General features: G+C 37.7%; 1 protein-coding gene and 1 pseudogene across 5 annotated transcripts; one reads left to right on the top strand and one right to left on the bottom strand.

Moving 5' to 3' along the window:
* The first annotated feature begins 125253 nt into the window (after window positions 1–125253).
* Window positions 125254–444802, top strand: GULP1 (GULP PTB domain containing engulfment adaptor 1). 5 transcript variants are annotated; one of them, XM_062188944.1, is made up of 13 exons: window positions 125254–125664; window positions 243523–243656; window positions 338463–338537; window positions 347428–347489; window positions 394267–394338; window positions 403154–403252; window positions 408987–409124; window positions 421945–422061; window positions 422313–422336; window positions 422712–422804; window positions 432196–432334; window positions 436919–437013; window positions 442867–444802. In XM_062188944.1, the coding sequence occupies exons 3-13, from the start codon at window positions 338510–338512 to the stop codon at window positions 442936–442938; spliced, it is 939 nt and encodes a 312-aa protein (XP_062044928.1). In that variant the 5' UTR covers window positions 125254–125664; window positions 243523–243656; window positions 338463–338509; the 3' UTR covers window positions 442939–444802. The 5 variants fall into 5 exon arrangements, with proteins under 5 accessions (XP_062044928.1, XP_062044967.1, XP_062044938.1 ...); XM_062188954.1 differs by lacking the exon at window positions 125254–125664 and adding an exon at window positions 160243–160262; XM_062188965.1 differs by lacking the exon at window positions 125254–125664 and adding an exon at window positions 239875–239895.
* Window positions 444803–569538: 124736 nt separating this feature from the next.
* Window positions 569539–570456, bottom strand: LOC133763218 (RRP15-like protein; annotated as a pseudogene).
* Window positions 570457–576716: the final 6260 nt, after the last annotated feature.

Genomic DNA, 576716 nt, shown 5'->3' on the forward strand with positions numbered 1-576716 from the left:
CACTCTAAAACGCAACACATATTAATAGCATAATTAATTCTCAAATATACGTATGTATACAGAGTTTATAATATCATGCTTTCTGCTTATATTCCTCCCAACAAAGTGTTACTAGTTCGAAGCATTGATGAGACATTTTAATATGATAAAATATGAAATGTTACCAGCACTAGTATGAAGAAATGCACTTTACTTAATTTTATGTTCTCCAAACACATACAGAAAACCCCTTTAATCAATCTATTATGTATTATATTTTATTTTAAGATCACAGAAGATGCTTTCTCTATTCTTCAGAAGTGATCCTGACTTCTTAGGGTATATGTTGCTTGAGCAGATAATTCATTAAATATTCAAGAGTAAAGAATACAGGGTACATGCTACCTAATTAAAATGGGGATTTTGTAAGAATTTGTTGAGGGAATTAAAAATTATTAAATAAAAGATGATCAGAGTTTATAAGGAAATCAGTATTCTCTTATTCTGTCATTTCAAGAAAAGGCTATGATGTCTGCACAATTATTGTGTATTGTTTATAACAAATGTAATTCATCAAAACTAACTAATGTTTAAGTTATCTGGACATATTAACCTAGTACCCAGTCACCTTACTTGGAACTAGATAGATCTTCAGATACTAATTATATTCTCTGGAATTTTGGGATCTGCAAATACAAAACATGTGAACAATGGATTAAGCAGTTAAGACTATAGAATGGAGACACTCTGAGTTTCATAATTCTTTGGAAAATAGGCAGAGGTATTTTTACCACCACATGTGAATAGCTCAAATTTAATGCCTAGCATAGTTTTACTATTTTGTTTGCAAGGAACAAAATTGCATCACTACCTCAAATGATTACAAGTTTTTAGGATAAACATTATGGTTCATATATGTTGGGTTGTCTTCCCAATACATCTTTTCCATAAACTATTTGCCTTTCACCTTGGAGTCATTCCTACAATCATTGCTCTGTTGTATAACTCTGCTTCCCTAGGCAGCATCAATAGAAAAGCTGAAGGAAAAAAAAAAAAGCTGAACTAATTAAATAGTTTCCCCCATGAATTAGTAATTTCAAACTAAATGATAGAAAGATCGAGTTCCAGGGAACTGAGTTACATTAATGATGGTGTATTAAGGAAATTTTTATGTAACCTTGCTTTTCCCATGCCTGCTGGCCCAACTCTTCAATACAGTTGAAGACCAACTTTGTGATATGGCCCAAGTATAACAAAATAAATACACATTTTTCACAAGTCATTTGTAACCAAAATAATCTTAACATGCCCATATGACATGCAATTCCACAAAACACTGAACAATCAAAGCTAAATAACATATACTAACAAAAGCCAACAACCTGCATGAATGCAGAATATATGGAAATACTCTAAAATCTTCATTCTGTGCTCAATCATGAAAGGCTCAGCTAAGTTTTCTAGCTCTTTTCTGTGTCACCCTATGGCAATGTTTCTTCTCCTCTGCTATGTACTTTTCCCTGCCTAACAGAGTCTGCTGAAACAGAATTTCAGCTTTCCAGGAACTTTGATATGTTATAATTCACATTGTACTGACTTTCTAACTCATCATTTGCTCTCAGCTTCCATTCTCATTACAGACTATTTTATAATTTTAGTTAAGTTTTTAAGAAGTAAAATTGTCATTTCTTGCCTATATTTTCATGGATTAATGGCCAACCAGTAGTCTCACTGCCCCTGAGTTAGCTGATGACCTCTTCTTGCTCATTACAGTATGAGACATCAACATTTCCATTACCCACCCATTTCACCCTCGTCTGGAGTGGAATTGGCATTTTAAGCCCTGTTTGGTAGAATCACAAAGAATTACTAACCTCAGGCTGACAATTAGAAAGGGTTGAAGTTACAAGAAAATCATTCTAAAGCTAAAAATAACTTTGTTTTAAAATAGAAAGACAGAATAGTTCATTCTTTGATATTAGGGTTATAACAATTTCCAAAATTGTCAGATGTCAAGGTTTCAATTTACTCCTTAACGATGATAGATCGTCATTGTAAGGCCTCCACAAAATACACCAAACACTGGAGTAAGGGGAAGGGTTTACTGGGGGAAACCTGACAGACAGGAGGGAAGGGGCAAAGAAGGAAAAGAGGGAGGAGAGCATAAGAGAGAGAGTTCAAGAGAGAGAGATTGAGACAGAGAGAGAGATCAAGAGACAGAGAGAGCCAGCCAGGTGTTCAGGAACAGGTCCTGTTAAACCTGTTAAATGGGCAGGGAAGTAGGAGCACCAAATCCCATTAGGGTGGGGGTGAAGCTGACACTGTGTTTAAGCCATGGGGTCACCTGGCTTCCAGCCAAGGCAGCGAGGGCTAGAGTCTAGGATGGTGTCAGGGTGTAGATTGCACCATAGATAAGACTGCGCCTTTTTACTATCAATCATGAGGATCTGAATTTGGATATTTCATAGAAAAAGACTCCTTCTTGTTGTTTACAGTAAGCTGTTTGTATTTCTGAGTTTGTTGTTACCAAACCATTAAAGTCACCAGACATTTTTCTTTTACATATAATATCTATATTGCAGGCAAAAACAGGGAAGCAAAGTGCCAAAGCCATTATCCTTGCATGACTGTCTTTTGTTTGGGAAGAAATGCTTAGGATTACTAGCCATATGTCTTTGGCCAAAACTATGCCATATGATCACCCTTAGCTGTCATAGAGAATGGCAGGTCAAATAATTTAGATTCCCAGTCAGAACAATGAAGAAAGATAAAGGTGAATAGTTACAAATGGTCTGGGGAAACCTATCCCTAAAGTCTGCCTCAATAGTAGTGTGTTCTCAGAAGATGGAAAATTCTAGTTGCAAAACTAAAGTCAATAAACAAATGAAATGGGAAAGCAGGATGTGATCTAAGATAACCATTATTTCTTTTTTTTTTTTTTTGACAGGCAGAGTGGACAGTGAGAGAGAGAGAGAGACAGAGAGAAGGGTCTTCCTTTTTCAGTTGGTTCACCCCCCAATGGCCACTATGGCCAGCACGCTGCAGCTGGCACACCACGCCGATCCAAAGCCAGGAGCCAGGTGCTTCTCCTGGTCTCCCATGCAGGTGCAGGGCCCAAGCACTTGGGCCATCTTCCACTGCCCTCCCGGGCCAGAGCAGAGAGCTGGACTGGAAGAGGAGTGACCAGGACAGAATCCAGCACCCCAACTGGGACTAGAACCTGGGGTGCCAGCGCAGCAGATGGAGGATTAGCCTAGTGAGCGGCGGTGCCAGCGGATCACCATTATTTCTCATATAAAAATATCTATTTTCAGAGAAAAAATTATTTAATTGGTTTTCAACTGTATTTTAGATCTTACAAACTGAAGATATTTGTATCCAAATATTTCACAAACCATGAAAAATATTTTTGTAATGTATATGAAACAATGAAGTTATAAATCTTTAATGTGTTGTTGGATGGTTTGTTTTATTTTGGCTGAGAAACTTTCAAAACAGACAAGTACAAAAGTTGCTGTAAAACTCTTATGACTGAAATGGCAATGGCAAAGCGATTACCTCAGATCTTTGTCTCACATGGAAGAAGAACTTCCAACAGACAAAGTAGGGAGAAAAGGAAAATGTATTTAAAAGCAAGATTCATCTAAGTCAGAGACCTCTTGGTGGAGTGCCCAGGCTTGGGGCTCCAAGATAGGCAAAACCTGAAGAGACTGGTGGCACTAGGGTTTTTAAGCACTATTTTGGGGAAGAAAAAACTTGATGATTGACCTGACATTCAATTATATAGCAAGGACAAAATTCATCAAAAGACCTGATCTGTAATCTTACTTGCCAAGGGATGGGATAAGTAACTTTTTCTTACAGTGTAAGGAAAGGGGGGGGGGGGCAGATCAGAGAGGAGACAGGATACAAACTACAGCCAAATCAAATTTATTTTAAGAAAATAAATAGGCTGGCGCCACGGCTCACTTGGCTAATCATCCATCTGCGGCGCCAGATTCTGTCCAGGTTGCTCCTCTTCCAGTCCAGCCCAGCTCTCTGCTCTGGCCCGGGAGGGCAGTGGAAGATGGCCCAAGTGCTTGGGCCCTGCACCTGCATGGGAGACCAGGAGAAGCACCTGGCTCCTGGCTTTGGATTGGCACAGGGCCAGCCTTAGCGGCCATTTAGGGGTGAACCAACGGAAGGAAAACCTTTCACTCTGCCTGTCAAAAAAAAAAAAGGGAAAATAAATAAATTTGCAGAGGTGGGTGACCAACTCCCAGCATGCACACTGACCAAACATGAGGCAGAGAACCCAGAACCCAGCAGGCTAGGCCTTTATATCAGGGTCAGTAGGATTCTAGAGGGGAGATGTAGCGGTGTAATGAGAGACAGGAGTTCCTCCATCCCTCCTGGTTTGGCACCAGGCTTTGGAATCCGGGAAAAAAAAAATGCAGTGGGTGTGACCAGGAACAGTATAGGATGTGAGACTGAACTGGTCTCTTGAAAGAAGGCAGGGATAAGTGGTAAAATGAGCTTTTATCTGCTTTCAGGCAAGAACCTAAAATGGCTGAGTCTTATGTCCTTGTTCCATCATCACCTATTGTGTGAAAATGTTTGTAAACCTTGAACCTTATCAATTATTTTTATTGGAAATACACTATATTAAAAGCCTGCAGCAAGCTTCAAGTCTTTCTAGAGGTAATTCTGTTCTATAGATTTCCTTGTGGCCATGCTACCACATGAATTCTACCTCAATTTACCTTTAACATGTAGCATATAGCTTTACTTTCTCTGGCCTCCTTCATCCTGGATTTTTTTTTTTTTTTTTGAAAGCCTGTGAATTTCTCTCCCCTTCATTATGAAGAGTTCTTGCCCAGGTCCTTCCTAATACCTACAGGCCCACAACCCTACATTCTCTAAATGCATTTGGCCATATTCCTCTCTATTTTGTTTTTCCTCGTGAACACAATATAGGAGAACATACTGACTGAAAACATCATTAATGAGATGACAAAGAGGTGAGAGGATACAGGTCAATATCACCAAATAAATGCAAAGAGAAAATATGTTTATCCTTTCAGAGAATACATTTGAAAGCAAGCTCAATTATATCTGCTAATGTATGCTCTAGAAAAATTTTAAAATCAATGAAAAAGAAAATACAAACTTATCAAAAACATTAGGATACAGCAAAGCAATGTGTAAAGTGAAATTTACAGCACTGAATGCACATATTTAAAAAAGAGATGGGCTGGCATTGTGGCACAGCAGGGTAAGTTGCTGCCTGTGACACAGGCTTCCCATATTGGAGCACTGGTTCAAGTCTCAGCTGCTCTGCTTCTGATCTAACTCCTGGAAGATGCCCAAAGTGCCTGGATCCCTGCTGCCCAAGTGGGAAATCCAGGAGGAGTTCCTAGCTCTGGCTTCAGCCTGATCCAGCCCTGCTATTGTGGCCATTTGGGGAATGAATCAGGAGATGGCAGATTTCTTTCACTTTATATCTGCCCGTAATGTACTTGGGAAAGCAGCAGATGATGGTCCAAGTACTTGGACCCCTGCCATTTTTGTGAGAGGCCAAGTTGGTGTTCCTGGCTCCTGGCCTCAGCCTGGTCCAGACCTGGCTGTTAAAGTCATTTGGGGAGTTAACCAGATTAAAGATATCTCTCTCTCTCTCCTTCTCCCACTCTGTTGATCTGTCTTTCAAATAAATAATATTTTAAAAATAAATAAATATAAAATAAATAATAAATATTACAAAAACTAAATGTTTTATTATTATAAGCAAAGGGTAACATTCCAGAAAGGCAACTATCTTTGATCTTGATATTAGGAATAGTCTAAATTAAAAACCACCTGAAGCCGGCACCGTGGCTCACTTGGCTAATCCTCCACCTGCAGCGCCAGCACCTGGGGTTCTAGTCCCAGTTGGGGCGCCGGATTCTGTCCTGGTTGCTCCTCTTCCAGTCCAGCTCTCTGCTCTGGCCCGGGAGTGCAGTGGAGGATGGCCCAAGTGCTTGCGTCCTGCACCCGCATGGGAGACCAGGAGGAAGCAGTGTGCCGGCCATAGTGGCCATTTGGGAGGTGAACCAACGGAAGGAAGACCTTTCTTTCTGTCTCTCTCTCCCTCTCTCACTGTGTAACTCTGCCTGTCAAAAAATAAACAAACAAACAAACAAAAACACCTGAATTATTCAGATGTTGAGAAAGAAATATAATTAGCACAAGACTGGATTTTGTAAACACCCATGCATATGTTGATGCTGATGTGGGTAATGGACTTCTCAACTTTCAGAAACAACCTAAATACAGTATATTGAAAAGTTTGTTCCTCAACAGGATAGAGTTTAAGTCTTACAAATCTGGCATATTGCTCCTATTGAAAAAAAAAAAAAAAGAATAGGAACAGAATGGCAGGTCACTAAAACCTCAAAAATAAAAACTAATGTAAAAAGTTTATGGAGAGAGAATTGGAAGCATAACATGCATATTCCTTAAATTTTCAAATGCAGCTAACTGTTTTAAAAAACTGACAGCTATCATATTTGGGAGAGATAAAAGGAGGTAAAAATGTTGTGAGTGGTTCAAACTCAACCTGTTACTGGGAAATTACTAGATTGTAATTGTTCATAAAATGTAGAAAAAGAGGCGTATACATTTCATTTAGAGCTATAAACGGTAACTATGAAGACAACTGAATTTGAAATTATTTAAAAATGGTTCTTCTGCAACACAATCCTAAGGTTAAGAAAGACAAAAGGGAAAGCCTTTGCTTTCCACTATTACCATTTAATCAAGTTTAATCATCTGTACATTTCACCTGGATAATTTTGAAAAAGAATTTATCCCTTACAACTTAGGAATCAATTGTAAGCAAAGGAATTTAACAAGGGAAAAATGCAAGCATCAGGTACATTTTGGCCTTAGTATTATAACTAAGAAGAATTCCTCAAGTTCTCCTTTGAATAACAAATAGTTGGATGTAGTGGGAACTTCTGACCCACTTCTATAGGCAAAGAGCTAGAAGATCTGTATTATTTTTCTCTGAAACAATTTCTATATAATCAGGCATTCTGCTATGCACATCACATTAAGGGGATGAGGATATGGAAAATACCATCAGATTTTACAGTTAAATGAACATCAATAACTTTTTGAATTTAGATTAAGTGTGATGGTGGTACAGAAGAGAGATTGAAAATAGTTAAGAAACAAGTAGAACACAAAAGATTCTAGAAATATGGATTATCTTCTCAGGAATAAGGAAGGGATAAATGAGTGAAATATGCTTATTTTCATTCATATCCTTGGTCATTTAAGTGTACCCTCTACCCTACTCTACTTTTTATTTCTAGTGTCTTCCTTATTCCTAATTTCACTTGCGTTCATTCACTCCCCATATGTGACTCATTTGACAAGTCACTTCCTCTCAGATGTCTCTCCTAGCTAACTTGAATATGATTGACACTCATGTGTATGCATAGTACCATATGTTTCCCCTGTTATGGGAATAATCATACTTTAACCCTTTATTTGATTGTCAGTCTCCTCTAGTTTATTCTAGCATCCTTTAAGGCAGATCCCTTGTCTCTTTCTACTCTCTACTGTATTATCAGTGCACAGATAGTGCCTGGCACAACCAATACTTACTAGTGAATGAATTTTTTGTAAGGAACAGATGACTACATAAATGTATGAAAGCAATATTGAGAACTATGTTTGAGATTTTTTGAAGGCTAAGGGAGTACTTTTTTTTTGCTGTTTGTTTTTTTGTTTTGTTTTGTTTTTTGTTTTTTTGACAGGCAGAGTGGATAGTGAGGAAGAGAGAGACAGAGAGAAAGGTCTTCCTTTTTCTGTTGGTTCACCCTCCAATGGCCGCTGCAGCCGGCACATCATGCTGATCCGAAGCCAGGAGCCAGGTGCTTCTCCTGGTCTCCCATGCGGGTGCAGGGCCCAAGCACTTGGGCCATCCTCCACTGCCTTCCCGGGCCATAGCAGAGAGCTGGCCTGGAAGAGGGGCAACCAGGATAGAATCCGGTGCCCCAACCTGGACTAGAACCCAATGTGCCGGTGCCGCAAGGCGGAGGATTAGCCGGCCGCTGTTAGTTTGTTAAGAGAGAGAAAAGTTTAGAGGATATTATTTCAGAATATATGTTTTTTAGTCAAACAGCATCATCTAAGGGAAAAGAGATGCAATTAGTAGCTACAGCATGGAGCAATGCCCCAGAGAAACGCTTTTCAAGCTTTAAGTGCATACAATGACCTGGGTAGTTTGTTAAACACAGAGATCTGATTCAGGGGGTCTGGCATGGTATGTGCGATTCTATATTTCTGAGACTCTCCCAGTGACACTGCTACTTTTGGTCTAGGTAGCAAACTTTAGATAACACTCTTCTGGGAAAGGAAGCAGTGTGTGAGCGCAAGTAAATAGCAACAAGTGCATTTACCCTGGCAAGGAAGAGCTGTTCCCCTTTACAGATAGGTTTCTGGATAGAGGAAGATGGAGAAACTTGAAAACAAAAAGGAAACAAACTAAAGTCTCACTGAAGAGCATCTATTCCCTCCAATAAATAAGTGGCACATTATTGAAGCTTTGAAAATTTGAGACCTGGACTTGAAGAAAGAGACAATGTTTTGGAATAAGTGCTATCAGATAATCCATAAGACCATAATTCTCAACTGTGACCATTGAAACTATGACTTTTTAAAAGATTTCAGCTCCCAGACCACACACAATACCAGTTACTAGAACTTCATGGAGTGTGTCTCAGGCATCAGTATATTTCCAAGGTTCCTGGGTGCTCCAAATTGGGGATGGTTGTTGTTTCAGATCACACACATTATTTTTGCTGTTACCATTCGTAGGAAGCTCTTGTGAATTATGGATCTCTCTCCTAGAAGTGTGTTAGCATGCTGTGTTAGCATGACAATAAGTGTCAGAATGAATGGTCCCATGTTTAGTAGAAGGTAGAAAAATTGTTAAAGTCCTGTTAATGTAAACTAGTGGAAGTCTCAGCTATCTAGCCTTTTATGGAACTCTATCAATATGTATATTTTTAAAAAAGATTTATTTATTCACCTGAAAGTTAGAGTTACAAAGAGAGAGAGATATTAACACCTGCTGGTTCAGTCCCCAGGTAGCCACAATGGCCAGGGCTGGGCCAGGCTGAAGCCAGGAGCCAGGAGCTTCATCCAGGTCTCCCACATGGGTGGCAGGGGCTCAAACACTTGGGCCATCTTCTGCTACTTTCTTAGGCCATTAGCAGGGAGCTGGGAAGAAAGTAGAGCAGCTAGGACATGAACTGGTACCCATACGGGATGCCATTATAGCAGACAGCATCTTTACCAGTTATGCCAAAACACTGGCCCCTCAACTAGTATCTTGATGTAAAGTTTAACAAATATTTTGCTAGCAGAATCACCTAACTTTCTAGCTGATTCAAGAGACAATCCCTTAGCTAAAGAAGAGGAATAGTTTTTGGTTTTTTTTTCTTCTTAGATTTATTTACTTATTCTCTTGAAAGACAAAGTGATACGGTAGAAGGGGAGTGAGAAAGAGAGATCTTCAGTCTTCAGTCTGCTGATTCACACACCAAATGGCTGCAATGGCCAGGGCTGGGCCACATTGACAGCTTCTGGGAGGAGGACAAATCTAACGGGACCCTGGAAGTGAGGTGCTTCTACAAAGTTCAGTGAGCTCAGATTTTCATGCTCCATTAGTGATACCTGCACATTATTTTCAACCAACCACCTATCTTGTGAAACACTCATTTAGATAATGAAAATTTACTTTTTACCACTTTTTATGTTAATTAACAAATTCTCTAGTGTGAATTTAGATAACACTAATTGAATGACTTTCACCACCTGTGGCTGAAGTGGCCTTTGATTAATGTCTTTCAAATGCTAATTAACCTCCCTTGAATTGTAAACAACTCATTCTGTTACTTAAAATTTAAACTCTTCCTAAAGTGTTGTTTAAGTTAATATCAGCAAATACCCTGTTTCAGTGTGGGAAATGAATGCAAGATGGGACTTTTATTTTTTTTAAACACACGATGATAGCTGCTTAGTAACTGAGGGCCAAAATTACTAGACATTCTGCAAGACAGAAGATAATATCTTACAAAAAAGAAGTGAACTAAACCACACAATTCTAGTAAGTGATTTTCTTATTTCTATATTTCTATGCCCAAGTTTAATCTTAGCTTTACAAAAACACATAAAACATTACCATTTTATGAAATCTTTAATTTTCCATCAATGCAAGTGACACATGGCTCAGAGGACAATATTTTCTTTTCTTATCTTTTTTTGTGGCCAGCTCTGTGGTACAGTGAATAAAACCAACAGGAACAGTATGGCATCCCATTTCAGAGCACCCGTTCCAGTCCCAGCTGCTCCATTTCTGAATCAGCTTCCTGTTAATGAGGCTGAGAAGGCACCAGAAGATGGCCCAAGTACTTGGGCCCCTGATACTCAGGTGGAAGATTCAGATGGAATTTGGACTCCTGGCTTCAGCCTGGTCCAGCCCTAGCCACTGCAATCATTTGGGAGTGAATGATCTCTTCCTCACTCTGCCTCTTCCCCTCCCTGTGTCACTCTGCTTTTCAAATAAATAATTTTAAAAGAATTACTTATAACAATCAGAAAATAATGTCACCTAAGGCAGAGTACTTGAATAGTTGAATCATCATTACAATACACCTATTCAGCATACATCTGTGACTGTTTCAGTCACTATTAAACATCGGTTTTAAAAAATCTGACTAGTTATGTTTTACAGTCCAAGTGGTACATGATTATTTATAAGATAGAATGCATTCTGTGTGTTATAGCTTCCCTTTCATTTTGCTTTTATTTTACAGCTGTGTTTCATTTGTGTTGTGATAATCCAATTTTTAAAAATGATGTATGTAGTAGGTCATACTACTATGAATTTGTTTCTGTTAAGGGAGAGTTTTTGGAGAGTATTGAATTAATGGTCTATACTTAGCTATTTATGGCAAATTATGGATAATACAATAATTTTGGACAAAGTCACTGAACAAAGGTGTGTACATAGTGAGAACTCACCACAAGGTGAAAAGCATGCTTTCAAAGTAGAACCAATCACATAGCTTTCTGATGTTTTTCCATCAATGTTCATGTTGGTCCATGAACATAGTTCTTGAAGTATATTAAGGCTGTCTTTAACAAAGTCTTAAGCTCATCTAACAAGATGATGAATCATGTTAGAGGTAGCAGATGTGTAGATCAGTATGAAGAGAGAGAATTAAAATTTTTGTCCTGTGTTAAAGAAATACCAAGATAAAACACGTAAGAGAATTTTATTCAATGTTATTTTTTTTAACAATACAGTCCAGAATGGAGTATAAATTCTCCTCTACTGAAGCAAGGGGCAGAAGAGTTTTTGCAAAGTTTGGGGTGGTGATCATGGATAATTTGTGATGACAACTGGTCCTAAGTAGAAAAAAAGTAAACTTAATCGTATCTTTTGACAAGAAGTAGCTTTATACCTTAGAGCAAGGCACCCACCCAAGTTAGGTCCCTATCTCCCAGAGATACCAGGTGATAAGGGTTCTATCTCCTTTAAAGTTTACCTTTCAAACAGGTGGCAACCAGGTCTTTCAGAAAGATAGCCCCAGGTAAAGCTGGGGAGAAGCATTTGAAAGGTTTTACAACTCAAAGGGGCAGAGAAAGGCTTTAAATGATAGGCCTTTTAAAGGGAGTTCAGGACCTAGAGTCAGAAAGAAGATGGTCTAACCTTTAGTCAAGCACAGGTAAGCAAGTTATCTCCAAACTGATCGCCCTGGGAACCATAAGATGACTCCAGTGCTACTACGATTAGCACTGAGGTGTACAAAATATTTTGAATAAGGATGAGACTGTATTTTGAGTCATTGACCGGTTGTTTGGTCTTATTCTCCTGCTTATTAAAACTTAGAGAGTAAGACAAAAACTAATTGCCAAAAATGTCAACTGTGAAGAAAATGCTATGACTAATGGTAATATACTCCTAATAATGATAGATTCAGTTATATGTGTTAGCTGTGGCGTAACAAGTTAAGCCGCAGCTTGCAGTGCCGGCATCTGATATGGGCGCCAGTTCTAGTCCCGGTTATTCCACTTTTAGTCCAGCTCTCTGCTATGGCCTGGGAAAGCAGTGGAGGATGGCTAAGTCCTTGGGCCCCTGCACCCACATAAGAGACCTGGAAGAAGCTCCCAGTTCCTGTTGGCGCAGCCCCGGCTGTTGCAGCCAATGGAGGAGTGGACCAGAAGATGGAAGATCTCTTTTTCTCTCTCTTTGCCTCTCTTTCTGTGTAACTCTTTCAAATACATAAATAAATCTTTTTAAAAAACAAAGTTATTGTACTATATTTATAGTTTATTATGTAGCGTGACTATCATATTTTATTGCTATGTAAGCATTACAGTAAATGCTGTAATTTTATCGTGATTTACCTTAACACAAACAATATAATCATCTAAATGACTGAACAAGAGCATCAATTTTCCTTTATAAAATTCAGATTTAATAGGCAGCATTCACATTTAATACCCCTTAAAGTTGATAGATTTCTGCTACACCTATATTTAAAATAAACTTTCATTTACATAGCACTCTATATCTAAAGCACTGAGGACTTATTTTAGAAATATGCATTGTGTTTTTTTAAGTACAGCAAAATACAAAAAGAAAGTTCTCATTATTATCTCTACTTTAAAATATCTGTTTATGCAAGGCTTGAAGTTGAACAAAACATTTCCCTATGAAACCATTAAGGAAGGATTTATTTATCCCTAAGGATAGAAATAATTGTATCAGTGTAGACCAGGCTTCATAATAGATCTAATATTTTTAAATTTGAAGAGAAGTTATATTAGAGGTTTCTCTAGGCATATCCCTAGGGGCCAATAATAAGTATTTGAAAAGGATACTGTTATGCATTTTATTTCTTTCTCTTTTATTACATATGTATATCTTCTACTCTATACTTTTCCCAGAAAGGTTGTTTTAAACACAATTTCTATTTCATGGCATTTGGGAGACAGTGTATTTTCAAAGTAAGGGAATAAAAAAAAATGAATATATTCCCTTTCAAATTCTTGTTGCTAATCTTTCTTAATAGGTCTTTAAATAGACATAATTCTATAGGTTACAACCTACTTTATAGAAGCTCAATGTACAAATTTTATTATACAGCACATATAAGCTGATGATATTTGTGATATATGAAAATTGGTTGAGTTATGAAAAATAAGATCACCTGGTGCATTTGCAATAGAATTTGATCATTTTGAAAGCTTCAACTTCTAAGGAATAATAACACAGACATTGTTTAAAGAGGAGAAAATCATCTGTGTTTGAAATGAAGGTGTGAGTAGCTGTGAGGGAATTCAGAGTGACTTCAAACACTCCAAGGAGCCTGCTGAAATGGGAAAAGCAATACACTTAGAAACAGGGAGACATCGATCAGAATTTCAGTCAGATAACTTCTTGGCACATTTTTATTTGTTTTATATTGCAAACAAAGAATGGCGTGTTACTCTCTTTCCTGCCTATCTTCAAATATTTGAATGTGATTATGAAATTACTGTTTTAACTTATTTGAATCTGCATTGTGTCAAAAATTTGCATTTTCTAACCCTCTTTATTCTTGTATATTCATTTAACATCTAACTTTTTATATTTCTCTTCAACTTTGCAGTTCATATTTTTTAAAAAAACTAATCAACCTCAAACTTCCCAATTAGTTATGGATGTTCTAATGGGTCTACTTTCAACATACTGCATGTTTTTTTCTTTTTTTAATTTATTTGCATGCATTTCATAAAGACAACATTAGGAACATAGTAATTCATCCCACTGTACCCACCCCCCTACCCACTTTCTCACCCCCTTCCCCTTCCCTCTCCTGTTCCCTGTCTTGTTTTTTACTAAGATCTATTTTCATTTAACTTTATATACAGAGAATTAACTCTATTCTGTTCATCAATAGTGCAGACAAGCGCTGTACAAAGTTGTTGCAACTGCATGGTTCTGATGTCCCCCTTCATCCAGATCTATTTTCTCCAGCAAAGTATTGAAAAAATTAATTCTACCTGTGAATAACAGACAGTTTTCCCTGTCCTTCTACTTTCCTCTGTTTTTCTGAATTTTCTTTTTTTTTTTTTAACTTTTATTTAATGAATATAAATTTCCAGTATACAGCTTATGGATTACAATGGCTTCCTCTTCCCATAATTTCCCTCCCACCCGCAACCCTCCCCTCTCCCGCTCCCTCTCCCCTTCCATTCACATTAAAATTAATTTTCAATTCTCTTTATATAAAGAAGATCAATTTAGTATATATTAAGTTAAGATTTCAACAGTTTGCACCCACATAGAAACACAAAGTGAAACATACTGTTTGAGTACTAGTTATAGCATTAAATCAAAATGTACAGTACATTAAGGACAGAGATCCCACATCAGGAGCAAGCGCACAGTGGCTCCTGTTGTTGACCCAACAAATTGACACTCTAGTTTATGGCACCAGTAACCACCCTAGGCTGTCGTCATGAGTTGCCAAGGCTATGGAAGCCTTCCAAGTTCCCCGACTCTGATCATATTTAGACAAGGTCATAAAAGACAGGTTGAGGATAGTAACCAATGATCCTAAGAGTGGCATTTACCAGGTCTGAACAATTATACAGCATTAAGTGGGGAAGAGGACCATCAGTACACATAGGTTGGGAGTAGAGCCATTGGTGGTAGAGTAGAGGTTATGATTACAAAGGAATGAGGCCCAAGTGTACTAGACAGGGTCTAGAACAAAGGACAGAGTCATTATTAGAGGAGCTAAGAAAGGTGCTGTCTAAGCTACAAGTAATCTTTCTGATTGAGAGGCAAATAGAACCTGATAGAAGGGGCTTGATAATAATCTGGTGGGCTTTAGGCCTTGTAAGTTAAGAGGCCCAGACCTATCTATCTCTTCACATGGCGTATATCCTAAGGGAGGTGTGAACCTCCTAGGGGAAGGCACTCTGTTGACTTTCATTACTTGGCTGGCCTGGGAGGAGAGCTGGCCAGGTAAAGGCAGGGGGCATCTCTAACAAGAAATTTACAGTTCTGCCTGCAATGTTGCTGACCCTACTTGACCATCCCCTCAGCTGCAGTGGTCACTTTGGAAGTTGGGCTGAGTGAAGGGCTTTTCAGCTTGGAGCCAATAAGATCTGTGGCTCTGACCTGGGCATCCTTCGAGTCCAGGGCAGGTCCATTTCCAGTGACCCAACTCTTGGCAGAGCTGCCAGGGCTCTTCACAAGCTGACTTCTGCTGAAGCCCAGACTTACCACATTGAAAGCCACTGCAGTGGACTGGCCTGTTGGGTCTCCTTGAGGGCAGATCACCGTACAGATCAGCCATTAATAGGCCTGCCACCCATTGCTTCTGATGCCGAGCTTTCTTTTCCTCCTGGTTTGTGTTAAAGCAGACCAGAGGATGCAAGTCAAGGGAGTGCCCATGTCCCATCTCTAATCTTCGGTGGCCTGAACTACAAGTCTATAGTCACAGGCATGTTCTGTGGTAGTTTTTCTAAGGTAGACAATGCCCATGAGGAAAATTATATTCTCACTTTAAAACTTTCTTTCCCTTTGGTCTGAAAGGGAGGTTTTTTTTTTTTTTTTCTACTTACTGTATACTTCGCTGATGGCGATGTGAATCTAGCTATGAGATTATTATTTAAGCTCTTATTTTGGCTATGCTATTACAGAAAAATGTTAGCCATCTCTTATAAGGTCTAAAGATTAAATTGTGCGTCCTACAGATTCCTTCATAATAGAATTAATTCCCTACCTTGAAGAGAATAGAGAAATGAAAGAACAAGTTGGGCTTAGAATAGAGAAATGAGGGAGCAAGTCCTAGATCACTTGCTGAAAATAGCAATATTACATGAATACTTAGCAAACCGTTTCAACCCTTAGATAAGCACTTAATAAAACATTTACCAGAAGGTCCAATGCCTTCTATAAATTTTAAGAATCATGTATTTGAAAACACCTCTTAAATATCTAAGATGGTGTAGTTTGTTTAACCAGTAAATTTAAGCACAACCATTAAAATGTTTTTAGTTTCTTTCTACCAGCAAGTTTAAAACATATGATACACAGATTCAGGTCCCACAAATTAAAATGTATCTTTGATTGATTTTAGCAGCTTAAATTTATGGACAATCTTATCTAAAAGCCATTTAAAATAAAACTTAATAAAATTTCCCCATGTGGACATACAATATGTACGCACATATAACATAGCATAATAGACCAATATCAAAATCCAAAATATCTGGTTGAACTAAGATTCCTTAAAATCATGACATAACATAGTCCAAATTTGATCATTGTTACAAGGTGATTATTCAAGTCTTTGAAAATAAGCACATAGTTAAATAACCCATAGCTCTTAATAAAAATTCAGCTGTTTTTGAACAATTAGAATTTAACAGACATCAAGAGAACATAATAGATTACTTTAACACATTGCTCTAACAGTGCATCAGAGTTTAATTCTATGTCAAAGAGAAATTGAGCTTCCTGTGATCTTTTGCTGTGAGGTTTCCTTCCTTTACCTTCTTTCATATTGGTGACCATGTGTCTGTGTTTCTGTGTGTAACACATCTTTAAGCATCTTTTGCAGGGCAGGATGAGTGGCAACATATTCTTTCAGTTTCTGTTTGCTATGAAAAGTCTTAATTTCACCTTCATTCACAAATGAGAGCTTTGCAGGATATAATATTCTGGGCTGGCAGTTTTTCTCTCTTAGTACCTGGGCTATGTCTTGCCATTCCCTTCTAGCTTGTAGGGTTTCTGATGAGAAGTCTGCTGTGAGTCTAATTGGAGATCCTCTGAGAGTAATCTGACGTTTCTCTCTTGCACCTTTTAGAATCTTTTCTTTATGTTTCACTGTGGTGAGTTTGATTATGACGTGTCGTGGTGAGGATCTCTTTTGGTCATGTTTATTAGGGGTTCTATAAGCTTCCTGTACTAAGATGCCTCTGTCCTTCTCCAAACCTGGGAAATTTTCTGCTAGTATCTCACTGAAAATGCCTTCTAATCCTTTCTCCCTCTCCATGCCTTCAGGAACTCCTAGAACCCGAATGTTAGATTTTTTAATAGTATCCTGTAGATTCCCGACAATATTTTTTAGATTTCTAATTTCTTCTTCTTTTCTTTGGTTTGCCTGTTTCCTTTCCTGTTCTCTGTCTTCTAAGTCTGATATTCTCTCTTCTGCTTCGCCCATTCTGTTTTTAAGGCTCTCTAATGTGTTTGTCATTTGATCTATTGAATTCTTCATTTCATTATGATTTCTCGTCACTATCAGAGTTTCTTGTTCCACTAGTTGTTTCATTTCATTTTGATTCCTCCTTAATATTTCATTGTCACGAGAGAGATTTTCTATCTTGTCCATGAAGGATTTCTGTAGTTCAAGAATTTGTTTTTGAGAAGTTCTTAATGTTCTTAGCAATTTTTTGAGATCCGCTTCTTGCATTTCTTCGATCACCTCATCTTCATAATCTTGAGTTGGGGTGTCTTTTTCATTTGGGGGCGTCATAGTGTCTTCCTTGTTCTTGTTACCTCGGTTTTTGCGTTTGTTGTATGGCATGTTGGAGATATTTGGTTTCTTCACTGTGGTGTTTTTTTTTTTTCTTGTTATACTATGACTCTAGATTAAGTGGACTGTCTGCTTTTAGTGGAGCCTTAGAGGCTTGAGATGGGTGTGGACTGAGAGCTGTGTTTGGTTCCTCAGGGTTGAGGGTGTGTCAAGATGACACTCCCAGGTTAGGTGTGGTAAATGTCTCTTTCTTTTGTTGATTCAAAAGGGAAGTAATTCCACACAGCTGAATGTAATTGGAGGTAGTTAGCAGGCAAATGATATACCCACAGGAGCCAGAGATTGGAAGCTCTTTCCCAAGGACCACACAGGGAATCTCTGCTGCCCTCGGTGTGGGCTCCAATTCTCCTGCAGTCTCCCACTGGGTTGCCAAGTTAGATGCTAATCTCCAGTTATTTCACCCCTCCCCCCAGAGTCAGGTTTTTCTGCTAGGCTCAGGGCCGGTGCAGACCTGAGGTCGCCCTGCTTATGACGTATGTCCAAAATGGCGCCTGCTCTTTGTCTTGCTCGCCCTTGAGGGGTGAGCGGAGAGAGAGAAACTCGTGTCCGTTTCGGTCAGTTTTTTTTTTTTTTTCCTCTCTCTCTCTTCTAGTCTTTTCCCCACGGAGTTTCAAGCCTCGTTCCCTCTAGCCTCCTCTTTCCGCTTGCCCGCTGGTGTCTCGGGCTATGGAGGTTCGGCTCACCTCGCGTTCCAGCGCTGGTGCGTTGAGTCTGCTGCTGGTGTCCCGAACTTGGGCTCCCACGCTCTCCACGCAGGTCCGCTGTGAATCACTAGTTCCGGTAGAGTTTCCTCTGTTGTTTCTTCCCCTACTCTTCCTTGACCCTGCAGTATCTCCACTTTTATTAACCTGTGTCTTGCTGAAGAATATCAGTGTGCTCCCTTCCTATTCCGCCATCTAGGATTCCAACTTCTGTTTTTCTGAATTTTCAACATGCCGATACATCATATCAGCAGCATCATACTTAATCAGAAAACCCCAATCTGAGAACCATAAAATCATAATATCATTTTAAAAGCAAACAAAAACTATTTTCCTTAGTTTGATTCTTCTCTCTCTGCGAGAAATCCACAGTCTTCCAAATTCCTCCCTGATAGTTTTATTTGGGTAGTCTCAAATACTCGTTCAGTATTTATCTTGGTTATCATTGAGTGTGTCTGTAGTTTTTCACCTTAATGCCCTTTTTCTATAGGAACTCTACTACTATCAATACTACCAAGACCTGCACCAAAGAAAGCACTGGTGCTGAAGGCACCAAGACCCAGCACCTGTTGTTATTTCCAAACGTAAGCTATTCTGAATAGACATGCACTGCATTTGCTGTTCAGGTTTGGTCCCTCACTTTTAAAAGACAAAAGTAGAACTTTTAATGTCTTTTGTAATACTTAAAAGCAACTGCCACTAGAGCTTTTCTTTTTCTTTCATTGCAGCTTTCTCTTCCTGGAGTATAGACATAAGTTCATGGATCTAGGGCACAGCACAATCTACAAAAAGCAACAGCTTTATCTAAAACCAGTCTTACTCTGATACTGATACAGTAGCTTAAACTAAACTTGTGAGGGACAGAGAGACAGACTGACAGAGTTCCCATCTGCTGGTTCACTCCCCCATATGCCTGGAGACAGGAACTCCTGTGTGAGTGGCAGGGGCTCAACAACTGGAGCTATCATCTTCTATCTCCTAGGGAGAGAGAGGGAGAGACAGAGGGAGAGAGAGAGAAAGAGGGAGAGAGAGAGAGAGAGAAATCTTCCATCTGTTGGTTCACTCCCTAAACCACCACAGTGACTGGGCTGGGCTAGGAGACAGGAGCTTCCTCCAGGTTATGTGAGTGGCAGGGGCCCAAGTATTGGAGCCATCTTCTACTGCTTTCCTAGGCACATTAAGTAGGGAGCTGGGTCAGTAATAAAGCAGCCAGAACTTGAACTGTCACTCCTATGGATCCTGGCATCACAGCTGGCAGCTTAAAACACTGTGCCACAACACCGGCCTCATTTTATTTCATTTTGAAAATAATATCAATTGGCATATGTATCAACTGGTGCATGTTCTGATTTCACAGTTTATTTCATGTAAAGTTTCTAATCCTTATGTGAATTGAGTATTGCAAGTATCATTTACCAATGAGAATATGATGGATCATTACTACATACTATATTATTCAAGGTTACCCAGCAAGTAGCAAAACCCTAATTTCAAACACTTTTTGATTTGTTTATGTTTGCCCATAGTATCTTCCTAACTAATTTATAAACTCTTCACCTGCTGGCTTCTTAAACACCAATAACTAACCTTTAATTTAGTGTTTTTCAAGTATTAGATATTCAATAAAGACTCATAAGGACTTAACATAGAATGTTTGTAAATAATTTTACAGCATATACATTATGTAATAATTTTACAAAGTACTATTGTAGTTTCCCTAAAGTGTTACACACTGGGTGACTTAAACAACAGAAATTTATTGTCTCTCACTTCTAGAGACTAGACGTTGGAAATCAAGATTCCACAGGGCCAGCCCTCTCTGAAGCTTTCATTGCCTCTTTATAGCTTCTGAGGGCTTTGCTTCCAATCTTTTATATCCTTTGGCTTGTAGACACATTATTCCAATCTTAACATCATATTATTTTCTCCCTGTGTTTTCATGTTGTTTTCCATCTGTTATATCTGTCTCTGTGCTTAAATTTCCATTTTTTAGAGAGCTGAACTATCATATTGGATTAGGGCTCACTTCATGATCTTATTTAAATTTGGTTTGCTCTCCTAAGTGTTTGTGAAGTAACATTCTGAACTACTGATTGTTAGGACTTGAAGATATCTTTGAGGTAACACAAGTTGCCTCATAACATGCACATTAGTTTTATTGAAATTATATGTGACAAGATAATGGTAACAAAGGTGGTAAATCTGAGTCTATGAATTTTCAGAAGAACATTAAGTGATAATGAATGCATTTATAACTCATCATTTCTCACAAAGAATTAGTACCGCTGTCATTCACTTGAAAACTGTTACATGTCTTTGAGAAAATATGCACAGATGTAGAAGGCAAATTAAAACAATAAGTAATTTCAAATCAGTAGGTATATACACAGTTTATACACTAAGGTAAACAAAGGGTAATCTTGTATATTTTATTCAATTATCTTTGTGAACTTATAATTCATATTTAATTATTTAGTGCATCTTATATTTCCCATGACTTATGGTTTCAGATTAATTTTCTTTATAGAATGAGATGTTTGTCCCAACACCATCTATTAAATAGTTCATCTTTTTACTTCTTGTTTGTGATATCACCAATATCATACCCCAAGTTCCAAAATACGCTGGCTTCTGTTCTGAGTTCTCTGTTACATTCCATTGTAATTGTTGTTGGTCCTAAGTCTGTAGCCACATAACTTTTTCTTAATTTTATTGTTATGGTTTGGTATAATACTTTAACATCTTCCAATTTTCCTCTTCTTTTTTTTTTAAGATGTATCCTTGGTCATTATGAGTCAACATGATTAGGATGAACTGTGTTTTGCAAAAATTTGCTTCCTTGTATGTTTTTAAGTAAGGAAGGACCACAAGATGGATTGTTGCATAGGATTTGATTGGTGGACTGAAAATACTGCCATTGTATAGCTCACACTCATTATCACTTACCTGCTGGTTCAACTTATTGGTGTGGGGCCACCAGCAAACCGTCACCTTCCTTCACTCACCTCTTTCACCTACTGCAAGTACTGGGAGAGGTGTGTGTTTCAGCTATGTGCTAATGGGTACCAGCTTCTGCTGGGGATCCAAATAATCCAAACCATAGAGAAGAAGTACCAACACTGCCTTCAGTCCATCCAACTTGTGTTATGGGTTTCACTTTATTTTTTCTCTCTCTTGCCTTAATTTATCTTCTACGAAAATCATGATCCAGCATCAGATGCAATGATAGCATAAACAAAAATTATGTAAAGAGTTTCTATGTTTCTCTCATTAAATCCTAACTGAAACTTTCTCACAGCTAAACCCTGACCATTACACTTCCATATAAATTTTAGAATGAGTTTGTAATTTATCTAAATCATTCTTATATAATTTTATTTCTGTGCTTATTCATTTGAAAGGACAGTAAGAGAGAGAGACATTCCCCAAATGGCTGCAATGGCTGGGTCTGTGCCAGACTTAAGCCAGAAATCAGGAGCTTTCATCCTGGTCTCCCATGTGAGTGATAGGGGACCAAGCATTTGGGTCATCTTCCACTGCCCTCCCAGGTACATTATCAGGAAGCTGGATTGAAAATGGAGCAGCCAGGACTTAAACCAGCACTCTAATATCGGATGCTGGTCAATCAAGCAGTGGTTAATCTGCTGTGCCATAACATTAGCCCCACTTACACAATTTTTTAGTAGCTGCTTTACTGAGATGTCATATACCAAACAATTCACCAATTTAAGGTGTATATCTCAGTGGTGTGTAGAACACCCAGAGTTCTGCAACCAATGCCATTATCAAATTTCTAGATATTTAAACATCTCAAAATGAAATCTAATATTCTTCAATTGTCAATTCCCCAATCCCCAGGCCCAGGCAACAGTCTATTTCCTGTCTCTGTGAATTGGCAATTTCATAATATTTTATATAAAAATAGTCATACAATATGTGACATTGTTACTAGTTCCTTGACATTATATGTTTTAGAGGTTCATCCATGCTGTAGCAAATACTGGTACTTCATTCCTTCCTATTATGGATTAGCATTCCACTGGATGGATATGCCACATTTTGTTCATCTGTTCACTCACCAATTGATGGACACTGAGGTAATTGACAATTTTTGATTAGTATGAAAATATGCATGGAAGCTTCTAAATAGACATGTGTTTTTAATTCTCTAGGACATGTATCTAGTAACTTTCTTTAACTACTGGAAATATTGCCAAGATATTTTTCAAGTTTCTGCATTATGTTACAAAAATCATCAGCAATATATGATAGTTCTAAATTCCCAAATTATTATCAGCATGTGTAATTGTCTGTTGTTTACTTTAACAATTGTAGACAATGTGGAGTGGCACCTCATTGAGTTTTTCACTTGCATTTCTCTAGTTATTAATGTTGTATAAAATCTTGTCATGTACTTATGTATATATCTTCTTGGAAGAAATGTCTATTCAAAAGTCAAATGTCTATCCTGTCCACTTGCTAATTAGATTGTATTTTATTATTGAGTTATAAGTGTACTTTAATCTGATATTGATTTTTAAGTCTTTTATCTCCTATATGCTTTTTTAAAATTTTCTGATGTCCACAAGATATTTTTACACTTCTAAAATGGTGTCCTTAGTATTTAAAGTATTTCTAATTTTCTGCAGATGAGTTTATTTACTTTTTTGCTGTTGGTGCTTCTGAAACAAGCTTTAAGACAGTATTGACTATTCAAGGTCACCAAGATTGAGACCTAGATTTCTATTCTAATAGTTTTCGAGTTTGCATCTATACATTTAGGTCTTTGATCCATTTTGAGAACATTTTTCCATACAGTATAAGGTAGACATCAAACATAAGTCTTGTGCATATAGCTATACAATTGTTGTAGCACCATTTGTTGAAAAGGCTATTTTCTCCCATTGAATGCAAATTGACTGCAAATGAACTGATTATAAAAGTGTGATAAGGCCGGCGCCGCCGTGGCTCACTAGGCTAATCCTCCGCCTTGCGGCACCAGCACACCGGGTTCTAGTCCCGGTCGGGGCACCGGTCCTGTCCCGGTTGCCCCTCTTCCAGGCCAGCTCTCTGCTGTGGCCAGGGAGTGCAGTGGAGGATGGCCCAAATCCTTGGGCCCTGCACCCCATGGGAGACCAGCATAAGCACCTGGCTCCTGCCATCGGATCAGCGTGGTGCGCCTACCGCGGCGGCCATTGGAGGGTGAACCAAGGGCAAAAAGGAAGACCTTTCTCTCTGTCTCTCTCTCTCTCTGTCCACTCTGCCTGTCAAAAAAAAAAAAAGTGTGATAAATATGTGGGTCTATTTTTGATTCAAAAATCTATTGCACTGATCTATATGCTTATCCTTAGGCAATTGCCACATTCTGGTGATTCTTTTAGCTTTATGGTAGAATTTGAAATCAGGTATATTAATCCTCCAAATTTGTTCTTTCTAAAAACTGGCTAGTCTATGGCAAGTCCTTTGCATTTTCATACTAATTTTATGGTCAGCTTGTCAATTTCTGGAATAAAAAGCCATCTTGAATACAAGCGCAGATTGGATATGAAAAGCATTGACTCTATATTTAAGAATTTTAACATCTTAAGCAATAGTGTGCTTTCTAACATGAACATTTATTTAAGTTTAATTTTTAGAAGTAATTTTTTATAGTTTTCAGTGCAAAAGTCTTGCACTTCTTTTTTAAATGTATTCCAAAGTATTTTGTTCTTTTTGGTTATACTGCAAATGAAATTACTTTCTTAGGCTTATTTTCAGATTACTCATTGCCAGCAGATAGAAATACAATTGATACTGGCTTTGTGTCCTACAACTTTCTTGAACTTCATTAAGTAATTATAATATTATCTTAATGAATGCCTTAGGAATGTTTTAAGATACAAAATTATTTTGTATGTGAATATAGATAGTTTAATTCTTCCTTTCCATTCTGGATGAATTTTGTTTCTTTGTCTGTTTAATTTCCTTGTAAAGAAACTTCATTAAACTATTGAATAGAAATGATAAGTACAAACATGTCTGGTTTTGTTTTTCCTAACTTAAGGTAATGCTTCATTCTTTCAACATAAAGTGTGCTGTGAGCTGGGGGTTTATGGTCTAACATATGGTCTATCCTGGAGAAAGTTCCATGTATATTTGAGAAGAAGTATATTCCATTGCTCATGGGTGGCAAGTCTATAGATACCAGTTCATTCTAGTTATTCTGAAGTCTCTAAGTCTTTATATTTCCTTGTTCAAAAATCTGCCTAGTTCTACCCATTTTAAAATTGATATTTTTAAAAAAATATTAACCTTAATATTTTCACATCCCCATGATAAAGCAAAAAATCAAAACTTAGGAGTAGATTAATTGGCCTTTCTCTTATCTCTTTCCAGTTCAACATGCTTGTGTCTCTTAATAGCCAACATTCTCTTAGATTTGCAATTGGTCTCAGTGCTTCCAAACTTCAGCACAATTGTCTTTGTAGTTTTAGCCTTTCTTCAGAAAATTGATTTAGTCTACCAATTATAACTATTCTGATTCCTGCTTTCCTTGGCTGTACAGAGAATCTCTCTACTTCTTGTTCTATGTTACTTTGTGGGATTGGTGCTTGCCAACACCACAAGTTTGTTTTGAGAGTTTGCAATATCTCTCTGTATACTTATCTGCACTCAGACTGAAAAACAAATACATATATATATATATATATATATATATATATTTCCAGTTCCAAGCAGCTGTATGACATAAAGAAGGGCTGTTAGACGGTGCTACAGAGATTTTCAAAGGGCACTCCCATTTATCCTGTGGAAGAACCAGTCTACCAAACATTAACTCTTTATGAGGTGCTGAAGTTCTGGTCAGCTTGATTTCTCTTCTAAATGCTTACTCTGTGCTTTGCTTCACATTCAGGGTCAGCAAGAGGTATGCTCTGCCATATTGTTGCTAGAAAGATCATTAGTTTTGATGTCAGTGGTATTCTGTTTCTTGCCTCGTAGCATGATCCCTTTTAAAGAATGTTAATGGAGTGGGTATCATGGAGCAGAGTTAAACAGCCTTCAGGACACCTGCAACCGCCTCTCAGACTACCTGGTGTTGGGTCCCTCTTCTACTTCCAATCCAGCTTCCTTCTTCTATTTTTTTTAAAGATTTATTTATTTCCTTCAAAGTCAGAGTTACACAGAGAGAGAAGGAGAGGCAAAGAGAGAGAGAGGTCTTCCACCTGCTGGTTCACTCTCCAGTTGGCCACAATGGCCAGAGCTGCACAGATCCAAAGCCGGGAGCCTGGAGCGTCTTCTGGGTCTCCCATGTGGGTGCAGGGACCCAAGGACTTGGGCCATCTTCTACTGCTTTCCCAGGCCATAGCAGAGAGCTGAATCAGAAGTGGAGCAGCCGGGTCATGAGCTAGTGCCCATATGGGATGCCAGCACTGCAGGCGGTGGCTTTACTCACTACACCACAGTGCCGACCCCTAGCTTCCTTATAAAATATCTGGGAGGTAGCAGGTGTCAAGTACTTGAGACCTTGACAGCCATGTGGGAGACCCTAATGGAATTCCTGGCTCTTTGCCTTAGATTAGCCTGGCTTTGAGGAATTTGGGAAGTTGATGGAAGATCTCGAGATCTCTCTCTCTTTCTCTCTCTCTCTTTCTGCATTTTAAATAAGTGAAAATGATGTTAGTGTATCTTAAGAATAGGACTCACTGGTTGACACTAGTGACCACATGTATGATACATGACCACAACAACCTTAAGAATAACGCAATCTTCCTAAGTCAAAAAAAAATAATTAGCTAAAATGAGAACACTATCCTCTGTCTTATAAGGCATCCACATCTGTAGTATTTCTGTTTGCATTTATCCAGTAATAAATTATATACAAAACGATAACTTAAAACAATAAATGGGGGCTGACATGGTAGCACAGCAGGTTAAGCCATTGTCTACAATGCTAGCATCCCATATCAGAGTACCAGGCTGCTCTGCTTCCAACCCAGCATCCAGGTAATGAACTTGGGAAAGCAGAGGAAGATGGCCCAAGTATTTGGGCTCCTGCCACCCACCTGGGAAACCAGGATGGTGTTCTAATCTCCTGGGTTCTGCTTGGCCCAACTTCAGTTATTACAGCCATTTGGGGAATGGACCAATATATAAAAGATATCTCTCTCTCTTTCTCTCTTTCTCTCTCTCTCTCTCTCTCTCTCATCACTCTGCTTTTCAAATACATAAAATAAAGAATTTCACACTATTAACGTATTCAGTTGAAATTCTTTAGTTTAAAAATATATTCAAGAAACAATATTTCTATTGTTTTCTTAATTTTCGACCTCTATTTCTGTTTTTGTTCACAAGTTGGTAATTTCCCTTTTCTTTTAAAACACCACTTTTAGTTGATGCTCCTTCTTCTATAGCAATTAATTTTCTGTTCATAAAGTGTCCTGCTATGTTTCCTCATAAACATTTATTTTTTCATAAATCCTGAAATTTGTTGCTTTGCTTCTTGGAAATCTAATCTAAAATCTCAAAATGAAAATGAATAATCTCTATCTGCAAAAATTGAAAATAATCCATTAGAAATTTCACTTTGTTAAGAGCTGAGAGCATGAGTCCTCTGCTTCTGGATGGAAAGATGACATGCAATAAATTCATTTTACAAAAACATGATATTATAGAAAATAGACTCCATCTTCACATTTTCAAGTAGCCATGGAAGCATCTGGCTTACCAGAGGTAGTACTGGATTCTTCTGGAACTTCATTCTGGAAAAAAATGAGGTGGAGACTATGCTACTGCTCCACAAACAGTTTTTTTCTGCATTTTTCAATAATGCTAATTCCTATTGATGCTACAGATCTTGCCTAGTTGTGAGAAGAGATCTCAGAGGATGTCTCCAGACTTGCAATGCTCTGTGTTTGGCATGGTAGAACTCAGAACATAGGCTGGAAATTCAGCCAGCGGGATAGACCCTCTCTCAGCAACCAGGAACTAAATATAGAAAACTGCTATTTTATAGAAGTAGTGATAAATTTAAAAAATAATTTAAAAAATGCAGACAAAAACCTGGCATCCTGGGCTCTCTGAGAACAATAAATCTCCACGTGAAGCACCAGTTTGCAGTTCTTTGCTGTTTAACCTTGAATTGAATTTTAAATCCTGGATAACATCTAGAAAGCATCTTTGGCTTCAAAGGAAAAAAAATCCAGAGAGTTTAATTTACAGTTTCTGGATTAACCTGCTAGTTGGGGAAGAATAAAGACAAGACACAAGGCTCCAAGATCAGATCATTCCTGTCCCATCCTAGTCTCTAAAAAATTATAAAAAATGGATTAATTTTTCACTAAAGTCAATACCTGTTTTTGGGAAAGACACATTCCTGAGCAGTTACCTAACTGTAGTATGGATTCACAGTATGTTGAGCAAGAGATAAGAACTGCCCTCCTGCTTGCCATGACTATCCTCTCTCCCTGCATTCTCAACAGCCCTGAAATTTCCGCCTCTACACATGATGACTCTCAGTTATCTCTGAAATCTCATTTTTGAAATTCTCTTTTTATGTTTCACTCTGTCCTGCAGAAAAGACCCAGATCAATAAAATCAGAGATGAAAATGGGAATGTAATAACAGACACCACAGAAATAAAAAGAGTCATCAGACTACAAGGAGTTGTATGCCAGCAAACAGGGAAATCTATCAGAAATGGATAGATTCCTGGACACATAAAACCTACCAAAATTGAACTATGAAGACATAGAATACCTAAACAGACCCATAACTGACACAGAAATTGAATCAGTAATAAAGTCCCTCCCAACAAAGAAAAGCCCAGGACCAGATGCATTCACTGCTGAATTCTACCAGACATTTAAAGAATTAACTCCAATTCTTGTCAAACTATTCAGAACAATCGAAAAAGAGGGAATCCTCCCAAATTCTTTCTATCAAAACAGCATCACCTTAATTCCTAAACCTGAAAAATTGCAGTATTGAAAGAGAATTACAGACCAATTTCCCTGATGAACATAGATGTAAAAATCCTCAATAATATTCTGGCCAACAGAATGCAACAACACATCAGAAAGATCATCCACCCAGACCAAGTGGGATTTATCCCTGGTATGCAGGGATGGTTCAATGTTCACAAATCAATCAATGTGATACACCACATTAACAAACTGCAGAAGAAAAACCATATGATTATCTCAATAGATGCAGAAAAAGCACTTGATAAAATACAACACCCTTTCATGATGAAAACTCTAAGCAAATTGGGTATAGAAGGGACATTCCTCAATACAATCAAAGCAATTTAAGAAAAACCCACGGCCAGCATCCTATTGAATGGGGAAAAGTTGGAAGCATTTCCACTGAGACTGGTACCAGACAGGGATGCCCACTCTCACCACTGCTATTCAATATGCTACTGGAAGTTTTAGCCAGAGCTATTAGGCAAGAAAAAGAAATTAAAGGGATACAAATTGGGAAGGAAGAAGTCAAACTATAACTCTTTGCAAATGATATGATTCTTTATTTAAGGAATCCAAAGAACTCTACTAATAGACTATTGGAACTCATAGAAGAGTTTGGCAAAGTTTAGCAGGATATAAAAATCAATGCACAAAAATTAACAGCATTTGTATACACAGGCAATTCCTCAGCTGAGAAAGAACTGCTAAGATCAATCCCATTCACAATAGCTACAAAAACAATCAAATACCTTGGAATAAACTTAAGCAAGGACGTCAAAGATCTCTATGATGAGAATTACAAAAATCTTAAAGAAAGAAATAGAAGAGGATACCAAAAAATGGAAAAATCTTCCATGTTCATGGATTGGAAAAATTAATATCATCAAAATGTCCATTATCCCAAAAGCAGTTTATAGATTCAATGAGATACTGATCAAAATACCAAAGACATTCTTCTCAGATCTGGAAAAAATGATGCTGAAAATCATATGGAGATGCAGGAGACCTCGAATAGCTAAAGCAATTTTGTACAACAAAAACAAAGCCGGAGGCATCACAATACCAGATTTCAGGGCATAGTACAGGGCAGTTGTAATCAAAACAGCATGATACTGGTACAGGAACAGATGGATAGACCAATGGAACAGAATAGAAACACCAGAAATCAATCCAAACATCTACAGCCAACTTATATTTGATCAAGGATCTAAAACCAATTCCGGAGCAAGGACAGTCTATTCAACAAATGTTGCTGGGAAAACTGGATTTCCATGTGCAGAAGCATGAAGCAAGACCCCTACCTTACATATAGACATTTTTCAAAAGAGGAAATCCAAATTGCCAATAGACACATGAAAAAATGTTCAGGATCACTAGCAATCAGGGAAATGCAAATCAAAACCACAATGAGGTTTCACCTCACCCCGGTTAGAATGGCTCACATACAGAAATCTACCAACAACAGATGCTGGAGAGGATGTGGGGAGAAAGGGACATTAACCCACTGTTGGTAGGAATGCAAACTGGTAAAACCACTATGGAAGTCAGTCTGGAGATTCCTCAGAAACCTGAATATAACCCTACCATACAACCCAGCCATCCCACTCCTTGGAAATTACCCAAAGGAAATTAAATTGGCAAATAAAAGAGCTGTCTGCACCTCAATGTTTATTGCAGCTTGATTCACAATAGCTAAGACCTAGAATCAATCTAAACGCCCATCAACAGTAGACTAGATAAATAAATTATGGGATATGTACTCTATAGAATACTATATAGCAGTAAAAAAAAAAATGAAATCTGGTCATTTGCAACAAAATGGAGGAATCTGGAAAACATCATGCTGAGTGAATCAAGCCAGGCCCAAAAGGACAAATATCATATGTTCTCCCTGATCAGTGACAAGTAACCGAGCACCTAAAAGGAAACTTGTTGAAGTGAAATGGACGCTATGAGAAATAATGACTTGATCAGCCCTTGTCCTGACTGTTGAGGAACAATTTACTACTTTATTCCTTTTAGAATTTTTTTGTTCTTCTTAATACTATTGGTTGAACTCTTTAATTAACACAAAGTTATTCTTAGGTGCTGAAATTTAACTGAAAAGTGATCCCTGTTAAATATAAGAGTGGGAATAAGAGAGGGAGGAGATGTACAGTTCAGCACATGTTCAATCAGACTTACCCCTTATGGTAGAGTTAGAAATGTGCCAGGGGATTCCATTTCAATCCCATCAAGGTGGCATGTACCAATGCCATCTCACTAGTCAAAGTGATCAGTTTCAGTTTATAATTGATCATAATGATAGGATTAAGTGTCAAAGGGATCACATAAACAAGACTAGTGTCTGCTAATACTAACTGATAGAATTAAAAAGGAGAGAATGATCGGATCCGGGTAAATGTCAAATTTAATAATAAATCTTCTGCGGGCCGGCGCCGTGGCTTAACAGGCTAATCCTCCGCCTTGTGGCGCTGGCACACCAGGTTCTAGTCCCGGTTGGGGCGCCGGATTCTATCCCAGTTGCCCCTCTTCCAGGCTAGCTCTCTGCTGTGGCCCGGGAAGGCAGAGGAGGATGGCCCAAGTGCTTGGGCCCTGCACCTGCATGGGAGACCAGGAGAAGCACCTGGCTCCTGGCTTCGGATCAGCGAGATGCGCTGGCCGCAGCGGCCATTGGAGGGTGAACCAGCGGCAAAAAGGAAGACCTTTCTCTCTGTCTCTCTCTCTCTCACTATCCACTCTGCCTGTCAAAATAATAATAATAATAATAATAATAATAATAATAAATCTTCCGCTCTCTCTACCTTGCTTTCAATGGAATAGTCAAAACCATTCTCAGAATTTCATAATGAGTTAAACAAACGTTATCTCAAAATTAATACACCTGCATATATATTTGCAAATGTTTGTCTCTCTAATCTGATTATGACTTTCTTGAGATCTAAGACTATGGTACATCTTTGCTATCATCAGGATAGTACCTTATTCATAGTAAATATTTACTTAGTTAATTTGAGTTGAATATTAAAGTAAGTGGAACACTAGAAGATTCCCCAAGAATCTAGTGATGTCCTTGACCCTTGAGAGTCCCAGCTTGGAACAATGCCTACAGATAGCAGTAAGTCAATAAACAAGATGTGATTGAACAAAAAAAGCAGTAAGGAAACAGACTTAGGGAAAAATGATTCTCAGTAAAAGAAGCCTAATTAAAAGATTCATGCTTAAAAAATGAGAAAAAAATTAAGGCCTAAATCAGAGACAGCAATACTTACGGATACACAAATACACTAAAACATAAATACCTTATTGCCTCTTCTTTAATCTTTGTATGGCCTCAATACAGTTTGAACAGGTAGTTGTTCATTATGAACTATCTTCTAACAAGCTCTTTCTACAAGGTCCCTTCATCCAAAAGGCTGAAGTTTTCTTTCTCCCACATGTAAAATATAGCATAAGCCTAAACTATATTTTAAACCTATTTCAATTATTTCCCTAAACATTGTCATTGAGATTTTACTTTACAAATAATTTCATAGTGCCTGACTTTATTACAAGGTATTAATCTCTCAAGTGCTACTGTTCATACATCCTGGCTTCAAATAATATTCTCAAGGTAGCTTTCCATAAGTCTTTAAAACTAAACAATTTGTTGAATATGCCATAATAATTAATACCATCAAATTGCCATGTAACAGAAGCTTCAAGTGCCAAAGAATTTTTTACCTAAGAAATACAGCAAATATTTTTATAGAGTGACCCTTGCAAATCCATCATTCTGTTAGGTACTTGTTAACCACTGTGAAAGAAGATAAGAGTGTATCAGCACAGAAATAGCTACTTATCCTGAGAAGCCAAATCCCGTAAACCCAGCTAAATTGACTCTACTCAAACTGATTTGATCAGAGAATCACTTACCAGGAATCAGACATTTGCCACTGCTAGGGGGAAAAAAAAGCCTACTTTCAAGCCTGAATCAAGGACAGCAGTAGGAAATAAAGGAAAGTAACAACAATGAATGATTCTGGGTCATTCTCCTAGTGCTTCAAAAGGGATGTAGGCTAAATTTATTTGAGCTTTTGTATGTACAATTGTAAAATAGCACTGCCCAGTAAGAAATCAATGGTAAGCTCAAAGTTATTTAACAGGTGCATATACAACTTGAATGTTATACATTTTAAAAGATTATACACATACATGTATAATATGTAAAATATTACATGTTTTATGTTTATTATATAAATATCTCAAGAAGTTCAGGTTACTATAATACAATTCAAATAGTTTAGGTTTGTTTTATTAGGTTGTTTTTATTAACATTATCAACATTTATTAGTTTTTCTTGGCGACAGTCACTATGGCAAATGCTTTATCTACACCATCATATTTAAACCTCATAAGAATCTTTGGAGGTAAATTACTATTATTTTCCTATAGGATTAAGGGAATAGGCATAACATACCTAAGATAGGTTTTCTGCACACAATACATTTACAGTTAAAAAGAAGTTAATAGGTTGGTGCATTTAAGTTTTAAAAATTAATCAAAATAAGGCGTTTTTTAATGTTAACTGGATTGATGCAGGATCTTTGGGGAAGGGAAACCGCCAAGGAAAGGAATAACCATGGATGATTTTGCAGATGAACTTAAACCAACTTAACCTGTGAGAAGTTAATGCACACTTGATACATACAAGAGAAAAGGAAGATAGCTGACACAATAAGAACAATATAATTAAAATTGTAAAAGATAAGTTAAAGTGTAGAAAAGCAGTAAGAGAGAAGGAGCAAATGCTAGTATCCTATAACACAATTTGAACAATAGTTCAAAATAATATAGTACATATTGTATAAAGGGCTAGAATAGAGGAGCTGGGAGACTCCAAACCAAAAGAAAAACAAGGAAATAGGAAGGCTAATTGTCTGGTTAGATTGGATTACATTGTGTATAAGTGTTGAAATATTGCACTGTGATATATATAAATAGAAAACATAAAATATCAGAATGTCATATTATTTGACAGATAGTTATAAATAAAATTGTCTTCACTGAATTAAACCTCTACATAATGTTATACCCTTCTTTACTCACTTAATGATGAATGTCATGAATCCCACATTAACTGATATTAGTATCCCTAATTTTAAGAAAGAATAGTACATATGTGTATGTATACAATAATACATATTAAATGATTATGGCAAAATTATAAAAATTGTTAAATCTTAAAATATATGCTTTTTAAAAACTATAAAAAGAAATGTTGCACTATATCCCATAAAATGTACAACTTTTACATGTTAATCAAAACTTTATAACATCATAATAAAGTTTTAAAAAGACTATAGTAAAACCCAAAATATTTTCATTATATAAAATTTTTATTGTGTCTCCCACCTCTTTTATTAGAAGACTATTCTATAAAATATGACAAGCATTAAATGTCCTCAAATCTGGTATATATGCCCAAAATCTATATTTAATTCACTTTATAAAATGTGGATTTTTCCATTACAGTAGTTTATAATATTAGCGTGTTTGATATAATCTTTTCACTCAATAATTAACAAGCTAATTCTTTTATAGTACTAACATTTTTCATTATTTTTTAAGAAATTAAGCGAATACTTTAAGTAATTATATAATTCACATTTTCACAGAGTGAAGGATATTTGCAATCTCCTTGAAAGAAGAATTTTTTCATATACTAACAAATTCTATCCATTGGACAAGTAGGTAAAATAATCAAGAAAGGAAAATAAACTTTTGTCCATGGATTGCTGACTTTTTGAAAAGCTTATTTTCTTCCTTGATCATCTTTTCCATTTCAAAAGAGACATAAAAAAGCAATATTGTGTGCTCTACTTAGAGAGATCAAAGCCTCAAATCTACTAGGGTGGTCATTACATCATTGTCCCCTTAGAAATCTAGCTAAGTTGAGTTCACCAAAGGATTGAGGATTCTGCTACTTCTGGGGTATGGGGAGGATTCTAAAAACTAATTAAATTTACTGCACAGCTTAATTTTCCATAATAATCTCCTCATATGCAAGGGTCCTCAAAAAGTTCATGGGAAATGTGCTGTATCTTTTAATTCCATTTTCTAAGACTTTTTGAAGTATCTTCATTTTCTCTTTGAAAAACTCTTTTTTATTATCTTAGCCCAACCAAACCTTAGCACACACTGAAATGATTGAAATGATAATGGCTGCTCTCTCCATGCCTCATATCCCTTTAATCTTTGCTAGTATCCTCCACAGATTGTCTAACCTTCTCTCTCTCCCTCTCTTTCTCCCTCTCTCTCTCTCTCTCTCTCTCTCGGTGTGTGTGTGTCTGTGTCTGTTTCCCTTCTCTTTGACTTATCTAAGTTTTATCTTTCCCCAAAATTTTTTCTTTGGAAATCACATCCTATGTTTCTTAACCTTCTATATAAACTCAAACATTTCACAAAATCCTTTCTTTGTCTCCATTTCTTGGTCTCGGTGGAAATATGTCTTTGGAATGATTCTTTTGCTGAAGTCCTTTATAGGTGAAGCTATTCTTTTGTTGCACGTATCGCAAAGTATTTGAAAATATCAGTTGCTACTCTGTTCTTCAGCTCTGCCATTAACTTTTGTCATTATATAGACTTCTGAGGTCATAGGAAAATTTTCACCCAGGCAACAGAATTTCTCTATGCTCTTCATTCCAACTTATTCCATAATATTTACACTTTAAACACCTTAATTCTATTAACCTGGGCTTCCATCACCTTAAACTGTTTATGTTTTCTAGTCACAGCTTCTTTCTTGTCAGTTCTTAGAACTTCAGCTTTATTCTTGAGGAGCATCCTTGATGTTTCCTGAAACTTCCAAGCCTGTTTGCACCATAGTGTCTTACACAAGCTACCTCCTTTCTCTGCCATATATGTGTAAGTCAGGATGATTTCAGTAAAAGTAACAGAAGAAAAGTCCAAATGGTCTTACATAGTAGGACACATACTGATTAACACAAATGAAGTCAGAAGTAGGTCAAACTTTAAGGGTGGTTTTTTCAGAGATCAACAGGGCAATCAAGTTCATGAGTAGTCTTTCCATTATTTGCTCAGCCATACATTATACTGACTTAGAATAGACTCATGTCCTCATGTCCCTAGGATGTCTGTCACTTGGAATGTATCTAGAGTTGCATTCTCAAAACCACCACCACCCATAAGAGCTATCAACGTCCCAGAAAAATCCTCAAAACCCCTTTTTGTTTAATCCATCAGAAAAAGTTAGATTCCTATCCCAAAATCAGTAACTGGAAAATTGGAAGGGATTACTCTGATTTGTCAGTAGTAATTAGGACTCAACCTTGCAGCCAAGATTGAGGGTTTGGAAAGAGTTATGGCTAAAGGAGTGCACTCTATGTTAGACATTTTTCCAATATGATAAAAGGATTGAATTTAAAAGATGTAAAAAAAACCATGGTTCCTATTATCTTTACAGCAGTGGTTTGCAAACCTCATTTTTCTATTGAGGAATATGTTCTTCAAGTGAATTCTATTTGGGAGCTAAGTACTTGAAACACATAATAACCAAGTTCCTTTTATTTTTTTGGACAGGGCAGGAGTTAGGGATGCCTCTTCACCCATCCAGAAGACTTCTTAAGGTTAACTTGAAAACTCAGGATAAATCATGGGCTCTATAGATTTTTGAAGATTGCTATCTTTAACTGTTTCTTGAGTGATGCTCAATTATCTCAGTAAGGTTACTAAAAGTAACCGACTACTAGCTAATATGAGAATTATTTCTCTGTAATTTATGGGAAAATCTATTATGCTAAATATCATGTATGCTTTTTAAAAAATATTTATTTTTTTTTATTTGAAAATCAGAGTTACACAGAGAGAGAAGGAGAGGCAGAGAGAAAGCAGTCTTCCATCCCCTGTGTTCACTCCCCAGTTGGCCACAATGGCCATGAAATTGGACATGACCCCCTAAAATTTATACTAAAATGTGGTCCCTTAAGTTCCCCATGTGCTACCGGTGCACATGTGCTACCGGAATATGGGGTGCCATACAACTTTGCCATATGCTTACTAATAAACTAATCAATAATAGCCTATATGCCTGCCTACTTCATTCCTCCCTCAGAGACTCCATCCCTTAATCCTAAGGGGAGTTGATGGGTGTCGAATCATCTCTTCTCTAACTGCTTCCTGCTTATGAGGGGCATAGTGCAGGCCCTTCCTATCCAGAGTCTGGAAGTCTCTGTCTATCCTAACAAATTTGCTTTGTGAGCTGGTGCAGTTTCGGTCATCGCCAAGGTCTGTGTCCCCTGCGTGGTCAGTTACTCCCAGAAGTCGAGTTCTGAAACATATAAGTTGTTAATTACTATAAGCAAAACTGGAGCAAAAACAATTGTAAACCCATTTAGTTTGAGTATAGAGAATTATAATAGAAATCATCAGGTAGCTTTATCATCAATAACAGTTCCCAGAGATAATTAAGATAGGCAGGTACAGCAGGTTTGCCTTAAGGAGACAAAGGCAAAAGTTTTACTAATCCTTTTTGCTTTGAAGTACTTAAGGTTTCTGATTGGCTTATAGGAACAGTCAGGCATGTCTTTCATATTTACCTGTGAAGACTTATGAGGTAGAATTTTAGTCCTAATTTTACGGAGATCGTTGTGTTCAACAGCAGCTAGTAAGGACCCTTTCATTTATGCTGATGCTGATCTGAAGAGGATCTTCTTATAAATGGCTCGCTCAGGAATTTCTAATGTTGGAGTTTTTGTTAAAAACTCCCTGATTCCTTGGAACAACTTTTGTAGAGGCCGGCGCCGGGGCTCAATAGGCTAATCCTCTGCTTGTGGCACTGGCACACTGGGTTCTAGTCCCAGTTGGGGCGCCGGATTCTATCCCGGTTGCCCCTCTTCCAGGCCAGCTCTCTGCTATGGCCCGGGAGTGCAGTGGGGGATGGCCCAAGTCCTTGGGCCCTGCACCCGCATGGGAGACCAGGAGAAGCAACTGGCTCCTGCCTTCGGATCAGCAAGATGTGCCGGCCACAGCGGCCATTGGAGGGGGAACCAACTGCAAAAAGGAAGACCTTTCTCTCTGTCTCTCTCTCTCTCACTATCCACTCTGCCTGTCAAAAAAAAAAAAAAAAAAAAAAAAAAAAAAACTTTTGTAGCTACCCTGTCCAGCACAGTGTTCATTTCAGAGGCTTTTAAGCAAACACAAGGCCTAGAATCCAAATCCTGGAATCCATAACAACTTTTGTAGCTATCCTTTTATAAAGTCTGTATCAGGGCCTCTTTAAAGCTATATTCAAAAGTTTGGAATCCAAGTTCCATAGAATCCTGTCATCAGCAATTCCCAATATGGGAGCTTTAGTTAGAAGCTGCTTAGTTCTCTGGAACAGCTTTTGCAGCTACCCTTTTCAGTACGGAGACTGCATCAGGGCATCTTTATTTATTTATTTTTTAATTGTATTTAATGAATATAAATTTCCAGTATACAGCTTACAGATTACAATGGCTTTGTACACAAAAGCTTGGAATCCAAATCTTGGAATCCAAAGTCCACAGAGTTTTGCCATTCTCAGAAATCTCCTCAGCTGCCTTTAAATATCTGACCCTATGTTAAAACATGAGATAGCAATTTCACAGAGAGACGTGTATGCAAGATTTCCCATTTGAGGCACTTACTAAACCTTAAATAAATCCTAAAAACACAGGCAATGGAGATTGACACTTACACATAACTAGAACTCATGGTGCATAATATTACACAATAGAACAAAGCAAATCTTTGGGTTTAAGTTCTGCCATTAAAGTTCATACTGTAGCTCTTTTGAGAACAAAGGTCCTACATGGGAAGTTAGTACACAGTAACTCCTGTTAATTTAATAATTAACACTCTTATGTGTGATGTCAGATATCACCCGAGGCCCTTGACATGAGCTGCCTAGGCCATGGAAGCCTTCTGAGTTCCACAAACTCCATCAGCATTCAGACAAGGCCATACACAAAGTGGAAGTTTTCTCCTCCCTCCGGAGAAAAGAACATCCTTTTTTGATGGCCACTCTTTTCCACTGGGGTCTTACCCAGGGAGGTTCTCCACGTAGAGACACTTTCTGCATAAGTGTCCTGACCTTGCACATCTGAAATGCTCTTGTGGCCTTTCTAGCCAGACCAGAATGCCTTTAGGGGTGATTTTGACGTCACTGAGTGCTACTTAAAACCATTGCCACTCTATGAGTCTGCTGTACAGACTCCTTCCCACGTTGGAGCATTTACTTCTCTTTAACTTTATTATTAGTAGTAAACACTTAATCCTATTGACATAATAACTCTAACACTTAATCCCGCCTATATGATCACTTTAAAACTTAAGATGTTACCATTACCATCTAGCCCAAGAGGATTTGTGATCCCATAGCATATTTTAAACTGTACCCTTAGAAGTAACTTCGTAAGAATGCATGCAGAGCTATACAGCTTTACAGTCTCTCTGTAGGACCTGAGAAAATAAAAACAGACACAGCTCTTCAGGAGCTTAATTATCCTTAAGCATTTTACATGGATACATTGTATTAGCTATAATTCCTTAATCCCATCTAGTTGAAGGGTCTCCCAATTATTAAGTGTAGATCTTTCAGGGAGTCACCAAAGGAGCAGATGTAGAACTACCTATAGATAAATTACCTGTATATATATATATATATAAAGTGGAGCAGCTGGGACTCAAACCAACGCTCCTATGGGATGCCGGCACTGCAGACAGTGGCTTTACCCACTATGCCACAGCCCTGGCCCTTCAGGTATGCTTTTATCATAGTTGATATTTAATTATGAAAATAAACCTTATATTGATTCTGCTTCAAATGAAATACTATCTTTGTATAAATACAGGTATCAGGACTATATAGATATAATGTCCATATGTTTCTCAAGAAGCTTAAGATTTATTCCTCTACACCAAAATCTAACCTATTGATATTTTACTTATCCTGGGAAACGACTTGATGAAAGAAAAAGTAGTCAAAAGACTACTCCCTTAGAACCACTATCTAGATATCATTGATATTATTAAGCTTTTTTAATAGTTGAATACTGACCATATTGAACCCGATAGACTCATTTTATTTTAGTTATTTACATTTGGATCCTTGACATGTTGCTTAAAACAAATTTAAATTTAAAATTGTATCTACCTGTATTTTTCTTTACTATAAATTTCCACTTTCCCCTTATTGATGAGATATGGGAAAGGGAGAGAATAAATGTCACACATTTTTAGTAATCAGGCCAGACTTCCTGCAAGGCCATTGCCTTTTATAAAAACAGTCAGACATCAGTCATGTGGGGGAGTTCATAAGGCATGTTAAACTCATATGTCTGAATTTTTTTCTGAGTTAGCAAGTCTTGGCACTGCCTGTTAACCTCATATGAGGGGCAACTACTGTGATAAGAATAAAGTGACAGTAGAATTAGTATATGAAAACTACTGATTTACACTTCTTGGACTTCAAAAGCTTTGCAGAACTTCTGTTCAAATCATCCCAGCATATCTGGATAGAAATGAAACCAGGATTATATTTAAGAGGGCAAAACTCTCAGTGTGGTGATCATGGTTGGTCATTTGTGTGTTTACCACCTCACTCCAGTTAGGTTGACCATAAACAAAAAGACAAAGAACAGTGCTGGCGAGAATGTAGAGACAACAGAATATTTGCACAGTGTTGATAAGAATGTGAATTAGTAGAGCTATTACAGAAAAAAGTATGGAAGCTTCTCAGAAATTTTAAAATACAGCTACCCTATGACCCAGCAATCTTAACACTGGGCATATAGCTACAGGGAATGAAATCAGTTTGTTGAAGAGACATCTGTACTCCCATGCTATACTATTCACAGAAGGTAAGAAATGGAAACCACTTAACTGCCAACCAACTGATGAATGAATTAAAGAAATGTGATACATACGCAACATGCAATACTACTTAGCCATAAAAGGGGTGAAATTTTGTCATTTGAGATAACATGGGCGGATTTGGAGGTCATTACGTTAAGTGAAATAAACCAGGCACAGAAAAACAAGTAGCACATAATCTTGTTCTTATGTAGAATCTTAGAAGTTGAGAGTAGGATAGTGATTACCAGATGGTCCTGGCTCCTGTTTGGCCTGATACAATACTGGTCGTTGCAGCCACTTGTGGAGTGAACCAATGGACAGAAGACCTCTGTGTGTGTGTGTGTGTGTCTCCTTCTGTTTCTTTGAAACTCTTTCAAATAAATAAATCCTTAAAAAATTGAGCAAGTTTTATCAAATTGGATGGAATAAGAAAGAGAAGTAGAATGTAAGTTAATGAAGTCATGAAATGATAAAGTGTTAAGTCAAACACAGTGCAGAGAGTGGGGAATATAAGCATGAGTTCATCATTAATGAATGATAGAAAGATGATGCATCATAAATTCAGACTGAAAATAACAATCCTAGCATTGCACAGTACCCTCCTCTCTCTCTCCCTCTCCCTGTCCCGATCCCTCTTCCTTTCCCTCTTGCTCTCTCTAGTCAGCTTTTCACCCTCATACTCCATGGTGTCAACGTCCCTGCCCCAGACCTTGGGGTTATGTACTTTGCAGTCCTGTGGATCACTCTCATGGTAAGGTGAGCACATGGCAACTCCTAGTGATGAGCAGAGCACAGTTTACACATGGCTGCCCTGCTCTCCTTCTGTCTCCTCAACACTATGACTCCTGGTGTCATCCCTGAGTCACTCTCAAAAGATGACTTTACTTCCTGTCCATTCTACATGGAAATCAGAAAACACAATGACATCAAATCCTGCCACCAAGCCCGCAAATATTTCTGCATCTGTCTCTCTCCAGTCTTGTCATTCTGTAGATTGAATTGTCTTAATTCTTGGTTGGAGACAATTACTCCACCATCAGTTGTGCCCTTTTTCTCAATGTCTTCAAATTGGAGACATTTATTATTTATATTCTAAGAATTTAATGATGTCAAAATGCTCCCCTTTTAAAAAGCCTACCTCCCTGAATCACTCCTCACCCTCTAGTTCCTGCCCCTCCCTCTGTTTCTTCAAGAACATATTTTCTCAAAAAGGCCTCTGCTACTATTTGCTGTACACACTCTTCAGTCTTTTGCAGTGGAGGTCAGCTGGCAATACTACCTTTATTTTTTAAAGATTTTTTTTTAATTTATTAGAAATGCATGGAGAGAGAAAGAGAGAGATACCTTCCATCCACTGTTTCCGTCTCCAAATGGCTGTGATGGCAGGGGGTGGGCAGTCTGAAACCATGAGCCCAGAAATACATCTGTTTCCCAGGTGGGTGGCAAAGATGTAGTTAGGCCATTTTCTACCATCTTCTCAAGCGTATTAGCAGTGAATTGAATTGGAAGCAGAGCTGGTGGGACTGGAACCAGTGCTCTGAAATGGGATGCCAGCATTTCAAGCAGTGACTTAACCCACTGCACCACAACACTGGCCGCTGATAATGCTATTTCAATGAACACAGGCACTGCCTTTCTCTCTTAAGCTAAGTGAATATAAGTGACATGTCCAACTTTCAATATCCCTCGAGGGAAAAAAGTGGCCTCCTTCATTCCATTTTCTTTGAACAAGATAACATTCCTGATGGCACAGACTGAAGTAGCCACTGTGTCCAGAGAGGAAGCTTATGTTGAAATTAGTGAAGTGCCTGGTCAGTCCTTTGCCTCCCTATGTATTGCTAGAAAAGACAGAAATAGTTTCCTGCCATGTATAAGCCATTATGTTTGGAATGATTTTCATTGTAAACCTTAAGTAATATGTTAAATATTCCCATGATATACTGAAAATACATTTTTCAATATCACACTTACCATAATTTAATTACTTATTTTTTGAAAGAATCACATACCAATGTTCCTATTCAGAGTGACAGAAATGCTGTCCTAAGCCAGCACTGTGACCAAACAGTTCTTTGTACACACTGAGGTACTCAAGGAAAACTTTTGACATCTGATTTTGAAAATAATGAATAAGTGACAAAGTTGAAAATTGTTTTAAATTTTAGGCCAAATTTCAAGTATTTTAGTTGAGGTTTAAGAGACATTGTTGATTGTTATCCATACTAAATGGCACTCCTTCTCCAGCCTGTGTAGTGAACTGAAGCATCTTGGCTCACATAGTTAGAATACGAAGCAACAGATTGTCTTTTACATTTTTCTTCTAGTAAAAATGTTGAAGACAACCTTGTCATCAAAATATAGCAAATGAGTAATGGAAAGCTAAGAATGAAAAATATCAAAGAGGAAAGAATAAAGAGAAACATAATTTTAGTAATTTTTCTTTCATGGACCTGATAGTTTTCCTGCAATCACTTAATTTGACATAGCAAAAAAGCACAGCACAATTTTTTTTAATCTCATTTTTTCCAGTTTAGCTTCCATAAATAAGGCTGTTAGTTTTCCATTTTGTTATTGTGATGGGGGTAGTTGTTTATTTCATCCACTTTACACAGTTGGATGATTTTGCTCATTGCTGGACTCTGAAACTCAAAATGACTGCTATGACTCATTTATATTCAGCATTCTCTACCCAACGATTGTCAATATATTTGTGTCTGCCTGACGATTTCTTTTTTTTTTTCTTTTTTACAGAGAGAGCGAAAAGGAGAGACAGAGAGATAAATCTTTTTTTTTTTTTGAGATTTTATTTATTTATTTGAGAGGTAGAGTTACAGACAGTGTGAGAGAGAAACAGAGAAAAATGTCTTCCTTCCGTTGGTTCACTCTCCAAATGGCCGCAATGGCTGGAGCTGAGCCGATCAGAAGCCAGGAGCCAGGTGCTTCTTCCTGGTCTCCCATGAGGGTGCAGGGGCCCAAGCACTTGGGCCATCCTCCACTGCCTTCCTGGGCCACAGCAGAGAGCTGGATTGGAAAAGGAGCAACTGGGACTAGAACCAGCGTCCATATGGGATGCCAGCGCCACAGGTTAACCTAGTGCGCCATGGCGTTGGCCCATGCATGATGATTTAATCCCAGCAAAAATTCTCTTTTTTTCTTGTTAAGCCCTACTTTTCTTTATCTAATTTCTATGTATTGATTAAGACGTGTTCTTATTTCAAAATGATCTTCATTTTCTTGTTTTAGGAAAATATGTATCTAAATATTGATTTTTTTAAAGATACTTATTCATTTAAAAGGCAGAGTTACAGAGAGAGACAGATTGAGAGAGAGAGACCTTCCAGCCACTGGTTCACTCCCCGAACAGCCACAATGAGCAGGGCTGGGCCAGGCAAAAACTAGGAGCCAGGAGCTTTTTCCAGGTCACCTATGTGGTTGCATGGGCCCAAGGACTTGGGCCACCTTCCACTGCTTAACCAGGCACATTAGCAGGGAGCTGGATCAAAAGTGGAGCAACTGGGTCTATTATTATTATTATTATTATTATTTATTTGAAGAACAGAATTACAGAAAGAGGTACAGAGAGAGGTCTTCCATCTACTGGTTCACTCTCCAAATGGCCACAATGGTTGGAGCTGCGCTGATCCAAAGCTAGGAGCCAGGAGCTTCTTCCCGGTCTCCTATGCGGATACATGGGCCCAAAGACTGCTTTCCCAGGCCATAGCAGAGAGCTGTATTGGAAGTGGAGCAGCTGGATTCAAACTGGCGTCCATATGGGGTGCTGGCACTGCAGATGGCAGCTTTACCCTCTACATCACAGCAATGGCCCCATAACTAGGTCTTGAATTGGTGTCCATCTGGGATGCCCGCATCTCAGGCAGAGGCTTAACTTGCTATGCCACAATGCCAGCCCCTTATCTAAATATTCAGTTGACATCTTACAAACAGAAGCTCCACCACTGTGGTCACAACAATTATGCTTATATTGAATATACTTAACTTCATTCATTAATTTCAGTTTGAATCTATGTGATCTTTTAGTAGCTATTGAAGTTGTTGCTTATTTAAAAGTCATGTTTTTAAAATGTTATTGGAAAATTTCCTTTCCAGGAAAAAAGAAGACAGTTGGCTCTCAAAGAATCGTCAAGATTGTTTAAATTATTCATCTTTTAAGAGGATCTTTACGGAATCCAGGATAAAAGTTATAGCTAGCTGTTCCATCAACATCTAAACAGAATTGTTCTGAAAAACAGATACCAGTTCTTAAGCGATAGCATAAAACAATGAGATAGAACAGATCCGTAACTGCTCAACACTTTATGATTCAGGTAAGTGATGGGGGGAAAAAATGGACAAGGGAGTTTGTAGTTACACTACACACTCAACCACGACCACCCCCCCCCCCACAGACACCCCCACAGGGATGGAAAGAGAGAGAGAGAGAGAGAGAGAGAGAGAGAGACCCATCAGTGAAACAGACAGGATTATCTGACTATTCTCTTATATAGCTTGGACACTGAAGTGGCGGTAGTTCAACAAAGAATCTTTTTAAAATGTACATGTTGACCTGCCGGCGCCGTGGCTTAACAGGCTAATCCTCCGCCTTGTGGTGCCGGCACACCGGGTTCTAGTCCCGGTTGGGGTGCCGGATTCTATCCCGGTTGCCCCTCTTCCAGGCCAGCTCTCTGCTATGGCCCGGGAAGGCAGTGGAGGATGGCCCAAGTGCTTGGGCCCTGCACCCGCATGGGAGACCAGGAGAAGCACCTGGCTCCTGGCTTCGGATCAGCGTGATGCGCTGGCCGCAGCGGCCCTTGGAGGGTGAACCAACGGCAAAAAGGAAGACCTTTCTGTCTCTCTCTCTCACTATCCACTCTGCCTGTCAAAAAAAAAAAAAAAAATTAAAAAAAAATGTACATGTTAAGTTTGAAGAATAAGTGCGCTTTCATATTTAAGTTTCACAGTTCTCTGATTATACCAGGTTTCATTCTGAGAGGTTGCGAGAAAAGGAAACAAAGAAAAAAATCAGTCATTTGACATTCAGGGCAGTGTCTTCGCTTCCGGGACTTACTCTTCTAGATATGAGTTTTCTATCTTAGATTTCTTAGCTTTGTTTAGGTTTTGATTATTTTTCATGATATATTAGACAAATTCACCTAGAAGCAAAGCTTTGCAAGCTGCCCTTCAGCTAAAACAAGCCCTGACTGAACGTCAGAGTAACCCAGGAAGGATAATTGAGTAGAAGGCCATCAAATTGACATTTTTCTTCAAGTTTAACTCAGAAGTCTTCAAGATCTGAGATCACAGAACCCTCCAGCCAAACCAACCCTTTCAATTAAAGAAAACTCTTAATACAGCTAATGGCCCAGCTTATTGTTAGGGGCAACTTAAATATTTAAAATCCAAACTTATTTCAGAAAACAACTTAATTTTTCTTCCCATTTATACATCTTCTGAACTGAGTCATCAACAAGCACAAGTCAATTTACATATTTCAAACTTTCTCCAATACTCTGGGTGGAGTGATGCTAAGAAAAATTTTCAGATTAATTAAACTCTTGTCTGAGCTCAAGCAATGCTAAAAATACCCCCCCCCAAAAAAAAAAAAACCTGTAAAAACCTAACAGAAAAACTGGGATTTCTTCTCTCTGTGAAATGGAAGCACTGGCAACCATTCCCTCTGATTCAAAATGGATCATTGGATCTGAAGAAGTAATAGATGCAAAATTTTCATTAGCATAAATAATTATACAAATTCTAAGTGATAGTATTGCCTTTTGTTTATAGATATCATTAAAACCTAAGAAATATGGTAAATAGAGACTAGAAAATTTTCATCTACAGTGATTTGCACAAATGTTTCACCAAAACCTAGTTTTTCAAAACTTCCTTACAGAGGTGGGCACTTGGCAGTGGATAAGATGCCATTGGGGATGCTGCCATGTCTGAGTGCCAGCATTTGAATACCAGCTCTGTTCTGACTTCAGCTTCCTGAAAATTGCACACCCTGGGAGGCAGCAGATGATGACTCAGGTAGTTAGATCCCTGCCACCTGCTTGGGAGACCTGGATTAACTTCCTAGCTCTTAGCTTCAGCCTGGCCCAGCCCTGGTTGTTGTAGGTATTTGGGGATAGAAGGAGAGGATGAATGGGATCTCTCTCTCTCTTTCTCTCTCTCTCTCCCTTTCAAATAAAATAAATAAAACTTAAAAAATTAATAAAAATGTTTTGTTTTAATCATTTGAAACAATTTTAATAGACTTTGTTATTTGAGAGTTGATTTAAGGTGACAACAAAATTAGCCAAATGGTACAGAACATTTTCATATATGCCTGGCCCAACACATGCACAACCTCTATTGTCCCTTTATCAACAATACCTACCAAAGTGGTACATTTATTGATGAACCCACATTCCATTTCTTTGTCATCCAGTTATCATAGATTATATTAGTTTGCTCCTGGTGTTGTACACTCTCTGTGTTTGGGAAAATATATGATGTATATTCACTATTAAAGTATTAGGTTGACCTGTTTTATTGCTCTTTAAATCCACTGTTCACTCTTTCCCCCTCTGTCACTCCTAACCCCTGAAACCATTGATCTTTTTATAATTTCTGTGGTTTTACTTTTATCAGAACACCATATACTTGGCATCATATATTATATAGCATTTTCAGACTGACTTACTGAAATTATTAATATGCTTTAAGTTACCTACATGTCTTTTCATAGTTGGATAGGTGATTTATTTTTTAACACTGAATAATATTACATTGTAGTGCTTCCAAGTTTTAGCAGTTATGAAGACAGCTGCTGGTAGTACCCAGGTTTTTGTGTGGACATGAGTTTTCAAACTCTGTGTAAACGCTGAGGAGCACAATATCTAATTCATAGGATAAGAGTATGTTTACGTTTTAAAGAAAATGTCAAACTTTCTTCTAAAGTAACTGTATAATTTTACATTCATACCAGTAATGAATGAGAGTTTCTGTTGCTATACATCCTTGTCAGCATTTCCTGGTCATCTTTGGATTTTGAATACTCTAATAGGTATGGTGGTATTTCAATGTTGCTTTCACGTGCATACCAATGATGATATCAGATATGAAGTCTATTTTCTTTTTTTTTTTTTTTTTTTTAACTTTTATTTAATGAATATAAATTTCCAGTGTACAACTTATGGATTACAATGGCTTCCCCCCCCCCAATAACTTCCCTCCCACCCGCAACCCTCCCCCCTCCCGCTCCCTCTCCCCTTCCATTTGCATCAAGATTCATTTTCAATTCTCTTTATATACAGAAGATCAATTTAGTATAAAGATTTCAACAGTTTGCACCCACATAGAAACACAAAGTGAAACATACTGTTTGAGTACTAGTTATAGCATTAAATCACAATGTACAGCACATTAAGGACAGAGATCCCACATGAGGAGCAAGTGCACAGTGGCTCCTGTTGTTGACCCAACAAATTGACACTCTAGTTTATGGCGCCAGTAACCATCCTAGGCTGTCGTCATGAGTTGCCAAGGCTATGGAAGCCTTCCAAGTTTGCCGACTCTGATCATATTTAGACAAGGTCATAAAAGACAGAGTGAGGATAGTAACCAATGATCCTAAGAGTGGCATTTACCAGGTTTGAACAATTATACAGCATTAAGTGGGGAAGAGGACCATCAGTACACACATGTTGGGAGTAGAGCCATTGGTGGTAGAGTAGAGGTTATGATTACAAAGGAATGAGGCCCAAGTGCACTAGACAGGGCCTAGAACAAAGGACAGAGTCATTATTAGAGGAGCTAAGAAAGGTGCTGTCTAAGCTACAATTAAGTTTTCTGATTGAGAGGCAAATAGAACCTGATAGAAGGGGCTTGATAATAATCTGGTGGGCTTTAGGCCTTGTAAGTTAAGAGGCCCAAACCTATCTATCTCTTCACATGGGGTATATCCTAAGGGAGGTGTGAACCTCCTAGGGGAAGGTACTCTGTTGACTTTCATTACTTGGCTGGCCTGGGAGGAGAGCTGGCCAGGTCAAGGCAGGGGGCATCTCTAAGAAGAAATTTACAGTTCTGCCTGCAATGTTGCTGACCCTACTTGACCATCCCCTCAGCTGCAGTGGTCACTTTGGAAGTTGGGCTGAGTGAAGGGCTTTTCAGCTTAGAGCCAATAAGATCTGTGGCTCTGACCTGGGCATCCTTCGACTCCAGGGCAGGTCCATTACCAGTGATCCAACTCTTGGCAGAGCTGCCAGGGCTCTTCACAAGCTGACTTCTGCTGAAGCCCAGGCTTACCACATTGAAAGCCACTGCAGTGGACTGGCCTGTTGGGTCTGCTTGAGGGCAGATCACTGTACAGATCAGCCATTAATAGGCCTGCCACCCATTGCTTCTGATGCCGAGCTTTCTTTTCCTCCTGGTTTGTGTTAAAGCAGACCAGAGGATGCAAGTCAAGGGAGTGCCCGTTTCCCATCTCTAATCTTCGGTGGCCTGAACTACAAGTCTATAGTCACAGGCATGTTCTGTAGTAGTTTTTCTAAGGTAGACAATGCCCATGAGGAAAATTATATTCTCACTTTAAAACTTTCTTTCCCTTTGGTCTGAAAGGGAGGTTTTTTCTACTTACTGTATACTTCGCTGATGGCGAAGTGAATCTAGCTATGAGATTATTATTTGAGTTCTTATTTTGGCTATGCTATTGCAGAAAAATGTTAGCCATCTCTTTTATAAGGTCTAAAGATTAAATTGTGCATCCTACAGATTCCTTCATAATAGAATTAGTTTCCTACCTTGAAGAGAATAGAGAAATGAAAGAAGAAGTTGGGCTTAGAATAGAGAAATGAGGGAGCAAGTCCTAGATCGCTTGCTGACAATAGCAATATCACATGAATACTTAGCAAACCGTTTCAACAATTAGATAACAACTTAAGAAAACATTTACCAGAAGGTCCAATGCCTTCTATAAATTTTAAGAATCATGTATTTGAAAACACCTCTTAAATATCTAACATGTTTTCCAGCCACTTTTATTGTATTCAGTACTTTGGGATGGCTCTGTAAACAGATGAAGCCAATAATGTATTAACAGTACCAACTGAGAGAAAGTATGGTTAACTGAGGTTACTAAAAAGAAAAAGCAATTCAAATCAATTGGCAATCTACAAAAAGAGTTAAAGATTTTAAAAGCTATTATTAAAATTGATGTATTGGTCTATTATGCTATATTACATGTGTGTACATATTGTATGTCCACATGGGGAAATTTTATTAAGAGTTTTATTTTAAATGGCTTATAGATAAGATTGTCCATAAATTTAAGCTGCTAAAATCAATCAAAGATACATTTTAATTTGTGGGACCTGAATCTGTGTATCATATGTTTTAGACTTGTTGGTAGAAAGAAACTAAAAACATTTTAGATGGTTGTGCTTAAGTTTACTGGCTAAACAAACTACACCATGAAGTCTATTTTCATATGTATAACTTTCTTTTCTTGTAATGTCTGTCTGGTTTTGGTGTTAGGATAATGTTGTCCTCATGCAATCAGCTAAATATTACCTCTGCTTTAATCTTCTGATAAAGATCATAAAGGATTGGTATAATTATCTGAATGATAATTTAATACCTATAGTTGGGGCCGGCACTGTGGCATAGCAGGTAAAGGTGCCAGCTGCACTGCTGGCATCCTGGTTCAAGTCCTGGCTGCTCCACTTCTGATCCAGCTCTCTACTATGGCCTGGGAAAGCAACAGAAGATGGCCCAAGTCCTTGGGCCCCTGTACCTACATGGGAGACTTGGAAGAAGCTCCAGGTTCCTGGTTTCAGATTAGCCCAGCTCTGGCCATTGCTGCCATTTGGGGAGTGAACCAGCAGATGGAAGACCTTTCTCTCTCTCTGCCTCTGCTTCTCTCTGTGTAACTCTGACTTTCAAATAAATAAATCTTTAAAAAAATACCTATGCTACTCAATATATTATCATACTTAATTAATAATCAACATTTCCTTGCAACTACTTAGTTAGATAGTCTTTATTTTTAAATAATTTCTTCTACTGGAGTAACTTGTAAAGATCTACTATTCAAAGCAAAATAATCTTCCATGCATGGTGGCTGCCAGTTGAAACTGTTTTTACAAGTCATTGTAAAATTTATTGTTTATATAAAAAATTATTGTTTACAGTGGGCACTGATCAGAATTTAGGTATCCAGGATCTGTACTCCTTTTGCTACATTTAAGTGTCCCCATCCTGTGTTTCTTGATGCTGAACAGAGCCACCTCCAACTCCTGAAACTGAAATACCAGCAGGTAGCTGCCAGGCCTCAGTAACAGCCCAGTCAACAAGATGCTTGTTGAACAGATGATGCTAGAGATTCAAATACAATTTGAGCATATATTATTCAAGTGGCGTTTCACCAACATATGATTCTTATGAATGTGGCAATAGCGGCAAATATAGTGTTACATTTCTGTGCCAACACTACAGACATAAAAGTTACAACAAAGATTCAACAGTGATATCATCAAAATGCTTTTTTACCAGTTCTGTCATTTGTAATTTTAACTGTAACCCTGGTGTCTAGTCCCTACATCATTCTTCATTCTGTTATCAGCCTATTAACATTTTGATAAATTTCCAAATCAATTGGTGTTGTTATGCTATTGAAACATGAACACGGAAGACTTTTTTACACACACAATTTATTATATATGCATATTTATATATACAACTATAGAATCATAGATATAATCAATATTCCCTTCAGAAAAATAAGATAAAGATTAACTTAAAAATAGAATACATGAAAAAGTAAAAATAAATAAGGAAAATGTACAATGGGGTAAAAATAAGCTTTACCTAGTTGGTCAAAGAATAACATGGAAAGACAGTAATAATTTTTTTATTTATTAAGAAACATATTCAGATACTATGCCAAGCACTGGGCTAGCATCTAATACCCAAAACAAGCAGTGAAGTAGGTGTGAATGTTGTGTATGCCGATGAGAAATGTGCAGCTTAAGAAGGTCAAATAATGGTGCTTTTTTACACCATGAGAAATATATGAACTTGAGTATGCTTGTTTATAAAACCTAAGATCTTAGCCATAATAATTCTCCTAGTATGACATACTTATAGCAAAATTGTATGTCACCATGTTGTATGTAGAAAAGTCATTGTCACAAATATCAACAATAATTACAATGAAAATAAATATTGAGAATGACAGATTTAATGCAAGTTTTGCTTGAGAGTCCAGAATTTCAATTATACCCTTGCAAAAGATCCTTTACAACTCTCCAGTCATTTTTATATGTTATCAGTAAATCTGTATAAAATATAGAGTATTAAAAAACAATAAATTATACATTTCATCAAATAGATTTATGATACAATAAAGAAGCAATTGAGTAAATTATTTCAATTCTAAAGATTAATTTAAATGCTTATTTGTTTTAGAGAAATGTATAAATCCTTAGTCAATCAAAAGCCTGAAAATTTAGATGTGGCCCATTTTTCTTCTATTTATATGGATTTCTTTCATCCTAATATATCTCCATGCCCTGTCTCAACACAGTTAAATACACAGAGCTGTCCACCTGCAGTTTCTGCCCGTCTCAACTTGACTCCAGGAAGTAGTCAGAAAAGTCATGCAAAGCCAAGGTTAGTCTATAGATTTTATTTCTACTTCCTAGCCCCCATGAACCACTTTTCAACACAGATATTTAAAATCAGCCGACTGAAATAGGCCAAATCTTTTTTGTTAATAATTTTTGCTATTAGCGACCAGAGAACAGAAACCATCTACCTTAGAAAAGCCCTTGTGTGAAGAAGGATCTTCACCTCCCAGAGGGCACAAATGCAAATATTCAAGGAATTCTCTCCAATTAGTCCTTATTATTATAAAAACTTTAAACTCACTAGATTGGAGGGAAGCCATGGGGAACACAGCAGGACATTGCCCTGACAGCCACCACAGTGACTGGCAGCAGAGGATCAGGTTCCCTGGGGAGATCTGCATGGGCTGGGTCAAAGCAGGCTGACCACTGTGATAAGGTACAGGAATCAATGGTCTGTGGAATTTATATTTGGCATTCCTGGTACAGGTGAATGTGATAATCAAGGATAGAAGTAAAATATTTCCTTTATCTAAAAGAGAAGATGAGTGCTATAGTGCAATAAAGCTCTCAAATTTTAATTAAAAAAATTTATCACAACTTTTCAAAATATTATTTTTCTTTATTAATGTGCTTTGTGGAATTTAATCTCTATTTGGTTGTGGAAAATGGATTAACTTAAAATTGACTGTTTAATATTAACTGTTCTTCAGAATTAATCACATGAGTAACATTTCAAAAAGGGGTTTTGTGAGGGTTTTTTTCCCCCATATAATAGAATCCTCTAAAATTTTGCTACTTAATTATTAATCTTATTCAACATACACAAGTCTCAACAGCGGATGTATCTAAAAATTCAAATCTGGGGCCAGTGTTCTGGCCTAGCGAGCTAAGCCATCCTGTGAGTGTGTACTAGTCCCAGCCGCTCCACTTTTGCTTGAACCCCATACTAATGTGCTAGGACGCCTGCCACCCACGTGGGAGACCCTGTTGAGTTTAGGCCTGGATCAACCCTAACCTTTGTAGCCACTGGGGAAGTGAACCATTGGATGGAAGAGCCCCCTCTCTCTTTTTGTCTGTTTCTCCCTCTCTGTCACTCAGTCTTTCAAATTAACGAATGAATGAATGAATAAACAAATCTTTTTTTAATTAATAGAATACAATAAATCAAATTTATCTTTAAAAACCAAAGTTTGCCACTGCTACTGTTATCCAACAAAATGTATCCTTGATTTCAAAGACAAATCTACTGGTGACAACAGAAAAGTATTCTGTGGGTCCACAATTTTTATCAGCTACATTTGAAGACTATTTCCTCAAGTGGAATGGTTAGAAGGGAAAAACACATGCATTTAGAAATTCTGTTAAATAGTATTCCTAAGAAGTGTACCATGGAGATGAAAATAAACAGATTATCCATTAATATTCCTGATTCCAAAGGAAAACTAGTGTCATTCATCATATGATAATGATGTCTACCTCACCTGGGACTTTTTACAATAACCTTTGGAATGAAAATATTCCTCTAGGAGAGGAATTTGTTTCCAGTGTTCTCAGAAAGCTTTCATCTGCAATTGGTAAGCTTCACACTCATTGCTTAGTGATTACAAATTAACTTTGTTACTTGGCATTCCAGAAATTTTCATCTAAGCTGCTTTTGAAACAGGTAGTGATGACTTCTCCAACCAGTCATACAAATAAACCTTGTCATTCTAAGTCTCAAATTTTTGTTTTCTACAGTTAATATAAAAGTACAAAAGTGTGTGTGCATGTGTGAGAAGGTGGTTGTGTGTGAGGGTGATTATATGTGATAAATATAAACATCAAAAGGAAAAAATGTTCTGATTCATAAAATGTACCAGGTATTCAAATTTTGTTTCTTTCATTATGCTTCTCTGAATGTTCCTAAAACTTATTAATACTTTTCTAAGACAATGCTACTTCTCTTTGTTGCAGAAATAACTTACCACTCCAAGCATAGTTTTCCTGTGTTTCTCTTTGTTTAGTTTTGGGGCTTGGGTGGGGGTTCCTTGTATTGTGTGTGGTTTTCTAAGAGCAGAGAATAACATTTTTTTGCAAAGTTCTGTTAAACTGAAATCAAGAATGCTAAAGTGTGACTAGACCTTTGGATAAGATGTTTAAATATCCCAAGGTTCCATATCTAATACTGTGGAGGAGCTAAAATTTGAACATACATTTGCCAGCATCCAAATACTATACTCATTACACTATATCAATATGCAAGCATCACTTTCCAGGCTTATCTGCCTCTGTTCATCTCTCCCTCTAGTGAAATTCAGCAATTTGTGGTTTCTTGAGTTTATTACTCTCTCTCTCATGTTTCTTTTCACTCTCACTGCAGTGTTTTTTCTTCATTTTTGTCTAAGGACAATAAGCTTGAAACAGTAATGATAAAATTGGTATATTGTTCCCCGAAGCTGCTGAAACAAAGTCCCACAAACCGGGTGACTTAAAACAGTAGAAATTCTTCCTTAGCTCTAGAGGCTACAATACAAAACCAAGGTATCTTCTCAGCAGGGCCATCCTCTCTGCCAGATTTCGGTGACGAGGAGCAATACTTGGATTCCTGGATTTGTATTTTATTGCACCCTTAGCCTTCTACCATCACATAGCCATCCTCCTTCCAGGTGCCTTTCTGTGTCTCTTCTTTCTTACAGAGATACAAGTCATACTGGATTAAGGGTCCACCCCACTTCACGAAGACCTGATCTTAACTTATATCTTAGCTACATCTGCAAATACCCTATATCCAAAAGGTCACATTCACAGCTATCAGGGCTTAGTAATTCAATATATGTTTCTGCGGTTCACAGTTCAACTTAAAACGAATCAGGCTAATAAATAATAGTAAAACTATATAAAATTATTGTTGACATTTTAATTAAAAACATCTTCACATTCATTGTCAGTTATTAAAATTTAGTTGAGGGGCCGGAGCTGTGACGTAATGTGTGAAGCCACCACCTGCAGTGCTGGCATCCAATATGAGCACCAGTTCGACACCTGGCTGCTCCACTTCCGATCCAGCTCTCTTCTGTGGCCCGAGAAAGCAGTAGAAGATAGCCCAAGTCCTTGGGCCGCTGTACCCGCATGGGAGACTCGGAGGAGGCTCCTGACTCCTGGCTTCGGATCAGCTCAGTTCCAGCTGTTGCAGCCATCTGGGGAGTGAACCAGCGGATGGAAGACACCTCTCTCTCTCTCTCTCTCTCTGCCTCTGCTTCTCTATAGCTCTGACTTTCAAATAAATAAATAGATCTTTTAAAAAAATTCTGTTGAAGAATTACTAACTTCACTAAGACTTGCTCTTCAGCTCACATTTTAGGCAGAGATAGGTTTTCTCTCCTCTGCAGCTCTAGATCCCTATTCATATTTCTCCCATTATATTTAGACAAGATATAATTATTATCTATGTGCAGATGTCTTCTAGTACAGACTGTAATATCAGAGAATCTGTCTTATTCAGCTTTTTTCACCTTAGTGCCTCATATAATGGCTAGCACACAACAGACATGCATTAAGTAAATGCTTAATTAAAACAATTATCTGCCAATTGTCACACTGATAAATGCCATAATGCGAACAGGTTGTATTTATTGAGTACTAATGTTTTGGCTGGGCATTGTCTAAGTATCAGAACCTGTGAATGTCGAGCTGCTTTTTCCTTACCTGCAGACTAACTCATTAGCTTGCCATTGTTTCATAGCTGCTAACAGAAGCGAATAAATTTTAAGGTCATAGATGAAGGACTTTATTATTCACAATACAGAACAGCAGCATGAATTTCAAGGCTACATACATTCTCTTCACCTCCCAGAATCTCTAAGGGTGATGTGGAGATGTACTCGCATCACACCAAGGCCATTAGCGAGGAACTCCATTCAGGTCTCACATGGAGGGGTGGGAACACCACTATTTGAGCCATCTCTGATGTCTCCTGGGTGTGCATTAGCAGCAAGCTGAACTCGGGATAGAGACGTGGGTATCAAACTCAGACACTCTGAGATGGGATATACACATCTTAAATGGAGTCTTAACCACTAGGCCAAAGGCCCACACTGAATTCCAGTCATTTAAGAGCCTTCCTAGAAACTTACCCAAACTTTGTCTTAGGAGATGTTAATAGGATAATAACTCTGCTCTCTGCCCTGGTGATGAGAGTTATCATCTCTGTCTTTCAGGGCTGTTTCCTTTACAATCATCCTTGAAAAGATAGTCCACAAAAAACGACAACAAAAAGTATAAGACATTCAGAAGAGCTATAGAGAATTGTCTCCTAAAAACAAATGCTTCATTTTCATTAGTTGGTTTACTCTACTTCAACCTCATCTTATCCCCCCTCATAGAAAAGCAAATTGCTTGACATTAGTGATTCAGTGAGGCTCCTTTGCCTGAGTTTTTTTCAAGTTTCATAAAAATCTTTATATCTTACTGCATTAATTTAATGTTTATTATGTGTGATTTTGTTCTCTACAAAGCAATTCTTAAATACAGATATTAGTGGACTAAATGCTGGGCCTACCTCCTCACAATGTTGCAGATAGTAAATGAGTTAATATTTGGAAAGCATTTTCCATATGTCTGCTATTGGCTAAGTACTCAGTAGATTGTAGACAACATTGTTTAAATTGTAAAATTATGCATGGTTTGATTACATGCTTATATCAATTTACAAAATTATTAGAAGCAAAGCTAAGATTGACATACAACATGTCTGACCCCAAGGTTCACTCTACTGAACACCACACTGCATAGCTCATTATGCTTGCTTAACTCCACTTGCTGCTGTCGCACACACCCTTCCTTCTGTGTGAGAATTCACTTCCCTGATATTACCCAACCGTGGTTCTGATTCATTCTTCACTACACACTGCCCCGTGGATCCCAGCGTAATGATACTTCTCTGGAAGTCTCATCTAGTCATATTTTTTCACTACCTCCAATGAGGCAGACCTGGCACACAATTTGCTGAGTACTGGATCACCTTACTCTGTCTCCTTGCGTTTTATTAGAAAAGGTTCTCAAATGCTGTGATTCTCAAGCTCCTGGGTGTAGCTTTGGTGCACCACACCTGAGAAAGGTAAATAATGCGTATGTATGTGTGCACACACGTGCACATGCACCCCAGGTCCCACTGTAAACTGTCAAAGCTTGAAAACCATTTCTCTGGTAAAATTTCACATACAGAAATCTGACTGATATAATCTCTTCATTTGAAGATGTAAATTCTGATTTTTTTTTTCAAAAAATTCTATTTCCATTTCAAAATCTTTTTAGGCAACTTGTCATCAAATTGTTATTAACTGCATTCCTATAACCTGCTTGCCTCCATACTCAGTATTGTGACCAGGTAGTGAATCTTCCCAGACAGAAAGTCACATGTAACATTTACAGGGCCACTCACAGTAATTATCTTGCTCCTTGGAGCTCCTGTTCAGGTTCTAACAAAGCAGTTCTTGCTCAGACACAGTGACAGGGTCTTATTTATTTTTAGTATTAGTAAGGATAAGTCTATTCTCTTCTCTTTCCTAGATATTAACACAGAAAATTCATGCTAATAAAGTACTCTTTTCTTAGGATAACCATTATTAGACTCTATGCTGTTGTGCTAAAATCAACATCTTTCTAATTTGCTCACATACTTGGATACGTGTTTCAAGGAAATTTCTTTAATTTTCATGAGGAATCAATTAGGAATCATTAATTAGTTTGTCATTTGTCTGATTTTTTTTTTATGCTTCCTTTGATGGATTACCCATATCCTTCAAACTCACATCTATCCCAAGGAAATAAAATAGTACAAGGCTTGATGCCTGCTTAAGGGCTCACATAACACAGATAATACATGAGGCTCCATAGCGGTTAAAACCATCTTCATTGATGTTATGAGCTGAATTGTACCTCCCTCCAAACTCATATGTGGGAGTCTAATCCACAGTACCTCAGAGTATTTGGAAATAGAGTCTTTTTTTTTTTTTTTTTTTTTTGGACAGGCAGAGTTAGACAGTGAGAAAGAGAGACACAGAGAGAAAAGTCTTCCTTCTGTTGGTTCACCCCCCAAATGGCTGCTACAGCTGGCGTGCTGCACTGATCCAAAACAAGGAGCTAGGTGCTTCCTCCTGCTCTCTCATGCATATGCAGGGCCCAAGAACTTGGGCCGTTCTCCACTGCCTTCCCATGCCACAGCAGAAAGTCCCAAGCGGGAGTAGAACCCAGGGTGCCGGCACCGCAGGTGGAGGATTAGCCAAGTGAGCCACGGCACTGGTGGAAAGAGACTTTAAAGACGTTCTTGGGAGTACTCAAGATAGGCTAACAATTTGATGCACTTGTAAATAGACAATCTTTTTATTTATTTATTTATTTATTTAATTTTATTTTTTGACAGGCAGAGTGGATAGTGAGAGAGAGAGAGACAGAGAGAAAGGTCTTCCTTTGCCTTTGGTTCACCCTCCAATGGCTGCCGCAGCCGGCACGCTGCAGCCGGCGCACCGCGCTGATCCAATGGCAGGAGCCAGGTGCTTCTCCTGGTCTCCCATGCGGGTGCAGGACCCAAGCACTTGGGCCATCCTCCACTGCCTTCCCGGGCCATAGCAGAGAGCTGGCCTGGAAGTGGGGCAACCGGGACAGAATCCGGTGCCCCGACCGGGACTAGAACCTGGTGTGCCGGCGCTGCAAGGCGGAGGATTAGCCTGTTGAGCCACAGCGCTGGCCTAGACAATCTTTACATATTTATTTAGCCTTTATTTTGTTTACCACTTCAACTTCAAATTCCAAAATTTGGACTTATTATATGCATTAAAATAACACATAGTTAGTTTATTGGAATTATATTTCATTTTTATTCACCCCTAGACTCTAACATTAGTATGGAAATTGCCTGCAATTGCTTATTCCTGTCCCTCTCAGCTGGTTGTGTTCAGAACTGGTGGCAAATCCTAGAGTTGCAACATGCAATTTGTACATCAGTTAAATAAATAATTGACACAATTCAGCATAGTAAAAATGATTTGTTTGTTTTTATTTCTAATTAACTGAACTGTCTACAATTTAGAAGTGGCAGGTCTATGCTATGTTTTGTAGCTATATGAGGATGTTTATAGAAATGGAATGGACATTTGAGCCAGCTCTGACCATATTTCCAAATTTTTCCATTAATTATGAGTACTATTCTCATGATTGGTGCTCAACACAGTCACCTGATGGATCACTTCTAAATTTAGTTCTCTTTAGTTTATGAGAGAAAGTAGGTAAAATAACCCATGCAAAGATGTGAATATAGTGTCTGTTCAAGAAATATTATTTTATCTGTATCTATTCTGATTTAGAAATATTAAGTGTGTAAAACACTTGATGATTGAATGATAAAAAAAAGATACTTAAAGGAGAAAGGAAGTTCAGGAAGAGAGGTGTGAGTGATGTAAGATCATGTTAGTCTTAATTCCCTCTGCTTATGGCAGCAGCCAACATGATGCATAAAAGAAATCCCATACGACTTCTCCTATTCCAATATTACCATTCAAGTTATCTTCCTAAAATGCATATATGATCACTATTATCCTGAGTTGATTCCCTTTGTAGACCAGAAGAAATCCAAATCACTTATAATGAAATTTAAGTTCTGTTATTTAGTCTTGCCCTTCCCTCCAGAATCTCTGCACATATCTTACACTATGTTTCAGGAGCAATAAGATATAATTAGAGTCATGTTGTTTCACCTGCTTTCAGCGATCTGCTGCCCACTCTGATCATGAGTATCACATACTCATCTTTTAAAACTCAGCTTCTGTAGGAAATCATACCTACATCTCCAAAGTGGTAATGATGATTCTCTTACCCAAATACCCTCCCCAGGAACCAGGTCCTTGTGGGGTTACATGACTGCCTTTTCCAGTCACATGTGACTATCTTAGAGGTGGGAACGTCCTTCTGGTAGTGTTTGTACCCCTGGTATTTCCCTCAGTGATCAACAACAAATTGTAAATACAATCACTTATTTGTTAAATGAGTAAACTAACAACCGGACTAGCTAATATCTACCTAATGCCTAAAATGAGATTAAAGAAAATTCTTATTTAAGCTCAAATATGTGTTTTGAGAAAGTAATGAATAAAGGACAACGATTTACAGGAAATCTCTTAACTGACCCACCTTGTGAATGAGTTAGACTAGAAGTATAGTAAACTGTGAGGATTAGCAAATGTCCTCTAGTGAAAATAATCTTCAATGATTCAAAGTTCATAACTCCTGAGAGCCAATCATATGCTCCCTTTCCTATGTCTATGTCTCCTTTGTTTCCTGTGCCCAGGTTTCATTAGTCATAGGATTTCTCTCTTTCCAAGCTTTTGATCTCGACTGCCTTCTTTTAAATTTCCATAGTTTATTAAATATAATACTCATTTGATTTTTATCTGCATGTATGTCTGACTTTGCTGTCCTGATTATTAAGATTCTTGAGAAAGAAAGTGTTGCCTTCAGTATCAGGCATGACAGCCAACTCACCGTTTTTGGCATGCACTCTGTACATTTGTATTGAAACAATGAATGAAAATAAATGTTTATATACTAACTTGGTGGTCATAAATAAATGTACAAAGCACATGCTTATTAGAAGGTATTTATTAAAATACAAGGAAAGAAAAGCTTAGGGACTTGAAATGACTTACAAAGCTTTCTCACTTAATAAAGGTGTAGATAAGGGTTGGCACTGTGGAGTAGCAGGGAAAGCTGCTGCCTGTGACACCAGCATCCTATATGGGTGCCAGTTCGAGTACCAGCTGCCCACTTCCAGTGCAGATTCTTGCTGATGCACCTGGGAAAGCAGCAGAGGATGGCCACAGTACTTGGGCCCCTGCACCCATGTGGGCTCCTTGCTCCTTGCCTTTGACCAGCTCAGCTCCAACCATTGTGGCTATTTGGGGAGTTAACCAGCAGGTGAAAGATATCCTCTCTCTCTCTCTCTCTCTCTCTCTCTCTCTCTAACTTTCAAATAAATAAAAACAAGCCTTTAAAAACTAAGAAAAGGGGCCGATGCTGTAGTGCAGTGGGTTAACGCCCTGGCCTGAAGCGCTGGCATCCCACATGGGCGCCGGTTCAAGTCCAGGCTGCTCCACTTCCGATCCAGCTCTCTGCTATGGCCTGGGAAAGCAGTATGACCCAAGTCCTTGAACCCCTGTACCCATGTGGGAGACCCAGAAGAATCTCCTGGCTCCTGGCTTTGGATTGGCGCAGCTCTGGCCATTGCTGCCAGTTGGGGAGTGAACCATCGGATGGAACACCTCTTTCCCTCTCTGCCTCTCCTCTCTCTGTGTAACTCTGACTTTCAAATAAATAAATAAATCTTTTTAAAAACTAAGAAAAAATATGTATATAAAATAAAAATATAGGTACTCTTCTCTTCTCTGAATTGAAAGTCAGAGTTACACAGAGAGAGAAGGAGAGGCAGAGAGAGAGAGAGAGAGGTTTTCCATCCGCTGGGTCACTTCACAATTGGCCACAACAGCTGGAGTTGAGCCGATCCAAAGCCAGGAGAACGAGCTCGGGTCTCTCATGCAGGTGCAGGGGCCCAAGGACGTGGGCCATTTTCTATGTTTTCCAAGGCCATAGCAGAGAGCTGGATTGGAAATGGATGAGCCGGGACTTGAACCATTGCCCATATGGGATGCCGGCACTGCATGCGGCTTTACCTGCTGTGCCACAGCACCAGCCCCTATTCTGAACTTCTGATTCAGCTTCCAGCTAATGCACCTGGGAGACAGTGGTTGATGGCCTGAGTACTTGAATTTCTGTCACTTATACAGAAAACATGGATGGAGATTCTGTCTCCTGATTTGGTCTGGACTAACCTTAGCTATTGTGGGCATCTGCAGAGTGAACCAGTGAATGGAAATTCTGTACCTCTCTCTCTTTCTATCTTTTTTGCCTTTCAAATACATACACAAATTAAAAATGTAAAACTTAAGCAGAACTTTATTAATGAAATTTCAGAAATAACTAAGACTTTGCCCAAAACGCAAACAAAAAAAATCAATTATAGCAAGTGTTCCAGGAGAATTGTATCCCAATCTGAAAGTAATGGTTGCAGGGAACAAAAAAGAAGAAATGTCCTCCAATTCATTTTATGAGGTGACACTCACACTAAGGCCAAAATCAGTCTAGGAAAACATTAAAAGCCAATTTTCTTTTAAAACATAGTCTAAAGTTTTTAAAATAAAATCAAACACTTAAAAAAGAAATGACAAAGTTCTGTTTAATCTCCAAAATGGAAAAATAGATGAAAGTCAAAATATTTTAATTTCCTTAGAAATTGAAGAAGAAAATATTATAATCCCAAATGAATCAGACCAAACTTTTAATAAATTCAGAAAATATGTTTCTTCTCTAAAAGAAACAAGTGAGAAATTTCCTTGCAAATGGAGAATATAAAATGGTACTTCTTAAGTCTAGCAAAAGACTTCACAAAAAGCTACAGCAAATGGCACATTTAATGGACAGATTAAAAAAAAAAAAACAGCAATGTTCCCTTAAAATCAATGAAAAGAAAGCGATGCCCACAGTAATAGCATCATTGGAACTGAACAGAGGGTCAAGGGGGTAAAAGTTTCAGGACAGCTCTTTCAGAGATTTCTAACAGAGAAAACTCAAGAAAAATCACAAAGTATTAGAAGAACTCCACAGACAACATACACTTCATATCGTATCCTATTTTCTGTTTTGTTATGCTTCTCTCTAGCACTTATCAGGACATAACATTTTATGTTTTTATTCATTTACTTTATTATAAATATCAGAACATTAAGCTCCATAAAAGCAATGATCTTCAACCAATTATTTATTTATTTATTTATTTACTACCATACTCATAGTGTTTGAAACAGTGCCTAGCACACAGGAAGTACACTGGTCCCCTGTATCCATAGTTTTGCTTTCCACGGTTTCAGTTACCCCTGATCAACCACAGGCCAAAAATATTAAATGGAAATTCCCAGAAGAAAAAAAAAAGTTATCCATAAGTTTTAAGGTGGTCACAGTTTTGAGTGGTGTGAGGAAATCTTGCATGATCTCTCTCCATCCTTCATGGGACAGGAATTATTCCTATGTCCAACATAACCATACTGTGTGTTCTGCCTGTGTATTAATCACTCATAGGCATCTTGGTTATCAGATCAACTGTTACGGTTTTGCAGTGCTTGTGTACAGGTAACCCTAATTTACCTAATAATGTTTCCAAAGTGCAAAAGCAATGATGCTGGCAACTTTGTCATAATATAAACATATTGTTATAATTGCTCTATTTTATTATTCATGATTGTTAATATCTAATTTTTCTGATTTATAAATTAAACTTTAATATAGGTATGTATATACAGAGAAGAACTTATTCCATTTAGGGCTCACTGCCATCACCCATAAGAGGGAACTACTGTATTCCCTACATATTTGTTTTATGAATAAATAAATGAATGAGTGAACTCACAGTTCATTATTATTAAAATGAACTATGTTCTATACACCACTAGCAAACATTAAGGAAGTTCAATTTTTAAAATTTATTTATATTACCAATAAAAATATCAGATACTTAGGAATATATCAAACAAAAAATACAAGTCTTGTATTGGAGAAAATTGTAAGTCATTAAAGAAAACTCAAATGTTTAGAGATAGGACTAAATTAAACCTAAATTTAATCTATGAAGTAAGTGAATTCCTAGCTAAAATATCAATAGGGACTTTTTGAAGCTCAATGTACTGATTCAAAACATATATTTAAGAGTAAAAATGAAGAAAAACAAAAAAAATTAAGAACAAAAATTGGGGGAATTAACCTGCTCTGTTCTCACTGTTTGTGGCACTCCCCCAATCCCAAATTCATATAGTGAAAGCCTAATCCCTAGGTTGATGGTATCAAGAGGTGGGGTCAGGTGATTGGGAATGGGAATAGTGCCCTTATAAAAGAGGACTGGGGGGACTTGTTTATCGCTCCTGCCCCGTGAGGACTCAGAAAGAAGGCACTGTGTCATGACTCACGAGATACACCCTCAGCAGACACCAAATCTGGTGCCTTAACCTTGGACTTCCCAGTTTCCAAAACAGTAAGGAAGACATTTTCATTTCCTACTTGCCATCTAGTTCATCATATTTTATTACAGCAGCCTGACCAACTAAGACATACTCCAATCAGGAAGGAAAAATATTGTCAAGTTCTAATATTTGAGATGATATGCTTATCATTACAAGGACAAATGACTGAAAAAGAATACAGGTATTTGAAAAATAGCACTTCAATGAAAGCAAAATGATATTTTACAGAGATAGAAAAATCTGTAGGGAACAATGCTAACTTTCCATATCATTTCATTTAAGAAAATAACGGTGGACATTCAGGACAGCAGCTTAAGTCAGCACACATCCCATATTAGAGTGCCTGGCTACCTGCTTCCTAATGAAGCTTTCTGCTGATGTGCACCCTCCAGTTTTCCTGAAGTGAGTGACATCCTTGCTTAACTGTTATCCATAATTTTATATTTGTTATTATTACACATATTATCTTTATTGTATATCCACAAGATAGAAGGTATTTCATTAATTTAAGCATGTATAAATGATATCAAATTGACATACTTGTTAATAACGTTTTCTTCAGGATTATGATTTAAATTAAATTATATCAATGTGAACAGGAGCGACTACTGTAAGTTTTTATGATATGATTATACTTATTTCCTTTTTTGGTAATGTACATTGAGAAAGTTCCTAAAACTTCCCTGTTATGCTTAAGAACTGGGATAACATATGGGTGAGGAGAGAGAACTCTGTAGCTGGACTACCATCACTGATCAGTGATCCTACTAATAATAAAATTCATAAAATAAATTCATCCCACCACTACCTGTGCAACTTTGTCCTGTTTCCTTGATGCTCCAGGTTTGTGAAGCAGGTTGAAGGGTACTCCCAGGGCAGTAAATCCTTCTACCCCCAAGCTGGCTATTGCATTCATGCCCAAGACTGTTTCCGAGGCCAGCTCCTAACAGTGTGAGCTCTGCTATTCTGGTCAGAGCTGCTCTAGCATTGGAAGTGGCATCTAATTTGGGTCACGTATGGTCCGAGACCAACTCTCCTGGAGCACCTCCCATTAACCCAGCCATCACGGTGCTTTCTTGGGAAGTGTCTAGTGTCCTTTGCCTTCAGAGGACCTAACCAAGGCCCAGCTCAAACTGTAGGAGTAATTGTAACAACCTCCACCATAAAAGAGAGTACTTCCTTTTTAATATCCTTTTTGCTGAAAGACTCCTCTAGTATCATACCAATATTTTTGTTGTTGTTTCAGAAGACTTTGAACTCTTGCTGCCAAGAAGATTCAAGGGACGTTTTTTTTTTTTTAATTCCTGGTGATTTTTAATAGTTTCTTTATATTCTGCACTCATGTGGGAGACCCCTAAGAAATTCTTGGTTCTTGGAGTCAGCCTAGTCCAGTCAGATGGCCATTGAAGCCATCTGAGGAGTGAGCCAATGAAGGGAAGATGTATCTTTCTTTCTCCCTCTCTCTAATAACTCTTTCAAATAAACAAATAAATCTTTAAAAAAAGAAAACAAGGAAAATATTTGCAAGAGTGTATCTGTCTTGCAACTGCTATTTAAGCAAAAATGAGAGATAATCTCACATTCCCGGCAGAGGCAGTTTTTGTAAGGAAACAGTAGCAACAACAATGTCAAGAGATGGCATTTCAGAGATTCCTCCCCAAGCAAGTCTGATGTACTCTGGGACCCAGAAGCTGTTGACAGCTTCTACAGAGCAGCCCTGAATGCTTAGTTTCTGACTGATCAGGACTTGCCAATACAGCTCATCTGTGCTTAAATTCCCCCTCTAAGACACCTCAGTGTGGGGATGATGCTATTCTGTCTCTACCTTTCAAACCATCTACAATTTAAAATAGATGATTTTAATTATGGTAGAAAAAGACATTTTTACCAGAATTTAAAACTTTAAGTGGAATGAAATATGCTTCCAGAGCTCAATTTCAGGCATCACTGAGCAGGAGGGAGATTTGCCCGCTTTCTCTTTTTCTTTGAGACTCTGGCTTTACTTATGTCTAAATCTCAATTCTGATATTCACATATTTCATTTTACATAATTGATTCAAATTATTTTATTTCAGTATATTTCATTTCTATTTTAAAAACTATTTATCTTTTATATAATCATAAAACCTAAAATGTGAAAAAAATGATGGTTTAATACGCATTAATGCAATGTCATAGAAAGCCACTTTTGTACTCCCTGGGGATAGAACTCAAAGATTTAAAATAATATTGCTTACTATGATAATATTATCACAAAATATAATTTAACTGAACATTTTCAAAGCATATATCCCTTTAAATGTGTATTTCTTTTAAATGGCACAAACATTCTATATAAAGAAATCTAACTAACCCTTCAAGAAGATAAATTGTACACACTTACTTTTGAGAAGGCAAAAGGAAGCCTCATATGTTGAGGATGAATTCAAATGATGTGTCCTATATCGTTTAGTGGCTTTTCTCAATGCTTCAAAACCTTCACTGTGACTGGGCACACTTTATTTTACTGATGAAAGAAGTAAAACAACCGGGGCCATGGCTCACTGGGCTAATCCTCCTCCTGCAGCGCCGGCATCCCGGGTTCTAGTCCCGGTCAGGGCGCCGGATTCTGTCCTGGTTGCTCCTCTTCCAGTCCAGCTCTCTGCTGTGGCCCAGGAAGGCAGTGGGAGACGGCCCAAGTGATTGGGTCCTGCACCCACATGGGAGACCAGGAGGAAGCACCTGGCTCCTGGCTTCGGATCGGCACAGTGTGCCGGCTGCAACACGCAGGCCGTAGTGGCCATTGAAGGGTGAACCAATGGAAAAAAAAAAGGAAGACCTTTCTTTCTGTTTCTCTCTCTCTCACTGTCTAACTTTGCCTGTCAAAAATAAAAAAGAAAAGAAAGAAGTAAAACAGATAAACTCCCGCTATCCACTTTTTTAGATCTTAGGAATCATGTACAGAATAATTTTGTCAGAAGTCAAAATTTTATTATTCCCCAGACAAGCTGTTTGAGATTTTCTGTAGCAATTTTGATACAGATTCTGCCACATTCCTGACATGATAAGAAGTGTTTGACAGATAATATCAGGACACAATCAGAGTGCATAGCCACTCAAACTAGAAGCACTTGTACCTAAGAATCTTATAGGTTTATTATAGGAACATCCACATAACTGTGATTTAATAATGTTACCTTCAATTTATTCAGTAAACAGTTGTCAGATGCCTGTTATATGTCAGGCACCAGTTTGGTGCTAAGGAAGCAAAGACTAATAAAACGAGTTTCTTGACTGAAGGACTTCCAGGCATTTCAGGCACAGAAAACCGACACTGAGGTAAAAAAATTTCCTACATGAAGGATCTCTGTGAGTGAGACCCCGGTGCAAAGAAGGGGCCATCAAAAAAGGATGTACTTTTCTCTGAAGGGAGGAGAAAACTTCCACTTTGCTTATGGCCTTGTCTAAATACTGACAGAGATTGTGGACTCAAAAGGCTTCCATGGCCTAGGTGGGAAGAATCACTATATTCCTAAAGTTATACTTATGAAATTTATACTCATTAAATAAAAGGTTTCTAAAAATAATAAAAGAAAGGACTCTCAGTACCATGGGTTGCCAAACACGGATAATGAAGTATATAAATATATTTTTAAAAAAAAGAAGTATGGAGTGGGCATTGTGTCACATCAGGTTAAGCTGCTGCTTGGGATTAGAGTACCAATTCGAGTCTCTGCTATACTGCTTCCAATCTAGCATCCCACTAATGTGCTTGATGCGAGTCAGCAAGTGATCTCTGCCATCCTTGTGGGAGATTCAGATTGAGTTCCAGGCTGGCCTGGCCCAGAATTGGCTCATATGGGCATTTATGGAACCAGAGGATAGAAAATTCTCCCTCTGCAGTGGACTGGCCACACTGAAAGCCACTGCAGTGGCTTTCAATGTGGTAAGCCTGGGCTTCAGCAGAAGTCAGCTTGTGAAGAGCCCTGGCAGCTCTGCCAAGAGTTGGATCACTGGAAATGGACCTGCCCTGGAATCGAAGGATGCCCAGGTCAGAGCCACAGATCTTATTGGCTCCAAGCTGAAAAGCCCTTCACTCAGCCCAACTTCCAAAGTGACCACTGCAGTTGAGGGGACAGCCAAGTAGGGTCAGCAACATTGCAGGCAGAACTGTAAATTTCTTCTTAGAGATGCCCCCTGCCTTGACCTGGCCAGCTCTCCTCCCAGGCCAGCCAAGTAATGAAAGTCAACAGAGTGCCTTCCCCTAGGAGGTTCACACCTCCCTTAGGATATACCCCATGTGAAGAGATAGATAGGTTTGGGCCTCTTAACTTACAAGGCCTAAAGCCCACCAGATTATTATCAAGCCCCTTCTATCAGGTTCTATTTGCCTCTCAATCAGAAAAATTACTTGTAGCTTAGACAGCACCTTTTTTAGCTCCTCTAATAATGACTCTGTCCTTTGTTCTAGACCCTGTCTAGTCCACTTGGGCCTCATTCCTTTGTAATCATAACCTCTACTCTACCACCAATGGCTCTACTCCCAACCTGTGTGTACTGATGGTCCTCTTCCCCACTTAATGCTGTATAATTGTTCAGACCTGGTTAAGGCCACTCTTAGGATCATTGGTTACTATCCTCAACCTGTCTTTTATGACCTTGTCTAAATATGATCAGAGTCGGGGAACTTGGAAGGCTTCCATAGCCTTGGCAACTCATGACGACAGCCTAGGGTGGTTACTGGCGCCATAAACTAGAGTGTCAATTTGTTGGGTCAACAACAGGAGCCACTGTGCGCTTGCTCCTGATGTGGGATCTCTGTCCTTAATGTACTGTACATTTTGATTTAATGCTATAACTAGTACTCAAACAGTATGTTTCACTTTGTGTTTCTATGTGGGTGCAAACTGTTGAAGTATTTATACTAAATTGATCTTCTGTATATAAATAGAATTGAAAATGAATCTTGATGTGAATGGAAAGGGAGAGGGAGCGGGAGAGGGGAGGGTTGCGGGTGGGAGGGAAATTATGGGAAGGGGAAGCCATTGTAATCCATAAGCTGTATACTGGAAATTTATATTCATTAAATAAAAGTTAAAAAAAAATTTAAAAAAAAAGAAAATTCTCCCTCCCTCCCTCGCTCCCTCTCTCTCTCTCTCTCCCCCCTCCCTACCTCCCTCTCCCCCCTCCCACTTTCCCCCTCTCCCTCTTCCTCTCTCTCTCCTTCTCCCTCTCCGTCTTTCTCTCTTCTAACTTTCAAGTAGATGAAAATAAATTTTAAAAAGTAAACTTTTAAATAAAGTATAATGTTATAAGAATTTAATGGGATGAATACGATTTTACTTGTCATAATATCTATGATGTAATCCATTATTGTGCATAAACACTCACTATCCTTTCTGGGTGGCAAAGGAAAATTACAACTTCCTTAACCTACTGAGCCATGTGAGCCCACATAAATTGTTAAGCTACTGTAATAAGAGGATAAATGATGTATATCACATAGGAGCAGAAAATTTAAAAGCCAGTATGTGATGTTTCATTTTATCTTTCTTTCCACTTTGACTGTTTCTGCTGAAAGCAGCAACGTCTTCCTAAACCATGCAGTGAAAACTGCTTAGAGAAGGGTTGGAGTGAACCTGGATTGTACACACAGTGTCAGTGAGGAATAAACCATTGTTGGTAAGTCACTGAGACTTGGAGCTATTTGTCACTGCAGCAGAACCTGTCCTATCCTGATGAATACAGTCCCTTAGCATTACAGAGCATTGTTTCACAGAAATGCTCTCGTAAGCCTTTTTGAGCCCCGGAGTCATCGGTGGAATCATGGACTACCCTTCTACTTGAGACTCAAGCAATTCATTTGTTGTTAGTGCAATGGTCCAGTGCTATTAGAACTGGAAGTAGAAAGAAGGGTTAGGAAATGAAAAACAGCAGTAAAACCACAGGAAACAAAGCAGTGACTAAATGTGAAACTGGAGAAGCAGGAACTGGACTGAAACCATCAGGGAAAGTGATTTTGATTTTTACAGGCCTCAAAAATAGCTTAGTTGCTAGTATATTTAAGTAGATTTTGAAGCACTAGGTTACTGACACATAGTGTATGACAGCAATACTTCATCAAATGAGGCATAAAATATATGAGGAAAACGTCCAGTGTCCCATTATTTCTATTTGTCCATGTAATTATCAATCCCTGCCCACTGACTGATGGCTATGATATGTGTGGCAAGTTGTCTTCTTTGCAATTAATGAATTGGTTTGCATTCCTTTAGGTCCCAAGGAACTTAAAAAAATAATCAAGCATATGACATTGTGTACATATATAAATATTGATAGAATTGCTCTGGGGTGAGAACATGTGATATCTGTCCATCTGTGTTTGCCTTATTAAATCTTCCAGTTCTGTCCACGTTGTTGCAAGTGACAGACTTTCATAATTTTTATAACTGAATGTAATGACTATGTATCAATTAAAAATGAAAAAAATATTTTTAAAAATTACTCTGGGGGTGAGACTTGGATATATTTTTGTCTCTCTAAATAATTGTAATTTACAGTAAGAATTTAGAGCCATTTCAGGGGCTGGCATTGTGGCATAGTGGGAAAAGCTTCCATCTGCCGTGCCAGCATTCCATATGGACACCAGTTTGTGCCCCTCTGCTTCACTTCCAATCCAGTTCTATAGTAATAGCCTGGGAAGAGCAGGAAAGAATGGCCCAAGGCCTAGGGCCGCTGACAGTCACGTGGGAGACCCAGAAGATGCTCCTGGCTCCTAATTTTGGCCTGGCACAGCCCTGGCCATTGTGGCCATTTGATGAGTGAACCAGCAGAATGGAAGACCTCTCTCTCTCTGACTCTACCTCTCTTTGTAACTCTGCCTTTCAAATAAATAAATAAATATTTTTAAAAAAGAATTTAGAACCATTTCAATAAAAGGATAAGGAATTTCTCCTTAATGTATGTTTGTCAGTGTAGTCTCTTTGTGATAGAGACACGTATTTATTCACTGTTGTGTTTGAGTATCCATAAGGACATATTCTAGAGCCTCCTTCCGCAAATCCCAAATCTGTAGATACTCAAATTCATTATATAAATGGCATATTTGCCTATAACCTGTGCATATCCCCCAGCACACATTAAATCATCTATGATTACTTATAATACCAAAGGCAATGGAAGTGCTATGTAAATTGTTTCTAGACCACATTGTTTAGAGAATATCGGCTGTGAAAAATCTGTACATGTTTAATACAGATTGCAATTTTTTTCTGCTTATTTTCATTCCATAGTTGGTTGAATCCACAAATGCAGAACTGACTACATCTTATTGTTTTCTTTTTTTTTTTGAATTTTTAAATCTTTTTTTATTTTTAATTTCATAAATGTGAATTTACAAAGTGCAACTTTTGTATTGTTGTGGCTTCCCCCCACAACCTCCCTCCCTCCCGTGGCCCTCCCCCTCCCTCTCCCATCCCCCCCTTTATCGAGTTTCATTTTCAATTACCTTCATATACTGAAGATCAACTTAGTATATACTAAGCAAGGATTTCAACAGGCTGCACTCACACAACCGCACAAGGTATAGGGTATTGTTCGACTAGTAGTGTTTTTAAGTTTCATAGTAAAACACATTAAGGACAGAGATCCTAGGTGGGGAGCATGTACCCAGTGACTCCTGTTGTTGATTTAACAATTGGCACTCTTATTTGTGACGTCAGCAATCACCGAGACTCTTGCTATGAGCTGTCTAGGCTATGGAAGTCCCTTGAGTTCACCGACTCTGAACTTGTTTAGTCAAGGCCGTGTCACAGTGGAGGTTCCTTCCTCCCTTCAGAGAAAGGCGCCTTCTCTCCTTGATGGCCTGTTCCTTCTGCTGGGGTCTTGTTCACCAGGGTCTTTCATTTAGATTGTTTTTAGCCATCGTTTTCTTAGTAACTCTAGTGCTTGAAATTTTAGGATAGAAATGGAAGGGCAGAAATAATTACAGAAGGTTCTGTCTGCAAATGGTATAGGACAGTAAATAGTCAAATACCACGGACAACATTTGTTACATCATTTCTTAGATCATAAAATGTGTGTTCTTGGCACTGTGCCAGTCACAGTTTCTCATTCCAGTGTACCATTTTAAAGGTCCTTGTCTTGAGAAACAAGAAAATACCTATACTTACAAGTCAGAGGTAGCCTCCCCTTCTAGAAAGTAAATCACTGGCCGGCGCCGTGGCTCACTAGGCTAATCTTCCGCCTTGCGGTGCCGGCACACTGGGTTCTAGTCCCGGTCGGGGCGCCGGTTCTGTCCCGGCTGCCCCTCTTCCAGGCCAGCTCTCTGCTGTGGCCAGGGAGTGCAGTGGAGGATGGCCCAAGTGCTTGGGCCCTGCACCCGCATGGGAGACCCGGATAAGCACCTGGCTCCTGCCATTGGATCAGCGCGGTGCGCCAGCCTCAGCGCGCCAGCCGCGGCAGCCATTGGAGGGTGAACCAACAGCAAAGGAAGATCTTTCTCTCTGTCTCTCTCTCTCACTGTCCACTCTGCCTGTCAAAAAATAAAAAAAAAAAGAAAAAAGAAATAAATAAAAAAATTAAAAAAAATAAAATAAAAAAAGAAAGTAAATCACTTCAGAACCTAGTACCCTAACTCGCACTAACACTAAACTACTTAGAGAAACTCAATAAAACATTTCTCCTAGGCATGTTTTCTATCAGTAAAATAATAATAAGAATACTTTGATGTTAGAATGTATCTGATTAAAGAAAATCAAATTTTATTCAGTTATTGCTTAATCTTTTATATTATCTCTTAAGTATACTATTTGGTCTTTGATAAATTTCAACATGTTGATTTTAATCATATCTGATACATTTCTAACTCTGATCCAAATATATTCTAAATTGTATGACTCATTTAAAAATTGCTGGGAAATTAATTACTAAATAGTAATATAATTTGATGTCAATAATTTGTTCGGTTCAGTTTGAATTCTATAGGTGTTTTTAATGCATGCTTTTGTTTTTTTTTAAGAAAAAGCAATCTATAGGAACAGAGGGAAGAGGTGTAGGGAATCACAAAGATGAATATCACTACTGAATATTTTTAGGTACAGAAAATTCTTGATTGCTGAGAGAATTAACTAATTTCAGATATTTTGGGAAAGCTGAGTAGAGGTTGAGAGGATGTTAGAGAGCAAGTAAGTGATATTTCCCTATATGAAATCAGGAGTCTGGAGTTTAGGTTTCAACTTTTCCTCTTCTATCTTCTGTAAGGACTGCTGATCAAGGATAATTAGCCAGATGATAGCTCCTTACTGGGGAGAAGGGAGGAACAGATGGAGGCCACAGCTGCAGAGCCAGGAAGAGCAGTGCTTCTCAGAACTGACTATGCCCACAAATCACCTGGGTACTTTGTTAGAATACAAATTCTGAATCAGCGGGTTTGGGTATAGGCCTCAGAGTCTGTAATTCTAACAAGCTCCTACCAACTACCTATGCAGCAGATTTTTGTCTCACAGTTTTCAGTAGCAAGGTTGGAGTGAAATAATTCTAATGTTTTATCTGTGATTTACTCATTACCTCAGTTAATCGACTATCCATTCAATTTTTTTTTCTTGCACTAGAAAAATAGTTTCTTCATAGGTGATAAACCAATGATAATGATACAAATCTCTTTAGGTTATTCATCTACCATTTCAGTTAAATAGAGTGAAAGTGGGAAAAGTGAAATTGAGTGAGAAAAAGATATTTTCACAAAAAAAGCCATTCAAGAAAATTAAGCAGGCAGAAACAAATGAAATGAGTGATACTTTATCCAAATTATAATTTGTTCTATATTAGACCAAATAACATTTCCATTTAAAATGTCTACAATAATTTGTGTAATAATAAGTCTCTTTGGACCTGGCTAGTTAGTTGTCTTAAAGCAATGTGAGAATTTTATGTATTAATGTGTGAAATGAATAAATTAGATAAATTTATCTTTGACTAAAATTCTGAAAATTTTCATGCTCTTATTCTGCACTAACATAAAATAAATATTGGTCTGAGAATCTAGTAAAAGTTTAACCTCAAATCTTAAATAATTAAAGATAAGAGAATATGGAGGCTGGCGCCGCAGCTCAATAGGCTAATCCTCCGCCTTGTGGCGCCGGCACACCGGGTTCTAGTCCCGGTAGGGGGGCCGGATTCTGTCCCGGTTGCCCCTCTTCCAGGCCAGCTCTCTGCTGTGGCCAGGGAGTGCAGTGGAGGATGGGCCCTGCACCCTACAGGAGACCAGGAGAAGCACCTGGCTCCTGCCTTCAGATCAGCACAGTGCGTTAGCCGCAGCAGCCATTGGAGGGTGAACCAACGGCAAAAGGAAGACCTTTCTGTCTCTCTCTCTCTCTCACTGTCCACTCTGCCTGTCAAAAATAAATAAATAAAAAATAATAATAAAAAAAGAATATGATACAGTATTGAGAAACAGTAACAAGATATTGGGATTGTATACTAGCTCTTCACTTCCTTGGTTGAGTGACTCTGAGTGATTCTGTTTTGTTTCAGTGTCTCAAAAAAAAAACAACACACAGAGACAAGTGTTTGGGCTAGTGGATTGACCCATTTGAGGTTCCCATATCTTACATTGGAATGCCTGGTTTGATACATCCACCTCCAGCTTCTGACGCCAGCTTCATACTAATGAAGACATGGAAAGCAGCAGGTGATGGCTCAAGCATGCAAACACCTGCTACACAACTGGGAGACTTGGATGGACTTGTGGCCTCCTGACTTCAGGCTAGTCAAGCCTAGTCAGTGTAGGCATTTGGGGAGTGATCCAGTAGATGGGATCTTTCTCTCCTACCCACCCTCTGTCTCTGTCTCTCAAATAAATACACAACTAAAGTTTTAGAAGGCGGAGAAAGTACCTATTGAATGCAACATTTTAATGACTCAAGCCTTCCAATTAATTATTTATAAAACAAGTCATTTAAAAAAGCAAATAAAGTATTAGAGATATTTGGATTGGAGAAAACAATGACAAAAATAAGCATAGTATGGGCCAGCACCATGGCTCACTTGGTTGATCCACTGCCTGCAGCACCGGCATCCCATATGGGCGCCAGGTTCTAGTCCCGGTTGCTCCTCTTTCCAGTCCAGCTCTCTGCTGTGGCCCAGGAGGGCAGTGGAGGATGGCCCAAGTGCTTGGGCGCCTGCACCCACGTCGGCGACCAGGAAGAAGTACCTGGCTCCTGGCTTCAGATCGGCGTAGCTCCGGCCATGGTGGCCATTTGGGGAGTGAACCAACAGAAGGAAGACCTTTTTCTCTGCACTCTCCCTGTCTAACTCTATCTGTCAAATAAATAAAAAAAATAAGCATAGTTGTTTCTTTTTTAAAGAGAGCTTTTATTTAATAAATCTAAATTTCATAGATACAGCTTTTGGAATATAGTGGTTCTTCTCCCCATACCTGCCCTCCTACCTCCACTCCCATCCTATCTCCTACTCCCTCTCCCATTCCATTCGTGATTAAGATTCACTTTTAATTATCTTTATATACATAAGATCAACTCTATATTAAGTAGAGATTTCAGCAGTTTATGCCCACACAGACACACAAAGTATAAAGTATTGTTTGAAGACTAGTTTTACCATTAATTCTTGCAGTACAACTCATTAAGGACAGAGGTCCTACATGGGGAGTAAGTGCACAGTGACTGCTGTTGTTGATTTAACAATTGACACTCTTATTTATGACATTAATAATCACCCAAGGCTCTTGTTATGAGCTGCCAAGGCTATGGAAGCCTTTTGAGGCCACAAACTGACAGCATAGTAGTTTTCTATTAAAATTATTTTAAAGATGCCATTAATTGTAAATATGACCTGAGACTGATGAAATTCTTTAAATTGCAGATACCCTTAACAGGCTGCAATTAGAAGCATCACTCCATGGAAGGTCTCTCTCTCTCTCTCTCTCTCTCTCTCTCTCACTTTCTCTCTCTCTCTTCATCTTTAACAAAAACTTCAAAGTAGAAATGAAAATTCCAAAGCCCAATGTCATTGGTGAATTAAACTCTAAAATGTGAACCCAAACTGTCAAAGCCAATTACAAGAGGAAGGAGGTATTGTAGAAACGTGAATTTTGAGCATTTTTTTTCAGATTAATATACTATTTTTAAATAATTTAATAATAGAGTGCAAAATTTACCTGATTACCTCAGAAGACTCACTGGGCTTTCATACCAGAAAAAAACACGAAAAGGACTCAGACTAAGTTTTGAGTCCAGACAGGCAATGGAGACTGGAGTTCTCAGGACCGGGCATGGGACAGGAATGTGCTTTACAAAAAGAGAACTCTAGAGCTTTGACCTACTTGGGTTTTCAGCTGAGTACTGATCAGCACATGCATGTGAGAAAACTACCCAAGGCCAACAAAAGAGTCACCCAAAAGGATTAAAAGGAATAATCCTAGGAGCTTACACAAAGCCAGGAATAGTTCCTTTTCTCAACAGCCAGAGTGGAAAACTTCCTAATTCATGGGGAGTTGGCTGGTGTACCTCCTTGGTAGGAAAAAATTAACCCTAAAGTAAATGCCACTTCGATAAAGGCTAATAAAGCTTAAAAGCAAGATCTAAATGACCTACTGGTTCTCAAATAATATATTAGAAAAAAAAGTGTAAGAATATTTAAAGCAACAAATACACACCCTGCACCAAATAAAGTAAAATGTGTAATGTCCATCATCCAATCTGGCATGAAAAGAGACATGAAAATATAATGAAACATATAAGTCAATCAATAGAAATAATCCAGAAGTGACTCAGTGAAAGAATTAGCAGACAAGAACTTAAAATTGGTTATTATAACTGCATTTATTGTGTATAAGAAACTAACACATTAAATAGAGATAGGAATGATATTTAAAAGACATAAGTCAAGGGTGGGGGTATTGTGGTATAGCAGAATAAACCACTGTTTGGGATGCACATATCTCATATGAGAGTGCTGGTTGGAATCGCAGCTACTCCACTTCTATTCAGCTTCATGCTACTGCATCCTGGGAGGCAGTAGATGATAGCTCATGTACTTGAGTCCCTGACATCTACATGCGAGACCCTGGCTCCTGGCTTTGGCCTGGTCCAGCCCTGGGTGTTGCAGGTATTTGGAAAGCGAGCCAGTGGTTAAAAGATCTCTCTCTCTCTCTCTCTCTCTCTCTCTCTCTCTTATCCCTTCACTCTTCCTTTCAAGTAGATTAAATAAATAAATAAATAAACATTTTGTTAAAAAGACATCAGAATTCTCAGGTTTAAAACATTAATGTCTGAAATGAAAAATACTCTGTATCAAATTAACAGAATTGCAGAAGAATAAATGTTCCTGTGTTCAACAAATATCAGTGTAAACCTTCTAAAATGAAGCATACAGAGAAAAGATTTCTAAAAGTTAGCACAGCTGCACTGAGATATGGGATATTCTAAGTTACCCAATATAGTTTATGTGCATGATCAGAATCCTTGAAGCAAAGTAGTAAGAAAGAGGACAGAGAAGTGTTTGGAGAAACTTTTTTTTTTTCAAATTTGATAAGAAAAAATAAAGCCATAGAACCAAGATGCTCAACAAATTCTCAACAAAAGAAACATGAAACAAATCACATCACACCATTTTATAATCAAATTACTTAATCGAAAGATAAAGAAGAAATCTCAAAAGCAGCAGAAGAGAAAAGATACATCAAGAGGAAAGAAAAACTCTAAGAGCAGAATTCTCATTTAAAACAACACAGGCCAGAATAAATTATATCAACTTCTTTAAAGCACTCAAAGAATAAACCTGTCAGTCTAGAACTGTATGTTCAAAGCAAGTTTCAAAACTGAAAGCGAAGACATTTTCAGACACATAACTGACAAAAAGTTCATCACCAGCAATGAGGAACAATGTTGAAACAAGTCCTTCAGACAGAGCAAATGATGCCATCTGGGAATCTGGACCTAAGAAATCAAATGAAGAATGCTGGAGATGGAACAAAATCTGAAGACTTTTTTCATATTGCTTAAAATGTTTGAAAACACTTGGCTGTTTTAAGCAAAAATGATAGTAATATAGTGGAGTTTGTAATATCTTTGAAAATAGGGCATACAGCAAGAACATGAAGTTCAAAGCACAGTGGGGTATGCTGTCGTAAGATTCTTATACTATATAGAAATTTACATAATCTTGTTGGAGGACAGAAGTGAAAAATTAGGTGTGCATACTATATGTATTAAAGCAATAGCCAAGAAAACAATAGTTAGAACTAACAAGAAAAAAATATAAAATAGTACAAAGGCACAAAGAACAGCTGACACAAATAGAACATAAACAGAAAGGTGGTAGATTTAAACCTTATTAATAATTATGATGCTAAAGCCCTAAAAACCCAAATCAAAGGCAGAAAATATGACTGAAATTTTAAAAAGAAATCCACTGCTTATGTTTTGGAAAAAAAAAAAACTTTTGTGTGTAAAGAAACAAATACATTAGGGACAAAAGGATGGAAAAATATGCCATGTTATCACTAATTAAAACAAAGAAGGAATGTCTATATTAATGTTAAACATAGGATAATTGAGAGCAAAGATGTTACCAAGGATAAAGAACAGCATTTCATAATTCACAAAGATGATATAACAAATATCACCTAAATATTTTTTCACTTAACAGTTTTAAAACATCTGAAGAAAAAAATGATAGAATTCCAAAAAAAAAATAGACAAATTCTTTATTATGGTTGGAAATTTAAGCACCCTTCTCACTATAATTGTTAGAAAATCAGATGAAAATAAAAAATGGTTACAGAAGTTTTTAAAAAAATCTATCAGCTAACTTAATCTATTTTTATCTTTAGAACACTCTCTTCAGTAATAGCAGAATACAGTCTTTTCAAGTACATACAAAATGTATACCAAGATAGACAAAAGTGCTAATAAATTTTAAAGGCTTCAAGTCATACAAATATACATGTAATAAAAACAGCATTAATTTAGATTTACCACTGGAAATGTGAGAAAACCCACATATCTAAAAATAAAGTATTACACTTATAATAACCAATGAGTCAAAGAGAAAATCAAGAAAGGATTTTATAAAGTATTTGAATTGAATGAAAATGAAATGCCAAATATCAAAATATAAATTAAAAATTAAAATTTCTGAAAGAAAAATCTTGTAACTAAAGCGTCTCAACTAGGTCACCTTCACATTGTCATGTGTACATGTCTAGAGGAATGACTTCCCTGTGCATTGTAAATGGATAACATTTTGTCTGCTCCGGGTCCAGTATGTGCTAGTAACAACCTTCCACTGATGCTAATTATGATAACAAAAAATATTTTCAGACTAGCAAAATCACCCCCAGTTAAGAAATATTGAATTGAACAGATTATTTTTCAGATAAAATGTTGATACAACATTTAAATTGGGGCCAGCACTGTGGTACAATGGGTTAACGCCCTGGCCTGAAGTGTTGGCACCCCATATGGGCACCGGTTCAAGTCCTGGCAGCTCCACTTCTGATCCAGCTCTCTGCTATGGCCTGGGAAAGCAGTAGAAGATGGCCCAAGTCCTTGGGCCCCTGCACCCTCATGGGAGACCCGGAAGAAGCTCCTGGCTCCTGGCTTCAGATTGGTGCAGCTCCAGCTGTTGCAACCAATTGGGGAGTGAACCAGTGGATGGAAGACCTCTCTCTTTCTGCCTCTCCTCTCTTTGTGTAACTCTGACTTTCAAATACATACATAAATCTTTAAAAAAAAAAAAAAACAGAACATTTAAATAAACAATTGAAACACAATTTAAAAGAAGGCAAACATAAATTAATCAAAATTCTGATCTGTTTGTCTAAAGAGATTGCTTGGGGATTAAAAAGATAAGCCACAAAGGATGGCCCAAGTGCTTGGGACCTGCACCCCATAGAAGACCAGGAGAAGCACCTGGCTCCTGCCTTCGGATCACAGCACGCCGGCCGCGTCGGCCATTGGAGGGTGAACCAACGGCAAAAGGAAGACCTTTCTCTCTGTCTCTCTCTCTCACTGTCCACTCTGCCTGTCAAAAAAAAAAAAAAAAAAAAAAAAAGATAAGCCACAGAATAGCAGAAATATATGCGAACTATATATGTGATAGAGGACTTGTATCCAATAGATATATAAAAGGCTTCCAAAATTCAACAACAAAGAAAACAAACCTCCAAATAAAAATAAAGGGGCAAAACATTTGAACAGGTACTTCACCAAAAAGATGTATGAAAGGCAAATAAGGGGCTGGCGCTGTGGCATAGCAGGGAAAGCCATCTCCTGCAGTTCTGGCATCACTTATGGGTGCCAGTTTGGGCCCGGCTGCTCCACTTCCCATCTAGCTCTCTGCTATGGCCTGGGAAAGCAGTAGAAGATGGTCCAAGTTCTTGGTCCCCTACAACTGCATGGGAGACTGGAAAGAAGCTCCTGGCTCCTGGCTTCAGATCAGCACAGCTCTGCCTTTGAGGCCAATGGGGGAGTGAACCAGCAAATGGAAGACCTCTCTCTCTGCCTCTTCTCTCTCTGTGTAACTTTGACTTTCAAGTAAACAAATAAATCTTTTTTAAAAAGGCAATTAAACATATGCAATGATGTTCAATGTCATTGGTCATTAGGGAACATTCAAATTAAAACTACAAGTCAATTAGGAGCTAAAATTACAAAGATCTAGCATACCAAGTGTTTGAAAAAATGTGGAAATACTCATGTGCTGCTGACAGGTTGTAAAATGTTACAACATTGGAAAACAGTTTGGCAGATTCTTAAGAAGTTAACTATTCATATACCATATGATTCAGCATTCTGTCCCAAGATATTTACCCATGTGAAAAGAAAGCATAGACTCAAAGACCAGCCCATATATACTCATAGCTGCTTTGTTTATAATTACCAAAAATTTTTTTAAAAATTCCACCAATAGTTGGATATACAAATCGTGGTACATCTAAACAATGTACTAAGGGCCAACATTGTGTCATAACAGGTTAAGTAGACGCCTGCAATGCCAGCATCCCCCATGAATACCAGTTCGAGTCCTGGATGATCCAGTTCTTGCTAATGCACCTGGGAAAGCAGCAAAGAATGTCTCAAGCGTTTTGGCTCCTGCATGAACACAGGAGATCCAGATAAAGCTCCTCACACCTGGTTTCTGCCTGGCCCAGCCCTGGCTATTACAGACATTTAGGGAGTGAACCACTGATGGAAGATCCCTCTCTCTTTCTAACTCTGCTTTTCAAAAAAAAAAAAAAAAAGTGCTATTAATTGACAATTAAATGGAATGACCTATTGCTCTATGTAACAACACAAATAGCTCTCAAATATGTTGAATCAAAGAGGAGAAACAACCAACCAACATAGCATGATTTCATTTATACTAGATTATCTAAATACAAATTAATCTACAGTGACAGCAACTTGAAGATGAGTGGAAAGAGGTAAAAGTTAGAAGGAAAGATTAAAAGAATGTATAAATAGGTTTCTGTTGATGATGCATATGGTTTTTTTTTTAAGATTTATTTATTTATTTGAAAGGCAGAGGGAGAGAGAGAGAGACAAGAGAGATCTTCCATCTGCTGATTCACTCCCCAAGTGGCTGCAACTGCCATAGCTGCACCAATATGAAGCCAGAAGCCAGGAGTCAGGAGCTTCCTCCAGGTTTCCCACGCAGGTGCAGGGGCCCAAGAACTTGGGCCAATTTCCTCTACTTTCCCAGAGATCTGAATAGGAAGTGGAGTATCTGGGACTCAAATCGGGTATGGATGCCAGCACTGCAGGTGGTAGCTTTACCCTCTAAACCACAGAGCTGGCCCTGCAAATGGTTTTTATCTTGACTGCATTGATGGATTTACAGCTGTATACATACGTTATAAACATAAATTTGAACATTTGAAATGTGTGCAGTGTGTTAAATGTCAACTATGTTGAAACGATGCTGATTTTGTTAAAACTAAAAATCTGAGTAAAAATCTCATGTAACTCTTGTGATATTATAATATAAAAAATCTGATTAATGGTGAAAAAAAGCTCTGTTTAGGAAATGAAAGCATGATTTTCTTTGAAAAATATTTATTTGTTTATTTTGAAAGAGTTACATAAAGACACACACAGAGAGAGAGAAAGAGAGAGAGAGAGAGATATCTTCTATCCACTGGTTCACTCTCTAAAGGCTACAATAGCCAGGGCTGGGGCAGGCCAAAGCCAGGAGCCTGGAATTTCATCCAGGTCTTCCATTTGGGTGCTATGGCCCAAGCACTTGGGCCATCTTCCACTACTCTCCCAGGCCATTAGCAGGGAGCTGGAAGCAGCCAGGATTAGAACCAGTGCCCATGTGGGATGCCAGGCTTAAAAGAAGCAGTTTTACCCACTATGCCACATACCAGCCCCAAGATTTTCTTTTAAAGAACAATCTTGTCACAGGCAATAAATACGAGGACATTTTTTAGTTTGTAATTTTGATGGACTTCCAGGCTGCTGGTGAGCTGTTTCATAGGGAAAATCAGTATAATTGGTTGTAAGTTTTGCAATAGCAACAGAAGTCTAATCTACGTGGATTTCTTGTGACTCTGTAAAGGGAGCAATGGATAGGGACTCTGGAAGGGGATAGGGTATGGCGTGTTTGCTCCAATCTCAGTACACACATTTATAAATGGCATGATAATGAATGTTTTCCAGGCGAGGAGGACGGCCCAGAATCAAAGAGCTCAAAACATTACAGATGAAACAAAAGTCCCTGTTCTTCATCCTGGTGGTGGAGATTAATCTCTTTCAGGAGACAAGATCATACCAGGCACAGGAAGATCAGTCATTCTGGGAACGATCCTGCCAATGTTCAGCATTTCTCAGTCATTTTCTATTTACAAGGGAATTTAGATCATGGGGTAAAATAACAACAAATAAATAAATTCACAAAAATATGTAAGTTTGGATGCAAGACAGCTCTGAATTTTAATCTTCTGTTTCACTTATTAATTGAGTATTGGATTTTTTTCTAATTATATATTCATCCCTTATTTCAGTTGAGAGAAAGAGGGAGGGAGGGGGTGGGGAGAGAGAGAGAAACTTTTCGTTCTATGGTTTACTTCTCAAATACCTGGGAGCAAAGAATTCATACTGGGTCTTCCGAGTTGATGGCCAGGACCCAATTTCTTTAGCTATCACCTGCTGCTTCCAAGGGTATGCATTAGGAGAAAGGCAAAATCAAAAGCAGAGCCAGGCCTTGAGCCAAGGCATTATGATCTGGGATACAAGCATCCCAAGCAGCCTCTAAACTGCTGTGCCAAATGTCCCCCTCTGAGTCTTGATTTTTTTATTTTGTGTAACTAGTATATTAGTGTCAGTACTTCAAGATCTTTGCGAAGATTACAGACAATTTGTATAAAGTATATTAGAGGCTATAGGAAGATCTCAGCTTGAAATTGTCTAAGATCTTATATATTCATTTGTTAACTCACTGATTTATTCACACCACATTTTATTTTTCTGTATTGTATACCAGAAATCAGATATTCTTCTAAATGAATACCATATTTTTTTTAAACAGGTAGAGTTTATAGACAGTGAGAGAGAGAGAGACAGAGAGAAATGTCTTCCTTCCGTTGGTTCACTCTCCAAATTGCCGCAACAACCGGAGCTGCACTGATCCGAAGCCAGGAGCCAGGAGCTTCTTCCTGGTCTCCCATGCAGGTGCGGGGCCCATCCTCCACTGCTATCCCAGGCCACAGCAGAGAGTTAGGTGGGAAGTGGAGCAGCCAGGACTAGAACCGGTGCCCATATGGGATGTCAGCACCGCAGGCGGAGGATTAACCTAGTGCGCATGGCACTGGCCCAATGAATACCATATTGTTAAGACAAGACCTAATCTTGTCTTATTATATCAAAAGAGAAACAATTAAAATAAGCATTGGAAATAAATAAATTATATCTATTCTTAGAAGGTAGACAAAGCAGGTCAAGGGAGTTTGTTGGTATGGTGTATGGGCTGATCATAAATGCGAATTGTCAGGGAAGCAGTTGGAGGCGATGTTAAGAGTAAGCCTCATTGAGATGATGTCATTTTGTAAAGGAAATAAAGGAATAGGGTATGTGCTGTGGTGTAGCAGGTAGAGCCATCGCCTGCAGTGCCAGCATCCCATATGGGCTCCAATTTGTGTCCCCACTGCTCCACTTCCTATCTAGCTCTTTGCTATGGCCTGGGAAAGCAGTAGAAGACGGCCCAAGTTCTTGGACCCCTGCACCCGCGTGGGAGACCTGGAGGAAGTTCCTGGCCCCTGGCTTCAGATCAGCGCAGCTCCAGCCGTTGCGGCCAATTGGGGAGTGAACCAGCAGGTGGAAGACCTCTCTCTCTCTCTCTCTCTCTCTCTCTCTCTCTCTGACTCTGACTCTCTGTATCTCTTTCTTTCAAATAAATAAATAAATATTTTAAAAAATAAAGGAATTGCCATTGTGAATATTTGATGGAAACACACCCTAGGCAGGTAGAAAGCTAGTTCCAATTCCTAAAACATGGGTAATGTTTGCTATGTCAAAAGAAAAAGGAGGTCACTGATGAAAAAATATCAAAGAGCAAAGAGAAAGTAAGACACGAAGTCAAAGAAGGGTGTGTGTGTGTGTGTGTGTGTGTATCGGGAACTAGAGGGAGGTGGCTAAAAAAAATCATGATGTGTGGGACCAGTGCCATGGCATAGCTGCCACCTGTGGAGCCAGCATACCATATGGGAGCCTGTTTGAGTCTCGGCTGCTCAACTTCCAATCTAGTACCCTGCTGATGCACCTGGGAAAGCAGTGGAAGATGGCCTAAGTGCTTGGGTCCCTGCACCCACATGGAAGAGCTGCAGGAAGCTCCTGGCTCCTGTCTGCAAATCAATTCAGCTCTGGTCATTGCAGCCATTTTGGGAGTGAACCAGTGGATGGAAGATTCTCTCTCTCTCTCTTTCTCTCTCCCTCTCTCCTTCTCTCTCTCTTTCTCTCCTTCTCTGTAACTCTGACTTATAAAATAAATAAATATTTACAAAGAAAAGGAAGAAATGCTTTGAAAAAATCATGATGTGTGTTTGTCCCTTTGTAAGGACTGGCTCCTCCTGAGTGAAATGGGAAAATTTTGAACAAAGAAGATATAAGATAACCTTGAATCTTGGATATTCCACTCATTAGCTGAATGGAATATGTCATAAAAGAATCACTCTGGTTGCAATGTTAAGACTAAAATGGAGAGTGTGAAAGTAGGAGAAATAGATAAGAATGTATTTCAGTGCTTTGGGAAAGCGGTCTGGATTACAGGAGGTGAGGTGGAAAGAAGTGGCAGAGTTCTGGATATATTGGACAGGCAGAGACAGCCCATCTACCTTTCCTGAAGACAGCAGGCAAGTTCAAGAGCAAAGCCAACAGTGTTAAGACCTATTTCCTTGTTGTGCAGGTGGAAAGCTAGAGACAAAGAACTGTATCAAGGCTTTATGGATGTGCCTGCCAGATCTACTGCAGTCTGGAAGTCCCTGGAGATTAAGCTGATTGTGCCTCACCTTTTTGCCTGAAATCTTCTGGGAAACTGAAAAGGAAATCAAGTTCTCTTTGGCCCTTAAGCTGAGAGAATTTAAAAGAGATAAAGTGGATTTTTTAGTTGTTGTTGGCAAGATAGGGTCTGACTACCTGTCTGGTGCTGCCACAATGACTCATAACAGCAAAGATGCTTGTTCTATCGCATTCGGTGCTGCCTGCAACTAAGGTGGAATTTACTGCGATTCACTGCTCAGATTTTTCTTCAGAATGAGCAACATACACTATTTTTTTGAAAGCATTACCAAAAGTGGTGTTCAGCTCTCAAGCCCTGTTTTTGGGTGAAGAAAACTGCAGAAATGATGTGAACTTTAAATTGTTTGTCAGCATGTCAAACTCACATAGTAATGGTTTGGGAATGTAAAATAAACTAGTTAACTGTTGGTTCTTTACCATGTCAGTGACTGGAGCATGTTCTCACATCTTCCCTAATTTCATGGTACATGGATGGATGTCACAGTCTTTTCAGTGACTTACTAGCTACAAACTTGACTTATCCCTTATTTGTGATATCTAGGTATCATTTAAAGTGGCAAACACGTACCACTATTCAATCTTTCTGTATTTGCTTTCACTTTAAGAATTTGAGCCTTTGAATTGTTTTAAAGTCTGTATAGATTACATTTAAATATTTTGTAGAGAAACTGGTAAGTTTCTGTTTTGCCTTTAAGAGTTTGTATTTTTAAAATAACGTTAATGTTAGTATGTGGACAGTAAAAAGTATTAAAAATGAGGGGACCTCTGCATCCAATTCAGCAGGTAGTGATCTTAATTGACCTAGAGTTTGGCAAAAGAACAAACTGTTTTTGACAAGAAATGTATTCTATGCTACTTTTCTGAATGGTAAATCATAACATTCATGTTAGTTTGGGTTAAATGTATTAACATATTATAACTTTAAATTTTGATACTGAGACAATTGCACCTTTTAATACTTCAAATGTATTCTATACATGACCCTTATGAAGCTATTTGTTGTAATTCTGTAAGAATAAAACTTCTTCTGCAAGAAAAAAAGAAAGAAAAAAGAAAACTGCAGAGAACAAGCCATGTCCTACCAAAGGCAAACTCAAACAATGGTTAAGCTGTTTGGGAGCAAAAGGTACTCAGGTTAGCTGTGAAGGGCCATCCTAGGACCATTCTAGTACTGCATCTCCTCATAATGCCAACTTCTTCCTCTGCCCCAAAACACTTCTTTCCTATTCTTACCAAGACCCTTAATAAATATCCTGCATATTAAATCCATTCATATTCTTCTTCCCATTCAACCTTCAATAGTTGGTATCAAGAGATCGTCTGGGGGAACAGATATTAGGGTTAAATTTTTGTAACTGGAGCATTGCTCAGTTAGCGATGTGAATGTAATAACTTAGTTTTATCAAGGACAGTCCAGGTTAGCACATTGAGCACAAAAACTTTTCCCAAAAAATTGTAGAAAATGGTAAATAAATAGAATATATTAGCCAGTGAGATACTTTAGATAACTGAGAAACAGAGAAATTTTAACTATGACAAAAAAAAAATTGGTGGCAATTGCCAAACACAAGTGTGCCAAAGAAAAGCTGAGAGTGAATAATTGACAATTAAAAGAAGTTAAGGATGAAAGCCAGAAAGCCTCTTTGGCAGTATGAGTGAGACGTTCTCAAACTCTGCTGCACAAGAGAAGTAAAACCAATGCACAGTTTCAGTATTTAATTTACAGAATAACCAGGAACTTGTTAGGAAAGAATGGGACCCTTGCATATGGGATGGAAAATGTTGGGTCTAGCCAACACAAAATCTTAATGCCTCCTTTTCCCACTGAATGCTCAAAGGCTACATTAATGACCCAAATCTTCCCATTTAGGCCTTCTGTGGTATCTCCATTTCTTGTAGACCACACAGAGTCATCTACACTGCTCATCTCCTCCAGGAGAACATACTCCCACATCTCTTTCTGGTAATGAGGCTGTTAACCATGTTAAATTTACATGACCTGGTTAAAAATATGCTGTGCCAACAGAGGAAAGAAAGATAATTAACTGTGAAGGAACTGCCAGAACTAACAACATGTCCTGTAAGAGACACAGAGTGCTGCGTTTGGGCTTGGATTTTGACAGTAATGGACAAATTATATACACCAAACACAAATACAAGAGTCTGTTAACATGCAAGTGTCCCAGAAGATTCTGGGACATGCAAGTGTCCCAACATTCTGAAAAGGCTCCCTCAAGGTGGGGTGAGAACTTCTAAGATGGCTCTTGGATCATGGAAGAGCAACGGCCCATGTTTTGAGCTAAAATTGCCATCATTACTGAGATAGGCATGGAGGCAAAATTTTAAAACTTACAAAAGAGGATATTTTTGTGGATTGAATACTATGTATGGTTTGAAATCCCAGCTCTATGAGAATACACCATTATGAAAGCAAGAAAAATGCTAAGACATCAACATCATTAGAATTTCAACAGGGGCTCTTCTCTGTACCTAGGATGCACAGTTGGCAATGCCATTAAAGAACTAGAATCACTAATAGCAAAGGGAATGTTAAAACTCCAAAACAATATAATGGTATTTCAAGTTCTTGAACAATTAAATTAAAAGATCGGTTGATTTGGTGCAAAATTTTTTGAAATGCATTCACAGCATTTTCATAATGCCATTTTTCCATGAACTTGTATTTGGATATCCCTTGCATAGGACAAAGGGCAATGTCAACTGACAAAGTCAGGTACATATCAAGATTCTGAAGATAATGACAGAGATGGCCTTCAGAATAGTATAACCCAGGAGCAAAATAAAAAGGATGCTGTTTATTCTGTTCAGACACATGAAATCAAGGATGAATGATCAACAGGTCACCGGAAGTGGCAACAATCAAAAAACATCATGGTTTGACCACTTTTCAATCTAGAATCCATTGACTTTCCGTAGAAGAAAGGACCATGACAAATACCATAGCAATAATGCTTTCCCCATTCCTCCAGCCTTTTCTGAAGTGACTCGGACTCATTTAATAGAGTAACTATATGCCAAGGAGAAGAAAACATATTCACAGGACATTTGAACACAGGTTCCAAATTAACATTTGCATCCAGAGACTCAATGGTTCATCATGACTGTGAGTTCTAATGAGGGTATATTCTCCAAGTTATAAATGAGATCCTGGGGCCTGGTGCAACCAGGTATACAGTTTGTGAGGCCTATTAGAAAATGAAAATACTGTGTTCCTAGTTAAACAATTATGAAGCACTTTGAGATGGTAACAGCAGATGTTAAATCAAACAGGATGCACTTTTAAACATAGGGTTCTATGTAACCACATAAGTTGTACAGAAAGCTGGCTCTAGGCCCAGATCTTACTCATGGAGCATTTAGTCCCTGGACCCTCCAAGTTGCCATTTTCCCACTCCCCAAATATATAATTGGAACAAACATCCATGGTAGTTGGTGTACCTCCTGCACCAGGTCCTTGATGTGTAAGGTAAATTCTGGTGCACTACACAGGCAACCTTCAAGAATAACAAAATCATTCTGCCAGCTGTCAAGAGAGTTGCCAGAAGCCAGCTTTCAACTGTCAGTCTTCTTTAAGACTTGGCTCAGCTGGAGAAATTTGCTAAACATTAAGACCATGCCTTTGGGAGGACCTTCCATCTAATTACTGATCAACACAAAAGAGCAAAAAGTACACTTACCTCGTGCCCACTCAGAATGAGCCATCCCAACTCCAGAGCTAACCATGAGGTTAGAATATATGGAGAAGAAAAAAGTGATTAAACAAAAAATAAAAGAAATTTTCTCCAAGCTAAATAAATGTTAAAGCTTTCAGATTAAAATGCCTTATTAAATTCCACCCAATGCTGATATCAAAGATTTACAATGAGACATAGTCTGGCAAAAAAAAAAAAATTCTTTTCAATTCTAAAAATCATGGGAGAATTTTACAACCTTCTGGGTAGTAAAAAGTCACTTACAAAGAAAAAGAATCACTACACTCAACTTCTTATCTGCTAGAAAGCAATGGATTAATGCTCAGACTACTAAGACAAAAGGACGATAACCTGAGAGTTGTTTGGTAAGACCAGATATCAGTCTGCTGGCAGAGAGAAAGATGTTCGCCGATAGCCAAGGATTCAGAAACTTTATCACCCACATTCATCATTTGAGAATAATAGTTAAGGAAAACTTTATAATAAGGCACAGACTTACCAGAGCTGAGAATTTAAGATAAGGAAAATAAAGAAATCAAAGATTAGAAATAACTCTGGCAATGTGTGGGCGTGTATATTTATATACAGCTAAATCTAAAAGAACAATGGCAGATTACCTAGGAATTAGAATATGTTTCTAATAAAAATATTAAATAGAAAAGATATGCTACAAAAAATTATATAACTGTGAAGCTAGAATATTAAACTGCCTAGCAAAGCCAAGGAATAAAATTACGAATTGAGAAGGAAAAGGCAAAGTTCTGAATATCCTAACAGAATAGGGAGACGTGAAGAAAGAGAGAGGGAGTCTGGGGCATTGTATTATCAGACTGGGGAGTAACAGGGGAAAAAATGTACACAGTTTGGAGGAACCACTTATCTGTTAGGGCATTATTCAGCAAATATTCATTCATCATATTTAATGGGAAACCATTCATTATATGTCAGACCCTGTTCTATGAATTAGAGATACAAGATTTGAACAAACACACAAAGTTTCTATGCTCATACATTTCAGATTTTAATTAAGGAAAATATAATCAAGAGGTAACTATATATAAATGATTGATAGAATGAATTAACAAATAAAAAATGTCACTAAGTGATAAACTGTTGAAAGAAATGAACTTAAGAGTGTTGCAAAGGAAAGTTACATGAATATAAAAGTAATTCAAGTACAAAAGAGGCTGGACAAGGTGATTTCTTGGATTTTTGTTTGTTGTAAGCAGTATGATTAGTGTACTAGTACACCAGACTATAAATTATACCATTTTGATCTGATCACATTTGCCAATGCTTAGCAGGATCATCGTTAAACTTCTTGAGACAGTATAGCTGACTCTAGAATTTAGCAGGCAGCAGAGACAGGAGATTCCAAGAGACCTCCAAGAGCAAGTACCTGCATACTTTGTTTTTTCCCCTTTAGCTACAAAACTTTGTATCTTTCACCCACTCAAATAAAAATTGATTTCACCTTGACTGTCATTCTCAGTGACAGATTTTACAAAAATTATTAAGAAAATAAAAAGATTAAGGCCGGCGCCGCGGCTCACTAGGCTAATCCTCCGCCTTGCGGCGCCGGCACACCAGGTTCTAGTCCCGGTCGGGGCACCGGATTCTGTCCCGGTTGCCCCTCTTCCAGGCCAGCTCTCTGCTGTGGCCAGGGAGTGCAGTGGAGGATGGCCCAAGTGCTTGGGTCCTGCACCCCATGGGAGACCAGGATAAGCCCCTGGCTCCTGCCATCGGATCAGCGCGGTGCGCGGGCCGCAGTGCACCAACCGCGGCGGCCATTGGAGGGTGAACCAACGGCAAAAGGAAGACCTTTCTCTCTGTCTCTCTCTCTCACTGTCCACTCTGCCTGTCAAAAAAAAAAAAAAAAATTAAAAAAAAAGAAAAGAAAAACATTAAATAAATGAATGCATTTTAATAGCATACATTTATTCAACTCCCAACTATAAATACCACAGAAAAGAAAGAACAAATTTTTATTGAATAAAATTCAGTTTACTCTTGGAATCTCATTCTGAAGTCCTTTTTCAGAATTTTTTTGTCTTTTTCCTTTACCAATGTTCTCTGCATAAAAGGACATCAGGATTCTTTGCAGTCATTAATCAACCAGTAAAAAAGAAAATGTAATATATGCAAATTGAAGTATTTTTATCCAAGGTTTTTATTGTGCATTTCCTGTGGATGGGAAGATGGTATATGTGTTTAAATACAAAATCACCTTTAGCATCTAAAACAGTTCCAGTAACCTAACTTATTTTTCTAGTTTTTCCTCTCTTCCTAACTACAATAAAATAATCTGCAAGAAAAAATGTTTTGTTGGCATTTTAGCCAAAACTATAGCAAAAACTGAAGGAAGTTATTTTCAGTATGATCAACAAAAGATTAGAACCTGTACACTTCTACAAATCAATCAGTATACAGTAGTATAATTGAATTTAATTTATTATAAATACAATTACTATATTATAAATATAGTAATGAATATGCATAATTAAATTGAAAGGATGAGCCAGTCCTAGACATATCATTCTGAATAGAGCTAAACATGTTCACTAAAAGCAGTAAATTCCAAAAAGTTTATTTATACTTGGTGCCTTGGTTTGAGCAGAATCTGGCATCCCAACCTATGCAGATGTTTAAGTACCAAAGTCTTAGGTGAATGGTTAGTGAATTAATGTAAATGTTTGTGGGACTTGACCCAGTTTTGGTATCTGAAGGTAGGGCTTTTGGAAAATAATTGGATTGGATTAGGTTGCTAGGGTGGGTCCAATGCTTAAATCCTTTTGGCTATGGAAAGAGGGACACCTGGACAGGGAGGATGAGTGCACTTCCTGTCTCACTGTGCTTCTTGTCTCCCCCTGTGATTGTCCCTCCAGCCTCACCAGATGTCTACACCAATGGGGTTACCTGGCCTCAAAGTGTGAACCTCCAAAAGTGTAAGCTGAAATAAACTCTCTTCCTTCCTAAGTAGGCTCCTCTCAAGTATCTTAGTTAACGCAAATGGTATGGCTTATCTAAGTGTAAAATCTGAACAACTAATTCTGTGAATATGAAGGTATTTTTTAAAGTTCATGGAAGAAAGGGATTAAAAGAAAATGCAAATATTTTTGAAACATCTTCATATATGTAGATAGAACAAGTACATCAAAAAAGGGAGATAGGGGGATTTCCTGGGGAAGTGGACTTCCAGTTATATTTAAACTTGATTTTCTTCTATGACAAACATAAAACAAATGAGACAAAATGTGTACATGTTTAAAATCTCAGAGATAGATACCTTGGGTTAATTAAAAATATTTTCACCACGTTTAAATATTAAACCATTTGGTTTTTAAATTTTGTGATGTAAGGCCAGTGCCGCGGCTCACTAGGCTAATCCTCCGCCTGTGGCACCGGCACCCCCTGTTCTAGTCCCGGTCGGGGCGCCGGATTCTGTCCCAGTTGCTCCTCTTCCAGGCCAGCTCTCTGCTGTGGCCCGGGAAGGCAGTGGAGGATGGCCCAGGTCCTTGGGCACTGCACCCGCATGGGAGACCAGGAGGAATCACCTGGCTCCTGGCTTCGGATCAGCACAGCACGCCGGCCACAATACGCCAGCTGTGGCAGCCACTTGGGAGGTGAACCAATGGAAAAAGGAAGACCTTTCTCTCTGTCTCTCTCTCTCACTAACTCTGCCTGTCAAAAAATAAAAATAAAAAAATTAAAAATTTTTGTGTTATAAAATACTATCCACCATGCTAAACATCAAACCAAACTATTATTCTCATTTAAAAACATGTCTTTTATATCTCAAACATTGAATCTGCAATTTCTTCCTAAAAAAATGTATTTATGCTCCAAAGAGTTTACTTTTATGTTCTATTTTCTGAGAATACTTTTGAAAGAAATAAGAAAAAGGTGTAATAACTAATTTTGTCTTAAAATATAAACACCAATATAAAGAATTAAATATGAACATCATTTTACTTGAAATCACAGTGAATGCCATTTGCCTGTCTACCCTCAGTTCTATTCTCCATCTTTTTCACCTTCAGTTCTATATTAGAGGAAACCGCTTTTCCAAGAACTCAGCCCACACCAGTGCAAACCAATGGAAAGCACTTACATGAGACTTGAACTCAGGAACAAATGAGAAGTCAGGGTATTCCACCACAGAGCCTTGCCCTATAACCATAAACCACAACTAACATCTTTAGCAGTGGCTGTTTTCTTATTTGTTCCACTACCTACCAAATGATCAATTTTTTTATTTATATATTTGACAGATAGAGTTAGTGAGAGAGAGACAGAGAGACAGAAAGAGACAGAGAGAGAAAGGTCTTCCTTCCATTGGTTCACTCCCCCAAATGGCCGCTACTGACAGAGCTACGCTGGTCAAGTGCTTCTTCCAGGTCTTCCACGTGAGTGCAGGGGATGGAGGTGCCCAAGCACTTGGGCCATCCTCCACTGCCTTCCCGGGCCACAGCAGAGAGCTGGACTGAAAGAGGAGCAACCAGGACTAGAACCTGGTGCCCATATGGGATGCCGGTGCCGCAGGCAGAGGATTAACCAAGTGAGCCACTGCGCCGGGCCCCAAATGATCATTTAATGCATGGATTCAAGTCTCATTGTACAGACCCGGTGTCTTTCCAATGTCTAAAAAGTGGCCCTCACTTCTGGTTTCCATTAATATGTTTTTTTTTGGTTTATTTTTTCAATATAATAATAGTAACTGCTGGGTTATCTCACCATCGCTCTTTTTTATTTTTTGCCTACTAATCCACATTTTCTCATTTTTCTAGGTTTTTTTTTTTTAAATAGAGAAATATGCAGTACATTGTCAACAGTCACCTTACTGTGCAATAGAACGCCAGAAAGTCTTACTCTTATCTAGGTATAACCTGGTACCCATTGATCAATCTTCCCCCATTTCTCTCTCCCTACTTCCTTCCACAGCTTCTGGTAACAAGCACTGCATTTTTATTTATTTGATTCACTTATTTTTTAAAGATTTACTTATTTACTTATTTGAAAGGCATTTGGGCCATCTTTCACTGCTTTCCCAGGCACAGTAGCAGGGAGCTGGATCAGAAGAGGAGCACTCAGGACTGGAACCAGTGCCCGTATGAGATGCTGGCACTACAGGCAGCAGCTTAGCCCACTACACCACAGTGCTGACACCTTTCACGGCATTTTTAATTTCTACGAGATTATCTATTTACTAGACTCCACAGATGAACGAGATCATGTGATATTTGTCTTTTTATACGTGGCTTATTTCATTTAATGTAATGGCATTTTCTGTGTTAAATTCCCTCCTTTTAAAATTCTAGAGTTGTTTTTATTTTCCTATCTAGATTCTGACTGATACAGTACACTGGCAAAAAATAAAACCAGGAAAAAAAAAAAAACACTGTACTTGTATTGATATTATTAAGACCTCTACAGGGGTGGACATTTGGCATTGCAGCAAAGACACTGCTTAGGATATGTGCATCCTACATCAGAGTGTTTTGGATCTGCGACCTGGCTCTACTCCTTATTCCAGCTTCTTCTAATGTACATCCTGGAAGGTAACACAGGATGGCTCCAATGGTTGAGTCCCTGCCACCTACGTGGGAGACCTGGATTCAATTCCTAGCCATTGGCTTTATCTTCTTGGCCCAAGCCTGGCTATTGCGTCTTTGAAGAGTAAGCTAGCATAAATGAACAGATTGGAAATTTCTCTTCCTCTCTCTCTCTCTCTCTCTCTCTCTCCCATTCTCTTTCTCTCTCTCATTCTCTCACTCATTCATTCTCCCTAGCTTTAAAATAAATTTTCATTAAGAAATCCTACTTTAAGGACTGGTGCTGTGATATAGTGAATTAAGCCACTGTCTGCAGTGCCAGCATCCCATATGGGCACCAGTTCAAGTCCCAACTGCTACACTTCCAATCCGACTTCCTGCTAATGTGCCTGAGAAAACAGTGGAGGATGGTCCAAGTCCTTGGGCTCCTGCACCCATATGGCAGATCCAGAAGAAGCTCCACTTCTGATCCAGCTCTCTGCTGTGGCCTAGGAAAACAGCAGAAGATGGCCCAAGCCCTTGGACCCCTCTACCCACGTGGGAGACCAGAAGATACTCCTGGCTTCTGGCTTCAGATTGGTGCAGCTCCGACTACTGCGGCCGTTTTGAGGGGTGAACCAGTGGGTGGAATAGCTCGCTCGCTCTCTCTCTCTCTCTCTCTCTCTCTCTGCCTCTGTCTCTCTGTAAATCTGCCTTTCAAATAAATAAATAAGTCTTTTAAAAAATAAAAGTTTTCCAAACTTTTGATAAATGTAACTTATGTACAATAGCATACTTGATCCTTTAAGAGAATGATCCCTAATCTATTAGTCTAGTATATAATGGTAGACCTCAAGCCAGACCTCATGTCAATTTCAATCTGCTGGAGAAAACCAAAAATAACTATATATCAATGTAAAAATGTTTATTTTTTTATTCCATGTTTTTATTTGTTTCTCTCCATAATGTGCCTTCCTTACTGGTACCGCTTGTCATACAAACTGCTTCACTCAGTTGGGTTTTAAAAATCATCACAGTTTTCAGCTTTGAATACAGGTTTTGATTATTTGCTCATGATATTGCTTTGTGTATTTTCCCCACTGTACTTTCACTCTATTTTTTGTGTAAATTTCAAAAGAGAGACTGTCATAGCTCAGAAGATATAAGATATCTGACAAGATATTTATTCTGTTTTAATATAACAGTGAAGAAAGAATATTTTTCAAGTAGAACACTTTAAAATGCCTAAGTTTTCAGATATCATTACATACAATCTGATAAGGGAAACCTCAAAATAATAAAAAATAGTCCCTAAAGACATAGTTATTTAGTGGAGAAAGTACTTTTGAAATTGTCACGCATAATGCAGTGTTGCATCAGTCTATTGTCAATTTTTCTTTATTTATGGTATTTTTATGCATTCAATATCAATTTTCCTCCAACTTTATTTTCGACACTTTAGATACTTTTGGAAAAAAAGCCAGCTGAATAGAATTACTGTCCTTAAAGATCACATAATCAGACATTGATATAGAATGTTTGTGTAAAACTGGCATATTAAAGGCTAATGTTGGTACAAAAATGATGAAGTTTGCATAGGGTAAGTGAGGAGGTGGAGATTTTATATATATATATATGTGTGTGTATATATATACACATACACGCATATAAATTCATTAAAACCTACATATAAACATAACTGTGATCTTGGTATTGAATCTTAACATACAATTTTACTAGAAAGGTGAAAAAATACAAAACAACAACAATATGTATGTCTTGGAAAGGTTTCTATTGTTATACCAAACGAGAGAGAAAGATGACAAGGAAGAAGCTCAAGCAGTGTGAAGTGCCGTTGAAGTCTTGCAGAGGATGACTGTCTTTTGAAGTTGGAATTCTTTTGGTTTCAAGCCACAGAAACTATATAAACATATACATTTTATGTACAAATGGAATGTATTTAATTATTTAACGGAAACACTGAGGGCTAGCATTAGATACAGAATTTGTATACTAGATTCAGATGACATTATTTATTAAAGACCCCATTTTTACCATCATATGAAATTGCTGGAGATTCAAGCTTATGTGCCAAGGGATTTGAGCAGATTGGTCAGCTTCCTCTATGGCTCCTGTGGCCATGTAGTGCTTAGAAACTACAAGGACCCCATTGCTACAGCCACTGCTGAGGAGACCAGGGAGACCTGAAAAGCCACCCCCAATGAACAGTTACTATTCTGATTTCATCCATTCGCATTTTCTGTCTTGTTCTTTGAGCTTACAGGTTTAGAATCTAACTTTTCAAGCAATTGAGAGAATTCAGTGAGGAGTACTCATTTCCACTGTGGGTCAAAACCAGTGCTCATGGCATTAGTTCATTTATTGAGTAAATTTGGGGAGCCATTCCATAACACTCAGAAGAAAGCTAAATAAGAATGCATAAAATTAGTCACACTTTTCTTCATACCAACTAACTAGCTTTTTTTTCTTACAGTATTTTTTTTCTGAATCCCAAAAGACTTCTATATAGTACACATCTTATTTCACAAAATTTGGAATACAAATTGTTAACTAGGTGAATGTGCAAAAGCCTTGTTATTTTAAATAGGTTATATTTACATTAGCAAATAGGCTATTTTTATTATTTCCAATGTACAGCTTCACTACATTTACTGATTCAATATTTTTTCTTTATCAAAAACATGGAGAATACATATCATGAGTCAGAAATGTGTTAATTGCTAGAGACTGAAATAATGAATAAGACACAAATTACTGAAGCTTTTAGATTAACTGTGTTATAATATTGTTTACCACAATTTAATACTAAATGAAGAGTCAAATTTTAAAATATTTATTACAAAGCACTCAAAGAAAAACTGTGGTTAGTAATTGAAAAAGTGTAATATAGACAAGAAAGAAATGTTATACTATGGTAGATGAAGAAATTTTAAGGAAAGCCTCACAAATTAGAAGTTTGTTTAAATTATAAAAGATAAATTGGGGGTATACTTAACAGAAGAGGAAAAGTAATTCACTTCAATATTTGTCTTATCTTTCTATCTACCTACCTTTCCACGGACCTATCTATTTAGTGTCGGTCTGTAACTGAAAACTTCCTGTACAAGGTCTTTTTTAGCTAAAAACAACAACAAAATTCCCTAGCCTTCCTTCAGTCTTGGAGAGTGTGCTTATTGTTATCAAATTCTATGTTCAGATTGTTTTCTTCAACACTATAAAGATGTCACTCCTTTCTATGCTGTTTTCCATAATTTTTGTTAGGTAATCATCTCAAAGTCTTTTTGTTACTCTTTTAAAGAAAATGTGTCTTTTTCTCTTTCCCTGACTTCTTTCAAAGTGTATGTTTGAGGTAGTCATCTAAATATGTTTTCTTTGTGTTTATCTTGTGTGAGTTTAAAAAACTTCTCAGACTAGTTTTAAGTGTCTGTAAATTATTATTGCTTCAAATATCACATTCCCTCTGCTCTCCTAAAGTGCAAGTAAATAGTAGGATTAGTATTTGATCAACCAAGAATATATGACTTTTTTTGACTGTGTTTTTAACATCTATACTGGTGTCAATGTTGTGCTGCAATGGGTCCCAGATGCTCCACTTCCCAACTGGCTCGCTGCTAATGCACCTGGGAAAGCAACAGAAGATGGTCCAAGTGCTTGGGCCCTGCAAAGCAGCAGAGGGTGGTCTAAGCTTGGACCCTGTGGGAGGCTTGGATGGCATTCCTGGCTCCTAGTTTTGACCTGGCCAGACCATTGCAGCTTTTTGGGGAGTGACCCAACAGATGGAAGATCTCACTCTCTGTTTCTCCCTCTCTGTTTTTCTCCCATTGCTCTGAATTTTTATAATTATCAGAATCCCCATATGTATTCTCTAATGTTGATATTTACTTATCTATTTCATCATAGATAGTTTCTGTACCACGATGCTTGATATTTAAAATATAGAGAGATAGTGAGGTAATAGACTATTTTGCAAATTATCTATGAAAACAATTTTGGGTCCTATCAATTAAAATTATGCTGGCAAGGGGTATTTTTCTAAAGTTAATATTTGTAAACTCTAGTCATTACTGTAATATAGAAATAAATTATCCATTTCAGCTGAGAGTGCAATGAGTCAAGTCCATATGATTCTTTCAATTTTGGAGACACTTATGCCGTACCACCACCCCAGGGACCTTGGCTCCAAAGCATCCTATATTCTCTACAATGAGAGATTAGCAGGCGAACTTAACCAAGGCTGGGTGTAGAAGGGCTAAGTGCAATGTTGTGCTGGTCCTTTTAGCATACACAGTCAGCAACTCAAGTACTTATTCTCAGGGTTTCCTGGAGAAGTAGCAAACCTACCAATAGTTTTACTTATTGATGTATTACACTATTACACTGGAAGTGAAAAGGGAAATTAAATACAGTATGGAAAGTATGTGACTTTGCCCAAAATATCCAGGAGATATTGGCCCTTATTATACACACAAACACTACAGGATTTGGTTATTACCTGTAAGGGAAAAGAAATGTCTCTAGTTCATAACAAACTGGCAAAATAGTATTGAGATCTCTATGAATGGGACATATAATTTCATTAATTGCAAATCTAAACTGATAAATGAGGAGAGATGTTGAACACAGGAGTCAAGTCATTCTTGGGATGCCCACACCCCATGTTAGAGTGGCTGGTTCTAGTCCAGGCTCCTTCACTTCTGATCCAATCTCCCACCAGTGCACATTAAGGGAGGCAGCACATATATTCAAGTCCCAGCTGTTCCACTTCTAATCCAGCTCTCTGCTAATGTGCCTGGTTAAGCAATGGAAAATGGCCCAACCCCTTGGGCCCCTACACTCACGTGGGACACCCAGAAGAAGCTCCTGGCTCTTGGCTTTGGCCTGACCCAGCCCCAGCCAATGCGGCAATTTCAAGAGTGAATGGAAGACCTCTCTCTGTCTCTGTCTCTCTGTCTCTGTCTCTCTCTCTCTCTGTCAAACCCTCTCTCTTTGTAACTCAGCCTTTCAAATAAATAAATCTTAAAAAATAAAAAAGAAACTATGAGTATAATTTGTTTACAATTAATAAGTAACTTTCACAGCCAGTACTGTAACATAGTAAGATAAGCCTCTGTCTGAAATATTGGCATCCCATATGGGCACCAGTTTGAGTCCCGGCTGTTCTATTTCCAGCTTCCTGCTAATGATCTGAGAAAGCAGTGGAAGATAGCCCAGGTGCTTGGGCCTCTGTACCTGCATGGGAGACCTAGAAGCAGCTCCTGGATCCTGGCTTTTAGTTTCAAATCGGCCCAGTTCCAGCCCTTGTAGCCATTTGTGGAGTGAACCAGGGGATGGAAGACTTTGTCTCTCCCTCTCTCTGTCTGTAACTCTGCCTCTCAAATAAATAAATAAATCTTTAAAAAGAAAAAGAAAAGAAAAAAGAAAGAACTTTCTTGGAGCAGGTGTTTAGCCAAGCAGTTAACATACCACATTCATGTACCTGGGTTCAATTCCCCACTCTGGCTTCTGGTTTCATCTTCCCACCAGTTCAAACACCCTGGGAGACAGCAGTGAAGGTTCATGTATTTGAGTTTCTGTAACTCATATGGGAGATGGGGATTGTGTTTTTGGATTCTTGCTCCTGTCCTAGCCCAGCTCTGGCTCTTGTGGTCATTTGGGAAATAAAAAGGAAAAAAAGCTTTCTTGTGGTGGAATGAGAAGGCCATGCCAAGATGGCCACTGGCAAGTGAGCATCAGTTACTCAGGAATGGCTTTGGAAACCCCTGGGAAACCTTCTGGGAAACCACCTGGCAAAGGAGCCTGCCTGGAAACAGGCTGTGATTCATTAGGGTATAAACTGCCCCTTGACTGGATTGGCTGCCTCAGCTATATAAGCTGCTGTACCAATGAAATAAATGAGTCTGCAGGTTGCTCACCTCTGGCCCACTTTAACCCAATTCCCCATTGTCTGTGTGGTGACTCTGCACCTCTTGCCCCCACAGCACCGCACTCCTCCTCTCAGGACAAATCTACAGCAACACTTTCTTACCCTCAATAATATTTGCTTCTTTATTTCCCTAAGACTTTAAAATTTGAGAGTAAAGTGGAATTTGCTGAATTATTTCCAAATTGGAATCAGAATCTTTTAAAACATAAAGCTCCTAATACAGTATGGCATTACCCCACTACATTAATCTTTCTTGACTATTTTCCACTGCTAATCTTTTAATATTCATGTAAACCACTGTTCCAAGAAGGCTCTGTGAAAGATGTCTAACAGGGAATAATTGTATTTATAAGACAAAAAAAATTTCAGATTTTTCTGTATGCCAATGCATGCTGTGTATCCTTAAAGCAAAAGCTGCATGATTTCCATCTGGAAATCACAACAACCTGGGTAATTTTTATTATATAAAATGTTCATTATGTGGGTATACACAGAAGCAAATATAAGTGAGATATAGAGCTATATGAGAATTATTTCTGACTCATGATACCTAGGTCTTATATTCCACAAAGCAGACTTCATTAGTCTTTTATAAGGCATAAATTTTATACACCTATGAATTCTTGTGACAGATAATTATTGACTGTGTTATTTTTCTTAATTGTAAACTCACTGTATCATTACTGAAATGTCAATAAGAAAAACTTATAATGATTGTCATTTCTAAATATTGGGATCACTGAAAAATAATTGTCATTATTCTTACTAAGTAATCTGTAAGATAATTACTTTTAGATGATCGTTAAGAAATTTACATAGCGGAATATTGGAAGATATTTTCCTGCTGTCCTGTCCTGCTGAAAACTCAAAACTAGAGACAAAATGGGCAAGGTCCCACACCCACAAGTTAGAATAAGTCCCCACCTCTAATCTAAACAGGAAGAGGGTTGGGTATGGGAAAGCAGACTTGCAGCCCTCAGCCTTCTGAATAGTGTGATGTTCATGGAGAGATTTTCACTTCCACTGGGTGGATCCAGTGTTCTTCCTCTTGCGCCTGGGAAACTCTCTCCAGCAACTGTTAATCTTAACTGTCTGGTAAACTCATGGGTCTGCAGCTTCCTTGCTATCATACCCAAGACAGCTATATCTGTTTGTCCCAGAATCCCACAAGTAAGCCCTTGTTAGTCTATTCATTTGTTCATTTGGAGGAGAAAAATAAAATGATTTTTGAGTACCATTTTTCTCCTTTGAGTTTTGACATTAGATTCTGCTGGTTTTGTTTTTTATATGCAAAAATCTAACTTTAGAAATTCCAAATGAAGTCTTCCTCTCTCCATCATATGGAAAAGAAAAGCACTTTCACTTTCAAGCTGCTGTTTGGAGTCTGGACTTCAGAAAGCCTGAGTAGCAGCTGAATCACCCAGAATGCATGCACCTGGATATATTCTCTGGCAGAGAACAGCAGGAAATATTATTACTTGAGCAATGAGTAAAAGGAAGCATGTAAAAACCATATCTTATTTAATATCACAGAACGCTATCTTGGGCAGGTATTATTGAGTCATGGAGTTCTCTGGAGGCATAGCCAATACCCAAACTCTGTTATTCTGACTTCAACCCAGGCATTTTGTTGTTTTCTATGTATTTCTCTCAAACAGGATCTTTAATTATTTGTTTTAGACATGTCAAGGTCATTTAAAAATGAAGTTTGGTACTCATTTTATGTCTGATTTGTCAATATAATAAACATGATAGTATTGTGTTGCTAAAATTGGAAGCTACAGACAGATTTACCCAATACAAATGTAGTCTGAAGACTTTCAGTAAACAAATAAAATAAGTGATTAAAACTATCCTCTGCCTTTCGCTGGTGCTGTGTGGTCTGGAAAAATTGCCTCCTTTTTGTAAAAACAAAATTAAAAATCCTTCTCAGAGAAAACAAAAAAAAGATAGAAATGTATTTTTGACCAGGGCCCAGCTGGCTAACGGAAACTCATGTTTAACTGGTATAAAATAAAATACTCTGAAAAAGAACACACATTTGCAAAAATTCTTTACATTAAGACATTTATTTCTTTGGGGGGGTCTTGTCTAAGAAGTCATCCTCTACACCAAAATCATGGAGTGTTTCTCTTACATTTTCTTTCAGCAATTTCATAGTCTCAGGTCTTAAATTTAGGTTTGATCCATCTTGAGTTGATTTTTGTATATGATGAGAGATAGGGCTCTACTTCCATTCATATATATATGAATGGGATATATATATCCCATTTTGTCGTCATCAACTGTTGAATAGATTATACTTACTCCAATGCATGGTCGGAGTACTCTTGTCAAAAACCAATTGGCTGGGGCTGGCGCTGTGGCATAGCAGGTAAGGACCTGCAGTGCTGGTATCCCATATGGGTGCCAGTTCAAGACCCAGCAGCTCCACTTCTGATCCAGCTCTCTGCTAAGGTCTGGGAAAGCGGTAGAAGAAGGCCCAAGTCCTTGGGGAGTGAACCAGCAGATGGAAGACTTCTCTCTCTTTATCTCTCCTTCTCTCTGTGTGTAACTCTGACTTTCAAGTAAGATAAATAAATCTTAAAAAAAAAAAAAAAAACAGTTGGCTGTATATCCTGCTAAACTTCACTCTTTTTGCTTTGTAATTGTTAAACTCTTTATTTGGTGGAGCTTTCAGCACTTTATGTAATGTAAATTAAACATATGTTATCTCAAAAAAAGAAGAAAGAGTGAAAGAAAGAAAATAGGAGAGGAAGGGTGGAAGACAAGGGAAAGGAGGGAGGGAGAAAGGAAATATTATATTCTTAGAATAGTATCTATGAACTATATTGATTTTGTTAAAAACCAAAAAAGCAGGGGCTGGCACTGTGGCACAGTGGGTTAAAGCCCTGGCCAGAAACACTGGCATCTCATATGGGCACCGGTTCTAGTCCTGGCTGCTCCTCTTCTGATCCAGCTCTCTGCTATAGACTGGGAAAGTAGAAGATGGCCCAAGTCCTTGGGTCCCTGCACCCACATGGGAGACCCAAAAGAAGCTCCTGGCTCCTGGCTCCGGATCGGCACAGCTCCGGCCATTGCAGATATCTGGGAAGTGAACCAGTGGATGGAAGACCTCTCTCTCTGTCTCTGCCTCTCTAACTCTGTCTTTCAAATAAATAAAATAAATCTTTTTTTAAAAAAGCTAAAAATAATAGGTAAATAAACAAAAAGACTTTTACATCTCAGTTTGCATTTAAATATTATCTTATTTTAAAGACGTATTTTTCATACTAGTTGAAATAGTAAATTATTACAACATTTTTGACCTACTAAAATTATAACCTACTTCTACTCTTAAACATTATTTAAAATGGATGATGAGACAACACTGTTATCTATATGGGCATTCAAACATAATACTACCAGACATGCACAATAAAAGATATTCCTACTTGATATAGTTCACTTGATGGAGAAGTTTTCCATGTTAGTCCATAAAAACACATTAGACTTTGACCAAAGTCATCTAAGTAGTTTCTGATGTTTGGGCATTATGGAAATGATTTTTTTAAATATATACTTTATAGTATCATATCTAGGTGAATGTCAAGTTGGATTTCATGATGCTAAGTAGAGAACTGAAATTTTTAAGCCTATAGACTATATCATTTTATATTTTATTTCATTTTAAATTTGACATATGCTAACACTTTCCTTATTGCTGTGGGGGTTGGGGGAGGCTGGAAGGAGAGGGTGAAAAGAGGGCCTGTGTGGGGATGCAGGCCTTGTTATAGCCTTGCAGGGATGAGGGAGTGGGAGCAGCAAATCATTAGAGTGGGGGTGGAGTTGATGCTTGTGGTTGGGCCATTTGGTCACCTGACTCCTAGAAAGCCGGCCTGGGGTACTGGAGAGGCCTGCACAGCCCATGATGGGGCAGAAGGCAGTGTTAAATAATTTAGCAGGAGTGGAAGTGGTGTAAATCTGAAATTGCCACATGTAACATGTTCCAGGGGCTGGTGTGGATGCAGAACAGGCACAAAAGAGCAGAAGATATGGGATTATTGGGAAGTTCATTGTGGTGTATGGAAGAGGGAGGAAGACAGTAAGAGGACGTATGGAGTATGGAAGAGGGAGGAAGACAGTAAGAGGACGTATGGAGAAGTGTAGATCTTGAAGGGAGTGAAGTCTGAGAAGGTTCCCTGGAAATATAAATCTTCAATATCCAAAAGGAGCCAGGAGGGGAGGATGAGCAAGGAGTGTATTTGATATTCCTCCCATAGAAGTTATAGGAAGAGTTGATAGCCGTATAAGAGAGGATCAGTACTTATCAGGTGTTGGAAATGGCAGGTGGCTGGGTGGTCACCATTTCTTAGAGGGGGATTCATTAAGCACAGAAGGGTCTGAGTTTTCAGGCACCATCTGTAATGGAACTTGAGTCTGGGTAAACTTGGCTGTGAGTGGCCCTGTGGGAGTAACGCATAACGAAGGGAAAGGGAACACTTACAGTGGGAGAAGTAGACCCAATGCTGTAGGGAGTCATAAGAGTAACCCAGTAAGGTCTGGTCCATTTAGTTTGTAGTTTAGTGGGAATAGGGGACAAGGAGGAGTATGAAGAGGACAGGAAGACCTCGTCTCCCACTGTAATGGGAGGGAAGCAGTCTGAGGTGGTTGGACCAGGAACTGGGCAATAGGTATCTGCATACTTCCATCTGTTTGGAGATATCTGAGGAGAGGTGAGAGCAGATGGGGCAGTGAGATTGGAGATTGGGAGTGTATAGTCAGAGGAACCAAGGGACATTAGTACATCAGTTCAAAAGGCAAAATATTGAGAGGAGTTTTTGGAAGGGCCCTCATGAAGAACAGGGCCAATGGGAATTATTTAATCCAGTCCAAGCAAAGCTCAAAAGAGAGTATGATCAGAGCGTTTTTAGTGTATGATTTGTTCTCTCTGCTTTTTCTGAGGATTGAGGGTGGTAAGGGATGTAGAAATACCAGAGGATATTAAGCACCTTGGTAAGTAGTTGAGTTACCTGGGATGTAAATTCGGGACAATTGTCAGACTGGAGAGAGCTAGGAACCAAAGTGGGGAACAATCTCCTGATAGGATGTTGGAAACTGTTAGCACCCATTTGTTAGTAGTCGGAAAGGCCTCGACCCACCAGAGAAGGTATCTACCAGTACCAAGAGATATTGAAAGCGCAGTACTCTTGGGCATATGGGTGAAGTCAATCTGCCAGTTAGAGGCTGGCAGGTGTGCTCTGGCTTGATGGGAGGGAAGGGTGGAGACAGTTGGGGTTCAATTTTTGACATATAGAACAAGAAGAGGTGAGTTGTTGAAGATATTTGGTATCTTCTGGTGAGAGAAGAAGAAACTGTTTGACAAACAATAATAGAGAAGAAATGTTGAGATGAAACAAACGGTGGAGATAGAATAAGGTAGCCTGAGTGGAGGGCTACTGGGATTGTTGGTCTCAAGGGCAGTTTGTCAGTATAGCAGATGGAGTGAAAGATGAGCTGGAGGAAGGGGAAGACAGTGCCACCTGGCAAGCCACCTAGTCTGCACTGTTATTGCCAGCCATGATGGCAGAGTTATCAGTCTGATAAGTCTTACAGTGGACAAGTCTGATTTGTGTTGGAAGACAGGCTGCCTCTCTAAGAGAGGAGTTATGAGGGTAGCACTGCAGATGGTTGTCCCCTTAGTGGTAAGAAGGCCCCTTTCTTTCCAGATAGCTGAGTGGAATAGGAGGATATAGACAGTGTATTCTGAGTCAGTATAGACAGTGATGGCTTTATTTTTTGCCAACATAAAGGCATGGGTTAGAGCATAGAACTCAGCCTGTTGCTTAGTAGTATTGAAAGGGAGTGGTCCTGCCTCAACTGTAGCAGTGGTTCATACCACAGCATGTCCTGCCCTTTTGTTCCCTCATGAAAGATAGAACTACCATCTGTGAACCATACTAGAGTAAGGTTAATGAAGGGACCCTTTTAGATGTTTGAGGGATGGGGTAGTAAGTGTTCGATAGTCTCAATGCAGGAGTGAACAGGAGCTGTGTGATCCAGAGATGGAGGGGTAGGTGGAAAGAGAGCAGCTGGGTTAAGGAAAGGACAAGGTTTAAAAGTGAGGATAGGTCCTCAATTAGCACATCACTTGAAGGGCCATAATGCAAGATGGTGGGAGAAACTGGAGGCTCTTGTCAGTGAGGAGTACTGAGAGATAGTGTGAGGAAAGAATGGGAAGCAGTGAGCCAAAAGTGAGTTTTTTTGACTCTTGTATGAGAACTGCTGCTGAGGCTAGCATCTGTAAACAGGGTGTCAAACCCTTGACTGTGGGGGTCTAATGTTTTTGAGATATAGGCTACAGGAGCAAAGGAGGGACCAACTTGATGACCAAAAACCCCCAAGGCCATTCCTTGGTTTTCAGTGACATAAATGAGGAAGGCCTGTTTGAGATCAGGTAAGTGTAAGGCAGGGGCCTGTAGAGTAGCCCGTTGGAGCTTATGGTATTGGGAGGTGACTGGGACTTTGAGGGGCTCCTGGAAGGATCACTTTGTGACTTCATAACGTGGTCGTGCTAGAAGAGAGAAGTTTGGAATCCATGAACATAGGATTCCTACAAGGTCTAGAAAGGAAAGAATTTCTTCTTTGGTAGAAGGTGGTGGGAGGTAAGCTATTAGGTGCTTTCAATCCACAGTGAAAGCCTTGTGGGTTGGAGTGAGATGTATCCCAAATTAGGTCACCTCAGATAGACAAAGCTGTGCCTTGGTGAAAGATACCTGATAATATTTGGCTTCTAGGAAGTTGACGAGAATAACAGTCTGCCATTGGCTATCTATTTTTGAGGGGCTGCAAAGGAGGAGGTCATCCATGCACTGGAAAAGAAAAGAGGGGAATAGATTTAGGGTACCTAGATCATTAGCCAAGACCTGACCAAACAGGGTGGGGCTATCCCAGAATCCCTGGAGGAGTGCGGTCCAGGTCAGTTGAGTGGAGACTTGGGTGTCAGGATCAGTCTAGGTGAAAGCAAATATGTCCTGAGGGTTAGGATATAGAGGAATGATAAAAACTTCTTCCTTCATACCCAGGATAGAGAAGTGAGATGTGAGTGCTAGAATAGAGGAAAAGAGGGTGTATGGATTGGGGACCCCTGGGTATATGGGTACTGCCACTGTGTTAATAAGGCAGAGGTCTTGTACCAGAAGTAAGGACCCATTAGGCTTTTTAATTGCCAATATCGGGGTGTTATAGGGGAGTTATTCTTGTGTAGCAGACCCAAGTGGAGAATTTTGGAAATTATAGGCTTTATACCATGAAGGCTGGAAAGGGGTTGGGGTATTGTGGTTGGGAAGGAAATGTGGAGGAGTCCTGTAATTTTATCTGGATGGAAGGATGGTAGACAGCTACCATAAGGTAACTGATGTCCCATATACCCATGGGTTGACAGTGGACAGGGGTCCTGAGGTAGGCAGGGTGGCTGGGACCGGGACATCTTGAGAGAGAAGCAGTAAAAAGGGAGGTGAAGGAAGGCTGGAAGACAGGGCAAATGGCTGAAGGGTGCCTGAGCACCAGAATGATAGAGTGTGTCTCTTCCCAGGAGGGGGAGTAGGAACATTGAGGTATAACAAGAAAAGAGTGGGAAAAGGGCGTTGTATTAATTATGTAGAGCAGGTTGGGAGTCTGTAGGGGTCTGTAGAGATTTCCCTCCAGGGTTGGTGCTGTGGCACAGCAGAGTTAATGCCCTGGCCTGAAGCGCCAGCATCCCATATGGGTGCCGGTTTGAGACTCAGCTGCTCCTTTTCTGATCCAGCTCTCTGCTATGGCCTGGGAAAGCAGTATAAGATGGCCCAAGTCCTTGGGCCCCTGCACCTATGTGGGAGACCCGGAAGAAGCTCCTGGCTCCTGGCTTCAGATCGACTCAGCTCTGGCTGTTGTGGCCAACTGGGGAGTGAGCCAGCAGATGGAATACCTCTCTCTCTCTGTGTGTGTCTCCTCTCTCTGTGTAACTGACTTTTTTATTTGACTTTCAAATAAATAAATAAATCTTAAAAAAAAAAAAAGGATTTCCCTCCATCCTGACTATGGAGATTGAGGCAGCAGAGGTTGACCCCCAATACTGGGTTAGGACTAGAAGGTTGCTCCTGTGTCAATAAGGAAAGAAGTTGGCCCACCTACTACCATCACAGTTACCCTGAGCTCCCGCAGATGATAGCCACAGTCAGGTGGTAGGAGGCTAGGCTCCTTCAGTCCTCAGTAGCCAGCGCTAGAAGGTCAACCCAGGACATATGTGGGGTGGATATCCTACTGCCTTGACAGACAAGAAGACAGTCCACTGCCCAAAGGCCCTTTTAGTGACATCTAGAACAAGGACCCAATGGGTCTTGAGGACTGGGGCATAATTTGATCCAATGACCCATGTGGCCACATTTAAAGCACAGACCCAGAGGACTCCTCTAGTCAGTGGGACCCCAGTGGTTAGTGGGGTTACTGGAGGAGGCAAGTTGCTGAAAAGCCTTTGCCAGCATTTGGGATTTTTCCTGTCGAGTGCTCTCATCCATTCCATTATATACTTTAATGGCCACCTCCAGAATTTCTGCCTGTGGAGTTAATGGGCCCCTCTTGAGCCACTTTAACTTTGCCTTGATATCAGGGAAAGTCTGGGCAAAGAAATAGTTCATGAAGGGGTTACGACCATTGGAAAACTCTTGATCCAGGTTGGTATTTGGAGGAGAATCTATGTGAGGCACTGTAAAAAGGCAGAAGGATTTTCCTTTTTATCTTGAATAACTTCTGCAAGTTTATTAAAATTTACAGCCTTTCTGGTGGATTTTTTGAGACCAGCTAATAAGCAGGTAATGAAATAATTTTTGGCCATTATGCCATTGGAAGAGTTGTAATTCCAATTGGGGTCCTGGTCGGGGACCACGTCTGCTTCTATGAGATGGACAGGGTCAGCCTGATGGGTCTCATTGTCATGGAGACAGGTCTGTTCCAAACTCGCCTTTACTCCTCTGGAAGGAGGGTATTGGAGAGGATCGTAAAAACATCATGAAAAGTCAGTTCACAAGACTGGGTTAAATATTGAAACTCTTTAATGTACAACACTGGGTTAGAGGTGAAGGAACCCAGTTTTCATTCCATTTGTGAGAGGTCAACAAGTGAGACCCTGACTATGCCCTCCACCCCTGCCACTTTCCATAGAGGTAACGTGGGTGTGCTCCCTGGCTGCTGTTCCAGAGCGAGTGACGGGACACAGAAGGGACAGGGCGAGGGCTTGAAGTGGTGATGGCAAGGCGGGGACAGAATGTTGGCTCAGCGGAACAAGGAAGAGCAAAGGTCAGAATGAAGACCGGGTTTGAGATAAGGCAAAGGGAGAAGGAGGAGTAGAAATGGACAAGGACTGGTTTTGAGATAAGGGTGATCAGGAGACTTGAGATAAGGCAAAGGCAGGTACAGTGAGAGGCAGAGTAGAAACAGATTCTGCCTCCTGGAATGTTTGGGCAGGAGGGGGAGATGTTGATGAGAAAATGGGAGCCAGGCAGATGGTATTGGAGCACATGGGGGGTTTTGAGGCTGTTGAGTGGGAGGTGGCTGTGCCGTGGCCTGAGCCGGGAGGGGCTGAGCTGGTGCCTGTAAATAGGAACGGTAAAGTGGAGGGCGGCCTGGTGATGGCTCATCTGCAGGATCAAAAGTGAAAGAAAGGGGTTTTGGCTCAGGCTCTGGACCTTTGCTGGGAATCTTGGAGGCTAAGAGGACCTGAGCTGGAGAACATGAGGTGCAGAGAGAAGGTTCGGAGTGGAGGTAAGAGAAAGCCTGAACATAGAGAATTTCCTTCCACTTTCCCAAATGCTCACAGAAGTGATAAAGATCCTGAATAACATGAAGGTCAAACATGTCAATCAGCCACCATTTGGACTGGTTGTTGAGATCATACATGAGCCATGCCTGATAACAAAGATGAGGTGATGGCAGCTGAGGTCTGTGGCCAATTTGAGAGGAACAAGATTATTTAGGAGACAAGTGAGGGGAGAGTCAGATGGAACGTGGGACGAGGAAGCTCCCATAGTGACCTGTGGGGTCGGACTGGCACATAGCATAAAGCCTGTGGAAGGGAAGCAGGGTGGGGTCATCACCCATGCCCCACCCACATCCACTGTTGTCTGATGTGTCAAGCCTGTGGGGAGGCATGAAGCCCATGGGTATTGTGGTGCCTGGTACCAGGGCTTCAAGATGATACCAAGCAGAACCACAACCCGTGGTAGAGGTGGCTTTGAGAATTCCCCATTCCCCATCCTACCTCAGGGTTTCAGAAGGCCAGTGTGTGGGTGGGAATCACAGATGGTTCACTGTGGTGAACAAGGAGGTTCGGGAGTGTGTTTTGTAGTTGGCAGAAATTCAAGATCCTGAAGCAGCTCACAGCCCCGAGGGGAGAGTGAGATGGATGGAAGAGCCTGGATCCGAGTCACAGTACAAATGAAAGGCCACCACAAAACACACCAGACACCAGAGTAAGGGAAAGGGTTTACTGCTGTGGCAAAGGACAGTGGGGAGCCTGACAGGCTGGAGGGAGATATTGAAAAGAGGGCCTGTGTGGGGAAGCAAGCCTTGTTATAGCCTTGCAGGGATGAGGGAGTGGGAGCAGCAAATCACATTAGAGTGGGGGTGGAGTTAATGCTTGTGGTTGGGCCATTTGGTCACCTGACTCCTAGTAAGCCAGGCTGGGGTGCTGGAGAGGCTGAACTTGTTGTACAAGATGGCAGCTGGGCCAGAGCCTAAGATGGTGTCTGGAGCTTGAGATGGTGCCTCAGCTAAGAAGGCACCATTTCACTAATAGGTTATACACACACACACATATACACACACATATATATACACACATATGTATCTTTGTATGCTCTTTGTTTCAAAAAATTCTAAAATGTATTTGTAAATGATAAAGCATGTTCAACACACTAAATTTTATACTTCTGCAAATGTAACAAACCCAAAGCCGCCCTCCCGCCACATACAATATTAGTGTTGATTAAAACCTATCATTAAAGACAGGTACATTACAGTAAATCCAATCTAAAACAACTCTGATATCTTACAAAATATTACTTAAAATGTGTTTAAATGTCTTCAATGTAACCTTCTAGATTTACTCTCTGTCTTGTTTTATTCTACTCTGCTTCGTAGAAGATAGACCCATAGAAATGTTACAGAATCCCACTACCCCTGATTGCCTGGAAACTACTTCATTACTGCATTGCTGAAATTAAGGTATAAAACCAGGGAATGACAGAGGATTAGGGCTTGACTCTTGATACATGAGTCTAGTCAAGCCCAAATGCATAAATAAGCTGCGTGCCTTTCCTCCCAAGCCTCAAGTGTCATTTGGTTTCTTTGGTCATTGTAACAGGAACTGCACCTAATTTCTCCATTGCTTTCAGATTTCTTAATGGTGTTGGCCAGTGCCAAGATCTTGCAGGAGATGGGCATGTTGGAAGAGGGTGGTGTCATGATGTCATCACATTTCCTCCCTGTTCCCTTCATTTGGCTGTGCCTCTTTACTGAAGGTCTCAATTTCTATCAGGAATTCTTTTCCATATAGGTACTGACACTATTCCCTCTCCTTCTTGCTTCTTCAGGTCCAGGAATGGGAACGGATTCTCATGAGGGAGGGTAGCTGCTTTTTTTAAACTCTGCCCACACCTTTATAAAAGCTCTCTTTCTGGACTGACATTGTGGTGTAGTGAGTTAAACTGCTCCTTGCAACACCAGCATTCCATGGGGGAACCAGTTCGAGTCCTGGCTGCTCCACTTCCAATGTAGCTCCCTGCTAATGTGCCTGCGAAAGCAGCAAAGCATAACCCCAGTGCTTGGGCCCCTGCACCCATGTGGGAGACCTGAAGAAATTCCTGATTCCTTGCTTCTCGACAATTTGGGAAGTGAAACACCAGATTGAAGATCTCTGTGTGTGTGTGTGTGTGTGTGTTTCTCTCTCTCTCTTTCAAATAAATAAGCAAATAATTTTTTAAAAAACTCTCTTTTTAGAAAGATTTATTTATTTACTTATTTATTTGAAAGATAGAGTAAGAGAGATCTTCTATCTGCTAGTTCATACCCCAAAATGCCTATATCAGCTGGAGCTGGGCCTGGTTGAAGCCAAGAGCCAGGAACACTGTCTGAGCCACCCAGATGGGTAGCAGGAACTCAAGCACTTGAGCCTTCACCTACTGCCTTCCCAGGTACGTTAGTAGGAAGCTGGATCAGATTCAGAGCAGCTAGGTAAACTAGCTGACACAGAAGCTCAGCATCCCAGGCAGCAGCTCAGTTCACTGTGCCACCATGCTGGCCTCTATAAATAATCTGTTTATCAAGCTCTCCTCAAATTATCTGGCTAGGATGAGCTCTTTGTTTCCAACTAGGACTCTGACTAGTGCACTTTTTCATGGGGCTTCTTGAAATATTTATATCAATTAAATTTTTTTGTACTTGAAGAATCTTTAATGTTTTTATACTCAAACTTAAAGGTGATTCCATTGTTAGTTTGTTGTAAAGAGCATATACCCTAAATTACCATTAATTGTGTATTTCTCTTTAACACCTCAATACCTAGAAAATATCTCTTAATATAACCTAAACTGTCTTTAATATCTAGATAGTATTCTATGATCTAGATTCTGCTATTCATCAATAACTAGAATATTCCTCTACTGTTCTCACTCCCACTTGAATTTCTTAATCTAAAATATTTCTGGAATTTCTTCAACCATTGGCTTCACTCCCATGACTTTAAAGTTTCTTAATAGCTGGGATTAAATATTGACTTAAAATAATTAAACAGGTGGTAACTCCTATATAAATATAACTTAGTAATGCAGACTAAATAGGTTCCTAGAGGCACCTATGTTACATTAATTTCCTGCAAAATAGCAAAAATTATGAAATATACATTGTAAGGTTGTGACTATAACTAAACAATGGCAGTGCTATAAAATCTACACTTTTACAGAACCCTATGACATTGTCTGTTTTCAGAAGTCAACAGTATTTGAAATCCCAATAATGTAAAATTTAAGGTACCCCAAAATGCTAATGTTATGACAAGGCCCAAAATCTATCGAGATAAATAAAACCTGAAAGACTGCGTGACTGACACATTCTCCCAATACAGTAAAGAATCTCTTTCTATATGCTTCTATATTTAATAGTAAAGACATTTGATAATATCAAGCTTCATAATAAGTGAAATCAAATCCCTTACTTGGCTTTCTCACCATCCACCTCACAGACTCAGTGGCTTCTCTAAATGGTCACCGGAGTGCTTTTCCTGAAACATAATTATCCTATTATAAGACTTTCAGTAGTCCATTGCCTACAAGACAAAGTTCAAGACCCCAACCCAGTGTTGGGGCAGGTTCTGTGGCATAGCGGATAAAACCACTTCCATCCCATATGGGTGCCAGTTCGAGTCCCGGCTGCTGCACTTCCGATCTAGCTCTCTGCTGTGGCCTGGGAAAGCAGTGGAAGATGGCCCAAGTCCTTGGGCTCCTGTATCCGCATGAGAGACCCGGAAGAAGATCCTGGTTCCTGGCCAGGGTTAGCACAGCTCCAGCTGTTGCAGTCAGTTGGGGAGTGAACCTGTGGATGGAAGACTTTCTCTGCCTCTCCTTCTCTCTCTGTGTAACTCTGACTTTCAAATAAATAAATACATCTTTAAAAAAAATGGCCCAGACTCAGTGCTTAGTAACACACTAGGCTGCTAAACTTTTTCTTATTTATCTTGCTTTCTCAAGCTCTCCTCTGCTATGAGTGTCTCTTTCCTTTTCGCCTGCCTGCTGCACACCCAATCATCCTTCAAGATTCAGCTCCCATGTTGACAATATGATTGATTCCTGAATTGATTTCTAAATTGTTAGCATGTCTTGTTTTCAACATGAAAGAATATATTTATATTTCAGAGTGTGATGAGTGTTAATTTTAATTGTATTACCCGAATTTCTCCTGTACTCAAGTGTATGATTCTTGAGGGTAGGGATTCAATTTATTCATTATTATTTTTCCTACACCAGTACAGTGCCATACATTCGAAGTATTCAACCTGAGCTGTAAAGGAATGGTGATAGGACTTCTGGGGCAGGTCTGACCCCCATCACTCCTGCTTCATAACAGCACTTTTAGACTGGTTCTTTGAGCAGACATAATTTTAATATATGAATTAAACTAAATTAAAAGGGAACTCTAGATGTTGGATGGGAAATCCTTAGACCATATAAAAGAATTCCAATTAATACATGTAAAGATTGTGAAGGGAAAACCGCCATTAGAAGACTATAGCAATAATTGCTGTAGGCAAGATCCACAAGTACATGTTAAAGTTACAGGGTAACTGTTTAAGGAGAATCAGGATACTTGTATACACCCCAAATTTCTTTAAATATTGATCAACTACAAAGAGAAAACAAGAAACTTTGCAGTAGAAAAATATGGCAGATCAATGTGAATTCAAGTCACTATTATGTACCATTCCTAACCTCAAATAATGCTGTGGCAAGGACACTTAAGTGTGTGGGGTTTTCCCCAAAAACTCATGAACCCAGTCCATCTATGAATAAACAGTAGGCAAACTCTATTTGAGTAACATTTTATAAAATGCTCACGCATTACCCCTCAACAGTGTCAAAATCATGATAGACAAGGAAAGAGCAAAGAATTGTCACAGATTAGAAGAGACTAAGAACTCATAAATGCTATTTAAGTTCTGGAATGCAAAAAAGGCATTGGTAGAAAAACTGATTAGTACAGCAATAAATGCCATGGATTAGTTTAAAAATAAGCATATAAATAAATAAAATTATTTTTTCTTGACAAAAATAACAGCAGATATATTTTATTCCCCAAGGAAACATCTACAGCCATAGTTTGAGTTTTAGCCACAGCTCTATCCTTTTTATTTTATTTTGATCCACACTGATGCAATTTCAACACAAACCACAATAACATACTAGAAGATTTCATAGTTTTGCTGGTTTCCCTGTAAATTTATCTTGTATTTTGTACTTCCTTGCCACACTATGCTAAGTGCTTTTCACTTACTAGTTGAATGAATCTTGACAACAATGCTGTTTTAGAAATGAGAATTAAAGGAGGGGAAGTTAGTCTTCCAAGACTCAGCAGTCATGAAATAGCAGAGCAATGATTCTAATCCATGACGTTTTTAACTCCAAAGCTCATGCTTTGAAACTCTATATTATGCTTCTTCCCTCAAAAGCCAACAGCCGGAGGTTCAGCTTTATCAGTACCTGAAGTTTAGTTCAGTAAACAAAATTTAAGCAATCAGAGTTTTTTTTGAAACCTTAAGAACTGTCTGAGATAAATCGATGCAATCATTCATTTCTACTCCATTAATTCTCTTCCAAACTCATGGGACAGTACAAAATATTGAATAAAAACAATTTAACTTTATTAATTAAATATAGAAGCTCATTCTATTCTTCACTTGTGTGATATACAGGCTTTCAAACACAGTGTTGTACTTACAGATTGTGGTGTTCATTTAAAAGTCTTTAGCAATTTACTTTTGTAAGAAAAGTGGGTGATTCTTACTTGTACTATCAGTGTATATGAAAGATTTGTGGAATTCTGAAATTCTGGGAGTTTTCATTTTGAAACTGAACAATGACCTTGTGCAGTCACACCCTTTGAAGTGAAAACAGGCCAATTTCCATGGAACTGATAGCACTTTATATGTTTGTATTCTCAGATTGCTGAGTTAGAGAGACTGTTGACTCAGAAACTACATGACAGGTCTCTGTTCTAGCAATTCTTGACACAGATGGCCTTTTAGGGAAAAGCCACTGTTAGAATTATTCTGCCTCTGTAATGACAAAGATACTTGGTGATATAATTTTCTTTTCTTGTTAGCCTGTGATAGGAGCCAATGTCCCATTTGCATTTTAAAGCACGATGACATTTTCCCAAATCACAATATGTCGGGTTGGAGCATATATGTGCTTGACTTTGCTTTGCTTTTCTGTCAGGACCCATGACCAAGCCTGCATGAATTCTAAGACAGGATTTTGAAGAGTTAATAAATTAGCATTCTATTGAAGGACTGCAAATCCTTTTAAATACATTTTTTTTTTATTTTGCCAAATTTCATTTGTAGACAACTTATTTCCTACCCTATTGAGGAAAAGATAATTGTATTTGCAGTAAAGTTTGTGTTATTTTTGCATTTTAAGTACGTGATTCTTCAAATAGGCAAACTATTTTCTGAGCTCAGCAGTGTTTCCTACAAATAAAACTCTTTTGAGCAAATTTTCCAGGCTTACAAATGCTGTGACAGGACAGCACACCTGAGGGGACCACGCATGGTCATCAGGCAAGGTGTTTCCATGAAGCTTCCTTTTTGGTCATGGTTGAACTCCACATAAGACAGTCACTCAGTATTATCCAGAGTGCACGTGAACTGGAATTAAAAGCAGAAATCTGATTCTGGACTTAGATCTGTGCTTTCCTTTCTTTCTACTGTAAAGTAGGGCTTTTGAATTCCAAGTGTTATTTGTGCTCTGCAGCTCCTGTAGAATAATGGCCCTTTCACTCTGAGCAATAACAGAGAATTAACACGTGGTGTTTCAATAGGTTTAAGGGTGAAGATATAATACGAATATATGCAGAAGTCATGTCTTTGCAAGTTGGAAAATCACTGAGCACGCACACCCCTTTCTCTATGCTCATGAAATCTGCTGTCATGGCTGGCAAGTGATCTGGGCTGGATTTCAATCTGCACTGGACCTTTCTTTAGGAATCTTACTTATTGCATCATGCATATTATTTGATCATATCTAGAAATTCTGTATTAACAAAGTCTGTTTTAAAAAGTTCATGCACAAGTTCAATTAAAAGATTATTTTGGTGCAAAACATTCCTGAAATATTTGCAAAGATTTTTTCGTAATACATACTTTCCAAAACCTTTTTGAAGCCCCCTCTTATGTTGTTGAAGGGCATGTGCCTGCTTGGCAATATGATTTTCAACTATTAGGAAGAGTCATATTAGACAGGCATCTACACTGGTATCAGGGTGGAGGATTGTTGTGGTCCAGAGAGGTTAGAGGAAGTCCTACCATGGTGAGAAATATGTCCTGGAGGAGGTGCTGCTGGCAAGTTGGAACCCAAGCAAGATGCAGAGGACATCTACCCAGTAGGCAGCCTGGCACAGTGTGCTGAAGCCTTAGATAGATGAGGAGACACAAGACAGCCATCTATGTTGAGGTGTTACAGCCTGAGCAAGTGGGTCAGTGCTGTGGCATAGTAGTCTAAGGCTCTGCATGTAGCGTTGGCATCCCATATAGGCACTGGTTCGTGTCCCAGCTGCTCCTCTTCTATTCCAGCTCTCTGCTAATGGCCTGGGAAAACAGTGGAAGATAGCTCACATGTTTGGGCCACTGCATCCCCATGGGAGATCTGGAAGAAGCTCTTGGCTCCTGGTTTTAGATTTGTTTAGCTCCAGCCATTGCAGCCATTTGGGGAGTGAACCAGGGGATGAGACCTTTCTCTCTGTCTCTCCTTCTCTCTCTCTGTAACTCTACCTGTCAAATAAATAAATAAGTCTTTAAAAAAAAAAACCTGAGCAGGATATTGAGGATGTTCCTGCAAAGCAGTGATTTAGCCCACAGGAAAGGGGACTGTAACAGCCAGTGGGTTATAGACAAAGGACATTGATTAAATAAGAAAATATATTAAGGATTATGGAAGTAGAAGCCAAATTTTCACTGGAGAAGAGTGATACAAATATGGAAAGTGGTGTTGGACTGGAACTGGAGGTGTATATATATATATACTATATATATGTATATATATATATATATATACATATATATAGTGGCTTTCAAGATAGATAGACAAATGATAGATATAAACATGTGCATATATGTACAAGCATATATCCCGTAATTCTAGCAACTCAGGAGACCCGAGTGAAGCAAAAGCCTGAGGTTTAATAACAATGAACACAGAACCTGGAGCTCAGATTCTAAATACAGTCTTTCACCAAAAGAGACTAAATTCCTTGGAGAAAAATAAAAGATGTGCTTTGAATACATTTATGTGTTCAAATGGGAGAAAGTGCTCCTAGAATGATGGAGACATGACCAAAGAACACAAATGTCAGCTTCAAAGTGTCCCTTCTGGAAAAATCTGAGACATTATGTGAATCAAAATCTATTATGATGGGGTGAGCAAGCTCAAGTATGGTTATATAAAAATATGAATCATTTAAATAATTATATACATGGAACAGAAAGCCACGCATTTTTACTGATACAAACAAATGAGTAAATTGAGTTTGATGAGGAATGAGATGTTTCCATAATTTCAAAGTCTCTCTTAGAAAATATAGCTCAATTATAAAGGATAAGAGGAGAAGCCTGACAGATATTTGAGTGAAGATCATCAGGACAAACTGAAATTAGCACAATGTGATGGAATTTTTTAAAAAGAGAATATAATACTGCTGTGCTTTTTAATGATTATTTTCATGTACTTGAAAGAGAGAGAGAGAGGAAGAGAGAGAGAGAGAGAATCTTTCATCTGCTGGTTCAATTCCCAAATGCTCACAACAGCCAGGTTGGGACAGGCTGGGCCAGCCTGGGCCAGGATGAAGACAAAAACTGGAGCTCCATCCAGGACTTCCACGTAGGTGCCAAGGACCCAGGCTCTCAAGCTATAACCCGCTGCCTCCCATGATGCACATTATCAGGAATCGGAATAAGAAGTGGTGTAGGTGGAAGTTAAATCAGCCACTTGGATATGGAATGCAGGCATCTTGAGCGACCACTGTGCTGCATTATATATCATATATATATGTATATATATATATATATATATATATATGCAGGGTCTTAGTCCACCCGTACAGGATGGACTGGGTCCGAGGAAAGGTAAGTGCGCCGCTCGCCTGTTCCCCAGCCTCCTGGTCCTGGAGACAATCAGATGCAGCGGGGAGCCAAGTCTAGTAGCAAGGACTCATTTACCTTTTGCATAATAGTACCTTTTATAGCACAAAACTGTAGAGTCATTGGGGCAGGGCTAAGGACCAACCAATCACTTAAAAAATCACCTTAAGGGGGGATTTCTATAGGACTAGCCCTATGTCTATACACTTGTTACTAGTTTTGTTACCTCCCCTGATGTTGCGCAGCCAATTAGTTTTAGTGGTAAACAACTTTGGATTCTGCCCATCTTACTTCCTCTGGGTGCCATCTTACTTGGCTCTGCGTGGCAGCTCGGGCGGGGGCACCCTGGAGCAGCTGTGCATGTGGAGCCCCCCCGGGCCAGGCCTGGCCTGGCCGCATCATGGCCGCACTCATGCCCCACATATATATACATATATATTTTAACAAAGATGTATAAACTGAATCTAATATGATTAATTAAAGTATATTTTGCATATAACTAGCAAGCAATTCACAAAAGTGTCAACATCATGCAGGTCAAAAAACATAATAATCATATGCAACATGTAATCCCAAAGTGGATTCTGTTCTATGAAGGGCATAATTGGGATAATTGGCAAAACCTGAATAGAGTCTGAGAGGTGGTTGAAATATATCAATATTAATTTTTGGATTTTTGATTGTTTACCTCTTTTTTGGAGATCTATGTTATCAGGAAGTACTCAAAAGAATTTAGGAAGTATAGGATAGCATTCATATTGTCTGGTAACATTTATGTCATTCTGAAAAAAAAAAAGAATTATTTGTGCTCTCCACCTGCAACTTCTATGTAACATGAAGTTTTTTTAAAACAATAATGACAGGGAAGGAGTATGTCATAGTAGTTAAAATATCATGTGAAATGCCCATCTTGGAGGGCCTGGGTTGGAGTCCCTGCTGTACTTGTGAAGTAGGCAGGCATACAGGTTGGAGTTGATCGGATTTGTGAACTGGAAGACCACGCCCCTGTGTGACCTCATGGTCCTACCTGATGCCTTTGCCACGCCCTTGTGTGGCCTCATTCCCCTACCTGGCCGTACTGGGGTGCCCACCAGCCAATCAGGTTAATTGACCACTCCCCTTTGGAGTGGGTTAAAAGCCTGGGGCACAGTGTGCCCAGCCTGCTCTTTTTCCCTGGTGTCTTGCTAGGAAGGGGCTTGCTGTAGCCCCACACCTCCAGGGCACATGGCCTTCAGGCCATGTGCTCTAGGCTTCCTGGCCTAGATGCTCTTCCACGTGGCTGGTTCCTGGTGCTCTGTATGAACCCCTAATTACCCCTCTCTCTTAAATAAAGCTCTCACTCTCCTATGCACCTTTCTTACTAAATAAAAGCTTAAAATGTACCATGCTGCCTTGTTTATCTGTGCCGGTATTTAGAATTCTTCTCTAAATATTAGGCAAGAACCCTCTTGGGCTTATTAATATCGGGGATTTAGTAATAAGCCCGTGGTGAAATCGTATGGCACCCCAAATTCTGGTAGTACATGTGGCACCCTGGCTAGTATTTCTATGGAACTTTAAGGGGCCACATTTTAGTGTGAATTTTAGGGGGTCTTGTCCGATATCACTTCCAGCTTCCTGCAGGTGTGTATCCAGAAGGCAGTAGATGTTGGCTCAAGTACTTGGGTCCCTGTCACTCATGCGGAAATTTTGAGCTTGTGGCTTCAGCCTGACCCAGACCTGACTGTTACGGGTATTTGGGAAGTAAACCAGTAAGTGGAAGATCTCTTTCAATAAAATGAAAATAAATAAATAAAATAATGTTAACAAAAAGGTTATATTCTAAACTTGAGAATCTACTTCATTATTTATTCTAACAAAATGATTGCAAAAGTAGGCACAATATGTGTATTCATGATATACAAAAATATGTGAATTTAGATAGTCATTATTTCTATGCTTATAGTAGCAAAGAGTTGTTAACAAATGTTGATAAACTGTACTTCTATACTATCACAAAGTATGCATAGCATACTTCTCTGTGAAAAAACAGCTAGAAAAATGTTAAGTGACTATGAATTCTGGGTAATGCATTTCTCCACTCCAATTTCTATACTAAAATGATTTTCCTAGGTGTTCACTCACTTGCCCTTGGAGAGATGCTGTGATTCATTTGTTAGATATGCTTAGGAATAAACTTGGAAAAAATGCTGAGCGTGCAAGGTTGAGAAATTCCCCAACCCTCTCTCTGGACTGGAAGGTATTAAGCCAAGGTGAGCAATGTGTACTCTTGGCAGTGAGAATGCAGGTGACATTTTTTTCTTTTTCATACTTGCCCTATTAATTGGCTTTTGAAGTGAATGTGTTTCATGTTCTTAATCAGGAGGACCAGCATAAAGTTTTTTTTTTTTTTTTTTTTTTTTTTTTTTTTTTAGAACAAGAGGTAAGATGATGGAGGTTTGAAAGTAAATATAACACTTATTAACTTCAGAATCCAGACATCCCCATGGCCACCACTCCAGGAACTTGGGCACTTTTTACACATAACACTGAGAAATGGGCCCCTATCAATTCACATGACAGAGATTTATGATTTAACCTTGGTTTATAAATTTCTTTTTATTAAAAATGCAAAATACTTTACAAAGTAATTGGTTTACAGTCAGAGATAAACAACTAGCATATTTTGGGATCTTACAAAAATCAGTAATACAACCTTAGTCAAGGTTCTTTTACTTCAAATGAAGGAAACTTCAAACTGGCTTGAGCAAGAAAGCTAATTTTAGAATTATTGGAAGGCTGCTGAGTTTCTATCAGAGTCTACATGCCCCTATGATGAATGTGAAGAATTTTCAAATGGAAATCTGAAGTATTTGCATGTATAGCATTAGGCATTTTCAAAAGGTAATGCCTTGCTAGGTTTTGTATTCCTTCTCCTTGACTTCCACCTTCACGTCTTGGGCATGGTATACATCAGATATAAAATCTTGCTGTATTTGGCTTCAGTCTTGTTAAAAGCTTGGTTCTGATGTTCGTTTTTTGTTTTTTTGGTTTTTTTTTTTTTGACAGGCAGAATGAACAGTGAGAGAGAGAGAAAGAGAGGAAGGTCTTCCTTTTTGCTGTTGGTTCACCCTCTAATGGCCGCCACGGCCTGCGCGCTGCGGCCGGCGCACCGCGTTGATCTGAAGGCAGGAGCCAGGTACTGCTTCTCCTGGTCTTCCATGCAGGCGCAGGGCCCAAGCACTTGGGCCATCCTCCACTGCACTCTTGGGCCACAGCAGAGAGCTGGACTGGAAGAGGAGCAACCGGGACAGAATCCAGCGCCCCTACCAGGACTAGAACCCGGTGTGCTGGCGCCACAGGTGGAGGATTAGCCTATTGAGCCGCGGCGCCGGTGGTTCTGATGTTCTTGAGATTTTTATGCTTCTAAGCCATTCACAAAGCAGTTCACATCACACATCAGGGTAATAGCAAGTTTAGAAACGTTAAACATTAGGAGAAAATATAAAAGTTAGTAATCTTATTGTATACAACAATTGGAAAAAAGGCCCTTGTGGAGATTATGCATTCCCATTTATCTATCCATGATAAATGCACATTTTAGCCGTGATTTTTCCTCTCTTTATCAACTCTACTCAGAACCTCCACTCAGAAGGAGGATGCAGGTTTTTAACTCTGAGAACCTGTTAGTTTGTTATGTAAAATCCCAGGAAATTCTTAGCATTGAGTTTGGAGGGAAAATGTTTGCAAGTTCTTCTCTTTAAAATTACCAGAGGCAAATGAGTAATACAGATGTACGTGAAATTTTTCTTTAATTCATATAAGGAAGCATATGCTTGATCTCTATTGCTTGATTTGTTGTTTGGTCTTGCACTTGTACTTCAGTATATTGAAAATTGATATAGTGTTTCTCAAACTAGGGTCCCTAATCTTAATGGTTTGTTGATGTATCCTTGTGAGTGTGAATTCTCTATTAGAATCTTGTATTTTAGAAAGCTAAAAATTCAAATTTGTCAGTATATAAAGTAGACATGGATGTGTTCATCTGGTCAACTACCATTTATTTTATTTTTGTAGTCATGTTGATAACAAGTGATATGTAAACTACATACATATTTAATTGCTTGCCCATAAATTAATTGTTTAAAAGTAATTTTTGCAAAAAAAAAAAAGAACAAATAGTACTGTCCTCAGATTATTATTTTCAATATGGTCACTTTAATGTGTTCTTGACGGTTGTGACAAGGGGGAACAACAGTTAAATGAGTATCCATGGCCCAAATATCAACAGGCCTGATTTCTGGTCCAGCTTTATCATCTCCTAATCAAAAGATTTGTGAAAGTTACTTAAGAAACCTGGACTTGTTACTTTTCATTTATTCACACAGATTTGTGAAGTTTTATTTACTTTCTTGAGAAAGGGATGGGAGAGAGAACCTCCCACCAATGGCTCATTCCCTAAATGCCCCAACTGCCCAAGGGGCTTTAGCCAGGAGCTGGGAACACAATTAAGGTCTCTCATGTGGGTGGCAGGAACCTAGTTACTTCATACCTGACTGCCATCTCCCAGGGTTTGCCTTAATAGGAAGTTGAGAATGAAAACCAGGTAATCTGACGTGGGAGGTGAGCATGCCCACCAGAATCTGAACAGCCAAGCTACGTGCCAGCCCCACAGTTTGCATTTAAAGGAAGGGGGTTTGATTAGAGCTAAGCCATCTCTAAACATAGTTTCCATTTCAGAAATTGTGAGGCTTTATGCTTTTCCATCGAAAATGGGTCAGGGAGAAGAAAGTTAAATTCAGTTACAAGATCTTTGTGGGGGACATCCTCAATACGCACACTCTCCTAATTCTGGTAAAATATGAGATGTCCAAACCAGGGTCTTCCCTGGGCCCGACGCTGACTCCTGGAAACGGGATGGTGAATCTGCAAGTCGGGTTACAGGATCCCTTTCGTCGCTCGTAACTGAGCAGTGTCCAAGGGCAGCCGAATGAGTAAAGGAAGGAGTCTGTGATGGGATCTGGCCTGTCCTGCTCTGCCGCCGAATCCCACTGGAGCCTCAGAAAGGCCAGGGTTGCGAATGCGTGTTTTCCTTCTCCCATCTCTCACCACCTGCAGACTAAAACGTCCTAAACCGAATTCCCAGCAGCGTCTCCACTCTCTCAGAACCGCTTTGATGAGATGTCTCCTGGTCCCTGGTCCACACTGAGCTTCCCCACAGCCTCGAAGAGCCATTGGTTGTGTTTTCCCTGGAACCCCATCCAGCTCAGAAGTCCTGAACTGTAGGGTAAACATCGGAACATGAGCATGATCTGGTGGTTGAAGCAATTTTCATATTCTAAAAAAAAAAAAAAAAAAAAAAAAAAAAAAAAAAAGACACAACAAAATGCAGAGATTCGGGCCTAGTTTAAAAAAATGGCAAAATTAAATGCAAAAAGTCTGTGGTGGCACGGTGAGGGCAGCGGCTGTGTCACCGCTTTCTTGATAAAAGCTCTAAAGAAGGCATGCTTTTATACTTTGTATTCGCGTGTGCTTTTGACCTCGGAGCCCCTCATGAAACCCCCAGAGGCGCTCCAGAATCGTGATCGGAGACACACAGGCCGATGCCCCATCCCGCGCCTCGCCGAGGAGTTCAAAGGCAGCGCAGCGCGGGTGGGGGCGGGGCGGGGGCCGTGTCGTGGCTGCGTCCGGGCTGAGGAGCCGGCCAGGTGCCGCCCCTCCGCCTCACCCCCGGGGTCGCTGCCGCCCTCCCCGGCCGCGCAAACGCGGGGGAGCCCCGGGGGCCCGCGGAGCGGACGGCGGGGATGACGGAGGGGAGGAAGGCAGCCGGCTGGAACGCGGGCGTCCCGTGTCGAAGTGTCCAAGGAGACCGCCCGAAGTGCGCCAGCCGGAGCCTGTGAGAGTTCCCTTCTGGCCGAGAGGGGGAGCCCCGCGTTCCCGGCCGGGAGCGACCCGGAGTCCCGCGCCCCGAGCCCCAGCCGCCGCCAGCGCCAGATTGGGCTTCAGCCGATTAGGAAGAGGAGGGAGGGGGCAGAGCGCGCGCAGAGGGAGGGCAGCGGAGCCGGAGGGTCCCGAGTCCAGCGCGGTGTTGACGTAGAGAAAGTTTCCCTCGCTGCCGCGGAAACGGCGCCCCGGCCGTGCGGGAGCGGCGATCGCCCGGCTCCGAGGACCCAGCGGCCCCCCGCGCCCCTGCGCGAAGCCTCGCCGGACGCATCCCTCAGCAAGGTATGGAGAGACCGCGATCCTTCGGGGGGTGGGTGTGCCGCGGCGGCGCGCCCAGCCTGCCCCCTGCCACCCCTGCCCAAACTGCCACCCTGAGGGGCGGTGGCCGGTGGTCAGCTCCGGCCACCGGTGCCAGGCGGGGAAAGCAGGGCGCGGGTCCGCGCGCCGCCGCCACCGCCGCCGCTGCCCGGCAGGTTGCAAAAATTAGGACAGCAGAAAGAGGCAGGGGGCCGTCCAGGACGAAAAGGCGGCTAAGACCTGTTGACGCCTGCAGTGGCCGTACTTGGGGGGTGGGGGGGCACGGGGAAGCCCCGCGAAGTCCAGGGGGCAGCGGTCTCCGGCTTCCCGGAGCGCCCCCCCACTCCCGCCCCCCGAGCCTTTTGTGGTAACTTTGACCCGGGCGGCCGGGGCCAGCGCCGGTGCGCGCGAGCTGGAAGGAGGCTATGGGACGCGGCTGGCTCAGTCCGGCGGAAGGTGCCTGGACCAGACTGGGCTGAGCGGGCGAGTCATCGCCGGGTCACGGCGAGGCGACCCAGGAGCGCTCTTCGTCCAGCTCAGCCTGCCTTTTGTGGGCTCCGGCGGAGACCGTGGGCCTGGGGGCGGGGAGGCGCGCGGCTCCGAGGCCGGGCCGCGGATACTTGAAAGCCCAGAGTGGGGAGGGCCCAAACTCAGGGGCGGCGTCCGCAGGTTCCCCTTAGGCTGGACTGGCCAGGGAGCTCCTGGAGGGCGCTACGTTAGAGGGGCTCGCGGAGCGCCGGGTGGCGAGACCTCGGGCTCCGGGTCCGCCTCCAGTGGCCTCGCTGCCTGCACGGACCAGAAGCCGGCGAGATTGGTTCTCCTGTGATCCGCGGCTCCTCGGGCGGCCGCGCTGACTTCCCCGCGTGCGGGAGGGAACTGTGGGCAGGCTGGTTTTCTTGGAATGTGTTTACGATGTTGAATGGGACTTGAACAGGAAGCTGGACGCTGCAGCTGGAGCTAGCGTGCCAAGGTAGAGTAAGGAGGACTTAGCTGGTGTTGCGCTTGGCGGGACCACTCGGTGCGTTGGGCAAAATCCAAGGAAGTGCGGGACGGCAGTCAAGGTACCCCTCCCTGGGTCCTGGCAGATTTTCCTAGTCAGACACTTGGATAGGCTGTTTCAATCTGCAAGTTTGACGAAGCACACAGTGCAGTCGATTAGGAAAGATTGAATACATTGATTTTGTGCCTGCTTTTAAAAATGTTGCACCAACATTGGAGAATATAAAGTTTTGGGAAGTGTGTTAGTTGGGACTTTGCATGTTTATTTCTAGGAGTAGCAGCAGACCAGGCTGCTGGTGTTTCCGGGTCTACAATACTTCAATGGGTGATACAGTACTGATTAACACAGGGAGATTATGAGACAGAGGTAGTGAACTCTGAGAGGAATTTGAAAATTTTCTGATTTGCAAGTCGCCCCTTTCTTTGTTAGTCTTTTTCTCCTTTCCCCATATAAGCAAGCAGCCTTGCTAGAAAACCCACCAGTTGGGAGAATCCAGTCGCTGGTGACTACCAGCTTTGCTGAAAACAGCAGGCAGGCTAAGGTATTGCCCCATTGCATAATTAAAAGGTCTCCTTGAGCTGTCCAGGAGTGTTTTCCAAGTTTTTACGACTGACAAGGAAAGAAGAGAGGAACCTGGCTGGCAGCCAACCTAGACTGAGCTCAGTAGCCAGGCATGAAAGAGACTGAGGAAGTCTCAGGGCATAATTGGAAAGGGGCTCTTGGTTATACTTGGACTTCAACAAGGGGTTTCTTCTTTAATGAGAGTTTTCAGATCACTAAGATCAGTCTTTTTGGCAAAAAAAGAAAAACAAATGCAAAAATCCAACTGAAGTAGGCATAGACTGCAGTTGGATGTGAGTGGTGGAGGAGGGACAGCCAGCCCTTCCTTATCTGTGTTGCAGTGGAACAGCTGGGGGCCTGATACCCTTTGTGCTGGTCATACATTGCCAGTGTCCACACTTTGTTACTATTTATCTCCTCAACATGGACTAGGCTTCTGCAATTTCAGTCCCTTGACTTGACCTTACTTCTTTGTTTTCATGGCCAGTAAGCACTGAAGACACCGGCTTTGAGCAGATGGTTTTCCACCTAAATTGAATAATTCAATTAGGTATTCTTAAACAGCATGGATTTGGGTCATGCAATCCAAGTGGAAAACACATCCAGCATGTCCTGTCTGTGTGTGTCAAAAGTGATCCTGATAAATGGATCACTCTTTTCACCTGAAGAGGGATGAAGGATATTCAAAATTCATGGGAAATGTATGTTATGAAAAAGCTTTGTATGGATTTTGAAAATTGTCATCAAAGTTAACTTACCTTTTCATTCCATGTCCCATGAACTTTTTACATTACTCTTGTAGAAGTTGCGATGACCTCTGTACTTCTCATGTTTGCCCAACAGCTAAGGTCTTACTGCTTCCTAATCCCAAGCCAGCCAGGAATTTTAAGCCTTATCAACACTTTGGATCCTTCCTTTATGCATTAAAGATGTTTATGCTTGGTCAGTATAGCTCCCCCCCCCCCCCCCCTTCTCAGAGAGGTAGCTCTACTATTGCAGGCGTGGGATTCGAATGGTAAAACATGTATCACGGCCGGCGCCGCGGCTCACTAGGCTAATCCTCCCCCTTGCGGCGCCGGCACACCGGGTTCTAGTCCTGGTCGGGGCACCGATCCTGTCCCGGTTGCCCCTCTTCCAGGCCAGCTCTCTGCTGTGGCCAGGGAGTACAGTGGAGGATGGCCCAAGTTCTTGGGCCCTGCACCCCATGGGAGACCAGGATAAGCACCTGGCTCCTGCCATCGGAACAGCGCGGTGCGCCGGCTGCAGCGCGCCTACCGCGGCGGCCATTGGAGGGTGAACCAACGGCAAAAGGAAGACCTTTCTCTCTCTCTCTCTCTCACTGTCCACTCTGCCTGTCAAAAAAAAAAAAAAAAAAACAAAAAAAACAAAAAACCATGTATCACTAATGTGGTTTGCATTTCATCTGGAGTTGTGAGTTTGATGTTGTCAATATCAAACTGCTCCCTGAGCTTGACTTTATGAATCACCACAAAACAGTGCAAAGTGTTTTGCCTGTGATTTCAGTTTTTCCAGCTGCAAAGTAAAGAAACTTTCCTTTACCTAATTACAAGCTTACTGTGAGAATTAAAGCAATGAAATAATATTATTAGACTTTTAGACATAAAGGTCATAGGGTTTTGGACTTGGTTGACTCAGTTGAGTTTATGGGAATCAAATAGGAAATTTATATCTAGAATACACATGTAATAATGACATGTCTGTATTTAACTTACAAAAATTACTACTTTTACATTTTAATCATAGCTTTCGCTTAATCATAAATTTCACTTTTTGAGAATATTGGGTGAGATTTTGTTATGGTTAAGGCTGAGTCATGTTCTCAAATAGAAAAGAACAATCAGCAAATTCATTTATTTTTATTTCAGTTTATATTTATACTCAAAACCAGCTATTTTTTCAAGGCCAGTTTAGTTTTACCTTTATGAGCAGTAAGCAAAAGTTTGCACAATTTGGCTCCCTCCTCGGAAATAGCACTTGAAAGACTAAAATACATTTAGGACGTACAAATAAACCATCTTTTCCTGATGGCTACAACAATTTCCTTAAGAGTTTAGAGGATAGAATTTGGAGCCATTCATTAGTTGGTTCAACCAGTATCTGTTATGTGCCTATTATGCAGTATCAGTCTTGCATTCAGATCTGAGTGCTAAACTTTTCAGCCCTGTGATTTTTGCATGTTATTTGATTTCTTGAGCATTTTAATAATCTGTATTTATTGTTTATTGCTATGTAAGATTTGTAAACTTATTTATCTTTGACCCTTTACAGTCACAACATTATGTTGACATGACAGCTTGACATGTCAACTAGTGAAATATACCACTTGTTCTTATAGTTCAGTATACTGTGCTATGTTTAAGTTAATGCTTTGTCAAGTGAACAGTTCAGTATATTAGAGAAAACAAAGTAAGTATGCATAAATGGTTTAATAGATAAAATTTTTGGAAAATACTTTTATTTAATAATAGCTTGTATTTTTAGGCTTTACATTATCATTAATAATGAATATATTTAATGTGGGAGTATATTGGGATATAGTTGTTGGATTAAATTTATGGTTAAAATAACACTATATATATTTTTTATTAACCAGAGAACAAGTGAATGTTCTATGATACAGTAGTGTACTTTTAATGTACACTTGATTTTTCCCTTTGATTTTTAAATTAAAAATCTTTAAAAATTCTTATTTTCATTGAAGGATGGAAATGGTGATTTTTATTTAAATTTTACATAGTAGAATGATTTGTTTGTGATTTAGTATATAGCATTACAATTTGTTTTCTAAAGCATCTAAAGAATAGAAAGGAAATTAATTTTACTTAAATATAGTAATGAATTCAAAGGTGGTTATACAAGCCAATATGTGGCTGCCATGAGCTCTGATTCCTAAACATATTAGAGGCTGGTGAGTTTAATTGTGTTTTCCTTAGTACATTTAGACATCAGGAACTTAAGTTTGTTCCTGTGGGAGCCTCAAATGTATTCAAGTTGGAAGAAGAAAATGGTGTAACTTTGAACAGGGAAATCACTTTATGTCTAAACAGTGGAGATAGGAAATTGAAGTCATGTCTTTAGTTTGAAAGAGAATGGCTAAAAGCCATTGTTCCATAGTAGAACTTAACATAACAGTGCTTATGCTGTTTTTGGGGGTGTTATTTCATCATTTTGCATTTGTTTGATGTTTAGAAAATGTTTTAGGGGCCGGCGCTGTGGCATAGTGGGTAAAATTGCTGCTTGCAGGGGCGGCATCCCAAATGGGTGCTGGTTCAAGACCCAGCTGCTCCACTTCCCATCCAGCTTTCAGCTATGGCCTGGGAAAGCAATAGATCACGGTCCAAGTGCTTGGGCCTCTGCACCTACGTGGGAGACATGGAAGAAGCTCCTGGCTTTGGATCGGCCCACCTCCAGCCATTGCAGCCATTTGGGAATTGAACCATTGAATGGAAGACTTCTCTCTCTGCCTCTGCTTCTGCCTCTGAAACTCTGCCTTTCAAGCAAATAAGTAAATATTTAAAAAAAAAAAAAAAAAAAGAAAAGAAGAAATATTTTAAGCTATTCTAATGATGCTTACCGTGCATGATTGTTTTTCACCAGAAGACAATTAATTCAGTCAGATATTGTGGAGGAGAATGAGTGCCAATTATCTGCTTACATTAAAATGATATAGTTACAGCAATTTTGAAATTAGTTTTGCCTTTCAATACTGTGTACTTAAGAATGTCTTGAGGACCGGCGCCGTGGCTTAACAGGCTAATCCTCCGCCTTGCGGCGCCAGCACACTGGATTCCAGTCCCGGTCGGGGCACCGGATTCTGTCCCGGTTGCCCCTCTTCCAGGCCAGCTCTCTGCTATGGCCCGGGAAGGCAGTGGAGGATGGCCCAAGTGCTTGGGCCCTGCACCCGCATGGGAGACCAGGGGAAGCACCTGCTCCTGGCTTCGGATCAGCGTGATGCACCGGTTGCAGTGGCCATTGGAGGGTGAACCAATGGCAAAAAGGAAGACCTTTCTCTCTGTCTCTCTCTCTCACTATCCACTCTGCCTGTCCAAAAAAAAAAAAAAAAAAAGAAAAAAGAAAAAAAAAAAGAATGTCTTGAAAGGCTGTTCTTTGCTCACATAAAAGGAATGAGTTAACTTATGTGGAGTTGTGATTGCCACTGTATTTTGTGCTACACTGTGAAGATTATTATGGCTTTTTTAGATACTTAAGTAACTTTGTATATATGTGAATAACCTGGTATATGGTACACGTAAGTACATCTAGACAGCTAACAGTATCTGCCTTTATTTATGTTTGTCTTTGCTATTGATGTTATCTAAATAAAACTACATGTCATCTTCATCATGTTTCATATGTGGAGTTTCAGAACAGACTTGGAAACATGTATGCCTTAGGTTGCCTCACATCTCTCTTTCCCTCCTCTCTCTGTGTGAATGCATATATATTTTTGTGTGCACTTAGAATGATTTTTCTCTGTTTGTGCTATATATACATTTTTCCACAGAGAAAATATCTTTAATGAATATTTTGAGTCCAATTTTAATAACTGATTTAAAATGTCCAGATACCTATTGCTAAAAATACTTGACATTTTTGTTTTCAAAGTCTAAGAAGTAGTCTTTTATTTATGATTGTAAAGGAAGAGAGAAATAGTGGGGAAGATGTTCTGCGCACCTTTGTGATTATTGGCCATGATGGTGACATACTCATGAAAGTATTTGCTGCTTTTCTTAAGGATAATGAAGGCATATGTGCTGTTAGCAAGGTCAGTTCACTGCTTAGAAGGTAAACATGACTGATGACTTTACAAAATACTGTAGAGTGAGGTTTTTGTATAATTGTGTTTTTTGGTATTATACAACTTTTTCTTTATATTGTCTGATGATGTAGTTTATTTGTTTCCTGAAACCTCATTCACTAGTCCCCCCCAAATTTCATGGATCTTAACAAACTTTACCAAAGCTACCAATTAAAAACAAGATTACATGATTTGGGCTTAGATCATAGTCTACTTTCTTGCATAAGTGAAGGTGGTTATTTAGGAACATAAATAATCTACTACATGAACCAGTAAGAAGAAACTTTTCATGACATGATAACTAAACTATCCTTCCCACTTTCTTTATATTTAAATGAGGTAATTTCTATTTCAAACAGCCTTATAGCTTAATCAATAGATTATGGTATGGAACAAACCTGCGAATTTTAGGTAATTAAAAATTGGCATGAGAGAATAACTTGATTTTATTTTCTTGATTTCTCTGATAACCAATTTAAAGTAAAATTTGAACAATAAATAGGTTCATATACTCAGATTTCAACCTTGGAGAGTTAAAACATAAATTTGAGAGTAGGCATCTGGTAAAATGGTTAAGATGCTACTTGGAGTGCCCACATCTCATATTAGTGCGCTTGGATTTGAGTCCTGACTCTGCTTCCAGTTCCACTCCCAGAGAAGCAGCAGGTGATAGCTTAAGTGCTTGGGTCCCTGCTTACATGGGAGATCTAGATTGAGTTCCAGGCTCCTGGTTGTGGCCTGCTGTTGTGGATATCTGGGAAGTGAACTGGAAGATGGAAGATCTGTCTCTATTTCTCTCTCTGTCTCTCTGCCTTTCAAATAAATAAATTAAAAACTTAAAACCATAGATTTGTTCATACTGTACAAGTTTTGCTTAAGAAACAGAATACTTCGTAAAGTTTGCTTTAAAGGTCACAGTGCATGTTATTCTCTATAATGTCTTTCATTTTCCATCTGCTTTGGGGAACTGTATAGCAAATAGAGAACTTTAGTTAACGGTTGAGCTTTCCTATGGCTTCCTGGAGGATGTGCACTGTTCTAATCATACAAATTTCCTCCAATCTAAATGCTGACCACTGCTGGTACTGCACATAATTACAAAAAAAGTTTGTTATTGCAAAGAACAACTGTATGGCTGAATTAATTTCCAAGCAACTTACCCCTATGATATATAAAATAGTTGAGCTTCCACGGCGGCCATTGGAGGGTGAACCGTCTTTATTCAATTCTGTTTCTTAAGTTGTCATATAAATCTTTTATTCCTCCCTCTTCCTGTTCTAGAAAATGTAATCATGTTTACACTATGAATATTTAAATAAAGAAATTCTGATATGATCCAGTTTAAGTTAAGAAATATTACTTGATTACCGCTTGTTCTTTTGGTAGATAAGTCACTTATCAGTAGTAGATGACAGAGACCTATCTAAAATTAAGTTAAATAGAAATGGTATTTAGGCATAATTCTGAGGTACAATGGTGACAATGTTGAGAGGGTGAGGTGGGGAAAAGAAATATTTACTAGTGCAAAATGAAGCGTTATATGAAAGAATGCATGGAGGTGATCCCTAGTCCAGGTCAGAAGGAATGAGGATGAGTAAGGTAGGTAAAGAAGCAGTTCCAGACAGCACAGGTAGGAAAGACAAGAAGGCATGAAACTGCAAATGGTTTAGCAAAGCAACTTAAGGATTTTGTAATCCTAGAGCTGTTTCTCCTTTCTGTCAACATATTCCTGACTATAATCATCAGTAATTACATATAGGAGTTTAGGACTTTTAATTGCATTAATCATCATGCAAAACTATCTATTTTTCTTTTTTTTCCCCCTTTATCCAAATGTAATCAGTATGTAATTGAAGTCACAAGGAGTGGGTTGTGCTCTGTGTTTCAAATTTACATTTAATTTCAGGACATACATATTTAAGAAATAGATTATCATTTTCATAGTATTGAGTGTTATTTGGAGGGGTTACAATTTGGCTGGGCATATTGTCTTATGGTCTAGATTACTTCTTGTGTTTAAAGAATAGACATGCTAAATCTTTGTATCTCTTACTTGGAAATATGTATCTATGCCAGTATTAACAATCTCCATGAATATTATTGGAAAAATAATTTCTGTACATGTGGAAACTTGACTTGTGTCTTCTGTGCATCATTGAGTTATTTAAGGCTGTCTGTTTGATTATATGGTATGGATTATTCACTGCCCATTTTTAATGCAAAACTTAAGTGTGTGCTAAGAATTCTTGGAAAATGAGGATATAGAATATCTGCAGGTATAGCATATTTCTGACAGGGACCTATAATTAAAAAATATGCATAATGTAATTTATTGCCCTATATTCTCTTATTCTTTTTTCTTGGCTTGATAGTTCTGTGAGATACATCCATTTTAAAATCAGTTTATTGTTTTATTGATATTTAATATATTTGATACCAGTGGTTCAACTTTATTTTTGAAACCTATGACAACACCAGGCGCTTTAAACATGTTAACTTGAAATAATTAGCATATAACACTTTACTAATACATCAGTTAGTACATCTGGACTAACTTAAAATTCTAATAGATGAGCCAGTTGAGACTTAGAAAATAATACCCTAAAGTCTAAAGTTTGGCAACTTGGAACTAAATGAGATACCTTAAGGTACTTTAAGGTATCTCTGAACTTCCGTATACCACTCTGTCTCTTAGTCTTCTTTCTCTCCTAAAGTGCAGGGAAAGGCTTCCTCTAAAGCTTCCATCCTAGAAGGAATGAAATTTTTATGAAGTCTCATTAATTAGGCAAGATTAACCATCAGAAAGAGACTGAAGGGACACCCTGCCTGGGCAGACTTTTCATCTGTTCTTGTGAGGGCAACTCTCAGAGATTACCTAAAAGATTTTATCTACAGAATAAGATAATTTTTGTTCTTGTACATTCTTTTCCTCAGTGGTTCCATAGCTTGTCAGCATCATCGTCCAGGATACCCTAAGCCCCTCCTCATTTAACTGTCCATTCCTCTCCTAGTTGAGAAAGTTACTTAAGCGTCAGCCATTGGCCCTTGGAGGCTCACACTTTGCGAACAACTCTTATGCTGTGATTTTTTTTTCCTGTGTGTTAATAAACTTGCATATGTTTTCTACTACTCAAACTGTTTATTGTCAACTAGTTCCAAAGAACCTTCGCAGGGTCAGAGGGAAATTTTTCCTTAACCTGTACGGTCCAACATAAAAGTTTTGTCCTTAAAAGTTGACAATATCTTCAAGAGCACAGTGAGTGACAACTGTCTAACAGGTTCTTGTATTTTATTGCACTTTGTATTTTCTATAATGGTAAGCATCATATACCACTGGCAGTTCTTTGCTTCCCTTGCTTAGTAGGTCTCCAGGTTTTCTTTTGAATGACAGTGAATAACAATGGAGTCAACTAAATAAGATTCTCTACTAGACAGGAACTCTCCATTCCATTTCTGGTATTTCCACTTCTAAGAGTCATATCATATTTCCACTTCTAAGAGTCATAAGCATATTTCCACTTCTAAGAGTCATATCATCTCCTTTTTTTTGGTTATAGACAATTTTGAATATCCACCCAAAACATTTTTTATTTGTCTTTGCTCTGGTATTGTACATATGACCCCTCTAACCCACATAAATCTGGTATGGGCCATTTCACTTCTATATCAAGTGAAATTTAGGTTAGGTTAACCTAGTAATCATGTTTTTCTATAACCCTTGGCTGTTAGCTACTGAAGGGACACTTGTCCTTTGTCTCAGTGATAAGGCAGTAATTTTATTTGAAATGACAAGACTTGGTAGAAATGTAGTAGAAATGCTTTCTTACCAAAAAAAAAAAAAAAAAAAAAAGGATAAGAAAGTGCACATTGGCTCACATTGGTCCTATGTGGAATAGATGCTTCATCCATTGTTCCAAAGACATTTAAGTGCGGACAACACAAAGGTACTGAAGGTGAAAGAGGTGCTAGTGTTGCAGTGCAGCATGCTAAGCCACCACTTGGGAGGCCCATGTTCTACACTGGAGTTCCTGGAATGGAGCTCTGACTCCACTTCTGATCCAGCTTCCTGCTAATGGAGTGCTGACTCCATTTCTGATACAGCACCCTGAGAAACAACAGATTATGGCTCCAGAACTTAGGAGGTTGCCAACCATGTGGGAGACCTGGATGGAATTCCTGGCTCCTTGCTTCTGCCTGCCCCAGCCCTGGCTTTTGTAAGCATTTAAGTAGTGAACAAGGGGATGGATGATATTTCTCTTCTCTCTTCTGTCTCTTTCCTTGTCTCTCTCTGTTGCTTTCCTTTTCAAATAAAAATAAACTTTAAAAAAAGTGGCAGAAAAATGTAAATACTTGAGAACTAGACAGGACTGTTGGGTTCCTGAATTAGTATGCCAAATTTCTGCTTTTACTGTTATGCAAGGTAATGCATTTCTTTTTCAAACCAGCTGAATAGAATTTGTAGTTACTTAAAATAGAAATTAATCTAATTAAACAGTTATTAGGTGGCATCTTAATTTTGAAATAAGCATTTTAAAAGTTGTAAATTTAGATTATTAAAAATTATAGACTTTTTTGAGTTTTTAAACTTTATTAAGGTTAGTTATGTTACTCTTTAAAATATTTTACTAAAGGTCACCAAATACTATTGCATTTTTAAGACAGTAAATAGGTGAGTCATCTGTAAGAAGAATTAGGGAGGAGGTGGAGGCAAGCCAAACCAGGAAAAATGTAACAGACTCAGAAAATAGATAATTAATTAAAACAATTTGAAATATATATTTATAACCTAATTTATTCACTGTTATTATGCCATTGTTCACAGGTTATATAGCATCTTTAGTGTACTGGAAACATTAAACGTATATGAAGAAATAAAGGAATCTCAGTGCCTGATTTTAGTAATTTCAAACTTGTAGTTCGAAGTGAAGGCTAACATAACTATTTAAATATAAAACACAATGATGGGCCGGCGCCGTGGCTTAACAGGCTAATCCTCCGCCTTGCGGCGCCAGCACACCGGGTTCTAGTCCTGGTTGGGGCGCCGGATTCTATCCCGGTTGCACCTCTTCCAGGCCAGCTCTCTGCTATGGCCCGGGAAGGCAGTGGAGGATGGCCCAAGTGCTTGGGCCCTGCACCCGCATGGGAGACCAGGAGAAGCACCTGGCTCCTGGCTTCAGATCAGCGTGATGCACCGGCTGCAGTGGCCATTGGAGGGTGAACCAATGGCAAAAAGGAAGACCTTTCTCTCTCTCTCACTATCCACTCTGCCTGTCAAAAGACAAAACAAAACAAAACAAAACACGATGATGGTTGTAACATTCAAGAAAATTATGAATTGTTGATGGTGTCAGAAAAATAATGTAGTAAACTTCTCAGTAAAAGCTAATAATGTAGATTCTCTTTTTGTCCAGGTTCTAGTCAAGAACTTCTGAATCCTTTTCTCAACAACATCTTGGCTGTTGGGCTCTGTGTTTGTCTCTACATTGTCCAAATTTGGCAGGAATTCTGCTAGGTCAGTTTAACCATCTTTGATATCTGATCACTGTCTACATCTAATTGGGTTAAGGACAACAATGATCAAGTGTTTACTGTGCTTAAGCGTTGTGCTAAATGTTTTTCATTCTTCATAGTGATCATTTTTTTTTAAGTTTCCACAGCCAGGAAACAGTGAAGCCAGGGCAGGTTGCAGGATGGAGTGAGTAATTCATCATAGCCGTCAGCCTCTGCTGTCCCCAAGATGATGTCTGATCACTGTGGCCTGCATTCAGGCAGAAAACTAGCAGGTCAGTTTAGCCAGAATCCTTCTTTACCTGTGAGTTTTCCTCTTTGTAACTGTTCTTCCATTGTCTGCTCCCCCTGCACCCATCCTGCTTGTTATCTATAAATTCCGAATTTTCCTTGCAAATTTGGAGTGCAGCCTAATCTCACTCCCCCACTGCAAAACCCCCATGGAAGTACAGTGATCCCTACACTGAAATCAGAAAAGACCCCCTAAAATCTGCACTGAAATGTGGCCCTTTAGAGTTCCCCAGCAGGTGCCATATGTGCTACCGGAATTTAGGGTGTCATACGATTTCACCATGAGCTTATTACTAAATCCCCAATATTAAGGAGCCAGAGAGGGTTCTTGCCTAATATTTAGAGAAGAATTCTAAATACCAGCACAGATAAACGAGGCAGCATGGTACGTTTTAAGCTTTATTTAGTGAGAAAGATGCATAGGAGAGTGAGAGCTTTTTTTAAGAGGGAGAGGTAAATCAGGGTTCATACCAAGCACCAGGAAACAGCCACCCGGAAGAGCATTTAGGCCTGTATCTGGGCCAGAAAGCCTAGAGCACATGGCCTGAAGGCCACGCACCCTGGAGGCACAGGGCTACAGCAAGCCCCCTCCTGACAAGAGGCCAGGGAAGAAGAGAGAGCCGGGACACAGTATCCCAGCTTTTAACCCACTTCCAAAGGGGAGTGGTTAATTAACCTGATTGGCTGGTGGGCACCCAGGTGTGGCCAGGTAAGGGGATGAGGTCACACAGGGGCATGGTGAAGGCGTGGTCTTCCAGTTCACAAATCTAATCAATTTTAGCCTGTATGGCTGCCTACTTCAACACATGTTGTGATGGCCTTGAATAGTCTGCCTGGCTATTTAACAAGTGTCATGAATACTTTTTTTTATAACATTCATTTTATAAAATCTTATTTCACAGAAACTATTAGCAATTTAATTATTTTCTGCCACCATGCTCTTGATTTAGCTTTTTGGATGACTTAGCATTATGCATGTTGGTTTTTTTTTTTAATGTGATGTATCAAAGTATGGAGAAACTTTGACTCTTTGCCTCTTTCTGTAAAGTTAGTAGGAATTACTCAAAGCTGGGAACTGGCAAAGGCAGGAGTAAAAAGTATCCTAGGGTGTCAGTGCTCTCTCCTAAGGGTGGATTGTTAATCAAGTGGTTTAAGCAGGAAGTGAAAGAAAGTAAAATGGGGAATCATCTAAGGGGCTCAGAATAAACAAGTGTCACACTGGGCAGGTTTGTTAGGGACTAGGGGGTGTGAGAAATAGAAAACTGGGAATTTGTGTGGATAATGCAAATAAATAAGAGCAGTTGGTGAAACTGTAGGTGAGAGTGTTACTAATGTTGAAAGCCTGCTGTGAAACTGTAGGAACTGGATATTGGTCAAGGAAAAAAAAAAAAACAAAAAAAAAAACCAAGGCTAATGTATTAGAACTGGCACTAACATTGGTGTTGAAAACATGGAGATTGGGTTGGAGAGGGACATCCCCAATAAGTTGAGTGCCCAAAGAAAATTTTAAAGAGACATCAGAACAGTTACTGATGGAGACATCTGAAGTAAGAAGACCTCCTACATTACTGTGATTGAGATGTGCTTCTTAGATTTTTGCATAAGAATGCAATAAACATGCTTGAGATGCTTCCTCTATGAGATCATGACCTTCATTCATCGCAGCTAAGGAAGTGAGCACACTGGGAAAGCCAGGCAAGAGAGACCAGAGAATACAAAGTGCTGCAATTCTCAGAGGATTATTCTTCTTTTAGAAGCTGTTGTTCAGGGATTGTCCTGGGGCCTCTCTTTGCCCTAACAAAATGGAACTGCCCTCTGGTGACCTTTTCTTGGTTCAAAAGGGAGCCACATTCTTATGGGGTTTTGAATATGAATAAGTGCCACTTGGTATGGAAATTACTATAAAGTGACTCTGCTTATCCTCTTTGGAAATTATAGTAAAAAGTATCACCTGATTCAGTGCAGATACAAAGTGAGGAAGAGGATAATATGCAAATACTCAATTTCTGTCTCCCACTTTTGCTACAATAAAGTGAAAATAACCCAACTCCCCTTAATTTGCGTCTCTCAGGATCTTCATGGCATCTGCACTATTTCCTTGACCTATTTTCTGATACTTGTGAGTTCATATGAAAATAAGTTTTTGAACAAGAGAGTCATGATAAGGATAGCTCATACAGAGTGCTTCCCGTGCCTTGGGCATTGGGCTGAAAGTCTTTGATAATTTATAACTGACATAGAAATTTGATTTCTACAGCTATAAAACAGTGGCAAGTTGTAGGGTGGGAGTACTGCATCTTAACCATCCTTCTAGCTGAGGAAGTGGGCAGTGGAGTGCCAAAAGGTCCCCCGGAGGCTAAGGCCAGCTCTGGCCCTTCTTTGCAAGTGAGAGTGGGACAGCTTTGAATAACCTGAATTCTTAGACTCCCGGCTGGTGCTTTCTTTTTGCTCCTCTGATGAAAGGATAAGTCGCTCTCAGATACACACAGTAATTCAGAACTCCCATTTGAAAAGGCATTTGTGCATTTCACTTTATTTTGTCTGATAAAACATAAAAAAAAGAGCCCTTTGTGTATTACTCTGACTCTTGCTTGATTTGGTTTGTCAGGAGACTTAAAATGTTGAGTGAGATAATCTGATTTTTTTCTGAAACCCTTGATTTTTTGTTAGATAATAAAGTTTGGAAGAATAAAATCTGAGATGTAAAGTCAGTAATTTAATAGTTCTTAATTATCTGACATCTACTTTTCACTTAACTGGTAGACAGCGTTTTTCTTCACTGAGAGGTTGGACTGGATAACCTCAAAGACCATTTTAGCCTTGAGGTTAGTCTAAATATTGTTCTTTTTTTTTTTTTTTCTTAAACATTCTTTAAAACACTATATTCAGCGTTGTTCATTTTTAGCAGTTGATTTCATTACTTTATCTTTTTGAGAAGTTAAATTGTTAGATTTTATCTCTTCTGATAGTTATAGCTTGAAAGCTGGAAGAATTTTTTTTAAGAGATCTGATACAGTCTAATTGTTAGGAAAAAGTCTGTGGTGGAAAGCAATGAAAGAATGGAGAGAGTGAGTCAAATATGTAGGCAGTCTTATAGGAGAAGCGCATATTGGTGCATAGTTCAGCCATGAAATTAGAAGATTGAGAGGTGGGCTTTTGGCTTAGCTGTTAACAGGATAGTTAGGACATACACATCTCACATCAAAGTGCCCAGCTTCAGTTCCTGGGTTTGGCTCTTGATTCTACCTTCCTGCCAATGCAAACCCTCAGAGGTAGATTGATGGCTCAAGTAATTGGTTCCTTACCCACATGTGAAACCTGGATTGAGTTTCCAGCTCATTGGCCTCCTGGTCATTGCAGGCAGGCATTTGGGGAGTGAACTCAGAAATGGGATCTCTTTTTCTCATTCTCAAGTAAATAAATTTTTTAAAAATAAAATTGGAAGACTGAAAGTAGAGCTAGGAGTAGAGTAGAATGGAAAACAGGGCTGGGATTTCTATAGATGAAGCCAGGGAAGCTGAAATCAGTCTTGTAAATGTATCTAATCTAAAACTTATGTTTTATTTCTAACAGCAATTTGACATTCTTGAGTGAGTTAATGAGGTTAGTGACAAGATCTTAACTACTTTTGAGAAAGAGCCAAGATGATGCTCCACCAGTATACCTAGGTAAAAAAAAAAAAAAAAAAAAAAAAGATTGGAAGCCAACTTTGGAGCAATGGCAATGAGAAATTAGTTTATTCCAGAGTTTTCTGGATAAAAGAAATCTGTACATTTTGGTGCTTTGTCAATGATTGTAGGAGGTAGGCAATAGGATGCTATAAAAATTGATTATAAGTTTTTAATTTTGGCAGCTGGGATATTAGTACCAGTCATCAAAAGAATAAATATGGAAGTAGAATTGCTGAAGACAAATATGATTTCAAGTTTGGACACTTTTTAAAAGATTTATTTATTTATTTGAAAGGCACAAGAGAGAGAGGAGATACTCAGAGAGAGAGATAACTTACATCCTCTGGTTCACTCCCCAAATGGCCCCAACACCCAGGACTGGGCCAGGCCAATGCCAGGAACCTAGAACTCAATTCAGGTCTCCCATGTGGGTGCAAAGGGTGCAAGTAGTTGGGCCATTTTCCATTGTTTTTCCATGTACATTAACAGGGAACAGGATCCAAAGTGCAGCAGCCAGGACTAGAACTCTACCTATGAATACCTATGACATAGGGAGCTGATGTCTCATGTGATGGCTTAACCTGCTGCATCATAATGCCAGCACCACGTTTGGGCACATTTTGGTATGCCTCTGAATTGTTATGTTGTATATACCCAGTAGCATTGTATTTGTATTGGTTTGAAGCTAAGAAATTTAACCTGGGCTCTGTGTGTGTGTGTGTGTGTGTGTCCATATATAAAGAATTTTAGGTTTCACATTACAAATATGAGCTTTTGGTTTAGAAAGGATATCCAAAGTAGAGGTTTATATAATATGAAGAATGTCCATAACAAGGCTTACAGGAATACTACTATTTTTACCAAGGTAGGAAAAAGCAAAGCCTGCAGACAACACTAAGAAGAAAAGACTAGTGGAGAGGAGGAAAAAACAAGAAACTATGACACTGTGGAATTTAAAAGAGCATTTTGAGAAAGAGCAGGTGATCAACAGTGCTAACTGGGATAGAAAAATTTTAAGAACCAGATTAAAGAATTTGTTGTACTTGTGAAGGATTTCAGTGACCTTGGTGAGAACGATTTTGGTGGAATTGTATATATGGTGAGGCGTGGAACAGCATGAGTATTTGAAACAGTAGTTAAGCACAGCTGTTTCAAAACATAAATCTGTGTGGAAAAGGAGGCATAGTATGGAAGAGGAAAGACGACTTAAGTTAAGATACAGGGAGGGTTTCTTATTTTTAATTTTTATTTGAAAGAGAAAAAGAGAGATCTGCTGCTTTACTCCCCTATTGCCAGCCATAGGTGGAGATGGGCTAGGGTAAAGCCAGGAGCTCAAAGCTCAACCAAGATCTCACACATGGGTGGTAGTGACCCAGGAAGTTGAAGCATCAGCTCCTACCTCCCAGGTTGTACATTAGCAATAAGCTGGAATCAGAAGTGTAACTGGGACTGAAACCCATGCACTCCCATACGGTATGTGGGCATCTCAAGTAATGTCTTAACTACTGTGCCAAAATCCCAGCCCAGGGAGGGTTTCCTTAATATGGAGAGTCTTCATTATGATTAAAACACATTTGACAAGTGAATTGCCTTTAGGGATCAGTAAGTATATGTACAATTAAATCATGCTGGCTGGTTAAGACTGTGGTAAATTGAAAGGTGCATATGCTCAAATGTAGATAGTAACTCCTTAGTTCTATGAATATGTGAGAATGTGGACTGACTTGTCACATCTGTCATTGTGGAAAAAAATTTAAAGGAGGGTAGCATATCAAAATTCTAAACGATACAGAGGAGCAGTTTCTTAAGTGATTATGGTGAAAGATTAATATAGTATGGAAGTTTTAAGTTGTGTGTTAGACGATGGCTAAATCAATTGATCAGTTACTGAATTACTAGGAAATAAGGGATGTGACAGTGGAAAGGGACGGACTGATACAATTATGCATCAAGAAGGGGGAGGAGGTCTATGTTTATTAGGAGCCTGTGACCTGAATATTTGATGTCAAATGTGTAATAGTTCTTAGTGCTAAGGTCAGTGGCCCTTTGTAGAAGAGAGAAGATAAATGGGTATGATGAGTTCAGAAACTGAAGCCAGTATGCTGGATGAGTTTTGCACATGGGTTTTGGAAGTAAGCCTAATTTGAAATTTTCACTTAAACTATGCAGGTAAATATGAACACTTACAGTGGTAATAATGGGAACAAGTATCTTAATGATGGGTAGATTTGGGAGTGTGGAGGGATTGCATCCTTGGAATGGATCTTAGTCTTTTCGTGAATTCTCTAGATTGTTTTCTGAGTTGTGGACACAGCATGTGGGAGGTAGAGCAGAAGAGAACATGGTGCAGTGGACTTGGCATGGTGACCGCAGCTGACCAGCTGGCTTGTGGGCATCTAATGAGCTGCTTCCTTGGGTACCCTGATGTCTTAGTAAACTCAGGATACCGTAATGAAATGCCATAGACTGAGTGGTTTCACAACAGAAACTTCTTTTCTCACGGTTCTGGAGCCTGGAAGTCTGAGATCAGCATGCTGCATAGCTGGGTTCTAGTGAGGACTCTTCTTGGCTTGCTGCCTTCTCTGTGTCTTCTTATGGCAAGAGCAGGATGTAGGGAGGTGGTAAAGAGAGAGAGAAAGCTTGCTGGTGTCTCTTACAAGGATGCCAATCTCATCCTTAGGACCTCATCTGAACCTCATTGTCTCCCAAAGACCTCATGTCCAAATTCCATTGCTTTGGGGGTAAGGGCTTCAACATTTCAATTTGAGGGCATATAGCTAATTCCATAGCAACCAGAGATACCTTGGGTTCATGTTGGGAAGATGATGGCAGTTTTTGTACTGCATAGTTAGATTTATTGTCAGCAGATATTTTTGACCCTATTTTGTGCAGTGAGCCTACTTTTATATGCTAGGTACTGCTAAATTAATATATCACATTTTAAAGTATGTAAAACCTCAAGCCCATATTCATCAATATTCATTATAGTTCTGCATGATCAGTATAAGAAATTAGGTTATTCTGGAAAAAGCCCAAGCTTTACCTTTTTTGTAAATAGGGTTTGCCATTTACAAGCTGGGTGCTCTTTGGCAGGCAAATTAATCACATGCTGCTTCCTGTTCTTAACTTGTAACATGGTACAGCCAATAACTCTGTGCAAGGTTCTTGAGGGGTTACAAACATAACTGATGCATGTTATACAGTGGCTAGCACTTTGTAGATGGTCAGAAATTGATAACATTTGTACATACTGAATATATATTTTTTGTACTGTTATTAAGTATTAAAGTACATTATATACTATTTTCACTTATTAACAAATATGCTCTTTCATAAAAATGAATTTATCCTCAATGGTGAATACAATTGAAGAACTTCATTGTCATATATTAGCTGTAATTTATAAGAGATAAAATTTAGAACGATATAGAATTGGTTTCTGTCTTGACCATAGGTCAAAAAGTTATATATTTTCAGGAAAAAAAACCCATTTGTTTAAAATATTGTGTAACTTGAATTGAGATACATCTTCTCTTTTTAGAATTTTATTTTTACATGTGAAATATGATTGAAATTTATAATATGAAATATAAATATGAAAGAAAATATACTCTTGTTTTAAGATTTATTTATTTATTTGAGAGGTAGAGCTACAGACAGAGGGAGAGACAGAGAAAAGTCTTCCATCGGCTGGTTGACTCCCCAGTTTGCTGCAATGGCCAGAGCTGGGCGGATCTGAAGCCAGGAGCCAGGAGCTGCTTCTGGGTCTCACACATGGGTACAGGGGCCCAAGCACTTTGACCATCTTCCATTGCTTTCTCAGACCACAGCAGAGAGCTGGATTGGAAGAGGAGCAGCCAGGACACTAACTGGTGGCCTCGTGGTATGCTGGTACTGCAGGCAGAGGCCTAGCATACTATGCCACAGACCTGGCCCTGAAAATAGATCTTCTTAATCCTAAAATTATATAGGGGAAAACTAAGTTGCTTAACTTTTATGTCAGTACTTTTTGCTCAATTGTATATTTAATGCATGCTTTTGACACATGTATTAGAATACTGAGGTTTCTTATAAAGGAAAATGAAGTTAGTTCTCTTGATCATTTTTGTGACACTTTTGTGCAGTTATACTTGGGATCATGTACCATACTGATTTTCTCACATTATGTACTGTGATGTACAGCAGTTTATTTAGGAATATATATATATATATATACACATTATATACACATATATATGTGTATATGTACTGGTATGAACAGGAAGAATTTGAGGAGAGGAATTCTGTAGATCTAATTTTATGATTTCAAGTTCGTAGTACTATTTTTTAAAAAGATTTATTTATTTATTTATTTATTTATTTACTTGAAAGACAGACTCAGAGAGAGGGAGAGACAGAGAGATCTTCCATCTGCTGGTTCACTCCCCAGATGGCAACAACGGCCAGGGCTGGGCCAGGCTGAAGCCAGGAACTTCTCTCCCATGGGCGCCAGGGCCGTGAATACTTAGGCTGTCTTCCATTGCTTTCCCAGGCACAGTAGCAGAGAGTTGGATCGAAAGTGGGGCACCCGGAATTCCAGCTGGTGTGTATATGGGATGCTGGCATCTTGGGCGGTAACTTAAACCACTGTGCCACAATGGCAGCCCCAAATTCATACCACTGTTAAAGATAATTGTGCAGTAGTGTGGGTTGATTGCATTTCAACAAAAAATTAGTAATCAGAGAAACATAAATCATTTGGTGGTGGTTTCTGTCAGAATCATGGAGCCAGTGAGTTTTCAACAATAGAGGGTGACTAAGCCTGGAGGAAGAATGAGTGCAGTGTCAACTAGATGTCATGCATGCTGCTAAGGCCCCTTTGCTTTGTCTCTGACTCAGAACTCTTAAGACTTGGTTCATTTTTCAGTCCAAGAGCTGTGCTCATCATTACTAGAGACCTAAACTCTGGATCATTTAGGTTATTATTTCCTGGTTGCATGCATTAGCATCCACATGTGCTTGGACAGCGAACACTGGTGATGGGAAAGGGCTGTGTCTGTGAGTCTCTTCCCAACATCTGCACTTCAGCTAAAGAAAATTAGACCTCATGAGTGGAATCTGTTTTTCACATTTGGTATTTAAAATGCATCATTTCCACCGAGGGCTAAGAAAGGGCAAGCTGCATTTTGTTTTGTAAATTTGCCCAAGAAAACCATTATCACAGAGAAGTGTTTAAGCAACTAGTTCTTCTTCTGTTTTAAATTGAAGATCTTAGAAAAATTAGCTTCAGTCTATTTTTCTCCTAGCATTCAAAGAAAATCCTCCCTGGTTAAAATTTGAAAAACAAATAGGTGCATTAACAAAGAGAGGGAACAAATGCACAAAGCAGACAGGCATTGGGGCTTTGCTTTAGTTTTATGCATGTCCCTCCTTTTGTCTTATGTACCGAGATAAGGCAAGTGAAGTGTGTGGTTTGTAGAATGTTTTAGAATGTTTGAATTGAGTTATTGAACACTTACTGAGATAGAGGTAAACCTGGTCTCTTACCATGTGTTCCTCTCGTGTGTCGTCCTGCTTCTGGCTCAGTCACTCCCTAAACTGAGGGATTCTGAGGACCTTTATTTACCTAAATCAGAGGTTATTTATCTTCTCTGGAATTTTTAAAGCTAATGACTTGGACTTTGTATACATTAACTGGCAGTTTTAAAATAAAAAATCCGCCCTGGCATCCAGAAATTTTCATGTAGTTTTCTCTTGTGTGTCCCTTCCCTTGGTCTCAAGATTATTCGAGTTCACACTGTCCAAACCTTTGGGTCTGGACAGCAGGCAGCCTTAGAATTCTTTCTTCTGCCTCTATCAGATCGTCATGAAGCTTCTGAAAATCAATAAAAAGTTAATGTTTCTACCCTTACATTGTTGTTTCTGAAATTGTTCCTTTTCACAGTTTGAATCCAATGGCGTTTTCTTTTCAGTCCCATATTTTGGGAGTTATAACATCACGAATGGTTTTTATGTTAGGAAAAAATCGTTATGTTATCTTAAGATTCCAAGTCAGTATAAGAAAGAAGCTTCTGACAATGGATCAAGATTAATTATTCAATAATGATGTCCTGTTACCAAACCTATTTGGAAAAGGGTTGAATAACTGGGTCAGGGATGCTGTAGAAGAGTATCTTGTAGCTCACCTGTAGATTGAGGCGTTTGATAAAAGGATTTCTAAAGTCCAGCTGTGAAAGTTTAAATTTAAATGGGGTGATCATTTTCCTGTAAGAATGTTTGTAAAATAATGCCAAGCTAGTAATTTGCACTAAGTGGATTAGAGCCACTGAGATTCCAGCTTTTACTCACATAGACCTTCACTCATTCAGCATACTTTTAAACTTTATTCTTATGGGCCAGTTACTGTGTTAGGCTTCTCCAAAGTATCCTTAATGTCACGGAAGCATGGATTTACAAGCTTAACCTGCCTGCTGAAAATGTAATTCATGTGAAGGCTTAAATTTTATTGGAATCTGACCTTTCTCTACCTAAATGTTGCTTTAAGTAAAACTATGTATTTCAATTACAATGAGCCAATACCAGTCTTCTAGGAGTCTCAGTTATTAATCTTGTGACTTCATTTACTGCTCAGCTTGATGTTTCATTTCCCTAAGTGTAATTGTGCCTCTGTGAGGGTTTTGCAGTGTCCATAGGCAGAGTCAGAGCAAGAGAAGGAACATGATAAATTTTGCACTTATGAGATCTCACAGTGCTGGGAAATACAGAATGAATGGATTTGAGAATAAAGTTACAGAACTAAATTAGGAAATATTAAAATAGTGTAGATTAGAGATGATGAAGGCCTGAATTTATGAGCTATCAAAGAAATTGGAGAAGAATGGATGTTTAATTTATAGAACTTGTTTATTAACTAGATGTAAGTAATCCAAGGGAGAATGTAGAGAGGATTATTTGTAGATTGTAGGCTTGATTGACTGGATATGATTAAAGTCATTAAGACAGGACATAGACATATAGGAAAGAGAATATGATTGGAGGAAAAACTAAGAATATGCTTTGGAGGGATGTTGCTGTGACGCAGCGGGTTAAAAAGGCGGCTTACAGTGCCAGCATCCCATATGGGTGCTGGTTTGAGTCCTGGCTGCTCCAGTTCCAATCAAGTTCTCTGCCATGGCCTGAGAAAGCAGTAGAAGATATCCCAAGTCCTTGAGCATCCGTGTAGGAGACCCAAAGAAGCTCCTGGCTCCTGGCTTTAGATTGGCACAGCTCTGGCCACTGTGACCATCTAGGGAGTGAACCATCGGATAGAAGACTCTCTCTCTCTCTCTCTCTCTGGCTGTACTTTGCTTTGTAACTCTTTCAAATAAATAAAATAAATCTTTAAAAAATATATGCTTTGGATTTTTGAGTTTGAGGTGCTTGGGGGACCTCTAGGGCAAAGTACCATATAGTGATGTGGATATGCTATTTTGAAATCAGCATGGAGGTGATTGTTGGTACCATGAGGGCAAGTTCTTGAGGCTATTGATGTTTAAGAGGAATCAGAAAATAATCCAAACAAAAATACTAAGAGGTAAATCTGAACCTACAGTTTCTTAGCCTTCATGGGAGAGAGATAATAGAGATCTAAACAAGGATCACTTCAAAGGGGGCAGAAAAGAAATAATAGACTTTAAAAATATTTTGAAAGAACTATTCACTTAATATTATAATTTCTAGAATTGGATAGCTCAGATGGCCAGGTATTCTTTTTAATTTTTGGGTTGTAGCTTTCTGTGTCCATAGGTATGTTCTAGACACTGGGTAGAGGGCTCACAGGCTTGGAAGAATGCATTTCAGTCCTGGAGCAAAGGATGAGGATTATGCCTAATTTCTCAAAGAATACCTTTGCAGTTTGTTTCCAGAAAGCCATTTTTGAAGCCTTTTGTGATGTGGAGTTACCTCTGTTTGTGATTTCAAGTTCAGTTTTGCTTATCCTGATGGTTTTTTAAAAAATGTATTTATTTGAGAGACACAAAGAGGAAGGTAGATAAATAGATGGATAGGGAGTAAGAGTATTCCATCGACTTGCTCCCTCCTCAAATGCCTGCAATGGCTAGGGTTGGGGTGGGGAGGCTGCAGCTGTGAGCTGGAAATTCCAGGTTTCCTACAAGGATGGTAGAAACCTCTTGAGCCACCCAGCAGGAAGTTCAAATCAGGACTAGCACTGATAATTGAACTCAGGTGCTCTGATGTGGGACCCAAGAATTTTAACTGGCAGCTTAACTGTCAGGCCAAATGCCATCCCACCTCTCACTGACTGTCTTGAGTTTGAGCAACCTCTGATAAAAGTCGAGAAAGCTAGAAGTAAATGAATGTATGTAACCAATTTGACAAAGCAGATTTTTCAATTACTGAAAAGTATGTAGTAATATCATTAGAAAGCATATCACTCTTATGGTAAGCATTATAAACACATAATGTCTATATATATAATATATTTATAAATAGAAATATATTTTATAGAAGCAGTATATTATAAATTTTGTACAATCTTCAAAAACCTTATGGAAAAGTAGAATTAAAGAATCAAAAGTTTTTAATCTATGAATAGTTTTTGTAAAATACACACTTATGGGAAATTTTTGAAAGGCTCTCATAGTGTATACTATTTAATATATGTATATCCTTATTTGAGTTAATATTATTAAATATTTTTCTTTATTAGACCAAACTGGCTTTTCTAAAAATTGTGATGGAAAAAATAAAGAACTGAGAGAAATATAGCACTGATGTTGATGATTAACTGTACTTCTGTTGTGGTATTCAGAGAGGCAGAGGCAGAGAGAGAGAGAGGTCTTCCATCCACTGGTTCATCCCCCAGATGGCTGCAATGGCCAAAGCTGTGCCAATCTGAAGCCAGGAGCCAGGAGCCAGGAGCCAGGAGCTTCTTTTGGGTATCTCACACAGGTCCTGGGGCCCAAGGATTTGGACAATCTTCTACTGCTTTCCCAGGCCATAGCAGAGAGCTGGATCGGAAGTGGAACAGCCAGGACTTCAGCAGGTACTCTTATGGGATGCTGGAACCACAGATGAAGGACCCAACCCCTATGCCACAGCACAGGCCCCTAGTTAATTCTTTAAAAATAATTCAAAGGTCACGGCTGAGAAAGAACTGCTAAGATCAATCCCATTCACAATTGCTACAAAAACAATCAAAAACCTTGGAATAAACTAAACCAAGGACGTTAAAGATCTCTACAATGAGAATTACAAAATCTTAAAGAAAGAAATAGAAGAGGATACGAAAAAATGGAAAAAACTTCCACGCTCATGGATTGGAAGAATCAACATCATCAAAATGTCCATTCTCCCAAAAGCAATTTATAGATTCAATGTGATACCAATCAAAATACCAAAGGCATTCTTCTCAGATCTAGAAAAAATGATGCTGAAATTCATATGGAGATGCAGGAGACCTCAAATAGCTAAAGCAATCTTGTACAACAAAAAGCCAGAGGCATCACAATACCAGATTTCAGGACATACTACAGGACAGTTGTAATCAAAACAGCATGGTACTGGTACAGAAACAGAGGGATAGACCAAAGGAACAGAATAAAAACACCAGAAATCAATCCAAACATCTACAGCCAACTTATATTTGATCAAAGATCCAAAACCAATTCCTGGAACAAGGACAGTCTATTCAATAAATTGTGTTGGGAAAACTGGATCTCCACGTGCAGAAGCATGAAGCAAGACCCGTATCTTACATCTTACACAAAAATTCACTCAGCATGGATTAAAGACCTAAATCTACGACCCAATACCGTCAAATTATTAGAGAACATTGGAGAAACCCTGCAAGATATTGGCGCCGGCAAAGACTTCCTGGAAAAGACCCTGGAGGCGCAGGCAGTCAAAGCCAAAATTAACTATTGGGATTGCATCAAATTGAGAAGTTTCTGTACTACAAAAGAAACAGTCAGGAAAGTGAAGAGGCAACCGACAGAATGGGAAAAAATATTTGCAAACTATGCTACAGATAAAGGATTAATAACCAGAATCTACAAAGAGATCAAGAAACTCCACAACAACAAAACAAACAACCAACTTAAGAGATGGGCCAAGGACCTCAATATACATTTTTCAAAAGAGGAAATCCAAATGGCCAACAGGCACATGAAAAAATGTTCAAGTTCACTAGCAATCAGAGAAATGCAAATCAAAACCACAATGAGGTTTCACCTCACCCCGGTGAGAATGGCTCACATTCAGAAATCTACCAACAACAGATGTTGGAGAGGATGTGGGGAGAAAGGGACACTAACCCACTGTTGGTGGGAATGCAAACTGGTAAAGCCACTATGGAAATCAGTCTGGAGATTCCTCAGAAACCTGAATATAACCCTACCATACAACCCAGCCATCCCACTCCTTGGAATTTGCCCAAAGGAAATTAATTTGGCAAATAAAAAAGCGGTCTGCACCTTAATGTTTATTGCAGCTCAATTCACAATAGCTAAGACCTGGAATCAGCCTAAATGCCCATCAACAGTAGACTGGATAAAGAAATTATGGGATATGTACTCTACAGAATACTATACAGCAGTCAAAAACAATAAAATCCAGTCATTTGCAACAGAATGGAGGAATCTGGAAAACATTATGCTGAGTGAAATAAGCCAGTCCCAATGGAACAAATATCATATGTTCTCCCTGATCAGTGACAACTAACTGTGCACCAAAAAGGAAACCTGTTGAAGTGAAATGGACACTATGAGAAATGGTGACTTGATCAGCCCTTGCCCTGACTGTTGATGAACAACTTAATACGTTGTTTTTTGTTTGTTTGTTTGTTTGTTTGTTCTACTTAATACTATTGGTTGAATTCTATAATTAATACACAGTTATTCTTAAGTGTTGTTACTTAACTGAAAAAATGATCCCTGTTAAATATAAGAGTGGGAATAAGAGAGGGAAGAGATGGACAATTTGGGACATGCTCAAGCTGACTTGCCCCAAACGGTAGAGTAAGAAACATACCAGGGGATTCCAATTCAATCCCCTCAAGGTGGCATGTACCAATGCCATCTCACTAGTCCAAGTGATCAATTTCTGTTCACAATTGATCATAATGATAGGATTAAGAGTCAAAGGGATCACATAAACAAGACTAGTGTCTGAAAATACTAACCTATAGAATAAAAAAGGGAGAGAACGATCCAACATAGGAAGCGGGATACACAGCAGACTCATAGAATGGCAGATGTCTTAAACAGCACTCTGGCCTCAGAATCAGCCCTTAAGGCATTCAGATCTTGCTGAAAAGCCCTTGAGAGTATTTCAGGCTTGGAAAGTCAAGACACTCTGGTAAAAAAAAAAAAATGACCTAAATGAAAGATCTTTACGAGTGAGATCCCAGTGGAAAGAACAGGTCATCAAAGAAGGAGGTACCTTTCTCTGAAGGGAGGAGAGAACTTTCACTTTGACTATGACTTTGTCTAAATAAGATTGGAGTCGGCGAACTCAAAAGGCTTCCATAGCCTTGGCAACTCATGACAAGAGCCTAGGGAGATTACTGATGCCATAAACAAGAGTGTCGATTTGTTAAGTCAACAACAGGAGTCACTGTGCACTTTCTCCTCATGTAGGATCTCTGTCCTAAATGTGCTGTACATTGTGATTTAATGCTATAACTAGTACTCAAACAGTATTTTACAATTTGTGTTTCTGTGTGGGTGCAAACTGTTGAAATCTTTACTTAATATATACTAAACTGATCTTCTGTATATAAAGAGAATTGAAAATGAATCTTGATGTGAATGGAAGGGGAGAGAGAGTGGGAGATGGGAGGGTTGTGGGTGGGAGGGAAGTTATGGGGAGGGGGAGCCATTGTAATCCATAAGCTGTACTTTGGAAATTTATATTCATTAAATAAAAGTTAAAAAAAATTAATTCAAAGGTGGCATACCTAGATTCATTGTTGTATTTCCATCATACCACGTCTTTTTACTTTTTTTTTTTTAAAACAAGAGCTTTTGAAGCTACTTACAGGTTTCTTATGTTTTCTTCTTTTGAATTTTTATAAAGGGCAATAACAAAAATGCACATGAAAGAATGATAAATTAACTTGATAAAACACCGTTCTTGTATCCAGTGCTCAAAAGTATTCTTTAAAACCTTGTGGGGAGTTATTATTTATGTATTTTAGTTGTTGACTCTCTCTAACTATATCTGGTTCCTGATACCAACTGGATAGCCCTTATCGAGTTACTTATCTGTCTGAGTAAAGTGATGTTGGAGGTGGGGGAGAAAATTTGTGCACAAAAGTCTGTATTATAAAAGTGGTACTTGCAGGAGAATTTCTTTGCACTTGAGATGCACTTTTTAACCTTGGAATACCAGAATCAAAGATTCTCCCGTGCAAGGCTATTACCCTCCTGGCCCATTGGTGTTCTGTGGAAGGGGGAAAAGGTGTCCTTTATTTTTATCCTCACAATTTATGGAGTTGTATAGTTTCTTTCATATTCAACCCCTCCAACCCTGCCCTGTTCCCACAAGAGTGTAAGTTCATTTGTGAGTCAAATGAATTTGTTAGTTCATATATGAGTCAAACTGAGTTCAAGGAACACCCCAAAGCTTTATACACTCTTTATCTGTAGTTCCTCTTTATTTATTTATTTATTTATTTATTTATTTATTTATTTTTGACAGGCAGGGTGTACAATGAGAGAGAGAGACAGAGAAAAGGTCTTCCTTTTTCCGTTGATTCACCCCCCTGTGGCCGCTGTCCAAAGTCGGGAGCTAGGTGCTTCTCCTGGTCTTCAATGCGGGTGCAGAGCCCAAGCACTTGGGCCATCCTCCACTGCCTTCCCGGGGCCACAGCAGAGAGCTGCTCTGGAAGAGGAGCAACCGGGACAGAAACCGACTGGGGCTAGAACCTGGGGTGCTGGCGCCGCAGGCGGAGGATTAGCCTATTGAGCCGTGTTGCCAGCCTCCTCTTTTCTTTTTGCAAAATTATAAGCATTATTCAAAATTTAGCATCAATAATTTAAAAAGCTATGCTTTAGTGAATACTCACAATGTCTCACAGCTTTTCCCAGAACTCTTTCCTTGTATTGAATCAGTTAACCTTCTCGACAGACCTGGGAGTTAGTTACATTTATCGCTTTCTTTCTTTAGTGAAAGGCTTCGACTTGCTGGGTTGAGTAACTTTCCCGGGGTCCCACATAAAAGATGTGAGGCTCAACCGAGATTTCTAGTCAGTCCACCCCCATAACTTGTGCTTTACCAGCCAGTATTAAAACCAAACACAACAGCAGCAAAGAAAAACAACTCATTTTTATCCACTTCCTTTGACTCCATGGGCTAAATAGTTCTGTTCTGTTGTCAGGGTTCTGCTGCCAGTCTCAATAAACCTTCTTTGTGCACCTCTAATACATTCATTGTGTTTTTCTCTCCACATTGGACATATAAGGATTTGTTTCCCAAGTCATTGTTTCAAATTTTTTAATTATTCTCTCCTCACTACTTTCATGCCAGTTGGTGTTAAAATTGTTAAAAAAGTTGATTAGGTTAATGAGTAAGTAATTCAATGAATATGTGACACATTACCAAGAAGAAATGGAATGTAAGTAAACTCTTGCTACAGAAGATTAAAAAAAAAAGTATTGATGACAATTTCCATTGCCATTTAGTGGAAAGATTTTTTTAAAGATTTATTTGTTTATTTGAAAGAGTTACAGAGAGAGAGAGAGTGAGAGAGAGAGAAAGACCTGGTTCATTCCCCAAATGGTTGCAACAGCTGGAACTGGACCGGTCCAAAGCCAGGAGCCAGGAGCTTCTCTCGGGTTTCCCACATGGGTGCAGGGACTCAATACTTTGACCATCCTTCACTAATTTCCCAGGTGCATTAGCAAGGAGCTGGATTGGAAGTAGAGCATCAGGAATTCAAACTGGCACCATATGGGATGCTGGCATTGCAAGTACAGCTTAATCTGCTTCTCCATAATGCCACCCCCACCCCACTCATCCTTACTATTGTATTTAAAATCAACACCATAGTACTTCTAGTACTTCTCATATGATCCCCTCATAATTTTGTCGCTAGTTCTCACCATTCTATATAACATAATTATTGACTATGTTTGTTTTTCTTGCCCATTAGGATGGAAGTCCCACAAGTCTCACAGGATCAAGCACTTGCTGTTTTTTTTTTTCCTTATTCCTAGAGACTCATAATGTACTCAGAATGTATAATATGCTAGCAGAAATAGGCATTCAAATATTTGATGAGTGAATGAAGAAACAAGAACTTCAAGATCTAGTTTCTTTTAGAGAAAGTGTATTTCATCTCAAATGCTTACTTTGAAATGTCTTGGGAACAGCTGTTAAAAGGATGCAATTAAAAATGTTATATTTTGAATTGGAACAAGGACACACTGTTGCATTGACCCTTAGTCTGTCCAGTACATGAGGACTAGTACTTGGAAAAATCAGTTTTGGGGGGCCGGTGCTGTGACATAGCTGGTAAAGCTGCCACCTGAGATGGAGACTTCCCACATGGGTGCTGGTTCAGGTCCCAGCTACTCCACTTCTGATCTAGCTCTCTGCTATGGCCTGGGAAGGCAGTGGAGGATGGCCCAAGTCCTTGGGCCCCCGCAGCTGTGTGGGAGACATGGAAGAAGTTTCAAGCCCCTTTGGATTGGCACAGCTCTGGCCATAGCGGCCATCTGGGGAGTGAACCATTGGATGGAAGTCTCTCCCTCTCTCTCTCTCTCTCTCTCTCTCTGCCTCTGCCTCTGCCTCTGCCTCTCTGTAAGTCTGCCTCATTTCAAATAAAACAAATAAATCTTCAAAAAAAAAAGAAAAATCAATTTTGATTTAAGAGACATTAGCAGAAAATAAGCCAGCCTGTGCACCATAACCTACCTGGCTCTGCAACAGTGGCCTCAGCCACCTCACTATCTTTTTTTTTTTAATTTTTTTTTCATTTATTAAACTTTTATTTAATGAATATAAATTTCCAAAGTACAGCTTATGGATTACAATGGCTTCCCCCCTCCCATAACTTCCCTCCCACCCGCAACCCTTCCCTTTCCCACTCCCTCTCCCCTTCCATTCACTATCTTATCTCTCATTCCTTAGGAAGGAATGACATAAGTTTCCATTGTCTATTTTTTCTGTGATTATTTAAGATTATAGGTATGCACAAATATAGATGAGGACTGTAGTCCTAAGAGCATGTTTCTGTTCAAATTGGGGTATTTCTGCTAAATAAATTTAAAAAGCTGCTTTTTATAAAATGTACTGGAAATGAAAGTAATTTACACAATCTATTTGCCGAGTACTCTGGTTTATAATTTGGGAAGCAGATTCCAAGAAGTGGTGATAACTGAAGAGAAATGCATTTAGCAAAATTTAAGAGTAACCTCTTTTGCATATTTTTGTTAAAATAATTATAGACTTGTTTTTCATGTATTTAACATTTATTTATTTCAGGTTTATTTTTCCACATTAGAGTACAATCTGTCAAAATGTTTGTGTGAAAAATACCACTTGCTAATACAGTATGAAAAATGAGGAGTAAACCTATATTTTGATTTATTTGTTGGTGTCATATTAATGGATAATTCCCCTTGGAAAGTAATGGAAGACATTTATTTCACTTATAATACATAATAATATCCCTTAATCATAGGACTATGAGACTCAAGCACAGAGTATACTTTTATTAAGGTGTATATACTTATGTAGACTTGTGTTATTCTTTTTTGTATGATGGCATATGTATAGTGCATAAAAGATAATATTATATGAAATTAAAAATGTCTAAGAATAGAATTAAAGTTTATAGTCCTATAAAAAGATTGATTTTATAATCATAAACTTTCCATTTCTAGCTTTTAATTGTTCAGTTTTTATATCTTGGCAAACTAATCTTTAGCATTGGCCAAGATTTCATTTAGCTATTTATTATAAATTACCTCAATTGACAAGTGAGAAAACTTTAGGATCCCTCTCTAACTGATTTTGATGAGATAACAATTTTTTAATTCATTTTTTTTCTGTAAAGTGATGTTAATAAATGAAGAAAATCAATCAAAATCAAATCAAAATGCAGTTAATTTTTCTTAGAATTAAATAAAGCAGAACAGAGAACATTCAAAATAGTTTTTCAGCCGTTCATTGACTACTGCTAATGAATGTATGTTATTTTAATGAATCAGGGTAACTCTCATCAAAGCTGTAAAACATTTATGAAATCCATTTCAGTAATTCTATAGTTATTTTATATAACTATTAAGAGAATTTCTAAGTTTCTAAAGATGGCCTAAGTGCTCTGTTGCTATCAAAGTAAAGCATGGTAAAATTCCCCGTAGTAGTACTGGTTTGCTAATGGTCTTCAGTTGTTCTGTTCTGTCACTAAATCCATATATGGATATGTAACTCAATTCATTTTTTACCTTATCAGTGATTTTTTTTCTACACAAAATTTTTAAAAAAATTTTATTTATTTATTTGAGAGGTAAAGTTGCAAACAGAGAGAGAGAGAAACAGAGAGGAAAGTCTTCCTTCCACTGGTTCACTTTCCAAATGGCCACAACAGCTGGAACTGCACCAATCTGAAGCCAGGAGCTTCTTCTTCTGGGGCTCCCACGTAGGTGCAGTGGCCATAGCACTTGGGCCATCTTCTGTTGCTTTCCCAGGCCACAGCAAAGAGCTTGACTAAACAAATATTTTAAACTATAAAATTAACTCTGTAGGATTTCTCTAATTAGCAAGTTCCTTTTGGGAGCATGATTAAATCTTTTACTGTAACCTTTAAACAGTGTGTAGCTCATGTAGAACAAGATATTTGCGTTATGTGTTAACAGTGTATCACAGAATTTTTGCACTTTGGTTTTCTGGAAGCTTATTCTTTCAAAAATACATTATTACACCTGAGTGCATTCCCACTATAAAGGAATCAAATACTTTGAAGACACAGAAAGCAAAATAGAGTATTTTCCTTCATGCCTCCCTCATATCCACACTTCTTAAAGGTAAAAAATGGTTAACGGTTTACTAGGCATCATTTCAGCACAAAATTCTAACCCATTTCCAAAGATGCACATCTTAATGTTGAAAAATATGATCATAATGTGCATTCTTTTCACTTTGGTTGGAGGAGATCAACATTCTTTAGGATTAAAGCGATTTGCTTGCACAGCTCAAGGTCACTTTATTATTTGGACAAATCTATCTGATTAGCTGCCACTGCTGCCTGATGTGAGTCTCTCCCAGTTGGTCTACAATTTTGTTTGAATAGCACTTCTGTGAAATGGGAAACATCCATAAGAGTGTAAAATAATTGCATAAGGTCAGTTCATTCATGAAGCTAGACATGTTACTTTAGATTCATACATACATACATTCATACAAGAATCATTTTCCTTTTTAAAATGTTTTGGTGTTTGTGATCATTTACTAATAACCCCTGTGTTGCATTTCTCACATTAGCCATAGAGTAAACACTTAGCAGACTTTATTTATTTATTTATTTATTTATTGACAGGCAGAGTTAGACAGTGAGAGAGAAAGACAGAGAGAAAGGTCTTCCTTACGTTGGTTCACCCCCCAAATGGCTGCCACTGCCGGCGCGCTGTGCTGATCTGAAGCCAGGAGCCAGGTGCTTCCTCTTGGTCTCCCATGTGGTTGCAGGGCCCAAGCACTTGGGCCATCCTCCACTGCCTTCCCGGGCCACAGCAGAAAGCTGAACTGGAAGAGGAGCAATCGGGACAGAATCCGGCACCACAACCTGGACTAGAACCCGGGGTGCTGGCACCGCAGGTGGAGGATTAGCCTAGTGAGCCCCAGCGCCGGCCTAGCAGACTTTAGATTGATCTTTCATTGATTATGATCGTTTAACATTTTTTAAAGACTGACTGATTTATTTGAGAAAGAAAGATCTTAGATCTGCTGGGTCACATCCCAAATGCCCCCAACTGTCAGGACTACACCAGACTGGAGCCAAGAACCAGAAACTCCACCTGTGTCTCCCAGGTGGATGGTAAGAACTCAAGTAGTTGAGCCATCATCTTCTGCTTCCCGAGAGCATGATGAGGGAACTGACTGGGAAGCAGGGTACTGGGACTTGAGCAACACTCCAGTATAGCATGTGGAGGCTTACCACACTGTGCCACAACTCCAGCCCCTTGTGTTTTAAAAAATTAAACATACCTCTACAGGCAAAAAAGACTCCCAGCTGGTGCCAAATAACTTTTGTGGGGCAAAACCATCTCAGTAGAGAACCATGGTTTAGTAGCATTTCTAAACTTCTAATTATTTTCTGACTTTTTTTCAGGAATAACTAGCTATCCCTGAACAGTCCATAACTTGTTTTGCAGGATGATTGAAATGAATATAAGTATAACATTATTAAGTCTTCACTCCATATATATGTAATCGACTTGCATAGAAAAAAAATTTGCTGAGAGAAAAAAAATCTCCAAATTAAAAGAAATGGGCTCGTTTGTGTGAGGATCAGTAATTTGAAATCTGACTTGCTTTCCTATGTCTTGACAGAAGTTTCTTCAGCAGTTTTTCTCTTGTACTTGAAAAATATGCAGCTAGACTAATGCAGTGCAAATCGACATATAAACATGTTTTCTGAGAAACATATTTTGTTATAAACACAGGCCTTCCAGAACAGATGCCACATCATAAAGTCTAATGATGTACGTTTTTTCCAGACAGCACTCATTAACATGCATCTTTTCATGTGAATGTGAGTACATTTTAATTTAAATGGAATAACATAAGCTAAAGTTTTAATATTTTACCCAAAATGTTTTAATAATAAGAATCCTACCCTCTGAACTATCTAGGAAGTGTTTTCACATACATTTATGTTTGAGATTTAAAACTTTCTGCTCTCCCCCTGAAGTACCAAAGACAACCAAAAAACCCAACTCATTCACGATAAATTTAGACCGCTGCAAAGAGATTTGTTATATTTTTAGACTTAATATTCTAATTTCCGCCTTTAGTATATATTCATTTTTAATGAATTTCCTGTTGACTTGAAAAGGAATTTCTATAATAGGCTATTTTAAAAGGATTACCTAGTTCAAGCTTTCCCCAACTTGTAGTTAAATCACTTCCTTCCTGGAAACTTTTTTTTAAAGGATTTATTTTATTTATTTGAAAGAACGAGTTATAGAGAGAGGTAGAGCCAGAGAGAGAGAAAGGCCTTGCATTCCGCTGGTTCACTCCCCAAGTGACTGCAACGGCCAGAGCTGAGCTGATCCGAAACCAGGAACAAGGAGCCTCCTCCAGGTCCCCCCCGCGGGTGCAGGGGCTCAAGCACTTGGGCCATCTTCTACTGTTTCACAGGCCATTGCAGACAGCTGGATCGAAAGAGGAGCAGCCGGGACTCGAACCGGCGCCCATATGGGACGCTGGCGCTGCAGGCTGGGGCTTTAACCCACTGTGCCACAGTGCCGGCCCCTACAACTTTTTTTTTTTGACAGGCAGAGTGGATAGTGAGAGAGAGAGACAGAGAGAAAGGACTTCCTTTTTGCTGTTGGTTCACCCTCCAATGGCTGCCGCGGCCGGTGCACTGTACTGATCCGAAGCCAGGAGCCAGGTGCTTCTTCTGGTCTCCAATGCGGGTGCAGGGCCCAAGGACTTAAAGTAAAAATTTCAAGTCGAAACTCAAGCACTGTATTAGTTTTGATGTCTCAATTTATTTTACTGTTCTCAATACACTAATCTATAAATCTCTCTCTTTTTTTAAATTTTGACAGAGTTAGACAGTGAGAGAGACAGAGAGAAAGGTCTTCCTTATGTTGGTTCACCCCACAAATGGCTGCTATGGCTGGAGCTATGCAGATCTGAAGCCAGGAGCCAGGTGCTTCCTCCTGGTCTCTCATGCGGGTGCAAGGCCCAAGCACTTGGGCCACAGCAGAAAGCTGGACTGGAAGAGGAGCAAGCTGGACAGAACCGGCACCCCAACTGGGACTAGAACCCGGAGTGCTGGCATCACAGGCAGAGGATTAGCCTAGTGAGCCATGGCGCCGGCCCAAAATGAATAATCTGCTAAAAATATATGGAGGAGATGAACAATTTGGAACATGCTCAATCGGACTGGCCGCAAATGGTGGAGTTAGAAATGTGCCAGGGGATTCCAACACAATCCCATCAAGATGGCATGTACCAATGCCATCACACTAGTCCAAGTGATCAATTTAAGCTCACAATTGATAGCTCTGATAGGTCTCAGAGTCAAAGAGATCACACAAACAAGACAAGTATCTGCTAATACTAACTGATAGAATCAAAAAGGGAGAGAAAGATCCAACATGGGAAGTGGGATACACAGCAGACTCATAGAATGGCAGATGTCCTAAACAGCACTCTGGCCTCAGAATCAGCCCTCAAGGCATTCGGATCTGGCGGAAGAGCCCATAAGAGTATAGCAGGCATGGAAAGCCAAGATATCATGGAAAAAAAAAAAAAAAGACCTAAATGAATGATCTCTGTGAGTGAGATCCCAGTGGAAAGAATGGGGCCATCAAAGAAGGAGGTACCCTTCTCCGAAGGGAGGAGAGAACTTCCACTTTGACTATGACCCTATCGGAATAAGATCAAAGTCAGCGAACTCTAAAGGCTTCCATAGCCCTAGCAACTCATGACTAGAGCCTAGGGAGATTACTGACGCCATGAACAGGAGTGTCAAATTGTTAAATCAGCAACAGGAGTCACTGTGTACTTACATCCCATGTGGGATCTGTCCCTAATGTGTCGTCTAAAGCCAAATGATGCTATAACTAGTACTGAAACAGTATTTTTATACTTTGCGTTTCTGTGTGGGCACAAACTGATGAGGTCTTTACTAATTATATATTGAAGTGATCTTCTCTATATAAAGAGAATTGGAAATGAAAAAAAAAACAACCTGGTGTTAAAATGGAAATGGCATAGAAAATTAATTAATTTGAAAAAAAAATTATGTAGGATCTCTGTCTTTAATGTGCTGTACATTGCTATTTAATGCTATAATTAGTAATCCAATGTAGTTTTTTCACTTTATGTTGCTATATGGGCAAAATGTTGAAATCTTTACCTAATATATACTAAACTGATCTTCTGTATACAAAGAGAATTGAAAATGAATCTTTACATGAATGGAAGGGGAAAGGGAGCGGGAAAGGGGAGGGTTGCGGGCGGGAGGGAAGTTATGGGAGGGGGGAAGCCATTGTAACCCATAAGCTATACTTTGGAAATTTATATTCTTTAAATAAAAGTTTAATAAAAAAAATATATGCCACTAAATTGATATTAAATATAATTGTACAGTGTCATGCTAAAAATGGTTTTTCATGTTTAAGTCTTTATTGCATGATAGGTAATATTTGGGTAGTAATTATACAGTTTTAATATTTTAAAAAAATTTTACTATTTATTTTCATTTTATTTGAAGACAGAGAGTACAGGCGGAGGGTGTTCTTTCATCCCTTATTTCACTCCCCAAATACTCACAAAGCCTGGGCTGGAGACTCCAACTCTATCGGAGTCCCCCATATGGGTGGCAGGAGCCCAATTATCTTCTGGAGCCATTGTCTTCTGCCTCCCAGGGCTTCCAGCAGCAGGAATTGGATTGGAAGTGGGGGAGCTGAGACTCAGGTCAGGCAGTCTGATATAAGATGGGAGTATCCTAGACAGTGATTTAACTGTTGCACCAGACGTCTTTTAATATTTTTATTCAAATGAACATTTTAAAAACTTAACTAATTTTAAAGGAACATACATAATGGTTTTCTGTATATTTTTTCAGTACACATTGAACTATACAGTAAAGTAACTCAGGAATCACTTTAAAATCATTTGTGATGTATTACCTAGCCCTGAGTTGAGGGAGCAATTTGTGCATTGTAAAACTTTCCCTTTGATTTGCAGAGGCTTCAGATTTTAAAGGAATTGTCATACGTGATCAATAATTCTCACACTTGATCAATAATTCTCCGTTGTTTTGAAATTTCATACCCTGTGATCTTTATACAACAGTAATAATTCTAATATATCTATCCTGGTAGTAATGCTAGAATATCAATCAATAAAATATATTTATGTCTTCAAACTCCTTTGGCGATGGGGTGGAGGTTGACACTGGCTGTTGGGATTGCAAAGGAAGTGACAGTGTGACCTCATTTTGCTGCTTTCTCACTGCATACACTTTAGGAATATCTTAGAGTAAAGGAGAGCCGGTCCCAGATTCTTTAATTCTACATCTCTGGAATGACATTAAAAACAGTTTATAACTTGTGGCTGGGTTTAATATTGCTGGTGGCCTATTATAGTCCAAACTTGAAGCTATTTTACCAGGTATTTCTGAGCCTGTTTCTCATTGTCTCACAGCACTGCAATTCTTCATTACCTTTGTTTTTTCAGCTGTTTTGTGGAGGTTTATCCTGGAATTGTATGTTGACTGAAGTTTCCTATGATACCTTCACTTAGCTCTTGGTAGGAAAGGTCACGTTTATTTAAAATTGTAGGCTTTCTGGCTGAGATGTACATGAGAGCCAGCCAATTTCCATTCCTACTGCTTTTGCCCTGACTCTGATTTTTGGCTTTCAGTGCTTCTTGTCTGATTGCTTGAAATTCTTTTAACTCTTTTCTTAGCCTTTGGTATTTTTTCACACTTACCCATTGCAGCTCTGTTCATGTTTCATCCCAGCCAAAAGCCTCCATAATCCTGCCTTTTGTCAAAGACCTTTTTGTCTGTTCGCTATTGCCTCCACCATCTGCCCTGTCCTTACATGTTCTCATTATTTCTGCACTGGATGCAAACTGCCAATCATTGTACCCTTAGGAGATTTTACCTTTGCTTTTCCTGTCCTTTCTTCTCATTCACTGAGTTTTCCTGAGAACCAATGTAAATTCCTTGTCTGTAAACATCTACAATCCTTTCCAAGCTTCACCCGGATTTTGAGTCTTGCCTTAAGCTTCTGGGAGTATTCTTTAATCTTCCACAACAGGGTGTAGTATTTCTGTTCTCCACGAATTGCCATTGTATTTCATGTGCTTTTATTCATTTCATTTCATTTTACTTTTTTATGATGATTGGAATCTCAGCAGGGAGGAAAGGCCTGGCTTTTAAGAGTCAGGCATACCTGATATCTGCTTTGCCCCCTGACTGCTCTGAGCAGGAAATGTGTTCCTGTGTAGATTCTTTTACCTTCTAGGGACTCCATCCCTTGCACACGAGGTTGCAGTTGGTAATAAATATGTGTTTGAAGGATGCTTTACTGCTTATTTTTGAAAAAATTGTTATTTAATATTTATTCAAATAATATCCTGAAGAATCTCAGTGTTTTTGCCACCCACAGAGAAATCATTTCCTTCTTCCCTCCACCCAAAAAAAGTATGTGGTTTGTGTGTGGGAATTGAATGAAAATATGTTATTGAAATTACTGAAGGGGTGTGTTTGTGTGTGTATGTGTGTGTGTGTACAGAGTTGAGAAAAGAGTTTGCTTTTACTAATCACCACTTTCCCATTTCCTTCAACTTTGTGTATACTCACTAAAAGTGGTCATTTAGACCCAGCTGTGGTCACCCATGAATCCTAATGCTGGCTTCCAGTTTTTAGGGGGTAAATTGCTATGGAATGGAGTAAGGAAATTGTGTATCCATCGTTTACTCCTCTATGATTTATCTTCTGAGCAGAAAGTTACCAGACAGGAAAATACCCAGCATGTTGGCAGGTAGAATATGCAAAAAGGTTTTATTAATTTAAATAATTAAGGCACAGAGTTAGGCTGCTGCAGAAAATAATTTGCTTTCTACCATTCCTGTAGCCCCAGTGGAACATTGCACTATGCATGGCATAGCCAAATGTAATCCTAAGTATATTTGTCTTATACTTAGGCTCATGATAAAAATGGTAAAAATAGGAAAATAAAGATTTCATTGTTAGATATGGTGGTATCTAAAGGAGGCTGTCAGTATGAACTTTTGTGCTGCTGATGCACTGAGGTGCCTATTATTCTGAGTACATTTTTAAAATTTACTGCAGACTGAATGAGTAAATGGATGAATGTCAGTACATTAATTAAATTTGTTGAAGTCTCTGATGCTCCAGAATCATTTTCTTGGGAACAATTCTGAAACTAAACCTCTAGCAATCATTGCTTAGGGAACATACAGAGTACCAACAGACTTGTTAATGCTCTCTTTACAAGAAGAGTGATTTTCCAAGGAGTCTCCTTTTAAATGACACGTAAGGATTTTTCCCTCCTTCATTAGGTGCTTATTTAAGTGGAACTTTCAAGATACTGCAGTGACTTAGGAACCTTTAAGTTTGTACCTCAGCTTAATTATTTAAGCAATTTCAATAATTTTAATTGATTAAGTGAACAAATTAAATTTACTTAAGCAATTTAAATAAGTTAATTGATTAAATAAATTGAATTCATTTAGAAGCAGTAGGTCATTTCTAATCTGTGAAATCAACAGCAAGTGTATTGATGCTAAACAAAACTAAAATGTACTGAAACTTTTATTAACATGTATTTTTCAAACCTCAGTGCAGATATCTGAACATCCTTAAAGTGTTTCATACCAAATCATTTTGATAATCTCTAGCATGGGAGAATTGAGAGCATCTACATGTGCCAGAAATGTATGAGACAGTCTGACATGTATGTGTGACAGTATTGCGTAGACTCCTGAGAGAATGCAATGGAATTACTGATTATATTTCAGACTGGCGGCATTGAATATAATTGAGTTACTAAAAGGAGGAAAAATAAAATTTGGCTGTTATTACTTCATATTCTGTTTAATCTTAAATTATTTTGAGTTTCTTTGCTGTTTCTGTCAGTGATTCATATTTAACATTGAAGGGTCAAGTAGAAGACCCAACAGTTTCTTGTATGGAATTACTATTTTTTGTTGACTGTAACTTTTCTACACTTTTTAATTCCTTTAGATAAATATAATAGTAATTATTGTTGTGATTTTCTCAAATCTTATGATGAAGAAATACTTGAAATTTCATGCAGTTTGTATTATTTTATGGCCAAATATTTTTGCCAGGTTCTTAACTCTTTATTTGGAAAAACTTCAAACCTAGTATAAATTTGCAAAAATAGTAGAAAGAATACTAATTGCCTACATTAAACTTTTTTAATATCCTCATTTTTTGTCATTTGTTTTCACTCTTTCTTTGTGTGTGTGTGTGTTTGAGTGTGTATGTAATATGTATAATATTTGTGTATCTATTTTTGAAGGTGAGCCTTTTTTTCTGGTAAGCTTTCTTAACTCCTTTATTCCTGGGTATTATGTTTATGATTTAAGCAAGGTATTTTATTCTGTTGGATGGTAAGAATAAAATGGAGCATACTGGTAAATTTACTTTTCCATTTTTACTAATTATTATCTGACTGTAGTTCTTTTTTTACTATTTATTCATTTATTCAAAAGGCAAAGTGGCAGGAAGAGAAAGGGAAAGAGAGGTATGTTCCATTCAGTTACTCAGATACCTGTATCTAGGACTGAGTCAGGTGGAAACCAGGAGCCCAGAATTCCAACTGCCCCTGGGGTGTGACAGGGACTCAAATGCTTGACCCATCATTCACTGCTTCCCAGGCACATTAACAAGGAACTGGATCAGAAGTGGGACTCTGCCAAGCACTCCAGTGAGGGATGTGGACAGCCCCTTAAACTATTGTATCGCAGGGCCCACCCTCCTAGCTAACATTTATTTTATGTTTAATCTATAAGACCACTATGGAAACTTGTAGAGTGGTGAGACCAAAATATATTCTAGAGCTTCTCTAAGCTCTTTATCCTATCTACCTTTGAGGAGTTTTGACAGATAGGAAGTGAGTAGCAGGGAAGACAGGGAAGGATGGTTTATGGAGAGAAAGGTAGGAACTGTAGGGATAGCATTGCTTGGGGTGGGATCACTAGGTAACCTGTTACTTGGCACATAGACATCAGCTTTATGTTAAAAGTGGACTTCAGTCTAACAGTTGTGTACTGGACATAAATGATTCTCCACATTTACTCTTCAGAGATTCTTCATTTCTGAGTGTCTGGACTAATGCTTTGTTCTGCTACTCATTTTACTATTATTTGTGTATGCACAATTCCAAATGACAGAATGGTATAATAACTATCTATTCTGTATCCTGAAAATATGGTTCCAGACCAACTTGCTTTATTATTTTCTTTGAAGTTTCTTGTGTTACTGGAGTAGCCTTTTAATACATACTGGTGGATTTAAATGATGATGTACCCCACTCAGCTGCTGTGCATGTTTCATTTTTTAGCCACGGCTCACTTGGCTAATCTTCCGCCTGCGGCGCAGGCACACTGGGTTCTAGTCCCGGTTGGGGCGCTGGATTCTGTCCTGGTTGCTCCTCTTCCAGTCTGGCTCTCTGCTGTGGCACGGGAGTGCAGTGGAGGATGGCCCAAGTCCTTGGGCCCTGCACCCCCATGGGAAACCAGGAGGAAGCACCTTGACTCCTGGCTTCGGATTGGCGCAGTGTGCCGACCGCAGCGTAGCGGCCATTTGTGGGGTGAACCAACGGAAAGAAGACCTTTTTCTCTGTCTCTCTCTCATTGTCTAACTCTGCTTGTAAAAAAAAAAATATGTGAAATCAGCATGGTGATGTTCTAGCTCATCAGAGGGGATACTTGAGGTTTTCTGTAGGTCAGGTTATACTTGCTGAGACAAGATCTCATATTTCATTAAGTATACAATCTGTGTCCACTTTTAAAGTGTAATGTTTAGTACATAGGTATTATATCATGCATCTGCCACCTATAATATCTAATTTTTATGAAAATCTTGCAAAAATCAGTGATATTATCTTTATTATAAGACGAAAATAATGAGGCTGAGAGGGTTAAAAATGTTTGCCTTTTAGTTGATAGTACCTACCTTACTGAGTTAAGGTGAGAGTTAATAAATGACAGTTTTATTACTATTGTTGTTTTCTTATTCTTATCAATGCCAGTGTCTCAGCAAGTGGCATATCTGATGTTTTGTTTAATTTGAGTCTAAAATCTATGCTAACTATAGTTGGTATTTTTTGAAATATAAATATGGTTGGCACTTGATACAGTTTTATTTAATCACCTTATGTAGCAATGTTTTCCAATTTTGCAATGAATTCCAGTGTTAATGACCTTCTGGAATAAGTTTCCATTATTGACTTTTGCTTCCAAAGCAGCCCTTTAATTATTAGGGCTGACACCATGCTTCATGCTGATGTCACTGTTCCCAGAAGTTCTGCAACAGATGGTGGTCATTGTGTGGACTCAGCACAGTTCCCCCTGAAATGTGTAGCCGACTCAGCAGTATTCAGCAAATAAACAGTATGCCTACACCGGGCTTCAGTTGTTGTGGAGAGACTTATCTGGAAAACCAGAAGAAAAAAAAAAAAAACACGATTCTTATTGAAATGAGTTGAGAGCTCTAGCTGAAGTCTGTTCTCTATGTGGTGTTTCGTGTCAGATTTAAAAACCATATGGCCAGAAAACTATTTCATTGCAAGGGGCCAGTTAGCAAATAGCCTGGTGTCAGATTCTGGATAAAGTGTGAGTTTACATTTTGCACTGAGACCATTTTTATCAGAGGGTGCTGTGTTTTACAAGTGCCCACGTGAGGGCAAGAAGCCACGTGTGCAGAACATGCAACTGATGAATGCCCTAGGGAATAATGATAGGGGGATGAGATTCCTGTACCCACAAAGGACTCTTTGTTTCATAGAAATTTTCATCGTTTTCTTCAGGATTACTTGAATCTGCTCTGATTGTGCCTATCAATTGGTAATTATTTCTTTGTACCATGTGGGAACTATTTCTTGGGGGATAGGGGGAAAGAAGTGTGTTTACTTTCCTTGATGCTTCTCAGAAGTTTCCTTAGGACTGCTCAGATGATAGAACTTCCAGTGATAGGATTGGCCTTGCAGAAGAGGTTGAACCTTCAGGGCCCTGTGCATTTCCAGGCTTTGTGCAAGACCCTGAGCCTTACTCTCATGATCATGTATAAAACTACAATTAAGGATATTAAATACAACCAGGTTAACATTGCGGTCTTTTAGCATTCTCTTCTGTCACATTTTGCCTAGTGCAACATGTAGTAGAGCAACATGGGGGATTTTGGAATCTGGCTAAGGAGTGCTGAGGAGCAGATACATTCATTGGGCTTAGTGGGAGTATATTAGTGTGAGCTATATGAAACTCACTTTTTGGAGGTCAGAAATGATTGAACACTAGCAATTTCATATGGTCACGCTAATATTATACAGTTTAAAATTACTGCATGTATAATTAAGGTATTTCTTCTGCCCTTAGAAAGGAATGTCTTCCACAAATCTTTTACTGTTCCTATTGCTTTCTAGCGAGCCCATATATCCAGTGTGATGTGTATCTGACCGTAGGTCAGTTTGTGATATGCTTGTGCTTGAGAGCACCTGACACAGGGAGATCATCAACAACAAAACTTACATGGACTGTGATAGAGAAGCGATTGAATTATCTTTCTAGTCTCTCCATCAAAGATATTGTAAAATCCTTGTAATATGCCAGTATAACCAATATATATGAACTAAATAAAACACCAAAAAAGAAAATTTATGGAAGCTTGTATAGTAATTATCTGAAAACGTTTATCATTTTCCTGGACTTTGTGGTAACTGTGTAATTATTTACATTTATAGTATTTAGAAATTTATTTGCTCAAAGGGCTATCCTACTTTAGATAATAGTACCTGTATCTGCTCCCGAATGAGAGCTGATGGAATGAGGGTCCAAGAGTACATTTCCATCAGCAACCCAGAGACTGGGGTATTTTTGTAATTTTTTCAGTTTGAGGGCGATCATAGTGACAGATTTCCTTTCAGAGGAAAAGGTATGAAATAGGATTAAAATGTAAGACTGCTATTGGAGTGTGTCAAGTTATGGTTCTAGTGTTAAGATTAGAGTAAATTTCAAAAACCTCCTAACAGTTCTGTCTGTTTCCATCCCTCTCTATCTTCTCTCAATCTTGCATATTCCCATTTTCCCTTTTCTGAAATTAGGACATATAGGGGTCATCAGTGAACAGCTTCTTCCAGTGAAAGACAGAGTGGGTGTGGGAGATTCTCCTAGAGTTACCTTCTGGTGTTTTCCACTTCTGTTTCTGCTAATGATATGTTACCCTGATTGCTATTTTGCCTTTCCTGCTGGGATGACCTGGAAGTTGCTACTAGAATCAGCAGATAGTATTACTTGTTAATAAATTCTCCACCAACATAAATTCTTCAGCCTGCACAAGTAAAACAGATGTTTATTCTTCTGCGCTATTGTTTTATCTTTTCTTTTAATTGCACCAACTTTGGGGAGCCTGGGAAGTCATAATAAAGAAGTACTGCTGTTCTGATTGCTGCACACGAGTCCCCAAATGTCTCACATAATTTAGAAAGCCAAAGAATCAGATGTTCCACTAATGTCTGTTCCTCCAAGAGCTGTTTTTGTTTTGTTTTTCAGTAAACTCGAGCCAGGGGGATGAAGTGTCTTCTGAGAGACCTTGCTTGATTTATTCATGGTGAACGTGGATGTATAGGATAGATACTTAAGCATGTAATACTCCCTGTCTTTTGGGATATAGTGTATTTATTACTTTCTTTATACTTTAAAAAGTCAGAAAGTTTGTGATATAAAACAAATCTGAATCAACTTATAAACCACCTACAAAGCAGCAGAGCAGAGATTTGGAATCCTTGATGCCCTGCTGCAGTCCTACTTCTTTGCTGTTATATTTTCTGTGATGATTTTTTTTTGTCTGAGTTCCTAATAGATGAGAGGTGCTGTGTTAGGTACCAGGGAGAACACAGTATAAAACAGACAGGAGTCCATGCTGGGGCCGGCGCTATGATTTAGCGGGTAAAGCTGCCACCTGCACTTTCGGCATCCCATATGGACGTAAACGTGAACCCTGACTGCTCCATTTCCGATCCAGCTCTCTGCTATCACCTGGGAAAGCAGTAGAAAATGGCCCAAGTCCTTGGGACCCTGCACCTGTGTGAGAAACCCAGAAGAAACTTCTGGCTCCTGGCTCTGGCTGTTGTGGCCATTTGGGGAGTGAACCAGCAGATGGAAGACCTCTCTCTCTTTCTCTCTCTCTCTCTTTGTAACTCTGCCTTTCAAATAAATAAATAAATATTAAAAAGAAGTCCATACCCTCAGATGCTAATATTCTAGTGAAAGAGATAAGCAGATAAACAAAATAAATATCATGTGAGATAATGTTAGGCGTTATGGACAAAAATAAAGCAGGTAAGGAGACTAGAGAGAAATAGAGGGAGATGGTGAGCTGAGTATCTTTGTTTCCTCCAGATCCATTCTCCACACTTCCTTCTGCTATCTGCAACCAATATGGATTGTGTTAGTAAGCCCCTTGTGTTGAGATCTGAGGGCTGAGAAGCCTGAATTCATGGTATTGATTCTCTAGGCTCCCTTCTCTACCAGGTGCCTCAGGGTGCTTGCTGTCATCTGCCAATCATCAGCATTTTTTTCTTAAGGCAGTCTTTACTATTGGGCTTTTTAAATGGTTTCCAGTATCCTGCCTCCCTCTTATTCTTTCTAAGTTGGGAGTGGCAGTGGCCCTATCACTGCTGTCCCGGAAATTCTTTATTTTCTCATCAATAATCCTTTTATGGAACTCTGTCAATTATCTCAATTTTAGTGTGGCAACCATTGCCTAGGGCCCTGACTGATAGAGATGCTAATGTAAGAGTGCCTCTGTGACTGGTTGACATTATCAATGAAATATGAAGGGGGTAAGGAAAAAGACCATGGAAATGTGTGGGGAGGGAGCCTCTTGCTTAGAAAATTAGAAGTTTTTATTTCTTTTTGGAATGTTGGATGGACAGCAAGATAGATGACTGGTGGAAGGAGGTAAGCAAGTGGGAGAGTTGGAGGAAGTTATGTCACAGAGGTGGAATGAAGTCAGAAGATACTTATATACTTACTGTAAAATTGGAAGTCATTAGAATTAATGACAAGCTTCCATGTGTCACTCCTGCCTACTTTTGGGAGCAGTGCAAATCCACTAAAATACTGACATGTCTGTGTACACTCATAGTTAGATTAAGTGTGTATAACACAAGAACTAGGCTTGAAAATATTAATTTTCTTTTTTGAAAGCATTTCTGTTTAAATTTCAGGAAGTAAGAATGGTCACTGATTTTCCTGCCAAAAAGGGAATTAGGTTATAACTCAGACGAGAACAAAAGCAGCTTTATTGTAGCTGTCTTTGAAATGTCAATCTAGTTGTAAAATGCAATTATTTTCAAGCATTTATTTACAATATGGCATCTTTATATGTATAAAAACAGTTTGGCTAGCTATGATTTATTTCTTTTTAGTATTTTGAATAGAATTCAGTTTATAATAGTAAAGAAGTCTTTATTACTGAGAACACTAGATTAAGAGTCAGAATTAGGGGTTTTTAGTTAAGATAGCTGTTTTGTCACTTAATAGCCATGTTAATTTATAACGCTTACCTTCTATAAGCTTTTTCTTTCTTTGAAAATGAAAAAGGTTACATTGGATTACTGGTGTTTTCAGTTACACAGCCCCTCAACTGGTCACAGTGGGCCAGATACACCAAAGATGCCAGGATTCTTCATTGTTTCTGTTGAGCCTTTAGGTTTTACTTGCTTTGTTTTTATGCTAACAAGGAAGACATTTTTGAAGCATGGGAACACCAGTGAAAACTCTTGTAAAGATCACTTTTTTTAGAAAGGAAAATTTTTCAATTAATTATCTGCAAGGATTTTGTCAGACTTTGTGTCAGGGTGGCTGGGTCTATGTTCTTGTCTCTGACACAGGAAAGAATTTGAAGATGAACTATAGGTAAAGGTTAGCAGAGGACCAATATTTATTTGCATTCAAGAAGGATTACAGGCATAGAGAGAGAGCTGCCCTCAATGAAATTTGGGCTCGTCCTTTTATTTGATCTGAAAGCATAAGGGGTTATGTCGAGGGTGATGATTAACTGAATAATCCTAAAGGATGGAATTTGGTGTGGGCTTGAGTACCACCCACTTCCTTGCCCTTTTTTTTTTTTTTAATTTTTAAAGATTTATTTATTTATTTGAAAGACTTCCAGAGAGAGAAGGAGAGAGATTCACTCCCCAACTGGCTGCAGTGACCAGGACTGAGTCAGGCTGAAGCCAGGAGCCAGGAGCTAGGTGGTTCATCAATTCTCCCACATAGGTACAGGGGCCCAAGCACTTGGGCCATCTTCCACTGCTTTTCCCAGGTCTTTAGCAGGGAGCTGGATCAAAAGTGTAGCAGCTGGGACACAAACTGACACCCATATGGGATGCCAGTATCACAGACAGTGGCTTTACCTGCTGTGTCACAATGCCAGCCCCACCTTGCCTGTTTTTGAAATCTCAGAAGTATTATGGCATCAGCTGCATTATGGGAGTAAAGGTGTCAATCATGATAATCTGATTGTAATGACCTTATAATTAGCTGAAGGTCATAATGAGAGTGCAGCTGGCTGCCGTGGTGGTTATTTTTGGCTGGCCCCAGTTCTGTCCAGCAGTTTCAGTTTGATAGAAGCTGTGTTTTTCTGCTGCATGGCAGTGGAGGGGTTTGAGTAGCGGGGGTCGGGCTGCAGGGAGGGGCTGGTGATCTCAGCTCCTCCTTGCTAACTACAGCATCACGTTGAGAGCTGTCTTACCACTGAATGACTGTCTACAAAATATATTCAGCCAGTTTCATAACTATCTTCCCAGGTAGCTTTTATTTTTTGTGTCTGAAATAAAATTTAGTCATAAGATTCTTTAATTGTAGACTATTAGAATCTCACAGTTAAGACAGACCTTAGAAATTATCTGTTTCAGTCTCTTCCCTGATACAGAATGACCACCACATTGCTGAGACAAGTTATTCCAAAGTCTATTTGTAGAGCGCCAGGGCCTCATCCACTGGGATGGCAACCTATTCCACTTTGTAGCAGCTCTTCTGCTTTCTTTTGTGAAGCCAAAATAAATATTTTTCAAACCACCACTTGTGGATCATTTTACCAGAGTGATTTGAAAACACTGTTTTGGTTAGTGGCTCTCAGTTTAACACACGTAAGAATCACCTAGAAGGTTAAGATGTATATTCCAATTCTCAGAAATAGAAATTTCATGTGATTATAGATGGTTATTTTAACTCACCACAAAACACTGTGAAATGTAAAGTTCAGTTGCAAAATAGTTTGTATAATATGATTTAACTTTTGGCATGCTTCAGTGTTAGAGAATTTTATACACATTTGTAAGGAATTTGAAAATTAAGGTATGCATTTTGATCAGCATTTTATGAGGAGTCTTCCAAAAGCACATGGAAAGTTCAACATTTGGTACAGGTGTTAAATCATTGCCTGGGATGCCCACGTCTTCTATCTGTGTCCCTGGGTTTTAGTCCCAGATCTGCTTCTGGTCCAGTTTCCTGCTAATGCACTTCCTGGGAGGCAGTGGGTGTTGGCTCAGGTACTTGGGCTCCTGCCTCCCCTGTGAATGAGTTTCAGGCTCCTGGCTTCTGCTTGGCTCAGCCCTGGCTGTTCCAGGTATTTTGGAAATGAAACAATAAATGGAACATTCTCTTTCTCCCCCTCCCACTCTCTGTGTCTCTGGTTTTGAAAAAAAAAGTGCATGGAAAATGCTTACTATGAAAGATGTATATTTTTGAACCAAAATAAACTTCTCTTTTAACTCTATTTTCCATGAACTTTTTGAAATCTCCTTGTATTGTGGCTGCAGTGTGACACACAGATTAGAGGTGACTAGAGCTGGTGAAAAGAGTTAGCAAGCTATTCTGACAGAGTTACTGGCACTGTGGTGCATTGGGTTAAGGCCACCCTTGTGGCACCAGAATGTTATCTCTGAGTGCCAGTTTGAGTTCTGCCTGGACCATTTTTGATTCAGTGATACAGCTTCCTGCCATTGCACCTGGGAAGGCAGCAGAAGATGGTTCAAGTACTTCAGCACCTGCCACTCATGTAGTAGCCCAGGATGATGTTCCTGGCTCCTGTCTTTAGCCTAACCCAGACATGGGTGTTGTGGCCATTTGAGGATTGAGTCCACAGATGGAAGTCTTCCTCTCTCTTTCTCTCTTTCTCTCTCTCTCATTCTTACTCTCTCTCCCTCCCTCTCTCTCTGCCTTTCTTTTTTTTTTTTTAACTTTTATTTAACAAATATATCTCTCTGCCTTTCAAATACATAAATCTTTTCCTTTTAAAAAAAGTTAAATGCAAGGGATTAGAAATTTAGTATTACAGCTGTGGAAGTAGGCAACAATATATTGGGCAAATTTGTTTATTTGTTATTAAATAATTGATTCTTTTTGTATCTGCTCTTTTCTAACTCAAAGGAGGTAGTAATTATATATTATATTACTTATTTTTATAAACATTTATTATTTTCATTTTTTTGAAAGACTGAGGCAGACTGTCTTCCATCTGCTGGTTTACTCCCTAAATGTTTGTAACAGCAAGTGCTGAGCTGGCTGAAGCCGGAAACAAGAACTCCATTTATATCACCTGTGTCGGTGGCAGGGTCCCAAGCACTTGAACCATCATTTGCTGCCTCCCAGGATTCATTATCAAGGAGCTGAATTGGAAGCTGCGTAGCCAGGATTTGAACTGGCACTCTGATACACTATGTGAGTGTCCCAAGCAGCAGCTTAACCTGCATTCCAGCCCAAACATATGAATTTTCGGCCTGTAAACTCTGTCTTCTCTTTCCTAATCAAGAACCTACTAACTTTAGGGAAAAAGACACATCTTTAACTTTCAGTCTTGCTAAAAAAAGTAGTGACTTTTGTACTCCTAAGGGTTGAAGAAGGGGTTGTATGTTAGAAGCGAATGTAGAAGACAGTATTTTACAATTGCTACTCTCCTCCTGCTTGAATTTTAATGACAGTACTGCCACTCTGAATTTCGTGAGGAGCTGTGCCCTCAAGTCTATGAAGAGCAGTTTAAACCAGATGATTTGCCGAGATGGCTTCTTAAGACCAGCTGCAGTTCAGATGTGGTCACTCATTGTTCTATAATAAGCAGCTTAGACTCAACTAGCCACACTTTGGATGTCCCCATACAAAGCAGTTTCTGTCCCACACAGGCTGGGACTCCCTGTATTCCAGACTCAGCTGCAAGGCCTGTTGAATTAATCAAAGGATGCTTAGACCACATTCCCTTAAGACTAGGGAATTTCTAGTGACCCCACCCTAACACTGAACTCCTTGCCCTTTTAAAATGTTTTCTTGACAGTTGGAGATCTGAGAACAGTTTAACCCTAGAAAGAGAGATTAGGAAGCATGTCCCCAAAGGTTTATTGATGCGAAATTTAGATTTGCATATCCTTTTGCATATCAGAAGTGACTGAGCATATTAATTTGTAATTAACATTTTTAGCACTCTAGGATCATATGCTGGATTTAGTGCCTCATTTTACTATGTCAGTTCTTCCCAGAAAGGCCTTCTCAGATACTTACAGTTATTTTTGTTGTGTAAAAGAAGACATGGAGAATTTCTAGGGTATGAGTGATCCTCAACCCTGGCTGCACATTGGGTTCACCTAAAAAAGCTTTTTGAAAAACAGATTCCTGGGACTGTGCTGAGGAATTGTATTAGAATCTCTAGGATTGAGTCCCAGGCATTGGAATTCAAAAACAGAACCAAGGAAACCTTCTTAGGTGATTCCAATTTGCGGTGAGGACTGAGCAGCTTTGCCTCAAAGTGTCTGACACTCAGACCTCACCAAAACTGGTCTCCAAACCATGCTGTCTGGGCAGCCAGCATTTGTATCAGGTAGAAGCTGCTTAGGAAGCTGAGCTACTACATTAGGATCTGAATGTTAAAAGGATCCCCAAGGAACTATTTGCATTGCCTTTGCAGCTTTTCTGTAATTCTAAAGCCATTCTAAAATTAAAAATGTTTATGGGGTTGAGGGGGAAGATCATGTTTGCTACACAAAGATAAAAACCTTCCCTCCAGAAGCTCAATCTAGAAAGAAAGAAAGAAACTTATTAAAAGTCTGTTTGCTAAGAGCTGTAATAAAAGTAGTATAGGAAATGCTGTCACTTTTTAGGGGGAAATGAAAAATGCTGCTTGGAGGACTTGAGAGAAGATTGCCAATGGAAGGTGACTCAAAGGCATTTCAGGCACAGAGGGATGATTCCTTAAAGAAGAGTTGCTAATATAAAAGGGATTGATCTGAAGAATGATATCTGACACTGAAGATATGATGTTCAACATATATTTACATTTAAAAATATCATAAGTTGTAACTCAAAACTGAGGATTACCACCAGACTAGAAAGGTAATAATATACTTATGGATGAATTTTTTTCTCTTGTCTAGGGAAAGCAGAATAGTTAAGGGAAATTAATCATTTCTAGCATTAGCACTCCTTGAAAGGGTTACGGTCAGGCTCAGATTTGAACATCTGTCTTCTTGGGGCTGTTGTGACCCTGTTTTCTAAAGCAGGCATAGTCAGATTCTCCATTGGGCCTTTGCAGATGCTGGTTTTCTGCAAGGAATTTCTGAACATGTCTGACTCTTTCTGTTGTTTAGCTCATTCTTATCCTTCAGCTAGGATTCTGCTCAGCATCATTTCTCCTGGAAAGCTCTCTTTAATTTGTGCAGTCTAGGTTAGGTACCATTTCTCAGAGTTCCTGTAGCTTTAGCATATGAGACATTGTTGCTAATTTTCTTTTTGTCTACTTCTGTCTGTTTTCTCCTCTAGTACCTTGTTGAAGCAGGTGTTATTTTCAATGCTTCCTGTACTTTGCACAATGTTTGACTCTATCAGTGCTTTGAAATAAATGAAAGGAGTGACCCTTTGACTTTATTCTACAGTGATAAGATAATCTTCAGAAATGTCAAAAAGAGATTGACATGTTCAGTGTTATTAACTAGAAAGAAATCTACAGACTTCACCCTGTATATAACATTTGCCAGTCATAGAGCAGATCCACAGTTCATTTTAGTTTCATGAAGGTGAGAACACTCTAATTTTATACATAAGAATTCTCTGATTTAGATGATATGAAGGCCATGTCTCCATTAGTAAATTATTAAGAGATTGTGAACCCAGACATGGATATCATTGCTCATAAATTAACGATAATTTTTATAGCTTCCAGTTATGAGTCACCTGTACTTGTTGTATTACAAGAAGCTCTTTTTTGTGTGGTCATATTTAATTTTCTGAAAAATCCTTCGAGACTTATGCTTGTATTAGATTTGAGGGCACAAATTTGAGTACAAAATATAGAATGTAGAACTCATGTGTTATTTCCTAGACAGTGTCCTTTCTGCTCTGTCCCGCTGCTGCTTTTCTATAAGTAGCTGAGGCTTCTCACGTCACTCTTTTCCTGGAAAACAAATGGTTGCCCTGTGATCACCCCTGTACTGTGTGACCGTGTATGAGTCACTGAACCTCTCTGCTCTAGGCTCCACGATAATAGAATGGGCCTGTTCATTCAATAAGCAATGTATATGTGAGAACTGGACATGTCAGACACTGTTCTAGGTGCTGAAGAGACAGCTGCAAAATGGAAGGACAGAGTGCATATTTCCACGTGGCTTACATTCTAGCAGGTTAGGACCAAGATAAACAAAAGCAGACTGTTGTCAGCGTTGTGAAGCAAGTAGAATAGTGCAGCAAGGAAGAATGTGCCTGGGTGTGGTGGAGGACACGCAAGATGAGGCAGTCTGTGAAGTCCTGAGAGTGAAGTGAAATTCAGCCAGGAATAAATTTGGTACTGTAACGTTCAAAGCAGAGGGAGTCTCAGGAGCGGAACCTGTAGAGCTGCAAAAGCTTGGTTTATTGAGGAACCACCATTAAAGACCAGTGCAGGTGGTAGGAAGACAGTAAGGGGAGATAAGGTGAGGTCTGATCCAGATATGGACTGAGAATCAGTAGTGGAGACTGTAAGACACTGATGTGCACATGCTCTAGAGAAATCCATGACACTGCTCTCATAACTTTGATACCGTTTGACACCTTTGATACTTGCTCTCAGCACCTCTGATATCTTTCATGTGTCTGAAGAAATCTTTCCTTATGAGCACTTTCCCAGAATAAAAGTCAGAAATTTGCTTCCCCAGGTTCTTTTGCATGTAAGAGATATGCATATGAACCAGGTACTGTCAATCAAATGTACACAGGAAAGACTTTGAATTGGAAATTAGTGACAAGAAACAGGCACCATGGAATCGATTCTGGCAAGGATGGTGGCAGAAGCACTTTGCTGACAGGGGCAGCGATAGCAGAATTTCTGTTACAGAGTCTGGTGTCCAGATCCTGTATACCAAAGTGGACTTTGGAGAATATACCTGGTTAGGAAAGCAGTGTTGAAGCCAGTGCCTGTTTTACAATGTTACTTCAGTACTGTTCCTAGATCTCTGACTGTCTTGGAATGCTTATGGGTTTCCTATATCCTTCATAAATTTCTTTTTACTTAAATTAACTATAATACATGTATGTTGTTTACATGGAGAACTCAGTGTCAATGTCCTGAACTTAAAACTAAGGGACAGCGAGATTTAATATGTGTGTCTCAGAAGCTTTAGATGTATGAGATTGATCTCAACTCTAAATTCTTGGGCTAATTAGTGGCCCAAATGACATGGAGATGTAAAAATTGCTTTATTTCAAAAGTCCATTTTCCATTTTTGTTTTCACAATTAGTTTTTGCAAACTTCTCTTAATATCTAGGCCTGCTTCACCCTCTACATTCTTGGGAAAATGCATTAGTTTCTCAGTTATATTCTTCTGGAAGCCTCTCTGTGGTCTTACTTACTTAAATAATGGTATCTTGTACAACGGTGCTGCACTCCTCCTAGACTGAAGACCTGTCTAGGCTCCCTGAGACATTACCTTGAACAATTCCTTTCTCACTAAGATCCTCATCATTAATGAAGCTGAAATCTCCAATTATTAACTAGATCCCTAAACATATATTCATTTTTAGGGAAGTTTATGATGCCTGTTTAATAAACATTCTTTTAATAAAGTACATAGCCAGATTTTATGAGTCTAATATACTGCATCTGAGAAGAGTCTTCCGAAATGTAATTGCTTCTTAATAGCTGTACAAAAGTAAGTTTAAAATATGTTTGTAATTATCATCACTCCTAATTGTCTAGTAGATGTGCCAGGCTGGTTTCACAAGAGTTATTAAAAATGTAGCTTTTCTCTGAAGTGCTTTCCATCCTCCCCTTCTCTCCATATCTCTTCGTTTTTTGTTGAAATTCTGCATCTTCATTAACTCTTGCCCATTTTATTTCCTAGAGATTATCCTTATATTTTAGCTGAATTTGTTTTCTTTTTTCATTGACATGCCAGTTGAGTGTAATCATCTTAATGGTAACTACTAGCGAAGAAAATTTCTCTTTTATTCCTTATGTAGGTAAAAATAGTAATTCATTCCTGAGAATATTTAACTTATTATTTACCTAATGATGATTGCTTTTTTTTACAAATAGGAGAAAACTATTTTCCCCCCTCCTTTTTTTCTATTTAAAAGCTTTTTCTCTTATGGTACCACTATACACTTTTAAGAGCAACTTCCTTTAAATATCACCTTAAGAGCAGATACTTGGCTTAAAGTGTCTTTATATGAAATGTAGTCTTTAGGCTTATGCAAATTTAGGCTTTACCTTTGCCAGTGAATTTTCAGAGACTCGCTATTTAGATCATGCCTTATCAATAAGTTTCGTTGACACATTTATTCATTTATTCTCTTTGTCTTTATGGGTTGAGAGACAGAATGAGTTGGATGGAAGACATCCATCCTATAATATCTTTTCTGGTTTTCCCTTTCCATCTCTTTGTTGTAAGAGATAATATATATTTTAAATTTTGCTTTACTTTAAACCAAGGCTGGAAATGTGCATTTGTTACCTCGTTAGGAAAATTTGAGAAACTAAAATTAAATCATTATAATATCCTCTATGGGTATATGAGGGTTTATTATTTTTTCTGTCTTCTGTACATTTGTTTGACTTTGTGCATAATAAAGACTTAATAAACATTATACAGTAGACTAATATAGCACTGTAACAGACAATTAACTAGACTTCCATAAGCCTCAGTGTCCATATTGTAAAATTGCAGTAAACACCTTTTTTTCTTGAAGATTTATTTATTTATTTGAAAGGTGAATGAATATACAGAGAAAGAGAAGGAGAGAGAGAGAGAGATCTTCCATCCACTGGTTCACTCTCCAAATGGCTGCAATGGCCTGGGCTGAACCGGGTTTAAGCCAGGAGCCAGGAGCTTCTTCTGGGTCTCCCACATGTATGGCAGGGGTCCAAGGACTTGGGCCATCTTCCACTGCCTTCGAAGGCACATTAACAGGGAGCAGGGTCAGAAGTGGAACAGCAGGGACTTGAACTTACACTCATATGGAATGAGGGCACTGTAGTTAGAGGCTTATCCTTCTACGCCACAATTCCAGCTGCAGCAGTGAACACCTTGTTTATAGGGAAATGATTTTTATCAGGAAGAGAATGCTCCAGTATTCCAGTGTGGACTGTACTCTAAAATACTGTTCACTTGATAGGTATTAATGTGAAAAGAACTTTGTGCAGGTATCTCTCAGCATTGATTATCCTAAAAAGATCTGCACAGAGATTTGCATTGTGTTTTTGTGTATTAGAATGATGGGAGAGTCATGGGCGCCAGGAGAGGTAGTAGACTGCCTTCAGGAGATGGTCACTTGAGAAAGAGTGGAACAAAATTAAGTATAACTTAGGACAAGAAGCCCTTCATGCTTTGTGTTAGTAAAGTGAATATTGAACTCAGTTAAATATAGAAGAAAATATAGAAGATAGCTATTTCCTAATTGGGGAAAAGTTTTTAATATCAGTTTTGTGGGTGAGACTCTTTAAAATCAGAGCAGCTGTCCCTGGAGAAAAGAGACCAGATCAGGCTAGCTTCTAAAGAATCTCATGGAAATTTATATTTGGCATAAAGGATCAAGTTTTACATAATCAGTTATGAAAAGTTAAATCCAACATATTTCTTTTAAGTTTATTGTATATCAGAAAATGTGTAAAGTTTTTTAACACAGCAAAAGTGTTAAGCTTTAACATAGATTGTGTGTAAAGTTTTAAACAACTCTTTCTCACAATTGTTTAATGAAGGAGCACTTTTTTAAAGTTATATCAACGAGGTAGTAAATTATGGCTCATAGAAGTTAACTATGCCTTGTCCAAGTTCATATAACAACAACAACAACAAAAATGTGAGCAAACAGAGAATAGAAACTGCCAGTTTAACTCTTGGAATATAGTCTTTAATACATTTTACTGTATGTACTGGTTCATACAGCAATTAGTTTAGTCTAGACTCTTTTCTAAGCTTTTTAGTGTTTGTATTCATTTCTATATGCTACTTTATTCTGCTGTATGAGTAGAGAGACAGCTTCAAAAAATCCATGGAAGAATGGAATTCAAATATAAGTTGATTTTGATACAAGGAAATTTTGGAGTCCTTAAACAGTTTTTTCATGGTATGTATTTTATGAAGTTTTTTGAAGAACCATCATACATGCATGGATCTCAAAAAATTTTTGCACCAAACTAAGTGTATGTTTGAATTCCATTTCCACGGACATTTTGAAGTAGCCTCATTCATGAGATTTCTGTTGTAGTAGTCCAGAAAGTCCTTTTTCAGGTTTGGAAAAATGTAAATGAAAATGTATAAATGTATATAAAAATCACATATTGTGTTAGCTTCTTTCTTTAAAAATTTTTTTAAAGACAAAGTTAGAGAGGTAGAGACAGAGAGAAATCTTTTCATCCACTGGTTCACTCCCCAGATGGCCTCAACGGCCAGAGCTGCACTGATCTGAAGCCAGGAGCCAGGATCTTCTTCCGGGTCTCCCACGTGGGTGCAGAGGCCCAAGGACTTGGGCCATCCTCTACTGCTATCCCAGGCCATAGCAAAGAGCTGGATTGGACGAGGAGCAGCAGGGACTAGAACCAGCGCCTATATGGGATGCTGGTGCTTCAGGCCAGGGTTTAAACCTGCTGAGCCTCAGTGTTAGCTTCTGTCATAGGAAGTACCAAACTTGTGGTGACTTAAAACTGTAGCATTTATTCTCTCACAGTTTTGGTGTCAAGAAGTGCAGAATCAGTGTTTGGCAGGGTTAGTGCCCTCTATAAAGTCCGAGAAGAAATGTGTTCCTTGTTGGCCTCCTGGCTTCTCATGGGGGCTGGCAGTCCTGGGCTGCTTCACTTCAACTGCATAATTCCAACTTTTGCCCAAATCTTCACATGGCTTCCTCTTTGTGTCTCAAATTTCCCTCACCTTTCTTTTTATGAGGAGTTTATTGGATTTAAAGCCAACACTAAATCCAGGTTGATTTCATCTAAAATCTTTAACTTATTTATATCTGCTAAGACCATTTTGAAATAAAATCACAATCACAGATACCAAAGGTTGGGACTTGGAAATATCTTTTTGTGATCTCTTTTCAAACCACTATGTATTTTGAACATTTATAGTAAAGAAATGTGAAATATTACAATGCAAACTTTGGTTTCAGAATATTTCAGCTCATAGGTGACTTAATTTTAAGTGTCTTATATGAAAGTGTTACTTTATGTACCTTAAGGTATAGTTATCCCCAAAAGATTTTATACCTAAATTTCATTTTCATTTTCTTTTTGCTATTTCTCAGGTAAAAATATATGTTAATCATTATCTTTCTGTTATTCCCAGGATTTACTATTATATATGTACATTTAGCTTCTCATAACTTGAAACTTTGATGTTTGAAATTACTTTTTTATTTATATGAAAGGCAGAATTACAAAGAGAGAGAGAGAGAGAGAGAGATCTTCTTTCTACTTGTTCACTCTCCAAGTGGCAGCAGTGACCAGGACTTGGCCAGGCTGAAGCCAGGGGCCAGGATCTCCAGGGTCTCCCACATGGGGTACAGAAGCCCAAGCACTTCCATTGCTTGCACTGCTATCCCAGGCACATTAGCAGGGAGCTGTATTGGAAGTGGAGCAGCCGGGACTTGAACTGGCCCTGCCATGGGATGCTGGCATTGCAGGCGGTGGCTTAATTTATTATGGTGCAGTGCTGCCCCCTGAAATTACTTTTAAGAGACTCTAAATGATAAAAAGAGAATACATATTTCAGTGAGGTCTCTTGAGTCTCATCCAAAGCACTTACTGTCATGAAAGAATTTTAGGTCTAGGTTTTGTGAAGAGATAATAAATTCAAAAAATTTGACATGGTAAAGAAGATGTAATAATAGTTGGTGATCAGGATTGAGGGCACTGAAGAGAGAAAAGCCAAAGATGCACTAAACTGGACATCAAGAAATCTGGTTTTCAGCATTTGACAAGCTCTGACCCTCTGCCAAGTAGAACAGGGGAAAAAATTAGGAAGAATAAAATATTTAAAGCATATAGATTGCTAAGAACTCTGTAAAGGGTGATTCATAAAGAATGTAGACCTCAAATTTTAAACATATTTTTAGAAATTACAAAGATGATAGGTGAACTCTATACATTTACAGAAATTATTGGGGCCAGCATTGTGGCATAGCGGGTAAAGCTGCCACCTTCAGTGCCTGCATCCCATGGGCGCTGGTTTGAGTCCTGGCTGCTCCACTTCTGAAATCAGACATGACCCCTTAAAATTTACACACACATGTGGCCCCTTAAAGTTACCCAGAAGTGCTATCTGGGGTGCCACGTATGCTACCGGAATTTGGGGTGCCATACGATTTCACCATGTGCTTTTTACTAAATTCCCAATATTAATAAGCCTGAGAGGGTTCTTACCTAATATTTAGAGAAGAATTCTAAATACCGACACAGATAAAAGAGGCAGCATGATACGTTTTAAGCTTTATTTAGTGAGAAAGATGCATAGGAGAGTGAGAGCTTTATTAAGAGAGAGAGGTAAATCAGGGTTCATACCGAGCACCAGGAGCCAGCCACATGGATGAACATCTAGGCTAGGAAGCCTAGAGCAAATGGCCCAAAGGCCATGCGTCCTGGAGGCGCAGGGCTGCAGGAAGCCCCCTCCTGGCAAGAGGCCAGGGAAGAAGAGAGGTGCGGACACACTGTGTCCCAGGCTTTTAACCTACTTCCAAAGGGGAGGGGTTAATTAACCTGATTGGCTGGTTGGCACCCAGGTGTGGCCAGGTAGGGGGATGAGGTCACATAGGGGAGTGGCGAAGGCGTGGTCTTCCAGTTCACAAATCTAATCAATTTTAGCCTGTATGCCTCCCTACACTTCACTTCCAGTCCAGCTCGTTGCTGTGGTCTGGGAAAGCAGTAGAAGATGGCCCAGTCCTTGGGCCCCTGCACCCACATTGGAGACCTGGAAGAAGCTCCTGGCTCCTGGCTTCAGATCAGTGCAGCTCTGGCCGTTGTGGTCAATTGGGGAGTGAACCAGCGGATGAAAGACCTCTCTTTCTCTCTCTGCCTCTCCTTCTCTCTGTGTGTAACTCTGACTTTCAAATAAATAAATAAATCTTCAAAATAAAAAGAAATTATGTATTTTCCCCACACAAGCTTAAAAATGATTTTAAAAACTTTGGAGATATTCTCATAAGGAGCTGCTAAATGAACAATAAAAATGCAATACAGTTAGAGAAGAAGTCCTCTATCTGAGAGGACTAAGAGCATAATTGATGCGGAAAGGGAAAAAATGATTGTGAAAAAGATGCATAACTATTCAAACTATTTTATTTTAAACGAAAGCTTTTACAAATGTATTTCTTTGTTAAACTTGTCATGAAAATTAAGGCCTTTCTTTGAGTTTGCTGATCAGAATTCTACAAAGACTTTCATATGTAAAGAATACAGATTATCATAAACTATCTTATTGTTTACTTCTTCAAATGAGAAGAACTTAGGGATACCTATTTGCTATCCATGTGCACATTTCTAAATTTTAATGATTTGCTCTCAACTGTTTATAGCAGTCTCGCCCATGCATAAGTTAATGGCACAGTGGGAAATGATATATCTGGTGAAATTGTGACTTGATTAGAAAGGAGAAATAAGGAAAATATGCTTTTTGGCAGCTAGCAGTCTTCTTTACAACAAAAATACAGAAGAATTGATGGGACAAAACTGCTTAAATGTATACCAGGCAAAGTCTGGTGGCTATGGGTGTTCAATCAGCATGTACTGAATACCAGCAGGAATGGTTGATATGTTAATGGAGAGAGTCAATTACTCTGGTGAGTGGTGAGCTGGTTTAAGTGCATCCCTGTTTTGAGGACATCTCCCCTTCTAATTATACATTAAAAACGCCCCCCAAAAGGGGCCAGCACTGTGGCATAGTGGGCGAAGCCACCGCCTACAGTGTAGGCATCCCATATGGGCGCCAGTTAGAGTCCTGGCTGCTCCACTTCCAATCCAACTCTCTGCTATGGCTTGGGAAAGCAATATAAGGTGGACAAATCCTTGAGCCCTTGCACCCACATGGAGGACCCCGAAGAAGCTCCTGGCCCCTGGCTTCAGAATGGTCCAGCGCCAGCTGTTGTGGTCATTTGGGGAGTGGACCACAGGATGGAAGACTTCTCTGTCTGCTTCTCTCTTAACTCTGCCTTTCGTTTTTTTTTGTTTGTTTGTTTGTTTGTTTGTTTTTTTTGACAGGCAGAGTTAGACAGTGAGAGAGAGAGACAGAGAGAAAGGTCTTCCTTTTTCAGTTGGTTCACCCCCCAAATAGCTGCTGCGGCCGGCGCGCTGCACCAGTCCGAAGCCAGGAGCCAGGTGCTTCCTCCTGGTCTCCTATGCAGGTGCAGGGCCCAAGCACTTGGGCCATCCTCCACTGCCTTTCCGGGCCACAGCAGAGAGCTCGACTGGAGAGGAGCAACTGGGACAGAATCCGGTGCCCCATCCGGGACTAGAACCCGAGGTGCTGGTGCCACAGGCTGAGCTGTGGTGCTGGCCTGTAACTCCGCCTTTCAAATAAATAATTCTTTTTTTTAAAAAAAGTGCTACGAAAAGTACACCTAAGATTCAACAAAGACTTTACAGAGAGATTTGATTGAAGTCAACTTTTAAGAATAGAATAGTAGAGAGATTCGTGCATAATAAGAAGGTAAGGCTGTTTTTTGAGATATAATTAATTCCTGGCATTTGTATAATGTCTGAGTTCAGAGACACTTCCAGAATTGATTTTGCATGCTGAGAGAGCATTTCTATGAGCCCTGTGTCATTGAGTTGTGTGGCTGTTCTTGGATGATCAGTCCCTGGGTGGTCATTCTCATCTCACTTGAACATAGTAGGTCAGAGAATGAATAGAGAGGTGACATTATTGGATTGTTTGAAGCTGTGCTTATTGTGAATACATTTAGGTATATGTGTATACAGGAGGCATACACATACATGCATCCATTTACATATTTTCTTTAAGACCACTTTCTTTAAATAGATGTCTTACAAATAAATATATATATACTTTGCCACATTTTTTAGTAAAAAAGTATAGCTTTGTCTACTATACTGAATAAACAATTAGGTTTAATTTTATAGATAATAAATTTTATGACAAAACTCTGAGTAATACATATAAATATCTGCTTTCTTTAAAACCTCAGAGTATGTACATCAGGCTCTGCCAAAAATCCACTTTTTGCTTACTAAGAATGGTTTTGAAAAATCGACTTTGTTACTGTTTTCACCATCAGTTTATGGAGCTGGCTGTGAAGCAAACGAATTCCCTCCTCTCCATGCAGTTACACAAGTCCATTTTCCTAAATCATTAGCATCACACCAATCTCCTAAGCATTTTGCACCATTTTGCTAGTTTCTCCTGCTGTCACAATAGAACACTTGAAAAGGAATTTCAAGAGGTTTTTTTTTTTTTTTTTAGATTTATTTATTTATTTAAAAGTCAGGGTTACATAGTGAGAGGGAAAGACAGAGAGATTGATCTTCCATTTGCTGGTTTGCTACCCAGAAGGCCGTAATGGCCAGGACTGGGTCAGGTGGAAGCCAGGAGTCAGGTGCTTCTTCCAGCTCTCACCTGTGGGTACAGGAACCCAAGCACTTGGGCCATCTTCTGCTGTTTTCCCAGGCCATTTTCAGGGAGCTGGATTGGAAGTGGAGCAGCCTGGACATGAACCGGTGACCACATGGGATGCCGGTGATGAAGGAGGTGGCCTCACCCCACTCACCACAACACCGGCCCGCCAAGAGCCTTTTCATCTTCTTGACTTTCCAAATCCTTCTCAGGAACTTCACCTAAGATAACCTCACAGGAGACCAAGAGAACTTCTTAGAGAGCCGGAACACAGCACAGAAGGGTACCCCGTAGGACAGAGAATTTAACAAAGGAGAAATAATCATCATGGTCAGGTGCTGGAAGAGATTAAATAAAGCAATGATTAAATATGATCATTAGAGTTTAGAGTTTGGGGATTATTGCTGTCCATGGAAAACAGTGTTAGCTGGGTGGTGAATGTAAACTAAATTGCTGTGGGTTCAGCATTATGTTAGACACGAGGAAATGCAGGTATTGTGTGTAGAGCACTCTTTCAAGAAGGCCAGCCATGAATGAAAAGGAACAAGGGAGATATTAGATTTTATTTAGCATATGTATAAAGAAGTCAATAAAAAGTAAAAATTGTAGATGGGAGGAGAAAATTAATGCTGCTTGATCCTGTTCCCTCTTCCAGAACATTGACTCTCTTCATTTTTTCAAACTCTTACTAATATCAATAATTCTATTATTACATGAATATATTGAATGTGTTACATTGCCTAATATAATTTGATAAAAACTGTGAGGTCTTATTTGTGAACTCTGGTGTTTATAGTCTAAAGCCATATTACAAGATATGAATAGGGTCATTCTTACCTTGAATATATTTTTTAAAGATTTATTTATTTATATGAAAATTGGAGTTTCAGAGAGAGAGAGATCTTCCATCCACTGGTTTACTCTCCCAAATGGCTGCAATGGCCAGAGCTGGGCCAGGCTGAAGCCAGGAGCCAGGAGCCAGGAGCCAGGAGCTAGGAGCTAGGAGCTAGGAGCTTCTTCCAGGTCTTCCACATGGGTGCAGGGGCCTAATGACTTGGCACATGTGTTCCCAGGCACATTAGCAGAGATCTGGATAAGAAATGGCGCAGCTGGGACTTGAACTGGCACTCACGTGGGATGCCTGCACTGCAGATAACGGCTTCACCCTCCTCACCACAGCTCCAGCTCCTGAATATGTTCTATAGCAGAGTTTGATGTGCCCCATTTCTATAATGAGTCAGTATTTAATATACTTGTGTGGGCAAATTACAAAGAGTAGAAAATTCCTTTTAACCTTGGTACCACGAATGAAAATAGGGGTGGATATTGTGGTGCTGAGGGGAAGCTGCCACTTGGGACATCCAGTTTCCTTTTTTTAGTGCCTGGTTCAAGTCCTGGTTACTCTGTGCTTCCAATACAGCTTCCTGCTTATGTGCCTGGGACACGGTGGATGATGGCCTAAGTACTTGTGTTGCTATCAGCCCCATAGGAGACCTAGATGGAGTTTCTGGCTCCTGGCTTCATCCTGGCCTAGCCCTGGCATTTAGAGGCATTTAGAAAGTGAACCGAAGGATGGAACATCTCTCTGTCTCTCTCTCTACCATTCTGCCTTTCAAGTAAAATGAATAAATCTTAAAATATAAACTTGTGTTTTATAGGCTGTAATTCTTTTTTTTTTAACTTTTATTTAATGAATATAAATTTCCAGTGTACAGCTTATGGATTACAATGGCTTCCCCCTCCCATAACTTCCCTCCCACCCACAACCCTCCCCTCTCCCGCTCCCTCTCCCCTTCCATTCACATCAAGATTCATTTTCAATTCTCTTTATATACAGAAGATCAATTTAGTATAAAGATTTCAACAGTTTGCACCCACATAGAAACACAAAGTGAAACATACTGTTTGAGTACTAGTTATAGCATTAAATCAAAATGGACAGCACATTAAGGACAGAGATCCCACATGAGGAGCAAGTGCACAGTGGCTCTTGTTGTTGACCCAACAAATTGACACTCTAGTTTATGGCGCCAGTAACCACCCTAGGCTGTCGTCATGAGTTGCCAAGGCTATGGAAGCCTTCCAAGTTTGCCGACTCTGATCATATTTAGACAAGGTCATAAAAGACAGAGTGAGGATAGTAACCAATGATCCTAAGAGTGGCATTTACCAGGTTTGAACAATTATACAGCATTCAGTGGGGAAGAGGACCATCAGTACATACAGGTTGGGAGTAGAGCCATTGGTGGTAGAGTAGGGGTTATGATTACAAAGGAATGAGGCCCAAGTGTGCTAGACAGGTTCTAGAACAAAGGACAGAGTCATTATTAGAGGAGCTAAGAAAGGTGCTGTCTAAGCTACAATTAAGTTTTCTGATTGAAAGGCAAATAGAACCTGATAGAAGGGGCTTGATAATAATCTGGTGGGCTTTAGGCCTTGTAAGTTAAGAGGCCCAGACCTATCGATCTCTTCACATGGGGTATATCCTAAGGGAGGTGTGAACCTCCTAGGGGAAGGCACTCTGTTGACTTCATTACTTGGCTGGCCTGGGAGGAGAGCTGGCCAGGTAAAGGCAGGTGGCAGTTCTGCCTGCAATGTTGCTGACCCTACTTGACCATCCCCTCAGCTGCAGTGGTCACTTTGGAAGTTGGGCTGAGTGAAGGGCTTTTCAGCTTAATTCTATCAGTGTTTATTTAGGCTTCTATTATTTAAGATTTATGGCTTGATCCAAGGTAGAGTTAAATGCCTGTAATAATCAGTTATATCATAGTGGGATGGTTGGCTTGAGGTCAAGTGTAGAAATTTCCAGGTTAAGGGAACCTCTTGATGAGGCAGTTAATGCCTCCAAATACTTATCAGAGTAGTCATTTGCTGGCTGCTGGATTCAAGTATACACAAATTTCTAATGAGGTCTAATGACAGAGTTCTTAAAAATAGAAACAGGAGCAATTTTTAGATTTCTTACAATAGCCTTCATAATCCATAGTATTTGGGAAATCATAGTATTAAAATATATTTAGGGAGTGTGTTGTATTTTACAGTTGGTTAGACACTATAGTAGGCATTATTGCTCTTAATGTGTAACACAGACACATAGACAGAGGAGGTATTGGTATGTTTACGGAGCTCAGAAAGCTTAGTAACAGTAACTGACATGTGGAGAAGTGGCTTATGTACCTCGTTAAGAAGTTTACATTTAGGGCCAGTGCTATGAAGAAGCAGGTAAAGCTGCCGCCTGCAGTGCTGGTGTACTGTGGGGGTGCTGATTCCAGTCCCGGCTGCTCCACTTCCTGTGCAGCTCTCTGCTTTGGCCTGGGAAAGCAGTAGAAGATGGCCCAAGTACTTGGGCCCCTGCACTCACGTGGGAGACCTGGAAGAAGCTTCTGGCTCCTGGCTTCAGATCGGCGCAGCTCCGGCCGTTGTGGCCAATTGAGGAGTGAACCATCGGATGAAAGACCTCTTTCTCTCTGCCTCTCCTCTCTCTCTCTGTGTAACTCTGACCTTCAAATAAATAAATAAATAAATCTTTAAAAAAAAGTTTACATTCAGTATTTTGTATTTTCTTCACATTACTGCCATAGAAGCTATTATTATCCAGATTTTGTTTGAGAAAATTGAGAAGCTAAGTAACTTATTTAATCATATACCTGGCTAGTAAGTGACATATATGGTTCAGCCCTACACAAGGACTCTGTGAGCCTCTAAGGATAAAGCTACTTCCTAGGTGGGTCCTATAACTTCTAATTAAAATAAACTGTCAGAAACAATGCACTAAATAATATGTTTATTTACATAGCTTTTAAAGAATCGATGTACTAACTATATTTATGCATATAATTTCAGTGCCCAAGGTTATCTGTTTATTCATTTTATTTTTTGAAAGGAAAGAGAGAAAAAGAGACAGAAGAGAGTGTGTTGTGTGTGAGAGAGACACACACAGAGATAGAGAAAAAGCACTCCCATCTGCTGGTTCAGTTCCCAAATACTTGCAACAACCATTCTAGACCTGGAATTCAATCTGGGTCTCTCATGTTGGTGGCAAAGAACTAAGTAAATGAGCTTCACTAATGCCTCCCAGGATACATATTAGCAGTAATTGGAATTGGGAGCCGAACTGGAACTGGAACCCAGGCACTCCTATGGGGATGAGGATGTCTCAAACAGTGTCTTAACTGTTGTGCCAAAGCCAGCCCTGCTCACATCGTTTCTGTTTGTTTTAATTGGGGAATTAACCGACACTGTCTACTGAAGCAAATTTTGGAACGTGTTATGAACTCAAGCCAGATTATGTGTGTGTATGTGTGTTTCACCACAGGGAAGTATTCTAAGTGTAAGAGACATCAAAACAAATACAATTCAGTATGAAAATCACTTGTCATCAAACTTGATAAGCATATGATGAATTTATACAGTGACTGAAAACAGTTTATATGAGCTATATCAGTATTATATAACCATATCATGGATAATATTTTTAAATATATATTAAAAGTACCAAAACACTGTTTAGCAGTAATTCATTTTTAATAATTTAAGTGACATACTCACGGTATCAAGAATTCAACTCGTCAGATTTCTAACTGCTAAATGGGGCAATGTATTGCATACTGATTTTACTAATAGCTCCCACTGAAACATGTAATCCATTCAGTGACTGCTGGAGAATTGCTATGCATCTTGCCATATGATCCACCTGTAGTATACTGCTTATATTACTCAGTGTTTGTGTAGGTTAAGCATTCATTTATGTAAACACCAATTCTTGTCTCTTCAGGATTGGTAAAAGGAAGAGGTTTTCAGGTAAAGGGGTAGTGTTGATACAGTATCTGAAACAAACAAGTAGCACATCAGAGTGCTAAAAGGTGAAAATGAGTAGCTACGATTTTCTTTTTTCTTTTTTTTTTGACAGGCAGAGTGGACAGTGAGAGAGAGAGAGAGAGAGACAGAAAGGTCTTCCTTTTGCCGTTGGTTCACCCTTCAATGGCCGCCGCGGCTGGCGCCCTGCAGCCGGCGCACCGCGCTGATCCGAAGGCAGGAGCCAGGTGCTTCTCCTGGTCTCCCATGGGGTGCAGGGCCCAAGCACTTGGGCCATCCTCCACTGCAATCCCAGGCCACAGCAGAGAGCTGGCCTGGAAGAGAGGCAACCGGGACAGAATCTGGTGCCCCGACCGGGACTAGAACCCTGTGTGCCGGCGCCGCAAGGCGGAGGATTAGCCTAGTGAGCCATGGCGCCGGCCCAATTTTCTTTTGAAGTAATTATAGTCTCATAGGAATTTTTCAAGAGGAGGTAAACCCTATCTATCCATTGCCCAGCTTCCCCAGTGGTAGCTTCTTACTTTATCATAGTACTTTATCATATACTCTATATAGTCTAAAGCAATAGTTGCCTCCGTGTGAACTAATTTTCCAAATATTCAAAATTAGTACCCTTTTTCGTCATCCTAAATGAAACTCATTGAAGCTTTCTGACACATCAAAAATGGCAAATATTAAAATATATCTCAAAAAGAAACCTTGTTAATATTTAACATTAAAAATAAACTAAGAAAATATTTGAAGTGTTATTGCTTTTTGAAGCTTTTACCCATTCCAAAAATTGGCTCTCAAATGCACAATTTTAATGTAACACAGTCTATGTATACCATCATTAATTGATAGTTATTTTAGTTGTTTCCACTTTTAGCCTACTTTGAAATATGCTGCACTGAACATTTATGTACAGCTCTTTTTTTTTTTAATAGTAATACAACATTTTTTTTTTTTTTTGACAGGCAGAGTGGACAGTGAGAGAGAGAGACAGAGAGAAAGGTCTTCCTTTTGCCGTTGGTTCACCTCCCAGTGGCTGCTGCGGCCGGCGCACTGCGGCCAGCGCACCACGCTGATCCGAAGCCAGAAGCCAGGTGCTTCTCCTGGTCTCCCATGCGGGTGCAGGGCCCAAGCACTTGGGCCATCCTCCACTGCCTTCCTGGGCCACAGCAGAGAGCTGGACCGGAAGAGGAGCAACCGGGATCACATTTTCTTAATCCATTCATCTATTGATTGAAATTGTGGTTGATGGAAATTTTGGCCATTGTGAACAATGCTGCTATAAACATTGTGGTGCATTGTGTTTAAGTCTTTTGGGTATAGACCCAGTAGTGGCATTTTTGGATCATATGAAAAGTCTATTTCTAGTCTTTAAAGTTTATTATTTATTTATTTATTATTTGACAGATGGAGTTGGACAGTGAGAGAGAGACAGAGAGAAAGGCCTTCCTTCAGTTGGTTCACCCCCCAAATGACCGCCACAGAGCCAGAAGCCAGGTGCTTCTTACTGGTTTCCCACACAGGTGCAGGTGCCCTACCACTTGGGCCATCCTCCACTGCCTTCCCGGGCCACAGCAGAGAGCTGACTGGAAGAGGAGCAACCGGGACTAGAACCGGCACCCATATGGGATGCCGGTGCTGCAGGCGGAGAATTAACCAAGTGAGCCATGGCGCTGGCCATATTTCTAGTTTTTAAAAAAAATTTCCACACTGTTTTCCAAAGTGGTTGCACTAATTTACATTCCCATCAACAGTTTATAATTGTTCCCCTTTTCCACATCCTCACCAGCATTTGTTACTCTCTGTGTTTTGGATTTTAGCCATCCTCACAGGAGTAAGGTGATATCTTAATTGGGGTTTTGATTTGCATTTCTCTGATGGCTAGTGATGATGAGCATTTTTTCATATATTTATTGGCCACTGTATTTTTAAAAAATATTTATTTATTTATTTGAAAGTCAGAGTTACACAGAGAAAGGAGAGGCAGAGAGAGAAGGAGAGGGAAGTCTTCCATCTGCTGATTCACTCCCCAGTTGGCCGCAATGGCCAGAGCTGTGCCGATCTGAAGCCAGGAGCCAGGAGCTTCTTCCAGGTCTCCCACGTGGGTGCAGGGGCCCAAGGACTTTGGCCATCATCTGCTGCTTTCCCAGGCCATGGCAGAAAGCTGGATCAGAAGTGGAGCAGCCGGGTCTCAAACTGGTGCCCATATGGGATGTCAGAGCTTCAGGCCAGGGCGTTAACCCGCTGTGCCACAGCACTGAGCCCATTCACTGTATTTCTTAAGAACTGTCTATTGAAGTCCTTTGCCTATTTCTCAACTGGATTTGTTGTGTTTTTCTGTTGAGTTTTTTCATACATTTTATTTGGGATATTAATCCTTTATCAGATAGGTGGCTTGAAAATATGTTTTCCCATTCTGTTGGATGTTTTCTTCACTCTGTTGATAATTTCCTTTGTTGTGCAAAAACTTCTGAGTTTGATAGAGTCCCATTTGTTAAGTTTTGCTTTTGTTGCCTCTGCTTTAGGGGTCTTATCCAAGAAGGTTTCCCCTACACCAATGTCTTGGAGAGTTTCCACTATGTTTTCTTCTAGCAATGTCATAGTCTCAGGTCTTAAATTTAGGTCTTTGATCCATCTTGAATTGTTTTTGTATATGGTGAGAGGTATGGATCTAATTTCAGTTTTGCCAGCACCACCTATTGAACAGATTATCCTTACACCACAGTAAGGTTTGCACATTTTTGCCAGAAATCACATGACTGTATGTACATGGATTAATTTCTGGGCTCTCTATTTGTTCTGTTCATCTATTTATCAGTTTTCATGCCAATACCAAGCTGTTTTAATTGCTGTAGCTTTGTAGTATGCTTTGAAATCAAGCATTGCGATGCCTCCAACTTGATTTTTCTTGCTCAGGATTGTTTTGGCTATTCAGGGTATTTTGTGATTCCATATGAATCTTAGGATTGTTTTTTCTTTTTCTTTTTTAAAAGATTTATTTGTTTATTTGAAAGGCAGAGTTACAGAGAGGCAAAGAGAGGAGAGAGAGAGAGAGAGAGAGAGAGAGAGAGAGAGAGAGAGAGAGAGAGAGAGAGAACGAGCTCTTCTATCCACTGGTTCACTCCTCAAATGGCTGCAGTTGGGTTGATCTGAAGCCAGGAGCCAGGAGCTTCTTCCAGGTCTCCCATGTGGGTGCAGTGGTCCAAGGACTTGGGCCATCTTCTATGACTTTACTAGGCCATTACAGAGAGCTGAATTAGAAAATTAGAAGTGGAGCATCCGGGACTTGAACTGGTGGCCATATGGGACGTCAGCAGTGCAGGCGGCAGCTTCATCAGCTGTGCCACAGTGTTGGCCCCAGGATTGTTTTTTCTAACTCTGTAAAGAATGCCATTGATATTTTGATAGTGATTGCATTGAATCTGTAGATTGCTTTAGGCAGTATAGACATTTTAATGACATTGATTTCTGATTCATGAGCAAGGAATATCCATTTTTTTGTGTGTCCTTGACGATTTTTTTCAACAATGTTTGATAATTTTAATTGTAGAGTTATTTCACTTCTTTGGTTAAGTTTATTTATTTCTGAGATGCTTTTTTTTTTTTTGTGGCTATTGTGAGTGGGATTTTTTTCTTGATTTCTCTGTCTGTGAGTTTATCAGCATACAAAAAAGCTACTATTTGTTGTTTGTTTATTTTGTGACCTGCAACTTTTACTGAACTGATTTTCTAACTGTTCTTTGGTGGTGTGTTGAGGTTTTTTTTCAGGTGCAACACCATGTCATCTGAAAACACGGGTAATTTGACTTCCTATTTTCCAATTTTGATGTCATTTTTCTCTCTCTCCTCCCTAATTGCTCTTGCTAAGAAGTCTAGTGCTATATTGAATAAGAGTGACAAAAGTGGGCATTCATGTCTTGTTCTAGATCTGAGGAGAAATGCTTTCAGTTTCTCCCCATTCTGTATGATATTGGCTGTAGGTTTGTGATATATAGCTTTTATAATTTTGAGAAATGTTCCTTGCATACCTAATGTGTGGAGGGTTTTTTTTTCTTTTATATGAAGAGGTGTTGAATCTGATCAAATGGTTTTTCTGCATCTATTGAGAAGACCATATGGTTTTTGTTCTTAATTCTGTTGCGATTTATGACATTTATAAATTTGCTATTGTTGAGCTACCTTTGCATTTGCATAAATACCACTTGATTGCAATGGATGATCTTTTTGATGTCACTTTGGATTCAATTTGCTAATATTTTGTTGAGAATCTCTGAATCTATGTTCATTAAAGATACAGGTCTGTAGTTTTCTTTCCATGCCATGTCTTTGGTTTTGGTATCAAGATAATGCTGGCTTCATAGAAAAATGAAAATCAGAAAAATGCTGGTTTCAATATTTTTAAATATTTTGAGACTTGATTTGAGGTCTAATATGTGATCTGTCCTAGAAAATGTTCCCTGTGCTGATGAGAATAATGTGCATTCTGTAGCTGTTGGGTGAAATGTCCTATAAATGTTTGTTAGGTCCATTTACTCGATAGTATGTTTCAGCTCCAATGTATCTTTATTGATTTTTTTGTCTGGATGATATGTCCATTGATGTGAGTGAGGTGTTAATGTCACCCAGTATTGTTGTATTGGAGTCTGTCTCTTTCTTTAGGTCTAATACTATTTTCTGTTTATATCTGGATGGTCTTGTTTTGGGTGCATATATATTTATTATCATATGTCTTCTTGCTGAATGAATCTTTTATCAAAATATAATGTCCTTCTTTATCTCTTTTTGCAGTTTTTGATTTGAAGTCTGTTTTATCTGATGTTAGGATAGCTATACCTGTCTGCATTTGGTTTCCATTTGCCTAATATATCTTTTTCCAGCCCTTCACTTGCAGTCTGTGTGTATCTTTGTTTGTGAAGTGAATTTCTTGTAGGCAGCATATAGTGAGGCCTTTTTTTTTAATCCTTGTAGTCAACTTAAGTGTTTTGGATGGTGAATTTAATCTTTTTACATTCTAGGTTAGTATTGATAGATAAGAATTTTCATTTTGTTGATTGGATAGTGATTCTACCTGTTCTGTTGGTGAATTTGGTGGTGTCATGTGTTTTCACGATGTTTACTTCTAATGCAGGATGCCCTTCAGAATTTCTTGTAAGTTCTGGTGGTGGTATACTCTTTCAGTTTTTGCTTACCTGAAAAATACATATTTCTGCACTTTTAAAGGATAGCTTCACTGGATGTAACATTCTTGGTTGGGAGGTGTTTTTTTTTTTCTTGACTATATCATCCCACTCTCTTCTGGCCTGTGGGATTTCTGCTGATAAGTCTGATTGATGTTAATCTAATTGGCTTTCCTTTATATTTAACTTTGATGCTTTTCTCTTAATATCTTTAGGATTCTGTCCTTGTCTTTAATTTTTGACAATTTGACAACAATGTGTTTTGGAGAAGATCTTAATTTGGTTGAGCTTGCTTGGGGTTCTTTAATCCATGTCTAAGACCTGGGGCATTTTTAACTATTATTTCATTTAGCAGGTTCTTAATGCACTTTTCCTTTTCTTCTCCTTCAATAATACCTATAATATGGATATTTGGTCATTCAATGGCATTGCATATTTCACATAGACTTTCTTCATTCCTTTAAATTCTTTTTTCTTTAATTTTGGTTGGGTTATTTCAAAATTCTTGTCCTCAAGGTCAGAAAATCTTTCCTCTACTTAGTTTATTCTTCTTTAATACTCTCAGTTATATTTTTTACTTCACTGATTAAAACTTTTATTTCAAAAATTTCTGTTTGGTTCTTCTTAATAAATTCCTTATCCTTAGTAATATTTTCATTCATATCATTCATTGATTTCCTCATTTCTTTAACCTATCTGTATTCTGTTGCATCTCATTCAGTTTCCTTACAACATTATTTTGAATTCTATGTCTGTCATTTCATAGATTTCCTGCAGTTCAGGATCTAATTCTGGGGGAGTATTGTGTTCTTTTGGAGCTGCCATACTGCCTTGCTTCTTCGTGTCTCCTGTGTCCTTACACTGATGTCTGCCCATTTGGTGTATTTGTTCCTTCTTTATGGAGTATGTTTTATGGTAAAAGGGTTTATGCTTTGGCTGGAATGCTGCTTTGATTTTGGTTGTAGGTTAGCCCAGGAATATAGTCTCTGAATGATTTCTTTTGTCTTAATCAATGTCAGCTCTGCCTATAAGTGACACGATAGACTAGTCTTCTGTGGACTGAAGTGTGACTTTGAGATGAATAAGGGTTTCCTTGGATGTGTATCTTTGATACACAGAGATTTCAGTGTCAGTCTTCCTGACCAATGTGATAGCCAGGGCCTTATTCTTGGTGCTGAGGGAGACAAGGGTATCTGCCCCCTTGTCCTACTGGAAAACCTGAGCAGTGCTCTGGCTTGTGGCACCATGCTGCAGCTGAAGGAGTATGTGATATGGATGGATGCTGTCACAAGTTCTGCTAGGGGGATCCAACCAATTCTATTATAATACCAACAGTCCTAGTCTTAAGACTAGAGGATGTAATCTGAACCCTGTTCCAGTCCTACAGGGTGACAACAAAGTATACGATGTTACTCTGGAGGATACGAGACCAGAGAGACAGAATGCAGGTAGGTTCTTCTCTGTGTCCATCAGGTAGATTCCAGAGGTACTGAGAATTTTAGAACAAATTGTCGAAGTTCTGGTGGTGTAGGGTATAGTGGGGTCATTACACAGGTCTCCGAGTAAGAGCAGATTTTTTATGGGCTGCTTCCAGTGTTAGTCCCCAGGAGTTAAGTTGAATGTCCCTTGCTCACATAGAATGTATTAGTGTAGCTCTGCCCCAAAACTCCCACAGGATCTGTCCTTTGCCCCACACTTTTGCCCTGACTCTGACTGTGATGTTGGTGAACAGAGGTGCGCTGTGCACTTTTTCACTGCTGAGTATGGTGCTCTATGGGGATGGAGGAGGAAGCAGGGTGGCTTCCCTGGTCCAAGCCCGGCAGCTGCTCAGACCTCACACAGCTCCCAGGCTGATGTAAAAGTCTGTGGGTGACTGTAGAATTCACTCTCAGCTAAAACTGCAAGCTGTAGGGCGTGCAGTGATTTCTTCCTACCTGATGTGGGAAGATGGCGGCTTGCAGCCGGCATCTGGCTACGCTGTGCCAGTGGCTGCAGTGGTGAGGCCTCTGTCTTCTCTCCTCTTGTCCCATGGAGTCTTGTTTTTTTTTTTTTTTTCCCAGTTCTCCCCCGAAAATTTCCATCATTCAGACGCCTGGAAACTTAGTCTTTCTTTTGTTCTTTTTGTAGCCCAGAGCAACTTAAGTTAGTGTGGCTATACTCTATTCAGCCAACTTGGATCTTTCAAGCTGTTTTTCCTTCCTTCCTTCCTTCCTTCCTTCCTTCCTTCCTTCCTTCCTTCCTTCCTTCCTTCCTTCTTTTTTAATGAACATAGTTTCTTTTGGGCATGTACCTTGGAGTGAAATTACTGGGTCATATTGTTAGTGTATATTTACTGTTTCAAAGACTTGTCAAACTGTTTCCCAAATGGCTACACTATTTTACATTCTCATCATCAGTGCATTAGGGTTCCAGTTTTTTCTTTCACGCTTGCCAATCCTTATTAATGTTTATCTTGTTTAATTTAGCCATCATAATGAGTGTATAATGGTATCTCTTTGTGGCTTTGATTTTCATTTCCCTGATGACTAATAATATAGGGCATTTTGTAAAGTGATCACTGGTCATTTATATATATTCTTTGGAGACATGTGTATTCACATCTTTTGCTCAGTTTTTAGTTGGATTGTCTTTTTATTGTTGTAGTATTCTCTTATTTGTATGACTCACAGTTACTTTTGCTATTCTTTGGGTTGTCTTCACTTTCTTGAGGTATCATTTGGAGCATAAAGTTGTCAATTTTGATGGATATATTTGATAATTATATACTTTCTTTTATTCCTTTTCCTTTTGGTGTCATATCTGAGAAACAGTAATCTAAGTCAAAGTCATAAAAATTACTTCTGTTTTAAGAATTTTATAGTTTTAACTGTATGCATAAAAATCTGTAAACTGTTGTGATTGAAATTTATGTATAGTATGATGTTGGGATCTAATTTCATTCTGTTGCACATGAGCATCCAGTTTACCAGTAACGTTTGTGTAAGAATTATTCTTTTTCATTGTTTTTTCTTAGCACACTTGTAGAAAATCAATTAACTAGCTATGTAAGGGGTTATTTCTGGACTCTCTACTTCATTGATCTATGTGTCCAGCCTTATGACAGCACCCCTCCGTCTTAATTACTGTAGCTTTGTACTAAATTTTAAAATTGGGATGTGTTAGTCTTCCAATATGTTTCTTATTTTCAAGATTGTTTTATCCAGTCTGGACTATTTCTATTTCTAAATCAATTTTGGAATCAACCTTTCAGTTCTTAAGGATTGGTTATCTAAAATTTTGATACAGATTACATTATGTCTGTAGTTAAATTTGGAGGATGTTGCCATTTTGACAATACTAAGTCTTCAATATATGAATATAGAGTATCTTTCCATTAGTTGGATATTCTATAATTTATTTTTACAATGTATTTTTATTTCTCAGTGTAACATCCTGTACTTCTAAAAATTAAATTTATGTATTTTATTTTTTCTGATGTTACCATAATGGAATTGTTTCCTTAATTTTGTTTTCAAATTGCTCATTTCTGATGTATAGAACAATTTGTATATTCATTATACTGAAATTGTTTATTAGTTCTTTTTGTTTTTTAATTATTCCTATTGAATTTTCTGTGTATATGATCTTGTCATCTGTGAATAGAGAAAATTATACTTTTTCCATTTCAATGTGGCTAGCTTTTGTTTATTTTTCTTAACTAATTAAAAAGCTTGAATTTTACAGTATAAGAAATTTAATAATATTTAATTAGAACAGGTTTTCTAAAATGATTATATTAATCTGGGCATCTGTTTCAGTCCACATTTTCAGTACAGCAACAAATAAAACTGGAAAGCAAATCATGCTCATTTTGTAATAGTGTGTTTAGTAAATATTTATTGAATGAATCATTACTTTCAAGAATGTAGTAGGCATTTCAGAGGTTAGTAAATAAGTGAGCTCTGTCTACAAACTTAATTTCACAGGGAAGCCATGTTTCAACATGCTTTATTTTTTTAATAAAAAACTTTTATTTAATAAATATAAATTTCAAAAGTGCAACTTATGAATTATAGCAGTTCCTCCCCCCATAACCACCCTCCTACCCACAAACCATCCCATCTCCTACTTCTTCTCCCATCCCATTCTTCATTAAGATTCACTTTTAATTATCTTTATATACAGAAGATCCACTCTATACTGAGTAAAGATTTCAACCGTTTGCACCCACACAGGCACACAAAGTATAAAGTACTGCTTGAAGATTAGTTTTACCGTTAATTCTCTCTCTCTTTTAAAATGATTTATTTATTTATTTGAAAATCACAGTAACATAGAGAGAGGAGAGGCAGAGAGAGAGAGAGAGAGTGAGAGAGAGGTCCTCCATCTGATGGTTCACACCCCAGTTGGCCACAATGGCCGGAGCTGCACGGATCCAAAGCAGGAGCCAGGAGCTTCTTCTGGGTTGCCCATGTGGGTGCAGGGGCCCAAGCACTAGAGCCATTTTCTACTGCTTTTCCAGGCCATAGCAGAGAGCTGGATTGGAAATGGAGCAGCTGGGTCTCGAACCGGCACCCATATGGGATGCCTGCATTTCAAGGCAGGACGTTAACCTGCTGTACCACAGCGCCGGCCCCGTGAATTCTCATAGTACAACACATTAAGGATAGAGGTCCTACATGGGGAGTGAGTGCACAGTGATTCCTGTTGTTGATTTAACAATTGACACTCTTATTTATGATGCCAGTAATCACCCAAGGCTCTTGTCATGAGCTGCCAGGGCTATGGAAGCCTCTTGAGTTCACCAACTCTGACCTTATTTAGACAAAGCCATAATCATAGTGGAAGTTCTCTCCTCCCTTCAGAGAAAGGTACCTCCTCCTTTGATGGCCTGTTCTTTCCACTGGGATCTCACTCACAGAGATCTTTCATTTAGGTCATTTTTTGCCACAGTGTCTTGGCTTTCCATGCCTGAGAAACTTTCATGGGCTTTTTAGCCAGATCTGAATGCCTTAAGGGCTGATTCTGAGGCCAGAGTGCTGTTTATGGCTTTTGTCATTCTATGGGTCTGCTGTGTATCCCGCTTCCTATGTTGGATTGTTTCCTCCTTTTTAATTCTATCAATTATTATTAGCAGATACATCTTATTTACATGATCCCTTTGACACTTAATCCTATCTTTGTGATCACTTAAGAACTTAAACTGATCATTTTAACTAGTAAGGTGGCATTGGTACCTGTCAACTTAATGGGATTTGGAGTCCCATAAACATGCTTTAAATAACTCCTCCAAGGAAAATGTAGAACTGAAGGAAAATTCAACAGATATTGGGAAAACTAATCTGTATAAAAGACTGAGGTAAATAATCAAAAAGGGAGAACATACCCTAATTTTTTAATGGAAACGATGAAATATGACAATCAGTTTTGGAAAAATTATGTGAAACATGGTATTTAGCTTGAGGAAGGAAAGAAAGAACATGGACATGATGGTAAAGCAGGGGTAAAATGGAAAGGTTAATTTTAATTAGAGTACAAAAGAAATGTTACTAGAAGAAAATTCCTGAGTGAGAAAAAAAAACAAGAGTTGGTGAAAGATTGATTATGATCAGAAGGAAGGATAAAAATGACTGATACTGCCAGCTAAAAGTTGGGAAGAGACCCTATGATCTGCTCAAGAATCTAAGGCTATGAATAGAGGAGCTCATACTTAAAACACCACCTTTGGACTTCAGAACCTGCGTGCTTTATACCATGTTGCACTTCAGGAGGAGGATGGGAGGCTTTAAAATAAATATTCTCCAGAGCTCAAATAGAACTATCATTTATTCTACCTATGTTCCTATGTAGAATGCCTTAAATATTTCACTGACATGTACCTTACAACAGAGAAGTGTTAACTCTTATTCCATATTCTAGAGGTCTTAGATTAGTGGCAACAAAAGACTGAACATCTTTACTGAAAATTTACATGCATGTGTTATGATCTGTAGTGTGAAATTGATGCTGTCAGGAGCACGGTGAGACTCTGGAAGGAATTTGGACTGCCAAAGACAACCACACTCCAAGCACAAAGTGTAACTCAGTCATATGCACCTCTCAGTCATTTAAAGTGAGCATTCCTGTTCATAATTTTATGTATTGCTTTCTTCATTTATTCAGTCAATGTTTGCTTCATGTATACTACCTTACAAATATGACAGCTGTGGCTTTGTGAAAAGATAGCAGCTTGCTTCTTTTAATACATTTCTCTTAACTCTCCCCACCCTTTTGTTTGTGGTAATCATGCAGCCCTGCTTACCAAAGATAACCTGAGTTTGTAAAAATTATCTTGGCACCTTGACCAGTGACTTATATGAAAAGTTCAGTGGCCACAAGGTGCCTAGACAGTTGGTCAGACATTATTCTGGGTATGTCTGCTTGGTTATTTCTGGATAAAATTAATATTTGAATTGCTAAACTGAATAAAGCAGATTACCTTCTCTCATATGGGTACAGGTCATATAATGATTTGGAAGCTTAAATAGAACAGAAAGGCTAAGGAAGAGGAAATTTCTTCTAGCTAGCCTCTTGAGCTACAACATTGACCTCTTAAAGATGTTGGACTTGGACTGAAACATCTGTTCTTCTTGATCCTGGAGTCTGCAAGATTTTGGACTGGAAGTTACTCCATTGTGTCTCTTGGTTCTCAGGCTTTTTACTTAAGCTGAAACTATATTATCAGCTCTACAGGGTATTCAGCTTGTTGATTCTAGATCAGGGAATTTTAGCCTTTTTTGGCCTAGGGCCATTTGGATATTTATAACGTCATTTGTGGCCAATACAAAATTATCAACTTAAAAATTAGCCTGCTACAAGTCCAACCTGTAGCTGTCTTGGCAGAGCCAGAAAAAATAATCTTAAGACTATGATATGGGACTCAGGTATGTTAACTGCTAAGCCAAACACATACCCAAAGATCTTGGGACTTCTTATCCTCATAGTTACATGAACCCATTTGTTATTATTAATTAACTAATTCTCTGTGTGTGTGTGTGTACACACCCACACCCACATGCACCCTGACACACACACTATAGGGATGCTGGAATGTGTTACTGTTGTGACTCATTAATCTTTTATGCTGATACAATGAATTCTTCAAAAATAAGCTAATAGCTTGCTTTCTCTTCTGTGAAATGGTAGTAATATTAGTACTTACTCAAATATCTATTGTCAAAAATAGAATGAGTACATTTGTAAAGAACACAAAACAATATCTGGACTCCATTTTTATCTATGTTATAAATAAGGACTGGGCTTTTGGGGCCGATGCTGTGGTGTGGTGGGTGGAGCCGCTGCCTGCAGTGCCTGTATCCCATATGGGCACGGGCTCCAGTCCCGGCTGTTCCACTTCTGATCTTGCTCTCTGCTATGACCTCGGAAAGTAGTAGAAGATGGCCCAAGTCCTTGGGCCCCTGCACCCATGTGGGAGACCTGGAAGGAGCTCCTGGCTCCAGGCTTCAGATCAGTGAGGCTCTGGCATTATGGCCATTTAGGGAGTGGGCCAGCAGATGAAAGACCTCTCTGTCTCTCTGCCTCTGTCTCTCTGAGCTCTGCCTTTCAAATAAATAAATAATCTTTTTTTTTAAGGACTAGGTTTTCAAAATGTGGACAGTTTAGTCGAAATAATCTTCAATATTGGAAATAGCTCCCAGTACACAGGAGTACTGATATGTAGAAGATAATGTATTTTTGTCCTAATTATAAAGACTTAACTGTCAATAACCAACACATATTTTGAGCACTTTTGCACAGAGAATATTTTGAAGCAGTACAAAGGGATTTTAAGAAGCTTATTCCCTCAAGGTGTTTATACTTCCCATCTAATTATAGAAACATTTTTTCCAGGTCCCAGGGATGTGGCAATGAGAAGTTGATGTTTAATAGAAACAGAGTTTTGGTTTTGCAGGATAAAAATTGTTCTGGAGATTGGTTGTATAACATGGTGGAAATGCTTAACATAACTGGACTGAGAGTTAAAAATTATTAAGATGGTACATTTTATGCTATGTTTTTTAACCACAATAAAAATCAAAACAAAGATGGGGCACATTATTTCAGTATTAAGAAATCAAACAGTTCATCCAAGCATTAATTTGTGAAGCTAACAGGATGCACAGGAATGAACATCCCAAGAATTAGGAAATTATCAGAGATGAAAACTTCACCTGTAAAAAGAGAACCGAGACACATAATCCTTCCTGCCACTTCCCCCACTTTAAAAACTGAATAAAAAACTGACGTAAATGACTTATGAACAAAAACAAAAAAGGCAAGCACTTGATAAAAAAAAAATAGTACAAACAGTATACTTTGTTTGAAATTCACTTATGAAAGACCCTTTTCTACTCTGTGAGAATGCGAGACCTGTATTAAAAATAGGTCTTATTTCTATATTTTTCGTTTATGTGTGTAAAGTTTCTTTTCCTTTCCTTTTCTTTCTCCTCCTCCCCCTCTGTTCCTCCTTCCTTGTTTTTCCTTTTGTCAAAATAGCCAGTCAAACTTGGATTTGTGAGAAGCCCTATACGGTGTTTTTGTGAGATTCTCTTAGGTTAGTTAGCTAACCAATGAGGTTTGTGTGATGATAAAAAGTGAGAAGGATTCGGGGAATTGTGGGCCATGCCTTTGTAAAGCATTATCATGGCTCATTAGTATAACAGGGCATGATGAGGCTATTAGGATATTCCCTAAGGAATTTTTGTCTGTAGCTGTTTTACCAAGGTATGGTATTATTATCACTGCACTTAACAACTTATTTTCAATATATTTATTTATATGCTTAAAATCACAAGCTATTTTTAAAGTCTTTTGATCCATTTTGCCAAGCAATCTCTCTCTCTCTCTGTGTGTGTGTGTATAAAGCTATGATGCCAAAATGAGTTAGTTATTGGGTTTTATATTTCACACATGATTCTATGAGAAACTCAGGTACATTTTGAATCCTGCAGCTTTGGGGAATGAAAACTAAAGCATGTTAAGTCAAATTTCAATGAAAGAAGCACATAGAAGGAGTTCACCCTGCAGATATTTTATAGTTTACTTAAACAGTAATAATAACTAAGGAAAATATTTAGACACTCATAAATTCATATCAGCTTGTGTGCTAAAGTAACAATAGATGCTAAATAGTAACTCTTAACATACTGGAATTATAGGGCCTTTTGAGGATATTCAAAAATATGTGTGTATAAACATCTAATGTTGCATACAATTGTAGGCCATCTCAGGACTTCTTGTGTAGTCTGTGATTTGCTTGGACCAGAAAACCTCCCACACTAAAAAAAAAAGATAATAGAATGAAGACTTTGTCAGGGATTCAGATAAGTCCTTTTCTGGGCAATGTAAAATAAATAAATTGCTTTCAATGATGATTTTTTTAAAAGATTTGCCTTTAGAAAATATTAATTAAAAATGTTAACACATGTTAATATTTGTGTTGTTAGTGCATAGTTCTTTAACATTTTAAAAACCAGTAAAGTGTTCTTTAAGAAAAGTCCATTTTTATGTTTTCAGTTGTGCAAACATATAATCTTGGTAATGGACCTATTTTTAAAGTATAAAGATATTAAATAATTATTTTAATTAATGATTGTAGTCTATGTAGGAATATTCAGATACATGCAAACAATGAACACTCAAAGAAGTTAAAATAACTTAAAAGAAAATGTTTATTATAAAGAGTTTCAAAATAATGTTTGCTATAATTAAAAAGCTTTATGAAATTTTTGAGTAGTTATTTTGCTGACCCTATTAAATAGTTCCTGGAAATTTTTATTTTTGATTTGAAATAAAATGAAACATAGTAGAATTATTTTAATACATACATGTATTGTTTCTGAATCATGATTTTCTTTAGTTTTTAAAATTGTATTCATAACTATGAGCTCATGCATCATTGATTCACTGTGTTACTTGGACAAAACTTCGAACCCTTTAACCATGTGTTGGGTTGTAGAATTTATGGGTCCTAAAATGAAGAACATCCTTTTTCATTTTATCAAAATTCCCAGGCTTCTGTGTAAGCTTACTTCTGGAAAATTTTATGGATATAGAATTCTCCTGTTTTTAAGAAGGTAAACTACTATTATAAATCCATGATTAGAAATAGGCATTTGACTAGTTTGTGTATTGGCATATAGTTTGGGTACTATTTTGGTGGTCAGCTACATTCCTGGATTGTATTTCAGGCAGGTTAGCACTGTGAAGAACCAAGCAAGAGAACAAACAAATTAGACATCAAAAAGTATTGCGTTCTGTATATATTTTTCCCTTTTGTAGATGTGGCTTAGGATACATATGAGGAAATTTTAAAAAGTTCATAAAAATGAAACTAAAAGAAACTATACATTTTTTCATAATATACATCATCCATGAACATTTTGAAGACTCTTTACATTTGTTAGTTAACAATGATACCATTATACACTTTGTGGTCAAGCAAAAAGCAAAGGCAGAGACAACAATAAAAAACAAAAATTGTAATATATATGAATGAAATTGATGTCTTGAGATTTAATTATTTTTATACCCATTGTCTTTATATTAAAAAATACAAAAAGAAAAAAAAAAGAAACAACCAAGGAAAGCAATTTTATCATTGAAGTAAGAGATAAGAAACTAAGTAGGATTGATCCTGTGAGTAATTAGGTTGGGCCACTGATTATGGTGTCAGCATCTCTTGTTGGAGAGCTGGATCAAGTCCCAGCTGCTTCTCTTCCGATCCAGCTTCCTACTGGTGTGCCTGCAAGGGCAGTGGAGGATAGCCGAAGTGCTTGGGCACCCTGCCATCCACATGGGAGATCATGTGACTCCTGGGTCCTGGCTTTGTCCTGCCCTATTTCCAGCTGTTATGGCTATTTGGAGAGTGACCCAGGGGTTGAAAGATCTCTCTCTCTCTCTTTCTGCCTTTCAAATAAATAATAGTCTTTAAGAAACTAAGAAAAACCCAATTAATAACCCAAATTTTAATTATTGAGGAAAAGATTAGTAATTTCTTTCTCATTATATTCCTGGCAGAGTTAATTCTTACAGAAATAAGATGATAAATGTAATAAAATTAGATATTAATGGATGAAATTGAAAACTGAACAGTCAAGCTTGCCTGATTACCCAAAAAATAGTTTTTCACTGAAAACTGAATTTATGACTAATATTTATTAGTTAATATTTTTGGAAATGATTGGAAAAAGGATAGGGATTTTTCATTTGAATAATTGTAAGATCCTAAACAAGTCTCGAAGAAAAGCTATGAAAATTAAAAGAAGCTAAGTGGATGTGTATATATGTCACGTGGTGCTTTTGTAATATTGTCTTGTTTCCTTAAAACATTGTTGAATATAAAAGGCTATTTTGTCATGAGAAATCTGAAAATATTGGTATAAGATTTGCACAGTATAAGATGATTTAATTCTTGCATGATATTTTTATATGAAGAAAATTAAGTAAAAGTAAACATTTTCAAATGCAAATTGAGACCATATGTTGTAATATCTATTAGTTAACTAAAAGCATCAATATTAGTCATGTATTTCTAATCAGAAAAAATTAAGTAACTGGTACCTTAAAATTAAGTAAATGATTCAGCATCTTTTATAGTGGAAAATGAACTCATTCCTTGGTTTCTGGATTCTTTTTTTGGAAGTGAAGAGAACTAAAATTTTCTTTTTTTTTTTAAAGATGTATTTATTTATTTTAAAGGCATAGCAAGAGAGGACACACACACACACAGAGAGAGAGAGAGAGAGAGAGAGAGAGAGAGAGAGAGAGAGAGAAAGAGCACACTTATATCCTCTGGTTCACTCCCCTAATGGTAGCAACAGCCAGGTCTAGACCAGGTTGACGCCAGGGTCCAGGAACTCCATTCTGGTCTTCCAAATGGGTGTCAGGGCCCCAAATATTTGGGCCATCTGTTGCTGCCTTCCAAGGTGCATCAGCAGGAGCTGGAATGGAAGCAGAGTAGCCACAATTCAAACTAGCACTCAGATACGGAATGCCAGTGTTACAAGTGGCAGCTTAACCACAATACTGGGCCCTTCTTTTGATTTTTGCAGTGGTAAGGAAGTATTGGATGGTGTATCAATTACAATTTTCTTCACAGGTAAACTTATTTTAAATTGGATTTGTGTGATAAATATATAAAATTTTCAAATATTTTAAAGTATTTTCCAGCTGTTATGTGTCTAACTTGCTTTCATATATTTATTTTTAACATTAAATTATCATTTCAACAGATTTGTATTGAGTTATGGCATATACCAGTTATTATAGTGACTACTGAAGATACTAGTGGTGGTGAAACAGATATAGTTGCTTATAATTATTTAGACTCCAGAGTGTTATATGCTATGAAAGAAAAAAATGGTGCTGTTTGATTATGCTCAATCGGTCTTAAATGAGACTAAAAACACTGAGATAGCATTCTATACCAATTCAGCTGCCTACCTATGCCAAACTTTTGGGATGTTTTTTTCCTCTAGCATTTACTGAGTTACTTCCTGTTGTCACATTTGCTTCATGTTTCTAAATCTTGTAAATCAAGATACTGTGATCAAATTTATCCCACCCCCAAATTTTATCCTTTTATTGTTTTGAATAACACAGTGGTTTACTAGCTATAGATGTAAGAGTACGATGAATTCTATTTAAAAATTATGTTGATTTAATATTAACTTTAACTTTTCTGAAAAAAAAGGAGGTGATAGTCCCAAAATAGTTGAGTATTCTTTATCCTTATCATAGTCATAGAAGTTAAATTCTTTGTGTTTCAGTTTGACAGAAGCAATACTATTGGTTCTGGAAAACTGAACTCAATTTTAAGATGTTGCTTATGCATTGGCAAACTTCAGGAATTGTGCAAGGAGATATATCAGAGTTACCATCACAGAAGGAGAAAGAAAATAGATTTTTAAAGAGCTTGGAGATTAGCTAAAAGTAATGACCTTTAGTGTTTGTTTTATGATTGTTTTGTATTATGTGACCATAGTTGCTTTAGTTGCTTTAAAAAAAATCTTGATTCCTAAGACTTGTTGACATCTTGTAACATGATGTAAACTCCTTGATGCTGGAAATTTTTCTGACCCCATTGTCAGTATGCTTTGCTGCCTCACGGGTTCCAGTTCTCTTTGGTTGACATCTTGCAGTTAGCCCCTCATTGGTGTACTTTTCTGATTCTACCTACCTCAGATTCTCTGGTTGTGATCTTATAAACCATGTCACTCATGACTAAAAAGAATGTATTATGAACAAAATATGTTTCTTTTTTATTCCTAACTGCTAATAATTTTCAAGTCGAAAGATGTTCAAGCTTGAACATCATAATCCCAAAAGTCTACATTTTTATTTTAAATAGCTTGTAAAGACTCCTAATTAAGCACCATGGACTACCACATGTTTTCCTTTAAAAGTGATTTTCAAGCAATTAAAATTTCCTCTGCTAGCTGAAAACTTCTAGAATTACTCCAAGCTTATATCACTTTTTCTGGCATCAAATCTTGAATGTATCCGATTGTGGAAAGCCCTTTGGCACCAAGAACTGCTTCAATCTGTGAAACTGTTACTCCGATTTCCTAAGAGGAAGACAAATTTAAGTATTAATATGGACTAAGTGATGAAGATCTTTGGGGTTATGTCAGAGTGTGAACAGTGTTTGACCCCTATAGCCTTGACAGTGCTCTTGTTTGGCAAGATGCTTGGGTGAGGAGATTAAGTGGAAACTATTTAACAGCTGTTTATGGAAAAATAGAAAGGTATTACATGCTTCCTTGAATGTAGAGTAATAAAGCATAAACTGCCTTCTAGATATTTTATTGTGGAAGTTGGTATTTAATTTTATTATCTGATTTAAAAAATTGAAAATGAATTAGCCCAAATAATATTTTTTATTTTAATACATCATAAATAGTTTAGTTACCATACAATTATAGAGTATAATTATTCAGCGCAACTATGGACTATGGCTGTGCTTTTATGGTGACATAAACCTGAAAACTTAATTATTTTCCCCCAATTTATGAGCAATTTGAAATTCTTTGCCTTTCTAAAATGTCAGTGCACTGGCAATACTGGGCAGATGACAATTACAGGTATCTTGACCATGCTATATGTGATGCTAAATGTTAAGTGCAGCATTTGAAATACATTCTACAGTGTTTATGTCTTTTACAGGAAGTATCTTAATTTATGACAATAATTTATTCACTTGTCTGTCCTAGAGTCTTTCACTCATTTTCAGGAGAAGCTGATGTCTGCTTCTTACCTCAGACTGTTTAAATTAGAATCTCTTGTCAATGTAAAGTGATTTAGTTAGGTAAAAACTTAGGAAAAGGCCTCATGTAAAGACCCTAAGGCAGTAATGACCCTGCCTTATTTGAGGGGCCACAAGAAAACTTCCATGGCTGGAATTGGAAGCAAAGATCCACAGGCCAAATAGGGTTTATAGGTCTGTGTGTGTGGAAACCCTCAGATAGTTTTGTTAATGGAAATAATGTGACCTTATTTTCATAAAAAGCTCATTGTGACTTTAACATCATTATGGAAAATGTTCTCAGATATTACATATTTGATGTTTGATGTGATTTGTCAGATGTTCACACCTAAAGCAAACCGAGGTAATTCTTTTTTGCAGATTAATCATAAAAGAAAAATGTATTGGGGGGAAATTGACACTTATTTGCAGAACTTTTAATCACCTGGCTTGCAAAGCAAGTTAGTGCACACCATGCCTTTGATGGATATGATGATTATCTTGATCTACTGGGGGGTACATTTCTTTTAGGAAATATACATGTTGTTTATGTTCAGAACTTTTTTTTCTTAATTCGAAGGAACTGTGTACAAAATCCAGATTGTTCATCTTTCGAAATTTAATTCTATTTTCTTCTTAATGACAAACTGTTTTTTGAAACTATTGACATACATTGTCAGCTTAACTATAAAGAAGAATTTATTTCATGATATCTTTATGAAACTGATTTCATGTGCTTATGTCATATCCCTCTGCATTTTAGTCAACAGTCATTTGTAGTAACCAACTCATTTTATAGAAATAAAGCTGTTAATGATGAAGCCATCTACTGCTCACTATTTCTGTGAGATCATTATGAACACAGCTCTGGAGACATCTCCATGAAAATAAGGAACCATATTAATATTACACTTTTTAAGCTTCAAAATATACATTAAAATACGCATAAACATGAGAAATACTACTATCAAAATGTTCAGATGTACATATCTGAGTGTTTTCTGTAGGTATTTGGCTATAAAGCCCCTTTGAGTGTGTGTGTGTCTGTGTGTGTGTAAAATACCTCTTACATTTCATAGAACTAGAATTTGTTTTCAGTGGTATTGGTGTGCATATATAACTGACTTTTATTTCTGCAAGTGGCATTATGTTGGTTTACTCACCTGCAAATGTTTATAAACAAAGCAAAATATTGGAAGACATGATTCTTTTGGACACTAAGCAGATGTGTAATTTATTACTTTTTGGTGCCTGTGGGGCTTATGGACCTTTTAGTGCTTTGTTGCTTCTTTTTCTAAATTCTTAAATTTAAATTCGCAGGTGACTCTAGGCCTTTTTGCAAAAAGAGTAAATACAACCCTCTTGGCACTAAGTCAAGACGTTAGATGGTCTTTTCTCTTTCACAAGCCTATGGACACTTAGAGGTATGGATTCTTTCCATATTCTGTCTCTGTTATCTGAAGAAGGCTGATAGTACTGGCCAAGAGAGCAGAAAATCCTCTGAACTTTTTAGTGTGTACACCATGGCTTTTTACCTCTGAATATAAGACAGACCATTTAGAAAGCTATCACCTCTTATTTGCCATCAGAGAAGCAAAACAGAATACAGAAAAAGAGAAAGGTACTTAATAAGAGATGGGTTCTAATTTCAAAACAATAAAACAAAGGAAAAAACATGGGGGCTGTAAAGACAGGTGGATGAAATAGCTGCCAAAGTGATTTGAAAATTCTTCCTGCTTTTAATGTTCCAGGAGCCAGGGAAATACTACATTTTGAAGGCCTGTCCCTTTTCCAGTTTTAAATATATTTTCTATTAACATCATTACCTACTGTTTCTTCTCAGAGACATTATTTTTGTGTTATGTTTGTGAGAATTTGGAACTATTATTGAATTGTCTTTGATATTTTTAAGAGCTCATTTTTATACCTTTGAACAGTTATATCATGTGTGTGACATTTTTAGTTTATAGATAGTAGCTCAGTCCATGTGTGGATTTGTAGATGCTTTGCAAGAACTCTGTGCTCCTTGAATCCAGTGGACAGGAACTATTGAAAGGAATGGGTAGGCACTGGGTCATGGTTGTGTGGGGCTGAGTTCATGCGCTTGAAGGGATGCAGTTATAGAGGAGTGTACAATTTATTCTGAAAATTCCAAGAAAGCATTGAAGTATGGCTAATGGGTGGGTGGCAGAAACAATACAACTGATTTTATGATTTGTCATTGCTAAAGAATAGAGCAAAAACTGAGGGAAAATGTAAATAAGGAGAGCTAGCACAGTTTTAAAGGCAGATGGTTGCTGATGTCCAAAAGTGAGAATGGAGAAGAAGGAATAGATTCTAGCACTGTTTTGGAAGCAAAATACACACATTGTGATGACAGGATATAGGGAGTTGAGTGAAAGGCAGATACGTGGTATAACTTGAAGAGTTGACAGCATTTACAAGGTGAGAAATTTGAAAGAAGAGCAGCTTTGGTTGTCATGAAAATATGAGTTCATTTGAATGTGTGCAACTGTGGTAGTCTTGGGAGCTGCCCAGAGGCTGTGCTTTATAGTAACCATACTTCACATGTTTCTGCTAATATGGAATTTTACAAGGTATATTTAAAATCTTCAGTAACTATGCAGTGAGCTCTATGTATGCTATTGGTACTTTTGTTATCCATATGTGTCTTTCTAACTTGCCAACTTCCCCGTGAGCTGCTCAGTAGAATCATTTCTTACAGTTAATCATTCCTAATCATCCTGTTCACAGTGCCCAAGAAATAGAGATTGCCTACAAATCCCAGGGCAGTCACATTGACTTTCCAAGTGTAGATTTTTTAAAAAGATTTATTTATTTATCTGAAAGTCAGAGTTACAGAGGGAGCAGGAAAGACAGAGAGAGACACAGAGAGATCTTGTATGTGCTTGTTTACTCCCCATTGCTGGATCAGGCTGAAGCCAGGAGCCAGGAACCTCTTCTGAGTCTCCCATGTGGGTGGCAGGGGTCCAAACATTTGGGCCATCTTTTGCTGCTTACCCAGGCCATTAGCAGGGAGCTGGTTTGGAAGTGGAGCATCCAGGCCATGAACAAGTGCCTGTATGTGATGCCAGAGTCACAGGCAAGTGGCTTTATCCAGTATGGCACAGTGCCTGCCCTCCAGGTGTGGATTTGGGTGTTACAAAGAGGAGTGCCCTCTGAAACCACTTGCTGATACTCAGCTCTACAAAGATTGCTTTCTAGTGCAGGGATGTCTGTGGAGAGAATTCACAGTAGAAAGTGAAGATTTCTAATTCCAAGCAGCATGTTCCGAGTGTGAGGTTCATGGTACCAGTCCCTCAGCATCTGCATCTGTGCTCTAATGAAACCCCACTAACTTGAAATGTCCAGGACAAATACAGAGAGAGGGCTATAAGGCACATTGTCGCTGAAGGAGAGCATTGTCACCTCGTCACTTCACCTCTTTCCCTTTCTCTGGTAAGGTAGAAACGTAGCATTACCTCGTAAAGTTTGTGGTTTTCTACACGAAGGGGAGATGAGAATCTCATTCTGAATACCATCCATAGTTTATTTTACTATATTACGATACAGAGCATCAGTTTTTTGTTTTGTTTTTGTTTTGCTTTTTTTTTTTTTTTTTGACAGGCAGAGTTAGTGAGAGAGAAAGACAGAGAGAAAGTTCTAACTTCCGTTGTTCACCCCCTAAATGACCACTACAGCTGGCGGGCTGCGCCAATCCTAAGCCAGGAGCCAGGTGCTTCCTCCTGGTCTCCCATGCGGGTGCAGGGCCCAAGCACTTGGGCCATCCTCCACTGCCTTCCCAGGCCACAGCAGAGAGCTGGACTGGAAGAGGAGTGACCGGGGCAGAGCTGGCGCCCCAACCGGGACTAGAACCCGGAGTACTGGCACCACAGGCGAAGGACTAGCCTTGTGAGCCACGGTGCCGGCCCAGAGCATCAGTTTTAATCTCCCTTACTGCAGTGGTTGGTAACATTTGAATGACTACAGTCAATGATCTAAGTTGCAGAGGTGGCTGATGCAAGTTTTAAATATTGCTCTTTACATCTGTACCAGCGGGCTAATTGGCATAAAACATATTTGAAATATTTTTCCTCTGGTGAAACAAATGGGGTTCCTGAGATGCACCTGGCTAGAAATACCAACTAGAAACCTCTGCCTTGTCAGTTGTGTGCTAGTCTGAAAAGCCATGTAGTCATACACTTCTCTTTTGTCCATTCTTTGCTGTTGTTTTTATATCTGTGTGAGAGGAAGAGAGCGAGAGTGAGAGAGCTAGTCCATCTTCAGATGCCCTCCCCAAATGCATGCCCTGCAATAGTTGGGGTTGGTGGGTCCAGACCAAAGATAGAAGCCAGGAACAAAATCCAAGTCTCTCATGTGGATGGCAGATACCCAAGTACTTGAGCCATTACCTGTTACCTCCTGGAGTCTGCATTCAACGGAAGCTGGAACTGAGCATCAGAGCCAGGAATCAAACCCAGGTATTCTGATATGGAGTGTGAGAATCCCAGCCAGTGTCATAACTGCTAGGTCAGATGACCTATTCTAGAATATTTTACCAGATCCATTGAGAAGGTTATGTGATTTTCTTGAGGGGATAATGTTTTATTTACTTTAGAGATAGTCTTCCATTCAAGGGCCTTTTGTAGTGTGTAGAAGAACAGATGAAGTATTTCACAGATTTTATTGGAACAGTATACATATGTACTGTTTTGTGCCTACTAGCTAATAAATGTTTTCTCATGTGACAGAATTTTGTTTTTTGCCTTTTGTTGTGGTAGAATATACCAGAAGGTGATTGTTAATTGGGACTCAAACATTTTGGGGAGCTACCAATATTTATTAAAAGAAACTTGGTCATTTTTGAATGATCATTGGTTTAGGTGCTGCTGCAGGTTTACTGGGCAGAAATATCAGCAGAATTTCCCAGTGGTTCCTGTACATGGTGTCAAAGATAGCATGATATGGATTCTCTAGTTTCTTATGGGCCTCACCAGGCCTCAGAGCAAAGTGCAACAGGCTTCAGGTTTGAGAAGGAAGCTACTTCTCTCCATCTCCAGGGAGTCTGCTTCCTAAATTACAGGGCCTGTAGAGATTGTGCACCAGAGATGAAGCAAAGGGAGCAGCACTGCTTCTGCGATCTCTGATATCGGAAGAACATGACGGGAATGTCATAGGGACACTGGGAGACCACTAATGGGCTGCAGAAAAGAGCCAGTGTGATGTCACCTGGGCAGAACTAGAGAGAAAGCAAATGGTCAGAACATTAGCAGGTGAGTGTTGCCCTAATGCCAGCGCTAGAACAAGTGATGGTGGGAATAGCAAAGTCCACCAGGGAAAGAAATGATCATGGCCCACTACTCATCATTCCTGTTCAACTGAGGGATATTCACCAGATGAGCCAACTTTCTGCCACACTTCTAGCAGCCAGAGCAGACTAACCAAGAAAGAAGGCCTAGGAGAATGGGCCAAAGGAGAGCTTGGAAAAAGGAGGTAAGAAAGCTCCAAAATAGCAATTTTACATGTAACGGTGACTGGAATCAAAACAAGAAGAAACGAAAACAATAATACCCCACAAGAACAAATAAAACCAAGAAGCAATGTATATAGTGATATCACTGGACCAAGAATACTAGAATGTAAGAAATATTTAACCTAGAAAGATTGAGGGTATCAAGTTCATTATGTTACGTACAAGTTCAAGGCAGAAAACAAACTGCGTGTTTGCACATGCTTGAGTATTAACTGTGTGTATTTCTGACTTAACTGCCCAAGTGTCCATAGTGCATCTGAACAAGTTCTGTTTTATTTCTTCATTGCCTTTTGATCCACCAGCATTTTTGAGTGTCTCTGTTTCCAATTTCATGGACTTTTCTTTGTCTTTATCTACTTAGTAGGATAATTGACTATTTCTTAAAGCCCTGCTCCTTCCACCAAGAAAATGTGGTGTAAGTTCCTTAGCTGTTATTTTGGCATAACAATCTAGACACTTTCTCTACATAAGATAATAGATATAAGCTCACATATTTTTCTTTGTTGTAGTTACAAATGGTCATTGGTGTTATCGGAATGTGCAGTTAAATTTCTAGTTTATTTATGCAGATATAAATCCCTTGCAGGTGAAGAAACACTTGTTCATTGTTGTATCACTGTTGAATTGACTTATATCTGAAATTCAATAAGCATTGGCTAAGTGAATTCATTTTAGTTACTAGAATGATATTCCACCGTTTCCAGTTTTCCTCTTATCTTTTTCCATGTTTATGTGGCCTGACCAGGAAGGACAGAAGAGCCGGTCAGGTGCTGGTGATGTTGTCCTAGCTTCAAGGCAAGCAGTTGAGTTCCTGGGCCTGGACAGAATCATCATGTTCTAGCTTATCTTAGACTACCTCTAGGCACATTGGAGGAAATAGATTAGCTCTAGGAGTTCAGTCTGAAGCAACAGGGAGCATTAGCCTAGGGGTATGACACAGCAGTGGAAAATCAGGTGGTATTTATACATCAATACCAAAGGCTAGAACAGTTGTTCTTTTTAAAATCTACATAGGCCTTTGCCAGAAAGTGAGGTTTGTTCATCAAGTTGTTTCCGGAGGGAGGCTGTGCCAACAGTGTGAAATGATCCTAAGAAGTGAGAAGCAGAGACCAAGAAAGTCAGTTACATCCTGAAGCCCAAGGAGGGATGCACAATTGGGAAAATGAATGCCTACAGCATCTTAACAGAATGGGTAGATTTGGTGAGGGAGCAGGCTGAAACTTAGAGCCCTGGCATCAGCGTTGCTCTTCAGCAAGTGAGAAGAGTAGCCAGCATCATTGAATGAGGAATGGAAAAGCTTAGGTCCCCTCTTTACCTAGAGGGTCAGTGGTTGGGAAATCAGATTTTGAAGCCTTGAAATAAGGATGTGGTGATGAGCACATGTGTGACTATTAGCCTACAGCCTTTCTCCATCTTCCTCTTTTCTTCTCTCATGCAACCTTTTGGCTTTCTATTCATTCTTCTTCCTTTCAATCTTTTCTTTTTTCCCCTCCTCCCCTCTTCCTCCTAGCTGGAGAATTTGATTGTTTTAAGTCTGGTAAATATGGAATCTAACCTTTTATAACATAGGAAAATAACATCAGCAAATAATGTGTGAAAATATCTGGGAGTTCTTTATGTTGAATGATCCATAAAATTGATAAATAAATTAAGTGAAGACACTTAATTTAGTGTTGAGCTAAAAAAACACACACATAGGGGGCCGGCCCTGTGGCATAGTGGATAAAGCCACCGCCTGCAGTGCCAGCATCCCATATGGGCACCGGTTCTAGTCCTGGCTGCTCCACTTCCCATCCAGCTCTCTGCTATGGCCTGGGAGAGCAGTAGAAGATGGCCCAAGTCCTTGGGCCCCTGCACCCATGTGGGAGACCTGGAAGAAGCTCCTGGCTCCTGGCTTTGGATTGGCACAACTCTGGCTGTTGCAGCCAACTGGGGAGTGAGACAGTGGATGGAAGACCTCTCTTTCTCTCTACCTCTTCTCTCTCTGTGTAACTCTGAGTTTCAAATAAATAATAAAATAAATTTAAAAAAGCATACACACAATATTTTCAGCAGAGAGAAAATACAGAAGCCATAGGTAAATTGTTTGCTTTGTTATTCTTATGAATAAAGAGAAAAGTCAAAGCATAGGTTTGTTTGCCATTTTTTAAAAATTATTTTGAATAATTAGCTACAGAGGAACTTAGCTATAGAGGAACAGATATCTGTAAATGAAGACCATATTTTTTTCTTGGTAATTCACATTGCTTTCAATGATTTGCGATATATAATGATTTGAATGGGTTTTTCCCCTCTTACTTGGATTAGACTAAATCTTTGAGAGCATATTAATTGAACTGAGTACAATTTTTTTATAGTATTGTATATGATGAAGTTTTTGTTCGTGTGTCATTTTAGGAGTGGTTTCTCTTACGAGACCGGAAGGTAGTGATGATTTTAGGTGATTTTTATTGCAAAGAAAGAGACTTAGGTTATCTCACTCAGTTAAGTGTAGAGATGAAGAAGACAGGGACTTGGTCACGTGTCCACTCCTTTAGGGAATCAAGGAAGAATGGACTAAGATTAAAAAATATGCAGTAAACACTGCTGCTCTTCTGAGCAGGTTCCCTCTCTGCCCCCTAGTGGCAGAGTTGATTTTCTGCCTTTGGATCCCGTCAGGCAGCTTCCTTAAGCTTCCAACACTGTATTCTGCATGGTGTTTTATTTCCTTCTCCTGACTCAATTTTTGATCAGTCAGTTACTATTCATACTATTCTTCATGACTTCCACTGCTTCATAATATCTGCGTATTATCTTCTTCCTGTATATCTTTATTTTCTGCTTCAGCTACCCGGCTTGATTCTTGTATCACATCATCGTTCAGTATCTACAGCAAATTTGTGGTTCAAATAATTCATTGTTTCATTTAGGTGGAGCTTTTGCACTTGATACTCACATGAACCTTAAATGATGCAGTATTATTTAGCTCAGGTGCTGGCTCTGTTCTCTTCAGAGGGGGAGGGTTATGCTGAGTAACAAAGATAGGGTTATCCTTCCAGCACATGGCTGAGGACAGGACACTCCTGGATGAGATTTATATACACAGCAGGCATTTTAAAAGCACACAGATGGCCAGTTTGATTATAGTGCGAAGTGACTTTGGCACATGGAGTAGAGTGGTTGCAGGGCTTATAGTACTTAAAAAGTGGACAGGTCTGCTCCGAGTTGCTGTAGTATATTTTTGCTTTGAATGAAGCAACCAGCAGATGAGAATTAACCATTCCTGGCTTCGATTTTAGGCTTTCTTTGGATCTCATTGTATATTTTACTTATCACTCCCTCATTTAATTAATAAAATTAGTTCAATTTTAACTTTCATTCAATACTGTATGGATTATTTCAACTCAGAGGTGGAACATTAAAATATGTGACTTCTACAGGGAGTTAAGCTTACTTGATAATGTTGATATGTATAAGTATGTATAGATATTCCAGTTTTAGGAAGTGATAATGATTGCTTGAGAGTGTTGTCCCTGTATTTTTTTTCCTACAAAATCCATGAGCAAGTATTCAGATATTACACAGGTAGGGCTGGCTTAAAGCACAGTGAGAGGGTTGTGTGCTTTCATAGTCATTAAGATGCTACTTAGGATATCCATCTCCTACTTTGGAGTGCCTAGGTTTGAGTCCTGGCCCTGCTTCTGACCCAGATGCATGTTACTGCACAACCTGGAAGGCAGTAAATGGCCCAAGCACCTGAATTTCTGTCACCCATGTGGAGGCCTCTATGGAGTTTGGGGCTCCCAGCTTTGGCTTGGCTCAACACTAGCTATTGAAGGTATTTGGGGGAGTGACTTGGCCAATGAGGAATCTTTCTGTCTTTGTCTTTCTCTCCTCACCCTTTCTTTGTCTCTCTGCCTTTCAAATAAAGAAAAATTGAAAATGCAGAGTTTTTTTGACTATGAGATGAGGTTGCCTGTAAATGCTTTCAAATGTTTGTGCTACTTATGTGTGTATGTATGTGCATGCATTTCATTGTTATTTGATACTTGACAGAGTGGGGCTTGATGATCTATTGATAAGACCGTTTTCTTTAACCCTCTTTCTAACCAAATGCCTCCAGATATATATTGAACATATACTATGTATCAGGCACAAATACAGTGACCCAATTTTTAAAAATCCATTTCATATATACAGTAAGCCTGTGATTGCTGTACTTAGAATTCAGCTGGCAAGATATAAGTAGTTTGAATACTATTGTTTCCTTGATTGGGCAGCGATTTCCATTCATTTATATAAGCATCTGTTAGAGTCTTTCAAATTTCATACTGTCTCTGTTTTCTTCTGTAGTAGGTTTTCTTGGTAGGTATTAATGGAAAAAGATAAACTTCATGATTATTTCATTTGGTTATATAAAATTCATAGCTTAGAATAATTTTTTCTCATAGAGCATGTTTTAAGTAAAATGGATGAGAGTTTTTCTTTTCCAGTACTATCAATAAAAACCTACAACCTCCTCCCCCACACATACAACATGAAAGCAAATGACAAAGACTACAGAGAATTTTACCATACAAGCTAAGCATGTTATTTTCCAGTTGTAAGAAGGAAATAAAGAGTTAGGATTCCCGAGATGTGATGTTGACTTGATGCTTCTACCTTATCTCTCAGTGTTGATTTTCCCTTTGGTAAAACACAAAAAATACAACCCTGCCTATGGTACAGGATAATTTTGAAAATAAAGTGTCTTGTCAGTGGAAGCAGTTTCAAAATTAAAAAGAAACCTACAAATACATCATCATCAGGGACTGACCTAAATTGTATATCTAATCACTTAGAAACTAATAATTAAGTTTGATGCAAGCTCTTAACAGGCTAACATCTATATTGGTTTTATAATAACCAATTATTATAGTTTATTTATATTTATTTCTCCTCTACTAGTTTAGAAGCATTTTTTTTCATGTATATTTCCAGTGCACAATATAATGCCCAGTCTTGAGCAGGTGTTTAATAAATGTTCATTGGTTGAATAACATTTGGGAGGAAATGAGGAAAGAACAATCACTACAGTCTAATAATCTGATTATTATAAATGACTTACCTAGCTTTCTGTCATATTGCAGAGAGGCAGATCCATCAAAGAGGTAGCTAGTTCACTGATTCCCTCATGCCTCAAACTATGAGATCAGAAGATTTTTCTTCCTTTCATTTCAAGTTTTTATTTTACTGCAACTAGTTACAACAAAACATAGATAAAGGCATGCTCCTGGCGATGTTGTCCTCCTTAGCTGTATTAAGTGAAGTCTTCATTGTCTAGATGATTTGAATGCCTAGCAATGAGAGGAAGACTGATTTGCCCAGTTTTATGTATTCATTAGTTCTCCAAGGAATTGATCTGCAGTGGCTTAATACAAGTATTTTCTCTTTAATAACAGGATCAGGGCATTGGAAGAATGTTCTCTGATCAGTTACTTCTTTTAACTACTCACAGGTTGAAAGTAAGACATTCTTAGTATTATATGATAATCTATTTCATCTGGCTCTGTGTTGAAAAGTTTTTTGAAAGTTTACAGGCCAGTGCAGTCTCTGAATACTTATTGGAAGCTGGAATTTTACTTGTAAATGTAACCTTTTCAGCACAAGCCAACATTACTCTTGGAATATATCTTTTTGGTTGGTAACATGATCTCACATTTGTATAGTACTCATAGTTTGGAAAGTACTTTCATACTTGAATTCTTTTGGAACTATCCTCAGCAGAAAACAGGTACTAGCATTATGCTGTGAGTCCTCTACAAGTTATTTTGATCCTAATTTTATGTAATATATTTAATTGTCCAATGAAACTAGGCTCAATCTTAGTATGTTGACATTTCCATCAGCCTTTGTTTTTGTTAACAAAGAAGAGGTTTACATATCTGCTCTATATCATTTGGGTCTTGGGAGTTTAAGCTCAAAGAGATAATTCCAATCTCTTTGTTCACAGATAGGAAGCCATCTTCATGCATCACAGAATAATTGAAAAGATATTTTTAACATTTGTTAAGATAGAAAAAAATCCCTTCTGATGAGAAAATGTGTAGCGGGAGGTTGAAGAGAGATGTTCACAGCTTTGGTTAATATATGGCTTGTTTATTACAAGTATCTTATATATTCATTTCATAGCATACATTCTATCTTACAGGGCTCAAAGAAGGAATGACTCAAATATTTATTTATAACTTATGGCCCATTTCTAAAGCAGTTATAGTTTGGTCCAATTCTAACTGTTGGTGGCATTTGGGGAGTGAGCCAGTAGATGGGAGAAATCTCTCTCTCTTTCAAATTAAATAAATTCAAATTAAATAAATTAATAAAAATCTTTTAGAAAACATTTTATTAAAATAGAATCTGGTTGGAATAATTCTGCCAGTAAGCTTTTTATTTGCTTGCATTGTGAAACAAATATTAAATCATCAGTAATGAAGAGACTATTTACCTACCATAATTTTAAAATTAGGAAATGCTCTACATCTCTCATCACATATCAGATTTTTGAAATTATTCATCTCTCATAAATCTGTTTCCTCACTTAAGAAGTGGTCTCCTCTACTATCTTCAGAAAACAATACATAGTTACACTATAATACCCCAATCTAAATTTGATGAAAGGCTGTATCATATCATTTCTTAAGCAAACAAAAAACTTTCAAATATGTAGTTCTCTCTTATTGCTGAAAAATGTACTGAAGGCTAATCTGAAATTTCATGTCTTTTTCAGTTAACAACCACAATTATCTTCAAAATATCAAAAGAGCACTTGAATAAAACTTTGTACAAAACTTATTTTCTTAGTCATATCAACCAATCATTTGGGTTCATTACTAGTTTATAATACTAGCTCAATTTAGACAAAGTCATATAAAATTTTTAAAATGTGTATTATACATTAGAGAACATATATATATTTGTGAATAATTTTTATTTGGCTACACATGACAGAAAATCAATTGAAAATCAGTTAAGCAATACAAAGCATATATTGATTATTGTAATCAAAAGTTAATAGAGTAGTGCTCCTAGAGTCTGGATTCTTAAGTTTCTGGTTAAATGAATTTGAATTTATTTTTCCCATCCTATAAACACTGATGGTTGAAGTAGTTTTTTATTTTGATGGGTTATTCAGCTACTGCATATTCAGATATCAAATCATTAGGAAATGAAAAGCTATGAATGGTTGAGAATGAAGCCAAGCATATGGGTATTTATTACTTTGTCACAACTCTGTTATCCCTTATGTTGTATATATTTTTATTTCATTTGTGTTTATTTATTTGATAGTGGGGAGAATGCTTCCATTTACTGGTTCACTCCCCAAATGTCTGTAAGGATCCCTGGCTGGGTTTGCAGCCAAGAACCAGACACCCAATCCAGATCTCCCAGGAGAATGACAAGAACTCAGTGCTTTGTGCCATCTTAGGGTCTGCATCGACAGGAAGCTGGAAGGAGGAACTGGAGCTGGGAATCAAACTCAGGCAGTCTGATTCAGGACACAGGCATCTTAACCACTCAACCTAATGTCCACCCCAGTTTGATGTGTTTTAAGGCAAGATGTCTGAGGTCAAAATAAAGTAGAAAAAGATTGTTTCTTTCTCATTTTATAAAATGTTCCTAGTTTTTGTTTTCCTTCTTTTAATTTCAACTTGGTCTACATATCCATTGTGCATAACTAATCAAAGGATGATGATGCTTTAATTGACCAGCCCTGGAACAAGTACTAGGCTCAAGGTTGACCAAATGTAACTACAGGGAAGAAGGGGAAAAGTGTAGATATACAGAAGAACTCAGGGTACTATTACTACCAGAATGTGTTTTGGAGAAAGGTGGCCTATTGGGATGGTGGAAGGAAGCATTAGTGTATGTATATACTAAATTAAGTGAAGAATGAAATGTATACTGTTATGGGAAAATTATCGAACAGAAGAGCAGACATTTAAAATTAAATGATAACACTTGTTATTAGAGTAATAAAAATAATCAGAAAATATTGTTACTAAAAGTGGTTGATTGCTTAAGAAAGGCCTTCAAATGTAGCCAATTGCCGCAGAAAGTGTGTGATGTTTATATCTCTGAAACGGTTTTCTCATCTATAAAATAATAATCATGTACTGAACAGTGGGTACATTTATAACTTTTTTGACACTAGATTATACTGATATAGAAGGTATTCTAGGGATGGGTGTTTGGCACAGCAGCTGAAGCACCTCTTGAAATGCCCACATCCCATTTCTGAGAGCCTGATTCTCATCCTGGCTACTCAACTTCTGATCCAACTTCCTGTTGATGTGCACCTAGGGAGGCAGCAGATGAAGGCTCAAGTATTTGGGTCCCTCCCTCCACAGGGAGTTCCTGGCTTCTGGTTCCAGCCTGTGCCAGCCCATGTTGTTGCACGCATTCTGGGAGTAGTCCAGTGGATTGACTGGACTATTTTCTCTGTCTCCTTGTATCTTTTTTTTTTTTTTTTAATTTGACAGATAGAATTAGACAGTGAGAGAGAGAGACAGAGAGAAAGGTCTTCCTTCCATTGGTTCACCCCCCAAATGGCTGTTACAGCCGGAGCTACCCTAATCCGAAGCCAGGAGCCAGGTGTTTCTTCCTTGTCTCCCATGCGGGTGCAGGCGCCCAAGTACTTGGGCCATCCTCCGCTGCCTTCCCAGGCTACAGCAGAGAGCTGGACTGGAAGAGGGACAACCAGGACTAGAACCCGGCACCCATATGGGATTCCGGCGCTGCAGGCTGAGGATTAGCCAAGTGAGCCATGGTGCCGGCCTTCTCTGTCTCCTTGTTTCTGCTTCTGTATCGCTCTGCCTCTCAAATAAAGCAAAATAATTAAGTAAATATTTTAAAAAGATAGTCCACATTTTATTGAACAGTTTATATAATTTGTTAAATTATGTCCTATTGTGGTGATACCACAATTAATTTCCTATAAAGATGAGTTAGTATGCTCCCATCTTCTTCCTTCTGTAGGAAGGTGAAAGATTGAATGACAGCTAACTGAAGTTTTCCTTTAAATATATTACCTACTTTGTGGATATTAAAATGAATAAAATTAAAATATACTGGACTATAAAAATTAAAGTAACAATCTTCTGTGTAATCCAAGTTAATGAATGGATTCTGCCCCTATTTTCTATTAAGGAAATCAACTATAGTTTCTTGATTTCTTTCATTTGAACAGACTCGATTATATGACTGTCTACAACATTGCTTAGTCTTTATTGACGAGATGCTCTATTTCCATAGATACTGCAATAGGTTTTAAACCTATTTGAAAAATTTGTGTTTGAAAGGCAGAGTGAAAGAGAGATGAGGGGGTAGATGGAGAGAGAGAGAGACAAAGAGAGAGAGAGAGAGAGAGCGAGAGAGCTCTCTTCCATTTGCTGGTTCACTCTTCAGATGCCCACAACAGCTGGGGTTGGGTCATTATGAAACCAGGAGGCAGCAACTCCATTTTATGTGGATGGAAGGGACTCCAGTACTTGAGCCATCACCTGCTGCCTCCCAGGCACATTAGCCTGAAGTTGGAACAGAAGTGGAATAATCAAGACTCAAAGTAGGCAATCCAATATGGGATGCTGATGTCCCAAGCAGTGTTCCATTGCACCAGAACACCTGCTCAAATGTACATAGTTTTAAAGCTTGATATTAATATAAAGTATTTTTAAAAATTAAAGGTAGTTTTTGGCATAGATGTTTCATATTTTTCTTTAACTTCTTGAGTATTTTTAGTGTTGGAGGGAGGAAAGAATGAGGAAGGAAAGGAAGGAGAGCAGAATGAAGAAAGGAAGAAAGGAAGGAAGGAAAGACTCAGTTGTATTAATGCCTTTGTACCAATTTATAGCTCAGGTCTTAAAAATCAGTTTACATTATTTTATGGGCCAAATATTTAACAATGACATTACAGGAAACTCTGAAATTTAAATAACAAAACAAACAAACAAACAAACAAACAAAAGAAACCAAAAAATAACCACGCGGCAAGCATACCTGGGTTTGATTTCTGATTCCACTTCAGATTCCACTTTTCTGCCAAGGCAGACCCTAGAAGGCAGCAAGTAGTTGGGTTCCTGCCACCTGTGTGGAAGACGTGGACTGAATTCCCTGGTTGTGGCGTCTACCCAGTATAGTCCTGGTGCTGTGGGCATTTGGAAAGTGAACTGGTTGATGGGAGCTCCGTTTGTCTGTGTGTCTGTGTGTCTGGCTATCTCTTTGCCAACTGTCTCTCTAATAATAATAATAATAATAAAAACTATCCTAATCTGATGAAAGAATTGCATGAATAAAGGTAGTTAATCTGTGAAAGGAGTATCCTAGTTGGTGGAACACAAAATTCAAAATGTATGAGCCTTAATATTTTTACCATGACCTCATCAAATGTATTCAGAAGGAAAATAAAAATTGTAGAATAAGTTTTTAATAAAATTAAAATTATATTTTCTTTGAAGTTGAAGAATTATATATTTTAGAAAAAGAAAATTTTGACAGTCAAATTGTCAAAAGATTACAAAGATTAGTGCTGATAATAGTAGTTTAAATTTTGCATTGTTATTTGCTATTAGTAGAAGTCTGTGTTGTTTATCTTTGTAGGAAATAACTTGGTGATATGCATTAAAATTCTTAGATCAAATATTTTTTGCAGTAATTTCATTTCTAGGAAACCATAAGAAAACAATAATTAGAAATGAGCAAAAATACAGACAAAGCTATTTATTGCAGTTTCACTTACAATGGAATGTATGATTTTTAAGCAATCCAACAGCAATTGTTTATTATAAATTGCTAAGTCCTTTTTTTAAAAAAAATTGTTTATTACTTATTTGAAAGGCAGTGTTACAGAGAGAAAAGGAGAGACAGAGACTCTTCCATCTGCTGGTTCACTCCTCAGATGTCCACAACAGCCAGAATTGAGCCAGGTAGAAGGCAGCAGCCAGGAGCTTCTTTCAGGTCCCCCACTTGGGTGCAGGAGCCCAAGCACTAGTACCATCTTTGCCTGCTTTCCTAGGCACATTTCAGGGACCTGGATTGGAAGTAGAGCAGCCAAGACTCAAAGCCAAGACTCATCCCATATGGGATGCCAGCTCTGCAGGCCGGAGCTTTGACCTGCTGAGCCACCATGCTGGCCCCACTAAGTCCCTTTAGATGTCAGACACTGTGATTGTGCTATGTATAGATTATCTCATTTATTTATAAGGTGACATGATGTGTAGTGTTTGTTTATAATGGACAAGATTTTCCTTGGAGTAACTTGTATTTCATCATGTGTAACAGCCATATGATTTAAGAAAATTGCTCATATCTATGTCTTCAGAAATGTATCCTGATTATCTTAATACAGTCACCTTATTGGCCCAGTCAAGAATAACACAAAGAGCTTTGATTGCTGATCCAGGGACAGATTCTTTTTGCTTTAGATCTCACTTTTGTTTTGTTTGTCTCTCTTGTTCTTTCTCACTCTCTGACTCTCTTGTTCTTTCTTCTTATTCTCTTGCTGTTTCACCCTGACCCTTCTCTGAGCACTTGAAAAAGAAAGCATGCATTTTGGGAGCCAATTTACAACCTAGATGAGAGCCAACTGCGAAATGAACTGTCACTTTGGAAGGCAGAGCAGAAACAGAAGGAAGCAGACCGTTGTCTGCTAATTGGAATTTAAAGCCTGCCCTGGATTTGGTAGTATGTAATTCATTCTGTTCCTCAGTCGTTTAAGTCAGTTTGGATTGTTGTTTCTACTACTTGAATTATAAATAACTCTAACAGATATGTAAGGGTATTAAGTATTATCTCCATCTTATAGTCGAGAAAACAGGCTCAGAGAATTTAAATAATTTGTACAAAGTTACCTGCTGGTATGGAATCAGGATTGGAATCTCAATACATTAAATCCAGAGGCTGAAATTTTAACCATCGAGTTATTGTTCTTCCTAATTATGTAAGGATATACCATGAATGCCATATTTTAAAAGTAAATATAATGTGTGCAAAAACTCACATTATGATGTCAACAGAAAATAGATACCATGACTTCTAAGCATCCAGCACAATTGTGAAGTGAGAATGGCTGTGCCTGTGACCCAGAGATCTTACCAGAGAAAAAAACGCATGTATCCCACTAACATCGAATCTGGTTGGCAGGACAGGACTCAATCCAGTGGGCTGAAACATTTATGGACAGTGGCCCTGGGAGCACCTCAGTCGCCCTGCGGTCACAACAGGCTAGTGCGGCTGAGTGGCCTCACTTGTACTCCTTGGCTATGAGAACCCTTGGAACTGAGACTGAGAAAATACTGTGACTGCATGACAGGAAGCAGGGAGTAGCTGGGTTCTGGGCAATCACAGGGTGCTGCAGTGCACTTGCAGAGCTCCTTGGTTGTCTGGAGCTGCTCAAAGGAGGAGCTGCGCAGATCATCTGTACAGTTCATATGGCAATGTGGATGAGAGTTGAACACACTGGGGGCTAACACCTGAGCACTCCAGCTTGGAGGAGAGTGGTTGTACCAAATGAGGTGATCATTCGTCTCCATCCAGTTAAACAGAGGAAAGCTACCACACCCAATTTGGGTGTTATTCATACAAGCCTCATCCTGGAGCACTGACCAGAACACCCTAGCCACACCCACCACATACCTCTTGGTGTTCACTGGAAGCATAGACATTTCCACTAAGCCAAGGAGGCATAGTTCAAATATAAAAAGCCATCAGAGGAAAGAAGAACATTCTACAAATGACTAAAAATAAATGAAAAAAATTCAAGAAACAAGAATAAGGAAGATACCATGACCTCCACAAAGGAGTACAACAATATTTCAATACTAGAATGTGATGATGAAGAGATTGAGGCAATGCTGGAAATGGAATTAAAAAATTATTCAGAGGATTACTCAAAGGTAATCAGAAGCAAGTTCATTAGCTAAGAAAACCATATATGATATGAAGGAAATTTTTTCTTATGAAATTGATATTTTAGGCCGGCGCCGTGGCTTAACAGGCTGATCCTCCTTGCGGCACTGGCACACTGGGTTCTAGTCCCGGTTGGGGCGCCGGATTCTGTCCCGGTTGCCCCTCTTCCAGGCCAGCTCTCTGCTATGGCCCGGGAAGGCAGTGGAGGATGGCCCAAGCGCTTGGGCCCTGCACCCGCATGGGAGACCAGGAGAAGCACCTGGCTCCTGGCTTCGGATCAGCACGATGTGCCGGCTGCAGTGGCCATTGGAGGGTGAACCAACGGCAAAAAGGAAGACCTTTCTCTCTGTCTCTCTCTTCCTCACTATCCACTCTGCCTGTCAAAAAAAAAAAAAAATTGATATTTTAAAGAGAAATAAAAATGAAATGTTAAAAAATGAAGAATTCAGTAATCAAATAAAAAATGCAGTGGAAAACCTTAACAACAGAGTTGGTGGGGCAAAAAAGAATATCCAAGCTAGAAGACAAATTTTTAGAAATTTTACAGTCAGACTAAAAATAATACGAAGAAATTAGAAAACTTAAAAAAATAGAGATATCTGGGATATTATCAAACCACCCAACAAGCAGGTCTTAGGAGTGCCTGAAGGAGTGGAAAAAGAGAAGGGAATAGAAGGCCTACTTAGTGAAATAATTACAGAAAACTTCCCTAACTTGGAGAAAGAAAGGAAGGTCCAAGTACAAGAAGCACATAAACTCCAAACAGATATGATCAGAAAAAATCTTCACCATGACACATTGTATTCAAACTTTCCACAGTAACGTATAAAGAAAAATTTCTAAAATTTGCACAAGAGATATGCCAGATTACATTTAGAGGATCTCCAATTAGACTCACGGCTGATTTCTCATCAGAAACCCTACACCCCAGGAGAAAATGGCAAGAGATAGTCCAAGTCTTAAGAAAAAAAAAATTGTCAAAACAGAATATTGTACCCTGCAAAGCTCTCATTTATGAATGAAGGTGAAATAATGACATTCCATAACAAACAAAAATTTAAAGAATTTGTCACTATGTGTCCAGCTTTACAAAAGATGTGAAAGGATGCACTACATACGGAAACACAGAAAGTAACCCACCATTATGAAAGAATGCAGAGATAGAAAATCCTCCAGTAAAAGTACAAAAGAAATCCAAAGAGAACAATAAGAATAGTTATCGAAAAATGGCAGGGCCAGATAGTTAATTATCAATAGTTACCTTGAATGGAAATGGCCTCAACTCTCCAGTTAAAAGACACAGTCTGACATAATGGATTAGAAAACAAGACCAATCTATTTACTGGCTACAAGAAACACATGTCACCAAAAAAGATACACGTAGACTGAAAGTGAAGAGATGGAAAAAGATATTCCACATGAATGGACAAAAAAGGGCAGGTATAGTCATCCTAATATCAGACAAAATATACTTTAACAAAAAAATTGTTAAAAGAGACAAGGACACTATGTAATGATCAGGGGATCAATACAACAGGAAGATGTGACAATAATAAATGTATATGCACCCAATTATAGGGTGCCTGGCTATTTAAAAGACCTGTTAATGGATCTAAAGGGAGACATAGACACCAATAAAATGGTAACGGGGGACTTCAACACTCCACTTTCATCAATGGATAGATCAACCAGACAGAAAATCAACAAAGAAACAATAAAGCTAATTGACACTATGGACCAAATGGACCTAACTGATACCTTTTCATCCCACAGTGGCAGAATACACATTCTTCTCAGCAGTGCATGGAATTTTCTCCAGAATAGACCATATACTAGGCCATAGAGCAAATTCAAAAACATCAAAATCATACCGTGCATCTTCTATGATCATAATGGATTGAAACTCAAAACCAACAACTCAGGGCCGGCGCTGTGACATAGCAGGTTAAAGCCCTGGCCTGAAGTGCCAGCATCCCATATGGGCACTGGTTCTAGTCCCGGCTGCTCTTCTTCTGATACAGCTCTCTGATATGGCCTGGGATAGCAGTGGAAGATGGCCCAAGTCCTTGGGCCCCTGCACCCACAGGGGAGACCCGGAAGAAGCTCCTGGCTCCTGGCTTTGGATCGGCACAGCTCTGGCCGTTATGGCCATCTGGGGAGTGAACCAGCAGGTGGAAGATGTCTCTCTTTGTCTCTACCTCTCTCTGTAACTCTGTCTTTCAAATAAATAAAATAAAAATCTTAAAAAAAAACACAACTCAAGAATCTGAAGTACAATTGCAAATACATGGTTACTGAACAACATACTCCTAAATGAACAATGGGTTGTAAAAGAAATCAAAAGATAAGTAAAAATTTCTGGAAATGAATGATGATGACAGTACCTCATATTAAAACTTATGGAATACAGCAGAAGCAGTGTTAAGAGGGAAGTTTATAGCAATTAGTGCCTACATGAAGAAACTGTAAAGTCACCAAGTAAATGTGTCAATGCATCTCAAGGACCTAGGAAAAAAAAAAAAAACAAGCCAAAGCACAAATTAGTAGGAGGAAAAAATAATTAAAATTAAGGAAGAAACAGACAAAATTGAAACAAAAAATACAAAAGATCAATAAAATGAAGAACTGTTTTTTGAAACAATATGCAAAATTGACACACCATTGGCCAACTAACAAAAAAAAAAAAAAAAAAAGAGGGAGAAGACCCAAATCAACAAACGCAGAGATGAAAAAGGAAATATAACAACAGATACCACAGAAATAAAAAGAATGATCAGGAATTATACAAAGAGCTATATGCCAACAAATTAGGAAATCTAGAAGAAATGGATAGATTCCTGGACATATACAAACTTCCTAAACTGAGGCATGAAGATATAGAACACCTAAACAGATCAATAAGCAAAACAGAGATTGAATCAGTAATAAAAGAACCTACCAACAAAGAAAAGTCCAGGTCCTGAAGGCTTCATTGCTGAATCCTACCAGACATTTAAAGAAGAACTAACTGTAATTCTTTTCAAACTATTTAAAACAATTGAAAGGGAGGGAATCCTTCCAAACTCCTGCCAGGAAGCCTTTATCACCTTAATTCCTAAGCCAGAAAATGGCATGACAGAAAAAGAGAACTAAAAACCAATATATTTGATGAACATAGACACAAAAATCCTCAGCAAAATATTAGCCAGTTGAATCCAGCATATCGGAAGGATCATTTTTCTCTGGTATACAAAGATGGTTCAACATATGAAAATCAATAAATGTGATTAACCACATTAACAAGCCAAAGACCAAAAACCATATGATTATCTCAATAGATGCAGAGAAAATGTTTGATAAAATACAACACCCTTTTATGATGAAAACCTTAAACACATTGGTTATAGAAGGAATATTCCTCAATGTAATGGAAGCAACTTATAAAAAACCCTCAGCCGACATCCTACTGAATGGAGAAAAATTAGAGGCATTCCCATTAAGATTCAGAACTGGACAAGGATGCCCACTCTCACCATTGCTATTTAATATAGTCCTGAAAGTTTTAGTCAGATCCATCATGCAAGAAAAAGAAATCAAAGGGATACAATTAGGGAAAGAAGAAGTCAAACTATTTCTATTTGCTGATGACATGATTTTATATATAGGGAACCCAAAAAACTCTATGAAGAGACTATTGAAATTCATAAAAGTTTGTTAAAGAACCAGGATATAAAATCAACACACAATGTCATCAGCCTTTGTATACACAGATAACGCCATAGCTGAGAAAGAACTTTTAAGATCAATTCCATTCACAATAGTTACAAAAAATTTAAATTCCTTGGAATAAATTTAACCAAGGATGTCAAAGATTTCTACAGTAAAAATTACAAAACATTAAAGAAAAAAATAGAAGAAGACATATAAAAAATGGAAAAATCTTCCATGTTCATGAATTAGAAGAATCAGCATCTTCAGAATGTCCATATTACCAAAAGCAATTTATAGATTGAAAGTTATAACAATCAGAATAACAAAAGCATTCTTCTCAGATCTAGAAAAAATGATGCTGAAATTCATATGGAAACACAGTAGACCCCAAATAGCTAAAAAAAAAAAAAATCTTAAACAACACAAAAACAAAGCTGGAAGCATCACAATACCAGAACTCAAGGCATACTACAAGACAGTTATAATCAGAACAGCCTGGTACTGGCACAAAAACAAATGAGTAGACCATTGGTACAGAATAGAAACCTCAGAAATAAATCCACACATCCACAACCAACTTATTTTTGACAAAGGAGCAAAAATCAACTCCTGAAGCCATGCCACTCTTTTCAACAAATGGTTCTGGGAAAATTGGATCTCCACATACAAAAGTATGAAACAAGACTCCAACCTTACACCTTACACAAAAATGCACTTAACATGGACAAGAGACCTAAATCTATGATGTGATACCATCAAATTACTAGAGAACATTGGGGAAACCCTATAAGACATTGTCATAGGGAAAGACTTCTTGAAAAAGACACCAGAAACATAGGCAATCAAAGCTAAAATTAACAAGTGGGATTACATCAACCTGAGAAGCTTCTGTACTGCAAAAGAAACACTCAGCAAAATGAAGAGGCAACTGACAGAAAGAAAATATTTATAAACAATACAACTGACAAAGGACTATTTTCCAAAATCTATAAAGAACTCAAGAAACTCAACAACAACAAAACAAACAGTCCAATTAAGAAATGGGCAAAGTAACTGAACTGACATTTCTCAGGAGAGGAAATTCAAATGGTAAATAGACACATGAAAAAATCCCAATATTGCTAGTGATCAGAGAAATGCAAATTAAAACCACAGTGACATTTCAACTCACCCCCCCCTTATAATTGCTCTCATAGATAAACAAACAAGCAACAAATGCTGGTGAGGATGTGTGGAGAAGGGTACCTTAATCCATGTTGGCAGAAATGTAAACTGGTACAACCACTGTGGAAGACAATATGGAGATATCTCAGAAAGCTGAATACGGACCTACCATATCATCCAGCAATTCCACTCCTGGGAATTTATCCAAAGGAAATGAAATCAGCATATGTAAGTGTTATCTGTACCCACATGTTCATTTCAGCTCAATTTACAATAGCTAAGAAGAGGAATCAACCCAGATGTCCATCAGCTAAAGACTGGATAAAGAAATTACAGTTTATATACACTATGGAATACTACACAGTGGTAAAAAATGAAATCCTGTCATTTGCAACAAAATGGATGCAACTGAAAACCATTATACTTAGTGAAATAAGCCAGTCACAAAAGGACAAATACCACATGCTCTCTCTGATCTGTGGTAACTAATAGAGTACTTAAAATGCAATCTATAGGAGTGAAACTGACACTTTGAGATGCCACAATTTTGAACAGCCCTTGCCTTCACTGCTAGGGAATAATATTTTTCTTTTTTATTTGCTTGTTTTTGTTCTTTTTCTTCTTATACTAATCAGTAAACAATCTACTTGGTGCAGGGTTAATCTTATGAGTATAAAAATTAACTGAAAATTGATCTCTGAAAAAAAATAAGAATGGAAAAGGAAGAGGGAAGAGGACAAAAGGAGGGAGTATGAGTGGGAAAGAGTATGAGTAGGGGAGGAAGAAGCATCCTGTTATTAATTTTGTATATATTAAATGCATGAAGGTACATTCCTTAAACAAATAACAAAATAAAAAATAGAAAAATGCAATTAATAGTTATCTCTTGGAGGTTCATTTAATGTTTCTTTTAGTTTTTCTCTGTAGATAGTGCATATTTTAAACATTCTAGAATAAATGTACAAATCTAATTTTTAGAAAAATCATTAACAATTTTTACTAATTTGCTCATTTTTCATTAAATACTTATTCTGTCAAAGGATATTTTACTACTGGGGAAGAAAACAAAAGCATCAAAAACAGGGATGAACAAAAGCAAAATTCCTCTTTCTCCACATACTTCATTATATAAAAGACACAATAAAAATTGAGGAAAGCATAAAAACCTCCATAGGAAAAAATGAGCCAGAAGCTACTATTACAAAAATAAATGCAAATGAAAATCAATATTATGAGCCAGTTTTATATTATAATTCAGCTATCCAATTGAATTAAAACAAATTTTTAAAAATTGTTATGTGTAGTATTAGGAAAATAAAAGTAAAATTTGCGCACTTTTCTCCTCTGAGAATTTATTTCACCCAATTTTCTCAGAAAAGTATTTGCTCCAGTAATTTTCACCCTGTTTTGTGTAATCTTCAAAGGGATTGGCAGCGTTTCCTCTCTAGTTGGATTGATTTTCTTTTTAGAATTCCATCACATTAGAAGTTCCCCTACTCTGGTAGTAATTTCACTCTGCTATATATCATTCATAAACTGAAGTAAACTTTTAACTTATGGACTAGTGTCACATGTTTTGATTAATCTCAGTTCCTTTCTTGTGTTTTCCATAAAGGATTCAATAAATGAGAAGTCATAGCTGTAAAGAGTTAATCTTAAGTAATAACAAAGACTTTGGGATAACCCATGTAGATTTAAAAATGTAATAACCAACAATTTCAAGGGTAAGGACTTGAATTTTCCGTTGATCTCAGCAAAAGGAGTGAATGAATTGATATACTTTTGATTAGAAAAGTGTCCTGTAATTAACAGCTTCAAAACACTGCTGAAATTTTCCTGTCAACTGCAGAAGAAACAATTGGGACATAATTTGTTTTTAAATTAGTAAATTAAAATTTGTGTTCTAAAAGAATTTTGCATGTCTTATCTACCACCACTTTCTTTCTTATCATACTGAGAGCAGAGGGTACAGAACATATCCTGCATATGGAGCAGGAACAGGCGATGTGAATTCTCTCCTGGCTGACATCTCTGGGAATAGGAAACCTAGGATCAGCATTGTCTTTTGTGTTCTATTCCTATATAAATTAAATTCCAAGGATCCTTTCAGTTTTACATTTTACAAATACAAGTGCCACAGTCTATTTCTATTTTGTATGACTGTCTAATAAATAAATGTACACAAATTTCTAAATCTGCCTTTTTCCTCTTATCCCTTGTATGTCTCTTCAAAGCCACATTGGCCTCATGAACATGTATCATGTCACATGATTTTCCTGTTTTTATGATGCTTCTATCACCTTAATTGTAAAATCAAATTTTTATAGCATGGCACTCAGGAGTCTTTCTGAGGTGGCCTTGCCTCATCACTAAAGTTTCAAATAAGACTGCTAAAAGTATCCTGTTTTCAAATTGTATACACTATTTTTCTGGCCATGAAGTTGGGATGATCTTTCTTATTCCTTTACTGTTGCTTATTCTCTTCCCTCTGCCGACTATGGCCTTTTCTGACTTCCACTGCACAGCATCTAAACAGAAGGTTCATGGTTCCATTTCTTTAAGAAAGTTCTTCCCGAACCTTTTATGCATTGACGCAGCACCTGACCTTAATGCTGATATAGTCCTTATTAAATTGACAAATACAAAGGAGGATATGGACTTTTCTCTCACAACTAAACAATTGGGCATTTGGTAGGTGTTGAGTGAGTATTGGTTAAATGAACCACCTTACTTTTCCAGTTTCCTTTCTGTGTGGGCATTGGCATGGCTGTATGTGCACGGCTGCCTTGGTGAGGGAATCAGTATGCACAGATTGTTGCTCCCATCCACTTAGGGCAGTGCTCTCAAGTCACCAGCTTGAACCATTTGCCTAAAGTGTTAGCATAAAAATGGCTGAGACCACATCCTAAAGATATGGTAAGGCATTTTCGCTTTGTTCAAAGGATGACATAGAAAGATTGCTTGTTAGAGAAAAGATGGATGGCTAGCGTTGTTGGGCATGTAAACTAGGAGAGGAAGTTAAATGAATGCTGCCATATTAAGTAGAATTTATTCTGATTTAACGGCATGTGGGTGGTAAGGGAAATAACAGGAATTAATAATGCCAGGTTTCTGACCTGAGCAATTAAAGACTGCATTGTTTCCTCAATTAAAGTCATTTTACAAACTAACAACAGCAACAAAAAAAAAAAAAGAGAGAAAATTAGAATCAGAAGTCTGATTTTCCAGTTTTGAATTTAGGAGCCCATAGAAGATATTTAATGAATATCCAAGAAAACAGTTTTTGCAACATAGAGTGTAATATTGTTACTTTCTTGGACGTAAGTGAAAATGAAAAATAAAAAATGAAAAAAATATTTTCACAGCATTTTAAGATCATGATAATAGTGGTTGTAGTTCTTTTGATGACAAACAGAAATACCATTTTGGCCTGATTTGTTTGTTTAAGTTGGTTTTGTGTGGAATATCTAAATATATAAAAGTGTCATTGTGAAAAAATTATGTATTTTTACTAATTTACTTTCATTTGATTTCAAAGGCAGAGAGAGAGAGAAAGAGAGAGAGAGATCTTCAACCTGCTGCTTCACTCCCCAATGCCTGTAACAACCAGGGCTGGGCCAGGCCACAATCAGAAGTCCAGAACTCAATCTGGGTCTCCCACATGAGTGACAGGGACCCAGGTGCTTGTGACTTAATCTGCTGCCTTCTGAGGTGCTTATTAGTGGGGAACTGCATCCTGAGGAGGGAAGCTGAGACTTGAAATAGGCACTGACAGCAGGCGTGGGCATCCCAGGTAGCATCTTAACCTCATGCTAAATACTGGCCCCTATAAATGTTTCATTAACAAATTAAAGCATTAATCATGTTGCAATGTTAATGTTTTTCTCTTAAAATGGTGCTAGTGGGAAAAGTGAAGGCTTTGGTAAAGAAACGGTTGGCTTCATTGAATTTTACATATATCTCCAATTTGAATGAAAATGTATAATAAATGGTGGCAAAACAGTATCAGATTGTGTATATTATGTTTTTACTTTAAGAATCATTTGAATTGGAAATCAGGATTTTATATTTTAAAATAAAAATATGCTTAAAAGAACAGCTCATAAGCCAATTTCATTTTTTGCAAGAATATTCAAAATGCTGTGTGAATAAATCTAATCATATCAGACATGGAATAATAGACCCAGTTCAGAGCATATGTCATTTTCCTGCAAGAAGACAGACAGAAGTAGGCACAAGTTCATTCTTGTTTTTTGATGTGGGTATTTTTGTACTCTCTTTATTCTGTCATATTGCATAAAATATTCTAGTTTGAAAAATATTTCCTACAGTAAGTTTTGTTTTCAGTCAATCTGAGATGGAAAGAAAAGCTATGGAATGTTAACTTGAATTGAACATTTTAAGCAAATATTTGCTTTTCTTAATACATTGGAATGTGATTTATTGAACAGATTGGTTAACAGTTACTTATGTTATCATGGATCATTTTTCTTAAATTCATTTTTGTCACATGGATATTTGCTACAACATATTTAGGAAAATTCATTTTTCTTAAAAAAGAACTAATTTTTATCCCCTTTTCTTTCTTTTCATTTAAAACAAATAGAAAACATGACCTACCAGATGAATCTGGAAATCATATCTTCAGCTATATGTTGTGTTTGAAATTTACTTTCCAGATGAACAGACCTTAGGGTATAATGAAGTAACCTTTATACTTTGAGGAAAAATGAATTGAATTGATCATTCATACACCCTAAGATTCAGCAAATGGAAAGAAAGTACCGTATGTTTTAATAAATAATACTACCACTGGGCAGACAAACATACTTTTTTTCATAAAATTATAGAATACCTGTAAATGGCCTTAACATATTAGCCATAATATTATGCTCATATTTTAATTCAGATTTCAAAATTGTTGTCTTCTGTAGTAGATGCTGGTGCTGAGCCTCCTGTAATGCTCTCCCTTAGTGCTACCTTTTACACTGGCAGAATTCACAACACAGACCTCTGCATTTCTTTGCCTCGAGTATTTTTTGACCACCAGAGATCACTTTGCCAATCAAAGTAGGCAGTCCTCTGCTGATGATTAAAGGCAGTTAGTGTGTGACCACCCCAGTTTTCTGATTTCTCAGGTGAGGTAGGACAGTACTTTTTGAAAAAAGTATGAAAATAGAATTAAAAGATAAGCTTGTTGCAATGAAAAAAATAATTGAAGATTATGAGCAGTTTTTTCGTAATACACATGTTCCGATAACTTTTCAAGGTTATTCTTAATGCAAGGATTTCGATTTTTAAAGATTTATTTATTTGAAAGGTAGAGCAGCAGAAGAGGAAGGAAAATAGAGGTCTTCCATTCATTGATTCACTCTCCAAATGCCCCCAACAGGCAGAGCAGAGCCAGGCCAAACCCAGGAATGAAGAAATCCCTCCAGGTCTCCCATAGGGCATCAGCAGACCAAGCTTGGGTCTTCATCTGTTGCCTTCCCAGGTGCATTGGCAGGAAGTAGGATCAGAAGCAGAGCAGCCGGGACTCAAATCAATACTGTGACATAGGATGCTGGGCTGGTGTCACAAGCAGCAGCTGCACCCAGTGCACCACAACATTGCCACCCGGATTTCAATTTCTTTTTTTTTTTTTTTTGTAGCAAAATAAGCTTATCTTTTAATTCCATTTTCCATGAATTCTTTAAAATACTCTCACATACCTCATATACGCTGGATGTTGGATTTTCTCCAGTCCGGTTAAGCAGCAGTCACCAATAGTGTTGATAGGACTGATAATGCTCCATTTGTAAGAGGTCTTCTACTAGTCATATCATTTCTTTTCTCTTCTGCTTGTGTTTCCTGGGCTCATTTTCTGAATAAACTTCTGTACTTGAATTATTAACTCATGGTTTACCCTGGGACAGCTTTCTCTCTAGAGTTACATTAGAAAATGAAAACAGAATATTGAATAAGTAGATAAACAGACTTCCAAAGAAGATTGGGGCTAGGGTAGAAATGTTTGTAGGCTATTTAGATGGCTTAGATGCAGATAGTGGGTCAGGAATAAAATAATATTTAACATATGTCTATCATTAAAGAAAGTAAAAAATATAGGTCTGCCATTACCAATGTCTGCATCAAGGTGTTTGTATAAAAAATATGGTGGAAGGCAGGACAAAAAAACTGCATTTATATTTTTCTATTTCTGTTAAAACACCCCCAAACAGCTCTGTTTGGTTTTTAGTGAGGAATAAATATAACACCATGAATTTTTCTGATATTATTTGAATTGATGTTAGCGGTATCTTTGAAATTACTGAATTAAGGGGAAGGTAATTTTTGTGTTTGTGTCTTAGTAGAAGGTTTTTTTCATTTTCTGATTAGAATAAAAATTTAAGTTTTAAAGCGATTGATATCTCTTCTAGTTAAATCGTAATAAAGAATAAAAGAATAAGGTATCCAAATGCCTTTCCATAGCTGTTGGAATAGAATGAAAATGAAAATAGAAGTGTTTCTGAAATTCTTTTTTTAAATTTTTTTAAATTTTTTAACTTTTATTTAATGAATATAAATTTCCAATGTACAGCTTATGGATTACAATGGCTTCCCCCTCCCATAACTTCCCTCCCACCCGCAACCGAATCTTGATGTGAATGGAAGGGGAGAGGAGTCGGGAGAGGGGAGGGTTTCTGAAATTCTGTTCCATCTTCTTAATCATCATGAACAGGGTGTGTGCTTAGCTAGTCTAATTAGACATTCTGTGAAAGGGAGAACTGAGGCTGGTTGTAGAGCTCGAGGGAGAAATATACTGACAACCAGCTGTCACTGTGTGTTATTGTTTTAAGCTTTAACTTATTTATTTGTTCGAAACACAGAATGACAGAGAGAAAGGGAGAGACAAGAGGCTTTCCATCTGCTGGTTCACCCCACAAATTTCCACAATAGTTGGAGCTGGCCCAGGCTGAAACCAGGATCCTGAAACTCCATTCTGGTCTCTCACGTGGGTGGCAGGGACCCAAGTACTTGAACCATCATCTGTTGTCTCCTAGACACATTGACAGGAAGTTGGTTTGGAAGTGGTGTTGGGACTTGATCTCAAGCATTGTGATAGGAGATGTAGGCATCCCAGGCAACATTGTGCCACAATACCCACACCATCCTTGTATTTTAACAGGGACACACATATATATATGAGATCCAACATTTAGCTCATTATTTAGCCATCTTGCTATTTGTCACTGTTAGCAATAAGTAATGTTACCATTATTAAGGAATGGTTTGTATTTTATTATTGTTTCCCTAACATTTGGCATTACTCTTGAACTTTTACAGCAAATACAATTTTAAGAGATATTTTGTAACTCTACGTTAAATGCACATAAATGTAATTATTTATTAATTCTGACTCTGATTTTAATTTTATTTTTAGTTATATGTGATTGCATCTGATATACATTGGAAAGTGATAGAAGAATTCTGATGGAAACTGTGTGATTGAAGCTACATAAAATCAAGTGTCTCTCTCTCTCTATATATATTTCAACTATATTTGAACAAACTCAGGTAAGAAGAAATGTTTATATACTTTTCACCATGTTTCAAAGTATAGGAGATTTTTATGTTGAATATCTGACACTAGCATAGTTTTGTTGGGGAAAATGGTAAAATACATAAAAGTGAAATTAAAAGTACCAAGGGAAGTCTGTTTTTTTAAATGCACTGTATCATTTTGTTCTGTATCATTTTATTTTTTTGGTGGTTTTTTTCTTTAAATAAAGTTGTGATAATGTTATTTTTTTGTTGACTAAGGGTTCATTTTTTCCATTTCATCTATGCTATACTATAAACAATTTTAAAGATTTTAGGTTATGTTTATCTTTTATTCATCTAATAGCCATTGATCTGCACATCACTCATTTTACATTTATATGGTTACTAAAATAAACATCTCTATTTTAGTGACTATGTTGTTTTCAAGAACTTATTCTTATTACTGAGTTTACCTCCACAAGTGGTAATTAAAAGCATTTTCATTTGGCAGTATGGAAATACTTGTTGAATAACTGGCTAATATTTTCTTATCCAAAAATTTGCTCTGATAAAAACTAGTTTGAGCTGAAGAAAAATTTTAAGTTAAGACCCAAATTTTGATTGCAAGCAGTAGCTTCCCTTAGTCACATTTATTTAAATACATTTCCCAACATAACTAAGCCTATAAGAAAAGTGAATATTATATAGACAATTATTCTACATTGTTTAAAATGCACCATTTATAAGTGATAACAATTATATGTTTATCCAACTAATATTTATTAAAATTATTATTGCTCCAAGCCTAACCATTGCGATTAAATATGTTCAGGCAATGATAGTGGTTATGGTAAAAATAATTCCTTGTCCTTTTTATCCTTCAATAAAAGACTGCAAGATAAGAAACACATTTCAGGGTAGGGTATTTGGTGCCATGGTTAAGGGCATTGTTTATGATGCCCACATCCTGTCTTGAATTGCCTGAGTTTGAATCCTAGCTCCACCTCCAATCCAACTTCCTACTAATGTACATCCGGAGAGGCAGCAAGTGATGGCTTAAGTTTTTGGATTACTGCTACCTACATGGGAGACAGGACTTGCCAGTCCTGACTTTCGTTTAGCCCAGCCCTGACTTTGTGGCCATTTCGGGGACTAAACCAGCATATGGTGGCTCTCTTTTGTCTTGACTTGACTTGACTTGACTTTTCTTGTCTTGCCTTGCCTTGCTTTGCCTTGTCTGTCTCTCCTTGTTTGTCTCTCTGTCTTTCTGCCTTTTAAATAAAAATAAATAAAAATTTAAAAAGAAACACAATTGAGTTGATATATTCAATTCAGGTGGGATATATTAAGTGCTTACAAAGAAGTAAACAAAAGAACAGCTGATGATTATAACACCTCCACCTTGGAAATTGAGAAACACTTCATAAACAGTGGACCTGTATGAAAGGCCACCACAAAACACACCAAATACCAGAGTAAGGGAAAAGGTTTATTGTCAGGTGGGAGAAACCCAACAGGCTGCCTCCCCATGCAGGAGAGAACAGCAGACTGTACTAGGAGAACAGGTCTTATATACCTTTGCAGAGGTAAGGAAGTAGGAGCAGCGAATCCCGCTAAGGTGGGGGTGGAGCTAACACTTGTAGTTGGGTCATTTGGTTACCTGACTTCTAGTAAGCCAGGCTAGGCTTAGGATCAAAGCTTATTGTGCAAGATGGCAATGGGGCCAGAGCCTACGATAGCACCTGGGGCTTAAGATGCTGCCACAGATAAGATGGCACATTCCCCCCTTTTGATTTTTATAAAGCAAGTGTTTTATGGGACTAAATCAGCCCTAAAAGTCCAGGAGGAGTGCAAGGACGATGATCTGTCTTCTAGAGCAGCTTCCTGCTGACATGGGTTGACGAGTCACTGTCTGCTGGTGGGGTGACATTTCAAGTCATGGTCTCTTGCTGGAGGAGCCGAGTATATCCCTGTAGTAGCATTTGGTTGACTGCCTGGTTGGTGAAGGCTTTGGTTCATTCCATTATCACCTCCTCTAAACACTTAAACAGACAACGTAGTGTAAAAGCTAGGGTGAGAATAGTAGCCAGTGGTCCTAGGAGTGGCCTTAGTCACATGATGAAGGGACTCCATAGGGAGGGAGAGAGAAGGAGTTTGTCTGTAGAAAAAATTCTGAATAATCATCCAATGCTTAAGTTGGGGGGACGGAGAGGACCATTAATACACACGATTGGGAGTACAGCCATTGATGTAAGAGTAGTGGATGTGATTACAATGGAATGAGGCATCAAATGGGCTAGACAGGGTCTAAAACAAAGGACAGAGTCATTGTTAGTGGACCTAAGGTGCTGTCTAAACCATGAGCAAGTTTTCCCATTTAGAGGCAAGTGGAAACTGACAAAAGGGGCTTAACAATAATCAGATGGGCTCATGGTCTTGCCAGTTATGAAGCCCAGACCTCTCCATCTCTTCACATGGTGTACATCATAAGGGAGGTGTGAACCTCCTTAGGCAGGCACCTGTTCCATTACTCAGCTGACCTGGGAAGAGAGTTGGCCAGGTGGCATCTCTTAACAGGAAATTTAGTTATGCCTGCAATGTTGCTGACCCTACTTGGCCATTCTGTCAGCAGTGGTGGTTACTTTGGAAGCTGGGCAAAGTGAAGGGCTTTTTAGCTCAGAGCCAACAAGGTCTGAAGCTCTGACCTGGGAGTCCTTTGACTCCAGGGTAGTTCTGTTTCCAGACCCAACTCTTGATTGGCAGAGCTGCCAGGCCTCTTCATAAGCTGACTTTTGCCAAAGCCCTGACTTTGCACCTGAAAACCAATGCAGTGTACTGGCCTGTTGGGTCTGCTTGATGGAAGATCACTGTGTAGAGCAGCCACTAATTGGCCTGCCACCCAATTGAGAATAGAGAAATGAGGGATTGGCAGAATGGAGGAGGAAGATATAGGAAGAGAGAGGGGCAGTTTTGGCTGTTAACCCAGAGCTAATGAATGAAATATCAAGCAGGCCAGATGGTGGTGTAGAAAAAGATGAGACATTTTTCTTTCAGTTCAGGGGTCAAAGAAATAAAGTAGATGGTTTGTCTCCTGGCTGGAACGAGAGCATAAAAATGGAAGCATACGTCAGGACTTATCTGAGTTGGAGATGTCTCTCAAAACTCTCTCTCTGCCTGTGGCACTGAAGCCCACAGGGAAGGGAAGAAGGTGACAGTGGTATTAGCATGTATTACTCATGCTCGTTCAGCCTTCCACACCTGTAACCTCAGGCATATTTGTCAGAATGGCACATGCAGGGAGTGATTAGTTCCCTTTTCCGGTGGTCTGCTAGACTGGGCCTCTGCCTGGTCAAATATATACTGTTGCTTTGTTCTTGTACATAAGGAATAATAGTTGTTCTATGCCTCTTAACCTTGAGTCTTATCTGATAGGCCTGATTTAGACAATGAGCCTTCACAATGAGAGCCTTAGCAAAGATGTTTTTTAAGTTAGAGAGTGCCAGCCCAGGTTACCACATAGGTTGATGACTAAGCAGGTGAAGTTACAAAGAGGCATAGTGGGGAATAAAATTCTCCCCTGTAAAATTCCTCTGAGGCATATACTACATAGGAAGGACCAGACAGAAGTGACCCAAAAGAGGGAACTTAAGAAGGAAGATAGGGGATAGTAGAGATATGCTGAAACTTGATTATCAAGAATAACCAAGCAATTTAAGGGTAGAATGAAGACAACTGTAACTTTATTATAAAGGTGTAGAGGTGGTAAATGGCCAAGACAATTTACAAAATAAAAAGCTTTAAAAACTTCCATAAAGGAAGTTTAGATTTAAATGTGACTATAGTGTGGTTTCAAGATGTTAGTAGTCAAAAGTCCACTGTTATGAGTGTTATAATATTTTAGACAGAAAGTGTGAAGAATGTGTAGTCTTTCAAAGTGAGGAGCAGCATAAATCAATGGCAAACATGTGGTAGAATATTCAGGAAATAGTAAAAAGAAGGTGGAAATACAATTTCTTCTGCTCCCTCTGTTGCAGTAAATAAGATTAACAACACTCTGAACTGAAAAAAACCTGAAGGATATCTCTCAGAGGAAAGTAAATTCAGATCTTTCTGAAGACATTATGCTTCATTAGCATTTAAGTACAAAAGAAAATAACCTTTAAACCATTAAAGAAATTGAGGAAGCCATTTTGCTTTCATTGTCCTTTGAAAGATTAATTCAGTACATGAATACATGTATATGTAAAAAGTACTTCTATTTTAACAATTCAAATTAGTCACCACCTATATAATGTTAACACTGGTTTTCATTTAATAAAGAGAATTAAAGAATAAAATTATGTTTACTTATGTAATATGTAATTTTAATGAATGATTCCTTCATAAATTAATTACAATTAATATGAAATAATGAGACCTAGCCAGGTGGTTGCTCATCAAATGTCTTTGTCTCTGTGTTGCAAGTTGGTAAACTGTGGGTCTCTTTTAATCTTTAAATGATTCAGGCCATTCACAGTATCACTTATTATACCAAGGTTTTTGATTTACTTAGAGGTAACTTTCTTTATAAAAAGGTTTAATTTGCTTTTATAATATGGTTTACATTGAGAAAATATAGTTCAGTGAAAAAAGAAAAGATTTTAAAAATAATACTTGGGCCAGCGCCATGGCTCAATAGGCTAATCCTCCGCCTTCGGCTCCAGCACACCGGGTTCTGGTCCCGGTCGGGGCACCGGATTCTGTCCCGGTTGCCCCTCTACCAGGCCAGCTCTCTGCTGTGGCCAGGGAGCGCAGTGGAGGATGGCCCAAGTGCTTGGGCCCTGCACCCCATGGGAGACCAGGAGAAGCACCTGGCTTCGGATCAGCTCTGTGCAGCCGGCCATGGCGGCCATTGGAGGGTGAACCAACGGCAAAAGGAAGACCTTTCTCTCTGTCTCTCTCTCTCACTGTCCACTCTGACTGTCAAAAAAAGTAATACTTGTTTATAAATGTGAATAATGATATAAACGAGAGTGAAGAGTAGGATTGACCTTAACATGTACAGTACATCAGACAATGGAAGTAGCTGTCTCAAAGAATGAAAATGGCAAGCTATGAATTTTAAATTGCATAGTTTACCAGTTAGGTATCCTGAGAATCTAAAATAGGAACTTTTGATCAGATGACCATCTGTGAAACACACCTATTTATATAAGCAATCTGTGCTATGTGCCAATCAAATTTTACATTTGAATTGCATAATTACTGTTCTTCCATTGCAAGTAGCAGGAATTAGTTCTGGCCATTTAAACAAAAAAGGAATTTTGTGGAAAGGATATGGGTTAGCTCATATCATGAGAAGGTAATCAGATGAAACAATCTTCAGAACAGACAGGAGCCAGGTTGTTCCAGTGATCCAGAGAGCAGGAAGTACAAAGATGGTGAAGGATTTGGCCATGGAGCTAAATCTGGACCAGTAGTGTTTTAATTTAATTCTTCTTACTTTCACTTCATGAGGACTTAAATGACTGAGTTGGAGTATTAGTCCTTTTTCAGGAATCATAGCACTTGGTTAAATCTTCTCCCAAGACTGCTTGCACATGGAGAGAATGGGTTCCCAAAAGGAACTTCAGAGTTCTGGGACCAGAATGAGAAATCATTGTGCAGCAAGTGAAAAACAATTAATGGATACTGAAACCCTTCCCCAGAAGTTATTCAAAAGCCATAAAACTATAATAGCAGTAAAGTTTCAAATAATAAAAGATTTTGGGAATGAAATGAACATAGACTCAAAAATAACTGCTCAGATCTCAACTTGGTCTTCTGTCATGGAAAATTTATGTGTTCCTTTTTTATATGTATATTCACTAATAGTCTACTATATTGTTGTGGACTAGGTTGGGCCAAAATTAATACCCCAGGCTCTTGATTTTTACTTAGAGAATATTTCTAAGTACAGGCACAAACATGGCATGCAGCATGATAAGGTTTATTTACAAAGTGAGAATACAGAGGCACATGAGGGCTTCATTTAGGTGGAGTGGGCCAGGAAAGTTAAAAAAGGGGAATTTCATATCCTGCTCTGTTCGTCCTGGGTCCACTAAGTGGAAAGAGAGAAAGAGAACCCTCTCCCCTTCACCAGTCTGCTTCTGAGTTTCGAAAAGGGGAATGCTTATGTGATACCGTCCCTAGGTCACAGGTAAAGAGAGGTGCATCCTGAGGAAGGGTCAATTGGTTGACAGGTGGGTTGACAGGATTACATAGGGGTGGGGAAGGTGTGGACTCCAGCTGGTGAACTGTCTATCTCCCTGACTTTTCCCACATCAATATGCCAATTGCTATTTTTGGCAGTCAGCATAAAACTAAACAGTAGAATTCCTTGCTTTGTGTGTGGAGCTTATACTCTAGTGAGATTTTTCTTAGGGCTACTATTACAAGAAACAATAATCTGGATGGCTTAAAACAATAAAAATTCATTGTCTAACAGTTATGAAGTTAGAATTCTAAGGTAAAAGTGTCAGCTGGGTCAGATGGCTTCAAAGGCTATGTGAGCTAATCTTTATTTCGGTTTCTGATGGCTTATCGTGATCTTTACTTGAGCAGAGTAACTCCAGTCTCAGACTCTTATCTTCACACATCTTTTTCGTTTGTTTTTTCTGTGTGTCTCTGTAGCAGCTCCTCTTCTGATAAATACACCAGTCAGAGGACTTAGGGCACACCCTAAATCCAATATGTTTTTATCTCAAGGTACTGATGTTATGCTTAGAATTGCAAAGAAGACCCTCTTTCCATACCAGGCAGCATTGTTAGATTTTGATTGGGCATGATTTTGAGGCTTAACTCACAATAGAAGATATACAGTGATGTTGGCATTCTTGGAAGGATCTGGGGAAGAGGTGGAGAGGATAGATAATAGTGAAGGGGCTCATGGGACAGACGATAAGAGGATATAGAAGGAATCTGACATTTCCTGAGTGTGGTGGAGTACCAACAGGGGATTAAGCAGGAGAATGACCTAAGCCAATTTGTGTTTTACAAAAATCACAAAGGATGCATTGTGGAAATAAGGAGTATTTTCGCATTGCTGAGCAAAGAAATGCAAGGTGGGACACTCTGTCAGAGTCCAGGTCTGAAATGATGGAGACTTGGAGATGGTTATATCGAGCATGAAGAACAATAAACAAAATTCTAGTCTGTTGACAAAAGTGGAACTGATTTTGTGTTACTTAGAAGCAAAAGATGATAAGAGAAGAATCTGATGATGGCCCAGATTGCTGGCTTCAGAGACTATGTAGATGATAGTTGGAGGCTCTAAGAATGCAAGAGGTGTGTGTGTGTGTGTGTGTGTCTGTGTTATATTTCTGTTAGATGTGGCTGCTGTGGGACATACAAATGAGTATATTCAAGTAGGATTTATCCTGTTGTCTATTAAGCTAGTGATGTTGAGTAAGGAAATCTTAGTGTATAAATGCTCCCTGAAATAACTGGGAATATTTGAAGACAAAATGTACTGTTGCTGGATCCAGTAAAGGAATATTATGAAGTTAAATAATGGCATTTAGAAATATTTTTAATGGCATAGGAAATAATCGTTGTGAAATGCGAAGTGAAAAAAAAATTAGGCCATAATTGAATCTATCTGGCTATTGTTAATGATAAATACTGTAAGCCAATGTAATTAAATATTAGCTCTGTTTCTGAGTAATTTTAATTTTCAACATAAAAAATTATTTTTAACTCATTTGTAAAGAACAGTGTGTTCAATGAATACACTTTTATTGTGAGAAAACAAAGCTTCTGAGGGATAAATTTTAGCACATAAAATGTGCCTGAAATAGTATTTTCATAATTTTGTATTTTTCAGGATGTCTCTTGATTTAGGAGGAAAAAAAAGTTGTGGGAGAATAACTCTACCATCTGAGTTAGAAACTTATAAAATATCAGGGAATATATGTAGGGATATGGATTGCACATCCTTATTTAAGTTATGTAGCTATTGATAAGTGAGAGGATTTTTTTTTTAAAAAGATTTATTTATTTGCTTGAAATACAGAGTTACAGAGAGGTAGAGGCAGAGAGGGAGTGAGAGAGAGAGAGAGAGAGAAAGAGAGAGAGAGAGAGAGAGTTCTTCCATCCACTGATTCACTTCCCAGATGGCAGGAGCCAAGAGCTTCTTCCAAGTCTCCTATGCCTGTGCAGGGGCCCAAGGACTTGGGCCATCTACTGCTTTCCCAGACCATAGTAGAGAGCTGTATTGGAGGTGGAGCAGCTGAGACTCAAACCAACACCCATGTGGGATGCTGGCACTGCAGGTGACAGCTTTACCCGCTATATCACAGTGCTGACCTGAGGATTTTTTAATAAATCAGAAGAAAATACTAATTATGAACAGAAAATAGAACACAAATTTAGATTAAGGCATTTTTCTCTTGACTGTGAAAACCATATTGATCCATGAATGAGCAATTGAATAAAACATTGAGAAAATAGATTATTTTTTGTAGGTTGTCATCAGTGATGCCAGGTTGCCTTGTGCAAGGTGATTAGACATAACTTTTCCATGCAGATTTTACTAATTTCTGTTAGACTTAAATGGTATTTAGATTTTAGGAATGCAAAGTTAGAGCTTTAATATTAAATCTGTTTTTGCATACCCATGGGTTGTTCTGTGAGAACAGAACATATTTGCATGTTCTTCCATTCTCGCTGTCACTCACCCCTTCCCATCTCCAACCTCAGAATTTCAAGCAACTGCAGATCATACTGAGACATGCAATTCAAAGTTGCAAATCATCTTTAGGGGCTGGTGTTGTGGTGCAGTGGGTTAAAGCCCTGGCTTGCACTGCCGGCACCTTATGTGGGCACCGTTTCAAGTCCTGGCTTCTCCCCTTCTCAACTAGCTCCCTGCTAATGTGCCTAGGAGGGCAGCGGAGAATGGCCTGGGTGCTTGGGCCCCTGTACCCACATGGGAGACCCTGAGGAGCCTCCTGGCTTCTGACTTTGGATCAGCAGCAGCTCTGGCCATTGTGGTCATCTGGGGAGTGAACCAGTGGATGGAAGACCGCTCTTTCTCTCTGTCTCTGTCTCTGTCTCTACCTTTCTCTGTAACTCTTTCAATACATAAAATAAATCTTTAAAAAATAATATTCAAACTATTTTTAAAAAAAATTTTGGATGTACCAAAAGAAAACATGGGGTATTTATTGCCTCATAATCATTTTAATAAGTGGCCAAATACAGCTTATTGCTTCCAATGAAGAAAATTGTTCGACTCCTGTATGCAAGGTTTTTTCTTTTTTTTGTTAATTGTTTATATAGCATTGCTTACTTTGACACATCAATAAAATTATTTTCTAATCTTAACCTGCAATGAAGTATGAAATATTACTGTTTAAATAAACTGCAAAACCCAATTATACTTTTGTTGTTAATGACTATACAATAAGTATGCCTGCTTTCTTTCAAAGAATTTTTAACAGATTCTGGTAATAAAAGCTTAGATTATAATGGGGATGAATTTTCAAAGTCAGTTACATCCCTTATATGCATTAATTAGACTACGCAAAAACATTCAAATTAATCCCCCTATTTAACAATAAACTTGCAGTTCTACTAAAAAAGTCTATCTGCTTGTGGTTTTTGGGGCTTCACCCCTCCCCAATTTGTTAGTAAAATTTTTTAAGCTTCTGCATGATTTTCTTTTTTTTTTTTTAAAGATTTATGTATTTATTTGAAAGGCAGAGTTGCTACAGAGAGGCAGAGGCAGAGAGAGAGGGGTCTTCCGTCTGCTGGTTCACTCCCCAGATGGCCACAATGGTTGCAGCTGCAGATCCAAAGCCAGGAGTCAGGAGCTTCCTCCAGGTCTCCCATATGGGTGCAGGGGCCCAAGGACTTGGGCCATCTTCTATTGCTATCCTCCTCTGCTTTCATAGGCCATAGCAGAGAGCTACACCACTGTCCACCCCCTGTCTGATTTTCAAAGATCTGCCATAGGATACTCAATGGTTATAGTTGTAATAATTATGGTGATAGTAGTGGTCAGTGCTTATGTATTACATAGTATGTGTCAGACATGGTTCTAAGATGCTGCATGATGAACACATATGCTATGACACTCAATTTACACATTAGAAAGCTTAGGCTCAAGGAGGTAAAGTGAATTGCTCAAAGTCACATAGCCGACATGGGTCAGAACCTAAGTGTGACCTTTACTCTGTCTACTTGATTCTACTTCATGAAGAAGGCATCTATTAACACTAGAAAAATTATTTTAATCAAAGCTGGGTATGGTATATAAATTGTGACAAATATATTAATATAAAGTGTAAATAATAGGAGAACCTGAATGTGGGATATATGGGAACTCTTTGTACTACTTCACATTTTATGTTTTGTAGATTTAAAACTCTACTGAAAAAAGTTTTTTAAAACTCAAATTCCTTGTCAGTATTCCCTTGTCACTCCCTATGAGAGGATTTAACTTCAGCTGTATACTGGACATATTACATATCTCATCTCTCCCACAAGTTAGTTCTTCCCACCTCACAATATTTCATTCATCTGAGATTGCTTAGCTGCTCTCCACTTCCATGTGATCTTCAGTTTCATAGTTTTACACACACATTTTCTGTTATGTATCATCATAAAGAGTTTCTAACATAAATCTCATATTTAGATAGAAAGGCTGAAAATAGCACTTTGAGAAAGTAAAGCAAATACATTAGTTCTGTGTCCTAGATAACACTAAGGAAGACAACCATAGAAAGTTTTCAGGATAATTTAATTTCAGTATTCTGTTTTATAAACAACACTCACACTTGGTGTTAAATTGTTTTTTGAAAATACAGTTATAGACTTTCGTTTCTTATGATAAAACAAGCACATGGTGATCTCCTACCACACCTCAAATCACTGGATAGAAAGAAAAGTAAATATAGATAATTCAGGTGGATGTCCTAAACAGCACTCTGGCCTCAGAATCAGCCCTTAAGCCATTTGGATCTGGCTGAAAAGCCCATGAGAGTATTTCAGGCATGGAAAGCCAAGACACTCTGGCAAAAAAAAAAAAAAAATGACCTAAATGAAAGATCTCTACAAGTGAGACCAGTGGAAAGAACAGGTCATCAAAGAAGGAGGAACCTTTCTCTGAAGGGAGGAGAGAACTTCCACTTTGACTATGACCTTGTCTAAATATGATCAGAATCAGTGAACTCAAAAGGCTTCCATAGCCTTGGCAACTCATGACATGAGCCTAGGGTGATTACTGATGCCACTGATGCCATCAACAAGAGTGTCAATTTGTTAAGTCAACAAAGGAGTCACTGTGCACTTACTCCTCATGTAGGATCTCTGTCCTTAATGTGCTGTACATTGTGATTTAATGCTATAACTAGTACTCAAACAGTATTTTTCACTTTGTGTTTCTATGTGGGTGCAAACTGCTGAAATCTTTACTTAATATATGCTAAACTGATCTTCTGTATATAAAGATAATTGAAAATGAATCTTGATATGAATGGAAGGGGAGAGGGAGTGGGAGAGGGGAGGGTTGCGGGTGGGAGGGAAGTTATGGGGGGGAAAGCCATTGTAATCCAAAAGCTGTACTTTGGAAATTTATATTCATTAAATAAAAGTTAAAAAAATATAGATAATTCAATTCAGAAATGTGCTGGAAAACAAGCCAGAAGCCCCAGAATATGAACAAAAAAGTGAGAAACCCATAAAAGGAGATTCAATCAGATTTGAAAAAAGAAGCCACAACTTAATATTTGCACATGAGAACTTTTAATCAAACTTGAGTGTGGTCCCAGGACCAAGACCGCACCACACTCAGGTATGGCAGGCCTCCGATTCCTGGGAAAGCAATGAAACCAAGGAAAAGCAATTAGCTGGAAAATGGCAGAAAAGCAAACAATTATTGAAACGTGTAGGACTTCATTGATCTTCTGTAGAACAGATGGTGAGAATATGACTTTGGATTGGACGAAACCATTGGAGTGATCGATAATTAACAACAGAAGAGAATTAAAGAACTCTTTCATAAGTTATAGTGTGTCTTTTTGCTGACTTGTGATCCTATATGTAGAAAACCATAAAGTTACCACCAAAAAAACTGTTAGAATTAATAAATGAATTCAGTAAAATTGCAATATACAAATGGGCATACAAAATCACTAGCATTTCTTTATACCAGTCACCTATTATCTTAAAAAAAAATTAAGACAACAACCCCATTAGCACTGGCTACAGAAAACAAAATAATACTAGAAATAAATTGAACCAAAGAGGTGAAGGATCTTTACCCTGAAAATGATAGAACATTGATTAAAAAAAGAAAAATTGGATATCCATGATTTGGAGCAATTATATTGTTAAGATGACTATACTGCCCAAAGCAATCAAAAGATTCCAGGCAATGCGTCTCAAAATTACAAAGACATTTTTTACAGGAATAGGAAAAAAAATCGAGAATAAGGGGAAAAAAAGTAATTCTGAAATTTGTATGGAACCACAAAAGACCACAAATAGCCAAAGAGTTGTTAAGCAAAAAAAAAAACAAAGATGTAGATATCACACTATCTGATTTCGAAAATTTGGTAGAAAGCTATGGTACTCAAAACAGTAACAACATAAAAGCAAATGAACTGTTGGGATGGAAGAGATACCCCAGAAGTAAGTCCCAACATTTATAGCAAATTGATTTTCAGCGAAGATGCCAAGAATACACAATGGGGAATGGATGGCATCCTCAATAAATGGTGCTGGGAAACTGGATAGTCACATGAATAATACTGAAATCATACCCTTATCTCACACCATATGCAAATCAAGTCAAAGTAGATGAAAGACTTAAACATAACACCTAAACCATAAAACTAGATGAAACTAGTTTTTCATTAAAAGAAAACAGAGACAAAAAGCTCCATAACATTGGTCTGTATGATAAATTTTGGATATGACCTCAAAAGTTTGGTCAACAAAGTTGAAAATAGAAAAAGATGCTATTTCATTAAAAAGCTTCTGCACAACAAAACACAGTGATCATTGATATATTATATCATCATTTTCCTCACAGGGAAAAGTGAAAAATTAAGACAAGTCAGACGTATTAACATAAATACTAGAAGGACAACTTGTTCTATGTGATAAGTGAAGTAATGTAAGAAATACAAAAATGGGGGCTGGCTCTGTGGCATAGCAGGTAAAGGTGCCGCTTGAGGTGCCAACATCCCGTGTGGGCACTGGTTCGAGACCAGGCTGCTCCATTCGGCTCTCTGCTGTGCGCTGGCAAAGCATTGGAGGATGGCCCAAGTCCTTGGGCCCCTGCACCACGTGGGAGACCCAGAGGAGCTTCTGGCTCCTGGCTTTGCTTCTGTGCAGCTCCAGCCGTTGCAGCCAATTAGGGAGTGAACCATGATGGAAGACCTCTCTCTTTCTCTTTGCTTCTCCTTCTCTCTTTGTGTAACTGTGACTTTCAAATAAATAAAAAAAAAAAGAAAGAAATATGAAAGTGAGTAAAATATAATATTTTTAGGGTTTATGGACTATTAGGAAACAAAATAAACATGCAATTACTATAGTAAAAATTACGCACTTAGTTCTGTGCTGTCAGTTTCATTACCAATAATACATAAAAAGTGCTATATTCTAACTACAGGACATTTACATTAAGGAGAAGTAGAGTTATTTGAAGTTGAAAATCTGGAAGTTGACGCCTTCAGTAATGAAGATAGCAGCTAATATTTGTGGAGGTTTTGCATAGGAAGTCTAATACAGTTGTCACAGGAACCCCATGGCATTGATATTATTTTCGTTACTTAACACAGGAGAAAACAGGCAGCAGATAATTCATCTTAGGTCACACACCTGGAATTTGAATGCAAGGCAAAATTATTTTGCTATAGAATTCACAGTGAAGTTTTAAAGTGTCAAAATGTTAATACACTAGCAAATGCAGGAATTAAATTATCAAAGTTATTATTTCCAGATCATAACAAAATGAAAAGAAAAAGAAAGATTCCTTTGATATTTGTTATTTTTTTTAAAAAAGATATATTTATTTATTTGAAAAGCAGAGTTGTAGAGAGGTAGATAGTGAAAGAGGTCTTCCATCCTCTGGTTCACCCTACATATGGCCACAATGGCTGGAGCTGGGCATTTCTGGAGCCAGGAGCCTAGTACTTCTTCTGGGTCTTCCTGGTGGGTATAGGAGCCCAAGGACTTGGGCCATCTTTCACTGCTTTCCCAGGTCACCAGCAGAGAGCTGAATCAGAAATGGAGCAGCCAGGACTTGAACTGGTGTTCATATGAGATGCCTGCATTGCAGAGGGTGGCTTTATCGATTATGCCATGGCATCAGCCCCCTTTGATATTTATTCTAAACTCAAGCATTAGTGTAAAATATTTCAGCCTAAGATTCCACTGCATATTTAAAATGTTAGAAGTAGTATTAAAAATAAGAAATAAAGATGAGGTCCAAAGGTCATCATTAAACCTATATATTTTTGCAACAAAGCATATATTTTGGAGGATGTTCTGTTTATTATTTTGTATAGTTCTTTCTAAAATTGCAATCTAATATCTAATATGTATCACGTAACATGGTCAGATGTTTCATAGGAAATACTCCCCTGTTGGCTCACAATTTCAGTAAGTTATTTTCTGGCAACTGTTGTATAGCAAAAAGTAAACATTTTTACTTGTATAGGCTTGAGGGTATCACTGTTTATCCTCACTTCTCAGGGAAAGTATAAACATTGTTGTAGAAAATAGACTCTGATACAAAATAAATCCTTTGAATGCTAAGAAGTAAAAGAGTGTACTTTTTCATCTTCACTGTACCCCACACTTAGAAAATAAATGGATTTACTTTAAAAACTAGCAAATGATGCTCTTGCTTGCCAGGCTTGTATAATGACTGGATATGTAGTCTCCAGATCTGGGTGCATGTATCTGTCTCTGTGGTCCTGCATAAATAATGCTTTACTCTCTCCTGAACTTTCTAAGTTTACAAAGAACATAAAATACTTTTATTGTTTTATTCCAAGGTTATACTGTAGGCTTTTTATCTTGTTAATGCTGTCTTGTTACTTTCTGCTGACAAACCTAGATACCATGTTATTTGGCTGTTTCACCCATGATTCCCAAGCCTGACGGATTCCCAGTCATGCTCATGCTGTTTCTTTTCAAACAAATCCGTCACTTGATTGTTAAGAGCATGTTGAGCATCATTCTTCTCTTTTCCTGATAGTCATTGGTATAATACTAAAGAAACTTGGCATTTTTTAAGTTTCATTGCTCTTTCCAACCTGCTAAATTATGCTAGCTCATCAGTATTTTTGTTAGTATAGAATTTAGCCATGTCAGTAATGAGCAGGTATGATCTGACATGATGAAGGAATAAACACAGTGTATCTTATTATTTGATATATAGAAAACCCGTTTGGGGCCAACGCTGTGACACAGCAGGTTAACACCCTGGCCTGAAGCACCGGCATCCCATATGGGTGCTGGCTGGTTCAAGTCCCAGCTGTTCCACTTCCTATCCAGATCTCTGCTATGGCCTGGGAAAGCAGTAGAATATGGCTCAAGTCTTTGGGCCTCTGCACCGTGTGGGAGACCAGGAGGAAGCTCCTGGCTCCTGGCTTTGGACTGGTGCAGCTCCAGCCATTGTAGCCAATTGGGGAGTGAGCCATTGAATGGAAGACCTTTCTCTCCCTCTCTCTGCCTCTCCTCTCTCTGCGTGACTCTGATTTTCAAGTAAAATAAATAAATATTTAAAACAAAACAAAACAAAAAATCTGTTTATGTGTATAGCTTTGTCTCTGGTACTGGTACAATTGGTACTCTCATATGCTGAGTCTAATAACTCATTTAATTCCTACAAATGCCTCACAAAGCTGTAACTTTTTATTGTGCTATCTCTCAGAAAACTGAGGAGTGAATAGATTAAATAACTTTGCAGAACATGTTTGGCAAATATAACAGTGGAGAAACAGTTATTATTTGCTGTCTCCAAGGATTTCCATTAGCAAGAAGCTGGAATTGGGAGTAGAGCCAGGACTCGAACTCAGGCACTCTGATATGGGATACAGGTGTCCCAAGTGGCATCTTAATCATTGTGCCTTATGCCTGCCTCCACAATACTTCTTAATAAAAGTTATTAGTTGTTCATATTGCTACAATTTCAGAATAATGTAGATGCACAGACTGCAATCTCAGATGTGACTCTTCCAGTGCTTTATCTTTTTGTCTCTGTTCTGTGCTTCAAGTCCTCAGTGTTAGATTGTTGATGACTGGCATTTGAGGATATTATTGCAGCCTCACCATACAGGTGCTATAAGTCTCTGGAATTATAATTTCAGTGTGCACCCAATAAATTTTTAGAAATTGTTGACTTTCAGATAGAGCATCATTTTATAGATTTAAAATATCCATTCATATACCTAGGAATATATTTAGGAGAGGAAAGGCAATAGAGGGGTCTATAGATAAGTAGCCAGGCTCACTGTGTGAAAGTAAAATTCCGTCTGTCATTATAGCTGTGCATTTCACTATCCATCATGCCTTACTCTTAGAAAAAGTTTAGGTGTTTCCTTCACTGGATTCTGTTCAACTCCATCCCTTCTTTGAAGTGCTTGGTCACTTTCCTATATTCCTGAGACTGTCACTTGTGTCCATGCATGCTAATGGTGGATTCTTCTCTTCATTTTGCTAGAACACTATGTTAAGTATATGGCTTGGATCTCTCTGAGTAGTTACCCAAATATCAGTATCAGAAGCATAATTTTTCTGTATCCCCTGGAGTTTTGTTGTTTACATTTTAAGAACTTTCTCTGTTATTTTTATAGAGTTGACCAGATTTGTTCAAATGCAGGCAACAGCAAATTTGGGGTTCCTTTACTACCTACAGTGGCTGATAATGTTTTTTGGTGAACAGGTCTGCAGCTATCAAAATTTTTTTTTTTATGAATTTTCTGTAGTAACTCAAAACAAGAGGACCTTATAGAATTTTGGAGTATAAAACAGAACCTCAGTTTATGACAAATGTCAACTTGCATGGTTCAAATTATTCTCCTCTAATACTGAGAAAGATTTTCTTCCTGAAGAGTTTTGTTTCTGTTTTATCCCACAGTTTAATCTCCTCAATCATCTATCAGATATGAACTAGAGTTAAAGAGTCATTTGCTGTTAGCCTAGCTATTTTTTGCTAACAAGTTTTGCAGCAGTGTTTTCAGTCATCCTTCTGTAAGAATTATACCCATTTACAGAGAGGCAGAGGTAGAGAGAAAGAGAGGTCTTCCATCTGCTGATTCACTCCCTAGATGGCCGCAATGGCTGGAGCTGTGCCGATCCGAAGCCAGGAGCTTCCATTGGGTCTCCCACATGGGTGCAGGGGCCCAAGAACTTGGGCCATCTTTTACTGCTCTTCCAGGCCACAGCAGAGAGCTTAATTGGAAGTGGAGCAACGAGACTCAAATTTGCGCCCATATGGGATGCCGGCACTGCAGGCGGCGGCTTTATCAGCTATGCCACAGCGTTGGCCCTTTCTATCTGCTTTTTCATTTATCTTTGAATTCTCCTTGATGATTATTTATCTTCCCTCTGGAGTGATTCCATATTGTTGAGACAGGATTTAGCTAATCTCATTTTATAAAATTGTGGTGGCAAAGTTACAAAACCCAATTAAATATTACAGTATTGTTTTTCATCTTTCCACTCTATTCTACCTTTAAATGCCAAAGCATCATAACTTTTACTCTACACTTTGGAATCCTTAGGTATACTAGCAATCATCTTGCAATTCTTACAAGTGATTTGAGCTACCTCAGTGGTAAATTTCATTAATTAAAAATTAAGAACTAATTAAGAAGCCTTTTCATTCACTGAAAGCCTTGTGTCTGTTTCCTAGAACTCTTTCCACTCTGCCAGATCAACTTGGCATCACATTGTTGCTGAAGCCATAATTCTGGAATTGCTTTGGCTTCCACACCTATTGCTTTCAGACATGAAAACCCATCCAATAAACCTTCTAAATATAATGCATTCACTTCTTCAGCCCGTGTTTATTATCATCTATTGCCTGAGCTACAATAATAGCTTTTGAAGTTTTCTCCTAGTATCCACTTGCCAGCCAGTTTCAGTGATTCCTCATTGCAAGACTTAATGTGCCAAAATGTCTGTTATCTCATTGCTTCTTTAGCCATTTGTTTTGTACCTCATTTCCCTTTTCTCCACTCTTCATCGTCATTGATCTATTATTGGTTCTTGGAACTGCCATGTTTTCCCAACTTCAAGTCATTGCATATCATATTCTACATGATAAATTTCTCTAGTTAGAAAACTCTCCTGAGGAAAGCTCCCTTTGGCTTTCTACAGTAATTTATGCTCTCTTACAGTGTGTCTCCACATCACCCTGTGTATCTTTTATTAAAAATTCTTATAATGTGTGTGATATTTTCCCCCAAGATCTTTTTTTAAGATTTATTTATTTGTTTGAAAGGGCAAGTTACAGAGATGCAGAGACAGAGACACAGAGAGAGAGATCTTCCATCTGCTGATTCACTCCCCAAATGACGGCAGTGGCCAAAGCTGGACTGTTCCAAAGCCAGGAGCCAGAACAGGAGCTTCTTCTGAGTCACCCATGTGGGTACAGGGACCCAAGGACTTGGACGATCTTCTAATGCTTTTTAAGGCACATTAGCAGGGAGTTGGGTAGGAAGTGGAGCAGCCAGGACTTGAACTCCATTTGGGATGCCTGCATTTCAGGTAGCAGCTTTACCTGCTATGCCACAGCACTGGCCTTTTCCCCCAGTATCTTTACTTATAGTATGTAAGCACCATCAAGGTAGGTTAATCTGTCTTATTCATTCCCACTATAGTGTCAGATACCATATAAAATCTCAGTAAATATTGCTGAAATAAGGTATTTATAGATATACTTGTTACTAATTTTTAAAAAAGATTTATTGCTTGATTGACTTGAAAGGCAGAGCGATAGAGAGACAGAGTGGGTGGCAGGGGCCCAAGTACTTGGACCATCTTCAGCTGCCTTCCCAGATGCATTAGCAAGAAGTCTGATCAGAAGCCAAGCAACCAAAACTTGAACCAGCACTCAGGCCTGGACAGCCAGCACCATAAGCAGCTGTCTGACCCACTATACCACAAAGAAGCCAGGGACCAAGAACTCCATCCTGGTGTCCCGTGTGAGTGGCAGATACCCAAGTACTTAGGCTGTTACCCACTACTTCCCAAGTGCAACAGCAGAGAACTGAACTAGAAGCTAATTTTCCAGGACTTGAACTAGCCTCTGACATTGGATGCAAGTATCAAAAGCAGTGGCTTAGCCTGCTGAATCTACACTAGCCTCTGAAGTTGGGCTATTTACTGAGAGAACTTAAGCTTACCTCTGTTATATTGATTTCAGATTTTCCACCTCATTGACACTATTTCTAACTGAAAGGAATGTATCATTAAAAAAATCCTTCATCTTCTGCACTCATTGCCATTACATGTTAAAATAACTAATGTTGAGGACAATTGGTAATATTGAGTCAGTGTTTGTGTTTGTTAAGAGATGTTCCTATTTTAATTTGCTTGATCTAATTGAGATTTTAATGAATTGAAACAAAGGTATTTAGTTAGAATGATTAATTTGCTGATCTTTATGTACTTCTATTACATAGCTAGTTTTTGTTTTGTGTCTACTGAGTTTTTTTGTAATATTCTTTATAAAGAAGTCTTATAAATATGTTTGTAATTGGAGTATTGCTGGCAGCTGTGCAACCATTTGACCAATCCTTTTTATGACTTATTAGTGTGATTACAGCCAGCAGGCACTAATTCTGCATGATAACACTTCAATAATCTACATTGGAAAAAATACTTTTTGTGTTTTTTAGAGTTTAACTTAACAAGACCTTAGCAAAGGATTTGAAGATTAGATACTTGCCCTCCAGACCGTTCAATACAGTGCTGAAGCTGGAAAGACTAATATGTCTGTGGCTTGGCAATTCCCCTGAGAACTCAGTACTGTTTGTCATTAAAAGAAGTTTTTGTAATATGTCAGCAGCTTTTAATTTTGTCCTATTCTTAAAAGAGCTGTGACAGGAGGATGATTTCAATTTCTGTATTATATATTTATATACATTTTAAACTGCTACTATTTAAATTGTTACAGTAGCTTAATGAGCAATTACTATAGGCAATGTGCTAATCTACATTGTCTTTACTATATGAACTATTTAACCTGAAAGCATTTCTAAATAACAGATGTGCAATGATATCAACAAATCAAATGGAACAGAAAGAATTGACAATATAATAATAAAACAGTAAAAATGTTTAATTGGAAGTATTTTTCCTATTCTCTTTAAAACGATAACCTAAGCCAACACTAGAAAAGCAAAATTCTTGCATGGTTGTTAATGGATAATCATATTTTACTCTTATCCATTTCTACTTTTTGAAATGTTTTTTTAACATTTTCTCAAAATATAGTATACCTGCCAAGAAATTCACATAAATTTACAGATAAATAAGTTTGTCATCTGATGTATCATACTCATAACCAAAATCTAGATTAATAAAGCATTGCTAATACCCCAAGAGTCCTCACTATTCCACCCTTTTCATTTCTTTTTTTTAGCATGTGAAATGAATTTATTGTCATTTCCATGGTATGATTCAGTGAAGCAATATTTATAACTATATACCACATGATCTGACATCCACATAGTTTTCATCCTTTCTGTATTACCTGTCATTAATAAGAGAAAATGTATGGAGAACATGTGATATTTTTATTTTTGTGGTCTGGCTTATTTTATTAGCATAATGATCTACAGTCACATCCATTTTGTTGCAAATATCAGGATTTCATTATCTCTTATGGTTGAGTAATATTCCATCATGTATAAAATCACATTTTCTTTATCTAATTATCTAATTTATCTAAACATTTTCTTTAATTAATTATTAGTTAATGATTATCTATGTTGATTTCATATCATAACCATTATGAATGGAGTTGCTATAAACACAGGAATAGAGGTAACTCTTTTGTATGTTGATTTCATTTTCTTTGGATATAGTCTCAGGAATGGGATAGCTGGGTATATGGTAGGTCTGTTTTTACATTTATATATAGAAGGCCTATCTTCTAGATTGAATATTCTTACTTCTGCCTTACCAAGTCTGTTGTTAAGACTTTCCACTGTATTTTTTTACTTGACTTATTGCATACTTTATTTGTAATATTTCTGTTTGTTTTTTTTAATATGTTTGCAGAATTTCTCATTCCTGTCATATATGGATTTCCTTATTTATTTAAATATTTCTCTGCATTCTTGAGCAACCTCACAGTCATTCTTTGAATTCTTTTTCAAGCATTTTGTCAGTCGACCCTTCTTCCCTCCAATATTAATATATTATTGTGTTCCTTTTAGGAAGTCATATTTCCTTCTTTGTTCATATTTCCTGTGTTTCTACATTGATTTTTATGCATCTGGGGGATCACCTGAAACTATTTCTTCTTGTAACTAATTCATGGGTGATTTTTAAAAATTATTATCGAAGGCTTTATTCTTGGAAGTGTACCACTGTGGCTCCATGGAGTGTATGAGGCTTATATTGGAGTTCCAAGGGTGTGTGCTGGGTGAGTACAGGGAGCTCTGGCCACTGCTGGTGGGTGAAGCGAGAATCCAGAGTGACACCCCAGTTCGGAATGGTAAAGCACCTCTGGATACTATCAGTAGGGGGAGGGGATGGTGGAGCCAACTGGTATGTCCACAGTATGATCCCTTCCCTGTGTCGAGGTGAGTCAGCTGATTCACAGCCTAGAGTGAACTCAGGGTGCCTGTGCTCCCTCACCCACCCAGGCACCAACCCACTCTATAGCCTGTGCCCCCAGCCCTCTGTGAGATCTCTCCCCAGTGTACAGGGAGCTCTGAGTTTGCTGCAGTCAGACTGGGTGGGTACACAGAAAGCCAGCTGCAGCCCCCATCCCTCTCAGCTCCATGGCCTATGCCCAGAACTGCCACAGTCATAGAGTGCAGGAGGTCCATGCTGTGCTCTGTGAGTTGCTCCCTCCATGGTGGGAGCTGTCTGCTATTCCCTGACTCAGCTGTATCTGAGTCTGGCACTTTGATGGTGGGCCAGGGAGCGAGGATGCAACATAGCCTCCCTTCACCCAGCATCGTCACGGAGCCCACTGCCAGCTCCACAGGCTAGACTCGAAACCAGTGGGGACAATGTAATTCTTCCTCAGTCAAAGCCACCAGTGATGGGGGGCCGTGCAGTGGCAGCCATCTCTTACCTTGCCCTGGAAAGATGGCGCTTTCTAGCCAAGCACTGGCTGTGCATGTGATATTATATATATCCATATACATCTTAAAACTACGTAATGGTGAAATACTTCTGATCTCTTCAGAAAGCAAACTTCTTTTAGTAGAGTTACTTGTAATTAATTAAATGGGATTAGTCTGCATAGCTATTTTATAATCATGAAACAAGCTTGTTAACACACTGAATAGGTGGTGTCTGAGGGCTACTTTCAACTCACTGTATCAAACTTAATTTATGATTTTATAAAATAATCGTGTTGCCATGTGGGCTAAGTGCTAAGATGTTAGAATGCAGTGTTAAGAGATGATTTATAGCATTTGAAAAGAACTTAGTTCATTGCCTTAGTTTGTAAATAAAGTTCCTTAAATAAACTGGTATGATCCTGATAATTTCTTCCATAGAGTTCTTTGGAGCCTCTGGTTAGAACAAGTAGTAAATGTAAGAATGTTACACAGATAAAAGTAAAGGGTAAATTTGAGGGGACTTTTAAAAAAGACTTTAGAATAAAAGTTAGTATAGTTTCCATCTCTCAGGGCTGGGTAGAATGATCTCTGATGAAATCTGTTTCATCTAGGCAATAAAGCAACTTTATTTCAGAAGACTTCAGGGTTATGTGTGTCTGCCTGTGATATGTAGCTCAAGATATTGAAAAGTTCAATGGTAATTCCTGAGGGGTAGGTTTTTCAAGAGTACCACAATGATTTGGAGAATATAACACTTATTTTGCTGGTCTAGCAACTTTCAAAGAAAAGTAAGTTTAGGGGAAATGTTAATGTGTGTCCAAATGCCTTGTCAGTGCAGAGTCATCAGTAAAAAAATGTTTGCAATTGGAGAAGCTAAAAAAAGAACCAGGAATATAGGTGATTCAAAGTTGCAAATGTGCCAATTTTATGATTTTCAATCCATTACTTCTATCACAAGACTAAAAAGCTCAACATTGTTAAGACCTGAATGAACATAGCAAATACGTACTGAAATTGAATATTAAGAGTCTGAATGAAGGGGAAATACTTTCATTATTTCAAATATCCCAAGATAACTCACTTAGAAATGAATTCCATCATTTGCAGAGATAAAAATAACGAAGATGCCCCAGTGATCTGTTAGGGCAAAACTGTTGGTTTCTAAAATCTTTTATTGTAAATACATTTTTGCCTGTTCTACAGTTAATTAATCAAAGGACTTTTTAAAAAACAAATTCAAAAGAGATGGGATATATACTATAAAATAATTTTGGACATATACTTTTAATTTTTCTTTAATTTTTATCTTTCCAGCTTTACAAAATTGCACATTATTTTAACTCTTTTTAAAAAAGATTTATTTATTTATTGGAGAGGCTGAGTTACAGACAGATAGCGGGAGAGACAAAGGGAGAGGTCTTCCATCTGCTGGTTCAATCCCCAAATGACTGCAATAGTCAGAACTGGGCTGATTTGAAACCAGGAGCCAGGAGCTTCTTCCGGGTCTCCCAGGTGGGTGTAGGAGCCCCAAGTTGGGCCATCCTACACTGCTTTCTCATGCCATTAGGGAGCTAGATGGGAAGCAGAGCCGCCAGGACTCCAATCGCTGCCCATATAGGATGCCTGCACATCCTACTTAACCTACTATGCCACAGTGCCGGCCCCATTATTTTAACTTTTCAAAATTAAATTCTTTCTTATTTCCTCCTTCCTCTCCCTCATTGTCTCTCCTTCTCTCCGACTCTCTCACGGTCTTTTCCTCTTTCATTCCTCGGCATTCTCCTGTTTTCCTTTGAGTAGGGAAAACATGATTCTTGGAGGGTAATAAAATTGTCCTGCAACTAGATATGGTGATGGTCACACAATTTTGTAAATATTTAAAAACATTGAATTGTATATTTTAAGTGAGTGAAATTTATGGTATGTAAATTATCTATCAAGCAAGCTGTTTCTTTGACAAGTGAAATGCCTGCCAGAGGTTGACTAAGTCACTAAAACACAGGACAGCAGCCTATTGTCTAAGACTGATTAGAACTGATCACAGGGCTAGACAGTTGGAGGATTCCATCAGCATACCCTTTCAGTTCTTAACCAATTTTGTGCTTTTCATTCTTGTGATGCTGCCATCCTGGACTGAGAATCAGAAATTTGGCACCAGTCCCGCTTTATTCACCCGCATCAGTTTCTGGGCTTTATGTCCCGTATCCTGGGAAAGAAGACTGATAATTCAGACAGGATTTGCCCTTTATGAAGGTAGGCTACAGAGCAGCAAGCACTTGAATGCCTGTCTAGTATGTGATTGAAAGTAGAAAAAAGGCCCTCAGACATGAATTGTTTTTATTCAGAAAAAATTAGGTAAGCATTGTTTGAACATGTTTTTTAAATTTTTTTTATTTTTTAATTAATTAATTAATTAATTTATTTTTTGACAGGCAGAGTGGATAGTGAGAGAGAGACAGAGAGAAAAGTCTCCCTTTGCCCTTGGTTCACCCTCCAATGGCCGCTGTTGCTGATGCGCTGCAGCCGGCGCACCGCGCTAATCCAAAGGCAGGAGCCAGGTGCTTATCCTGGTCTCCCATGCGGGTGCAGGGCTCAAGCACTTGGGCCATCCTCCACTGCACTCCTGGGCCACAGCAGAGAGCTGGCCTGGAAGAGGGGCAACCAGGACAGAATCCAGCACCACAACCGGGACTAGCACCCGGTGTGCCGGTGCCGCAGGCGGAGGATTAGCCTATTGAGCCGCGGTGCTGGCCTGAACATGGGTTTTTAAGTGCCTTGTCACGATTGTGATGACTGGATTTTTAAAAAATAAAAAAAGAATGTTCTGTTTTTGAAAAAGTTTTGGATTATTAGACAATATTCTTTGTGTACATCAAGAAATCTCTCAAAATACATAATAAACTCCATTGCAAAATTGGGAATCCATGCAATAAAAATCTGTGTGGTATCACAGAAATGCAAAATTGTTTTGTTTTTATTATGTTGTCAAAAAAGTGCCAATTGAGTTGCTTTTGTTGCCTTATCTGTCTAAGTATGACAGGAAATTCCATTTCTCATGATCCCTTAGGATATGATGTGGCTGCTTTTTCATTTAGTGTGAATGTTTCTTGGGAATGTTAGGAGTGTTTAAAGCATGGTTCATTGCGTTATGAAGGATTGCTCTGTTGTTCCATGTTTGCTCAAAGTAGTGCTTTATGCCAGCATTATCCAACAGTTAGTCACTTACTTCTTCTGCCAGAATTTTTCTACAATCTAGATTATTGAAATAGCGCAGGTGAGCTTTGTCAGCAGTAAGGAAGATGCATTTAACATTTTCTTTCCAAGACTAAAATAGATGCTATAAAATATTCAAATTAATTAAAAGCAGAAAAGCATCTATCAGTCTAGAATGTCTGGAGAATTGATTCATATTTATTCAACTGTGCTATCATTTTTCAAAAATTTTCACTTCATTTTAAAACCCCACTCACTTGTAAGATGAGTGTACCCAGTCTTTTTTTTTTTTTTTTGACAGGCAGAGTGGATAGTGAGAGAGAGAGACAGAGAGAAAGGTCTTCCTTTTTGCCGTTGGTTCACCCTCCAATGGCCGCTGTGGCCGGCGCATCTTGCTGATCCGAAGGCAGGAGCCAGTTGCTTCTCCTGGTCTCCCATGCGGGTGCAGGCCCAAGGACTTGGGCCATCCTCCACTGCACTCCCGGGCCATAGCAGAGAGCTGGCCTGGAAGAGGGGCAACCGGGATAGAATCCGGCGCCCCAACCGGGACTAGAACCCGGTGTGCCAGCGCCACAAGGTGGAGGATTAGCCTGTTAAGCCACGGCGCCGGCCTGTACCCAGTTGTAATGAAAATTGTGCTTAATGAGAGTGAGACTTCACAAAAACAATCATTTAAAATGAGAATTCAATGACAGACCTTTGTTGCAATGGTCAACACACTGCTTAGAATGCCCTCATCCCTTTTCAGAGTGCCTGCGTTTGATTGCCTCCTCTGCTTCTGACTCCAGCTTCCTTCTTATGTGAACCCTAGGAGGCAGCAAGTGGTGACTCAAGTAGTTAGGTCTCTGCCCTCTCTTTTTTAAAATGTATTTTCATCTTATTTGAAGGGAGAGAAATACACAGAGAGAAACAGAGAGATAGACAAAGATCTTCTCTCCATTGTTTTATTTCTCAAATGCATGCAACAGTCATTGCAGAGCTAGGCCAAAGCCAAAAACCTAGAACTTAATCCAGGGTAGCAGAGCCCTAACTAGATAGCAATTAAACTTTTTTTTTTTTTTTTTTTTTTTTTGAGGACCTCCTTACGGTTTTCTGTAAAATGTTTATACCGTTTTGGATTTTCATCAATAGTGTGCATGGGTTCCAGTTTTGCCACATCCTGGCCAATAGCTGCTGTCACGTGTCTTTTTGGCAATAACTGTTCTAACATATACGTTAGTTGTTCATAGTAGCTTTTTTTTTTTTTAAAAAAAAGATTGATTTATTTATTCAAAAGGCAGAGATACAGAGAGAAGGGGAGACAGCCAGACAGAGAGAGAGAGAGGGAAAGATATCCTTCACTTGTTGCTGATTCACTCCCCAAATGACCACAATGGCTGGGGCTGGGTCAGGCCGAAACCAGGAGCCAGGAGCTTCCTCCGGGTCTTCTACTTGGGTTCAGGGGCCCAAGAACTTGAGGCATCTTCAGCTGCTTTCCCAGGCATATCAACAGGAAGCTGGATGGGAAGTGGAGCATCCTATATGGGATGCAGGCACTGTAGGCAGAGCACCACAGCAGTGCCAGCCCCAACTCATTGAGGCTTTGATTTGCATTTCCCTCATGATTAATGATGTTGAACCAACTTTCCATGTACCTGTTGGCCATTTGTATGTTATCTTTTGAAAAATGTCCAATTCCTTTCCTCGTTTTTTTTTTTTTTTTGATATTGAGTTATAGAAGTTCTTTTATATTTTAGAGATTGTCCCTAATCAGATATACATTTTGTAAATATTTTCTTTCATTCTTTAGGGTGTTCTTTCCACTCAGTGTTGAGTGTTTCTTTTGTTGTTTGAAAGGTTTGTAGTTTTGTGTGGTCCCATTTGTTTATTATTGTTCTTGTTATCTGTTCTTTTGTTATTGTTTCTCTGAAACCATTACCAAGAAAAGGAGTTTCATAGTTTGGATTCTTAAGTTTCCTTGCCTGTTTCTGGTTCATTCATTGTTTCTAAGAATGAAAGAGAAATCAGATTCACTAGCTGAGGGTGAACTTGTTTTTTTTTTTTTTTTAAGATTTATTTTATTTATTTGAAAAGCAGAGTTACAGAGAGAGGTAGAGGCAGAGACAGAGATCTTCTATCTGCCGGTTCATCCCCAAATGGCTGCAAAAACCCAGGCTGGGCCAGGCTGAAGCCAGGAGCTAGGAGCTTCATCCGAGTCTCCCACATGGGTGCAGGGGCCCAAGCACCATCTTGCACTACTCTCCCAGGTCCATTAGCAGGGACCTGGATCAGAAGTGGAGCAGCTGGGACTTGAACCTGCACCCTTTTGAGATACCTACACTGCAAGCAGCGGTTTAACCTATGAACTTAACCACTGAACTCAAAAGTATCCAGTAAATATTGTTATAATCATCCCATTTTAAAGATGAGAAAATCAAAACAATTGAATGGGTCTGTTGAAAACAGCTATTCTCACTTATGGTACAAATGAAGGAAATTAAATTCTGGATATTACATGAGTTCCCCATTAGTGTACATAGATTATGATAGTAGAAATTATAATAAAATACTTTTCTCTATTACTGAGGTAACATTCTGCCTGATTCACAAAGCTGCTTCACATGTATGTCTCCATCATTACTTTGAAATACATAATTACTTCTTCCAAAGAGTCTATGTTTATGAGTTAATTGCTTTAAAAGCCTGCTCTTTTAGAGATCCTGAGAGAGAAAACATTATTTTGAATTAAAATATGACAAAAAAAGAAAATTTCTGTGCTAAACTTAAGTATCATTTTGCTCCTTACAATTTTAGTAACTTAAAAGATTTAAAGACTACATTTTGAAAATGCTAATATTGTTTTCACATGACTTAACAGGAATGTAAATATTAATGGTTATTTAATATTTTGATATGGATAGTTTAGTTGAAAGCAGCATTTTAAAATTTATTTATTTTTTTTCAGACTTCCATAATGTTTTTGTTTCTTTAAATACAGAGTTTCAGTATTAAATAAACATTTTAAAAAATCAAGTGTAGCTTGTCTCATTTCAAGAGAATACTCTGGTATTTCATTTACTATATGTCTTAAAAATTATTATCTGGTCTTAATGTGCTGTTATTGTAGAGATCATTCTCTGGGTTTGTGATACAATCTCTCAGTTAAATTAGAATCTCAAATGTATAATAGAGTACCTGAAAATGTTATTGAATTGATGATAAGGAGACATGGTAGCAAATATACTACATCTATTTTAAAATTGTGACTTTTCATTTTATATCTATATATTTATACTATAAAAATCTTATCAAAATTACTAATGAGCTGAATTGAACTCATTATAATAGTTGCAAATTGTTTTTAATTTTTAGTTTGAAAAATGCCAAACAGGTGCAAAGGTTTGCAGAGTGGTATAATGAACCGTCATACATCCATCATCAGCAATTTCAATGCATGGCCATTCTGTTGTTCCATATGCTCATTCCTTATAGTCTAGTTTTTTGCTGCTTATGATTTCAATAACTTAAAAGTCAGTTAAATCATTTGCTTTGAAAGCTTTAATGTGTTAATATTGCTTTCAGAGAAGTTAACATGAATGTAAATATTCATATTATATGATATATTGTGATACAAATTGTAATATCCTTTCATGAATAAATATTTCTGTTAATATCTAAAAGAGACATTTTATATAAATAAATGTATAAATAATAAAAATTTTAATTGTGATTACTATGCCATTAATACACCAAATTCAGAATTCTTTTATGGTATTGGGAACTAGCTAGTATTCAAATTTCCAATTGTCTTATAAACATGTTTTGATTTTGTGTATTTTGCAAGTAACTCATGTCCCCTTAACCTACACATAATTTGCAATTTTCATGTCTTTTTAGTCTCTTCAACCAATATGTTTCTCTTTTATCATTCTTTCCGTTCTTTACCCATGTAACAAATAAGTGTTGAAGAAGCCTGATGATTTGTGCTGTAGAGTTTCCAATAGTCTGGATTTTAATGATGGCCTCCCTGTGGAGCACTTTAACATGTTCCTCACCTCTCCGAGTTTCCTGTAAAATGTTAGCTGAATACAGAGATTTGAGCAGAATCAGGTTTGATTTTCTTTTGCAAATCTGTTTCAGAGTTGTGTTCTTTCTTGGGGAGGTATGTACTTTGCTTGTTTCTCTTGTACAATATTAGTAGCAATTGATACTTAGTGATTCCACTAATTTACTAGGACTTGAAAATAGATGTTCTAAGTTTGTCATAATTATAAACAGAGTATTTCTAAAGAAAAATGTTGCCCTTCATCTAGTACTGGGATAACTAGTAAAATAATTCATATGGAGAAGGCAAAAGAGTTGATTTTTCTGCATGTGCTCCTCTGTAATGATTATGTTCATGTATCTTTCAGTCAGTCATGAGTAATGAGTTGTAATCATTATTAGCTCATGGATTTAGACATATTCACATGCTTAACTCATTGCAGTTATTCTAATCCATAATGAATTTTTACGTTTTAATTGCTGAAGTCTCTTTCATCTGACTGTTCTTAGGCTTTGTGTAATTCCTGTCTTGAACCTGTAGATAGACATTTGTTCAAAGGACTTTGATTTCTTTAGTGGGAACAGTATTTTCAAGACCCTAAACTGGGTGCTAGGGTACTACTTATTGCTGTTGGAGTTGGTAGTTTTTACCCTTTCAGAATAGGTATTTTTAAGGTTAAAATGTGTCTTGCATACACACTGATGGGTTTAATTCAAAATCAAAATTGTAGGATTTTGACTTAAAAATTGGTGTTCTACGTATATGTCTTTCCTCACCTGCACTTCCTAGTTTTCGATATCACTGAAGATAATGCAATTAGAGTATCCTATTGATCTTTATCCCATGTTACACACAACAAGGAGACAATAACAATTCCAATACTACCCATCTGTGTGACTACAGAAATGAATTTAAGATTTGTTTGCACTTCCTTTTGTTCCCATGATATAAATCTCCTTAGGGGTATTCAAGTTGCATTATCCTGTTTTAAAGTCACATGAAATAGCTACCAACTGTATACATATACTACTATATACATTATACTGATAACTATATACATATTTGAGCTTATATTTTCACTTTTCAGCATTTGGACTTTTAAATTGAATTTTGCTTTGTAATTTAGTGAAAATGTACTTGTTTCCAAAATTCAATTTATGAAACAACATATACTTAACTGGATTCCATTTTTGTCCTCTCCACCCCATATTCTCTTATAACAGGTATACAGTCAGGTGAAGGAGTGATGATGTAATCTTCCTTTTTTAAATTAGGCATATATTTGAAGATGTATTTAATGTTCTCTACAAGTCTATGTCACTGTTCCTCTGGTTAGCTTGGAGGTCTGCAGGTGATCTTCAGGGAGAAATTATGAGAATAATGTTTCCTCAGTTCTCCCATGCAGATAATAGTTGCTGTGCACTTTAATATTTTAAAATTATTTTTTGAGCTAAAATCATTATCATTACCTACATTTTTTCATTTCTTCTGTTGTCTTCTGCCATCAAGCATTGTTGCCAATGCTTTTAGTACTTTGATTACAATCTGATTTTTTTTCTACTTTGTCATGCTTTTAGGTGGTTGCCTAGATTCTCAGAGAGATCTTTTTGCTCATTTCATTCTGAATGAAGAAAATGGCTAGCAATATATTTTCTATCCTCATAACTAAAACTCTGTTATCTGATTTTCCTGGAGGGATAAAACTATTGTTTCCTACTTGCAAGTTTATCCTGGACCTGTCTGTTCCCAAGTTTTCTGGATTTTTCCTTTAAACACTGTCCCAGTTTATATTAACTTGCTTCTATTCCCAGAATTTATCTGGAATGTGAGACTTTTTCCTGGAAAGTGGTTTTTGGACGGTCTTAGCACCCAGAGTGCCCCAGTTCTTTTGGACTTCCACACAAACACTTTGCCTTCACCAATGAGTTGGCATAGAAATACTCTCTCCGTTGGTGTGGCTCTTTTTGCCTATTTTATGGTGTTACATGACCTTTTGGTTTTGTTTTATTTTTCCATCTCTGGCACTACTACCACAAGTATCTTCCACGAGTGGTTTACTGTCACTCAATTCATTATATTACAGAACTATTGGAAATGCCTCATGTATTAGCTTTCTATTCCTTGTGACAAATTCTGTGCTGCAAAGTACACCTAGCTGCTTAATACCCCAACCGTTCTGATCCCACAATGTGTACGTCTGTCAGAGATTTCACAGATTTACCTTCCTTCCTAGGTCCTCTACTTAGGCTGAGATCCACTGTGGGCTGGGCTGTGTTTTACTCCCCAAGTCCCACTGAAGAATCTGCTGCAGAGATACCTCACATTGTTATCAGAATGCATTTCTTTGCAGCAGAACAGTTTGTGTTAGCTTACTTCTTCCAAGGCAGCAAAGAGACAAAGTCTGTTCTTAGCATCTCTAATTTTAGGGAAGAACAGCTTGCTCCACAGAGAGTTCAGTAATAGGACTCTTTCCTACTTAAGATCAGAAGGAGAGTCTCTCTTCCAAAAGGTCCTAGTCCCTCTTAAACACTCGAAAAGCCAAGTCCACCAAGGATAATTTCTCTTTCAATCAACTCAGAATTAACTGTTTTAGACTTAATTATATATGTAAAATTTCTCTAATTTTACCAAATAACAGTGTTGTCCTGGGTATGATATTTTATTATATTCACAGGCCCTGTCCACAATCAAGGAGAGAGATTGTACAGGGTGTCATTGCTAGAAGGCAAGTATCGTAGGGATCATTTTATCTTCTTTAAAAAAAAAATTAGGGGCTAGTGCTGTGGTGTAGACAGTAAAGCTGCTGCCTATGATGTTGTCATCCCATATGGACACTGGTTTAAGTCCCAGCTGCTCCTCTTCCAATCCAGCTCCCTGTTAGTGTGCCTGGAAAAGCAGTGGAGGATGGCCCAAGTGCTTGGGACCCTGCACCCACATGGGAGACCCAGAAGAAACTCCTAGCTCCTGGCTTTGGCCTGGCCCAGCTCTGACTGTTGTGGCCATTAGGGGAATGAACCAGCAGTTGGAAGATTCTGTCTCACTTCTCTCTCTCCCTCTCTCTCTCTCTCTCCCTCTCTCTCTCTGTTTGCCTTTCAAATAAATAAATAAAGAGAGAGAGAGAGAGAGAGGGAGGGAGAGAGAAAGAGAAAGAAGCTTCTTCCAAGTCTCCACATGGGTGCAGGGGACCAAATACTTGGGTCATCTTCTGCTTTTTCTAGGCACATTAGCAGAGAACTGGATTGGAAGTGGAGCAGCCAGGACTCAAACTGGCTTCCAGATGGGGTGCTAGCCCCAATCTTGGGGACCATTTTTGAAATTCGGCTCATCACATCTTGTCACCAAGTTTTGTTGAAGATACTTTTACTCTGTTTTTCATTTTGCTGCCCTGTATGTTTTCTTTGACCATTAATATCATTTATTCTAGTGAAATATTTTACAAACTGTGCCATCATTATTACCTTTTCCTATAATCGTATAATTTGAAGTTTTTATGTTAAAGGTTAGTAGAAGATAGTGTAATAAAGAGGAAAGGCACTACAGCATCATAAATGTGATCTTCCTGTTTTATCAAAGTCCAGGCCCTATTCATTCTGTTTTGATGTTATCTTCCTGAATTAAATGCTCCTCTGACGTTTTCCTCCTAGAAGCACTCAGTACATTTTATTGTATGTTTTCTTTGACCGTTGGTATCCAGATGGGACATGTTAACCCTTATGAGGAATGCAGGAGGAAAAGACATTTTAATGTTTTTATTAAAATTAACTTTCATTTTATATCACTTGATTTATAGTTTAGTATATTTTATAATATATGCACTAATCTTAGGAAAGTGATATACAGATATAATTTTAAATGGAGCATAATATATAGTATATGTGTAAATTTGTATGCAGCCCGGGGCACATGCTCAAACTGTTTTATATAAATCTTCATGAAGAAATAATTTCAAAACCACATTTTAGATAGTGAACCACTTACAGAGTGACTGCATACCCTATTGCTATGTACACATCCTCAGCATTTGATGCAGAGGTAACATCAATGTAATTGACTACTCTTTAAAACTAACATGTCTTATTACCTGTGTGGTCCACAACATTGTTCATCATCACTGTATCTTTTATCAGCTTTACCATGCCAATTCTGCTAAAATGGCTTTCCTAATACGTTCTTAGTATGTGAAAATTATCAAATTGTATTTTTGTATTATTGATTAATCTCTGTGAACTAATAAGATGAGTATTATGAGGAAATGTCCCTGATCCTTTTTATACAAATGTAGCACTTAAGCCATCCAGGCGACATTTTATCCCCCAGGAATAAGGAAAATTAGAACTAAATTTACTGATCGCTTTACAAATGTTCTTTAAAATTCAGAGCCTCACGTTCTAATTAGCAGTTGGACATCTCAAACTGAAGTTAAAATTGGTGATATATAGGTGTCATTGTTGCTCCATTTAGCGATGGAAAGGCATTTTTTTCCTGTGTTGGCTTCAATATTTGGCAATCAAAATGCCTGGACTTGTAAGTTACAACAAAACAAAAAAATCCAAAGACTCAAAAAATTACCTTTTCAAAATAGCCTAACAGTTCTGAGATCAAAGAAAGGTCAGCTGCTAATATGCTGTGTCTTTTAATACAAAAGCTGATTTTATTTGCCCAGCTGTGGATGGAACATGCTTTTTGGTTGTCAAGAAGGGTGTCATTGTTTGGTTTTGTCTCTCAGAGTGGAGGATTTAAAATATAAATATGAAATTGTATGAACATTTTAATGATTTTCTTTATCTTGATTTCATTACCATTATATTTAATCTACTTTAAATGGAAATATTTTATCACAACAAGAAAATAAAATTATTTTAATTTTTTTTAAACATTTATTTGTTTATTTGAAAGTCAGAGTTACACAAAGAGAGCAGAGGCAGAGAGAGAGAGAGAGAGAGAGAGAGAGAGAGGTCTTCCATCCATTGGTCCACTCCCCAATGGCTGCAACGGCCAGAACTGTGCAGATCCGAAACCAGGAGCCAGGAGCTTCTTCCGGGTCTCCCATGCGGATGCAGGGGCCCAAGGACTTGGGCCATCTTCTATTGCTTTCCCAGGCCACAGCAGTGAGCTGGATGGGAAGTAGAGCAGCCGGGTCTTGGACCGGCACCCATATGGGATGCTGGTGCTTCAGGCCAGGGCATTAACCACAACGCCAGCCCCTAAAATTATTTTAACCTAAAGCAGAGGAATTACAAATTGCTGCTGGGAGCTAATGTGTGTGTGTGTGTGTTTTAATATTTATTTATTTATTTGAATGGCAGAGCTACTGAGAGAGTTGGAAAGAAGGAAGGATAAACAGGTATATCTTTCATCTTCTGGTTTACTCTCCAGATGGCTGCAACAGTGGGGCTAGACCAGGCTGAAGCTAGGAGTCTGGAACTGCATACAGGTCTCCCAAGTCAGTAGCAGGGTCCCAGACACTTGGGCCATCTTCTGCTGCTTTCCCAGGCTCATTAGGAGCTGGATTGAAAGTGGAGCATTCAGTTTCAACAAGCTTAGTATTTGCATATTGAAAATTTGCATTGTTGGCAGGTGCCATGGCTCAAAAAGCTAATCCTCCACCTGCGGCGCCGGCACACAGGGTTCTAGTCCTGGTCAGGGCGCCGGATTCTGTCCCGGTTGCCCCTCTTCCAGGCCAGCTCTCTGCTGTGGCCCGGGAGTGTAGTGGAGGATGGCCCGAGTCCTTGGGCCCTGCACCCCATGGGAGACCAGGAGGAAGAACCTGGCTCCTGCTGTGTTCTTACAAACAGTTAAAAGATAGTGTTCCTGTCTGCCTCTAATCTTGAGTCTGTCTGGATTAATACTATATTAGGTTTCTATTAAATATATTTATTAGTGCCTAGTTCTACTTCACACTATTTCACAATTATTAAGTATAAAAAATCAAGAACAACTTATGGGCCAGTGCTGTGGCTCAACAGGCTAATCCTCTGCCTAGCGACACCGGCCACGGTGGCCATTGGAGGGTGAACCAACGGTAAAGGAAGATCTTTCTGTCTCTCTCTCTCACTGTCCACTCTGCCTGTCAAAAAAAAAAAAAAAAAAAGAAAGAAAAAGAAAATTTGCATTGTCAACTGATGAAACAAAAAAAAATCACAAAACATTGGATATCACTAAATCTTAACAGTTTAAACAATAATGTAGAAGCATGTTTTAGATCATTTAAAAACTAGATCTTATTAATGAAAATATAGGTGAATATGCTAGGTGATGTGTTCAATATGTATACTAAGCTAACTGTTAACAATCATGTAGTTTTTCAAGCATTAATACTGACTTGAATATTTTTAACTTTCTTTTGTGCGTGTAGATTGAAAAAAGGTTCTAGCATAGATCATGTCAGGAATGGATAAAAACAGTATGAGAAGTAGTAGGCAGAAAGCTCTGTCTTGTGGTTATAGACAGCTGAGGTCTGAGCTGCACTCCTGCCCAGCTTCTTCCTTCGTTCTAATTGGAACCAGCCCTTAAGCAAGAAGCAAAGAACAGATATGTGGGCTTTTACTTTAAGATTCTCTTTTAAAACAAAAGTCTCTTTACAAATGAACGGTAATATTCTAGTACAGAACTATCCAATGCAGTTGTTTTAAGTTTCCAAAAGAGACATGTTGATTTACAGGTCATATTTGCTTCTCACTCAACACCTCCTCAATAACTAGCGTCCATCACCCCTTCTTCACTCTCACATCTCCTTTACTAAGATTTATTGGCTCCATCTTCAAAACATATAAAAAAGCTGACCAGTTTTTATGCATTGAGTATCTTTTATCAAACTACTTGTATTTCTCATTTTCGCCAGGCTGCTACTGGGCCTCCTTGATCTGCCTTCACTCTGCATCCTTTCCTTCCCCGTGATCCACAGGGATGCTTTCAGATAAACTAATGGATTTGATCACCTTTGTACTCAAATTACTCTTCCTGTCTCCCTATTTGGCAAATAATCAGACGGTTCTAATGTGGACTCACTCCCTCCTATTACAAATAGATGGAAATGCCTGTTAGATAGCTGAAAAAAAAGTTCAACTTCATAGACAAATCAAAAAAATAATGAAAGGGAAATCTTATGCTGGGGTAGAAGACATAGCCTTGGGCTTAATTGAAACAGAGTAACTGACAAGCCAGCTGCATGCATAAAATCTGAGTGTTGCTTTGGCTATGAAGAGGGGATTAAGAAACCACCCCCCAAATGAAAACATGTTTAATGACCCAAGGAAGCATCTGGGTAATAAAATCTTGAGTCTGTCCAAGATTTTTGAAAACTAAAACATGTTGATTGAACCAGGGAAGCAGTTTAGAAACTTGTGTGTGCCCAGGATTTTAAAAAATGAAAACATATTTACTGACTGAGGAAAACAGGAAATTTCTGTCCGTACAGGGTCTTAGATGGGAGAAAATTCAAGAAATTCCAATTCCAGGCTTAAATATTCAATGGTGGAGGCTCTAATATATCCCACCTGTGTAGTTTAAGAAATTGTTTCTTAAATTAATATACACTTTGGGGCCGACGCTGTGGTGCAGTGCCTTGGCATGATGTGCCGGCATCCCATATGGGAGTAGTCCCGGCTGCTCCCCTTCCAATCCAGCTCTCTGCTATGGCCTGAGAAAGCAGTAAAAGATGGCTCAAGTCCTTGGGCCCCTGCACCCGCATGGGAGACCAGGAGGAAGCTGCTGGCTCCTGGCTTCGGAATGGCACAGCTCTGGCCGTTGCGGCCATCTGGGGAGTGAACCAATGAATGGAAGACCTCTCTCTCTGTCTCTATCTCTCTCTGTAACTCTGTCTTTCAAATAAATAAATAAATCTTTAAAAAAATTAATATACACTCTTATTCAAGACAAATCAGAGTTCAAAAGCAACTGTTTAAGTATATTTCATGTCTTTACTGGGATTTCATTTACTTTATCTTTTAACATCTGATTGGCCAGTGTAGGTCACATGATCAAGTTCGAAAGCCTGCTACCATGAGATGATAAAAGGAGAGAGAATGTGTGTGTGTGTGTGTGTGTAAATGTGTACTGCTGTAGTAGCAGAATGAAAGAATTGGGAACAATTACTCCATCAACCACAATGGCAGTCTAAGAAGTTAGAAAGGACAGAATGAGGAAAAAAAATACAGTTAAGAAAATTCACAACATAAGATAGTATGAATGAATTGAAATACATCAGGAGTTGGGGCAGGCACTGTAGAATAGCAGTTAAAGCTGCCGCTTGCAGTGCCAGCATCCTATATGGGCACTGGTTCGAGCCCTGGCTGCTCTACTTCCGATCTAGCTCTCTGCTGTGGCCTGGAAACACAGTGGAGGATGGCCCAGGTTCTTGGGCTATTGCACCTATGTGAGACCCGAAGGAAGCTCCTGGCTCCTGGCTTCGAATCGGCGCAACTCTGACCATTGTGGCCAAGTGGGGAGTGAACCAGCAGGTGGAAGAACCTTTCTCTCTCTCTCTCTCTCTCTCTCTGCCTCTCCTTCTCTCTGTGTAACTCTGACTTTCAAATAAATAAATCTTGGGAAAAAAAGAAATACATCAAGAATCAAAATAAATGTAAATAGATTAAAATTTCTTTTATAAGGAAGGAACTGTAAATTATTTCTTCAGGAATTTGATTAGATGATCTTTTTTTTTAATTACTACTTTTTTTTAGCAAATATGTCTCATTTATTTTCATTCTTTCAAGAAGGCATAGTTCCCATTAACTGTTGGTATTCAATAAATATTTGGAAGTGATGGTGAGCTGATATTCTCAACATTACCATGAAGTAAATTCAGAACACTTAATAGCCTTTAGGATTGCAAAGTGTGGATTTCATGAAGACTGGAATTGAAAACACATGGATTTTACTAATGATGAAGCCCTCAGCTCCTTAAAACGCATTTTTCATTTTATATGGCATTGTAATCATCTTGATTCTCCAAATTCCTGTTTGGTGTTACATAAGAAACATTAAATTAAAGTTAGGGAAAGCAAATCCATCCTTCAGAAATGCATAGGCAGAAGAATACATATTCAAGAATTTCCTCTGCAGCATTTATTTTACAGCTGCCGACCAGAAAATATCCATGTGCTTAAATAAATTGCAGTGCATCCATACAACGGAATGGTCATTGGCCACTAAGAATGCTACAGATGAAAAAAAGAAAAAAAAGAAAGGGAGAAACACACAAGGACACATTCATATGCACACACACACTTGACCTATGAGTATGGTTATAGTCTGTGATGGTATACACCAGATTGTTATCAGTGGTCAGTGTGCTTTCCAGGAAATAACTCTAGAGGAAGGGACAACAAGAAGGGAGGAGAAACAGTGGTTAGATTGGGGAAAGAAGACTTTAATTTTCTCTTTCTGTATCTCTCCATTTAAAATAAAAATTCTGAATATGTTGTCCCAGGTCATGAACAAAAGCAAAATGGGAAGTGAACTATGAGAGACAGTATGAATAGCTTTTCGTGAGTAAGGTGATTCAGGAGAGACATCACTAAGTGAATCTACTTTACCTCTCGTAGTGCCAGAGGATAGGATAGGGAAGTCATTTATAAACATCCTCATTTCTGCATATCCTATAGCTTTCCAAAATGAGTATAACCAAAACATCTAAGAGAATTCGGAAGTGAAGCAGTAACAGAAAGGAGACAAAACTTAAAAAAAAAATTTAAGCTAAGTTTAGCTCATTCATAAAATGTACATTCTGGAAATAGATGCAGTCTTTTTTTTTTTTTTTTTTCATGACAAGTGTTTTCCTTGAACCTCTTGAAGAATTCTTATATTCATGGATTTCAAAATTTGCACTGAAATGAATTTATATTTTTAATTTTTTCCATGAATTTTTGAAGTACCTTTGTATATAGGACATTAATTTATTTTGATAATGTAGTATTTCAACCCTGAAATGACCCATGTTTTTAATTTACCACCTGTATTATTAACGTGTCATTACTACGCATTTTATTAACTGTAGTGTTCACTAGCCATTACCATGTTATTTTTGCAAAAAATAGGAAATATTCAAAACATTCATGGCTAGCTCTGTGTTGTCACCTTGAAAGTAGAACCATAAACAATCATGTGCATTACTAATTAATACTATATGATATGAATGAACTTGGGTAGGAAAAAAGATAAGGTTCTAATTACACTATTGGATATTTGCATTTCTGTCAATGGCAAGACAGCAGAATAAATCTCAAAGGACAAAATAAATCTTAACTGACAGTGACCCTTGCTCTGATTTGGTTTTCCTACATAGAAGGCAAAGGCTTTGCAGCAGCATCCTGAGCTCTGTTGGGCAAGGTAAAAACACTGGCCCATTGTGTGATAAAGAAATCTCACAAATAAAGTTTGGAGATAAATGTTTCATCACAAAATCCATCTGTTTAGAGAAAGCCACGGTTTCCTCTCTTATTTTCCACTCTCTGGAGGTTAAATAAATGGTAACTGTATTTATAACCATTGAAGTATAGGAATCTGAGCCTGGAGAGACTTGATTTTTTTTACCTCAATCCTGCACTAAATGTTGGAGCTGGACCTACAGCGAGCTCTGCACCCTTCCAAGGAGTATTCCAAGGAGTGTTCTCCAGTGCCAGGATCCCTAAAAGTAACACCGCTCTTCCTACATGAGCTCTCAGACCAAGTGCCTGAGAACCTCTGTAAGGGAAGTTTGCGTTGAGATTCAAACACCTCTCCATAGTGAATCTAATAGAAAGACACCTAAAAGGGGGAGCCTAAACCTTGCCTTCATAGAATTAGGGTGAAGAGCAGAGAGGCCTGGTGCTTGTCTAGTGCATGTTGGCCTGGGCCCAGTGCCCAGTGTCGACTGCCACTGAGCTTCCCGTCCCTGCGGTGTGGTTAAATAAGCGAATAAAGTCATTTTTCTTTCATTCTTTATGTGTCAGAAAGAGCCCTGACCCATAGAACTCTGTGATCTAATAATGTAACAAACGTAGAATGGCTTCAGTTTACTGAACAAGTAAACATTTTTGAATTACACTTTACAATGAGGTGTTGACGGTTTCTCAAAAACATAAAAAATATCCCTTTTAAAGTACATGGGTAGAAAATATCAGATGTCAGCAAATGGAAATGTTCTCTTATTGTTTGAATGTCAGTAAAACTTTTCTTCCAACAATAATTACAGAGTTTAAATTTTTGGTGTGTAAAGGAAAATAATGGACACATTTGGAATTAAAACAATGGTTGGTGGCATTTGAAATTTACATGTAAAGGTCAAAATTAATTTTCTTCCATTTGATGTTTTTAATAAAATGTAGAGACCTCTCACACAACTACAATTTTTTAGCCATGAGGTAATGTGGTTTCTTTTCATTGTTATTTTTGTCTTTTCTTACAACTTTTATTCACAACTGGTAAGTGTACTGGGGCATTTGAGCCTTGGAGTCCCATAGAAAGTCATCAACAGTACTAGTCACGTTCTGACCATTTAACAGAAGGAAGAGTGAGGGGATTAACAAGGTTCTGATGATAGATACACAGTTTATAAGTAAAATGTTGTATTTATGAAAAGAATACAAAATTACTTTCTAAGAAACTTTTTAGAGAAGTAAGGCATTTAAAGTCTGTGGAAAACCTTTTTAGTTTTATATTTGACTTTAGCTAAGTACGGAGATGTTCTCTAGAAAATATGAAAAAATCAGAGAACCTGGGTCCTCCTACTTAAGTGACTGTAGGCAGGTTTCTCAACCTCTCCTTTTCTTCCTCTGAAAACTGGGTAGTAAGTGAACCTAACTGATAGCATTTTTGAGGGAATTATTTGAGTTAATATGTATAAAGGGAAGAAGTAATGTTTGGCTTTGTAAAAATTAACAGCTCTAAGCTTTTCCTATGCTATGACAAATCTGAATCAGAACTTATATGTGTTTTGCTGATTCAATGATGGCATTATAAAATTCACTACTGTTATTTAAAAGATTAGATTTTACTTGAGCAGATTCAGTCCTCCTCTCAATTCCAAGTCCTTTTCTTAAAAGCAGCCTGCCTTTCAACTTTGTGCCAGGGAGGAGTTACCAAGAAAACAAAGTTTATCTTTGGGTAACTGTCTCAGGGACTGGAAGCCCAGGTGCCCTGTAAAATAGCAACAACAACAACCTTCCTTAAATTATTCATGCTTCTAATAACTAAATCCATTCCATGTGTGTCCCCTTCTGGATTTATATAATGGTCTTGGAGAGAAGAGGCACAAGGGAAATGAGAATTAGAAAGAGTACATAGAGAGACTGTAGCCTTAGCTAGAGCAGAGGGCTCCACCCTATCCTGCCTTCCTTGCTGAGGTCAGGGGTTGTTTGAATGCCTTAGACTGGGACACATGCTTCTACTTCCTCACTGGCCCCATGACCCCTATTGTGTTGCAGCTGGCGTGATCTACATGTTTATTTTACCTCCTGATTCTTGAAAGCTTCCAAATGTTCAACATCGGATCTAAACCCACATCCATCATATTGAAGACATTAAATGGGAACTGTGTAAATGTAATTTATTGTCAAACAGAATGGCTACTACTATTTCACCATAAGAAGATAATTTTAATGATTACAATTCTAGAACCTAAGGAAAAAAGGAAATGTGGAGTTGCTTTTTCCTATTTATAAAAATACTTCCTCAGTTTACATTATTGGAAGTTTAGGTTACAAATTTTACGTAGTTCTTTAAAAATCTATTTGGCTAAAAGATGATTTTTAAAAATATTTATTTGACAGGCAGAGTGACAGAAAGGCAGAGGAGAAACAGAGAGAGATTTTCCATAGATGGGTTTACTCCCCAAATGGCAACAATAACCAGGGCCAGGAGCCAGAAATTCCATCCAGGCCCCTCCTCCCAGCCCCCTCGCCATGGGTGGCAGAGGCATGAGTATTTGGACCATCATCCTTTGCCCTCCCAGGTGCAATTAGTAGGGAGCTGGATCAGAAGCAGAGTGGCAGGGACTCTAACCAATACTCCAATATGGGATGGTCCAAGTAGTGGCGTAATCTGCTGTAGCACACACCACTGGTCCCTGGAAGATAATGTTATAAAATAGCTCAAACCAGGCCGGTGCCGTGGCTCAACAGGCTAATCCTCCGCCTTGCGGCGCTGGCACATCGGGTTCTTGTCCTGGTCGGGGCGCTGGATTCTATCCCGGTTGCCCCTCTTCCAGGCCAGCTCTCTGCTGTGGCCAGGGAGTGCAGTGGAGGATGGCCCAAATGCTTGGGCCCTGCACCCCATGGGAGACCAGGAGAAGCACCTGGCTCCTGGTTTCGGATCAGCACGATGCGCAGGCTGCAGCGGCCATTGGAGGGTGAACCAACAGCAAAGGAAGACCTTTATCTCTGTCTCTCTCTCTCTCACTGTCCACTCTGCCTGTCAAAAAAAAAAAAAAAAACTGCTCAAACAAAATACTATATGAATTTATAATAGTAATTGAAAATGGAATTTTAAACGTATCAGAGAATAAGAATTCTGGTGATATTTGCTTTTCCTCTGAAGAGAAAAATTGTACATTGTTTTTCTACTCAAAAAAAGAAAAAAAAAAACCTTTAGAACTACTTTTTTTTTAAATCCACTCCTGCATCCTATTTTCCACCTGCAGCCGATGACCAGTTCCAGCATCTTTCCTCGCTTTCTAGTTCTACTTATGGGTCTTTGCCATCTTCAGCCCAGACCATTGCAGTACACTACTTAACTGATCTTCATGCTGGTACACTTCCCTTAGTCAAATTCTACTGTTCCTTAAGGATTAGATTGAAATCAACATGAGGACCATAGTTAACAGTACTTTGTATTATTAAACAATGCTAAATGAATGGTTGTAAAGTACCCTCACAATAAATACGGTAACTTTGTGAGGTAATGCATATGTTAGTAAGCTGGATTTAGTCATTCCACAGCGTAGGAGGAGACTTTTTGTAGACTTGTTTCCAAAAAGCTTTTGGAAAAATGGAATGGAAAGACTAGTTAATTTTGGTACAATTTTGTTTTTGAAATCCATGCATAGCTTGTTTATAGCATTTTCCATGAACATTTTTTTTTTAAAAGATTCATTTATTTGTTTGAAAGTCAGAGTTACACAGAGAGAGGAGAAGCAGAGAGAGAGAAAGGTCTTCCGTCCAATGGTTCACTCCCCAGGTGGCCGCAATGGCCGGAGCTGTGCCAATCCGAAGCCAGGAGCCAGAAGCTTCCTCCAGGTCTCTCACGCGGGTACAGTGGCCCAAGGTCTTGGGCCATCTTCTACTGCTTTCCCAGGACATAGCAGAGAGCTGGATTGGACGAGGAGCAGCCGGGACTAGAACCAGCGCCCATATGGGATGCCGGCGCTTCAGGCCAGGGCATTAACTCGCTGTACCACAGCGCCAGCTCTGTCCATGGACTTTTTGAAAAGTCTTTTTCTCTATACTGTAAAACCTTGTATTGTATACAATGTACATGCAGTTTGACATTTAAACTATAAAAACAACTTAAACTCTACTTGCCTTTGCTGCCATGGGCATATTAATATTTTTAAAATGTGTTTTCTGGGCGGTGCTGTGGCTCACTAGGCTAATCCTCCGCCTGCGACACCGACACCCTGAGTTCTAGTCCCGGTTGGGGTGCTGGGTACTAGTCCTGGTTGCTCCTCTTACAGTCTAGCTCTCTGCTGTGGCCCAAGAGGGCAGAGGAGGATACCCCAAGTGCTTGGGCCCTGCACCTGCATGGAAGACCAGGAGGAAGCACCTGGCTCCTGGCTTCGGATCGGCGCAGCGCGCCGGCCGTAGCTGCCATTTGGGGGGTGAACCAGCAGATGGAAGACCTTTCTCTCTGTCTCTCTCTCACTGTCTCACTGTCTATAACTCTCTCTCTGTCTCTCTCTCACTGTCTAACTCTGCCTGTCAAAAAAAACACATATTTTGCATGATCAGTATCTAATATCAATGTATATTGAAGTGTTCCTACCCTAAATTTCACTGGAAAAGCCGGCTCCTCCTTAAGCCAGCCAGGAGTGATTTCTGCCTTCCCTGAGCATCTGGATCACTCGTGCCTCTCACAGCCACAAGGCAGTTGTCCATGACCACATTGTATCGTAGCAATTTGTGTATATGCCATAAGTGTTCCAGACATAGCACATAACTGGGCTGGTTTGCTGGAAAATGCCAGGCTCAGTGCTTGATAGAACTTAAGTAGTCAATAAATTCTTATTGAAATTCTGAGGTTGTACATTCCAGGACAGCAAATATTCTCCCTGTTTTCTTCTGGGGTAAAGATAGGTTCCACTAAAAATATTCTGTAAGTTCCTACCTAACTCTAACAAAAAATTAACAAAATTTTTTTAAGAATTTGTGTAACACATAGTGGATTTTGAATGACAGAATTCTAAGAATATGAAGCAACTGCAAAGTAGATTCCAATTGGTTAAGCCACCTGCTATTTTCTAATGTTGACACTCTCATTCTTTTGTCAAATTTATAATATACCTTTTCAATTGTCAGAGAGGGAAATATGCTCATTCTAGGCAGAGGCAGAATTCCTATTCTTTTTGTGTTCTTAGTTTCGGGCCCAATGATGTATCTTACTGTTGTTGATGCATAAACTTTAAACTATGCTACTCAGCCCTATCTGAATTCTAGATTTCTTCCTCAGCCTCTTCGCTATGTCCTGCCATCTGTGTGGACCCCTCAGTGAAAACAGTTTCACACACACTCACACACATATTATCATATGGATTGTTTAAAAAAAAAAGAAAGAAAACATTGAAAAAGGAAGACATAAGAACAGAGCATATGTTTTGTTAGGTGGAGAATAATTCAGAGATATGAATAGTAAATGGAAGGGGACTTGGTATGGATTGGCTAAAGCAAGAACTATTCCATCTACTCTATTGCACTGTATCTTTGAAATTCATGAAATCTCTTCTCTTAATATTAATACAAATATATTAAAAATAAAATAGGCCAAAAATGATTCAATACTAAGTGGTCTAGTCACCATGAGTTTTCATAAAAAATAATTGTGATATTGTTGAAATACAAAGAATTAGAAGTAGGAAGGGAATATATGAGGTCTCAACATATTTATTTTTACTTCCAGTCAGTACATGGACTCCTCTCTGGGTTTGTCATGATACTGGATGCATGTACTCACTTTAGTGCCTTCCACTAGTCTTTAGTAGAAAGCTCTCATTTTCAGGATATTTAAGATGGTATCACCTGGCATTGAAAAGGATAATTTTATCTTATACATGTAATATTCTTCTAGAATTATTTTTCCATTATAAATTATTATTAATCTAGGAATTAAAATACATTTTCCAATCTCTTTATACTATTTATAGATGGTTGGGGAAAGACAGAAAAGGAAAAGTTTTTGAAAATGTCAATAATTTTAACTTCATTCCCTTGTAGGGAATGATCACTTAAGACTTGTTTATGATAACAGATATCCACATGGTGAACCCTTTTAGCTTCCCATTCATTAACTTTTTCCCTTTTCTTCCTTGTCAGTGAACCTATAGCCACTGGGGGCTAAAATGACTTACTCATTTTCCTATTCTTGGTGGCAGATAGCCGTGTAGTCATGTGACCTATGAGTTGGGAACTTCTAGAATATTTTTCCTGTAATAAATTTAAAGATACTTCTACTAACATTTGTGTTTTTTCACATGAATATGTACAGCCAACTTATAACTCTGTAGCAACAACCTAAAAACCAAAGTCCTTGTGCTGAGGATGGGAGAGCAGAAAAAATAAAAACAGCAAGGTCTTTGATAATAGCTATGTGCTGTTGTATTTGCCAAGCTGGAAACCATTTACTTTTTGATTTCTTGTTATGGACGATAATAAGATCCTGTTGTGCAAACCACTTTTAGTATGCTATTTGCATTTCCAAAATAATTCTAAGTAAGTTGAACTGAACCCAAGTTTGCAAGCTTGGTTACTCTTACATGGCAGCATAAAATCGTTCATAGAGTACAACATCCTTAGCTTCCTAGACTTGAGTTGTACTTTGCCTGCTGGATTTTTCTATTTTGATTCTTCCATTATTACTGGGTTTAGGTTGCTTGTCTGTCCTCTGTGACAAATGACTTGTCTGATAGAAATCACTTCAGTACCAGTGCATCATCTGACAAACAGGATTTTCTTGTCCCCTTCTGTGTTTATTAGGAAAGACTTGAAAACATTACATTTCAATCAGCATATAAATAAAATTTCTGCATTTTAAGTTGTGTGAATTGAAGCATGTTTTAAATTAATGATACCTTGGTATTTCTTGCTAGATGTTTGATAGGTTTGGAAGCAAAGGTTGCTATGGTCAATGTCATTCTAAATAATATTTTAGATTTTGCTGTATCATAACGAATCTAACATGGAAGTCACTTTGATATAGGGGTATGTTCATAAATATCAATTAGAGTTACATCAACTTAAGTAAAATTCTGAATCCACTATTTGTTTTGAATGTGCATTTGGGCAAATCATTTTGCTAAATTAGTTCAAATACAATCATATTGAATAGTTACCTTTCTGAAAGTATCATTTTGAGAAATAAATGAAAGCTGTGTTTTTTAAAGCACTGATTTATTGCCAGGCACACAGTAGGTACCAAATATATGGTACACCAAATCTTCACAGCTCCCTGGAAATGAGATTGAAACCAGGAATGTAACTATTCATGAAACTGCTGGTTTAACTTATTCATAGACACATGGCCCACTTTGTGTGTCTTGCTCTTTTATCAGTGATCACAAGAAGTCCTATGGGAGAAGAGTTCAAATTCATTCTTTTCAAGATAAAGTATAACATAAAGTGTGCTACTCCAGGAATATAGAGATCATGCTGGTCTAAGCAAATTTAGAAACTTAGTTTGAAGAAAAAAATGAAACATGAGAACACATATTCTGTGCTACGTCTGCATGCAAGAGGTGAACTCAGAGATATTTGTTTTGAATTCAGAAATAATGAAATTTATGGAACGCTTAATTCCTTATGTTGATAAGGCAGCAAGTTAGAAGCATTACAAAGATTAAGTAGATAACTGACAGCAAGCATAGAAGTAGCATTGTCAATTATGAATGATCTAGTTTTGGAGGATATTTATTTAATTCTTTGTCCTATACTATGATATTCAATTTGGATCCTAATTTTTTCACTCTCAGCAATCCTAACTTCTGTTACATTACACTATCCCAAAACATTTATTGATCCACAAAACTGAAAAAGTTTTACCTAACAAAATCATATTCCTTTGGAAAACACATGAGAATAAATTTGTATCATGTTTCTAATATAGTAAAAAAGATCTCATGAATTTACCACTGGAAGATATTTACTGTGTCTTTCCCTGTGTGATCTTGGAGATCACCTCTGTGAACCTCTCCACCTTCATCTTTAAAATAAAGCTATATTATCTTCTTTAGAGAATAACTGTGTTAGATGAGAGCATGTGTGGAAGCATTTAAATGCATAGAGCCTGGCACAGTGAATACACGCATTTCATCTCACCTGAATGCCTCATTTTTAGTAGTGTTCTTCTACCCCTTTCCCCTAGCTTTTCAGATAATCAGAATATTTATCTTGTAAAAATAAGCTAGGTTAAAAAAAGACTCTGGTTTCATTTATCTTATCAAGTAATGAATTAACCTTAAGGGTAGGAAATATGTTTAAATGGGTTCTGTTTTAGTGTTTTTTCCTCCTCCTTTTCTGTATCTTTTCTTTGTATTCCTTTCCTTCTTTCAAGTGAGCCTCTATGATTTACAGCTTTGGTCAGCCTCCCTAATACTTCTACATCTGTCTGTTTTACTCTCTAAGGAAATTGGATAGAATGGGTGCTAATTAGATAGTAAATATACTTCTAGTATCAGCACTGCGGAATTCAATATATAACAATATGAGAATACAGATAGCACAAACATGTGAGCTATTATCACTTCTGTGGTTGGTCCGTGCAGCACAGGGCATGCAGCATAATGATGAAGCTAGAAAATTAAAATGACTGTTTCTGCTATAGAATTTCCAAATGAGATTGTATTTCTGCTAATGCAAAGGATTGCAGTGCAATTCCCATTGTTGCTCTAGGATCCAGACTCGGAATCATGCCTGGAAATAATGCATTGGAAGAATTGTATGAGATTATGGCCAAAATGAGTTATTACTACATTACTGGTAAATTTAGTTTGAAATTAGTTTTGCTTCAGCTTTAAAGAAGGCAGGGTTTAGCAGTCTTTCAGTGGCCATTAGAATGTATTCATTTTTTATTCTTTAAGTATTTAGAAAATTTTTCTTTTTGTTTCTGATTTTATTTCTCCCTCCTTTCCTTTCCTTCTCCTTTTGTAATGGCATCCATTTAAGTTTTAGCTGACTTTCTTTCTGTTTCTCTGTCTCTCTCTAACAAATTCTGCATAGCTATGGTCTGTGTGAAAATTCATGATTATCCAAATATTAAAAATGCACATGATATGAAGAAACTGCCAAAAATATGTGTTACATTATCATCACAAACAACGTTAAGAAAAGCACTTTGAAGTTCTTGCACTATATTCTGGGTGTCATGCCACTTATTATTAGGATTTATTAGAAGTGACCAAAATCATTCTGTTTTCTAAGGAAAAAGTAGAATCTTTCCCTCAGAATCACATTTATTTCTTGTCTAATTACTATTTTATCTTAATATTTGAATATGTAATTTCTCCATGGTTTATGATGAACTTTATATAACATGGTGTGTGTTAGAATAGGATAATCCATTGTTTTAAGAGTTTAGCTATTTGAGAGTGAGAGAGAGAGAGAGTAAAACAGAGTTCCCATCTACTGGTTTACTTCCTCAGAATGGCCAGCACTGAGTGGGTCTGAAGCTGAGATCCAGGAACTCAATCCAGGTTTACCATGTCTGTGGCAGGAACCTACTTCAGTCATCACCACTGCTTCTTGGGAAGCTGGAGTTAGAAGCTAAAGCCATGTATTGAACCCAGGCACTCTAACATGGTACCTGGGCATCTTAAAAGATGTTGGAACTCCTAAGCTAAATGCCCCCTCAGCCATTCTTTATGAACTATTTCTAGCCAATATTCTACATTAAAGGAATAATAGTGACCTGGAATAACAAGATACAGGAAACAAGTTAGAATGCACAAATTTGGAAGTGGTGGTTTTATCACTGCTGCATAGATGTATCCATTACTTATTTGTGTCTACATATGTACTATCATATATTTTTCTTTGAATGTTAAAGTCAGCGCACTTACTGGTCCAAGATGAATTATTTTTTAAGCCAAAGATGAATTTGTGTGCAGTGGGTACACTTTGACTGTATAAACTTCTAGAAGGAATTGCTCTTCAATAGTACAAAACAGGCGATACAACAAAAGTGAGGGTAGGATTACTTCATGTTTCAGGAGCCTAGACTTCTCTATTCAACAAGGTTTTCCATTCAAGCACCATCTGTCTCACAGCTGAAAACCATTATGCTTTAGCACTAGTGCTCCTATTTCTCAGTTTCTGACTTTTGCTACGAAAATAATAAGTTTTACCTAACTCTCTTAGCAAATTACTCAATTAGTAAATGAGTATTTGTTCCCATTCATACTGCAAAATGTAGTGGCTCTTTTTAGCTTAAAACAAACCACTGCTGGCATCTAAACTATTAGCATTGTGTTTTGACTGATGCTTTCTAGATTTAATTTTTTATAGAAGCTTGTTTTCCACCCAAATTTTCTAACAATTTATAATCTAAAACACATGGTCTATTACTGAGAAAGGACACATTATTTTATTTTGACTGGTTAACATTGGCATAGAAATGATCAAAGAATTCACAACAATTCTGTCACTTCTGTTGAACTGCTGAGTGAGCACATTTGTGCGATGTTAAAGGAATGAGCCTGTGCTGCACATTGTCGCATACGGTTTGCATTATGAGAATCGAATGTTAATAGAACAAAAAACACAAAGCATTGGAAACATGAGAGCACTCCACATTTGTTTCTCTTTGAAAGAGAGTTTTGATTTTACCTCTACCAAGACAAGACTTCTTTAATGGTACATGTATTGACATATATTTCATTTTTGTTATTAAGTTATGGTTATCTACTGATAATTATGAGTTAAGTGAACAGATTCCAGTACTTAAAGAGCCTTTATACTTTGCTAGTATTCCGTAAATTTAAAGCTGCTTATTTTGACTTAGGCTTCTTGTAGTTATTATTCTCAATATTAATATATTTGAGATATGCATATGTTTTAAAAGTGTGCCTTGCTCTGGTCTTTATAAAAAGGTCACTGGGAAATTTACATCTTGTTTATATTTACAGTTGATTCTTTGTGCCTAGTGTGTACCAGGAGAAAAAGGGACAAATTTAAAATTGCTTTAATTCATTTTAAACTGAGTGATGCATTTGATTTTATATAACAACTTATAGTAACTTAACATGTTAACTCTAAAGAAAACATAAAGACCTCAATTTATGCTAATAACTGTCCAAAATAAAGTAAACTTTAATAAAAGATGTATGTAATCAGAATGAATTGTTTTATAATTATGAGTGTTCGATAATTTTGTATCATTTTTTTTAAAAGCAACCATATACACTTCCCTATTGAACATTTTCTGAAACACACACTTAGCTTTTTAAATAGAAGGAGGTTAGGGACCAAGCAGTCTCAGTATTTCCAGACAGACTCGTTTCTTCTGTGGCTAGGTGTCACTAAATCTGAAAACCTTGCTTTCCTGACTCCTCTTTTTTATGTGTTAAGAATAGCGAAAAGAAAGGGAGCACCAGATCCAAAAATCACTGTGTGTTTCACAGATGAATCACAGAAGGAGGAGTATTTGCACCTTGAGGACACTGAACTGAAAGCAGAGCAGGCCTGGAAGGACTGTGCCTGACAGCAGGTTTATGATGTAAAAATGCAGTATATGAGAGGTGCACTCTGGTCACAGAGTTCACATCTCCTTGGCAGATACCAGCGATTATAAGGAAACCAACTGTGTTTTGTCCCACTTACTTACAAACTCTGAAGATTCATGTTATGTAAGGATGTTTTCTCACTTTGTCTTTAGCACCAGCACCTTTCCTGTGTTTTGTATTCTGAACTTAATTAGTATATTGTTTACATGTTTTTCAAAACAGCAAGTGCTAAGTCTCTTGCACTGCACCACTCTGTTAATACTGTGATATAAGTGCCTCCCCAACTTGAGAATAGTATTCCACACTGCAGTTGTTTTGCAACATGCTTGTTACTGTAGATTGAATGTTAATATTTTGTTAACATTTTACATGGTGTTTTACAAAAATAATTAGATTTTATAAAATTATTGGCACTTATATCAGTAATTGTGTGATAATACAACAGAAATATAGACTGCTGTTCTTGAGGATAGTCTGTACAATGGTCCATTTGAATGGTCACATCTATGAAAACGTGTGCTTGCTCTTTTCTAGATGGAGTTACTCACTTTGGTCTTCCATTTATGTATCTGTAACAGCTATCTATTTAGTGTTAGAATTAGCAGGTTCACAAAATATTTATTGTCAACAGCTCTTTTAATCTTGCATGATTACACATATACAGAACACTGATAAAATCGGGAGAATCTAAGAATATTGATATTTCTAGAAAAGTAAATGTTAGCATTGTGATTGTACTATAATATGATTTTACTCTAAATATTTATTATTCTAGATATTTTGCATGTTTAGGCCTTCACAGAAATATTAGTGTGGATACTTTTACAGTAACTCATTATAGCTTCCCTGTTATCTCTTATAGGACTTTCCATTTACATGGTTTGGTCAGTGTAACTCAATAGCATTGTTCTTTAAAACTTTGAAAACTCAAGCCATAGTTCAGCAAAGGCACAAAACACCAATCACACATGTGAGTACTTGAGGACTTTCAGTGTTCCTTTTGCTTTTTTGGAAGTAAAAGGCTAAATTATAACAATGATTAACATAGTCTGAGATATAGAGAACAAGGACTTAAATGTGTTTTGGATTATTATCTTTATCTTTCAATAACTTGCTCAAAAGAAGAGACTGCTATTAGCCTAGTATCTCTTCATTTGGTGATCACTTTACCAATAGAAATCACTGTTGCTGGAATGGATCGCAGTACGAAAAAAGACAGGTCAGGGTATCATGCTTTCTAGTGGGAGAAGATGTTCTAAGTTAGAGATGTGAGGTTGCCTAATTGCACGTGCAGGCTCCTCAGGTGCCCTTGGTTTTCTGTTTTTCCACTCTGTAGCCAGAGATGATGCTGCACTCTTGGCTGCTCACTGAGATCTGCTCACTCCCTCTGGTAGATCAAGGCCACATGATCTTACTCATACTGGGCAAGAAGACCCGTGGGGAAGAGAATGCTAAAGGCCAAATCTTAAAAAAATCATGACATTAATATATAAAGGAATCAGAATTACAGTCACTGATCCTTATTTTTGCTGAAATCTGCTTTCAGCATAGGAATAATAAAATACATCTTCTTCCTCTTCCCTGCCTTGTTAGGGGAACTTGCGAGAAAACTTTCATAGGTGTAAGCATGTTAATATTACAAAATGTGTGACTATAAATATGTTTACATTTTCCCCATCTAATCATTATTTTTTGAATAACATTTTTGTAGTATGACGATTTTTAAAATATTCCTGAAGCACAAAATTATAAGTGAACATTGATGTTGATTAGAATAAAGGGATATGATAAGAAGAAACAACATAAGTGTTAAATGTAGTTTCTAAGCCTGAATCAATTTCAAAGGTAAACTTTACTTCAGTAAATGGAATACAACTTTCCAAGACACTTTTGCCACCGTATGTGCATGTCAAATCCCAACCTCTGTTAACGATGATGCACTCTTCACTTAAGCAGATAATGTGGCTGGAACAAACACACTTACATTACACAAACACCCATAAACGTGTTTATTAGCCTTATTTTACTTTTGGACTGCATTTTTCATCAGGTGATTAAAGTTACTCAAAATATTTTCTCACCATCAAATGTATCAAACTTTCAAGTATTTTTATGTATTCCCTTGAGTCAGTCTTTCTTTATGATATGATGACTGAATTGTCCCTCTGTTTATCTTCGTTTGTGGATTTGACCATATCTCTATTCAAGAAATTTGTTCCTGCATTTATCCTCTCTCTTTTCTGTAGCACCATTTTTTCCTTGTTAACGTGATCTTTCCATCAGTGTAAGCACACATGCAGTGTGCTTATACAATATAAAATATCAATTCCTTGAGTCTATTTCATCTTCCAGTTCTGTAGTATTTCTTTGTTTATGTTTGTACAAAAATTCCTAGAGATTCCCTACCTCCTTTTTCTACTTTTCACTTCTTATTCTCTCAGAAACCAGTACCAACCAAGCTCTCTTACCCCCCTTTCCTTTGGAATTTCAATGTGAAGGTTTCTATATTGTGAAACTAATGGCCATTTATCAGGCTTCCTCTTTGTAGAATTGTCAGTATCATTTAACAGTCTCTCATTATAAAAACATTCGTCATCTGGGTACTGGACAGCAGAACTTCTTTGCAGGAATTTGACCTCAATGAGAGCCTCTTATCCATTCCTAACTTGCTTTTTATGTTGTAACTAATATGTAAGGATAGACATGCACTGAAACCCAATTCAGCTCTTTACTGTTTTCATCATTTATAAGCTGGTTATTTTGAAAATTACATCTCTACTCCTACCTTTCTGTCCAGAACAAACATCTACATCAATCTCCTTACTTAGCATCTCCTGTGAGATGTTATGTTAATATCTCAGAAGTAACATATCCTAGAGGTCTTAGATTATACCTCTCAAACTTTGCTTTCCTGAAGTATCCACTTCTTAAACCATAGCACCAAGATTCACGCAATTAAAAAGAAAGAGAAGTAGCAGGTGTCCTTAAGTTCTCATCTCAATATTCATCCGCACATTTAGACTGGCTAGCTTTCCCTTTGATATATAAATCAAAGAACATTACAAAAAGTCTGACAACATGACTTCGTGGAAAAATGGAATCAAAATTTCAAGAACATTGTGACAAAAAAGTTGGGAGAGAAAGCTATACTACACGCTCATGATTTTAAATAAAAGGAGTGAGGATTGGCCAGCGCCATGGCTCACTAGGCTAATCCTCCGCCTTGCGGCGCCAGCACACCAGGTTCTAGTCCTGGTCGGGGCACCGGATTCTGTCCTGGTTGCCCCTCTTCCAGGCCAGCTCTCTGCTGTGGCCAAGGAGTGCAGTGGAGGATGACCCAAGTGCTTGGGCCCTGCACCCCATGGGAGACCAGGAGAAGCACCTGGCTCCTGCCATTGGATCAGCGCGGTGCGCCGGCCACAGCGCGCCAGCCGCAGCAGCCATTGGAGGGCGAACCAACGGCAAAAGGAAGACCTTTCTCTCTGTCTCTCTCTCTCACTGTCCACTCTGCCTGTCAAAAAAAAAAATTTCTTTATCCAGTTTACTGTTGATGGGCATTTGGGTTGGTTCCAGGTCTTAGCTATTGTGAATTGAGCTGCAATAAACATTAATGTGCAGATGGCTTTTTTATTAGCCAAATTAATTTCCTTTGGGTAAATTCCAAGGAGTGGGATGGCTGGGTTGTATGGTAGGGTTATGTTCAGGTTTCTGAGGAATCTCCAGACAGACTTCCATAGTGGCTTAACCAGTTTGCATTCCCACCAACAGTGGGTTAGTGTCCCTTTCTCCCCACATCCTCTCCAGCATCTGTTGTTGGTAGATTTCTGAATGTGAGCCATTCTCACCGGGGTTAGGTGAAACCTCATTGTGGTTTTGATTTGCATTTCTCTGATTGCTAGTGATCTTGAACATTTTTTCATGTGTCTGTTGGCCATTTGGATTTCTTCTTTCGAAAAATGTCTATTGAGGTCCTTGGCCCATCTCTTAAGTGGGTTGTTTGTTTTGTTGTTGTGGAGTTTCTTGATTTCTTTGTAGATTCTGGTTATCAACCCTTTATCTGTTATATAGTTTGCAAATATTTTTCCCATTCTGTTGGTTGCCTCTTCACTTTCCTGACTGTTTCTTTTGAAGTACAGAAACTTCTCAATTTGATGCAATCCCAAATGTTAATTTTGGTTTTGACTGCCTGTGCTGCTGGAGTATTTTCCAAGAAGTCTTTGCCTGTGCCTATATCTTGCAGGGTTTCTCCAATGCTCTCTAATAATTTGATGGTTTCAGGTCATAGATTTAAGTCTTTAATCCATGTTGAGTGAATTTTTGTGTAAGGTGATAGGTATGGGTCTTGCTTCAAGCTTCTGCACGTGGAAATGAAATTTTCCCAGCACCATTTATTGAATAGACTGTTCTTGTTCCAGGAATTGGTTTTAGATCCTTGAACAAATATAAGTTGGCTGTAGATGTTTGGATTGATTTCTGGTGTTTCTATTCTGTTCCATTGGTCTATCCATCTGTTTCTGTACCAGTACCATGCTGTTTTGATTACAACTGCCCTGTTGCATGTCCTGAAATCTGGTATTGTGATGCCACCGGCTTTGTTTTTGTTGTACAAGATTGCTTTGGCTATTCGAGGTCTTCTGTGTCTCCATATGAATTTCAGCATCATTTTTCTAGATCTGAGAAGAATGTCTTTGGTATCTTGATTGTTTATTGCAGCTCAATTCACAATAGCTAAGACCTGGAACCAACCCAAATGCCCATCAACAGTAAACTGGATAAAGAAATTATGGGACATGTACTCCATAGAATACTATACAACAATAAGAAACAATGAAACCCAGTCATTTGCAACAAGATGGAGGAATCTGGAAAACATCATGCTGAGTGAATTAAGCCAGTCCCAAAGAGACAAATATCATTTGTTTTCCCTGATCGGCGACTACTGAGCACCAAAGGGAAAACCTGTTGAAGTGAAATGGACACTATAAGAAACAATGACCTGATCAGCTCTTGTCCTGACTCTAGATGTACAATGTAATACTTTATCCTTTTTAGTATTTGTTGTTGTTTTTGTTGTTGTTGTTCTAGTACTAGTGGTTGAACTCTGTAATTAACACACAATTATTCTTAGGTGTTGAAATTTTAACTGAAAGGAGATCCCTGTTAAATTTCAGAGTGGAAAAAGAGAGGGAGGAGATGTACAATTTGGGACATGCACAATCAGACTTGCCGCAAATGGTGGAGTTAAAAATTTGCCAGGGGATTCCAATGCAATCCCATCAAGGTGGCATGTACCAATGCCATCTCACTAGTCCAAGTGATCAATTTCAGTTCACATTCGATGGCTCTATAGGTCTAAGAGTCAAAGGGATCACACACATAAGACAAGTGTCTGCAAATACTAACTTATAGAATCAAAAAGGGAGAGAAAGATCCAACATGGGAAGTGGGATACACAGCAGACTCATAGAATGGCAGACGTCCTAAACAACACTCTGGCCTCAGAATCAGCCCTTAAGGCATTTGGATCTGGCTGAAGAGCCCATGAGAGTATTGTAGGCATGGAAAGCCAAGATACCATGGAAAAGAAAAAAAGAAGAAGACCAAAATGAAAGATCTCTGGGAGTGAGATCCCAGTGGAAAGAACAGGGCCATCAAAGAAGGAGGTACCTTTCTCTGAAGGGAGGAGAGAACTTCCACTTTGACTATGACCCTATTGGAATAAGATCAAAGTCAGCGAACTCTAAAGGCTTCCATAGCCCTGGCAACTCATGACTAGAGCCTAGGGAGATTACTGATGCCATGAACAGGAGTGTCAAATTGTTAAGTCAGCAACAGGAGTCACTGTGTACTTATGTCTCATGTGGGATCTGTCCCTAATGTGTTGTCTAATGTGCAGTGATGCTATAACTAGTACTGAAACAGTATTTTTACACTTTGTGTTTCTGCGTGGGTACAAACTGATGAGATCTTTACTAATTATATACTGAATCGATCTTCTGTATATAAAGATAATTGGAAATGAAAAAAGGAAAAACCTGGTGTTAAATTGGAAATGGCATAGAAAATTAATTTTTTTAAAAAAATATATATTATGTAAGATCTCTGTCTTTAATGTACTGTACACTCTTATTTAATGCTATAACTAGTACTTCAACAGTATTTTTTTTCACTTTGTGTTGCTATATGGGGGCAAACTGTTGAAATCTTTACCTAATATATACTAAACTGATCTTCTGTATATAAAGAGAAATGAAAATGAATCATGAGGTGATTGGAAGGGGAGAGGGAGTGGGAAAGGGGAGGGTTGTGGGTGGGAGGGAAATTTTGGAAGGGGGAAGCCATTGTAACCCATAAGCTGTACTTTGGAAATTTATATTCATTAAATAAAAGTTTAATTTAAAAAAAAAAAGGAGTGAGCATTACAAAACTACTAATTCTGAGGTATTGAAAAGAAATAGGATAAAAGTGTAGGAACAGGAAGCTTTTCCTGTCCCTCTAAGATGAGATAGAAGATGCAGACGCTATGCAGAGTTTACTGACTAGGTGCTGAGTCTTCAAGCGAGTTACCACTGTGATCCATTTGACTACAGGAGATAGGGAAGAGCAAAGGCTCTGATATCACCTAAAAATGAATCACAGGACTCCCTGAACCCTAGATGACTGACGAAATGCAGAAGAATAGCTAGAAGGCACCCACATTGTACCAACATTAATGATTTCACCACCAGTATAAGGTCTTAAAATAATCACGTTTTATGTCATTATACACTGCCATTATTGATTAGGTCTATTCAACGTCACTTTCTTTTTTTTTTTTTAATCTTTTTTTTTAGAAGGTTTTTTTATTAAATGAATACAAATTTCATATGTACAGCTTTTAGGATTATAGTGGTTCTTCCCCCAATTCCCATCCTTCTACCCCCACTCCCAACTCACCTCCTACTCCCTCTCACATCCCATTGTTCATTAAGATTCTTTTTTTTTATAATGTTATTTAATGAATATAAATTTCCAGTGTACAGCTTATGGATTACAATGGCTTCCCCCTCCCATAATTTCCCTCCCACCCACAACCCTCCCCTCTCCCGCTCCCTCTCCCCTTCCATTCACATTAAGATTCATTTTCAATTCTCTCTATATACAGAAGATCAATTTAGTATAAAGATTTCAACAGTTTGCACCCACATAGAAACACAAAGTGAAACATACTGTTTGAGTACTAGTTATAGCATTAAATCACAATGTACAGCACATTAAGGACAGAGATCCCACATGAGGAGCAAGTGCACAGTGGCTCTTGTTGTTGACCCAACAAATTGACACTCTAGTTTATGGCACCAGTAACCACCCTAGGCTCTCGTCATGAGTTGCCAAGGCTATGGAAGCCTTCCAAGTTTGCCGACTCTGATCATATTTAGACAAGGTCATAAAAGACAGAGTGAGGATAGTAACCAATGATCCTAAGAGTGGCATTTACCAGGTTTGAACAATTATACAGCATTAAGTGGGGAAGAGGACCATCAGTACACACAGGTTGGGAGTAGAGCCATTGGTGGTAGAGTAGAGGTTATGATTACAAAGGAATGAGGCCCAAGTGTGCTAGACAGGGTCTAGAACAAAGGACAGAGTCATTATTAGATGTGCTAAGAAAGGTGCTGTCCAAGCTACAATTAAGTTTTCTGATTGAGAGGCAAATAGAACCTGATAGAAGGGGCTTGATAATAATCTGGTGGGCTTTAGGCCTTGTAAGTTCAGAGGCCCAGACCTATCTATCTCTTCACATGGGGTGCATCCTAAGGGAGGTGTGAACCTCCTAGGGGAAGGCACTCTGTTGACTTTCATTACTTGGCTGGCCTGGGAGGAGAGCTGGCTAGGTAAAGGCAGGTGGCATCTCTAAGAAGAAATTTACAGTTCTGCCTGCAATGTTGCTGACCCTACTTGACCATCCCCTCAGCTGCAGTGGTCACTTTGGAAGTTGGGCTGAGTGAAGGGCTTTTCAGCTTAGAGCCAATAAGATCTGTGGCTCTGACCTGGGCATCCTTCGACTCCAGGGCAGGTCCATTTCCAGTGATCCAACTCTTGGCAGAGCTGCCAGTGCTCTTCACAAGCTGACTTCTGCTGAAGCCCAGGCTTACCACATTGAAAGCCACCGCAGTGGACTGGCCTGTTGGGTCTCCTTGAGGGCAGATCACTGTACAGATCAGCCAGTAATAGGCCTGCCATCCATTGCTTCTGATGCCTAGCTTTCTTTTCCTCCTGGTTTGTGTTAAAGCAGACCAGAGGATGCAAGTCAAGGGAGTGCCCAAGTCCCATCTCTAATCTTTGGTGGCCTGAACTACAAGTCTATAGTCACAGGCATGTTCTGTAGTAGTTTTTCTAAGGTAGACAATGCCCATGAGGAAAATTATATTCTCACTTTAAAACTTTCTTTCCCTTTGGTCTGAAAGGGAGGTTTTTTCTACTTACTCCAATTCTCCTGCAGTCTCCCACTGGGTTGCCAAGTTAGATCCTAATCTCCTGTTATTTCACCCCTCCCCCCAGAGTCAGGTTTTTCTGCTAGGCTCAGGGCCAGTGCAGACCTGAGGTCGCCCTGCTTATGACGTATGTCCAAAATGGCGCCTGCTCTTTGTCTTGCTCGCCTTTGAGGGGTGAGTGGAGAGAGAGAAACTCGTGTCCGTTTCGGTCACTTTTTTTTTTTTTTCCTCTCTCTCTTCTAGTTAGCCTGGTGAATTTTTCCCCACGGAGTTTCAAGCCTCGTTCCCTCTAGCCTCCTCTTTCCGCTTGCCCGCTGGAGTCTCGGGCTATTGAGGTTCGGCTCACCTCGCGTTCCAGCGCTGGTGTGTTGAGTCTGCCGCTGGTGTCCCGAACTTGGGCTCCCACGCTCTCCATGCAGGTCCACTGTGAATCACTAGTTCCAGAAAAGTTTCCTCTGCTGTTTCTTCCCCTACTCTTCCTTGACCCTGCAGTATCTCCACTTTTATTAACCTGTGTGTCTTGATGAACTATCAATGTGCTCCCTTCCTATTCTGCCATCTTGCCGCTCTTCCCAAAGTCACTTTCTTTCTTCTGCAGTATTCCTTTGTGTCATTTTCCTCTCATTTTCAACACAGTCAATTAATATGTGTGTATATATGTGTATGTATGTTTATATATACATATATATATATATATATATATAGTTTGTATTCTTTTGAAATGTGTTGTTATGTATATAACCTTATTTAATTTGGAGGAATTAGGTTGTTCACTTTTATTAAAGTAAGTATTTTTTCTAAGGTTAATTCATGAAGTTTAATTACTATTTTTAATTGATTTTTGTTCATAGTATTTCATGGGAAATATCTAACAGCTAGCACTTTTTTCCTATCTCCTCTGCTGCTGCTGGACATCTAGATTTCTCTTCACCTCTGCACAAAGTACAGTTATGGGGTCCTCAAACTAGTCCTTGTGGATTTATGATAATTCCTTTGGAGTGTACACACAGGAATGAAGTTTCTGAGTTACAAGAATGTGAACACTCAGTTTGTTTAAGCAGTATGAGTTGTTCTTCAAATAAGTCACACTAGTTAAAGATTGTCACCAATGGTTCCTGAAAGTAACTGTCCGTTACCTTAACACTGGTTATGTATTAGAATTACGTGAAGGTTTTCTTTTTTGTCTAATTTAAATGGATTAAGTGGACCTTTGATAATAGCTAGTCTTTAATCTTCTCGAGATGGCTCTAGTGATTCAAAGTTATAATAATGGTTCATGCTTTAACATTATTTTATAACCTTGCATTATCGTCTTTAGTGTGTAGGATAATTTTCTAAGTTCTCCAGTTAAATTGGCATAATATAATATAGTTGAAAATTGCATTTTCTAAAATTTATTTGAAAGGCAGAGTTATTAAGGCATATATATATATATATATATATATATATATATTTATGGAGAGAGAGAGAGGTCTTCTATCTTATGGTTCATTCCCCAAATGGCCTCAATGGCTGGAGCTGGGCCAATCCGAAGCCAGGAGTGAGGAGCTTCAACCCAGTCTCCCTTGTGGGTGCAGGGGTCCAAGGACTTGGGCTGTCTTCTGCTGGTTTCCCAGGCCATAACAGAGAGCTGGATTGGACGTGGAGCAGCTGGGACTGAAACCTGTTTGGGATGCTGGCACTGCAGGCTTGGCTTTACCCGCTACGCCATAGCACTGGCCCCACATTTATTTATTTATTTATTTAACAGTACATGTGGGGTTGGCATTGTGGCATGGAGTTGTTTTCTTTTAAGACTTATGTATTTATTTGAAAGGCAGAGAAGGAGGGAGAGAGGGAGGGAGGGAGGGAGAGAGAGAGAGCATGTGCTTCTATCTATCCACTGTTTTACTCCCCAAATGGCCACAATGGTCAGGACTGGGGCAGCACAAAGCCAGGAGCCAGGAGCTTCATCTCAATCTCCCATATAATTTCAGGGAAACAAGAACTTGGGCCATCTTCCTCTGCATTTCCAGGTGTGTTAACAGGCAGCTGGATCAGAAGTGGAGCAGCCGGGGCTCGAACCTGCATCGATAGGGGATGCTGGTGGTAGCTTAACCCACTATGAAGAATTAAAAAAAAATTAATAGTCTTCTATATTTTCTTTTTTAAAAACTTTTATTTAATGAATATAAATTTCCAAATTACAGCTTATGGGTTACAATGGCTTCCCCCCCCATAACTTCCCTCCCACCTGCAACCCTCCCCTCTCCCGCTCCCTGTTCCCTTCCATTCACATCAAGATTCATTTTCAATTCTCTTTATATACAGAAGATCAGTTTAGTATATATTAAGTAAAGATTTTAACAGTTTGCCCCCACGTAGAAACACAAAGTAAAAAATACTGTTGGAGTACTAGCTATAGCATTATATCACAATGTACAGCACATTAAGGACAGAGATCCTACATGATATTTTTTTAAAAAATTGATTAATTTTCTATGCCATTTCCAATTTAACACCAAGTTTTTTTTCATTTTCTATATTTTCTTGTATTAGTTTTTTTAATTTTCTCATTAAGGTTTAAAAGCATTTGGAGTCCAACTTTGTATACTATTAAGGATAGGTACTTTATTTTTTCCCATATAATGATGAAGTTTTGGAGTACTGTTTGTTAAAAGAATCTCTCTTTTGCTTCATTGATTTGTGGCATCCTCTTTAATTTCCTTTTTAAAAGGATGACTTACTTATTTCTAAATATCTACTAAAGTGTAGAATAAACCTTATCTAACATCTATAGAGAAGAAATTTTATGTAGGAATTTATTTGGAAGAATAAATAAATTTTATAGTACATTTAGAGAACATTACTCTAAATTTTATGTGCAGTACATTTTCACAACTTACTAAATCCAGTTGAAAATGTTTCTTTTATGCAATGAATATATACATATGTATTATTAAGGAAAAATGGTCATTTCCATAGCATTAAATTATCCCAGTCAGAGGAAGAAATATTCTTATTTGTTCAAATTCTTTGTTTTTATGTAAGTGTTACATTTTTTTCTCCATAGAGATCTTAAGAATTTTGTTTAAATTAGTTCCAAAATACTCTATGGTTTTATTCCTATGGTGAATCATCTCATTTTAGGTCAGTTATTATGGTCTAGTGTAATGCTATTCATTTTCAAAAGCTGATTTTTGGATCAGGCAACCTTGCTGAACTGTCAACATGTATTCTAAGGGATTTTCTGCACACATTTACAACATGGATAATATCGTCTATAATCAACACTGGTTTTATCTCTGCCCTTCCAATCATCACAATCATTTCTTTTACTCTCCTTGAAGCAGGAATCCATAACTTTGGTAACATAAAATTTACCTTGCTTTCTGATTGGAGGAAAGAGAATGCTAGAATTTCTCATTCAACATACTGCTTGCTGCAAGTTACTGAGTGAAAGAGCTTGCCATCCATTCCTAATTTGTTAAGAGAGGTTTTTTTTTTTTTTAATCTTTAATTATGAAAAAGTTTTAAATTCTCTGACTTTCAAATGAATATTATGTATTTAATACATATGCTTTTCTTAGTCAACCTACCAGTGTGATGTACTAAATAATACTGGCAAATTAAATTTTTTAAATTTTTTAAAAAATTTATCTAAAGAGAGCAGATTACACATATTTCATATATGCTATCAACAGCACAATGATCCTTCCCACCCTACACTCCTGCCTTCCCTCTCTTACTCCCACCCTCTCTTGTCCTTTGCCTCTCACTCATCTTTGAATCTTCACAATGACACATCTTCAATTCACTTTATAATCACAAGTCAAGTTTTCTAAGGTTGAATGATATTTGAATTTCTAGCATAAACCTCATGTTATCAGAATCAAATATATTTGTGGATTTTATAACTATTACAGGGTGTATTATGCCCTCCCCCTCAATTCATATTAAAAAGAATTTAAAGTCCTAACTACCAGTAAGTAAGAATGTGACCTTATTTGGCAATAAGGTCACTGGAGATAATAAATTTGGAGTCACACTGGGGTACGGTGGGCTTCAAGCCAAGGTAACAAGTGTGCTTCTAGGAGAATGTAATGTGAAGAGATAGAGGCAATGTGAAGACATAAGGAGAATGAGATTTACATGCAACACAGTGCCTAGAGGTTATCAAAGCCAGGAAAGAGGACTGGGGCATACACACTTTCTTTATATTTCCTTGATATATTATTTAAATTTTTAATAATTAGTTTCAAGGGAGTCTTTTGTGAAAAATATATATTCAAAATGCTGATTTTCTGACTATTCCAAGACTCTTTGCCATTTAATTCTTGTATTTATCCCAATAAAATACATCATAAAATGAGTAAGCTTTAATTTTGCTGTCTTATTTCATACATTTTAATTAATGTGATTTAATTTTGTATGTGTTTTCTGAATATTTGATCTGATTTTAAAGGTGCATGTTTTGTTCTTACAGTGGTTACCCTTAGCATATATTTTCATCCTCCCAATTCTCAGACTATTTTGTAAAATTTTGACATCTATGACCTCTCAGCAGCAAGTTGATATTAAATTCATGTCTCTATGGTTTTTCCTTTGTGATCCATCATTTGGCAAACATTTATTTAGAGCTTTAGTTCCAAGTTGTCAAGGATATGTATATGTGTGTGCATATAATATATACCTATCTTTATCTATCATGTATCTTTCAGTATTCATTATTTTATCTTCCTTTTTCCTGTTTTCATTCCTTCTTTTCATTTTATTGTAATTAAGACAAAAAGTTTTTAAGAATAATTGATAATTTGGTAACATTTAAAAATGTCTATATTTTCCCCAAAGAAACCTTTTATTTAATGAGTACAAATTTGAAAGTACAACATTAGGAATATAGTGATTGTTCCTACCATACCTGCCCTCTGACCCCTACACCCACCCCACCACCTCCTCCCTCTCCCATTCCCAGCCTCCATTAAGATTCATTTTCAATTATCTTTATACACAGAAGGCCAACTCTATACTAAGTAAAGATTTCAACAATTTGCACACACACACACAAACTGTTTGAGAACAATTTTTACAGTTAATTTTCATAGTGCAACTCATTGGGGATAGAAGTCCTGCATGGAAAGTAAATGCACAGTGGCTCCTGTTCTTAATTTAACAATTAACAATCTTATATATGATGTCAGGGATCACCTGAAACTCTTGACATGAGCTTCCAAGGCTATGGAAGCCTTGTGAACCCACAGTCTTCATCGGTATTTAGATAAGGCCATAAGCAAAGCAGAAGTTCTCTCATCCCTTCAGAGAAAAGTACATCCTTCTTTGATGGCTACTTCTTTCCACTAAGGTCTTTCTCACAGAGATCCTTCATATAGGACATTTTTTTTTTTGCCACAGTGTCTTGGATTTCCATGCCTGAAATGCTTTCCTGGCCTTTTCAGCTAGAACAGAATGCCTTAAGGACTGATTCTGAGGTCAGAATGCTATTTAAAGCAATTGTCATTCTATGAGTCCGCTGTATGGGCTGTTTCCTAAATTGGAACATTCTGTCTTTCATAATTCTATTATTATTAACAGACAGTTTATATTATTTATACGATCACTTTAACACTTATGTGATACTTTTACCACCCAACTTAATCGGACTTGGCAATTTTTAAACCCTACCCTTAGAAGTAAGTCTGTAGGAATGTATACAGACTATACAGCTTTACAGTTACAAACTTCTTCCTTCGTCTCTTATTCCCACTCTTAGTTTTTACTAAGATCTATTTTAAATTGACTTTATACACATATGATTAATTCTATGCTAAGAGTTCAACAAGCAGTATGAAGAAGAAAAAAAAAATGGTTCCTTGACAGTCAAGACAAGGGCTGTTCAAGTCATTATTTCTCAAACTCTCAATTTCACTTCTACAGATTTCTTTTTAGGTTCTCTATTTGTTATCACAGATCAATGAGAACATATGGTATTTGTCCCTTTGGTACTGGCTTATTTCACTAAGTGTGATGTTTTCCAGACTCATACATTTCGTTGTAAATGACCAGGTTTCATTTTTTTCCACTGCATAGTACTCCATAGAGTACATATCCCATAATTTCTTTTTATTTAACTTTTATTTAATGAATATAAATTTCCAAAGTACAGCTTATGGATTACGATGGCTTTCCCACCCATAACTTCCCTCCCACCCGCAACCCTCCCCTCTCCCGCTCCCTGTTCCCTTCCATTCACATCAAGATTCATTTTCAATTCTCTTTATATACAGAGGATCAGTTTAGTATATATTAAGTAAAGATTTCAACAGTTTGTACCAACGTAGAAACACAAAGTGAAAAATACTGTTTGAGTACTAGTTATAGCATTAAATCACAATGTACAGCACATTAAGGACAGAGATCCTACATGAGGAGTAAGTGCACAGTGACTCCTGTTGTTGACTTAACAAATTGACACTCTTGTTTATGGCATCAGTAATCTCCCTAGGCTCTTGTCATGAGTTGCCAAGGCTATGGAAGCCTTTTGAGTTCACCGACTCCAATCTTATTTAGACAAAGTCATAGTCAAAGTGAAAGTTCTCTCCTCCCTTCAGAGAAAGGTATCTCCTTCTTTGATGGCCCCGTTCTTTCCACTGGGATCTCACTCGTGGAGATCTTTCATTTAGGTCATTTTTTTTTTCCAGAGCGTCTTGGCTTTCCATGCCTGAAATACTCTAAAGGGCTTTTCAGCCAGATCCGAATGCCTTAAGGGCTGATTCTGAGGCCAGAGTGCTCTTTAGGGCATCCGCCATTCTATTAGTCTGCTGTGTATCCTGCTTCCCATGTTGGATCATTCTCTCCCTTTTTTATTCTATAGGTTAGTAATTTCAGACTCTAGTCTTGTTTATGTGATCCCTTTGACTCTTAGAACTATCAGTATGATCATTGTGAACAGAAATTGATCACTTGGACTAGTGAGATGGCATTGGTACATGCCACCTTGATGGGATTGTATTGGAATCCCCTGGTATGTTTCTTAGTCTACCGTTTGGGGCAAGTCAGCTTGAGCATGTCCCAAATTGTCCATCTCTTCCCTCTCTTATTCCCACTCTTATATTTAACAGGGATCATTTTTTCAGTTAAGTATCAACACTTAAGAATAATTGTGTATTAATTACAGAATTCAACCAATAGAATTAAGTAGAACAAAGAAAAAAAATACTACGAGGGATAAAGTATTATGTTGTTCATCAACAGTCAGGGCAAGGGCTGATCAAGTCACCGTTTCTCATAGTGCCCATTTCACTTCAACAGGTTTCCTTTTGGTGCAGTTAGTTGTCACCTATCAGGGAGAACATATGATATTTGTCCCTTTGGGACTGGCTTATTTCACTCAGCATGATGTTTTCCAGATTCCTCCATTTTGTTGCAAATGACTGGATTTCATTGTTTTGGCTGCTGTATAGTATTCTGTAGAGTACATATCCCATAATTTCTTTATCCAGTCTACTGTTGATGGGCATTTAGGCTGATTCCAGGTCTTAGCTATTGTGAATTGAGCTGCAATAAACATTAAGGTGCAGACGGCTTTTTTGTTTGCCGATTTAATTTCCTTTGGGTAAATTCCAAGGAGTGGGATGGCTGGGTTGTATGGTAGGGTTATATTCCGGTTTCTGAGGAATCTCCAGACTGACTTCCATAGTGGCTTAACCAGTTTGCATTCCCACCAACAGTGGGTTAGTGTCCCTTTCTCCCCACATCCTCTCCAGCATCTGTTGTTGGTAGATTTCTGAATGTGAGCCATTCTCACCGGGGTTAGGTGAAACCTCATTGTGGTTTTGATTTGCATTTCTCTGATTGCTAGTGATCTTGAACATTTTTTCATGTGTCTGTTGGCCATTTGGATTTCTTCTTTCGAAAAATGTCTATTGAGGTCCTTGGCCCATCTCTTAAGTGGGTTGTTTGTTTTGTTGTTGTGGAGTTTCTTGATTTCTTTGTAGATTCTGGTTATCAACCCTTTATCTGTTATATAGTTTGCAAATATTTTTCCCATTCTGTTGGTTGCCTCTTCACTTTCCTGACTGTTTCTTTTGAAGTACAGAAACTTCTCAATTTGATGCAATCCCAAATGTTAATTTTGGTTTTGACTGCCTGTGCTGCTGGAGTATTTTCCAAGAAGTCTTTGCCTGTGCCTATATCTTGCAGGGTTTCTCCAATGCTCTCTAATAATTTGATGGTGTCGGGTCATAGATTTAGGTCTTTATTCCATGATGAGTGGATTTTTGTGTAAGGTGTAAGGTAGGGGTCTTGCTTCATGCTTCTGCATGTGGAAATCCAGTTTTCCCAGCACCATTTATTGAATAGACTGTTCTTGTTCCAGGAATTGGTTTTAGATCCTTGAACAAATATAAGTTGGCTGTAGATGTTTGGGTTGATTTCTGGTGTTTCTATTCTGTTCCATTGGTCTATCCATCTGTTTCTGTACCAGTACCATGCTGTTTTGATTACAACTGCCCTGTAGCATGTCCTGAAATCTGGTATTGTGATGCCACCGGCTTTGTTTTTGTTGTACAAGATTGCTTTGGCTATTCGAGGTCTTCTGTGTCTCCATATGAATTTCAGCATCATTTTTCTAGATCTGAGAAGAATGTCTTTGGTATCTTGATTGGTATCGCATTGAATGTATAAATTGCTTTTGGGAGAATGGACATTTTGATGATGTTGATTCTTCCAATCCATGAGCATGGAAGTTTTTTCCATTTTTTGGTATCTTCTTCTATTTCTTTCTTTAAGATTTTGTAATTCTCATTGTAGAGATCTTTAACGTCCTTGGTACGTTTATTCCAAGGTATTTGTTTGTTTTAGTAGCAATAGTGAATGGGATTGATCTTAGCAGTTCTTTCTCAGCCGTAGCACTGCCTGTGTATACAAAGGCTGTTGATTTTTGTGCATTGATTTTATATCCTGCTACTTTGCCAAACTCTTCTATGAGTTCCAATAGTCTATTAGTAGAGTTCTTTGGGTCCCCTAAGTAAGGATTCATATTGTCTGCAAAGAGTCATAGTTTGACTTCTTCCTTCCCAATTTGTATCTCTTTAATTTCTTTTTCTTGCCTGATGACTCTGGCTAAGAATTCCAGAACTATGTTGAATAGCAGTGGTGAGAGTGGGCATCATGCCTGTCTGGTACCAGATCTCAGTGGGAATGCTTCCAACTTTTCCCCATTCAATAGGATGCTGGCCATGGGTTTTTCATAAATTGCTTTGATTATATTGAGTAATGTTCCTTTTATACCTAATTTGCTTAGAGTTTTCATCATGAAAGGGTGTTTAATTCGAATGCTTTCTCTGTGTCTATTGAAATAATCATATGGTGTTTTTTTTTTTTCTGCAGTTTGTTGATGTGGTGTATCACATTGATTTATTTGCGAACATTGAACTCTCCCTGCATACCAGGATAAATCCCACTTGGTCTAGGTGGATGATCTTTCTGATGTGTTATTGTATTCTATTAGTTATTGTCGAGAATTTTATTGAGGATTTTTGCATCTATGTTCATCAGAGATATTGGTCTGTAATTTTCTTTCAATGCTGCTGTATCCTGTAGATTCCCGACAATATTTTTTAGATTTCTAATTTCCTCTTCTTTTCTTTGGTTTGACTGTATACTTTCCTGTTCTCTGTCTTCTAAGTCCAATATTCTCTCTTCTGCTTCACTCATTCTGTTTTTTTTTTTTTTTTTTTGACAGGCAAAGTGGATAGTGAGAGAGAGAGACAGAGAGAAAGGTCTTCCTTTTTGCCTTTGGTTCACCCTGCAATGGCTGCTGCCGCCAGCTCATCACGCTGATCTGAAGCCAGGAGCCAGGCGCTTCTCCTGGTCTCCCATGTGGGTGCAGGGCCCAAGGACTTGGACCATCCTCCACTGCCTTCCCAGGCCATAGCAGAGAGCTGGCCTGGAAGAGGGGCAACTGGGATAGAATCTGGCACCCCAACTGGGACTAGAACCTGGTGTGCCGGCACCGCAAGGCAGAGGATTAGCCTGTTAATCCACGGTGCCGGCCCACTCATTCTGTTTTTAAGGCTCTCTAATGTGTTTATCATTTGATCTATTGAATTCTTCATTTCACTGTGATTTCTTGTCACTATCACAGATTCATGTTCTACTAGTTGCTTCATTTCATTTTGATTCCTCCTTAATATTTCATTTTCACGAGAGATTTTCTATCCTGTCCAGTAAGGATTTCTGTAGTTCAAGAATTTGTTTTTGAGAACTTCTTAATGTTCTTATAAATTTTTTGAGATCCACTTCTTGCATTTCTTCTATCTCGCCATCTTCATAATCTTGAATTGGGGTGTCTTTATCATTTGGGGGTGTCGTAGTTTCTTCCTTGTTCTTGTTACCTTGGTTTCTGCGTTTGTTTGGCATTGTGGAGATATTCTTTGGTTTCTTCGCTGTAGTGTTTTTTCTCATTATACTATGACTCTAGATCAAGTGGACTGTCTGCTTTTGATGGATCCATAGAGGCTGTGATGGGTGTGGCCAGAGAGCTCTACTTGGTTCTTCAGGTTTAAGGGTGTGCCAAAGGTGACAAGGTGACTCACCCAGTTTGTTCTTTCGCTCTCTCTCTCTCTCTCTCTTTTTTTTTTTCTTTTTAATCAGAAGGGAAGTAATTCCGCACAGATGAGTGGAATTGAGGGTAGTTGATGTACAAAATCTGGCCCCTGTGGATATTAGTACAATGTACAGCACATTAAGGACAGAGATCCCACATGAGGAGCAAGTGCACAGTGGCTCCTGTTGTTGACCCAACAAATTGACACTCTAGTTTATGGCACCAGTAACCACCCTAGGCTCTCGTCATGAGTTGCCAAGGCTATGGAAGCCTTCCAAGTTCGCCGACTCTGATCATATTTAGACAGGTCATAAAAGACAGGGTGAGGATAGTAACCAATGATCCTAAGAGTGGCATTAACCAGGTCTGAACAATTATACAGCATTGAGTGGGGAAGAGGACCATCAGTACACACAGGTTGGGAGTAGAGCCATTGGTGGTAGAGTAGAGGTTATGATTATGAAGGAATGAGGCCCAAGTGTGCTAGACAGGGTCTAGAACAAAGGACAGAGTCATTATTAGATGTGCTAAGAAAGGTGCTGTCTAAGCTACAATTAAGTTTTCTGATTGAGAGGCAAATAGAACCTGACAGAAGGGGCTTGATAATAATCTGTTGGGCTTTAGGCTTTGTAAGTTAAGAGACCCAGACCTATCTATCTCTTCACATGGGGTACATCCTAAGGGAGGTGTGAACCTCCTAGGGGAAGGCACTCTGTTGACTTTCATTACTTGGCTGGCCTGGGAGGAGAGCTGGCCAGGTAAAGGCAGGTGGCATCTCTAAGAAGAAATTTACAGTTCTGCCTGCAATGTTGCTGACCCTACTTGGCCATCCCCTCAGCTGCAGTGGTCACTTTGGAAGTTGGGCTCTTTGTCTTGCTCAGCTTTGTAAGGTGCGTGGAGAAAGAGGCTAGTGTCCGTGCCGGTTCCCCTTATTTATTCGTTTTTTTTCCTCTCCTCCAGTCAGCCTGGTGAACTTTCCCCAGTGGGGCTTCAAGCCTCATTCCCTCTAGGCTCTTTCTGCCTTTCCCTGCCAATGACTCGGGTTACCAAGGTTTTTGTCTCACCTCCCCTTCCAGTGCTGGCATGCAGACTCCATGGCTCGGCTTCCGCAGCTTGGCTTCCGTGGCTCAGCTTCCCCGCCTCAGCTCCCGCGCCTCTGCTTCTGCACCATGGATGTCCTTGCTCTCCCCATAGGTCCTCCGTGTCACATCCACTACATCTGGAAGAGTTTCCTCTGTAATTTTTCCCGAGCCTTTTGCTGAGACTTCAGTAACTCCACTTTTATTAAACTATTTTTTCCCGGACTATAAGTGTGCGCCCTCACTATTCTGCCATCTTGGCTCCTCCCCCCATATCCCATAATTTCTTTATACAGGCTTCAGTTGAGCATTTAGATTGATTCTATGTCTTAGCTATTGTGAATTGAACTGCAATAAACATGGGGGTTCAGATACCTTTTATTTGCTGTTTTCATTTCACTTGAGTAAATTCCCATCAGTGGGATGGCTGGGTCATAAGGTAGGTCTATATTCAGATTTCTGAGGTGTCTCCATATCGTCTTACCAGTTTCCATTCTCACCAACAGTGGATTAGGGTAATTTTCCCACATCCTTTCCAGCCTTTGTTTTTTTGTTGATTTCTGTATGGAAGCCATTCTTACTGGGGTGAGGTGAAACCACACTGTGATTTTGATTTGCATTTCCCTTGCTGCTAGTGATCCTGAACATGTTTTCATGTGTCTGTTGGCCATTTGGATTTCCTCTTTTGAAAAATGTCTCTTTAAGTGTTTTGCATACTTCTTAACTGAGTTGTTTGTTTTGTTGTTGTACAGTTTCTTGATCTCTTTATATATTCTGGTAATTAATCCTTTATCAGTTGCATAGGTTGCAATCAACTTCTCTTATTCTGTCAGTTGCCTCTTCACTTTCCTGAGTGCTTTGTTTGCAGTACAGAAGCTTCACAATTTGATATAATCCCACTTGTTAATTTTGGCTTTGATTATCCTTGCTTCAGGGTGTTTTCCAAGAACTCTTTGCCTGTGCCAATATTTTGCATGTTTTCCTGAATATTCGCTAATAATTTGATGGTATCAGGCTGTAGATTTAGGTCTTTAGTCTATTTTGAATGGATATTTGTGTAAGGTGTAAGGTAGGCACCTTGTTTTGAACTTCTCCATGTGGAAATCTAGTTTTCCCAGCACCGTTTGTTGAAAGACTGTCCTTGCTCCAGGGATTGGTTTTAGCTCCTTGGTCAAATATAATTTGGTTATTGATGCTTGGATTGATTTCTGGCGTTTCTATTCTGTTCCATTAATCTATCCATTTGTTTTTGTACCAGTACCGGCTGTTTTGATTATAACTGCCTTGTAGTATGTCTTGAAATCTGATATTGTGATAACTCCAGCTTTGCTGTGTTGTATAAGTGTGCTTTAGCTATTCAAGGTCTCTTGTGTTTCCATATGAATTTCAGTATCATTTGTTCTAGATCTTTGAAGAATGTCTTTTGTATTTTGCTTGGTATCACATTGAATCTATAAATTGCTTTCAGAATGGAGATTTTGATGAAATTGATTCTTCCAATTCATGAACATGCAAGATTTTTTCCTTTTTGGGCATTTTCTTCTATTTCTTTCTTTAATGTTTTTAATTCTCATTGTAGAGATCATTGACATTCTTGATTAAATTTATTACAAGGTATTTGATTTTTTTTGTAGCTATTGGGAATGGGCTTGATCTTAGAAGTTCTTTCTCAGTGATGGCATTTTTTGTGTATACAAAGGCTGTTGATTTTGTGTATTGATTTTATATCCTGCTACTTTACCAAATTCTTCTATGAGTTCCAATGGTTTCTTGGTGGAGTCTTTTGGATCCCCTATATATAGAATCATGTCATCTGCAAATAACGGATAGTTTGACTTCTTCCTTCCCAATTTGTATCCCTATGATTTCTTTTTGTTGCCTAATAGCTCTGGCTAAAACTTCCAGGATTATACTGGATAGCAATGGTGAGAGCAGGCACCCTTGTCTCCTTTCAGATCTCAGTGGGAATGCTTCCAACTTTTCCCCATTCAATAGGATGCTGGACATGGTTTTTCATAAATTGCCTTGATTATGTTGAGGAATATTCCTTCTATACTGAATGTGCTTAGAGTTTTCATCATGAAACGATGTTGTACTTTGTCAAATGCTTTCTCTGCATCTATTGAGATAATAATATATTTTCTGTTCTTCAGATTTTTAATGCGATGTATCACATTGATTGAGTCACGAATGTTGACCCATCCCTGCGTAACAGGGATAAATCTCACTTGGTCTGGTTGAATGATCTTTCTGATGTGTCATTGGATTCAAATTGGTCTGTAGTTCTCTTTCTCTGTTGTATCTTTTCTGGGTTTAGGAATTAAGGTGATGCTGGCTTCATAGAAAGAATTTGGGAGGATTTCAATTGTTTTGAGTAACTTGAAAATTGCAGTTTGTTCTTCTTTAAATGTTTGGTTGAATTCAGCAGTGAAGCCATCCAGTTTTGGGCTTTTCTTTGTTGGGACGGTCTTTATTACTGATTCATATTCCGTCTTGATAATGGCTCTGTTGTTTCCTATACCTTCATGTTAGTATGTGTCCAGGAATGTATCCATTTCTTCTAGGTTTCCCAGTTTGTTGGCATACAGCTCTTCGTACTAATTTCTGATGATTCTTTGTATTTCTGTGCTATTGTTAAATTTCCTTTTTTATATCTGATTTTATTGAATTGGGTCTTTTCTCTCCTTTTTTTGGTTAGTTGGGCCAATAGTGTGCCAATTTCTTTTTTCAAAAAACCAAATCTTCGTTTTCCTAATCTTTTGTGTTGTTTTGTGTTTGTTTCAGTTTTGTTGATTTCTTCTCTAATTTTAACTATTTCTTTTCTCCTACTATTTTTGGGTTTGGTTTGCTGTTGTTTTCCTAGATCCTTGAGATGCATTGATAGCTCATTAATTTGGTGCCTTTCTAATTTCTTGGCTATAAACTTTCCTCTTAACACTGTTTTTGCTGTATCCCATAAGTGTTGATATGTTATAATTTCGTCTTCATTTGTTTCCAGAAATTCTTTGATTTTTCTTTTGATTTCTTCTGTGCCCCATGGTTTATTCAGGAGTATGTTGTTCAGTCTCTATGGGTTTGCATACATTCTAAATATTCCTGAGTTGCTGATTTCCAGCTTCACTCCATTGTGGTCCAAGAAGATGCATGGTATGATTTGGAATTTTTTTTCATTTGCTGAAACTTGCTTTATGGACTAGCTTGTGGTTAATCTTAGAGAAAGTCCCATGCACTGCTTTAAGAATGTGTATTCCACAACTGTAAGATGAAAGTTCTATAGATATCTGTTGGGTCCATTTGGTCTATAATGTTGGTTAAATTTGCTCTCCTTGCTGATTTTCTGTCTGATTGATCTGTCCATTACTGAAAATTGAGTATTGAAGTCCCCCTTTACTATTGTATTGGTATCTAAGTCTCCCTTTAAATCCTTAACATTTCTTTAAAATAATCAGGTGCCGTGTAATTAGGTGCATATATGTTTATTAACAGTTACATCTTCCTGTTGAATTTATCCCTTAATCATTACATAGTGCCATTCTTTGTCTCTTTTAACAGCTTTTGTCTGACATTATGATGGCTACAACAGCTCTTTTTTGGTTTCTGTTGGTATGGACTATCTTTTCCCATCTTTTCATTTTCAGTCTGTTTGCATCTTTCTTGGTGAGAAGTGTTTCTTTTAGACAGCAAATAGATGGGTTTTGTTTATTAATCCGTTCAGCCAATCTGTGTCTTTTAACTGGAGAGTTAAGGCCATTTACATTCAGGGTGACTATTGATAAGTAACAACTTTGCCCTGCCATTTTCTCAAAATACTCACTTTGGATTTCCTTTGTACTTTTACTGGGAGCTTTCCTTCCTTTACCTTTTTCCATAGTGATGACCATGTTTCTGTGTTTCTGTGTGCAGCATAACCTTAAGCGTCTTCTGCAGGGAGGGAGGGACTGGTGGTGACATATTCTTTTGGTTTCTGTTTGTTTTTATTTCACCTTAGTTCATAAATGAGAGCTTTACAGGGTATGGTATTCTGAATTGACAGTTTTTTTCTTTTAGAACTTGGAATATATCTTGCCATTCTCTCTTAGCCCATAGGGTTTCTGATGAGAAGTCTGCTGTGAGTCTAATTGGAGATTGTCTGAAAGTAATCTGGCGCTTCTCTCATGCACATTTTTTAGAATCTTTTCTTTAAATTTTACTGTGGAGAGTTTGATTACAATGTATCGTGGTGAAGATCTTTTCTGGTTAATCTATTAGGAGTTCTATGTGCTACCTGTACTTAGATACACATTTCTCTCTCCAAATTGGGGAAATTTTCTATTATTATTTCACTAAAAAGGCCTTCTAATACTTTCTCTCTTTCCACGCCTTCCTGAACTTCTAGAACCTGTATGTTGGGTCATTTGATAGTATCCTGTAGATTCCCATCAGTGTTTTTTAGTTTTCTAATTTCTTCCTCTTGTGTTTGGTCTGACTGTATAATTTCCTGCGCTTTGTCTTCTAAGTTGGATATTCTTTCTTCTGCTTCACCATTTCTGTTGTTAAGGCTCTCCATTGTATTTTTTATTTGTTCTATTGAATTCTTCATTTCCAGGATTTCATTTTGATTTCTCTTTAAGATTTCAATTTTGTGAGAGAAATTTTCCTTCTTGTAATGTATGGATATCATTAATTCATGCATTTGCTTCTAATTACTTAGAAGGAATCCTATGATAAATTTTTGTGGAGTTACATTTCTGGCATTTCTTCAATTTCATCATCTCACAATAAAGTAATGAGGTAACATATTCTTTTAGGGGTGTCATGTTGTCTTCCTTGTTCTTGTTTTTTGGATTGGTGTGTTTTATTTATTTATTTTTTAAGATTTTTTTTTATTTATTTGACAGGTAGAGTTACAGATAGAGAGAGACAGAGAGAAAGGTCCTCCTTCCGTTAGTTCACCCCCTAAATGGCCACCACGGCTGGCACTGCACTGATATGAAGCCAGGAGCCAGACACTTCCTCCTGGTCTCCCATGCAGGTGCAGGGGCCCAAGCACCTGGGCCATCCTCCACTGCCCTCCCAGGCCACAGCAGAGAGCTAGACTGGAAGAGGAGCAACTGGGACTAGAACCAGCGCCCATATGGGATGCCGGCACCACAGGCGGAGGATTAACCAAGTGAGCTACAGTGCTGGGGCCCTGGATTGGTGTGTTTTTTATTTGGCACTTGTGGGGATTCTCGTTGGTTTCTTCCTTGATTTTTTGCTATGGTGGCTTTTATCTTGGAATATGTCTGAATGGATAAATTTCAGGGAATACCTAGAGACGTATGGTGGGTGTGGCCAAGGAGCTCTGTTCAGTGCTCCAGGGTGAAGGACATGTCTGAGGGGACACACCCAGGTTTGGACAGGTGAATTTCCTCTTTTTTTAATCAGAGGAGAGGTTTTTTCTTCTCGGTTGGCATAGACTCAGCTGAGCTCCTCTCCTCAAAGGAGACCAGTGCCTGTACACTAGCCCCAATGGGTATATTATTCATCAGCTCTACCACAAGGACCACACAAAGAATCTGCGCAGTCCACAGTGTAAGCTCAGATTCCCCAGCAATGTTCTTCACCAGGTAACCAGGGAGCCCTGATCGTGTGGAGCCTCCCAAAGTCCCAGCCACACCCTAAGTCCTCCCAAGCAGCCTCGGTGTTTTCACAGTCCAGCACAAGCCTCTCACAATCACAATCACCCACCCCACTGTCTGTTCTCCCTACCAAACTCAGGAGTTTCCACTTGGCTGGCTGCTGGGCTCAAACACGAGCTGGCATGGCTGTCATGTATGTCCAAAATGGTTCCTGCTTTCTAGCATCTTCTTGCAGGACACCATTGAAGGGTGACTGGGGAGAGAGAAAGCATGCTCACCCTTTGTTTTTCTCCTTTAGTTTGGCAGGTACACTATCCCCCACAGGGCTCCAAGATGGATTCCCGCTAGGCTCTTCCTGCAGCTTTTTCGGCTTAAGCTGCTGCAGTCTGGTCTCACCTCACTCTCCAATGCTAGTATGAAGGCTCTCAGCTACTGGGGTCCTGAGTTGTACGTGTCCTTGCCCTGCACATAGGTCCACTGTGTTCCTCCAATTCGCATAGTTTCCTCTGCAGTTTTCTCCCTAACTCTCCCCTGAGACTGCACTCTTTCCACTTTTTTAAAGCTGTCTTCTAGACTAAAGCAACAAGCTCCCTCCCTGCTCTGCCATCTTCCACAATCAAATGTCTATCTTTTTAAAGAGCTAGATTGTTTCTCTTCTTATTTTAATATCCCAAGAGTATTTTCAAATGGGGTTTTTAGTAGCAAAAATTCTGGGACATTATATATCTTCTAATATCCTTATTACTTCTTCATATTATGTTATATTAAGCATAGTACAAAGTTTATGTTTCTTTCAGAGTACCTTTCTGATCCTAGGTTAATGTTACAAAATTTATTGTTATTTCAGATTTTGTTACTTAGGCATCTTTTCTTCCTACTTGAAAAAGTATTTTCTCTTTGCTTTTAGTCATGTTAATTTTACTATAACATTCGTAGATCTGAAACTTTCAATTTGACACTTTCCATAACCTTTTTAAGTTCTGTCGATGTTCTCTCTAATTTTCCAGCTACTATCCTCCTCTGTTGTTATTTTTTTCTCTATTATGTTATTCCCAGTATCTATATTTGGTGGTTTTAGTTTTATTCTTTGTGTCTGTGTTTATTTGATGTCTTTTATTGGTATTTTATTTTTGTGCTCACCTAGCAAAATTCCTCCACTTATTCTTCCATTCAATCTTTGAACTAAGTAATTCATTTACAAGGTACATCCATTCTTCAATTTAGTCCATCCATGGACTATGCTTTTAAAAATTTCAGCGAGGCCCGGCACTGTGGCACAGTGGGTTAAAGCCCTGGCCTGAAGTGTCAGCATCCCATATGGGTGCTAGTTCTACTCCAGGCTGCTCCTCTTCCCATCCAGCTCTCTGCTGTGGCCTGGGAAAGCAGTAGAAGATGGCCCAAGTCCTTGGGCCCCTGCACCCACATGGGAGACCTGGAAGAAGCTCCTGGCTTCAGACCGGCGCAGCTCTGGCCATTGTGGCCAATTGAGGAGTGAACCAGCAGATGGAAGACCTTTCTTTCTGTCTCTCCTTCTCACTGTGTGTAACTCTACTTCTCAAATAAATAAATGAAATCTTTTTTAAAAAATTTCAGCCATAATATTTTCATGCTAATATTTTCATTTTGCCTCACCTGTTAATGATTAAGTTTTTTCTCACTTATCATCTCCTTTTGTCCTTTAGATATGTTGACATATATTAGGTACCAAATATTTTTGATGATATGAATAAATAAATAACTAAGTTATTAAACTGCCTGTCAAATATAATCACACTGTGAACGAAATGATACATTTAGTTTAACACAACCATAATTTTCTTCTAATGATTTTATTTCTATTAAAAGTTGAACCTAAGTAAAGAATATTGCCCTATACTCTTATTGAAATAGGTATTTCCTGAATCTTTGGTGTTGTAGCAATCATGGTATTTGCTTGATTTCAAAGCTTTTGTTGGAAAACATGCATGGCTTTATAAAATTGCTCACCTATATATATTGTTTCAAAATCTAATTTGTTTTAACAGATTTTTCTGTACAAAGGAAGAAATAGTTCTTATGTCTAGGATTATCATTGCTATTATCATTATTAGTTATCTTATATAATTTTCTTTATGAAAATTGCATTGTCTTGATTTGTATATTTTATGAGGCTCCTGTGCAATATTTGTAATAAGGTCAGAACATAGTTTTATTATTCAGATTACTGAGTAATCTTAAAAATTTATTTATTCAAAAATACTTTCAAAATTTTAAAAAGTTAAAGATTTATTGATTTATTTGAGAAGCAGAGATACAGACAGAGAGAGGGAGAGACAAAGAGAGAGGCCTTCCATCTGCTGCTTCACCCCCACATGGCCCCAACAGCCAGAGCTTGGCTGATCTGAAGCCAGGAGTCAGGAGCTTCTTTTGATTCTCCCACATGGCTACATGGGCCCAAGAATTTGTGCCATCTTCCATTGCCATCCCAGGCCATTAGCAGAGAGCTGGAGCTGAAGAGGAACAGCTGAGACTTGAATTGGCACCCATATGGGATGCTGGTGCCATGGACAGAGGCTTAACCTACACCACAGCACCAAGCCCCCAAAATATTAATTTAAAAATTATGATAAATTTTAACAGATTTTAGGAATATGGGTTTGAATATCAATAAAAATTTTATAAGACTTAAGTTGCTGATTCAATTTATAATTTAACAAATATTTTCTATAAATCTGTGCTATATGCTATATTTGTAAAGAAAATAAAATTGTAAACATCCAGATGCATTTTTTTCTAGGTCATCATTTTGCCAATGCACTTGAGAGAGTGTTGTGGATGTTCAAGTGAAAGTATTCATTAGTACAAGAGAGAAAGAAGGCTAGCTTCATTTGAGTGGGTATTTTGAAAGGCAAATTTGCAAATTAGTTCAGTAAAGTAGGTTGGAGTTAGTTGCCAAAATCTTTCTAAATATGATTAAATGGATGGATTATGAAATAAAAAACAAATCTGGACTTAGGTAAGAAGATTCTTTATTTGGAGGGTCACTGCAGTGTGGGGAAAGGGGCAATTGCGATGGGGGAAATATGCAAAGCATCAGATCAGCATGTTTTTCAAATGTTAGGCAGAAAAGGATTTTCCCAGGCAGGAGTGAGCAAAGCCGGGAGGAATGGAAGAGTGGGGCTGGTGTGGTTAGGGTCAGTAGATCAGAGACTGTTTTCCTTTGAGGTCAGTCTGTTAGTAGAGGCCATGAAGGAAGGGTTGAGGCTGCTGGAGCTGAAGGCAATGAAAGTTCAGAGGCTTAGGGGAAAGAGAAAAGCATAACTAAAGTTAGATGAAGTCAACAGATTGGTTGGTGGGCACCAGCTGTTCAGTTAATCATTTGTGAAACAAACTGGGAATTTAGAAGTGTAATCCTGGCCTTGTCATAGGTATGCAAATGAGCATCCTGAATCTCATCTGAGTCCTATCCATAAGCGTCCTTTGCTATGAGCTGTTTACAGCACCTAAAGTGGTGGGAGAATTTCTTTAACTGTTGCTTTTCTCCAGAATCACTGAGCTAGGAGAGGGTTCAACATGGTCAGCAAGGTGAGGAATACAAAGAGATTGCTGAGCAGAAATGTTTTACCAGCTGTAGATGTAAGACTGTTAGAAAGCGCAGAAGAAGGCTAGTGAATGTCACATTATTGTTGCCCTACTGAAGATAAAAATAGAAACTGCATAATTACAGTGGCAGAAGCAGAAAGTATGAACTGTGGTCAAAGAGTCTTGTGCATGGGCAAGTACAGTGGTTATACCCAACATTGTCTCTAATATAAGGAAAGCATGATTTTCCATTGTGAATACATGAAGGCCCTGTGTTGGAAGATTAGGTCTCCTTCTCCCTGCAGCCCACTCTCCTCCCAATAAAACCTCTTATATTATTGTCAGATGCACGCTATTGCTTCTAAAGGCTGCCTTTGAAACTAGTAAAAAGGAGTAATCCTCTCTGTATCTCTCTCCTACCCCATCTCTCATCAACCTCCCAAGCAAAGCTCTCTTGAAACAAAATGATTAAAGCAGTATATGTATACACATTCGTAGTTTTTGATTATTAGAATTTAATGTAATTAAAAAAACCTGTGCTTACTGTACAAATATTGGTATAGCTTACTTTAAGACAGAAGATTTAAATAAAAATGTCCCTAAATGAAATTCCCTAATAATGGGTAGAAAATATGGAAATGAAATAAGGATTTTTATATTGAGGCTTTGTCTGTAGAGATCAACTGAATTACAATAATATGTATTGTACTTACTCTAGTCTTAAAATTCATAAAATCTTGAGTCTTAGATTCTAGTTGCATCAGTTTTTTTAGTTGTCTATATTGGTCTTTCAAAGGAATTTAGACAATTCTGCTGAAGGTAATGTTATTTCGGTAATGGGATCCCATAAGTTCTTGCTCACAGTGAGAATATAGATATAGAAGTATGTGGTGAAATACCCAATGCAGCAGGCCTGACAAGATAGAATTCCAATGTATACAATCAAAATAAAAAGTAAAGAGAGTGTACTGTTAAGATAAAATAGCCATGACTAAAAAAAAAAAACATAAAATATTGTCTATGATTTCTACAAGGAACTTCAAAGTCTGTGCTTCAAAATGAAACTCAACTTGTGTTACTTTTAGTTATATGAATAATAGATTCAAACATATTCTGTTGTACATAATGTTTGTTTCAACATATGTAGTTTTGCAGTCTGCAAAATGATTTTATTTGTCTCCAAGAATATTCTTCTGACACAGTTTTTACTGGGTGCTCATCTCATTTTAGAGAAAAGTAGCTGATTTCCAATTAAGTCACAGGTAATGCTGAAAATCCAGGGAGGATTATTACTCACATACATGCTACACAGCATTAAGAGTGTTTACAGCTGCAGAAATGACTTTTGAATAAATCTCATCCAAATCCTCTTATAACAGAATGTGAGTGTTATGGTCAGAAGAAAGTGGTTTACATTTCGTAGCTTTAAATATCAGAAAGATGAGCTGTCTACTCCTGTTTTTCTTTCTAATTCATTATAGGCTTTATTTTGACATCAATCTTGGCAATGGAGGAAATGCACGCCCTTTTCATTTTTTTCCACAAACTTGGTATTTCTGGACCCTTGCATATTGAGGTTTTGTCACTTGTATGCCATCCTGAAAAGTTGACTGTGCTGCCAAGTGTGTGATGTGCTCCCCTAGACCTGTCCCTGCTGCCGGTTAAGGACTTAACAGAGTAGACTCCAATGAGCACCTCAGTAAGGACCAGTTACTGCTAGTTGTGTACGCATAATCAAGATGTACTGCACACACTTGTTCTACTGCCTGAATATAGTTTCCCTTTTCTCACCATTAGTTTTTGCCATCTGGGAAATTACTATTCTTCTTCTCTCTAAAGTCACTCCATGCTTCATCCTTTCATGTTCAATGGTATCTACTTCTTTTCCAAGGCTTGCTCCTATCCCCAAAGTCCCAAATTCATTCTCCTCTGCTTCCAAATATGGTAGATGTTCTGAAAGCAGGGACCAGGTCATATTTATTTTTATCTTCCCACCCTGGTATAATTCCTCTCATATATTATGGTCTCAGATGTAATGAAATGGAAAGAAAAAAAGGATGTTTAAATGAATGTTATGATCTGCATGTCAGTGCTGTGAGAAGGGAAAATAATGTTCAGCATGTATATTCTAAACCAAGGAATCTCAGCAAAACACTACTGTTGTTTTCTTCTAGCAAGCCAAGTATATATTCGCCTTACCACGTGGCATGTGGTTTCCTCTCCTGACAATGTGAAATTTCTCACATTGTGTACTCGTTACTTTTCTTAGCCACACTTAGTATTGATCTACAAAAGCAAAGGCTTCTCCAATGTACAGTCATAAAATCAATGAAGAATATTGTAAGATGTCTTACAGTTGGGAAATTTAAGAAAGGACCTTTATAACAGACACTAATTAAATCGAGAAGAGTGTGAAAAATGAACTAACTTCTCATGGTAAGAATTTGGAAGCTTCATTAACTATTGCAAGCAACAAATGGTTATCCTTTACTTAGAGTGTTTAGCAAACTGGAGGAGTTAATACATGACCTAAAATTCTCTGAATCCTTTAACAATTACCTCACTGAATTATATATTTGAAAAATCGTGTAGTGTTTAAGAATAAAAAATCTGGGTTTGGTATTGTGCAGCTGGTTAAACTGCTGCTTGATATGCCCCCCATCCCATATGACAATGGCTGGTCCAAGCCCCAGGTACTCCACTCTTCTAATCCAGCTTTCCTGTAATGAGCCTGGGAAGCAATAGCTAATGGCCTAAGCACTTGAGTTCCTGCCTTCATTGTGGGAGACCTGGATGGAGTTTCACGTTCTTTGGCTTGGCCTAGCCCAACTGCAAATGTTGCAGGCATTTGGGGGAGTGAATCAGCAGATGGAAGATATTGCCCTCTCTTTCTCCTTTTATAAATAAATACGAACAAATATATGAACATTTAAAAAATATCTCGTATACAATTTCAAAAGAAGCATTTTAAAATTTACCTAGTTTGATTTCATACCTAGAACTAAACCTAATGATTGCACTTCATTATTTTAACATCATCTCTTATCTCCCAGTGAACAGCAGGATTTTAAAAAGATTTGTGACTTGAAATATAAACTGTTTTACTCACTAATCAGTTTTTTTAAAATTCTTTTTAACCTTGAAAGAATTCTAGGAAAATTTGATTTTAAGTGTACTCATAAATATGAAAAGGAAATCCAGAGCTGTTTCACTGTTTTTTTTAATATTCAATTACATCTCATTTTTAAAATCTTAACACTAAGCTCTATTTTTTCTAAAGAGCAGCTTTAGTAGCAGGTTGCAAATTGCAAGAAAGTGTCATTCATTAAAGAAGCTACTCTGAATTTCTGAACTACTTTATAAATATTAGTGGATTTCTTGTGATGAATGAATTGCAGACCTGGTAGTGTTGAATTTGTTTAAGTAAATGTCTGTTGACATTAATCTATTTTAACATTAGATCTGTTTGCTGTTAAACTTATTCAGTAAATTAACACCAAGTGGCTTCACAGTGGCTTTTTCAATTTGGTTACTGATTTTTATGTGAAATTTGGGATTAAGATAATTAATGCAATGATATCTACTTTAATATATTTATATATATATTATATATACATATAAAGTAGCTTCAAAATCTTCTCTAGAGATGTAGAATTACTTCGAATTTTCTTTAAACTTGAAGTGGTCATGTTCAAACAAATTATGAATTTTTTTCTCAATCATATTTAAATATTTTATTTTGGGGCTTGATCATAGCCAGAATTACTGTGGATATCAACTGAATTTATAAGGTTGCTTAATGGTATTTTCAACATATTACAAGCATTTAATATAGGATCTTGCCTCTACATTATTGTTTTTTAAAGATTTATTTATTTATTTATTTTAGAGGTAGAGTTACAGACAGTGAGAGGAAGAGACAGAGAGAACGGTCTTCCTTCTGTTGGTTCACTTTCCAAATGGCCGCAACGGCCGGAGCTGCATCGATCCGAAGCCAGTAGCCAGGTGCCTCTTCCTGGTCTCCCATGTGGGTACAGGGGCCCAAGTACTTGGGCCATTTTCTACTGCTTTCCCAGGCCACAGCAGAGAGCTTGATTGGGAGAGGAGCAGCCTGGACTGGAACCGGCACCCATATGGGATATCGGCGCCACAGGCGGAGGATTAACCTACTGCACCACTGCACTGACCCCTAAATTGTTTTTTTTTTTTTTTATATATTTATTTATTTGAAAGTCAGTTACACACAGAGAGAAGGAGAGGCAAAGAGAAAGGGAGAGGTCTTCCTTCTGCAGATTCACTCCCCAACTGGCCACAACTGCTGGAGCTGCACCAATCTGAAACCAGGATCCAGAAGCTTCTTCTGGGTCTCCCATGTGAGTGCAGGGGTCCAAGGACTTGGGCCATCTTCTACTGCTTTCTCAGGCCATAGCAGAGAGCTGGATCAGAAGTGGAGCAGCCGGGACTCGAACCAGCGTTTATATGGATACTGGTATTGCAGGCACCAGTTTTACGTGTTACTCCACAGTGCCACAGTGCCACAGGCCCAGCCCCACTTCTGAATTATTAAGAAAGGTAGGCCGGCACCGTGGCTCTCTTGGCTAATCCTCCGCCTATAGCGCCAGCACCCCGGGTTCTAGTCCTGGTCACTCTTCCAGTCCAGCTCTCTCTGCTGTGGCCCGGGAGGCAGTGGAGGGTGGCCCAAGTGCTTAGGTCCCTGCACCCGCATGGGAGACCAGGAGGAAGCACCTGGCTCCTGGCTTCGGATCAGCGCAGTGACGGCCATGGTGGCTATTAGGGGAGTGAAGGAAGACCTTTCTCTCTGTCTCTCTCCCCCACTGTCTATAACTCTCTCTCTCTGTCTCTCTCTCTCACTGTCTAACTCTGCCTGTCAAAAAAAAAAAAAAAAAAAAGGTAAAAGCAATTTATACAATGGTGCTTTATAAAGAAACTCAAAATAGGACTTAAAGAAAAACTCTTAGTTTTCCCCAAATATAATCAAATTATCTATTTTCTTCTTGATTAAGCTTTGGTGTTTTCAGTTTTTTTTTTTTTTTTAATTTGAAAGGCAGAGTTACAATGAGGCAGATTCAGAGAGAGAGAGAGAGAGAGAGAGAGAGAGAGGTCTTCCATCTGCCGGTTCACTCCCCAAATGGCTGCAACAGCTGGAACTGAGCCGATCTGAACGCTGGAACCTGGAATTTCTTCCAGGACTCCCACGTAGGTACAGGGACTCAAGGACTTGGCCATCTTCCACTGCTCTCCCAGGCCATAGCGGAGAGCTAGATCTGAAGTGGAGCAACTGGGGCCCATACGGGATACCAGCACTGCAGTGGTGGCTTTATCTGCTACACCACAGCTCTGGCCCTGGAATTTTCAGTATTTTAAAGATGTTGCTCTCCTGTCCACTAGTTTGATTGTTGAGGTAGGCAAACTGGTGCTTTTCTAATCTTTATTTATCTATGTATAACCTCTCTATTTGGTCCTCTTTAAAGACTTTTTCAATCATTGGATTTAATCAATTTGATTATGATGTGTCATGTGCATTTTTCTTGATTCTTGTATTTGGCGATTATTAACTTCTTAGATCCTTGGGTTTATATTTTCCAAGTTAGAAAAATCTCAGCCTGGGGCTGGCGCTGTGGCTCAATGGGTTAACGCCCTGGCCTGAAGCACCAGCATCCCATATGGGCGCCGGTTCGAGATCTGGCTGCTCCACTTCCGATCCAGCTCTCTGCTGTGGCCAGGGAAAGCAGAAGATGGCCTCTGCACCCACCTGGGAGGCCCAGAAGAAGCTCCTGGTTCCTGGCTTCAGATCAGCACAGCTCTGGCCATTGTGGCCAATTGGGGAGTGAACCAACGGATGGAAGACCCTTCTCTCTCTTTCTCTCTCTACCTCTCCTCTTTCTGTGTAACTCTGACTTGCAAATAAATAAATCTTTAAAAAAAAAAGAAAAAAAAATCTCAGCCTTTGTTTCTTCAGTTATTTTTAAATGCTCCTCCTCTCTTTCTTTCTCTTCGGGGACTATTTGACCCTTTGAGGTTTCTCCAAAGTTGAATGATCTTTCTCTCTCTCCCTCCCTGTAGCTCTCCCTGGTTTCTGTTCTGTGAATTCTGAAATTTTCCTTGCATCTGATGGCTCTTATGTGAGCTACAGGTACTTAAATTTTGTGTGTGTGGCTCTCTCTTCAGTTTTGGGTAGTTGATCAGTACTAAGTTTAATTGTAACAAGAATCTTCTTCTAGAGGTACCTTTCTCTGAAGGGAGGAGAGAACTTCCACTTTGACTATGACCCTATTGGAATAAGATCAAAGTCAGCGAACCCTAAAGGCTTCCATAGCCTTGGCAACTCATGACTAGAGCCTAGGGAGATTACTGACGCCATAAACAAGAGTGTCAAATTGTTAAATCAATAACAGGAGTCACTGTGTACTTATGTCTCATGTGGGATCTGTCCTTAATGTGTTGTCCAATGTGAAATAATGCTATAACTAGTACTGAAACAGTATTTTTACACTTTGTGTTTCTGTGTGGGTGCAAACTGATGAAATCTTTACTTAGTGTATACTGAATCGATCTTCTGCATATAAAGATAATTGAAAATGAAAAAAAAATTTGGTGTTAAATTGGAAATTGCATAGAAAATTAATCAATTTTTAAAAAAATATCATGTAGGATCTCTGTCCTTAATGTGCTGTACATTGTGATTTAATGCTATAACTAGTACTCCAACAGTATTTTTCACTTTGTGTTGCTATGTTTGGGCAAACTGTTGAAATCTTTACTTAATATATACTAAACTGATCTTCTGTATATAAAGAGAATTGAAAATGAATCTTGATGTGAATGGAAGGGGAGAGGGAGCGGGAAAGGGGAGGGTTGCGGGTGGGAGGGAAGTTATGGGGGGGGGGAGCCATTGTAATCCATAAGCTGTACTTTGGAAATTTATATTCATTAAATAAAAGTTAAAAAAAAAAAAGAATCTTCTTCTAAAAGTATCTTTAGATATCTCCATGTAGTTCTCACTTCTCCAGTGTTCGGGATGATCTCCACTAGACATCTTGTTTTACTGCATTTTAGCTGTGTCTCCACAAACAGGAACATTGTTGGGTACTGATTGGGTTTTACCTTCCTGGGCCCTGGTCTCAACAATGAGTTAAGCAGTTACTTCCTGGAATACTTAATTGATTAAGTTCACTTCATTTGCTTATCATCTCTTATTGTTCATTCTTTATTGCAGCCTAATATTCAATGTCTTAAATGTCATTGTTCATAGATTTTTTTTTTCTTGTCTCTTAGGTGTTTTCAGTGGTAAGATAATTCTAGCCTCCCGTTACTCCATCTTGGTCAAAGAAAGTGTCTGTGTAGGTCTTTATACGATAGTAAGGATACATATGGGTGGAAATAAAGTTTCTGTGAATGTTTGCATTATATTTTTAAAAGGGCTACAGGGGCTGGTGCTGTGGCATAGCTGATGAAGATGCCACCTGCAGTGCAAGTATCCCCTATTGATGATGGTTCGAGTCTCGGCTGCTCTTTCTCCCATCCAGCTCTCTGCTATGGCCTGTAAAAGCAGCAGATGATGGCCCAAGTGCTCCCCATGTTGGGGAGGTCCAGAAAAAGCTCCTGGCTTCTGGCTTGGGATTGGTGCAGCTTCAGCCATTGTGGCCATTTGGGGAGTGAACCAACGGATGGAAAACCTTTCTGTCTGTCTCTCCCTCTCTGTGTCTATAACTCTACCTCTCAAATAAATAAAAAGTATTATTTTAAAAAAGGACTATAAAAATCAGAGTACACACAAACATCTAAATGAATACTGCACACTACTCAATATTCAGTCTTGAAAAGTGTGAAGTTAAATTAAGCATTTTCTTTTGTTTTTAAAGATTTATTTATTTATTTTATTTGACAGGTACAGTTACAGACAGTGAGAGAGAGACAGAGAGAAAGGTATTCCATCTGCTGGTTCACCCCCCAAATGGCCGCCGTGGCCAGTGCTGTGCCGATCCGAAGCTAGGAGCCAGGTGCTTCTTCCTGGTCTCCCATGCGGGTGCAGGGCCCAAGCACTTGGGCCATCCTCCACTGCCTTCCTGGGCCACAGCAGAGAGATGAACTGGAAGAGGAGCAACCGGGACTAGAACCCACTGCCCAAATTAAGCATTTCACATGTAACTAATGGTCATATAAATTGTTATAGCCCTTTGATGTTTCATTAGAAATAGAAAAAAACTAGTAATAATTTAGACCCAGTAAATCTTACTCTCAGATGTTATTTTATGGAAAAATATTATGCTTAATGAAATAAGCTAGTCTCAGATATGTGGCAGTTAATTACAATACAAAAAATGTATAGGAATGAAGGGGACAGTTTACAGTATGATTGTTGTTTTTTAGGTTTTGTTTATACTCCTGTGGAACTGTGGTCTTTCTACTTTTTACTTGTTGAATATTATGGTTAGTGGTTATTTTAGACTGTGATTATAGAGTGGATTAAAATTATGTCTTTGCAAAAATTGATGAAAGGATGAGGGGGAGGGGAGAGAGAAATTTCAAGGGAGAGGTAGGTGGAGGGAAGTGTGGTTATCTTCTTGGAACTGTACTTATGGGATGCATGAAATATGTTCTCTTTATATTAAGAATAAATGACAGGGCCAGTGCTGTGGTGTAGTAGGCTAAGCCTCCATTTGGGATGTCGGCATCCCATATGGGTACATGTTTGTGTCCTGATTGCTCCTCTTCCAATCCAGCTCTCTGCTATGGCATGGGAAAGCAGTAGAAGATGGCTCAAGTGCCTGGGCACTTGCACTCATGTGGGAGACCATGAAGAAGCTCCTGGCTCCTGGCTTTGGATCAACTCACCCCTGGCTATTGGGGATATCTGGGGAGTGAACCAGTGGATGGAAGACTTTTCTCTCTGTCTGTCACTCTGTCTATAACTCTTCCTTTCAAATAATAAATAAAAAATCTTTTTTTAAAAAAGAATAAAATAATAAATACAATTTAGAAATAACATTTATTTACAAGTAAATGATGCATCCACATGTATGTGGTCACCAAAACAATGTTTATGGAAAGTTTATTTAAATGGAAATATTCTTGTTACACTGAAAATTGAAATTGTTTATCTAGAATCTATTAGTTTAAGTATTATTTAATTAATACATCAATATAATAAAAGTATAATATGGCCAAGGACCTTAACAGACATTTTTCAAAAGAGGAAATCCAAATGGCCAACAGGCACATGAAAAAATGCTCAGGATCCCTAGCCATCAGGGAAATGCAGATCAAAACCACAATGAGGTTTCACCTCACTTCGGTTAGATTGGCTTACATACAGAAATCAACCAACAACAGATGCTGGCGAGGATGTGGGGAAAAAGGGACACTAATCCACTGTTGGTGGGAATGCAAACTGGTAAAGCCACTATGGAAGACAGTTTGGAGAGCCCTCAGAAACCTGAATATAGCACTACCACAGGACCCAGCCATCCCACTCCTTGGAATTTACCCAAATGGAATTAAAGGGGAGAAAAAAAGAGCCATTTTCACCTCAATATTTGTTGCAGCTCAATTCACAATAGCTAAGACATGGAATCAACCTAAATGTCCATCAACGGATGACTGGATAAAGAAACTATGGGATATGTACTCTATGGAACACTATGCAGCAGTAAAAAACAGTGAAATCCGTGCATTTACAACAAAATGGAGGAATCTGGAAAACATCATGCTGAGTGAAATAAGCCAATCCAAAAGGGACAAATATCAAATGTTCTCCCTGATCAATGGCAACTAAACGAGCATCTAAAATGATACCCATTGAAGTGAAATGGACACTATGAGAGACAATGACATGATCAGTCCTTGTCTAGACTATTGAGGAACAACTTACTATTTTATTCCTTTTAGTATTTTTGTTGTTGTTGTTGTTGCTTTGTTTGTTCTACATAAGACCACTAGTTGAACTCTGTAATCAATGCACAATCATTCTTAGGCATTTAAAATTAACAGAAAAGTGATCTCTGTTAAACATAGGAGTGGGAATAAGAGAGGGAGGAGATATATAGGTCGGCACGTGCTCACTCGGACTTACCTCCAATGGTGGAGCTAGAAATGTGCTAGGGGATTTCCACTCAATCTCATCAAGGAGGCAGGTACCAATGCCAGCGCACTTGGTAAAGTGATAAGTATAAGTACACAACTGATCAAAAAGATAGGGTATGGGTCGAAGAGATTTCACAAATAAGACCAGTGTAAGCAAATAATGAAGGATAGAATTAAAAGGGAGAGAATGATCCTGCGGGGGAAGCAAGACACACAGCAGACTCATAGAATGGCAAACGCCCAAAACAGCACTCCTGCCTCAGAATCAACCCTTGGGACATTCGGATCTGGCTAAAAGGTCCATGAGAGTCTCACAGGCATGGAAAGCCATGACATGGTGGCAAAAAACAATCTAAATGACAGATCCTGGTGAACAAGACCCCAGCAGAAGGAACAGGCCATCAAGGAGAGAAGGCGCCTTTCTCTGAAGGGAGGGAGGAACCTCCACTGTGATACGGCCTTGACTAAACAAGTTCAGAGTTGGTGAACTCAAGGGGCTTCCATAGCCTAGACAGCTCATGGCAAGAGTCTCGGGTGATTGCTGATGTCATAAATAAGAGTGCCAATTGTTAAATCAACAACGGGAGTCACTGGGTACAGGCTTCCCACGTAGGATCTCTGTCTTTAATGTGTTTTACTATGAAACTTAAAAACAACACTACTAGTCGAACAATACCCTATACCTTATGCGGTTGTGTGAGTGCAGCCTGTTGAAATCCTTGCTTAGTATATACTAAGTTGATCTTCAGTATATGAAGGTAATTGAAAATGAAACTCGATAAAGGACGGGATGGGAGAGGGAGTGGGGAGAGGGGAGGGGCCGCAGGAGGGAGGGAGGTTGTGGGGGGAAGCCACAACAATACAAAAGTTGTACTTTGTAAATTCACATTTATTAAATTAAAAAAAAGTATAATACATGCTAGCCTAATGTCATGTATCCTGTTATACACACTTGGGGCAGTGTCAAAAAACTAGTATTTGTTTTCTAATGAGATGAGAAAATGTGTTATATAAAAAAGTATAGAAAACCATTGGATCAACTACCTGTATTAAAGAGTGATGCTTGGAGAGTGAAATTACAGTTAATTTTTGTTATAAAAATAGTCTATTTGATATTTAATGACATTGTACCTGTGCATTTTGTGGGCAAATGAAGTGTTTCTGTATGGAGTCATAGTGTTTTGTCATTTTGTATCCTCTCCATTGAACCAAATGAACTTCCCCTAACTATGCTGAGGATTTTTTTTTTCTTGTGTATATGCCCAAAGGGTTTGTATTATACTGTTCTTAATTATTCAATTTTATGAATTTTAACTATATTAAATTCCTTTTTCCCATTTCAGAATCTTTTATTATTGAAAGTATCTACCTGAAAGTAATGAAATTTGAATAGTGAAGAGACAAATTATATGTGTTCTACTGAATAATGATTTCATAGTATTTGGGTCCAGAGAAGTTGAATCATACATTCAGATACATTGTTTACATTGTTTGTTTTGTGTTTTTTTTTACTTTCCTTTCTTCTTCCAGGTTATCATAATAACCATGTCTTTTATGTTGCCAGTGAGCTTACTTTTGGGGTAATACAGAATATATTGTATTCTATGTTCTATTCTCTTGCCTGGATGTGGTATGATGACATATCATTCAAAGAAATCTGGGGATTTGAAAGAAAAGAGAAGTACAATAATGTGAAGACACCTAGTATTTGGTCAGGTGGTATAAATATGTGTGCAGTATAAACAGATAACCTCTTGAAAGGCCTTCAGGGAGCTCCTATTACCAGTGCAACAACTAGGTTTCATTAAGATTCACTAAGCAGAGGGAACCTTCAGAAAAAACACTGAGTGCAGTTTGATAATGTTTTATTACGAATGACAGATAACACAGTGAAACATTTTCATAAGAAATGTGAGAAATATAATTACAGGATGCAGAGATTAGGATTGGAGTCTGAAAGAGTTGAGAGTGACCTAGGGACCCTGGCTTCTTGTGTTGATGGACATACTCAGTGATAAACAGCTTGATAAAGTTATTATGAATCTGGGACACCACTGTGGCATCGTAGGTAAAGCTGCTACCTGAGATGCTGGCATCCCATATGGGCATCAGTTCAAGTCCCAGCTGCTCCACTTGCCATCTAACTCTCTACTGATGTGCCTGAGAAGGGCAATTAGAAGATGGCCAGAGTACTTGGGCCCCCGCGCTCATGTGGGAGACCCAAATGAAGCTCTCAGGCTCTGGCTTCAGCCTGGCACAGCCCCAGATGTTGTGGTCATTTTAGGAGTGAACAATGGATAGAAGATTCTCTTTCTCTCTCTCTCTCTCTTTCTCGTGTGTGTGTGTGTGTATGTGTGTGTCTGGAACTCTGACTTTCAAACAAATAAAAAACAAATATTTTAAAAAATTATCTTGCAGCAATTGCAGCAGGAAGTGATTGTGAACTTTTCAATCTTAAAATGAGGTTGGGAGAGATATTTCCAGAATCATGTAAGGCTCTTGGTCTGTCACTTGTCTTCTGTTAACTGGGACCTTTAGACAACAGTGGACAAGGTGTGAGGAAGGTTTCCTCCAGAGTTCAGTTACTATCTTATCCTTGACAACTAGAAACCCACATAATTGGACTTTCACATCAAACACATGAATTTTGTGTGCTTTCAGTTGAAGCAGGACTCTGGATTATCATGGGAGCAGACATTAAACACATAATTTTATTTAATATGATTGAATTTATGCTAAAATATGAGAAAATTCAAGTGACAGAAAGAATAGCATAACATTTTTTAATTCTGAAAAAGCCTTAGAGTTACTGTGAAATATATCTTAGAACTAGTCCAGCCAGAAGATAAAATGTACATTATAAAAAACTATGTGTGAATTTCTAAAAATTTTTGCAACAAAAATTTTGTTTTAATTCCTTTTCTCCATGAACATTTTGAAGCCCCCTCATATTTAATCTTACTTCTGTTAAAAGAAAAACTGAAATCACTTCAATTTAATCAAGTGTACTTGAGTAAGACAGTTGTTCTAGAACAATTCCAAATCAAAGATAGTTCTAAATATTCCTGTCTTACATTGTGGTAGGTATAAGGAAGCTAATTAAAGCCAGTTTATTTCAACTTAACACTTTCTTCTAAGACCTTAATGTGAATTATCTCTCAGGGAGTAATCTAGAAATCCTTTGTTTTTATATAAAGAAAATAAATAAAATTAAAATTTCTCAGCTGGACAACCAGTTTACAGAAAATCAAATTCGTTAGCCAAGTTTCACCACCATGTAGTAATGTGCAAAATGAGCCTTATAAAAACCTCTTTGGTGAACAAATGCATATATGGAAGTGGGCACTAGATTTGGACCCCATGCTATCTCTGAAACAGTGCCAGTGGCTAGTATTTTCTGAACTGAATATGCACCAGCACTGTACCAAGTGTTCATTTTTAAAACAAACTCAAGTAATCAGGTAATTTCATCCCATGTTCCTAATCAATGCTGCTAGCATCTTACTTCTTATTGTGACTTCGTAATAGCCATGAAAACCCTCTGTATTTTCAGTTAAATAAAAAATGAATGTGTTTATATGTGTGAGTGGATTTACGCAAGTGATTTTAATCTTAAAGGCAAAATAAAAGACTTGTTTATCTGACATTGCTGTTAACAAAACCCTAAACTTAACCACACTGCTGATCAGCAAGCTCAAGGAAAAGTATTTATCTTCTTTCTCCTCAAATTTGTGGATGCATATAATTAGTAATGAATTATAATATAAAAGACAAAATTAGGAAGCATTGGAGGAATTTTGTTTGAAATACTATTATTCTTATCCACTTATGTCACTCATAATATTGATTTTTGGTAATTATTCCTGCTTAGTGTTGTTTGGGACATTTTAGAATATTGTTTTTAAAAATTAAAAAATAAAAAGACTTCATAATCAAACTACAATATGAAAATTAATATAAAAGAGGTTAGTAAATATCTCAATTATATTTGATATCTTGTCATTTTTTACAGGTTATAAAACGTGATTGAACTGAACATTTCTTTGCTTGATCCTCATCATGAACCGTGCTTTTAGCAGAAAGAAAGGTAACTATTGATGTTTTAAAGGACTATGAAAATAAAGCAGAGTTGTTAAGATATCAAATCTTATTATCAAATGTTATTTTTTGGGAATGTGATCATATGAGGGCAATACTAATTTGCAAGCAATGCTAGTTATCTTTCTCTGGTTATCACCCTAATGAAAGAACAAAGTCATCCATCATACTTAGTTTACAGGACATATGTGGTAATATATCCCCTGATAATTTTATGCTATATTGTAAAATTACAAAGAATAAAATGGTCTGAAACCTAGTCCTAACTTTGCTTTATGTAGACATATAATACATATAATTCTAGGAGCTTATATAATGTTACAGTGATATAAATGAACTTGTGAGTATGAGAGTTTGTATGAGTGCACATGTAAGTGTTTTATGTATGCTATTATTCAATAATATTGCTGATGGAAGGATGCTGATGGGTGTTTTAATAATAATGAGACCCAGCTGGCGCCGCGGCTCAATAGGCTAATCCTCCGCCTTGCGGTGCTGGCACACCGGGTTCTAGTCCCGGTCAGGGCGCCGGATTCTGTCCCGGTTGCCCCTCTTCCAGGCCAGCTCTCTGCTGTGGCCCTGGAGTGCAGTGGAGCATGGCCCAAGTGCTTGGGCCCTGCATCCCATAGGAGACCAGGAGAAGCATGTGGCTCCTGCCTTCGGATCAGCGCAGTGTGCTGGCCACAGCATGCCGGCCGCGGCGGCCATTGGAGGGTGAACCAACGGCAAAAGAAAGACCTTTCTCTCTGTCTCTCTCTCTCACTGTCCACTCTACCTGTATTAAAAATAATAATAATAATAATAATAATAATGAGACCCAAATAAGTTATCATTCATTTTCACGTAAGAATATATATATATATATTTAAAGATTTATCAATTTATTTGAAAGGCAGAGTTACAGAGAGGCAGCGAGAGAGAGACAGAGAGAGAGAGAGAGGTCTTCCATCCACTGGTTCATTCCCTAGGTGGCTGCAAGAGCCAGAGCTGTGCTGATCTGCAGCCAGGAGCCAGGAGATTCTTCCAGGTCTCCCACACTGGTTGCAGGAGCCCAAGGACATGGGCCATCTTCTACTGCTTTCCCAGGCCATAGCAGAGAGCTGAATTGGAAGTGGAACATTTTTAAAACACTTGGTATTCAGAATAGTTTCAAATTTAAAAAACAAAATTGTGTAGTACATAGTTACCATATAACCTACACCAAACTTCCTCTATTTTTAACATCTCAAGTATAATATACTTGTCACAGTTAATGAACCACACCAAGTCTCCTTTATTTTTTTAAAATTCAAATTCCCTCTATCCCTCACACCCCTCCCAGCCTCTAGTAATCCACATTCTCAGTGCAGATTGAGCTTTTTCCTCTTAGTTCCCACATATGAGGGACAACACGAGGTATTTGTTGTTCTGTGCCCAACTTACTTCATTGAACATGTTGTCCTCCATTTCCATCCATTTGGTACAGATGACCATTTTTCATTCTTTTTTATGGCTGAATAGTACTTTAGTGTGTAAAATTACAAAATTTTCCTTTTTCATTTATCTGGTAATATGCACCTTGGTTGATTCCATATCTTGGCTATTGTGCTTAGTGCTGCAGTAAACATGGTGGAGCAGGTGTTTTGATACAATTATTCCATGTTTTGTGGATATGTACTTAGTAGTTGGATTGCTGGATTATATTATTATAGATTATTCTAGATTTTTAAGAAATTTCCAAACTGTTTTCTGGAGGTACTATACTAATTGATATTCCCACCAATAGTATATAACATTTACTCTTTATCCACATCCTCTAACATTTGTTACTGTGTGTATTTTTTGAAGATAGCTGCTATGTCAGCAGTGAGATGATACTTCATTGTATTTTAGATTTGTGTTTCCCTGATGGCTGTTGATATTGAGAAATTTTTTCATATATTTTTTGGCCATTTGAGAACTATCCAAGTCCTTTGCCCATTCCTAACAGGGTTTATGATTTTTTTGTTGTTCTTGAGTGTTTTTAGTTTCTCATATATTTTGGATATCAATCTTTGCCAGAAGTAGCTTGCAAATATTTTCTTCCATTCTGTTGGCGTTCAATTAGTGTGCTGATTGTTTGCTTTGCTGGGTAGATGTTTTTGTGTTTGATATAATCTTTTTTTCAGTTTTGTTTGTATTGGCTGCACTTCTGTGGTCTTATACTGGAATCATTGCCTACACCAATGTCTTGAAGTGTTTCCACTATGTTTGCCATCAGCGTTTTCATAGGCTCAGGTCTTACATTTATCCTTGATAACCAGAGATGCAAAAATTCTCAACTAAATATTAGCAAACTAAATCCATGTACAACATCATGTGATCTACAAACTTGGATATTTTCACCTCCTTTCCAATTTTGATGCCCTTTATTTCTTTCTCTTCCCTAATTGTTCTTGCAATTATTTCCAATATCATATTGAATACAAGTGGTGAAAGTGGACATCCTTCTTTAGTTTCATTTCTTAGGGGAAATGCTTTCACCTTTTCCCCATTCAGTATTATGTTGGATTATCAAAAATCCAATTCATATTCTAATATGTGGATAATGAACAGTGCAGAGCCAGGGACTAGAGTGATCTGTTCCATGCAGTCAGGCAAGGTGTGTTCTCTCTTTATAGGATGTAAAAGATTAATCTGTTCATTTTTAAATGTCCAGGTGAGAAAGACAGGATAATGTAAGGATTTTCAACACAGGAAGTATAGCTGAGAACTCTTTGTGTGTCTAATGGGAACTCTTTTTCAGTGTTTGAAGGGCAGCCATTGAGCCTTGGGCTAGGTTTAATGAAGGACAAATGGGAGTAAAATTATAAGGTCATTGACTTAATATAGGAAAGAATCCAAGTACAATTACCAAAAATTATAATGGAATTACTCAAATTATTAACTCTTTGTCACTATCATGACAGAGGTTTAGGCTTTTGCATATGATATGGGAGAGCAATGTTTTAGTAGGAATTTCGATAATGTGACTTTAATGCAATCCCAGGAAGCTAGAAATTCCTTACTTATTTTCTGAATAAGGAGAAACCAAAATGATATTGACTACAGTCTGTATTTTGCTTCTCATTTGAAACATAGGCCAAAAGTAAAATAATGTTTCTTTTTATACCCTTTACTACTAACAAGCCTAGAAATTTTTCTGTGATATGTTGAAGATGTTTTAATAGTTATTGAAATTTTATATCAGAAAGTATGACTATAATCATGCTCTTTTATTTTCAAAAATGGTTTTAGATGTTTATATATGCTTACAATTTAATTTTTGTGAAAACTCATTTCTAATTAACTATTTATTTGAAGGGTATTCAAAATGGTTTTCATTGAGAAATCCCAAGGCTTTAAAAGTGACACAAATAACCAGCAGCTACATATTTGTTTCATTTGAATTCAGAAGGATAACCATGATGGGGAAAATTGAAGAATGAAGAATCAGCAGTATTTATTATTTCCTATTTTGCTTCACTCTTTTAAACTTTCTTTTTTTTTATTTTGAAAGTCTAATGACTTAATATTCTTGCAAGAAATTATTATCAATGTTGTGTTTCAACTCTGAGTTAAAACCTGATCTTGGAAGTTCTACCATATATCTTCAATCCATTCTTTTTTTTTTTTTTTATTTGACAGGTAGAGTTATAGATAGTGAGAGAGAGACAGAGAGAAAGTTCTTCCTTTTGTTGGTTCACTCCCCAAATGGCCACAACGGCTGGAGCTGCGCCAATCCGAAGCCAGGAGCCAGGAGCTTCCTCCTGGTCCAAGCACTTGGCCCATCCTCCACTGCCCTCCTGGTCACAGCAGAGAGCTAGACTGGAAGAGGAGCAACTGGGACTAGAACCGGGCGCCCATATGGGATTCCGGCGCTGCAGGTGGAGGATTAACCAAGTGAGCCTCGGCACCGGCCCCTCAATCTATTCTGACTCTGACTAAGGATATTGAAGAAAAATTCCTAGAACTTCTCTGCTCCTGGTTTCAAACGATGGCATTGGGTGAATGAATTTTAATTTGAAATGGAAAAACATGAATTTTAGAGAGAGTTCATAGATCCTGACTACCTGGAGCTATAATGTTATCCTTAAGAGAATACATAATTCAGGTCATTTTCCAAAAACTAGCATTAATATATACCATAATAAGTATTCTAAATAAAGCAAATGGTCTTCTATAAGAAACATTTCATAGAAGACTCAGTTTACTTGGTCATCATGTGCATGCAATCTTAATAAGTAATCCTCTACCTCAAAAACCTAAAAAAATCAATTTAAAACTTACCCATAGTCTTTGTTTTTGATAAATATCTGAGTTACTTATTTGTTATTCAATTGAATTAGCCAAATACTTCACTGATTTTTCTTTTCAAATGTTCACATTATGTTAGAGTTGCTTAGATATTCTGAAAAAACAGACTATATCAGAATTGCATAATTTTATCTATATTGTAAAGCTCTTTAAAAGTTAGTCTATCATAATCACAGATTAATTTTTTTTAGGATTTATTTATTTGTTTTGAAAGTCTGTTACAAAGGGAGAGACACAGAGAGACATCTTCCATCCACTGGTTCATTCCCTGACTAGTACTAAGCCAGGCCAAAGCCAGGAGCTTCATCCAGGTCTCACGTGGGTAGCAGGAACCGAAACATTTATACCGTCTTTCACTGCTTTTCCCACTCCATTAGCAGGAAGGTGGATCTGAAGTGGAGCAGCTAGGACATGAATCAGCACCCACTTGAGATTCTGGCATTATAGGCAATGGTTTTACCCACTCTGTGATGACACCAGTCCCATATTTATTTTTAAATTTTTTTAAAGTTATTTATTTATTTGAAAGTTGGAGTTAGAGAGAAGCAGAGGCAGAGAGAGAGAGAGAGAGAGAGAGAGAGAAAGAGAGAGAGAGAGAGAGAGAGATCTTACATCTGCTGGCTCACTCGCCAGATGGTTGCAACAGCCAGAGCTGGGCCAATCTGAAGCCAGGAGCCTGGAGCCTCTTCCATGTCTCCCACTTGGGTGCCAGGGCCCAGGGCCTTGAGCCATCTTCTACTGCTTTCCGGGGTGCATCATCAGGAAGCTGGATCAGAAGTAGAGCAGCCAAGATTTGAACCAGCTCCCATGTGGGAGCTCGCAACGCAGGTGGCAGCTTTACCCACTATGCCATATCACTACTACCCCTAGATTAAATTTTAATAAGTGTATTTATTTTTAGATTCTTTCCCTATGTTATCTTTCTCTTTTAATTTTTAAATTTTTTTTTAAATTTATTTGAAAGGCAAGGTTGGGGGCTGAGAAGTGATAGAGAGAGAGAGGGAGAGAGAGATTTTTCCATCCACTGATTCCTTCCCCAAATATGTGCAATGGCCATGGCCTTGCCAAGAGAAAGTGAGGAGCCAGAAAAGTCTTCCAGTTCTCCCACATGTGAGCACTTGGGCCATCTTCTGCTTTCCCAGGCCCATTAGCGGGGAGCTGGATGGAAACTGAAATAGAACTTGAATAAGCACATATATGGGGTGTCAGCATCTCAGGCAGCAGCTTAACCTGCTATACCACAACATCGGCTCCTGACTTTTAAAATGTTATATATTCTATTTGCACATTAAAATAAATCTTTTATTAACATGGATAAAACATAGCATGTGAATAAACACACTCAATTATACTTTTGTTGACTTAATCAGTCTACATCATGGTAAGCTGATTTAATCATTTTATGGAGCATTTAAAATTCAATATTTAAATATTATTTTTCTTTCAACGAAAATTTAATTGAAATGCATCTATTCATCCAACAGCACTTAATACATGTAAGGCAGGTGCTTTCACTATGTTGACCTCTGGTAATAAATAAGTTTAGTGAAGTTCTGCATCTTTTTTGATGAGACCTTAATCTAAATGCATTTTGAAAGCCTGAATTTGTTGACACAGCAGTCAGCATGGTTTGACATTTGTCAAACATTTTAGATGTTGACATTTCCATTTATGTGGGTATTCGTATTCGGTTGGAGATTTTATTTTAATTTCAAAGAAGGATAATATATTTGGGAGTGTCTGTATTCCCATTTTTGCATTCGTTCCATTTGTCTAATTGTTTCTGTGGCACGTGTAATGACCACGGGTCAGCTTCTCAGGACTCACCTCAAGGTTCACCCACACATATATATGAGTTAATGTAAAAAAGTCTTGCTCTGTGACGTCTTTTCTTTTACCCATGTATAAACTAGGCTGATAGTAAGGAATCATTTTGGAAATACTTTATAAGTGTACTGCCTATGCTAGGGGCTATGTACTGACCAACCACTAAAATATTAACATTTGGTTTTGAGTGAATGCAGATTTTTGGCATTGTGGAAACTAGTTTATCCATCAATAAGCTAATTATAATTTTGTTTATATACCAGAAGCAGCTGAACATACCTACCCTTTTTCCAGATCACAGCAATATGAGACAATAGTAAAGGTGATATCATCAATTTTTAATAATAGTGGCTGGAACTACAGCCCACACACTTGATTAGCGATATGTTTCCTGAAAAGACAAATCAATTAGGAATTATCCACCACCCTGTCCCAAGGGTCCTGTGAGAAATGGTACTTCCCGGGCCAGCACTGTTGCGTGGCAGGTAGGGCGGCTGCCTGCAGTGCCGGCATCCCGTATGGGCGCTGTTTCGAGACCGGGATGCTCCACCTCTGATCTAGCCCTCTGCTGTGGCCTGGGAAAGCAGTGGAGGATGGCCCAAATTCTTGGGCCCCTGCACCTACATGGGAGACCAGGAGGAGGCTTCTCTTTGTATTGGCACAGCTCTGGCCGTTGCAGCCTTTTGGGGGAGTGAACCAGAGGATGGAAGAATTCTCTTGCTCTTTCTCTCTCTCTCTCTCTTTGCCTCTTTGTAACTCTGCCTTTCAAATAAATAAATAAATCATTAAAAAAAGAAAAATAGTAGTGGATGACAAGAAAAGGTAATACTCTCTGTCTCAGAATTGTTATGAACCATCATATTCAGACTTTAGTCAGAATTTACATCCTTTTGAGAAATGTTGTATGATTTGGAGACAAGACATGAAAAGAATTGAGTGAAGGCATAAAAAGAGAATTATGGTGTCTTTTTTCCAAAATTAGTTGGTTGACGTTTTTGTTGTTTTGTTGTTCAGTACTGTGGTTTATTAATTTTATTATACAAGACCAGACTCCATCCCAAATCCAGGCACAAACTATTCATGATTTAATCATATCACATTACTATCCATTAGCAATCATAGAAATATAATTAAATGAAAATCTTTACAAAAAATAAATATTTCACCCATTAAATGTCAATATCAATATTGCTTTTTGAAACTTATGATAAATTGCTTTTCAAAATATTTCATCCAGTGGTCTGAAATAGCCCCAGTGTTATTTAGCCTTCGTGTTTTGTATTAGAAATTCTTTTATATTTGCATTCTATGCCATACACACGTTTAACATAAATATAGTGCATTATCCTTCAACTGTTATATAATACTTAATATTCTCAGGACATATGCCATTTTCTTTGTGTTTACAGATTCCTCAAGTCTGAGAAAAAATATTAGCGTTTTCAGATTCTTTACTTACACCATTTAAGAATGTGGTACATTAAACATTAAAAATACTTTGCTAATAATCTAGTATTCCTTTTCGCTGTGTATTTATTTAATATTTTTAATGGTAAACTATTCATTTGGTTTGTCCTGTGTACAACACTGGTTCAAAAATTTTAAATTCCATGGAAATAAGTACACCCAAAACTGTAGTAATGTGTACCAATTGAGACAAAATGCAATTGATGACCAATAAGTCTTAATCTTAAGTCAGTTTTGGGGGTGTAATCTTAATGTTTTTTCTTTCCCTTATTCAGTACACAAAATATTTGAGGAGATAGTTGGAATAAATTTATAAAGTTCAATAATCAACTTAAATATAAATAATCTCAATATGAAAACAAATTGTAAGGAATATATGATACAAATTAGTTACATTATCTTCTATGCTTTTTTAAAAATATTATTTATTTATTTATTTGAGAGGTAGAGTTATAGACAGAGAGAAGGAAAGACAGAGAGAAAGGTCTTTCTTCCACTGGTTCACTCCCCATAACAGAGACTGGAAGAGGAGCAGCTGGGACTTGAATCGGCATCCAGACGGGATGCAGGTGCCATAGGCGGAGGATTAACCTACTGTGCCAGAGTTACTTTTATTCCTAATATTTTATTACCCATATCTAAGAAACATTTAAAATTACTGAATTTAAGATTATTTATATGTAAATCTTCTGATAGTAGGTTTTCATTCAGTGTGATTCTATTTTTAGAATGATTGTCCCAGTATTACATTGGTCTCTCAATGAACGTAGCAGATTGATTTATTTCACCTTATACAAATGTGTTTCTTAGTTTAGTGTTAAACTTTTAATAGCATAGTTAAGTTTTGCTGCTAAAAATGATAATCACAATGAGTAAAGAACAGATTACTATCTATTGTTCTGGGAGTGAAGAAAAGTATCCTGTAATTCATGAGAGCATAAAGTGAGAGATGATAATTGTTTTGGTAGCATAATAAGATATAATTCCTCATAGCCCACTGATGTTGTTATTTTTATGTATTCTTGAAAAATTCAGCGACATTTGTATTACTTGAATAAATAAAAGCTAGATAGGTTCATACCAAGGAAAGAATTCTGTAATTCCTCTCCAGTTACATTGCTCATTTATTTGATTGGTTATTCTTAGTTTAGCAAAAGACTCTCAAAATTATAAACATTGTCACCCATCTCATACCCCTCAGATGCTAATGCTTAAGTATGACACCATAAGAACCTGTAATTTAATTTAATGCTGTATATTTTTCATTGCAGACAAAACATGGATGCATACTCCTGAAGCTTTATCAAAGCATTACATCCCCTATAATGCAAAGGTAAAAATGGCTCATATGGTTTTTTAATTTCCTTTTATTTTATTCCTTATTGGTCTCACAGAGATTGTTTATGCACTGATTTAAAATTAAAAAGATAATAATGCAGTTTTTAGAATGGAATATTGCTTTTGTCTCCAAGTAAATTACTTCTTTTTAAAAAGTGTATTAAAATCATCTGCAAACATGGATAGTTTGCCTCCTTCCTTTTGTATTTTCTTAAATGATTTTGGTGTTGTTAAAATTATTTTGTGTGGCATGACCTGTAGGAAACCAAACAACTAACAAATCATCTTGTTTGAAAAACATTTTAAATTTGCATTACACAGTCTAACTATAATTCTAAGCTGGACATGAGAAAAATGAGAAAAATTGCTAATGTAATAATTATACAAGAAAACAGAAACAAAGAAAAATTTTAAAAAGCAGAAAAATTTACAGTGCAATATTTCATTGCTCTATTGCTTAAGCTACTGCATTTAATTTTTTTTATTATTAATGTAAAGAGAACAGATTCTATGTAGTTCATAAGTACAATTCTAAGAGCATAACCTTATTTCCCACCCTCCTTTCCTAGTAGAGAAGCAGAGCAATCTACATACCACATCTTTTTTTTTTTTTTCTTTTTCCTAAGATTCATTTTATTTATTTGAAAGCCAGAGTTAGAGAGGTAGAGACAGAGAGAGAGGTCTTCCATCCATTGGTTCACTCCCCAGATGGCTGCAATGGCCGGAGCTGTGCTGATCCAAAGCCAGGAGCCAGGAGCTTCATTGGGGGTCTCCCACGTGGGTGCAGGGGCCCAAGGACTTGGGCCATCTTCTGCTGCTTTCCCAGGCCATAGCAGAGAGCTGGATCAGAAGAGGAGCCGCTGGGACTAGAACCGGTGCCCATATGGGATGCTGGCGCTTCAGGCCAGGGCTTTAACCCACTGCGCCACAGTGCTGGCCCCACTCCACGTCTTTAAAGATCTAATTTGTTGTTCTTCTGGACAAACAGAAGAATGCAATTTATAAAAGGGACTTCTTTAAAGTATTATTTCATAGTCAGTGAACACCAAATCTGAAGTGGTTTTTTGAGAAATTTCTATCGAAATTTAGAGGAAGACCAAAAATCCCAGTTAAAAAGTTGAGATCGACTATGTGAGCCTAACTGAAGCAACTGAACTTTGGAGACAGGACAGGGGAAAACAAAAATTATGTTTTGACGAGAACTTTGAGGGATTGTGTGTTAGTAAACTATGCACTGGACTGTAATGAGATTAAACAGGAATTATTTCAGGAAAAACAGAAAAAACATTCACTGAACAGAAAATCAATGGTGTTTAATAGGGGCACTCTGGAGTGCTGGTCTGTGTCTGCATCAGCAGGAAGAAGCATTTTAAGACCGTCTAGAAGTTCTTCCATAGCTGTGCTCAGCAGCCAGTTTTGTAGACTGCAGCAACTCTATCTTTTCTTGCTGATTTTGTATGAAGCAAATGCTCTGAGATCAGCACAGTGTTAGGTACTTCCTGTGATGCTAACGTGAACACTGAGTGCCATTATTTCGTGTGAACAGTCTCATCAGTTGCGTAAGTTACTCTCCAGCTCTCCCAAACATCTTCCTATTTTGTACTGACAAACTATGTGAAAACCATATAGTAGAATATTGAATCTGGAAATCTATTACTTTAAAGTGCACACTGTTTTTAATATTATGTCAGAATTGCATTTTTCTTTTTTGTGAAACAATTTTTATTAATTCTTATGTTAATGTGATATTAATGTTAATGTGATATTAATATAAGGAGAACAAATTCAGTGAAGTTCATAGATACAGTTCTAAGAATAAAGTCGTACTTCCCTAACTCCACCCGTCCCTCCCTTCCTCCTTCTCTGTTTCCTTCCTTCCTTCCTTTCTTTCTTCATTCCTTCACTCCTTCATTCCTCCACTGAATCTGTAGAGTACTTTAGGTAGCAGAGACATTGTAACGATATTAATTCTTCCAACCCATGAGCAAGGAATAGCTTTCCATTTTTTGTGTGTGTTCTTGATGATTTCATTCATCAACTTTTTATGATTTTCATTGAAGAGATCTTTCACTTCTTTGTTAAATTTATTCCTAAAATCTCATATTTTGAAGGCTATTGTAACTACTATTTCTTTCTTGATTTATCTTTCAGAGAGTTCATCATTAACATACAAAAAGCTACTGTTTTTATATGCTTATTTTGTAATCTGCAATTTTACTGAATTGGTTTATTGGTTCTAACTCCTTTTTGATGGAGTGTTGGGTTTTTCCTAACTATGTATAACATGATGGCACCTGTAAACATGAATCTTTTGACTTCTGACTTTCCAGCTTTGATGTACTTTATTTCTCTTTCCTAATTAATCTGGCTAATCCTTCCAATTCTATATTGACTGAGAGTGGTGAAAGTGGAAATCTGTGTCTTGTTCCAGCTCTGAGAGGAGATGTTCTCAGCTTTTTCTCATTCAGCATGATATTAGCTGTTGGTTTGTCATGTGTAGCCTTTATCATTTTGAGGTATGTTCCTTCTGCACATAATTTGTGGAATGTTTTATTCATGAAGAGATGTTGAATCTTATCAGATGTTTTCTCTGCATCTACTGAGGTACCCATATGGTTTTTGTTCCTCATTTCGTTAATGTAATTTATGACATTTATTGATTTCTAAATGTCGAACCACTCGTGCATCTCTAGAGTAAATCACACTTGATTGTGATGGATGATCTTTCTGTTGTGGAGTTGGATTTGGTTTGTTAGTGTTTCATTGAGAATACTTGCATCTATGTTCATCAAGAATATATGTCCACCATTTTCTTTTCATGGAGCATATAGCATTTTTTTTTTTTTGTGGGAGTTTTGCTATAAGAGAGGTGCTGACTTCATAAAAAGACATTTGGTAAAGTTGTATCCTGTTCAATAATTTTTGAATAGTTTGAAAAGCATTTGAGCTTGCTGCTCTTTATTATTTTTAAAAAAGATTTATTTATTTATTTGAAAGACAGAGTTACAGAGAGGCAGATGCAGAGAGACAGAGAGAGAGAGGTCTTCCATCCATCCACTGGTTCACTCCCCAAATGGCCTCAATGGCTGGAGCTGGGCTGATCCAAAGCCAGGAGCCAGGAGCTCCTACTGGGTCTCCCACATGGGTGCAGGGGCCCAAGGACTTGGACCATCTTCCACTGCTTTCCCAGGCCACAGCAGAGAGCTGGTTCAGAAACAGAGCAGTCAGGATTCGCTGGCACTGCAGGCGGTGGCTTTACCCACTACACCACAGCGCCGACCCCGAGTTTGTTGCTCTTTAAATGTTTGTAGAATTCAGTTGTAAAGTCATCAGGTCCTGAACTTTTCTTTAATGGAAGACTTTTGATTACTACTTCGAACTCATTGCTTTTTATGGATCTGTTTATAGAATTATAATTTTCACATGAATTCACAATTACTATTTATTTGATTTTTAATTTTTATTAATATAAATAGATCTGATTCCATGCATTTCATAGAGTTCTAAGAAGATAACCATACATAACATGCTCCCTTCCTCAATCTTCCCTCACTTCTTCCTTCCTTCCTTTCTTCTTCCCTTTCTTTTCTTTTAATTTTTGTGATAACATACTTTGAATTTGCTTTATAATCACTAACCATGATGTTCTACAAGTAAAAAGTAGAAAACCAGTGTTCCACAGGGATGGGCAAGGGCTATAAACAACAGTGAGGTTATAAAATATCAGTTTGAAATGTCTTGTTTTGAAAAGTGAGATTGTTGACATCAGTGTTTTCGTATAATAGTGGATAACAGTTAAAAGTTTGAAAACCCCAGTCTTTAAATGGAAGCCTGCTTTTTTTTTTAAGGTTTTATTTATTTATTTGAGAGGTAGAGTTACAGACAGTGAGAGGGAGAGAGAGAGGTCTTCCATCTGCTGGTTCACTCCCCAAATGGCTGCAATGACTGGAGCTGCATCGATCTGAAGCCAGGAGCCAGGAGCTTCTTCTAGGTCTCCCGTGCGGGTGCAGGGGCCCCGGCCCAAGGACTTGGGCCATCCTCCACTGCTTTCTCAGGCCACAGCAGAGGGCTGGATGGGAAGAGGAGCAACTGAGACCAGAACCGGTGCCCACATGGGATGCCAGTGCCAAAGGCGGAGGATTTACCTACTGCACCACAGTGCCAGCCCCAAAACCTGCCTTCAAACAGCACCAAACATTTCTCCAGATTTAACTTATTTAAATCATAAAGTAATAAGGAAGGGGATTACCTGAAAGAGCAGTTAAGTTTTTAATAGAAAAGATGATTAACTTCTAAGTTTAACCGCATGTCCTCATTGAATATAACATCTTAAAATGATTATTGAAATATGTATGTAAATATGTTTGTAATGACAAAGAAATGTAGTAACAAGTAAATATAGCTTCATTCATGCATTTACACAAGTATTTGTTCGTTTGTCTAGAGCTGCTACTTTATGAAAGATCCTCATCTAGGCAGTAGGAATCCATTAGAAAACTAGATAGATAAAGGCCTGGCCCCCTTGTAAGCATATTATAACCCAAGTATATTTTGAGAAACAGTAATAAGAAAATCGTAAGCCTATTTTTATTTATTAAGACAAAGTCAATTAGTATTATTTTCAAAGTATACATTATATGGCATGCATATTAGTAATCATACTTATAATGTCAATCCAGTATTTTATGTTGAATTTGACATTCCAGGCTGTTAATAATTGCTGTAGAGAAAAATCAAAATAGCCTTGCAGGATATTGGGTTGGGAGAACTGTGAAAGAGAACACTGTTTTATTTAAAGTGGTCAGAGAAGGCATCAAGAGAGCAGAGGCCTAAATTAGGAACTGATGATGTCACTGCATGGGGGAAAAATGTCCAGACATGGATACCATGGACAAGGTAGCAGGGAAACAGGAGTAAGTGCAAACCAAAAGCTACATGTGCAGTAGAACACAGAGTTGTGGGCCTGTCTTTTGGCTTTTCGTAGGGACTTTTGAGTCACTGAAGACTTTGGGAAATTGTAGATTTGGATAATGTTTAGAGAGAGACAAGAACTGAGACACTGTTAGAAGAAAATATAGGTGAACACTTTAAGATATTGGTGTAACTGATGTCTTCTTGGTTAAGATCCCCAAAGCACAGGCAACTAAAGCGAAAGTAGACAAATGAGATTATATCAAACTCAGAAACTTCTGCACAGCAAAGGGAACAATTCACAGAATGAAGAAACATTGGACAGAATGGGAAAAAATTTGCAAACTGAGACAAATTATTAACAGAAATTTGTAGTAAAGATACAATGGTGGAAGCAGTGAGTCTAGAAAAGAAAAGTGGTTGTATCTTGAACAGTAGCAACTGGAGAGAAAAGTCATAAGAATCTTACTGTATTTTGAAAACAAAGCTGATGGGACCTGTACATGATTTGTGTGTTCGTTTCCTACTCATGCTATCAGGAAAACATTAAGGCAGAAATTAAAAAAGAAAAATCTTTTGCTTCCTCCTAAGGAAGGCTGTAGTATTTTCCATTCCCTCTAGTTTTTGATAGAATGCTGAAGTGTCATTTTTATGAAAGTGAAGTATTCTGTAGGTGTGAGACAGTTGTTTCCTAGATGAATTATGACAAATGTTTCATAAGAAAAATTTTATTATTAAATATTTTATTCTAAAATGTGTATTTATCCTTTCATAAAAGGTATGGCTTAAATGTATAAGAATGCAGTTCTAAAGAGATTGGCACCATGCTGCAATAAGGAGAGTCAGTAGTCAGCATTCCTTGATTATCTGTTTACTGTTTTCCAAGCTCTAGAAGTGAGCAAAGCCAAAACAAATGTGAACAGACTTTAACCTTGAAAACTTATGACTTCCCTGAGGAGAGAAAACAGTCACATAAAAGAAATGAAGACATTATGAGGAAAGCTACTACATAGATAATGACTAACAAAATAGAATATGAATGTCAAAGAGAGGTTTGAAAAGAAAGACTATGTTACATTTCATTTCAATGCCTTCTAGAGGTTAAGTTTGTAGGTGAAGCATGTTATTGTTTGCCACTAGGGTATGCTTGATAAGAGGGAAGCTTGCTGACTCAGTAAGTTGTGTCTTTTTCAGCTACATTTTTGCAATCACTACAATCTAAATGTAATCTCCCTCAATATTTATAATCTATAGGCTCTTATTTAGCTTAAAAACACACCAAACAAAAACTGCTATATCAAATATAACAGTTAGATGTCAGAACTTGAGAATTCTAACCCTCAATAGTTTGAAAATCCTATCTTGGTCATTACAATTGATAATTCTCATTACACCTGTCAAATAATGATTCCACTAAGGAAATAAGGACTTAGATTTGTGGCATGCTCAGGTGCATCCCATAAGCACAAGCTGTATGCCACCAACTCCACTGAGGCTACTAGAATTTTATAGCCACACAGTTGCTGTGTCTTATGGTGATTGGAGCAACCACCTCTCAGTCAAACTAGGTTTAATTTTCCACTCTCTCAGCTAATCTCTGTATTATGTAACATTTTAATCCTTGAGTAAATTTTCAAACCTTGCGTTTTCTCACTTATAAAATAAGATTTTATGAGTTGATGTGAGTTTTAAATATGTTAATGAATAAAAACCCTGCTTTTTGACTGGCATGTCAAAAGCTCTTTGTAATTAATGTTTTTTTTTTATGAAAAGTATTCTGACAACTCTGTAGGTAGCACTAGTTATTATTATCTCTTGAAAATAATTTAGTATCTGCACTATCATCTGAAAACTAGAGAATAAAACCACTTAGATAACATTACAAATGTTTTTTCTAACTATATCAGGAACAGGGACATCCCCTAAGGTATCTGCAGTGGCAGTAGGGTAGGAGTGCCTTTTCCTATGGACATGGCAGGAGACTCAATACTGCCAATCTTTGTTTATTTATGTATAAGAAAATATTTTTTGTGTAGACAAAAAATACCACTGTGATTGTACTTCTCTATTACCCTGATTTCTTAATAATATCATTGTAGAATGTTAATGCAAAAACTGTCCTGGTGTTAAAGAAATATAGATAAGAAGTTAATGAGGAGAGAAAGTGATATTTTGTGGCCTAATGAGTTATGGTAAAGAAAGGTTTAGTATAAATCATTTTTTAATATTTCATAAATTATTTTTGGTGGATATATTATCATTTACTCTTGAGTGAAATGTTAATGTTGGTCTATGACTTAATTGAAGAAAATTTCAGTTCTTAGAAATAAATGGTATTTTATACTCTGTCAAAAAATCGAAATCAAGGGCAGGTGTTGGGCCTAATGTTATGACACTTGTTAAGATATCCTTGTCCCATATTGGAGTAGCATGATTCAATCTCTAGCTCTGGCTCCAGACTCCAGCTTCCTGCTAATGTTGAACCTTGGGGGTAGTCCTGAAGGCTCAAGTGCTTGCTTCCTGCCACCCATGTGAGAGACCATGATTAAATTCCTGGCTGCCAGCTTTGGCTTAGCCTAGAACCTGTACTTGTAGGTATTTGGGAGTGAACCAATAGATGGAGATTCTGTCTCTCTGCCTCTCAAATTTTTTTTAAAAAGGAAATCAGGAAAGAAAATATATCAAAATTGAAGCCTGTGGAGTCACTGGAAATTGTGCAAAAGAGACATCTCTAATCAATGAGATGCATGCTGAAACATCCAAAATTATTTAGAATTCCAAATTTGTGAATTCTAGAACAACTATACTAGCAGCAAACAAATATTTACCAGTTTTGCTTCCTCTTGGGAAGGAGGCAGGAATGTAAAGAAACCATAAACAGCTGAAGTGCTATCCATGAAATTCATTTGATTTATTCAAATAGGCAATTTTAGTTAATCTCAAGGTATTGGAGCTGTTAAAACATAGGTTTTATACAGACCTTTAATTTTTTTTTTAGATTTTGAATTAGCCTTTAATGATACTAACATATACAATTTATACTCATTCCAACTCATTCATTTTCAATGGAAAATGAACTTACAAGCTAAAGTATAAATGCCATGTCCTTGAACTAAAGAAATAATAGGTCTGTAATACACATAAATGGTAACTCTATATCTACAAACTTTTGGAAATGTCCCTTTACTTGCCAAAGCAGCACTGGAAGATACTTAAAAGGAAATTAGGAATCTATAAAATGTTATTTATTCCTTGTCTTCTTTCTAGTGGTAAGCTTGCATGTTTTTCATGCCCATGCCTGTGAAAAAATGTGAAGAGCAATCAATTGGAAAGTTGTTGAATTGTGGCTTCACAGTTGCACTTAAAAAATACCAGAAAAAATAGAAAAGGAGTAATGGCAGTGAATGACTATTATATGACTTCTTGATTCTTGAGATGAACTTTTAAAACCAATAGGTTATGAAAAACTTATGCCTTTTCTAAGAAGATGCTTACCCCTCCTCCCCACTTTTGTTTCCTCAGGTAACTGAAATTATTATTGGATATAATTTAATGGTCATGATCACTTTAAACTCTCAGAAAATGCCCTAAAATGTGTAAGATAGCTGTTAGAAATTACTGAACAGAAGTCAAAAACTTCATATTAAATATCTCGCAACATTTCACCAAGGATACAGAGCTATTTTGTTCTCTGTGTGTTTTTCATATCTTATGATTCAAAGACTTTTTAGTGATTCAGAGACATCTTAGTATTTCAAAGGACTTTGGGACTTAGTGTTCCATCTCACTCATTTTCTTGATAAAATAAGTTGGGGCCTAGAGAGGATTAGTGTTCTGTTCTGGCTTCTACAGGAAAATAGTATCAAAATTAGGTATGGAAATCAAGTCTCAGCATTCATTTTCATTTCCACTGCAGTTAAAAGAGATTAATCCTTCTTAGCCAATAGTTGAATGACCACAAAGTAAAATAAGATTCCATGTATGCTGTTTGTATGTCTTACAGGAAATTATTTTGTTCATGGGGTCCTGTGTATTGCTTGGTGCTTTTTGCATCATTTAAAGCCATCCAGAGTTTAACAGACATATGAGTGAGTGAAGCAAGAGAGAGAGCACTTCTATCCACTGACTCACTCTCCAAATGCCTAAAACACTAGGAGCTGGGCCAGCATGAAGCCGGGAGCCAGGGCACAATTTAGATCTTCTTGTGGGTTGCAGAAACCCACTTTTCTGAACCATCACTGTTGCCTCTCAGGATCTGCATTAGCTGGGGTCAGCAGCTGGAGCAGGGTATCAAACCCAGCTACAGTGCTATGTGATGCTGGCATCTTAGCCTGTAGCTTCCCATGAGATTGAACACCCAGCTCAGGATGGGCAATTTTAGAACAAAGAATATATATAAAAAAAGATAAATACGAATGAAGAGGAGGGGATTGTTACAGAAGGTAAAATGTGTCAGGAAACCTCAGAACCTGAAAATGATTTCTGTTTGAACACAGAATCAGCATTATCAATGTATTGCATGATTGCATTTCAAATACAGTCAGCTCTCTGTTTCCATGGCTTCCATATCAGTGTATTCAACCAACACAGATTGAAACTGTTCAGAAAAGAGGTTACATCTGTTCTTAAATATTCAGACTGCCCCCCCACCATCGTTTCCTAGACAATGCAATAAAATGGTACTTCAAAATGTTATTGGAAAAATGGAATTAAGAGATAATTTGATTTCTGTGCATAAAGACAAAGACTTACAAATTTGATGCTAATGGTAGAATGTGCTACTTTGAACATTACTAAACACTATTTTGGGAGCTCTGCAGGAAGAGACCATAATATGCATTTTAATAACAACTATTTTCATAGCTTTATGTTGTATTAGGTATCAGAAATGATCTAAATATCATTTAAAATATGTATATTCTCTGTGAATATTGTGACATTATAAGTGATTGATCATCCCAAATTTTTGGTATCCTTGTGTTGGGGGGGGGACCATGGAGTTCTGGAGCCAGTTCCCCATGGATATGGAGATACAAAAAGACAACTGTATTGATGAGAAAAATGTTAGGAGGAGGCAAGTGGCCTCCAGAGTTCTCTCTTTATCATTTGATTTGACTGTTATATAAGGCAGGTGGCCAGCTCACTCCAGAGACCTGAAATTCTTCTGAAGACAAACTAAGCATTTTAAGAGATGACTTAGAGTAAATCATCTTCACCCCTTAGGAGATATATACATAAATACGTTGTTTTTAAATCAAACTGAAGTTATTTTTGCCTTTTTTTCTAATGTTATGAATGATGCGAAACGTCATCTCCAGAGCAGCCATGCACATTTTTACATTCAAGAACAGTCTCCTGTGGCGGGCCTGTTTCTTAAGTTTCCAGGATTGTTTATCATCTTCGATATTTTTTTCTTCCTGCTGGAACCAAGAGTTTTTTTTCCCAATTTTAAAAATCATTTTCAAAAAAGCAAAAGTAGACTCCAGTGTCAGTCTTTATATCAATCAAATAGTATCAAAACATTTCCCCTGCACAGTAGTGATAACGAAGCAGTAAAAAGAATGGTCGCTGGGGAGTTAAAGTTCTGATGTAATTTATGCAACCTAATCTGAGAAAACATGCATGTACAGAGAACACAGGTTAAAGATTTGAAATAAGAAACATTTGTTCCTATTATTAGGTGAGCAATGTATTTTCTTGTCCTCTTTTCAAGATGGATTTATTTAGTTATTTGTAAGGTAGAGTGACACAGAGAGAGGGAGAAAAAGGGAAAGAGAGGGACAGAGACAGAGAGACAGAGATTGATCTTCCATTACTGTTTCACTCTCTAAGTGACCGCATAAAGCCAGGAACTCCATCTGGCTCTTCCAGTTGGCAGGGGTCCAAGCACTTGAGGCATCATCTGTTTCCTTCCCAGGCTCATAGGCAGTGAGCTGGGTGGGAAGCATAGCAACAGAGACTCAAACTAGTGCTCCCATAAGTGATGACAGCATTGGAAGTTGTGGTTTAACCTTCTGCACGATAATGCCAGTCTCCCTTATTTTATTTTCCAAGAAAAATGAATTTATTATTTAAGAACCATGAAACATGGTAATTATTAAAGTTTAAGCAATACATAAAAGTAGAGAAGTATAGAAATTAGCACCTACTTCAAAATCCTACCAGGCAGAAATAAGCCAGTGTTAACTCTCAAGTTAATAGTATTCCAGGCGTCTCACCACAAATGCAAGTGTAAGAATAGACATATAGATAGATTAAAGGTAGCATTCAACACTATTAAAAAGTCTCTACCAATAACTTTCTAGGCATTGTACATGGCATTATTTGATTTAATCATACCAAAATCCAATTATTAAGACTATTAATATTCCTTATTGAACAGCTAAACTATAACATTTAACTCTAAGGTTTAGGAAAGTGATACTGAGGATGAATGATTAGATAGGACGAATTAACTTTGTAAGGAGGAAATCGCAAGGAGGGAATGGGGGATAAATGGAGCTTGGATTAAAAAATTGGAGAAGTAGGAAATGGTTTATAGATCGTGACAGATACATAAGAAGTTAATAATAAGAGAATCTGGGTGTGGGATGTGTGGACTTCTCAGTCCAACTCCACAATTTTTGTTTGGTAAATTAAAGTTCAAAATAGGTACATCAACCAAAAAAAAAAAAAGAAATTATTACATATATGCTATTTTAAAACAAAAGGCATTGAACTTTACAGAGGAGAAAATATGGAAGTGAATCAAAGGAATTACTAAATTTCAGATATGTATCTCTTTGCCAAAAAGGATTTTAGTTCCTAAAAGATTGCTCTAAGGATAAAGAAACATGATTGTGAAAGTCATTATGTATTTGGCGTCCTTGTGTTTTTCCTTAATAGCACATTTTGAGTTTTGACAGAGTGCTTATATGAATGATGAGGTGAATAACCTACTTCCATTTCCTCCTGCTTGCATGTTCCACTTCAAGTTTTGTTGCTTATTTCCAAATTGCTTGCCAGGACTTGAAACAATTACATTTTTTTTTTGAAATTGTTATTCCGTGGTAGTTTAATCTTAATTTCATATAGAAATGGATTCAGATCACAAACAATCCATTTACCATTTCTTTCCTATTCCTGAGACTTTTATTTAATTTTAGTTTTCTTTCTCAAAATGCTTTTCCAAAAAAAGACCTAATAAATCCAAAATTGCATGGAATATTTCACATTTAAAAATCTCTGCCTTCATCTTTTTGCTTTGATCTTTCTTTCCCACAGAACATTAGTCATTGCTGTACAGTCTTCCCTCATTTCTTGTGTAGAGAAAAAAAAATGAATCCACTCTAGGTTTCTCCCATGCAGGTGTGCTACCTTTTCTGTACAGTTGCCTGAGGTTTCATTGCTTTTTTAAAATTTATTATAAAATTATTTGAAAGGCAGAGAGACAGAGATAGAGAAGAGAAATGGACATACAGACAGAAGTCTTCTATTTGCTATTCACTTTTCAAATATACACAATAGCCAATCTGAGCCAGGCTGAAGCCAGGCTAGAATTCAGTCTGGGTTTTCCAGGTGTCAGGGACCCACATATGTGAGCCACAGGATATGATTTAGCAGGAAACTGGAATTAGAATTTGAGCTCGGTCTGGAACCCAGACACTCTGATAATGAAATGCAGGCAGCCCAGGTGGCATCTTAACCCCTGTACAAACTAATTACCCCTGAAAATTCATTTTTTAATACTCAAATTTTAATTATACTATACATATATTATATTGCTCTTGGTGGGCAGCAAATGATGGCTCAAGTGTTTGAGTCCTGCCGCCCACATGGGAGATGCAGGTGAAGTTCCTGGCTCCTGGCTTTGGCTTGGCCCAGTACCAGCTAACCAGATGTTGTAGGCATTTGGGGAGTGAACTAGTAGATGGAAGATTATCTATCTATCTATCTATCTATCTCTTTATCTATCTATTTATCTACATTCCTTTCATATAAATAAACAAATCTTTTTAAAAATAATGTCAGGCAAGGATACATCCCAAGTCAGAGATTCTTCAATAACATGTGCTCCTATAGCTGACTCTATCTTGGCCAGTAAAGCCACTAAGAGCTCTTGGTTTCAAGTGAAAGAAGTGACTCAGGCTGGCTTAATCAAGAAACTGAATGTGTGGTTTCCAGGCAAGGAAACCTCATGAGGTGGGCTGCTTCTAAGGCGGCTTGATTCAGGGCTCATTTATTGTCCTCTTTTGATCAGGATAAGCAGTTCCCTTTAGTTTTCTTTGAGTTATCTTCTTTCTCAGACTCCACCTAATATCCCAGGTGGTTTCAGAATTATATTCTTACAATCCAAAATCTACTGCTCTAATAACTCAGATACTCTTTCTTGAATAGAATCTTGCTGGCCCTGAAGGGCTTGATATAGATGAAACATGTGTCCTTCCCAGAGCAATATCTGTGGAAGGAGCACTTGGCCCAGGTATCATAGCAGATTTCCAGACCATGTGCACTGATTATGACCAGAAGGGTAAGTCGCAGAAGGAAAACCAAGCCATTTGGTAGAAGAAGGAAGAGAGGCTGTTGTAGACACAAATATTATAAACAATATTCTTTAACATGAGCTTGAGTTTTGTTCATGGTTTCCCATCCTCACTATCCACAACCACCTAGTGTTAAGACGACTCCTTTCTCAGAAAACCTCTTGTCTGCATAGCTGTTACTATGGATCTGGAATAGGCAAGTGCCTCTCCAAATCTGTGATGAAACTTTTGATTCTTTCCCCCTAATCTGTCAGTATTACATTTCTCAAAAGCCTTACAGAAACACGTTCTTCTTTGCCAAAATGCTACACAGGTTTATGAATAATGGCTTTTGGGGTTATGTGTCTCTTACATGTAGCATGATGCAGTATGTGGCCCAGCATGATGCAGTATGTGGCATGGCCTGGTGCTGGGCACTCTCAGCTCTCTACACACAAATGCTTGTAATAATTTCCATACCTTTCATGTGTCTTCTCTCCTCCCAGTGTTTACCCTGTTCTGACACAGGAGTGACCATTTTTATATGAAAATTGAATAGTTTTACATGCTTACCTCATATTCTTTTTTTTTTTTTTTTTTTGACAGGCAGAGTGGACAGTGAGAAAGAGAGACAGAGAGAAAGGTCTTCCTTTTTGCCGTTGGTTCACCCTCCAATGGCCGCCGCGGCCGGTGCGCTGCGGCCAGTGCACCGCACTGATCCGATGGCAGGAGCCAGGTGCTTTTCCTGGTCTCCCATGCGGGTGCAGGGCCCAGCACTTGGGCCATCCTCCACTGCACTCCCTGGCCACAGCAGAGAGCTGGCCTGGAAGAGGGGCAACCAGGACAGAATCGGTGCCCCGACCGGCTCTAGAACCTGGTGTGCCTGCGCTGCAAGGCAGAGGATTAGCCTAGTGAGCCGTGGCGCCGGCTCTCATATTCTTTTAAGTAGCTTTACATAATTCTCATAATCTGTGCTTCACTCCTTAGGTGACTTTTGGTGTTTCCTCTTTACTTCTGCAGTCTCACCTCTCTTTAATGCTCTGTGTTTTCTCAACGTGGTCTATGTCGTTTCTAATTGTCTTATTGTCACTCTTAATCTCTGGAAGGGCTTTGTATTTTTCTTAAACATATACAGACTCCACTGTATTTTCTTGCTAAAGCTTAGTGTCCTGTGAGTCAGTTTAGCTCTTACTATTTCTCCTCCTCCTCATTCTTCTTTAAGATTTATTTAGTTATTTGAAAGGCAGAGTTACCGAGAGAGAGAGAGACAGAGAGAGGTCTTCCATTCACTGGTTCACTCCACTGATGGCCACAACAGCCGGAGCTGGGCATATGTGAAACCATGAACCAGGAGCTTCTTTTGGGTTTCCCACGTGGGTGCAGGGGCCCAAGGATTTGGACCATCTTCCACTGCTTTCCCAGGCCATAGCAGAGAGCTGGATAGGAAGTGGAGCAGCCGGGACTCAAACCAGCACCCCTATGTGATGCCAGCACTGCAAGCAGAGGCTTTACCCAGTATGCCACATTGCCGGCTCCAGCTCTTCTTGATATTACTCTGCCCCACTAAATCGCTGACTTAAGAATTTTAAAGTGTCCTGTGCTTAAACCTCCTTTCCTAGTCCCTCTTACTGTAAGCTGTAAACTGCCTAGTATATATATACTTTATATTTTTTAAATTAAAAGTTTATTTATTTTGAAGTCCAGAGTTACAGAGGGTGATACACACACACACACACACACGAGACAGAGAGAGAGAGAGAGAGAGAGAGAGAGAAATTTTCTATCTGTTGGTTCACTTCCCAGATGGCTGCAATGGCCAGCATTGGGCCAGCCTGAAGCCAAGAGCCAGGAATTTCATTTGGGTCTCCTACTTGGGTGGCAGGGGCCCAAACACTTGAGATATTTCCTGCTGCTTTTCCCAGGCCATTAGCAGGGTGCTGAATAGGAAGTAGAGCAGTCCAGACACCAACTGGGGCCCATATGAGTTATCAGCATCACAGGCGGTAACTTTACCTGCTGTGCCACAGTACCAGTCCTAGTATGTACACTTTCACTGGATCACAGGACCCTGGAAGTTAAGGCCAGATTTTGTTTATCTTTCTATCTCTGCCCCTAACACCATATAAAATTTGCTTTCAATACTTAGTCAGTTGCTGGGTCCATCTGAGGAAATGCAAAGTGAGAACTCAAGCCAGATCAGACTGTCTACACACTACATCACATTCAGTGCCTAGACAGAGAGCACATAGCCCTCTTCTGCTGCCAGAACCCCAATCCATTTATTCTCAGGAATGCCTTGGAACCACCAAATGAAGTCCTCCTCTCTACTGCGAAGGTTTCCCAGGAGGCAAAGTGGATAGAATGCTAGGCCCAAAGTCATATGAGCTATTGTGCAAATAGTATAAAGGAACCAGCAGTTTGGTGTCTGGAAGCCAGTGTGCTATAATTTCACAGAGAGATGAATTGAAAATGGACTTATCTAGTGGCATACCTGGTATTAGCAGTTTTCCCTTCTGGGAAATGCAAGCAAATACGTTCTTTATAAAACTTGTGAGGAAATAAGATAACATCCATAAACTCCTAGAATATGGTTGATGCTCACAAAATATTGGTTTCCCTCTTTCCTCTCTTTCATACACACCTAGATTTAACAAAGATTTGCTATAAAATTTTTAGTATGGAAAAAAAACTTCCCCAGTTTCAAAAACAACTGACACATGGGATTTTTTTTTTAGCATACTGCACTTTCATTAAGAGATTAGTTCCTGCTTTGACTATCTGAATAACAGAATCACTCCAAGATTCAACATTATGAAATAGAACCAAGTTGAATAGACTTGCACAGTCCCCCAACCCCTGTCTCACAGGCAGATTTTATCTGAGACAGAATTACTCAGTAATGGTGATAGGCATGGCAGCAATGGCTAATTACTTCCTAGGAGATTTGGATTCAGAGGAGTATAAATCATCTCACCACAGACTCTGCAGGTTCAGATAAGAAATGATACCCTGGGCAGCAAAGCAAGTAGTGAAGGGGTTTGGTTTGCCATTAGCTGATCCACAGTTATAATCCTAAATAATTAAAATTACGTCTCTGGCTTCCTTGGAGTTTTCATTTATTTTCTAGGATTTCCACACTGCTTTCCTGGTTACATATCTGTTTTTATTGCTCATTAGAATGGTATTGCTCCAGGCTTGCTCACACAAACATTTGCCCAGATGAAGGAATAAAAACAAAGTAAGTCTTACCAGCAAAGAAGCTATTTCCATTTGCAAATGTTCAGACTGTTGGGGGAACTGCTGGGGGAAAAGGAGTGAGATTAAATGTGCTTAAGCATTGCAAAATGAACTGTCAATAAATTCATTCTCTTTTAAAATATTTACAAAGAATGAGAAAAAAAAATGAAATAATTTAAACAGTGAATTTAGATTTTTTTTGTGTTTCTGTATGAGTATAACAATATCAAATTAAAGGAAAAAATTGGGTATTATAATCAATGAATTATCTGTCCTTTTTAGGAAAGTAAATGAAATGAAGAAAAAGTTTATAGCAGAAATGTGATAAAGAGCACAGTCCTGCAAAGTGCTTATCCATGACACTTGCACAACTTTAGGTTGGACTTTGGTAATGAATTAATAAATGGATATCATTTTTATCATTTATTCTGTAAATTTCCTAAGAAATGCCTTTCTGTATGTTTTCCAATGTAGTAAAAATGCAAAGATTGTAAACATACATAACATTGTAGTAAATTATCCAAACCAAACATTGGCTGACTGAGTGCACTGTCCCTTTCAATGATTGCTGATATAAAATGGAAATATTTTTTGTTAAATAAAAAGTCAATGGAATATTACAAATTTAAATGAGGTCCTGTTTGTCTCACCATGAATAACGTCACATTATAAAAAATGTTAATTGTAACTATAATGAGTGATTTTTTTCTTTGGGGACATAAATTAACAATCTCGCTTAGACCAAAGAGGCTAGTTTGTAACTCCAGAATAATTTATCCAAAAAAAAAAAAAAAGGTAGGAATGTTTACTTGTCTGCAGCATGTGCTAGATGACAGACTTCAGATGTATAAGTTGCTTCATAGTATACATATGCATATACCGTATAAGTTGCTTCATCATAGTCTCATGGAAGAGACTCACTACAAGAGTGACACAAGGTTAGGTGTTTGAAAATAGGCAGAAGATCCTTTAAGTCTCATGTATTGCATTAATACAGGCCAACAAAATGTTACAGCATGAGACAAAATATACACAAAAGCAGCCAGCCAGAGTCTTAGAAGTTTCCAGGCATAGCTCTCTAGAGTCCTTTGTTAGTCACACAAGACTCATCTCCAGATTATGAACTACAAACATACGTGGGAGGAATTTTTGTTTCAGAACACCTTGTTCTTATCTTGGCCAGGAATTAGTATCAGATTTCCACATATCCCAGAGACATGCACATTGCTTTCTCACTATTTACCCACTTCAGCATCTTGACTCACATTGAGAAGCATCCATGGAGGGAGGAAGAAAGATTTCCTATTGTATGTAAAAAATCAGTAGAAACTATCTTAGAGGCTGGGGAGGTGGCCATTATAGTCAGAGGTAACAGCATGTCCAGCATCCCAGAGACATTCTGGGACATGGCATATTTTAGAAAGTCTAAGGATTCCTTGTGGCTGGAGTTCAGAGTGTATGTAGGTAGAACAGAAGATCAATTAACAGGTACTAACTCAGCTGCATTCTTGAGAGACAGAACTCTAGTAATGTTTTTAAATTTGAGATTGGGTGTTCTGAGGTACTGGGTCAGAGATATCTTATATTCCTAGACCTTGGATTTTAGGTCCCATGCAATACCGAGGTTGAAAACATTCAAGAAATCATATATAAAAGCCCAGATGGTACAACATAGTATTTTGTGACCACTTAGTTATCGTGTGTTAAGAGCTCTAATAATTCATGTCAGAAAAATGTCATGAATAAGAAAGCAAAGTTTTGAGACCTCTTTCATGCTTTGTATTATGTTAGCACCAACTACCATTTTCATGTTTCTACATCCTCAAAGGAAACGATGTTTTCTCAATTAAGAAAAACACTCGCACAAGATCAGGTGAAATTCTGGCTTCCTGTGGAGAAGGAGCTTGCAGTGGGAATTTCATTATAGCTTCTTTCTATATTACAGAGTCAAAAGAGACATTCTCTGCTTTCTGTTTCAGTTTATTTTTTATCTTAGGGACATTAATCAATGTCTGAAGTTGGAGTTTATTGAAGTTATGTCCATATATGTGTACATACAACATACTTGTTATATATATTTCACAAATAATTATGTATAATATACATAATATTTGTTATAAACACACAGAAATATACATCTGTATAAGAACTCCGATTGACTGTATCTTTCAGACCAGAGAACAGCTGGCATCAACTTGGAAATTCGGCTGTCTTCATGTTAACAAAACATCTATCACCTAAGCAATTCTCTTATAATTTGAGAAAACACAAACCTAGATATATATAGAAAGATAGATAGATAGATATAGATATTTCTGAATGATAAGCCAGTTCCATTCAAATACAAAATAGTAAGGATCATTGATTTTATATTGTGAAATAAACTCATTCTGCACCATGGTAAAATGTCCAAAAAGTAATCATAAATAGCACAGTGTCACTGCCCGTGAACTACAAAATTGTATAAGTCTTTTAGAGAGTGGCCTGTAAACCCTTGCAAACTGCCGTGTCACTGCCAACTATTACTACCTTCCATTTGTTCATGCTTTTACATCCCAGTGAGACAGTCAGAACTAACATTATTATATTTTATATCTAGGAATACAGTCTCCAAGAGCATAAATTACATGTCTAAGGTCACACCACCTCAAAAGTGAAACACAGTCTTTAGTGCACATAATGTTCTTTTAGATTATAACCATTTGAAGTAAATGCTTTTCCTCTCCACTCTGAATTCTCTAGTTTCAGAAATCTAAGAGTAGAGGAATATGTAATCCAACTACTTCTAGATATATAGATAGAGATATTAATTTTACTTTCGTGTGCAAACTTGGACTTTTGCATTAAAGCAACCTTCTGCATCAAAGTATATAAAAAAAGAAAGCTGTTTTGGGAAGTGGTAAGCTTTTAATCCATAGCAGTGCTTCTTAGAACCCTCTTGCCCCATGGTTTATGTGTACTCCTTGTCTATTCAATCCTAATACACAGAACCATTTTAGCAAGTGAGGGATATGTATCCTTGGACAGATTAATTCAGAATTACTGCAATACTTTATGACAGAGCAACATTCTTGTTGAAAATGCATAGGTTAGGACGGTCAGTGTTTCTTAGCTGATATACTTATTAAAAATGCATTTTACAGTGGCAGTTTGGCCTACTGGTTAAGACACTAATTGTGATAACCACATGACAAATTTGAATCCTTGATTTTGAGTCCCAGCTCTGCCCCAGATTCCAGTTTCCTTGTAATGGTCACCCTGGGCAGCAGCAAATGATGACATGACTTAAGTAGCTGATTTCCTTTCACCCATGTGGAAGGCAAGGATTGAGTTCCAGGCTTCTGGATTTGTCCTGGCCAAGTCCCATTATTGCAGGCATTTGGGGAGTGAACCAGCAGATATAAATATATTTCTCTATCTTTCAATCAGTAAATAAATATTTTTATTTCATGTCTACTCATTCTGATTTCGTAGTTATCAAATAAGCTTAGAAACTTGTACTTCAGACTGCTGTATACTTGAGAATCACTGAGAAAGATCAAATTACTTTTCTTGTATTGAAGCATACTAATAGCAAAACAAAAAAGTACACAAGTAAAGCCTGTATTAATGAACAGTTTCTACTCTGTTCCCTACAATTCTTTATAGGAAATTGATAATAAGCAACAAAATTGAATGGCTTAGTTTCACTTCATTGGGCTCTTGCACTCCAGCTGTGGCAGTGTTAATAAGCATCAAAATTGCCCAAAGGTGATTATTTAAGCAAATCAAAAGAAAATTACAGTATCTAGATAATCTGTTGTACTGGTGACACCTATGCAAATAAATCTTTTGGGAACAAAAGTCTTTTAATAAAGTTGACTATTCTAAAATAAGGAGAAATAGCCAATGCAATCAAAATGCTTGTCTTAAGCTGTTCTTGGATGTGTTTACTACGGTACAGATATATCATCATCAAGATATTCTAAATGTCCACCTATGATTTAAAAGAGTTGATGGACTCAAAATTGTATGTAATAATATTCCAATTTATCCCTTGCCTTTCACAGTTTTTCCTCACTTGAGTTCATATCTTCTGATCTGCTATATTCTGTCAGATTAGTTAGAGTTCGAGATGGGTGATTGACGTGTTAGTACTTACTCATCAACTCTTCTTTAGAATTAATAATAATCCTACTGGTATTTTTAGCTGTTTATATTTGTCAGGCATGCATTCTTTCATTATTTTCATGGTAGTGGGGTAGGTACTGTGGTTATAACAATCCTGTGTGTAGTTACTACCTTGGATTCTGTCATAGCTCCCAATGTACAGACAAGGAAATTGATGTTTAGAAAAATTAAATACCTTGCCTAAGGTTATACTGTTAGTAATTAGCATAGTACTTATGTACAGACAACATGATTTTAGAACATGAACTTCTAATCACTATAATGTGCATGAGAAATGAAAACAAGTAAGCCCTTTTCTTATAAAATTATTTATTTATTTGATAGGCAGGGTGACATAGAGAATGTGTACATACACACATGCACACACACAGAGAGACAGATTGCAGAGGGGAGAGAGAGAGAGATCATAAATTTGTTGCCTTCCAGGTGCATCAGCAAGAAACTGGATTCGAAGTGTGGAGTAGTTGGGACCCAAACTATGCACTATGATATGGGCTGCTTGTGTCCTAGGTATTTGTTTAACCCACTGCACTACAGCAACCTCCCTCTAACTCCTTTATCCTTATGTAAGCAAGGAATATCTTATGTTAAAGATGCTTCTGTGAAAAGAAAAAGTTTCAACCAGTTTTCAAGGGGTCAATGCGATTGATGATTTTTGTCTTCCTGAAATATACATATACTCAAACTGGATGCCCATGATTCTGTTCTTTAAGAATGATGTTCCTGGGGTCGGCGCTGGGGCATAGCAGGTAAAACCACCGCCTGCAGTGCCAGCATCCCATATGGGTGCCAGTTTGAGTCCTGGCTGCTCCACTTCCAATCCAGCTCTCTGCTACAGCCTGGGAAAGCAGTAAAGGATGGCCCAAGTCCTTGGGCCCCTGAGAAATTACATTTGCAAATAACTTTAAAGTGTGTAGCACATGGGAGATAGTTAATATACATTAAAAGTTGTATCTAGTGGAATTTGCATGGAGAATCTTTGTTTTAATCTATCACTGCTACTGTAACAAAAAAAATGGGTAATTTATAAGAGGAGAAAGTTGTCGTGAGTGTTTGAGCTGGAAAGTTCAAGATCAAGGTATCGGCTAGTTTGATGTCTGTTGAGAGTCTGGTCTCTGCTTCTAGGTTGCTGCCTCGAGCCACTACATCCACCAGAATGACATGGGGGAGAGGAGGGAAAGTCTGTAAGAGTCTTAGCTAGTTCCCTTAAGCCCTGTTATAACGGCATTGATAAATTCATGATGGCAGAGCACCACCTCCTGATTCCATCACATTGGGGAATTAATTTTCAACATGAATTTTGGAGAGAAAAAACAGTCAAACTCTAGCAGTCTCCTTTTCCTGTCAACATAACTTGACATGAACAAAACTGTCATGGACTATACATGTGATGCCACTCACCATATATTTCTTTCTTTTTTATTTTAAGATTCATTTTATTTATTTGAGAGGCAGAGAGAGAAAGAGAGGTCTTCCATCTGCTGGTTCACTCCCCAGTTGGCTGCAATAGCCGGAGCTGTGCCGATACAAAGCTGGGAGCCAGGAGTTTCCTCCGGGTCTCCCATGTGGGTGCAGGGATCCAAGGATGGGCCATCTTCTACTGCTTTCCCAGGCCAAGGCACAGAGCTGTATCAGAAGTGGAGCAGCCAGGACTTGAACTGGGGCCCATGTGAGATACCGGCACTGCAGGTGGTGGATTCACCTGCTACATCACAGTGCTGGCTGGCCCCACCATATCTTTCTGACAAATGGCTGAAAGCATACTTACCCTGCTAATGCCATATGAATCCTTGAGTTAGTAAGCTTATGTTAACGTTTATTTTGGTAATACCATGTAACAAAAGTTTTGGTAACACATATACATTTAAATTAATTCACAGACATCTATGCTCACCTTTATCCTAGTACTCTTTGGATTTAATTTTTTATTGAGATAAAAATAAAACCTTCAGGTGGGTGTTGTGGTGCGGTGGGTAAAGTTTCTGTTTGGGACACTCAAATTCTGTATACTAGTGCTAGGGATTGAGTTCTAGGACAGCATCCAATCCAGTTTCTTGCTAATGTACACCCTGGGAAGCAGCAGGTTGTGGCTCAGATACTTAGAAGTCTGCCACATGTGGGACACCCAGATGGAGTTTCTGGCTCCTGGCTTCTGCTTGGTCCAGCTCTGGCTGTTGCAGGCATTTGGGGAGTGGACCAGTAGATAAAAGATTATCATTCTCTCTCTCTCTCCCTTTCTCTCTCTCTCTCTCTCTGAAATAAATTAAAGGAAACTTAATAACACTTTGACAATTCTTTTTAAAAATGTTGATCTTAATCTCCACAATGAATTTTTTATCTTGATAATTCCCAAAAGTAATGCTAAAAATGATACTTCGGAGTGCTAAGTAGCAGAAGTAATTCAGCTGTCACCACTACCTGTATTGTAGAAGGAAATGTCTGACTTCTAACTTCCAGCATTAATTATGTAGAGATAAGAAAGCTCTTAAAAGAATGTATTGTCTGAGAAATAAAACTGACAAGATGTCATGGTTCATATATTTTCAATTTGCAATACTTGACTCTGGAAATTTGTTGGGACTTTTAAAAGCTTAGCAATTTAATGAAGTTAGAAACTATACTAGAGAAAACCATGTTTAAAGCAGGGTTTGAGTTGCTTATATAACACACATACACACACATGTACACATACCTACTATAAGGCTCTGAGGGAGAGACAGGGAGCAAGGGAATATCATTGTGTTCTTTGAATTGTATCTACAAAGCACATTGACTCTGTTAAAAAGCTAATAACTAAAAATTAAAGATAAAAATTAAAAATAAAAAAATAAACATCCAAAAAAGGAATTGCTTCATGATTGAATGAGTTAAATGTTGACATAACAGTTATTAAGGATGATATTTAGGCAGGCAACTGTGTGGAATAGACTGTATAGGCAGAGGTATTTAATGTCTTAGCCCATTTGACTGCAAATGACAGGTATTGTTCCAAAATACTTGAAAATAGTGGAGAAGATGATGCATTGAAGTCAAGTCAATAATAACTGTGAAGCTGTTTTTCATATTCATAGCTATTGTAAAGGCAAACAAATATCTACTGGGGTGTATGAGACATAATGAACTCTCTAACACTTGTGTGGGGAAATCACACAGTAATGCAGTCCCAAATCACAGTCCATCGTATATTTGAAAGAATTTTTATTTTTATTTTACCTCATCAGCAGTGAGTCAAATAATTAACTGATGTTGTTTCTTCCACTGTTGCTGGGTAAAGTCATACCTCATTATCTGACTGACCTCTAGCAAATTGGTGGGATTACATGGCTTTTGTCTGCAATCTGTTTCTACTCTACATTTTAGCATTATTTTCCTTTGTTTCATTTTTCTAATTTACTTTATCTTACGCTGTGATTCCCAAGCCACTTCCCTTACATTTTGGAACATAGTAGAATTATTTTTTAAGTCAGTTAAATCATTTTAGATGGTTATTTTTCTTTGAAGTATGCCTGGACCCCTGTGAAGTCATGGTCAATCATTAGCAAAATCTCCTTTGTCTTCAGCATCTTCTAACATCACCGCTGCTTCTTGCTTCAACTGCAAACTAGCTCTTCTCTAAAAACACTAACATCACTCTTGCCACAGTTTTCCCTGCAATACGTCATATTATGCGTGAATCGACTATCCTGTCTTTCTGCTCCCTAACATTTCCCAGCTTTGAATCTCAGGTCATCAAACTGTGTCCTCCTTTCTTTCCTTATTGAAATCATTTATAACCCCAATATTGTCCAATATTTTAACTGCTGATTCATCATCTGTCTTCCTAAAATACTTTATACTGGGAAGCATACCATATTATAAGGGAGCATATTATTTGTTATAGTATACTGTATAAATGTAGGCTCATACACTTTTGTGGGGTAATGATTTTCCTGTAAATAAATATTCTTAAGCAAGTAGTCACAGCCGGCCAAATCCTCAAATATGGCCTACATCATGTTTACCCATTGGGTGAAGATGTGCTGTGGGTAGGCTAGCAGAGGAATTGTCAGTGCACAATTCTATTCATATGAGACAGTCATAACCAAGAGGGCAAATGATCTGCCACAACATCAAAAAAAATCTTTTTGTTTATTGAAATAGAGACATACAAATTAGAGGCACTGAAATTATTTGCTAAGCTATATTTCTTGAATGCTATCATTTAATAAGGAGAGCTTCAGACTTTAAGTAACCACTATTATCTTTTGCACATTATGGTTGATCAATTGCATATCTTTATTCAAGAGATGACTACAATCTACATAGTTAAGTTTTACTACTAAATTTAGCAAAGATATAATACAATAGCACATCCAGTTATTACTTTATTACATTTAGAAGGGAGATTTGGGGGAAAAGATCATGTAATTGGTAACTGTTAATAAAAGTTTAATGTGTTGGCTCCTGAAAATTTTAATCTACTATTTGATAAATAGTAGTTTGTTTATTTATCCTTTCCTTTTATCTTTTTATTTTAACTAGTGTTTATGAGTATATTTGTGTATGAATATGTGTGTTTTAAATTTTAGATCCCCATTTGACTATTTTCCAGGAGATGTAAATGAAATACTAAAATCATCAGTGGAACTAGCATTTTTGTTCTCATCTGTGTTTATAATTTCAAGTCAGCAGATAAAAATTGGAAATAAATTTAATATGGTTGTTTTCTACACATGGCCTGGATTATGTTGCATGGGAAATTTTAATTTTGAGGAGATACTATTCAGCTTTTATCTGTAAAATAGTTTTAGTTCTCCCATTGAATAAGTGAGACAAATCTTTTAAATATTAACCACTGTGCTAATTTGTATTGTCTCAATATCATAAGCAATCCTCAGAAGAATCACTTAAAAAGTCACAATTACTTTTTATAAAGAGTAACAGGCTTGGGGCCACCACTGTGATATAGCAGGTACAGCCACTGCCTCTGGTGCCAGCATCCCATATAGGTGCTGGTTCAAGTCCAGGCTGCTCCACTTCCAGTCCAGCTCTCTGCTATGGCCTAGGAAGGCAGTAGAAGATGGCCCAAATCCTTGGGCCCCTGCACCCATGTAGGGGACTTAGATGAAGCTCCTGGCTCCTGGCTTCAGATTGGCTCAGTTCCGGCTGTTGCAGCCATTTGGGGAATGAACCAGCTGATGGAAGACCTCGCGCTCTTTCTCCCTCTCTCTGTGACTCTGCCTTTCAAATAAAATAAATAAATCTTTCAAAAACAAACAAAAAGAGTAACAGACTTGAGATTTAAAGTTGATTCAGCCAAAACAGTTTAGCAATAAAAGAGCCAAGATTCAGATCTTATCTCTATGATCAATAGATTTCTCCTAGTCCCATATCTGTATACAGTGTAAACTTTAACCTTATCATCCTGTAAACAGTGAATCTTTTTTTAAAAAAAAATTTTGTTTAGTTATTTGAAAGGCAATGTTACAGCGAAAAAGAGAGACAGAGACAGCAAGACCTTCCATATGCTGGCTTACTCCCCAATGGCCCCAAAGGCCAAAGCTGAGCTAATCTGAAGCCAGGAGCCAGAATCTTGATACTGCCATGAAAATAATAGTCATTTATTTACTTATTTGAAAGTCAAAATTACAAAGAGAGAGAAAGAGAGAAAGGGAGAGGTTTTCCATTAGCTGGTTCACTCCTGAAATGGCTACAACAGCAGGATGTAGGCCAGGCAGAAGCCAAGAGCCAGGATCTTCTTCCTAGTCTCTCAAATGGGTACAGGGGACTAAGCAACTGGGCGATCTTCTGCTGGTTTCTCAAGCACATTAGCAGGGGACTGGTTTGGAAGTGGAGCGGCCGGAACTTGAACTGGCGCTCTTGAGATGCTGGCATCACAGACTGTGGCTTTACCCCTATAGCACAGTGCCACAGCACAGGCACCAAATGTGAGTCTTTGAGGACAATAACCATCAAGGAAAGTAAAGGCCTTTGACTTTAGGGTTTACATGAGGATTTGTATTTTACGAGTAGTTTGCATGATAAATTGGTAAATTTACTATTCTGTTAACAAACTCTGTGCCTCTCAAGTATAATGAAAATATATTTTAAAAATCTGAACATTCAAAGTGAAGAAACAAACCCAACCTGAAGGACTTCTCCAGGAAGAGGAAGTGATTTTACAACCAGCCAACAGAAGTGCTTTAGGTGGGGAGGCTAATGAGACTGTTGAGGAAGGAGAAAGCTATTTGCACCCTCCAGGCGTTTGCCTTAGGCATTTGCCAGAATCCACATTGCATTTCTTCCTGCAGACCACCGCCAGGATTTCTGTAGGCATAACTTGGCAGATGGGTTCTCCTGAGGCCCCTCCAGCTTCAATGGGATATTATCTATGATCTTGTTTCCTTTATTTTTTTAAAAGATTTATTTATTTATTTATTTGAAAGATAGAACCACAGAGATGCAAAAGCAGAAGTGAGGGGCGTGGAGAGAAAGATCTTCCATCCACTCGTTCACTCTCCAAATGACCACAACGCTTGGAACTGGGCTGATCCGAAGCCAGGAGCCAGGAGCTTCTTCCAGGTCTCCCATGCGGGTGCAGGGGCCCAAACACTTGGGCCATCTTCTGCTGCTTTCCCAGGTCACAGCAGAGAGCTGGATCAGAAGCAGAGCAATCTGGACTCCAACCCAGCTCTGCAGGGGCAGCCTCATTCTACACCACTGTGCTGGCCCCTACCAGTTATTTTTTAAAAAAGCTTTTCTCCAAATGCTACCTACATTCAGGTAAAAAAAAAAAAAAAAAAAAAAGTTAACCACAAAGTTCATTATGGAGTTTATTTGGGCTTTCTAGAATGATGGTTCATGGGTTTGTACAGATATTTCAACCTGAATATTCACTAAAAGAGGGAATTGTTTGAAGCAAACAGAGAATACCATTTATTTTGTGCTTGTTATATGCAGCATCCCTAGCTTCTATGGACATACTTAATTTTGAAGTTTATTAGCACTGAGTAAGGTGCAAGTAAGTGTCATGATTCCGATGCTATCATTTCCTTGGCCATACTTCACTCATTTGTGCATTTAAATATGATTTGTCACTTTTAAACAAAAATTAAATTAATCTCAAGATGGAGAGAGAATGTGTATTTTATCTTGTTCAATAATCAAAAACTAAAAAGACATGCCACCAAATGCTTAAACAAAGTTAAGAATAGATGGATTACCTTATACTTCAGGCAAATTAATAAATAGAAGTATACAGGTAATTAATTATTATCGGTGTACAATAATTAAGTGAATAGTTCATAGCTCCCGTAGTAACTAGAAGTGCATCAAGTTAAGATTCATTCCAAATACCACTTTTGTCATATGAAAACAGCAAAATTGAATAGTTAATATATTAATCAACTATACATAGTGAATAGAAATGTATACTTCTTTTGAAACAGCAATAAACTGCAATATACTTAGTATGTAAATAAGCATTTTTATATAATTTGGAATTATTGTCACTAATCAATTATTAAATTCTTAGAAGTATTGCAATAAAAACATAAAGGTCTATATTAATACCAGGATTAGAACTTTCACAGGATAGCTAAAAATACTTTCAAAGCTGCACAGGGATATACTACCATTGATTTTTTTTTTTAAAGGTCATGAAAAATCAAATAAAATCAGCATATACTAGGGTTAAAACAAATCCAATCAAGCATTACAATAAAGAGTAAGTAGTGCTGATTACTGAAAATAGCCTTAAAGTGTTAAAAAAAAAAAGTAAAAATTGTCTTTAAGAAGCAAATGCATGGGACTTTTGTTGTAGGGCAATTGGGTAAGCTGCCTATCTCTTGTGATGCCAGAATCCTATTAAAAGTCCTAGGTGTTCCTCTTCCAATCCAGCTTCCTACTAATGTGCTTGAGACTGCAGCAGAAGATGGCCCAAGAACTTAACTTTCTTAACACCAACCGTGAAGACCTAGAAGCAGTTCCTGGTTCCTGGCTTCAGTCTGGCACAGATGTGGCTGTTGGAGCCATTTGGGTTGTGAACCAGCAGATGGAAGTTTCTCTGTCTCTCTTTGTCTCTGTCTCTGTCTCTGCCTCTCTCCTATCCCCACCACTCTTGCCTTTCAAATAAACAAGTAAATATTTTTATTTAAAAAAGCATAGAATTAAAAAAATTTAAAAAATGCCAAATTGAATCTAGAAGCATATAGGATGGGCCTAATTATAAGAAGAGCATGAATTGTAATAGTACAAACACAGGAATGAGATAATTGGGCTATTCCTGCCTACATAAGACAGCATATTATCCATACATCTGCATGATATTGTACAGCTGATTCATTAAAGTGAAATGGACACAGTTAATCATGCAGAAAAAAATAGATCCACTCCTTTCTTCTATTCCATTGTGGGAACTGCCGGCACCCTCACCAAATTTGGTAGCTTAGCACTTCTGTTTTCCTGTCACTATAATAACCCAGAGTACAACTTCCCAGCAGATCCTATAAGCCCTGTTAATAGAATTGTGTTCACTCCATAAAATAAGGAAAAAAAAAAAAAACCTAGCTCTTGTTTAAAAGAATAAAAGCCACAAACACTGTTGTTCCAGCATTACTGTAGGATCTAGAACCAAATAATCACATGGGCCCATTGTTTGGAAGCGTTTGATTTTGGAAGCAAATATTTACTTATTGAATGCTGCTTATGTGTAGAAGGCACTGTGCCCATGTAATTTGTGCTCACAACACATCTAAAAGTACAGAATATTTACTTAGTTTACAAAATAATAAACTGTTTCTCAGAGATGTTAAGATTCATAGACCCAGCAGGTGGCACAGCCACAATTGAAACCTGAAGTCCATGCAACTGTCACCCTAAACACTACTGTACAGTTCCACAAAACTGCACCCACAGGGATCATTGCCACTTCTGCTCATCACTCTATTTAAACACCCAGATGAGTGCCTGGCACACAGTTAGTATTCAATAAGCTGTAAAATAAAAGAAAGTCTGTGTTGTGCAGAGTCTGCCCTCACCAGTGCCTCTGGCATGGGAGGAAAAGGATGCAAGTCAATAATAATATTAAGTTTATCTCAGCCGTTTCCAGTTTTGAGGGGTTTTGTTTCCTTGGCTTCTCCATGCATGAGTGTGCATCTCAAAACTTGGGAGAGGTAAAAGCAGGGAACATTTATTTCTGGCTTTCAGCATCATAGCACACTTAACGAGAGTTTTCTGCATACAGAAATGCTTTGCAAAATGAATAAGTCCGTATTAATCATTGACAGAAAGCCTGGCCAGAGAAATCAATAAAACGGCTTTTCAGGAGTATCTTTAGCCCACGCTCATTTTTCACTCAAACGAAGTCTGCACAGCCTATCAAGATCCTCAAAGCAGATTTTCTTCCCTTTCTAAAGAAAGGAGGACAGCAGTTTGAGTAGTTATGTTCTTTAATATGATCAGTCATTTTCTGTGATATTCAAGCGTAAAAGAGAAGTTCTACTTGTAGCTTAGGATGCAGCCTTCCCAAAAATGACTTACAGTTACAAAATAATGATCACTTAAGGACAGGTCACTCCCCTGCGGAAATTATTGTATATTTGGGAGCTTTCTTGTCACAATCTACCTGGAAAAATGAGGCTGTCAAGTGGAGTGGAAGAACCCGTGAGAAAGGACACTCTCTCTGATCATTGATGATGACAGAAGCTTTAGTAGGTCAAAGATTTTGGTCTATTTGTTCACTGCTGTATCCCAGTATCTAGAGCAGTACTTAGCACATTGATGATGTGCAATAAATATTTTCAGAAGGGATTAGACTGCAGAAATACTGCTCATGAGGATAATGATAATTGTGACCATGTTGCAGTGTCTTAAAAAGGAGATGCTAATAATGCTGTCTCTGAAATAGGAAAACTGGTAAATGCTGTCAAAGAATGTTCGCTTCCTAAAAAGGACCAGTTTACTACAGGAGAAGAAAGGGTATTTAAAATATCTCAAATTTCTCCAGATAAGTATATTTGGAGTTCAGCAACACAGCAGATTTGCGAAGACTACCTTGTAGAAGTTTTAACATGAAGTAGAACAATAAGCAATATGTTGTCCAAAGTTTAAATTCTAGTTTAAGAATGAGATGCAGATACTTTATATCACTGTTACTCAACATTGTTTGTAACAAATACTGTAATCAAGGAAAATTAGATAGTTGGTGATATTATTGGAAAAGAAAAGGGAACATTTTTCCTTGTATGGATAATTACATGCCAGCATACTTAAAAATAAATAAACTACAAGTTGAGTGGATACAGGACAAATATTTCCTACAGTAGCAACAGCTTTTAAAAATAAATTTTATTATTTTCTAAAAGTAAGCTTATTTGCCAGACTATAAAGCAATTAAGAAAATACTCAGCATCTCTGAAAAACAGAACATACAGTTATTGGAAGACATCCACAAATAGATACATCACATATACAAATATCCTTAATTTCTCACTTGGCTCATATTACATGTAATTTTGATTGAATTGCAATCAGAATTGCAGATATATTAAATTACAATGGGAATTGAAAAAGATAAATTTTTGAAAGTAGCCAATACACTTTTGAGGAATAATGCAATTGTTTATATGTTGGTAAGAATTCTTGCTGGCTCAAGAGCCAAAACCTAAATCCTAGTGACTCAAGATTTGTTTTTCTTGCATATTTCTTAGTTCGTTGGGTTATTTCTCATTGTGACTGTTGTTTCACTATTTCTTTTTAGTTTCTTAACATAAATTCATTGGCTATTCATTCTGTACCAGTCACCTGTTGTATTTCCTTGTTCAATTCTCACACAACATGGAGCTTGTCCCAGTTTATGAAAGGGTAAATAAATTTACTTTCAGTAAATAAATGGTGGAATTGGTGTTTGTAAGCTCCAGGTATCAGGCTGTGGAGCCAGTCCAATACTCTTGATTTCCTTGTGTAAGAAGCATAGCTCATAACAGAATACATAACGTAAATATCAGTTAGTGGGCAAGACATAGATGAGTAGTCTTATACCCAGTGTAGTTTATTATTTTCAATTCTACTCTGTTTTATTTAAGGTAGTAAAATAAAGAATCCGTGTCTGAGAATTAGTAAAACTGGAATTCTAGACCTGGCTCTCTGTTAACAAGCTTTGTGACCTTGGAAAGTCACTTCACCTCATTGATACTCAGTTTCACATCTATAAAGTAATGGGGGTTGGATGAGAATATCTCCAGAGCACAGGTGTTTCCACAATTCCATGCATCCCTAATGAGAACATGGATTGGGAAACCTGTCTGAATCCAAAGTTTGGTTTTCCATACAGGTTAGTGCTTGTTTATTTTTATAAAACTTCCCTTCCTAGCAACACATGGGGAATGTCTTGTCCTTTTGTCCACCTGACTCAGGCTTCAGTTATAAAAGATGTGTGACTGTGGAGGGGCCTCCAGAGACAGGATAAAACTCACTGTTTCTCACTGTGATGCTGTGATGCAAACGGTTTGGGAGTTTCTTGTGCAGTCAGATTTTACCAAGTAAGTTTGTTTGAGCTTAAACATAGAAATCTTATTTTAAAAGTAGGAGAATATTAAAATGATATACCTTGCACCCATGTAAACTAAGAACATATTTAATTTAATATTATAACAAAATGAGACATCAAATCAAATATAAAATATAGTAAATGTCTTAAATATTGAGCTCAGTACTTTTGAAATTCTTAGAACCTCCTAGTCCTCCCATAAAGGGTAATCTTGGGAGTATTTAAAGTTTAAACCATAACCTTTATTTTTGATGAATCTATGTTTTTTTCTTTCAGAGTTGTGCCTTTACCAATTGAGTAATAGCTTTAAATCTGATTGATTTTGATCACTCTTTATCAATTGACTCTTTTGATGTGCTTTTAAAAGATAGTTTTTCCTCTGTTACTTGGCACTGCAACATGGCAAGTCAGCTGAATAAAGACTGCAAAATTAAATTGGCTTATTCCATTCTGGTTTATCTACTGGGTGCAGTTTAGTAGATAAAAGGTTTAAATATTATATGATTTTTTAAAAAAAAATATATATATAGTATCACGCTGACTCACATATATTTTTTCTATAATTAGAATATCCCTTGGTTATTATTCCACAAAATTATTATTTACAAAGCTTAATGTTAGATAACATTTTTATGTTGTAAAATGTATGAATTATTTTACTTTTGTGTTTTAAAATAATTGTATAGAGAACATTATACACATCAAACGACATTTTGAATTTTATAAAAACAAAATGCACTTCATGTTTCTGTTATAAATTAGCACATTCATATGTTAAATACTAACAAACTTTCCAGCAGTTATTCTTTAGAGCTCTTTAGTTGCATATTTTAATTGGTAATTTTTCTGTTTTTTTTTTTTAAAAAACCTACATATTTCATAGAATGATTGTAAAACATTTGAGGAAGCAAGTAAAGTAGATATTAAAAAAGATCCATATCATGTCCAACACTGCTCTCTACTGGCAAAAGCAGTCAGTCGTAAAACAAAGCATTCAAAGTGGAGCAAAGAGACCATTTCCAGTAACACATGAAAATGTGGGTGGAATACTCAAACTGTCACTTGTTTCTGTGAAATGATTGTGGGAGGCATAATGGAATCCAATGAGAGAATGAAATATGGATATGAGCTCAAAAGAGACTTTTTTATCATTCTAATTAATTGGAAAATAGTTGTGGGAATTTTGGAAAGTATTAACTAAATATCACATATATTAATAGGATTTTAATTTAAGAAGTATGTAAGGGAATGTGTTCATATAATAACAAGTTTGATGACATTTTTATACTTTTAAGATAATGCATCTTTTTTTTTGTAACTTTTATTTAATGAATATAAAATTCCAAAGTACAGCTTATGGACTACAATGGCTTCCCCCCCCCACCCCGTAACTTCCCTCCCACCTGCAACCCTCCCCTCTCCCGCTCCCTCTCCCCTTCCATTCACATCAAGATTCATTTTCAATTCTCTTTATATACAGAAGATCAGTTTAGTATATATTAAGTAAAGATTTCAACAGTTTGCACCCACATAGAAACACAAAGTGAAAAATACTGTTTGAGTACTAGTTATAGCATTAAATCACAATGTACTGCACATTAAGGACAGAGATCCTACATGAGGAGTAAGTGCACAGTGACTCCTGTTGTTGACTTAACAAATTGACACTCTTGTTTATGGCAAAAATGCTTGTTTTTAGTACATGATCCTGAAACACAAGTACTTAAATGTCTTGATCAGAGAGATGCATGAGTTGCAATATTTGCATGAAATAAGAAATTAGGCCCATAAAATCAGGAAAATGCTCTGGATTTATCGGAGTCTTTATAAAATATGTTTAAAAGATGTTTTATGATCTTTAAAGTCTGAGGAAACTATATAACATGTCACACCATTTGATAAAGACTAAGAATAACACAGAATATTTTAGATCAGTAATTGCTATCTCCTTTTCACAATCTAACATTCAAAATGTCTCTTCTGTGTCTTATATTTTTCTTATTTGTCCCTGGTGCCTAGGGGTCATATTCAATGTTTTAGGCAGTACCTACATAGGCACGCACATGTACTATGGCTATATATGCACAACAGTGTCCAATAAATACATCATGTTAGCAACTGAAGAGGTATTGTTGTCATGTTTTTCTAAGACTGTCATTGATTGATTACTTTTATTTTATCATGAGTTTGAAGATAATACAATCTTACAATATTCATTAATACTTAAAAGTTGGCTATGAGGTAAAAGCTAATGTTTCTATAATCAATATATTTTTCTATAGTTTCTAAATTTCCCTTAGTTAACATACATTACCATTATGGTAAAAAATGTTTATTCACATATATACAAAATACTACCGCTTCAAGCCATGAGCACACAATTGTATAGAACACACATCGTTATGTTAGCTCTAAGAACCTATCTTAAAAAGATTTACCAAAATAAATTTTGTATTTGAGACTGCAGAAAAAGACAATAAAGTAAATTTTCTTACTTGTTAAAAACCAAGAAATGATAGCACCAACAAATATCAGTTGCCACAGAACACATAACTGCTTTGTTTTGTGCCCTTTGCCAAAGTGGAAAATAACAAGTGGTATCTAAATGCATAAAGCAAATAGTCTGATACATTATTTTGTCTTTTTATCATGTAAGCTTTTTTTTTTCCACATAGACAAACTAAGACATAAAATTATGGGCCAGGCATTTGGCACAGCAGTCAAGATACTACGTGAGACCCGCACATCCCATTTCAGAGTGTCTGGCTTTGAGTCTTGGCTCCACTTCCAGTTCCGTCTGCATGCTAGAATGCACACTGAGAGCAGCAAGTGATGTCCCTGCCCCCTACTTAGGCCCCTGCCTCTTGTGTGGGAGATCTGGACTGAGTTCCAGGATCCTGGCTGTGGTTTGGCCCTGCACCAGCTATTGTGTGCATTTGGAGTTTGAACCAACAGATGGAGGATATTTGTCTGTCTGTCTTGTCTCTGTCTCTCTCAGTCTCTGTCTCTGCCTTTCAAATAAATAAAAATAAATATTTTTAAATGATTAAAGTTGTTTCAACTTTAAACCAATTATTTCAACTCAGCTTTGAATATATCAATGTCTCACTTTCCAAAACATTTTTTAAAGGTATTTCTGTGATTTTTTTAGGCAAATACTAATAGAAACACTTTGAGATTATCTTTTCTGAGTTGTGTGCATCCACAGTTCATTCACTTTTATTGCTGAGTAGCTTTCCTTGGTATAGATGTGCCACACTTCATTCACTGGTGACATTTGGGGTGTTTCCAATTTTTGGAAATACTCTGATCCTCAGTTCTTAAGGGACTGAATGAACATGACACATGACTTTTTTATTCCCTGAGATAAATAACCAAGAGTATATTTGCTGGATCACATTTGTTGGATCTATGTTTAGTTTAAAAAAAAAAAATGACACACAGTACTTTCCGAGTAGCTGTACTACTTTTTAGTCTGAACAACAGCAGTGGTCTGGAATTTTATTTGCTAGATCTGGCAATCATAGTAAGTACTATTAATAACCTCACTGCCTAATTCCCATTGCACTTTCCCCAAACAATCATTGGAATCCCCTTTGCAGCAGTATTCTCTTCTGTTTTTCTCTGAAATGTGGTCGCTAGCTGGGTATCCATGAACCAGACAGTCTTCAGGCTCTCAGCCTTCTGTTGAGACTGCAGTGCCAAGGTTGCCCTAATTCACATGTTCTACCCAGAATGTTGCTCCACAACCTCCAGCTTCGTATCCAGTTGTTGAATCTGCATCAACCATGAACACCTCAAAGGCGTTTTAACTTCAGATGTCTGAGTGCATGATTCATTTAAATATCTCATTCAGGTCTCTATTAAAATGTCACCTTTTTGGAAAAGACTTTGCTTATGACAGCATCTTAAATATTACTCTCTGATCTAATCTGTGTGTGTGTGCGTGTGTGTGATTTTAATTAAAGCCATCTAATTATAATACTCTTGTCTGTGATCCAGACATATAAGAGTACAAAATAAAATTCACAGACAAATGAAATTAAAAGACAAGTTTATGTGGTATAAAAATGTTTGAAAGCCATGTTTAGTTTTGTTACAATACATGTATCCATTAACATTTTAAAGACCCCTTATAAATGTAAACATAGATTCTCTCTCTCTCTCTTGCTCTCGCTCTCGTTCTCTCTTCCCCTCTCCTCCTGCCTTTCTCACTCAGATGTGAGCTCCAAATATTGCACCTTTGCTGTATGCCAGGACTTAGGGAATTCTTGATTGACAGTACATATCTAAGTATTTTTAATGATGAATTTTCTGTTATTTATTTCATTTATTCTTTTTCTTACTTTTAAATTTTTATTTTTTATTTTCATTTCATTTGAAAGGCTGAGACAGAGATGGAGAGACAGAGAGAGATCTTCCATCTACTGGTTCACTCCTCAAATGCTTCTAGTGCTGCACCGGTCTGAAGCCAGGAGACAGGACCTGAATCCCAGTCTCCCACATGGGTAGCAGGGACCTGTTTTTACTTAAACCATCATCTGCTGTTTCCCAGAGTGTGCGCTGGCAGGAAGCTGGATCTGTGATACAGGGTCCCCAGCAGCATTGCAACCACTGCACCAAACACCTCCACCCAATAATCTGGTTCTTTAAAGACCAGATGAACATATTTACAATGAACATGCTGTTAATTGGGTTCCTAATTTTTATTTTTATGAAAGTAATTGTTCATTTTAAGTTAACATCAAGTATCCCCCCCAAGGCTGATAATAGAATCATGAAACTTCTTCTCACCACTCTCACTCACTGAAGTAACCCCTTTTTAGCTTCTGATTGTCTTTTGTCACTTTGCTGTGTTTCTGAATAACCTGTCGTGCTCCAGCACTTTGATATGTATTTTTATGGTGGCCACCGACACACCCTTGCTGTCTCTTCTGTTTCCTGGGTTGCATTTCTCCCTACACTTTACTCCCTTCTGTTCCTACAACTGGGTATGGATGGACTATCATTCAGGCCCATGCACATCTCCCTATGAATTTTTCTTTCTTCATAGGCTGGAAACGTGGCTCAGAATTGTTTCTTTATCCTCAGAATTTGAAGTCAATTTTTTTTGTTTTGTTTTAATTTTTTATTTATTTATTTGAGAGGTAGAGTTACAGACAATGAGAGGGAGAGGCAGAGAGGACTATCTGCCACCCTTGGTTCACTCCCCAAATGGCCGCAACTGCTGGAGCTGCACCAATCCAAAGCCAGAAGCCAAGTGCATCTTCCCAGTCTCCCACATGGGTGCAGAAGCACAAAGTCTTAGGCCATCTTCTACTGCTTTTCCAGGGCATAGCAAGAGAGCTGGATCGGAAGAGGAGTAGCCAGGACTAGAAACAGTGCTCATATGGGATACTGGCACTGCAGGGGAAGGATTAACCTACTATACCATGGCACTGGCCCCAGAAGTCAATTTTCTTTTGTGGTTGTTGGTGTAAAGACTTAGTCTGGTGTTGTTTATAGTTTATGACCTTTGAGGTTTAGAGTTTTTATTTCTTGGATCTTTTGTCAACTTTTCTGTATCTGTAGTAAAGTGACTGGAAGCCTGTATGTGCTGGCATATGTGTTTGCGTACATTGCAGTGGTGTGACATGGAGTCCTTTATTATGAAAACTCATACTTTTAGTTCTGGAAAAGTGACAGTCTTCTTCCTCCAATGTTTCCTGTTTATTTCTCTGATCCTTTTGGTTTGATGTTGGAGCTCCTAGAACAGTGATTCTCATATTTCAGCATCAATCACTTGGAGATGTTAAAACCAACTGCTAGACCTCACCCCCAGGGTTTCTCTTTTAGTGGAATTTGTATTCATAACAATTTTATAGGTAATACTAATGCTCCAAGTCTAGAATCCATGTTTAGTAAGACACTGCCCTAAATCAAATTTCTCATTCTTCTGTTTTGTATCTTTTTTTTTTTTTTTTAATGTGACTTTTGGTGCCGGCACTGCATAGTAGGCTAAGCATCTGCCTTTGGCGCCCACATCCCATATGGACACCAGTTCACATCCTGGCTGCTCCTCTTCCAATTCAGCTATCTGCATATGGCCTGGAAAAGCAGTGGAAGATGGCCCAAGTACTTGGGCCCCTGCACCTGTGTGGGAGACCAGGAAGAAGCTCCTTGCTCTTGGCTCCTGGCTTTGTATTGGCTCAGCTCCCACCACTGCAGACTGAATCAGCAGATTGAAGTAAATTAGCAGATGGAATACCTTTCTCTCTGTCTCTCCTCTCTCTGTCTGTAACTCTACCTCTCAAATAAATAAAAATCATAAAAAATATGACTACTCCACTTTCTATTTCTTTTCCTAGCCTGCTTTCCCCCTGGGAATATCCAGGTCTGGGTCAGGCCAAAGCCAGGAGCTGGGAACACTATCCTGGTCTCCTGCTTGGGTACCACAGTCCCAACTATTCTAGCCATCATCTACTGCCTTTCCAGACATGACAGTAGGAAGCTGGATTGAAACTGGAGAGGCCTAAACTCAAGCTGTCTATCCAATATGAGATATGGACATTGCAGGCCACAGCTTAATCCATTGAACTGCAAGGCCAGACCCATGACCATTTTATTTGAAATGCTATGAAGACACACAGGCATATTTAGATGCTCTGCTCTTCCACCCTTTGTCTCTCCAAAGTGCTTCTAAAGGACCTTTACCATCCGCTTGTTTTCACTTTGTCATTTATTGTTTGGCTCTTCACTAGGGTGTAAGTTCCATATGGGCAGGCAATTTCCTGTGTTTTGTTCTCAGCCATATTACCAGTTCTTAAAACAGAAGTTCAAAAATATAAGCATTCAGTAATTACTTACTTACTGAATTCCTTCCACTGTGTCTGCTAATATTCTCGTTACTTTTTAGATCTTCCATTCATGTGTTTAATTTCTGTGTACTCTGTTTTGTTCTCTAAATGCTACTTTTTCTTCTGTGCTGTTTTATGATGGATGCTTTCTTTCTGCTTCTTTCCCATTCTTTCTTGTTTCTGCTTATGGGTTTTTCAAGTGAGAGGCTTTTCTTAAATGATATGCACATCCTTGCTGAGTTCTGATGTTACAGACTGAGACATGAAAAGCCAGTGAGCCGTTCTGGGTCCTTGGGCAGGGCTTGTCAGCTGGGGCCTGGTCCGGTGACCCGTGTTTCATGTGGAAACCCCACCTGTCAGCATAGGTTCTGTTGTTTTCTCTGGGCCCTGTTGCTGTTCACTGGTAGCAGACACTTAAAACAATGGGAGCCAGGCTGGGCAAGGGGCCCAGGAGTCTTCCAATGTGCTTCATATCTTTACTTCAGGTAAGTCTCCCATGTACCCCTGCTGGACCCAGAATTTTGCAGTCTTGCAGGTTGTAACTAGAATTTTGCATTTCAGAGCTCTGTTTTACATTTTTTCCTCCAATGATCAAGTCTTGGGAGAGGCTGGATTCAACCTCTAACCATGGCAAGAATCAGTTCCATATTTTCTTTCGCCTTCAGCCATTAGAGTACAAAAACATATGGAAAGCAAAGTCTTATTTCTAATCTATCTGAGCAGGAAAATGAAAACGAAGGATAATGTGCATTTTCATGAACTTTTTCAAGTCCTCTTGATACATGTTGCATATGCCTTTTGGTAGTATTTATGAGAGTATTTCAATTATTTGTAGATTTGAATAAAAGATTGTGTGTTTTGGAAATGTCAGCATTTGAGCATTTAACCAGTGCTGAAGGTCAGCTTCTCCCAGAATTAGACCTCAAGGCGAGAGTTTCAGTGCACGCAATGATTCAGGAAGTGCTTCCTGGTGAAATCAGTACAGGAGTAGGAAAAGCAAAGCAGACAAGAGAGGGACTCAAGACAAGAGAGGAACACATCAGTCAAGTCCCAGTCTCAGCCTGAAGACAAGGGAAGAGCTACCTCATAACGTTACAACTTAGAGTTTCCCACCTCCAGGCAAAAGAGCTGAGCTGTTACACGTCCTCACATTAGTCACTGGCTATGGAATGTGGTGACGTGGGTGAGTAGAGAGCAAAAGCTCCCAGGTGCTGCTAGCCCAGTGCTGGCAAGGTAGCTTTCTTGTTCCCAGCAAAGCCTGTGCAATCTGGAGGATGAGTTCCTGAGCTGAGAAAACAGGATCCCAAGAAAGCTGAGCAAGGACTCCAAGTGTAGCCACAGAACACTTGTATCTTCCCTAAATTATCAGGAAAGAATTGGCAAGTGACTTCTAGGATTCACTATAGCAAACTGTATCTTAGTTAAGAGTTTTATAAACATTTAAAAGTTTTAATTTGAAAAGCAGAAAGAGAGGGAGAGAGGCAGAGACGGAGCTCTCCTACCCACTGCTTCACTCCCCAAATGTCTACAGTAACTGGAGCTGGGCCAGGCCGAAGGTTTAATCTGAGTATCTCACGTGGATGGCAGAGACCCAAGCACTTGAGCCATCACTTGCTGCCTCCCAGTGTGTGCATTAGTAGAAGGCTAGGATTAGCAGCAGAAACAATTAAAATTGAGCTCAGATACTCTAATATGGGAAGCAGGTGTCCCAAGTGGAGTCATGCCACTGCCCTAAGCAGCCACTCTAGAGTTTTATAAATATTTTATGTAGATGTATGGCATGAATATGTGGAATAGGCTATGTTTTCACTTTTTAAAATTATTTGCCTACAGATTATTTAATGTTACATATGAAAAAAATTGGATTAAATGGAAAGCTCCATATGAAAATGTCTTTTTTTTTAAACTTTTATTTAATGAATATAAATTTCCAGTGTACAGCTTATGGATTACAATGGCTTCCCCCTCCCATAACTTCCCTCCCACCCGCAACCCTCCCCTCTCCCGCTCCCTCTCCCCTTCCATTCACATCAAGATTCATTTTCAATTCTCTTTATATACAGAAGATCATGCAGGCTTCAAAGGACGAGGTCAGCAATATTTCCCACCATGGCTTGGGGGAAAAAGATAGTTTTGTCTCCTTTTGTATTCAAGTTAATGCACTGTGCATTTTTGTCTCTAAGTAGCTGTTGATTAAAAGCCTTTGTAGTGTAAAGGGTGTTATACAAACTGTAATGGTGTGCTTCAAACAAATGCTAGACCTTTTCACCTTTGTTGTATATTACAAAGCTGTTAAATATGTGGTTTGAATTAACTTTGAACATGTTGAAATATGTAGCATGTGTCTTTAACTCCGATGAAGATTCTAATTGCACAGGTTGTGTTCTAGCCAGTTGTGGTTTATTTGTTCAGAAACACAAATGTGAATTGCACTCTTATCACCAGAATATTGTATAAGTTCAGTGATCTGTAAACAGCTCAGAAGTAATACTTGAACTTCATTTGAGTAGCACAAAGTTTACATAGCCCCCTTTTAAATGTTAATTAGTTCCATTTAAGTTTTCTGTTTTCAAATGCACCTAGGTATTTTTCCTCTTGGAAAATAGTACGTTTTTTTACTTTGGTATGTAGCAAAAGGCTTCCATTTCTGGAAGGGTTTTCTTGTTCATAAACAAGGTCAGCCAGGTACCAGATTCTAAAAGGACAGTCGCCTCCCCTGCCCCCATACACATGCCCTCCACCCCTCAAGTGGCCTTCTGACAGCACAAGCATGTGCTACTACCCTCTCCAGTCTCCTCTACGGTGAGAGGTTGGTGAAATTGATGGAGGAAGTGTAAGGCTTGCCTTTCCCCCACCCCACCCCAGCCCAACTTAAAGCAGTTTTAAGATTTTTCAGTCCAGTGCATACAGTCCTAAGGCGCAGCACACCGGAAGTTTGTATACTGGCCTCTTTTCTTGTCTTCAAACGTGCAGGAAATTTGAAACTGTCATCTGGAATAGGTTCCATCTCTTGTGTGTGTTAGATCAAACCAAAGAAGCCCCCAGCCATGCCCAAATGCTGCTCCAAAAGCCTGCCTTCCAGTCCTTACAAAAACCTTGCAGGATTAAATGTGTTAACTTTTTTTATTTTTGTACAGTTTCTAAGTGATTTTTGCTAGTGATGTTAAATTGAATTAAGTTTATTTGGGGGGTGTGAGCACCTCTTCCATTTTAAATAAACTGGTGACTTTCCAATTTAGTATAAAGATTTCAACAGTTTGCACCCACATAGAAACACAAAGTGAAACATACTGTTGGAGTACTAGTTATAGCATTAAATCAAAATGTACAGCACATTAAGGACAGAGATCCCACATGAGGAGCAAGTGCACAGTGGCTCTTGTTGTTGACCCAACAAATTGACACTCTAGTTTATGGCGCCAGTAACCATCCTAGGCTGTCGTCATGAGTTGCCAAGGCTATGGAAGCCTTCCAAGTTTGCCGACTCTGATCATATTTAGACAAGGTCATAAAAGACAGAGTGAGGATAGTAACCAATGATCCTAAGAGTGGCATTTACCAGGTTTGAACAATTATACAGCATTAAGTGGGGAAGAGGACCATCAGGACACACAGGTTGGGAGTAGAGCCATTGGTGGTAGAGTAGAGGTTATGATTACAAAGGAATGAGGCCCAAGTGTAGTAGACAGGGTCTAGAACAAAGGACAGAGTCATTATTAGAGGAGCTAAGAAAGGTGCTGTCCAAGCTACAAGTAATTTTTCTGATTGAGAGGCAAATAGAACCTGATAGAAGGGGCTTGAGCCGGCGCTGCGGCTCACTAGGCTAATCCTCCGCCTTGCGGCGCCGGCACACCGGGTTCTAGTCCTGGTCGGGGCACCGATCCTGTCCTGGTTGCCCCTCTTCCAGGCCAGCTCTCTGCTGTGGCCCAGGAGTGCAGTGGAGGATGGCCCAGGTCCTTGGGCCCTGCACCCCATGGGAGACCAGGATAAGCACCTGGCTCCTGCCATCGGATCAGCGCGGTGCGCCGGCCGCAGCGCGCCAACCGCGGCGGCCATTGGAGGGTGAACCAACGCCAAAAGGAAGACCTTTCTCTCTGTCTCTCTCTCACTGTCCACTCTGCCTGTCAAAAAAAAAAAAAAAAAAGAAGGGGCTTGATAATAATCTGGAATAGGCTATGTTTTCACTTTTTAAAATTATTTGCCTACAGATTATTTAATGTTACATACGAAAAAAATTGGATTAAATGGAAAGCTCCATATGAAAATGTCTTTTAGTTTTAATTCATATCAGAATTCAAGGCATCTCCCAGCGTGTCATTACTCAGATGGTTTAATTAAAGCTGATGTGAAAGAAACATATTGAAAGGTTCCTGGAATACTGCTGAAGCTTGATTCATTTAGAATATACTTGGAGTTCTTCTATAATATCTCCATATGGGCTTATTTGCATATAATTCTTATGACTCATGACATTCTTCCAAAAATATTGCCCATAACTCTTGCGTTGTTATTAACACATCAGATTCTTCTTAGTCTGGTTCACTTAACAGAATCTGCCTGTGCCTCCCTGCTCATACTTGCACAGGACCACCCACTAATGGAGACTCTCCCAGCAACATGCTAAATTCAGAGAAGTTGAATATAATTTACGCCATGGATTTATTTCAAACTAAATAGCTTGTATTTGTGATAAATCTCCTTTTGTTACTTGAACTTTTTCTCCTTTACAAATGATCTAAAACAGGACTGTTCAAACCTGGTGGCAAATTAAAATCACCTTTGGAGCTTTAAAATAATACGTATGTCCTGGCTCTGCCCCAGACCAATTAAATCAGACTCATAGACACTGGTAATAAGTTTAAATCTTCCCATGTGATTCTATCTGCAGCTAAGGTTGAAAACACTGATCTAAAACAGGGAAAATGTGACAGGCCCACTGGTGCCAGAATAGAATTGGCTGTCTCCCACATGTTGTTAACAGATTTGAAATTTCTTGTAAGTTGAGAATTTCTCACTTGCTTTGTCTTTTTTCTCTCTTTTTAAAAAATTCTATTTAAGGTATAAAAATTTCATGTATTTCATATGTGCAGATTCAGGAACATAGTGATACTTTCCACCCTACCCTCCCTCCCGCCCATTCCCCCACCCTTTTCCCTCCTCCCTTTCCTATTCTCATTCTTATTTTTTACAAAGATCTATTTTCAGTTAACTTTATACTCATGATTAACCCTTCACTAAGAGTTTCAACAAACAGTATTAAAAAACCTCCTGAAATGAAATTAGCATATGAAAGAGCAATCTATACCTCTATGTTTATTGCAGCTCAATTCACAATAGCTAAGATATGGAATCAACCCAGATTTCTATCAGCTAATGACTCGATAAAGAAATTATGACATATATACATTATGGAATACTACTCATGGCTAAAAAAAAAAAAAAGAAATCCTGTCTTTTGCAATAAAATGGATGCAACCAGAAACCATTATACTTAGTGAAACAAGCCAATCGCTTTGTCTTTTATGTATACCTGGTCAGCTGGCGACTTGAGTATCAGTGGGTACAAACTGAGTGTTTGATGGTATCTTTTCTAGGTTCCTGTAGCAGCTGTTGGCTATAATTTGAGCATATTTTATAGAAGCTGAGAGGTTCATCTTCTCTTTGCTTCAGTGTAAACGAGCTTTATTCTGTGTCCCCTGAGCTCATCAGAAGGGCAATAGCAGTTACCTTCAGTATTTTCAACTCACTTTTTGCACGAACCTTCCTCTAACTTCATGACCTGTCAACTTGGTAATACAATAAGTCACCTATGCTTTTAGAAATATAATGCCTCAGTCCTACCTCTAAAAATTCTGATTTATTTAATCAAGGAACCTGCACTTTTATGTTTTAACCTATTCCCTGGGTTATTTCATGTGCCATTTCAAAAAAATAAAGGCTCTAATTTATTTAGTCAGTATTGTTTTCAAGAATAAAAGAAAGGAATGAGAGTTACCTTGACTTTATTATTTTATTCCCTTCCATTCGGCAATTTAACACATGAAACAGATTCTTATTATAATCATCTGATGTGAAGTGTACACAAAAACATTCATACATATATCCAGTCTATAAGTAGGATAAGTGATGAATTCATGACTCTCTTTAGTGTTAAATTTGGGAGTTATGACATGAGTGAAATAATCACTGGAAATTATATTTACTTCATTAATTTAATAGCTGTTTGCTCTTTGTATAAAAATATTTTATAGACCAAAGTATCAGTATTTTGATTTTACTTGATTTGAACATTTTATGATATTAGATTATAAGGGGGGGGGTTATAAATCGCTCCAGGGTAGAGAGTTTATTACATTGTGGTAAGTATTATGAAACTTCCTTTTTTTGTATCAGTCCGGTTTTAATTGAACACTCTTTGTGACTACTTTCAGGATTATTTTAAAACTTGGTGGGCCGGCGCCGCGGCTCAATAGACTAATCCTCCACCTTGTGGCGCCGGCACACCGGGTTCTAGTCCCGGTCGGGGTGCTGGATTCTGTCCCGGTTACCCCTCTTCCAGGCCAGCTCTCTGCTGTGGCCAGGGAGTGCAGTGGAGGATGGCCCAAGTGCTTGGGCCCTGCACCCTATGGGAGACCAGGAGAAGCACCTGGCTCCTGCCTTTGGATCAGCGGGGTGCGCCGGCGGCAGCAAGCCGGCCACAGCACGCCAGCCGCAGCGGCCATTGGAGGTGAACCAACGAAAAAGGAAGACCTTTCTCTTGGTCTGTCTCTCTCTCACTGTCCACTCTGCCTGTCAAAAAAAAAAAAAAAAACCAAAAAACAAAAACAAAAACAAACAAACAAAAAAAACTTGGTAAGATTGTGGATCATATGTGTTTTATAATTCTAATGTAACTTTACTGAATGGTTTATACTGGATAATAAAAGAAGCTTTGGGTTTCAGTTCTATATGCTATTTGAGTTTCATAATTCAATAACAAAAGAGTTGAATTGAAATTATAAGCTGAATTGTACTATTGAGGTTTAAAGTAGTAATAACATATCTATGGTTTGCATTTATAGATTATTAATTATTAAAATGTTTACTGAACTTCAGTTGTTGAAGTCAGCTTTACTTCTTATGATCTAATGAAATAATTTTAGATTTCTCTCCAGTAAGAATGGCCCAAGTGCTTGGGCCCTGCACCCGCATGGGAGACCAGGAGAAGCACCTGGCTCCTGGCTTTGGATCAGTGTGATGCGCCGGCCACAGCGTGCTGGCCGCGGCAGCCATTGAAGGGTGAACCAACAGTAAAAGGAAGACCTTTCTCTCTGTCTCTCTCTCTCTCTGTCCACTCTGCCTGTCAAAAAAAAAAAAAAAAAAAGTAAAATATTTGGGAAAATTCCATTTTCTGAAAAAATAGTCATTGAATAAGAATTGTATTGACTAAGTGATATATTTGCATATAACATAAGATAAAGTACTACTTCTATTTAAATAGGATTTGGGTTGACACTAATACTGAACCATTTGATTATACAATATGATAGGTTAATGAGAATGAATTATGTATGATGTAAAAGACTGCATCTCACAAATATCCATTTTCAGTTTCTTGGCAGTACAGAAGTGGAACAGCCTAAAGGAACAGAAGTTGTGAGAGATGCTGTAAGGAAACTAAAGGTAGGGAAAGCCCTTCAAGTAAGTGTCTATGTGTTGATCTTGCCATGTTATTAGTAGCTTGAAAGAAATCTCCAACATTTGTTCTGTAGCAGGTAGATCTTCTCTCTATTAAAAATTAACTATTGAATAAAAATCATCAGATCAAGGAAATATTTTAATAACAAGTATGTGTATATAGTGAATTATTTTTCTGCATATTGAACATTATTTACATTTTACTAAGGTGTCATTTCTCAAAACCTCCTCCCCCCAAATTTTAATAGCCATATATCCTAGACATTGACATTCAGTAGCTTGTCTTTGTTTGGTCATTGTGAGTGCATGTCCTCAATAAAATGTTGTTAACAGAATAACACTTGTCTTAATATGGTATCATATCTACCAATTGAAAATTTGGACATAGAGTCAAGTCCAAGGCAGAATCTTGCAGTGATACTAAGACGTTCAAATGGGTAGACTCAAAAGGATCTGGCTGTATCCATGAGCAGCTATGTGGGAACCAGGAGCATCTAAGTTAACAGAGAAGGGCATTAAACATGCAAATCCATATATACATAACTATCAAGTTTCCTGAAAAAAAAAAAAACAAACCTAATGCAATATACATATTCATATTCAGCAAATTTCCTAAGAAATTCTTACATAAGATGTCACACAGCATCTTTTTCATATCCCCAGTATCAAAGGACATTGTTCTCTCTGAGCTTTGGAAAAACTTTGGAAAACCTTCTTCAACAATATTTTCTTTATGGTATAAACATGAGTCTCTACATACCAGGGCAGGCGTTGACAGCAGGTTATGCTACCACTTGGGATGCCCATATCCCATATCAGAGTGCCTGGTTCCAGTCTCGACTATTCCTTACCAATCCAGCTTCCTGTTAATGCACCTGGGTGGCAGCAGATCATGGCCCACGTACTTGTGTTCTTGCCATCCACATGGGAGACCTGGACTGGGTTCCTGCCTTCAACTCTTAACGGGCATTGACAAGTGCAGGAGCAGATGGAAGGTCTCAGTCACACCTTCTCTCTCCATCACTCTGCTTTTCAATAAATATATAAGGAAATAAATATTTTAAAACAAAATTTAATAAGTATTTAAAAACATGCTACTGCTTCCTTACACAAATCATTGTATTATCTATGGTGGCTCTCACATGTTTGGAGGACCAACTCTCCCCTAACTTTATTTGATTTAGAGATGATCAGTTATCCACAGACCAGTCAGGCTCTGATTGTGTAAGTAAAGATATAAGTATTAAAAATATTTATTTGCATTTTGAGAAATTATTTTTGTATAATTTATTTATTTGAGAATTTGATAGAGAAAGAGTGAAAGGGTTTCTATCTTGTGGTTCACTCTCCAACTGCCTCCATGGCCAGGGCTAGGCTGTGGCCAATACCAGGAGTCTGCACTGTATTGTAGATTTCCCGTAGGAGTAGTAGGAACCTGTCACCTTCGCCTCCCATGGTCTGCATCATCAGGAAACTGGAGTCAGTAGCCAGAATCAAGAATCAGATCCAAGTACTCCAGTGTGAGATGAGGGTATCTTAACCACTGAAGTTAAATGCCCCTGTTACTTTGCTTTGAGAATACTGTATCAGATAGAATCCACAGCATGTTTAAATAGAGGAAAAATTGAATGGGGTGGTTTCTATTCTGGGTGAAGAAATAAAGGCAGGTGATACTTTTATTCTACCATTTTATGTGTATTTTACCTAATTATCTTAAGTAAATATTCTAAAGGTTCTTGATAATATCAGCCTCATTTTGAAAAAAAAAAAAGTGTACTGGCCACCCATTTCTTTTCAGTAATCATTAGGAAATAATTTATATTTGCCTTCGCTTGGGCAGTAATTTTAAACACAAAAAGAAGACTTAAGAAGTCTGGAAGTTTATGGAGGCAAGTTAGAATAGAATTTTATTTTAGTGGTCTCAGAGTGTAGCAAAAGAGCACTAGGAGTTCAACTTCACAACAATCAGAATATTTTATAAAAGAACAATGGTGTTTACAGTTAGTATTTCTTTATATGCAGGAGTTCGTTATTCAGCCTACCCAAAGCCAAAACCAAAAGGATCCAATTATATGATGAATAGTTGAAATGTAAGAAGATATTTGAACTGAAATACTTTTCAAACAATGGCTGGTCTACATACATTTTTTTGTGGGATATTTTAGGGCTCCAATGTAGAATTTTCTATTTAAAATGCATTCTGCTAATAAAGGAAAATGATTTATAGTAAGATAAAAATGATTTACGATAGTTTTCAAGTGAATGCTTAGTTGATAGTAATTTCTTTTTCAAGTGTCTTCTGGAATAAGTATGTATTTGAGAAGCAATTTTTACTCTGTTGATTTGCAAATTATATTGATTCATGCACCCATGAGAATGAGTAAAACAATGTTGTTACACATTTTACTTTTAATATTTTTTATTGTGTCAGGGGTCTGAGTCTACAATTAAAGTATACTAAGAATATTTACATTTATTTTTAAAATGTCAACTGGTTCCTTTATAGTTTTCTTGTTAGGTAACATTGGCCAGTAGATGGTGCTATTGCTCCATTAAAAATAAATTTACCATGTACACACATTCTTATTTTATTTTCCCGATTGTTTTTCTTAAATATATGTATTCTTACTGCTTTTTCATGTTTATTAATTGACTTTATTTCCCAAAGAAGGTAACATTTCATTTATATTTGTTTATTTCTATTTCGTTATATTTGTATATATTTTGTTCTATTTGTATATTTGCTTGTTAATGCATTAACTGAGGACAGGTAAGAATTAAAAATGGAAAAATAATATAAGATAATGGAAAACAAATAATTTCTCAATGTTACACTTTTATATTTTCTAATGCCTTTTTATCTTTCAGAAAAATTAATTTAGATTTTTTAAATATTTTTGGTAATTTCATGGAAATTTATATTTATTTTGATTAAAGCAATGATTTGTTTAAGTTTTGTCTTTAATTTTAAATTCTATATTTGTCAAAACAACTTTCATATTTTTCAGTTATATTCAGCAATTCCTGCTTCTAGACCATGTTTTTGCCTGAGAATTAAGAACATAGCAAATTAAAAAGTAGTAATTTATAAACACCTTCAATTTCTGTGTATTCAATAGTATTTTTACTGTAATGGACTTAATTTTCCATGTTGATTTATTTACTTTTATTAATCCAACTAGTACAAATGTCAGACAGCTCAATGTATTTCTTTAAAAATCTTGTGATGTTTGCATATGAATAAGTATTAGTAAATAGACTTAAATTTACCCCTTTCCTTGGGAGATTACTAGGGAAAGTTCCTTTGAGAAAAATGTGGCCTTTGGGAATTATTGTAAGTGCTGTTAAGCCTCAGCCTAGCATTTCAAGCTCACTTTGTAGCATAACACTCTTTTTTCTTATAAACAGCTATTTAATTAACAAAATCTTTAGAGTTTAACGTAACTTTATATAAGCATTAATGACTTCTCCACAGGATTGTCATGAATATTTTAACAATTCAAGTATAAGAGCCACAAAGAAGAATAGTAGCCCAGAATCATAAGCCAAAAGTAGTAAATTAGTTTTCTTTCCTGATAGTATCTGTTAGATTATTAATATCAGTTAGATTTCACTTTATTAAATGTCTTCTGATGAATGGATGGAAATTTTGCAAAATGACTTTGAAACTCAGTTGTGCTCTCTTTGCATTTTCTTTTAAGAAATCGACTTAGCAGTGTCACATTTAAGTACTTTGAGTACTACATCATCCTTCTCTCTCACTTTGTTGTGTCAAAGGCTTGGTTTTATTTATTTTATCTAAGGCATTTTCCACCATGTGCATGTTTCTCCTCCTTTGAATATTTTTCCCAGGAGTATTACATTCACATTTTAATGGTAGTTCATTGTTTCTATTCAGAACTACGAATACATGGATCCACTGATGCAAAAAGTCAAAGGAATCTGAAAGGGGCCCTTCAAATGTTAACTTAATAATAATTCAGGATGGTAAAGAATTTAAGATAAATTGATCATAATGTCTTCCAAATATAAGTCAGTGGTATTCAGGGACAAAACTAAAGTCTACAAGCAGGAAAATGTCTTGGAGAGTTATAGTGGCCATGCAATCTATGGAATGCAGTAAGCTCGAATTTCAAGAAAAAATGGAGAGGCAGAGAAGAGAATATTAAGCTCTTTAAATATAGATTGAATGAATATTACTTTATCCATTAGACTTCTGCAACAATGTTCAAGAGTCAAGTGGTATAACTAGTAGAAATCTTGATATAAATATGACAATATATCTGGGATGTTGTTTTTTAGATACAGAGTATTAGCTGTGTAAAATAAAAGGTTTATTTAGTGCATGTCTGCAAAACTAGTTCCAGGCCTAGTTGCTACACACCCATTTTATGATTAAGATTAATAGCTTCTCTGGGACACATTTCTTTCATCTGTGAAGTGGGAAAATTGGATGATCTCTGAAGGGTCTTTGAACAAGATTATCTTGTCCTGATATAAAACGTATGATTCAACATCCCAAGATTAGATATTTTTGCTTTAGTTTTTCTTCGCATCCTTGTCCCACATCCCCTCCATCCCCTCTTCTCTCTCCTCCTTCCTCCCTTCCTTCTTATCCTTCTTTGTTTTTTCTGCCTCTGGCCCCTACTACCTTCCTTCTTTGATTTCTTTCTTTCCTTCTCAACAGATAAGTTATTAGTGATTTTTTGGTAGATTTTTTGGAAACAAAAAGGTTGTGCAATCCTTGTAGAGGTCACAGGGATGCTTGTGTCCAGATGTGGGACCTCAGAAGCCGCTGCTCATTGTCTGTTTCTGGAAAAGAGCAGCACCAGGGCAGCGAGCTTAGAAAGCTTTTGCACCCCACCACGGGAGTTGCTCTCTGTTCAGATACTTTCACATACAGTTAATTTGTTTAGTCAGCCTTCATATGTGAAAGACGTCCAAATCACTTAATTTCACCCAATCAACAAGCAGATGATGAAGAAGAAACAAAATGAATCCACATTCTTTGGAAGAAAGGGGGGATAATTTTTAAAGGTCTGCACTGAAGGAAAACAAGTTTCTTAAAGACAAGAAAAAAAAAAAAAATCTCTGGCACAGCTAGCTGAATTACATGCAGAATGTAAGGCTACAGGACACAAAACGGAGAAGAGAGAGACAGAAAGAAAAAAACCTAGCAGCCTGCATTCAGAGCGGGACAGCAAGCTGAACACTTCTACCACCCAAAATGGAGTAAAACAAATGGTCCTCCCCAGGATATAAAGGCAGACACTTCAAGGGCATTCACACGTGCATTAATTATGTTCCTCTGCACAGCATGCAAAGCCATGAAAGGAGAAAAAGACTTTTAACTGCTCTCGGCTGCAGGACTGAGCTATACCATGTGTACGCACATCTGCCCTAAATTAGAGTGAAATGCACAATGCAAATAAATATGGCACACAAAAGAAATGGAACCCTGCCCTGCTTTGCATGTCATCTATTTTGACTCAAGTTAGAATGACCTATATGCTGCAAAAGCATTATAGTAGAAAGTAACTTTCTGAATCTTTGAAAGATGAGTGAAAAATCCCATTTATTTCTAATAGTTTTCTGTCCACTTCTTAAAAAGAAGGTGGAAGAGGAAAGAAAGAAGGGAAGTAGCGAGACAGTAGAGTTGCCAGATAAAACCAAGATTCTGTTACTTTGAATTTCAGGTAAATAATAGATAACTCTTTTTAATGTAAATATGTCCCAAATATTTCATGGAACAACCTCATACCATGTAGCATACATATGTATGTATGTTATCTGTTTATGGTATATATTTCTATATATTCTAAGATAAGTTTTAAAAATATTATTTATTTATTTGAAAGGCAGACTTAGATTAGTGAGAGAGAGAGAGAGAGAGAATCTTTCATCTGCTGGTTCACTTCCCAAATTGCTACAATGTCCAGGGCTGGGCCAGGTTGAAGCCAGGAGCCAGGAGCTTCAACCAGATCTCCCACATTGGTGCAGGAGCCCAAGTACTTGGACCATCTTCCACTGCTTTCTCAGGCACATTAACAGGGACCTGGATCTGAATTGGAACAGCTGGGTCTTGAACCCATGCCTATATGGGATGCCAATGTTGCAGATGGTGGATTAACCCACTGCACTACAGTGCCGGCCCCACTAAAATAAGTTTTTAAAAACATATTCATTGCTTAATTTTCAAATTTAGCTGGATTCTTTCAATTTCTCCACCACCAAATCCTGCAATGCCAAGAGAGAGGCTCTATCTCTCCTTAAGTGCCTGAATACCTTGATTTTCTTTTTGATTTTGTAACATAACCTAATAAGCACATTTAAAACAACCTCATAGCATACACAAAAACACACACACACATGTGCACCCTCCATATATAATGTATGTTTATTTGCTAATTCCACAAGAAGGTACAATAAATATTAGTATAAAAGCACAGATAATTCTTTATGTTTTCAAAATACAGCTTTTTATAATTCTACACTGAGTCTCAATTCACAATAGCTAAGACATGGAATCAACCTAAATGCCCATCAACAGAAAACTGGATAAAGAAATTATGGGATATGTACTCTATAGAATACTACACAGCAACAAAAAAAATGAAATCCTGTCATTTGCAACAAAATGGAGGAATCTGGGAAACATAATGCTGAGTGAAATAAGCCAGTCTCAAAGGGACAAATATCATATGTTCTCCCTGATTGGAGACAACTAACTTAGCACCTAAAAGGAAACCTGTAGAAGTGAAACTAACACTATGAGAAACAATGACTTGATCAGCACTTGTCCTGACTGTTGAGGAACAGCTTACTATTTTGTCCTTTTTAGTATTTTCTTGTTCTACTTAATACCATTGGTTGAACTCTTTAATTAAAACACAATTATTTTTAGGTGTTTAAATTTAACTGAAAATTGACCCCTGTTAAATATAAGAGTGGGAATAAGAGAGGGAGGAGATGTACAGTTTGGCACGTGCTCACTTGGACTTAACCCTAATGGTAGAGCTAGAAACGTGCCAGGGGATTCCAATTCAATTCCATCAAGGTGGCATGTACCAATGCCATCTCAGTAGTCGAAGTGATCAGTTTAAGTTCATAACTAATCATAAAGATATGTCAAAAGAATCACATAAATAAGACCACTGTCCACTAGTAATAATTGATAGAATTAGAAAGGAGAGAACGACCCAACATGGGAAGCAGGATATACAGCAGACTCATAGAATGACAAATGCCCTAAACAGCACTCGCCTCAGAATCAGCCCTTAAGGCATTCAGATCTGGCTAAAAAGCCTATGAGAGTATTTAAGGCATGGAAAGCCCAGACACACTGGCAAAAAACGACCTAAATGAAAGATCCCTGTGAGTGAGATCCCAGTGGAAAGAACTGGCCATCAAAGAAGGAGGTAACTTTCTCTGAAGGGAGGAGAGAACTTCCACTTTGATTATGGCCTTGTCTAAATAAAGTCGGAGTTTGTGAGCTCAAGAGGCTTCCATAGCCTTGGCAGCTCATGACAAGAGCCTCAGGTGATTACTGACTTCATAAATGGAGTGTCCATTGTTAAGTCAACAACAGGAGTCACTGTGCACATGCTCCCCATGTAGAATATCTGTCCTTAATGTGTTGTACTGTGCGAATCAATGGTAAAACTAGTATTCAAACAGTACTTTATACTTTGTGTGTCTGGGTGCAATCTGTTTAAATCTTTACTTAGTTTATGCTAAGTTGATCTTCTGTATATAATTAAGAATGAATCTTCATGAAGAATGGGAAGGGAGAGGGAGTAGGAGGTGGGAGGGTTTGCCAGTGGGATGGTGGTTATGGGGGAAAAATTCCTATAATCCAAAAGTTCTACTTTCAAAATTTATATTTATTAAATAAAAGTTTTCTAAAAAAATAATAATTTTAGGCTGAGTCTAGATTCATGCTGCATCATCTTATCATTTCTTTTATAATTTTTTATTCATTTATTTGAGAGGCAGAGACACACAAAGACAGACACAGCTCCAAACTACAGTTTACTCCTTAAATGTCCACGAGAGATGGGGCGGGTCTGGGTCAAAGCTGGCAGCTTAGACGTCAATCCAGGTCTCTCACATGAGTGACAGGAGCTCACTTAAGTGACCCATCACCACCACTTCCAACAGTCTATATCAACAGGGCGGGGAATCAAGAGCCAGAGCCAGGCATGGAACCAGGCACTGCAGTGTGGAATGTGGGCCTCTCAACCATGTCTCAACCTCTAGACCCAATGGATACCCCTGTACTAGAATCTTGTAGTTGAGATAATTACTTTAATTCTTAGTTTCACGTTGGATACAATAATCTGCCTCTTTTCATTCATTGAAATGATTGGCTAGGACAGTATATCAAACTAGGTAAATATTTGGATATGGCAAAGTTGGCATATCCAGCAGCCGGTGAATGCAGGATGTTTAAAGGTAGTAAAAACAGAAGATCCATGGAAAAATAAATGAATCTCTGCTCAGCTTCCCCAAACATGTTTCTTTTTGTCTAAAGTGTCTTGTATAAATAAAAATTTTTAAGAATCATGAAAGAATTGCACTATAAATTATGTTTTTAAAAGGTTACTGAAAACAATCGGAATTATATTGATAGGTTACTCTCATTTTAAGTAGTTTTATACTATTTTTATAAAATACTTAAAAATGGCTAGAATTCACTGAGTGAAAGTGACATTGAATGTGAATCCCAAATGTGTATTTGTTTGTGTTCATTCTCCACAGAAACAGGATTATAGTTTTGTGAATAACCTCTCTTTTGTAGTTTGCAAGACATATCAAGAAATCTGAAGGCCAGAAAATTCCTAAAGTTGAATTACAAATATCTATTTATGGAGTAAAAATTCTAGAACCCAAAACAAAGGTAAGGCTTATTTTGGAGTGCCAAAAGCATTCTATTCTTTAATTAATTATAATTATAACCTGATTTACATGAATATTTTAAGCATTTTACCAATTTGAACCATTCTGAGTTAATGACAGTTTAAAACTCTATACCATTATAAGAGGGGAAAAAGCTTTTGGAATTAATTTGCAAGTAGTCTATCATTCAGCCTGTGTTTGGGATGTAATAAGTTATATTAAGACTATTCAGCATCTGGGCTTGCATTAGGGAATTTTTCTGCATGTAATGTGAAAATGATATATTCAGTGTGGGTCAGTATTCGGGAAATAAGGTAAACATCTGTGTTGTTTACTAAAATGTCCTGTATTGTCTTGTATTTTATTTCCTGTAGCCATAATTGCCTTGTATTAGTTTCCTAGAACTGCCAAAAAATACCGCAAAGTGGATTAGACAATAGACATGTATTTTCACACCATTCTGGAGGCTGGAAGTCCGGGATCCAGATGTCACTAGGGCTTTTTTGCTTTTTTCCTGAGGCCTCTGTCCTATGCTTGCAGACAGCTGTCCCCTTGCTGCCCATTTAAATGCTCATCCTTTTGGCATACACAGGTCTGGTATGTGTTTACACGTCCTCTTTTCTCTTCTTGCAAGCACACTGGTCAGATTGGATCAGAGACTACACGAACAGCCTCATTTTACCTTGATTATCTTTTTAGATGCTTTTATCACCTGTTTAAAGAACAACTTTAGACAGATTAGATTTAGCAGAATCTAGTTGAACAAACAATTCCTGACTCTGCAGTACTCGGAACTAAAAGAAGTTTCTACAGCACCACCCAACCCGGAAGCAGGCTTCTGTAGACCCTGGCGAGGCAAAGTAGGGAAATCGCCAAATTGACTGCTGCTGGGCATCTGCATTATTTGAGCCTGATGTATTGAACTCTGCCTGTGACTGGCTGGAACTCAGCTGCTTATTCTACAGCTAAGTGAGGTTTTGGTTGGTTTAAATACAAAGTTAATTTGCAGGTTGCAGAACTCAGGGCATGGAGACAAGTTCAGGGTTGTGACTGCAAGCATTTTTAATTTAACATTCCAGATACTGTCACATTCTGATGTACTGAAGGCTAGAGCTTCAACATAAGAATTTTATGGGAACACAACTCAGTCTATAACATAATATAAACCCAATGTTCCTTTTTTGCCCCATACAAATCCAATAAAAATATTCATAGATATATTAACTATTCTAGACTCAAAATCGATAAATATACTTGACGTGGACTAAAATGCTTCTTTCCAAAATTCCTATGTTGTAGTCTTTCTCCACCATCTCACTGTATTTGGAGACTTGGCCTTTACAGAGGTAATCAAGGATAAGTAAGACCTTTGGGGTGGGATCTTAACTCAATATAACTGGTGACCTTGTAAGAAGAGGAAGAAACAATAGGGATGCTCACACAGAGGAAATTTCAAATGACAACATAAGAGAGAAGCAACCATCTACAAACCAAGGAGAGAGCCTCAGAGAAACCAAAGTGACTGATTCTTTGATCTTGGACTTCTAACCTTAAGAACCATGAGTAATCAAATTTTTGTTGTGTAACCAACCCAATCTGTGCTACTTGTTATGGCTGCCCTAGTAAATTAGCATAATAATACTTTATGCACAATTCCTCAGAACTGTTGTTTAAGCAAGAAGAGTTGGGGAAAACTGGTTAACATTCAACTCCAGTTATTTTACAAATACGTTATTAAATCTTTTCCCTAACAATTTAGCATGCTTATTCATAATATTCATTTAATTAGAAGCCAAAGGAAACCCTGCATTGCAAACAGATAATGAAAATATTTTCCCCTGGTCTGCAACTCTGCAGTAGTCTAGCAAGTACTTTCCTGCGAATTAAACGTGGTCTGTGGAACAGCAGCATCAATATCTACTGGGTGGGCCGGCACTGCGGCTCACTAGGCTAATCCTCCACCTGCGGCACCAGCACTCCCGGTTCTAGTCCTTTCCTGGTTGCTCCTCTACCAGGCCAGTTCTCTGCTGTGGCCCAGAAAGGCAGTGGAGGATGGCCCAAGTGCTTGGGCCCTGCACCCACATGGGAGACCAGGAGGAAGCACCTGGCTCCTGGCTTCAGATCAGTGCAGCACGCTGGCCGTAGTGGCCATTAGGGGAGTGAACCAACAGAAAAGGAAGACCTTTCTCTCTCTCTCTCACTGTCTATAACTCTGCCTGTCAAAAAAAAAATATCTACTGGTTGAATGTTAGGATCTTTGGACTCTGTATCAGAAATACTGAATCTCTCTGCAGTTTCAAAGGAAACCCAGCGGTTCGTTTGCACATCAGCCTTGAGGAGATCTGGTGTAGTGCACCTTTAGTGGCTACATGCAATAGAGCTCATTGTCAAAATCTGTCCTTTCTTTTGTTTTAGGGAAAGTTGTAATTTAAGGAAAAATGAAATATAATTGGTTCTAAATAAATGTACAAATTGTTGTGTATTCATGAATGGGGCATGATTTCAAAATACATTATTAATCTAATGAAGACTTTATTGAAAATAGGGCCTTTGCTTTTCTTTCTCACTTGGATGGGTGAAAATGAAAAAGAAAGCCATCTCAGCAAGGCTCTGAGAGGTGTTTGCTTTCTCTTTTCTTTTTTTTTTTCCCTTTCAAGTTTTCTTACTTGTCCCCCACATGAAGACTATGCAGTGCTGGAAACTGGTGCTATTGATAACTTGCAGATAAGAGTGTTTAATGATCTTTTGTAACAACTCTTATAAAATATTACTAACATTAAAGGACTTGTGTTTTCTCACTGTGGTTTACTGTGTCCCAAAGTCTCGATTGTGTCTATTACATTTAAAATCATAATTATCTATCACAGCAGCAATTCAAAGCTCAGAAAAGTACAGACAGAACTTGCAATGTCAGATTTCTAGTCTTTTTTTTTTTTTTTTTTTTTGGTGGGGAGGAATGTAGGAAGATATCTTTGCTAATCTGAACAAATATTAGGATGATTCCCACTGTTCATAACCAAAGGTTTTCTGTGATCATACTGATCAGTGAATGAATAAGGACAAATGTGGATTCCATTACCAGCTACTTAACCAGTGTGTTTGGCACGTTTTCTATAAACAGAGAAAAGAAATCCTTTATCTATATTGTATACCAATGATATGTTCTCATTATCTGTCATTAACGTGGCTATATGATTGATAAACTAATGTTGACTTTTTCTCAATGTTTGGAAATTTTATTGTGGCTGAGGGTTATTGTTCGGTTGACTATGCTACCATTACAACAAATGAAAAAGAATGTGAGTTTCAAAGTTAGTCACTTGGAAAAATATAGGAAAGTATACTCTGAGACAAAATTGGGAGTTATGTAAGTACTAATAAAAAAACATGGCTTCGTGAAAAATCTGGAGTGAATCCCTCTCTTTTGGTACTGTATCTCCATTATATGGAAACAGATAGATTAGGCTATCTAATAAGTCCAATAAATACTACAACCATATAGTGTACTTCCTCATTTTAATTTGTATCCTTGCAAAGCAAATCTGTCTATCCTATATTATGTCTTCATTTTTAGTCTGATAAATAATTATGTGAATCAGTGATAGATCAAATCTTAGCAAACTCATGTATCAGACTCTGAACTTGGTAAGATAAGGTTCTTCACTATAACAGCATTACCCGTTTTGATCAGGAGACCTACAAGTCTCACTGGAGTGAAGACAGAAAATTTTATACCAGACACCCCAGGTATTTATACTACAAATTGTCTGAAATCACATTGGAGAAACATTAGTAGATCTGATCTAAAGTAAAGCTTTGTGACGAGACATGCAGCCAGTCCTCCTTGGATGAAAACTAGAGTTACTTCCAGTTCAATATTCAAACACCTACACAGAGTGGGTTGCCTGAGTTTCTGATTGGTATTAGTATTTCAATTCATCTTACAAAAAGATATTTATAACTACAATAGAAAATAGAATGACTGATATTTCTACTCACTTGCATCAGTCATAGTAAAATAAAAACATACTTCTTATCTACATTAAACAGGTTTCATAAAACTGTGAGGAGTGAGTAAATAATACAAATGTCAACTGCTGATATTTTAACTAATAATAATTTTAAAATTTATATAAGTAATTTTACACTTTGCATATTTTTTTTATTTTTATTTTTTGACAGGCAGAATGGACAGTGAGAGAGAGAGACAGAGAGAAAGGTCTTCCTTCCTTTGGTTCACCCTCCAATGGCCACTGCGGCCGGCGGCGCTGCGGCTGGTGCACCCTGCTGATCCGAAGCCAGGAGCCAGGTGCTTCTCCTGGTCTTCCATGGGGTGCAGGGCCCAAGGTCTTGGGCCATCCTCCACTGCACTCCTGGGCCAGAGCAGAGAGCTGGACTGGAAGAGGGGCAACTGGGACAGAATCCGGTGCCCTGACCGGGACTAGAACCAGGAGTGCTGGTGTCGCAGGTGGAGGATTAGCCTATTGAGCCGTGGCGCCAGCTTTGTATATGTTTTATAATTTTGTGTTTGTGCTTATGAATGAGAGAGATACGGAGAGACATGGAGAGAAATGCAACTGTACCTATGAGGGAACTTCAAAAATTTCATGGAACATGTATATTATAGAAAAGTTATACGTGAATATTAAAAGCAATTTTACACCAAAATAAACATTTTTAATGTCATTTTCCACAATTTTTAAAAATTACCCTCATGTTTACCTGATTGCAGTATTTGTCTTTCTACTAATTAGCAAGGTTGTTTCAATCATGTAGGCCTTCCTCTCTACTGTTCAATTAAAAATGTTACAGAGGTCATAAGATGACACTCCTAGACAGAGAAGTTTCAAGAGTGTATGCGTAGTCAAGAAGGTAAGTGGGGCTGGGCTGTTGCGCAGTGGTTAAAGCCCCAGCCTGCAGCATCGGCATCCCATATGGGCACCAGTTCTAGTTCAGGCTGCTCCTCTTCTGATCCAAGTCTCTGCTATGGCCTGGGAAAACAGTAGAGGATGGCCCACATCCTTGGGCCTCTGCACCCTCGCAGGAGACCCAGAGGAGGCTCCTGGCTCCTGGCTTCAGATCAGCTCAGCTCTGGCCGTTGTGATCATTTGGGGAGTGAACCAGCAGAATGGAAGACCTCTCTCTGGCTCCACCTCTCTCTGTAACTCTGTCTTTCAAATAAATAAAATAACTCTTTTAAAAAATATACGTAAAATAAAATTCAATAAGAAAAGTAAGTACGACATAGTGGCATGCATTGCATGAAAGTGTGTGCAAATGAAACTACATTAGCAACTGTAATATGATTAGTAGCAGAGAAATAAAAATAAAAGAGTTCTGGTTAAAAAGGATTCTCTTAATTTATGTAACTTTTTGGTGGTGTCTAATCTCTCTGGGCTTCAATGTTCTCCTAATATAACTTGCAAGATTTAAAGTATATGATCTCTTAAGACTGTAGCTCAGAAAGTCTGTGTGACTTTGATCCTTTTCTATTATGCTTATATTTTTTCCAAGCACTCTTGAAATGAATATTTTAGCATAATCCTGAGTCAGGAGGTCCATATCCATTACGTGCTTGTTTAAGTTTGGGGTGCAAATAATTCTAAAACCAAAGCTTGACAGATGATTTTTTTACACTTCTGAATTCATGTGTTATATCTCATTAACTCAAGCGGGTGTTTCAGAAGATGGAAAAAGATCCCATCAACTGTATTTCTTTCCATCTGTGTTCACAGGAAGTCCAACACAATTGCCAGCTTCATAGAATCTCATTTTGTGCAGATGATAAAACTGACAAGAGGATATTCACTTTCATATGCAAAGATTCTGAGTCAAATAAACACTTGTGCTATGTATTTGACAGCGAGAAGTGTGTAAGTACACCAGATGTTTTGGGGTGGTTTGTTCTATTACAAGTCAGGAATTGTCTTGTTTCCGGCATTAATAAAGTATTTGGAAATGAATAAAGCCTGCAAATACTTGACTACACTAATAGATTCATTCTGTCATGAGAATATGCTTCAGGATTTCACTGTTAACTAAATTCTCATGTTCATGGACATAAACTTGCATGCAAATTTCCTTTGTTAGAATATCTTGTCTGTTTAATTTATGCATGTATTTCTTTCATAGTCATGTTACATGCAATTTTAATTTTTGATATGATTTAGTAAGATGAACATAACACAAGGAGTAGTGGTATGCACAAATGTTCCCTCCTCCTGGAATGTTACAGATTGGATGAAAATTAATATTCTAAACTTCAGTAAAGAAAATCTTTATGACTTCTTAAAAATTTCTCTGAAGCTTTAAATATTTGGTTCTTGATGCTTATTATTCAGAAAAACTAATATAGTGAAAGGTAAAAGTATGATGTGTTTGTGTGTGTGTCTGTTTTGAAAGTAATCTGTAGTTTTAGCGAGTAATAAAAGTTAGGACATTCTAAATTAAATCTTGTAACCATTGTTTAATCATCTAGAATCTTAAGGAAAACCTGATGTTTTGATTAAAAGAATAAGTTAATTCTAATCATGACCTACTCTGAGTTCCTATTATAAAACATGAGATGTGAATTCTAAGCACACATTGTAGCTGTTGATGGCTTCCATGAAGGAAGAACATCTAGCTTCAACAACATTATTGGTTTAGGCAATAATTAGAAATTAATACATTTATTTGATCCTTCATCTTGCTGTCAGAAATAGCAGAGGACAACTATTATTATCACTATTGCATAATTTTTTCCTCTGATTTCAGTATGTGTACTTCTTGGGAATAAATATGAGTACCTTTTTATTTGTCCCTGTAATTCCTGCATCAGGTAGGCAATAGATGCTCAATGAACTTTTCCTAAAGAAAAAAAATCTTGTTGAAAATTAATCAGAAGTAGCACAATTTGTTATCTGTGTATTTTAAGCATTAAAAACTTTTATACTTTAAAAGGCAACATGATATGCTAAGCCACTTGGTATCATAATATCTTCAGAATTTGATAAACATTATGAAACATCTCATCAGAAAATACACTTACTCATATAAAACAGTATTGTGTTTACAGCAAAACATTTTATAAGTTTATTTTTGAAATATATCCTATTGAATAAATGCATTATATTTACATATATCAAGTACTTCTTAACCATGATTATTTGCAGATGTTTTTCTCAAAGTGACTGAGAAAATTAAGTTGGTATTTGGTGAATGTATTCTATGTGGGATATCTAATGATCTTTTACCTCTTTACCAAACGGTAAACTCAGTTGCCCTTCTTTCCTACCTTATATGTAGAAATAAACTGAGTCCTTTGACATGTTTACAGAGTTCATATAGTTCTTACACACTTGTGCCGTTTGTTTTACCTTTCTTAACTATGCAAGCTTGTTTCATGATCATAAAATACAAGCTTGCCAGAACCCCTGTGTAGTTATATTAACTTTTAAAAGTATAAACCTGTTTCTTTCTGATCATAATTATCTTTAATTGACAATCAGAATTTCAATTCCCTTGACACTTTTCTCTTTATAGATGGAATATTAACTTTCTTTTTCCTGAAGGTTTAAGATTATTTATTGAAAGCTATGCCAGTGATTCACAGTCACAAGGGTGCATAATTCACAGGGGTGCCTTTAAAATTATAATTCTTTGGCTCTTGCATAAAAAAAGCTTTTTTGGGGGGGCTGAATGTCAGGAAATCTATATTTAGCAAGTTCGTCAAATGATTCTGCTCCAGGTAGATGAAGTTTGGTCTTTGAAAACCAAGGATTCCGGCCGGCGCCGTGGCTCACTTGTCATGACTGGGGCCTTCACCTTATCCGTTCATTGTAGTCTGTCTTTTCACTATCTGTACCAGAGTTTGAAAGTCACATGGAACTGATCCTAATATTCCACAAGACTGAAACCTACTGCTTTATTCACAGCATTATGTTCTGTCAATGAGCCTCTCCCTCCATCGTGACAGTGAAGACTATATAAGGACCAGATTGTTCAGCCTACAAATTAAATAAGGAGAACCTCTGTTCTCAACAGGGAGGAATAAACCTATGGTTTTATACCTTCATTTTCTTTTCTTGAAATTGTGTCAGAAGAATCCACCTAAAACAGAAAGTTTAAATAATATTCAAATACCCTAGATTCAACTGAAAACTTCTCTTCATTATCAACCAGGCAAGTTGTAAAGTCAGTAACTTGAAAGATTGACAAATAGAAAATACCCTACCTGAACACCTAAGAGATAATTAGGTACATGTGTATGTAAATGCACAAACATACACACACACACACACACGGCCCTGTGGAATTATAACATAAATTCTAACATTTGTTTGTCATCAGAGTTCGAGAAATGCAGAAGAAAAAAAATGCAAGGTAGCCTTTAAAATATGCTCAAAAATTGTTGAAAGCTTCCAAAATTTGGCAAATTATGTAAATCTATATTCAAAATTTGAAGGGAAGTAATTAGGTTATTTCAAATAAAACCATACTAACACACATCAGAATCAAACTTTTGAAAAGTAAAAAAAAAAAAAAAAAGAAAGCGAAAAAGGTAGAAATTAATTTGCAGTGTCAACCAAAAAAAATTAATCAGGTCAAACCAGAATTCTATATTAAGAAAAAATATACTTTAACAAAATTCTATATCCAAAAACATACTTTAACAATTAAAGATGAATAAAAAGTTGCAGATGAAATAAAATTAAGATTATGTGTCAGTACTAAACCTTCCGTAAAACAGCTAAAGGAAGTTTTCTAAATACAAAGGAAGTAATAAAAGAAGGAATTCAAGAACACAGGGAAGGAAAAAAGAACAGGATGAACAAATACCTTGCTCAGTATTGACTTTTCCTAAATTATGTTTGATCGTAGAGGCAACAATGATTCTTTGATGTGATACTAAATATACACATATACATCTATACATGCATATATACACATCTGTACACATATAAACACATGGGTGTATAATATGTATACAAATATTTATATATGATATTTGTAAGGCAGTTATGCATGGAGCAAGTTGAGAGTATGTAAAGTAAAGTAAGGTCTCTACACCTTCCTATAATCGAAAAAGAAAAAAAAAAAAAAACCAGCATCAGGCAACAGTGCTAAGTTACATAAATGTAATGCTAATCCTGGAGCAACCACTAAAATTTTATATAATGAAGTACATTTAAAAGCACTATGGATAAATCAAAATTTTGTCATAAAATATTTTGAAAATCCACAAGAATGAATTAAAAAGGAAAGACAAATTATTTGAAATAATTGTGCTAGGAATTAACTCAACTTTTTAAATAAAAATAAAAAAATAGCAATTGGAGTGGGTGTTAGGTGCAGTAGTTGAATTGACATTTGAAATGCCCACATCCAATGTCAGAGTGCCTGACTGCTTCACTTTTAATTCAGGCTTCCTGATAGCAAACAGCCTGAGAAGAAGTGATTGTGTTGCAGATACTTGGGTCCTTGATACCCTTGTGGGAGCAGATTGGATTCTGGGTTTCTGGATTAAGTCTGGCCAAACCCTGACTGTTTCAGGCATTTATAGAGTCATTCAGTAGGTGGAAGAGCTCTCAATATCTGTCTGTCTTTCAAATAAAATGAAAATAAATAAGTAGAAATTGTTTTTTAAAATGGCAGTGACAAGAAAAATATTGAAATGACAGACTTAAGCTCTGATGTATTAAAAATCACATTAAATGTAAATGGTTGAAATAGCTCAATTAAAATATTTTGCCATGAGAATGTCTTTGCAGTGGAATGAGGGAAAATGTAGAAATTACTTGTATAAAGTTAAAAAATAAATAAAATATTTTTCAGAGTGGATTTAAAACCTATAACCCAGACATATACTGACTACAAGAAAATTGCTACAAATATAATGATATAGACAGGTATGAAATAGAAGAGATAAGAGCATGCAAATATTATTCAAAGAATGCAGAATGAACTATATTAATACCAGATAGAATCCAATTCAGTGTGAAGAAAATTGCCAGAAAGCAGAAGACACCACCAAGAAGACAAAGTATCTCAAATATGTATTGCCAAATACTAGAACTACAGGTTAGAAACGAAATGGGTAAAATGTAAAAGACAAGTGAACCAATGGAAGGAAGACCTTTCTCTCTATCTCACTCTCACTGCCTATAACTCTCTCTGTGTCTTTCTCTCTCTCACTGTCTAACTCTGCCTGGCCAAAAAAAAAAAAAATCCAACATCATTCATCAATAGGATCTAATCAATGGAGAATTCTGTCCAACAACAGCAGAAGGTATATTGTTTTTAAGAGATAAAGAAACATGTGCTAAAGTATATCATACTCAAGGTATAAAAATTAATTCATTAAGAAAAAAGAATATCTTAAATCAATAGTATAAACTTTCATCTCAAGAACCTAAAAAACCAACGTATCAAAATAAATTCAGAATAAACAGAAGGGAGTTAAAACTGATAAAAGAAGAAGCATACTAACTTGAAACCTAACATCAATACAGAAAATCAATGATAAAAAAGAGATCTGTTTCTTTAAATATTATAAGACCAACAAAATTCTGTTGAGATTGGCAAATAAAGAGTAAAGATGCCTGTTACCAATATGATTTAAAAGAATCGTGTGTTACCACTATTAGTACATGGGTAAACACAAGGACTTGAATATCAGAAGAGGCATAAACTCAAGTTCTTACATTCTTTCATGCATAAGTTATTTCAATAGGCAAATTAGTTAATGTTTCTGAGTATCTGAGTATTAGTCCATAAACTGGAAATAGCATCCATTTTACAAAATTGTTGTGAGTAAAATCAATTGAGACTACATATGTGAAGTCTCATATATAGGCATGCACATAACACATTATATTTTAATATCATTGTTTAAGGTTAATATCATTAATAATTAATAATAAAATAGAGGAATGAATACAATTTATATAATGGAATTGAATAAATAATGAGGCCTTTTAGATTAATTGGTCTCATAAACAAATTTTAGTATTATTGGGATGGGTATTTGGTGGGTAAGCCACCAGTTGGACACTTGCATACCATGTCAGAATTCAAGTCCTAGCTCTACTCTTGATTCTGGTTCCTGTTAACGTGCAGAGTGAGAGGAAGAAGTGACGGTTTCGATAGTTGGGTACCTGCCACTCACCTGGGTTGAGACACTGGTTGCCAGTTTCCCAGCTTGGGTCATTGCAGGCTTTTGGGGAGTGAACCAGTCAGTGGGAGCCTTGTCTGTCTGTGTCTCTCTCTCCTTCTCTGACTCTCAAGTAGGTAAATAATTTGATTTAAAATAATTTTTGGAGTTATGCTCTTAAAGCATATACAAACATAAATAAAATCTGTACAAATACATACAGTCATTACCTCTACGGCCGAGGGGGAACCAAATTAAGGATAAAAATTAAAGGAAACAAATGTAAGCAACAAATTGCTTAATTATTTATGTGAAAGAATGAGAAGGAGAAAGAGAGAGATCTTTTATCTACTGATTCACTCTTCAAATGCCTGGAACGTCTGGAACTGGGCCAGGCCAAACCCAGGAGCCTGGAACTCCATGCGTGTCCTTCACGTGGGTGGCAAGCAGGAACCCAAATACCATCATTTCCTGTCTCCTAGGCACATTAGCAGGAAGCTGGATCAGAAGCAGAGGCTAGACTTGACTCTGGGCATTTCAATCTGGGATGTGGGCGTCTTAAGAGAGGACTTACCTTAAGGTGCCACAATGCCAAAAGGAAACCTTAAACTTATTTGTATTGCTCAAGACTTTAGTACTACTTTATAAATATATACAGAAAATTAAAAGAAAAACAAACTAATAAGTAAACAGACAAAAACTTCAACATAGATGTAGCAAATTTAAAAAAAGAACTAAACACTTAGAATATGTGAAGTAAAAAAATAGAAAAGTTTAACATTATATTTGGAGTGACAAAAATCTAACAGTCAGTTATCTTAAGATAGATGAGAAGGCCGGCGCCGCGGCTCACTAGGCTAATCCTCCGCCTTGCAGCGCCGGCACACCAGGTTCTAGTCCCGGTCGGGGCGCTGGATACTGTCCCGGTTGCTCCTCTTCCAGGCCAGCTCTCTGCTGTGGCCAGGGAGTGCAGTGGAGGATGGCCCAAGTCCTTGGGCCCTGCACCCCATGGGAGACCAGGATAAGTACCTGGCTCCTGCTATTGGATCGGCGTGGTGCGCCGGCCGCAGCGCGCTACCGCGGCGGCCATTGGAGGGTGAACCAACGGCAAAAGGAAGACCTTTCTCTCTGTCTCTCTCTCACTGTCCACTCTGCCTGTCAAAAAAAAAAAAAAATGAAAAAAGATAGATGAGAAATGCTATCTGACCAAATGAACCAAGTAAAATAGATGGTGGTGGTGATGATGTTGATGATGATAATAGCCATAGAAACTTCTTGGAAAATACAGAATTTTCTAACATATGTAAAACTGAAATAATTTTTCCATTCAATAATTATTTATAGCCATTGTCTTTATTCTTGATGAACTAGGATATTTTTGCTTTCTATTTGCTATACTACTTATTCTGTGAAGTATTAAGCCTTTTTACTGTAATGTGATTCTTAAATATGTTATCTCAAACTCCACCTCCCCCCAAAAAAAGAAAGAGAGAAGGAAAGATGGTGGGAGGGAGAGGGATAAGTAAGGGAGGGAGGAAGAGAATATCATTATGTTCTTGGAATTGTATCTACAAATCACATTGACTCTTTTAAAAACTAATTAAAAATAAAAATAAAAAATAGAAAATAAACAAAATAGAAGAGAGGAAATAGGGCAGAAAAAATACTGGCTGAAGAGTTTCCAAATGTGATGAAATTTGTCCCATTACAAGTTTGAGAAGTTTGGCAAACTTCAAGCTGAATAACACAGGGAACAGTCCCTATTTATGTATATGGTATGTTCAAGAGAGAGGGAAGGAGAGAAAATAAGAGAAAAGAAGGACCTTAAAAGCAGAAAGAGAAAAACAGGCATATTGTACCACTCCAGGCAAGTAAGAAAGTATTAAGAATGCCAAGCCGCTTTAAATCAGTATTGATGGAGGCCAGGGGGGAATATAATGATATCTTTAACAGTATTAAAGTAAGGAGATGTCATAAGAGAACTGCACATCTGTTTAAGACATCTTTCAAAATTTAAGTCAAAAGAAAACATTTATGGGGTAAATGAAACTGGAGTAAATTATTACTAGCAGGACTTCATTGCAAGATATGCTAAAAATGTTTTCTACTTGAAAAGACACAAAAAGGAAACTGAAATGTGTAGAAAAGATTAAAACGTTACTAGAAATGGTTAAAATGTAGCTATATATTTAAAACAATTATTTGAAACAAGAATTAAATCATACTTGTGTCATAATGTTAACATATGACAATAATAGCACAAAGGACTAGTATGTTCATTGTTACTATTTACAAAAAATATTAGTTCTTAAGAAGGTTGTGCTAAATTAAGGAGGCATAATCATTAGGGTAATCACTAAAATTAATTCAATGGATTATAAATAAAAGTTTATAGGAAAACAACACTTGGTTGGTTTTTCTTTTCTTTTTTTTTTTTTTCATAAAACCAAAGCAAGATAGAAAAGGATGAACAAGAAACATAAAAATATATGTGCCACATAGGAAATAAAGAAAGTAAATATAAATGTGCCGCGTACCACAATCAAATCCTAATTATTAGAAAGTTTTTAAATGCTGACTCATTGCTCTCTAGAAAATACATATATTCAATGTAAAGACAATTATAGATGAAAAACACATACCTGGGGCTGGTGTTGTAGCATAGCGGGTAAACTGCCATGTGCAACCCATATGAGCACCACTACCTGTCCTGGCTGTTCCACTGTGATTAATCTCCCTGCTAATGGCATGGGAAAGCAGTGGAAGATGGCCCAAGTGTTTTGACTTCTGGCTCCTGTCTTCGGCTTGGCCAGCCCTGGCCATTTAGCCCTCTGGAAAATGAACCAGTGAGTGAAAGATCCCTTTTTCTGTCTCCCTTTCTCTCTGTAACTCTGATGTTCAAAATAAATAAATAAATCTTTTTTTAAGAAAGAAAAATATGTACCATACAAACAGTATGCTTCAGAAAGTTAATGTGACTATATTGATAGAAAAGATGACTTTTCAAGGCAAGCAATATTACCAGATATAAAAAGAGACAGCTCATAATGATTAAAGGGCAAATGGCCGTTCATGTAATCTATATTGCAATGTATTTTTTAAAGATTTATTTACTTATCTGAAAGGTAGAGAGAGAGCAAGAAATTAGAAATATCTTCCCTCTACTGGTTCACACCCCCAAATGGTCCTAATAGCTGGGGCTGGGCCCAGCTGAAGTCAAGGCCAGGAATTTCATCTGGATCTCTCATGTGGGTCTCAGGAGCCCAAGTATTTTGACCATCTTTGCTGCTTTCCCAGGTACATTAGCAGGGATCTGGATCAGAAGTGGAAGAGCCAGGACTCAAACTGGTGCTCATATGGGATGGCTATGCCAGTTGTGCAGGCTGCAGCTTAACCCACTGAAACTCAATGCAAACCACCCCTCCCCAATAATACGGTTTAAAATTTGAATTACAGAATCTAACAGAATTATAGGAAAAATAGTAAATCTATAATCATTATTGTTTCCATGCTATTCCTAGCAACTGGCAAAAGAGTCAATAAAGCTAATGAAAAAAATAAAATAATATCATCATCACTTAGTGATCTAATTGAGATGTATGGAACTCTATCCCAAACAACAGCAAAATATACTTTATTTGAATGAATATGGAATGTGCAAGAGATGAGTCTTGTGTTGAGCCATATTGAATACTAAATAAATTTCAAAATTTTAAATATAATGGTGAATATTCTCTGACAACAAAGGATCCAAATTTTTAAAATTAAAACATCCTTTATATAATCATAACACAAGGAAAAGTCCCAAGAGGAATAGAATTAAAATACAACATACCACATTTAGTAAAAGACAAAGCAGTACTAAGAGGGAAATTTATAGCTGTTGATGCTTATATGAGAAAATTAAATGTATTAAAATTAGTTATCTTGGTCTCAACCTTAAGACATTAAATGAAGCAATAAGAACAAGGGACCGACACTGTGGTACAGTGGGTTAAAGCCTCAGCCTACAGCGCCGGAATCCCATAGGGGTGCTGGTTGGAGTCCTGGCTGCTCCACTTCCGATCCAGCTCTCTGCTATGGCCTGGGAAAGCAGTAGATGGCCCAGCTCTTTGGGTCCCTGCACCTGTGTGGGAGACCCAAAAGAAGCTCTTGGCTCCTGGCTTCCGATCAGCTCAGCTCTAGTCACTGCGGTCATTTGGGGAGTGAACCAGCAGAATGGAAGACCTCTCTCTCTTTCTGGCTCTACCTCTCTGTGTAACTCTGTCTTTGAAATAAATAAATAAATAAATAAATCTTAAAAAAAGAACAAGTTAAAACCAGAATGGAAAGTAAAATGATAATTGAGTAGAATCAATTAAATTGAAAACATTAAAAATTAGCAAAGCCAAAATTGGTTCTTTAGAAGGATAATACAATTTAAAAAAACAAAATATATATTAAGAACAAAAGTATGAGAAAGCACATATTACCAATTTCAGAAGCAAAACTGTAGCTGTAGCTATAAATCTACAGTCTTCAAAAATATAGAAATACATAACACATAACTATTATACCAAAGCATTTGATCAGATAATATTGGTGAATGTCTGATGAACTCATTTTACCAAAGTTGGCAAAGAATAAAAAAACAAAATTTGAAAACATTTACCATTACATATAATTATAATTACATATAAGTTTAATTACACATACAATTAAATCTTTAAAAACTTCTTATAACAAGTGAAATAACAGGGCTGGCGCTGTGGTGCAGTAGGCTAAGCCTCCACCTGCAGCACCGGTATCCCATATGGGCACCATTTTGTGTCCTGACTGCTGTTCTTCCAATCCAGCTCTCTGGTATGGCCTAGGAAAGCAGTAGAAGGTGGCCCAAGTGCTTGGCCTTCTGCACCCATGTGGGAGAACCAGAAGAAGCTCCTGGCTCCTGGCTTCGGATCAGTCCCGCTCTGGCCATTGGGGCAATTTGGGGAGTGAACCAGCAGTTGGAAAACCTTTCTTTCTGTCTCTCCCTCTCTCTGTCTGTAACTCTACCTTTCAAATAAATAAATAAATCTAAAAGCAAAGCAAAACAAAAAACAAGTGAAATACCAAACCTAGATAACTTCCCTAGTAAGTTTTGTAAAATATTTATGAGAATATCTAATTATACATGAAATTTTCCAAAATGTAGAGAATAAAGGAACACTTTTAAAGTCACTTGATGAAACCAGTATGACTCTGATGTAAAACCTGACAAAGACTTTACAGAACAATGAAAATCATAATCATAAACCAGCATATCAAATGACTTAGACGTAATACTCCTTAACATAATAATTACTGGAAATCAGTGCGGCAGTTTCTTGTAATGTTAAACATAGATGCATTTTATGATTTAGCAATTAGGTTCTAGGTCTTTGCCCAGAAACATGAAAAAATATGTCTATAAAATGTTTTACAGGAATGTTTGAGGCTGCCTTGTTCTTAATAACAAAGCACTGAGAGCCACCATGAATGACCACTAAGAAGAAAGTGGACAAGTCAGCCGTGGTACATTCCTAACATGGAATGCTGGTCAGCAGTAAAATGCACCGGCTACTGATAGATACGATCTGTGTGAAACTCAAAACATTAAGTTAGCAAAAGAAGCCAGACACAAAAGAATGCACACTTTATGATCCTTTTTTTTTTTTTTTTGACAGGCAGAGTGGACAGTGAGAGAGAGACAGAGAGAAAGGTCTTCCTTTGCCATTGGTTTACCCTCCAATGGCCGCTGCGGCTGGCGCATCGTGCTGATCCGAAGCCAGGAGCCAGGTGCTTCTCCTGGTCTCCCATGCGGGTGCAGGGCCCAAGGACTTGGGCCATCCTCCACTGCCTTCCCGGGGCATAGCAGAGAGCTGGCCTGGAAGAGGGGCAACTGGGATAGAATCCGGCGCCCCAACCGGGACTAGAACCCGGTGTGCCGGTGCCGCAAGGCGGAGGATTAGCCTGTTAAGCCACGGCGCTGGCCTCTTTATGATCCATTTTTAATGATAAAAAAGGCAAAACTGATCTATGGTATTAGAATAACAGAGTGATGGTTGACCATAATAGATGTGATTTCACTAGAAGTAGCCTTAGGAGACCTTCAAAGAGGAATAAATATTCTAAATCTTCAGTGAGCTGATTGTATCAGTATATAACTTTATCAAAACACATCTGATTGTATAATTATGATTTGCACATATCATTTTTATAAACTTTTTTCATATATACAGTTTTAAGAACATCATGATACTTCCCATCCTACCTTCCCTCCCACTCTCACCCCCACCCTCCTTATTTCATTTCTTATTTTTCCTTTAATTTTTCAATGACATACTTTCAACTTTCTTTATAATCACAAGCTTAACCCTCTACTAAATACATTTTCCTTCATTTTTGAACAACAAATAGTTTTTCTGTATAATTGTTTTATGGAAGTATTTTTATTTAACTAGATTAAGTGCTTTTTTATAGCCCTCTTAAATAGTGAAGTACAAAAATCAAAAGTCAATTAACTAACCTAAACTCTATTAATAAAGTATATTCTAATCTGAGTTTGATCATAGATTATTACAAAAAATAAAATTTGAAATACATTAGTCAAAGCATGAACTATTAATATTTAGTGTTTCTGCTGGTTTTGCTGTCATTACGAAGTTGTAAGAATTCATCTTAATACATGTGACGTATTTATGATTATTAAATCCATTGATACATTTTACTAAATGTACAATTTTAACTAACTAAATAAATTTTAAGTGATTTACATTTTATAAGATACCATGGTATCTGTGGAGATATAAATGGAAAAGTGATGACTTAAAATTTTGTGGCTGTTGCTAGTTGATGGCACAGAGACTGTAAATTGTTTACCAGGCCGAATTCAGAAGACAAGTACGTTTTGTTGAATTGGCACTGTTTTTTAGAAAAATATGAAGCATTTGCCATCACTTAAAATTAGGAGCTCTCATATTAAATTTCAGATTTCTGACTTCACCTTTCCTATTTAAAATCTGAAATTTCTGTGAATCGCTCTTTTCCACCAGGCCACAATTAACCTGGAACTTAATCCCAGTTGTTCCATTTAAAGAGAGCATACCTCAATTTTCCACAGACAGATCTCAGTCAGCCTCATTCAAGTTACCTGCCCAGGGCTTACCCAGACCTCCTTGTTAGGAAAAGGAAGTAAGTAGCAGAGTCACAGGAGGCCTGCACTTGGCACTGTGCTATCTCTAATAAGTACTAAATACTCAAGGAATAGGGCAAAACAACTAGGAAAGAAAATACTACAGTAAAAGAGATGAGAAGTTGAACAGAAAGAACTCTTGCTTCCAACTTGAACAAATATTCCTTAATGTTCTCTTCTTTTCAAAAAATTCTCAACCCCTGTAGATTGAATATTCTGTTAGGATGGGCTTCTTTGCTCCTTTCCTCAGTCTCTATCCCCAGTCCTTGCCCTATTGAAGTATCTCATGTAAATGCTTTTTCTTCATTCAACAAAGAGTTTGGCATATTATAATTGAAAAAGAACTCTCTGTTTGATTTTTACAAAGGCTGAAGAGATAACTTTAACAATTGGCCAAGCATTTGACCTGGCATACAGGAAATTTCTAGAATCTGGAGGAAAAGATGTTGAAACCAGAAAGCAGATTGCAGGGTTACAGAAAAGAGTGAGTAAACGAGCTTGTTGTTTCACATGTGTGTGCTGTAAGTACAGGGAAACTTGCATTTCATCAAACAAATCTAAAAGGCCTGCCATTAAATTCCCCAACACTGATTGGAACTGCTTTCACTGTGTTCCCATAATTTTTCATTCCTGATCCCCTGTACAGTTTTTAACTATTTTATATTGAATTCCCACAAGAAGTTAGTGTTCTCATGTGACTTTGCTTCACTTCCTGATGCTTCTCATGGGGATCAGAGCAGCAGAAGCAGCAGATGCTGGGTAAGTGGTTTCCCATGCAGATCAGATTCCTTTGTAATTAAATTACACCCCTTCTCCGCTCTTCAAAATCATCATAAGCAAGTTTCACTGTCTTGTGGTTATCCTCAAAGATTATGGGCATAGATTGCACAGTACAACAAGAAAACACGTAGATGAGGCATTAGAAACAAAATTTTTCACACACGTAAAATATATGTTAAATTTTATGTCTTTCCAGTGACTTAGCATCCTCTAGTATTCTCCAAGATTTATCAAATAATTTCCCCATGCGCAAAAGAGCACATTAACATTTTAAATAATGTGAAATCTTATTCATTAATAGTATTTTCCAAGAAAGAAAATTTCTGAGTGTTGTTTCATAATAATTCTTTTTAGATCCAAGACTTAGAAACAGAAAATGTGGAACTGAAAAATAAAGTGCAAGATTTGGAAAATCAGTTAAGAATAACTCAAGTATCAACATCTAAAGTGAGTATATTGATTATGTCTGTTGTCTCCTTAGATACAATATTTTCCAGTAATCACTTCTGCATCATTGTTTCTATAATATTTCAAATAATACTTTGAGATCAGTAATTTAAAAGTAAACATGGTTAACTTGAAAATTAAAATTACTTTGGCAAGTCAGATGCGAATTACTTGCCATGCTTCTCTTTTCTCTGTGATTTCTAAAATGGTTTAACTCTCAGTATTGCCTTAAGATTTCATATGCTTTTTCTCCTTGGGGCACATTTCTACTCTTATTCCTATTGATTACTATTAATGGAGGTAGATTTAATGAGTGATGCTGGCCCACCACTGGGGTGCTGAACTTCATTACGGGGAATGCATTCTTAACAGTCTGAATGTGACTTCCCATATTACATAGCAAGGGTTCCCACTGGGTGTGATGTAATTGCATTTCATACACTAAAATGAATAGTGGTTTCTGCCAAAAAGTACTCAAATACTTGTACTTAAATTATCTGTTTCTGAATTGTTGCAGTTTTGAAATCCTTTTCCTGATACTATGTATGATAACATTACTGCACCTTCTTGGTAAAGGGACCTTTTAGAGGGAGGTGAAATTGAAAACGATGTTTTTTATAGGCAAAATATATCTTGGAGAAAATTATTTTCTCTTTGAGTTACTTGTGCTACTAATATTCTCCATTTAAGTATATACTTAATTTTAGAAATATTTAATATCTAAACTGATGGCATGGTACTATGAACTGAAACAAAAGTATTGAATTTGAAAACTTTTGAAAAAAAGTTTCAACACATATGTTCTTTTGGAAGTTCATTTGGGTGCAATTCCTAGGCTAAATTAAATAAAAACTTTCACGTATATCATTCTTTTATGCTTAGTACTAGGATATTTCACCAGTTCATCAACGTAAATAAAAAAACATTTCTTTAAGAAAAAGTTACATTTAGTGTTTTAAACTCTGTATGCCCTGGAAACCACTCAAAAAAGCTTCCCTATAAACTCATGCTTTTTTATCTATCATTCTGGAGTAGTTGCTATTTTCATTGCTTGGCATTTGGTTTATTTCAGGGACTGATATGACTGAGACGAGAGAGGTTGAGAGTTAGATCCCTAAGTACCAGTGTTGTGCATGGTGAAGAGCAGGGGATCCACTTCAGTTTCAACCTTCTTCTTCTCTTTTTTTCTTTTCACTGTTTCCTGCTTACCAGGATTATGATTTTTTTTTTTCTCTTGCCTCCCTCACTTAAGGGACAGAACATTGGCTCAGATACCTTCAACCTTTGCACCCAGAGGGAATACCCACCCTCTGTGGTCTTGTTGCAAGTATTATTATAAGACATGTTGTGAAATAAACTATCGGTGTGAACATAAGTGAAGAGGAAGTTACCTTTGCTAGGAGTCAGGGTTTTCTGAAATTGATCACATGTGAAGAGCAACTTTGAATCATCCTGTGTGTTGACAAAGGAATAAAAAGATGGATCACCATTTGGATGCAACTAAAAATCTTGTTCACTGTGCATCTTCTTTCCTTGAAGAAGCAGAACTGAGACTATCATGCTGAGGGGCATGGGGTATTCAGGAGGAGCAAGAGGTTTGGGACATGTCGGTCAAAGATGTAGCCCCTCTGTTAATCTGTCAAGGAAGACAGCACACTAGCCTAGCCCTGGGGTAACTGATAAGAAGGAGGGTCAAGGTTGAGGGTATGAATGTGCATTGGTGATCTCACATAGTTCATCACCACACCGATTCAGCAGTGGTAGAGGCACAGGATATAAGGAGGTGACTTTTCCTTACTTAAGGTTCTTTGACCATCTGGTTGAGATAGCCATTACAAATTGTAAGCAGGAAAGTTAGTATGGAAAGGAAGCATAGACTCTGTGAGTAAATCAATGTATTGAGAGCAATTCACATAGTAGATTCGGTTATTTAAAAACAATAAAATTATTTAAATAACCACTTATTAGAGAAAATTAACTCTCTTGAGGTGGAATTGTTCATCTCAGTGTGAATCTATCTGAATCAGTGAATCTGCTTCAGAGACTACAACTTATTGTTTGAATTCAAGAAAATCTTTTCTGGAAATTATTCTTATACTTTGAAATCTACTTAAATTTTTCCACAATAATATCTTTGCACGTTTTCTTTTTTCACTTAATAAATTTTCAGCTCCCTAAGTTTTAGCATATTAGCTTAGAAATTGATGAGGTCCTGGAAATGTACATCTTCATTATAACTGAGGGACATGACATGTTAAGTAAAATAAGCCAAGCAAAGAGATTGCCATAGGATGTGGTATATATACACAATGGAATATTATTTAGCTATAGAAGGAATGAAATTTACCATTTGCCACCAATGGCTACAACTAGAGGACATCATGTTGAATGAAGTTAAATGTACACAGAAAGACAAATACCGCATGTTCCCCCTTATTTATGGGAGCTAATTTTTTTTAAAAGACAGAGAAACAAAATAAATGCTGTATTTCTGAAAATATAGTTTTGTGAAACTTAAAAAAAGGAACTCACTTACTTGGATTATATGTCAAAATGCACTTAGAAGAAAGGACTTTTAATGTGATCTTCATAAAGACGTTTATTGTGCTGAATATACTATTGACTCTGTGTTGATAATTACCCAATATGTACATGGTTCAAAACATCATATTGTGCCTGATAAATGTGTACAAATGATATTTGTTGATCAAAAAATTTAAAAAGTCAAAATCACAGGAGCAAAAAAATAGAATGATGGTTACCAGGATCTAGGGAAGAGTGAGGGAGGACCTTCAAGTAAGATTGAGATGTTGATCAAAAGATACAAAATTTCAGTTAAGAAGAAAAGTTGAAGAGAACAGATGTCCGACATGATGACTGTCATTAACAATTTGTTGTATGCTTGAAAGTCACCACAGATAGATTTTAATTGTTGTCCCCACAAACCCATAAAGAAAAAGAAAATAAAAATCATGTGATTCTTAGAAGAATATTTTTAAATTGCTAAAATGTAAAATTAGATGGTAAGTTAATTTAATATATGGTTAACTCAAGATTTTGAAATTAGTGTTATTGAAATTTATTCACATATATTTTAGTTTTTGAAGGCATTATTAAATATTTTTCATTCATTTTCAGTTTTAGTTATGTTACTGTGAAATAAACTAATATATCACCTAGTATAGCTATATCTATCTCATGTCCATTAAAATGAAATTCCAAATTTCTGATATTAAAATAAATTTTTTAAAATTATTTAGTATTAAATATATATATCCACTTTTGATTTAATAATGACTTGAAATATTGAAATTGTATTTATTGATTTGAACTGTTGAGATTGTACTTGAAAAACAATCAAAATTGTAAAGAATTAAATGTAAATTGAAACTGTAAGTATCTTTTGTTAAATAGTTTGTTATGAATCTGAAGTAAAGCGAATTTCTGTTGCTAGAATTGTTTTGCATCTGTTCTTTCTCAGGAAATTTAAACATTAGTTTGACAGGACAAACAGAACACAAAGTAAATCACAGAATGTGCCTCATGGCTAGCAAAGCAAATGCCTATTGAGTTTGTAACTCTGAAATGAGACTATACATTTAGGTTTTTTTTTTTTTTTTTGAGATTATAGGACTGATGGGTAGAATACTCCCAGATTACTAGAATTCTCAGCATTTTGTTCAAAGGATAAGAGGCAGCATTCTAGAGGTTATTTAAAGAGGCATCGAAGTGAATTATGAATCCAACTAAGCACACTAAAATTAGAACATGAGTGGGTTTGGTGTATTCAATTAATTGTGCATCAGATTTTTTATGAGTTTCCAATGTGTTATTCTGAGAGAAGAGCCTAACACAGACGACTCTTCACAACTGACCAGCCCAGGACAGAGTGCTTACGTACCTCTTAAATACCATTCCACTGGTTCAGTCATGGTTTTCTCCTCTAGCAAATGAAACAGCTTTTGATAGTCCCCATATTAAAGATCTCTGTATCACACTGAGATTATGAAAATCTTTTTCCTTTAGAAATTGGGTCCTTATTTTATGCCATCATTTAGATACACTGAAGAATTTCCATTACTTGACTGTGCTGTTTGCTTTTTGCTGTGTTCTAGTGGTTTGGCAATAGATTAGAGGTTGGATTTTCCAACCATTTGGTACTAATTATCTAGGAACAATCTGATTTCCATTTATTACATTCACATGGCACTGCTGCCTGTATTTATATTAGAAAAGGGGTTTATTCTGCCCTCTTCGCCTCACGAACACTCCCAGAAAATTGTTCCATTGTAAGATGTGGGCATAACAAGTTAAATCAGATTGTTCCTCTTGATTCTCATGTCTCTGAGTGCTTACATTTCACTTTTCTGACTATAGAGGATTTTTACCAAATCAGACTATTGCCAGAAAGTTAAATGAATAAAACTGTAGTCCTGAGGAATACTGGACTTTCCAGTGGTGAAGAAAACAAATGTCTCCCTTTTAGCTTAACCCAGTGCTTGATAAAATTATACTTTTACATAATCAACTGTGTGACCACTGATTAGATTTGAGAGGCCAATTATAACCTAAAATGTGTACTTCCTTGTGGGTAAACAAGCCTGCTTATTTATTTCTCTCTCATGTTTTCTCGACTACAATTGAAGTCAGGATGGGCAAGAACATATTGTGAAAACCCAATTACACAAGTTGAATGTGAACCTTTGAACAAAGGCATGAATTTTAAACATGAACATCAGGAAAAGGATAATTGGTGCCCACAAAAAGTGATTACCGACCCACAATTTTACTTTCTTAATTGTTAGTTGCATAAAAGTTTTGTTAAAGGAGTAAGTTCTGTCTAATCAGAAGAAAAATATGTGCCCTTTCCAGTACTATGAGTACCTGGTTGAGTCTTTTAGCCACTCCTAAATTAGAGAATTCATTAGTTTTCAAGCTTTACGTAATTAGAAAAAGCAATCCAAAATTTCATATGGCATCATAAAAGATTCAGATCTTGAAAGTAATCCTGAACAAAAAAAATCAACCTGACATATTAGCAATATTTAACAATACCTGATTTCAAAGCATACTACAAAGCTATAGTAATCAAAGCAACATGCTACTAGCATAAAAACCAATATAATGATCAGACCAGAGTCCAGAAATTAATGCATGTACATATAGCCAACTGATTTTGACAGACGTGCTCAGGACGTACATTGGAGTAAAGATAATCTCTTCAATAAATGGTGCAGGCAAAATTGGATGTATATATGTGTAGAAGAATGAAATTAGATCCATACTTCTCAACATACAAAAATCAAGTCAAGGTGGATCAAAGACCTAAATTTAAGACCTGAAATTATGAAGCTGCTGGAAGAAAATGTAGGGGAAACACTGTAAGAAATTGGAGTAGGTGATGACTTCTTGGATAAGGCCACCAAAGCACGGACAACAAAAGCAAAGCTAAATAGGAGTATATCAAAGTCAGAAGCTTCTGTTCAGCACAGGAAAAGTTCAATGGAGTGAAGAGACATCAAACAGAATGGGAAAAAATACTAGCAATCTACCTATTCAACAAAGTATCAGTGCTCAACATCAGCAGCTGTCAAGGAAATGCAAATCAAAACCACAATGAGATATCACCTCACCCCTGTCAGATTGGTTAAAATCCAAAAGACATAGAGTAACAAATTTTGATAAAATGCAGAAAAATACACTGTTGGTGGGAATTTAAGTTAGTGCAGCCACTGTGAAAAACAGTATGTAGATTTCTTAAAAAATAGAAATAGACTTGCAATATGATTTAGCAATTCCACTTCTGGGTATGTACCCAAAGACATGAACATCTGTATCAAAGAAATACCTGCACCACCATGTTTATACCACAGTGTTCAAAATGGCCGAAACTATGGAATCAACCAAGGTATAGACTCAGATGAATGGTAAAGAAAATGTGGCGTATATACACAATGGAATATTATTTAGCCATAAAAAGAATGAAATTCTACCATTTGCAGAAAATGGATATAATTGGAGGACATCATGTTGAGTGAAATAAGCCAAACACAGAAAGATAAATGTCACATATTCTCTTTTATATGTAGGAGCTAAAATTAAAAATAGAAAAGAAAACAGAACAAAAGCACAAAAAGAAAAAATGCCTTCATGTACCAGTATTGCTGCAAACATAGTTTTGCCAATGCTGTTTCATGGTTTATGTACTAATATAATTTTAGTAATATGGTACATTGAAATTTACCATATGTGGGTAAAATGGTCATGGTCCCATTTGATTTTTGTTTATAATCTTTGCTCATATTTATGCTAAACTAGGGTCTTTTTTTTTTTTGCTTTTTGCTTTTTTGAACTCTTCATAAATGGAGTATTAGACCCTTGATTGCCATCCAAGTTAAAAATATTTTATCTCAAAGAGGAAAGAGAAAGAAAGTGAGGGAGAGGAATAGAGGGCAAGAGGAGAGGAAAGAAATATCAGTCTATTCTTAGAATTGTATCTATGAATTGTATTAAATCTGTTAAAAACTAAAAAAAACCCTAAAATTAAAAATCAATCAAAATGGAAAAAAATAACAAATGATGTTGAAAATCACTACACCACAGCCCAGCCCTGCAACTCTTTTTGAGTATGCAACAAAGCCGTAACTTTGTTTACACTCGATTATTTCTACTGTGACTATTCTCTTCTCTCCATCATTTCTTTTCCCATCTCATTACACAGAGGCCCTCTCCAAAATAAATCTCAGGTTTTCCTTTGTTTTCCTATCCACTTCTCCTCCTCCCAAATCCTAAGAATACAATACTTTATTCAGAATATCTAAAAATGTCATATTTCAATGAAAAAAATCAGATGTTAGTAATCTGAAACCCAAAGACTATCACAATAAGAAAATCAACTTCAACCAAATGTTTCAATAACATTATTGTGACATTATCTTACAGCTTTCATAAAACACTTGTATAATTACTTTTTCTCTCCTCCCATGAGTCCCTTCTCCTTTGTGCGTTTCTTTTTCTGTCATTCCTTTACAGTTGCTGCACAGAATGTCTAGCCATGAGCAATATGGGGTTCAGAGATGCATGCCCTCTTTGTGGCATAGTAGTCAGGATTCCTCTCCCTGTCTAAATACTTCTTCTATTTCCATCACTCATGTCAACTCTCCTGAATCCACTGCCTTCTAAATGTGACTTCCCTAAGCCAGTCAGTGAGAGCAGCATCCCAAGACCTCATGTAACTAGCTAAGCAGAAAATTATTTTTATTATCCTACATAATTTGTTTAACTCTGCCAGGACTTGCTATTTATGCAGTAATGGGAAAAGTCAGATATGTCTTGTATCAATCTGCTGTGATTCAGAGAGTTACTGTGTCAGGTTGTTTTTTTTTTTTTTTTAAGATTTATTTATTTATTTATTTGAAAGTCAGAGTTACACAGAGAGAAAGAGAGGCAGGAAGAGAGAGAGACAGGTCTTCCATCCGCTGGTTCACTTCCCAGTTGTCCGCAAGGGCCCAAACTGTGCCGATCTTCGGCCAGGAGCCAGGAGCTTCCTCTGGGTCGCCCACAAGTGTGTAGGGGCTCAAGGACTTGGGCCATCTTCTACTGCTTTTTTTTTTCTCTGCTTTTCTATAGCAGAGAGCTGGATCGGAAGTGGAGCAGCCGGGACACGAACTGGTTTATGGGATGCCAGCACTGCAGACAGTGGCTTTACTTGCTATGCCACAGTGCTGGCCTCACTGTATCAGTTTTGTTTCCCTTGGTTACCTACTACTTTTAGGTAAAGAGTGATTATAATGTGGAAATCGACAGCAAGATCAAGTAGGAAGGGTCCTTCAAAGGACCTGCCAGGCCTGGCGATTAGGAAATGAGATCACTGACGATATGAGAAAAAGCAGTGCAGAAAGAGCAAAGTCTAGATGTTCGGGTTGGGACAGGAAGCTTAATAACTTGAAGCTTAGGCTCCAGGGAAAGAGAAAGATGAGAAGCCAAGGAGTAGAGAAAATGTTGATTGGCTTGTTTTGTTTTCAATGAATTTCAAGATTTGATTAGTTTTATATGCTGAGAAAGAAGATCGATTAAAGCCAGGTAAGACAGAGGAATGAGAGCATTAGGAAGAATATTCCGAGTAAGTAGAAAGCGGGAAGTAAACAAATTGTTAAGGGGAGATGGCAGCAACTTCTCTGCGTGAACAAGTGTACTGATGCTCATTTTAACCAAAGAGTGAAACAGTTGCCCAGTCCTAATGTGTCTTCATCATCTGCATCTTCTGTGAATGAGAAAAATAAAGTTATTGGAGGAACTGATTTTTACTATGAATCACTCTAAGTAATCTCAGTCCATGTTCTTCTAGGAAAGGCATTTTCCTTTGCTATTTCCCTTTAAAACAGGAACTATCTTTTATTCTTAATCAGATCAGATGGCTTTCACGGAAGATTCTGCATATTTAATATTTCTAACTTGACAAAGTGGTGGTTGTCTTCTTATATTTCTTCTTTTCTTTTAACAAGATTTAGTTTTCTTTCTTAGTATTTGTTCAGTCCTAGCTCACACTCTGCCAGATAAGTCAATGATTTTTGTGGTACATTAGTGACTATTAATTTATCTCACAAGGTAACTAATACAGAAAGCTCAATGAAGCTTCCAGAAATTAAAGATATTGTAATGGAGAATATCAGTTGGTTGTCATGTAGTTATAATTAGAAATTAAAATGTACTCTTCTCTTAAAAAATGTAAAAAGTCTCCCTGGTATTTGAATATTTAAATGTAGGAAAGTGTGTCATGATGTATCCAATTATGTGTTTAAAATTTATAATCTTATGCAAACTGTGTTCCTGAAATCATATTTTTATATAAATAGTTTCTTTTTTTTATTTTTGACAGGCAGAGTGGACAGTGAGAGAGAGAGACAGAGAGAAAGGTCTTCCTTTTGCCGTTGGTTCACCCTCCAATGGTCGCCGCGGTAGGTGCGCTGCAGCCGGCGCACCACGCTGATCTGATGGCAGGAGCCAGGTGCTTCTCCTGGTCTCCCATGGGGTGCAGGGCCCAAGCTAATATAAATAGTTTCTAGCATGCTTTTATTCTTTGGTACAGACAGAAATTTTTCCAGAAATCCAAAACACTTTCTATATGATATACATATCCATCTAAAGTAGTATTGTCACTATTTTTGCCATCATCTATGAGATGTTTTTAAAAAAATTTTATAATCATTAAGCAATGTTGACATAATAGGTTGAACCATATAAAATTGCCAACACATAAGTGTTTTTGATCTAAAAATTGCAAGTTCTATGATTCATTTGAATATGCTTTTCATTTATATGCATATGAAATTCTAACATTATGCTGCATCTACGTGAGCTACTTCCCTAATCTCTATTATTTTCATTGCAGGCGGGCAGTGTGATGACTAATTCGCCCTCCACTGACATCTTTGATATGATTCCGTTTTCTCCAATATCACACCAGTCTTCGCTACCTACTCGGAACGGCACACAGCCACCTCCCATACCCAGTAGATCTTCTGAGATTAGTAAGCTCTCTAAACAAATATGCTTTCCTGTATTTACATATATTTTGAATGCTCACTAACAAAACGTGGCACTTCATATATCTTGACAAGCTCACTAACAATTTTAATTATTAAAGCATTTGGTTTTCATATATGTGCTAATTTTAGTTACCCCATATTATAATTTAAAGTATTCTACTAAAGACATCATGATATTTTGCTGTAGATTTATTTAAGTAATAATATGAAGACAATTATATATTGTGTTTGGGATTGTTCTAGTTCTCTTATGGTAATTATTTTAATCATTTTAGAGATTTTAATGTAACTTGGTTTAAATTTTAATCAGACAGTACAAATATTCTTAATCGAAGAAAATACAAATTGTATTAATTCTGTGATTTCTGTTAACTTGATATGAAGATTTTTTGATATCTGAAATTGTATAAAAATAATTATCAAGCTTTTTGTAAATTGCATAGAAAGCTTTTCTGCTTTATTTCTTATATATCTGGAAGGAACATCAAATTTTGTTTTTGATAAATTAGGAAGCATCTAGCAGATGCTTATTTTCTGAATGCATTTTGATCTCCCTTTTCAGAAACTGAAATAATAGTTCCCAGTGGCCATGAAACAGTCACTTTGCCCAAAAAGAGACTGAAAGAAGCAAGAGTTCTACATATTGTGCTTTATTGACACTTCCGCACATTAAGACCTTTCAAATTCGATTCTGAAATTTTTACTTAATGCAGAGCCTGCAATTCACTTGTTCCCCCACCCCAAAACTTCACAAATACTGCCCATAATACATATTCAAAGCATTTTAGAGGACTAATTTGCAAGTACAAAGTAATAACTCTTGAGCCTTCAAAAATCAGTGAATAAAAGTATTTTAATTCTTTACATTAAGTTGAAATCTATTTTTAGAGTCTCTGAATATACTTTGTGACAATTAAAATATATTTTCAGGGACATAATCTGTAATTATAAGTCATGGTAGGTTTTAGAAAATATTACCAGATCAGGATCCCATGATGAGTATTTTTGCTCGTAAGCGTGTTCCCGCATCTCTTCCTTCACTCCTAACTTTCATTTTCTTGGACCTTATTATTGATTCACTTATTTACTTATTCAATAATTATGTATTTTACACATTCTCTATACTTGGATTACATGCTGAAAATGTTTTCTAGATAAAAATATTTTATTGATATATCCATGTATCATGTAAAAATTAGGAATGCGCTTGTTGAAGCCACCTGAAAGTTCACTTTCTTTGTGTATAGCTATGTTGAATAATCTTATTGCTTATGCCTTAAGTAATACATTTGTTCCTTAAATAGTATCAGAGATACACTTACATTTTTAGAAAGTATTCTAAATATTTCAGAGCTTTTTGTTATATTATTAGATGTTTCAATATATTATGTATTGTGAAATGGTTACATCAAGCTAACTAATAAATGCATTAGCTCACTCATTTATTATTCTTTTGTGATAAGAATTAAAATCTGCACTTTTAGCAATTTATAGTATTACAATATTCAAAATAGTAAAATTTATTAATAATTATAGTTCATATGATGTACAATAGAGTTCTAACATGCTGGAATTTGAAATATAATTTTGCAGTGTATACACAAAGAAGTCAAAAATGAATTGAGGAAAGTTAACAGATTTGAAGATATTTCGTAGGAGTAATCTATCAGGATGCTAATTACAATTTCAAAGTAAATTATAATTCAGGATTCTAGATAAAATGTTAACAGAGTCAGCCATCTCTAGAAAAGTGTGGAAGAACAAATTCTGTTTTAGACATTGGTAATTTGGAAGTGACTTTGGAAAGACTACTCAGAAATGGTCAAATGGTTTCAAGAACTTAGTTTTTTAAGATTTATTTATTTAAAATGCAGAGTGACAGAGAGCTAGGGAGAGATCTTCCATTCACTGTTCAAGCACCAAATTGGAGCAATGACCTAGGCTGTGCCAGGCTGAAGCCAGGAGCCAGGAAATCCATCCAGGTCTCCCATGTGGGCAGCAGGGACACAAGAACCTAGGCCATTCATCTGCTGTTTTCATGGGCACATTAGCAAGTTGCTGGATCAGAAGAGAGCAGCTGGGTTTCAAGCCTGCTGTACCACATTTCCAGCCCTTAAGGAATGTATTAATAAGAAAATCAAATAATACCTTTTAAAACATCTATATATTCTTGAGTATCAAAGCTTACTAGATAGGCGGACACATACAGATTATGTAGATGTGATATAGATCAGCATCTATACTCACTATTGAAGAATATGTTTAAGTTTTAATTGGGATATTACCTGAAATTCTAAGTTAGTGAAGTTTTAGTAGTACATGTTTGCCTTTGAGTGACCTTTTAATTGTATTCATTTATATCATTTCATTATTTATTAAGTATGAAAAAGCGAATAATCTACAAAGTTGCTCCTTTAGTTTTTGTTCTTAGTGCCTGAGAATCCAAATAGTTTCTCCAGAACAGAATTTTGATCTCATCGCTCACCTCTGTTGAATGTATTCTCCCCTTGGACTATTCGTCAAATATTAGTTGATTTAATAACTGTGTTGCCTGATTACCTGTAAATTCCATGAAGGAGTGACTTGGCCTTTTCTCCACTACTTTACTCTATTGCAAAACAAAATGTGTGATAGATTATATGAATCCCATACATTTTTTCTGAATAAAGTAAAGAATAAGTAGAGTACTTCCTATTAGCTTTTTTTTATTTTACTCCTCTATTAGACCAACTGCTTTTAATATTAGTAACTGCGTAGCATCTTTATTCTTGGTAATTAAATTTGTATGATTTTTTCTTATGAATTTTAGATCCCTTTGAGCTAAGCAAAATACGCTAAAGAGTTTTGTAATGTTTATGACTATGGGTGGCATTGATATCTTACTAATTGTGTAGTATGGTTGCTTCTTAACTTGGAAGGGGTGGTCACAAATCCTTGAGAATTTGATGAAAATCAGGAAACCTCTTCACAGAAGAACACACCAGGCCAACTCATACCCAATTTCCCATTGCATCTCAGGAATGTCAGGGAGCCTTTTAAACCCATCTGAAATCTCCAGGGAGTCTTGAGTACCAATCTGAGAAAATTCCTGTAATGAAAATCTTCCTGATCAGCAATCTTCCTCTTAAGTCCTTCATTTCTTTTTCTATTAATGTAAAAAGAACAGATTCCATGGATTTCATAGATAAAATTCTAAGCATGTAATGATACTTCTTTCCCTCTTCGTTGCTTCCTTTCTTTTTTTCTTTTAATTTTTGTGATAATATACTTCAATTCACTTCCTTTTGACAAACACCTACTATGTGAACAGCATTCAATGTGCTTCTGGCATAGTGGTAACCAGGGCAGTTCTCCAAAGAAAATCTCTATTCTTTAACCTGGATTTAGGGCTTGAGGTCTATCAGACTGAAAGAAGTAAATAACAGCAGTAGTAATAACGATAAATTTATATTTTTATAGGTGATAACAATAAATTCCCATTTGTTTAGTATAGTCTCAACTTACAGCTTTTGTGCCAGTATAACAACTAAAAAGTGTTCCTTTCATTTATGAAATCATCCTTGCTTGAATAATAAGTTACATATCCCTCTTATTCATACGGTAATTACTGATACCAGGAATTTCTAAGCATTTTGCCTTTCCGAAAATTATTTAATGCAAGGATCTGAAAATATAAAAGTATGAAAATCCTTCATGATGGGAGCCATGGAGTGAGTTTAGAGAATGTGGTAAAAGTAGCTTAAATATAATTTTTTAAAGTGTTGAATTTAGAAAATGCCAAATTTTCTGAATATATAAAATGTAATTGTTCCCACTTAAGGTTACATTTGAATTGATTCAGAGGAAAATAGTTTTCTAAAATTTTAAATCCTGTAATAGACCATAGACTATCACTTACTGACATCAATTGTGACTTAGATACTTCTTTAGTGAGATAAAGCAGTGCATACTTTAGAACATAATGCACAGAAGCCTTTTTTGATACTTTATTCCTACTATTTTCAAAAATAAGTTTTTTGGGAGATTTAATTCAGTTTTAAAGAACTATCTCATTGTTGTTATCTAGGAAAGAGAAAGGATTTCATACTGCAGGAGATGTAGTGCCTTAAGTTTTTTTCTGGATATGAAGTATTAAGTAAAACCACTTACTGATCCACTCATTCCTCCATATTGCTTTGCCATTGTGTTGCAAGGTGTTAATAAATTGATTTAGGAATGTCTCAATGAACAGTTAATTAATTTTAGTAAATTTAAATTGCTTCAATGAAATGTAGTTATTGTGGTATATTAGCAGATATCTGGTAATTTGATATTAGTCTATTGAAGACACAGAAATCGTTCTGGATAATAACGCTTTGTAATCAAATAGTTTTTAATATTATAAAATGGATTTTGCTACCTTGTTAGTATTTAGTCTAAGTTTAAGAAAATCCAACATGGAGTGTGAGTGAGAATAGTGGCTTATTTGATCATGACTGTACTATTTATATAAGCTTGCCTTTGAAATTAACTCACTCTATTATAATACTTCTCAGGTCATTCACTAAATTATTTTCTTCTTTCTAGAACGAGATCTGTTTGGAGCAGAACCTTTTGACCCGTTTAACTGTGGAGCAGGGGATTTTCCTCCAGATATTCAATCAAAATTAGATGAGATGCAGGTGACTGTTTTAGATTATTCAATAAAGATTTATTGATTAATTTTTTATTCTGGGGCAAAGAGTATCTTATTTCCCTAAATTACCCTTTCCTTGAACTGGTTTCACTGCAACAACTTGAATAAAAAATTACTTTGAAATAAAATGTATATTTAGTGCTAGAAACACTCCTGTTATGCTAAGGATGAAAATTATGTTTTTTAAACTATTTAATTTTCAATGGCAATACTTGGTTAATTTTTGATACTGTTACATGAATTCTAATACTCATTATTTTGAAATCCAGCAATTAAAGGATTATTGCACTAGATTTCTAAGATTTGACCTGAGTCTTAATGATGACGAATTTCAAAATGGCAAATGGGTAGATGAGAGAAAATCATTGTAAAAGTAAAATCATTCTCTCTGAAAGGAAGCGTTGTAACAAAAGTTCATAACTTCTGGGTTCTCATTGAAAAAAACAGACACTCAATGACAATTTCTTTAGGAATGTGGACCAGTTGGGCTTTCTTTTCACTTTCCCTCTTATCTTTGACTTCTAAATTGTTTTAGAAGTTTGGAGAAATTGAGTTTAAAAAACTTACACAGTGGGCCCTGATTTAACAAATAGTCTTATAAACAGTACAATAAAGACTTCTCTTGGTATTTTTGCTTTACAATTTGATGAAGCTGCTATATCCTATTTTTCTTAATTATATGAAGTTGCTTGAGAAAAGACAGTAAAGACACTAAAATAAAGCAAAAGAGGTCCATCTGGTTACTAGTCCTGGGGTAATACATTCACTGTTGATGATTCAGTTCCTAGAAAAACAATGACTGCATGAACTCTGATCTAACACTGATAGATACTTATCTGAAAAGATAATGTAATACTCTTCCACTCCTTTTGAACTGCAACAGTTGAGCCATCTTATCTTTTTAGGTTTTAGGTGAATTTCTTTATTGTTCTAGATATAACATGCTTGTATTAGAAAAACTGAATTGTTTAATACAGTTCTTAAAGTTTTCAAAGAATAAATTAAAACACTGTTTCTCAAGTTAGCTGATTCATAATTCCCTTTTATGTGAAAAATATTTTTTAAAATTTTCTTTAATATAATTTAATTTTTGAATCTTCATAATTAAAGTAAAAATTGGTTAACACAAATACAGATAAATGCATATAAATTATAGAAATATACTTAAATCAAGAATAGCAAAACTTACATGAATGGTCAAAAGTTATGAACACATTTGAAGTTGTCTAATTAGCTGTGATGTATAGGTCATAATTTAGTTGCTCACATACACTAGGGTGTACATTATAAAAAAACTACTTGTAACAAAAATTGATTGAAACTCAATTTTCAGTTTCAGAAAGGACTAGTACAAAAATAAATGTACAGACAAGTGGAAAAAATAAGAGCATAATGCAGAACAGATACACGAATGGACAGAGAGCATTGCATCTTATGCACTAAAATCCCTTCTAGTAAATTTGGATGCTTACCATTAACTTAAATTGCCATAACATGTCTTAATATTTACTAAAATGTTATAAAGAATGTATCTTCATAGTTATTATACATTATTAATTCAGAAATTATAAATAATGAAAGCACCATTACATCATCAATAACATTTAAATTAAGAACTGTCACATAACAGTATAGATGATGTCATTTGGCTGAAACTAAAATCACTGTATCAAACTTCTGTGGATTTTCACGTTATTCTGTTAGATAGCATGATTCTCCCACCTCTTTTCTATGTTTCAAAGACTATGAAATATTTACTTCTATAATGCATGATGTTTAAGCAAATGCTGCATTTCAGATGACAAAAGATTTATATTAGTTTTACTAACTAGGTGTGTACTGCTTGAGAGTAATGGACACTGATGTGGTAGCTCTTGTTCTTGAGAGTTATGTGAAATTTTTTTAAGTTCTCAAAAAATTGAAAAACGTTCTATATACTAAATAAAATAAAACTAACAACTATATCCAGAGTTTTGCAGGAACAATGTTTGGAAAATGCTGTATTAGGACAATTTAGTGTTATGGTAGTCAGATAATGTTAAACTGTGATGTTTTTATTTCTGCCATTTCTAATATTTTCTTAATGTCTTTCTTATTCTTTTCTGCTTTCATGGTGGGTAGCGCCAGAGATGGTTGGTATATTATTTTCATAATAATTTTAGACAACTTACACCTTTCTAAAGCTAAAACCTTAATATTTGCATGCTTTAATAAATATTCAAATGGAAGTTTCATATGGATGTGTCTGGTTATGAGTTGTGTTTTTAGGTTTCATAACTCACAATTTAAAAGGTTTTTTTCCCAACGATTTATTCACTATTTCATTGTATACTTTATTGCTTGTCTGTTTCTTTTAGTCTAAGATTTACTTTAAGGTCACTTTAACTAAATTGTAATAATACTTCTTTATCTAAAGTTTGTAATGACTTTTAAAATTAATCTTCCTTGCCTAATTAATCCTATGCACATATTTGGCTACTACTTTTATCTTTGTATAACATATAAGAACTTAATATAGAATAATGGATGTGTGCACCACATTGAGTTAATGAACCTAGTGAGATCATTGGTTTTCCTCTTTTAATTATGGAGAATTGTGACTTTAGCAGCTCCGGTACTGAATTGTGAAGGTTGAATTTACAGCCATGTCTCCTGCCTGTAAGAATTCAAGCAGAAACCTTAAGTCATATTGCATTAGAGTTAGATATTTATTTGAAATCAATAATGTAGTTATTTCATTAGATATTATTTATACTACTGGGTACATGATATTGGTACACAAGTCAATGAAATAATATTGATAGTTCAAAAGTGTACCTTGTGAATACAACAATTAAACACATTTTTAAAAGCATGGCAATTCAGCAAAGGATAAAAGAACAAAGTGCTTAATAATTCAGAAGAAGTCCAATGTACAGCTGAAACTTACAGCAAATACTCAAAAACTCAGAAGCTTCACACAGTTGTAAATGTTTGGGATTCAATGAATACTCTGAAAATTTTTATATTGGAGAGAAAATTTTATAAGGAAAATAAAAATGTGGATCTACAGTCTTCTTATATTCTTTGAAATTTTCTGTTTAAATATGCATAAATACATCATATAAACATAAAATGAAAGCAAGTATATATATGATTGGGAAGCTAAATGAGCAACAGATAAAAATTGTAGTTCCCGAAAGAAGGTAACTGGTAGCTAACACATATGTAGATATTTTGTGGCCAGTAAAAGTACACATAAACATTAAATAAAGGACTGTAATTGCACTTTCAATATGGAAAAATAGTGGTTTTGTTTTCTTACTAATAATGAGTACAAGTGAAATGTGATGAAAGAGCATTCAAAAACTTTGCTAGGCCAGGGTCAGTTTATGGAGTCACATTAAAGGGTAATTTGTTATGAATACTTGCATTTTTATTTGATATCAAAATCTTCATCACCAAGCCCCGGGCCAGGCACTGTGGGGGCGGGGCGGGGCGGGGCTAACGTTCTGCAGTAGACTCTTCTATACTAACACTTGAGTATTAGCAATAATTACAGGAGAGTAAGCGTGACCACACCGACATTAACATCACCGAATTAAAGCTCTGGGTTCTGAGGCCTTAGCCAAAAAAAAAAAAAAAAAAATCTTTAAAACTATTCTGAGAAGAAAACATGTATGACTGTGTTAAATGTCTGTGCACAATAATATCCAGTCAACCTTATTCATGACTGTAAATCACCAAAAACAAATTATTACAAAAATTAATAGAATATTATGTAGTCATAATAAATTGCTTTATGGGAACTCAGAGTAATGTAGAAAGTTCTGCTATGGTCAAAATATTAAGATAAAAATAATATGTAGTATATATAATACATTATATGAATAAGAAAGTTATATATATATATCACATAGTTATTTATATTATCATTAAACAATTGAAAAAAACCTATAAATTGGAAAAACAATATTTTGAAGAGTAAACCTCAACATGTTAACCATTTTTATATTTGAATATTAATTCCTTTTTTCATATGATTTTCTATTTCAAAATAAGATAGTCTGAGCAAAATATTTCATATAAAAAGCATGCAATGAATATTTTAATTAAATTTAAAACCATTCTTTTGATTGATATTAATGTGTGATAAGGATGTGGAGAGCTTTAAATAATTCAGCATTTACTAAAACATGATTTCCAATCTGTGACTGATGAAAGAAGGTCAGAAAATATATGGGAAATTCTATTTTTGTAGAAAAGAAAACCATTGAGCCTTGTAATTATTTATCTGTTAATTGAGATGATAAGGTTAACCTAAGAGGATTTGAGAATATCCTTTTAAAATCACCATAGAGAAATTGTTGAAAGTGATAAACAATTGGTTATTAAAATAGTGATTCAAACCTATTTGACTTTGATTGATATTAAATAGTATTTTCAGTGTAATTGTAGGTATCAAACCTTTCAAAAAGTAATTATCTCTTGCTATATTTCTGTAACTATCATTTATCTTTATTTCATGATATGCCAAAAGATGATACAGTACCGTTCCTCAGATAAACTATTTTAAGTGATAAGTTTATTTAAAATATTTTTAAAATATTTACTTTTTTAAATATTTGAACGCTAATTGAAAACAATGCATAAATATGGCAAAATACTTCTTTTTGTGATAAGAATAGGTTTTTAAAAATAATGGTAAGTAGTCTGATCTTCACCCAACTGAATATAATTTGCATTCCAAGTACTGAAAGAGTTTTGCAGATCATTTACAGGGATGACATTGTTAGTCTAACTTTAACTATCAATATAATGAAGGGTATTTTCTGAATATCAATAACAAAGTGCTTTACAGTTATAACTGCTGCTTTCTTTGAGAATATAAGATAATGTTTACAGTGGATTTGTACAAAGGGAAATACTTTTAGATACCCATTCTTATCACTTCAAAACGGCTTCCACAAGGAAACCAAACATAGGACCTCCAACTCTATGGATCAGTACAATATGATGAAAATCTCTTTGTAGTGTGTGCAGATTTACAAGAAAGGGCGTTCTGGGACTGAGGGGAGATGGTAAGACCAGAGGTGGCGCAGTGTGCTCAAAAGAAGAGCTTAGAGTAGAGGACATACTCCTTGGCCACCATTTTTTTTTTTTTCCACTAAAAACCTTAGGGGAAAGCACAATATTTTCATGGATTATATGTTTATATGCCCCATAAATCAAAGGCAGCTTAACTTCTAAATTGTGTTAAGTGGAGAAGGAGTCAAGGCAGACAGTCCACCAAAAGCAGCAGCAGAACTAGCAAGGGAGATTTTCTCCATGGCCAAATGGTTTGCAGCTTGATCAGTGTAGTCCATGGCAGTGGATGTATGAAGAATATTTTACTCAGTTTTTGGACACTGGTGGCCAGGAAGAAAAGATGAAAATTACCAAGCTATCTTGGACTTCTCATTAATTTGAGGTCTAATTATCTTAAAATATTTCAATTAAAAATTATCTTTAAACCAACAATTTTAGCTGCAGTAGGATGACATCAAAATAAGCTTTACTGAAAAAGCAGTGTTGAAATCTTAAAACCATATAACTGCATGTATTGCCTTTTTCTTCTGTCTCACACACATGCCTACCTCATACATATTTAAAACATTAAAATATTAATGAGTGTAAACGAACTACCAAAGCCCTATAAAAGAACCCATATAAAATTTGGCAAGCCAGCATTTGATGTATATTTATTTCTTAGTTGATCAAAGCAAGAAGCTTCCAATTTTTGTTCATAGTCTAAAGTACTGATTTCACTATATTTTAGCATGAGCATTTCTTATTTTAATTATTTTATTCTGTTTTACAGGAGGGGTTCAAAATGGGACTAACTCTTGAAGGCACAGTATTTTGTCTGGACCCGTTAGACAGCAGGTGCTGATGTCAAGAATAAAAGATCCTGACTCATGTTAAATTTGTTTATATACATATATATCATTCATTATTACTTTATGACAGGTATTATACATGTGCCAATATATTTTTGAATATATTTTGACAATTATTTCAGTAAAATTTCCAACATTTTTGTTGACCTGTAACTTTTATTTTCAAAACAAGTTACTGTAAGGTATATCATAGTTTGACATTCCTGTTTGCTTTGGTGGTAGATGGATTTATAATTGAAAGACAAATCCAAGTTTCTGACTTTGTGTTGGAGTTCTAAATAATTAGCACCTTGGAATCTGTGTTACTTCTCTAGTCTGCTAGCTTATTATTGATTTCCCAAAAGCCATACATTAATAATACCTTTTAAAATTCATAAGAGTTTTACATGGCCAAATAAATACATTGTATTTTCTAGCCATGTTTCCATTCATCAGAGAGAGATCATTATAAGTATAATATTATTCACGTATTGGGAAATGTAAACTTTGAAATAATGCCACCAGATCTTTAGCAGGTAAAGTAACAGGACTATAAATTCCAATAATTATTAAACCAAATACATTTAGAGTATTTATTAGTAAATACAAGGTAATAACGGTAGTTTATTATTATCAGTTATACTCTAAATATTTTGTTTGTTTTACAAATAAAGAATGGAAAAAGCTGAAAATTTGCTATTTACAGAAAACCGTAATTTCATTTATAGAGAGATAAGTTACATTACTATAACACCTAAACATCATCTTATCTGATATTTCCTAAAAAAAAAAAAAACATTTGGAATATATGCTGCTTTTACATGCAATGTCTATTATTCACATACACTTTACCAAGTATATTTATTATCATTAAAAAAGGACCATCTGTCTCATATTTTTTTGCTTCAATAAAAATATTTTCTCTTCAAAGTTCATTTTATGATGCCCATTAGTTTTGATATTTTCAAAATCCCTGTGGCAACTATTCTATATGATTTATAAATTATTTAACAAATTTAATTTGTTTTATTCTGTTGAAGTCACAATCTCATCTTTCACAAAAATCAGGCTGTTGCTAAGTTTGGCCTTGGATATGAGCAATAAAATTCTATGGCATCTCATTCTGGATATGCTTATGAACATTGACTTTAAAATTTTTGAAACAGATTATTTGCCCATTATTTAACAAAGTAAGTTTTATGCATTGCAACAAAGCTTAGTTGCAAAATGTCTAATTTTATCTATCACATTCTAAGACAAAAATTAATTAACGAAAATATGGGTTTAGATTGGGAGTAGCCCTGGAAAATCAGTTTTTTTTTCTCCCATCAGAATTTTCTTCAAGTGTTAAAAGTACATTTTTTCTGCATTGATTTTTTTTAAAGTACACTTTCAGTAGGAACAGAAATCATACATGCTTATGCAATATTATATTTTTATGTACCTCCATAATGTTCTGATATATATAAGCCTTCTTGTTTTCTGTTACCTATTATGTTGTTCCTTTATAGAGGGTAGTACATGTTTCATAAAGGAGAGTCTTTATAGTTTTGTTTGTCATATAGTATTTTGGAATTTGTATAATGAGGATGTTTAGAAGCCATATAAATGGCTTTTTTTTAACAAATAGAATTTGTATTTTTATTGTACTTTAAAAGCTTTATGTAATAGCTATAAATGTAGTGGCCATTTATTATCAATGGTAACACAATAGAGTACTGAGATATTTGCACATTTAAGATATGTTACTTTACCAATTTTTAATGGTAATCAGTTATGCTACTGGCATGATTAAATAGTACATAATTGGTCCTTAATTATGAACATTTATTCCACCAGTGGATTTTTATGAAGATCTGGCTAAAAATTGTATTTCTTTGTAAACTCAATGATATGTTTGATTTTGCTGAGAATAAATGATTTTAAATAAATTGTATAATCTCATTAAATAATATCTGATTAAGTCACATTCTGAATCTTACTCCATGACAAATTTTCCTATTGAAAAATTGTAACTGGGAAGAGAGGGGAGTCAGGGGAAGCTGAGAGGTAGGGAAGGCAGGATGAAGAAAAGGAGAAGCAAAAGAGAGAAGAGCCTTTTCCCTAGACTTCATTTGTTACAGCCCACACACATTTTACTTTCTGAACACATACTATTCAGTTGTGAAACAGCAGACTTGATCCCGTTGATGCAAAAGGTCATGGTTTAGTTCTTTTCACCAGAAGCATTTGAGTTCAATAGTGGTCTGATGTAAATATCACTTTCAAAATTGGGGACCTTTTTTTCCTAGGAATACTTATAAAGGATGTCTTAGTTGATAGTCTTAGAAAGGTGGGCTTGATAATGGGATTTGAGTTGTGGCTAATTGTGTGATCATGAGGAAGATTTGAAAGTATTTAAAACATGACGTGTTTTAGAGATACAGAGTCTCTCTCTCTCTCTCTCTCAAGATTTGTTTATTTATTTGAAAGCAGAGTTACAGAGAGACAGAGGCAGAGAGCGAGGTCTTCCATCTGCAGGTTCACTCTCTAAATGGTTGCAACGGCTGGAGCTGCGCCAATCCAAAGCCAGGAGCCAGGAGCTTCTTCCATACCTCCCATGAGGATACAGAGGTCCAAGGTCTTGGGGCATCTTCTACTGCTTTCCCAGGCCACAGCAGAGAGCTGGATCAAAAGTGGAGCAGCCGGGACTTGAACCGGCACCCAAATGGGATGCCGTCCCTGCAGGCAGCAGCTTTACCAGCTACGCCACAGTGCCAGCTCCGATACAGGATCTCATGCACAGCCTTTGCACACCAATGAGCAATTCATTGATTCATTGAATCATTTAAGAAACTTTATAGGTAGCTCATTTTTTATAAATGATTTATTAGTAGATAATAAAACCTCCCATATGTTTATTTACAAATATTAAACTGATAATACCTTTACCTTCACTTAACTTATCATCATAAAGGAAAAGTAAAGGAAGTATGTGAGGTAATCAATGAAAACCAATAAATATTTAAGTACTATATGGACAAAAACTTCTCTGGGAACATTTATATTTAACTAAATTTGGGCATTTCTCACTGGATAGTGTAATGTTACTTATCCAATGGCAAAAATTTTCTGTTTCTACTTTTATTTTTTTGGGAGTTTGAATATTTTTAAAAATAATTAATCATACTATGAAAACTCATCATAGGTAGAATTTGACAGATGTTGAGATGTTGCATCTTACAACACAAAGTTTTTACTATTTTTGATGTTCCTTGGTATAACACATGAATAAAACTGGCTATTAATATTTTTATTTTGAAATATTCCCTTATACATTTACTTATGCGTTTCAGTCACTATTAAATTACTTAAAGAACCCTGGACTCAGTTTTGACAATAAAATCTTACACTCCACCTAAGCTGCACCCTTTTTTAGGAAGCTAACAAGCTGTTGGATGAGCCTGGAACCCTGTATCTCATACAGGAAGTGTCTTTTGCTTCCTATTTAATCTCAGACAAATATTTCAAGAACTTCTCCCTCCAATGTCCATATAATAAATTCGACACAAATTTTAATTCTATAAGCTTGTCACATTTCTATTTTAAGTGGTTAAGATCCAAGGTAACTCAATTCTAGCATTCCTTCTTAAAAGGGCATATTTTCTCTAGAAGTCATCCAATAAATTCCTTACTACAGCATGGATGTTACTTCCTAAAATCACTTATGGTCTTCTATCCTATTGCTTTCAAATGAATTTTTATGAAAACAGGTATTATTTTTAAAAAATATTTATTTATTTGAGAGGCAGAGTTACAGAGAGAGAGAGAGAGAGAGAGAGAGAGAGAGAGAGAAGTCTTCTGTTCACTTGGTCGCTCCCCAAATGGCTGCAAGGATTATCAACAAAAGTTAAATGGAAACATGACCATTTTATCACATTCAGTAGATTTTAGTGTACCATATCATAAAATTATATTAGTGCCAGCCCTGTGGCATAGTGAGTAAAGCCGCCACCTGCAGTGCCAGCATCCCATATGGGCTCTGGTTCAAGTCCCTGCTGCTCCACTTCCGATCCAGTTCTCTGCTATGCCCAGGAAAGCAGTAAGAGGATAGCCCAAGTCCTTGGGCCCCTGCACCCACGTGGGAGACCCAGAAGAAACTCCTGGCTCCTGGTTTTTTATCTGCGCAGCTCTGGCCATCGTGGCCATCTGGGGAGTGAACCAGCAGATGGAAGACCTCTCTCTCTTCTTCTGCCCTTCAAGTAAAAATTCTTGGGTGCAGGTGCATAAAGACCCGGGTGTCAGCACCTGAAGATGTATTTGTTTGAGATGTAGTGTTACAGACAGAAAGGGAAAGACAGAGAGAAAGGTCTTCCCTCTGGCTGGTTCACTCCCCCAAATGGCTGCAATGGCCACACCTAAGCCCATCTGAAGCCAGGAGCCAGGAGGTTCTTTAGGGTCTCCCACGTGGGTACAGAGACAAATACTTGGTCCATTTTCTGCTGCTTTCCCAGGCCTTTAGCAGGGAGCTGGATCAGAAGTGGAGCAATGAGGAAATGAAGCAGGGCTCATATGGGATGCTGGTGTCACAGGTGGAAGTTTAAGCTACTGTTCCAAGATGTCTTGCTCTGGATCCATTCTTTCCACTCTGCTTCACAGATTCTCAGCAACATGATTTCCAAAATCATGATTAAATAATACAGAAAGGATGAAATACTTAAAAAGTAATTAATTTTAAAAGCTGCCTCATTTTCCTGACATTACATGATAAATTGAAATAGATTAATTCCTTATTTCTGTATCACTAACACTGAATTTTATGTCAGTTAATACTACCAAAGTAACACAAAAATTTGTAAGACTCTACCTTATCTATCTTAGACATATTTCAGGCATTTGCTGAGAAGCCCTCAAGGTTCATTGAGCTGAATTCTTCTATGTGGGCAGCTCCAGACATTTGGAAACATTCATTTTTTTAAAATGTTTATTTGTTCTCATCTACTTGAAAGAGTGGTGGGAAAGGCAGAGAGAGATTGACGATCTTGCATCCCGTCCACTGGTTTGCTCTCCAAATGCCCACAACAGCCAAAGCTGGGCCAGGCTGCAGCCAGGATCTTGGAACTTCATCCAGACCTCCTACACAGAAGGCAAGAATCCACGTATTTGGGTCATCATCTGCGCTCTCTCAGGAATATTAGCTGGAAGGGGTATCAGAAGTGGAGTAGCTGGGACTCATATCAGCACTCCGATAATGGGAATGGGCATCCCTGGTGACAGCTTAATCCTCTGTGCCACAATGCCTGCCCCATGCATTTGGATTTTTTGACCTGGGGGTTTAGCCTGGCAATTAAGATGTAGATTAACATGGCTGCATCCCATAATGGCATACCTGGGTATACTTCCAGGTTCTGGCATCCGTGATGACTCAACCAATGAGATGAAGAAGCAATGATCACTCAAGTAATGTGGTACCTGTCACCCACATTGGAGATCTATATTGAGTTTTCAATTTCTAACTTTGACCTAAGCCTAGCTCTCGTCATTGAGGGCATTTGGGGAGTAAACCAGTGGGGCAGGATCTCTCTCTCTCTCTCTCTCTCTCTCTCTCTCTCTCTCTGTCTCTCTCTGTATGTGTGTGTGTTGGGGGGGTGTGGGTGTCTTTCTGCCTCTCAAACAAATAAATGAAAATTTTAAAGGACTTTTAAATGTTGCTATTTTCATTAAAGAAGACCTGGCTATAAACTGTAGAACTTGCCATCTTAAAAGAATTCTCCAGTTCACACTGAACCTAAATTTTCTATCAAAGAACATTCTGAAATCCCCAAGTGTTATCTTGGTACCTTGGACCTAATCAACATAACTTTATTAATATTTTTTTTGCAAAAATAAACAGCTTTCTGTCTTATAGAAATTTGGAATTTTTTTTGATAGCAGGATTGACTTGACATTTTTGTATTCTCTTGGTGCCAAACAACACTTCATCTAGCATTCAGTGAAAGGTTGAATAATTATTTAGCATGCTTCTTGCTAACAATATGAACTAAAATTTCTCATGTTTTAAAAAAAGAATAGCATGTCCTCTAAATAAATATTAGGAGAAAATAACTACTTTCTCCTTTCCAATGAAGTTTTTACTATCGTTTTAACATATTGCATCAGTGACTTTCTAAATAAAGCTTTTGGTAATTGAGCATCTAACAACCACTACACAATCCTGCACTAAGGAAATATAAGGATGAATGTTGAACTCCAAAGACGTTGTGGTGTTTCCAAAGTGAATGTTACCTAGTTAAGGAACATTGCTTGTACTCAAGGAGGCAGAGCTCTGTATTTGTTGGGTAAGTGTTTCAAAAATGATAGCTAAAGCTCAAATTTCTTTTTCTTTTCATTCTATATTGTAGTTTACACAGTTTTCTTTGATTTTAAGTTGCTGAAGTTCATCTGTCGGCTCTTAACTTTATATTGGCCTCTTGCTTCACATGAGGTTTCACAAGAACATGTTGGGGTCCTTCCCAGTTGACGACTCCCTCCCCTGTCTGGCCAGGCTGCTATGTTCTAGTCTGTTCCAAAGGTCACTTGTTCCAGTTGAAATAGCTGTCTGGATGGCCTGGAAATAATCCAGACACTGGTTCTTTCCTGCAAAGAAAGCAAAGAGCTAAGATAGATTATTTTTTCCTTGGCTACATTTTGATGGAAAAAAAATGAAATAATTTTATAGTCGAATCTATTAATACTTGAAAGACATCTATATAGTTCTAAAACTCATCAAAAGAATTTTTGATATTTTGTGTATACTTTGCCTTTCTCTTTGCCTTTAAACTCAATTATTTAGTGTTGATATTCTAAATAACTAAGTAGATAATTGTATGTCAGAAGTATAGGCAAATAAATTTGGTGAAGATTCAGCAAATACTAATCTCTCTCTCTCTCCCTCTCCACCCCCCCATTTATTCATTTAGTTCTTCATTTATTTTATTCTTAGTAACTGCTTTAATTACAGTAAAATAAACTTGCATTGTACTAGACAGTGCCAGGGAATGGGAGGAGACAGACAGTCATAAATCTTCAGAGATATCAACTTACCCATTCTTGGCACAGTGTTTGGGTATAGATATCTGAACTGTTCATTTCGCAGGCAACTTGAACCATTTCTGGGCCAAAGACTAACAAGAATTATACAGTTATGAAAAGAGGGAGGGTGGTATAGTTACCTTCTTAGAATTGTAACTATGAAATACATGAAATCTATTCTCTTTATATTGATAAGAAATTTTAAAAAGAAAAGTTATTTCTACAGTGATTCCTCTTTAATTTCTCCTGGCTCTCTGATTATTCTGGTGGTTTTCCTCTTTACTACAGAAAAGGAATTAAATGGGAAAATACCTAAAAAATCTATTGATCCCTATTTCATGACCACTTGCCATCAAAGGCAATCAGAAAACCAAATTTTATTAACTCCTTAAAGTATTTTGAAACTTTACTTAACCAAAACTTACTTGAATCTCCAACTAATTTTGAAATGGTTATATTGACATAGATTTTCTTCAGAACTACTTAGTTTGACCTATAGGGAACAATTGAACTAAACTTAAAACCCTATGCTGGGGCCAGCACTGTGCCATAGTGGGTAAAGCCACTGCCTGCAGGGCCGGCATCCCATATGGGCGTCAGTTCAAGTCCCATCTGCTCCACTTCTGATCCAGCTCTCTGCTGTGGCCTGGGAAAGCAGTAGAAGATGGCCCCTGCACCCAAGTGGGAGACCAGAATAAGCTCCTGCCTCCTGGCTTCGGATCGGCGCAGCTCCGGCCATTGCAGCCATTTGGAGAGTGAACCTGCAGATGGAAGACCCCTCTCTCTGCCTCTGCCTTTCCTTCTCTCTCTGTGTAACTTTGACTTTTAAATAAATAAATAAGAAATCTTAAAAAAAATCTATGTTATGATATTTCATTCTTATCTTTGATTTGGGGAAAATAGTGCAATCAATCATGTCTCCTAAGGTTCACAAATATTAACTACTCTTGATATCAAAATGAAAGAAAGTTCCTTGAATAAGCCCAAGATTAGGAAATAAAAGTCACAATGTATTTTACATTACATTAATTCCATGCTAGTTGTAAATAAATGCTGAAACAATGGCTTCTAGGTAAGTGGTTTCTGAGTTAGAAGTAATAACAACATCAAAAGAAAAGGTAAAGTGATTCCTAAACTATCTCAACCTTATTTCTCTTCATTATTGGAACATTTTATTTAGAATTCTGTCTTTTCGTAATAGTCAAAGTTCAATGCAAACCAAAAGCATGATTCTAAGAGTCTTTCCTTTCTCAACATTTCCCACTCTTGGGAACATATTTTAACGCAAACCTCAGAACACACACACAAACACACACACATGCACATATATATATGTGCGTGCATGTGTGTGTATACGCTAAAAAATGGAACCTATTTTTTCTCAATAAAAATATTAACAGCTTGACACAGTGTCAGGATAACCTCAAGATGAATAACATATGTCTGAAAAGAGTAAACACTAAACCTTGCAAATGCTAGAGAGAGAACACTAAAACCCATAACACCATACTGAAATAGCAAATGCAAGTATTCATCCATGCGCTCACGTAGATGAATTCATAGAGATTTGTAGAGAAGTTGCTGTATTTCTGGATATTATAGGAACTTGTTTGTGTGTACTTAGGTTGTTTGAGGCTTTGTTTTGTATAAATGGGACTGTTAGAATAGTTTCTTGGAATTAATTAAAAAAAAAAACTTACCTTTCACATGTTGATTTATACTCAACCATGCTTTTTCTGTATGTTAGCTTTTTGGGAAAGTTCGCCTTACTGGTTTTAACTATAGAAGAATGAACTTGAAGAGAAGATAAAACTCTGCATTACACTTGCAGACCCTGAGAAAGGCAACAACGACACCGTGCATTTCTCATCCCTCTGCATCCCTCCCTTAAGCAGGAATCTCAGAGCTAATGCTGGAGAAAACAGCTGGCCGGAAAACCGCAAGGGACTCATGATCTATTTCTGCAAACACATTGATCAAATCTCTAGAAAACCCTTTTCAAATGAAAACCTAAAGCAATATTTCATTCTTAGTAAAATGTTTTTTTAAGAAAATTCAGAATGTCAGTCTGATCAAATGAGATTAATTAAATTGTTTCTAGACACAATATGAAGTCAATGAGACCATGGAAAGTACAATGAGTCATATGACCTAGTTGAGTTTATTTAGAACACACACACTCACAAAAATTTGGGATTCCATCAAAACCAGATTTTTTCTCATACTATCCCCCAACTGAAAATTAGAAGGTTAGAGAAAAATTGGACAAATGTCTAAGAAAGCTATGCATGAAAATTTTCAAGCAAAAGCTGAAATCAATTAATAAAAGGAATATGATATTTTACAATTTTTATTTACACATTAAAGCCCTGTTCAATAGTGGTTTAAGCTCATAAAATTTAATTTTAACTGATATCTGATTCTAGTGAATTTTTTTAAACAATTATCAGGAAAATTGACATTGTCAGTTTAATTTTTGGATGTTTAAATGAACAGAGTTACTCTGGAATGTACTTTTTCCAAAAAAAAAAAAAAAAAAAGGCCAAGGCAGTTTAAAATAAATGTGCTAATTCATGATTGTTCTTCATGAGAATGAGCAGTTTAAAGCAGAGAGCAACTTCAGCTCTGTTTTAAAAGGTCAGCTATGCTGGTATTTAAGGGGAAAAACTGAAGTCACAGTTTTAATATTTAAGACAGATGCTTTATGTTAAAAGATTTCTCTGATGAAGTCCTTTTGTGCAGACTAGAGTCTGTTCTCCTGAATGGGTATAGAGGGGAAGAAAAACCAAGTTCTAGCCTTTGCTTGCTCTTTCATGTCTTCAGCTGTCTGTATTCTGAAGGGCAGTTGGAAAGTCTGCCTTCCCACCTGGCTACCTCTCCACTTTACTGTGTTCCCTTCCAGTGAAAGTCCTAGATCTGCATCCGTATCTATCTATCTACACGCCCAGAAGCGAAATTTCTGGAAATGTGATTCTGATTGGGTCTAAGGTAACTATGAAGTGGTTTGCGGTATTCATTTTGGAAACATTTAGACACCCATTAAAAATTCCATTTCTAAAGGTAAAACATCAAAGGAACATGATATAAAGAATGAATATACGTTGGCAAGAATAATGTTTATTTATGACTGCGAAAATTTCGAGGTTACTGCCAGAATTCTGATTGTTGCCAGAAAGACCACTGTGATATGAGCGATCTTTTCCATTCAGAACTCATCACAGAGTACTCCTTAGCATATATGAAACCACAGGACATCAGTGGGAACTCACTGCAGTGAGCTGGAAATGCTGCAGCAAACCGCTAATCATGGCGGCCAGATTTCCCAGAAGAAAGCCGTTGCTGTAGAAATTATGCCAACTACTTGGGTTGAAAATATGGTTTTAGAAGTTGCAAATCAGCGTAATGTGGAAGGGTTATTATCAAACTTCAGAAATGTGGTTTTGGGGTAGACAGTTTCAATAGCATTTCATGACATTTATTTTTCTTAGATATGAGTCTCAAACAAAAGACAGGCAGCATATGTAGATTATAATATCTAAACATTTCTTTTCCTTTTAAACTACACAACTGTCTAGATGCTATCATAAGTTGTTCTTGATTTTTTTATACTTAAAAATTGTGAATTAGTGTGAACTAGAACTAGGCACTAATAAATCTGTTTAATAGAAACCTAATATAGTAATAATCCAGACAGACTCAAGATTAGAGGCAGACAGGAACACTATCTTTTAACTGTTTGTAAGAACACAATTTAAAAAACACCTGGGGCCCGTGTTGTGGCATAGCAGGTAAAGATACCACCTTCGACACTGGCATTTCTTATGGGCAGAGGTTCACGTCCCGGCTGCTCCACTTCCAATCCAGCTTTCGGCTAATGCCCTGAGAAAAGTATTGAAGATGACTCCCCACGTGGGAGACCCAGATGAAACTCCTGGCTTCTGGCCTCAGCCTGGCTTAGTCCTAGCCATTGCAGCTACTTGGAGAGTGAGTCAACAGAGAGAAAACCTCTCTCTGTAACTCTGACCTTCAAATAAGTAAGTATATTTTTAAAATAATAAAATAAACTAAAAATTAAATAAGGTAAAATTTTCATCAGCATACAATCTTTGAAAAGTATTATTATTAAGATAACACTTCTTAACTATTCTGTGTATTATCCACCCAATACTTGTGGGTGTAACAAATTATTTTTCCTGAATAATTATAAAGATATATATGTTACTGATTTGTAATGAAGTCTTTACATGTGACTTTTTTTTTTATTTTTTGACAGGCAGAGTGGACAGTGAGAGAGAGACAGAGAGAAAGGTCTTCCTTTGCTGTTGGTTCACCCTCCAATGGCTGCTGCGGCCAGCTCATTGCGCTGATCCAAAGGCAAGAGCCAGGTGCTTCTCCTGGTCTCCCATGGGGTGCAGGGCCCAAGCACTTGGGCCATCCTCCACTGCACTCCCGGGCCACAGCAGAGAGCTGGCCTGGAAGAGGGGCAACCGGGACAGAATCCGGTGCCCCGACCGGGACTAGAACCTGGTGTGCTGGCGCTGCAAGGCGGAGGATTATCCTGTTGAGCCACGGTGCTGGCCATTTACATGTGACTTTTAAACACTTTCCACGTAGACACACTGTCTACTTACAAATGTACTTTTCCATAAACATGTTTTAATGTCAATTTTCTACAAATCACAAAATGGTCATCTATTCTTAATTTGTATGTATATTACTTTTAAAACATTTATTTATTTATTTGAAATGTGGAAGGACAAAAGAGGGAGACAGAGAAGGAGAGAGAGATCAACCTTCTGTCTGCTGCTTCACTCCCCAAGTACCCACAAGAGCCAGACTGGGCCAGCCTGAAGTCAGGAACACAATGGCAGGAATCCAGGGACTAGAGCCGTTATTTACTGCATTCCAAACACATTAGTAAGAAACTTCACTGACAGTGCAATGTAGCAAGGACTTGAACCGGGCACACTGAAACAGTATGCAGAGGCACCAAGCAGTGGCTTCACCTGCTGTACCACAATGCCTGCTTATGTATGCTTATTGTTTAATGGTACAGTGTACTTATTCACTCAATGTAATACTTTGTAAATTACTTTACCCATGGAAGCAATGCTCTTTTTGACTGCCTACTAATTTAACTCTAAGCATATTTCTATTAATGGCGAAAACCTTATCCAATATCTTTGATTGAGTTAATTTTGAACAACAGAAATTGTGTGTTACGGGTGGCATTTGGCCTAACAGTCAAGAAATCCATGTCTGGTGTCATAGTGTCTGGGACAGGATGTCCATCTCAGCTCCTGTCTGCAACTTCCTGCTTAACACAGACTCGGGAGGCAATGGTGATGGCTCAAGTGATTGGGTTCCTGTGCCCCGCATGGAGGGCCTACACTGGCTGCTCAGCTTTTTGTCCTCAGAATAGCCCCAGGTGGTGCAAGCATTTGGTGTCTACTGGCAGATGCAAACACTCTCTCTCCCTTTTTCTCCCTTTCTCTCTCAGTGTGTGTGTGTGTGTGTGTATCTCTGCCTTTCAAAGAAAGGATTACTTCTGTGAGACATAAGCCAGGAGCCTAGAACTCCATTAGGGTCTGACAGATATTCTTGATTATATCAGTCTCTCTTTAAATAGACCTTTCAGGTTACATATTTATATGTGGATGAAATCCAAAATATTGAAAATTGCTCTTGAGGATATGAAACTACAGGAGCTCTAGGTCCTTACAGTGGGACTGTTAAAGGGTACAGCAGTTTGGAAGACAATTTGACAGTTTCTTGTAAAAGTATACTATTATAATTTAATTCAATAATTATAATGATAATTAGATATTTACTCAAGTGATTTGAAAGCTTGTGTCTACACAAAGATCTGCATGTTTACAGCAATTTTATTCATCCTAAATGGATAACAATACATTTTTCAATAGGTGAATGTGTAAACAAATTATATTATGCACATAAATGCACAATATCATATTATTCCCCAAATGGTGGACTTAGAAATGTGCCAGGGGATTCCAATACAATCCCATCAAGGTGGCATGTACCAATGCCATCTCAGTAGTCCAAGTGATCAATTTCAGTTCACAATTGATGGCTCTGATAGGTCTAAGAGTCAAAGGGATCACACAAACAAGACAAGTGTCTGCTAATACTAACTGATAGAATCAAAAAGGGAGAGAAGGATCCAACATTGGAAGTGGGATACACAGCAGACTCACAGAATGGCAGATGTCCTAAACAACACTCTGGCCTCAGAATCAGCCCTTAAGGCATTCGGATCTGGCGGAAGAGCCCATGAGAGTATTGTAGGCATGGAAAGCCAAGATACCATGGAAAAGAAAAAAAAAAAAAAAGAAGAAGACCTAAATGAAAGATCTCTGGGAGTGAGATCCCAGTGGAAAGAACAGGGCCATCAAAGAGGGAGGTACCTTTCTCTGAAGGGAGGAGAGAACTTCCACTTTGACTATGACCCTATCAGAATAAGATAAAAGTCAGTGAACTCAAGGCTTCCATAGCCCTGGCAACTCATGACTAGAGCCTAGGGAGATTACTGACGTCATGAACAGGAGTGTCAAATTGTTAAGTCAGCAACAGGAGTCACTTTGTGCTTACATCCCATGTGGGATCTGTCCTTAATGTGTCGTCTAATGTGCAGTGATGCTGTAACTAGTACTGAAACAGTATATTTACACTTTGTGTTTCTGCGTGGGTACAAACTGATGTGATCTTTACTAATTATATACTGAATTGATCTTCTGTATATAAAGATAATTGGAAATGAAAAAAAAACTGGCATTGAATTGGAAATGGCATAGAAAATTAATTAATTTTTTTAAAAAAAATATTATGTAGGATCTCTGTCTTTAATGTGCTGTACACTGTTATTTAATGCTATAACTAGTACTCCAACAGTATTTTTTTTTTCACTTTGTGTTGCTATATGGGGGCAAACTGTTGAAATTGTTACTTAATATATACTAAACTGATCTTCTGTATATAAAGAGAATTGAAAATGAATCATGATGTGATTGGAACGGGAGAGGGAGCGGGAAAGGGGAGGGTTGCGGGTGGGAGGGAAGTTTTGGGAGGGGGAAGCCATTGTAACCCATAAGCTGTACTTTGGAAATTTATATTCATTAAATAAAAGTTTAATAAAAAATCATATTATTCATAAGTAAACTGATTGAACTATCAACCTATGAAAAGACATGAATAGATGTTAAATACATATTGGTACCTGAAAATAGCCGATGTGAAAAAGTTGTATAGGGCATGATTTCAAAAATACTTTATTAGAGAAAAGGTGAAAGTACAGTCAAAGTAAAAAGATCAGTGTTTACCAAATGCTCAGGGGAATGGAAATGGATTTAAAATATTAGTCACAGGGAATTTTTATGATATTGAAACTATTTTGTAAGATATGGTAATGGAGCCAACGCTATGGCACAGTGGGTTAATGCCCTGGCCTGAAGCACCGACATCCCATATGGACCTGGCTGCTCCACTTCCAATCCAGCTTTCTGCTATGGCCTGGGAAAGCAGTAGAATATGGCCCCAGTCTTTGGGCCCTTGCAGCCACGTGGGAGACCGGGAAGAAGCTCCTGGCTCCTGGCTTTGGGGCGGCACAGTTTGGGCAATTGCGGCCATCTGGGGATTGAACCATCAGATGGAAGACCTCTCTCTCTCTCTCTCTCTCTCTCTCTCTGTGCGTGTGTGTGTGTAACTATGACTTTCAAATAAATAAATAAATAAATAAATATTTTTTAAAAAATAGCTTTCCTCAATCTCATACTGTTTAAAAAATAGAAAAAAAGATATGGTAATAGTGAATACATGACACTGCATTTGCCACAACACAAGAATGAACCTTAATGTAGGCAATTTTGTAAAAAAAAAAAATTGTAAATATTGGGGATCTCAGGAGGAAGTGTGAGAATGGGACAAATCACTTTAATGTGTTACAAATGTATGAAGCAACCTCACTGAAAATGGGGAGACTAAAGATGCTGGCCTAGGGAACTGTGGAAATGCATAGATTTGCTAAACTAAAGGCAAAAGTACCTGTGTATAAACCTTGTACTCCAGTTAATGAAGTTGTTCCCACATGGTATGGTTCAATAATTCTGCTACCACTGTAGAAATAAATTTGTATTGAACACTTAAGTATTCAAATGGCAGATGGGGGCAGCGGCAGCAAGATTTCTCACCATTGGAGTAGAAGGCTGCAGGTCAATGAAAGAAGACTAAAATTATCTATGTGGAAATGGATTAGATTTGGGACATAAGCAGGAACTAAATGTTAGTTTAATAGATATACGTATATACTGTGCATTGTATACATACATTATCCCTTGCTTTGTCAGATAAGGGAACCTCAAAAATAAATAAGTAAATATATCTTAAAAATAGATATTCATGAATTAATATGGATATGAATAAGGAATTAGGGGGAAAGAGAAATCTCCAGTACTAAAAAATACTAAATAATTTGTGTAGATATTTTGCATGAGAAGGTAAAACATGTATGTAAAGTGGTGTAGTCCAGTAAAGAAAGACTGAATTATGACTAACATAATAGTGAAGAAAACGTATAGCCATAATCAACCACATTGATAGCATATGCTCTCTTGTAAAGTTTTATTTTATTTATTTGAAAGGCAGAGTGACAGACAGAAGGGGAGAGAAAGAGAAAAGGATCTCCCATCTGCTGGTTCAGTCTCCTAAAGGCCGTAACAGCAAGATCTGGGTCAGGCTGAAGCCAGGATACTAGAACGCCATCCAGGTCTTCACATTGGAAGCAAGGTCCCATGGGAACCTTTGGACCATCTTCCACAGCTTTCCCAGGTGCATTAGCAGGGAGTGGATCTGAAGTAAAGTAGCTGGGGCTTGAACCAGTGTTCTGATTTGGGATGCTGGTGTTGCAAACAACAGGTCTAACCCACTGCACCACAATGCCAACTCTGATAGTATATACTCCTGATATGATGTGATGAATGCCAGTTTACCTATGAGGACTTCCTCCCCAAAACCTATAGTGGAACTATAATGATAAGAAACAGATCCTCAGATAGAACCCAACAGAGAGATACTCTGTAAAAAAAAAGCTGAGTTTTTCTACTGAAAGTTTTCAAGGTCATCAGAATTAAGGACTTCCTAAGTTGTTAGAGCAAAGAGAAGTCTAAGGAGACAGGACTATACCACGCAATGCGGTAAACTGACTAGGAACCAGGAACAGAAAAAGGAAACCAGGTCCCCCAAATTCAGAAATTTTAGTAATTTGTGGATTTGTTAATGATGCATCAATAATAGACCTTCAATAAATGTGCAATAAAAACGTGAAGTCTTTTTTTTTTTTAACTTTTATTTAATGAATATAAATTTCCAGTGTACAGCTTATGGATTACAATGGCTTCCCCCCCCCATAACTTCCCTCCCACCCGCAACCCTCCCCCCTCCCGCTCCCTCTCCCCTTCCATTTGCATCAAGATTCATTTTCAATTCTCTTTATATACAGAAGATCAATTTAGTATAAAGATTTCAACAGTTTGCACCCACATAGAAACACAAAGTGAAACATACTGTTTGAGTACTAGTTATAGCATTAAATCAAAATGTACAGCACATTAAGGACAGAGATCCCACATGAGGAGCAAGTGCACAGTGGCTCCTGTTGTTGACCCAACAAATTGACACTCTAGTTTATGGCGCCAGTAACCATCTTAGGCTGTCGTCATGAGTTGCCAAGGCTATGGAAGCCTTCCAAGTTTTCCGACTCTGATCATATTTAGACAAGGTCATAAAAGAGAGAGTGAGGATAGTAACCAATGATCCTAAGAGTGGCATTTACCAGGTTTGAACAATTATACAGCATTAAGTGGGGAAGAGGACCATCAGTACACACAGCTTGGGAGTAGAGCCATTGGTGGTAGAGTAGAGGTTATGATTACAAAGGAATGAGGCCCAAGTGCACTAGACAGGGCCTAGAACAAAGGACAGAGTCATTATTAGAGGAGCTAAGAAAGGTGCTGTCTAAGCTACAATTAAGTTTTCTGATTGAGAGGCAAATAGAACCTGACAGAAGCGGCTTGATAATAATCTGGTGGGCTTTAGGCCTTGTAAATTCAGAGGCCCAGACCTATCTATCTCTTCACATGGGGTATATCCTAAGGGAGGTGTGAACCTCCTAGGGGAAGGCACTCTGTTGACTTTCATTACTTGGCTGGCCTGGGAGGAGAGCTGGCCAGGTAAAGGCAGGGGGCATCTCTAACAAGAAATTTACAGTTCTGCCTGCAATGTTGCTGACCCTACTTGACCATCCCCTCAGCTGCAGTGGTCACTTTGGAGGTTGGGCTGAGTGAAGGGCTTTTCAGCTTAGAGCCAATAAGATCTGTGGCTCTGACCTGGGCATCCTTCGACTCCAGGGCAGGTCCATTTCCAGTGATCCAACTCTTGGCAGAGCTGCCAGGGCTCTTCACAAGCGAAGTCTTAATAATAGGGAGATTTTGGTGGGTATATTTGAATTCTCTGGTCTGGCTGTGTTTTTTTTTTTTTTTTTTTGTAAATCTAAAACCACTTTGAAATACATTTTATTTAAAATATATGATCAGCTACTTGAAACAAATAGTAACCTAAATGTTTCTTGGCCAAAGATTATATTACTAGCAAAACTTTTGAAATATTTTTTAAAACACCAAAGTATAGACATAGGAGTAAGAAAATTTCTATGGAAATGTCCATTTTACTCTGGGCTTAAGCTCTAGAAGAAAGGCCTGTTAAATCTAAAAAATGCAAGAGAACCATGGATTTAGAAACATTGGGGATAATGATAAATCAGAACTGAGTGAGCATCAATTTTACTAAAACTCAATGGAAAACTCAATTGCAAAAATAGTACAACATGGCATTTTCCCAATAATGTTCCAAAGGATCTGTTTATTTCAATTCAAGAGTTTTTCAGTGTCTTTCAAGGGAAAGGAAAAGCACTTTGAGGAATGAAAAAGTCTTTCTCTTTTTTTTTTTTAAAGATTTATTATTTATTTGAAAGGCAGAATTACAGAAAAGCAGAGAGAGAGATAGAGAGAGAGAGGTCTTCCATCTGCTGATTCACTCCGCAGGTGGCCATAATGGCTGGAGCTGAGGCTATCTAAAGCCAGGAACCAGGAGCTTCTTCTAGGTGTCCCACATGAGTGCAGGGCCCCAAGCACTTGGGCAATCTTCTGCTGCTTTTCCAGGCCACAGCAGAGAGCTGGATCAGAAGTAGAGCAGCCAGGACTGGAAAACGCACCCCTATGGGATGCCTACACTGCAGGCGGCAACTTTACCTGCTATGCCGTAGCACTGGCCCCAGAAAAGTATTTCTGATACACAATATACTTTAGCCTCTATTGTGGAAAAGACATATATTCTGTGTGTGGTTATAGAATGAAGATGAAAAAATAAAACCAATGAAAGTAAATGAACGTGATCACATTCATTCACAACAGATACCATATAAAGACTTTGAGTAAAGCAATTTTCTTGATTGAAGGAAAATGTAAATTTAACAATTATGTTTACCCGTCAGTATATTTTAATGAAATTGGGGTTATCTATTTCACACTTGAATGACTCAGAAAGAATTCATATAAGGACCATGGAAAGGCATTTAAATTAGATCAAAGTGACTTCTACCTGTATATTTTATTGAGTAAATCTTTTGTTTGTTTGTTTGTTTGTTTGTTTTTTAACTTTTATTTAATGAATATAAATCTCCAAAGTACAGCTTATGGATTACAATGGCTTCCCCCCCATAACTTCCCTCCCACCTGCAACCCTCCCCTTTCCTGCTCCCTCTCCCCTTCCATTCACATCAAGATTCATTTTCAATACTCTTTATATACAGAAGATCAATTTAGCATATATTAAGTAAAGCTTTCAACAGTTTGCACCCACATAGAAACACAAAGTGAAAAATACTGTTTGAGTACTAGTTATAGCATTAAATCACAATGTACAGCACATTAAGGACAGAGATCCTACATGAGGAGTAAGTGCACAGTGACTCCTGTTGTTGACTTAACAAATTGACACTCTTGTTTATGGCATCAGTAATCACCCTAGGCTCTTGTCATGAGATGCCAAGGCTATGGAAGCCTTTTGAGATCACTGACTCTGATCATATTTAGACAAGGTCATAGTCAAAGTGGAAGTTCTCTACTCCCTTCAGAGAAAGGTTCCTCCTCCTTTGATGACCTGTTCTTTCCACTGGGATCTCACTCGAGGAGATCTTTCATTTAGGTCATTTTTTTTTCCCAGAGTGTCTTGGATTTCCATGCCTGAAATACTCTCATGGGCTTTTCTGCTGGATCCGAATGCCTTAAGGGCTGATTCTGAGGCCAGAGTGCTGTTTAGGACATCTGCCATTCTATGAGTCTGCTGTGTATCCCACTTCCCCTGTTGGATCGTTCTCTCCCTTTTTTATTCTATCAGTTAGTATTGCATACACTAGTCTTGTTTATGTGATCCCTTTGACTCTTAGTTCTATCAGTATGATCAATTGTGAACAGAAATTGATCACTTGGACTAGTGAGATGGAGTAAATCTTTCTAAGCAAGGGTATGCTGTGTCAACAAATGACACCTCTTTCCACCATACCAGACACCGAACAATAAAGTTTCCTTCTTGCTCATACTCACTCATGCTTGTCCATTAGAGATAGCTGTAACTGCTCAAGGAAGTTCTGCACCAAGTAAAAGAAGTTGTTTCTAACCAGAGCACGACTGATCTGTGGCAAACCATGTGCTGACTCGCAGCAATCCTTTGTGGCAGTGCTAAGTTTCACTCCTGCTCAGAAGTGAAGACGTGCATGCTATTCCATTAGCCAAAGGACATCACATGTATATTCCTGAGTTCAAAAGAAAAAGGATACGGAATGAAACACTTCAAGGATGAAAATAAAAATTTAGCAAGCAGTAATATAATCCATGATGCTTATTAAATGTCTCCAATAGTTATTGGCTTTGTGACTTTGGAAAAGTTACTTAATATCCTTCAGTCTCTTTACCCATAAAATGTGAGCAGTATTTAATCAAGGAGTCAAGGATAAAAATGAAAATGAATATGTGAAGCATCTACAATGAGAATAGATACTTAATAAATGGTAGCTATTATTATAAGAGCCAAATGAATATAGAGATACTGTTACATCAATGAGAATCTTAACGGCTCAGCTAAGATTTAAGTAATAATAATAAAGCATTAAGGAAATTAATATAAAAGGACTTAACCTTGTCTTTCTTAAACTCTTTTGTATATCATCAAGTGACTTAATAACAATTAAATATTGTTTTGATGCATTTTTTAGATTGATTTTATTTTGTCCCTCCCATAGAATATAGTGCAATTTTTGGCTGCTTTTTTTTTTCTCCATATGATATCTTTAATGAAAGCAAAATTTAATCTTTCCAGCATTGGATGTCCTGAACTGAACAAATCATAACAAGACCTACATAATTGAAAACAGGAATGTTGGTCTTGGGGAAGCTTTGCCCCCACCACGAGGTCCATCAGCATGGCTTTTGAAACAGCTCTGTGTCTGCCAGAAGCCTTTGTACTGAGTGTGGTTGGAGCACCAAGAGTCCCACAAAGTATAATCCAGGTTGCCTTACTGGTAAGCCAAAAACTCTGTGATTTTTCTATGGTTTGAAATGCATCTCAAGGAAGAATTCAAACCAAAACCACCTTGGCTGAAATTCTTAAAAAATATGAGTACATAGGCAACTCAGATATGCTGAATTGTAAATGGCTGCTGACAGACTGTCTGTCCAATTTTGCTTCCTTTAGCATGGAGGGCTCTCAGCAGAAAATAATTATATTCACTTTCCTGTAGTGTCCTTTATTTTTTCTTTTGAAAATCTGATGTTTAATTTCCATGACACTAGACTCTTTATACATTTTTTTCCTCTTTCACTGACACATCTATCGCGTTCTTAAGGCTTTGTTGATTTCTTACATTTATTGTTATTTTCTATGTAATGGCAAAAGATACCACACGCAGACATGAACTGCTTACTAAGGAAATCTATGAAACATAATTCTCTTGCATCATTTTCAGTGTGTAGCACAGAGCAGCTATAACCAGAAGTTTATTAATAAGCATCTGATCTCTTTATGAACTCTATCACCTGATACACAGTTCTGTCTCTGCCAGTCTGCTCACAATTTCTTCTTGGCTTTCTTGCTGTCTAATTTTCAAAATTGTGTTTTTCCTCAAAAGTGATTATGGTCTGAGGGTTGATCTACAGAAATATTTGATCTGTTTTAATAGAAGGAACAGAAACATTAAGTTGACTGATGTGGGACTTAGCTAATAGAGGCACAATTTAAATTTGCATTCTGCTTTCATGGTTATCTAAAAAGTTATGCTTGAAGCTTTCCCAAGGTTGAAACCACTACACAGCTTTCCCTGCCAAAACGAGAATTAAACAGAGATACTTTTAGCAAAATGTTGAAGTTAAAAATGGGAAAAAAATTGAGAATTATTAGAGGATTGATTAACTAGAAAGGAAGATCTGGAGCAAATAACTCAAATATGGGCTTCAGATCAGAGAAAGAAATGATGAGTGAGAGGCTGCTAAATTTGAGCCATTAGAGCTATAACTTAGTGAGAACTGCATAAATATTGATAGGCAGAGGAAAAGATAAACAGGGAAGCAGCTTTTTCCATGTGGGAAACAATCCCCCTGTATCGGAGTCCTAGGACAAAGCAAGGCACGAGGGCTGAGGGTGAGTCTGAGCATCAGAAGCTAGTAGAAGGCCTGCACTGTGGAAAGTGGGGTATTTGAAGGTGACAGCCACTTTGGCATCATGGAAATTCTGCTTACTATTTTAAGTATGTGGCAAATGCTTTAGAATATAACCTTGTTACAGGGTCAGTTTCTCAGGAAACACTCTGAGATGGGTACTTATATACATGTGACTGACTGGGGATTAATCATGGCGATGATACCTGTCAAGGAATGAGAGAAACCATTGGGAAGAGAAAGATGTTGCACTATGATGCAATAATGAATTCACCCTTCCAACAGACAGCTCTGTAACTGAAAACTGTGCTTCAGAGATAATTCTGAATTGAGAGAAGAGTTTGAACACTTTTACTCTCTCCTGGATTAGTTAATTGCAGTCTGCTTTTAGATAAGTTTAGTTTGAGTAAGGAAGTTCTCTTCAGATTAGAGCAATTCCTGGGGAAGGACTCTCCCAAGAACCATTAGAAGATAGCTATTGTGAAAACTGGGAACACCAGAGCCTTGGGAGCATCCTTGTGGAGGGATGAGGGTTCTGATAAATTTATCCCATTTTGACATCAATTCTTCCATGGTTCTGGTTTGCTCTCTTTTTCTGAGGGAATATATAGAAAAAATTAGTGAACAACCTGGAGGTCCTACCACTACAGCTGAGACTGCATAGCAAATGACTTTCATCATCTCTAGTATGTCCCATTCTAAATTATTGTCACATATGACAACCATTCCTATCTAAATGATCACCAGACACCTATTTTGAGAGGATTGAGATTCTAGACCCATTTCTATTTTAGGTTATAATTAGTATATTTGGTTATTTACCATCAAATTGTGGGGAGGAATTACTAAGCAATGTTACATTGAGTAACAGTGGTCCTTTCTGCCCCCGAGGATCTAGGGTTATTACCCCACTCGCTTTCTGGCCAGAGATTTCTTGGAGCCTAAAATAAGTTATAGGATTGATAGCTTAAAATTTAATAGGAGTTTTGTATTTTTACTGGTGGGAGCATCAGAAACCAATGAAATTACAATGCCAACATTTGCAGAAACTGAAAGGACAGACTTCCCAAACAAGTTCATTAAGTGTAATTAATTGTAGGTAGGCTCAAACTTTCTCACCCTTTGGCTGTAATAGCATATATTCTACCCATCAGTTATTCAGCAGATAATGGTAATTGATTGTGTATGCTACATTCTGGAGTGTTGCTTTCCATATTAACAGAGAATCATCTCCAAATTGGTACCTTCACTACATTGTCAAGGAACATATATAATACTCATGTGTGATTGGACTCATGGATACCATGGCTATATACCCACTATTGTACCTTCTGTACTATAAAGTAGGTCTCCAGGTTTGATATGCTATTCAAGTATTCTTTGTTAATAAAGCAAATCCTTTCAGGTCCTGTGATCTTACTGGCATGGAAAGTAAAACAATACCCCCAATATATGTTGGTTTCAGCCAAGATGAATTACCATTCCTTCCAGGGTAAAAGTGGTCCAATATAGTATGTAATTAAATACTATTTTTTTTTCTCTTCAGGGAGTGGTACCTCTTCAAGGAATTTGGGATGTTCTCTTTTGCTGGACTATTGGATATTTGGCAGTGGCAGTAGTTAGATTATCCTTAGAAAATGGAAGTCCAGGTTCCTGGGCCTATAAAATCCTCATTCACTGTCACTCTGATGCTCATTCTTATATCCATTGTACTAAACACCCAAGCTGATGAACATCAACTGGTCAAATCGTTCTATCTGCTGGGCTGTTTGTTACCACTTAATATGAGCTTTCTTTTGTGGTTGGTAACATGCAATACAAAAAACTCCACATTTTTTTGCTCAATACATAGTGATATCATATCCCTTTAACCCAGTTCTTGTCCTGGATCTTCCAAGATTTCTCTGGATCTCTGATCAGGAAACCAATTCTCTCACCACTTCATGTTAGACTGAATAAATTATTAACAGAAGTCACTCTATTCTCTATGCTGTAGATGATCAGGTGCATCATCAGAGCTGTGGCCATTTGGAAGATTTTCTATCTGGGCCATTTTGCTCAATAGCAGAATGCAAAATGTATCAATCTTACAGATCAAAAAGACACACCACTTACCTGAGACTCAATTAATCTGCTTTGGCATGGGAACTGCAATTGAGACTACTGCTTGGCTGAATTTGTTGTTGTAAGGAATTAGAATATATCTGAAAGGCTAGTGTGTTGAATTAAATGCAACCATAATCTACAGCCTTTAGGTCCTTAAGAATGGAGCTATTTACTTCTGTTCCCATCTCCATTCACCAAGAATCTAAAAATCAAGTTATTCTCTTGGCTGAAGAGGTGTATTTTCCATGGATTTATTTATTCATAGATACTGGACTAGGGGATAAGGATTTTTACTGGCACATCTGATTATCTATGCTTGATTTCTTTTAACTTCTAGGTTAAACTTACCCATGTCTATGGCTATAGATTGAGCAGTATTCACAATGACTAACCATCTGAATTGAGTCCATGGATACCATGTTATTTTTTAATGATCTCTATAGTTTGTTTTTTTTTTTTTTTGACAGGCAGAGTGGACAGTGAGAGAGAGAGACAGAGAGAAAGGTCTTCCTTTGCCATTGGTTCACCCTCCAATGGCCGCCTCAGCCGGCACGCTGCGGCCGGCACACCACGCTGATCCGAAGGCAGGAGCCAGGTGCTTATCCTGGTCTCCCATGGAGTGCAGGGCCCAAGGATTTGGGCCATCCTCCACTGCACTCCTGGGCCACAGCAGAGAGCTGGCCTGGAAGGGGGACAACCAGGACAGAATCCGGTGCCCTGACCGGGACTAGAACCTGGTGTGCTGGCGCCGCAGGCGGAGGATTAGCCTATTGAGCCGCAGCGCCGGCCAATCTCTATCATTTTTAAAAGGTTTATTTATTTGTTTGAAAGTCAGAGTTACAGAAAAAGTGAGGGAAAGAGATAGTCCATCTGCTGGTTTACTCCCCAAATGGCCACAATGGCTAGGGCATGGCCAGGTTGAAGCCAGGAACCATAAGCTTCATTCAGGTCTCCCATGTGGGTACAGGGGCCCAAGCACGTGGACCACTTTCCATTGCTTTCCCCGCCTATTTGCAGGGAGCTGGATTGGAAGTGGAGCAACCAGGAGAAGAGCCAGTATTCATATGGGATGCTGGCATCAGAAGCAGCAGTGTTTACCTGCTAATTCACAATGCCAGCCCCAACCTCTATGACTTGTACAGGTCAAGCAATTGTGCCTGATAGGCCAACCTGTTTCTCACTGTCACCATTGCAGTATTGCCTCCAGTTGACCTCTCTTTGGAGATCCTTCCAACCTGATTGTTATTTGTAATCTTACTTCTGTATCAGTGCCATCTGCCATCTGCCTAAAGAGGATTCTCTCCATTAATGTTGTCAGCTATGCTCGTGCCCCCCACACATATATTTCCTGTCACTTTGATATATGAACTGACCTCTGTGTAAGGGACAGAGACTTACACATTTTATTCACCACAACAGTACTTTTCAGAACCTTTTTGCATTTTCTTTCAGCATCTTCAACGGAAATTCTTTCATGTCTATTTTACCAGTTTGAGACATCACTTTTTGTCAAGCTTCCAAAAACCATCTCATTGGCATGTTAGCATAGTCCTTCTGGTTTGTAAAATCATGTGTCACAGTAAAGTGATCCCATATCAACATTCTCCTCTATACAAATTTACCATTTCTTTGTTTTTCTCCAAATATTCTTCTAGTTCCTGGCAGTGTACAGTTTCAGCAACATTTTTGGGTTATAGTGTGTTTTCTCCCTTAGCAGTTCAATACTTTCTTTGTCATGGTATACTAAAACTTTAGCTTTTTTTCTGTTGACCCAGAGGGTAGCTGGGAGCAGATCCCTGAAGGGATATATACTCTCCTACATGTTTATAACTCATTCAGCATTGAAAAACAGATGGGTGTAAACTTTTAACAAAGCAGAATAAACTTATTCTCTAGGTTTAGAGGGTTCAAAGTGAACTAAATATTCAAGGTTCTGATTAAATAGATCCACATGTCCCATTCCATGGCACAGGTTCTCATTTCTTTCCAATAAAAGTCTTGATCTTGGCATAACAGTCTACCATATTTATAGATTCAATCTTTCTTGGATCCAGCCTCCACTTCAAATTCTAAAACTTACTCTCAACTCTTTGTGCCTTCCTATAGTTCTTTACAGTACAGAAAAGTATTCTGGCTTCAATAGCTTGTCTTAAAGTAGTGCATAATTGCCCTTAGAAGGACACTATTTTCCCCAGTGTATCCACATGTTCATGCAATAGCTATGCAATAGCCTTGTATTGATAAGAACCATTTTCTCCTAACCTCTAACTACTGAAGTAGTTTCACTTGCTAGTGGATTCCTTTCCACAGGTCTCCAATTTCATTTCATCATTTTTATTCATGGTAATGCTATTGGACCTCAGATTCTATCACTGTTCTGTCTATCACTAGCGATTGGTCCTTATTGCCAGTTAGTCAGAAGTAATCCTGTTTCTGAATTCCATTTCAGAGACTACTGTTTTGGATCATTTCCTATATTAACCTTCATACATGAACTTCCAGTGGAAATATATCGTATTTTGGAAATTTGAGGCCAGAGCATCTGTAACGGTGCAAGGGAGGCACAACCGGCAGTGGGCAGAGGGAGAAGCTGCGTGCATTGTCATGGCAACAGAGAAGTCAGATATTTGCATTGGGAATTTTGCAGCTGGAATTTCCTATTACAAATGTCCTGAATTAGAGAAGATGCTTACTTCCAATTTAGATCAATTATTCTATATAGCCTGTCCTGAGGTGGGGTGCAATCTCAGGGCATTTCCATTTGGCAAAAGGCAATTCCTGGGGAGAGCTTGAGCAATTCCAGCTAAGATCCACCAGAAGGTAACACCACCACCATTTGGGAGCATCATGGAGATATCTAAGATGTAGAGAAATGACATCTAGCATCAATCTAAAACATGTATTATAATATGTCTCTCCATGTTTTATATAACAAAATTATCTCTCATAGCAGTGAACTTTCAATGATAATCTATTAAGATATATTGGCTGGCGCCGTGGCTCACTAGGCTAATCCTCTGCCTGCGGTGCCAGCGCCCTGGGTTCTAGTCCTGGTTGGAGCACTGGTTCTATCCCGGTTGCTTATCTTCCTGTCCAGCTCTCTGCTGTGGTCGGGGAGGGGGGTGGGGGGGAGGAGCAGTGGAGGATGGCCCAGGTCCTGGGGCCCTGCACCTGCATGAGAGACCAGGAGGAAGTACCTGGCTCCTGGCTTCAGATGGGCGCAGCGGCCAGCCGTAGCAGCCATTTGGGGGGTGAACCAACAGAAGGGAGATCTTTCTCTCTGTCTCTCTGTCTCTCTCTCTCACTGTTTAACTCTGCCTGTCAAAAAAAAAAAAATACACTGTTTCCGGTGTCCATCCAAGATAGATTATATTTTATAATTCCTATTGTTTAGTAGACATTTCCTATAAAATCTCCTTCCCTTGATAGTGTAAGACCAATGAATATTATCTGATATCATTCCCATAATTATATGTCTGATCAATTGACTTTGAATTAATCAAAAGGAGATCATCTTAGGGGAGCCTAGCATAATCAGGTGAATCCAATAAAAGGAAGTCAGGTGTCAAAGACTCTCCAGTCAAGGTCTCTGAAGAGGTGGATTTCATTGTTTTCAAAAGACATGTAAATAGAAGGCCTTAAGAGTTGATGAAAGACCCCTGGCTGATATCTAGCAAGGAAATGGGGCTGAGCACCAGACAACCACAGGTGATAAATTCTGCTAACAACCTGAACAAACTTGAAGGAGTCAGATAAAATAACAGTCTCGGGTAAACCTCAATTTCATATATGTGACACTTGAACAGAGACTCCAGCTAAACTATGCATGGACTTCTGACCTCCAAAAACTAACATAATTAAGGGGTGTTGTTTTAACTCACTAAATTTGTGGTGCTTTGTTAAAAAGTAACTGATCACTAATCACCAACATTTAAGATAGTGTACAACTCAACCTGGACTTGGCCGATTTCTCAAGATAAGCCAAAATAAGAACGATCTAAGTACTTTCAGTTTCTTTCATTTACCCCCCAAACAATGTTCTCATTCTTGAGAAATTTAGGATGTTCCCATTATGCGTCCTCTATGTGAAATCCTCTTCACCCCCTTTATCTAAATTATACACATTCTTTAAGAATCAAAATCCACATTTTCTATTCAGCATTTTTTCTATTTCTTCTTTTTTCTCTGATGACACATGCGTGTGAGAGAATTAAGTATGCATCAAATATATTAAAGAAGAGCCCAGTCTGTCCTACTTCACAAAAATTAGAGTATTCTATGCCCAAATATCTATAAAGAGCTTAGTGGCCCAATTTCACAGCTAAATTGCAGCAAGAACTTGTATCTCCTCATTCCCATTCTAAAAATTAATAATCAGAAAAAACAATTAGGTCCTTAAAAACAAGAAAACTAGATATGTGCCTGTCTAATCCATTAATAATTATTAGCTTGATTTACAATGAGTAACAGTATAATATGGTAATTAAACAGCAGCTGTAGGTCTCTCAATCCTTTCTGTAACCCCTACACCTGTCATTGATGAACTGTATGGCATAGGGAAATTACTTAAAATCTCTAAACCTCAGTTTTAGATGCAATATATTCATAATAAAACTTGTTACCTTCTAGCAAATCCACTGTGATAAAAATAGGCTCAATTACCTTTCTTTTTCTTTTTCTTTCTTTTTTTTTTTTTTTTTTTTGACAGGCAGAGTGGACAGTGAGAGAGAGACAGAGAGAAAGGTCTTCCTTTTGCCGTTGGTTCACCCTCCAATGGCTGCCGCGGTAGGCGCGCTGCGGCCGGCGCACCGCGCTGATCTGATGGCAGGAGCCAGGTGCTTCTTCTGGTCTCCCATGGGGTGCAGGGCCCAAGAACTTGGGCCATCCTCCACCGCACTCCCTGGCCACAGCAGAGAGCTGGCCTGGAAGAGGGGCAACTGGGACAGGATTGGTGCCCCGACCGGGACTAGAACCCGGTGTGCCGGTAGGCGGAGGATTAGCCTAGTGAGCCACGGCGCCGGCCTCAATTACCTTTCGCTACTGTTATTATTTTTTATTTTACGACCAAACACCTCTAAAAAAACAACAACAAAAGCAATAAAAATAACAATAACCCAAGTATTAATCCACTAAACACTGTCCTGAAAACATATTGGACGTATTAGGGCATATTTTCAGGTGGGAGAGAAAAGCTCTGTTCCTAATATTCACAGAACAGAGGACGTAATTAACTCCTTAGGTGAATAGTAAAGCATTGAGTCTGTTATTCACATAATGGGAACAAGTTAGAGTAACTGATAACCCTGCTGGACAGACTGAGTACCTCATCCTAGGAAATACTGCTAAGTGCCTGAAGAAAATGGACAGCTGATAGGGCATGTATTGATTCCTGATGAAAATGCACCAAACATTCAACCTCACAGAGTGTAGTCAATTTCCAAAACTTAGAAAGACTAACATACCATTGGTCTGAACATTGTGTTACATTTAAATAAGTTGTTTGGTATCATATTTAATCAATTTTAAATCAGAATTTTGAATTGGAGGCAAATTTGGGGAGTATTGAAAACGTCATTACCTGTGAAAAAGAGAGAGAAACAGAAGTTTGTATCCTACCTGAACAGTTTTATGATATGTTTACATTGTTTTTTTCTTCCTTAGGCTGTATATATGTAGAGGGAAATATATATATATGTATTACAATGGCATGTTAGCTAATACTTTCAGATGTCCTTAAGATAGTTTGGAAATTCAAGTTATAGGTCTGATAAAATGCATGCGTTGAAGAAAAAATATTTACATTAATATGTAATTATTTTATTCTTGAAAAAGGAAAGATGCCTATAGGAAAAGCTTTTTATATATGACAATTGCGCTGATAGTTTAATTTGTAGGTGTGTTAAAAATTTTCCTCAGTTATTTTCAAGTTCAAATAATGAAATAGACCTATGGATAGACTGGTATCAACTCTAGTATTCTCTGTAGGTATCATTTAAGGAACATTATTTAACTTATTTATGCCTTTCTTATCTTTAAAGAAGGAATGGTAAGGGTAGACATTTGACCTAGTGGTTAAGTTACAGCTTTAGGCATCGACATCCCACACTGCAGTGCCTGGGTTTGAGTCCTGACTCTGTTCCTGATTACAGCGTCTGCTACAGACACCCTGGGAGACAGCAGGGGATTGAGCCCCTGCCACTCATGGAGGAGGTCAGATTGAGTTCCTGGCTACTGGCTTTGTTCCTGGCCATTGTGGGCTTTGGGAGGCTCAATCAACAGATGGAAGATCTCTCTCTCTCTCTCTCTCTCTCTCTCTCTCTCTCTCTCAAATAAATACAATAAATAAGTTGAAAATTTTGAAAGAGGGATGGCAGATCTCTATCTACTTAGTTGAGAAAGAAATGATGAGTGTTAAGTAGAGTAATGGTTTCCAAAACACTAAAATGTGTAAAAAGAACTGCAGCATACAATGTATTATTCTTCGTTATTTCAATAGCAAAGGAATCAAGAAGACTGAAGGATGATGTTTCATGAGTAGATACGGACCTGATCACTGATGATCAGTGTTTGCTTAAGAAAATTTAAAATGTGTGTAAAATTTTTTAAAAGCTATGGAAATGTTACTCACTCGAAGAAGAAATGATTTTGCCTTTCCTTTTGGGAGAGAGAGAATGTGCTGATGAGCGGAACAGTCCTTTAGGTTTCCATATAGTTATCTGGAGGAACTGGATATTACATTGTTTTTTTCCAGACGGCTTCGTACTGTTAATCAGTACCAATATGTGCTTGCCTGATGTGAAACCCCAGACTCTCAAATTAAAAAAAAGACTTGGAAAAGAAAGAGAAAAGAACATCTTTCAAATAATCCATTGCAAATTATATATTCAATATAACTATATTATCTTATTCTGGTGGTGTTGCACTGAATTTATGGATCACAATTTGATTTTTTTTTTTTACAAAGAAAGACACAATTTTGCAGGAGAATGTTTTATATTTTCCCCTTCCTTTTCTTGCGTGACCTGACCACATACTGAACCCTTCACTAAAACTGTGCTGTTTTCACTTTGTTTTATTCCCTGATGTGAAGTGATATCATGTTTCCGTTGTTTCTGGATAAACTCAAGCACAGGCTAAACCTCAACTTGTCTTGTGGCTTTGATCTAAGCCTCTGTGTATGGTTCATAAGCCTTAGACAGTGCTATTGTAAAATTTCTGCAAACTGTCTATTTCACATGAAACTGTCAGTTTCATATAAAACCGTTAGATTTTATCAGAGTGAATCTGATGAGTTTCATGCCTTGATCAGACTCTGCTTTTCCAGAGGCCTGACATGAAAGGGAGATAGCATGTCTGTCACATAAATAAAAAGGCTTTGATAAAGAAGTACATATTTCCCTTGCAAACTCTAATTTCACATTTTATTTCTTAGAAGTAACCTTATGGACTTGTACTTTTTGTTATTTCTATTTGTCTTTTTCCATATTACAACATCACTGACATTTTGTTCAAATAGTTTAACAGCCTTATTTTTTTAAATAGAGTTGATCAAAAGACTCAGAATCACTTGCAGAAAGCAGAAGAAACAACAGTAATAACAACAACAACAACAAAAAAACAAACAAACAAGATCAGTGTCCAATTCCTTATGGACATGGGAGGCTCAATCATACAACTTCCATTGTGATTCAGTTGATTCAAGCTAATAATATTACAGATTCCTATAATACACAAAGCATCACTCTCATAAACAGGTGATTACTTGTTTTTCCTTCTTTAGGGTGTGAAATATATGTTGTTCCTAAAAGACAGAGGCATAAAAGAAATGAGGAGTAGGACCATTCTCAGGAACATACATTTTGGATCCTTATCTCCAGTCTAGTCTTCTTTTGCAGAATTAACCAGAAGCCTGGGGAAATCTGAGGGGGGTGGTAAAACAGGATTATTACTGCAGAGACATGCAATGTTTCTTTTGTGGTTAACATCATAGAACACCAGGAGTAAGAGACACAGCACACAACCATTTTTGCAGAGATATATAAAGCCCCAAAAAGGAGCATTCCCCACTCTCTGACTCTACGGAATTCAGGATTTAAACAACTCTCATCCCTCCAGGTTCCACAGGGTAATCCCTGTTATTAGACCACGAGGTCTGGCAGTTGTTCCCCTTCTGTTTACAGATTAGTCTGTCCCTGGCCTCAGGGATGAGAGCAATTCTGCAGTCGACAACATGCTGGTGATTAAAAGTCACTGCTGGTTCATGTTTCAATTCAGACTTAAGGTGTCTTTGGCCAAGTGTAGAACAACGGAAAAAGGGCCTCCAAAAGTCCCAAGCAGAAAAATCCATGGGATCTGAGTCTTCCTTCTCTGGAACAATTCATGGCACAGAACTGGGAGGCAACCCCCGGGACATGGGAGTTCTGAACGAGTCACGTTTATACTCCCCTCACAACACATGACATCTGGGTTTAGGAAAGCAGGCATGCGTAGGAAATGTTAGAGAAAGTGCAGGATGCTCTTTTCTTTTGAGCACTGTAGATACTTTAAGACTGCTGCTATACTGTAAAAGGCAAACCAAACCCGTGAGCTGCAGGATAACATTTTATCTCAGGCAGAAGTGTGGTCCTCTTGGAGTCTGGTATGGGTTCTGTTCTGTAAGGCCTTGCTTTGCTCAGGGGGTTTGGCTGTAAATAAAAAGGAGTGTAGGGGATTAGGAAATGCTTATTAGGCTGATACTTCTTTCACAATCTCATGTTTAACTCCAGGCCTAGAAAATTCCTGGAGGAGGGACAGGACTCAAAAGGTGATGAGCTTTCCAGAGAACCCACTGCACTGTTGTTTGTTTGTTTGTTTGGTCGTTGTTTTACTCTCAGAGGACTGTAGGGCTGCCAGCAACACTCCTGGAGGTCCAGGAAGAGAAATACTGTCATACAGTTTATTTCCTCTGAACGCTCCATGAACAAATGAAAAAAATAAAAAAGCAAAAGGCTTACATTCATATTGTAAAATATATTCTCCTTCAACTAGGGGAGCGTGAAGAGGGTTAAAAGCCAGCAGCCAGCATTCATTCCTTTTAGAACATCTTTACAGTTCTGCTGAGAGCAAGCACAAACGGACCTTAAAGTAGCATACATTTATAATCTCATAATGACATAAAGACAGCCCATGTGAGAGTTTTATAGATGGTTCTTTGTCAAGATCCCCACTCAAATTCCTGGGGACCCTTCTAGAACTGGAGAATTAAGGACAGCATGAGCAAGGATCTGCAGAATGAGAAAAGAGGCAACAAATTTTGTACCTGCTCTAGACTTCCAGGCTCCAGGTCTATAGAACTTTAAAAAATGCCACGTAGAGCCGCTTCTAACAGTGCATTTTGCTCCATTGAATTTTCATGATAGTATATCGGCACACAGAATACTAACTGATTTTTCAAGGAGAATTGAGTCTTTTCATAGCACAACACAGGAACAGCAGTAACAGCATGTCTCTCTGGCAATCCAGACAATGTTGAGCTCCAATTCTTCACCTTGAAGGTGGTCTGTACACACCACGACCATATCATTGCTTCTTTTGTATGATTCTATGGACAACTGTTGAAGAGATTTCATGTTCTCCTGTTGCATCTTTTTCACTTCAAGAGCAAACGCCTCCTGGGCTGAGGCTCTGGAGTCCATAGTTGGTGTAAATTGAAATCACAAAGAGTCCTCATTATGCAGCACACAGTGGGTACCAGGACCATCGTCAGGGTTTGATCTCTCTTGGCCACCTTGGCAAAGATAGCACCCACCCTAATGATGAACAGGAGGTATTTGCAGGTACTGAGCATGCCAATCACAGGAATGGTATTGGTGCTCTTGACTAAGTTAAGAAGGCACCAGGAGAGCCAAGGGCAAACTTGACAGCATAGTCAGATCATCTGGGCCTAGATAAGTTTCAAAGCTGTGGGAGATCTTGTTGCCTACAGCAGCCCCTCTGTGCTCTTGGCTTGATGTAGGATCTGGACCAAAGTGTCCAGGATTGCTGCCACCAAGTGGAATATAGAAGTTTCCAGGCTTGGTGCTCCCCTTGTCATTTCCATGCCATGTAGAGACTCTCTTCTCCATAAAATGAAATCTCCATGGCCAAGTTCTTAGTGACTACTGTCTTTTCCACTCCTTGAAAGTGAAGACACCCACTCAGTACCTGCTCATGAAATTGCCACATAGTTTATATGAGTCAAGAGGAGCATGGTTCTAAGGACTATGCTTTTAGTATATAGTATTTAGTTTTATTCAGTATTTGGTAAGTATATATATATATATATGTATACTATGTATTTCATATTTAGTTTTTATTTAGTATTTAGTATAAGTATATAGTTTTTAGTATTTAGTAAGTATGGTATATTTTCTAAGATAAAATATTTGTCTTGTAATGAAGTAATTAAGATACAATGATTTATGGAAAAGATTAAATCTGGCTTGATATGCAGGCAAATGAGCATCCTTGTATACTACTTAACTATAAGAAAAATGGAATCACATTTTTGTTGCAGGATTGGGTAAATTTTTCAAAATTTCTGTTTGTGTATCTTTTTGCCTATAAATTTCACTTTTAAGAGTCTCTTTTAGGTAATTGCTTGCACATTTTCACAAGACTGTATGTGGAAATACTTTCATTTTCACTGTTTATAAGAACTGTTTATAAAAACTTGTGGCATCGGCATTGTGGAGTAGCTGGTGAAGTCTCTGTGTGCAATGCTGGCATCCCATATGGGCACAGGTTCGTGTCCTAGCTGCTTAACTTCTGACCTAGCTCTTTTCTAATGGCCTGGGAAAAGGAGGGGGAGATGGTCCAAATTTTGGTCCCTGTGACTCACATGGGAGACCTGGAAAATGCCCCTGGCCCTGCCCTGGCTGTTTTGTCCAGAGAGAACCAGCAGATGGAATATCTCTTTTTCTCTGTCATTCCCTCTATGCTTGTAACTCTGACTTTCAAATAATTTTTAAATAAATAAATCTGTTAAAAAATTCTAAAATTGTTACCTACTTAAAACTCCCAAATTGGAGGAAAATTAAATTAATTATGATAAATCTTTCTAACATTTAATAATATGTAGCCACTAAAAAGAGTTGAATAGCACCCTACACACTAAGGTTAAAAGATCTAAGATACCATTAATTTGAAATTTGGATCAAAATACTACATGTAGAAAATAATCTCATTCATGCCACAGCGGTAACAACGTGTATGTATGGACTTGTGCAGGAAAAGTAATTTGATAACAGACACTGAACAGCTAACAGCAGCCAGGTGATTGGGTGGGTAAGGATGAAAACATAGAACTTCCCCTTGATGATTGACCATGTAACACTTAGAAATTGTTCTTGCAGTGAATAAAAATTAAAATCAAATGAGAAAACTTTATGAAGTATGTGTTTCTTCATCTGTGTCTTATAGCTGCGTGTTTTGAGTATGGTAGTTAGAATTGGGCATCTGGGCAGAAGAATACATGGCAAGTGATTCTGCAAGAGGATGAGAAATCGTCCTCTACTGATACACAGTCCTAGAAGTAACACATAGAGGGGTCGACAGAGAAGCAGTCAACTCTTCTAAAGTCCGGCCTTTGAAAGCCCTGTTTAAGACTGAAAAGTGAATAGTAGAGCAAAGCGAAATCAGTTTTATTTGAGTCTCGTTGAGGGATTATTTTGTCTGCTGTCTCCTCAACATCCTCATTTCTTGCCAGCAGAGCCCTGATTTTGTTTTTTTTTTTCTTTTTCGTATGTTCATGGAAAGTGAACCCTTTCACCAGCCCCAGAACGTAAATGTTTATTAGTTTACATAAAAAAATGGAAATTCTGTGTGTTTGCCAATCATTGATTTAAGCGAAGATTTGTGAGAAAAATTTGGACAGGAGAAATCTGCTGCAGAGCCCCTGGGAAATATTTCCCTACTCTTAAAAGGTGATTCTTTCTTTGGACCTTGACAAGTAGTAAAGTCATAAATGGTTGGAGCCTCTGCAGCCACCTTGCAATTAAGAAGAAAGCAGGGAGAACTGTGGAAAAGACCCAGAGCTCTGGCTTCTCTGAGCAGTAACTCCTATTAACTAAATCTGGGACTGCCCAACCTCTGGAACTCTCTTTACATGAAAACAATGTGGTTTTTTTCATTTTGCAGGTCCCATTGTTGGGTTACTCATGGCTAAATGTAAATTAATACATAAAGAGAAAAAAATTTAATCTACTATTTACTTTAGTATTCCTCTCACTAAGTACAACTAAAAATCCTGAACAATATATATTCAAAAAAAAAAAAGAAGATTCATAAAGTTTAAAGAAGATGAGAGACAGGCTAGAGAACTATAGACCCAAGGAAAACTTGAGTTATCATTTCCTTCTGTTTTCTTTTCAAATGATGAGCCCCAGATGTGGAGCAACTCAGAGAAACAAATGGAAAGAAGCAAAAAGAATCTGGAGTAAAAGATCTACCTGTCTAGCTAAGTAGCAAGTAGATGTTGTCTAGCAAGGTGACAATCACTGGACTCAAAGCAAACATTGCAGAAAACCCTGTGGTATGACTTTTACTCAACACAGCATGGGCTGAATCGAAGAGCCTAGATCTTTGCCCTTACTAGGCTATGGTAGGCACCTCGAAATCCCTGGTGGAATACTATCAGAGGCATGGTTTAAAGAGAAAGTCTTAAGGAAACAGTAAAATACATTACTGAATATAAATTAAAGCACAGCACATCCAAAATTTCAAGACATAGCTACATTAGTGCTGACAGGGAAATCAACACCCCTAAGTACATACCTCGCACATTAGGGAAAGTTTCAATCTAATAATCTAAACCTCCATCAAGGGCTTTAAAAATAGAAAAATATAGCCAAAGCAAATAGAAATGAGAAAGGTAAGAGCAGAAACTAATTCAAATAAAAACAGCAAAACAATAGAGAGAGGCAACAGAAAAAAAATCAAATATACTAACAGAGAATCAAAAAACAAGGAGAATTTAGGGTTCTAAGCATAAATTAGTAACAGAAAGGGAAAGATTAATAAACATAATTTGATCAGCACACATTGTATACCTGTATCCCAAGAATATGTACAATCATCGTTAATCAAGTTCTTAAAATGTTTAAATAGATGGAAATGCTAACTAATCTGATTTGATGTTCACAATTGAATGTGTGTGGAATTATCACAGTTTCACATAAATATGTGCAATAAAACTAGCAAGAATAAAAACTTTTAAAAGAAAAAAATCAATATAATTGATGAGTCTCCAACAAACTTGACAAGTAAAATAAAAGTTGGCATAAACTATCAAAACCAATAACAAAATAAGGAAGATTATTACAGATCCCCCAGGCATGAAGAGATTAATAATGGAATATTACTGATAAACAAGCACATATAAAATTGACATATTAGATGAAGTGGACCAGTTATATAAGCACACTACCACAATTGTATGTATGTAATATATCATACATATAACTTGTAATGTTAAATCTCCCCAAAGTGAAATCTCTAGACTCAGATGGTTTCACTTGAGGATTCTGTCAAAAGTTAATCCTTATTTAGAATATGACAGAATTCAACAAATCAGACAGACTCTCTTTCCAAAAATATAATACAAAATACTTCTCCATTTATATTGTGAAACTAATGTCATACTGATATCAAAGGCAGACAAAGACATTACAACACAAGGGAATTACGGGTCATGATTCTTCATGAATATAAACAAAAATAGTAGCAAACTATTAGCAAATATAATTCAGTAATATGTAACATGAATTATACACTAAATGTGTTGCATTCTAGGTATATAATCCTGGTTCATTATTTGTAAATCTATGAAGTCTACCATTCTAACAGGTTTAAGAAACAAAACACATTCTTGCAATAATGAATGAATAAAAGCTGTTTGACAAAAATCAGCACTCGTTCATAGGAATAATGAAAAACCTTCCTTAAGTCCATACAGAATGCTTACAAAAATACACTACAAGTAATATTTTACTTAGTGGTGAAAGACTGAGGGCTTTCCTGCTAATATTGGAGCCTCACAATAATGATTTCTCTCCCCAGTCTTATTTACATAGTGTTGGCAGTTCTGGCCACTTCCATAAGGTATAAAAAAAAGTAAAAGCACATGGGACAAAAATAAATAAGTATATCTGTCCCTACTTGCACATAGACTGATTGTCCTTCATTCCTCTCTTCTTCTACCTGTTCCCTTTCTCCTGTATCATTGACCCCACTTTGTTTTGAAGTTTATTTTTTTTCTCTTCCGCTATTTTTCTGATTACCTCTAAAACTATTTGGTGATACATATAAAATCAGGTAATGCAAAATAAGAGTGTGAGGGATACAAAACACTAGCAACTAAGTGAAACAATACACTTGGATCTTAAGCATTACTTCTTTTGTATGGAAACCCATGATAGCACCCAGAAATGTCTCTAAAGTTAATGAGTAACTCCGAAAAGAAAACTTCTCATTACCTAACAAATTAAAACATGTCAATGCATATAAAGACTGTTTCCCTGAAATTAAGTTTGGTGTAATATTTTCATACTAGTTTATGTTTAAGAAATTTACAGCTGTTAATCTTTTTATTTTTGTTTGATTTAATTTGAGAGAGAGCTGAGACTTTGCCAAGGCAGTTCTTGGGTCAAAGCTGGGAGACTGGAATACAATGTAGGCCTCCCATTTGGGTAGCAGCACCCCAACTGCTTGAGCCATCACCATTGCCTTACAAGGTCTGCTTTAACAGGAAGCCGCAATCAGGAACCTAGTCTAGGTAGTGGGTGTTCTAACCATGAGGCCAAAGTATCTGGTGTACACACAGCCCTTCACCATTAAATTTATGGATAGAGCTGTTCTTTAGGCAAAGGGCCATCACTAGCATTAGTCTTTTATTAACATTTTAAAAAGTTTATAAGTTTATTTTTATTTATTTGAAAGGTGGAGCTAGTGAGAGAGAGAGAGAGAGTTTTCCAACTACTCTTTCATTCCCCCAAATGCCTACAACAACCAGAACTGGACCAAGTTGAAGTCAGGAATCAGGAACACCATTCTGGTCTCCTACTTGGTGGTAGGGACTCAAGTACCTGTACCATCATCTGCTGCCTTTCTGGGTTCACATTTCTCTCTCTCTCTCTCTCTCTCTCTCTCTCTCTCTACCTCTCTGTCTCTGTCTCTCTCTCTATCTCTATCTCTCTCCCTTTCAAATAAAAATAAATATACCTTAAAAAGATAAATTTCACTATAAATCTTTTTGGATATAAATTACAGCCTATGAGGCCCTATCTACTCTAGACCTACTGTTTCATAGTCTACGTTTTAAGAAGACCCCAATGTAATTCCTATGTCCATTACAATTTTGGAGGCATGGTTGCCAGACCAGTGGACTTTCCCTTGGCTAGACTATTGCTAGGGAAGATCCAAACATTGTTTGGTGTAAGCCTGTCTCCAGATAGAAAGAAAATAACTCAAGTAAAATCATCATAAGTAAATTTAGAGTGAAGAAAAAAGGTTCTTCTTGGAGATCATAGGCAACTTAGAATTGTACCTATTTTCACACTTATCCAAATCTACCCATTAATATACAGTGAAAGCACAGTTTAAGGATATCATTCTCTCTTGAACTATGCCACAAATACTCCTTAAAAATATTTGAAGTAGGCCTAACCTCATGCCAAGGGCACATGTTTTATCACTAACATCATTAGTACTAATGTTTTATATATATGATCTTTACTGGAATTTACTCTGTTAGCCTCAAGTGTGGAAAGACTTGGCCAGTTGTGTGGTTTTTTTTTTTTTTTTTTTGGCCTTATCACATAACAAATTTAGGTCACTATGCTATTCATTACTTTATTTATTTATTTATTTATTTTTTATTTATTTTTTTTTTGACAGGCAGAGTGGACAGTGAGAGAGACAGAGACAGAGAGATTCATTGATTCACCCCTCCAATGGCCGCTGTGGCCAGAGTGCTATGGCTGGTGCACTGCGCTGATCCGAAGCCAGGAGCCAGGTTCTTCTCCTGGTCTCCCATGAGGGTGCAGGGCCCAAGCTCTTGGGCCATCCTCCCCTGCCTTTCTGGGCCACAGCAGAGAGCTGGACTTGAAGAGGAGCAACTGGGGCAGAAACCGGCGCCCTGACTGGGACTAGAACCTGGGGTGCCGGCACCGCAGGCGGAGGAATAACCTATTGAGCCGTAGCACCGGCCGCTATTCATTACTTTAAAGTATAGAACAATATATAAGTACTGCATTTTTAAAAGTAATGCTTGAAGATAGTATTAGTAAAATATCATTGTCCAATGATGAGAAACTTACACTCTTTTTCATGATTTGCTTTCTAGTTTCCTACATGATTTTAGAAAGAAGAATGGATATAGGGTAAAAGCTCCTATTTAATTCCACTTATTTGCTGGGTAGAACTAGAAAAGTTAGTTAACCTTGATTTTTGATTCTTTGTTTTTTCATCTGCAAAACAAGATAATTATTAATAATAAAAAGGTAATTTTATAGAAATAATACAAAGATTATAAAGATATTTATGGCACTACTGTTATCATTTTGTTTGGAAACCCAAGACTTTATGTATAATATTTTTACTTTTATGTGATGATGTGTAAGTGGAAATGATCAACAATTATAAAAATTTGAAAATGTATAAAAATCTGAAAAAATGTTTTCTGACTTTTAATCTCATGGAATCTGTGATTCAACCTGTAAGGCTATGATTTTGCAGTTGTGATGATTGAGATAACTTTGGACAAAATCTTGGGAAAAATACTGCTGCCAAGAAATCCATCACTGCAGTTTTTAAGTTCCACTAAATTTTCTAGTGTTGGATTACTCAGATTACAATAATAATGCAACGTTTTTCATTCTACCACATATTACCAGGGAAAAATCTCCAAACCTAAAAAGGCGAAAGATTTATACCATCTGAAGAGAAACCAGAGTATCAAACCTAAAAAATCTTAACACACATTAAGGTGAAAATAGTTCATTTCTAGTGTTTCAACATCAATCTGTCTTTTAGTACAAATGGCTATATTGGACAGCTTCAGCAAAGGCTGAAGAGAGCTTTGGAGATTAGCTTTTTAAAAAAAGTTGCCAAGTGAGCTGAACCAGAGCAGATGGTTAGCATTATCTTCCGACAGGAGCACACTGTAGCTGACCTCAGCGTTCATTTCCTTATTGGTTTTACTCACTTCTGACTTACTTTCAAAGATTGCTTTCTGAGACAACACAGCTGATGTTGATACTGGCTGCAGACACTGGGGATGCACCAAAAGGGTCATGTCACACCATCCTGGCAACGGAGGTGGATCTTCCAATTCCTGAAGAAGAGAGTTCTGGAGATTTAGGCTTATCAAGAACCTTCATCCTTTCAAAGAAGGATGGTTTGCTGGTACAGGAAGATCAAAAGAAGGCATGTCCCGTTGGAATCTTTGTCAAAGATCCACAGAGGAGTTTGAGATAGAGAAATTATGGCTTCTCAAAAAAGAACTCTACTGGGTAACACGCAGCTCAGCAGTGACAAATATGGCCAGAAAGGCAGACAATTCCTTCTTTCAGACTTCCCAGTTTCTTAGGATCACATCAGTCTAAAGCAACCCTCCCCCTTTCTTAAGTAATGGATGATACTGGATATCTGGCAAGGAGTAGTAAACAAAAATTTAACGTAATCCATAAAATAAATTGATATACTAACTCAGAGGTAAATAACACTAAGTTTTGACATGGTTTATTGTACAAAAGATGTGTTTCCAATTAAAATAATAATGTAGTGCAAAATTAAAGGATGTGTAGTAGAATTAACCACATTCTCCTCAGAAAAGGTCAATTGTACCTTAATTGCTGCCCTCTGCTCCACTCACATGAATAAAAGCCATTAGAAATATCTGAAAAGACAGCTACAAATTGAGATAAAGGAAAATTTATTTGGAAAACTGTCTATACATAACTTCAAAAAATGAATAGGGGCTGACATTGTGGTACAGAGAATTGAGCCACTGCTTGAGACATGGGCATCCCATATCAGAGTGCTAATTCAATTCCCAGCTGCTCCACTTCTGATCCAGTTTCCTATTAATATGCTGGAGAAGGCAGCATAAGATGGCCCAATAGCCAGGGCCCCTGTTACTCATGTAGAAGACCAGGATGGAATTCTTGGCTCCTAGTTTCAGTCTGGCATAGACCTAGATGTTGAAGTGATTTGGGGAGTGAACCAGCTGATTGAAGACTCATTGTCTGTTTCTCTCTCTCTCTCTCTCTCTCTCTCTCTCTATCCCCCCAAACCCTCCTCATTCGTTTGCCTTTCAAATTAAAAAAAAAGGCAAATAATATGTGCACGTGTCCTCTATCACGGAGTCTTTCAAAGCAATGACTAATTTGTAGGAAACTAGTGCTATCAGATTATTTTTAATACAGCAATTTCTGGGGCCAGCGCTGTGGCATAGTGGGTAAAGCCGCCATCTGCAGTGCTGGCATCCCATACAGGCATCAGTTCTAGTCCTGGATGCTCCACTTCTGATCCAACTCTTTGCTATGGCTGGGAAAGCAGTAGAAGATGGCCCAAGTCCTTGGGACCCTGCACCCATTTGGGAGACCTGGAAGAAGCTCCTGGCTCCTGGCTTCAGATCATCTCAGCTCCACCCATTGTGGCCAGTTGGGGAGTGAATCAGCTGGTGGAAGACCTCTCTCTCTCTGTCTCTCTCTCTTCTCTCTGTCTCTCGCTTTCTCTCTGTATATCTTTCAAATAAATAAATAAATCTTTTTTTTAAAAAGACGATTTCTAAGAATGCTATCAGAATGTGATTTATTTAAGTAAGCAGTGGAAAGAAATTTGTTGCCAGTAAATTTAAGCGGTAAGTAGGCTTAACAAGCAAGTTAGGAGAATAAATTTGTTTAAAAGATTTCATATCCTGGAGTAATAGTTGGATACAGACATGATTTATGTTCTGTTAGAAATGCATTTGCAAGAGAAAAGTTTAGTATCCAAAAATAAATAAATAAATAAATAAAACTTGGAAAACTACCAAATGTCCTTCTGGAAAATGTATACAGATACATCAATACATCAATAAAATTTTAATTTTCAGTACAAGAAATATATCTTAAAGGGAATTTACTTCACATGATTTAGTACAATTAATCAGAAAATGCTTAGAATCTAAATACAGCAAATCCAAATCAGTTTTAAAAATCAAGTTATCGTCATCACCATGCTTATGAAGATGTTCTGGCCAATGTTAAGCAGGCAGGTATTGTAAAAATAGGCAAGGATATGATCTTATAGAAGGCAATTATATAACCAAAATAATTCAATGTAAACATAAGATTAAAACAGGTAAATATTCAGTGGGACATAAACTTTTTTATAAATAATAGTTCTAAATGTATTACTTTCACACTTATTAATTAAAAAAGTGAATCTCCTAAACATACCCTCCTTTCTGGTATTCTAGCCAGCATGTTGCTTTCTAATAACCACAGCTTGGGCACTGTATTGTTGAATTCATGAATAAAATAAGTATATTGTCCTTATGAAAACTCAGGTAAGGTAGTGAACATTGCTCAATTTTAAGTACAATAGTGGTCGTGTGTGATTACTAAGAATTAGTGAATGACTTAAATTGTGACATTTTGAGAACTGCTTGAGGACATTTCTTTTCACAACTTTTTTTATTTATGTGAGGTGAACAAACTTTACGTATCATATATACAGATTTAAAAGCGTAATGACACTTCCCATCCAACCTTCCTCCTACCCTATCCTCCTGCCGGCCCATGTTCCCTCCCTCCCTCCTCTTTATTATCTTATGTTTTCTTTTAATTTTTACAGTGACAAACTTTGTTTATTTGCTAATCACTGAAACTACAAAGTACTCTGGCCTAGAATGGTCAAGTCACTCAGGTCAAGGTTATCACCTCACACCTTAGCCATCTCATACATGTTCTTTTTATTGTTATTTATTTATTTGAAAGGCAGAGCAACTGGTAGAGCAGGAGAGATGATGAAGAGAGCAAGAGGGAGAGAGAGAGTGAGAGGGAGAGAGAAAGGGAGAATAGAGAGAGAGGGAGAGAGAGACATTCCCTTGTTCACTACTCATATGACTGCAACAGCAAGCTCTGGGCTGGGCTGTAGCCAGGATTGAGAATCTCCATCCTAATTTTACACATGGTTGACAGGGGTCCCAAAACTTGGGCCATCTTCCACCACCTTCCCAGGCATGTCAGCAGGAACCTGGATCAGAAGCAGAGCACCAGGACTTGAACTCACACTCAGATATAGGATGCTGGCATCACAAGCAGTGGCTTAACCTACTGTACCACAATGCAGCTCCCTCATGCATGTTCTCACTGTATACCATGATCCATCAATGATGATCATCAATTAATGTTTACAGACTTCAGGTTCCAATGTTTTGATTCACTATTCCCTACATCTTCACCTCCTACTAAATTAGGGTGCAATTCCTTAGTCTGATGTTCTGTCTTCCGCATGCTAACCACAGATGAATATTCTGTAGCTTTGATTTCTACTGCAGTGGACAGGGAACTCCTACCTCAGTCATCCAAGGTCTTGCCCTTTATCTCAACACATATAATGTTTTCCTGCTTTGAATGTTTATACTGTTTGTTTGAAAAAACATTTTTCTATCATGTTTATCTAACAAATGATTCATTTCAAGGCCCATTTCACTTATGTAAAGTAGACATACATTCAAATTTGCACAAGAGTGACTGTTTTATATAAGTTGTACTAGATTCATCATTAATGAGATTCCTTCATTTCTCAAAATATTTCACTAGATGATCATGTTCAATGTGTGGTAACCCTAGTGATCTCAACTTTTAAGTGAAAAGAGAATTTTTCAAGGTATTAAGCCTTACCCATAATAGGGTATCAACAAATGCTTAAAAATAAGTCAAGGAGGGGAAAATAGAGAGGAAGAGGAATAATATAGGTGGGTTACTGACTATTATGAAGAATAATCTAGGTAAATAAAGATGATGTCCTGAAATGTCTCTCTTGTCTGACTGTAAAGAAAAAATAAGTATGCTATCTAGAAATATAGTGTATACAAGACTTGATTATTACACATTTTAAAGATTGTATAATTGAAAGTTATTGCTTCCATTGCTATTCAATGTTTCAGGGTATGTACCATGCTTTTACTGGTATGCAAAGTAGTTATAAATGACTCAAAAGACACTATGTTTTTCATGTGGGAAAAAGAATACAAAACAACAACAATAAAACTAGCAGGGATGGATAGTAAAGAAAATTCAGAGGACAGAATCTAATCTGTAAGGAGACAGCCTGGGCGGAAGTCCTGCTTTCTCTACTCCATAGCTTCACCTCTGACAAGTTTCCAAACCTCATAATACCATACTTTTCATTCTACAATCTACATGATATATCAATAGTTGCCTCATAGGGCCTTATGACGTTTTAGCAAGTAATTATTTGTAATTCATTCAGCACAATGCTCGGGAATTGGTGATTATAAGTAAAATAATGGGGGCTAGTGCCATGGCTCACTTGGTTAATCCTATGCCTGTGGTGCCAGCATCCCATATGGGCACTGGGTTCTAGTCCTGGTTGCTCCTCTTCCAGTCCGGCTCTCTGCTGTGGCCCAGGAAGGCAGTGGAGGTTGGCCCAAGTGCTTGGGCCCTGCACCCGCATGGGAGACCAGGAAGAAGCACCTGGCTCCTGGCTTTGGATGGGCACAGCGTCGGCCATAGTGGCCATTTAGGGGATGAACCAACGGAAGGAAGACCTTTATCTTTGTCTCTCTCTTTCACTATCTATATCTCTATATGTCAAGTAATTATATGAAATGTAAAATAATGGTGTTATAATTGAAAGAAAAATTTGAAAGGCAAAAGTATTAAAAATGTTCTAATTCTTCTTGCTAATAAGATATTGTGTCAACCATGCTATTTTCATATGTTGAAGTTCATTGATCTAAACCAGTTAAGGATTTAGCTGGAATAATATAAGTTGATCATAGGACTTATAAGTAAAAAAATAGCTAGGGAAATCGCTTAATTTAATCAGCCAAACAACAATTTTTTAAAAGAGCTTCAATGTGTTGTTATAATAATAATAATAATAATAATAATTATTATTATTATTATTATCAGGGAGACAGAAAGAGAAAGAGAGCTAGAAAAAGAGACAGACAGTGAGCAACAGAGAGAAATCCTATTCTGTTGTTCATTTCTGAAATGCCTAAAATGTGTGGGGCTGGGCCAGGCTGTAGTTGGGAGCTGGGAATTCAGTCTACTACTCCCCAGCGGATTGTAAGAATAGCATGCTTTAGCCGTGCCTTCCATGACATGTGTCTTCAGCAAGCTGGAGTCAGAGGCAGGTTTACAGAATTCACACTTGGGATTCCCATGAACAGCACAGGTATCTTCATCAGCATCTAACCTCTAAGCTAAATGTACATGCCCCGCATTATATTTAAATGATGGCAGAATACTAACCAAAAATGGAATGTATATTTGACTTGACTTGACATAAATACACTTTGTTTACTTCTATTTTATATATTTATGCAGATAATCAAGCTAAATATTTTAAAAAATTTTGATCTATTGAATTTAAGATGAGACTAGAGTTGACAGCACACATTTAAAACCAAGTATTTTCTCAATTGGAAATTTATTTTAAAAATTGTTTTCAAGGGCTGGCCCTGTGGCATAGTGGGTAAAACCACTGCTTGCAGAGCTGGCATTCCCTTTGGGCGCCAGTTCTAGTCTCAACTGCTCCATTTTGTATCCAGCTCTCTGCTTTGTCCTGGGAAAGCAGTGGAAGATGGCCGAAGTCCTTGGGCCCCTACACCTACATGGGAGACCTGGAAGAAGCTCCTGGTTTCCAGCTTCAGATCAGCTCAGCTCCGGTCGTTGTGGCCATTTGGGGCAGTGAATCAGCGGATGGAAGACTTCTCTCTCTCTCCCCTTCAGCCTCAGCCTCTCTGTAACTCTGCCTTTCAAATAAAATTTAAAAAATCTTAAAAAATATGTTTTCTGAGTATTCACATGCAAAATTATCAAGATGACCATAATCTTAATTCCAAAGAGCTAAAAACAGATTTCTAAGGGAATCAAAATTTAGATATTAAAAACTGATTGACACTAAGATTCACAATATGGAAACTCAAAAACTACCCAAACTATTTGTATTTATCTTATACATTCAAACTCATTTCTGTACACTCCACTGGAATGATGTCTGTGTCCAATTTGTCTCATTCATAAAACAATTCTTAGAATCATTTCATAGAGTCTTCTCTGTGTGGGTTAAATAAGTTACTACATCAATGAAATTAGTGTATCTGCCTCCTCTTTCTCTAATCTGAAAGTTTCCCTGTTTTCCCACAATATATTACACAAAAATATTGTTAAAAGAATTCTGCATGTGCATTTTAAAGATCTTAATCCTTTCCAGATTTGCTTCTTGGGAGATTCTGGGTTTAGGCATTTTTAAGTGTAATTTAGCTTGCAAGTCTCTTAAAATCTTTTTAGGCAGGGGAGCTATCATATTTACTACAACATAGCCCTCAGTTTCTGGTTTCCTTATGGCATTAATATCAGGCTTTTGGCTCTTTTCCAAATATAATAGGCTCTGCTAGCATTATTTTTCAGGACCTCAAGAAAATGGGCTAGAACGCTTTGTTTTCCTTTGCAATGAAAACTCTCCTCTGATTACTAAAATTCTGGAAATGGGCTAATTGACAGGAACACCCAGTGTGAGGAAGATTGTTAACATCTATCCAAAAACCAACTCAGTGCTTTGTGACCCATGAGGTTTTCAGTTGACAGTTTTTTCTGAGGACACAACTATACTATAGGAGAAAAGGCAAATGCTACTGTGTTGTCAATTTCATATTTCCATCCTTTGAGATAGAAAGTATTCTCCCTGGCATGTTTTTATCCCTTACTGGCATTTACTAGAATCTGTCAAATCCCTAGTGGGATATCTAGTCTGTGTCTTCTGCTATGACATCGCCTTGTCCCACATTTTACATTTTCATGAGACCCCCACTTCCTTGGAAGAGCAGAATGGAGCAGGGGGAATTTTATATGCTCTTCTATAATACAGTTAAAACAGAGTGCTGGTCTTTTCCTCTTAGGCCTGCGAATAGCTGCTATCATTTCTTCCCAGCACTTTTTTATTGTGCTTTTATGAGGCATCTGCACGAGGCTCAACAACTACCCGAAGACTATCTGAAAAATGCATGCACAGCTCATCTTTCATCTTGGCTTGCAAAATTTAATTGGAATTTTCTGACTACCTTATCGCATGGAACCAGCCTAGGGCAGGGCAATAGCAGGGCAGTGCAAGGTGTCCAGCGCGTAACAAATCTTCCCAGGCAGACGAATCAGTTAATTCACAGGCTTTTATTGGGGTTCCTCTCCTGGGCGAGGTTCACTGGTCCCAACAGAGCAACAGAGCGGGGGTCGGAGAAGTCGTGCGTCAGAGATTGGGAGGGCTCCTTTTATAGATTCAGGGCATGGGGGTTAAAGGTTGAGGCGGGTCTGATCCTCATTGGTTGACCTTTAGGCACCTGCAGGGAGCTTGACAAGGACTTTTTTTCCCCACAAGTACAGGTAGGGACTTCTCCATTCCCGGAAGTATAGGCCTTCCCTCCTTGCCGCTCCCAAAGCGACCAGGCAGGAAACTGCTCTTCGTTTCTAACTCATATTTTTTTCTCCAACATGATATTTTTCCCAGAATTTCTTTTCTACCTCCCCTGTTTAGGGGCTCTTATATTTCCTTGGAAGTTAAATCATTGTTATTGCTAGAGTAATGCTGTGTGACAAATTACCCCCAACTCAGTAGTATACAACAATATGCTTATATAGCCCTGGGTTGGTGAGCACTCATCTAATCCAGGACTTAACTCCACCTTCTGGATTGAATCTACATCTGCTCTACTTCAAATGAGTAGCTACCCGAGGCGTGTACTTATAGTGAAAAGCAGAAATGAAGCAGGTTAAACATATAACACATATCAAGCTTAATTCACATCATATCACTATCAGCCCTTTGGCTAAAGTGGATAACAAAGTCGAACCCAGATTCCAGTTACTGCTGACTATGCTTTTTCCATTATGATGCCATTGTAAGAGAGTAGATGTAGAATAATACCATCAAGAGGTAAAGAATGGGATTAATAATTCAAATTATCAGGGACAGGCAAAAATAAAACTATATTCAGCTACCATTGTCCCTAATTTTATTGGGATATGAATTTTTTTCTTTCTCCTTGTTCCTTTTTCTCTAGTAGCAAAGCCCAAGTTTAGTCTGACAGGGAGAATATTGATGGAAGGAATGAAGGCATTTCAGAGAAAATAAAATTTAGGAAAAATATAAATAAATGAGTAAATATTTCACTGCACTTTTGAGTCTTCGTTTTTCCCCTTGGATCTCTGTTCTCTTCCTCTCCTGCATTCATAATATTGCAGAATGGATACTGTCTAATTTTCCCCCCTTCAACCAAAAGAAGTGGAAGTCCTGGTGTTCTAAAGAAGTTCTCAAGAAGGAACCAGGCAAAGAAAAATTTTTGAAAAAGAATTTTAATCTATGGTAGGAATTCAGAAAGGCAGCTTTGCTCTAAGCATTAAGTTTACTGGGCAGATGGAGAAGAAGAATTAGATTTGGGGTGTGGAGCTACAGTGAGGGACATTTATGACTGAGTGACATCTGACAGGTAAATCTGTGAGATATTTCTGCCAGATACAAATTGGTAAGAAATATTTTATTGAATATTTGGTGTTTAGTTTAGGTGCTGGAGAGAGATCTTGAAAGTTCCAAGTCTGCTTAAATATGTATGTCTTTTTTCTTACAGGTTCCTTTGATTCTAAAGAGTTACTTGCAATAAGGGATGGAAACTGGCAGCCTAGCTAGTTAGAATTGCTAATCACTGTATTTCATCAAGAAGGAGTAGCTTTGAGGCTTTTTTTTCAGCTTCACTTCAAAACAAAGTTTCACTGCAAGCACTACAGCTAAGATTAAAGAATATTCTTTCACTGAAGTTGCTAGTATATAATATCTCTCAGAAATCTAAGCAGGGCAGTTATTCAGGGCATACATCTGATTGATGATATGAAAGCTCAAGATCCAGTTGTCACCTACAACTCAATTTTACCCCCTAAGATTGCAGAGATTTAAAAATACAAAGTGACACTGAGGCATCAACTCTAGCAATTTAATCGCTGATCTGGTATCTCTGTGTCCACGAAAGCATTCCAAGTGATACACCTGTAACTCACTTTCCCTTCAGCATTATCTTATAACTTACTTGCACTTTCACTTATTGCCATCTCTGTGTCCTATATATGTATGATACAAAGCTTTTTATGATCTCTTAAAAATACCATCTTCCTTTTGAATTTTCCTGACTTTATATTACCTTAATGTTTGCATTTTTAATTAAACGATATCATTATACTTACTAATAGAAAAATATACTTACATATTACTGAGAATTGAAAGTTAAAACATGAATCAAAAGTTGTCAAGTTGTCCTATTTGCAAATAACTGAGCATCACTAAGACATGAGGGTCTTGAGACTTATTTAAAAAAAATCGAATTCTAGCATCCTGCTATAGATGGTAGCTACTCAATCAAGCCTGATAAAAAGCAAACCCTTTCTTTCTTCCCTGTGGATGGTATACTTACATTTATCTTCAAGTAAAAGCCCGAGTTTGGGGATATGGGTAGGATAGGGTTTCTAGAGATACTTAAACAGGATTGAAGGCATACTGTGGATTTAGAGACCCAAAGTATCACTTGAAGTTGTTGAATGAATCTTTCTGTGGGGAATCTCATTAAAGGATCCATTGCCTTGGGGCTGGCGCTGTGGTGCAGCGGGTTAACGCCCCGGCTCGAAGCGCTGGCATCCCATATGTGCGCCGGTTCTAGTCCTGGCTGCTCCTCTTCTGATCCATCTGTCCGTTATAGCCTGCGATAGCTGTGGAAGATGGCCCAAGTCCGTGGGCCCCTGCACCCACATGGGAGACCCAGGAGAAGCTCCTGGCTCCTGGCTTCAGATTGGCACAGCTCCAGCCGTTGCATCCATCTGGGGAGTGAACCAGCGGATGGAAGACCCCTCTCTCTGTCTGTACCTCTCTCTGTAACTCTGTCTGTCAAATAAATCTTAAAAAAAGAAGAGGATTCATTGTCTTGCTTCTCTGTTGAGTAAGGTGGTGCATACATCAGTATGGAAATAAGAATATACAGAGTGCTTAACAAAATAGAATGCCATAATTATGTCTTATGTATTCATTTTGCCTCAAAGAAAATTCTATCATTTAATAATAATGATAATAATAACAACAAAGCATTTCCTATACTATGCATTTCCTGCTCACTCCCAACTTACTAAGTTGACCGATCAGCATTTTGATCTGTGTTAGAGTAGACCAGTGGCCAGATTACTTCGTGACAGTCTCAAAATGAAAAGCATGAACACTGGAAAGATCAAGGACAGGAGGTTCTCTCTACTCTTGGCTCTTTGGTGAAAAGAAGACTCCAGGTATTTTACCATCTAAACACTTGCTTGGTGTAAAAGACCTTGTGACCAGTTTAGAAAGCTCACACGGTCACACAGTCTTTCTGTTCCTTTCTTACCTGTGATGTAAAAGCCATGGCAGGTCAGTTACAGAAGCATGAATCGATACTGTGATTGGTATCTGAAAAGACATCTAATTTAGATAGCACATCCAAATGACAGCTTTAAAATCAGCTTGGTGTGGTATTTCAGATGTTAGGCAGATCAATAATATTTAAAAAATTATATTTTTATATATCTGAAAGGCAGCGGAAAAAATAAGAGCGAGAGCGAGAGCGAGAGAGAGAGAGAGAGAGATCTTCCATCAAAAGTTCATTCTTCCAAATGCTCATAGTAGCTGTGCCTGGACCTGGGCCTGGGTCTGGACTAGGCCAAAGCCAGAACCCAAAACTCTACCCAGGTATCCTAAATGGTAGCAGGAACCTAAGAATTGAAGCATCATCGTCGGCTTCCCAAGTGTGCACTGGCAAGATACTGGAATCAGGAAAGGAGCCAAGATTTGAACTCAGGCACTCTGATGTGGGATGTTGGCATCCCATGAAGCATTTTTTAAAAACTTTTATTTAATAAATATAAATTTCCAAACTACAACTTTTTGGATCATAGTGACTTTTCCCCCCATAACCTCCCTTCCATATGCAACCATCCCATCTCCCACTCCCTCTCCCATCCCATTCTTCATTAAGATTCATTTTCAATTATCTTTATATACAGAAGATAAACCTAATATATACTAAGATTTCAACACTTTGCACCCACACAGATACTCAAAGTATAAAGTACCATTTGAGTACTAGTTTTACCATTATTTCGCATAGTACAACACATTAATGTGTCAAGTACATGCCTCCAGATCACTAAATTTTATGCCAGAGTAATCATAGTTATTCCAGATTCTGGACTTCTGTGTCTTTAGAATTACGAATTTTACGTATTTTAATAGGACTAAGGGACATCTGTATGTAGTAAATTAATGCCAGGTGGGGTGGATGTGGTGGTGCAGTGGGTAACGCTTCTGAGAGACCCAGATGGAGGCCCTGGCTCTTGGCTTTGGTCTGGCCTATCTGTGACTGTGGTGGCCATTTGGGGAGTGAACCAGTAGACAGAGGATCTATGTCCTTTCCCCACCCCCCTCATATCTCTCTCTCAAACAAATAAATAAAACTTTAAAAAAGTAACCCAGGAAATGTCTTTGAATGAAAATTTCATTTGAGAGGTACCTCTGGTAAAAGTATCATTGAAACTCCTTTATTAAAACAATAAGGAAGAACAACACCATGAAATTGTTGGATAGGGGGACAGGTACATGTGTAGAAATTTGGAAATGGTATTGGTTTTGTGAAATTGGAAATTATGGAGATTATATTAGCATTAAAATAAAATCTAGTCCTTCACTATATCTATATATGTTAAAGAGTTATGTCCTCTAACAAATCAAAAACAAACACCAGGAAGAGATTTTCAACACTGCTTTCAATTTGGCTATCATTTATTTACCATTTAAAAAATTACTTTATATAAGTTGCTCCCATTTTGCTGACCATGAATGAGGTTCAGAAGGGTTACAGTGTTTGAATAATAAAGAAACTGTGTGACAGAGCTTGGAGGTAAACTTACATCTTGGTCGTTCCAGAACCTGACAGGTCCACGTTCTATAGCAGCCTCAGGCAAGTGGAACATTTTCCCATATATAGAAGAAAAATATGCATTTTTTGAAACAGATTAGACTCATTATTTGGATTTGATAAGACCTAATTGTTTCATTGGCAGGAGCACCATGCCAGGCTCCAACACATATTGCTTTTGGAAAATAATTTCATAAGGTCTTTTGAAGTTTTGGTGGAAAAATACAATGATATTTCAGAAACAAATGAACAAGTTCATTATTTAGGTTTATTTCTCTTTAGTTTTTTAATATTTTTGAGTTAAATACCCATCTCATTTCTCTCTTTTCTGTTTACAATTGCTAGAAGTTTATAAAGGTGAAATTAACATGCAAGTATTGATATTAAAAGACCAAGAAGTTTTGCATATTACTATAATTGTATGTATTAATCTGACTTATGGAAATCTTGTCTTAAATATATTTTCAAAAGCAGATACCAGGAAACCAATTTATGTTTTCATAGTAGAAGAAAGGAACTATCTAAAAAAATACACATTTATTAAAATGTTTGTGATTGTCATTGACATACAAAGAATAAAAAGAACAGAATCTTCAAAAATATATTTTATATTTGGTATGGATAGAAAGAAAATGGTGGCTATGAAAGTCAATTACTTATCAAAGTAATAGATAACTGTTTACCAATGAAAGCAATTCAAGCACCATTATGGCTTATTCCCATGATATGCTAAACTTCCACAATATTTCAAGAGAAACTTAACATTCCTCAAAAGATTAATTTTTTACATAATACATTTTCACCAAAAGTGACTTTATTATAAAGAAGGTTTTTTAAAAAAATAAAAATATGTATCAGAAAAAGGGTGTTGTGGCACAGTGCATTAAGCCATGTTGATTTGCCTGTTTCCTGTAGTATTGAATTGTGTAGGATCAATTCTCACCTCTGCTTCTGATCCACCTTCCTGCTTCTGCTCACCCTTGGAGGTAGTGGTGATGGAGCAAATACATGAGTTCCTGAAACTCAGGTGGAAGACTGAGATGGCGTTCCTGGCTCCTGGCTTCATCCTACTGCAATCCCAGCTGTTGTGGGCATTTGTGGTGTGAACCAGTACATGAAAGAATCCTCTCTGTCATTCTGCCTTTTACATAAACAAATAATAAGACTTTCAAAATATAATTGAATCAGTACTTTATTTTTTTAAAGATTTATTTATTTATTTATTTGAAAGTCAGAGTTACACACAGAGAGAGAAGGAGAAGGAGAGAGAGAGAGAGAGCGAGCTTCCCTCCACTGGTTCACTCCCCACTGGCCACAATAGCCAGAGCTGTGCCCATCCAAAGCCAGGAGCCAGGAGCCTCTTCTGGGTCTCCCGTGTGGGTGTAGGGGCCCAAGGACTTATGCCATTTTTTACTGCTTTCCCAGGCCATAGCAGAGAACTGGATCAGAAGTGGAGCAGCCAGGTCCCGAACCTGGTGCCCATATGGGATGCCGGCACTCCAGGCGGCGGCTTTACCTGCTATGCCACAGCTTAAAGCTTCAGTAATTAAGCAATAAATTCGAGAGATGTCAGAAACAATAAAAAAACTTATTTATTTGGCAGAGTTACAGATCTAGGGATGAGATAGAGATTGTTCGCCTGCTGCTTCACTCCCCAAATGGCGAAAGTGGCCAGAGCTGCGCTGGTCCAAAGCCAGAAGCCAGAAGCTTCTTCTGGGTCTCCCATGTTGGTGTAGGAGCCCAAGGATTTGGGCCATCCTCTGCTTTTTTTTCTAGGCACATTAGTAGGGAGCTTGATCAGAATTGGAGCAGTCAGGATTTGAACTGGCAGCCACATGGGATTCTGGCACTGCAGATGGGCAGCTTAACCCGCTGCGCCACAGCATTGGCTACTAAAAGTTCTTTTTAAGTTCAAGAATTGTTGGGGCTGATCCTGTGGCAAAGCCACCACCTGCAGCACTGGCATCCCGTATGGGCTCCAATTTGAGTCCTTTCTGCTCCATTTCCAATCCAGCTCCCTTCTAATGGCCTGGGGAAAGCAATGAAGATGGCCCAAGTACTTGGGCCCTTGTATGCACGTGGGAGATCGGGAAGAAGCTCCTGGATATTGGAAGATCTCTCTCTCTCTCACTCTCTCTCTCTCTCATTCTTTCAAAGAAATACATTTTTTTGTTTTAAAAAATTTGTAAATACAGTGAAAATATAGGGAATAATAGAGGATAGGGAAATATATGTTCTCCAATATTATGGATGTTTCTAGTTCCTAGAAAAGCATTGCAGAGAATTTATAGGTACATACAATGAAAATCATGGGATTCTGTAATCCAACAAAACAAAAACAGTCAACTATATTTTGTTGAGAAAATTTTTTCAGAATAATTTGTTTTCTTCATGCTTAGTGAATAGCAAAGAAGCAGCCATTACTTTAACTAAAAATGCTTTATCCTTCACAAAAATTAGTTTCACTATGTTTTTATTCTTTTAAGAGTCTCATTACAAAAATTTTTTTATATATTTTGCTTGTCACATAGATTGGTTAAAATAAAGGCATATTGGATTTTTCAAGTTGTAAGTAACAGAGATGGGCTTTGTTTAGTCAGCTAAAACTGAATTTATATTGAGGATACACAGAAGAGTAAAGGAAAGTAGGAAATGATTGCATGACCCAATCACTGATATTATGTTTTTAACAGAAAAAAAAAAAAAAGAAAACACAATCAGCTAATCAAAAGAATGGGTAAATATCCTTCCTGATCCCACAGACATTGAAAAAGATAATAATATTATGGACAACTCAAACCACATAAGTACAATCATTCAATGAAAGAAGATCAATTCTTTGAAGATACAAACTACTGAATAGACAACCAGAACAATCATCAATCTCACATGAAAATATGAGATTTATATATAAAAGTCTTCCTAAAGAAAAGAAAGAAAATTTTAGACCTGGTTGATTTCATGGGCTGTTTCCATCACACAATTGTGGAGAAATAGTAGCATTGCATAAACTATTCCAGAAAAGAGGATTGAATAATTTTCAATTTATTTTAGGTGTCCTACATGATCCTGAAAACAAAAATAGGCAAGAGATCACAGGAAAAGAAACTGCAGGTGAATGTTTTTTAACAAGTAACCTTTTGCTGTTTTTGTTTTTCCAAAATTAAAGTAAAATTTATATAACTTAATAACAAACCTAAATATTTTTATGGATATTTAAATGTCTTTATAGAGATTTTTGTTTAAAAAACAGCAGCAGGGGTAGACATTTAGCTTAGGAGTTATGATTCCAAGGTTGCCAACAGCTCCTGACTCCAGCTTCCTGCCAATGTAGACCCTGGAACGCAGCTGTGATGACTCTAATAAACGGGTCTGCCGCCCATGTGGGAGCCTTGGATTGCATCTCAGCTCCTGCTTTAGACTCAGCCCTATCTGTGGCAGTCATGTGGGGAGTGAGCTAGAGGAGGAGAGCTCCGTCTGATTCTCTGCCTCAGAAATAAATAAATACAATGTGTAAAAACACAAAGGATAGCAGTTAGTAAACTAAAACAGAAGTTCATAAATAGTCTTTGAAAATTTATATTTCATTTTGCTATTTAGAGAATATGACACTAGGTTTTCCACTCAGAAGATTAAGCAATGAAGTTTAGACACATGATTTTAAGAGACTATAGTTGAAATTATAATTTAAATGTTAATTTCCTATGTTCTAAAGCATTAGAAAGGAAAAGTTTACTCCTTGAATAGAGTGCTAAGGATGCACATATGATAAGAAGTTGAAACTGATTCCAAGCTGAAGGAAGATGAAAGTGAGATTAAGATGGAAGAGAATAAAAAAACTGTTGGTATTCCAAACGCTTGCATGCTTCATTGTACTGTCCACTGGAACTACTGCTCCATGAGATTCGTCCAGTGTTTCTGTGGGAGATGTTTGCATAAAGGGAGCTTTAATCCATGTGAGTCTAGCTCTATCATTGTCCAGTTCCTCTACCTCAAGATTACCGCAGGCCAGCGCCATGGCTCTCTAGGCTAATCCTCCGCCTGCGGCGTCGGCACCCCGGGTTCTAGTTCTGGTTGGGGTGCTGGATTCTGTCCCGGTTGCTCATCTTCTAGTCCAGCTCTCTGCTGTGGCCCGGGAAGGCAGTGGAGGATGGCCCAAGTGCTTGGGCCCTGCACCTGCATGGCAGACCAGGAAGAAGCACCTGCCTCCTGGCTTCGGATCATCTTGGTGCACCGGCCGCTGTGGGGTGAACCAACGGAAGGAAGATCTTTCTCTCTCTCTCTCTCTCACTGTCTAACTCTGCCTGTAAAAAGAAAACAAAAAAAAGATTACCACAAAACCCAGGGCTGCAATTGGACTTCGGTTTTTTTTAAGATTTATTTAATTTATTTGAAAGACGGAGTTACAGAGAGAGGTACAGAGAGGTCTTACATCCACTGGTTCACTCCCCAGATAGCCGCAATGGCCGGTGCTGTGCCAATCCAAAACCAGGAGCAAGGAGCTTCTTCCAGGTCTCCCACGCAGCTGCAGGGGCTTAGGGACATGGGCCATCTTCCATTGCTTTCCCAGGCCATAGCAGATAGCCGGATCAGAAGAGGAGCAGCCGGGACTAGAACTGGTGCCCATATGGTATGCCGGTGCCTCAGGCCAGGGCTTTAACCTGCTGCACCACAGTGCCAGCACCTGGACTTCTTGAACCTGTAAAACTTCAAATATAATATATTTGTCCACCATCTCACCATTCTTCATGGCCCAAATACCAGTGTGTTATGCAACATGAAATTACATTCTTCAATCCCAGAAAATGATAATTTATCATTTATAACCTCTAAAAATCCAGGGGTATTCATGTGATTACAGTTGACTGGAAACATGCATTCTAAAGATTGTACAGCAATTGCTGTTTGAAAATTCAAACACAGGCATATTTTAAAAAGCAAAGCTGTTTACATTCCAGAATCCTTGTGCTCCTTTTCCTAATACCCCTTGCTGGATGTTTGAAGTGTTGCTCTCAGCAAAGGGGCCTTTATTTGAAGTTGACATAGATTCCATCCTGCTTTCAAAGCAAAATCCTAACATCTAAGTTTATTAGCACAACTCACACATGGGGAGTTGGGGGGAGGGCAACGTTATAATTTAAGGGAAGGAAGACTTTGATGTATAAAGGATACTCACTGCATAGCTTGCAGAAGCAGTGCTTAGAAGTTAAATTTTCTCATTATAAATGTCTTGGAAGGAATTACAAATAAAGATAGTACTATACAATGAAAGTTTTGGTGGTTTTTACTCCTAAGTATTGGCTTTAATAATAAATAATAATTAAGCCACCCTCTAGAAACTCCTTTTCAAAAAGGATCACTGTTATCCTTTGAGAACATTAGGACATTATTCAAAATCGAACTTTGGAAATAAAAAATATTTTGGCAGTCATATCTTCATCAATTTTTCTGCCCCTATTTGCAAATTCTGGTTGATTGAAGTAGGAAGAATAGGCTCTGGGACCATTAATACATCATACACAATGTTCATCTTAGTTTCTTAAGTATTGCCAACATTTACCAATTATAGATATTAATTCAGTCAATTTTTTCATTAAAGGTTTATAACCATTTGTAAATCCATTTATGTTCTTTAATATTAGATTGCATGAGGGATCATAAAAGTTTTTAATTTAAAAGTCCATAAAATCCAATAAACAAGTGCACAAATTCTTATGGGAAAAACAGACAATATGGTCAGCTGCTGTCCACAATATACTTTAATTTTTTTAATTTATACTTTTAAACAGATTCAATGTGATTTGTAGAAACAATTCTAAGAACAAAATGATATTCCCTACCTCCCTCCCTCCCCTTCTGTCTCTCCCATCCTCTTTACTTCTCCTTTACTCTCTTTAAAAAAATTTGTGTGGTAGCATATTTTAAATTTACATTACAGTAAAATGGCTTAGTACTTTGCCAAATAAGGAGTTTAACAAGTAAATAGCAAAAAGATCCTAACTTTGTGGGAATGTAGATACCGGCTATAAATAATAATTGAATAGGAAAGTGACCATTTCACCTATACATATATAGTAGATTTTAAAGTAATCACAGATAATTAAAACTATAGTAGTATGGCATCCTTAACCATTGGTTTCACAAAGGTATAAAACAAAAAGTTTTACAAAAGTATAATTGCAGCAATACTGAAACACAGACCTACCTTTCTTTCTTCCTTCCTTCCTTTCTTTCTTTCTTTCTTTCTTTCTTTCTTTCTTTCTTTCTTTCTTTCTGTTTAATTTTATCTCCCATATATAAGGGAGAACATGCAGTATTTGTTTTTCTGGGTCCAGCTTATTTCAGTCAACATGATTTCCTCCAGTTGAGTCCATTTTGCTGCCAATATTAGAATTTCATTCTTTTATATCTGAATAATATTCCATTGTGTTTATATATATATATATATATATACACACACATTTTTTTTTATTCATTCATCTGATGATGCGCACCTTGGTTGATTCCAAATTTTGCTATTGTAAGCAGTGTTGTTATGGTGCTGCAGGTATCTCTTTGATACAACGTGTTCTTGCCTTTTGGGTATACACCCAGTAGTGAGATTGCTGAATCATATAGAAAGTCTATTTATAGTTTTTAAAGAAATCTCCACATTGTTTTCCACAGTGCCACACTAATTTACATTCCCATCAATATCGTATAAGTGTCCCCCTTTCTCCACATCCTTGCCAGCATTTGTTATTGTGCTTTGGAGTTTAGTCATTCTGATAGGAATGAGATGATATCTCATTGTGGTTTTGATTTGCATTTCCCTAATAGCTAGTGATATTGAGCATTTTTTTCATATATTTGATGGCCGTTCGCATTACTTCTTTAGCGAACTGTCTATTGAAGTCCTTTGCCCATTTCTCAACCGGATTGATTTTGTTGTTGTTGTTGCTGAGTTTTTTTTTTTTTTAATTAATGTGATATACGTAAAAAAATTGTACTATTTTTACCTTTCTATTTTTCAATCTTTAAACTGTGTTTTCATTTTATTTGAGAGGCAGAGATAGAAAGAGACAGAGACAAAGATCTTCCATTCTCCGGTTCACTTCTCAAGTCCCAGCAATAGCTAGATTTGGAGCCCAGAAATCCATTTGGGTCTCCCATGTAGGTGGCAGGGACCCAAGTACTTCAGCCATCATCACTTGCTTCCTCCCAGAATGTATATTAGCAGGAGTTTAGAGCGAATCCAGACTCAAACCCAGTCACTCCGATATGCTATGTGCCCGTGCCAAGCAGCAAATTGAATTCCTCACACATCATCTGCCCATATTTCAGCTATTTTAAAGTGAACAATTCAGTGGTACTTAGTGCATGTACAATACTAGAAGACCATCACAACTATCTACTTTCAAAACATTTTCATCACCCCAAAATGAAATCCTAAATTTATTTAGCAGTTGCTACGCATTCCTCCTCACTCATTGTGACAAAAATCATTAGCTTTCTGTCTCTCTGACTATTGTTAATTTGAGTATTTCATATAAATAGAATGATACAACATGACAGCTTGTGTCTGATTTCTTTCAATTACTATAATGTCATGTTTACCATTTAACAATTGATGTGCATTTGGGTTATTTGTGTCTCTTAACTGTTATATAAATAGTAAGGCTATAAAAATTCATGTATTCCAGGCCAGTGCTGTGGCACAATGCATTAAAGCACCAGCCTGCAGTGCTAGAATCCAATATGGATGCTGGTTCAAGTCCCAGCAGCTCCACTTCTGATCCAGCTCCCTGCTAGTGTGCCTGGGAAAGCAGTGAAGGATGGCCCAAGTGCTTGGGACCGTGCACCCTTGTAGGAGACCTGGAAGAAAATCTTGGCTCCTGTTTTAGGATTAGCTCAGCTCCAGCAGTTGTGGCCATTTGGAGAGTGAACCAACTGATGGAACAGTTTCTCTCTCTCTCTCTCTCTCTCTCTCTCTCTCTAACTTTGAAATAAATAAAATAAATATTTTAAAAAAAGAAAAAATTCATGTATAAGTTTTTGTTTGAACAACTGTTTTTAATTCTTTTGAGTTTTTACCTAAGAGTAGAACTACTAAGCCATGGTAATTTCATGTTTAACTTATCAGAAAATAAGTAAACTTTTTCACAGTGGCTTTACCATTTTATATTCCTATCAGAAAGTATGAAAGTTCTTCTAATTTCTCTACATTTTCCCATTTTGCACATTTTTAATTCTACCCTTCCTAGTGATTATGCAATAATAGCTTGCTATGCTTTTGTTTTAAAAAAAACATTATATTTATGCATTTGGGGAAGAAAAATGATACAAGGTACAAGTTATCAAATTTGAATTTCTTATATTATACATAAATCGACAATAGGTAACAAAAATAAGAATATAGAAGAATTCATTTGGTAAAGAAATTTATTTGGCTTTAAAGTAGTAATTGTTAATGACAGATTATAAATGGAGATTATTTGAGCCAAATTCAATCCTATACATACACTGTATATGCACTATTCTCTGGTGGTTGCTTATTATTGAAATAATACTGTTCTGTGTATTGCTAATGATAAATCTAATTTATCTGCATAAAAGTCAGATTTTTCAAGTTTTTTTTTTTTTTTTTTGACAGGCAGAGTGGATAGTGAGAGAGAGAGAGAGAGAAAGAGAGAGAGAGAGAAAGGTCTTCCTTTTTGCCGTTGGTTCACCCTCCAATGGCCGCTGCGGCCGGTACATCTCGCTGATCCGAAGCCAGGAGCCAGGTGCTTCTCCTGGTCTCCCATGCGGATGCAGGGCCCAAGCACTTGGGCCATCCTCCACTGCCTTCCCGGGCCACAACAGAGAGCTGGCCTGGAAGAGGGGCAACTGGGATAGAATCCGGCGCCCCAACCGGGACTAAAACCCTGTGTGCCGGCGCCGCAAGGCGGAGGATTAGCCTGTTAAGCCACGGCGCCGGCCTCAAGGTTTGATAGTAAGTACTTTCCTCCTTTTCAGCTTACTAATGAAATGATCATATATAGTGTTTTAAATCTTCATCAATTCTTTAAAACTTCATTCCAGCCTTTGCCCCTGTATTTAGGCAATGAGCTGTAAAGTTTGGAAAACTCGGATAATGATCTCCATTTTATCCCCAAGTTATCTAAGACTCGTCTATTAAATGAGAAATAAAAATATTCTTTTATATTATAACAGAAGAAAGTACTGACACAGATTGACTTGTTCTTATTATTGAATCATGAATAGTGGTAAGTTTGTTTCAAATTCAGACTCTGCCTACATTGAAAAAGTGAAAATATACGTTAAGTACCTATCACTTCATTTAACCACAAATCTTAAAGTTCATGCTCTGACATAACTGGGTCTCTCGGAGCCATCTTGAACGGTCTGTATGGATGCACTCAGAGAGAGGCAGTGTGGTTTACTATCAGTGAATTTCTTGTCTGTGAAATTTTACTTTTAAGCAGAGCCCACAGGATGAGCAGCTGTCCTGATAGTTATAACAGTTTTAGAAAGAAGATATCTTATATAATGTGAGGTCAAGTTTTACTCTGCTGATAACTGTGGAAACACATGAATAATACATCAAATAGCTCTAGAGATGTTTTTTATTTGACAAGACATCTGGAGCCCATAAAGATAATTTTGCATTTCTAGTCTGCCTGGGAAGAAGACACCATTAAAAAAATGTTCTTGGACCAAGTTACTCAACACGAACTAGTGATAATTGCACTCTTTTCTACTATATATTTTTTGCCTGATTAGTACATTCCACAACTGGAATGGAGTACATCTAAAAAAGAATGAATTTTGACTTATCTTTGGTTTCATAACTAAATACTTTAAAATCTTTAAAAAGAGATAAGTAATAAATTCCATAGCAGATAAGCAATTCAGAGTAACAGCATATGATAAATGAGGCTTTACAAAAATTGAAAAGTGAAAAATGTGAGTGAATAAAAATAATACATAGACACATGTATTACTTATTATCTGACACATATTTACATGTGTACTATTTATTTTGATGTTTAATTTTATGGAAAATATAAATGAGAAATCTCATGCACCTTTTTCATTGCTTTCCTCATGAATGACTCAGTGAAAACTCTATTTCTGTATCTTTTTCATGTAGCAAAGTGTTTGCTTCAAGCTGCTTTCAAAATACCAGATAATATACCATTAAAACCCTTTGGGGACAGGGACCTTAAGAAAGATACGGTAAAGATTTCACGGTACTCATAGTGTTTAGCAAGCTGCATGTCATTTAGGTACACCTTTCAGAGGATGAAGGAGTCTGGGACACCCTGCTGACATGCATGTGCCCATATTCACTTTCAATGTCACCACTTCTACTGGCCTCTTTATTATAAAATACCTATATCACAGGCAGTCATCATTTTCTTTTGGTCTCTTCCAAACATAGAGAACTTGAACTTTTTTTTTTTTTATGATTTCAGCATTTAATTAGGTGTCAGCTTGATATGTATCCATGCCTACAGCACAGTAACTAAATGCAGCTGCTTCTTTGGGAATTATGACATATTCTTGTGGGTAGCCAAGGGGAGTGGCTGTAAATAGCCAAGTGGCTTAAGGGGAAAACATGAAAGACAGTGCCTTTCCTCTGAAGACAGAAGGAAGACACATCCAAATCCTTGGTCGGTTGTCACTCCTGTTTGAGCCAATTTGCCACATCACAGATCCCCACTTCACAGAGGTTGTGCAAGAAGACAGTAATGATAAAGGAAATCGAGTCCTTTAAGAAGCTGAATGAGACTACATATTTTTATGTTGTTTATCAAAAGCAATAAAACTGAAACATTTGCTATCAAGGACAATAGCAACTGTAAAGAAAACACTCTTTTATAATAACTTACTATGAGTGTAATTAAACTTGAAATACAAGCTAGTGGACTGTTCCTACCATCCCTGAGAAAGGTGATATCCTGTATCAACAAATTTTCCAGTAGCAAAATACACTCTGTCAATCAAAAAATGTCCTTGTTTTAAGATATTTTAGAAGCTATATATCTTTCTGAAATGCCGTGTTTCCTGTTGTATTAAACACATTGAACAGGAGATAATAATATATGTTTCACCAACTGTTTTTAACCATATTTAACAATGTAGTAATAATCATGAAGGCTATTATTGACTGAGGCCTACCTTATGCCAGGGCTCTGCTAGGCATTTTCCTGGATTATGTCTTGTAAATTTTACTGTAAGTCTAGAGACAGAGGAGATCTTGCCTAAGGTAATATTATTAGTGGGGACTGGAATGTGCACCCAGTTCAATCGGGTGTGCTGGACTCCAGAGCCTGGTTTGTTGATCACTAAAGATTGGACATTCTTTGTATAGATTTTCTTCCTCTTCATTTTTTGGAAGTCATCTCTCTCTCTCTCTCTCTCTCTCTCTCTCTCTCTTTCTGGTGTTGTATCACTATAAGTCTGTAATCATACACTTATGCTTTTGAAATTTGTAATATTCAGACACGACTAACAGGAATCTTAAAGAGGTTGTTTTGGATGTCTTTTGGAGTCTGAAATGAATTTAAAACCTTTTGGTTTCTCTGTCATGTAGATAGAATCATTTATCTTAATGCTTGTTTCATAACAGTGCTTAGAAGACTAAAATGAGATTGAATACTATTATACTGAATATATTTCTATATTTGTTATTAAGTTTATTAATTCAATAATTTTATGAGAGTTTTTTCTCACTAGGGAAATGGAATTCAATAATAAACATTTATTGATTATTTATGTTTCATTTATATTATAAGATTAGTGAGTAAAACTGCAAGCATCTTTTCTCACAGAGGGTTTCTAGTCTACTATACAGAAGGCCATTAATGATTTTACATTTATGTCATTTACTTAGCAGTACGTAGAGGACTCATTTCAGTGGACTCATTGTATTAAATATTTCCTTCCTTACCTTCTTTGCTTCTTTCCTCTCTCCTTTTTCTTGTCCTTTTTTTGGGGCAATGAAAAAAATACATTTTTTTGCCTCTCAACAGATGCCAGAAACTGAATAATTTAATATCTTCACCATCATAACAATAAAAATGGGTACCATTGACTGAACACTCAGTTTGTTCTAAGCACAGTTTTAAGCACTTTCACACATTTTATGTATTTTAATTTATGTAATTCTCCCAACTCCATGAGATGTGCCTTGCTAATGATGGATACAGTTCTACAAATGAATAGAATACTGAAAAACTGTTGAGTACATTTTCCAAGGTCCACTAGCTACAAAATGATAGAGCTATTCCTCAGTTAGGTCTAGATGGTTGATATGCCAATGTATTACTCAATTTTTTTCCTTTTTTTTTGATTATCTAAGGTGAATACATTCCAAGTATTTCAGATATACAGATTTAGGAGCATAGCGATTCTTCTCATCCTACCCTCCCTCCTCTTTCCTTTCTTATTCTTTCTTTTAATTTCCACAGTGACATACTTTCAATTTATTTTACAATCATAAATGTTACTCTCCATTAAGTAAAGAATTTAACAAATAGTAAGAAGAAAGGGCAGCATTGTGATGTAACAGCGTAAGCTGCCTCCTTTGATGCCAGCATACCATGTGGGTGCCAGTTCTATCCTGGCTACTCCACTTCTGATCCAGCTCCTCAGTGATGGCCTGGGAAAAAGAGTAGAAGATGGCCCAAGTGTTTGGACCCCTGCCATCCATGTTGGAGACACAGATGAAGTTCCTGGCTCCTGGCTTTTGCCTGGTCCAGTGTTGGCCATTGTGGTCATCTGGGGAGTGAGTGAACCAGCAGATTTAAGATCTCTCTCTGTGTCTCTTCCTCTCTCTTTGTAATGCTAACTTTAAAATAAATACATCAATTTTTAAGAAAAAATATTTCCATTAGTAACTTCTATACTCTTCAAAATAATTTCTTCTCTGCTTGTTATCTCTAATATAACTAATTGATTTGTAAATGTGTACTAGAATTCATTGACTTAAGGATAACATTGAGAGCATCTTATACACTATAAGAAGAAATAAGAAAAACAGGAAGAAATCCATGAAATGATGACCATGACTGATTGTGAGGCACATCCGAATTACAGATATATTAAATTGTGTGAACATGAGTGCATTACAATTGATGAAAGCTGCATGATAGAAACGAAAACAAAAAGAAAAAAGTTCAACACAGTCAACCATAGTCACACAAAGAAAGTGGTCAGGGTGAAGTTTGGTGTAATGGAGGTGGGATGGCTGGGGAAGCCTGTTGCAAAGGGAAACATCATGAATAGAAATTTGTTTAAAAAATCTGGGCAATTGGGCTAGCATTATGGCAAAGCGGGTAAAGCCACTGCCTACAATGCTGACATCCCATATGGGCACTGGTCTGAGTCCCGGCTGCTCCACTTCTGATCCAGCTGCCTGCTAATGTGCTTTTGGAAAGCAGCAGAGAATGACTCATGAACTTCGGCCCACACCAATGAGGAAGACCCAGAGGAAGCTCTCAGTTTCTGGCTTTAGCCTGGCCCACCCTCAGCCATTGTGGCCATTTGGGAAGTGAACCAGTGGATGGAAGACCTCTCTCTGTCTCTTCCTCTCTCTCTATAACTCTGCCTTTCAAATAAACAAATCTTTTAAGAAAAGAATTATGGGCAATAAATAAAATCCTCATCACAATTACAATTTTCAGATTATTTATTATTTATTCATTTTATCCATAACTATTAAATCATATACAGTGTGTGGGCGGGTGGGTGTTGACAGCAGAGGTGTTGAGTTCTGTTCTAGCTAGCAGTTAACCTCCTGGATGCTGATCATGATATTGTGCAGGTCTGGTCTTGGCCATCTGGGGGCTGCTCTGTTGCATGTTTGCTTTTATTGATTGGGCATGACTTTTACTCCTGACATGTGCTTCGGGAGAGGAAAGAGGAAGGGTGTGGCCTTTTTAGCTTTAACTGAATGCCCAAGATATTCACCTGAACTCTTCACTCTTGTCAGCCCAGTCATCCCTCTTGCCAAACCAGCATTGTGTGATATCTGAAATCACTGTTCAGCTCTTAGCCTCAAGTGCTATTCTAGGTTGTTCTCCTAGAATTAACCTTGTGATTTTTTTTCAGGTTAAGAATTGGCTAAGAATCCTAAATTGATTCTTACTCAGGTTTTGTGGCTCTTTCTTTGTAGATACTTCCTCTCATAAAACCTTTGAAATCCCACTGCCTTGAAAGCCTCAGATACTGATTTCTGTTTAATTCACCCTAGAAAGAATGCCATTCTCTGGGCTTGCTTTCTCACACTTATGCTTTGCAAATTATAAAGGCTTTCTACGATATGGGAATCCATGAATCTCAGGTTAAGAAAATGTATTTTAAAAGCAATCTTCTATATTGATGCAAAATAAACAAAACTACCTCAAAAAGTTGAGGATATGAACCAATGTATGTATCCAAAGCAGTTAGGTTTTAGGGATGAGATTCAATTCAATTTTTAAAGTGTTTAATCATAATCAGAAAATTTTACAGACCAGAATAGCTTATTACAGGCCTATACTGGTTTACCCATGATAAACAGAACTAAAAAAATGATATATTAATTTTTAAATACAAAAACTAGAAAACAGAATTGAATTCTTGGATTCAGGAATATTTCAGCAGTTCTTGCGGACACTTTTTTGTGAATAGTTTTCAAAATGATTGACGCACAGATGGTTGGTTAACATAGTTTGGGTCTAGTCTTTGTAGCATATATCTGTTACTGATAGTCTGAGCCATAGTCTTGACTTCTTGACATTTAGAGTGATTTTTTGGGGGGGAAGAGGATTTGGAAGAAATGTTAGAACTATATAGATGTTATATTAATGTACTACACTACATAGGGAATGGATTCTAAATTGAATAACTTTTGTTAACAATATCTTACATGTCTACAAATTGATGTGCTAATTGCAATTTATGTTTTTAAAATATTTATTTTATGAATAACATAAGTAACTTTTACTTTTATAGTTCTACCACTATTTTAAGTATTTTTATTCTAAAATTAAAAACTTAAGCTTTTATTTTGTTAAAGATAGAGGTCATGAGATTTTTGTTGCTTTGTGTTTATTATACAATATAATTTTTGGACACAACCTTAGTTACATTGAACATGTACTCAGAGCCATGGGCAAACTGCTTTTGTTTATTTTCATCACCTTAGAGACAACAGAGTTTTTAATTTTTTTATTTTAATAGTTTTTTTATTAAACTTTTATTTAATGAATATAAATTTCCAAAGTACAGCTTATGGGTTACAATGGCTTCCCCCTCCCAAAACTTCCCTCCCACCCACAACCCTCCCCTTTCCCGCTCCCTCTCCCCTTCCAATCACATCATGATTCATTTTCAATTCTCTTTATATACAGAAGATCAGTTTAGTATATATTAGGTAACGATTTCAACAGTTTGCCCCCATATAGCAACACAAAGTGAAAAAAAAAATACTGTTGGAGTACTAGTTATAGCATTAAATAAGAGTGTACAGCACATTAAAGGCAGAGATCCTACATAATATTTTTTAAAAATTAATTAATTTTCTATGCCATTTCCAATTTAACACCAGGTTTTTTTTTTCATTTCCAATTATCTTTATATACAGAAGATCGATTCAGTATATAATTAGTAAAGATCTCATCAGTTTGTACCCACGCAGAAACACAAAGTGTAAAAATACTGTTTCAGTACTAGTTATAGCATCACTGCACATTAGACAACACATTAAGGACAGATCCCGCATGGGATTCAATGTGCTTTGTAGATACACTTCTAATCATATACTGTTTTTCCCAACCTTTGTCCCATCCTCCCCCTTCTCCCTTCCACTCTCTGTGTTTCTTTCTTTTTTTTTTTTTTTTAGTTTTTGAGATAGCATATTTTAAATTTACATTTCAGTAAAAAGGTTTAATACTTCACTGAATAAGAAATTTAAAAAGCGATAAGCAAAAAGACTCCACATTAGTGGGAATATAGACAATGGCTATAAACAATAATTGAACTGAAAAATGACTATTTCATCAATATACAGTAAATTTTACAGTATTCACAGATCATTAAGAATATAGTAGTATAAATTTTAAATAAGCATAATTATGAACTCCTAATGTAGTTTGTCTTTTCTTAAAATATTTTTTAAATATAAGGTGACCAAATTTTATGTATTTCATATATAGTGATTTAGGAGCATAGTGATATTTCTGACCCTACCATCCCTCTTGCCCAGGCTCCCATTCTACCTCCCTCTTCCTTTTTGCTATTTCTTTTAACTTTTACAATGACATATATTCAGTTTTTTTTTTTATAATCTTAAGCCTAACACTCCATTAAGTAAAGAATTTAACAAATAGTAAGAAGAGAAAACCACAACGGCAACAACAAGACACAAAAACACCCCAACACTATTCCTCAACAGTAGATGACCTAAATGAAAGATCTCTGAGAGTAGATCCCAGTGGAAAGAATGGGCCATCAAAGAAGGAGGTACCTTTCTCTGAATGGAGGAGAGAACTTCCACTTTGACACTGCCCTTGTCTAAATAAGATCGAAGTCCGCGAACTCAAAAGGCTTCCATAGCCTTGGCAACTCATGACAAGAGCCTAGAGAGACTACTGACACCATAAACAAGAGTGTCAATTTGTTAAGTCAACAACAGGAGTCACTGTTTGCTTGCTCCCCATGTAGGATCTCTGTCCTTAATGTGTTGTACAATGTAAATTAATGCTATAACTAGTACTCAAACAGTACTTCACACTTTGAGTATCTGTGTGGGTGCAGACTGTTGAAAGCTTTACTTAGTATATACTAAGTTGATCTTCTGTATATAAAGATAATTGAAAATGAATCTTGAAGTGAATGGAATGGGATGGGAGAGGGAGTGGGAGATGGGATGGTTGCAGGTGGGAGAGAAGTTATGGGGGAGGAAAAGCCACTGTAATCCATAAGCTGTACTTTGGAAATTTATATTTATTAAATAAAAATTAAAAAAGAAAAAAATTATATTTAATTATCTCTTAAACACTTATTTCTTACCATGAAATTTTAGCCTCCATCCATATGAACTATCCTGTTAGCTCTTTTCCTATTGTAATTGTCCTGTCAATTATTTTCTAATTTAAAATCTGACTACTACAGGACATTTTTCAAAGTCTGTGGTGTTTTGTAAAAATGAAAATGTTTTAATGTTTTCCCTTTGCATTCAAAATCAACTCCAAAATCTCAAGTGTGTCAAAAATTTAGTTGTTAGTAACTTCAGGATTCATCATGTATTTTTCCAATAGACATTTTTTAATAAACACATTGCATTTCTTAGTATGACTTCCATCACTTAACTAATATAATTTTATTATTAATATTAATGTTGTTATATCTTGGCACAAGTGTCTGTGGTAAACAACTTTACCTGTATATACCATCACGATGATTTTTTATTAGTTAATAGAAGTTGCTTCAAACCTACTGTTAAAATGCTAGTTCTAGGTATAATTAGTTATGCAAAGATACATTTTCCTTAATATAGTATAACAATTTGTTTTTAAAATAGGAAGGGTGCATATGGTTGCAAAATGGATTTGGCATTTAGTCTTGAGTTAGTTCTGTGTGTTTTAATTTCTAAGATTAGTTTAGAAATAAACTGAAAATATGGGTAAATGTTATTCTAGAAAAAAAATGTCTGTGGAGCATTTCAAGTATTTGATTTGTTTAGTATCTTAGTTCTGGTAATGCCTTTTTTGGAATAAGTGGGTGAAAATCTTGGAGGAGTTCCAGTGGGTACCACACCATTCGTTCACATTCTTTTCATTTCATAAATCCAAGGGAGTAACAGGATCATTTGTGACTATTTTTAAACCTGCACATTTATGGTTAATTCTTGAGGGGTCTGAATTAAAATAGGAAGTAAAAGCAAAACTTCTTCAGGTAAAATCATAATCACAATTCTGGGAAAATAGATAAAGTGGTTTGGCATACACTATTCTAGGAATCTCAGACACACATCAGTCATTAGAACATCTCAAAAGAAATTGTTCAGTTTTAGGCTATCCCTGCTTTTCATAAACATGAGAAACTTTGAAAGTACAGTTGGATGGCCAATTTTTTTTCCTTTCTAGTGGGACATGCTCTAATGTTCCAAAATGTTTGTTGAATATCTTGAAGACAGAAATCAATCAGTCATCATATGATATGCAAATAGCCAACTGCTGAAATGTGTAGCTAGTAATAGCCTTATGACTGATTGTGCTTTCTGCCCTTCATAGCGATGACCTGTATGATGAAGAGGATCTTAAGAGTTTTTGTTTTTGGAGAGGGAGTGAGAGAGGGAGAGAGGGAGAGAGGGACTCCAATGCAGAGAAATGTCAGGGCTGCGTCAGGCAGAAGGCAGGAGTCAGAAATTCGATCCAGAGCTCCCATTGGGTAGCAGGAACTCAATGACTTGAATCATTACTTCTATTTCCCAAGGTCTGCATTACTAAGGTACTGGAGCCAGGTCCAACAGCTGGGCACGGAAACTGAGTGCTTGACATGGATATGGGCATCTTAACTGATATCTTAACCATTAGGCTAAATACCTACTCCAGGTTTTAAAAATACATAATTAATAAAATAGTTTAGCTTGAGATTTACATCTGAGGTGATATGAGTAGATATAAAATCACTATGTGATTTACTCTTTGAGAAGAATTCTCATTTTAGTTTCATAGATGCAGAAATTCTATATGAGAGATTCTTTGCCTATGAAGAGTGAAAATATCTGGTAAGCGAAGATTTCCATTTGAAAAGTAGCAATTGCAGTTTAATACATTATCTTGTTCACAAAAGTGTTCAATAAGTATTGGCAAATGGATAAATAAGCTATTGAGCACTTATAATAATGACCAACAAGATTAAAAACTTTGGGAGAAGAAAGGAAGTTGAAAATAGGACACAGTCATAATTATAGGCCAGCAGCTATAAATAAGTTTTAGCTATTTCATAGTAATAAAAATCAACAAAATTAATCAGTTTAACAATAATCTTCTAATATGATAATTTAAGTATTGAATCTGAGCCCTTTTTTGGCAAATGATGAATATCCTTAAATTTTGTGCTTTGATAATTCTTTCTAGAGTTCTCCGTGGAGGAACAATGATAGAAAACCTCCTCCAGAAACTTATTGTGATATTTCATGCTGCACCTATTGCTAGGCATGGTAGCGATGTTCCTTTCTGGACAAAAAGGGGAAGAGTATTTTAGTTTGATTCTACATGTAGGCCTGAATTTGGAACCTGCTTAGATCAGTTCAATAATCCCATCAAACACATGCTCTATTTTGTGCCACACTCATATCAGTATGTTATATCTTTCAATAGGTTTCCAATTTGGATACTCTAAACAGTTAATAGGGTCTTCAAATAAAACTTATATCCTGCATAATTAGTTACTACTTTAAAACAAAACCACTGCTAGTCTTTTCAAGACCCTACTAAAGCCAACTAATATACCCAGAATGTTCCTTAAAAGAAATCAGACACATTTAAAGTTAATTTCATCTTCTACCAATTTACAACATTATTCTATAATTTATTATTTAAAATGCTACCTGAGTCATAATATGTAATTATTTTTTAAAAAGATTTGTTTATTTATTTGGAAAGCAGAGTTATAGACAGGAGGAGAGACAGAGAGAAAAAGATCTTACCTTGTTGGTTGATTCCCAGATGGCTGCAATGGCCAGGTTTGGACCAGCCCGAAGTCAGGAGCCAGGAACTTCATCTGGGTCTCCTATATATGTGTCAGGGGCCCAAGCACTTGGGTCATATTCTGCTGCTTTTCCCAGGCTGGTAACAGAGAGCTGGATCTAAAGCAGAGCAGCCAGGATACCAACCAGTGCCCATATGGGATGACAGCATTTCAAGTAGTGGCTTTATTTGCTGTGCCATGATATGCAATTTTTATAAAAGATAGTACACATGCTTTTTAACTGATGATCAACAGATTAATTGGGACACATATGGTGGAAAATATACTTAGCATTATTTCCATGTAAATTTGTAAAAAATGATACTCGATGAGAAATAATCTAGCATCTCATAGATATAGAATAATAGAAAACAGAGGTACATTTTCTATGATCTTCAGCAGATAAATCTAACAGTATTCTTTTGTATAAATCTGTTGGAGGGAATGCCAGTAACACAGTCCACAAAAGAATATTATGTACTATCTAGAGAAATGCTCCAGTTTTCCAGTTCTCGAATTTCTTACAGCGTTTATGTTGGTATGATGCCTCATGCACAAAATACTGAGTCAATAATAAACCACTAAGGAGTAACATCAGATTCTACAAAGAAGTAGCTTAGTATCACATGAATAATTGACAGAAACATGAACTATAATTCTTGTTTTATGAGGTAACAAAAATTTGGGATGCTTTGTGTTCTCAACCATCTCCTAGGAGATCCACAGGCTCACACGTCAGTTTATATCACGTCCTGTGCTCTCTTCTTACGATCAATAGCAATGATGACATCCAGTGTCAAAGATAACTGCAGGAAATCAGAGTTGGAATTGTCAGGAAATAATCAGTCTATAAATATGAATAAATGAAGAATGCAGTAGAATCCATGTCCCTGTTGGACCAGAACCTTCAACTGCATGAGATGTTAATAAAAATATGACCCTTTCTAACCACTAAAAAGTCTCAAAAGTATTATAACAAAAACTTAATATCCATTTCTAGGCAGAACAATTTTCCCTGCTTGGAAAGTCAAAGAAGTTGTCACAATAATGCAAAAGTCCAACGAAAGTTTACTTTGTGTTAAGTAAAATAAGATAGACACAGAAAAACAAAAACATATTATGTTCTTCCTCATAGATTCAAGTTAAAAACAAAGAAGTTGATCTCAACTAGAACAGTGATGCTTATTCTTAGAGTTTGGGAAGAGTGAAGAGAGTGGGAACAGAGGAAAGTTTGATAAAGGGTACCAAAACACATTTAGGGACAAACAAGTTCTATTACTGAGGTTACATTTCACAATAGCATATTATACACTGTGTAATGAACAAGAAGAGAGGAGCTAGTACCTCCAAACACACAGAAAAGAAGACGAAAATGCTAGCTGCCTGATTTGGTCACTTTACAATCTATACACCTGCTGAAATACTGCACTGAATTCACTAAAAATGTAAATATTATTACATGTTAAAAATGTTTTGAAAATAAAAAAAAAAGTACCCTTGAGGGGCTGGAGTTGTGGCTCATCAGATCAAAGCCATGTCCTGTAGCACTGGCATCACATATGAGTGCGGGTCTGAGAACTGGCTGCTCCACTTCTGATCCAACTTACTGTTAATGTCCCTGGGAAAGCAAGGAGGATGGCCCAAGAGCTGGACACCTGCACCCATGTGAGAGACCTGGAAGAAGCTCCTGGATCCTGGCTTTGGCCTGGCCCAGCTTGGGTCCTTCCAGCCATCTAAGGAGTGAACCAGTGGGTGGAAGATTCTCTCTCTCTCTCTCTCTCTCTCTCTCTCTCTCTCTCTGCCTTTCAAATAAATAATCCCTTAAACAAAAATGTCCCTTTGATATTTGGATATTTATTTCTTTAATATATAAATATTCAATGACTATATTATTATTATTTAAAGTATATGAAAGTAGGGGTAGAGACAGTAAAAATGAAAGATGCATTTTGCTAACAAGTTGCCCTGTACCACCATATCCTGTGGGGCTAGCATTGTGGCTTGGCAGGTAGCCTGTGACCATGGCATCCCATATTGACACTGCTTAGTGTCCTGGCTGCTTCACTTCCAATTCAGCTCCCTGCTAATCTCCTGGGAAATCAGTAAGGATGGCCCAAGTGTTTGGGCTGCTGTCTTTCATGTGGAAGAGCTGGATGAAGCCTCTGGCTTCCATCTGGCTCAGCCCAGGCTTCTGTGGCTCCTTAAGAGTGAACCATTGGGTGGAAGAACTTTCTCTTTCTGTCATTCCCTTTCTCTCTGTAATTCTTTCAAATAAACAAACAAATCTAAAAAAATCTATCATGTCCAAAAATAACTGTTATTCATAATTTTATATCCCTCCAGATATATTTACTCTTAAAATAATTGAGACATGCAGTTTTACAAAGCTTAATTACCGTTTGATGAGTTGTCTTTCAAATCTTGCCATATTAGGACCTAACAAGCAGATCAATTCCTATGATTTTGATTTTGCATACCTCAAATTGCTACAATAAATTGGAGTTTTTCTTAGTTTATTAAAATTTGTTGACTCCAAATTTCAAAACATTGTAAGTATTGATGTCATACACAAGAAAAATTGGGAAAATATTATGTCACTCAATGTATAATATAATTTACTTATAGTTTTGTGAAAAAATACGTAGATTACAGAGCATCAGCCTAAAATATTTCATAAGCCTGAAAGTGGGTATTTTCTTCCCATTTAAAAAGCCATAGCAAAATTAAATAAAGCAGAAGCTGACTAAGTGTTTTAAAACACAAAATGAAGTAACATTATAAAGAGAATCCTTGAAGACTGCGAACATCAGAATGAAATAACGGTATGGCCAATGTACTATATTATTTGAAAATAGCATCCAAGAAAGGTCAGGGGTGATTATGCTTATATCTGATAAAATAGATGACAAAGCATGTCAGAGGAAAAGAGGTTCATAATTTAGTGATAAACGGACCAATTAATGAAGAGCATGTAGCAACAAGATAGCTCATTTAGAATGAAAATTAATAAGGAAATACTAGACTTGAATAGTGCTTTTAATCAAACAGACCTAACAGTAGCCAGATGTAATTTCTATAGTGCACATGGAACATTCTCCAAGATATATCATTTGTTAACACATAAAATAAATCAACAAATTTAAGGTTATTACATGCATATCTAGTAATCTAGTACAAACAGTATTTCAGATCATAATGTCATAAACTATATATCAATAACAGAAGGCATAGTAGAAAATTCAGAGAATGGAATTAAACAATATGCTTCTGAATAACCAATGGAACAAAGAATAAATCAAAAGAGAAATTTCAAAATATCTTGAGACAAATGACAATGGAAATACCACATAATAAACAAATGTAATGTAGCAAAAGCAATTCTAAGATGAAAGCTTATAATAATAAATGTATACATTAAAAAAGAAAGATCCCAAACAAGTAGCCAAACATTATGCCTTGAAGAACTAGAAAAAGAAATAAGCATAAAATTAACAGGAGGAAGGCAATAACAAAAATCAGAACAGAAACAAATAGTGAACAGAACAGTAATAGAATCACTAAACTGAGTTGATTTCCTGAAAAAAATAAAATTGACAAACCCTTGGCTAATTTAAGAAAAATGGGAAACTTGAATAAAATAAAGCAAATAAACTAGAAAAGATGTGAAAAATGAAAAAGATTATAAAACATTCTAAGAAAAAAATTTCAGCAAATTGAATAACCTAGAGGAAATGAACTCCAAGATATAATCTACTAAGATAGAATCAGGTAGAAATATAAAGCCCGGAAAGACCAACAACAAATAAAGAGATTGAAGAAATAATCAGAAAACACCCAGCAAAAGCAGCTCAGGGTCAGATAGATGACTTTATGATGAAGAATTAATATCAACACTTCCTAATGAATTCATTAATACCAACATTTCTTAAACCCTTCCATAAAATAGAGCTATACAAATAAGCCAAATACATTTAGTGAAACAAGCACACTTTTATATCTATCCCAGAAAAAAAAATCACAATAAAAGAAAACTATAAGAAAATCTTTCTGGTGAACATTGATGTAAAAATCCTCAATGACATATTAATAAATGAAAAAAAAAAGGTCAAGTGGCATTCATCGCTAGAATACAAAGCTAATTTAGTATATACAATTCATACACACATATATACACACATGGGTTTCAAAAATTTTGGCACTAGAATAAACATTTTAATCCAATTTTCCACAAATTTTTTGAAGTACCCTTATATCACACACACCTCTGTGTGTCTGTCCATATTTACATAATATTTTAGAGTTTTTATTTAATATCCAACCCCTTCAGGAGCCAAGTCTTCTGATGTTTTTTCCTCAAATCAATTTATTTTAAAAAAATTTTGGTTAGCATATTATACTTGTGCTGTGTAATATTTCAACAAATATATACAACATAAAGCAATCAAACCAGGAAACTACATTTTCTAATTCCTTTTCTTTTCTTTTTGATCTGAGCCCACCAGCTCCCCTCTTTCACTTCATTATATAGGATATAACACATCATTGTGAACTCTCTTTGCCCCATTGTGCCTTGGAACATTAGAACTTATTACTTATATCTGACTGTTTGGTACCTTTCATCCAACTTTCCTCACCCCTGCCCCCTATCCTTCCTACTCTCTAGTAATCACTATTCTAAGTTAAGATGTAGTGTTTTATTTAACTTCCCATATGAGGAAGACCATACAATATTTGTCTTTCTGTGTCTGGCTTATTTCACTTAATGCAATGATCACCAGTTCCATTCAATCGACTACAAATGTCAGGATTTAACTCTTTTTTACGGCTGAAGATTATCCCATTGTATATTTATGTCACATTTTCTTTTTCCATTATTCCATCAATGAACATGATTTCATAGCTTGGCTGTTGTTAACACTGCTACCATGAACGTGGCAGAGTGGATATCAATTTCACATTTCCTTTGGATATACACTCAGTAGTGGGATAGTTGGATCATCTGATAGATCTATTTGTAGTTTTTTTGTTTTTGTTTTTTTTTTTTTTTTTGAGGAACTTCCATACTGTTCTATAGTAGCTCTTCTAAGTTTCATTCCCTCCAACAGTGTATAAATGTTCCCCTTTCTCTACATTCTGAGCTCTATTTGTTTTATTCGTCTTATTGATATGCCATTCTAACTGGAGTGAGGTGACATCTTACTGTGATTTTGATTTACATTTTCCTATGGCTACTGATAGTGAGCTTGTTTTTCTTCATGTATTTGTTGGCTTTTCGTGTCTCTTCCTCTGAGAAATGTTTATTCAGATCTCTTACCTGTTTCATTTATTTATGATCTGGTCTTTATTATTTTTTCCTTCTGCCAACTTTGGATTTGGTTTGTTAGTGTTTTTCTAGGTCCTAGAAATGCATTAGTAGGTTGCATATTTGATGTCTATATTTATCTGATGTAGGCATTTATTGTTACAAAGTTCCCTTGTAAGATTTGACATGTTTGATTTCCATTTTCACAGTTTCAAGTAATTTTTAAATGTTCACTTTAATTTCTTCAATGACCCACTGTTCATTCAGGTGCATATTGTTCAGTCTCTATAGATTTGTATAATTTCTAGTGTTTTGTTGTTGTTGTCAATTTTTAGTTTGACCCCATTGTGATCAGAAAAAAATACATTATATGATTTGGATTCTTAAAAAAACTAGAGGGGCTTGTTTGTGGTCTAATGGATGGTTTACCACAGAAAATGTTCCATGTACTGATGAAAAGAATGTTTGTTCTGCAGCTACTGAATGGAATGATCTCTAAATGTCTGGCAGGTCCATTTGATCTGTACTGTAGTTTAACCCTGATGATTTGTTGACTCTTTGATGATCTGTCCACTCATGAAAATGGAGTGTTGACATTTCTCACTTTTATTATTTTGGACCTTATGTCTCCCTTTAAATCTAATAAATGCTTATTTTATAAAATTAAGTGCACTGGCATTGAGTGCATATACACTTACAATTGTATCTTCATGTTAACATATCTTCATCATTTTATGGAAATATTTCTTGTCTATTTTGATTTTAATATGAAGATCTATTTTGTCTGATATAAGCATAGCCTCTCCTATTCTCTTTTGGTTTCTGTTTATAGGTAATGTCTTCTTCCATCTTTCCAATATCAGTTTTTTTGTGTGTTTACTAGTGAAATAAATTTCTTATTGGTAGCATATCATTGGGTCCTTGTTTTTTAAAAGCCATTCAGCCCACCTTTATCTTTTAATTGAGTAATTTACTTCATTTACACTTAAAATCAAGTAATTACTGATAAATAATGACTAATTTTATCACTTAAGTAATTTATTCTGCTTATTTTGAATCACCTTTATTCTTCCAATAGGGAGTTTTACACTTTTACATGTTCTTATGATGATTGTTATCTTTCTTTTACTTCTGTTTGTAGGACTCCTTTAAGCAATCTTTTTAAAGCTAGCCAGATAGTGATGAATTCCATCAGCTTTTACTTGTCTTGACATGTGTTTATTTATACAACATTTGTGAAAGATAGGGGCCAGCGCTGAGGTGTAGTGGGCAAAACCTCTGCCCACCCTCCAGCATCCTGTATGGGTGCATGTTTGTGTCCCAGCTGCTCCTCTTCCAATCCTGCTCTCTGTGATAGGTTGGGAAAGCAGTGGAAGATGGCCCAAGTGCTTGGGCCTCTGCATCCACATGGGAGATCCAAAGAAACTCCTGGCTCTTGGCTTCAGATCGGCCCAGCTCTGGCCATTGTGGCCATCTAGGGAGTGAACTAGAGGATGGGAAGATCTTTTTTTCCATCTCTTGCTCTCTCTGTAACTCCACCTCTCAAATAAATAAATAAAATCTTGAAAGAAAGATAACTTCATTCAGGATTCTTTTGGGAGAATAGTTTCTTTTAGAGCTGGAAATATATCATTCCATTCCTTCCTGGCCTGTAAGTTCTCTTTTGAAAAATTGGTTGCTAATTTAATAGGAGTATCCTTTAAAGTTATTTGGTGATTATTATTTGCACATTTTAGAATTATTTTAGTTCTGTAGTTTTGCATTTGGCTGTAGTTTGTTGCAGTGAGGATCTTTTCTGGTCATGTTTGTTTGGAGTCAGTTTTTAAAAGAATTTTAATTACTTTCATTTTATTTGAAAGGTGGGAAAGGGAAGAGAGATACCAATACTCCATCTAAGGGTTCCTTTCCCAAAGGCCTAAAGGGATAGGGCTGGAACAAGCCAAATCCAGGAACTCAGCAATCAAGTCCCCACCATGGGTGTCAGTGACCAAGATATGTAATCATCACTTGCTGCCTCCCAGGATCTGCATTTTCAGAACTGTACCAGAAGCAAAGCTGTTGAATGTCAGTGTTCCATGCAGAATCTTAACCACTGTTAAAAATGCCTTCCCTTTCATATATTTTTTTATCTTTATTGATTTTTTTTTTTGTCTGATTGGATTTTTCTACATATGTGTCTTCAATTTCAGGCATTTCTTGTGCTTGATGTAATTCATTTTTTTTTTTTTGACAGGCAGAGTGGACAGTGAGAGAGAGAGACAGAGACAGAGACAGAGAGAAAGGTCTTCCTTTTCCATTGGTTCACCCCCCAATGGCCGCTGCGGCCGGCGTACCGCGCTGATCCGAAACCAGGAGCCAGGTGCTTCTACTGGTCTCCCATGCGGGTGCAGGGTCCAAGGACTTGGGCCATCCTCCACTGCACTCCCGGGCCACAGCAGAGAGCTGGCCTGGAAGAGGAGCAACCGGGACAGAATCCGGCACCCCGACCGGGACTAGAACCTGGGGTGCTGGTGCCGCAGGCAGAGGATTAGCCAAGTGAGACGTGGTGCCAGCCGATGTAATTCATTGTTAAGGCTTTCTGCTGTATTTGTTTACTTCTTGAGTTATTACTCTAAAATTTGTTTGGTTATTTTTTTAGGATCTCTATCTCTTTACTGAATTTACCATTCATATCATCATTGTTTTCCTCATTTTATTCAACTTCCTGTTTGTGTATTTTTAAGTATCCTTGTAACCATCCCTTTGAATACGTCTTCATGCAGTTTATCGATTTTCTTTCCTTTGGAGTATGTTATAAAGCACTATCAAGTTCTGTTGGGGGGATCGTATTGCTTTACTTTTACATACTTTGCTTCCACATTTGTATATGTGCACCTTGAGGATTGTTTGCTTCTACCGTTTGTAATGAGTCACTTTCACAGTACCAAGATTTTCCTGAAGATGTGTCTTCAGATATACTTTCATAGGCTATTTTGGCTATGTTTCCAGTTGGGTGATATAGCGTGGTCTCCCTATATCTTCTTCTGCAGCAATTAATATTGAAGGATAGGTATATGGGGCACTCCTTTCAAACCCAGCAGGGGAGCGTGGGTCTTAGCAACAGCTTGAGGGGTAAGTCGACGAGCTTGAAGGCACTGGTCCTCAGTTCACTGTGGCCGGATTTGTGACAGCAGCAGCCCAGAGACCAGAAGGAGTTGGTCATGTATTTGTATTGTAGGGGCATGGTCAAGGCCATGATTGCACTAGCTCAAAGTGTGTAGCAGTGCACAATCCCCATGGTGCCAGTTCCAGAATTCTAAACAAAGTCTTGGAAATCTCCCCATGTTAGACAGACTGGGGTTGAGGGAGGAATGGAGTAAGCCATCCATTGACCACTTACATGTCAATGCCAGATCACACCCAGAGCCCAAGCCTACCAAGACTAGTGAAGCACAAGGTAGACTAACAAACAGGCTGTTTCAACAAAGCACAGGTGATGCTGGCCAGGATATAAGTCCAATTGACTAGAGCTGCTGATCTAAACCTGGGACACTGGGCTTGGTATTGGGACCATCTGTATCTGTCCAGTAGTGGCTGCACCAAATCCAGAGCATAGTCATCAGCCCACTTTGATGCCCTACTCCCCAGTGGCTGGAATCTTGCTTCTTGCTATCTGCCCATGGTTGAGGTAGGAATGGTAAAACGTATCTCTCGGTGGTCAAGGCTGGCACCAAAATGGTTTGGATTTGAGTCTTGCAGCTACAGGACTGTGTGCAATCTTGTGGATGTTTCTGAAGCTCAAAATACCCTGAGGGTGATGCAAACTGACACACCTCTTTGTTCCACCAGAATGTAGTTCTGTACTTGGTTTCAGGCAGGTGTAGAGGCTCTGTCTATGATACTGGCTTACTGGTAGGGTCTCCAGTTTTTTTTCTGGTGTTTAATATCACCACAGTGGGGCTAGCACTGAGCTACAAGCCAAAACCCCCAACTCACTTTTCTATGCTACTCCTTTATGTTTGAAGTTTTGTGCTTTGCGTTCTGCTGAGGTTGCTTCCTAGGGCTGGTGGAGAGGTGACGGAGGCAGTTCCTTAGATACCAAGTTGCGGCTTCAATTGAGTCTCACAGTCACTGGGATATGCATAAATCAATCTCAGGATGTACACTAGGCCTGTGCAAAAATGACAATGATATTGGCCTAAATTAGTACATCCCACCAGGGTGCAGATCTGCCTGATGCCAGGAATGATCTATAGGCTGTGCCTGTGAAACAATGTCCTAGAGACAGAGGTCTTTGGACTTTAACTCCTGCTGGTTTCATTGTGGCTGATCTAGCACCAAGCTTCAAGGCAAGCCCTAAACTCACTTTTCCACCCTACTCACAAATGACTTGAGTTTTGCTCCACTCTCTGCTGGAGTTTGGGGGAGGGACTACAGATGCGGTTCCTTGGCTGCCTAACCAAGGAGGTTCCAAAGGCTCAATCTGCAGGTTCTTGATTGAGAGAAGAGGCCGTGGGGCCATATCTGGCTCTAACTTTCACTGAAGCAGGTCTGGTACTGGATTTTGAGTCTAAGATGTGGACTTAACTGCCTCCTCTTCTCTCAAGTGAGAGGTATCTCTCTTCATGCTGTTCTACTGGGAAATGAGGAAGGAATATGTGGCATCTCTTTCCCTCCTTCAGTCTTCGCTGTGTCTTTTCCTATTGTAATAGACAAAGCTGGCACTGTCGCCTCTCATCTGGCCTCCTTGACCCTTGTGAAGGTGACTTCATGCTTGAACAGCTATTCAAATAGGTGTCTCTCCAGGGGAAATTTGCCAGTGCATCTTACACAGCCACCATTTTTCTCTGCCTCAAGATTCTTGCCTTTTTTGTACCCATTGAATTTTGCTTGCAGCTCAGCCAATTCACATCTGAGTTTATCTCTTTCTCAAATAAAATTGTTAAATGCAGCTAACAGCACAACAGGCAACCGATAATTTCTCTGTGGGCTAAAGGCACAAGCTTAGTCAGGAAAGAATCTGCTTCTAAAATTACAACTGGTGCTATTTTGAAAATGTTTTTCTGCTGCATTCCATCAATGCCCCAATTTCTTTTTTTTAAAGATTTATTTTATTTGAAAGACAGAGTTACAGAGAGATGTAGAGCCAGAGAGAGAGAGAGAGAGGTGCTCCAACAGCTGGCTCACTCCCCAAATGGCTGCAATGGCCAGATGCCCTAATTTCTAGTGGCAGTTTTCTCACTGTCTACTACCTGTCTACAAGGTCATTGTCACATACATCAGGTTTGCTGATAGCATAATATCCAATTTGTGTATCAATCAGGAAACACACATTATATTGTGGGAAGAAAAGTTCACCAAATCCTTCAAAACACAGTGGTGTACAGATGTTTATTTTCTCAGACTATTTTTATACATTAAGGGTTAGGTGTGCCAAGAAAGATGGATAATTTGTTACTAGATTCTAGAATGTTATGTAGTGGTAAGATATTCTGTGAAACAGTCTCCCCCTATGGTTTTTACTCCATGATTTAGGCTAAAAACAATATCCTCTATTTGGAATGAACCAGGTCTCATGGCAGAAGAACAAAAGAAAAGTAGATGTGAAGTTTATTTTAATAAATGGTGTACATTATTTCCACATCCAGTTAACTAGTTAAAGAAAATCACTGGAAACGACTGTTTTTTAACGAGGTAAAATTACGGGGCCAGCACTGTAGTGTAGTGGATTAAAGCCATGGCCTATAGTGCCAGCATGCCCTATGGGAACAGGTTTGAGGCCCATCTGCTCTATTTCCCATCCAGCTTCCGGTTGATGTACCTGGGAAAGCAGTGGAGGATTGCCTAAGTGCCTGGACCCCTGCACCGATGTGGGAGACCCAGAAGAAGTTCCTGGCTCTTGGCTTAGGCCTGGCCCAGCTTGGGTCCTTACAGTCATTTGAGCAGTGAACCAGAAGATGGAAGATCTGTCCCTCTCCCTCTCCCTCTCTTTCTTCTTCACTTTCTCTGTTTAACTCTGCCTTTAAAAAAATTAATAAATCTTAAAAGAAAGAAACTAGGTAGAATCATAATGCCTTTTGTTAGGGGGAAGAAGAAGTAATTACAAAGATAATAGCAATAGTCTATTATCCCCTTGATTTTTGCTTTTCTCCTTCATTCTTTCTGTGTAGTACTTCTTTTTATTCCCTGATTATTGTTTTGTTGATTGTTTTAAGATATTGCTTTGAATTTATCTTCCATATGATTTAGTCTCCAATGCTGCTTATTCTACTATTTTATTTTAATATGATTTAAACATTGTATTTAACACCAAAATACTAATTTTTGTTCTATGGTCTCACTTACTAAGGTAATTGTGAACTCAGTGCAAACATGTAGGGCACAATGATGGACAAGATTGAATATAAGTCTAGGATGAAGCATGCTTATCAGTCTTTCTCAATTTTTACAAAAAAGGGAAATTTACTTGGAAGAGACCACTTTCATAGTCTTTTCTTCTTCCTATCATTTTCAGATAAGACATTTTCTAAATTCCTGTAGATTACTCAAAGCACTAATTAACAAAAGTTTAGGGAAAAAGAACTCTTAAAGAAGCAATAAGTAAGAGGCATCATCTCTATGTTTTAGCTTGGAAGACTTAACCCAACAATATTTGGATGAAGAATATTAAAATTCCCTTCTCCTTTACTTATACTATACAATTAAATGACTAAACAAAGACCTTTAGTCATTCTCCCAGAGCAACATGCTAATTTATGGGACCAGATGAAAAATGAGTCACTCTCTCATTGCTGGGATAGATAATTCTACAGGACCTGAACCCAGTAATTTAGATGTGTTGTGGTAAATAAATGATGGCTTCTTAAATTTTGTTGACCAAAAATCATTTTATATTTTTTCTTTATGTTTGATATTTAAATACCATGTTACTGTATTTACATAAATGGTATTGTGAATAAACAGGAGTGAGGGATTAGTTGAAGGGGTGGAAAAGGAATAAAAATGGAGAAGATGAATTTCTTAAGCAACCAGGGTAGTGAAAACAAATGTGCAGATATATAAAAATATCTTTTGAAGTGTGACTATGGTTTTGTCTTACATGGGTTACTTGTGCAGCTATGACTCATACTCATGTGATTCTCAAAATCCCTTTTCAAAGGAGTTTATCCAATATTTTGATGTTATATGCCAGACTACTTCTACCAACGTTGTGTCTGTTCCAGAACTCACTAGCTCTCTCGCTGGGAGGATACGTTTCTATGTTTGTTAAAATCATTCTACTTTTCCATAATGCTATATTCTCATGTTTGCTAATATTCCATAGTGTTATAATAGTTTGTCTTTTTCCTTCAGTGTTGCATACACATATACCGGGATCATAGTAGGCACTTAACACATATCACTGAATGAACTGAAAGTGAACTAATGAAGCAGCAAGCTGCACATCTGGTGATAAGTATTTTGTTAAATATGCTTTGTTCCGAAGAGTTGAACCATAATTAAAACCACTTCAGGACTAGTGGCTAAACTCTTTGATGCTGAAGTCATGCTTCATGTTTTTAAATTATAATTATTTTGGTCAAATTTCCTCAGAAATTAAATGTTGATATTTTGGTATATTTGTATATTCACGTTTCTGAAATTAATTTTTACCTAGAACTTGATATTGTCTTTGCCACATTTTATATTTGAGGAACTTGCTTGTATCAATTGTAACCCTCAAGTAACCAAATCTTAATTAGCATTGTAATGATATGGAGATTAGTGCTTTGCAAAAACATTAAACATTTTTTCCATTGTGGAAATTGTTACTTGTAGTGAATTTGACAAATGTTCAAATTGATCTTAAATATTTGTCACCTATCTAATTTGGAAGAATTTCATTTCTTAAATAAATAATATAGTTAGAAATGCTGAGGCCAGATCTGTGGTGTGGCAGGTATAGCAGCCACCTGTAGTACTGGCATCCCATATGGGTGCCAGTTCGAGTCCTGGCTGTTCCACTTCTGATCAAGCTCTCCTCTATAGCCTGGGAAAGCAGTGGAAGTTGGCCCAAGTGCTTAGACCTCTGCACCCATATGGGGGACCTGGAAGAAGCTCCTGGCTCCTGGCTTCCAATAGCTGTTCCTGCCAACTGGGGAGTGAACCAGCGGATGGAAGAATTTCTCTCTCTCTCTCTCTGCCTCTGCCTCTCCATAATTCTACCTTTCAAAAATTAATATTTTTTAAAAATGCTAAGCCAAAGGCACATTTTAATTTTTCTCAACTCCTATTTAAATAATCCACAGCTTTCTTGATTGTGAAAAAAAATCCAAAATCCCCAGTAGTATTTTCTGTTAGTTTACAGAAACTGTATACAGTTTCAGCAGTATACACATGTGTTTAATACCTGCTTGCAGTTTTTCCCCTTCCTTTGAAAGACAGTTACAGAGACGGGTGAGAAAGAGAGAGAGGTCTTCCATCTACTGGTTCACTCCACAGATGGCCGCAACGGCCGGAGCTGCGCCCATCTGAAGAAAGGAGCCAGAAGCTTCTTCTGGGTTTCCCATGTGGGTGCCAGTTCGAGTCCTGGTTGCTCCTCTTCTGATCCAGCTCCCTGCAATGGCCTGGGAAAGCAGTAGAAGATGGTCCAAGTCCTTGGGCCCCTGCACCCATGTGGGAGGCCTGGAAGAAGCTCCTGGCTCCTGGCTTCAGATCAATGCAACTCTGGCTATTGCAGCCAACTGGGGAGTGAACCATTGGATGGAAGACCTCTCTCTCTCTGCCTCTCCTCTCTCTGTGTAACTCTGACTTTCAAATAAATAAATAAACCTTAAAAAAAGGTTATTTACAATGTTAGTGTAACAATGGAACTTAATATATAATATTGAAATGGTCTCCAATAATGATGATTGCTGATCTTTTTCATTTTATAATTATTCTATCTATTATCTATCTAAGGTAGATGAGCTTTGCAAAGTCTTTTAAGCCTATCATTCTCTGGCTTGTCATTGGTGTGTGGGGCAGCTGTAACACATGCCACAGAGAACTTCCTTGAATATAGGACCTATTATGAAAGTATAATTAGCTGAAATCTCCAGATGTGGGCATTTTCATGATCTTCTTGAGCTCTAAAGTTGGAGTCATGATTTTGTACACTGGCAATAGCAAGGAGAGTTCCAGACCACGATGGGAGCACAAGGGGCTCACCATTTTTTGCAGGATCTTTGCCCTGTAGAAGCACATTTGGTTCTCTCTCTGAATCCCTTCGTACTGACTCCTTTACCCTTCTCTGTTCACAGGTTTCAAACAACCTTAAGTCTTCCCCTCATTATTCCTGATCTTTGTCCTTTTAGCTTTCATAGGCATTGTCCCAAGCAAAACTTTCCCATTTTAAAATCAATCTTAATGTTTTTAAAAGACACCTTTTCATTACTATAACACAGACCTTGGAGAAGCTTCTTAAGGAAGAAAAGACGTATTGCAGCTTACACCTTCAACATTAACAGTCCAATATTGAGTAGTCCTATTGGTCTGGTGTCTGAAGAGGATACCGGATGCAGAACATGTGCAGAGGGTATGAGGAGTAAAGACCTCTGTTTCATTTTCAAAGTAAGGTGATCAGCTCTGAGTACAAAATTACTAATAAGTAGCTCTTGTAAAAGCTTGCAGATGTGTGGAAAGTTACAAGTAGCTACCATAACAGCTAGATTACAAACTGCAAAGTACATTCACCTGTAGTCTCAAAGCAAATAAAACTTGAGCAAATAGAACATGAGGTGTGGTTAACACAGCAGAAACTAAAACAGATAGAGATAATGGGTGATGTCTGGGAAGATTATAATCTCATAGTACTCAGCAAAGAGGAACCGAGGAAGGGACCTGCATGCTAGAGAATGTGTAGCCTGCTGTAAACTGCCCTGGGTGTGCCTGCCTATCAGGCATCCAGTCTTGGAAGACTGTAACTAAAGTCACACTTTTGATGCACTTACCGAGTCTGAGTCTATCCTTTGAGTGGTCAGGTGAGGATATTTCGCAGAGAGGGAAGGTGACGTTGATGAGAAAGGCAATGGATACAGAATGGCTGAGATGAACTCAGCTGCTGCACCCAGCCCTCTAGAAGAACTGTCTTCTGAGGACATTCCTCAAGTGACTGGAGGACCTCCCACTAGGCCCACCTTCCAGACACCATAACCAGATCAAGCCTTCACCTCAATCCATCAATTATTAACAATAGTCCATTGACTGCTAACATAAGCACTTGATGACCACATCTGCAACACATAGGTATTATGCAATCCATACAGCATCTGTCCCGGAGATTCCAACTGACACAGTATCAAATGTGAAATTTTCATCTTAATTTCTTTCCTCTTTGTGACAGTGTTTGCACAAGAAGCCAGGAACTTCGTTAGTTACCAGATTGACCAGCAAAAAAAAAAAAATTAGTTTCCCAAGTGAAGATATGATTATTAAATCAAATATATGTGAGAGATTACTAGGCTCCATACGGTTCATGGCACTTGGGACACATCAGTGAATTGTAACTGATACAAATAACCACAGATGAATGGAAAAAAGGCAGGTGTCAAAAATTCGGCTGTTTTCAAGGAAAGTACATCTAGATCATCTAGATTCCAAAGGAAGTAGTCAATTTCATCACAACTAAATGTAAAAAAGAAATAAGCTAAGTAAGTTTTTAAAGATTTTTTATTTGAAAATCGGAGTTCCACAGAGGGTGAAGGAGAGGAAGAGACACAGAGAGAGAGAGAGGTCATCCATCCACTGGTTCACTCCCCAGTTGGCTGCAACAGCCAGAGCTACACTGATCCAAAACCAGGAGCCAGGAGCCTCTTCCAGGTCTCCCACACGAGTGCAGGGGCCCAAGGACTTGGGCCATCTTCTACTGCTTTCCCAGGCCATAGCAGAGAGCTGGATTGGAAGTGGAGCAGCCAGGATATGAACTGGTGCCCATATGGGATGCCAGCACGAAAGGCAGCAGCTTTACCTGCTACCCCACAGCTCTGGCACCAAAAATAATTTTTTAATACTATGAAAATGCTACAAGAAAGCACTTACAAAATCATGTGTTCCTTACATGAAGAAGGTGTCTTTAAAACATAAACATAAATGAATCTGTTGCTTAAATATACCATTATCAATCTTAAATTTTATTTGCTTTAAAAACATGGTCATGGGCCGGCACCGTGGCTCAATAGGCTAATCCTCCTTGCGGCGCCGGCACACCGGGTTCTAGTCCCGGTTGGGGCGCCGGATTCTATCCCGGTTGCCCCTCTTTCAGGCCAGCTCTCTGCTGTGGCCTGGGAGTGCAGTGGAGGATGGCCCAAGTGCTTGGGCCCTGCACCCCATGGGAGACCAGGAGAAGCACCTGGCTCCTGGCTTTGGATCAGCGTGGAGCACCGGCCACGGCAGCCATTGGAGGGTGAACCAACGGCAAAAGGAAGACCTTCTCTCTGTCTTTCTCTCTCACTGTCCACTCTGCCTGTCAAAAAATATAAATAAATAAAAACAAACAAACAAACAAAAAAAATGGTCATGATTTTTAACTCAAATGGTGCATGTCATGCTAAACTCTTCTAACATGGAACCACAGTATCTTTTTCTTTTTATGGAAGACACAATAGAAGATTGATATTCATTAGAAGCAAAAATTTCAACATACAAATGAATGTCTAAATCCATAGAAAGAAAAAAATGTCCTATGTGAAGGATCTCAGTGAGTGAGACCCCGATGAAAAGAAAGGGCCATCAAAGATGGATGTACTTTTCTCTGAAGGGAAGAGAGAACTTCCACTTTGCTCATGACCTTGTCTAAATACTGATGGAATTTGTGCACTCAAAATGCTTCCATAACTTTGGTAGCTCATGTCATGAGCCTCAGGTGGTCACTGAAGTCATAAATAAGAGTGTTAATTGTTAAGTCAACAACAGGAGTCACTGTGCACTTACATCCCATGTGGGACTTCTATCTTAATGAGTTGCACCATGAGAATTAAACTTGTTTTCAAACAGTATTTTATACTTTGTGAGTGTGTGTGTGCAAATTGTTGAAATCTTTACTTGGAATAGAGTTGGTCTTCTATATTTAGTGTTAATTAAAAATGAATCTGTCTCTCTCTGTAACTCTTTCTAATAAATAAATAAATATTTGAAATATACAACATTAATTTAACAAAGCTATTAATTTCACTGAGAATCTGGAGAGAAAAGATAAGAGAAAGAAAAAGTCTGCTCAATTCCCTGTTTGATTGAAGAGAAATACAAGAGGCTGTTGGATGGAAATATGAAATTGATCACTTCCCAAAATAAAATGATGCAAAAAACAATAGAAAAGATGAGTGTCTTATAAAACATATCAAATACTATTATGTCACCAGAGAAACAAAAACAAAACACATTAATTAGGATATCACTAACAGAATATTGATTAAAGATTCATGTGTGCTGCAGAAGTAATTGTTTGTTTGTATATTACAATAGACAAAGCAAAATTATTCACTAGAACATACTAAAAATGAGAGGAGAAAGAAACCATTGCTTTACTTTTCTTCAAAATCAATGAAATCAACAAAACAAGATATAAACTCGGTGGGAAATATCTCATCAGTAATATAAAAAGACAGCTATAACCTCAAACCACAAATGATTGCATATACTTGCCTAAACAAAAAAACCTGGACTCCAATGAGGAACTTGCTGAGAGTTGACATTTGTTGTCTTGAAACTTAGACAACTGCTTGTATTCCAAAAGTAAGTATCACCTTAATGAGAGGTAGCACAGCACAGGGATTGAATCTAGCTCTGTATTTGTCATGACATTTCCTTGGAATGTCCAAAAAAACCTAATTAAAAATAACTAGGTAGGGATGCTAAGAGAACAGTCAAGTCGATATTCATTTCTTTTAGTTAGGATGTGGTTTCCAAGCTCAAAGAGACTACAGAGAGTCAAGCGGAGTGAAAAAAGGAGAGGAGCCAGACCACAAAGCAGAGGGCCTAACACACCAGAACCACTGGGAGCTCCATGAATCTTTTAAAGAGTAAAATCAAAGGGGTGTTACTCCTCACAAAAAGAATGTGGTAGGTGTACAAAGAATACAGAAATAGGTGTGTTCAAGAAAATAAACACACTCTAACCTTTACTTCTAATTAGCATAAACTATATTTTACTGGGCGCTGGGGTTTATCCAAAGATGAACTGTAATCAGAAATAAAGCAACAAAGTCCTTCGCACATCAAAACTACCAGTGAAAAAGGAATAGATACATAAACAACAGATAAATCTCAAATCTCTAAAAAATTACTCCACCAGAACATTATAACACATTAGAAAATTATATTTCATATCTTAAAATAATGAAGAAAGTACACAGTGACTCCTGTTGTTGACTTAACAATTTGACACTCTTGTTTATGGCGTCAGTAATCTCCCTAGGCTCTAGTCATGAGTTGTCAGGGCTATGGAAGCCTTTAGGGTTTGCCGACTTCGATCTTATTCAACAGGGTCATAGTCAAAGTGGAAGTTCTCTCCTCCCTTCAGAGAAAGGTACCTCCTTCAGGAGTCACTGTGTACTTACATCTCATGTGGAATCTGTCCTTAATGTGTTGTCTAATGTGAAGTGATGCTATAACTAGTACTGAAACAGTATTTTTACACTTTGTGTTTCTGTGTGGGTGCAAACTGATGAAATCATTACTTAGTATATACTGAATCGATCTTCTATATATAAAGATAATTGAAAATTAAAAAAAAAAACCCTGGTGTTAAATTGGAAATTGCATAGAAAATTAATTAATTTCTAAAAAATATCATGTAGGATCTCTGTCTTTAATGTGCTGTACACTGTTATTTAATGCTATAACTAGTACTCCAACAGTATTTTTTACTTTGTGTTGCTATGTGGGGGGCAAACTGTTGAAATATTTGCTTAATATATACTGAACTGATCTTTTGTATATAAAGAGAATTGACAATGAATCTTGATGTGAATGGAAGGTGAGAGGGAGTGGGAGAGGGGAGGATTGCGGGTGGGAGGGGGAAGCCATTGTAATCCATAAGCTGTACTTTGGAAATTTATATTCATTAAAAAAAATTTTAAAAAAAAGAAGTCAAAAAAATAATGAAGGAAAACATTATCTTTTTTTGAAGAATTAAAAAAATGCAGTAAATTTTGGTGTCGTATTTATTAAGGTGCCCCTTAGGATACCCACAGAGTATTATCAGGGTGCCTGTTTCTGTTCCAGCTTCTTGCTGAGGGAACCCTACAAAGAACCAGGTAATGGCTCAAGTACTTGGGCCCCTGCCACCCACATAGGAGACCAGGATTGAGCTCTGATTCCTTGTTTCTGCTGACCCAGCCCTAGACCTTGGGGGCAGTTGGAAAGTGAAATGGAGGATCTTCGTCTATCTCTGCCTCCCTCTGTCTCTGTCTTTTTGCCTTTCCTATCAATAAAATAAATAAAGCTTTTACAGAAGAAATAAGAAAGAAAGATGAATTTTATGAGACTAGAAGAAGTTATTTGCACTGGAGTGCAAATGAAAAGCTTAAGAACCTCATGGGGAAGAAACGGAAGTGAATTAAAAGTACCAGAGAAAGAGAAATGAATAAAATGACAAAAAGAATGCTAGAAATATGGGGATGAGTTTAACCAAAGCACATAACAAAGAATAATACCAGCAATTTGCAAAATATTACAAAAAATGAAAAGCATGGTAATACAAGACATCTGGGCCACACATGACTGGTGGTTTTGAAGAGAACCTCAACTGGAGCAAACGAAGACTTGAATCTGTAGATGTATGACACGTGCTATGAATTAGAGGAAATTGACAGAGGGCCATACGCACCAGGCTTGTCTGGATAGTTTAATGTCACTTAAAATTGGTGTCCAGACAGAAAAGAGCAGACAAACAGTAGTGCATTCTACCAGTAAACAAATGCTCATAGAAGTTTGACAGAAAGGAAATATGACCCGACATTTAGGTTAAAATACATTTTCTTCATGTGTAACTTCAGCAGATAAGTGATCATCGACGCCAAACAACTCAGCAAATTCAGCACCAGCTACAAAACCTAAGAAACAAAATTATTTCAAGGCAACTAATCTAGTGATGAATCAATACAGGAAGTGCAGCACTGTAGAAACCACCTGGAATTCAAAGAAAACGAGTTACAGGGAGTGCTGAATCCTTTCACACACAAATGAAGTTAGCTAGAGCAATTATTGATTAGAATGAAAGCATAAATATGGCTATATCAATAACCCAAATCAAGTGATTAAAAAATAAGTGACATATACATGTGTATTACATTATCTTTATGAGGAGGGAGTAAATAGAGGTGTTAATTGAAATAAAGTTTCAAAACCTCTGAAATATCAATAATTCTGGCATTCCATCTCAAAGGTAAATGAGAATTTCATTTTACTATTTTTCATACTTTGTTATAAAATTTTGAAAATAAGATATGAAAAATGTAAACAAAAATCATTTGTAGTTTCAATAAAAACTGAATGCTTCAGTTTTTCATAGTAACTTTTTAATTTTAGAAGAATATTTTTTTAGAAATAATATTTTTAGTAGGCATTCAGACATCAACAACAGAGCGCCTGTATTTGATTGCCAGCTCTGGCTCCTGATTTCAGCTTCCTGCGAATGTAGACCCTGGGCAGGGATGACGCAAGTTAGGGAGCTTCTGCCACACACACGAGACACCAGAATTGTGTTCCTGGCTCCCAGATTTGGCCCCAGCTCAAATGAATAAATTTTAAAAAATTTAAAAATAAGAATTGCCTGAATGTTTGCAATTCTATCAGTTCTACAGCAATTTGGGGATTCATTTAATTAGAGTTTAATATAATTTAATTAAGACTAGAACTCTTCTCTAAAATTAAATCTATTCTCTGCTCTTTCTTTCCTGTTAATCAAATGCTACTGCTCCTTCTAGAAATATGTATTTCTGTGATTAAAAATTATCTTTCTCATAGTCCTGGAGAGCATTTTAAAATTCAATAATAAGCAAATAAACAAATATATATGTGAAAAAATTTAAAAAATATATTCAAGTAGTAAAAGACACATCTTTTAAATTTTCAAAAGCATATCTATGATTTGGAAATTACCTTCAATTATTTGAAAGGAAGATGCATTTTATTGTTGTTGAATATGTAACAAACTTAATAAAGACAAAAAGCACTTAACAAAAATAAGTTTGGTGCTGGCTTCATGGCATAACAGGCTAACTCGCCACCTGAGATGCCACGGTCATATATGGGCACTGGTTCCACTTCTGACCCAGCTTCCTGCTAATGTACCTGGGAAAGCAGCAGAAAATGACCCAAGTAGTTGGGACTTTGCCACCCACAAGTGAGACCCAGATGAAGCTTCTGGTTCCTGGCTTTGGCCTGGCCCAGACCTGGCCGTTGCTGCCACTTGGGGAATAAACCAGTAGATGAAAGTTATCTTTCTCTGTCTCTCCCTCTCACTCTGTAACTCTACCTTTCAAATAAACAAATACATAAATCTTTATAAAAAGGAAAAAAGAAAACAATTGATTCCACAAATGCTACAAAACTTAAAAATTGAAGATGGGGACTGGCACTGTAGAGCAGATTAAGCCACCATGAAAGATGCCAGCATCCCATATAGGTACCAATTCAAGTCCTGGCTGCTCCACTGCCAATCCAGCTCTCTGTTGATGGACTGGGAAAGCGGCAGAGGCCCAAGTGCTGGAACTCCTACACCCATGTAGGAGACCTGGAAGAAATTCCTGGCCCCCTACTTAGGCCTGGGCTAACCCCAGCCCTCACAACCATTTAGGTGGGATGGAAGATAATAGATAAAATAAATAGATAAATATAAATAGATAAAAATAAATCTTTTTTAAAAAGAAAGAAATGGAAGATGAATATAATGATGCAGGAGTCCAACAGAGACTGGGCAGGTCCATGCTGAAGGAGCCAATGAGGAAGGGAAGTGATGGCGGTGATGCAGAGGGATGGTGGAGATGCAGATGGAGAGGCTGGCACCAGCCTCCAGCAGACCAGGTTGGATGGGAAAACATAGATCCAGGGAGCTGCACATAGCAGCAGGAGGGGAAGTTTGGTGAACTGCATTTGAAGTTTTATGCAGGGAATAAAGAAGGTATAGAGGAACAAATAGAGAGGTCAGGCAACCCCTGCCCATCTACATCTCCTTATCCCCCCAACTGGACCTGTAGCTGGCTGGAAGAAGCCATATTTATTGTTTACATTTTTGAACATAAACAAGGGACCTTTGCCTCCTGTGCACACACCTATCAATTGCAGGGGCCACCTCACACTCCCTCCCCCCACCCAGGAATGAGAACTACAACATTTCAGAGTAATTTCTTCCCACCAATCAAGCTGTACAACAAGCAGAAATCCTGAATATCAAATACTTGAACTTGTTTTATGCACCAGTGAAAACTGAGCCAGTAGCGGTTGGGCTCAGTGTACCAGGGTTCATACCTGCCCCCATCATGATTGAGAAGAGAGCTGGACTCCAGGAGGCGGGGCTGCATACTTCCACTTACAGTGAAGAGACACAAATTAAAGAGAAAAGCAACCAGACAAAAAAAGAAAAAAAAATATGCAAATGCTGAAAGGAAAAAACAAGGAAAAACCCTAAATAAGAAAAAGGAAGACACTATGAGCCCCCTAAAGAAACACTACAACTTTTCAATAATAGAGGGTGAAGATGAAGCGATCAAGGATATGCCAGAAACGGAATTCAGGAAATTAACCATCAGATTACTTACAAGCAATCAGAAGCAAATTCACGATCTAAGTGAAACGCACTCCCTAGAAATTGAGATATTAAAGAGAAGTCAGAATGAAATATTAGAAATGAAGACTTAAATAGATCAAATTAAAAATGCAGTGGAAAGCCTTAACAACAGAATAGGTAAGACAGAAGAAATAATGTCGGAATTAAAAGACAAATTTATGGAAATATTAAAGTCAGACCAAATAGAAGAATAAATTAGAAAGCTAAAAACATAGTTGCAAATCTAAAATATTCTATCAAATGACCCAATATATGGATCCTAGGAATTCCCGAAGGAGTGGAAAGAGAGAAAGGATGGGAAGGCCTTTTTAATGAAAAAATAACAGAAAAAAACTTCCCCAATCTGGAGAAAGAAAGAGACATTCAAGTACAGGAAGTACACAGAACTCCAAATAGACATGACCAGAAAAGACCTTCACTACAATACATTGTAGTAGAACTCTCCACAATAAAACATAAAGAAAAGATCTTAAATGTGCACAAGAGAAATACTAAATCACGTTCAGAAGAAATCCAATTAGACTCACTGAATCAGAGTCTCTACAGGCAAGAAGAGAATGGTGAGATATATTCCAAGTCCTAAGAGGAAAAAAAAAATCCTGTCAACTCAAAAATACTGTATCCTGCAAAGCTCTCATTTATGGAAGAAGGAGAAATAAGGATCTTCCAAAACAAACATTAAATTGAAAGAATTTATAACTACTCGCCCATCTCTACAAAAGATATACAGGGCTGCACTATAGACAGAAACACAGAAACAGGAATATCATTATGAAAGAAGATGAACACATAAATCACCTGTCAAAAGTACAAAGGATATCCAAAATATGAAAACAAGACTATTTATAGAAACACAGCAGGGCCAAGTTGGTACTTAACAAGAGTCACCCTGAATGTAAATGGCCTCAATTCCCCAGCTGAAATACACAGACTGGCTGAATGGATTAAAAAACAAAACCCATCTGTTTGCTGCCTTTAAGAAACACGTCTTACCACAAAGATGCATGCAGACTGAAAGTAAAAGGATGGAAAAAGATAAACCATGCTAACAGAAACCAAAAAAGAGCTGGCGTGGCCATTGTAATATCAGAAAAATTAGACTTTAACACAAAAACTATTAAAAGAGACAAAGAAGGCCACTATATACAAAGAGGAAAATGTGACTATTATAATGTATATGCACATAATTACAGTGCATCTGGCTATTTAAAAGAAATGTTAATGAATTTAAAGGGAGATATAGATTCATATAAAATAGTAACAGAGGACTTCAATTCCTCACTTTCACCAATGCACAGATCAACCAGACAGAAAATCAAGAAGGAAACATCAGAATTAATCAACACCATAGACCAAAAAACCTAGCAGATATCTATAGAACCTTCTGTCCTACAGTTACAGAACACACATTTTTCTCACCAGTTCACAGAATTTTCTCTAGGATTGACCACATGCTATGCCATAAAGAAAAAGCAAATTCAGAAAAATCAAAATCATACCCTGCATCTTCATGGAATAAAATGCAATGAAGCTGGAAGTCAGCAACTCAGGAATTTCCAGAACATATGCAAACACATGGAGACTGAACAACATGCTCCTGAATGAACAGTGGGTCATAGAATAAATCAAAAGAGAAATAAAAAATTTCTGGAAACAAAAGTAGATGACAATACGACATACTAAAACTTAAGTGATACAACAAAAGCAGTGTTAAGAGAGAAGTTTATAGCAATAGGTGCCCACATCAAGAAACTGAAAAGGTGCCAAGTAAATGAACTATCAAGGCACCTCAAGGTCCTAGGAAAACAACAGCAAATCAAACCCAAAACTATGGGGCCAGTGCTGTGGTGTAATGGGTAAAGCTGCTGCCTGCAGTGCCAGCATCTTGTATGGGCACTGGTTCTAATTCAAGCTGCTCCTCTTCTGATCCAGCTCTCTGCTATGGCCTGGGAAAGCAGTGGAAAATGGTCCAAGTCCTTGGGTGCCTGCACCTGGGTGGCAGACCTGGAGGAAGCAGCTCTGGTTGTTGCGGCCAACTGGGAAGTGAACAAGCTGATGGAAGACCTCTCTCTCTCCCTCTCTCTGCCTCTCCTTCTCTCTTGTGTAACTCTTTCTTTTTTTTTTCTTTTTTTTGACAGGCAGAGTTACACAGTGTGAGAGAGAGAGAGAGAGACAGAGAGAAATGTCTTCCTTTTTCCGTTGGGTCACCTCCTAAATGGCCGCTATAGCCGGCATGCTGAGGCCGGCGTGCTGTACCGATCTGAAGCCAGGAGCCAGGTGCTTTCTTCTGGTCTCCCATGCAGGTGAAGGGCCCAAGCACTTGGGCCATCCTCCACTGCCTTCCCAGGCCACAGCAGAGAGCTGGACTGGAAAAGGAGCAACCGGGACAGAATCTGGTGCTCCAACTGGGACTAGAACCCGGGGGTGCCAGCGCCGCATGCAGAGGATTAGCCAAGTGAGCTGAGGCACTAGTTAAACTTTCAAGTAAAATAAATAAATCTTAAAAAATAGAAAACTAGAAGGAGAAAATAAATAATTTAAATGAGAAAAATCAACAGAATTGAAAAAAAAAACCAAAAATCAGCAAAATGAAGAGCTGAGTTTTTGAAAAAAATAAACAAAATTGACACACTATTGGTCCAACTAACCAAAAAAGATAGAAAGAAGACTCAAATATTTAAAATTAGAGATAAAAAAGGAAACATAACAACAGATACACAGAAATAAAACACTCATCAGAAATTACTACAAATAGTTTTATGTCATCAAACTGGGAAACCTAGAAGAAATGGGTAGATTCTTAAAAACATACCACCTATGTAAACTGAGCCGTAAAGACATAGAAAACCTAAACAGACACATAACCAACATGGAAATTGAATCAATAATAAAGACCCTCCCAACAAAGAAAACCCCAGGACTGGATGGCTTGACTGCTGAATCTACCACACATTTAAAGAAGAACTAACTCCAATTCTCCTCAAGTTATTCAAAACAATTGAAAGGGAGAGAATCCTCCCAAATTCTTTCTATGAAGTGAGCATCACCTTAATTCCTAAACCAAGAAAAGACACAACAAAGAATGAACTATTGACCAATGTCCCTGATGAACAGAGATGTAAAAATCCTCAACAAAATTCTAGCCAATCAAATTAAACAACACATGAGAAAGATCATTCACCCAGACCAAGTAGGATTTATACCTGGTAGACAGGGATGGTTCAACACTCACAAATCAGTCAGTGTGATACGTCACATTAACAAATTGCTGAACAAAAACTATATGCTTCTCTCAATAGATACAGAGAAAGCATTTGATAAAAATATAACACCCTTTCATGATGAAAACTCTAAGCAAATTGGGTATAGAAGGAATATTCCTCAACACAATCAAGGCAATTTATGAAAAGAACTGCCAGTGTTATATTGAATGGGGAAAAGTTAGAATCATTCCCACTGAGATCCAGTACCAGACAGGAATGCCCACTCTCACTATTGCTATTCAATATAGTCCTGGAAATTTTAGCCAGAGCCATTAGGCAAGAAAAAGAAATCAAAGGGATACAAATTGGGAAGGAGGAAATAAACTTATCCCTATTTACAGATGACATAATTCTAAATATAGGGGATCCAAAAGACTCAACCAAGAGACTATTGGAACTCATAGAGGAGTTCGGTAAAACAGCAGGATATAAAATCAACACACAAAAAACAACAATGTTTGTATACACAGACAATGGCATGGCTGAGAAAGAACTTCTAAGTCAATCCCATTCACAATATCTCCAAAAAATATCAAATATCTTGGAATAAATTTAACTAAGGATGTAAAAGATTTCTATGATGAGAATTACAAAACATTAAAGAAAGAAATAGAAGACACAAAAAAATGGAAAAAAAAAAAACTTCCAGGTTCTTGGATTGGAAGAATCAATATCATCAAAGTATCCATTCTTCCAAAAGCAATTTACAGATTCAGTGCAATACCAATCAAAATACCAAAGATATTCTTCTCAGATCTAGAAAAAATATGCTGAAATTCATTTGGAACACAGAAGAATGCAAAAAGCTAAACCAATTTTATATAACGAAAACAAAGCTGCAGACATCACAGTACCTGATTTCAGGAGATACTACAAGGCAGTTATAACTGAAACAGCCTGGTCCTGGTGCAAAAACAGATGGAAGACCAATGGAACAGACTAGGAATGCCGGAAATCAATCCAGGCATCTACAACCAACTTATATTTGACCAAGGAGCTAAAACCAATCCCTGGTACAAGGGCATTCTCTTCAACTAATGGTGCTGGGAAAACTGGATTACCACATGCAGAAATATGAAGCAGGACTCCTACCTTACACATTACCCAAAAATCTGTTCAAAATGGACCTAAATCTATGCCCTAATACCATCAAATAATTAGAAAGCATTGGGGAAAACCTGCAACACATTGGCAAAGGCAAATAATTCCTGGAAAGGACCCTAGAAGCACAGGCAACCAAAGCCAAAATTAACAAATGGGATTACATCAAATTGAGAAGCTGCTGTACTGCAAAAGAAACACTCAGGGAAGTGAAGAGGCAACCTTCAGGTTGTGAGAAACTATGTACGAACCATGCAACTGATAAAGGATTAATAGCTAGAATATATAAAGAGATCAAGAAACTCCACAATAACAAAACAGACAACCCAGTTAAGAAATGGGCAAAGGACTTAAACAGACATTTTTCAAAAGAGGAAACACAAAGGGCCAACAGACACATGAAAAAATGCTCAAGATCACTAGCCTCAGGGAAATGCAAATCAAAACCACAATGAGGTTTTACCTCACCCTAGTTAGAATGGCTCACATACAGAAATCAACAAACAACAAATGCTGGTAAGGATGTGGGGAATAAGGCACCCTAATCCATTGTTGGTGAGAATAAACTGGTAAAGCCACTATGAAAGACTGTATGGAGATAGCTCAGAAATCTGAATATAGACCTACCAAATGACCCACCCATCCCCCTCCTGGGAATTTACTCAAAGGAAATGAGATCAGTAAACAAAAGAGTTATCTGCACTTCCATGTTTATTGCAGCTCAATTCACAATAGCTAAGACATACAATCAACCGAAATGCTCATCAACTGAACTAAAGAAATTATGAGATATGTACACTATGGAATACTACACAGCAGTAATAAAAAAGGGTGAAATCCAGTCATTTGCAAATGGATGAATCTGAAAAACACAGTTTTATAGAAGTGAAGAATCACTTTGTCTTCGTACTGAAGTAAATGTGGCCACATCATCAAAACAGGGATTTAGGACTAGCTAATCTCATAATATGAATAAGACACTGTTTAAAATATAAGGGGAATTGTTTGGATGGCTTTGCTATATCTGACTTGTACTGCATTTCATGATAAATCAAAACTTCAAAGATACATTAAACAGGTTGCAGAAATAAAGAAAAAAGATAAGGAGTGGTTTTTCTTGTTGACTCAAAATTGGGCCTACATCAAAGAAAATCTTTGGTTGTTGCTTCTCAACCATAAGTGAATTCCTATTCTCAATGAGAACATTTAGTAGTATTTCTTCACATGAAGAAGTTAATAGAATGATGGCAGCATCTTGTGTGCTATCATTGTAGTCCTTGCAATCATACATTAGATATTAGAAAAAAATGAAGATGGAATGTTGGTGACCATAATTTTTAATATCTGACATATAATTAAATTATCAGAGCATTAGTTTGAGACAGAGTAGAAACTTAGGAAAGCTATGACAGATTAATGCTTGTTAAAAGCTAGAACTTCAGCTCGAAGCTCCTCAACAGTCTCTCAACTGTCTCCTGAGATGGCAATTGGATGAAAAGACAAAGATATTAGTTACAGTCACACCATGTCTGTGGGCACACAAAGAGTTCAACTCTCTGAATAAGATGAGAATCACATTAGTAAGAATTATATAGAACATAGTACAACAATAGAAAAAACTGGAGTTAATATATATATTAGATAATTGATAATAAAATCAACTTTACTGGTTTGGACAAAAATACCTTCAAAGGATTGAGTTTGAAGAAAATGATTTAGATATGAAAAATATTAATTTTACACTAGAAAAGGTTTTACCTTTAATGAATATAAATTTACTTATACATTCATGCATGCATTCATATGGATAATGTCATTTATAATAAATATATATGAATTTAATAACATACAGATTCTACTTTATTAATCATATTACTTAGGTTCTCTGTACCTTATTGACATTTTTGATGATTTAATTACTGAATAAGTGTTTTTCTACTACTGGATTTCTACCTATTTCTCAGCTTTTTACTTTTTTGTACACTAAAATTTGGAACTACATTTTGTTGCATAAAGTTTAATATTGGTCATCATTCTGTCTCCAATTTTATAATTATTAAAAATAACTAATTTCTCATTTAATTCTTTCCCCCCGATTTAATGTATTAATATTATAGATAATAATAATTACTTTTCTCTGAAGGGAAGAGAACTTCCATTTTGACTATGACCCTATCAGAATAAGATCAAAGTTGGCGAACCCTAAAGGCTTCCATAGCCTTGGCAACTCATGACTAGAGCCTAGGGAGATTAGTGACGCCATAAACAAGAGTGTCAAATTGTTAAATCAACAACAGGAGTCACTGTGTACTTATGTCTCATGTGGGATCTGTCCTTAATGTGTTGTCCAATATGAAGTGATGCTATAACTAGTACTAAAACAGTATTTTTACACTTTGTGTTTCTGTGTGGGTGCAAACTGATGAAATCTTTACTTAGTATATACTGAATCGATCTTCTGTATATAAAGATAATTGAAAATGAAAAAAAAGAAACCTGGTGTTAAATTGGAAAATGCATAGAAAATTAATTAATTTAAAAAAATATCATGTAGGATCTCTGTCTTTAATGTGCTGTACACTGTTATTTAATGCTATAACTAGTACTCCAACAGTATTTTTTCACTTTGTGTTTCTGTGTCAGTGCAAACTGCTGAAATATCTATACTAAACTGATCTTTTGTATATAAAGAGAATTGAAAATGAATCTTGATGTGAATGGAAGGTGAGAGGGAGCAGGAAAGGGGAGGATTGTGGGTGGGAGGGAAGTTATGGGGGTGGGGGAGCCATTGTAATCCATAAGCTGTACTTTGGAAATTTATATTCATTAAATAAAAGTTAAAAAATATTATAGCTATATATAATATAATATAATATGACATATTAATATTGAAAGTTATTTGATACATTAGTTAAAAAGCTGCTTGGGATATCCGTATGCCATAGCAGAGAGCTTGGTTCTAGTACTGGCTCTTCCATTTCCAATCTAGCTTCCCGCTAATGCACCCTGGGAGGCAGCAGATTCTTGAATACTTAGTCTTTGTCAATCATGTGGTAGACAAAATTGAATGCTTGTCCCCTGGCATTGGCCTCGTACAGCCCTGACTGTTATAAACATTTGAGGGGGGAATCAGATCTCTCTTTGTTTCTCTCCCTCACCTGTCTTCATCTCTCTCTCTCTCTCTCTCCTTCTCAAATAAAATACACTGTTTTCTTACTGATAGAGTACAGTTTGGCACATGCTCAATCGGACTTGCCCCAAACGGTAGTTAGAAACGTGCCAGGGGATTCCAATTCAATCCCATCAAGGTGGCATGTACCAATGCCATCTCACTAGTCAAAGTGATCAGTTTCAGTTCATAATTGATCATGATGATAGGATTAACAGTCAAAGGGATCACATAAACAAAATTAGTGTCTGTTAATACTAACTGATAGAATTGAAAAGGAGAGAACGATCAAATATGCGAAACGGGGTACCCAACAGACTCATAGAATAGCAGATGTCCTAAACAGCACTCTGGCCTCAGAATCAGCCCTTAAGGCATTCAGATCCAGCTAAAAAGCCCATGAGAGTATTTCAGGCATGGAAAGCCAAGACACTGTGGCAAAAAAAAAAAAATATGAACTAAATGAAAGATCTCTGTGAGTGAGATCCCAGTAGAAAGAATGGGCCATCAAAGAAGGAAGTACCTTTCTCTGAAGGGAGAAGAAAACTTCCACTTTGACTATGATCTTGTCTAAATAAGGTCGGAGTTGGTGAACTCAAAAGGCTTCCATAGCCTTGAAAACTCCTGACAAGAGCCTCAGGTGAATACTGATGCCATAAATAAGAGTGTCAATTGTTAAATCAACAATGGGAGTCACTGTGCACCTGCTCCCCATGGAGGATCTCTGTCCTTAATGTGTTATACTTTGTGAATTAACAGTATAACTAGTACTCAAACAGTACTTTACACTTTGTGTTTCTGTGTCAGTGCAAACTGCTGAAGTATCTATACTAAACTGATCTTCTGTATATAAAAATAATTGAAAATGAATCTTGATGTGAATGGGATGGGAGAGGGAGCAGGAGATGGGATGGTTGTGGGTAAGAGGGAGGTTATTGTGGGGGAAAAGCCACTGTAATCCAAAAGCTGTACTTTAGAAATTTATATTTATTAAATAAAAGTTTTAAAAAAGTCAAAAAGTTCCTGGGTTTCAATGATAATGACATTTCCAAGTGTCACCTACCACAGGCATTTCCCTGAGGATACATGTTGTTGAGAGATCAATCACTACATGTGTATTTTAGATTAATCTTACTTACAGTTAAGTCTAACTGTAATTGGCACAGGAACCATTATTTGAGACTGTAGAAAATCCATACATTTCTTTTGTCTCCCAAACAATCCATAAATTAGGAACTTTTCCTCATTCAGAATATTGGTAAAATAGAACCATCCCATCATATCAAACATCTTTTCCTTCACTTTTTCACACTGATGGTTCAGTCTGAGGGATGGAATTGCTGCAACAACAGCTCAACATCATCTTGGCTTTTTCTTTCTGCTTCTGTGTTTTTCCAGGTAAGCAAATCAGGGTCCATGAGTCAAGCTGGGCTTGGAATCTGCCTTTATGTTGCCTCTTAGAATTATTTGTAGTTATTGATCACCGTCAAGACCTGATTGGCCATGTATCTGCCTGAGAAGCAACTATCAAATACGTAGAAAAACTCACCTGGTATTTAAATCATATACGCCAATAAGGAATTTCCGTAGCAAAAAAAATTACCAAAACAAAACAGACTGCTACAAAAACAAGCTAACAAAAATGTTTGAAGCCAAGTGTTTCCGGGAATCATTTTCCCCCTGTTTGCTTACCTCACCATGACTAGACTAATTTGATGGGCCATAGAAATACAAATTTCTATATTTAAAAATTATAGGGGGCAGGCATTGTGGTTCAACATCTTAAACTACTACTTTGGGGGCTGGTGAGGTGGCATAGTAGGCTAAGCTTCTAGCTGCCGTGCTTGCATCCCCTTTAGGCACCAGTTCGTGTCCCAGCTGCTCTTCTGATCCAGCTCTCTGGAAAAGCAGTAGAAAATTGCCCAAGTGCTTGATCCCCTGAACCCATGAGGGAGACCTGGAGGAAGCTCCTGGCTTTGGATTGGCCCAGCTCCAGCCTTTGTGGTCATTTTGGGGAGTGAACCAGTGGCTGGAAAACCTTTCTCTCTGTCTCTCTGTTTATAACTCTATCTTTCAAATAAATAAATAAAATCTTTAAAAAGAAAACTACTACTTAGGATGCTCACATCCTGTTTTGGAGTGCCCAATTCGAGCCCTGGATGCACCAGTTCTGACCCAGCTTCCTGCTTAATGCATATTCTGTGTGGCTACAGATGATGTTTTAAGTATTTGAGTCCCTGCTACCTGCATGAGAGAACCAGATGGAGTTTCAGGCTTCTGATTTTGGCTGGCCCTGGCTATTGCAGGCATTTGTGGAGTGAACCATCAGATGAAAACCTCTCTCTTCTACCCATCTCCCCTCCCTCCTTCAACCTTTCAGATAAATAAAAATAAATAAACATTTAACAATTACATGTGTACTATGGAACAACCTGCATAATAAAGAATCCCTATACATTTTGTGTCAGGTAATCCATAGAGTATTCAATTTGAAGTTCTTTTTTTTTTTCTTTATTTTCTTGTATTGTCCTAAGACATTCATTGAAAACTTTTAAAACACCACAACCATGGTAAAAAAAACTGTGAAGTGTTACTGTGTACATAGAGAAAGGTGCAGAATCCCTAGGAAACCACTGCCAAACAGAAGGTGACCTATTGTCAACCATGGAGTTAGTGACATCAAAGACAAATTTGTGTACTAAGTAAGAATTCCTAGAAGTAGTAGGTGTGGAATCCTGTTAAGAGAAACATCCATGTGATTCTCAAACCATTGTGATTTTGTCATTAAACTTACAGGATACTGAAGCTCAGAGTAAATCATTTACAGTGATATAATTGTCATTGTCTTACTTTTTTCACAAAATATACATCCAAGTTGTTTATTCCTAAAATGCTCTCCCACAATTTCTGAACACTTTATAAAATGATGAGATTGCAGTGAGTTCTACAAATTGTAACATAACAAAAAATACATAGTTTACATTCATGATATTCCCCAAAGAAATTTCCATCATTAGCCTGTGTTTCACCTTCCTTCCACTGTGAAATGATGAATATCTTACTGAAGACTTTCTATGTTAACTTGCATAATGAAATAATAGAGAGTAGAAAAATAATTCATTTTTAGCCATTGTCTGTACTATTGAACGGTAGTTTTTCTACTTATTACTTGTTGAATTAATTTTTATTTAGTAGAGGGTTAAGATTATTATTATAAAGAAAATGGAAAGGATATCATTGTATAGGATTAAGTGTCAAAAGGATCACATAAATAAGACCAAGTGTCTGGTAATAACAATAGATAGAATTAAAAAAGAGAGAATGGGGGCTGATGCTGTGGTTCACTTGGTTAATCCTCCACCTGTAGCGCTAGCATCCCATATGGGCACTGGGTTCTAGTCCTGGTCGCTTTTCTTCCAGTCTGGCTCTCTGCTGTGGCCCGGGAAGTCAGTGGAGGATGGCCCCAGTGCTTGGGCCCCTGCACCCCCATGGGAGACCAGGAGGAGGCACTTGGCTCCTGGCTTCGAATTGGCGTAGCTCCAGCTGTAGTGGCCATTTGCAGCATGAACCAATGGAAGGAGGACCTTTCTCTCTGTCTCTCACTCTCACTGTCCAACTCTCTGTCAAAAAAAAGAAAAGTTCATGAACAAATAGAGTGGATTTAATTAAAAAAAAGAGAGAGAGAGAGAGAGTGATCCAACATAGGAAGTAGGCCACAAAGCAGACTCTTAGAATGACAAATGCCCCAAATAGCACTCTGACCTCAGAATCAGCCCTTAAAGCATCAGGATCTGGCTGAAAAGCCCAGGAGAGCACTTCATGCATGGAAAGCCAAGACACTGTGGCAATCAAGGAAGAATGTACATTTCTCTGAAGGGAAGAGAGAACTTCCATTTTGCATATGGCTTTGTCTAAATAAGGTCAGAATTTGTGGACTCAAAAGGCTTCCAAATCCTTGGCAGCTCATGTCAAGAGCCTCGGGTAGTCACTGACATCAAAAATAAGACTGTCAATTGTTAAATCAACAATAGGAGTCACTGTGCACTTACTCCCCATGTGGGACCTCTGTCCTTAATGAAGTGTACTATGAGAACCTGTCTTCAAACAGCACTTTAACTGTGTGTGTCTGTGTGGGTGAAAACAGTGGAAATCTCTACTTAGTATAAAGTTGGTCTTCTGTATATAAAGTGAATTAAAATGAATCTTAATGAAAAATGGAATTTTTCATGGGATTGGGGTGGGAGGTTGGGAATGGGGGGAAGAAGCACTATATTCCTAAAAGCTGTACATATGAAATTTTTATTCATTAAATAAAAACCTTAAAAAATAAAAATAAAAAAGAAAGTATATCATTGAAAAAATTTAAAATAGCACAAGATGGAGAAGTGAGAATGGGAATGAGGGAGGGGGGAAGAGTATGTGAAAAGCATCATTATGCTCTTGAAACTCTATGTATGAAATACATGAAATATGTTCCTTTTACACAAATCACTTTCAAAAAGCTATTTTGGTTGGGAATAGAAGAAAAGTGATGAGTAGACATAACAAATGAGGATAAGAGTAGGAAACAGTGTTATAAATAATATCTTTGTAAATCAAGTTCTTTGATTTTCCTCAAAAGCTGTGAAAATATTTGTCAGTGGTTTTTAAATCTTTGGTTGAACTGCATTTATTTGGCCTCTAAATTGTCTACATACAACAAATGATGCAAGTAACTTTGCTAATCCTGTTTCACTATAGAAACTTACTCATAATAGTTCATATAATATATACAGAATAAGAAAGTGACAAACAGCTATAGATTGTTGCCTAGAATATGCCTAGTGCATTAACAATTTTTTAAAAACCCTGGATGAGGAAATTGAGATGTATAATTTAAAAAGCTGATAGTATGGCAAGAGTTTAAATTCTCACATAATATTGGAAAAATCATGCAGAATATAGTACTTTTAAATCATCTTGAGATAAATGAGTTCATTTCTGCCTGGGAATGATGATTTGGGAAGGATACATTCATTTTTAAAAACTCATTTTAAAAACTCAAGGGGGAACTTTTTGTATTGTAGGGCACTGCTTCTTTCATAAGGTATTTAAAGTTTATTTTTCCTGAAATTGGCAGGCAATGAGCCTTTGTTAATGTTTCAATATTCAGTATGAACATATAATGCAAATTTTATTATTTTTTTAATTTAGTTGTCCTACTTTTTATTAAAAATTACAATCCAGAACATTTTGTAAAATGTTATTTACATGAAAGGCAGAGTTACCGAGAGGAGGAGAAACAAGGAGAGAGAGAGAAAGAGAGATCTTCCATCTGCTGGTTCACTTCACAAATGGCTGCAATGACTAGGACTAGGCAAGGCCAAAGCCTGAACCAGGAGAATCTGCTGGGTATCCCACCTGGATGCAGGGGCCCAAGCATTTGGAGCCATCTTCTGCTGCTTTCCCAGGCTATTACCAGGGAGCTGGATTGGAAGTGGAGCAGCTGGGACTCGAATTTGCGCCCACATGGACAGTCTGCATTACAGGCAGAGGCTTAACTCTCTACACTACAATGCCAGCCCCAATCCAAAACATTTGTACCTTCCAAATGGAATACTCAGAAACACTTTTAAATACTACCTACATTACTAATAGCTTCTGATAGCTCAGTTGTTACTTTAATTTGCTTTAGCAACATTATTGCACTAATCGGCAATTATTTGATTTATTCAATACTTAACTGTATGAATCCACTAATCTTTCTTGGCTAGATATCTTTGGAATAGTATGCAATTTTTTTTTATATATATTTTTCAGTTCTCTTGATGTTGAAATTGGATTTGATTTCCAGAATTCTGTCCACTTTTTTTAAAGTTCTAAGCCATCTTGTACATTCTCCAAACCTCCAAAGTACTAAAGAAAGTTTCCCGTTTATGAAATCTTGAGTCCAGCTGTTTTCCATTTTCATGTTTCATGTACAAACTTGCTTACAAGGCACGAAAATAGAATTAGGTGACTCATAAGGAAATATTTTCTCATATTCTGAAGATTGCTTGAAAACAGTCATTTAACAGGGCCAACTTAGTTTCTGGGAGAAAGAAGACACAGTCATAATGTGATACAGCCCGTGTGAACTTTTGGTGGAGCAGGATTTTCTTCAAAACAAGACTCTTTAAAATGCATATAACTTTAATACCCTTCAGAATCAACTTTTTTCCTGCAATCTCAGCCAACAATGTTTCTTGAGAGAGTCTGTTTGGAAACTGGCTGTTAATTCTTTGCTTTACCATTTCTAAGAAAATGTAAACTCTTATTAGACTGCATCACTTCTGTGCAAACATAAGTGACTGTTGCAGAAACTTCATGGGAAACCTTGCCATCCAGTTGCCAGTTAGCTCACAGCCTCCCACTGTGAGCACCCACAGGATCTGCCTCAGCTTTGTAGGCGAGGTCAAGCCCTTCCTGAACAATCTAGGCAATCATGGAAGCTACAAGGGTAGTGGGGCCTGGTGATTTCTGCGCAGCCAGAGACTTCCCTCTCTAGCAATCTCTGTTTCAGAGTTCCTCTCTATGTTGATTATTTCTGTCACAAATGTATCACCCACAGATTCTCCCTAACCAATCCTGCTTCCTCTGATCAAGATGTTATCTGTCAGCAAATCTATTGGACTTCTTGTCTCCATTCATCATCTGACCAAATATTATGATAGATTCTGTGTATCAATTATAAAAAATTTACTTGAATTTATTTAATGAGGTGAGAGAAATGAATTCTGAACTCAGAGCCACAGAATGTGGGTTTAGTTTAAGTCTTATTTCTGTCTTTTTAAATTTTACCATTAGTGGGATCAGTTAGCCTCCTCAATGATTAGTTCTCTTATTAAAACAAGGCTTGTGATATCTCTGCCAGAAGTCAGCTTGAGGCTAAAAGCTCATGATGGATTTTTGTGGAATACTCTAGTACATGGGCCCATTAAGTTAGCCAAATGACCACCAAACTAGAATTTTATGCTCTAAAATTTCCTCATCCCATCATCTATTGATCACCACTAGGTGATCACCGTTAGGTGATGGAGAAATGGACAAGTGGTCGATTTCCATGTTCATAAGTACATATAACAGAAAAGAAAGCAACATCATTCAATGATCTATAAACAGAGTATTCCCCTATTCCTTAGTATTTTTGAAAAGATTTACTTATTTAAATTTTATTTGAAAATTGGAGTTACAGAGAGAGTGAGAGATCTTCCATGCACTGGTTTACTTCCCAGGGGGCCACAAAGGCCAAGGTTGAACCAGGCTGAAGCCAGGGTCCAGGAGCTACTTATAGGTCTCCCGCATAGGTGGCAGTGGCCCAAGTACTTATGCCATCTTCTGCTGCTTTTCCCAGCTCATTAGCATGGAGATGGATAAGAAGTAGAGCCACTGGGACTCAAATTGAAGTCTGTATGGGATGCCAGTAGCCCTTATTCCTTAGTATTTTAATGCATGTTGGATATATGAGACTATTTCATGACGTTCATGGAAAAATGGAACCAACAGATGAGTTCATTTTGCTGCAAAAATTTTTGAGGTTTCATGCTGCATTTTTTTCATAATACATATTTTCCAAGAACTTTTTGATCATCTCTTACACTAGCCTGCCATCATTTGTGTAAAAATATCCAAACAGGATTAAGTGCTGAGAAAACAAACATAAAGAACATGATATTTATGTATTTACATTTCTCAAAAATCTTCACGAGATAGTCTGAACTGTTAACAAGTAATCATGGCAGACATTAAGGATAGAGGGGAAATACACATAAACAATCATGGTAGCATAGATATAAATAGATAATTAACTCCTGCAGGGATCAGGAGTGGTAGGTCATGTTCCATCTTAATGTGATGAATCCTGAGTTGGAATTTCTTATTTCTCTATGAAATATACTTTCTTCTAGATGTAAATAAATGGGGAGATAGATTTTCTTCATGCCTTTATTTCATTTTTGAAATAATAGAGAGACTGTATGGGTTAGAGGTTAGTTCTGGATGTAATGTGCTTGAGTTGTCCTGAGATATTCTGAAATCTGTAGTAAGATCTAATTCTTCAATACTCAGGAGTTTTTATGAACTTCAGTCTAAATAAAGGCCTTTAAGAGACTTTGAAATCAACAATATGAAAGTGCTAATTAAAACCATATGAATCTTTCAGTTTGTCTAAGGGCATAGGGTAAGGATAAAAACAAAAAATGAATGCCATTATAAAGGGAAGGTTGAAGGGAAAAGATTTGTAACACCTAGTTTCATTGTTTTTCACACAGAAACATTATTTCAAGAGTTCACATCTGCCCATTTGCTCAAATGAAAATTTGATTTTGTGTAGAAAAATAAATCCTTGTTTAATATTAAATTTTATTGAGCTCACTTTTGCCATCATGAATTTTGAAGTAAAAATTAGTTTTAAAAATTCTTACTTTTCCCAAGTTTAAAGTTTAAAGACAGGTTCCTGATGATGGCAGACTCTAGCAGAAGCTTGAAGGAAGCTCGACCCTGCAACAGTGGACTTCAATCTTCGGGACTGGAGTCATGGCTGAATCCAGCTTTAGTACCAATGCTTGACTTTGCTGAACCAAACTGACACCCAAGAAAAGCAAAACTGCCTGCATCACCAGCCCCAGCAGACGGATGCCTTTCCTAGCTGTTTGTTTTGTAATGAGAATGAAAATAGGAGACACAATGCCATTTTTCTAGTTCAAGAGCAAACTTCCATCTGGAAAAAAAAGCAAATCTTGGGGAAAAAAATACAAGTATCTTTACCTGTAAGACTTTCTTTGGGTCTTATGAGTTAGTTGTTTTTAAATCACATGAGTCCATAGTACTGAATTTATTTTGAACTTTGTCCTGCCAGACACCAGAGATCCCCCTTTGTTATGACTTGCAACTTATTTCTCCAAAAAAGACAGGAATAGGGACAACAGGTGTATGAAAATATAACCTGCATCACTAATCATCAGGGAAATACAAATCAAAACTGCAAATGAGATGTCACCTCACACATATTTGGATGATTATTAATTAAATAAAGATTACAAATATTGGTAAGGTTTTGGAGACATTGTTGTTGAAAATGTGAAACAGTGTAGCCACTATGGAAAACAGTGCTTCAAAATATGAAAAATAAAGCTACTATAAAATCCAACTTATGAGAATATACTCAAAAACTTGGAATACGGATCTCAAAGAGGTTTCTTTACTTTCAAGTTTGTTGTCACATTATTCAAAATAACTGTTATGAAATTAACACAAATGTCCATCAACAGATGAATAGAAAAAGAAAATATACCTGCTGTGTAATAATACTAAACATGTGTAAAAAAGTAAATTCTGTCACTTATGACAAAATGGATACACTTGGAGGGCATTATGCTAAGTGGAATAAGTCACTCTCATGAGGACAAAGCAGGGATGGAGGTAGGGGAAAAGGGTAATGGGAAGTGTGGTTCAGTGGGTAAAAAGCTCCATTTGTGCAAGACGAATTAGCTCTGGCAATCTGCAATGCAGCATAGTGCTTATGGTCAACAATACTGTGCAGCACACTTAAATATTTTTATGAGATGGTGGATATCCTATTAAATAATCTCATCCAAATAATCCAAACAAAACTGAAGAGCACAAGAAAATTTCTTGAGATGATGCCTGTTTCTATTACCTTGACTATAGTGATTGTTCCTCACACACACACATGCACACACACACGGATATTATGTCCAATCTTATCAAAAGGTACACATGAAACATGTGCAGTTCGATGAACCAGTTATGAAAATATTGCTAAATCCTCCTAGCATTTAGATACCAATTTATCTAGAAGCACTGGATTTCTCTGAACACAAATTCTGTATTGTTTTGTAATGAGAATAAAAATAGGAGACACAATGTCATTTTTCTAGTTCAAGAGCAAACTTCCATCTGGAAAAAAGCAAATCTTGGGGAAAAAATACAGGTATCTTTACCTGTAAGACTTTCTTTGGGTCTTATGAGTTAGGTATGAAAATTTAAATTTTGAATTCTGCTATATTAACAATATTATTTTCAAATGTAGTTGCTATATCACTAATTTCTTTGTGTTTACTGTACATTCACTTCAATCCAATCCAGGCTATTAAAAAAATCTTCCATTTATGGTCTTGATGTCTCTCAGTGCTGAAGAGAAATTAGGAAGAAATAGGGAAAAAATAATTCTACCTGGTCATAGAGAAATGTAACCCATTTTAAGTTAACATTTTCATTGACTTAATTTTTGAAATATGATTGGCAAATATGATTTCTGTATGCTTGTGGGGCACTAGGTAGAGTTTTTGTTGAAATCAGGGTGAATGTATCTATCTCCTCAAACATCTAACATTATTTGTGGAAAAACAAAAATCCTTTCTTTTAGCTTTTTTTTTCCCCACAATATATTATTACTATCCACAATCATCCTATTATACAATAGAAAACCAGAACTTATTTTACATCTCCAACTATGGCTTAGTACCCTTTATTTCTTAACAGTGAAAGATGAGCAGGTATTAATATACTGGTTTTAAAAGATGCTGATTTAAAAAGTGAATCTCATCAGGATTGACTGTGTGACATTGCTTCAAATGCTTCCATGTTTTTGTTTTTGTTTTTTTTTTTTCTTACACAGGCAGAGTGGACAGCGAGAGAGAGAAACAGAGAGAAAGGTCTTCCTTTTGTCGTTGGTTCACCCTCCAATGGCCACCGTGGCCGGCACACCGCGATGATCCGATGGCAGGAGCCAGGTGCTTCTCCTGGTCTCCCATGGGGTGCAGGGCCCAAGCACTTGGGCCATCCTCCACTGCACTCCCAGGCCACAGCAGAGAGCTGGCCTGGAAAAGGGGCAACTGGGACAGAATCCGGCGCCCCGACCGGGACTAGAACCCGGTGTGCCTGCACCGCAAGGTGGAGGATTAGCCTATTGAGCCGCGGCGCTGGCCGCTTCCATGTGTTTTAATAAACTTGCTGCAACAATGTGAACAGAAACAAAAATGCTTTGAGGAGTAGGAGGGATGCTTTGGAAATCATTACATTCCAAATTCTCATTCTCAAAAAAGTATAATCTACATCATTTGTGGATAAAATTATATAAAGAAGAAAAAGTCTGAGAGATTACTTACATTTGTGTCCTGAATATTTAGGGGAGCCAGCCAATGTGACCTTGCCTTACATATTTTATTCACAGTGAAAAAACCAATAGGAATGTATGCCAGATATCTTTTATATATCTTGCTTGTTTTCAAAATATTTAAAACACCATAAAATGTCATATGAATCATTTAAAAAGCTTGAGTGATCTACTCTTTGTTAGGATTCTCATATGTGTGACTGATTAGAAAATAACCTATTTCATGAAAACACTCATGGAGTAGACATCATTACTAAAAGTTTGTTCAAGTATCAAGTGAGTTGTAAAACACTTGGTATTCTAAAGGTTAAATACTTAGGGAATATTCATCAAATGAAATGTTAGTTTTGATGGGACTTCGTGATAATTGTCCTGTAATTATAACATTTAAAAAACTATCTGAAATTTAATTACTTTATTATCAAGATATATTTTAACTACATTTTAAAAGCTGAATCATGCTTAACCATTGAAAATGAACTAAAATATAACCCAGGTTATGCATAAAGCAAAGTAAGTGTTTAAATTATTATTTATAACTATTTTCTGTACATCCTGTACATTCTGCAAATTCAATTCATTTTGTCTTTCTTCCTGAAATGAAAGAATTGATGTCATATTATGTAGGTAGAAGAGCTGAAACATCAAATGTCAATGCTAGTGGATGCTGAAAGAAATAGAATCAACAAGAATGATCGCAGACAGTATGGAACAAATTTATAAGTGGCAATAAAACAAAAAGGATAGTATTTGTTTTGTGAAATATTTTCCACATTGGCTTTTGCAATTTATTCATCATTAGTAACATCTGTGACAAAATAAATCAGTTAAAGCAAGAATGGAGTGTGTATGTGTGTGTGTGTGTGTGTGTGAGAGAGAGAGAGAGAGAGAAAGAGAGAGAGAGAGAAAGATTTGAATAATCCAGTTTCTTATTTCATCAGCAGTTCATACTGTGTTTTTTTTTGTTTGTTTGTTTGTTTGTTTGTTTTTTGTTTTTTTGACAGATAGAGTTAGACAGTGAGAGAGCGAGACAGAGGGAAAGGGCTATGGCCGGCACACTGCGCTGATCCGAGGCCAGGAGCCAGATGCTTCTCCTGGACTCCCATGCGGGTGCAGGGCCCAAGGACCAGGGCCATCCTCCACTGCCTTCCTGGGCCACAGCAGAGAGCTGGACTGGAAGATGAGCAACCGGGACAGAACTGGCACCCCAACCGGGACTAAAATCCGGGGTGCCGGTGCCACAGGCGGAGGATTAACCAAGTGAGCCATGGCGCTGGCCTATACTGCAGTCTTTTCCAGTGACACAAAATCATACAGGAAGTTGTGGTAGGCCAGAAACATGAACATAACCTTAGTAAATAAAATTGAATTTTTATCCTGTTTAGTAAGGAGGGAAGGTGAGCACTTCTTGCATAACTTGTTTGCATACAAGAGGACATTAGTTATCTCCTCATTCCTATTTACAGCAGTATTTTTATCAAGTTACACAGGCAGAGAAACTGCATCATATTTGTTAGATAATAAATTATGTTTATATTGCAGCATTACTCTCTAGATAATATTGAAAATGTTAGGTTTGTTAGCTGGATAAACCATTATAGCTCTTCATGGGCAGTAAATGTAATGTATTATCCTACAGGTAGAGGAGTTTTCTCTTTTTTCTTGGGCCAGATTGAATCTTAATTTGTTGCCCACACTGTGAACCTGCATTTTAGTATAGTCATGCTGTGGATAAAAAAATTTCAGTGGGAATCCCACCTTGTTAACAAATACATTCTGGCCTATCCTGAATGCACAGAGATTTTCTTTAAAAATGTTATTTCAGCTGTAGCCTTTCAAGGTATCAGCAGCATGACTGTGTCAAGGAAGAGCATGTTTCCCCAAGGATGTCACAGAAATGGTGACAGAAAGTTTACTCCGCTCGGTTTACTTACTGTGAGTGCAGTTCCTACTATGTGCTGGGCACAGCGTTCAATGTAGAGGTTAAGAAAAATAAAAAGATATAAATTTGTAGGAAAGAACCTGAACTATAAGATACATCTAACTCTGTGGAAAATAAGAGATAGATGAAACTACATTTATCTTCACATGTTGGAGCAGCACGTCATCATGTAAATCTCACTGCCAAAATTTTAATTTTGAGGTGAGGTCCTTGGTTCTAGATGATTTCAAGCAACACAGAGTAAGCTAATGTCATGTCTTAGTGGCTAAAGATTCAGTACCTTCGGCAGCCAAAATCATTTCAAATGTTACCTCATGAAAAGCTACGACCTTCAGTGTCAAGCCTATAGCAAGGCTGTTTCGATGCTCACTTGATGACTTAATAGGGGGTAGTGGCTGAGGCAGCCAGGGTGCTGTGACCAAATTAGAACTGATGCTGGCATCAGTCCTCCGCGTATCAGTGGGAGCCAAACATTACAATATTCACAAAAACTCGCAGAGGTACACATGGCATTTATTCAATAACTTTCACTGACATGACATTCTGTATTACAAGTAGGCTTCCAGGGCAGTCAGAGAAAAATGAAATAAAAAGTTTAGTCATTAAAGATAGACCTAACCTGTGACGCATCCATCCCACTCCTGGGTACATATTCAAAGGAAATGAAATCAACCTATCAAAGAAATCACTGCTGTATTCCAAGTTCATTCAGCACTATTCCCAAGAGGCAAGATGTGGCATGGACTTAGGTGTCTTTCACTGGATAGAGATGGAAATGTGGAATATATACACAAAGGAATATAATTCAGCCATTAAAAAAGTAAGACGTTTTGGTGTCTACAGGAAAATGGATGGAACTGGGTATCATTATGTTGAATGAAATAAGTCCGACACAGAAAGGGGTATCACATTTTCTCTATCAGTGTGGGAGTTAAAAACAGTCAAACTGAACTTAGAATAGTGATTACTGCAGACTGGCAAGAGCACAGGAAGAAGTGATGGAGAAATATTGGATAACAGGTATTAAAACACAGACGTATTAAGTTCTAGTGTTCCACAGCACAGTGGGACGACCATAGTCCACTGATACTGAATCAAGAACTAGAGAACAGGAGCTTGTGGTTTCTAAATTTAAAAAATAAATAAATAAATAAGAAAGCAAAAGTGCTAGGTGCCTTACTGGATCATTTTACTCTATATACATATGTTGAAATACTATTAAAAGGTCATACCATATATATGGGTTAAAATAGAACCCTTAAAAATGTACAAATATTACATGCTAAAATACTGGAAAAGGGTCCGGTGCTGTGGAAGAGTGAACTAAGCCTCTGTCTGCAGCACCATCATCCCATAAATTCGCCGGTCAGTGTCCTGGCTGTTCTTCTTCCTATCAAGCTCTCTGCTATGGCTTGAGAAAGCAATGGGAGATAACCCGCATGGAAGACCTGGAAGAAACTCCTGGCTACTGGCTTCGGATTGGCTCAGCTCCTGCCATTGGGGCCATTTGGGGTGTGAACCAGCAAATGGAAAACCTCTCTCTCTGCCTCTCCCTCTCACTGTCTGTAACTCTGCCTCTCAAATAAATACATAAAATCTTTTAAAAATATTAGAAAAAAATTGAGTTATTGAAGCCACTTGAGGTCCACTGTAAGAATCTCTACATCTCTATTGAGAAGTCATTTTAATAAGAGTATGTATTAGTTTTATTAATGAGGAATACATTGATAACATTAATACAGTTTTTTTTTAAATTATGCCATAATTACATAATGGAAAAAAGGACTATGCTCAGTTTTCTATTTTCTTCCTTTCTCTCTCCACACACATACACGTACACACATCTATAAACTTATATGTGCATAAACATATATGAACAAACATAACCAGAAATGTTGAATCTCTAGAATTTTTAGTGTGTACACGCACACGCATACACATACACACACACCCACAATCATGGGTACTTCAAAAAGTTTAGAGGAAAATGGAGTAAAAAATGATAAGTTTATTTTTAATGCCATCAGTTCTTTTTAAAAATGTGTATGTATTTATTTATTTGAAAGGTTGAGTGATGAGAGAGAGAGACAGAGAGGAAGAGAGAGCAAGAGAGAGCTGTTCATCCACTAGTTCAATGCCTAAACACCAGAAATGACTGGTGCTGGGCCAGGCCAAAGACAGGAGCCCAGAACTCAAACCAGTTCAAAGCAGCTGAAGCATTATTTGCTGTCTCCTGAGTGTGCATTAACAGGAAGGTAGCTCAGAATCATAGCCGGAACTCAAATCTAGTCACTCTAATACGGGATATAGGCGTTCCATGTGGCATCTTAACTGCTACACCAAATGCTGGCCCTGATGAACTTATTTTGATGCAGAAAAGTGTGCAATTCATGTATAAAGAGACATTAAAAGTTCACAGAAAATATTTTGAAAAAACCACCTATGGGTTTTGAATTTTTCACACAAAATAAACAACTTTCAATTTAATTTCCCATAAACTTTTAGAACTATCTTCATATACTTATATATCCATGTACATATACATATATTGCATACTATATAACACATACTAAACTTTGTACGTAAATATTATATGCATGGACATGTTCTAGCATACACATACAATGTGGTTAAATCATATTTAAAATTCATACACATGTAACTGGAAGCTCAAGCTTTTAGGTTCTGCTTCTTCATTTATAAAAATCAGAAAGTTGGACAACTGTTATGGATTTTCTACCTGTAAATTTGTGTCAATTAACACATTTCACAATTCTTGTCTTGTAAGAATCACCATTGTATCTTTGTTGGAAGCCAGGATGAAAAGGTAGTCAGTTAAGATTACCATTTTTGTAGGTATCAACTTTTAAATGTCCGGTGGAATCTCTTCAAACTATTTGATAAAAGTTTCCAAACATAAGCCTATTCATTTCTTTAATGTCAGGATAGGACTCAGAAGATGCAGGTAAGTTGCAGGGAAACAGAATCTTGAATAACTATCATTTGCTTTGGCTGAACTTGAATAATGTAGAATGAAGCTGTATGCATTTGACAAGAATATTAAAATTCAATATATCTGCTACCTTGGGTTAGTTGTAAGATATTTTGAGGATTTCCATTTAGCAAGGACTGTCTTACTCCCCACTCTGTAAATATATTTTCCTTTGATCTGCATTCTTTAGTTAAATGCATTGGCATTTTAAGTATTTAAGCATGATAACCTACTTGTTAGAATGAAATACTCCAGGTGATTGCAGCTGTTCTAACTAAAATACATTGAAAATTCATTTTTACTTTCTATTGTATAGCTATAAACAAATTTTAATATGACCTTTGCTCTCTGGCAGCCACAGTTACTACCCTGTATTGTTTAGTAATAAAATGAGACACATTCCTACTACCAAGAAATAGGTATGATATAGGCTTAAAACTGAAGGCAGTAGGCTTATGAAGGAGGTAAACTTTGTGATAATTTTGACCAGTTAAGATGCTAAATCTTTAGCCTCTAATAAATAACGTTAGCTTACTCTGCACTGTTTAAGCATCCCAAAGCAAGGACTATTCACTTCAAAGTTAAGATATTAATTTTGGCATTAAAATTTCCTTGATGACACGCAAGCATCTATGTGTGAAGACAAACATAGTCTCATCTATTTCTTGTTTTTCCACAGATTGAAATGTATCTTATATTTTGGGTTCTTTACTAAAACTTTATATTTTCTTAAGTTCTTCAGAAACACTGTGCCTAGCATATAGTAGCAACTGAAATTATGGCAGATGAATTGTGTAAACTGTTTTCCTCTCCCAGTGTTCCCAGAGAGCAAAAGCACAGAGAACTTGTGGAGTTAAGTAAAATATTCGCCCTTCATTTATGTCCCAGACTTTTGTACAAAGGTTTAGCCATGACCAACAAATATGACTAATAATAAGTCACATTAGAAATAATACTAATTCATCCTTTATGGAAACTGGTTTAATGTATCCATATTTACTATAATTGATGGAATGCATATACAAAGGAACGTATTTCACAACACCTTTTTGTATAATTCTTTAATTTCAAAAAAAAATTTAAAATTCTCATCAATACCTTCAGTAATACTGAAAATTCAAGCCAGTTAACATATGAGTTTGTGTACCCATCTTCATTTCACTTTCTTGTATTTGGGAATCTGAATTTATAGATAAGAAATCTCAGAAAGGAATTACTTTTCTCATCAAGGATTCACTAAGAAATCCCATTAAATCAGAAACTCATCTAGGAATTTGAAATCTGTAAGTATTTGAAATATTTTAGGCAACACAATTGTTGTGAAAAATAAAACCTGAGATGCTGTCTTATCCACAATTTCTAGACAACACTTAAAAACCAACCTTATGCCATGTGCATAAGAATGTCAACTCCTCAAAGAAATATTTTCCCAGGGCCAGCGCTATGGCTTAGTGGGTAAAGCCACTGCCTGCAGTGGCGACATCCCATATGGGCGCTGGTTTGAGACCCAGCTGTGGCACTTCTGATCCTGCTCTCTGCTATGGCCTGGGAAAGCAGTAGAAGATGGCTCAGATCCTTGGGCCCTTGCACCCTGCATCCGCATGGGAGAATTGGAAGAAGCACCTGGCTCCTGGCTTCGGATTAGCACAGCTCCGACCGCTGCGGCCACTTGGGGAGTGAACCAGCAGATGGAAGACCTCTGTCTCTCTCTGTGCTTCTGCCTCTATGTAACTCTGACTTTCAAATAAATAAATAAATCTTGAAAAAAAGAAATATTTTCCATTAGTAGTAGTCTCTTTACTGAGCGTATTTGACCGTTTAAAAATAATTTAAAAGTTTAACCATTTTTTAAAGATTTATTTTATTTATTTGAAAGGTCAAGTTGCAGAGAGAGAGAGAGAGAGGGAGAGACACACAGAGAGAGAGATACAAAGAGAGACAGAGAGAGAGACACACAGAGAAATCTTCCACTCATTCACTCCCCAAATATTTGTAACAGCCTGTGCTGGAACCAGCAGCTTCCTCCATATCTCCCACATGGGTGGCAGGGATTCAAGCACTTGGGGCATCTTCTGCTAACTTTTCCAGGCACATTAGCAGGGAGCTGGATTGAAAGTAAAGCATCCAGGACACAAACCAGCGCCCATATGAGATAACAACTTTGCAGGCAACAGCTTAACCCACTATGCCAAAATGCTGGTCCCAATTAAAAACTTTAGCTAAGAATTTTTGAACAAAGTCATACAAATTGTACATATGTATGAGGCACCGTGTGATAATTTGATACAGGTTCACATTGTATGATGTCCAGTCAAGGCACATATATCTATCTTTTTAAAAACTTAATAGTTCTGTATAGTAAAAACTTTCAAAATCCTCTTTAAGTTTTTTTTTTCCTTTACATAAATATATATAAAACATTGAAATGATGTATAGTCACCCTATTGTCTGATACAATCCCAGAACCTGTTCTGCCTTTTGCTCAGTGTTTTTTAAAAAAGACTTATTTATTTATTTATTTGAAAGAGAGCCTTACAGAGAGAGGCAGAGGCAAAGAGAGGGAAGTCTTCCACCCACTGGTTCACTACCCAAATGGCTACAATGGCAAGGGCTAGGCCAGACTGAAGCCAGGAGCCAGCAGCTTCATCCAGGTCTTCCATGTGGTGCAGGGACCCAAACACTTGGGCCATCCTTCACTCTTTCCCAGGTGCATTAGCAGGGAGCTGGATCAGAAGTGGAGTAGCTGGTACATGAACTGATGTCCACATGGGATGCCAGCTCTGTGAGCGTAACCCACTGTGCCACAGCACTGGATCTTGCTCAGTAATTTTTAGTCAAAGTTTCTTTATCCTACTTTCCCTCCATCCCTCCCCAACCTCTAGTAGCCACCTGTATACTTTAAACTTCCATGAAATCAGTTATTCTTAGACTCTATGTGAGTAAGATCATGTAGAACTTAACTTCCTGTGCTTGGCTTAATCCAACTACTCCACTACTAGTTATATATCCATGGGAAATGAAATCACTCTGACAGAGACATCTTCATTCCACTTTTATTTTTTTATATTTTTTGTTTCACTTAGCTTTCTAATTTTATTAAGATATCTGGGTCAAGAAACAATGGTAGCTACTGTTATTTCACTTCTAAATTAAAAATGTACAATTCATGCTATTTTATAATCACATACATATTTCCTTAAGAATCAACAAATGTTGAATATACATATACTGAATTTCCAGCTGTTTAAAACTGAGAATCATATGTCACAAACATGTCAATATACTTAGCACAATAACAGTACTCAGTACCATTAAATGATTATTTCATTAAGGTTCTGAAAAAAATAAATCATTTCCCATTTTACTTATGATTCTTCCAACATTTATTTTCACAAAAGTAACAAAAACACACATAAGGAGGAAAAAAGTTACCCATATGAAACAAAAGTGCCAGCTAACTTATTTGATCTCCTAAAATATTTTCCAGAGAAATGTGCTTGCTCCTTGAAATTCCTTTATAGCATTGTCTTAGATCTTATAATTCCTTGAACTCTGTGGCAATACAACCTGTTTTTAGTTTGTCTATGTTTGTGTCCATACTTTAACCTATTCTGTCAGAGATATGCTTTGCTAGGTCATCATCAGGCATCTAAGATTGTAATCCAATGACTTTATAGTTAAGTTCTCTACTCACATTGTGTAAAGACCAGCACAGGCAGCAGCATTTATTTAATTGGTAGCAACTAAATATTAAGTATAGACCTATGTGCAACATATAGTGATTAAAAAGCCCTAAGAGGTTTCCCAAAATTTAAATATCCCTTTCTTTTCTCATCTGCTGAGACAAAATATTTTTAAATACTTGGACCTTCCCTCAAACAAACATTTCAGAACTTTCTACTGAGTGATTTTAGGGTATACATACTGAAGATAACCTCTGAACCATTCTATCTAAAGGGTTTCCAAGGTATATTTTGCAATGTGTTCAATATCTAGTACAGAATTCTAGGTAAACTGAAAATAAATTCTTTTTTTTTTTTTTTTTTTTTTTTTTTTTTTTTTTTTTTTTTTTTTTACAGGCAGAGTTAGACAGCGAGAGAGAGAGACAAAGAGAAAGGTCTTCCTTCCATTGGTTCACCCCCCAAATGGCCGCCATGGTCAGTACGCTGTGCCGATCTGAAACTAGGAACCAGGTACTTCTTCCTGGTCTCCCATATGGGTGCAGGGCCCAAGCACTTGGGCCATCCTCCACTGCACTCCCGGGCCACAGCAGAGAGCCACACTGGAAGAGGAGCAACTGGGACAGAACCAACACCCCAGCTGGGACTAGAACCCGGGGTGTCAGTGCCACAGGCAGAGGATTAGCCTAGTGAGCCACGGCGCTGGCCTGAAAATAAATTCTGTATACCAATTTTATACTAAAGAACTAAACTACTAAGATATGTCAGCTATTTTCAGTACTAAATAGTCTGAGCTTCAAATTTCAATACCTAAAAGCAATTAGTAGCCAACATTAAACTATGCTAAATGTTTAAAATATCCACCCCAGCCTTCACTACTATATTACTTTATTTTTTACTTATAAGACTCTGTTCTATTTTTTCATCAATTCTCACATTGATGTGACACTAATACAAAGAGAGCAGATTCAAAGCAGTTCCTAGATACAATCCCAAAGAATATAGCATCAGGAAGAAGAAAATCCTAATACTGCTATGTTTAGTTAAATGGAGGTGAGGGTGGTGGGAATGAAGTTCTTACCTTTTTCCCCTCCTTAGAGAATTTAAAGATAATGCAGAGAGAATCGTCACAATTATTTATCTCACATAGGCCAAAAAATAACATTGCAAGTGAAGTATTTAAGGTAGAGGAGACATAGACTAGTCAATACATTCACATAAAGATACAGTTTCTCAAATAACAGGCTTGCTCTTAGATTTATATTTAACATATAGTGATATTCATTTTTATGTCCAAGATACAGAAATACTTGCAGAAGATATCTATATAACAAAAATTATTTTGTGTAATTCATATATGCTTCATAGCCTTCTAATATAAGTGATACCCACTGATACCATCTAAAATGAAAATTTTATTTATTTATTTAATTTTATTTATTCAGGAAAAATTTTGCAAACTTTTTGCATGGTGACCCAGGAACTGATTGATAACAAAATATAAAGTTTAATATTTAGTCCTGTGGAAAAACAAGTTTTTAGGTGTTACACATGGTTTTCCCCAAATTATCTATGAGTTAGGTTACACTGAAATATTATCTATTAGGATACTGAGCACTCCTGTATTAACACTGCGGAATATCTCTTCCCATTTATTCATATTAAAGTGACACAATGGCAGTTCTATAATTTAATAAGATACTGAAATTCAGAAGTTGAGACAAATACAAAATGCATTTTGAGCTTTGCCATTTTAACCACTTGATATTTTTGGTGTCTACCTTTCTTTAAGATAGCAAATACCAGGCCATGGACTAATTTAATGTAGGCCACATAATACTGGTAACACTCAAATGGGTTTAAAAATATAAACATCTATGCTTTAGCACATTGTTTTGGGAGAATGTTATCCCTTCAATATATAACAGATGCAAGTACCTACAACAGAGTAATAGGAGGGAACTATTTTTGTTATGGAAATTATGGAGAAAGGGACAGATCATTTTCGAAGAACAACTCACCTTAATAAGTAATTCCCTTACACACTTGTGATCTAGGGCTGACTTTCACAGGAATTTTGGAATAATATTCAACAGTCTTACTTTTCTCTTTTTATTTAACATCTCCATTGATACTAAAGTCACCCAATTCAAGGAAACGTTTAAGGAAACAATATGCAATGAAGTCTCAAATCAGATGTAATATTCTGATGCAAAATCACCTGTTACCTAACTCCATTATTTCATGGCTTAGGTTATCCATAAAAAAGAATTTAAGCTAACTCAAATGTTTTGGGAAAAAAAAAAAAAGAGAGAGATTAGAATATATCAAATATGTTTCCTAAGAAAGCAAGTATCTTGCATAAGATGCACAATAAAATCTCCATCTCAATGAATTTTTCGTGAAAAAAAATTATAAAAAGTACATGTTAAGTACTTGTTAATATTGCTTAGTATGTAAAAGGAAATAATATAAAAGTAGAGATCTAGCATTTTTAAAATATTTATCAGATTACCTAAAATTAAATTCATTGTACAAAATAAAAAATATTAATTTTATGCATAGGTTTCTCAATAACTTGCTAAAACAGACAAAAAATATCCATCATTCCTAAAAGCTACAAACATAATCTCTAAATTGGAAGGCAGAGAAATATTAGCTTCAAAGAGTTCATTTTACTTATGAATTGGCATCCCGGGTCTAGAAACACTGGTGACACTGTAAGAACCCAGCACAGCAGGCGCCGCAGCTCACTAGGCCAATCCTCTGCCTGTGGCTCTGGCACTCCTGGTTCTAGTCGCAGTTGGGGCGCTGGATTCTGTCCTGGTTGCTCCTCTTCCAGTCCAGCTCTCTGCTGTGGCCTGGGAAGGCAGTGGAGGATGGCCCAGGTCCTTGGCCCTGCACCCGCATTGGAGACCAGGAGGAAGCACCTGGCTCCTGGCTTTGGATCTGCGTAGTGCGCCAGCCGAAGCGCATTGGCTGCAGCGGCCATTTGGGGGGTAAACTAACTGAAGGAAGAACTTTCTCTCTGTCTCTGACTCTCTCTCTCTGTCTCTCTCTCTCTCTCTCACTGTCTAACTCTGACTGTCAAAAAAAAAAAAAAAAAAAAAAAAAAAAAAAAAAAAAAACCAGCACAGACATGACCAACTATAAACATCTGATCATACTGGCACAATGTGAATCCTGCTGATCACGCAGATGTATTTTTTGCTGCAAATGTTTTGAGGAACAATGCCTAAAATTATACAAAAGTTGAAAATCCAATTTTAACAAAGTTTACATGTAAAGGGGGAACATCAAAGCTAGTAAGTCTTTGGCTTCCTTACAAATGGTATCATAATTCCCAAACTGTCGGAGGATAGAGTATCTTTGTTGAAAAAATAAACTGATTGAAAACTATGTCGCCTCTATTGTTTAACGGGTCAGAATCACTTGCAGATCCTGATCTGCTGTTATCTGGCCCATCACTTTCCTTGTCCCAGTCTTTCATAGATGCTCCCATCATGAAATCATCACATAGGATTGTCCAACCTGGGCCCTCTTCTGATTTCACTTCAGTCTGTTTGGCTTTTGAGTTCTTCCCAGTTGAACTTTTCTCATTTGTACTTCCTTCCATTCCTCTCAGAACACTGATAGAATCTTCCTTAGAAACAGTTGATATCAACTTAGCCCCCAGCTTCTTTAACCTTTTCATCAACATTCTTTTGATGTTTTTGAACAGCATTAAATAATTGCACCACACCCCTTGTTGCAATTCTCTGAAGATTTCTCTCTGCTTCTTTATCTTTGACAACATCTGGCTTTACTCTACACATCATTTCCCACTCTCACTTCTTATCAAGCTGTTTTCTTCTCTCAAGTCTTTCTTGCTTTAACTTTTCTTTTTCCTTTTCCAGTTCTGTGTTCTTGACTAGAATGGTGGGTTTACTTTTAGGGGTTTTCTTGTTGAGGGTTTTAGCCCTGGCATCTGCCCACCCATCTTGGTCCTAGCACATGCTTCTGCGGCATTTTCTTTGCTGCAGGGTTCAGCATCATCCTCATTGTCAGCATCTATCGCTTCATCTTCAGAAAAATGACCCTTTTCTGATCCACAGCTTCCTACAGATCCTCCACTGTCGGAAGCACCTTTCACCTCCTCTCCCAGCTCAGATGCTATGACTTTGGCTATCATTTTCACCTTCTTCTTCTTCTTTAGCGAATTTTTCAGCTTTTTCCACACACTCACAGGTGAGTTCTATACAGCTGTGGCCATCCTTCTCTCCCTTCATTCCTATTTTTATTGCAACATTATTCACAACAGCAAGAAATAGAAAAAAAAACTAAGTGTCCATACATTGATTTTGGATAAAGAAACTGTGGCATACATGCACAAAAAAGGCTATTCAGTCATAAAACAGTGCAGTCTTGTTGCTTACAACCTATAAGTGATAGATGGAGCTGCAGGTTTTTAGGTGAAGTGAAATGATCTCTTGTTTTTTCTTTTTTATTAATTCCTTATAGTATTGTCAATGTTTATCCTTGTTGGTTGTATACATGCTGTTTCTTGCCTGGGTTTTTGAGGACTAAGCCATGTTGCATATATTTGTGTTTTTCTTTTTCTATGACCCATAGCAAAGTACATGAGACATAGTAAGTGTGTGATGATTGTTAATGTGAATGTGGGAGTAATCAAAGTAGGTGTTGGAACATAGACTTAAAAGTGAAAAAAAACTAGATGAAGAAAATGATATGTTAGAGTTGAAATAGATTTAGCAATTATTTTAGTAATAATTAACCTAAATCTTTGTTTTTTGGAGTTGATTTCTCAGGCAATGAGCATGCATAATTCAAGTGTTTCTGTTTTGCTGTTTTGTAACTATCAATGTGGTATATTACCCTAAATAGTGTTTTTTCAAAGATTTATTTAAGGCAGAATTACAGGAGGGGCAGAGACATGGAGAGAGACAGAAAAAGAGAGAGAGACAGAGAGAGAAAGAGAGAGGTCTTCCATTGCTAGTTTACTCCCCAGTTGGCTGCAATGACTGGAGCTGTGGAGATCCAAAGCCAGGAGCCATGAACTTCTTTCGGGTCTCCCACATGGGTGCAGGGGCCCAAAGACTTGGGCCATCTTCTACTGCCTTCTCAGGCCATAGCCAAGAGCTGGATTGGAAGTGGAGCAGCCAGGACTCGAACCGGCACCCATAAGATATGCTGGCACTGCAGGTGGTGGCTTTACCCACTATCCCACAGTGCTAGCCCCCTGAATAGCATTTTAATCTCATCTAAATAGAATAGGGAAAGTGTTTTCCAGGGAAGAAATAAATGCAGAAGTTATTTGCTAATATTTGTGTGTGTGTACAGTAAGTGCAGATAATAATGGCAAGGCCTACATTCTGTATTCAAGCAATTTATATCTTAATTAATTAATGTTTTGACAAATATTGTAATCAAATTCCCTCACTAAAATTCTAATTTATGCTGTTTGCAACTTTATTTCAAAACTGTCATTTTCTGAAACTTGTACTAACAATTGACACTGGTCTTTTTCTTGTATTACAAGTATGGGACTATTGACTCATTCCTTTGTCTTTCAATTCTTTTACAGTCTATGTTGTCACACAGATATTTTTATTTCAGTGAAGATATATTTACTTCTATGTTTCTTGTCTTTCGGCAATTACATCTGATATTGCCTCGGCTTTCACGTGTCAGAATTGATTATGTTACTTCTACCTTCAATGTCATAAATACTTTGAAAATAGGTGTTTAAGTATTTAGCTGAAAAGATTATTTTTTGAATGTTTTGTGGTAGGGATTTAACTTTTCTCTAGATGAAAACATAGTTTAATATCTTCCCCAATTTTTCTAAGTTTTTAAAAATTATGTAATAAATAAGGAAGGCATAATGAAATAGAATTATCTAAGCCTAAGAGAAACATGGTTATTAAATGATGGGACATAGCAGGATATTTTGAGTATGAGAGAAGAGATCAGAGAGAGGGAATACTGTGGGCAGTAGCAAGTGTAACAGTGAGGCCAGGTTTGTTCGGTTTAATCTTGGTTGTCACCTCAATGAGTTGGGGCACTTTAGCCTCACAGTATTCAGTTAAGACTAAAAGAAATATGAGTCTTTATTATTGGTCTTCGGAAGTGGATGCTGGAGATGATGGACAGCTCTGATATTGCAGCAGCATTAGGACAATCCTGAGCATGCTGGATTCGTGTAGAAATAGCCTGGGCATTCCTGGGTAGCAAGTAACAGAAAACAGGCTTCCTGCTCTCTCGTGGTCTGTGGTGAGGACTGATGTTTGCAGGCTGCATGTGGGCCTCAGGCATTTGTCAGGGTGGGTGGTCTGACTGTTCCTCTCCATGCATCAACAGAAACAGCCCCAGTTGAATATATTACATAAATTCATTCCATTCGAGCTCTCAGTTGCAAATAAAAAATAATATCACCATTAGCCAAAGTAAAAATGATGTATACTAGGGGTAATGCCAAAATTCATGAATACATATTTAGCTAAGATCTCTGGAAGAGGGATGAGAAGGTTGGGATCAAAGAACAAGGAAAATAAGCTTTAATAAATGGAATTGTTTTACAAGGGTGAGGGAACTTTTTTCTGCCAAAGGCCATTTGAATATTTGTAACATTATTTGCGGGCCATACAAAATTATCAACTTAAAAATTAGCCTGCTATACATTTATTGACTTTCAAGTCCCACTGTGGTTGCCTTGGCAGGGCCAGACCAAATAATTTCATGGGGCCTGTGTTTCCCCACCCTGGGTGAACACTGTTTACCTTTTCAACAACATTTAGAATAACTTCTTTAGATAATCAATTGTTTTGAAGCCATAGCAGGAAACTTTTTGTTGTCTTTTCAAAATTGCAAGCTAAAAAGAGCTCTTTATTTTGGATGTTTCCTTATTTTTAAGAATGACGGAGGTAGGGAAGGAGAGAGTGCGCTAGCCTGGAGCTGCAGCAAGAGGTAAAGGTGGAGACAGAGATCTTCCATTTGCTCCACAAATGCCTGCAACAGCTGTGGTTGGGCAAAGCTGAAGCCAGAGCCTGAAAATCAACCCAGGTCTCCCACACGGGTGGCAGGGACCCAAGCGCTTTAGTCCTTACTTACTAACTCCTAGAGTATGCATTAACAGAAAACTGGATCAGAGGCAGAAGGAAAAATGTTTTCTAAGCATTCTGATGTGGGATTGCAGGTATTTCTAACACCTCCCCCACTAAAAAAAGATTTCTATTAATTTATGTAACTTTTAAAAATATGAATTGTAAAAATTTAATGTCATTTTAATTTTTAGCATTGCTCATATTGTGTGTAAAATTATCACTTGCTTAATAAAAAGTAATTTGATGCATTTAGAAATTTTCACTTCATAGAATTACACCAGCAAAGAGGTTTTTAAATTTTTTTTTTACAGCTATATCATATCACCACCCTAAAGCTTGGTACTTGAGTTGGGTTAAAGCTAAAATCTCAAGTCTAATGTAAGTTTATATTTTAGTATTTTCAAATGCAGCCTTTAATTATTTTATTGTCTTTGTTTGACTCAACAATAGTTTGGAGTCCAATTTGACTCCATAAAGATGTTTAACTTCATCCTTCTTCCACCCTTGGGGATGGAAGAGAAGATTGTCAGAGAATGAGACATAGGAAAACAGAATCTATAATGCAGCTGGGTATTGACAAACTTGGAGGGCATCTCCAGACTTCTTGAGATAAAAGCCAGCAAGTTGATGCACAAAAAAGACAAGAGTTGCCTGTTAAAACACAGCCATTGGTTCAGAGCTGAAAACTTCCCCAAGTCTCCTCTACTCCTGTACCCCAGGTTCCTTTCAGATGTTTATCAATTTCAATAAAATATATTTCAATATTTGAGTTTAAATCATTCTGTAATGTTGATTTTCCTGATTCTGAACAGTATTTTAACATTAACAATGTAAGTTCCAGGAGAAGATGGCCTGGATCAAATCCTAACTCTCTTTCTCCTTCTTTCATTGGCAAAAAATAGGACTCATAATTATCATGTCTACCATAAAATACCTTGTGAGGCTCAAATACGATAACTTTTTTGGGGACAGCATTTTGGTGTAGTTGGTAAAGACTCCGCCTGTGATGCCCCTATCCCATATGGGCACTAGTTTGAGACCTGGCTACTCCACTTCTGATCCAGCTCCCTACTAATATGCCTGGGAAAGCAGCAGAGGATGATCAAGTGCTTGGTCCCTAACACCCACTTGGGAGACCAGGGAGAAGCTCCCGGCTTCTGGCTTTTTCCTGACTCAGCTCCTGCCATTACAGCAATTTGGGGAGTGAACCAGATGATGGAAAACCTCTCTCTGTCTCTCCCTCTCTGTAATTCTGACTTTCAAATAGGTATACAATAAATCATTTTTTTTAAATATTGACTTATTTTCATGGCAGTAGCAAACTTTGTTATTCAGTGTGACTTCGCTGTTCAAATTTCCCCTAAATTTACTGATTGATTGAATGATTGATTCATTCATTCATTCACTTATTTTTTTTTTATTGAAAAGTCAGAGAAAGAGACAAAGTCAGAGTAGTCTGCCATTCACTGGTTCATTTCCCAAATTCCTCTAACAGCCAGAGGTGGACCAGACAGAAGCCAGGAGCCAAGAACTCCATCTGTTCACTCATGTGGATGGCTGGTCACATCTGATTGAGCTGACTCCCAGGGTGCATGTCAGCAGGAAGCTGGAATCTGAAGTGGAGTCAGGACTCAAAAACAGGCACTGCAGTATGAAATGTGGGTGAATCTAGGAGTGTCTTAACCACTGTGCCAAATGTCCACTCACTTTATTGGGTTTTTGATTGTAATTTGAGTTACTATCTAATATAATGATCACTGATGGATAATCTGACCCAATTAGAAAATTAGAACAGGCCAATCAGATGAAAGGGGTTCAGAAAGAGAGATTCTTATTTATCCAGAATGTTAGAAAGGTAAAACCCATGCTATTGCAGAAAAATGTTAGCCATCTCTTTTATAAGGTCTAAAGATTAAATTGTGCATCCTACAGATTCCTTCATAATAGAATTAGTTTCCTACCTTGAAGAGAATAGAGAAATGAAAGAACAAGTTGGGCTTAGAATAGAGAAATGAGGGAGCAAGTCCTAGATCGCTTGCTGACAATAGCAATATCACATGAATACTTAGCAAACCATTTCAACCATTAGATAACAACTTAAGAAAACATTTACCAGAAGGTCCAATGCCTTCTATAAATTTTAAGAATTGTGTATTTGGAAACACCTCTTAAATATCTAACATGGTGTAGTTTGTTTAGCCAGTAAACTTAAGCACAACCATCTAAAATGTTTTTAGTTTCTTTCTACCAACAAGTCTAAAACATATGATACACAGATTCAGGTCCCACAAATTAAAATGTATCTTTGATTGATTTTAGCAGCTTAAATTTATGGACAATCTTATCTATAAGCCATTTAAAATAAAACTCTTAATAAAATTTCCCCATGTGGACATACAATATGTACACACATATAATATAGCATAATAGACCAATATAGCAATTTTAATAATAGCTTTTAAAATCTTTAACTCTTTTTGTAGATTGCCAATTGATTTGAATTGCTTTTTGTTTTTAGTAACCTCAGTTAACCATACTTTCTCTCAGTTGGTACTGTTAATACATTATTGGCTTCATCTGTTTACAGAGCCATCCCAAAGTACTGAATACAATAAAAGTGGCTGGAAAAAGTCCATAGGAACCTAGAGGAGGACAGCTAAACACAGAACCAACAACGCTTTAGTTTAATGAGCAGCACATCATATATAACTGTGGATGACAAAAGACTTTCAGTCGCCATGTTTAAAATTATAAACTCATCAACCAAGAAGAGGCACTTGCTTACTTCACAGTATTTTTGAAAGCACCTGTAGGATTTTACAAGTATTTAACCCTTTAGGCCTCTGGGGCTTTCTCATTAAGATAACTAGCATAGCCAAAATAAGAACTTAAATAATAATCTCATAGCTAGATTCACTTCCCCATCAGCGAAGTAAACAGTAAGTAGGAAAAACCTCCCTTTCAGACCAAAGGGAAAGAAAGTTTTAAAGTGAGAATATAATTTTCCTCATGGGCATTGTCTACCTTAGAAAAACTACTACAGAACATGCCTGTGACTATAGACTTGTAGTTCAGGCCACTGAAGATTAGAGATGGGACACGGGCACTCCCTTGACTTGCATCCTCTGGTCTGCTTTAACACAAACCAGGAGGAAAAGAAAGCTAGGCATCAGAAGCAATGGGTGGCAGGCCTATTACTGGCTGATCTGTACAGTGATCTGCCCTCAAGGAGACCCAATAGGCCAGTCCACTGCAGTGGCTTTCAATGTGGTAAGCCTGGGCTTCAGCAGAAGTCAACTTGTGAAGAGCCCTGGCAGCTCTGCCAAGAGTTGGATCACTGGAAATGGACCTGCCCTGGAGTCGAAGGATGCCCAGGTCAGAGCCACAGATCTTATTGGCTCTAAGCTGA

Source organism: Lepus europaeus, chromosome 1 (genome assembly GCF_033115175.1).
Source record: "Lepus europaeus isolate LE1 chromosome 1, mLepTim1.pri, whole genome shotgun sequence".
Classification (NCBI taxonomy): Eukaryota; Metazoa; Chordata; class Mammalia; order Lagomorpha; family Leporidae; genus Lepus; species Lepus europaeus.

Excerpts from the sequence above, each read along its gene's own strand:
- GULP1 (XM_062188944.1), top strand. The coding sequence starts at position 338,510 with ATGAACCGTGCTTTTAGCAGAAAGAAAG. Across the intron at positions 338,538-347,427 it reads TGCTTTTAGCAGAAAGAAAG|ACAAAACATGGATGCATACT; the intron begins GTAACTATTGAT and ends TTTTCATTGCAG. Across the intron at positions 422,805-432,195 it reads CTCAAGTATCAACATCTAAA|GCGGGCAGTGTGATGACTAA; the intron begins GTGAGTATATTG and ends TTTTCATTGCAG.